The 572287-nt window shown below is 41.5% G+C and overlaps 5 protein-coding genes, 2 long non-coding RNA genes, 157 other non-coding genes, 2 pseudogenes and 2 gene segments (V, D, J or C); 90 read left to right on the top strand and 78 right to left on the bottom strand.

The window, feature by feature from the left end:
- Positions 1 to 7710: 7710 nt before the first annotated feature.
- trnaw-cca (transfer RNA tryptophan (anticodon CCA)) lies at positions 7711 to 7782 on the bottom strand. The gene has a single exon. It is a non-coding gene; the product is annotated as a tRNA-Trp (tRNA).
- A 399-nt stretch (positions 7783 to 8181) lies between these two features.
- Positions 8182 to 8253, bottom strand: trnae-uuc (transfer RNA glutamic acid (anticodon UUC)). The gene has a single exon. It is a non-coding gene; the product is annotated as a tRNA-Glu (tRNA).
- A 12767-nt stretch (positions 8254 to 21020) lies between these two features.
- Positions 21021 to 21092, bottom strand: trnam-cau (transfer RNA methionine (anticodon CAU)). The gene has a single exon. It is a non-coding gene; the product is annotated as a tRNA-Met (tRNA).
- Positions 21093 to 22550: 1458 nt separating this feature from the next.
- On the bottom strand, positions 22551 to 22623 carry trnaf-gaa (transfer RNA phenylalanine (anticodon GAA)). The gene has a single exon. It is a non-coding gene; the product is annotated as a tRNA-Phe (tRNA).
- A 1612-nt stretch (positions 22624 to 24235) lies between these two features.
- Positions 24236 to 24309, top strand: trnan-guu (transfer RNA asparagine (anticodon GUU)). Its single transcript has one exon. It is a non-coding gene; the product is annotated as a tRNA-Asn (tRNA).
- Positions 24310 to 24444: 135 nt separating this feature from the next.
- Positions 24445 to 24517, bottom strand: trnaf-gaa (transfer RNA phenylalanine (anticodon GAA)). The gene has a single exon. It is a non-coding gene; the product is annotated as a tRNA-Phe (tRNA).
- Positions 24518 to 26129: 1612 nt separating this feature from the next.
- On the top strand, positions 26130 to 26203 carry trnan-guu (transfer RNA asparagine (anticodon GUU)). Its single transcript has one exon. It is a non-coding gene; the product is annotated as a tRNA-Asn (tRNA).
- Positions 26204 to 26338: 135 nt separating this feature from the next.
- On the bottom strand, positions 26339 to 26411 carry trnaf-gaa (transfer RNA phenylalanine (anticodon GAA)). The gene has a single exon. It is a non-coding gene; the product is annotated as a tRNA-Phe (tRNA).
- A 3695-nt stretch (positions 26412 to 30106) lies between these two features.
- On the bottom strand, positions 30107 to 30179 carry trnaf-gaa (transfer RNA phenylalanine (anticodon GAA)). Its single transcript has one exon. It is a non-coding gene; the product is annotated as a tRNA-Phe (tRNA).
- Positions 30180 to 31786: 1607 nt separating this feature from the next.
- On the top strand, positions 31787 to 31860 carry trnan-guu (transfer RNA asparagine (anticodon GUU)). The gene has a single exon. It is a non-coding gene; the product is annotated as a tRNA-Asn (tRNA).
- A 135-nt stretch (positions 31861 to 31995) lies between these two features.
- trnaf-gaa (transfer RNA phenylalanine (anticodon GAA)) lies at positions 31996 to 32068 on the bottom strand. Its single transcript has one exon. It is a non-coding gene; the product is annotated as a tRNA-Phe (tRNA).
- Positions 32069 to 35775: 3707 nt separating this feature from the next.
- Positions 35776 to 35848, bottom strand: trnaf-gaa (transfer RNA phenylalanine (anticodon GAA)). The gene has a single exon. It is a non-coding gene; the product is annotated as a tRNA-Phe (tRNA).
- Positions 35849 to 37665: 1817 nt separating this feature from the next.
- On the bottom strand, positions 37666 to 37738 carry trnaf-gaa (transfer RNA phenylalanine (anticodon GAA)). The gene has a single exon. It is a non-coding gene; the product is annotated as a tRNA-Phe (tRNA).
- Positions 37739 to 39555: 1817 nt separating this feature from the next.
- On the bottom strand, positions 39556 to 39628 carry trnaf-gaa (transfer RNA phenylalanine (anticodon GAA)). Its single transcript has one exon. It is a non-coding gene; the product is annotated as a tRNA-Phe (tRNA).
- A 1607-nt stretch (positions 39629 to 41235) lies between these two features.
- On the top strand, positions 41236 to 41309 carry trnan-guu (transfer RNA asparagine (anticodon GUU)). Its single transcript has one exon. It is a non-coding gene; the product is annotated as a tRNA-Asn (tRNA).
- Positions 41310 to 41444: 135 nt separating this feature from the next.
- Positions 41445 to 41517, bottom strand: trnaf-gaa (transfer RNA phenylalanine (anticodon GAA)). Its single transcript has one exon. It is a non-coding gene; the product is annotated as a tRNA-Phe (tRNA).
- Positions 41518 to 43334: 1817 nt separating this feature from the next.
- trnaf-gaa (transfer RNA phenylalanine (anticodon GAA)) lies at positions 43335 to 43407 on the bottom strand. The gene has a single exon. It is a non-coding gene; the product is annotated as a tRNA-Phe (tRNA).
- A 1612-nt stretch (positions 43408 to 45019) lies between these two features.
- On the top strand, positions 45020 to 45093 carry trnan-guu (transfer RNA asparagine (anticodon GUU)). The gene has a single exon. It is a non-coding gene; the product is annotated as a tRNA-Asn (tRNA).
- A 135-nt stretch (positions 45094 to 45228) lies between these two features.
- Positions 45229 to 45301, bottom strand: trnaf-gaa (transfer RNA phenylalanine (anticodon GAA)). The gene has a single exon. It is a non-coding gene; the product is annotated as a tRNA-Phe (tRNA).
- A 5375-nt stretch (positions 45302 to 50676) lies between these two features.
- On the top strand, positions 50677 to 50750 carry trnan-guu (transfer RNA asparagine (anticodon GUU)). Its single transcript has one exon. It is a non-coding gene; the product is annotated as a tRNA-Asn (tRNA).
- Positions 50751 to 50885: 135 nt separating this feature from the next.
- On the bottom strand, positions 50886 to 50958 carry trnaf-gaa (transfer RNA phenylalanine (anticodon GAA)). The gene has a single exon. It is a non-coding gene; the product is annotated as a tRNA-Phe (tRNA).
- A 1884-nt stretch (positions 50959 to 52842) lies between these two features.
- LOC131705179 (zinc finger protein 23-like) lies at positions 52843 to 57238 on the top strand. The gene is made up of 3 exons (XM_059007430.1): positions 52843 to 53179; positions 54240 to 54560; positions 55613 to 57238. Exons 2-3 carry the CDS (start codon positions 54350 to 54352, stop codon positions 56200 to 56202), a joined length of 801 nt encoding a protein of 266 aa, XP_058863413.1. The 5' UTR covers positions 52843 to 53179; positions 54240 to 54349; the 3' UTR covers positions 56203 to 57238.
- A 7222-nt stretch (positions 57239 to 64460) lies between these two features.
- LOC131705180 (uncharacterized) lies at positions 64461 to 67318 on the top strand. Its single transcript, XR_009310214.1, has 4 exons — positions 64461 to 64481; positions 64902 to 64922; positions 65538 to 65591; positions 66581 to 67318. It is a non-coding gene; the product is annotated as an uncharacterized LOC131705180 (long non-coding RNA).
- Positions 67319 to 74489: 7171 nt separating this feature from the next.
- Positions 74490 to 77107, bottom strand: LOC131705178 (zona pellucida sperm-binding protein 2-like). Its single transcript, XM_059007429.1, has 9 exons — positions 77003 to 77107; positions 76709 to 76878; positions 75949 to 76001; positions 75747 to 75874; positions 75477 to 75666; positions 75247 to 75388; positions 74909 to 75002; positions 74715 to 74819; positions 74490 to 74628 (listed from the first exon to the last, which is right to left on the bottom strand). Exons 1-9 carry the CDS (start codon positions 77055 to 77057, stop codon positions 74519 to 74521), a joined length of 1047 nt encoding a protein of 348 aa, XP_058863412.1. The 5' UTR covers positions 77058 to 77107; the 3' UTR covers positions 74490 to 74518.
- A 19467-nt stretch (positions 77108 to 96574) lies between these two features.
- Positions 96575 to 105514, top strand: LOC131705177 (reticulon-4 receptor-like 2). The gene is made up of 4 exons (XM_059007428.1): positions 96575 to 96626; positions 101906 to 102132; positions 102611 to 102868; positions 103711 to 105514. The coding sequence occupies exons 1-4, from the start codon at positions 96575 to 96577 to the stop codon at positions 104539 to 104541; spliced, it is 1368 nt and encodes a 455-aa protein (XP_058863411.1). The 3' UTR covers positions 104542 to 105514.
- An 11706-nt stretch (positions 105515 to 117220) lies between these two features.
- On the top strand, positions 117221 to 117302 carry trnas-aga (transfer RNA serine (anticodon AGA)). Its single transcript has one exon. It is a non-coding gene; the product is annotated as a tRNA-Ser (tRNA).
- Positions 117303 to 117472: 170 nt separating this feature from the next.
- Positions 117473 to 117546, bottom strand: trnai-aau (transfer RNA isoleucine (anticodon AAU)). Its single transcript has one exon. It is a non-coding gene; the product is annotated as a tRNA-Ile (tRNA).
- A 298-nt stretch (positions 117547 to 117844) lies between these two features.
- trnal-cag (transfer RNA leucine (anticodon CAG)) lies at positions 117845 to 117926 on the bottom strand. The gene has a single exon. It is a non-coding gene; the product is annotated as a tRNA-Leu (tRNA).
- A 680-nt stretch (positions 117927 to 118606) lies between these two features.
- On the bottom strand, positions 118607 to 118824 carry LOC131705433 (small nucleolar RNA U3). The gene has a single exon (XR_009310390.1). It is a non-coding gene; the product is annotated as a small nucleolar RNA U3 (small nucleolar RNA).
- A 2148-nt stretch (positions 118825 to 120972) lies between these two features.
- On the top strand, positions 120973 to 121054 carry trnas-aga (transfer RNA serine (anticodon AGA)). Its single transcript has one exon. It is a non-coding gene; the product is annotated as a tRNA-Ser (tRNA).
- Positions 121055 to 121224: 170 nt separating this feature from the next.
- On the bottom strand, positions 121225 to 121298 carry trnai-aau (transfer RNA isoleucine (anticodon AAU)). The gene has a single exon. It is a non-coding gene; the product is annotated as a tRNA-Ile (tRNA).
- Positions 121299 to 121596: 298 nt separating this feature from the next.
- Positions 121597 to 121678, bottom strand: trnal-cag (transfer RNA leucine (anticodon CAG)). The gene has a single exon. It is a non-coding gene; the product is annotated as a tRNA-Leu (tRNA).
- A 7784-nt stretch (positions 121679 to 129462) lies between these two features.
- LOC117395819 (small nucleolar RNA U3) lies at positions 129463 to 129622 on the bottom strand (annotated as a pseudogene).
- Positions 129623 to 131798: 2176 nt separating this feature from the next.
- Positions 131799 to 131880, top strand: trnas-uga (transfer RNA serine (anticodon UGA)). Its single transcript has one exon. It is a non-coding gene; the product is annotated as a tRNA-Ser (tRNA).
- Positions 131881 to 132050: 170 nt separating this feature from the next.
- On the bottom strand, positions 132051 to 132124 carry trnai-aau (transfer RNA isoleucine (anticodon AAU)). Its single transcript has one exon. It is a non-coding gene; the product is annotated as a tRNA-Ile (tRNA).
- A 1306-nt stretch (positions 132125 to 133430) lies between these two features.
- Positions 133431 to 133646, bottom strand: LOC131705434 (small nucleolar RNA U3). Its single transcript, XR_009310391.1, has one exon. It is a non-coding gene; the product is annotated as a small nucleolar RNA U3 (small nucleolar RNA).
- Positions 133647 to 137324: 3678 nt separating this feature from the next.
- On the top strand, positions 137325 to 137435 carry trnal-caa (transfer RNA leucine (anticodon CAA)). The gene is made up of 2 exons: positions 137325 to 137362; positions 137390 to 137435. It is a non-coding gene; the product is annotated as a tRNA-Leu (tRNA).
- A 446-nt stretch (positions 137436 to 137881) lies between these two features.
- LOC131705567 (small nucleolar RNA U3) lies at positions 137882 to 138087 on the bottom strand. Its single transcript, XR_009310519.1, has one exon. It is a non-coding gene; the product is annotated as a small nucleolar RNA U3 (small nucleolar RNA).
- Positions 138088 to 140227: 2140 nt separating this feature from the next.
- Positions 140228 to 140300, top strand: trnak-cuu (transfer RNA lysine (anticodon CUU)). Its single transcript has one exon. It is a non-coding gene; the product is annotated as a tRNA-Lys (tRNA).
- Positions 140301 to 140647: 347 nt separating this feature from the next.
- On the top strand, positions 140648 to 140758 carry trnal-caa (transfer RNA leucine (anticodon CAA)). Its single transcript has 2 exons — positions 140648 to 140685; positions 140713 to 140758. It is a non-coding gene; the product is annotated as a tRNA-Leu (tRNA).
- A 2676-nt stretch (positions 140759 to 143434) lies between these two features.
- trnam-cau (transfer RNA methionine (anticodon CAU)) lies at positions 143435 to 143506 on the bottom strand. The gene has a single exon. It is a non-coding gene; the product is annotated as a tRNA-Met (tRNA).
- Positions 143507 to 144032: 526 nt separating this feature from the next.
- Positions 144033 to 144105, top strand: trnav-uac (transfer RNA valine (anticodon UAC)). The gene has a single exon. It is a non-coding gene; the product is annotated as a tRNA-Val (tRNA).
- A 508-nt stretch (positions 144106 to 144613) lies between these two features.
- Positions 144614 to 144685, top strand: trnaw-cca (transfer RNA tryptophan (anticodon CCA)). Its single transcript has one exon. It is a non-coding gene; the product is annotated as a tRNA-Trp (tRNA).
- Positions 144686 to 154771: 10086 nt separating this feature from the next.
- On the top strand, positions 154772 to 154882 carry trnal-caa (transfer RNA leucine (anticodon CAA)). The gene is made up of 2 exons: positions 154772 to 154809; positions 154837 to 154882. It is a non-coding gene; the product is annotated as a tRNA-Leu (tRNA).
- Positions 154883 to 156665: 1783 nt separating this feature from the next.
- trnav-uac (transfer RNA valine (anticodon UAC)) lies at positions 156666 to 156738 on the top strand. The gene has a single exon. It is a non-coding gene; the product is annotated as a tRNA-Val (tRNA).
- Positions 156739 to 159113: 2375 nt separating this feature from the next.
- Positions 159114 to 159185, top strand: trnaw-cca (transfer RNA tryptophan (anticodon CCA)). The gene has a single exon. It is a non-coding gene; the product is annotated as a tRNA-Trp (tRNA).
- A 1721-nt stretch (positions 159186 to 160906) lies between these two features.
- trnav-uac (transfer RNA valine (anticodon UAC)) lies at positions 160907 to 160979 on the top strand. The gene has a single exon. It is a non-coding gene; the product is annotated as a tRNA-Val (tRNA).
- A 508-nt stretch (positions 160980 to 161487) lies between these two features.
- trnaw-cca (transfer RNA tryptophan (anticodon CCA)) lies at positions 161488 to 161559 on the top strand. The gene has a single exon. It is a non-coding gene; the product is annotated as a tRNA-Trp (tRNA).
- Positions 161560 to 166796: 5237 nt separating this feature from the next.
- Positions 166797 to 167012, bottom strand: LOC117970779 (small nucleolar RNA U3). The gene has a single exon (XR_009310546.1). It is a non-coding gene; the product is annotated as a small nucleolar RNA U3 (small nucleolar RNA).
- A 3872-nt stretch (positions 167013 to 170884) lies between these two features.
- On the top strand, positions 170885 to 170966 carry trnas-uga (transfer RNA serine (anticodon UGA)). Its single transcript has one exon. It is a non-coding gene; the product is annotated as a tRNA-Ser (tRNA).
- Positions 170967 to 171508: 542 nt separating this feature from the next.
- On the bottom strand, positions 171509 to 171590 carry trnal-cag (transfer RNA leucine (anticodon CAG)). The gene has a single exon. It is a non-coding gene; the product is annotated as a tRNA-Leu (tRNA).
- A 677-nt stretch (positions 171591 to 172267) lies between these two features.
- LOC117970780 (small nucleolar RNA U3) lies at positions 172268 to 172483 on the bottom strand. The gene has a single exon (XR_004662988.2). It is a non-coding gene; the product is annotated as a small nucleolar RNA U3 (small nucleolar RNA).
- Positions 172484 to 174658: 2175 nt separating this feature from the next.
- On the top strand, positions 174659 to 174740 carry trnas-aga (transfer RNA serine (anticodon AGA)). The gene has a single exon. It is a non-coding gene; the product is annotated as a tRNA-Ser (tRNA).
- A 170-nt stretch (positions 174741 to 174910) lies between these two features.
- On the bottom strand, positions 174911 to 174984 carry trnai-aau (transfer RNA isoleucine (anticodon AAU)). The gene has a single exon. It is a non-coding gene; the product is annotated as a tRNA-Ile (tRNA).
- A 296-nt stretch (positions 174985 to 175280) lies between these two features.
- On the bottom strand, positions 175281 to 175362 carry trnal-cag (transfer RNA leucine (anticodon CAG)). Its single transcript has one exon. It is a non-coding gene; the product is annotated as a tRNA-Leu (tRNA).
- Positions 175363 to 176040: 678 nt separating this feature from the next.
- LOC117395707 (small nucleolar RNA U3) lies at positions 176041 to 176250 on the bottom strand. The gene has a single exon (XR_004543636.3). It is a non-coding gene; the product is annotated as a small nucleolar RNA U3 (small nucleolar RNA).
- A 13416-nt stretch (positions 176251 to 189666) lies between these two features.
- On the bottom strand, positions 189667 to 189748 carry trnal-cag (transfer RNA leucine (anticodon CAG)). Its single transcript has one exon. It is a non-coding gene; the product is annotated as a tRNA-Leu (tRNA).
- A 678-nt stretch (positions 189749 to 190426) lies between these two features.
- LOC131705435 (small nucleolar RNA U3) lies at positions 190427 to 190642 on the bottom strand. The gene has a single exon (XR_009310392.1). It is a non-coding gene; the product is annotated as a small nucleolar RNA U3 (small nucleolar RNA).
- Positions 190643 to 193213: 2571 nt separating this feature from the next.
- On the bottom strand, positions 193214 to 193295 carry trnal-cag (transfer RNA leucine (anticodon CAG)). Its single transcript has one exon. It is a non-coding gene; the product is annotated as a tRNA-Leu (tRNA).
- A 679-nt stretch (positions 193296 to 193974) lies between these two features.
- On the bottom strand, positions 193975 to 194190 carry LOC131705597 (small nucleolar RNA U3). The gene has a single exon (XR_009310548.1). It is a non-coding gene; the product is annotated as a small nucleolar RNA U3 (small nucleolar RNA).
- Positions 194191 to 196960: 2770 nt separating this feature from the next.
- On the top strand, positions 196961 to 197033 carry trnak-cuu (transfer RNA lysine (anticodon CUU)). Its single transcript has one exon. It is a non-coding gene; the product is annotated as a tRNA-Lys (tRNA).
- A 2117-nt stretch (positions 197034 to 199150) lies between these two features.
- Positions 199151 to 199356, bottom strand: LOC131705576 (small nucleolar RNA U3). Its single transcript, XR_009310528.1, has one exon. It is a non-coding gene; the product is annotated as a small nucleolar RNA U3 (small nucleolar RNA).
- A 2823-nt stretch (positions 199357 to 202179) lies between these two features.
- On the top strand, positions 202180 to 202252 carry trnak-cuu (transfer RNA lysine (anticodon CUU)). The gene has a single exon. It is a non-coding gene; the product is annotated as a tRNA-Lys (tRNA).
- Positions 202253 to 203407: 1155 nt separating this feature from the next.
- On the bottom strand, positions 203408 to 203613 carry LOC131705575 (small nucleolar RNA U3). The gene has a single exon (XR_009310527.1). It is a non-coding gene; the product is annotated as a small nucleolar RNA U3 (small nucleolar RNA).
- A 2824-nt stretch (positions 203614 to 206437) lies between these two features.
- trnak-cuu (transfer RNA lysine (anticodon CUU)) lies at positions 206438 to 206510 on the top strand. The gene has a single exon. It is a non-coding gene; the product is annotated as a tRNA-Lys (tRNA).
- Positions 206511 to 206857: 347 nt separating this feature from the next.
- On the top strand, positions 206858 to 206968 carry trnal-caa (transfer RNA leucine (anticodon CAA)). Its single transcript has 2 exons — positions 206858 to 206895; positions 206923 to 206968. It is a non-coding gene; the product is annotated as a tRNA-Leu (tRNA).
- A 716-nt stretch (positions 206969 to 207684) lies between these two features.
- LOC131705583 (small nucleolar RNA U3) lies at positions 207685 to 207890 on the bottom strand. The gene has a single exon (XR_009310532.1). It is a non-coding gene; the product is annotated as a small nucleolar RNA U3 (small nucleolar RNA).
- Positions 207891 to 216399: 8509 nt separating this feature from the next.
- Positions 216400 to 216472, top strand: trnak-cuu (transfer RNA lysine (anticodon CUU)). The gene has a single exon. It is a non-coding gene; the product is annotated as a tRNA-Lys (tRNA).
- Positions 216473 to 216819: 347 nt separating this feature from the next.
- Positions 216820 to 216930, top strand: trnal-caa (transfer RNA leucine (anticodon CAA)). The gene is made up of 2 exons: positions 216820 to 216857; positions 216885 to 216930. It is a non-coding gene; the product is annotated as a tRNA-Leu (tRNA).
- A 716-nt stretch (positions 216931 to 217646) lies between these two features.
- LOC131705559 (small nucleolar RNA U3) lies at positions 217647 to 217852 on the bottom strand. Its single transcript, XR_009310512.1, has one exon. It is a non-coding gene; the product is annotated as a small nucleolar RNA U3 (small nucleolar RNA).
- A 1410-nt stretch (positions 217853 to 219262) lies between these two features.
- trnak-cuu (transfer RNA lysine (anticodon CUU)) lies at positions 219263 to 219335 on the top strand. Its single transcript has one exon. It is a non-coding gene; the product is annotated as a tRNA-Lys (tRNA).
- Positions 219336 to 219682: 347 nt separating this feature from the next.
- trnal-caa (transfer RNA leucine (anticodon CAA)) lies at positions 219683 to 219793 on the top strand. The gene is made up of 2 exons: positions 219683 to 219720; positions 219748 to 219793. It is a non-coding gene; the product is annotated as a tRNA-Leu (tRNA).
- Positions 219794 to 220509: 716 nt separating this feature from the next.
- On the bottom strand, positions 220510 to 220715 carry LOC131705545 (small nucleolar RNA U3). The gene has a single exon (XR_009310498.1). It is a non-coding gene; the product is annotated as a small nucleolar RNA U3 (small nucleolar RNA).
- Positions 220716 to 221790: 1075 nt separating this feature from the next.
- trnal-uaa (transfer RNA leucine (anticodon UAA)) lies at positions 221791 to 221872 on the top strand. Its single transcript has one exon. It is a non-coding gene; the product is annotated as a tRNA-Leu (tRNA).
- Positions 221873 to 222041: 169 nt separating this feature from the next.
- trnai-aau (transfer RNA isoleucine (anticodon AAU)) lies at positions 222042 to 222115 on the bottom strand. Its single transcript has one exon. It is a non-coding gene; the product is annotated as a tRNA-Ile (tRNA).
- A 298-nt stretch (positions 222116 to 222413) lies between these two features.
- On the bottom strand, positions 222414 to 222495 carry trnal-cag (transfer RNA leucine (anticodon CAG)). The gene has a single exon. It is a non-coding gene; the product is annotated as a tRNA-Leu (tRNA).
- A 681-nt stretch (positions 222496 to 223176) lies between these two features.
- Positions 223177 to 223392, bottom strand: LOC131705417 (small nucleolar RNA U3). Its single transcript, XR_009310374.1, has one exon. It is a non-coding gene; the product is annotated as a small nucleolar RNA U3 (small nucleolar RNA).
- A 3260-nt stretch (positions 223393 to 226652) lies between these two features.
- Positions 226653 to 226725, top strand: trnak-cuu (transfer RNA lysine (anticodon CUU)). Its single transcript has one exon. It is a non-coding gene; the product is annotated as a tRNA-Lys (tRNA).
- A 346-nt stretch (positions 226726 to 227071) lies between these two features.
- On the top strand, positions 227072 to 227183 carry trnal-caa (transfer RNA leucine (anticodon CAA)). Its single transcript has 2 exons — positions 227072 to 227110; positions 227138 to 227183. It is a non-coding gene; the product is annotated as a tRNA-Leu (tRNA).
- Positions 227184 to 227898: 715 nt separating this feature from the next.
- Positions 227899 to 228104, bottom strand: LOC131705537 (small nucleolar RNA U3). The gene has a single exon (XR_009310490.1). It is a non-coding gene; the product is annotated as a small nucleolar RNA U3 (small nucleolar RNA).
- A 2147-nt stretch (positions 228105 to 230251) lies between these two features.
- On the top strand, positions 230252 to 230324 carry trnak-cuu (transfer RNA lysine (anticodon CUU)). The gene has a single exon. It is a non-coding gene; the product is annotated as a tRNA-Lys (tRNA).
- A 338-nt stretch (positions 230325 to 230662) lies between these two features.
- Positions 230663 to 230773, top strand: trnal-caa (transfer RNA leucine (anticodon CAA)). Its single transcript has 2 exons — positions 230663 to 230700; positions 230728 to 230773. It is a non-coding gene; the product is annotated as a tRNA-Leu (tRNA).
- Positions 230774 to 232425: 1652 nt separating this feature from the next.
- On the top strand, positions 232426 to 232497 carry trnaw-cca (transfer RNA tryptophan (anticodon CCA)). The gene has a single exon. It is a non-coding gene; the product is annotated as a tRNA-Trp (tRNA).
- Positions 232498 to 234208: 1711 nt separating this feature from the next.
- On the top strand, positions 234209 to 234281 carry trnav-uac (transfer RNA valine (anticodon UAC)). Its single transcript has one exon. It is a non-coding gene; the product is annotated as a tRNA-Val (tRNA).
- A 508-nt stretch (positions 234282 to 234789) lies between these two features.
- On the top strand, positions 234790 to 234861 carry trnaw-cca (transfer RNA tryptophan (anticodon CCA)). Its single transcript has one exon. It is a non-coding gene; the product is annotated as a tRNA-Trp (tRNA).
- A 9178-nt stretch (positions 234862 to 244039) lies between these two features.
- trnas-uga (transfer RNA serine (anticodon UGA)) lies at positions 244040 to 244121 on the top strand. Its single transcript has one exon. It is a non-coding gene; the product is annotated as a tRNA-Ser (tRNA).
- A 170-nt stretch (positions 244122 to 244291) lies between these two features.
- On the bottom strand, positions 244292 to 244365 carry trnai-aau (transfer RNA isoleucine (anticodon AAU)). The gene has a single exon. It is a non-coding gene; the product is annotated as a tRNA-Ile (tRNA).
- A 1059-nt stretch (positions 244366 to 245424) lies between these two features.
- LOC131705423 (small nucleolar RNA U3) lies at positions 245425 to 245639 on the bottom strand. Its single transcript, XR_009310380.1, has one exon. It is a non-coding gene; the product is annotated as a small nucleolar RNA U3 (small nucleolar RNA).
- A 409-nt stretch (positions 245640 to 246048) lies between these two features.
- On the bottom strand, positions 246049 to 246130 carry trnal-cag (transfer RNA leucine (anticodon CAG)). Its single transcript has one exon. It is a non-coding gene; the product is annotated as a tRNA-Leu (tRNA).
- Positions 246131 to 247084: 954 nt separating this feature from the next.
- Positions 247085 to 247157, top strand: trnak-cuu (transfer RNA lysine (anticodon CUU)). Its single transcript has one exon. It is a non-coding gene; the product is annotated as a tRNA-Lys (tRNA).
- Positions 247158 to 247504: 347 nt separating this feature from the next.
- trnal-caa (transfer RNA leucine (anticodon CAA)) lies at positions 247505 to 247615 on the top strand. The gene is made up of 2 exons: positions 247505 to 247542; positions 247570 to 247615. It is a non-coding gene; the product is annotated as a tRNA-Leu (tRNA).
- Positions 247616 to 248165: 550 nt separating this feature from the next.
- LOC131705573 (small nucleolar RNA U3) lies at positions 248166 to 248371 on the bottom strand. Its single transcript, XR_009310525.1, has one exon. It is a non-coding gene; the product is annotated as a small nucleolar RNA U3 (small nucleolar RNA).
- A 2141-nt stretch (positions 248372 to 250512) lies between these two features.
- trnak-cuu (transfer RNA lysine (anticodon CUU)) lies at positions 250513 to 250585 on the top strand. The gene has a single exon. It is a non-coding gene; the product is annotated as a tRNA-Lys (tRNA).
- A 347-nt stretch (positions 250586 to 250932) lies between these two features.
- Positions 250933 to 251043, top strand: trnal-caa (transfer RNA leucine (anticodon CAA)). Its single transcript has 2 exons — positions 250933 to 250970; positions 250998 to 251043. It is a non-coding gene; the product is annotated as a tRNA-Leu (tRNA).
- A 716-nt stretch (positions 251044 to 251759) lies between these two features.
- Positions 251760 to 251965, bottom strand: LOC131705535 (small nucleolar RNA U3). The gene has a single exon (XR_009310488.1). It is a non-coding gene; the product is annotated as a small nucleolar RNA U3 (small nucleolar RNA).
- Positions 251966 to 254110: 2145 nt separating this feature from the next.
- Positions 254111 to 254183, top strand: trnak-cuu (transfer RNA lysine (anticodon CUU)). Its single transcript has one exon. It is a non-coding gene; the product is annotated as a tRNA-Lys (tRNA).
- A 338-nt stretch (positions 254184 to 254521) lies between these two features.
- Positions 254522 to 254632, top strand: trnal-caa (transfer RNA leucine (anticodon CAA)). Its single transcript has 2 exons — positions 254522 to 254559; positions 254587 to 254632. It is a non-coding gene; the product is annotated as a tRNA-Leu (tRNA).
- A 1652-nt stretch (positions 254633 to 256284) lies between these two features.
- On the top strand, positions 256285 to 256356 carry trnaw-cca (transfer RNA tryptophan (anticodon CCA)). Its single transcript has one exon. It is a non-coding gene; the product is annotated as a tRNA-Trp (tRNA).
- Positions 256357 to 258067: 1711 nt separating this feature from the next.
- trnav-uac (transfer RNA valine (anticodon UAC)) lies at positions 258068 to 258140 on the top strand. Its single transcript has one exon. It is a non-coding gene; the product is annotated as a tRNA-Val (tRNA).
- A 508-nt stretch (positions 258141 to 258648) lies between these two features.
- trnaw-cca (transfer RNA tryptophan (anticodon CCA)) lies at positions 258649 to 258720 on the top strand. The gene has a single exon. It is a non-coding gene; the product is annotated as a tRNA-Trp (tRNA).
- Positions 258721 to 267896: 9176 nt separating this feature from the next.
- trnas-uga (transfer RNA serine (anticodon UGA)) lies at positions 267897 to 267978 on the top strand. The gene has a single exon. It is a non-coding gene; the product is annotated as a tRNA-Ser (tRNA).
- Positions 267979 to 268148: 170 nt separating this feature from the next.
- Positions 268149 to 268222, bottom strand: trnai-aau (transfer RNA isoleucine (anticodon AAU)). The gene has a single exon. It is a non-coding gene; the product is annotated as a tRNA-Ile (tRNA).
- Positions 268223 to 269281: 1059 nt separating this feature from the next.
- On the bottom strand, positions 269282 to 269496 carry LOC131705444 (small nucleolar RNA U3). Its single transcript, XR_009310400.1, has one exon. It is a non-coding gene; the product is annotated as a small nucleolar RNA U3 (small nucleolar RNA).
- Positions 269497 to 269905: 409 nt separating this feature from the next.
- On the bottom strand, positions 269906 to 269987 carry trnal-cag (transfer RNA leucine (anticodon CAG)). The gene has a single exon. It is a non-coding gene; the product is annotated as a tRNA-Leu (tRNA).
- Positions 269988 to 270941: 954 nt separating this feature from the next.
- Positions 270942 to 271014, top strand: trnak-cuu (transfer RNA lysine (anticodon CUU)). Its single transcript has one exon. It is a non-coding gene; the product is annotated as a tRNA-Lys (tRNA).
- Positions 271015 to 271361: 347 nt separating this feature from the next.
- trnal-caa (transfer RNA leucine (anticodon CAA)) lies at positions 271362 to 271472 on the top strand. The gene is made up of 2 exons: positions 271362 to 271399; positions 271427 to 271472. It is a non-coding gene; the product is annotated as a tRNA-Leu (tRNA).
- Positions 271473 to 272022: 550 nt separating this feature from the next.
- On the bottom strand, positions 272023 to 272228 carry LOC131705572 (small nucleolar RNA U3). Its single transcript, XR_009310524.1, has one exon. It is a non-coding gene; the product is annotated as a small nucleolar RNA U3 (small nucleolar RNA).
- Positions 272229 to 274367: 2139 nt separating this feature from the next.
- Positions 274368 to 274440, top strand: trnak-cuu (transfer RNA lysine (anticodon CUU)). Its single transcript has one exon. It is a non-coding gene; the product is annotated as a tRNA-Lys (tRNA).
- A 347-nt stretch (positions 274441 to 274787) lies between these two features.
- Positions 274788 to 274898, top strand: trnal-caa (transfer RNA leucine (anticodon CAA)). The gene is made up of 2 exons: positions 274788 to 274825; positions 274853 to 274898. It is a non-coding gene; the product is annotated as a tRNA-Leu (tRNA).
- A 550-nt stretch (positions 274899 to 275448) lies between these two features.
- On the bottom strand, positions 275449 to 275654 carry LOC131705571 (small nucleolar RNA U3). The gene has a single exon (XR_009310523.1). It is a non-coding gene; the product is annotated as a small nucleolar RNA U3 (small nucleolar RNA).
- Positions 275655 to 277787: 2133 nt separating this feature from the next.
- trnak-cuu (transfer RNA lysine (anticodon CUU)) lies at positions 277788 to 277860 on the top strand. The gene has a single exon. It is a non-coding gene; the product is annotated as a tRNA-Lys (tRNA).
- A 345-nt stretch (positions 277861 to 278205) lies between these two features.
- On the top strand, positions 278206 to 278316 carry trnal-caa (transfer RNA leucine (anticodon CAA)). Its single transcript has 2 exons — positions 278206 to 278243; positions 278271 to 278316. It is a non-coding gene; the product is annotated as a tRNA-Leu (tRNA).
- Positions 278317 to 279032: 716 nt separating this feature from the next.
- LOC131705549 (small nucleolar RNA U3) lies at positions 279033 to 279238 on the bottom strand. The gene has a single exon (XR_009310502.1). It is a non-coding gene; the product is annotated as a small nucleolar RNA U3 (small nucleolar RNA).
- A 2144-nt stretch (positions 279239 to 281382) lies between these two features.
- On the top strand, positions 281383 to 281455 carry trnak-cuu (transfer RNA lysine (anticodon CUU)). The gene has a single exon. It is a non-coding gene; the product is annotated as a tRNA-Lys (tRNA).
- Positions 281456 to 281802: 347 nt separating this feature from the next.
- Positions 281803 to 281913, top strand: trnal-caa (transfer RNA leucine (anticodon CAA)). The gene is made up of 2 exons: positions 281803 to 281840; positions 281868 to 281913. It is a non-coding gene; the product is annotated as a tRNA-Leu (tRNA).
- Positions 281914 to 282629: 716 nt separating this feature from the next.
- Positions 282630 to 282835, bottom strand: LOC131705534 (small nucleolar RNA U3). The gene has a single exon (XR_009310487.1). It is a non-coding gene; the product is annotated as a small nucleolar RNA U3 (small nucleolar RNA).
- A 2142-nt stretch (positions 282836 to 284977) lies between these two features.
- Positions 284978 to 285050, top strand: trnak-cuu (transfer RNA lysine (anticodon CUU)). The gene has a single exon. It is a non-coding gene; the product is annotated as a tRNA-Lys (tRNA).
- Positions 285051 to 285397: 347 nt separating this feature from the next.
- On the top strand, positions 285398 to 285508 carry trnal-caa (transfer RNA leucine (anticodon CAA)). Its single transcript has 2 exons — positions 285398 to 285435; positions 285463 to 285508. It is a non-coding gene; the product is annotated as a tRNA-Leu (tRNA).
- Positions 285509 to 286224: 716 nt separating this feature from the next.
- On the bottom strand, positions 286225 to 286430 carry LOC131705515 (small nucleolar RNA U3). The gene has a single exon (XR_009310468.1). It is a non-coding gene; the product is annotated as a small nucleolar RNA U3 (small nucleolar RNA).
- A 2144-nt stretch (positions 286431 to 288574) lies between these two features.
- trnak-cuu (transfer RNA lysine (anticodon CUU)) lies at positions 288575 to 288647 on the top strand. Its single transcript has one exon. It is a non-coding gene; the product is annotated as a tRNA-Lys (tRNA).
- A 347-nt stretch (positions 288648 to 288994) lies between these two features.
- trnal-caa (transfer RNA leucine (anticodon CAA)) lies at positions 288995 to 289105 on the top strand. The gene is made up of 2 exons: positions 288995 to 289032; positions 289060 to 289105. It is a non-coding gene; the product is annotated as a tRNA-Leu (tRNA).
- Positions 289106 to 289821: 716 nt separating this feature from the next.
- Positions 289822 to 290028, bottom strand: LOC131705580 (small nucleolar RNA U3). Its single transcript, XR_009310531.1, has one exon. It is a non-coding gene; the product is annotated as a small nucleolar RNA U3 (small nucleolar RNA).
- Positions 290029 to 292169: 2141 nt separating this feature from the next.
- Positions 292170 to 292242, top strand: trnak-cuu (transfer RNA lysine (anticodon CUU)). Its single transcript has one exon. It is a non-coding gene; the product is annotated as a tRNA-Lys (tRNA).
- A 347-nt stretch (positions 292243 to 292589) lies between these two features.
- trnal-caa (transfer RNA leucine (anticodon CAA)) lies at positions 292590 to 292700 on the top strand. Its single transcript has 2 exons — positions 292590 to 292627; positions 292655 to 292700. It is a non-coding gene; the product is annotated as a tRNA-Leu (tRNA).
- A 716-nt stretch (positions 292701 to 293416) lies between these two features.
- On the bottom strand, positions 293417 to 293622 carry LOC131705551 (small nucleolar RNA U3). The gene has a single exon (XR_009310504.1). It is a non-coding gene; the product is annotated as a small nucleolar RNA U3 (small nucleolar RNA).
- Positions 293623 to 295764: 2142 nt separating this feature from the next.
- trnak-cuu (transfer RNA lysine (anticodon CUU)) lies at positions 295765 to 295837 on the top strand. Its single transcript has one exon. It is a non-coding gene; the product is annotated as a tRNA-Lys (tRNA).
- Positions 295838 to 296184: 347 nt separating this feature from the next.
- Positions 296185 to 296295, top strand: trnal-caa (transfer RNA leucine (anticodon CAA)). The gene is made up of 2 exons: positions 296185 to 296222; positions 296250 to 296295. It is a non-coding gene; the product is annotated as a tRNA-Leu (tRNA).
- Positions 296296 to 297011: 716 nt separating this feature from the next.
- On the bottom strand, positions 297012 to 297218 carry LOC131705579 (small nucleolar RNA U3). The gene has a single exon (XR_009310530.1). It is a non-coding gene; the product is annotated as a small nucleolar RNA U3 (small nucleolar RNA).
- A 1372-nt stretch (positions 297219 to 298590) lies between these two features.
- trnak-cuu (transfer RNA lysine (anticodon CUU)) lies at positions 298591 to 298663 on the top strand. Its single transcript has one exon. It is a non-coding gene; the product is annotated as a tRNA-Lys (tRNA).
- Positions 298664 to 299010: 347 nt separating this feature from the next.
- On the top strand, positions 299011 to 299121 carry trnal-caa (transfer RNA leucine (anticodon CAA)). The gene is made up of 2 exons: positions 299011 to 299048; positions 299076 to 299121. It is a non-coding gene; the product is annotated as a tRNA-Leu (tRNA).
- A 716-nt stretch (positions 299122 to 299837) lies between these two features.
- Positions 299838 to 300043, bottom strand: LOC131705574 (small nucleolar RNA U3). Its single transcript, XR_009310526.1, has one exon. It is a non-coding gene; the product is annotated as a small nucleolar RNA U3 (small nucleolar RNA).
- Positions 300044 to 302182: 2139 nt separating this feature from the next.
- On the top strand, positions 302183 to 302255 carry trnak-cuu (transfer RNA lysine (anticodon CUU)). Its single transcript has one exon. It is a non-coding gene; the product is annotated as a tRNA-Lys (tRNA).
- Positions 302256 to 302602: 347 nt separating this feature from the next.
- Positions 302603 to 302713, top strand: trnal-caa (transfer RNA leucine (anticodon CAA)). Its single transcript has 2 exons — positions 302603 to 302640; positions 302668 to 302713. It is a non-coding gene; the product is annotated as a tRNA-Leu (tRNA).
- Positions 302714 to 303263: 550 nt separating this feature from the next.
- LOC131705544 (small nucleolar RNA U3) lies at positions 303264 to 303469 on the bottom strand. Its single transcript, XR_009310497.1, has one exon. It is a non-coding gene; the product is annotated as a small nucleolar RNA U3 (small nucleolar RNA).
- Positions 303470 to 305611: 2142 nt separating this feature from the next.
- On the top strand, positions 305612 to 305684 carry trnak-cuu (transfer RNA lysine (anticodon CUU)). Its single transcript has one exon. It is a non-coding gene; the product is annotated as a tRNA-Lys (tRNA).
- A 347-nt stretch (positions 305685 to 306031) lies between these two features.
- Positions 306032 to 306142, top strand: trnal-caa (transfer RNA leucine (anticodon CAA)). The gene is made up of 2 exons: positions 306032 to 306069; positions 306097 to 306142. It is a non-coding gene; the product is annotated as a tRNA-Leu (tRNA).
- A 716-nt stretch (positions 306143 to 306858) lies between these two features.
- LOC131705554 (small nucleolar RNA U3) lies at positions 306859 to 307064 on the bottom strand. Its single transcript, XR_009310508.1, has one exon. It is a non-coding gene; the product is annotated as a small nucleolar RNA U3 (small nucleolar RNA).
- A 2142-nt stretch (positions 307065 to 309206) lies between these two features.
- On the top strand, positions 309207 to 309279 carry trnak-cuu (transfer RNA lysine (anticodon CUU)). Its single transcript has one exon. It is a non-coding gene; the product is annotated as a tRNA-Lys (tRNA).
- A 347-nt stretch (positions 309280 to 309626) lies between these two features.
- On the top strand, positions 309627 to 309737 carry trnal-caa (transfer RNA leucine (anticodon CAA)). The gene is made up of 2 exons: positions 309627 to 309664; positions 309692 to 309737. It is a non-coding gene; the product is annotated as a tRNA-Leu (tRNA).
- A 716-nt stretch (positions 309738 to 310453) lies between these two features.
- LOC131705553 (small nucleolar RNA U3) lies at positions 310454 to 310659 on the bottom strand. The gene has a single exon (XR_009310506.1). It is a non-coding gene; the product is annotated as a small nucleolar RNA U3 (small nucleolar RNA).
- Positions 310660 to 312797: 2138 nt separating this feature from the next.
- Positions 312798 to 312870, top strand: trnak-cuu (transfer RNA lysine (anticodon CUU)). Its single transcript has one exon. It is a non-coding gene; the product is annotated as a tRNA-Lys (tRNA).
- A 347-nt stretch (positions 312871 to 313217) lies between these two features.
- Positions 313218 to 313328, top strand: trnal-caa (transfer RNA leucine (anticodon CAA)). Its single transcript has 2 exons — positions 313218 to 313255; positions 313283 to 313328. It is a non-coding gene; the product is annotated as a tRNA-Leu (tRNA).
- A 716-nt stretch (positions 313329 to 314044) lies between these two features.
- LOC131705514 (small nucleolar RNA U3) lies at positions 314045 to 314250 on the bottom strand. The gene has a single exon (XR_009310467.1). It is a non-coding gene; the product is annotated as a small nucleolar RNA U3 (small nucleolar RNA).
- Positions 314251 to 316393: 2143 nt separating this feature from the next.
- On the top strand, positions 316394 to 316466 carry trnak-cuu (transfer RNA lysine (anticodon CUU)). Its single transcript has one exon. It is a non-coding gene; the product is annotated as a tRNA-Lys (tRNA).
- A 347-nt stretch (positions 316467 to 316813) lies between these two features.
- trnal-caa (transfer RNA leucine (anticodon CAA)) lies at positions 316814 to 316924 on the top strand. The gene is made up of 2 exons: positions 316814 to 316851; positions 316879 to 316924. It is a non-coding gene; the product is annotated as a tRNA-Leu (tRNA).
- A 716-nt stretch (positions 316925 to 317640) lies between these two features.
- LOC131705555 (small nucleolar RNA U3) lies at positions 317641 to 317846 on the bottom strand. The gene has a single exon (XR_009310509.1). It is a non-coding gene; the product is annotated as a small nucleolar RNA U3 (small nucleolar RNA).
- Positions 317847 to 319988: 2142 nt separating this feature from the next.
- Positions 319989 to 320061, top strand: trnak-cuu (transfer RNA lysine (anticodon CUU)). Its single transcript has one exon. It is a non-coding gene; the product is annotated as a tRNA-Lys (tRNA).
- A 347-nt stretch (positions 320062 to 320408) lies between these two features.
- Positions 320409 to 320519, top strand: trnal-caa (transfer RNA leucine (anticodon CAA)). Its single transcript has 2 exons — positions 320409 to 320446; positions 320474 to 320519. It is a non-coding gene; the product is annotated as a tRNA-Leu (tRNA).
- A 716-nt stretch (positions 320520 to 321235) lies between these two features.
- Positions 321236 to 321441, bottom strand: LOC131705513 (small nucleolar RNA U3). Its single transcript, XR_009310466.1, has one exon. It is a non-coding gene; the product is annotated as a small nucleolar RNA U3 (small nucleolar RNA).
- A 2148-nt stretch (positions 321442 to 323589) lies between these two features.
- Positions 323590 to 323662, top strand: trnak-cuu (transfer RNA lysine (anticodon CUU)). Its single transcript has one exon. It is a non-coding gene; the product is annotated as a tRNA-Lys (tRNA).
- A 346-nt stretch (positions 323663 to 324008) lies between these two features.
- trnal-caa (transfer RNA leucine (anticodon CAA)) lies at positions 324009 to 324120 on the top strand. Its single transcript has 2 exons — positions 324009 to 324047; positions 324075 to 324120. It is a non-coding gene; the product is annotated as a tRNA-Leu (tRNA).
- Positions 324121 to 327510: 3390 nt separating this feature from the next.
- trnav-uac (transfer RNA valine (anticodon UAC)) lies at positions 327511 to 327583 on the top strand. Its single transcript has one exon. It is a non-coding gene; the product is annotated as a tRNA-Val (tRNA).
- Positions 327584 to 328091: 508 nt separating this feature from the next.
- Positions 328092 to 328163, top strand: trnaw-cca (transfer RNA tryptophan (anticodon CCA)). The gene has a single exon. It is a non-coding gene; the product is annotated as a tRNA-Trp (tRNA).
- A 1205-nt stretch (positions 328164 to 329368) lies between these two features.
- On the top strand, positions 329369 to 338097 carry LOC131705181 (uncharacterized). Its single transcript, XR_009310215.1, has 3 exons — positions 329369 to 329556; positions 337412 to 337500; positions 337974 to 338097. It is a non-coding gene; the product is annotated as an uncharacterized LOC131705181 (long non-coding RNA).
- On the top strand, positions 332864 to 332935 carry trnae-uuc (transfer RNA glutamic acid (anticodon UUC)). The gene has a single exon. It is a non-coding gene; the product is annotated as a tRNA-Glu (tRNA).
- Positions 335052 to 335123, bottom strand: trnaw-cca (transfer RNA tryptophan (anticodon CCA)). The gene has a single exon. It is a non-coding gene; the product is annotated as a tRNA-Trp (tRNA).
- Positions 337025 to 337097, bottom strand: trnan-auu (transfer RNA asparagine (anticodon AUU)). Its single transcript has one exon. It is a non-coding gene; the product is annotated as a tRNA-Asn (tRNA).
- Positions 337714 to 337786, bottom strand: trnaf-gaa (transfer RNA phenylalanine (anticodon GAA)). Its single transcript has one exon. It is a non-coding gene; the product is annotated as a tRNA-Phe (tRNA).
- A 3512-nt stretch (positions 338098 to 341609) lies between the features above and the next one.
- On the bottom strand, positions 341610 to 341720 carry trnal-caa (transfer RNA leucine (anticodon CAA)). The gene is made up of 2 exons: positions 341683 to 341720; positions 341610 to 341655 (listed from the first exon to the last, which is right to left on the bottom strand). It is a non-coding gene; the product is annotated as a tRNA-Leu (tRNA).
- Positions 341721 to 347027: 5307 nt separating this feature from the next.
- Positions 347028 to 347101, bottom strand: trnae-uuc (transfer RNA glutamic acid (anticodon UUC)). Its single transcript has one exon. It is a non-coding gene; the product is annotated as a tRNA-Glu (tRNA).
- A 7216-nt stretch (positions 347102 to 354317) lies between these two features.
- LOC131705595 (small nucleolar RNA U3) lies at positions 354318 to 354525 on the top strand. The gene has a single exon (XR_009310544.1). It is a non-coding gene; the product is annotated as a small nucleolar RNA U3 (small nucleolar RNA).
- Positions 354526 to 361074: 6549 nt separating this feature from the next.
- Positions 361075 to 361287, top strand: LOC131705592 (small nucleolar RNA U3). Its single transcript, XR_009310540.1, has one exon. It is a non-coding gene; the product is annotated as a small nucleolar RNA U3 (small nucleolar RNA).
- Positions 361288 to 365572: 4285 nt separating this feature from the next.
- LOC131705591 (small nucleolar RNA U3) lies at positions 365573 to 365785 on the top strand. Its single transcript, XR_009310539.1, has one exon. It is a non-coding gene; the product is annotated as a small nucleolar RNA U3 (small nucleolar RNA).
- A 20125-nt stretch (positions 365786 to 385910) lies between these two features.
- Positions 385911 to 386623, bottom strand: LOC131705161 (Ig kappa chain V region K29-213-like). The segment is given in 2 exon segments: positions 385911 to 386326; positions 386508 to 386623. Coding segments are annotated over 2 exon segments (489 nt in total).
- A 36854-nt stretch (positions 386624 to 423477) lies between these two features.
- LOC131705370 (immunoglobulin kappa variable 3-11-like) lies at positions 423478 to 424224 on the bottom strand. The segment is given in 2 exon segments: positions 423478 to 423923; positions 424111 to 424224. Coding segments are annotated over 2 exon segments (480 nt in total).
- Positions 424225 to 452834: 28610 nt separating this feature from the next.
- On the bottom strand, positions 452835 to 458416 carry LOC131705160 (general transcription factor II-I repeat domain-containing protein 2A-like; annotated as a pseudogene).
- Positions 458417 to 464199: 5783 nt separating this feature from the next.
- Positions 464200 to 469608, bottom strand: LOC131705279 (uncharacterized). Its single transcript, XM_059007656.1, has 2 exons — positions 468352 to 469608; positions 464200 to 464580 (listed from the first exon to the last, which is right to left on the bottom strand). Exons 1-2 carry the CDS (start codon positions 469399 to 469401, stop codon positions 464566 to 464568), a joined length of 1065 nt encoding a protein of 354 aa, XP_058863639.1. The 5' UTR covers positions 469402 to 469608; the 3' UTR covers positions 464200 to 464565.
- A 568-nt stretch (positions 469609 to 470176) lies between these two features.
- Positions 470177 to 526772, bottom strand: LOC131705222 (uncharacterized). Of its 3 annotated transcripts, none has more exons than XM_059007554.1 (6): positions 526696 to 526772; positions 481674 to 481752; positions 480807 to 481573; positions 480536 to 480770; positions 479451 to 479771; positions 470177 to 471350 (listed from the first exon to the last, which is right to left on the bottom strand). In XM_059007554.1, the coding sequence occupies exons 3-6, from the start codon at positions 481441 to 481443 to the stop codon at positions 470426 to 470428; spliced, it is 2118 nt and encodes a 705-aa protein (XP_058863537.1). In that variant the 5' UTR covers positions 481444 to 481573; positions 481674 to 481752; positions 526696 to 526772; the 3' UTR covers positions 470177 to 470425. The 3 variants fall into 3 exon arrangements, with proteins under 3 accessions (XP_058863537.1, XP_058863538.1, XP_058863536.1); XM_059007555.1 differs by having other exon boundaries at positions 480536 to 481028; positions 481341 to 481573; XM_059007553.1 differs by having other exon boundaries at positions 480536 to 481573.
- Positions 526773 to 572287: the final 45515 nt, after the last annotated feature.

The following is a 572287-nucleotide window of genomic DNA, read 5'->3' as shown; positions in this document are numbered from 1 at the left end:
CGCCGTCCTAAATACATAAATAATAAATCCAGCGGCGCTCGCCGACATACATTTAAATACAATAAAAATAAATAAACAATACAAAACAATCTGCACAGGGGCGGAGGGGGAGACACCGATCTAAAAATAAATAAACAATATACAGGGCTGCTCGCCCTGTTACAGGGCAGTACTGTGCCAGTGAATCAGCAGTGTGTATTGGTTGTTAAGTCAGGGCAGTACTGTACCAGTGAATCAGCAGTGTGTATTGGTTGTTAAGTCAGGGCAGTACTGTACCAGTGAATCAGCAGTGTGTATTGGTTGTTAAGTTAGGGCAGTACTGTACCAGTGAATCAGCAGTGTGTATTGGTTGGAAAGTCAGGGCAGTACTGTACCAGTGAATCAGCAGTGTGTATTGGTTGGAAAGTCAGGGCAGTACTGTACCAGTGAATCAGCAGTGTGTATTGGTTGTTAAGTCAGGGCAGTACTGTACCAGTGAATCAGCAGTGTGTATTGGTTGTTAAGTTAGGGCAGTACTGTACCAGTGAATCAGCAGTGTGTATTGGTTGGAAAGTCAGGGCAGTACTGTGCCAGTGAATCAGAAGTGTGTATTGGTTGGAAGGTCAGGGCAGTACTGTACCAGTGAATCAGCAGTGTGTATTGGTTGTTAAGTCAGGGCAGTACTGTACCAGTGAATCAGCAGTGTGTATTGGTTGTTAAGTCAGGGCAGTACTGTACCAGTGAATCAGCAGTGTGTATTGGTTGGAAAGTCAGGGCAGTACTGTGCCAGTGAATCAGCAGTGTGTATTGGTTGTTAAGTCAGGGCAGTACTGTACCAGTGAATCAGCAGTGTGTATTGGTTGGAAGACCAGGGCAGTACTGTACCAGTGAATCAGCAGTGTGTATTGGTTGTTAAGTCAGGGCAGTACTGTACCAGTGAATCAGCAGTGTGTATTGGTTGGAAGGTCAGGGCAGTACTGTACCAGTGAATCAGCAGTGTGTATTGGTTGGAAGGCAAGGGCAGTACTGTACCAGTGAATCAGAAGTGTGTATTGGTTGGAAGGTCAGGGCAGTACTGTACAAGTGAATCAGCAGTGTGTATTGGTTGTTAAGTCAGGGCAGTACTGTACCAGTGAATCAGCAAGGTGTATTGGTTGGAAGGTCAGGGCAGTACTGTACCAGTGAATAAGCAGTGTCTATTGGTTGGAAGATCAGGGCAGTACTGTACCAGTGAATCAGCAAGGTGTATTGGTTGTTAAGTCAGGGCAGTACTTTGCCAGTGAATCAGCAGTGTGTATTGGTTGGAAGGTCAGGGCAGTACTGTGCCAGTGAATCAGAAGTGTGTATTGGTTGTTAAGTCAGGGCAGTACTGTGCCAGTGAATCAGCAGTGTGTATTGGTTGGAAGGCCAGGGCAGTACTGTGCCAGTGAATCAGCAGTGTGTATTGGTTGGAAGGTCAGGGCAGTACTGTACCAGTGAATCAGCAGTGTGTATTGGTTGGAAAGTCAGGGCAGTACTGTACCAGTGAATCAGCAGTGTGTATTGGTTGGAAGGTCAGGGCAGTACTGTGCCATTGAATCAGCAGTGTGTATTGGTTGGAAGGTCAAGGCAGTACTGTACCAGTGAATCAGCAGTGTCTATTGGTTGGAAGATCAGGGCAGTACTGTACCAGTGAATCAGAAGTGTGTATTGGTTGGAAGGTCAGGGCAGTATTGTGCCAGTGAATCAGAAGTGTGTATTGGTTGGAAGGTCAGGGCAGTACTGTACCAGTGAATCAGCAGTGTGTATTGGTTGGAAGATCAGGGCAGTACTGTGCCAGTGAATCAGCAGTGTGTATTGGTTGGAAGGTCAGGGCAGTACTGTGCCAGTGAATCAGCAGTGTGTATTGGTTGTTAAGTCAGGGCAGTACTGTGCCAGTGAATCAGCAGTGTGTATTGGTTGGAAGGTCAGGGCAGTACTGTACCAGTGAATCAGCAGTGTGTATTGGTTGGAAGGCAAGGGCAGTACTGTACCAGTGAATCAGAAGTGTGTATTGGTTGGAAGGTCAGGGCAGTACTGTACAAGTGAATCAGCAGTGTGTATTGGTTGTTAAGTCAGGGCAGTACTGTACCAGTGAATCAGCAAGGTGTATTGGTTGGAAGGTCAGGGCAGTACTGTACCAGTGAATAAGCAGTGTCTATTGGTTGGAAGATCAGGGCAGTACTGTACCAGTGAATCAGCAGTGTGTATTGGTTGTTAAGTCAGGGCAGTACTTTGCCAGTGAATCAGCAGTGTGTATTGGTTGGAAGGTCAGGGCAGTACTGTGCCAGTGAATCAGAAGTGTGTATTGGTTGTTAAGTCAGGGCAGTACTGTGCCAGTGAATCAGCAGTGTGTATTGGTTGGAAGGCCAGGGCAGTACTGTGCCAGTGAATCAGCAGTGTGTATTGGTTGGAAGGTCAGGGCAGTACTGTACCAGTGAATCAGCAGTGTGTATTGGTTGGAAAGTCAGGGCAGTACTGTACCAGTGAATCAGCAGTGTGTATTGGTTGGAAGGTCAGGGCAGTACTGTGCCATTGAATCAGCAGTGTGTATTGGTTGGAAGGTCAGGGCAGTACTGTACCAGTGAATCAGCAGTGTCTATTGGTTGGAAGATCAGGGCAGTACTGTACCAGTGAATCAGAAGTGTGTATTGGTTGGAAGGTCAGGGCAGTATTGTGCCAGTGAATCAGAAGTGTGTATTGGTTGGAAGGTCAGGGCAGTACTGTACCAGTGAATCAGCAGTGTGTATTGGTTGGAAGGTCAGGGCAGTACTGTGCCAGTGAATCAGCAGTGTGTATTGGTTGGAAGGTCAGGGCAGTACTGTGCCAGTGAATCAGCAGTGTGTATTGGTTGTTAAGTCAGGGCAGTACTGTGCCAGTGAATCAGCAGTGTGTATTGGTTGGAAGGTCAGGGCAGTACTGTACCAGTGAATCAGCAGTGTGTATTGGTTGTTAAGTCAGGGCAGTACTTTGCCAGTGAATCAGCAGTGTGTATTGGTTGTTAAGTCAGGGCAGTACTTTGCCAGTGAATCAGCAGTGTGTATTGGTTGGAAGGTCAGGGCAGTACTGTACCAGTGAATCAGCAGTGTGTATTGGTTGGAAGGTCAGGGCAGTACTGTGCAAGTGAATCAGAAGTGTGTATTGGTTGTTAAGTCAGGGCAGTACTGTGCCAGTGAATCAGCAGTGTGCATTGGTTGTTAAGTCAGGGCAGTACTGTGCCAGTGAATCAGCAGTGTGTATTGGTTGGAAGGTCAGGGCAGTACTGTGCCAGTGAATCAGCAGTGTGTATTGGTTGGAAGGTCAGGGCAGTACTGTACCCGTGAATCAGCAGTGTGTATTGGTTGGAAAGTCAGGGCAGTACTGTCCCCGTGAATCAGCAGTGTGTATTGGTTGTTAAGTCAGGGCAGTACTGTGCCAGTGAATCAGCAGTGTGTATTGGTTGGAAGGTCAGGGCAGTACTGTGCCAGTGAATCAGCAGTGTGTATTGGTTGGAAGGTCAGGGCAGTACTGTGCCAGTGAATCAGCAGTGTGTATTGGTTGTTAAGTCAGGGCAGTACTGTGCCAGTGAATCAGCAGTGTGTATTGGTTGGAAGGTCAGGGCAGTACTGTACCAGTGAATCAGCAGTGTGTATTGGTTGTTAAGTCAGGGCAGTACTGTACCAGTGAATCAGCAGTGTGTATTGGTTGGAAGGTCAGGGCAGTACTGTACCAGTGAATCAGCAATGTGTATTGGTTGGAAGGTCAGGGCAGTACTGTCCCCGTGAATCAGAAGTGTGTATTGGTTGTTAAGTCAGGGCAGTACTGTACCAGTGAATCAGCAGTGTGTATTGTTTGGAAGGTCAGGGCAGTACTGTACCAGTGAATCAGCAGTGTGTATTGGTTGGATGTCAGGGCAGTACTGTGCCAGTGAATCAGAAGTGTGTATTGGTTGTTAAGTCAGGGCAGTACTGTGCCAGTGAATCAGCAGTGTGTATTGGTTGGAAGGTCAGGGCAGTACTGTGCCAGTGAATCAGCAGTGTGTATTGGTTGGAAGGTCAGGGCAGTACTGTGCCAGTGAATCAGAAGTGTGTATTGGTTGTTAAGTCAGGGCAGTACTGTGCCAGTGAATCAGCAGTGTGTATTGGTTGGAAGGTCAGGGCAGTACTGTGCCAGTGAATCAGCAGTGTGTATTGGTTGGAAGGTCAGGGCAGTACTGTGCCAGTGAATATGAAGTGTGTATTGGTTGGAAGGTCAGGGCAGTACTGTACCAGTGAAACAGCAGTGTGTATTGGTTGTTAGGTCAGGGCAGTACTGTGCCTGTGAATCAGCAGTGTGTATTGGTTGTTAAGTCAGGGCAGTACTGTACCAGTGAATCAGCAGTGTGTATTGGTTGGAAGGTCAGGGCAGTACTGTACCAGTGAATCAGCAGTGTGTATTGGTTGGAAGGTCAGTGTATTGGTTGGAAGGTCAGGGCAGTACTGTGCCAGTGAATCAGCAGTGTGTATTGGTTGGAAGGTCAGTGTATTGGTTGGAAGGTCAGGGCAGTACTGTGCCAGTGAATCAGCAGTGTGTATTGGTTGGAAGGTCAGGGCAGTACTGTGCCAGTGAATCAGCAGTATGTATTGGTTGGAAGGTAAGGGCAGTACTGTACCAGTGAATCAGCAATGTGTATTGGTTGGAAGGTCAGGGCAGTACTGTCCCCGTGAATCAGAAGTGTGTATTGGTTGTTAAGTCAGGGCAGTACTGTGCCAGTGAATCAGCAGTGTGTATTGGTTGGAAGGTCAGGGCAGTACTGTGCCAGTGAATCAGCAGTGTGTATTGGTTGGAAGGTCAGGGCAGTACTGTGCCTGTGAATCAGAAGTGTGTATTGGTTGTTAAGTCAGGGCAGTACTGTGCCAGTGAATCAGCAGTGTGTATTGGTTGGAAGGTCAGGGCAGTACTGTGCCAGTGAATCAACAGTGTGTATTGGTTGGAAGGTCAGGGCAGTACTGTGCCAGTGAATCAGCAGTGTGTATTGGTTGGCAGGTCAGGGAAGTACTGTGGTAGGAGACGAGGGTTGGGGTCTGCTCTTAGGACCAGGTTGCAGAACTTCTGGATCTTGATGTAACTGTCGGTTTTGAAGTCCTGATGATTAGGAGAAAGTTATTTCAGGGGACTTGAGTGAGGTCAAAGTGCCGCAGGCTGATGGCTAGGGCTCATGAGGATCTCTCCGAGTGTCAGCAAACTGATGGGATGGATAGGAGTGTTGGAGAAGGGACGGAGATGAGGCGGCAGAAATACTGAATTCCAGAGATGTAGGCTTTAAAGGTAGTGGGGGCTAAGTGAAGAGAATCCCTTGCATGGGCGATGGAAGCTACAATCCGAGTTCATTAAATCGGAATGGGATGTATTTTGTTTTGAGTGCAGAAAGTTGTAAATGTTTTCCATCCAGTAGTAAATGAAGATTTGGTCGCTGGGGCTAAGGTTGTGGCCATGTAGTGATGAGCAGATTGCAGAAGGTTGGAGAGTGTTGTATTTAGTTGAACGGCAGATGTTGGTGTTGCAGAGTTTGATGAGGGCTGAAGTGGCAGCTGGACCTGAACAAATAATATTATATGAAAATCGACTGCCGAGTTGTTTCTAAAAACGAAGGCAGAGAGATGAGATGCCAACCATCCTGTGTTAGTTAATACAGGATCGATCAGCGGTTTGTTACCATCATGTCTGTTTGGAATGGAAAAGGTGAACTCAAAAATCAGAGATATTGGTTTCACAACTCCAGTCATTCTGCAAATAGTGGAACTCCTTAATTCATAAATCAAACACATTTCCAGTCTCGTACCTGACATATGACTAAATTGCTGAGGAAGTCAAGCTCTCCATGTATATATATATATTTTAGATCCAGGTATTGGAGGAAAGCTGGAGCGTTGGAAGCTCTAGAGGAGAGCAGTTGCAGATTTAAACAGTAAACTAAAGCCACTTTTGCATGCTGCAATAGTGAGCAGATCTGAAGAGGGAGCCGAGATTTGCTGTAATGAGGAGATATTAACAGTAGAGGCAAAATCTGCTGAACGGGCAGAGATCTGAGGGAGTAGACGATAGAATGCTGTCAGTAGTGTGCAGTGGCCTGCTGTAGAGAGCAGAGAGCTGCTGAATGCAGTGGAAATTGGTATTTGAGAGTTAAGGCGTTTAGATGATGTCAGAGATGGGGCTGCCTATGGTCAGAGATAAAGAATGCATAGATCTGAGGCCACTGCAGAACCTGAGAGGATGAGAATGCGTTGCTCGGAGGCTGCTGCAAAACCTATTGATTTGATCAGGAGCAGTCTAAGAGTGTATTGTCATTGCGGTGTAGGAGGACGCTTTGACTGAAATGTTGATAATCGTAGGACATAGTATCCTTATGTGCCTGGAAGCTCAAATTGAATGAAATGGACTTTGAAAGTTGTATTAAGTGCCTTGATGAAGTTGGGGGCAAACGAGGAAGTGCAAATCCAGGAGCAAGAAGGATGCAGGAATGGCCTGATGCAAGGAAGCTGGAAAATTAATGTGACCGTGGATTCTTAACATCTCAGAAAGCTGATAAACATGGCTTCATGACCAGATCCTCGAGGGGGGGGGGGGGGGTTGGATTTGAAAAATTCAAGTTGATATATGTAGCAAAACAGGTCTGAGAATCCCTTGGAGTGACAACGAACTGCAGGAATTGATAGAAAGTTTGGAGTGTGCGAGATTCGCAGCGATAGCAAATCAGTTTAAATTATGTAGTTTGTGGTGTTATGCTGCCATCTCGAGGTTGCGATTGGAATTGAAACTACTGGCTTCAGTGAAGCAGGGTAGCATATATTTGGTTATTGCGATTAAAATCCTTGTCTATGGATAAAACGTTTGCTTTAGAACAGTTAGTGATGATATAAGTAAGTTAACGTAGGTCTAGAAGAGGAGCCTGTAGTATTTAGATGTCATAATTCGGCGAGTTGAAGCTCTCATGTTGCAAAAGCGCAGCAGCAGGAGCCAGAAGATTGCTGTAATGAGGCACAGGCTCGCATTGCCTGTTAAAGCTGCCTGGTCGCCATGGCAACTTACCACTCCCAGTAGTCACTCGCTGAGGCGTTGCCGTGGTAACCATGGCCTGTGAGGCGCCGGTGTGAAAGAGTTGCAGTGCAGCGGTGACGTCGGAACAGTCTTTCTGATGAAAACGCAGAGCAAGCTGAGAATGACGCTGCGCTTTGAACGGCGCTGTAGCTGCGCTGGAGACTGGAGGGAGCAGAGAAGACTAACGATGGAGCTCCTGCAGAAAAATACAAAAGCTGAATGATGAAAAGAATCACCTGAGCAGGTAGGAAAATAGCTGATACTGTCTACCAGCGCTGAGCAGAGAAATGACCTGCAGTGAAAGGAGCGAACAACAAAAAAACAAACACAGACCAAAAACAAACACAGACGAAGGACGGAAGCAGTGCTGGGTATATAAATAGAAAAGAAGGAGAGATTGACATGCAAGCTACCCAACGGGATTGCCCATACCGCTCTGGTCACGCCCTTTTTACCTGACCAAACACAGCAGCGCAAGATAATGGCAGAGAGACTGGAACTTGATTGAAACTGAACTGCCCCCCCAGGAAGTAATTTGTTTGTCGCTTTATAATCAATATGTTATGTAGGCTAAATTGTATAAATAAATGTCCGGAGACATTCAAATCCAAACACGTTAAAAAATGAAATATAGTGGAATAGAAATAAAGACGGCTTTGACCTCGACGTGATTTGAACACGCAACCTTCTGATCTGGAGTCAGACGCGCTACCGTTGCGCCACGAAGTCCTGGCGTAGTGCATGCTTGTTATGCAATCCTAGAGTGCACAGCGTGACGTGACAGAATGCAATAATGTGTTAATTTACCAACAAAAGAAACATAAATAAAAGTGTATGTATTTATTTGTGAATAAACTATCTTGCTTCTATGATGGGACCGGAGACCTTACATCCGCAATCTAATGATCGTCCCACCCCAGAGAGACTTTGTCTTGACCAGGGATTAATATAATTTAAAAACAAACTGCGATGGTTCCACGCGATGGGAATGTGAATAGAGTCAAATACATTTGCATCATTCTGTATATATATAATATATATATTTCGAGTAACTGTAGCTTTATTATCATATTGAAGACACATTACACATGACCACAGTTCTGTAACAAAATGACAATAACAAGAACGTTCCCATACCGGGAGTCGAACCCGGGCCGCCTGGGTGAAAACCAGGAATCCTAACCGCTAGACCATATGGAAAGCTGAGAAACAAAATCATGGACATGCAACAGTAGCTAGTATACAGTACAATGATTGGTAAAAACACAAGAACCGATATTTCATTATAAACACGTTACAAATGAAAGCAAACTTCAAGCCATTTATTTTTATTCTCAATTAACACAAACTCTTTAATTGCTAATAAATAAATAAATAAATAAATAAATAAATAAATAAATAAATAAATAATCTCCCTTTGTGCTTCTCGGAAGACATACGATGGACGGCGCACTGCAGTTTTTCAGTCTGGGGAATATTACAAATTAGGAGACTGTGCTTTAAAATACACATGTAGGGCGGGCGTCTCTGTTACAAAGAATTGTCACACTTTGTATTTATCTCCATAATGCGTTGGGACTAAATACGCAGATACGTTAAAACTATTTGGAGAATGCGGGCATCGATCCCGCTACTTCTCGCATGCTAAGCGAGCGCTCTACCATTTGACCGAATTCCCCTCGAATTCTGCCAGCGATTCTCATAGGCTACATCGCAGCTTGATATGAGCAATTCAGATTGTCCTTTTTTTTTTTTTGGGGGGGGGGGTGGGGGCAAGGCAATGTAGTATGCCTTTTGCAAATTCAAAACATTTTTTTAATTAAATAGCAAATATTTCGACGAGAGGCATGTTTTCAATTTCTTCAAAAAGTAGTCTCAGCTCGTTGATTCAGTCGCTTTAAAATCCACCTCTGTGTCCCGCTGCAGCAGCGCTGTGTGTTGTGGCTCGAGCTTGTTTGGCGAGGCAGACAATGCAAAAATGCCAAAACTTGCTTTTGTATCACACGACAAACTTAAGGTATGCTTTAACGACTTGGCTGTCTCAAGTTAGTTTGTATTGTTAATGGAACACGTCGTTGTTGCCCAGTCATTGTATCATATGAAGTAGAGCTTGCCAGCTGGGGGTGACGGTCTGCCAATAAAAGATAAGACTATATTTGCAAGGATCATTTCTAGAGTGAAACTGTTTTGAAGGGATTGGTCTCGGTATCCACCAGGAGGAGTGGGAGTGTTTTCTTCTCAGCACCGAGCTGACAATAAGTTCAGTTGTTTAAATCATTAAGCAAATTTCAAATGGATCACTGCTAATGTTAAAACAATTTAAGAACACTTTAAACAGTAATGTGATTTGCACTACGCAGGACTAGATTGAGCTTAAATAAAGACATTACATCTGAAAATAACTTGTGCTTACCCCCACTTACAAGGAAAGTGTCAAACCTTGTATTCGTCCTCATAACGTGTTAGAAAATGTAAACAGCAGTTGGAGAATGCCGAAGTCGATCATCCTGGCATGTTAAACGAGGGCATTTCTCCTGTAAGCTGCGTCTAGTAATAGATCGTTTATACTGTTCTCAATGGTCCGCATCCCAGCCTGAGACCACGATCCAGTGGCCGACGGAGATGTTTTTCAAGTAATATGTTATTTGGAATATTAAAACAATCAAGTTAAATACATGTTTGGACACAAAATATTTTTCAGTGACGTTAACAAGTAGTCTGTTTACAACAAAATGCAATCTGTGTTAGGAACACTATTTTAGTCGGATTTAAAATGGAAATTAAAATGGTATTGAGTGCTGAGAAGAGTGTGGTATCAGCTGTTGATTTCCTTGAAACAATCTTTTATAGTAAAATGAACACATTTATTCCTTTTAAAAATAAGTAAAATTGAACTGTCAGAAGTGGGAATTGAACCCACATCTCCACTCGGAGACCAGAACACACAATTCTTTGGAAAGACAGAGTTCTTGTAGATGCCTGTAGATGCCAGGCATTCCGGTTCAGATCTCAAATTCTGTGTCATACAAAAAATCATTTCAAGATCGCGGTGGTGGTGATCTCGATCAAAAACTATTACAATGTGAATCAAAAAGGATCTTCTATCTCCATAAATAAATTATAGCGCTTTGAGATTATATATGTTACTAGCGGATTGTTTAGAAATGTACTTAATTATATTAAAGCTGTTCTAAAAAAGAATATCTCGAAAATGGAGTTTTGTCAAGCCGAAATAGCTCAGCTGGGAGCGCGTTAGACTGAAAATCTAAAAGTCCCTGGTTTGATCCCAGGTTTTGGCAAACAGCAAGAATTTTTTTTGTTTTGTATTATTTTGAACTACAAAACAGAGCACATTTTTTTCTTCAGTGTAATTGGAAGAAATAACAACGTATCAGAGTGCCATTTTCTAATGTGATTAAGAAAAATCACCGTCCCTGGGTGAACATGAACCACCAACCTTTCGGATAACAGCCGAACGCGCTAACCGATTGCGCCACAGAGACCAACCTGTTAAACTACAAAAACTAACTTTCTTCAGCACTCTAGCACAAGCAAGGACACTAAAGAATTGTGTGTGTTGGTTTCTGAATGGAGGCGTGGGTTCAAATCCCACTTCTGACAGTTGACTTTTACTTATTTTTAAAATGAATAAATGTGTTCATTTTATTATAAAAGATTTTCAAGGAAATCAACAGCTGATACCAAACTCTTGTCAGCACTCAATACCATTTTAATTTCTGCCTCGTCAAACAAGCTCGAGCCACAGCACACAGCGCTGCTGCATCTTGACAGAGGTGGATTTTAAAGCGACTGAATCAACGAGCTAAGACTACTTTTTGAAGAAATTGAAAACATACCTCTAGTCGAAATATTTGCTATTTAGTTAATCCATTTATTTTTTGAATTTGCAAATGGCAAACTACATTGCCAATCTGACAATCTGAATTGCTCATATCAAGATGCGATGTAGCCTATGAGAATCGCTGGCATAATTCAAGGGGAATTAGCTCAAATGGTAGCGCGTTCGCTTAGCATGCTAGAAGTAGCGGGATCGATGCCCTCATTCTCCAAGTAGTTTTAATATATCTGCGTATTTAGTCCCAACGCATTATGGAGATACATACAGTGTGACCATTCTTTGTAACAGTCGCCCGCCCTACATGTGTATTTTAAAGCAGTCTGCTAATTTGTAATATTCCCGACTGAAAAAATGCCGTCCATCGTATGCCTTCCGAGAAGCACAAAGGGAGATTTTTTATATTGTTTAGCAATTGAAGAGTTTGTGTTAATTGAGAATAAATATAAATGGCTTGAAGTTTGCTTTAATTTGTAACGTTTGGTTTTACCATCATTGTACTGTATACTAGCTACTGTTGCATGTCCAGGAGTTTGTTAATCAGCTTCCCATATGGTCTAGCAGTTAGGATTCCTGGTTTTCACCCAGGCGGCCTGGGTTTGACTCCCGGTATGGGAACGTCTTTGTTATTGTCATTTTGTTACAGAACTGTGGTCATGTGTAATGTGTTTTCATTATGATGATAAACCTACAGTTACTTGAAATTATATATATATACAGAATGATGCAATGTATTTGACTCTATTCACATCACCTCACATTTCACTGGTTGCCTACGAGGGCTTGAGAGGGGTGACATAAAAGTGAGAGAGAAAGAGCAAAGTTTAAACACATAACATACAACAATCTGACACTCGCTCCCGATGGGTCAGGCAGCATCCTCTGGCTGCTGGGCATTTAATGGAACAAGAGACAGGACAAAAGGACAGATCCTTCGCAACTCAGTGCGGCATCCTCAGGCAGCTAAGCTGTCAGCTGGGCAGCGTGGAGAGCTTAGGAAAAGTGTCTCGGGTCCGTTTAGGAGAGACGAAAACAGAGAACCCCCTCCGTTTAGGACAGACAGAAACAGAGAAACGATGGAATGCTGTCAGTAGTGTGCAGTGGCCTGCTGTAGAGAGCAGAGAGCTGCTGAATGCAGTGGAAATTGGTATTTGAGAGTTAAGGCGTTTAAGATGATGTCGGAGATGGGTCTGCCTTTGGGCAGAGATGAAGAATGCGTAGATCTGAGGCCTCTGCAGAACCTGAGAGGATGGGAATGCGTTGCTCGGAGGCTGCTGCAAAACCTATTGATTTGATCAGGAGCAGTCTAAGAGTGTATTGTCTATTGCGGTGTAAATGTTGATAATCGTAGGACATAGTTTCCGTATGTGCCTGGAAGCTCAAATTGAATGAAATGGACTTTGAAAGTTGTATTAAGTGCCTTGATGAAGTTGGGGGCAAATGAGGAAGTGCAAATCCGGGAGCAAGAAGGTTGCAGGAATGGCCTGATGCAAGGAAGCTGGAAAATTAATGTGACAGTGGATTCTTAACATCTCAGAAAGCTGATAAGCATGGCTTCATGACCAGATCCTCGAAGGGAGGGGTTTTGATTTGAAATAATCAAGTTAATATATGAAGCAAAAGAGGTTGAGGCAGGACGGGACTGAGAATCCCTCGGAAAGACAACGAACTGCAGGAATTGATAGAAAGTTTGGAGTGTGCGAGATTCGCAGCGATAGCAAATCAGCTTAAATTATGTAGTTTGTGGTGTTATGCTGCCATCTAGAGGTTGCGCTTGGAATTGAAACTATTGGCTTCAGTCAAGCAGGGTAACATATATATGGTTTTTGCGATTAAAATCCTTGTCTATGGATAAAACGTTTGCTTTAGAACAGTTAGTGATGATATAAGTAAGTTAACGTAGGTCTAGAAGAGGAGCCTGCAGTATTTAGATGTCATAATTTGGCGAGTTGAAGCTCTCATGTTGCAAAAGCGCAGCAGCAGGAGCCAGAAGATTGCAGTAGTGAGGCACAGGCTCGCATTGCCTGTTAAAGCTGCCTGGTCGCCATGGCAACTTACCACTCCCAGTAGTCACTCGATGAGGCGTTGCCGTGGTAACCATGGTCTGTGAGGCGCCGGTGTGAAAGAGTTGCAGTGCAGCGGTGACGTCGGAACAGTCTTTCTGATGAAAACGCAGAGCAAGCTGAGAATGACGCTGCGCTTTGAACGGCGCTGTAGCTGCGCTGGAGACTGGATTGAGCAGAGAAGACTAACGGTGGAGCTCCTGCAGAAAAATACAAAAGCTGAATGAAAAGAATCACCTGAGCAGGTAGGAAAATAGCTGATACTGTCTACCAGCGCTGAGCAGAGAAATGACCTGCAGTGAAAGGAGCGAACAACAAAAAAACAAACACAGACGAAGGGCGGAAGCAGTGCTGGGTGTATAAATAGAAAAGAAGGAGAGATTGACATGCAAGCTACCTAACGGGATTGCCCATACCGCTCTGGACACGCCCTTTTTACCTGACCAAATAGAGCAGCGCAAGATAATGGCAGAGAGACTGGAACTTGATTGAAACTGAACTGCCCCCCCCCAGGAAGTAATTTGTTTGTCGCTTTATAATCAATATGTTGTGTAGGCTAAATTGTATAAATAAATGTCCGGAGACAGTCAAATCCAAACACGTTAAAAAATGAAATATAGTGGAATAGAAATAAAGACAGCTTTGACCTCGACGTGATTTGAACACGCAACCTTCTGATCTAGAGTCAGACGGGCTACCGTTGCGCCACGAAGTCCTGACGTAGTGTATGCTTGTTATGCAATCCTAGAGTGCACAGCGTGACGTGACAGAATGCAATAATGTGTTAATTTACCAACAAAAGAAACAAAAATAAATGTGTAGGTATTTATTTGTGAATAAACTATCTTGCTTCTATGATGGGACCGGAGACCTTACATCCACAATCTAATGATCGTCCCACCCCAGAGAGACTTTGTCTTGACCAGGGATTAATATAATTTAAAAACAAACTGCGATGGTTCCACGCGATGGGAATGTGAATAGAGTCAAATACATTTGCATCATTCTGTATATATATAATATATACAGTACTGTGCAAAAGTTTTAGGCAGGTGTGAAAAAATGCTGTAAAGTAAGAATGCTTTCAAAAATAGACATGTTAATAGTTTACATTTATCAGTTAACAAAATGCAAAGTGAGTGAACAGAAGAAAAATCTAAATCAAATCCATATTTGGTGTGACCACCCTTTGCCTTCAAAACAGCATCAATTCTTCTAGGTACACTTGCACAAAGTCAGGGATTTTGTAGGCATATAGTCAGGTGTATGATTAAACAATTATACCAAACAGGTGCTAATGATCATCAATTCAATATGTAGGTTGAAACACAATCATTAACTGAAACAGAAACAGCTGTGTAGGAGGAATAAAACTGGGTGAGGAACAGCCAAACTCAGCTAACAAGGTGAGGTTGCTGAAGACAGTTTACTGGCAAAAGTTATACACCATGGTAAGACTGAGCACAGCAACAAGACACAAGGTAGTTATACTGCATCAGCAAGGTCTCTCCCAGGCAGAAATTTCAAGGCAGACAGGGGTTTCCAGATGTGCTGTCCAAGCTCTTTTGAAGAAGCACAAAGAAACGGGCAACGTTGAGGACCGTAGACGCAGTGGTCGGCCAATGAAACTTACTGCAGCAGATGAAAGACACATCATGCTTACTTCCCTTTGCAATCAGAAGATGTCCAGCAGTGCCATCAGCTCAGAATTGGCAGAAAACAGTGGGACCCTGGTACACCCATCTACTGTCTGGAGAAGTCTGGTCAGAAGTGGCCTTCATGGAAGACTTGCGGCCAAAAAACCATACCTCCGACGTGGAAACAAGGCCAAGCGACTCAACTATGCACGAAAACACAGGAACTGGGGTGCAGAAAAATGGCAGCAGGTGCTCTGGACTGATGAGTCAAAATTTGAAATATTTGGCTGTAGCAGAAGGCAGTTTGTTCGCCGAAGGGCTGGAGAGTGGTACACGAATGCTGCCTGCAGGCAGCAGTGAAGCATGGTGGAGGTTCCTTGCAAGTTTGGGGCTGCATTTCCGCAAATGGAGTTGGGGATTTGGTCAGAATTAATGGTCTCCTCAATGCTGAGAAGTACAGGCAGATACTTATCCATCATGCAATACCATCAGGGAGGCATCTGATTGGCCCCAAATTTATTCTGCAGCATGACAACGACCCCAAACATACAGCGAAAGTCATTAAGAACTATCTTCAGCGTAAAGAAGAACAAGGAGTCCTGGAAGTGATGGTATGGCCCCCACAGAGCCCTGATCTCAACATCATCGAGTCTGTCTGGGATTACATGAAGAGAGAGAAGCAACTGAGGCAGCCTAAATCCACAGAAGAACTGTGGTTAGTTCTCCAAGATGTTTGGGCCAACCTACCTGCCGAGTTCCTTCAAAAACTGTGTGCAAGTGTACCTAGAAGAATTGATGCTGTTTTGAAGGCAAATGGTGGTCACACCAAATATTGATTTGATGTAGATTTTTCTTCTGTTCACTCACTTTGCATTTTGTTAACTGATAAATATAAACTATTAACATGTCTATTTTTGAAAGCATTCTTACTTTACAGCATTTTTTCACACCTGCCTAAAACTTTTGCACAGTACTGTATATATTTCGAGTAACTGTAGCTTTATTATCATATTGAAGACACATTACACATGACCACAGTTCTGAAACAAAATGACAATAACAAGAATATTCCCATACCGGGAGTCGAACCCGGGCCGCCTGGGTAAAAGCCAGGAATCCTAACCGCTAGACCATATGGGAAGATGAAGAACAAAATCATGGACATGCAACAGTAGCTAGTATACAGTACAATGATTGGTAAAAACACAAGAACCGATATTTCATTATAAACACGTTACAAATGAAAGCAAACTTCAAGCCATTTATTTTTATTCTCAATTAACACAAACTCTTTAATTGCTAATAAATAAATAAATAAATAAATAAATAAATAATCTCCCTTTGTGCTTCTCGGAAGACATACGATGGACGGCGCACTGCAGTTTTTTCAGTCTGGGGAATATTAAACATTAGGAGACTGTGCTTTAAAATACACATGTAGGGCGGGCGTCTCTGTTACAAAGAATTGTCACACTTTGTATTTATCTCCATAATGCGTTGGGACTAAATACGCAGATACGTTAAAACTATTTGGAGAATGCGGGCATCGATCCCACTACTTCTCGCATGCTAAGCGAGCGCTCTACCATTTGAGCTAATTCCCCTTGAATTGTGCCGGCGATTCTCATAGGCTACATTGCAGCTTGATATGAGCAATTCAGATTGTCAGATTTTTTTTTTTTTGTGGGGGGGGGGGCAAGGCAATGTAGTCTGCCATTTGCAAATTCAAAACATTTTTTTTAATTAAATAGCAAATATTTCGATGAGAGGCATGTTTTCAATTTCTTCAAAAAGTAGTCTCAGCTCGTTGATTCAGTCGCTTTAAAATCCACCTCTGTGTCCCGATGCAGCAGCGCTGTGTGCTGTGGCTCGAGCTTGTTTGACGAGGGAGGCAATGCAAAAATGCCAAAACTTGCTTTTGTATCACATGACAAACTTAAGGTATGCTTTAACGGCTTGGCTGTCTCGAGTTAGTTTGCATTGTTAATGTAACACCTCGTTGTTGCCCAGTCATTGTATCATATGAAGTAGAGCTTGACAGTCGGGGGCGACGGTCTGCCAATAAAAGTTAAGACTATATTTGCAAGGATTATTTCTAGAGTGAAACATGTTTTGAAGGGATTGGTCTCGGTATCCACCAGGAGGAGTGGGAGTGTTTTCTTCTCAGCACCGAGCTGACAATAAGTTCAGTTGTTTAAATCATTAAGCAAATTTCAAATGGATCACTGCTAATGTTAAAACAATTTAAGAACACTTTAAACAGTAATGTGATTTGCACTACGCAGGACTAGATTGAGCTTAAATAAAGACATTACATCTGAAAATAACTTGTGCTTACCCCCACTTACAAGGAAAGTGTCAAACTTTGTATTCGTCCTCATAACTTGTTAGAAAATGTAAACAGCAGTTGGAGAATGCCGAAGTCGATCATCCTAGCATGTTAAACGAGGGCGTTTCTCCTGTAAGCTGCGTCTAGTAATAGATCGTTTATACTGTTCTCAATGGTCCGCATCCCAGCCTGAGACCACGATCCAGTGGTCGACGGAGATGTTTTTCAAAGTAATATGTTATTTGGAATATTAAAACAATCAAGTTAAATAACACATGTTTGGACACAAAATATTTTTCAGTGACGTTAACAAGTAGTCTGTTTACAACAAAATGCAATCTGTGTTAGGAACACTATTTTAGTCGGATTTAAAATGGAAATTAAAATGGTATTGAGTGCTGAGAAGAGTGTGGTATCAGCTGTTGATTTCCTTGAAACAATCTTTTATAGTAAAATGAACACATTTATTCCTTTTAAAAATAAGTAAAATTGAACTGTCAGAAGTGGGATTTGAACCCACATCTCCACTCGGAGACCAGAACACACAATTCTTTGGAAAGACAGAGTTCTTGTAGATGCCTGTAGATGCCTGTAGATGCCAGGCATTCCAGTTCAGATCTCAAATTCTGTGTCATACAAAAAATCATTTCAAGATCGCGGTGGTGGTGATCTCGATCAAAAACTATTACAATGTGAATCAAAAAGGATCTTCTATCTCCATAAATAAATTATAGCGCTTTGAGATTATATATGTTACTAGCGGATTGTTTAGAAATGTACTTAATTATATTAAAGCTGTTCTAAAAAAGAATGTTATCTCGAAAATGGAGTCTTGTCAAGCCGAAATAGCGTTAGACTGAAAATCTAAAGGTCCCTGGTTTGATCCTAGGTTTCGGCAAACAGCAAGAATTTTTTTGTTTTGAATTATTTTGAACTAAAAAACAGAGCACATTTTTTTCTTCAGTGTAATATGAAGAAATAACAACTTATCAGAGTGCCATTTTCTAATGTGATTAAGAAATGCAAAAATCACCATCCGTGGGTGGGCTTGAATCACCAATCTTTCGGATAACAGCCGAACGCGCTAACCGATTGCGCCACAGAGACCAACCTGTTAAACTACAAAAACTAACTTGCTTCAGCACTCTAGCACAAGCAAGGACACAAGAATTGTGTGTTGGTTTCCGAATGGAGGCGTGGGTTCAAATCCCACTTCTGACAGTTGACTTTTACTTATTTTTAAAATGAATAAATGTGTTCATTTTATTATAAAAGATTTTCAAGGAAAACAACAGCTGATACCAAACTCTTTGCAGCACTCAAAACCATTTTAATTTCTACTTCGTCAAACAAGCTCGAGCCACAGCACACAGCGCTGCTGCATTGGGACAGAGGTGGATTTTAAAGCGACTGAATCAACGAGCTGAGACTACTTTTTGAAGAAATTGAAAACATGCCTCTCATCGAAATATTTGCTATTTAATTAAAAAAAATGTTTTGAATTTGCAAATGGCAGACTACATTGCCTTGCCCCCCCCCCCACAAAAAAAAATATATATATACGAGAATCTGAATTGCTCATATCAAGCTGCGTTGTAGCCTATGAGAATCGCTGATACAACTCAAGGGGAATTAGCTCCAATGGTAGAGCGCTCGCTTAGCATGCGAGAAGTAGCGGGATCGATGCCCGCATTCTCCAAATAGTTTTAATGTATCTGCGTATTTAGTCCCAACGCATTATGGAGATAAATACAAAGTGTGACAACACTTTGTCTTGTTATTGTCATTTTGTTACAGAACTGTGGTCATGTGTAATGTGTTTTCATTATGATGATAAAGCTACAGTTACTTGAAATTATATATTTTATATATATATATATATATATATATATATATATATATATATATATATATATATATATATATATATATATATATATATATATACATACATACACATATACACAGAATGATGCAATGTATTTGACTATTCACATCACCTCACATTTCACTGGTTGCCTACGAGGGCTTGAGAGGGGTGGCGTAAAAGTGAGAGAGAAAGAGCAAAGTTTAAACACATAACATACAACAATCTGACACTAACTCCCGACGGGTCAGGCAGCATCCTCTGGCTGCTGGGCATTTAGTGGAACAAGAGACAGGACAAAAGGACAGATCCTTCGCAACTCAGTGCGGCATCCTCAGGCAGCTAAGCTGTCAGCTGGGCAGCGTGGAGAGCTTAGGAAAAGTGTCTCGGGTCAGTTTAGGAGAGACAAAAAGAGAGAACCCCCTCCGTTTAGGACAGACGGAAACAGAGAAACGATGGAATGCTGTCAGTAGTGTGCAGTGGCCTGCTGTAGAGAGCAGAGAGCTTCTGAATGCAGTGGAAATTGGTATTTGAGAGTTAAGGCGTTTAAGATGATGTCGGAGATGGGTCTGCCTTTGGGCAGAGATGAAGAATGCGTAGATCTGAGGCCTCTGCAGAACCTGAGAGGATGAGAATGCGTTGCTCGGAGGCTGCTGCAAAACCTATTGATTTGATCAGGAGCAGTCTAAGAGTGTATTGTCTATTGCGGTGTTGGAGGACGCTTGACTGAAATGTTGATAATCGTAGGACATAGTTTCCGTATGTGCCTGGAAGCTCAAATTGAATGAAATGGACTTTGAAAGTTGTATTAAGTGCCTTGATGAAGTTGGGGGCAAATGAGGAAGTGCAAATCCGGGAGCAAGAAGGTTGCAGGAATGGCCTGATGCAAGGAAGCTGGAAAATTAATGTGACAGTGGATTCTTAACATCTCAGAAAGCTGATAAGCACGGCTTCATGACCAGATCCTCGAAGGGAGGGGTTTTGATTTGAAATAATCAAGTTAATATATGAAGCAAAAGAGGTTGAGGCAGGACGGGACTGAGAATCCCTCGGAAAGACAACGAACTGCAGGAATTGATAGAAAGTTTGGAGTGTGCGAGATTCGCAGCGATAGCAAATCAGCTTAAATTATGTAGTTTGTGGTGTTATGCTGCCATCTAGAGGTTGCGCTTGGAATTGAAACTATTGGCTTCAGTCAAGCAGGGTAACATATATATGGTTTTTGCGATTAAAATCCTTGTCTATGGATAAAACGTTTGCTTTAGAACAGTTAGTGATGATATAAGTAAGTTAACGTAGGTCTAGAAGAGGAGCCTGCAGTATTTAGATGTCATAATTTGGCGAGTTGAAGCTCTCATGTTGCAAAAGCGCAGCAGCAGGAGCCAGAAGATTGCAGTAGTGAGGCACAGGCTCGCATTGCCTGTTAAAGCTGCCTGGTCGCCATGGCAACTTACCACTCCCAGTAGTCACTCGATGAGGCGTTGCCGTGGTAACCATGGTCTGTGAGGCGCCGGTGTGAAAGAGTTGCAGTGCAGCGGTGACGTCGGAACAGTCTTTCTGATGAAAACGCAGAGCAAGCTGAGAATGACGCTGCGCTTTGAACGGCGCAGACTGAGCAGGTAGGAAAACAGCAGATACTATCTTGCGAGCGCTGAGCAGAGAAATGGCCTGCAGTGAAAGGAGCGAACAACAAAAAACAAACAAGGAAGCGGAAATAGTGCTGGGTTAAAGTAGAAAAAGAGAGAGAGATAGACAGGAGGGGCAGCCAATAACATACGTGGAGCAGCGCTGGCCATGCCCTAATAATTGACGAGGCGAGCGCTGCATTGTGTGATTGGCTGGAAATACTAAATGAGGCTGAACTGGGATCAGCTTCCACCCGGAAGAGATCGTGGACGTTACTGGGCAGGACGCCACGGAGGGAAGGAAAGACTGACTAAGAAAAGGATTTAGGATAAGAAAAAAGCAGCGCAAAGCGGGAGAGAGCCCTCTACGGCATCCCCCGAATTACACCTAAAGGCTAACATTTAAGTACATTTCTAAACAATCCGCTAGTAACACATATAATCTCAAAGCGCTATAATTTATTTCAGCTCTTATGATGGACAAGTATCCTTGCGCATTATATCATCCTTGATTGCGAAATGTAATATTAATTAATTGCCTTATATTAATATTTTAGAAAAACTACTTTGCTAACAGAAGAAAAACAAGCTAGCAGAGGATGGTTTCGATCCATCGACCTCTGGGTTATGGGCCCAGCACGCTTCCGCTGCGCCACTCTGCTACAGCTGCCTCATGACTGAATTACCAAGCAACAGAAAAAAACTGAACTCATCGTTTTAACCAGCCACACGGCAGTGGCCGGGGCGAACCATGGAAACGTCGCAAATCAGAGATGATCCGTTTTCTTTTCTCCCAAATACGGTATGCAAAGTATGCAACTTTCCTGCCCAATTTGATCACAGGCAGTTTTATCGCCCAGTTTCGGCTGCCAATTCCAATATTCTGTCTCTCTAAAGCATCTTAAATCGTGGAAAGCGCTCTTTGTTTAAAATTACACTGAAGGCTTATTTTGTTCGACCAGGCTTACAATTAGATATTTTCTTGTTTTAAAGTAGAGTTTGTGAAGCGCATATGGTGCGCTATAGGATACCGAGACCAATCCCTTCAAAACATGTTTCACTCTAGAAATGATCCTTGCAAATATAGTCTTAACTTTTATTTGCAGACCGTCGCCCCCAACTGGCAAGCTCTACTTCATATGATACAATGACTGGGCAACAACGAGGTGTTCCATTAACAATACAAACTAACTTGAGACAGCCAAGCCGTTAAAGCATACCTTAAGTTTGTCATGTGATACAAAAGCAAGTTTTGACATTTTTGCATTGCCTGCCTCGTCAAACAAGCTCGAGCCACAGCACACAGCGCTGCTGCATCGGGACACAGAGGTGGATTTTAAGCGACTGAATCAACGAGCTGAGACTACTTTTTGAAGAAATTGAAAGCATACCTCTTGTCGAAATATTTGCTTTTTATTTAATTTATTTATTTTTTGAATTTGCAATTGGAGGACTACATTGTCAATCTGAATTGCTCGTATCAAGCTGCGATGTAGCCTATGAGAATCACATGCACAATTCAAGGGGAATTAGCTCAAATGGTAGAGCGCTCGCTTAGCATGCGAGAAGTAGCGGGATCGATGCCCGCATTCTCCAAATAGTTTTAATGTTTCTGCGTATTTAGTCCCAACGCATTATGGAGATACATACAAAGTGTGACAATTCTTTGTAACAGAGACGCCCACCCTACATGTGTATTTTAAAGCATAGTCTGCTGATTTGTAATATTCCCCATACTGAAAAACTGCAGTGCGCCCTCCATCGTATGCCTTCCGAGAAGCACAAAGGGAGATTTTTAAATATTTTTTAGCAATGGAAGAGTTTATGTTATCTGGGAATAAATATAAATGGCTTGAAGTTTGCTTGCATTGGTTTGCATACATGTAATTGATTAGACTTTCCTGTCCAGTGTTGCTTTCTTCTTAGATGTGGTCTCAGTTTTGACTGAGCAGGATGGTCTCTGTGGCGCAATCGGTTAGCACTTTCGGCTGTTAATCAAAAGGTTGGTGGTTCAGAACACACTTTTTTCTTTAGTGTTAGTTCTTCCAATTACACTGAAGAAAAAAGTGTGTTCTGTTCTTTAGTTCAAAATAATACAAAACAAAAATATTCTTGCTGTTTGCCGAAACCCGGGATCGAACCAGGGATCTTTAGATCTTCAGTCTAACGCTCTCCCAGCTGAGCTATTTCAGCTTGACAAGCCTCATTTTTCGAGATAACATTCTTTTTTAGAACAGTTGTAATATAATTAGGTACATTTCTAAACTCCGCTAGTAACATATAATCTCAAAGCGCTATAATTTATTTCAGCTCTTATGATGGACAAGTATCCTTGCGCATTATATGATCCTTGATTGCGAAATGTAATATTAATTAATTGCCTTCAGTTAATATTTTAGAAAAACTACTTTGCTAACAGAAGAAAAACAAGCTAGCAGAAGATGGTTTCGATCCATCGACCTCTGGGTTATGGGCCCAGCACGCTTCCGCTGCGCCACTCTGCTACAGCTTCCTCATGACTGAATTACCAAGCAGCAGAAAAAAACTGAACTCATCGTTTTAACCAGCCACACGGCAGTGGCCGGGGCGAACCATGGAAACGTCGCAAATCAGAGATGATCCGTTTTCTTTTCTCCCAAATACGGTATGCAAAGTATGCAACTTTTCTGCCCACTTTGATCACAGGCAGTTTTATCGCCCAGTTTCGGCTGCCAATTCCAATATTCTGTCTCTCTAAAGCATCTTAAATCGTGGAAAGCGCTCTTTGTTTAAAATTACACTGAAGACTTATTTTGTTCGACCAGGCTTACAATTAGATATTTTCTTGTTTTTAAGTAGAGTTTGTGAAGCGCATATGGTGCGCTATAGGATACCGAGACCAATCCCTTCAAAACATGTTTCACTCTAGAAATGATCCTTGCAAATATAGTCTTAACTTTTATTTGCAGACCGTCGCCCCCAACTGGCAAGCTCTACTTCATATGATACAATGACTGGGCAACAACGAGGTGTTCCATTAACAATACAAACTAACTTGAGACAGCCAAGCCGTTAAAGCATACCTTAAGTTTGTCATGTGATACAAAAGCAAGTTTTGACATTTTTGCATTGCCTGCCTCGTCAAACAAGCTCGAGCCACAGCACACAGCGCTGCTGCATCGGGACACAGAGGTGGATTTTAAAGCGACTGAATCAACGAGCTGAGACTACTTTTTGAAGAAATTGAAAGCATACCTCTTGTCGAAATATTTGCTTTTTATTTAATTTATTTATTTTTTGAATTTGCAATTGGCAGACTACATTGTGGGACAATCTGAATTGCTCGTATCAAGCTGCGATGTAGCCTATGAGAATCACATGCACAATTCAAGGGGAATTAGCTCAAATGGTAGAGCGCTCGCTTAGCATGCGAGAAGTAGCGGGATCGATGCCCGCATTCTCCAAATAGTTTTAATGTTTCTGCGTATTTAGTCCCAACACATTATGGAGATACATACAAAGTGTGACAATTCTTTGTAACAGAGACGCCCACCCTACATGTGTATTTTAAAGCATAGTCTGCTGATTTGTAATATTCCCCATACTGAAAAACTGCAGTGCGCCCTCCATCGTATGCCTTCCGAGAAGCACAAAGGGAGATTTTTAAATATTTTTTAGCAATGGAAGAGTTTATGTTATCAGGGAATAAATATAAATGGCTTGAAGTTTGCTTGCATTGGTTTGCATACATGTAATTGAGATTAGACTTTCCTGTCCAGTGTTGCTTTCTTCTTAGATGTGGTCTCAGTTTTGGCTGAGCAGGATGGTCTCTGTGGCGCAATCGGTTAGCGCGTTCGGCTGTTAACCGAAAGGTTGGTGGTTCAAGCCCACCCAGGGACGATGTGTTTTGCATTTCTTAATCACATTAGAAAATGGCACTCTGATAAGTTGTTATTTCTTCCAATTACACTGAAGAAAAAAGTGTGTTCTGTTCTTTAGTTCAAAATAATACAAAACAAAAATATTCTTGCTGTTTGCCGAAACCCGGGATCGAACCAGGGACCTTTAGATCTTCAGTCTAACGCTCTCCCAGCTGAGCTATTTCAGCTTGACAAGCCTCATTTTTCGAGATAACATTCTTTTTTAGAACAGTTGTAATATAATTAGGTACATTTCTAAACTCCGCTAGTAACATATAATCTCAAAGCGCTATAATTTATTTCAGCTCTTATGATGGACAAGTATCCTTGCGCATTATATGATCCTTGATTGCGAAATGTAATATTAATTAATTGCCTTCAGTTAATATTTTAGAAAAACTACTTTGCTAACAGAAGAAAAACAAGCTAGCAGAAGATGGTTTCGATCCATCGACCTCTGGGTTATGGGCCCAGCACGCTTCCGCTGCGCCACTCTGCTACAGCTTCCTCATGACTGAATTACCAAGCAGCAGAAAAAAACTGAACTCATCGTTTTAACCAGCCACACGGCAGTGGCCGGGGCGAACCATGGAAACGTCGCAAATCAGAGATGATCCGTTTTCTTTTCTCCCAAATACGGTATGAAAAGTATGCAACTTTTCTGCCCACTTTGATCACAGGCAGTTTTATCGCCCAGTTTCGGCTGCCAATTCCAATATTCTGTCTCTCTAAAGCATCTTAAATCGTGGAAAGCGCTCTTTGTTTAAAATTACACTGAAGACTTATTTTGTTCGACCAGGCTTACAATTAGATATTTTCTTGTTTTTAAGTAGAGTTTGTGAAGCGCATATGGTGCGCTATAGGATACCGAGACCAATCCCTTCAAAACATGTTTCACTCTAGAAATGATCCTTGCAAATATAGTCTTAACTTTTATTTGCAGACCGTCGCCCCCAACTGGCAAGCTCTACTTCATATGATACAATGACTGGGCAACAACGAGGTGTTCCATTAACAATACAAACTAACTTGAGACAGCCAAGCCGTTAAAGCATACCTTAAGTTTGTCATGTGATACAAAAGCAAGTTTTGACATTTTTGCATTGCCTGCCTCGTCAAACAAGCTCGAGCCACAGCACACAGCGCTGCTGCATCGGGACACAGAGGTGGATTTTAAAGCGACTGAATCAACGAGCTGAGACTACTTTTTGAAGAAATTGAAAGCATACCTCTTGTCGAAATATTTGCTTTTTATTTAATTTATTTATTTTTTGAATTTGCAATTGGCAGACTACATTGTGGGACAATCTGAATTGCTCGTATCAAGCTGCGATGTAGCCTATGAGAATCACATGCACAATTCAAGGGGAATTAGCTCAAATGGTAGAGCGCTCGCTTAGCATGCGAGAAGTAGCGGGATCGATGCCCGCATTCTCCAAATAGTTTTAATGTTTCTGCGTATTTAGTCCCAACACATTATGGAGATACATACAAAGTGTGACAATTCTTTGTAACAGAGACGCCCACCCTACATGTGTATTTTAAAGCATAGTCTGCTGATTTGTAATATTCCCCATACTGAAAAACTGCAGTGCGCCCTCCATCGTATGCCTTCCGAGAAGCACAAAGGGAGATTTTTAAATATTTTTTAGCAATGGAAGAGTTTATGTTATCAGGGAATAAATATAAATGGCTTGAAGTTTGCTTGCATTGGTTTGCATACATGTAATTGAGATTAGACTTTCCTGTCCAGTGTTGCTTTCTTCTTAGATGTGGTCTCAGTTTTGGCTGAGCAGGATGGTCTCTGTGGCGCAATCGGTTAGCGCGTTCGGCTGTTAACCGAAAGGTTGGTGGTTCAAGCCCACCCAGGGACGATGTGTTTTGCATTTCTTAATCACATTAGAAAATGGCACTCTGATAAGTTGTTATTTCTTCCAATTACACTGAAGAAAAAAGTGTGTTCTGTTCTTTAGTTCAAAATAATACAAAACAAAAATATTCTTGCTGTTTGCCGAAACCCGGGATCGAACCAGGGACCTTTAGATCTTCAGTCTAACGCTCTCCCAGCTGAGCTATTTCAGCTTGACAAGCCTCATTTTTCGAGATAACATTCTTTTTTAGAACAGTTGTAATATAATTAGGTACATTTCTAAACTCCGCTAGTAACATATAATCTCAAAGCGCTATAATTTATTTCAGCTCTTATGATGGACAAGTATCCTTGCGCATTATATGATCCTTGATTGCGAAATGTAATATTAATTAATTGCCTTCAGTTAATATTTTAGAAAAACTACTTTGCTAACAGAAGAAAAACAAGCTAGCAGAAGATGGTTTCGATCCATCGACCTCTGGGTTATGGGCCCAGCACGCTTCCGCTGCGCCACTCTGCTACAGCTTCCTCATGACTGAATTACCAAGCAGCAGAAAAAAACTGAACTCATCGTTTTAACCAGCCACACGGCAGTGGCCGGGGCGAACCATGGAAACGTCGCAAATCAGAGATGATCCGTTTTCTTTTCTCCCAAATACGGTATGAAAAGTATGCAACTTTTCTGCCCACTTTGATCACAGGCAGTTTTATCGCCCAGTTTCGGCTGCCAATTCCAATATTCTGTCTCTCTAAAGCATCTTAAATCGTGGAAAGCGCTCTTTGTTTAAAATTACACTGAAGACTTATTTTGTTCGACCAGGCTTACAATTAGATATTTTCTTGTTTTTAAGTAGAGTTTGTGAAGCGCATATGGTGCGCTATAGGATACCGAGACCAATCCCTTCAAAACATGTTTCACTCTAGAAATGATCCTTGCAAATATAGTCTTAACTTTTATTTGCAGACCGTCGCCCCCAACTGGCAAGCTCTACTTCATATGATACAATGACTGGGCAACAACGAGGTGTTCCATTAACAATACAAACTAACTTGAGACAGCCAAGCCGTTAAAGCATACCTTAAGTTTGTCATGTGATACAAAAGCAAGTTTTGACATTTTTGCATTGCCTGCCTCGTCAAAAAAGCTCGAGCCACAGCACACAGCGCTGCTGCATCGGGACACAGAGGTGGATTTTAAAGCGACTGAATCAACGAGCTGAGACTACTTTTTGAAGAAATTGAAAGCATACCTCTTGTCGAAATATTTGCTTTTTATTTAATTTATTTATTTTTTGAATTTGCAATTGGCAGACATTGTGGGACAATCTGAATTGCTCGTATCAAGCTGCGATGTAGCCTATGAGAATCACATGCACAATTCAAGGGGAATTAGCTCAAATGGTAGAGCGCTCGCTTAGCATGCGAGAAGTAGCGGGATCGATGCCCGCATTCTCCAAATAGTTTTAATGTTTCTGCGTATTTAGTCCCAACGCATTATGGAGATACATACAAAGTGTGACAATTCTTTGTAACAGAGACGCCCACCCTACATGTGTATTTTAAAGCATAGTCTGCTGATTTGTAATATTCCCCATACTGAAAAACTACAGTGCGCCCTCCATCGTATGCCTTCCGAGAAGCACAAAGGGAGATTTTTAAATATTTTTTAGCAATGGAAGAGATTATGTTATCTGGGAATAAATATAAATGGCTTGAAGTTTGCTTGCATTGGTTTGCATACATGTAATTGAGATTAGACTGTCCTGTCCAGTGTTGCTTTCTTCTTAGATGTGGTCTCAGTTTTGGCTGAGCAGGATGGTCTCTGTGGCGCAATCGGTTAGCGCGTTCGGCTGTTAACCGAAAGGTTGGTGGTTGGTGTTTTTTGCATTTCTTAATCACATTAGAAAATGGCACTCTGATAAGTTGTTATTTCTTCCAATTACACTGAAGAAAAAAGTGTGTTCTGTTCTTTAGTTCAAAATAATACAAAACAAAAATATTCTTGCTGTTTGCCGAAACCCGGGATCGAAGCAGGGACCTTTAGATCTTCAATCTAACGCTCTCCCAGCTGAGCTATTTCAGCTTGACAAGCCTCATTTTTCGAGATAACATTCTTTTTTAGAACAGTTGTAATATAATTAGGTACATTTCTAAACTCCGCTAGTAACATATAATCTCAAAGCGCTATAATTTATTTCAGCTCTTATGATGGACAAGTATCCTTGCGCATTATATGATCCTTGATTGCGAAATGTAATATTAATTAATTGCCTTCAGTTAATATTTTAGAAAAACTACTTTGCTAACAGAAGAAAAACAAGTTAGCAGAAGATGGTTTCGATCCATCGACCTCTGGGTTATGGGCCCAGCACGCTTCCGCTGCGCCACTCTGCTACAGCTTCCTCATGACTGAATTACCAAGCAGCAGAAAAAAACTGAACTCATCGTTTTAACCAGCCACACGGCAGTGGCCGGGGCGAACCATGGAAACGTCGCAAATCAGAGATGATCCGTTTTCTTTTCTCCCAAATACGGTATGCAAAGTATGCAACTTTTCTGCCCACTTTGATCACAGGCAGTTTTATCGCCCAGTTTCGGCTGCCAATTCCAATATTCTGTCTCTCTAAAGCATCTTAAATCGTGGAAAGCGCTCTTTGTTTAAAATTACACTGAAGACTTATTTTGTTCGACCAGGCTTACAATTAGATATTTTCTTGTTTTTAAGTAGAGTTTGTGAAGCGCATATGGTGCGCTATAGGATACCGAGACCAATCCCTTCAAAACATATTTCACTCTAGAAATGATCCTTGCAAATATAGTCTTAACTTTTATTTGCAGACCGTCGCCCCCAACTGGCAAGCTCTACTTCATATGATACAATGACTGGGCAACAACGAGGTGTTCCATTAACAATACAAACTAACTTGAGACAGCCAAGCCGTTAAAGCATACCTTAAGTTTGTCATGTGATACAAAAGCAAGTTTTGACATTTTTGCATTGCCTGCCTCGTCAAACAAGCTCGAGCCACAGCACACAGCGCTGCTGCATCGGGACACAGAGGTGGATTTTAAAGCGACTGAATCAACGAGCTGAGACTACTTTTTGAAGAAATTGAAAGCATACCTCTTGTCGAAATATTTGCTTTTTATTTAATTAATTTATTTTTTGAATTTGCAATTGGCAGACTACATTGTGGGACAATCTGAATTGCTCGTATCAAGCTGCGATGTAGCCTATGAGAATCACATGCACAATTCAAGGGGAATTAGCTCAAATGGTAGAGCGCTCGCTTAGCATGCGAGAAGTAGCGGGATCGATGCCCGCATTCTCCAAATAGTTTTAATGTTTCTGCGTATTTAGTCCCAACGCATTATGGAGATACATACAAAGTGTGACAATTCTTTGTAACAGAGACGCCCACCCTACATGTGTATTTTAAAGCATAGTCTGCTGATTTGTAATATTCCCCATACTGAAAAACTGCAGTGCGCCCTCCATCGTATGCCTTCCGAGAAGCACAAAGGGAGATTTTTAAATATTTTTTAGCAATGGAAGAGATTATGTTATCTGGGAATAAATATAAATGGCTTGAAGTTTGCTTGCATTGGTTTGCATACATGTAATTGAGATTAGACTTTCCTGTCCAGTGTTGCTTTCTTCTTAGATGTGGTCTCAGTTTTGGCTGAGCAGGATGCTCTCTGTGGCGCAATTGGTTAGCGCGTTCGGCTGTTAACCGAAAGGTTGGTGGTTCAAGCCCACCCAGGGACGATGTTTTTTGCATTTCTTAATCACATTAGAAAATGGCACTCTGATAAGTTGTTATTTCTTCCAATTACACTGAAGAAAAAAGTGTGTTCTGTTCTTTAGTTCAAAATAATACAAAACAAAAATATTCTTGCTGTTTGCCGAAACCCGGGATCGAACCAGGGACCTTTAGATCTTCAGTCTAACGCTCTCCCAGCTGAGCTATTTCAGCTTGACAAGCCTCATTTTTCGAGATAACATTCTTTTTTAGAACAGTTGTAATATAATTAGGTACATTTCTAAACTCCGCTAGTAACATATAATCTCAAAGCGCTATAATTTATTTCAGCTCTTATGATGGACAAGTATCCTTGCGCATTATATGATCCTTGATTGCGAAATGTAATATTAATTAATTGCCTTCAGTTAATATTTTAGAAAAACTACTTTGCTAACAGAAGAAAAACAAGCTAGCAGAAGATGGTTTCGATCCATCGACCTCTGGGTTATGGGCCCAGCACGCTTCAGCTGCGCCACTCTGCTACAGCTTCCTCATGACTGAATTACCAAGCAGCAGAAAAAAACTGAACTCATCGTTTTAACCAGCCACACGGCAGTGGCCGGGGCGAACCATGGAAACGTCGCAAATCAGAGATGATCCGTTTTCTTTTCTCCCAAATACGGTATGAAAAGTATGCAACTTTTCTGCCCACTTTGATCACAGGCAGTTTTATCGCCCAGTTTCGGCTGCCAATTCCAATATTCTGTCTCTCTAAAGCATCTTAAATCGTGGAAAGCGCTCTTTGTTTAAAATTACACTGAAGACTTATTTTGTTCGACCAGGCTTACAATTAGATATTTTCTTGTTTTTAAGTAGAGTTTGTGAAGCGCATATGGTGCGCTATAGGATACCGAGACCAATCCCTTCAAAACATGTTTCACTCTAGAAATGATCCTTGCAAATATAGTCTTAACTTTTATTTGCAGACCGTCGCCCCCAACTGGCAAGCTCTACTTCATATGATACAATGACTGGGCAACAACGAGGTGTTCCATTAACAATACAAACTAACTTGAGACAGCCAAGCCGTTAAAGCATACCTTAAGTTTGTCATGTGATACAAAAGCAAGTTTTGACATTTTTGCATTGCCTGCCTCGTCAAAAAAGCTCGAGCCACAGCACACAGCGCTGCTGCATCGGGACACAGAGGTGGATTTTAAAGCGACTGAATCAACGAGCTGAGACTACTTTTTGAAGAAATTGAAAGCATACCTCTTGTCGAAATATTTGCTTTTTATTTAATTTATTTATTTTTTGAATTTGCAATTGGCAGACATTGTGGGACAATCTGAATTGCTCGTATCAAGCTGCGATGTAGCCTATGAGAATCACATGCACATTTCAAGGGGAATTAGCTCAAATGGTAGAGCGCTCGCTTAGCATGCGAGAAGTAGCGGGATCGATGCCCGCATTCTCCAAATAGTTTTAATGTTTCTGCGTATTTAGTCCCAACGCATTATGGAGATACATACAAAGTGTGACAATTCTTTGTAACAGAGACGCCCACCCTACATGTGTATTTTAAAGCATAGTCTGCTGATTTGTAATATTCCCCATACTGAAAAACTGCAGTGCGCCCTCCATCGTATGCCTTCCGAGAAGCACAAAGGGAGATTTTTAAATATTTTTTAGCAATGGAAGAGTTTATGTTATTTGGGAATAAATATAAATGGCTTGAAGTTTGCTTGCATTGGTTTGCATACATGTAATTGATTAGACTTTCCTGTCCAGTGTTGCTTTCTTCTTAGATGTGGTCTCAGTTTTGGCTGAGCAGGATGGTCTCTGTGGCGCAATCGGTTAGCGCGTTCGGCTGTTAACCGAAAGGTTGATGGTTCAAGCCCACCCAGGGACGATGTATTTTGCATTTCTTAATCACATTAGAAAATGGCACTCTGATAAGTTGTTATTTCTTCCAATTACACTGAAGAAAAAAGTGTGTTCTGTTCTTTAGTTCAAAATAATACAAAACAAAAATATTCTTGCTGTTTGCCGAAACCCGGGATCGAACCAGGGACCTTTAGATCTTCAGTCTAACGCTCTGCCAGCTGAGCTATTTCAGCTTGACAAGCCTCATTTTTCGAGATAACATTCTTTTTTAGAACAGTTGTAATATAATTAGGTACATTTCTAAACTCCGCTAGTAACATATAATCTCAAAGCGCTATAATTTATTTCAGCTCTTATGATGGACAAGTATCCTTGCGCATTATATGATCCTTGATTGCGAAATGTAATATTAATTAATTGCCTTCAGTTAATATTTTAGAAAAGCTACTTTGCTAACAGAAGAAAAACAAGCTAGCAGAAGATGGTTTCGATCCATCGACCTCTGGGTTATGGGCCCAGCACGCTTCCGCTGCGCCACTCTGCTACAGCTTCCTCATGACTCAATTACCAAGCAGCAGAAAAAAACTGAACTCATCGTTTTAACCAGCCACATGGCAGTGGCCGGGGCGAACCATGGAAACGTCGCAAATCAGAGATGATCCGTTTTCTTTTCTCCCAAATACGGTATGCAAAGTATGCAACTTTTCTGCCCACTTTGATCACAGGCAGTTTTATCGCCCAGTTTCGGCTGCCAATTCCAATATTCTGTCTCTCTAAAGCATCTTAAATCGTGGAAAGCGCTCTTTGTTTAAAATTACACTGGACTTATTTTGTTCGACCAGGCTTACAATTAGATATTTTCTTGTTTTTAAGTAGAGTTTGAGAAGCGCATATGGTGCGCTATAGGATACCGAGACCAATCCCTTCAAAACATGTTTCACTCTAGAAATGATCCTTGCAAATATAGTCTTAACTTTTATTTGCAGACCGTCGCCCCCAACTGGCAAGCTCTACTTCATATGATACAATGACTGGGCAACAACGAGGTGTTCCATTAACAATACAAACTAACTTGAGACAGCCAAGCCGTTAAAGCATACCTTAAGTTTGTCATGTGATACAAAAGCAAGTTTTGACATTTTTGCATTGCCTGCCTCGTCAAACAAGCTCGAGCCACAGCACACAGCACTGCTGCATCGGGACACAGAGGTGGATTTTAAAGCGACTGAATCAACGAGCTGAGACTACTTTTTGAAGAAATTGAAAGCATACCTCTTGTCGAAATATTTGCTTTTTATTTAATTAATTTATTTTTTGAATTTGCATTTGGCAGACTACATTGTGGGACAATCTGAATTGCTCGTATCAAGCTGCGATGTAGCCTATGAGAATCACATGCACAATTCAAGGGGAATTAGCTCAAATGGTAGAGCGCTCGCTTAGCATGCGAGAAGTAGCGGGATCGATGCCCGCATTCTCCAAATAGTTTTAATGTTTCTGCGTATTTAGTCCCAACGCATTATGGAGATACATACAAAGTGTGACAATTCTTTGTAACAGAGACGCCCACCCTACATGTGTATTTTAAAGCATAGTCTGCTGATTTGTAATATTCCCCATACTGAAAAACTGCAGTGCGCCCTCCATCGTATGCCTTCCGAGAAGCACAAAGGGAGATTTTTAAATATTTTTTAGCAATGGAAGAGTTTATGTTATTTGGGAATAAATATAAATGGCTTGAAGTTTGCTTGCATTGGTTTGCATACATGTAATTGATTAGACTTTCCTGTCCAGTGTTGCTTTCTTCTTAGATGTGGTCTCAGTTTTGGCTGAGCAGGATGGTTTCTGTGGCGCAATCGGTTAGCGCGTTCGGCTGTTAACCGAAAGGTTGGTAGTTCAAGCCCACCCAGTGACGATGTTTTTTGCATTTCTTAATCACATTAGAAAATGGCACTCTGATAAGTTGTTATTTCTTCCAATTACACTGAAGAAAAAAGTGTGTTCTGTTCTTTAGTTCAAAATAATACAAAACAAAAATATTCTTGCTGTTTGCCGAAACCCGGGATCGAAGCAGGGACCTTTAGATCTTCAATCTAACGCTCTCCCAGCTGAGCTATTTCAGCTTGACAAGCCTCATTTTTCGAGATAACATTCTTTTTTAGAACAGTTGTAATATAATTAGGTACATTTCTAAACTCCGCTAGTAACATATAATCTCAAAGCGCTATAATATATTTCAGCTCTTATGATGGACAAGTATCCTTGCGCATTATATGATCCTTGATTGCGAAATGTAATATTAATTAATTGCCTTCAGTTAATATTTTAGAAAAACTACTTTGCTAACAGAAGAAAAACAAGCTAGCAGAAGATGGTTTCGATCCATCGACCTCTGGGTTATGGGCCCAGCACGCTTCCGCTGCGCCACTCTGCTACAGCTTCCTCATGACTCAATTACCAAGCAGCAGAAAAAAACTGAACTCATCGTTTTAACCAGCCACATGGCAGTGGCCGGGGCGAACCATGGAAACGTCGCAAATCAGAGATGATCCGTTTTCTTTTCTCCCAAATACGGTATGCAAAGTATGCAACTTTTCTGCCCACTTTGATCACAGGCAGTTTTATCGCCCAGTTTCGGCTGCCAATTCCAATATTCTGTCTCTCTAAAGCATCTTAAATCGTGGAAAGCGCTCTTTGTTTAAAATTACACTGGACTTATTTTGTTCGACCAGGCTTACAATTAGATATTTTCTTGTTTTTAAGTAGAGTTTGAGAAGCGCATATGGTGCGCTATAGGATACCGAGACCAATCCCTTCAAAACATGTTTCACTCTAGAAATGATCCTTGCAAATATAGTCTTAACTTTTATTTGCAGACCGTCGCCCCCAACTGGCAAGCTCTACTTCATATGATACAATGACTGGGCAACAACGAGGTGTTCCATTAACAATACAAACTAACTTGAGACAGTCAAGCCGTTAAAGCATACCTTAAGTTTGTCATGTGATACAAAAGCAAGTTTTGACATTTTTGCATTGCCTGCCTCGTCAAACAAGCTCGAGCCACAGCACACAGCACTGCTGCATCGGGACACAGAGGTGGATTTTAAAGCGACTGAATCAACGAGCTGAGACTACTTTTTGAAGAAATTGAAAGCATACCTCTTGTCGAAATATTTGCTTTTTATTTAATTTATTTATTTTTTGAATTTGCATTTGGCAGACTACATTGTGGGACAATCTGAATTGCTCGTATCAAGCTGCGATGTAGCCTATGAGAATCACATGCACAATTCAAGGGGAATTAGCTCAAATGGTAGAGCGCTCGCTTAGCATGCGAGAAGTAGCGGGATCGATGCCCGCATTCTCCAAATAGTTTTAATGTTTCTGCGTATTTAGTCCCAACGCATTATGGAGATACATACAAAGTGTGACAATTCTTTGTAACAGAGACGCCCACCCTACATGTGTATTTTAAAGCATAGTCTGCTGATTTGTAATATTCCCCATACTGAAAAACTGCAGTGCGCCCTCCATCGTATGCCTTCCGAGAAGCACAAAGGGAGATTTTTAAATATTTTTTAGCAATGGAAGAGTTTATGTTATTTGGGAATAAATATAAATGGCTTGAAGTTTGCTTGCATTGGTTTGCATACATGTAATTGATTAGACTTTCCTGTCCAGTGTTGCTTTCTTCTTAGATGTGGTCTCAGTTTTGGCTGAGCAGGATGGTTTCTGTGGCGCAATCGGTTAGCGCGTTCGGCTGTTAACCGAAAGGTTGGTAGTTCAAGCCCACCCAGTGACGATGTTTTTTGCATTTCTTAATCACATTAGAAAATGGCACTCTGATAAGTTGTTATTTCTTCCAATTACACTGAAGAAAAAAGTGTGTTCTGTTCTTTAGTTCAAAATAATACAAAACAAAAATATTCTTGCTGTTTGCCGAAACCCGGGATCGAACCAGGGACCTTTAGATCTTCAGTCTAACGCTCTCCCAGCTGAGCTATTTCAGCTTGAGAAGCCTCATTTTTCGAGATAACATTCTTTTTTAGAACAGTTGTAATATAATTAGGTACATTTCTAAACTCCGCTAGTAACATATAATCTCAAAGCGCTATAATTTATTTCAGCTCTTATGATGGACAAGTATCCTTGCGCATTATATGATCCTTGATTGCGAAATGTAATATTAATTAATTGCCTTCAGTTAATATTTTAGAAAAGCTACTTTGCTAACAGAAGAAAAACAAGCTAGCAGAAGATGGTTTCGATCCATCGACCTCTGGGTTATGGGCCCAGCACGCTTCCGCTGCGCCACTCTGCTACAACTTCCTCATGACTGAATTACCAAGCAGCAGAAAAAAACTGAACTCATCGTTTTAACCAGCCACACGGCAGTGGCCGGGGCGAACCATGGAAACGTCGCAAATCAGAGATGATCCGTTTTCTTTTCTCCCAAATACGGTATGCAAAGTATGCAACTTTTCTGACCACTTTGATCACAGGCAGTTTTATCGCCCAGTTTCGGCTGCCAATTCCAATATTCTGTCTCTCTAAAGCATCTTAAATCGTGGAAAGCGCTCATTGTTTAAAATTACACTGGACTTATTTTGTTCGACCAGGCTTACAATTAGATATTTTCTTGTTTTTAAGTAGAGTTTGTGAAGCGCATATGGTGCGCTATAGGATACCGAGACCAATCCCTTCAAAACATGTTTCACTCTAGAAATGATCCTTGCAAATATAGTCTTAACTTTTATTTGCAGACCGTCGCCCCCAACTGGCAAGCTCTACTTCATATGATACAATGACTGGGCAACAACGAGGTGTTCCATTAACAATACAAACTAACTTGAGACAGCCAAGCCGTTAAAGCATACCTTAAGTTTGTCATGTGATACAAAAGCAAGTTTTGACATTTTTGCATTGCCTGCCTCGTCAAACAAGCTCGAGCCACAGCACACAGCGCTGCTGCATCGGGACACAGAGGTGGATTTTAAAGCGACTGAATCAACGAGCTGAGACTACTTTTTGAAGAAATTGAAAGCATACCTCTTGTCGAAATATTTGCTTTTTATTTAATTAATTTATTTTTTGAATTTGCATTTGGCAGACTACATTGTGGGACAATCTGAATTGCTCGTATCAAGCTGCGATGTAGCCTATGAGAATCACATGCACAATTCAAGGGGAATTAGCTCAAATGGTAGAGCGCTCGCTTAGCATGCGAGAAGTAGCGGGATCGATGCCCGCATTCTCCAAATAGTTTTAATGTTTCTGCGTATTTAGTCCCAACGCATTATGGAGATACATACAAAGTGTGACAATTCTTTGTAACAGAGACGCCCACCCTACATGTGTATTTTAAAGCATAGTCTGCTGATTTGTAATATTCCCCATACTGAAAAACTGCAGTGCGCCCTCCATCGTATGCCTTCCGAGAAGCACAAAGGGAGATTTTTAAATATTTTTTAGCAATGGAAGAGTTTATGTTATTTGGGAATAAATATAAATGGCTTGAAGTTTGCTTGCATTGGTTTGCATACATGTAATTGATTAGACTTTCCTGTCCAGTGTTGCTTTCTTCTTAGATGTGGTCTCAGTTTTGGCTGAGCAGGATGGTTTCTGTGGCGCAATCGGTTAGCGCGTTCGGCTGTTAACCGAAAGGTTGGTAGTTCAAGCCCACCCAGTGACGATGTTTTTTGCATTTCTTAATCACATTAGAAAATGGCACTCTGATAAGTTGTTATTTCTTCCAATTACACTGAAGAAAAAAGTGTGTTCTGTTCTTTAGTTCAAAATAATACAAAACAAAAATATTCTTGCTGTTTGCCGAAACCCGGGATCGAACCAGGGACCTTTAGATCTTCAGTCTAACGCTCTCCCAGCTGAGCTATTTCAGCTTGACAAGCCTCATTTTTCGAGATAACATTCTTTTTTAGAACAGTTGTAATATAATTAGGTACATTTCTAAACTCCGCTAGTAACATATAATCTCAAAGCGCTATAATTTATTTCAGCTCTTATGATGGACAAGTATCCTTGCGCATTATATGATCCTTGATTGCGAAATGTAATATTAATTAATTGCCTTCAGTTAATATTTTAGAAAAGCTACTTTGCTAACAGAAGAAAAACAAGCTAGCAGAAGATGGTTTCGATCCATCGACCTCTGGGTTATGGGCCCAGCACGCTTCCGCTGCGCCACTCTGCTACAGCTTCCTCATGATTCAATTACCAAGCAGCAGAAAAAAACTGAACTCATCGTTTTAACCAGCCACATGGCAGTGGCCGGGGCGAACCATGGAAACGTCGCAAATCAGAGATGATCCGTTTTCTTTTCTCCCAAATACGGTATGCAAAGTATGCAACTTTTCTGACCACTTTGATCACAGGCAGTTTTATCGCCCAGTTTCGGCTGCCAATTCCAATATTCTGTCTCTCTAAAGCATCTTAAATCGTGGAAAGCGCTCATTGTTTAAAATTACACTGGACTTATTTTGTTCGACCAGGCTTACAATTAGATATTTTCTTGTTTTTAAGTAGAGTTTGAGAAGCGCATATGGTGCGCTATAGGATACCGAGACCAATCCCTTCAAAACATGTTTCACTCTAGAAATGATCCTTGCAAATATAGTCTTAACTTTTATTTGCAGACCGTCGCCCCCAACTGGCAAGCTCTACTTCATATGATACAATGACTGGGCAACAACGAGGTGTTCCATTAACAATACAAACTAACTTGAGACAGTCAAGCCGTTAAAGCATACCTTAAGTTTGTCATGTGATACAAAAGCAAGTTTTGACATTTTTGCATTGCCTGCCTCGTCAAACAAGCTCGAGCCACAGCACACAGCACTGCTGCATCGGGACACAGAGGTGGATTTTAAAGCGACTGAATCAACGAGCTGAGACTACTTTTTGAAGAAATTGAAAGCATACCTCTTGTCGAAATATTTGCTTTTTATTTAATTAATTTATTTTTTGAATTTGCATTTGGCAGACTACATTGTGGGACAATCTGAATTGCTCGTATCAAGCTGCGATGTAGCCTATGAGAATCACATGCACAATTCAAGGGGAATTAGCTCAAATGGTAGAGCGCTCGCTTAGCATGCGAGAAGTAGCGGGATCGATGCCCGCATTCTCCAAATAGTTTTAATGTTTCTGCGTATTTAGTCCCAACGCATTATGGAGATACATACAAAGTGTGACAATTCTTTGTAACAGAGACGCCCACCCTACATGTGTATTTTAAAGCATAGTCTGCTGATTTGTAATATTCCCCATACTGAAAAACTGCAGTGCGCCCTCCATCGTATGCCTTCCGAGAAGCACAAAGGGAGATTTTTAAATATTTTTTAGCAATGGAAGAGTTTATGTTATTTGGGAATAAATATAAATGGCTTGAAGTTTGCTTGCATTGGTTTGCATACATGTAATTGATTAGACTTTCCTGTCCAGTGTTGCTTTCTTCTTAGATGTGGTCTCAGTTTTGGCTGAGCAGGATGGTTTCTGTGGCGCAATCGGTTAGCGCGTTCGGCTGTTAACCGAAAGGTTGGTAGTTCAAGCCCACCCAGTGACGATGTTTTTTGCATTTCTTAATCACATTAGAAAATGGCACTCTGATAAGTTGTTATTTCTTCCAATTACACTGAAGAAAAAAGTGTGTTCTGTTCTTTAGTTCAAAATAATACAAAACAAAAATATTCTTGCTGTTTGCCGAAACCCGGGATCGAACCAGGGACCTTTAGATCTTCAGTCTAACGCTCTCCCAGCTGAGCTATTTCAGCTTGACAAGCCTCATTTTTCGAGATAACATTCTTTTTTAGAACAGTTGTAATATAATTCGGTACATTTCTAAACTCCGCTAGTAACATATAATCTCAAAGCGCTATAATTTATTTCAGCTCTTATGATGGACAAGTATCCTTGCGCATTATATGATCCTTGATTGCGAAATGTAATATTAATTAATTGCCTTCAGTTAATATTTTAGAAAAACTACTTTGCTAACAGAAGAAAAACAAGCTAGCAGAAGATGGTTTCGATCCATCGACCTCTGGGTTATGGGCCCAGCACGCTTCCGCTGCGCCACTCTGCTACAGCTTCCTCATGACTGAATTACCAAGCAGCAGAAAAAAACTGAACTCATCGTTTTAACCAGCCACACGGCAGTGGCCGGGGCGAACCATGGAAACGTCGCAAATCAGAGATGATCCGTTTTCTTTTCTCCCAAATACGGTATGAAAAGTATGCAACTTTTCTGCCCACTTTGATCACAGGCAGTTTTATCGCCCAGTTTCGGCTGCCAATTCCAATATTCTGTCTCTCTAAAGCATCTTAAATCGTGGAAAGCGCTCTTTGTTTAAAATTACACTGAAGACTTATTTTGTTCGACCAGGCTTACAATTAGATATTTTCTTGTTTTTAAGTAGAGTTTGTGAAGCGCATATGGTGCGCTATAGGATACCGAGACCAATCCCTTCAAAACATGTTTCACTCTAGAAATGATCCTTGCAAATATAGTCTTAACTTTTATTTGCAGACCGTCGCCCCCAACTGGCAAGCTCTACTTCATATGATACAATGACTGGGCAACAACGAGGTGTTCCATTAACAATACAAACTAACTTGAGACAGCCAAGCCGTTAAAGCATACCTTAAGTTTGTCATGTGATACAAAAGCAAGTTTTGACATTTTTGCATTGCCTGCCTCGTCAAAAAAGCTCGAGCCACAGCACACAGCGCTGCTGCATCGGGACACAGAGGTGGATTTTAAAGCGACTGAATCAACGAGCTGAGACTACTTTTTGAAGAAATTGAAAGCATACCTCTTGTCGAAATATTTGCTTTTTATTTAATTTATTTATTTTTTGAATTTGCAATTGGCAGACATTGTGGGACAATCTGAATTGCTCGTATCAAGCTGCGATGTAGCCTATGAGAATCACATGCACAATTCAAGGGGAATTAGCTCAAATGGTAGAGCGCTCGCTTAGCATGCGAGAAGTAGCGGGATCGATGCCCGCATTCTCCAAATAGTTTTAATGTTTCTGCGTATTTAGTCCCAACGCATTATGGAGATACATACAAAGTGTGACAATTCTTTGTAACAGAGACGCCCACCCTACATGTGTATTTTAAAGCATAGTCTGCTGATTTGTAATATTCCCCATACTGAAAAACTGCAGTGCGCCCTCCATCGTATGCCTTCCGAGAAGCACAAAGGGAGATTTTTAAATATTTTTTAGCAATGGAAGAGTTTATGTTATTTGGGAATAAATATAAATGGCTTGAAGTTTGCTTGCATTGGTTTGCATACATGTAATTGATTAGACTTTCCTGTCCAGTGTTGCTTTCTTCTTAGATGTGGTCTCAGTTTTGGCTGAGCAGGATGGTCTCTGTGGCGCAATCGGTTAGCGCGTTCGGCTGTTAACCGAAAGGTTGATGGTTCAAGCCCACCCAGGGACGATGTATTTTGCATTTCTTAATCACATTAGAAAATGGCACTCTGATAAGTTGTTATTTCTTCCAATTACACTGAAGAAAAAAGTGTGTTCTGTTCTTTAGTTCAAAATAATACAAAACAAAAATATTCTTGCTGTTTGCCGAAACCCGGGATCGAACCAGGGACCTTTAGATCTTCAGTCTAACGCTCTCCCAGCTGAGCTATTTCAGCTTGACAAGCCTCATTTTTCGAGATAACATTCTTTTTTAGAACAGTTGTAATATAATTAGGTACATTTCTAAACTCCGCTAGTAACATATAATCTCAAAGCGCTATAATTTATTTCAGCTCTTATGATGGACAAGTATCCTTGCGCATTATATGATCCTTGATTGCGAAATGTAATATTAATTAATTGCCTTCAGTTAATATTTTAGAAAAGCTACTTTGCTAACAGAAGAAAAACAAGCTAGCAGAAGATGGTTTCGATCCATCGACCTCTGGGTTATGGGCCCAGCACGCTTCCGCTGCGCCACTCTGCTACAGCTTCCTCATGACTCAATTACCAAGCAGCAGAAAAAAACTGAACTCATCGTTTTAACCAGCCACATGGCAGTGGCCGGGGCGAACCATGGAAACGTCGCAAATCAGAGATGATCCGTTTTCTTTTCTCCCAAATACGGTATGCAAAGTATGCAACTTTTCTGACCACTTTGATCACAGGCAGTTTTATCGCCCAGTTTCGGCTGCCAATTCCAATATTCTGTCTCTCTAAAGCATCTTAAATCGTGGAAAGCGCTCTTTGTTTAAAATTACACTGGACTTATTTTGTTCGACCAGGCTTACAATTAGATATTTTCTTGTTTTTAAGTAGAGTTTGAGAAGCGCATATGGTGCGCTATAGGATACCGAGACCAATCCCTTCAAAACATGTTTCACTCTAGAAATGATCCTTGCAAATATAGTCTTAACTTTTATTTGCAGACCGTCGCCCCCAACTGGCAAGCTCTACTTCATATGATACAATGACTGGGCAACAACGAGGTGTTCCATTAACAATACAAACTAACTTGAGACAGCCAAGCCGTTAAAGCATACCTTAAGTTTGTCATGTGATACAAAAGCAAGTTTTGACATTTTTGCATTGCCTGCCTCGTCAAACAAGCTCGAGCCACAGCACACAGCACTGCTGCATCGGGACACAGAGGTGGATTTTAAAGCGACTGAATCAACGAGCTGAGACTACTTTTTGAAGAAATTGAAAGCATACCTCTTGTCGAAATATTTGCTTTTTATTTAATTAATTTATTTTTTGAATTTGCATTTGGCAGACTACATTGTGGGACAATCTGAATTGCTCGTATCAAGCTGCGATGTAGCCTATGAGAATCACATGCACAATTCAAGGGGAATTAGCTCAAATGGTAGAGCGCTCGCTTAGCATGCGAGAAGTAGCGGGATCGATGCCCGCATTCTCCAAATAGTTTTAATGTTTCTGCGTATTTAGTCCCAACGCATTATGGAGATACATACAAAGTGTGACAATTCTTTGTAACAGAGACGCCCACCCTACATGTGTATTTTAAAGCATAGTCTGCTGATTTGTAATATTCCCCATACTGAAAAACTGCAGTGCGCCCTCCATCGTATGCCTTCCGAGAAGCACAAAGGGAGATTTTTAAATATTTTTTAGCAATGGAAGAGTTTATGTTATTTGGGAATAAATATAAATGGCTTGAAGTTTGCTTGCATTGGTTTGCATACATGTAATTGATTAGACTTTCCTGTCCAGTGTTGCTTTCTTCTTAGATGTGGTCTCAGTTTTGGCTGAGCAGGATGGTTTCTGTGGCGCAATCGGTTAGCGCGTTCGGCTGTTAACCGAAAGGTTGGTAGTTCAAGCCCACCCAGGGACGATGTTTTTTGCATTTCTTAATCACATTAGAAAATGGCACTCTGATAAGTTGTTATTTCTTCCAATTACACTGAAGAAAAAAGTGTGTTCTGTTCTTTAGTTCAAAATAATACAAAACAAAAATATTCTTGCTGTTTGCCGAAACCCGGGATCGAACCAGGGACCTTTAGATCTTCAGTCTAACGCTCTCCCAGCTGAGCTATTTCAGCTTGACAAGCCTCATTTTTCGAGATAACATTCTTTTTTAGAACAGTTGTAATATAATTAGGTACATTTCTAAACTCCGCTAGTAACATATAATCTCAAAGCGCTATAATTTATTTCAGCTCTTATGGTGGACAAGTATCCTTGCGCATTATATGATCCTTGATTGCGAAATGTAATATTAATTAATTGCCTTCAGTTAATATTTTAGAAAAACTACTTTGCTAACAGAAGAAAAACAAGCTAGCAGAAGATGGTTTAGATCCATCGACCGCTGGGTTATGGGCCCAGCACGCTTCCGCTGCGCCACTCTGCTACAGCTTCCTCATGACTGAATTACCAAGCAGCAGAAAAAAACTGAACTCATCGTTTTAACCAGCCACACGGCAGTGGCCGGGGCGAACCATGGAAACGTCGCAAATCAGAGATGATCCGTTTTCTTTTCTCCCAAATACGGTATGCAAAGTATGCAACTTTTCTGTCCACTTTGATCACAGGCAGTTTTATCGCCCAGTTTCGGCTGCCAATTCCAATATTCTGTCTCTCTAAAGCATCTTAAATCGTGGAAAGCGCTCTTTGTTTAAAATTACACTGAAGACTTATTTTGTTCGACCAGGTTTACAATTAGATATTTTCTTGTTTTTAAGTAGAGTTTGTGAAGCGCATATGGTGCGCTATAGGATACCGAGACCAATCCCTTCAAAACATGTTTCACTCTAGAAATGATCCTTGCAAATATAGTCTTAACTTTTATTTGCAGACCGTCGCCCCCAACTGGCAAGCTCTACTTCATATGATACAATGACTGGGCAACAACGAGGTGTTCCATTAACAATACAAACTAACTTGAGACAGCCAAGCCGTTAAAGCATACCTTAAGCTTGTCATGTGATACAAAAGCAAGTTTTGACATTTTTGCATTGCCTGCCTCGTCAAACAAGCTCGAGCCACAGCACACAGCGCTGCTGCATCGGGACACAGAGGTGGATTTTAAAGCGACTGAATCAACGAGCTGAGACTACTTTTTGAAGAAATTGAAAGCATACCTCTTGTCGAAATATTTGCTTTTTATTTAATTTATTTATTTTTTGAATTTGCAATTGGCAGACTACATTGTGGGACAATCTGAATTGCTCGTATCAAGCTGCGATGTAGCCTATGAGAATCACATGCACAATTCAAGGGGAATTAGCTCAAATGGTAGAGCGCTCGCTTAGCATGCGAGAAGTAGCGGGCTCGATGCCCGCATTCTCCAAATAGTTTTAATGTTTCTGCGTATTTAGTCCCAACGCATTATGGAGATACATACAAAGTGTGACAATTCTTTGTAACAGAGACGCCCACCCTACATGTGTATTTTAAAGCATAGTCTGCTGATTTGTAATATTCCCCATACTGAAAAACTGCAGTGCGCCCTCCATCGTATGCCTTCCGAGAAGCACAAAGGGAGATTTTTAAATATTTTTTAGCAATGGAAGAGTTTATGTTATCTGGGAATAAATATAAATGGCTTGAAGTTTGCTTGCATTGGTTTGCATACATGTAATTGAGATTAGACTTTCCTGTCCAGTGTTGCTTTCTTCTTAGATGTGGTCTCAGTTTTGGCTGAGCAGGATGGTCTCTGTGGCGCAATCGGTTAGCGCGTTCGGCTGTTAACCGAAAGGTTGGTGGTTCAAGCCCACCCAGGGACGATGTTTTTTGCATTTCTTAATCACATTAGAAAATGGCACTCTGATAAGTTGTTATTTCTTCCAATTACACTGAAGAAAAAAGTGTGTTCTGTTCTTTAGTTCAAAATAATACAAAACAAAAATATTCTTGCTGTTTGTCGAAACCCGGGATCGAACCAGGGACCTTTAGATCTTCAGTCTAACGCTCTCCCAGCTGAGCTATTTCAGCTTGACAAGCCTCTTTTTACGAGATAACATTCTTTTTTAGAACAGTTGTAATATAATTAGGTACATTTCTAAACTCCGCTAGTAACATATAATCTCAAAGCGCTATAATTTATTTCAGCTCTTATGATGGACAAGTATCCTTGCGCATTATATGATCCTTGATTGCGAAATGTAATATTAATTAATTGCCTTCAGTTAATATTGTAGAAAAACTACTTTGCTAACAGAAAAAAAACAAGCTAGCAGAAGATGGTTTCGATCCATCGACCTCTTGGTTATGGGCCCAGCACGCTTCCGCTGCGCCACTCTGCTACAGCTTCCTCATGACTGAATTACCAAGCAGCAGAAAAAAACTGAACTCATCGTTTTAACCAGCCACACGGCAGTGGCCGGGGCGAACCATGGAAACGTCGCAAATCAGAGATGATCCGTTTTCTTTTCTCCCAAATACGGTATGCAAAGTATGCAACTTTTCTGCCCACTTTGATCACAGGCAGTTTTATCGCCCAGTTTCGGCTGCCAATTCCAATATTCTGTCTCTCTAAAGCATCTTAAATCGTGGAAAGCGCTCTTTGTTTAAAATTACACTGAAGGCTTATTTTGTTCGACCAGGCTTACAATTAGATATTTTCTTGTTTTTAAGTAGAGTTTGTGAAGCGCATATGGTGCGCTATAGGATACCGAGACCAATCCCTTCAAAACATGTTTCACTCTAGAAATGATCCTTGCAAATATAGTCTTAACTTTTATTTGCAGACCGTCGCCCCCAACTGGCAAGCTCTACTTCATATGATACAATGACTGGGCAACAACGAGGTGTTCCATTAACAATACAAACTAACTTGAGACAGCCAAGCCGTTAAAGCATACCTTAAGTTTGTCATGTGATACAAAAGCAAGTTTTGACATTTTTGCATTGCCTGCCTCGTCAAAAAAGCTCGAGCCACAGCACACAGCGCTGCTGCATCGGGACACAGAGGTGGATTTTAAAGCGACTGAATCAACGAGCTGAGACTACTTTTTGAAGAAATTGAAAGCATACCTCTTGTCGAAATATTTGCTTTTTATTTAATTTATTTATTTTTTGAATTTGCAATTGGCAGACATTGTGGGACAATCTGAATTGCTCGTATCAAGCTGCGATGTAGCCTATGAGAATCACATGCACAATTCAAGGGGAATTAGCTCAAATGGTAGAGCGCTCGCTTAGCATGCGAGAAGTAGCGGGATCGATGCCCGCATTCTCCCAATAGTTTTAATGTTTCTGCGTATTTAGTCCCAACGCATTATGGAGATACATACAAAGTGTGACAATTCTTTGTAACAGAGACGCCCACCCTACATGTGTATTTTAAAGCATAGTCTGCTGATTTGTAATATTCCCCATACTGAAAAACTGCAGTGCGCCCTCCATCGTATGCCTTCCGAGAAGCACAAAGGGAGATTTTTAAATATTTTTTAGCAATGGAAGAGTTTATGTTATTTGGGAATAAATATAAATGGCTTGAAGTTTGCTTGCATTGGTTTGCATACATGTAATTGATTAGACTTTCCTGTCCAGTGTTGCTTTCTTCTTAGATGTGGTCTCAGTTTTGGCTGAGCAGGATGGTTTCTGTGGCGCAATCGGTTAGCGCGTTCGGCTGTTAACCGAAAGGTTGGTAGTTCAAGCCCACCCAGGGACGATGTTTTTTGCATTTCTTAATCACATTAGAAAATGGCACTCTGATAAGTTGTTATTTCTTCCAATTACACTGAAGAAAAAAGTGTGTTCTGTTCTTTAGTTCAAAATAATACAAAACAAAAATATTCTTGCTGTTTGCCGAAACCCGAGATCGAACCAGGGACCTTTAGATCTTCAGTCTAACGCTCTCCCAGCTGAGCTATTTCAGCTTGACAAGCCTCATTTTTCGAGATAACATTCTTTTTTAGAACAGTTGTAATATAATTAGGTACATTTCTAAACTCCGCTAGTAACATATAATCTCAAAGCGCTATAATTTATTTCAGCTCTTATGATGGACAAGTATCCTTGCGCATTATATGATCCTTGATTGCGAAATGTAATATTAATTAATTGCCTTCAGTTAATATTTTAGAAAAACTACTTTGCTAACAGAAGAAAAACAAGCTAGCAGAAGATGGTTTCGATCCATCGACCTCTGGGTTATGGGCCCAGCACGCTTCCGCTGCGCCACTCTGCTACAGCTTCCTTTTTACTGAATTACCAAGCAGCAGAAAAAAACTGAACTCATCGTTTTAACCAGCCACACGGCAGTGGCCGGGCCAAACCATGGAAACGTCGTAAATCAGAGATGATCCGTTTTCTTTTCTCCCAAATACGGTATGCAAAGTATGCAACTTTTCTGCCCACTTTGATCACAGGCAGTTTTATCGCCCAGTTTCGGCTGCCAATTCCAATATTCTGTCTCTCTAAAGCATCTTAAATCGTGGAAAGCGCTCTTTGTTTAAAATTACACTGAAGACTTATTTTGTTCGACCAGGCTTACAATTAGATATTTTCTTGTTTTTAAGTAGAGTTTGTGAAGCGCATATGGTGCGCTATAGGATACCGAGACCAATCCCTTCAAAACATGTTTCACTCTAGAAATGATCCTTGCAAATATAGTCTTAACTTTTATTTGCAGACCGTCGCCCCCAACTGGCAAGCTCTACTTCATATGATACAATGACTGGGCAACAACGAGGTGTTCCATTAACAATACAAACTAACTTGAGACAGCCAAGCCGTTAAAGCATACCTTAAGTTTGTCATGTGATACAAAAGCAAGTTTTGACATTTTTGCATTGCCTGCCTCGTCAAACAAGCTCGAGCCACAGCACACAGCGCTGCTGCATCGGGACACAGAGGTGGATTTTAAAGCGACTGAATCAACGAGCTGAGACTACTTTTTGAAGAAATTGAAAGCATACCTCTTGTCGAAATATTTGCTTTTTATTTAATTTATTTATTTTTTGAATTTGCAATTGGCAGACTACATTGTGGGACAATCTGAATTGCTCGTATCAAGCTGCGATGTAGCCTATGAGAATCACATGCACAATTCAAGGGGAATTAGCTCAAATGGTAGAGCGCTCGCTTAGCATGCGAGAAGTAGCGGGATAGATGCCCGCATTCTCCAAATAGTTTTAATGTTTCTGCGTATTTAGTCCCAACGCATTATGGAGATACATACAAAGTGTTACAATTCTTTGTAACAGAGACGCCCACCCTACATGTGTATTTTAAAGCATAGTCTGCTGATTTGTAATATTCCCCATACTGAAAAACTGCAGTGCGCCCTCCATCGTATGCCTTCCGAGAAGCACATAAGGGAGATTTTTAAATATTTTTTAGCAATGGAAGTTTATGTTATTTGGGAATAAATATAAATGGCTTGAAGTTTGCTTGCATTGGTTTGCATACATGTAATTGAGATTAGACTTTCCTGTCCAGTGTTGCTTTCTTCTTAGATGTGGTCTCAGTTTTGGCTGAGCAGGATGGTCTCTGTGGCGCAATCGGTTAGCGCGTTTGTTGGTGGTTCAAGCCCACCCAGGGACGATGTTTTTTGCATTTCTTAATCACATTAGAAAATGGCACTCTGATAAGTTGTTATTTCTTCCAATTACACTGAAGAAAAAAGTGTGTTCTGTTCTTTAGTTCAAAATAATACAAAACAAAAATATTCTTGCTGTTTGCCGAAACCCGGGATCGAAGCAGGGACCTTTAGATCTTCAGTCTAACGCTCTCCCAGCTGAGCTATTTCAGCTTGACAAGCCTCTTTTTTCGAGATAACATTCTTTTTTAGAACAGTTGTAATATAATTAGGTACATTTCTAAACTCTAGTAACATATAATCTCAAAGCGCTATAATTTATTTCAGCTCTTATGATGGACAAGTATCCTTGCGCATTATATGATCCTTGATTGCGAAATGTAATATTAATTAATTGCCTTCAGTTAATATTTTAGAAAAACTACTTTGCTAACAGAAGAAAAACAAGCTAGCAGAAGATGGTTTCGATCCATCGACCTCTGGGTTATGGGCCCAGCACGCTTCCGCTGCGCCACTCTGCTACAGCTTCCTCATGACTGAATTACCAAGCAGCAGAAAAAAACTGAACTCATCGTTTTAACCAGCCACACGGCAGTGGCCGGGGCGAACCATGGAAACGTCGCAAATCAGAGATGATCCGTTTTCTTTTCTCCCAAATACGGTATGCAAAGTATGCAACTTTTCTGCCCACTTTGATCACAGGCAGTTTTATCGCCCAGTTTCGGCTGCCAATTCCAATATTCTGTCTCTCTAAAGCATCTTAAATCGTGGAAAGCGCTCTTTGTTTAAAATTACACTGAAGACTTATTTTGTTCGACCAGGTTTACAATTAGATATTTTCTTGTTTTTAAGTAGAGTTTGTGAAGCGCATATGGTGCGCTATAGGATACCGAGACCAATCCCTTCAAAACATGTTTCACTCTAGAAATGATCCTTGCAAATATAGTCTTAACTTTTATTTGCAGACCGTCGCCCCCAACTGGCAAGCTCTACTTCATATGATACAATGACTGGGCAACAACGAGGTGTTCCATTAACAATACAAACTAACTTGAGACAGCCAAGCCGTTAAAGCATACCTTAAGTTTGTCATGTGATACAAAAGCAAGTTTTGACATTTTTGCATTGCCTGCCTCGTCAAACAAGCTCGAGCCACAGCACACAGCGCTGCTGCATCGGGACACAGAGGTGGATTTTAAAGCGACTGAATCAACGAGCTGAGACTACTTTTTGAAGAAATTGAAAGCATACCTCTTGTCGAAATATTTGCTTTTTATTTAATTTATTTATTTTTTGAATTTGCAATTGGCAGACTACATTGTGGGACAATCTGAATTGCTCGTATCAAGCTGCGATGTAGCCTATGAGAATCACATGCACAATTCAAGGGGAATTAGCTCAAATGGTAGAGCGCTCGCTTAGCATGCGAGAAGTAGCGGGCTCGATGCCCGCATTCTCCAAATAGTTTTAATGTTTCTGCGTATTTAGTCCCAACGCATTATGGAGATACATACAAAGTGTGACAATTCTTTGTAACAGAGACGCCCACCCTACATGTGTATTTTAAAGCATAGTCTGCTGATTTGTAATATTCCCCATACTGAAAAACTGCAGTGCGCCCTCCATCGTATGCCTTCCGAGAAGCACAAAGGGAGATTTTTAAATATTTTTTAGCAATGGAAGAGTTTATGTTATTTGGGAATAAATATAAATGGCTTGAAGTTTGCTTGCATTGGTTTGCATACATGTAATTGAGATTAGACTTTCCTGTCCAGTGTTGCTTTCTTCTTAGATGTGGTCTCAGTTTTGGCTGAGCAGGATGGTCTCTGTGGCGCAATCGGTTAGCGCGTTCGGCTGTTAACCGAAAGGTTGGTGGTTCAAGCCCACCCAGGGACGATGTGTTTTGCATTTCTTAATCACATTAGAAAATGGCACTCTGATAAGTTGTTATTTCTTCCAATTACACTGAAGAAAAAAGTGTGTTCTGTTCTTTAGTTCAAAATAATACAAAACAAAAATATTCTTGCTGTTTGCCGAAACCCGGGATCGAACCAGGGACCTTTAGATCTTCAGTCTAACGCTCTCCCAGCTGAGCTATTTCAGCTTGACAAGCCTCTTTTTCGAGATAACGTTCTTTTTTAGAACAGTTGTAATATAATTAGGTACATTTCTAAACTCCGCTAGTAACATATAATCTCAAAGCGCTATAATTTATTTCAGCTCTTATGATGGACAAGTATCCTTGCGCATTATATGATCCTTGATTGCGAAATGTAATATTAATTAATTGCCTTCAGTTAATATTTTAGAAAAACTACTTTGCTAACAGAAGAATAACAAGCTAGCAGAAGATGATTTCGATTCATCGACCTCAGGGTTATGGGCCCAGCACGCTTCCGCTGCGCCACTCTGCTACAGCTTCCTCATGACTGAATTACCAAGCAGCAGAAAAAAACTGAACATCGTTTTAACCAGCCACACGGCAGTGGCCGGAGCGAACCATGGAAACGTCGCAAATCAGAGATGATCCGTTTTCTTTTCTCCCAAATACGGTATGCAAAGTATGCAACTTTTCTGCCCACTTTGATCACAGGCAGTTTTATCGCCCAGTTTCGGCTGCCAATTCCAATATTCTGTCTCTCTAAAGCATCTTAAATCGTGGAAAGCGCTCTTTGTTTAAAATTACACTGAAGACTTATTTTGTTTGACCAGGCTTACAATTAGATATTTTCTTGTTTTTAAGTAGAGTTTGTGAAGCGCATATCAGGCGCTATAGAAAATATATATTAATAATTGATTGATTGATTGATTGATTGAATGTTAGCCTGCGTTCGGTCTGGCAGGTTTAATTCTTCAAAAGACAACGCCGAAGGGTCTGATAAATGACACTGTAATTATTTGAGATGATGCATGTAGACAATAATGTAAAAATGGTTGTTTTCGAATTTGTATCATTTAATTTCATTTTTCTTTTTAAATGTAGAGCTGTTTTATAGTTATTAATGTATTATTATTAGGCTTGTAGTATTAATATTATTCATAATGTTCATTATTAACGTCGGTATTGTCGGTATTAAACACAGCCAGATATGAGGTTCAGTCCAAACAGAGCGCCGAACTCAGCGAGGTCCAGCAGGGGACAGTAACTTCACACGGGGCCATTTCATCTACCATCACCTCAGAAACACAAACAACAAATCATTATTATTCTCCATTTTTAAAAGTCGCTCAGCGCTCTCCTGTAGCAGAGCGTAAAGTCATTTAAATTCAGCTCCGTGTGCTTTCTGAGCGGCTCACTTACTTAATGCGCCTGAATGCATCGCATTGAACACAGCGCTGAAAGAGCCAACATGGCGAACTCTGGCATCCAGTTTCATAACCGCCTCCGACAGGGAGGCCAGCCAATCAGGCTCACATGCTGGGGATAGAGTGTTTCTACAGCCAATCAGGCTCACATGCTGGGGATAGAGTGTTTCTACAGCCAATAATACGCGATGGTTCCAACCAGACCCGCCTTCTGCTAGTGACGCTTTCATTTCAGTGCAGGAAATAGAGAGGTTTGTTTTGTTTATGCGTGGAGAGGTGGTTGCAGTCAGTGATGATTTTACAACACGCTGTCTCCTGCTGTTTAAAGTATTTAGGCAGGGATGAAATGTTTTCTAATAATTAGTGATTTTTGTGTTTGTTTATTACCTGCACGGAGTTCCGTGAAAAGGAAAGCATCCCTTTTCTGTGTTGAATTTCACACACAGAGCAGAGCGCGTCAGTCGCAGTTACAGACAAGTCGAGCTTTTCAATGAGATGATTTACTGAGAAACAAACGCGTTGAAGCTCCAGCAGAGCTCTGCGCGATTCTGAAAGACGAAAATAAAGTTACTCCTTGCAAAGCATGTTGTTTGTGTTCTTTCTTTATCACACCAGAAGAAGTGATGAATATATTTGAATGGGAAGGCTACAGTAAAAAATAAATATTACTAAATACAAACCGCAGGCGTCGTTTCTGAATGAAAAGAGGATTCCGCTAGACCAGTGTGAAACTCAAACCAGTGAAGATGGACGCGTCAGTGTGTCCGTGTCGCTCTTTCAAGACGAGCTCGCCTCTACCATCGAGCACGCAGTGAAAGCGGCTCTACACACCGTCTTGTGTGCGATTACTAAAGCTGTCGGCAGCAAATTCACTGAATTCAGAGTGGAAATTGCTGGAAAGAAGAAAGAGAATGAAAGTCTGAAGCTGAGATTGGAAATATCAGAGAGCGAGCTGAAAGCTGTGCGAGGGTGTATAAACGCTACACATGCAGACATTAAACAACCTTTAAAATTTCAAGGTAAGATTGATGTTATTGTGTGGTATTGCTTGGTCAATCAAACACCTTAAACCACCTTCTATTGGAAAGATTTTGGTTAGAATTTCTCTTAAGACAATGTGAATAAGGGGGCGGCAGCAGCACCCTGCCTGCACCAACCCGGTGTAAGATTTTGGACCCGAGTGGTTCCTCAAGTTCAATTAAAGGTTGAAGTTGGAGGAAGTAAATACAACACAGTAAGGTGTCAACTGAATTGTATCATTTTATTGAGTCTCTAGATTGAGTCTCTAAATAAAGTACTTTGTTCAGCTGATGGTAAGCAGAATTAGGAAACGATCGCTCATATTGCTTATAAACACTTACTAATCCAGGTTATTATTTAAGAGCAGAGATGAGTTTGTACGGAAAACATATTGCTGCACTTTAAAAAGTTTGAGTTGTGTAAATCACGTGTTTAAATGAAACTGCTTTGAGAATAAGCAGGCTATCCTGCTGCAGTCGCTTGTCTGCTCATTGTATTTGACACATTGAAACTTGTATTCTGTGTTGACCGTTTCCTTCAAAACCGTTCTCACAATACAGTATCAGGTAACAAAAAGACATTCCTCAGACACTTTGCTAAGACTGCAAGTCTCCTGGCTTGGTTTCTAAGCATGTTTGCAGTAGAGAAATGGATGTTTGCATTAGAACAATGCAATGGCAGAATGGCGGTCATGATGGTGATTGACAGGGAGGTAGAAGTGGATGCAATGCTCCAGTGTGAGGCTACAGGAGGTGAGAAAGCCCAGCAGCACTGAGTCTTGTTTTGTACAGGACGTAGAATAAAAAGATGTTCATATGAAAATGCCTTTTCCTTCACTTTGTTCATAGGAACACAAACACAGCGTTAACCGATAATTGCAATGTAGAATAACAGGAATGGTATCAATGCCATCATGTACCTAAACCACCAAACTATTATACCGGCTCACCCCTATACGAAATAACTGAGGAACAGTAACTTTAAATCCCTGATCAAAGCAACTAACAAACCTAGCTAGTAAGTAAGAGATCTAATTGTATACTGTTTTGTCTCCCACAGATCCCAAAGAGAGCCACGCTATCCCTGAATCTGAAGCACAGGAATGGCCAAAGATAGAAGCAGCTTACACACAAGAGGAGTCCTTTGAGCAGGAGTGGTGTGCAAGTCTAATGCAGGTTACAGAGCTGGCATGTGTTAAAGATGAAGAGGTCCCTCAACAGGAATGTGTTCCTATTAAAGAGGAATTCATAGAGCAGGAATGTGTCCCTATCGCAGAGGAACTTCCTCACGAAAATCATGTCTGTACACTTGAGGAGAACAACAAGCTGGGATCCAACCTGTGTGATGACTCTCCATCTGAATGTGAACTGGGATTTAGAGGTAATCCTACAAAACAAGCAGCATTGAGCTGCCTGTTCATCCTGCAGAACCTGGTACTGAACACCAGCAGTGTGCTTGAGATTCATATTTTAACCAAGGGGAGCTGCCCAACCACTATGTCAACAAGGACATCACTGTGCTTGCTTCTGAGGCACCTGCTAGATGTGCAGCCACTGCCACGCCTCTTTAGAATGCTGTGAGATCAGCGGTGTCCAATCACGCTCCTGGAGGCCATTCCACTCCACATTGAACAGGTTCAGTTATATAAAGTGATACTCCTGTGTCTGGATGGACACCCCTGTGTTAGATCTTTGCCTTTCCTTATTCCTGGTAGGCTGTTTGCAGTTCTGCTCCCACAGCTTTACAGAGCTGCAGGGATCACATGTCCCATCACTGGGTGATGCCAAATCCAGTCGGGTTGCTCAGCGTCACCAGAAGAAACATTTCAGTAGAGAATTTCTGTGGAGAATGTATGCAGCAGGATCACCAACATGAGTCTTATTTTATTTCTTACACTTTATGCAAATACAGTATAATTTTTAAACGCTCATCTCACTGCAACTATCCCGAGGACTGTAATGTTTGCTCGCAAACGCCACATTTCACTTTTCTGTGTCTCACAGTAAGCATTGCTGTGTTATTATTGTCACAGTACAGTAAGTATGTGTGTGGAGGTGTTCTGTACAGCAGACCAGCTCAACAGATAATTTCTATATTAATTATTAATTATCAAAAAACAAATTAAATATTAGATACATTGCAGTACTATCAAAATGCAGGTACTAAATAGGATTTTTCATGATGCTCTGTTGGCTCGATTTAAAATATTCCATTTTAAACATTAAAAAAAAGCATGTTTTTCATTTTCCACTTGGCTGACATGTTGACATCATTCTTGCTGTGACTGAAACTTGCGGGACACTAACTGGTGAATGAATCCACCTCATCTCAAGCAACCAATCACTGAACTGCTCATTCGCTTGTGTTCAGAACAGTGCATGTGGAAGAATGCTGTACAATAACCTTTGTCTCTCTTCTCTTTCTTTCTTTAGCTTCTAAAGTAGATGAAGGAGAACACGACTCCACTCTATCACCCCAGTGCAAAAACTCTTCTAAAGGCAAACCACAGTGCAAGAAACACAGAGAAACAACACCCCAAGAAGAATATGTGAAGACATTGAGAACTCACTCAGTTACAATCCCTTCCTTACAAGACAGACACCCACTTACTGTGGAGAGTACAGAGACGCCACATTCTGTGTGTTTTAACAATTCTGAAACCCAGGGCAACTTGAAGACCTTGCCTCATTCTATTAAAGGTGGGAAGAGTTCCTGTCAATTAGACACTCCTGAAACTCACAAGGGAAATCCCACAGGAGGGACTACGTTTTCCTTGGCTGATTGTGGGAAGAGTTTCAATCATATATCACTGCTTAAAAGACACCAGCACATTCACATAGGAGAGAAACCTTATCACTCTACTGAGTGTGGGAAGAGATTAAGTAACTTAGGAAACCTTAAAATCCATCAGCGCATTCACACAGGAGAAAAACCTTATCACTGTGTGTCACAAAGACGGCCGGAGTGGGTGGTGTCAGACCAGAGCCAGGAAATAAATAAACAGAGAGATGTGGTTTGGTGAAGCTGGGCGCGTGATTGTGCTCAGCATTTAATAAACAGCACAGAAAATAAAAGGTTTGAACACAAAACAAAACAGGACACGGCACTTCACGCCAAAATAAAGAGACAAACAAAACGGACTATACAGTGCACGGACAGACACACAAACAAACACGGTGAGTTTTAAATAAATAAGTATTGTGCTGGTCCTACCAGCACGTAATAGCAATTGATATTTTAAACTTATTTCTCCTTCTCTCTCTCACCCGTTCTCCACTCTCGAACACCCAACCCTGACTGAATGAAAATGTGCATCTATATACACTGTTGTGCTGGGATTCAATTACTAATTAATTATTCACTTGAATCCCAGCACGTGAATTAATTCTGTGCAACCCCGTGCTCACATATTACATTTAACCAGCACGTGAAGTGATTTGTGCCCTCCTCGTGCCTAAATACAAATCTACATTTTTAAATACACGTGAAACACAGACCCGTTTATATCCCGTGTACCAATCTCTATACACCAACATTAACACACGCACGCAACATACAACACATAACACACAATTGCACACAGGGGCGGGGCACATTGCCACACTGTGCTGTTTGTGGGAAGAGATTCAGTGACTTAGGATTCCTTAAAAGGCACCAGCGCATTCACACAGGAGAGAAACCTTATCACTGTGCTGTTTGTGGGAAGAGATTCAGTCAGTTAGGAAACCTTAAAAGACACCATAACATTCACACAGATGTGTAATCCTGTCCCTGCATTTAGTGTGAAGAAGTTAAGTCAGTTGCAGGCTCTTACAGGACTTGAGAACATTCTCAGAAATGCAGACATTTGGGGACACCTAAACAACAGGAGTACGTTTGACTAAATACAGAAATATTTACTGAAAACAAAAGAATAAACTTGCTTGATAAATAGGGTCACCCCTAATCACAATTTGTTCAGATCAAAAACTCACAAAAATCTGTGTTCATCATGTTGTTGAGCATTCTGATTGTGTTACATCACATTAGTAATATATTAAATAGATTGTTATCATGAGTGCAAGTTTCTCTTTTTTTCCTCCTGCATTGTTCAGCCTCTTGCAGTGTGTGTGGAATCTTCCCTGATACCATGGTGAATCTGCGGTACATCAAGACGCAGCACAGTATACCACAGTTATCATGCGGGCAGCTTGAAGTGTAAAATCAATACTGTTTCCTGCAGGGTGCACCAGAGAGCTTTTAGCACTTTAATGGGCTGCATACCATTGCTTCTTAACAAGGTGATTTCTGCTCCTGATGTGTTGAATACTCCCCTCTCTCTCTCTGGGGGACTCTATTAAACAAACAGGCACGAGGTATTTAGAAATCACAGCTTTATTACATCAGCTTAGATTCTCTCGTGTACCAGTTCTCTGTGCATGGAAACAACATTTTCATGAGCCATCTGCAAAAACAGCACAAGAACTTTACACATGGCTAATTTATATAGCAACCCCCACCTTTCCCCTTCATTTACATGACGTTGTGTGAAAGCCGGGTTTTCTCAAGTAAAATAAACTGAGTGAATGGAAACCCGAAAAAGCATTTTGCACAAGACATTTTTATTAAGCAAATCCAGTGGTTTGCAGAAGTATTCACTGCCCTGCAAAGTTTTCACATTTTGTTGGCATGTGAGCGTACTGCATGACGCTTTCAAATTAGACTTTACATGTAGAATCTACACAAACTGCTCTACATTGTTAAAGTTAAACAATGCATATAGAATATAAATAAGTAAGATTTACAGAGAAAAACAGATTAATCTCAGTTGTATAAGTATTCAACCCCTTTGCTACTGCAGCCCTAAATCAGCTCAGGTGCAAAAGATATGTTTGAAAGGTCACAGAAATAGTGAAATGGTTTCAGCCTGTGTGTACTCAAAGTGGTTTAACTTGTAGATAATTACATTCAGGTATATAATGATTTTCAAGCTGCAACTCACATAGTGATCTGACAAAGCAACCATGAACACCAAGGAGCTTTCGAAACAAGTCAGGGATAAAGTGGTAGAAAGGCACAGAGCAGGAGAAGGGTACAAGAAAATTTCAAAGGCGCTGATTATCCCTCTCAGGACAGTGAAGGACATCATTAAGAAGTGGAAGATACATCATACCACCCAGACACTACCCAGATCAGATAGCCCTCCCAAACTGAGCAGCTAGGCAAGCAGGAAACTGGTTTGGGGTGTCACTCTGAAGCCAACAATGACCTTGAGAGATCTGCAAAGTTCCATGTCTAAGGTCAGAGTAAGCATTCACACATCAACAATAAGCCAGTCCCTACACAAAGCTGGCCTTTATGGACGGGTGGCAAGAAAGAAGCCATTACTCAAAAAGCAATTGAACTACTGGTGACACATTTCCTTTTTATATTTCCATATTTCAGCACATGCATCAGTGATGTGATATCCATCAAAGTTCCTTTGAAATGCACAATCAGGTGTTCAGTGGGAGCAGTGGTCAGGCTTCATTTGAAGTGCTGCTTGTTTAGTCTATTAACTGTTAGCAACGAGCTCATTAAAACTATCAAACATTGTTCATTGTGTTCTTAATGGTTGGTTAATTAAAAAGTAACCTATTCATGTACTAATAACGTCATATTATTGGAATTGGGACAGGTTTGTTTAAAGGAACTATTGAAGCTAGTAATGTTTAGCAATGAGATCAGGTTTTATTTTAGTACCGTATACTCACTAGGTATTGACGCATGCGCTTATACTTGAGTATGTGCTGTTTTCAGTGCAGATGCAGTTACTCCTTTGGTTGCAAATAGAAGCTTATGCACCTGAATTTGAGAGTAATGCAAGGTATGTAGGCTCACATGTTCATATATTGCATTACAAGAAAAACACCATGTTTATTCATTCTTTTTTAATTCCAAATGTTGTAAACTTTTTAGTTTGTAGTAATAATAAAATAATAATAATAATAATAATAATAATAATAATAATAATAATAATAATAATAATAATAAGACTAATAATAATATCTTTATTTTTATATAGCACTTTTCAAAGTGCTTTACAGAGGTAGGCTGTGAACTGTGCATTATATGCAGAGTCACTTGCAATAGGACATTGATTTAACATCTTATCCGAAGGACGGAGCACAAGGAGGAGGTTAAGTGACCTGCTCAGGGTCACACACAGTGAGTCAATGGCTGGGATTGAAGCTGGACCCTTCTGGTAACAAGCCCCTTTCCTTAACCATTGGACCACCTTGGCCTCAGCAATACCTTTAGGAACATCATAATATAAGAAAAGTTATGAACAAGATCAGGGAATTTAGCACATCAATACTTTTCTAGTAGCTGACTGACCCTGACTTTCATCTAGTTGGCTTTTTAAAGACATCCTAATGACTCTGCAGCAGCACCATTCTAGTGACCCATTTCAAACACTCACAACTCTGAGAAGTGTCTCCTCTAATCCTTCTTTGTTCCAAGCTAAATAGATTCAGTTCCCTTGTCTGTTGATTGTCTGTTAACTCCACTGCAAGGGATGTTACCCAGTCGGAGGAGCACGTCAGCCTGAGCCCTTTTTGACTGTTATCCAAAGCAACTACAAAGACTAGGGAATGAACTATACATCAACAATTGCTGCTGCAGAGTCACTTCCAATAGGACCTCGGTTTTACATCTCATCTGAAGGACAGCACAAGGAGGTTAAGTAACTTGCTGTGAGAAAATGTGATTCCTACCCTCTGTCCTAAGTCTGTCTCCACTCAGTTTATAACTGTGTACTCTAGTCCTGATCTCTTTGCTGTGCTTGAAAGAGTGACTACAGTTAACTTCAACTTTTTAAAACCTTTAGTCTCTTCTAGTCTTTTTTTTGGTCCAGACTGAATAGATTTAGTTCCCTCAACTGTTCTCTCAACATATTTAGGGTTGGTTGAGTGTACAAGGAAAACAACTGACTCTAGAGAGGAGTTACCAATCAATGCCAGCACACTGGAGATCCAGAATTCAGAACACAGAACCAGGGAGGACATTCGGCCCATCAATGCAGCAGCTGATTGATCTCAAAACTGTTAAGTCGGGTCTTAAAGGATCCCAGCCCTAACAACATGACTTGGTAACCCATTCCATCCCCTCACCACACTCTGTGAGAAGGTGTCTCCTACCCTCTGACATATGGCTATCTACACTTAATTTCCAGCAGTGTCCTCTGGCCGTGGTGTCAGTGCTACGCTTGAGGTATTAGTTTTGGTTAACTTTGTCAACACCTTTCAAGTTTTTAAAGACTTCAGTCAAGTCCGCCTAATTGTTCTGTGTTCAAGCTAAACAAATTCAGTACCCTCTTCACAGCTCGTTCCTTTAAGCCCTGGGATTAGTCTTCGCCTTTATGATTGCTTCCCTGTTGCTGGTAGAAATGAGTCTATCACAACACCAAGGTCTTTCTCTCACATCCACTGGGTATTTCAATCCTATTTTTTTCCTGCTAAAAAGAGACTTAGTAGTACAATTGTGAAATGTTTCAATAAGAAACATGCACTCCACACTGTACAGCAGCTGACTGATTTGCTAATGAAAGAAGCAGCTCAACCACAACACCTGGTATAATGAACATGTTTGTGAGCCAGGTGTTTGCAGTACTGCACTGTAGATATGAAATTCCAGAGAATGCTTCATTTTGCATGACTGATAACTAATCATTCTTTTGCCTTTAATACTGTATATGGGGCCCCCTGTCTGCACCTGCTGACCCCAGCACTGATCCTGCACTGTGTTAAGAGAACAATGGAGATCACTGACACTGTGTCAATAGATTTGGATCATAGGGTATAGAGGAAATTGTTTTCAAGTGAAGTATCACAGTGTTGAGAAAGAAAGGGTCCTTGATGAGGGTTTAGTGGTGAAGGAGTGCATTTGCCTGGGAGAGGGTATAAAACAGAGCAGGGTGGAGGGACCAGAGCAGCTGAAGAGTGGAAAAGCAGCATCAGCACCTTGTCAAGATGAAACCCTGGACTACAAGAGCCATTCTCCTCTCGGTCCTGGCAGCATGGCTTCTGTCAGGGGCTGGTAAGACTGCCTTTCTTCTGAGTAATATGGGGAGGGAGGGAGGGATTGCATTGATTGCCTTCAACGTAAAATAAATGGGGGAAGAGATGGCATTGACTGACTTTCATCAGAATAACAGAAGGGTAGGGAGATAGCAGACAGTCTTCCATGGGATAACATAGTGGAGAAGGCAGGCTTTTCCTCAATGCTGCATTATTAAATAATCAACTTACCATAAGAATATCCTTCTTTGTTCTTAATTTGTACATTGCCATTTAAAAGAATGATTTCACCCCCTCCATTTCCTCTGTGTGCAGATGCAAGGAGCCTCCTTGAGGACTCTGAAGAGCTGGGAGATGATGATTACCAGGCCAGCAAGAAAGAACTGGGTAAGATCCATTCTTCCAGAACTCAATCCTATATTCTCAACACAGAGGTTTGTCTACTTGTCTTGGGGTTTGATTTGATGAGCCTGTACTCCACTAGAATAAGACACAGCATTTAGAGTACTTGAAAACTCCCATGTGTTGCATCAACCACCTCCCACTATGGGGACAAATCAAGGTTTGCATTTGAAATTTCCCTTCGAGTCGATCTTGCCTCCTGCTCATCTCTTCAATAAACCATTGCAGGTTGTGTTTAAAATACACTGAGATTTTAAAATGTTCATTCAGTTTGATTGACCTTTTTCACAAAATATACATATCCTTGAAACATACAGACCTGCTCTTTCATTTATTGTGCTAATATTCAAACCACTTTTTATACCGCAGATTTAATATAATAATTTATTTAAGAGATACTAAAAATGCAAACTGTTTACTTATATGTTTACCGCAAGTTGATTTATTACAATTTCTTTCCTTATATAATATGTGACACTTTAAAGTGGTTTATTTATATAATATTAATTCAACTATTCTATTCTGTTGCAGTTATTAACAAAAGTGCAGAATTTTATGACCATAATTACATGTTTTCAAAACAGATACAAAAATCTTAATAAAATTTAAAAAAAAATCCCAGTTTTGCTAATCGGTCCATTTGCATTCTCCATTCCATGCTGTCATTCCTTTCATAGCACTGGATACAACACAGGACTGCTCTCATTAAAAATGTAACCACAGCCTGTGTTTACAGATCTCAGCAACACTTTGGAAGACTCAGAGGAGCAAGAAGGAGCACTGGAGAACAAGAGAGCGCTGGGTAAGGAAAGAAAGAAAGAAAGAAAGAAAGAAAGAAAGAGAGAAAGAAAGAAAGAAAGAGAAACAAACAAAGAAACAGAGAAAGAAACAGAGAAACAAACAGAAAGAAAGAAAGAAAGAGAAAGAAAGAAAGAAAGAAAGAAAGAAAGAAAGAAAGAAAGAAAGAAAGGACAGAAAGAAAGTTTCTTATTTGCAGGGTTTAAGTTAAGCAATGCAAAAAAGCACAGTCCTGCACAGTCCACACAATTTGTTTAGAAACCCAACCTGACTAATCATCGCTAATCATGCATAACATCAAGGGCTACTGTATATCCAGAAATCTCATGGTTAAACCTCACAGCTCTGCATTGCAATGTAATGGGGAACTCTCTGCCTCCCTGTGTTGAGTGTCCTATGAAGCTGTGCACTGCAGTCGAGGGAATCCTTCATTGCTTCATGAAGCTCTCTTCTCCCTGTTCCAGAGGCAGAGGATTCAGGTGACAGTGATGCTGAACTGGACAGTGATGGACTCAAAGGAGAGCGGGAGTTGGGTGAGTCCTTTTGAAAAGCACGTCTGGGTAGTGTGTGGGTACAACGTTAAACCTTCAAGAGGAACACATTGTGAATTACAGATGATAGACTTAAGGCCAAACCCCAGTGAATCTGAGCACATTTAGCTGCTGTTTCTCTACTGGCACTAACACAAAGTGCCCAGATCTGTTTCCTAATGTACATCTAACTGTATAAACCTATTTCTGTTTTACCTGATAGGAGACAATATGATGGAGAAAAGAGCTGACAGTGAGTACAAACGGCCTATAGCTTCTTCTGTTGAGTGTGTTTCTGTCTGTCTGTCTGTCTGTCTGTCTGTCACACTGATGCGGAAGAGGAAAACACAAAGCTTGAGGGATATACACTTTGAAAATATTCCACCTGTTTGCATTTAACATGTGCATTTAAATGTGTTGATGCAGCACCTTTAATAAGACGTATTGTATTAATTGATCACCTTAAATGTCAGTAAGAAGGATCGCCCAACTGAGATATAATAACTTGACTAAAAGGTTGTCCTGTTCCCTTACCTTTTTATCAATCAATATTTATTTTATATAGCGCCTTTCATAGTTGACCACAGTTGTTTTGTGCATAAGTCTGTGTGATTCTTTTCATATGTAATGCAGACTGAAATATCTTTCTGTTAGTAAGTGCCATCACCATCTAGTGCATAGCAGTGAATTGAAAGCAGAAGGAAGCGTGATCCAGTCACTGGCTTTTCTATAAAGACACTTTGACTGATCTAGCTTACATTATGTACATATATCTAAGACAGGCAACTAGAACTGAAGAGCAGCTCCTGAACTCAGGGGAAAACATCGTAACACACACTCTAACAAAATGAAATCTGAAGCTCCTTACTGTTCAGCAATCTTCTTTAATGTATATTGAAATCCTAATCCAAATTTGGAGAGTTCCTCAACATGGTCTGTGTTTAAATAGAAGGGATGCAACCTACTGTTTACTGATCTTCACGTGCTTTCTGTCTCCTGAAGTGGATTCTGAAGTGGTCCTGACACAGTCCATGGTAGTGAAGAAGGATGCCCTGTCCAAAAGATACTACAGAAGTAAGTGTGTGTCTCTCTGGAGCTGGCTCCTGGTTTGGGTGAACTGCATGGATTGTAGACTGAAGGTCAATTGATTGAAGACATTGAGAAACACTTCAGTATTACAACATATTCTACCATGGAGTGGTTTCATAATTGTGGACAGACTGGAGGAAATACTTTGAAGTGTGCCCCTCGGTGTCTTCATTAAGCCTGTAACAGCTATCAGAATCAACTGATATTCTCAGAGGAACAGAAATCATTCCAGTAAATGGAACTCAAACATGAATATAAAGTGAACTATTCAATCCAATAACCACTGTTTCTGTTTTTCTTTTTCTTTGGAACAGCTTACTGTTGTAAGTATTTTATTTTATTATGGTACATTAATATGTAGAAATGAATTGTATATATATATTTAAATTGTATTTAATGGTGTATGTTTATTTCATTTCCAGATTATAGCATCTGTGCTCGTGGTAAGTGTGAATCTGATATTTTAATAAAAATGTGACTGTACACTACAATACAATACACATGTACTGTGCGCGTCACAAGAAATGAATACATGTTAACAATGGGGCCTCCTACAGCTGATGTTGAGAATATGGAATGGGGTATTATTGTATAATAGTATGAATGAGCTGCTCTTAATAAGAAATGCCATCTTCATTTAATACATACTTACATAGTGAGGTGTTCTGTATACTGTGGGAGGGGATATAAAGAAGGAGCCCTGTCTTTGGATTTTGCCAATAATAGAAATGTACAAATAGAGAGACACTCCTTTGAAATATATAGCTCTCTAATACACTACTGAGGCCCCATTCTTGTATAAAGCAGCCACTGCAGTGACTTCAAATGGACTGAACTCAATATATCACTGTTATCTTTCACAGTAAGGTACAGATGCTACTATGGTAAGTAAATGGATTCTACTTTATTTTATGCAGCAATCAGTGGGTTTTATTTATTATTTTCAATCAGGGCATGAATTGTTTATCAGTGTAGCTTTGCTGAGAGGCTTCAGTGACACAGTGACTAGAGTGCAGAGCTGCAGTGTGGAAGGTAGTGGGTTTGAGCAGTTTAGTGGTTAGTGCTGGGCTGTAGTATAGGAGTTAATGGGTTTGATAGCTCAGTGTTTAGAGAAAGTGGTGCCCCGCAGAGTGGAAGGCAATGTGCATGCTTGTGGATCTGAGTATTACTTTTTTATTCATTAGTCTTTTAGCAGTCGCTTTTCTCCAAAGTGCCTTCAAGACTAGGGGGTGTACTATGCATCAACAACTGCTGCTGCAGTCACTTACAATAGGACTCCAGTTTTACGTTTTGACTTGCTCAGGGTCACACACAGTGAGTGAGTGGCTGAGCCGGGATGTGAACCTCCTGGTATCAAGCCCTTTTCTTTAACCACTGGACCACTGTCCCTGAGTAGCTCAGGGGGTTGAGTTCTGGGCTACAGTGTGGAAGGCAGTGGGTTTAAGAAGCTCTGTGTTAAAAATAGACTGTTCCTAATTTTCTTTTCTTTTTTTGTGTAGCTCATCACTATCACTACTATTTCTACTACCATCATGGGTACCGCTGCGCTCGCTGTGAGTATGCCTTATTATTTCTGTATACATTGGTTGAGGGATATATTAGAACAATTTGAAATAGAAAACCAAGTGTCATTACATATCAGTTTAGAACATGAGGTCGACCAGGTCAAATATGGATGGAAATCCAAGAGAGACACAGAATTGTTGGAATAAGTTTTATAACAGATGCCATCCATCATAATCCTTCAACTGGAAATATCAAGATGGGTTTATGATTCATCTTTCTACTGCATTGTCTCAAACTATTGATCGATTGAGGTCATTCGTAACTTATTGGAAAGAGGAAAGTCTAACCTGTCTCCTGCAATCAAGAAATGTATACTTAAACTTATTAGATGTGTGTGATCTCCTGCCGGAGTAACCAACTCCACAAATAATCCCAGGAGATCTGATGAATGGGATTGCTGCTGTTTTATGGTGTGTGTACAGTAGTTCTCTGTGGGAGGTCATTATGTCAGGGTTGGCTTTGAGTTGAGAAGAAGGGTCCACTGACCTCAATCTCATGTGGAACTTTTGTCATTTCAGTGAAACAAAATATAAAAGCAGGGGACAAAACAGAGGAGCTTTGATCTAGGATTGCTCTGAATAAAACCTCAGAAGCATGTTTGGCATTTGAACTAGTATAGAGGGTTTCCGTGTTTTTTATTGATAGGATTATATTGCGAGGTTGTGGTGGCTCTACAGTTTAGCAGTTGATTCCATACCCTTTGGGATTGTGAAATTGCATGCTGAATTACACAAAGCTTTACTCAAATTTGTAATTCAAAGGAGTGCAATACAAAGAGTGTGGAGGATGCTGTCTACACATGGGAGGGAGTTCAATTCTGCAGCTCAGTGTGACACTGATTGTCTATATTATTAGACAATGCTGACCATTACCACCCCACAATCTCATTACCTAGCTGTGCAATGCTCTGTAGGGTATGGATCAGAACAATAGCTTTTCTGCCCAGGTTGCTGATAATGTCTTCAATTGGTTTCAGACTGGCATACCTACCACTGCAGGCGATGCCAGCACTACTGAGCTGCAGCAGCGCCCAGGGATCACAGTGCTGGATTTTTCCTGACAGCAGACCTGCAAGCAAAGCTTAAACACACCAGAAACCTTCTTTTGTAGCATGGCTGTAACCTTTCTGTTGTGGTCCCTCTCCCCACACACAGCTACAGCACCCATACTTATTTCTATCAGGCCATTCCCAGTTTAAAACAGCTGCTCTCTGTTGTGCATTTGGTCAATCTCTTCAAGGATATATAATATGGAAAGTATGGAAAGGTGTCCTTATTTAACATGCAGTCTCAGATTCTCAGTGAGATCACATGCTCACACATGTTTGAATAGAAACACAGCTGCACATGGGCACATATACAAAGCGTTACTTGGAGAGCGTGCTTGATTGATTTGCTCCAGCTCATAATCACTGCACCGAGTCAGGTTTGACCAGTAGACTCCTTTCTTCTCCCAGCTCCTCACAGCCACCCTGTGATGTCACAAGTGACCCGTGACAGGCCTTGTTCACAGACTGACAAAAACATTGTGTTTATATAGAGATTTTCTTCATCTCTCAATTATTTTAAAATCTCTTTATTTGCATTCATGACAACAAATGCTCAAACTGTTGACCAGTATAAATGCTGTCCTGCCAAAACAACACTATCTGCTGTTACATGAAACTGGGTAAAAGCCTGTCTCTTTCTGTAAAGCTTTTTAAGCAATAAAACTATTAGCATCAATGTCTTGTTTTGGACTGGTTTATTTCACATGACATGTATTCTTGTCAAACTGCCACCACTGAAATCATTCAAAAAGCACTCTTTATTGACAACTAAGAACTCTTTTCAGTGCAAGGGAGGATTCATGTATTTCTCTTTCTTCTGCATTGCATATTTAGTAAAGGAGAAAGTGCCTGATTGTTTCTATAATGTCATCGGTTTAGCCGTTCAGAAGCACGTTGCTCTTTCCCAGGCAATTGTTACTTGCATATTGTGGGTAAACCAAGAGGCATGATGAGATGCTGGAGGCGTTATGGCAAACCCTGCTTTTACTTTACTGTGTGCTCCCTACATTAAACTGGTTATTGAACCTGGACCATCTCTCATCTTTCACTTCTACTAATGAATTACTCTCCAACTCTGGGGAAACAAATCACAAATGTGTGCTAGAATTGACCTTGCTCTAAAGACTCACTGTGCTGTCTGTATTAACTTGTATTATAACAAGGTCAAGTTTATCGATTAATGTCAGTGGGCATTTGGACAGCATTTAAATACTCCCGCTTCTAGAACATAAGAAAGTTTACAAACAAGAGGAGGCCATTCGGCCCATCTTGCTTATTTGGTTGTTAGTAGCTTAAATTGATCCCAGAATCTCATCAAGCAGCTTCTTGAAGGATCCTAGGGTGTCAGCTTCAAAAATATTACTGGGGAGTTGGTTCCAGACCCTCACACTTCTCTGTGTAAAAAAGTGCCTCCTATTTTCTGTTCTGAATGCTTCTTTAACTAATCTCCACGTGTGACCCCTGGTCCTTGTTTCTTTTTTCAGGCCGAAAAAGTCCCTTGGGTCGACATTGTCAATACCTTTTAGGATTTTGAATGCTTGAATCAAATCGCCGCGTAGTCTTCTTTGTTCGACTGAATAGATTCAATTCTTTTAGCCTGTCTGCATACAACATGCCTTTTAAACCCGGGATAATTTTGGTCACTCTTCTTTGCACTCTTTCTAGAGCAGCAATATCCTTTTTGTAATGTGGTGACCAGAAATTAACACAATATTCTAGGTGAGGTCTTACTAATGCATTGTAAAGTTTCAACATTACTTCCCTTGATTTAAATTCAACACTTCTCACAATATATCCAAGCATTTTGTTGGCCTTTTTTATAGCTTCCCCACATTGTCTAGATGAAGACATTTCTGAGTCAACATAAACTCCTTGGTATTTTTCATAAATTCCTTCTTCAATTTCAGTATTGCTCATATACAGACACAGACCACACTGTAGTGTTTAGATGACTGGATGTGAGGAGCTTTGTGTTAACAATGGGAGAACTGGGCTGACTGGGGAGGTAACTGATGCCTATGTCAATTGTCTTATTACTGTGTTATTACATTATAAACAGCAGTGGTGCTCTGGCTCCCTCTTGTGGTCAGTGTGAATGATGGCAGTGTGTGCAGCTATGCAAGGCACTGATGCCTGTTTCCAGGCTGTACAAACACAGAGAGGGATTCAATCAAACAATAAGTTCACAGTTTAATAGAAGAGTGGATTAGTTCTATTTGTATATGTGTTCTAAGCGCTGCACTTCTGTTTCAATAGGTGTCATATTATGATATTTATAATGCACATTTTTATTGCCTGCGTGCAGTACCTTACACTTTTCTGTATTAAATGTCAGTTGCCACGTGTTTGCCCAGTTCTGAATGCTGTCTAGATCATTTTGAATGACCTTTGCTGCTGCAACAGTGTTTGCCACTTCTCATATTTTTGTGTTGTTGTAAATAACAAGTTTGCTTACTATACCAGAATCTAAATCCTTAGTGTAGATTAGGAATAGCAAAGGACCTAATACTGATCCCTGTGGTACACCACTGGTTACCTCGCTCCATTTTGAGTTTTCTCCTCTAATCTGTTTTCTACATGTTAACCACTCCCTAATCCATGTGCATGCATTTCCTTGAATCCCACCTGCATTCAATTTGAGAATTAATCTTTTATGCAGGACTTTGTCAAAAGCTTTCTGAAAATCTAAATAAACCATGCCATATGCTTTGCAATTATCCATTGTCGATGTTGCATCATCAAAAAAATTCAAGCAGATAAGTTAGACACGATCTCCCTTTCCTAAAACCATGCTGACTGTCTCCCAGGATACTTTTACCATATAGGTAATTTTCCATTTTGGATCTTATTATAGTTTCCATAAGTTTACATATAATAGAAGTCAGACTTATTGGTCTGTAGTTACCTGGTTCGGTTTTGTCTCCCTTTTTGTGGATCGGTATTATGTTTGCAATTTTCCAGTCTGTCGGTACAACCCCTGTGTCAAGAGACTGTTGCATGATCTTGGTTAGCAGTTTGTAAATAACTTCTTTCATTTATTTGAGTACTATTGGGAGGATCTCATCCAGCCCAGTGGATTTGTTTATTTTAAGAGCTCCTAGTCCCTTTAACACTTCTGCCTCTGTTATGCTAAAGTTATTTAAAACTGGATAGGAACAGGTCGACATGTGGGGCATGTTGTCCGTATCCTCCTTTGTAAAAACTTGTGAAAAGTAATCATTTAATATATTTGCTATTTTTTATTTTTTCATCTATGATTTTGCCATTTGTATCTCTTAGACATTTAACCTCCTCTTTGAATGTTCTCTTGCTGTTATAATATTGGAAAAACATTTTGGAATTGGTTTTAACCCCCTTAGCAATGTTCATTTATATCTATCTCTCTTGGCCTTTCTAACTTCCTTTTTGACTTGTGTTTGCAGTTCCAAATAGGAGTGGCAAACACTGTTGCAGCAGCAGAGGACATTCAAAGTGATCTAGACAGCATTCAGAACTGGGCAGACACATTTCAAATGACATTTAATAGAGAAAAGTGTAAGATACTGCACACAGGCAATACATTTCTCCCCCTTCCTTTCTATATTGGTTAATTGTGGGCTCTATTTTCTTTTTTTTAACATCACTGAGTCCCTTGTCCCTGTGCAAACACAATGTAGAAACATATAGAGAATGTATGGGAATGGTCAATAAACATCACTGCTGTTTCTCTTAAAGCGTGTTTATTTATTTCTAATACTGGACCCTGTCTTAATACTGTATTACATTATGAATATGAATATAGCTGAATTATTAATTGTAGATAATACTTAGAATACCAGATACATATTTAGCATTAAAAAGCAATACATGTGATTTATTTAACAGTCGTTCATTATTTTGTGTATCAGCCGCCACACAAAGCTGAGCGCAGTGCGGTGTACTGTAATGCTCCAGTCAGTCTGTGCGGACTGCACCTGAACCATTTTAAAAACACGAAGCCCCTAATAAGCTAAATTGTAAAAATTAGGAAAAAATTGCGCAGATATAACGAAGCTAAATTTGAACCCCTAGCTGGAGCAACGAGAGAAGGCGAGAGGGCGGTGCAGAGAAGGAGGGGGAGACGCTGCTAGGCAACCGGCTTGTGAACATTCCACTCAGCTGAGCAGAGACCGTTAGAATTTAAAAATGCGAACGTTCCGAGCGGCGTTAGGCGCTTCGTTAAATTAACACACCGTTGCTGGCATTTTAATTTTGAAGAAAACAATATTTTAACTCAAACAGCACTGTATTAAAAAAAAATACTTTACTAGAAGTTCCAGACCGTTTTCCAACAAATAAAAGGTGATACGTATTTATAATAAGTATATTTGTTATGATAGTAAGACTAAAGAAATGTGCTACAGTTTGGTGTATAATTTATTTATTTATTTATTAAATGTTGTATTTCTTTTTTAATATTGTATTGTTTTCACAAAATAACATCCATACATTATCAGTTCATCTGCTAGAGTAATCAAATCACAAATATTACTCGTCAGTAATTCATACACAGACACACTGTGGTAACTTCAAGAAGTTAAAATGTAAGGCTGGATTAAAGTTTAACCAAATAAATAAGTAAATACATTTTTATCTCTTGCTGGTGCCACGGCTTGTCTCTGTATCAATTCAGTGATATTTGAGGTTTTGTTTAGTACACACTAGCAGGTGATCTGATAATCTTATTGATGTTATTTTGTGAAAACAATAACACGTTAATACTGTGCTACAAAAAATGACTCGCCGTGTTGTAACTTGTGCGGGTGATGTCACGGGTTGTCATGGCAGCTCCGATCATCACGGGAGGGGTTATCAGTGGTTGTCAAAGAAACGCTGGAGTTCCGCTGGCTTCCGAGGTTTCCAACCCGAATATCTAAATCATATCTAAAACATTTGATTTTAAACCGTTTTGTATAATATTTTCGCTAATAGTTTCTTGTTTAGTCTTTGTAGATATTGAACTGGATCATTGTTTCAACGTGCATGTCTGGGTTTTGTCCAGTAGATGGAGCTGCTGCTGCTGTTGTGATGTTTTGTTTAGCAGAATGCAGTTCACGTACCGTGTTACAAACGGGACGGCGCTGCACAGAGCGGTACAAACTGTGCAATTAAAATCTCCGGTAGTACTACAGACGGGCCGCCGATAGTCATCTCTGATTAACCCAACATGAATATAAATACAAACTCAGTCTGTTTCAAAGAGCACTCAGAGTGACGGCGCCGGAGAGTCTGATAGCAGGTTTAATAATATGAATGTGCCTGTGTCTGATCGAGTCTCGCATCAAACTCTCCGTCCTCTTTATAATATAAACTCATTACACCCCCCGTACTACACACGGGGTTTCCAGTGTAGTGAATTCAGTTCCAATAACTCACACACTCAAACATGAAGAGAACAACATGTTAAGTAGCACTTTTTTGTGATGCTAGAACAAGGTATATATAAGGAGTGTTGATAATGTCACCCTAAACTTGCATATTGAAAGTAGCATGTCAAAGCAAGAAGGAATCTAATAAGTAGATTATGCCTGTGTAATCACAACTCAGAGGCAGCCAGACCTATGGCATCACACATGGGACTACAGAAACTGGTACGGGATTCTGGGAATTGTAGTTTGTTTGCAGTTTTACCGTTTTGTGGCTGAACGGTGGAGGTTGCATTAGCCACTGTATTCGATTTTTTTTTTTTATCTAACGGGAGTAATACAAACTACACTAAGCAAAAATGTAAGAGATATATTAATGTTTTATATTTTGCATGTATTTGGATTAATACTTAATATACTTAGTTTTTGTGAACACGATCACCCACAGAACTGTATAATAAAGTTTGTTTCTAGAATTCTGTTCTTTGCATGTGTGTGTTTTATAATATGTATACCTGTCAGCACTGAGCTTTCAAAATAAGGGAGACTGCATGGGGCAGGACTCTGAAACAGGCCTTCACGGGCAGGGTTACCATATGACTTCATGCACACTAGAACACACTGGGATAGTTTAGGCTCTTCAACTCACACGCCAAAAGATTGTGGGAAGTGTAGTACTGCTGTGAACAGTGCCCAAGAGGTGTAGAATGTACCAGAATGCATTGCAATTGGAAAAGCCTGAATTGTCCCAATGAACAAGGAGTCACATGGTAACCAGAATGCATACCTGCCACAGGCTTCCCATGGGCCCTAAAGTATGACCAATACAGACAGGAAGGAACTGCACTGCTGGAAATAGTGATTTTAGAACCTGAAATGTTAGCAAAAATAATTGCTTTTGCAAAAACGTATGTAGGAGCTGAACTGGAATTTTGATTATTAAAAAAAAAGGAATTGTCACGGATAGCCGAGTTGGGTGGAGGTGTAAAAATAATCAAGTCCAGACAATGGTATGATATGACACAAGTTGTTTTCTTTTCCTTTATTAGTGTCTGCAAACAGTGGTAATCAGGACAACAAACAAAAGAAAATGTCCAAACAAAAGAGAAACACTAACTGAAATGTAGAGAGACAAAACAAACAAACAACAAAGTAAAATTATCCAGACTCTGGGTGGCTGTCCTTGCCTTTCTGGTGTCCACCCTCCTGGTTGGCTGTCTCTCTTTTGAATTAGTTTGTTTATGTCTGTCAAAAAAGTCACAGTGAGCATTTGTTTGGTTTTATCCCTCAGTACCTCTCCCACACTCCTTTGTGCTTTCAGATACCACCCTCGACTGGGAGGATGGCTTACAGCACGGGATCGCTTTCTCTCATCACAGGAATGTATTCTTATTTTAGTTTATTTAGGTATGTATAATTATTATGGTTTATGGATTGGTATGTGCTCCTTTTCTATGCACGGCCCCCTCAAGTGGTAGTTTTCTTTATAGCTAATGAATTATAGAATTCAGTGTGGAAAGTAAACAAAGAACACAGATGACACAGTGAGGAGGAGCAACAACAAATACAGTTCAACTGAAGACAATTAGTTTCTACTTTTGAAAGGAGTTCCTGGTATGGAACATATTGCTGTATTGGAAGGATTTTCCACTAGTTTTATTATTGGATACAAGTTAATAAAAGCTTACTGTATTCTGAAGATTGGGAAGTTTACACACCTGGAATTATTCTAGAAGTTAAGAGCTGGAAGTGATGTGAAGCACAGTGACTGTATGATGAGTCGTAATGTAGAGGATACCTAGCCTACAAAAACTAACAAGTGGGAAAATCATTTATGAAGCCACCACAATGTAAATTTAAAAGAGACAAGAGAATCTGTCAGGGAGAAGGGCCCAACCTAAGGGAAAGTGGACAACTTTTAACTTTACACCAGCTTTTGTTTTCAAATGAACCCCCCCCCCCCCCCCCCCCCCCCTCCATTACTATTTCTACACACAAGGCTTCAAAATAATTAACAATTAAACATATTCTTAAATCAGTGAAGCGGGGCTCTAATTTGTTTCTTGTTGAAGCCTGGTTCATAACACTAAATTGTCTACTGAAATAGAATTTATATATGAAAATTGTTACCTAATACATATTTAAGAGAAGGGACAAATGAAGGGGAAGGGGAGGGGGTTCTTCCTTAAATTTTATCATGCTAAATAACTGAAGGTACAGTAATTGCCCTTTTACTGTTCAATATAAAAATAGGGTTACAGCTCAATGGAGGAGGAAAGTCTTTGCCCCCAGGTTCACACAGTGAATTACTCAAGGACCCTTCACTAACACACCAACCATATTGAAAATGGCCTGATCAGGGCAAATCAAAGCATTAAATACAGCAAGGAGGAGAAAATCCCATTGACATGGCCATTCTGACATCAAGTGTAGAATTAGTCAAGCACAAAAAATAAGCTTTTACAAGTAAGATTTTTATTTATCAATACACACTTTTTGGCAGTTTCCAAAAAGATACAACTCCAGCTACAAAGATAACCACTGAACACACACCCATTGCAGCTCCCAGAAGGGACCACACATTGAATTGGGCTGCAAGAGAAGAAAGAAATAGTTAGAGGAATAAAGGAGTTATATTTTACTTTTAACTGCAATTGTGTTCACATCATGCATATTACCACTTCTAGGCATAAAGTGAAGGGATCCATCTCTCTTCAGCTCAATTGGGCCAGAAGACACAAACACCTTTACTGCACCACCATCCCTCCCTTCAGCACTGCGACCTACAGGAGGAATTAGGAGTCCATCAAAACAAATGGACAAAAATGCATGCAAAATTTCCCCCCCTCCCCCCAACATACAGAGCTCTTACCAAGCCTCTGTTTCCCTGGAATGCACCGTCTGCTACAGAGGCTGTCTGATGGCCGGTTTGAATCACATATCACAACACCGCAGTGGAAGTAAATCTGAAAGACAGCACACCTTGTCAAGCAAAACTAGCATCAATAGATCAGGCAGTACCATCATCCAATGATGATTACTGAATTGAAAAACAAATATATTGCATCATAAGTGTTTCTTGCAAAAATGCAGTTACATGTTTTCATTCCAACTCACTAAAGATTTGAGAACAGCGACTATTTGCTGCTTGCAAAGCAATCCAAACCATGCATTGGGGTACAAGATCCCCATCCCAACACTCCACTTTACTTGTCCTTTCAGTGCATCCTGGCCGCTTGTGAAGGAAAACATTTTCACTTCAAACCTCTTCAGATGGGAAGGGAACAGCACTCTTGCATTGCTGGAGACTGGGTGAAAGATGGTCAAGTACTCATCTGCAGAGTTCTCACAACTAGAAAGAGAAAGTAGGTCAGGAGCACATCAGCCACAACTCCAATTCCTAGGTTTTGTAGCAGCAATATCATATTCCAGCATCTTACCTGTCCACAACAACATCCCACTTTGGAGAGCTATTCCTGTCGGCAGAATAGGTTGCCCAGCAGTTCTCCAAAAACAATTCAGCCTGTGGATCCCTGCTGTACAGGAGCTCTACCTCAAAATACAAGGGTCTTCGCAAGTACTTCACAACAGGGTAATCCCGAGCCCCATAGAAGTCATTGTAGGTTGAATCTGCAGAGATGCAAGGGAGAATTTTATAGGCGGAAACACACTACTAGAGCATCTATATTATTTCAATTGCCAGGTCATACCCAATGCAAGCCGCATGACGACTGCAAGGTCCCCCAAGCCAGGCTTGACTACAGGTGCAGGATTATTCTGGTACAAGAACTGTACTACCCTGGTGTCATTGACCAGATAGTGACAGGCAACTCTCAACCTGGAAAGAGGAGATGGGGTTAGGAGAGTTTCAGGCTCAACCACAAGGATACTCAATTTGATTGCAATCCTTACCGGTAAGATGTGAACAGCACTTCATTCTCATAAGTCAGGAGGTTGTTGTCAAACTGGAAGAGAATCACAAAAGGCTCAGGTTGCAATGAACTTGTAGATTTAGTATGGAGCTGCATACCAAGTTGCAGACTAGCTAATATGGTACTCGGGATCATCCCCAGCTGTGTACTAACTTTGTACCAATTTCACAATTTAAAAATAAAAAGCGTTGATTATGAATATTGCAATTTCATAATTGAACACTTTATTGGGACATCATGTTTGTTACAGTTAGTATGATACCACAAGTCTGTCTACAGAAACTGCTAGACTAATTTGGTATTGTTTTAGTAACCTCCAAGAGGGCAACAGCAGTTATTTTGGATTTGTTGCCAATACACATTTGAATACACAGCTGGCGACTCTTTAGCTGCAATTGGTATTAACTCATGTATTAGTTTAGTCCCATCCTACGTACTAACCATGGGATCTTCCCCAGTTAGTACGCTCCTTCCAGTTCACTGCCATTGACCCAAAAGGTCTATAGGCAGCACATGCAATGCCATAACCAAGAGTCATGTGTCACAACACCTTCGTCAACTGGACAAGCAGTTCAATACAAAGGTGGCATCCTTCAGATGTACACAATTCATGCAAGTAATTCAGCTGATGGAAACACCGGTCACCATGGCTCCCCAGATTGATCCAGGGGGTGTTGTGGCCAACTTGTCAATATGTTGAACCTCCTCAAAATATGGTTTTAAATGTGGTCAATACTAACCCTTCTAGTTGTGCCACAGGAGTTGACATTGAAGTAGAAAACCGCATTGATAGCATCAGACTGAAGAGGCCGGCAACTTGGATCCCTTAGTGTTAGTTGACTTGGAGACAAGCTGGGGACAGATTCCACTTTCACAGCAAGAGCTGCCATAGTTCCATTGGTGAAGCAATCTGAAACACAGCATTTGGATCCAGGTTAAGGAAACAGATTATAGCTTCAATACCACTCCATGGAACCTTTGGGCAATCTCAAAAGCAGCTATTCTAAAGAACGCTTTCTTTGCAGGAGAGTTACCAATCATCTTTGTAGGGAAACTGCAGGACAGAGAAAAGTCAGCCACCACAACCATGGTCCCAATATCCTTCAAGGTCAAGTCAAGCCTGCTTCTGATGCCTGAAGAACTGATCACCTACAGAGACAATACCAGGTCAGTAATGTGTTGAACCCAAAACAGCTAAAAACACATTTTAAAGTTCCATCACTTACTTCATATGTGGCATCAACTGAATTGTATGGCACAGTCATCCAGAAACTGGTAGAGTTGGCATTATACTTGTACAGGGCAAGCAGACTTCCACCAAGTTCTCTTGAGCCCACAAAAGGAACCCAGTTGCGACCCATGTTGCCATATGTTACCATGGTATAGAATGCAGCACCATCACAGTAGCCAGTTACTGTAGGTAGAACTGCAAGAGGAAGAGCAGTTGTCAGGGCAATGAACTGGATTGGTCAGAAAAGGGTAGTTGTAGACCAAACAGGCACTTACTGATGTCTTTGAGAATGGCTTCAACTACAGCAGGATGAGTAAAGGGTGTATTCTCTGGCACTATATTCAGCAAGTAGGTCAGGGGCAGAATGTAGGTTCTGGTGTCTGGAGGAGTTACCTGAAAAGAAGAGCAAAGGTTTGTAGGATTAAACCCAAAGTCAGACAGACAGCAAGCAACACATCCACAGGAAGCAAGTGTTTTCAAAGGGCAGTTGGATGGTTGAACAGGAGGGATGTTACCTTTTGTTTCACATTGGGGTCCTCAAATGGCACCTGGAGAGTGTAGGTCTTGGATCCATTGGGAAAGACATGCTCCTGGACATTATAACCTTTTAGGTTGGCTTCTGGCACAGTTAACGTCTCTGGTCCAACACTAATTTTGACCAGCTCCACATCAGGCAGAAATGTCCCCAGGGTCACATTGAACACTCTGGCTTTAGGAACAGTGTCTGAAATTAAAGCATGCAGTAAAATGAAGGCTATGAAGTGGAGCACTGCCACAAATCCCTTTGATTTACTGCATGTGGACAAGTTCTACATACTGTTTGTGACAACTGGTGGCCGAGGCATGAAAGGAGTGGTTATTGGATGAAGTACTGTGTACTTGGTCTTCTCAGGCCCATCTTGCCAGGTATGCTCCAGCATTGGTTCAATAGAGTAAGAGATCACATAGGTGTTGTCCAATACATGGCTCTGAAAGCACAGAAGCATCTTAGGAGGAAAGCTTTAAAATGAGAAGGATTTAGAAGATGTTGAACTTCTACATACCTTGTAATATCCACCATCAGCTCCCACAGGAATTTTTACTGTGATTAGCTGGGGACCGACATACAGTTTATAATCTCTTATGAATCGTTGCAGGGTCAAGCTTGCGGCCATCAACTCCAATTTGAACATCAAGGGTAGTAATTTGTGGTGTCGGAACAAGGGGAGGTAGAACACGGGGAACATTCCATGTAATCATCTGTTCTGTGAAGGCTGTTCCATCTGACAGAAAGGAACACCATAGACTTGGTATAGAAAATTCATACTTAAAACATAGAACAATTCTTGAGCACTGTTACCCTCCATAAGCTTACTCACCAGTAGGACATGCAACTGCAGTGTCCACCATCATAACCATCCATCTTTGCTTATAAAAGGTGGTTGACCTTAGCACAGCCATTGGTACAGTTTGGATCTGTTAGAGGGGAGGGGGAATTTTACTAAAACTAAAGCAAGACTCGTCTACCTTCATAGTCTGGATATACTGTACTAGAGAACAATGAAGCCTAGACTACTTACCACCTGAGGCTGGCTTTCTGTGGAGTTGTATGCAGTTCTAACCAGAATTCGAGTTGGTGTAGTGTTTATGCCATAGCCATTTGTCATGGCCTGAGCAACAGTCATGGTTGTCTTTCTATTTGCTGGGAGATGGAACACAATTTTCCAGATGCTGTTGTCAGCAGCAGTTGCCTAGCAAAGAGAAAACCTCATTAGAATAGGGAGTTTGAACACAAAGCATCCCCAGTCTAAAGGATTTGTCACAGCAGATGGCTTGTTTAATAAAACATGAACTAAAACTGAAGGGTGAAATTTTAACAATGTATCACTGAAAGCATTATATGATCACCCAACGTCTCTAATGGAACAGAGTAAATCCTCAAATACAACTGCGTACGAAAGAGCCTACGTGAAAGCATGTGGTCTGGATCGGATACAGGCAGAGTTTGTAGCCATTCATTTGTACTGGACCTTAATATATCAGTGTACCAAACTTTAGGACAATACTTGAAATTGCTCCTATACAGCAGACTTCAAAAAGGTTTATCAGGACACATTTATCATGAAGGGTTTATAACCCTGCACATATGAAGCCACTACCTCAGTGGTTGAAATACAAGGCTTAACACACACACACAAGAAAGTGTTAACTTCCCCACAATCATGTTTTACCAAAACAAATCACAGAATATATGTATGCAAAGCCAATGCCTTAAATGTTACACAATTTCAATATGACCACCCACTTGGGAGACAGGTTAAAGTTAAGGGGTCCGTTAGATTTTGCTTCAGCTAGATGAGACAGTAGATTAGGACCTCAATTAGGCAAGACCAAGGGGATGTGAATGAAGCAAATGCAAAGTCACATGATTCTACCTCAGGGTATGCAAGGGACCAATCAGGATCATCTTGAACAAAGTTTGGCTCAATAAGTGGCACACCTCTTCTCACAGAAACCTAAAGAATATTGAAATGAGTCATGAGTGAAAGTAGTAATGGTACGACAGCGTCTGTCACTTTTCTAAGCCCCGCCCATTTTGATTGATTTATGACCCTAAGCCCCGCCCCTTTCACACCTTTTGATTGATTTATGACCCTAAGCCCCGCCCCTTTAACACCTTTTGATTGATTTATGACCTTAAGCCCCGCCCCCTTCCACGCCCCTGAGTGATTTATCACCCTTAAGCTCCTCCCCTTTTCCCCACGGTTTGATTGATTTATGACCCTTAAGCCCCTCCCCCTTTTCCCACGCGTTGAGTGATTTATGGCTCTAAAGCCTCGCCCCTTTTTCCCACGCTTTGAGTGATTTATGACCTGTCCCTTTTTTACCGTACATCCGTCAAAAATAGCCCTCCCTAAAAATGGCGTCTGTTGTATCCTTATTTTATAGACAATTACAAAGAAAAGATAGAAAGAAAGAAGAGAAAGCAAGTTGTATTGTAATGCAATGTTTTTTGACTATGTTTGAGACCCTCTATAACAATAACCAGGGGTTATTACCATACAGAGAGTCCCTAAACATTAAAAAAGAGTCTCGTAATCAGTATATTATATACATACTACACTGAAAACTAACCCATAATAGCAAGTCTCAAAGGCGCCGGGCCCTACATTTCGGTTGGATTTCCAGGCCGTGGTAGGTATCTGGGTCAATTCCATAATAAACATGTTTCCATCTAATAGTTGATTTTAATATTACAACATGTTCCAAAAAACGATTTAAAGTTGTTTTTGAATCCTATAAAGGTTAGCACAGGCTGAATTGTAAAGGTTTTAGGGTATTTTAGGAGCCTACCCATAATGCCCTGTATTTGCATACTGTTTCTATTAACTTTACAGAGAACTCTAAAAAACGATTTAAAATGTAATTTGGACATTGATAGATGTTACCAATATGTTCTTTGTATTAATGTGAACATTTTAAAACGATACACGACGTGGTTAGGTACAAGAATAATATTTATTCTGTTAAACTGTATCAGTGCTGCCGGATTAAGCATGCCGTCTACTGCCATCTGCTGGTCGAATTGAATATTGCAGGGGATGTATTATTAAGCAAGCCGTCTACTGCCATCTGCTGGTCGAATTGAATATTGCAGGGGATGCACCCCAGGATATTCGAGCATCGGTTTCTAATTATTTTTCAAAAATAAATATTGTATAAAAAACGTGTTTGATAGTAAAAACTAACGATTTAATATAAATAACAGTATTTGATAGTCTCACCGCGCCTACATCAGCGGACTGTAAAAAAAAAAAAAAAAGACGCGCGGCCATGTCTAATTGATCGTTCTGGGTAATGTATTCAAATGGGGTAGACAGATCTTTGAAAAAAAAAAAAAAAAAAAAAACAGATAATCAATAGATTTAAGGTAGGGGTAATGGCTAATCTAATTATACCTCCTTCAGGTAACAGTATTTTTTTAAAAAAAACTTATTTTAGACGTTGATTGATGTTTCCACAATATTATTTATCTTATTGCGATTATTTTAAAAAACTATACACGGCTTGGTTAGGTACATGAATCGTCTTTTTCTGTTAAACTGTATCAGTGCTGCCGGATTAAGCATGCTGCTGACTTGTGTCTGTAGCATCGGTTTCTAATTATTTTTCAAAAATAAATATTGTATAAAAGACGTGTTTGATAGTAAAAACTAACGTTTTAATATAAATAACAGTATTTGATAGTTTCACTGCTCCTACATATTCGAGTGTAAAAACGACGCGAGGCCATGTCTAATTGATCGTTCTGGGTACTGTATTCAAATGGGGGTAGACAGATCTTTGAAAAAACACATGCTGCTGACTTGTGTCTGTAGCATCGGTTTTAATATTCGAGCATCGGTTTCTAATTATTTTTCAAAAATAAATATTGTATAAAAAACGTGTTTGATAGTAAAAACTAACGTTTTAATATAAATAACAGTATTTGATAGTTTCACTGCTCCTACATATTCGAGTGTAAAAACGACGCGAGGCCATGTCTAATTGATCGTTCTGGGTACTGTATTCAAATGGGGGTAGACAGATCTTTGAAAAAACACATGCTGCTGACTTGTGTCTGTAGCATCGGTTTTAATATTCGAGCATCGGTTTCTAATTATTTTTCAAAAATAAATATTGTATAAAAAACGTGTTTGATAGTAAAAACTAACGATTTAATATAAATAACAGTATTTGATAGTTACACCGCTCCAACATCATCGGACTGTAAAAAAAAAAAAAAAAGACGCGCGGCCATGTCTAATTGATCGTTCTGGGGACTGTATTCAAATGGGTAGACAGATCTTTGAAAAAACAAAAAAAAAACAGATAATCAATAGATTTAAGGTAGGGGTAATGGCTAATCTAATTATACCTCCTTCAGGTAACTGTATTTAAGCCCTGCACGGTGCTGATACCAAAAACCTTATTTTGGATAAAACTCTACTCCCTGCCTGACTGCCTGACTGCCTGATCTGCGTTGGAAAATATCGTATGCTTTGGACTCTCTAAAATAATGGATTACTTCGACAGCAAATTAGGTATGTGCATTTATTTTAAAATTGTTTCAAAGGCGCCTGTTTAAAATGTAATACCGTTTTGTTGTCTGATGTTTAAAAAATGTTGTGGTTACTTTAGTACTCGTTTTGTCTGTTATTTTGGACATTGATAGATGTTACCAATATCTTTGTATTAATGTGATGTAATACCGTTTTGTTGTCTGATGTTTAAAAAATGTTGTGGTTACTTTAGTACTCGTTTTGTCTGTTATTTTGGACATTGATAGATGTTACCATTATCTTTGTATTAATGTGAACATTTTAAAACCATAAACGGCGTGGTTAGGTACAAGAATAATATTTATTCTGTTAAAATGTATCAGTGCTGCCGGATTAAGCATGCCGTCTACTGCCATCTGCTGGTCGAATTGAATATTGCAGAGGATGCATTATTAAGCAAGCCGTCTACTGCCATCTGCTGGTCGAATTGAATATTGCAGTGGCTGTGCCCCTAGATATGTGTAAGGTCCTCTAAAAACGATTTAAAATGTAATTTTGACATTGATAGATGTTACCAATATGTGCTTTGCATTAAAGTGAACATTTTACATCCTATATACTTTATTTATTTATTTATTTATTTATTTATTTATTTTATTTATTTTCTTTTTTATTTTTATTTTAGCACTGTTCTTATAACGTAATCACCCTCAGATTTCACAGCTGTGTCGTGTGATCTCCTGCCCGGTTCTCTCTGTACAGCATCCCAAGATTATAAAATATTTTCAGAAATTATAAGCAATATTAGTAAGTCTTTTTTATTTATTTTTTATTTTTTTCTGACCCTTTTAACTTATTTATTTATTTATTTATTTATTTATTTATTTATTTTTACAGCTAAATATTCCTCTGACGCTTCAGCAGTCGACGATTCATTCCATTTCCTGGCCGATAACATATGTAGCCCCAGTCAGGAGCGGCTTGTAGTGGCTGAGTTAGAGGCTTTAGTAGATACTAATATCAGTAAGTGTTGTTTTTTCCTCTCAGAGTTTTAATGTTTCTGTGTGTGTGTGTATATATATATATATATATATATATATATATATATATAAATGCTGCTCTTCTCTAATACAATTTTCTTTTTAAAACTATAGATGCCGCACCTCTTTCAAAGCATGTCAAGGATGTACAATTAAACCCTTCAGATCCTGATAAAGTCTGGACTTTGGAAGACTTTGTTGTCAACAAACCAGGCCCCATTAAGGGTAAACTGAGGGCTAGGAAGCCTCCAGCACGCCCTAAAAAAGACTCTCATGGAGCAGCAGTCACCCCTAAAGATCGCTTTATAAAACCCTTGGCTAAATCTCATGGTGCGTGTATTAATACTTGTTTATTTATTTATTTATTTATTTATTTATTTAAAGAGCCCATCTCAATAAGTCTCTTTGTTTTTATCTTATACAGCCCCACAAAGGAAAAAGTCTTGTAGACCCGGAGCAGTTGGAGCACCCCCAACACTGCACAGTTCCTCCAAGTTCTGCAAAACCCCAGCAACCCCTGGTGATGCAGGGTTCAAGAGAAACCTAATTACTGACATTCCTAAGAAGACTCCTACACATACTAAAGAAACCATACACGGCCCGGTAGAAACCCCTACAACCCGTTTCAACTCTTCTAGAGACATCTCTCACGGTACGTATATTAAGACCTCTTTCTTTCTTTATTTATTTATGTATTTATTTATTTTTTAAAAGCGGAGGGTTTTTTTTTTTTTTTTTTTTTTTTTTTTTTGCCAACTCTACAAGCCTGTATGTCTTTCTCTTATTCAGCCCCACAAAAGAAGAGAGGACGTACCCTCCGATACTCTTGCGCATCCCCTGTTTTACCTGGAAGCTCTAAGATCTACAATACCGCTGAAAGGATATTACTCATTGATGACCCACGTCTGAAGAAGGTCTCTGTAGCTACCCAGACTGATTCACCGCCGTTCCTTGTCTCAGATAAGCTTAACCATCTCAGCCTTATCTTACAACTCCTAGAAGGTAACATTGAACAACTTATACCTGTGTTAAGATCATTAAAAAACACGTCTGATAAAAAATGACTAAAAAAGATAGAATGAATGCTGCCGATGTTCATACCCTGGTTAATGCTAAAAAGACTACTGTTAACACCTCTCTAAGACCTGTTCTAGATGATGCATCTAATTTAGATCTTAGCAATAGTTTGGTAACTGATTTAAATTGCCCTCCTTGTAATCTTGAAGATATAACACAACTGGTTTCTGAAACGTGTGCAAACATTCCATTACCTGATTTGAATGAAGAAACCCCCCCATGTACTCCTATTACTGTAAAAGTTGAAAGCTCTGTAGTTAATCCTATGTATGATCTAGAGTGTTTGGATGCTGCTTTAGCTGATGAGACCCTGATGCTTGTAGTGAATGTTATCCGTTGCCCCCGAGGCGGGGGAGTGCGGCGTGGTTTATCAACTTTAGGAAGCATCAAACCCGCTAAACAGTAAGAAAAGCACAGCTGATCGTCTTTGTTATAACAGATGATGAGATGTTGGGCTTTCTTTTTAATGATACCGCTGTTCATAATGGTTGATAAACCACGCCGCACTCCCCCGCCTCGGGGGCAACGGATAACATTCACTACAAGCATCAGGGTCTCATCAGCCAGAATTGAACTATGACTTTGCAGTAGGGATTCAATATGGAGGAGAAATTCATCAATAGACAGAGTAGCACCAGTCATGTTTAGAAATACCGGGATATCCAGCGAATCAGCTCTTAACTCTAGATGTACAACGTCGTCCGGTTTCAGGGTTTCCCTAATTGAGGCTATCATACTTTCTAAAACCTCATGCATTACCACAAACATTTCACCATAAGAACCAAGATCATACAGCCGTCTGAAATTAAACCTGTACCTCAACTCTGTGTTATTAAAGCGAGGGCGTTGAATAATCTGTACCCCATTCTCAGTGTTTTCAACAGATGTCTCTTCTGAAGAGGTCGTACTAGCGCTATCAATTGAAGAAAAAGATTCCTGACTACTATCAGAGTCCGCATCTCTTATAAGACCGCCTCCTTGGATCGGTAGAGTGCCAGGCTTTGACATACCCGAAGTACCAGGTCTTTCATTATCAACAGTGCAGGCAGCAGACAATTTTGAAGTACCAGGTCTTTCATTATCAACAGTGCAGGAGCCAGACAATTTTGAAGTACCAGGTCTTTCATTATCAACAGTGCAGGCAGCAGACAATTTTGAAGTACCAGGTCTTTCATTATCAACAGTGCAGGAGCCAGACAATTTTGAAGTACCAGGTCTTTCATTATCAACAGTGCAGGAGCCAGACAATTTTGAAGTACCAGGTCTTTCATTATCAACAGTGCAGGGTGCAGACAATTTTGAAGTACCAGGTCTTTCATTATCAACAGTGCAGGCAGCAGACAATTTTGCTAAAGCAGCATCCAAACACTCTAGATCATACATAGGATTAACTACAGAGCTTTCAACTTTTACAGTAATAGGAGTACATGGGGGGGTTTCTTCATTCAAATCAGGTAATGGAATGTTTGCACACGTTTCAGAAACCAGTTGTGTTATATCTTCAAGATTACAAGGAGGGCAATTTAAATCAGTTACCAAACTATTGCTAAGATCTAAATTAGATGCATCATCTAGAACAGGTCTTAGAGAGGTGTTAACAGTAGTCTTTTTAGCATTAACCAGGGTATGAACATCGGCAGCATTGTCCCTCTTCATTCTATCTTTTTTAGTCATTTTTTATCAGACGTGTTTTTTAATGATCTTAACACAGGTATAAGTTGTTCAATGTTACCTTCTAGGAGTTGTAAGATAAGGCTGAGATGGTTAAGCTTATCTGAGACAAGGAACGGCGGTGAATCAGTCTGGGTAGCTACAGAGACCTTCTTCAGACGTGGGTCATCAATGAGTAATATCCTTTCAGCGGTATTGTAGATCTTAGAGCTTCCAGGTAAAACAGGGGATGCGCAAGAGTATCGGAGGGTACGTCCTCTCTTCTTTTGTGGGGCTGAATAAGAGAAAGACATACAGGCTTGTAGAGTTGGCAAAAAAAAAAAAAAAAAAAAAAAAAAAAAAACCCTCCGCTTTTAAAAAATAAATAAATACATAAATAAATAAAGAAAGAAAGAGGTCTTAATATACGTACCGTGAGAGATGTCTCTAGAAGAGTTGAAACGGGTTGTAGGGGTTTCTACCGGGCCGTGTATGGTTTCTTTAGTATGTGTAGGAGTCTTCTTAGGAATGTCAGTAATTAGGTTTCTCTTGAACCCTGCATCACCAGGGGTTGCTGGGGTTTTGCAGAACTTGGAGGAACTGTGCAGTGTTGGGGGTGCTCCAACTGCTCCGGGTCTACAAGACTTTTTCCTTTGTGGGGCTGTATAAGATAAAAACAAAGAGACTTATTGAGATGGGCTCTTTAAATAAATAAATAAATAAATAAATAAATAAATAAATAAATAAACACGTATTAATACACGCACCATGAGATTTAGCCAAGGGTTTTATAAAGCGATCTTTAGGGGTGACTGCTGCTCCATGAGAGTCTTTTTTAGGGCGTGCTGGAGGCTTCCTAGCCCTCAGTTTACCCTTAATGGGGCCTGGTTTGTTGACAACAAAGTCTTCCAAAGTCCAGACTTTATCAGGATCTGAAGGGTTTAATTGTACATCCTTGACATGCTTTGAAAGAGGTGCGGCATCTATAGTTTTAAAAAGAAAATTGTATTAGAGAAGAGCAGCATTTATATATATATATATATATATATATATATATATATATATATATATATATATATATATATATATATATATACACACACAGAAACATTAAAACTCTGAGAGGAAAAAACAACACTTACTGATATTAGTATCTACTAAAGCCTCTAACTCAGCCACTACAAGCCGCTCCTGACTGGGGCTACATATGTTATCGGCCAGGAAATGGAATGAATCGTCGACTGCTGAAGCGTCAGAGGAATATTTAGCTGTAAAAATAAATAAATAAATAAATAAATAAATAAATAAATAAGTTAAAAGGGTCAGAAAAAAATAAAAAATAAATAAAAAAGACTTACTAATATTGCTTATAATTTCTGAAAATATTTTATAATCTTGGGATGCTGTACAGAGAGAACCGGGCAGGAGATCACACGACACAGCTGTGAAATCTGAGGGTGATTACGTTATAAGAACAGTGCTAAAATAAAAATAAAAAAGAAAATAAATAAAATAAATAAATAAATAAATAAATAAATAAATAAAGTATATAGGATGTAAAATGTTCACTTTAATGCAAAGCACATATTGGTAACATCTATCAATGTCAAAATTACATTTTAAATCGTTTTTAGAGGACCTTACACATATCTAGGGGCACAGCCACTGCAATATTCAATTCGACCAGCAGATGGCAGTAGACGGCTTGCTTAATAATGCATCCTCTGCAATATTCAATTCGACCAGCAGATGGCAGTAGACGGCATGCTTAATCCGGCAGCACTGATACATTTTAACAGAATAAATATTATTCTTGTACCTAACCACGCCGTTTATGGTTTTAAAATGTTCACATTAATACAAAGATAATGGTAACATCTATCAATGTCCAAAATAACAGACAAAACGAGTACTAAAGTAACCACAACATTTTTTAAACATCAGACAACAAAACGGTATTACATCACATTAATACAAAGATATTGGTAACATCTATCAATGTCCAAAATAACAGACAAAACGAGTACTAAAGTAACCACAACATTTTTTAAACATCAGACAACAAAACGGTATTACATTTTAAACAGGCGCCTTTGAAACAATTTTAAAATAAATGCACATACCTAATTTGCTGTCGAAGTAATCCATTATTTTAGAGAGTCCAAAGCATACGATATTTTCCAACGCAGATCAGGCAGTCAGGCAGTCAGGCAGGGAGTAGAGTTTTATCCAAAATAAGGTTTTTGGTATCAGCACCGTGCAGGGCTTAAATACAGTTACCTGAAGGAGGTATAATTAGATTAGCCATTACCCCTACCTTAAATCTATTGATTATCTGTTTTTTTTTTGTTTTTTCAAAGATCTGTCTACCCATTTGAATACAGTACCCAGAACGATCAATTAGACATGGCCGCGCGTCTTTTTTTTTTTTTTTTTACAGTCCGCTGATGTTGGAGCGGTGTAACTATCAAATACTGTTATTTATATTAAATCGTTAGTTTTTACTATCAAACACGTTTTTTATACAATATTTATTTTTGAAAAATAATTAGAAACCGATGCTACAGACACAAGTCAGCAGCATGTGTTTTTTCAAAGATCTGTCTACCCCCATTTGAATACAGTACCCAGAACGATCAATTAGACATGGCCTCGCGTCGTTTTTACACTCGAATATGTAGGAGCAGTGAAACTATCAAATACTGTTATTTATATTAAAACGTTAGTTTTTACTATCAAACACGTCTTTTATACAATATTTATTTTTGAAAAATAATTAGAAACCGATGCTACAGACACAAGTCAGCAGCATGCTTAATCCAGCACTGATACATTTTAACAGAAAAAGACGATTCTTGCGCCTAACCACGCCGTTTATGGTTTTAAAATGTTCACATTAATACAAAGAACATATTGGTAACATCTATCAATGTCCAAATTACATTTTAAATCGTTTTTTAGAGTTCTCTGTAAAGTTAATAGAAACAGTATGCAAATACAGGGCATTATGGGTAGGCTCCTAAAATACCCTAAAACCTTTACAATTCAGCCTGTGCTAACCTTTATAGGATTCAAAAACAACTTTAAATCGTTTTTTGGAACATGTTGTAATATTAAAATCAACTATTAGATGGAAACATGTTTATTATGGAATTGACCCAGATACCTACCACGGCCTGGAAATCCAACCGAAATGTAGGGCCCGGCGCCTTTGAGACTTGCTATTATGGGTTAGTTTTCAGTGTAGTATGTATATAATATACTGATTACGAGACTCTTTTTTAATGTTTAGGGACTCTCTGTATGGTAATAACCCCTGGTTATTGTTATAGAGGGTCTCAAACATAGTCAAAAAACATTGCATTACAATACAACTTGCTTTCTCTTCTTTCTTTCTATCTTTTCTTTGTAATTGTCTATAAAATAAGGATACAACAGACGCCATTTTTAGGGAGGGCTATTTTTGACGGATGTACGGTAAAAAAGGGACAGGTCATAAATCACTCAAAGCGTGGGAAAAAGGGGCGAGGCTTTAGAGCCATAAATCACTCAAAGCGTGGGAAAAAGGGGCGAGGCTTTAGAGCCATAAATCACTCAAAGCGTGGGAAAAAGGGGCGAGGCTTTAGAGCCATAAATCACTCAAAGCGTGGGAAAAAGGGGAGGGGCTTAAGGGTCATAAATCACTCAAAGCGTGGGAAAAAGGGGAGGGGCTTAAGGGTCATAAATCAATCAAACCGTGGGAAAAAGGGGAGGAGCTTAAGGGTCATAAATCACTCAGGGGCGTGGAAGGGGGCGGGGCTTAAGGTCATAAATCAATCAAAAGGTGTTAAAGGGGCGGGGCTTAGGGTCATAAATCAATCAAAATGTGTGAAAGGGGCGGGGCTTAGGGTCATAAATCAATCAAAATGGGCGGGGCTTAGAAAAGTGACAGACGCTGTCGTACCATTACTACTAGTGAAGCACTTCTGTAATGACAATTAATACCCACACAACCCAACAAGTTACACTGAACAGCATTATCACATCCCAACAGCCCTTACCTCCATGTAGTTTCTTTCACACAGAATCTCCCTCTCCACCCATGGAGAATAGTGGCATGTCATGCTCTGAACATAGGAGGAAGCTGAAGTCATAGCACTGTTTGAGAAGACACTGATTTGTACTGTCAGCTTGTAGGTCTCATCATTCTGGAAACAAAGGCTAAAGTTAGTCCCAGCATGTCACCATTAGAAACACGTTTACAAAAAATAAAATTAAGACTTACTGTGTTCTGAGCAAAGCAGCTCAGCACAGAAGCAAGGAACTTGGCATTTCCCAAGAAGTCAACAGTTAAGCTATATCCACACTGTGCAGCCAGTCTTGGAGAGAGGGACACAAGCGCCCCCTTATTGTCTATGGAAAGAAATTTGTTTGGCCTTTTAAGAAACTGTACACGTGATCAAGCAAGGTAGAGATATAACAAAGTGAACAGGCCCACCGCCCCGTCCCATCTGCTTATTGAAATTTTTTAAAAAATTATTTATATTAGTAGAATTAGACACCCATTCTGAACAATAGGTTTAGAGTAAATGATTTCTAATTCTGCACACTTGCAGTCAACAAATCTGACTAAGGTTGTAGCAGCACAGGTCTATTTAGTGTGATCAGCAACACACTTTTAAAGCTAACGCAAGAGTTTCATACCCTGTATTTGAAAAAAAACGAAGCCTGGTTGATGCCATACAGCGCAGGAGTGCTCTGTACTTAATTCAGGTTATTACATTACGAGTCAACAGGCTTTGTACATCAAAAGCTTTCCATTCAAGAAATTTGATCACTCACCAATCACATTGATGCGAAAATACTTTCCAACAAAAGACTTCTCCAACATCATCATCATAACACTCCCTTGACATTCTGTCCTCACCGAGCCTGCAGAAGACAACGATACTTGAAAAAAAATACAACCGGCAAATAAACAGCAAGCTAAAAGAACAGATGTGCTGAAGCGACCGTTATCGTACCTAGAGGGGGGTTCTGCGTCCAAACTTCAGTGACTAACACTGCTAACAGCAATGTTACTCTGCATTGGAAACAAAACACGCAAGTGAGAAACATACAATAAAATGAACGTTTCTAAAGTAGAGAAAAGATCAACAATTACCCAAATCTAAGAAAACACGGCATCATTAAATCCAAGGCAGCCCCAACCGTGAACTTCTTTCTCCGTTATAAAGAAACAATAATAAAAACAAAACCGCCAGTAGCTGAGTTTGGTGTTCCTTAGTGCGCAATGGGTTTATAAAGAGGTTCAGGTGCTAATGGGAGCTAATTAGCTGCAATTGATGCGCGCACCTCTTTCATATTAGTCCTCTAATTTTCAATCAGTACGTTAATTAAAATAAATAATAATAATAATAATAATAATAATAATAATAATAATAATAATAATAATAATAATAATAATAACCCATTTAGAAGATTGTACTTTGAATTTAAGTTTGGCAGAAGTACGTGCGGAACAAACTGGACTGTAACCGACAAGGACTGTCTGATTAAAGACTCAGCTATGGAGGCATGTAGTAAACAAACCCTAATGAATAATAAAAAGCAGGCCGCGCAAATGAAGAAACACATTTATATCATGCAGGAATCCAGGCAGATGTGTTGCCTGCGCCAGTTTGAGGGGACGAGAATGACAGCTCGAGTTCTGATGTGAACATCCACAAGTCAATTACCCATTTTTACAATTTCCCCAGACTGACAGGTAGGCTAAGCAGACATTAATGTAGACAATTTATTTGAGGCCACTTGATTTAAGAAACAGTGCAAAGCATCTCTTTCGCATGTCAGATTTGCCATGACAGGGGCAGTCCCGGGGAATAGAGTGACCAAGTGGCAAATGGAAAGCACAGCGCTTAACCTGAAATACAACGCGCAGTATTGATTTAGAACAGACTAAACACAAATCGGATGGCGTGTTGAAAATTTGAATTGTAATCAGTTTATTTAAGATTTGAAGTTCCCATTTCAATTATTGAGCTTAATTACATTCATTCTTTTATGTATAATTAATTCACTTGGTGTGTTGAACATTTTCAATTTGGCATATTACCTTCGAGTCTTGAGCTTTGTCTATTTGACAGCTGTTATTTCAATTCAAATGCTGAACTTTGTCGTTGATGTTTGACGCTTTGGCTTTTGAAGTGAACATTTTTGTTACATTCCACCTCTCATAGGGTTGAACACAAACGGGTTTCTTTGGTAAATTGTCAGATTGTTTATTGTGTATCCAGCGATCTTCTGAACTAACTGGTTCAGTAGTCTGTTCCCGTGAATAGACAGCACATGCCTGAGGGGGTGTGTTCTGTACAGCTGTGCATTTGAGTAAAGTGATATTTTGTAATTTACCTTTTTCCAATGAGAAAACGGGCGAATTTGTGTCTTTTGGTTCACATAAAGTCAGAAAAAAACAACATATAAATCCAAATTAACATGTATTTATACTAAAGTAATACAAAAATGACTACAAAAGATTTAGAAGTGAGTAGTTTTTCGAGATTTACGATTATACTGTAAATCACTTTCACAAATCAGCCCCCAAATGTAGTCTCCCATCATGTTCTCGTTATACTGTCCTTGGTAGCGGCGTTCAAAGTCCATTATATCCTGGTGGAAGCGCTCGCCTTGCTCCTCCGAGTACGCTCCCATGTTCTCCTTGAATTTATCAAGATGAGCATCAAGGATATGGACTTTGAGGGACATCCTACAGCCCATTGTGCCGTAGTTCTTCACCAGAGTCTCAACCAGCTCCACATAGTTTTCGGCCTTGTGATTGCCCAGGAAGCCCCGATCCACTGCGACAAAGCTGTTCGAAGCCGCTTTCTCCTTACTAGTGAGCTTCTTGAGGAATTCATTGCACTCCAGGATCTTCTTTATCTGTGGTCCGACGAAGACACCGGCTTTGACCTTTGCCTCAGACAGCTTAGGGAAGAAGTCTTGAAGGTACTTGAAAGACCCTTCTCTTTACTTCTAAAGACGGCTGCTCTCTCTCCGGAGGAGTGGGTACGGGGAGCTCATGGCAGTGTGGCACCAGGGCGATGGATGAAGGAAGGTCCGGATATGTGATAGCAGGTGCATTCTTGCCAGTCCGACATTTGGAAGGGTCCACCATGCAGAAGTAGCAGTTGCTTGAGTGGTCAGTGGGTTCCCACCAAATTCTTGGGATAGCGAACTTCATGGCTCTCTTTTCCCCTCTGTACCATCCTACAAAAATACATTTATTTCACCCATGACTAATGTGTAAGAGATTCTCGCAACATTTTTCATATATGATATATTTATTCAATAACATTGAAAATTGTAAAACATTTTAAAATTAAAAACTTTTACAATTTTAAAAATGTTAACACATTTTATAACATAAAATTCCGAGCAACAATTGTCCATCTTAACTTCCAGAGTTTTTTTGCAGTGCTCGCAGGTGAAATGAGGTGCCCAGGGTTTGTCTTGATCCCCGACAGGCATGCCGAAATATGCCTTGTAGGCCTCACACATCTTAACAGATGCTTCCACGGAGTACTCTTTCACTCTTGTCTTGATAAATTGGCCGCAGACATAGCAAAATGCGTCTGCCGGATGCTTGCAGCCTCTTGATCCCATCTCAGAAAAATGCAGATATGTATCCACTTAGGCAGCTGGAACTAAACTGAACTGGTGGGCTTAAGGCCCCTGTATTTATACTACTATTTATATTACTGGAAAGTTCTAGAACGTTCTAGAAGTTACTTCAAGTTTACTCAGCGCTGAATCTATCTGGAATGTTCTGGAAAATAGGTAAATTTCAAAATATCACTGTCCTGGTCACAAAAGCAAAGTTTGTGGGGAATAATAGCCATTTTCTATACTGTTGAGGCATAAGCAATTAGGAAATAACACTTACTACCCAGGAACCAAAAAAAAAAAAAAAAAAAAATTGTTACACGGTGATATCTGCCTCCGGTGGCTTCTTTGAGGATTGCGAACAAATTATGACTGAAAAAAGATCAAGAATGTACCAATCTGGCGCGAAGAAGCGTAAAAAGAAAAAAAACTGATGAAGAAAAACAACATGAGAAAGGTATTGTATTATTTGATTTAGCTCCGTTTTTATTGCAGTAGCTTGCTTGCATGCTGGCTGTGCCCAGGCGCGTAGTCACAGTGTACACATTGAGGCAGCCTCGGTCATAATCGACTCAATTCTTAATTGTGAAGACCAAAATAATAATAAAAAAATGTACCCACTTTCTTTTTTAAGAGTGTAAAATTGATATATATATATATATATATATATATATATAATGTTATTTTTAATTTCTTCACATTACTATGATCTCGGGCTGTACAGACACTGCGGTATGTCAAATTCGCGCCACAAAGACGTTTCTCATTAGTCAGTTTCCCAAGTTACTCTGTACTCTGGTTTACAGTGCAGCACTAACATGAAACGGAAAAAAAACAACCAATTACACATTTCTTTCTAAAGAAGCCCACTCTTGGTAAGAATCAATGTTAAGTGAATTTATCATTTATATTGTTGTTTTTCCCCTGCGCAATGTGATGTTTAGCTGCAATACGTTTTGATAAAGCCCTTTTTCATGTAGAATGTTTTGATGCCAGCAGAGCAGAAATCCAAGTACCTGTTTTTATGATGACTTTAAATTTGTAGCTAAACCGGGATAGCTAGCTGTATGTTTTTTTTTTTTTTTCTCGTCACTTTAACTGGACAGTCAGCTCGTCCAAGTATCACCCTACCTGCCATAGCATAGCGTTTTATTATAGCATAGTGGCTGTGTATTTGCATTTATAGTGACCCGGCCTGTGCGCCAGGCAGCACCGGGACCTCTGCGACCGGTTTCCCCCGCCTGAAGTACTGTACTACTTCCTATCATCGATTTATACAGGCAAAAGAATATTAGAATAGAGTGAGAAACTGTGTGCTAAACTCGTTCAAAGCACGAGTCACAGTGTCAGCACCAGTCCCAGTGTCAGCACCAGTCCCAGCAGTATCAGCACCAGTCTTACCGGTCAGCAGCAGTTACCAATCCCAGCAGTGTAAGGCAACTTAAGTAGCAGTGAACCAAATGCAAGTCAATAAAGGTATGAACCCATCTACTTATTAATAGTGATGTTATATTCTTGTCCTTTTAAAATCACATATTTCTGACAGTGTGAATATGGTCATTGTAGGTTGCTGTGGTTTTGCTGGGAGACAATTAGTTTTAATCTTTGAAATAATATGGGTCATCAAATTTTAACATTAACATCATCATCCAAGAGACTTAATATTGCTTTGCAGTTTACACGAACAGTCTCCAGGCTTTGTAAGATGATAACTTTTACCTTTGTAACATGAACAGGATCTGCAAGAGGTTTGTTCAACTTTTTTTTTTTTTTTTTTTTTGCCTCAGTAAAAATCTAAATGTTTATTTGTACATTGTATGTTTGCTCGTACATATGTGTGCTCATACAAACGTTTCAAGAAAGACAGTAGTCTTAAGCCTATGTTGCTTTGATGTCGTGCCAAGTGGAGTGGGCTACCCGGGGGGGGGGTTCAAACCAAATCTTGCTTAGGGCCCCCAAAAGGCTAGAAACAGTCCTGTCTATTACCAGTACAAAACACACACACACACACACACACACACACACACACACACACACACACACACACACACACACACACACACACACACACACACACACACACACACACACACACACACACACAGAGGCAGCAGTTGTACAGTGTTATACAAGGAAAATAACAAGATATACTCATGACACATTAAGTGTTGAGATGACGATATCACATTATTTTTACATTAGTAGCCTATTATTTATTTTACAGTTGTCACACACAGCCTACATAAAATAATAATAATAATAATAATAATAATAATAATAATAATAATACACATTTCAAGAATCACAAATGTATACAAATTCTGCCACCCTTTTATACAGTTGGGTTTTTACTGGAACAATCTAGGAGGTAAAGTACTTGCTTGCTAGCTGTCTGTCTGTCCATCCATCTAGTGCAGGAGTTGTTAACCCATGGTCCTAAAGAGAGCCTCAATCCTGCAGCGGCTCCCCTATAACTTTCCTGCCTTATCGGAGCGCCTATCAGTCTGCGAGTGAACGGCGGTGTGAGCCGTGTCTTAGAGCGCAGAACCTTCAAAGTAAAAAAAAATAAGATCCTATTAATTTGGAATAGCATTAAAAAATTGACGCAGACGTCTTCTTTTCATCCTTTCTTCATTCATCCCTTCCTCTTTTCTTTTGATATTTAGCGGAGAAATTGAACTTTTTATAGACCTCCTCGGAGTCTCCTCCCCACTCTCTCCCTCGCTTCTGAGCTCCGTCAGCGGGCACAGTGCCGGGTTTTGTCCCCCGCCTTTAGCGCAAAATGCCCCGGCTTGGCCCGTGTGGGTTTCCCGTCGCAGCCCCCAAGTGCTTCGTAGGCAGTTGCCCTCTATAATAGGCGCAGTCGAGCCGAAAGAGAGCACCAGACTCCAGCGGAGAGATAGCAGCAGCAGCGCCGCACACGAATACACCCGGCACAGAATAGAAATGGGGACTCGGTCGAATTTACGAAGCGGTTCCCGTACTCGAAATTTCAAAGGTAAGTAAAAATAAATACTGAATCTTATAGCAGTATGGATTTACATTGACAATGATGTGTTTTATTTATTTATTTTTTTTGTCATTTATTTTAAGTTTTTGTTAAGTTTAACACGCAGTGAGGAGCAACTAATAACATAAATGAGCAGATAGACTTCGTTTGTTTATTTTTTTCATCTCTTTTCAAATATTCATTTATGTACTTTGAAATGTTATATATTTGATCATTCACATATATATTCAACAAAATCTATATTATATTATTAAATATACGGGTTTAGTCTATGTATGTATTTCTTTGTATCGCTTGTTTTGAGTTTGCGAACATGGTCCTTTTAGTATTCCTTATTTTTAGTCGTTTTTCCGTTTGATAGAAATGTCAGACATGCTCAGTGAATATCAGGGTCTGCTGCTGTGTATTATAAAGAGATTTCAGACATGCTCAATCAATATCAGTATCTGCTGCTGTGTATTATAAAGAGATTTCAGACATGCTCAATCAATATCAGTATCTGCTGCTGTGTATTATAAAGAGATTTCAGACATGCTCAATCAATATCTGGAGCAGCAGTGTGGAGTAGTGGTCAGGGGGGCTCTGTACTCTTGACCGGAGGCTCATGTGTGGGTTCAGTCCCAGGTGGGGACACACACACTGCTGCAAGACCCTTGAGCAAGCAGGTACTTTACCTAGATTGCTCCATTAAAAAACCCAACTGTATAAATGGGTAATTGTATGTAAATAATAATATCACAATTGTAAGTCACCCTGGATAAAGGTGTCTGCTAAGAAATAAAATATCAGAGTCTGCTAAACAGTAGAATGTATGCTGTGCCATAGGAGTCTCATTGAAACTGCTGTGCCTTAGGAGTCTCATTGAAACTGCTGTGCATTATGATTCTCATTGAAACTGCTGTGCCATAGGAGTCTCATTGAAACTGCTGTGCCATAGGAGTCTCATTGAAACTGCTGTGCTTTAGGAGTCTCATTGAAACTGCTGTGCCTTAGGAGTCTCATTGAAACTGCTGTGCCATAGGAGTCTCATTGAAACTGCTGTGCCATAGGAGTCTCATTGAAACTGCTGTGCCATAGGAGTCTCATAGAAACTGCTGTGCCATAGGAGTCTCATTGAAACTGCTGTGCCATAGGAGTCTCATTGAAACTGCTGTGCCATATGATTCTCATTGAAACTGCTGTGCCATAGGAGTCTCATTGAAACTGCTGTGCAATAGGGAGTCTCATTGAAACTGCTGTGCAATAGGGAGTCTCATTTAAACTGGGGCAGCAGTGTGGAGTAGTGGTTAGGGCTCTGGACTCTTGACGGGAGGGTTGTGGGTTCAATCCCCAGTGGGGGACACTGCTGTTGTACCCTTGAGCAAGGTACTTTACCTAGATTTCTCCAGTAAAAACCAACTATATAAATGGGTAATTGTATGTAAAAATAATGTGATATCTGTATAATGTGAAATAATGTATAATGTGATATCTTGTAACAATTGTAAGTCGCCCTGGATAAGGGCGTCTGCTAAAAAATAAATAATAATAATAATAAACTGCTGTGCCATAGGAGTCTCGTTGAAACTGCTGTGCAATAGGAGTGTCATTGAAACTGCTGTGCCATAGGAGTCTCATTGAAACTGGCATAGTCTTTTTTTACTGAAGTTTTGCCATAGGAGGGAGTCTCATTGAAACTGCTGTGCCATAGGGAGTCTTATTGAAACTGGCATAGTCTTTTTTTACTGAAGTTTATGCCATAGGGCTTCATCAGCAGGTTACAAGCTGACAAGCTAATTATTAAGTTGTATACCCTGTGTGTGTGTATGCGTGTTCATGTCTCTCTGTGTGTCAGTGTGCGTATTTCTCTGTGCATGTGTCACTGTGTGCTTGTTTCAGAATGTGCACCTGTGTCTCTGTGTTTGCGTGTCTATGATGTAAATCAATCATTCTGGTTTTCAAACAGCTTGCAGGGCACTAGTGAATCACTCAAATTGTGAATGAATGTAAATAAATAAATTAAACAAACTAATGAGAGAGTGGGAGGGAGGAAAAGGAAGTGAGAGAAAGAACAGCAAGAGGGAAAGCGAGAACGAGTGACTCATTTGGAAGTGTAAAGGGATGAACTAATGAATGAATCAACAAATTAATCACTGGAATTCTCGATACTGAAAGATAGATAGAAGTTTATAACCGTTTGTCTGAGGGATGCTGTGACAGGAAATGACCGAGGTTGAGACTCAGAGACAGTTTAAACGTTCAAAAATAAAGTTTTTAATAAACAAAAATACAAAATAAACCGGCACAAGGGCCAAACAAAAAGGTTTTAAACATAAAATAAACACAAAACAAAAAAAGCAAAACTTACAAAAATAAAGGTTTCCAGGCTGGGCGTTGCCTTCACTGGATTCAAAAACAAACAAACAGAAAAACAGCACACACAAAACACTCTTGTTTCTTCTCCTTCTAGAACACTCCCCCTAGCCAGGGCCTCTCCCCTGGCTTTTATCCCCTGTGGCTGGAGCCCAATTAATCAATAACTGCTGATTATTCAATTAAGGCTCCAGCCACATTCTCACATGTTTTCCTGGCACGGAGGAATTTAACCCCCTCCCTGCCAGTCCCAACCACGTTCATAAAGACGGGGCAGTCCCCCGTCACAGATGCCTTTTCAAGCAGTCACCCCCTCAAATGTTAACATCAAAGCATATCAAAGTTTAGTTTCTTTTTTTTTTTGGAATCGTCAATTATTTTTACCCCGTGATTTCTCCCCAATTTGGAATGCCCAATTGTTTTTAAGACAGCCCCTGTCTCACTGCTTCTACAACCCCCCACCCCACCCCACCTCCCCACCTCCCCTCCTCCCCCCCCACCCCCGCAGTGACTCCTCCTCGGCTGGGAGAGGCTGGAGACAGACAAGCGCACTCAAGCTTTAGTCCTCTGAAACAACACCGTACTTCAAGCTGTCAAGTCAAGCTGTCCACTTTCTTCTTTCTTTGTTTTTTTGTTTCTTTCTTTCACACTGCAAGCCCAGTGTAACACAGCCGGCTCACAGGCAGGCAGGCAGGTAGGCAGGCGGGCGTCTGGCCACCCACAGGAGTCACTGGTGTGCGGTGAGACCGTGATTACCCAGCTGACTTGAGCCCCCCTGCCTGGGTGGCACTCTGCTAATTGTGCACTGTCCCCTGGGAGCCCCTTGGAAATCCTCTAGGAATCCCCTAGGTACCTCCTAGGAGCTCCTGGCCACAGCTGGCGATGGCATAGGCCCGGATTCGAAACAGTGCATTCTGCACTCCAGGGTGTGCCTTTACAGGATGCACCACTCGGGAGTCCCCTATTATTGTTAAAGATAATAAAATATTATAATCAGATTTGTAGGTCAACAGATCCACCATAAATAAAGTGGCTTCTTGTTCCTGATGAAGTCATTTCCACCGTGCTGCTGATGTGCTGCTGTGTGAGAGTGCTAATCTGGAGTGAAATGTGTTCAGGCTTTCACACACACACATTGAGAGAGACACACACATTGAGAGACACACATACGCACACTGGAGCACACACACACACATTGAGAGAGACACACACTGAGACACACATACATTGCAAGAGAAGCACACTGAGACACACACACACATTGAGAGAGAAACACACTGAGACACACATTGAGACACACACACACATTGAGAGAGAAACACACTGAGACACACATTGAGAGACACACACTGAGATACACACATTGAGAGAGACACACACACACACATTGAGAGAGACACACACACAGAGAAACACACTGAGACACACACACACATTGAGAGAGAAACACACTGAGACACACATTGAGACACACACACACACACATTGAGAGAGACACACACTGCGACACACACATTGAGAGAGAGACACACACACACATTGAGAGAGACACACACTGAGACACACACACACATTGAGAGAGAAACACACTGACACACACACACACACATTGAGAGAGAAACACACTGAGACACACATTGAGAGAGAAACACACTGAGACACACACACACATTGAGAGAGAAACACACTGAGACACACACACACATTGAGAGAGAAACACACTGAGACACACACACACTGAGAGAGAAACACAACAAGACACACATTGAAACACACACACACACATTGAGAGAGACACACACTGCGACACACACATTGAGAGAGAGACACACACACACACATTGAGAGAGACACACACTGAGACACACACACACATTGAGAGAGAAACACACTGAGACACACACACACATTGAGAGAGACACACACTGAGACACACACACATTGAGAGAGACACACACTGAGACACACACACATTGAGAGAGACACACACTGAGACACACACACATTGAGAGAGAAACACACTGAGACACACACACACATTGAGAGAGAAACACACTGAGACACACATTGAGAGAGAAACAAACTGAGACACACACACATTGAGAGAGAAACACACTGAGACACACACACATTGAGAGAGAAACACACTGAGACACACACACACTGAGAGAGAAACACACCAAGACACAAATTGAGATACACACACACACACATTGAGAGAGACACACACTGAGACACACACATTGAGAGAGAGACACACACACATTGAGAGAGACACACACTGAGACACACACACACAGAAATACACCGAGACACACACACACACACACACACACACACACACATTGAGAGAGACACACACACACATTGAGATAGACACACACTGAGACACACACACACATTGAGAGACACACACACAGAGACACACACACACACATTGAGAGAGACACACACTGAGACAAACACACACACATATACACACACATTGAGATAGAAACACACCGAGACACAGACACACATTGAGAGACATACACACACACACACACATTGACAGTGTTCTCCTCTATTCATTGTCTTCCTTGAATTATAGAAGGCGTTCCTGTTTTTCAGAGTATTCGGGTTCCTCTATAAATGTCACCAAAGTTTCCGAGCCTCTCTCTGAGTGACTGTTCGCCCAGTCAGTTCTGTTATGTGCTGAGAATATTATATCATTGGGTCACTCGGGGTCAGGGGTCACTCTTAGAGAGATCTATGACAGACAACTGAATAAATGTTCATTGAGATATGACTTCAAATCTGTCTGTCTATTTGTTTATCTGCCTTTCTGTCTTGTCTGTCATTCTGTTTATCTATCAGTCTATCTCTCTCCCCTCCCTTTTCCTCTCTCACACTCTCTCCTCTCTTTCCCCACGCAGGCTCGGTGTCTGTCTGGCTGTTGCTCTGGCTGGCAGTCTGCTCCCCTAGCCCTGCCTATTCCTGCCCCAGGCTGTGTGTCTGTTACCCCTCCCCGATGATGGTCAGCTGCCAGTCTCAGAACTTCTCGGCGGTGCCGGCCAGCATTCCCTACGACAGCCAGAGAGTGTTCCTCCAAAACAACCGCATCACAGAGCTGCGGGCGCAGTCCTTCGGCTTCCAGACACAGGTACCGTCTTACCCTGTTCACACTTCACAATTATTTGTAACCCCTTTTTCTCCCCCAATTTATAAATTGTTTTTAAGACTATGTCTGCCTCACCACTGCTGCTGCTGCTGCGATCTCCCCCGCAGCGACTCCTTCTCGGCTGGGAGAGGCTGGAGATAGACAAACGCACTCAGGCTTTTGTCCTCCGAAACAACAACGTGCAAGCCCACACAATAATCTAAATGTAATTCAATTCCAGTACTTATTTTGTTCATATATGTAGTCTTTTACAGAGTTTTTTAAACATACATATATAATTACAGGAAGGTAGGATGTTGGAGACAAATAGAAAATGTATGGGGGGGTCCCTCTTTTAAGAGACACTATTTAACTGTCCCTTGAGTGCAGGTCTCTTAATCGAGGTTTGACTGTAACTCAAAATTGAGCTTGAAAATGATCTTCCTCTCTCTCCCCCACCTCTCTCTCTCCCTCTCATCAGGTCCTGTGGCTCTACTCCAAAAATATCAGCTCCATCATACCCGATTCCTTCAGCGACATGCGAGATCTGGAGGAGCTGGACCTGGGGGATAACCCCTCCCTGCGCACCCTCCATTCCGACTCCTTCCGGGGGCTGGACAAGCTGCAGAGCCTGCACATATACCGCTGCCAGCTGGGGACCCTGCCCGGAAACATCTTCAAAAAACTCTACAGCCTGCAGTTCCTTTACCTGCAGGACAACCTGCTGCAACACATCCAGGTGAGAGAGAGAGAGAGAGTTAGACCTCCTATCTAATACAGTGCACCTCCAACCCTGCTCCTGGAGCCCCCCCATCCCCCCCCCATCCTATCTAATACAGTGTGTCTCCAACCCTGCTCCTGGAGCCCCCCCCCATCCCCCCTCATCCTATCTAATACAGGGTGTCTCCAACCCTGCTCCTGGAGAGCCCCCTCTATCCTATCTAATACAGTGTGTCTCAATCCTGCTCCTGGAGAGCCCCCTCTATCCTATCTAATAGTGTGTCTCAATCCTGCTCTTGGAGAGCCCCCTCTATCCTATCTAATTATTATTATTATTATTATTATTATTATTATTATTATTATTATTATTATTATTATTATTTATTTCTTAGCAGACGCCCTTATCCAGGGCGACTTACAATTGTTAGAAGATATCACATTATACATTATTTCACATTATACAGATATCACATTATTTTACATACAATTACCCATTTATACAGTTGGGTTTTTTACTGGAGCAATCTAGGTAAAGTACCTTGCTCAAGGGTACAACAGCAGTGTCCCCCACTGGGGATTGAAACCACAACCCTCCGGTCAAGAGTCCGGAGGGTTGTGGGTTCAACCCTGCTCCTGGAGAGCCCCCTCTATCCTATCTAATACAGTGTGTCTCAATCCTGCTCCTGGGGGGGGTGGGGGGGGGGTGGGGTGACAGGAGGCAGATACATACAGGAGAGCTATAACACAAATAATTTTAATTTCATAATTTAACATACAACTTTTTGGTAGTACTGAATTTTCATGTGCCAAATATTAATCTCTGTCCCTCCCCTTCCCCCTCCCTCTCTCTCCCCCTCTCAGGACAATCTCTTCTCAGACCTGGTGAATCTCACTCACCTCTTCCTCCACGGCAACCGAATCCGAGTACTGTCCGAAAATGTCTTCAGAGGGCTGGTCAACCTGGACAGGCTCCTCCTCCATGAGAACCGAGTGCGACAGGTCAACCGCAAAGCCTTCAGGGACCTGGGTCACCTCACCACCCTCTTCCTCTTCAACAACGCCCTAACAGACCTCCCTGCTTCGGCCCTCTCCGATCTCTCGTCCCTGCAGTTCCTCAGAGTCAACGGAAACCCCTGGACCTGCTCCTGCCAGGCCCGCCCTCTCTGGGAATGGTTCCGTCAGGTCCGGATCTCCAGCTCCGAGCTCCTCTGCACCGGTCCCGAGGAGAGGAAAGGTCTAGATTTGAGGTTCTTGAGAGAAATCGATTTCGCTCCCTGCCCCATGATGCCTTACTATCCGAGAGCCCGCGTCACTTACACCTTCAGCACCAGAACGAGATGGTGGTTCCCCAAATCGGGCAAGGCAAGCGGGGGGAATTCGGACAAATCTAAAGGCTTGGATGGAAAGAAAGGACAACAGCAAGACAACAGTTACATCAGTCCAGATAAAAGTCAAACCAAAAGTTACGAAGCTGAGTCCACATTGACGAAAGTTAAAGAGCAAGACTACTGGGAGAAATATGAAAACGAAGACTCCACTATTCGTTGTTACAAATTGGATTGTTTGAAAGAAGCAAACGGGAAATCCAGAGGCGTTTGTCCAGACGCGTCCCTCTTTCTCCTCTCTCTCTCCCTCACTCTCACCCTCTCCCTCTCTCTCACCCTCCACTTTCTTTTTCCTGAAACCATGTGAAGAGCATTTGTGAATTTCCCCTTAAAGTCTATATTGAAAAGATATTACAATTCAATTACTGCTCTGCAGTGTTGAGTTTCCTATAGACCAGCTCTGCTCTGAAACTGCTGTGCGATAATGAGTCTTATTGAAACTGCTGTGCAATAGGGAGTCTTATTGAAACTGCTGTGCGATAATGAGTCTTATTGAAACTACTGTGCGATAATGAGTCTTATTTAAACTGCTGTGCAATAGGGAGTCTTATTTAAACTGCTGTGCAATAGGGAGTCTTATTGAAACTGTTGTGCAATAGGGAGTCTTATTGAACTGCTGTGTGATAGGGAGTCTCATTAAAACTGCTGTGTAATAGGGAGTCTCATAGAAACTGCTGTGCAATAGGATGAGTCTCATTAAAACTGTTGTGTGACAGGGAGTCTTATTGAAACTGCTGTGTGATAGGGAGTCTTATTGAAACTGCTGTGTGATAGGGAGTCTCTTTGAAACTGCTGTGCGATAGGGAGTCTTATTGAAACTTCTGTGCAATAGGGAGTCTCATTGAAACTGCTGTGTGATAGGGAGTCTTATTGAAACTGCTGTGCAATAGGGAGTCTCATTGAAACTGCTGTGTGATAGGGAGTCTTATTGAAACTGCTGTGTGATAGGGAATCTTATTGAAATTGCTGTGTAATAGGGAGTCTCATTGAAACTGCTGTGCGATAGGGAGTCTCATTGAAAGTGTTTGAGAGAGACACAGGGAAAGCACTGTTTTAAAAGGAACTAATCTAAAAAGTTATATAAAAACTCGCTCTGTACAGCTCTGCAGTGTTGAGTTTCCTACAGACCTGCTTTGTGCAGCTCTGCAGTGTTGAGTTTAATATAGACCTGCTCTGTGAAGCTCAGCAGTGTTGTTCCCTATAGACCTGCTCTGTGCAGCTCAGCAGTGTTGAGTTTCCTATAGACCTGCTCTGTGCAGCTCTGCCGTCTTTAATTTCCTACAGACCTGCTCTGTGCAGCTCTGCAGTGTTGAGTTTCCTATAGACCTGCTCTGTGCAGCTCTGCAGTGTTGAGTTTCCTACAGACCTGCTCTGTGCAGCTCTGCAGTGTTGAGTTTCCTATAGACCTGCTCTGTGCAGCTCTGCAGTGTTGTTCCCTATAGACCTGCTCTGTGCAGCTCTGCAGTGTTGAGTTTCCTATAGACCTGCTCTGTGCAGCTCTGCAGTGTTGTGTTTCCTATAGACCTGCTCTGTGCAGCTCTGCAGTGTTGAGTTTAATATAGACCTGCTCTGTGCAGCTCTGCAGTGTTGTTCCCTATAGACCTGCTCTGTGCAGCTCAGCAGTGTTGAGTTTCCTATAGACCTGCTCTGTGCAGCTCTGCCGTCTTTAATTTCCTACAGACCTGCTCTGTGCAGCTCTGCAGTGTTGAGTTTCCTATAGACCTGCTCTGTGCAGCTCTGCCGTCTTGAGTTTCCTACAGACCTGCTCTGTGCAGCTCTGCCGTCTTGAGTTTCCTACAGACCTGCTCTGTGCAGCTCTGTTCATAATGAATTACAAATTACACTTCTTTTAAAGTCTTTTGCCATTTTTTCCCAGTTTTATGTCTCTCTCTCTCTCTCTCTCTCTCTCTCTCTCTCTCTCTTTGACTTTCTTAATTGCTACGAAAATCCCTACAAAATATTCTGCAACTGTTTTAAGATGTTTAAAGATCATATATATATATATATATATATATATATATATATATATATATATATATATATATATATATATATATATATATATACAAAATGTGTTTCAGGTGTTACAATTTGAAACTGTTTTCTTTTTAGTTTGAAATTGCGTGTATTTTATTTAATTTAAGTGCAAAATGACTATTTTTTTTTTTAAGGGACTGGTCCATTTAGGTGCAGTCAAAGAGAGGGGTGAGGGAGTTTGGACTAGTAATAATACTGTAATAATAATAATAATAATAATAATAATAATAATAATAATAATAATAGTAATATGCACAATAGCCTTAGACCAATCACCCCCTATACTAACTATAATGGACTGTTCCGTATTTGTACTTTTTTTTTTTTTAAAGGTGTTGGATTGACTGAATTTGTGTAATTTTAGGAATTTGTTTATAAAGTTGTGTATTGATTTTTTCATTCATGTATTTATTTGTTTATTTCGTTCATTCATTTTCATAAGTGTTAGATCTCAGGAATTTAAGATTTACAACATTTTATGGATTTTAAAAACAGCACTCTACTGTACTGGAGATATGAGAGCCAGCTAATTCAATACAGTCCAGTCTAATCTAACAGCTCTGTGCTGTACTGGGGATCTGAGAGCCAGCTAATTCAATACAGTCCAGTCTAATCTAACAGCAGGGTACTGTACTGGGGATCTGAGAGCCAGCTAATTCAGTACAGTCCAGTCTAATCTAACAGCACTGTGCTGTACTGGGGATCTGAGAGCCAGCTAATTCAATACAGTCCAGTCTAATCTAACAGCACGGTACTGTACTGGGGATCTGAGAGCCAGCTAATTCAGTACAGTCCAGTCTAATCTAACAGCACTGTACTGTACTGGGGATCTGAGAGCCAGCTAATTCAATACAGTCCAGTCTAATCTAACAGCACTGTACTGTACTGGAGATATGAGAGCCAGCTAATTCAATACAGTCCAGTCTAATCTAACAGCACTGTACTGTACTGGGGATCTGAGAGCCAGCTAATTCAATACAGTCCAGTCTAATCTAACAGCACGGTACTGTACTGGGGATCTGAGAGCCAGCTAATTCAGTACAGTCCAGTCTAATCTAACAGCACTGTACTGTACTGGGGATCTGAGAGCCAGCTAATTCAATACAGTCCAGTCTAATCTAAAAGCACTGTACTGTACTGGAGATATGAGAGCCAGCTAATGCAATACAGTCCAGTCTAATCTAACAGCACGGTACTGTACTGGTGATCTGAGTGACAGCTAATTCAATACAGTCCAGTCTAATCTAACAGCACTGTACTGTACTGGGGATCTGAGAGCCAGCTAATTCAATACAGTCCAGTCTAATCTAACAGCACTGTACTGTACTGGGGATCTGAGAGCCAGCTAATTCAATACAGTCCAGTCTAATCTAACAGCACTGTACTGTACTGGGGATCTGAGAGCCAGCTAATTCAATACAGTCCAGTCTAATCTAACAGCACGGTACTGTACTGGGGATCTGAGAGCCAGCTAATTCAATACAGTCCAGTCTAATCTAACAGCACTGTACTGTACTGGAGATATGAGAGCCAGCTAATTCAATACAGTCCAGTCTAATCTAACAGCACTGTACTGTACTGGGGATCTGAGAGCCAGCTAATTCAATACAGTCCAGTCTAATCTAACAGCACTGTACTGTACTGGGAATCTGAGAGCCAGCTAATTCAATACAGTCCAGTCTAATCTAACAGCACGGTACTGTACTGGTGATCTGAGAGCCAGCTAATTCAATACAGTCCAGTCTAATCTAACAGCACTGTACTGTACTGGAGATCTGAGAGCCAGCTAATTCAATACAGTCCAGTCTAATCTAACAGCACTGTACTGGGGATCTGAGAGCCAGCTAATTCAATACAGTCCAGTCTAATCTAACAGCACGGTACTGTACTTGGGATCTGAGAGCCAGCTAATTCAATACAGTCCAGTCTAATCTAACAGCACTGTACTGGGGATCTGAGAGCCAGCTAATTCAATACAGTCCAGTCTAATCTAACAGCACTGTACTGGGGATCTGAGAGCCAGCTAATTCAATACAGTCCAGTCTAATCTAACAGCACTGTACTGGGGATCTGAGAGCCAGCTAATTCAATACAGTCCAGTCTAATCTAACAGCACGGTACTGTACTTGGGATCTGAGAGCCAGCTAATTCAATACAGTCCAGTCTAATCTAACAGCACTGTACTGGGGATCTGAGAGCCAGCTAATTCAATACAGTCCAGTCTAATCTAACAGCACTGTACTGGGGATCTGAGAGCCAGCTAATTCAATACATTCCAGTCGAATCTAACAGCACTGTGCTGTACTGGGGATCTGAGAGCCAGCTAATTCAATACAGTCCAGTCTAATCTAACAGCACTGTACTATACTGGGGATCTGAGAGCCAGCTAATTCAATACAGTCCAGTCTAATCTAACAGCACTGTACTGTACTGGGGATCTGAGAGCCAGCTAATTCAATACAGTCCAGTCTAATCTAACAGCACGGTACTGTACTGGGGAACTGAGAGCCAGCTAATTCAATACAGTCCAGTCTAATCTAACAGCACTGTACTGGGGATCTGAGAGCCAGCTAATTCAATACATTCCAGTCGAATCTAACAGCACTGTGCTGTACTGGGGATCTGAGAGCCAGCTAATTCAATACAGTCCAGTCTAATCTAACAGCACTGTACTATACTGGGGATCTGAGAGCCAGCTAATTCAATACAGTCCAGTCTAATCTAACAGCACTGTACTGTACTGGGGATCTGAGAGCCAGCTAATTCAATACAGTCCAGTCTAATCTAACAGCACGGTACTGTACTGGGGATCTGAGAGCCAGCTAATTCAATTTCTTTTAACAAAAAAAAAAAAAAAAAAACATTCCGTGTTGTATTGTGTTGTATTTTTATGTATTTTTGTAAAAAAAAAAACATGTTGAATAAATGCTTTATTTTAAAAAAAAACCTAAAAAAACACCTTTTGTGTTTCCTCTTTTCAAGCAAAATCCAATGGGACTTTATTTGATTTCATGCCAAACACACATACATCAAATATATTTCTGTCAATAAAAACATAATTCTTAAAGGTTATTAAATTAGTTTTATCTTTTCTTAATGGATGTCTTTTAAATTTGTAAAATTATATCCCATTAAAATAGAACAAATCGACAGAAATTAATGCATTTGTCGCTCGTTACCCTTTTTCATTTTTTTTTTTATTATTATAAAGTCCAGCCACTGTAAAATATCAGAAATTATCGCGATCGCTAAAACCCAGCCCATCACAGATGCATCATGGGAACAAAGAACAGTCGTTTGAATTTGAATACGAATATATTCAATATTTGACCAAAAAAGAGGGGATATGGCAGGAAGACAAGTAAGAGAATAATCTTTTTTTATTGTATTTTCTTAATTAAACAGGAAATAGGAAACTTTTTTTTTCCTCAGCGTCTTTTCTGTGTTTTCAACATGTTGTGTTGTCAGGATACCTTACACACTTAACTCGCTCAGTCAAAAATAGATTTTTTGAAGCATAACTATTTAATTTTTTTGTTGTAATATTTTTAAAAAAATTCTCCCAATTTGGAATATCCAATTGTTTTTTTATGGCGCTGCTGCAACTTCCCGTATCGACTCGGGAGAACGAAGACTCATCATGCGCATCCTCTGAAACAAACGCGGTCAGCCACCCTCCTCTTGTCACACTGCAACAGCAAAGCCAACCGCACCTGGCTGTAGCGGTGTTGGAGGAAACGCAGTTCCGCCCACAACTCGCAGGCGACCGGTCGCTACAGGAGTCGCTGGAGCTTGTTGAGACAATGATTACCAAGCTGACCTAAGCCCTCTCAACCCGGGTGGCACTCGGCCAATTGTGTGCCGCCCCCTCGGCGTTCCTGTCGGCGATGGCATAGTCTGGATTGGACCCAACGATCTCCAGGCTATAAGGCACACCCTGCATTTCAGATGACGCGCCTCAGCTGGATGCGCCACTCTCCCCCCAATAATTCAGCAATTCAGTAGGCTACATTTGACCCGTTCAGTAATCAGTGCAGTGTTTTTCACTAGTTTTCTGTTAGGTTCTCATCTGTTTTCTTTCTCAGTATTAGCCGTGATTTCCTGGAAAATGTCACAGTGGCGACCTGCAAGTTTGGTCCATCCATAATTAAATACTGTACTGCAGTTACTACTTGCTCTTAAATATAACTCTATTTAATGTATTGCAGCTGCTCTTATTTAAACTGCCTTTACATTGCCCGATTTGATTTCCATTCTGCTTCTAAGCTGATGGCTGGGAAGCCTATTGTTTCTGTTAGGATTAATATTATAGACTAACTTTTTTGTAACAACTTACAAAAAAGTTAGTCTATAATATTATCGCCCATAAGAGCGTGTGCTAAATACATATACCTAACAGCAACACCAATGGTAATCCTGGGATCACCTGGGGGTTTTATATTAATGCAATTAATTTGAATGAAATAAAACGGATTGAACGAGCAGTGGAATTAATGTAGCCCCTCGACCAATAACTTTCAAAACGCCAACAAATCCCCACTTCAGTAATCAATATAGCTGCTGTATAAGCGGTGTCTTTGATATTAAAATCAATGTAAATATCAAGGTAAGGAAATGTAAACTGTAGATTGATCGATGTGGGAGGGGTTTTACACTACTGTGTAAGGGTCTATTTTTAGTGTTGTTGATTTCATTATTCAGACAGTTGTTTTGTATTTGCCAGGTCTATGTCACATACCGTACTGTACTCTCCATTCTGTTTTGGGAGCTATTCTTGCAGCACCAAGAATGCTTGCTTAGAAAAGTAAATAGTAGCCTAATGTTTCAGTCTGAAAGAGCGGTCGAGATAACAGCTTCCTGCAGATTGTTTTTTAAACATGTTTTTTTTTTAAACAGTGAAGCAACTATCGCAATCGTTCTTTTGAATTCCTGTCCTGTAATCACCATATAATAGTCCCACTGTAGATGTGGACGGAGTCTTGTGCGCTCGCGGGGTGTTTCCCATAGCGGTACCTTGGAAAGCTCCTGCTGTTCCGTGCTTGTGTGAGTCCTGGGGGGATGTGCGCGGAGTTAACGCTTGCTTTTTAAAAGCGTTATTTTATGCTTCGCAAAACTGGTTTTGTGCTTGGCACATACTTTTGAAAATAGCAGGATCACGCATATTGTCAGCCACTCCCCCCATATTGTGCGATGCATACATTTTATTTCTGCACAGCGCAGAATGGATTGTGACGTGCAAAAGGATGTTTCGAATACAGAAAATGATGCGCATTTGCACATAACGGCCGTTTAAGTGGTGCGCAAATCTATCCAAGATCGGGCCCAGTGACTTCAGTTCTAGTAAGAGCAAGTACAAAACACAGCACGATTTTATAAATGAATAAATACATGAATGCAAATGTAAACAAATACACGTAGAAATACATACTTTTTAAATATAGAAATTATTAAAATGTTTGAATAAATATTGCTATAAATGAATACATGTAGCACAACAATATTGATTTGGCTGATGCTGGTAAATTAAATCTGACCACTAAAACACATAAGCATGTTAAAATAAGTTATTCACAGATGTAGAGATAATATTATTTGTGTAATAAATAAATGTAACCCAAGGGGTCATGAGTTTTAATCCGACGTGGGGTCCTAAAGGACCTCTGCGGAGGACCCTGAACCACTGACCTCATTCTCCCATGGCTCGGGGATAGATACTCTGCTGGGGTTGGTGCTGCTCTCCTGTGTTTAGTTCTTTTGGAGAACTTCCTGCATGGAGAGCAGTCCAACTCACCTGCCAGTGCTTTGGCCGCATGGTCTGCCCCTAAGCATCTGGCGCAGGACCGGTGCTCATCCTGACTGGGCAGCTTTGTCGCGCACTGGTCGCCCTGGTGGAAACCAGCGGAGGACTCAGTTGACTGCACTGACATGGCGACTAGGCGGGATCGGCGCCGAGGAGAACGCTGTCGGTGCCGAACACTCGGTGCCGAGACAGTCGGTGCCGATGGTGGGCGCGGTCGGCACGGAGATGGTTACACCGGTGCCGAGTCAATCGGGGCCGGGTAGGCGCTGTTCCAAGCCTGAAGGTCGGCGGGAGAACCGCGGTGGATGCCGGGGTATGCAGCCGATTCAGCCGAGCTGCTAGGCCCGTGGGGTCTCCTTACAGCACCAGAACAGCTCTCCACACGGTATCTGCAACTACACGAGGCCTCATGTAGTAGAAAAGAGTAATAGCCGCTCGCCAATCTTACAAGAGGGATCGATACGATAAGTTGCGGATGCAACCCCGGTTCCCTGAAAGAGAAAATAACCATCAAGGTATGGGACATTGCCGTCAGGCAGTAGGGATTGGCTGAGCTTTATGTCAAAGCTGCCGATAGGCCTCCGCGCAAGCTGCCGTGTGAGCCCGCCCCCCTGGGAGCTTACTATACGCAGCGCGCGGAGAGTCACCTCCTCTTTTGCCCTTCAGGCCGTGAAGGCCTCCAGAGCGACCTGGCGGCTTGATGGTTATTTTCTCTTTCAGGGAACCGGGGTTGCATCCACAACCTATTGTTCCCTTTCAAGTCGAAAATAACCATCAAGGTATGGGAACAATGTACCCAAGCCGTCGCGAGGGAGGATTCTCGGCAGTAGGACAGCCTTACGTCATAACGCAACTGCGTAGGCAGTACATCTACACATATGCGGAGCTGCGCCTCAGCGTCTATGCTCGCAATGACACCTGTCCCAAGGTGGAATAGTCACACCATATTGTCAACCACTCTAGACGTCCGCAACCTGAGGCGTCATAGAGTGCAACACAGATGCTCCAAATGACGGAGCAGAGGATTCCAGTACATTTAACCGGTAGAACCTCATAAATGTATGCGGTGTAACCCAACTGGCTGCAGCGCAAATGTCAGACATCGGCACCCCTCTAAAGAGGGCCCAGGATGTTGCCATACCCCTAGTGGAATGTGCCTTCAACTGCCCTGGTGGCGGAAGGCCCATAGAATCATATGCTAACTGAATAGCATCCACTATCCAATGAGAAAGGCGTTGCTTAGACAACGGCTGACCCAAAGTTTTAGAAAAATGGCATATGAATAGCTGTTCTGTTTGCCTCACAGTCTTTGTGCGATCAATATAACACCTCAATGCCCACACAGGGCAGAGCATGTGTAACCGCTCTTCCTCTGGGGAAGAAAAAGGAGGAGGATGGAACGCCATCAACTCGAGCTGTGTGCTGTGCCAACTGCTCCTTTGACTGCGCGCAGACGAGCCAGTCGTCCAGATAGTTCAGCAGTCGGATGCCTTGAGCCCGCAAGGGGGCTAAAATGGCGTCCATACACTTCGAAAAGGTTCGAGGAGCTAGAGACAGGCCGAATGGCAGGACACAAAACTCGTAGATCCTGCTCTGAAATGCGAAACGTAGGTACTTCCTGTGACCCGGACAGATGGGAACGTGAAAGTATGCATCTGTGAGGTCTACGGTGGTAAACCAGTCGCCTTGCCGGACAGACTGGACAATGTGCCTGTGCGTAAGCATCTTGAACGACAACACCCATAGGTATTTGTTCAGTACTCACAGATCTAAAATAGGGCGGAGCCCACCGTCCTTTTTTGGCACTAGGAAGTACTTGGAGTAGAACCCCTGGTCGGTCAGAGCAGGGTCTACTAGTTGAATGGCACGCTTCTTGAGCAATGCCTGTATTTCTGCATTTAGAGCTGAGGACTGAACCGAGTCCTTCACTGCAGTTACCACCACTCTCCTGAAGGGGGGGGGGGTTTAACCGGAATTGAAGGGTGTACCCGGTGAGTATAGTTTTGCGCACCCAGATGTCGTTGGTGCATTGTTGCCAGAACAGGAGCTGTGGAACAGTGTAGGGGTGGGTTAACGGCTGCCGGGGTTTCTCAGGGCTGCTTAGGCTGCGCTCGCTCACGAGGGGCCTGGCCAGAGCCACGAGGGCGTGGTCTGCTACCTCCTCTGGGGCGCCACCCTCCTCGCTGCGGTCTTGCAAACGCGGGTTGGCTGCGTGCTGAAACCCCCAAAGGGACGGTTTTACTGCCCTGTGAGTGCGCTTGCTGCTGTGGCGGCGCCCTGCGCCATTGGCGCTCCTGCGGCTGCCTTGCCTGGAAAGGCTTGCTTGGCCACATCTTAGCCAACTGCTGCGACGCCTCACGCGCCTTGACGGAGCGTTGCAGCATCTCCTCCACCGCTGGGCCAAACGTGTGCCCCGGGGATATAGGAGCATCTAGCAAAGGGGCCTTATCAGGCTCCTGTACCCTGGCCTGAGAGAGCCAGAGCTGCCTCCTTGCCACCACAAGGGAAGCAATGCTCCTGCCCTGTGCTCGCGCATTCAGCTGAGCCAGCTTAACCAAAAGCTGCGCAACTGCACCCAGCTCGGTTCTAATTGGAGACCTCTGACCAGCTGTAAGCTGGGAAGATGGGCTCAGAGGGAGCTGAGACGTCACCGGCAGCGACACGACAGATGATGGTGGGGCCAAGACGGTGTGGGACGAGCCCGAGGATGGGGAACGACCTCCAACTGCCTTCCTAGCTCTCTGGCGAAGGGTGCGTGTCTGAAACTCCGCACATAGCTGGCAGTATGCCCTATCTGCCAGGGCAGATGCGGCATGGTCCGGCCCCAAGCATGCGACGCAGTCCTCATGAGGGTCGCTAGCAGGCAACTTGGCCTGACAGGTCACGCAACGGTGGAACCCAGACATAGTAGAACGCTGAAGCGTCTAGTATTGACGCCAAGCACCAAGAGTGTGCGTCGAGCACTGTCGCATTAAACGCCAAGGTGCGCGCGTCGAACGCCAAAGCGTCGGACACCAGCGTCAAGCACCTGAAGTGCGTGCGTCGAGCGCCGAGGTGCGTGCGTTGAGCGTTGAGGGTGCGTGCGTCGAGCGCCGAAGCGTCGAGCACCGAGGTGCGTGCGTCAAACGTCGAGGGTGCGCGCGTCGAGGCGTCGAAGCGTCGAGCACTGAGCCCCAAGTGCAGAAGCACTAAGCACCAAGCGCAGAAGCGCTGCACAAAGCGCCGAAGCGCTGCACAAAGCGCACAAGCGTTGACACCAAAAGCGCCGGAGCACGAGCGCCAAAGCGCGAGTACCGAGTTTGGAACACTAGCACAGACGCCTAAGCGTCAGCTGACCCGCCATGCGGAGACGCTAAGTGCTGGTACGGCGTCTGATGCTGTGCAATACCTACCTGAAGATGCTGGGGATTTTGCACGTTGGTGGTTGTCTTCCTCTGTATAGTGAAGGGAAGCAAAATGCGCGTGGGCCAAGGCCAACGCAACACGCGTCCGAAAGACAAAATATATACAATATATATAACAAATATATATATATATACACAATAAAATACAAAAACCCAACACAATAAATTATAAGAACAGAGGAAAGACGGGGAGACCATGAAGAAACGCGATGCCGAAGCAAAGCGAGAAGGAATATATAAAGTAAAACAATATATAATCCTAAATAATAATACAATAACAATAATAATAATAATAATAATAATAATAATAATAATAATAATAATAATAATAACTCCGGAGAGTATAACTGAAATAAACTCGGAGAAGGGGATAAACCAGCTTCTCAAGCCTAAGCTTTAGTAAGTACAATCAGTTAAATAGCTCTAAGTCCTACCGCTACTGAGGCTGAAGGCAAAAGAGGCTTGCGCGGAGGCCTATCGGCAGCTTTGACATAAAGCTCAGCCAATCCCTACTGCCTGACGGCAATGTCCCATACCTTGATGGGTTATTTTCGACTTGAAAGGGAACGTGTACATTAAAAGTCTATTAACATCTTTAACACAATCATCTGTGTTCCAATAGCGGTTAATCCACATGGTGATCAATAAAGTGAATGCTGGTTTTGTTCACATATTCGCAAGACGTTTTCACGATTCACACATATTCTGAAAAAGCACACTAGAATATAGTAATGAAAGGACAGGAAAATAACTGCTTTATTGGCTCTGGTATTGTATCGTCACCTTGATTACTGTCTGTAAGAAAGAGGCATTAATCAAAAACCTAATTATGTAAGGTTCCCAATGCGCAAATATGCAGCATATTAAATCTTCCCACATGAATGTCAAATACGTACTGACAAGTACGGCCCTTTCCCAATGTAACACTCTGCTGTGTTTGAACACCAACGATGGCTTGGATATGTATTAAACCACGATACTATTGTTCCCACTTTCTTTATTAGTACCAAATGTGCTTTTCGTGTCAGCCCTTGTGGCCTAATGGATAAGGCACTGGCTTTCTAAGCCATGGATTGTGGTTTCGAGTCCCATCTGGGGTGTGATTTTGTTATAGGAGGCTGTGTGGTCCAGTGGTTAAAGATAAAGGGCTTTTAACCAGGAGGTCCCCCGGTACAAATCCCACCTCAGCCACTGACTCATTGTGTGACCCTGAGCAAGTCACTTAACCTCCTTGTGCTCCGTTTTTCGGGTGAGATGTAAATGTAAGAGACTCTACAGCTGATGCATAGTTCACACACCCTAGTCTCTGTAAGTTGCCATGTATAATAAAATCGAACATAATTATGGTATTTTTTATTAGCATGAAATACTTTGTAGATCTTGTTATCTGCTAAGTCCGCTCACGCTAGCCAGAACGTGCTCGAGTGCTCTGGCAACAGCCATGAAGCAAGTCAATTTTTCAGTTCAATTAAATAACTACTTTGTTTTTGTGGATGGGGGTGTTTCTTGAAAAGATCAGTTAAATAGCTACGTATTTTGAAATAAAGATGTATTCATTATTATGAACGTTAACAAAAATTATATTTTATTTACATTTCCCACGTGTGCTTGACTTGTACAAATCTGACAGTTTCAACAAAGACATTTGACTTCGGTTCATTAGTTAGCCTATACTGCCATCTACAGCATTACTACAGGTTTCGTTTACTACTTTTGGATATTTTCACAAATACTCGTGCGAGCATGTAGTCGTGGCCGAGTGGTTAAGGCGATGGACTAGAAATCCATTGGGGTTTCCCCGCGCAGGTTCGAATCCTGCCGACTACGTAAGCTTTGTTTTTAATTGATTGTATGTGCTCATTGGTAATACATGTTTAAAGCTCAGGAAGTCTGAAATATTACTGGTTGTTCTTCATATCGCTTCGGTTCATTTTGTTAAAGAATGTTCATTTTGGCACCATTACAAATGCTGTGGTTTCTTTAAAGAAGAAAAGCCGTGGCCCGTACGGGGATCGAACCCGCGACCTTGGCGTTATTAGTACCACGCTCTAACCAACTGAGCTAACCGGCCACACACTCGAAACTTGATACTAGAACCCGAGGAAAATAAGTCCTGCGGACATTATGATTGTTCTACCAAGATGTTCTCATGTTAAACTGAACAATAACACATTCAAAGTATTGGAAAGGCATAATTAGAGGCCTCGTCATAATGAGGCAGCTTAACAGTGTGAAGGATGTGGTGAGGTGCAGGCTTGCGGTGACTTTCTCTCATTTAACGACCTTGTGATTTGAATACTAACAAGAAAAACAAATCAAATTACCAAGCATTCGGTGGACGTTTTAAGAAATAAATAAACAAACAGATTTGTCAGAAGTGGGATTCGAACCCACGCCCCCAGAGAGACTGCGACCTGAACGCAGCGCCTTAGACCGCTCGGCCATCCTGACTTACACCGACGACTTTGCACAACACTGCAGTACACTGCTGAACCTCCAATGTCTGACGCTACAGTAAATCACCTGGTGTGTGTGTGAACTTATTCTTTATCTGTTTATATTAAGGAGGGCGACCTGTTTCGTCGCATTCTATATGGGATCACAAGGACACTCCTCTTACAGAAAGAAAATATACGGCAAACAGAGCGATCGCTTCACGGTTAGAAACAAATCAGAACAGTCTGTTAGCAAATTAACTTCATGAAAAAACCACACAGGCATTACATAAATGTTACAGATATGTTTCGTAGACACAAAAGTTGTAACATAATTGAGTACATTTGTAAACTATCCGCCAGTAACAGACATTATCTCACACTATCTCTAGTTTCAAACGCATTATCACAGGCGGCACAATTACGACATGGAAAAAATCCAGTATATTTGTCCAGTACACCTAGATCTCTCGAACATTAAAATGAGTCAGCCCTTAAAAAAACACTGTCCGTGTTCATTTCTATGTATATGACATTGTCTATACACAATACCTGTCATGTAAGCCTATTGGTATCAAACCGATCACAATTAATGTGATCCGTGTTTTCAGTCAGATTGATAGTTTTAATCAATCATCGAAAAAAGCAGCAGTGCTTTGCAACTGTAGTTCGTCTTGCGTACCTTTTGGTAAGATACCCACTCAGAACGTGTCCGCTTCCTCCAGCCCCCTAAGGAACACTTGAGCGGTCATCAATAAAGGGAGCAGTTGGCCAAAAAAAAAAACCACTCGCTGTCTCCTTCACGCTCAAAAACGAACACTCTCACTCTTCCTCGTGGATAGCGAGTCCACACACTTTATAAACGCATTTCGCTGGCAAATCACTATAGAAATGATCCCGGAAAGTATTGTTTTATGGGCAAGTGGCCAACCGTCTCCATCCAACTCTGAGTGGCACCGGTAGCTGTGCCGCTGACAAATAGACAGGAGCTTTCATATAATGCAATTGCTGTTGCCCAGTGAGGTGTTACAACAACATTTCAAACTCATTCCAAACTGCAGGCGGTTAAAAGCTAAATTGGGTTCAAGTTTCTCGTATGATTTAAAAAGTAGGAGCCAGTTGCCTCATTTGCATTGTCTGCCTTCCTCCTTTGCACTGTGAAGTCTATCAGATTTGTGCTTAAAATCTGAATATGATTCCAATTTGAATCGTGTATATTTGGTTTCCATTTTAGCAATATGCATACACACTGTTCTGTTGAGCTCCCAGGGTGTTATCTAATAAAACACCATAATCGGTTAGCATGTTCGGCTGTTAATCGAAATTTTGGTGTTTCAAGCCCACACAGAGATGATGCTTTTTGCATTTCTTTATATCATTAGAAAATGGCACTATAATACGTTTTTATTTCCTCCAATTACACTGAAGAAAAAATTTGCTGTTTTTTTAATTCAAAAAATTAATTAAGAAAAAATAGCTCTAGTGCTGTTTGCAAAAACCCGGGATCGAAGCAGGGATCGTTACAGTCTAACGCTCTCCCAACTGAGCTATTTCAGCTTGACGCGATTTTGCTATCGAGACAGCATTCTTTTCGTCAATCGCCTTTTTGTCAAGCCAGTAAACCTGCATGTAATGAGAAACGTTCAACAGATCGGAAACACCACAATAGAATCCAATGCCTTTGCAAATGTGTTTCCAAACTGTTAGTTTTTCTCCCAAATGCGGTTTCTCAAAAAATGGTTTTGCCTACTTTTTATTATTATTATTACTTTTTCCAGAGTAAGACCAAAAGGCAAACATCCAGGAAATAGTTAAACACTGTTACAGCGCTTGAACTGTCTCAACAAACGTTTAGCTCTAAAATGTGTACATTAAAAGTCTATTAACATCTTTAACACAATCATCTGTGTTCCAATAGCGGTTAATCCACATGGTGATCAATAAAGTGAATGCTGGCTTTGTTCACATATTCGCAAGACGTTTTCACGATTCACGCATATTCTGAACAAGCACACTAGAATATGGTAATGAAAGGACAGGAAAATAACTGCTTTATTGGCTCTGGTCTTGTATCGTCACCTTGATTACTGTCCGTAAGAAAGTGGCATTAATCAAAAACCTAATTATGTAAGGTTCCCAATGCGCAAATACGCAGCATACTTAAACTTCTTCACAATCTTAAATCTTCCCACATGAATGTCAAATACGTACTGACAAGTACGGCCCTTTCCCAGTGTAACACTCTGCTGTGTTTGAACACCAACGATGGCTTGGATATGATGTATTAAACCACGATACTATTGTTCCCACTTTCTTTATTACTACCAAATGTGCTTTTCGTGTCAGCCCTTGTGGCCTAATGGATAAGGCACTGGCTTTCTAAGCCATGGATTGTGGTTTCGAGTCCCATCTGGGGTGTGATTTTGTTATAGGAGGCTGTGTGGTCCAGTGGTTAAAGATAAAGGGCTTTTAACCAGGAGGTCCCCCGGTACAAATCCCACCTCAGCCACTGACTCATTGTGTGACCCTGAGCAAGTCACTTAACCTCCTTGTGCTCCGTTTTTCGGTTGAGATGTAAATGTAAGTGACTCTACAGCTGATGCATAGTTCACACACCCTAGTCTCTGTAAGTTGCCATGTATAATAAAATCGGACATAATTATGGTATGTTTTATTAGCATGAAATATTTTGTAGATCTTGTTATCTGCTAAGTCCGCTCACGCTAGCCAGAACGTGCTCGAGTGCTCTGACAACAGCCATGAAGCAAGTCAATTTTTCAGTTCAATTAAATAACTACTTTGTTTTTTGGATGGGGGTGTTTTTTGAAAAGATCAGTTAAATAGCTACATATTTTGAAATAAAGATGTATTCATTATTATGAACGTTAACAAAAATTATATTGTATTTACATTTCCCACGTGTGCTTGCCTTGTACAAATCTGACAGTTTCAACAAAGACATTTGACTTCGGTTCATTAGTTAGCCTATACTGCCATCTACAGCATTACTACGGGTTTCGTTTACTTCTTTTGGATATTTTCACAAATACTCGTGCGAGCATGTAGTCGTGGCCGAGTGGTTAAGGCGATGGACTAGAAATCCATTGGGGTTTCCCCGCGCAGGTTCGAATCCTGCCGACTACGTAAGCTTTGTTTTTAATTGATTGTATGTGTTCATTGTTAATACATGTTTAAAGCTCAGGAAGTCTGAAATATTACTGGTTGTAGTTCATATCGCTTCGGTTCATTTTGTTAAAGAATGTTCATTTTGGCACCATTACAAATGCTGTGGTTTCTTTAAAGAAGAAAAGCCGAGGCCCGTACTGGGATCGAACCCGCGACCTTGGCGTTATTAGCACCACGCTCTAACCAACTGAGCTAACCGGCCACACACTCAAAACTTGATACTAGAACCCGAGGAAAATAAGTCCTGCGGACATTATGATTGTTCTACGAAGATGTTTTCATGTTAAACTGAACAATAACACATTCAAATTATTGGAAAGGCATAATTAGAGGCCTCGTCATAATGAGGCAGTTTAACAGTGTGAAGGATGTGGTGAGGTGCAGGCTTGCGGTGACTTTCTCTCATTTAACGACCTTGTGATTTGAATACTAACAAGAAAAACAAATCAAATTACCAAGCATTCGGTGGACGTTTTAAGAAATAAATAAACAAACAGATTTGTCAGAGGTGGGATTCGAACCCACGCCTCCAGAGAGACTGCGACCTGAACGCAGCGCCTTAGACCGCTCGGCCATCCTGACTTACACCGACGACTTTGCACAACACTGCAGTACACTGCTGAACCTCCAATGTCTGACGCTACAGTAAATCACCTGGTGTGTGCGTGAACTTATTCTTTATCTGTTTATATTAAGGAGGGCGACCTGTTTCGTCGCATTTTATATGGGATCACAAGGACACTCCTCTTACAGAAAGAAAATATACATCAAACAGAGTGATCGCTTCACGGTTAGAAACAAATCAGAACCGTCTGTTAGCAAATTAACTTCATGAAAAAACCACAGAGGCATTACATAAATGTTACAGATATGTTTCGTAGACAAAAAAGTTGTAACATAATTGAGTACATTTGTAAACAATCCGCCAGTAGCAGACATTATCTCAAAGCGCTATCATTTATTTTCAGCTCTTATGAAAGACAAGTATGCTTGCACATTATATCACAGATAACATGATAACCCTAGCTCTTCATTTAATCCCTCGGGTTGTACCGTATGGAAATAGAAATCCATTTGGATTCACATTGTAATAGTTTTTGATCGAGATTATCACCTCCTCGAGCTTGAAATATTTTTTTGTATGCCACGGTATTTAAGATCTGAAACGGAATGTTTGACATCTATAAAATGTCTAGCTAGTGGTGAGTGGATATCTTTTCTCCTAATTGAACTTTTATGATCGCTCATTAATGTGCAATCGTAACTGTCTAGTACTTTTACCAACATGCTGTAAATGGCAAGGACAAGAAATCAAATAAATGACATGAGTTTGTGACACCGACCACATATAATGGGGTAAGAAACTCCCATCTGCAACTTAATTGTTTGCAGTTAGTCTGGCAGGACACCTTAATCCAAAATGTAATTATCTCAAAGTGGTCACATACTTGTTCAATTAAGAATTATAAAAAAGTGGGTATACACCTTTCCCTTTGTGCATCTGTGCAATTTTGTCTATCATGGCTTCAGATTCTACCACACTCTCGCCCATTGCTGTTACTGACACTGGTTGTTCAGACCCTGTTGCTTTTACTGACATAAATGCACCTGTGGTGACTAGGAGGGATCAAACAGATCATTTAGCTTCTTCTCTTAGTCTCTTATATCTGAGTGAGCCAGAGAGTGAAGATGAAGGAGACTTGGTTAATAGTGTACAGGAGTTGGAACAAGTGAAACAGGATATACAAGCCATAAATGACCGTATAAGGAATGTAGAGCAGGATGTACATCAAGCTCAAACGAGTAGCTTTAATCGGGAGGAGATATTCAGAGAGCAGGTGCGAACACGTTTTGGGCAAACTGAAGAATTTGTAGTACAGCCTGTGTTAAAATTGGAAAAGGCTATTATTGATTCTTTAGGCAAGCGAGATAAAGCTTGGGAGCATAAACTTAACAAATTAGCCAGAAAGGCTAGTATCCCTTTATTGTCTTCGGTTCCAGCTGTGAACCAGGCTGAGAAGCATTACCTAGTGAAGGAAGAGGGTCAAAGTTGCCTATTAGAATTAATTTTCCAGAATTTGGTACAGATGAACAAACATCTGACGCAATGATATATGTGGAGCTGTGTGAGGAGTTTTTAGCCTTGCGCCCTATGTCTGACCCTGGATTGATGGCTACCTTGTCGTCTGTTCTGAAAGGATCAACAAAAAGTTGGTGGATTGCGGAACGCCACAATTTACATTCATGGTATGCTTTTAAAATCTCTTTTTTTAGGCTTTTTTTACCCTCCGATTTCCAAACCGAAATAGAAGATCGACTGAGGAACAGAGTGCAGTCCCCCCAGGAGTGCATTTGAGATTCTGCCTATGACTATCGTGCCTTGTGCATTAAGTGGAGACCTGAAGATTGAAGAAGCAGACGTGGTGCACCGAATCCTCAATAATGCCAATCCCAAACTTGCTAGTGGGCTGCGTGGGGCAATTAAGTCTGTGTCTGAGCTCGTGCAGGTGGGCACGATGATTGAGAGAGACTGGGCTAATCAAAAGGAATATTGGGCGAAGGTGAATAACAAGAACCTTCCATAGTCACGCCCACAAAAGAAGCCAAAGAAACTGGCAGAGGTGAGTGTTATCCACAGCAGGCCTAAAAAAACGTTTAATGAAACCTGGCCTGGATGTTTTATCACTTTTAGCAGTGCAGATAGAAGCAAGAGGGGTTTGCGGACAAGCTTTACTGGACACAGGTAGCACATACTCTCTAATCTGCTGGAAGCTATGGAAGGGGCTTTGCCGTCCAGAAGAAGAACTGACACCTTGTGCGGAGCAGCAGTTTTCCTTGGCAAATGGAACCTCTCACACAGCAATGGGTAAAGCTCACGTTACTTTCAGCTTTCATGACACGTTCTGGTCAATTCCTGTTTTCATCCTGGCAGATAAAGACCTGGCGTTTCCTATCGTCCTCGGGCTGGATTTTCTCGACAAGACCAAGACAAGAATTGACGTGGCAAATAGAAAGTATGGAGTTTGGAATGGAGGGAGATATATCTTTCATCCCTTCCTGGAAAAGACAGCATGGGAACAGGCATGGCGTCCCAGAGACTTGTTGCCCAGAATCTGTTTGCATTATGCGCTTCCACCTCAGAGCCCAAAAACTATCACGGCGCACATTAGCACTATTATCACAGAACCATCAGGTGCGTTGAGTGATTTATTGTCGTTGTTATGACCTGACCTTGTGGGAGTGATGAGGCAGTGGACACGGGTGTGTTCAAACCAGTTGGGAAGAACCAATGTTACAAAGCATGTAATACATACCATTGATGAAGTTCCTGTGCGTTCACGTGCCTATAGAGTCTCTCCACAGAAGCGAGCCATCATTGAGCATTATCTGCACCAGATGAAAGAGGATGGGGTTATTGAACCTTCGACTTCCGCCTGGGCTTCTCCTGTTGTGCTGGTGCCTAAGGCAGATGGATCTTGGCGTTTTTGTGTGGATTATCGGCGGATTAACGTAAAAACACATTTTGATGCATACCCCATGCCCTTGATACATGATATCCTCTAGTCTTTTAACCCTTTGCAGTCCATTTATTAAGTGTGCGTCAGGTGCGTCAGGTCCAATTTATTTTCACACGTGCAGTTAATTTTAGACGTGCTGTTTAAAAGTATTTTTTTCCACAGTCAAACAGGTTTAAAAGGCCCTGCATATCAACAAAGCACTCACTAGGCATCTCCAGCCCCTCCCCACCCTTTCGTTCGCTATCGCTTTCACATATGCTAAGAAATAAATAATAATAATAATAATAGTCGTACATCCCGATCAATCATCTCCTGATCACTCGTTTTATCACCAAACTCCTCAATAATGCAATCCAAGTCATTATTTTATTACTATAACATCTCAAAAAGCTCGGCAAATGTCCGTGATAGTCTCTGTGCACTGCTACAGTAACAGCCAGCTTGTTTCCTTATGACCGCCCATATGGGATGCTAGGGGCAAGTATGACTATTAAAGATACGCCTTTTTTTTATTGGCTTGTCTCGGATCCTGTTGCTCCCACTCGGCTATTGAATGGTTTTCTTGGCTTTTTCCGGAGAAAAAACGACTAGAAAGCTGTTTTTTGCGTTTTTTGATGTCGGACAGGTCCGACAATGGACCGGATAGTTATAATTGCAATGTCGGACCAGATCTGACATAGGACCACAAAGGGTTAAAGGAGCTAGTGTTTTCAGTTCTCTTGACCTACAGTCAGGGTACTGGCAAGTGACGATGGCTGAGGATAGCAAGAAGAAGACTGCCTTTACCAGCCCTTTTGGATTGTTTCAATTCCACGTTATGCCTTTTGGATTGAAGAACGCCTCTGCCACGTTTCAGCGGCTAATGGAACAGGTCCTCGGTGAATTAAAGGGAGTATCTTGTTTTGTTTATATTGATGATACTAATGTGTATTCAAGGACGGAGGAGCAGCACTTAAGGGACCTTGGAGAGGTTTTTAAGAGATTACACCAAGCTCACCTTTCTTTAAATTTAAAGAAGTGTCATTTGTTTAATCACACTTTGACTTTTTTAGGTCATGTGGTTTCGGGAGATGGCATTTCTGCAGATCCAAAAAAATTGGATGCCATTCAGTCTTACCCTGAGCCCACAAACCTGAAGGAGGTCCAGCGGTTTTGGGAGTTGACCGGATGGTACCATAAATTCATTCCAGGTTTTGCTGACATCGCAGTACACTTAAATAACCCGAAGAAGAAGGACATGCTGTGGAATTGGACTACAGAGTGTCATGAGAGCTGGATGAAACTCAAAGCAGCACTACAGTCTCCACCCATCCTCACGCATCCTGATCTTTCTAAACCTTTTAAGGTCTACACAGATGTCAGTGATGTGGGGTTGGGCGCAGTGATGGCTCAGAACTTTGATGGAGAGCATGTTATTGTCTTCTCATCCCGAATCCTCAGTAGTGCTGAAAAGAACTATTCCACTTCAGAGAAGGAGTGTTTGGCAATCGTTTGGGCTGTGGAGAAATGGTGTTATTTCTTGGAAGGAATACAATTATTATTATTATTTATTTCTTAGCAGATCCCTTATCCAGGGCGACTTACAATCGTAAGCAAATACATTTCAAGTGTTACAGTACAAGTAATACAATATGAGCAAGATAAATGCAATGACTTTGGTTCAAGCAAGTACAAGTGTGACAAAATACAATTCAATAATACAGCAGATAACAGTGACAGTGATAGTTACGTCAAGATATGATTAAATACAAAATACTACAAATTAAACACTTGGCAGATTACAGTATTCTGAAGTACAGGATTAAATGCAGTAAAATAGGGGGCAGATAAGAGCAAATAAAGCGCATTTATGGGAGGATGATAGTGTCCCAGAGGAAAAACAGAGGAGTTCTACAGGTGCTGTCTGAAGAGGTGAGTCTTAAGGAGGCGCCGGAATGTGTTCAGGGACTGGGTGGTCCTGACATCTGTAGGTAGGTCATTCCACCACTGCGGAGTGAGGGTGGAGAAGGAGCGGGCTCTGGAGGCAGGGGAGCGTAGAGGAGGTAGAGCCAGTCCTCTAGTGCAGGAGGAGCGGAGAGGTCGAGTGGGGGTGTAGGGAGAGATGAGGGTCTGGAGGTAGCTGGGTGCAGTCTGGTCAATTTGAAGTTGTAACCGACCATGCAGCTCTAGCCTGGGCCTTCAATTGTCCAAAGACATCCTCCCGGCTCACTAGATGGACACTCAGACTTCAACAATTTGACTTCACTGTGCTGTATCGAAAAGGAAGTCTCAATACCGTTCCTGATGCTTTATCGAAGGTTCCAGTATCTGGTCCATCCAATATTGCAGTCTACTCCAGCAATTCACAGAGCTTCAGCTTGGATTTGCCTGTTTTGTTTGACGAAATTGCGGCCTCTCAGTCAAGGGATAAGAACATCCAGGAGATCCTCGGTTCATTAACATCTTCCAACACCACCATCAAACCTGACCGCATCACCTATGTGGAACACCAGGGAGTTGTATATAGGCGGGTACCAATCAAAGGCGATGCATTCAAGTTTCAGCTTGTGGTCCCCTGAGTTAACATCAACTTTCTTACAATACTTCCACAACAATCCACTAGGGGGACATCTGGGCAGGCTAAAGACACTTCTCAGAATGCTGGAGGTGGCCTGGTGGCCAGAGATTCGCAAGGAAACTTGGAGACATACTAAGGAATGCCAGACCTGTCAGCAGTATAAGGCATCGAACACAAAACCTGCAGGAATTTTACAATCCACCACTGTTCCCGAACAGAGAGAAATGCTTAGAATCGACCTGATGGGCCCATTTCCCCGCAGTAAGAGCGGTAACACCATACTTGTGGTAGTTGTTGATTATTACTCAAAATGGGTTGAGTTTTTTTCCATTATGAGATGGCAAGACTCCCCGGATTATTAACATCCTGATTAGGGACATCTTTACTCGATGGGGCACACCACGCTATTTGGTGTCTGACAGAGGGAGCCAGTTCACCAGTCAACTCCTGAAAGGTATCTGTAAGACCTGGGGAGTTGTGAACAAGCTCACTACAGCATACCACCTGCAAATCAACCTCAAAGAACTTATAAACCGCTCGGTGAAGACAATGATCACCTCTTATGTGGGGAATAACCATGAAGAATGGGATAAGTGGATTTACTGATTCCGATTCGCCATCAATTCTGCTCGCCAGGAATCCACAGGATTTAGTCCCACTTAATGGGCATTGGGGAGAAGATTAAAAGGGCCATTGGATTGGCTTTGTAATGTAGCTCCCCAGCAAGAGTCGTTAAGACAAAACTTACTTGAAAGGCAACAGCTGTTAGTTCATTAGGTGGTTAGTAATGTAGATAAGGCTCAGACTAGGCAGGCCAATTATTACAACTCCAAACGTAAATATGTAACATTTGAGGAGGGTGATTTGGTCTGGGTTAGGTCACACCCTTTATCTGAAGCTGCTTCTAAGTTTTCAGCTAAGCTTGCACCCAAATGGACTGGTCCATTTACAGTAATGAAGCGACTTGGACCGGTTAATTATCAAGTGCAGTTTGGTGATCACAAGTGTGACACCTTAAATGTAGTTAACTTAAAACCCTACTTTGGTTTTAAACCCAGTTGTGCCTCTTGTTTGGGGGGGGGGGGAAATATGTGACACCGACCACATATAATGCAGTAAGAAACTCCCCATCTGCAACTTAATTGATTGCAGTTAGTCTGGCCAGACACCTTAATCCGAAATGTAATTATCTCAAATTGGTCACAAACTTGTTCAATTAAGAATTATAAAAAAGTGGGTATACAACCTTAAGAGGGGTAGTATAAAAGCACAGGTCTATCTATCAAGGTGGGTGGTTTTTTTTTCTACTTTTTGACCTCCTGCTGCCTCTGCACCTGTGCTCCTGATTGAATTTTCTAAGAAGCCTATGTACTCTGTAATTGCTGGATAAAGCGACATGTGGATACAAAATTATGCCATTAGCAGGAAATGATCTGAAAGCTAAAAGAGGATTCGCATCATCAAAGTGGTGAGACCATTCCTTTTTACCAATTTTCATTGCTGGATTTGTTTACTTTGTTGCTTTGCTTCGTTTCATTGTTGGATTTGTTTATTTTGTAACTTTGTTTTGTTGTGTGCATTGGATTATGTTTTTTTGCTTCTTACCTGGAGCTGGACTTATCTCAAGGAGTTTGGGCCCAACAATATATCTATTTATATCTCTCTCTGTCTGTCCTGTGCTTGTTTTTCATAACACATTGTTTTGCTCGATTGAGTGTGTGGATATGGGTACATGTAGATATATTTCCGCTGAGATGCATTAAAGGATAGTTTGTTTAGAACCATGGATTCAGGTTTTTTATGTCAGTTGGTTTGGTTAAGACTTTCTTTAAGATTACTCTTAATAATCTTTTTTCTTTCTAAAGATACATAGATTGGCCTTAGTCTTTCAAATAAAACCTTTACAAGTTGAAGCACAGGTCATCACTTGTGAGATACTGTACTCTTTTTTTTCATTGTATGGCAGACATTATCTCACATTATCTCTAGTTTCAAACGCATTATCAAAGGCGGCACAATTACGACATGGAAAAAATCCAGTATATTTGTCCAGTACACCTAGATCTCTCGAACATTAAAATGAGTCAGCCCTTAAAAAAACACTGTCCGTGTTCATTTCTGTGTATATGACATTGTCTATACACAATACCTGTCATGTAAGCCGATTGGTATCAAACCGATCAAAATTAATGTCTCCGTGTTTTCAGTCAGATTGATAGTTTTAATCAATCATCGAAAAAGCAGCAGTGCTTTGTAACTGTAGTTCGTCATGCGGACCTTTTGGTAAGATACCCACTCAGAACATGTCCGCTTCCTCCAGCCCCCTAAGGAACACTGGAGGGGTCAAAAGCGAACACTCTCACTCTTACTCATGGATAGCGAGTCCAAACACTTTAAAAATGCATTTCGCTAGCAAATCGCTATAGAAATGCTCCCTGAAAGTATTGTTTTATGGGCAACTGGCCGACCGTCTCCCTCCAACTCTGAGTGGCACCGGTAGCTGTGCCGCTGACAAATAAACAGGAGCTTTCATATAATGCAATTGCTGTTGCCCAGTGAGGTGTTACAACAACATTTCAAACTCATTCCAAACTGCAGGCGGTTAAAAGCTAAATTGGGTTCAAGTTTCTCGTATGATTTAAAAAGTAGGAGCCAGTTGCCTCATTTGCATTGTCTGCCTTCCTCCTTTGCACTGTGAAGTCTATCAAATTTGTGCTTAAAATCTGAATACGATTCCCATTTGAATCGTATATATTTGGTTTCCATTTTAGCTCTATGCATACACACTGTTCTGTTGAGCTCCCAGGCTGTTATCTAATAAAACACCATAATCGGTTAGCACGATCGGCTGTTAATCGAAATTTTGGTGTTTCAAGCCCATGCAGAGATGATGCTTTTTGCATTTCTTTATCGCATTAGAAAATGGCACTATAATACGTTTTTATTTCCTCCAATTACACTGAAGAAAAAAATGTGCTGTTTTTTTAATTCAAAAAATTAATTAAGAAAAAATAACCCTAGTCGTGCTGTTTGCAAAAACCCGGGATCGAAGCAGGGACCGTTACAGTCTAATGCTCTCCCAACTGAGCTATTTCAGCTTGACGCGATTTTGCTATCGAGACAGCATTCTTTTTGTCAATCGCCTTTTTGTCAAGCCATTAAACCTGCATGTAATGAGAAACGTTCAACAGTTCGGAAACACCACAATAGAATCCAATGCCTTTGCAAATGTGTTTCCAAACTGTTAGTTTTTCTACCAAATGCGGTTTCTCAAAAAATGGTTTTGCCTACTTTTTATTATTATTATTACTTTTTCCAGAGTAAGACCAAAAGGCAAACATCCAGGAAATAGTTAAACACTGCTACAGCGCTTGAACTGTCTCAACAAACGTTTAGCTCTAAAACGTGTACATTAAAAGTCTATTAACATCTTTAACACAATCATCTGTGTTCCAATAGCGGTTAATCCACATGGTGATCAATAAAGTGAATGCTGGCTTTGTTCACATATTAGCAAGACGTTTTCACGATTCACGCATATTCTGAACAAGCACACTAGAATATGGTAATGAAAGGACAGGAAAATAACTGCTTTATTGGCTCTGGTCTTGTCTCATCACCTTGATTACTGTCCGTAAGAAAGTGGCATTAATCAAAAACCTAATTATGTAAGGTTCCCAATGCGCAAATACGCAGCATATTTAAACTTCTTCACAATCTTAAATCTTCAAACATAAATGTCAAATACGTACTGACAAGTACAGCCCTTTCCCAATGTAACACTCTGCTGTGTTTGAACACCAACGATGGCTTGGATATGATGTATTAAACCACGATACTATTGTTCCCACTTTCTTTAGTACTACCAAATGTGCTTTTGGTGTCAGCCCTTGTGGCCTAATGGATAAGGCACTGGCTTTCTAAGCCGTGGATTGTGGTTTCGCGTCCCATCTAGGGTGTGATTTTGTTATAGGAGTCTGTGTGGTCCAGTGGTTAAAGATAAAGGGCTTGTAACCAGGAGGTCCCCCCGTACAAATCCCAACTCAGCCAGTGACTCATTGTGTGACCCTGAGCAAGTCACTTAACCTCCTTGTGCTCCGTTTTTCGGTTGAGATGTAAATGTAAGTGACTCTACAGCTGATGCATAGTTCACACACCCTAGTCTCTGTAAGTCACCACGGATAAAGGCGTCTGCTAAATAAATAAAAATAAAATGAACATAATTATGGTAAGTTTTATTGGCATGTGATATTTTGTAGATCTTGTTATCTGCTAAGTCCGCTCACACTAGCCAGAACGTGCTCGAGTGCTCTGGCAGCAGCCATGAAGCAAGTCAGTTTTTCAGTTGAAATAAATAACTACTTTGTTTTTGTGGATGGGGTTGTTTTGAAAAGATCAGTTAAATAGCTACGTATTTTGAAATTAAGATGTATTCATTATTATGAACGTTAACAGAAAATATATTGTATTTACTTTTCCCACGTGTGCTTGCCTTGTACAAATCTGACAGAGTTTCAACAAAGGCATTTGACTTCGGTTCATTAGTTAGCCTTTACTGCCATCTACAGCATTACTGCGGGAGCCGTTTACTTATTTTGGATATTTTCACAACTAACCGTGCGAGCATGTAGTCGTGGCTGAGTGGTTAAGGCGATGGACTTGAAATCCATTGGGGTTTCCCCGCGCAGGTTCGAATCCTGCCGACTACGTAAGCTTTGTTTTTAATTGATTGTATGTGTTCATTGTTAATACATGTTTAAAGCTCAGGAAGTCTGAAATATTACTGGTTGTACTTCATATCGCTTCGGTTCATTTTGTTAAAGAATGATCATTTTGGCACCATTACAAATGCTGTGGTTCCTTTAAAGAAGAAAAGCCGTGGCCTGTACGGGGATCGAACCCGCGACATTGGCGTTATTAGCACCACGCTCTAACCAACTGAGCTAACAGGCCACACACTCAAAACTTGATACTAGAACCCGAGGAAAATAAGTCCTGCGGACATTATGATTGTTCTACCAAGATGCTCTCATGTTAAACTGAACAATAACACATTCAAAGTATTGGAAAGGCATAATTAGAGGCCTCGTCATAAGGAGGCAGTTTAACAGTGTGAAGGATGTGGTGAGGTGCAGGCTTGCGGTGACTTTCTCTCATTTAACGACCTTGTGATTTGAATACTAACAAGAAAAACAAATCAAATTACTAAGCATTCGGTGGACGTTTTAAGAAATAAATAAACAAACAAACAGATTTGTCAGAAGTGGGATTCGAACCCACGCCTCCAGAGAGACTGCGACCTGAACGCAGCACCTTAGACCGCTCGTCCATCCTGACTTACACCGACGACTTTGCACAACACTGCAGTACACTGCTGAACCTCCAATGTCTGACGCTACAGTAAATCACCTGGTGTGTACGTGAACTTATTCTTTATTTGTTTATATTAAGGAGGGCGACCTGTTTCGTCTCATTCTATATGGGATCACGAGGACACTCCTCTTACAGACAGAAAATATACGGCAAACAGAGCGATCGCTTAACGGTTAGAAACAATTCAGAACAGTCTGTTAGCAAATTAACTTCATGAAAAAACCACACAGGCATTACATAAATGTTACAGATATGTTTCGTAGACACAAAAGTTGTAACATAATTGAGTACATTTGTAAACTATCCGCCAGTAACAGACATTATCTCACATTATCTCTAGTTTCAAACGCATTATCAAAGGCGGCACAATTACGACATGGAAAAAATCCAGTATATTTGTCCAGTACATCTAGATCTCTCGAACATTAAAATGAGTCAGCCCTTAAAAAAACACTGTCCGTGTTCATTTCTGTGTATATGACATTGTCTATTATTATTATTATTATTTATTTCTTAGCAGACGCCCTTATCCAGGGCGACTTACAATTGTTACAAGGTATCACATTATTTTTACATACAATTACCCATTTATACAGTTGGGTTTTTACTGGAGCAATCTAGGTAAAGTACCTTGCTCAAGGGTACAGCAGCAGTGTCCCCGACCGGGGATTGAACCCACAACCCTCTGGTCAAGAGTCCAGAGCCCTAACCACTACTCCACACTGCTGCCCTATACACAATACCTGTCATGTAAGCCTATTGGTATCAAACCGATCACAATTAATGTGATCCGTGTTTTCAGTCAGACTGATAGTTTTAATCAATCATCGAAAAAGCGGCAGTGCTTTGCAACTGTAGTGCGTCTTGCGTACCTTTTGGTAAGATACCCACTCAGAACTTGTCCGCTTCCTCCAGCCCCCTAAGGAACACTGGAGCAGTCATCAATAACAGGGAGCAGTTGGCCAAAAAACAACACTCGCTGTCTCCTTCACGCTCAAACACGAACACTCTCACTCTTCCTCGTGGATAGCGAGTCCAAACACTTTATAAACGCATTTCGCTGGCAAATCACTATAGAAATGATCCCGGAAAGTATTGTTTTATGGGCAAGTGGCCGACCGTCTCCCTCCAACTCTGAGTGGCACCGGTAGCTGTGCCGCTGACAAATAAACAGGAGCTTTCATATAATGCAATTGCTGTTGCCCAGTGAGGTGTTACAACAACATTTCAAACTCATTCCAAACTGCAGGCGGTTAAAAGCTAAATTGGGTTCAAGTTTCTCGTATGATTTAAAAAGTAGGAGCCAGTTGCCTCATTTGCATTGTCTGCCTTCCTCCTTTGCACTGTGAAGTCTATCAAATTTGTGCTTAAAATCTGAATACGATTCCCATTTGAATCGTATATATTTGGTTTCCATTTTAGCTCTATGCATACACACTGTTCTGTTGAGCTCCCAGGGTGTTATCTAATAAAACACCATAATCGGTTAGCACGATCGGCTGTTAATCGAAATTTTGGTGTTTCAAGCCCACGCAGAGATGATGCTTTTTGCATTTCTTTATCGCATTAGAAAATGGCACTATAATACGTTTTTATTTCCTCCAATTACACTGAAGAAAAAAATGTGCTGTTTTTTTAATTCAAAAAATTAATTAAGAAAAAAATAATCCTAGTCGTGCTGTTTGCAAAAACCCGGGATCGAAGCAGGGACCGTTACAGTCTAACGCTCTCCCAACTGAGCTATTTTAGCTTGACGCGATTTTGCTGTCGAGACAGCATTCTTGTCGTCAATCGCCTTTTTGTCAAGCCAGTAAACCTGCATGTAATGAGAAACGTTCAACAGTTTGGAAACACCACAATAGAATCCAATGCCTTTGCAAATGTGTTTCCAAACTGTTAGTTTTTCTCCCAAATGCGGTTTCTCAAAAAATGGTTTTGCCTACTTTTTATTATTATTATTACTTTTTCCAGAGTAAGACCAAAAGGCAAACATCCAGGAAATAGTTAAACACTGCTACAGCGCTTGAACTGTCTCAACAAACGTTTAGCTCTAAAACGTGTACATTAAAAGTCTATTAACATCTTTAACACAATCATCTGTGTTCCAATAGCGGTTAATCCACATGGTGATCAATAAAGTGAATGCTGGCTTTGTTCACATATTAGCAAGACGTTTTCACGATTCACGCATATTCTGAACAAGCACACTAGAATATGGTAATGAAAGGACAGGAAAATAACTGCTTTATTGGCTCTGGTCTTGTCTCGTCACCTTGATTACTGTCCGTAAGAAGTGGCATTAATCAAAAACCTAATTATGTAAGGTTCCCAATGCGCAAATACGCAGCATATTTAAACTTCTTCACAATCTTAAATCTTCCCACATGAATGTCAAATACGTACTGACAAGTACTGCCCTTTCCCAATGTAATACTCTGCTGTGTTTGAACACCAACGATGGCTTGGATATGATGTATTAAACCACGATACTATTGTTCCCACTTTCTTTATTACTAGCAAATGTGATTTTTTTGTCAGCCCTTGTGCCCTAATGGATAAGGCACTGGCTTTCTAAGCCATGGATTGTGGTTTCGAGTCCCATCTGGGGTGTGATTTTGTTATAGGAGGCTGTGTGGTCCAGTGGTTAAAGATAAAGGGCTTGTAACCAGGAGGTCCCCCGGTACAAATCCCACCTCAGCCACTGACTCATTGTGTGACACTGTGCAAGTCACTTAACCTCCTTGTCCTCCGTTTTTCGGGTGAGATGTAAATGTAAGTGACTCTACAGCTGATGCATAGTTCACACACCCTAGTCTCTGTAAGTCGCCACGGATAAAGGCGTCTGCTAAATAAATAATAATAAAATGAACATAATTATAGTAAGTTTTATTGGCATGTGATATTTTGTAGATCTTGTTATCTGCTTAGTCACCTCACGCTAGCCAGAACGTGCTCGAGTGCTCTGGCAGCAGCCATGAAGCAAGTCAGTTTTTCAGCTGAAATAAATATCTACTTTGTTTTTGTGGATGGGGGTGTTTTGAAAAGATCAGTTAAATAGCTACGTATTTTGAAATAAAGATGTATTCATTATTATGAACGTTAACAGAAAGTATATTGTATTATTATTTCCCACGTGTGCTTGACTTGTACAAATCTGATAGAGTTTCAACAAAGGCATTTGACTTGGGTTCATTATTTAGCCTATACTGCCATCTACAGCATTACTGCGGGTGTCGTTTGCTTCTTTTGACAATAATACGGCTGTTTTCACGGAAAACCGTGAGAGCATGTAGCCGTGGCTGAGTGGTTAATGAACAAACAGAGCTGTCAGAAATGGAATTCGAACCCACGCTTCCAGGGTAACTGTGATCTGAACGCAGTGCCATATCTCGCTCAACCATCCTGAATTACACACGTCTTTTTACAACATTGCAGTACACTGCTGAACCTCCGATGTCTGACGCTGCAGTAAATCAACTCGTGTGTGTGTGTACTTATTCTTTTTCTGTTTATATGAAGGAGGGCGACCTGTTTTGTCGCATTCTATATGGGATTGTAGCAGCCACACCCAGTGACACCCAGTGAGAGTCCTAATACCGACACTACTAAAAATTAATTAAAAAGGTTTGGAATAGGAATGACAACAGAATGACAAAGGCAGAATAACAATTCACAAAGCTTTATTACAATGATCCATGATTCACATAAATCAGTTCAAATAACTAACAATAAAATGTATTAAAGTTGTACTAAAAACAAGGAGGGGAAATTGAATAAAGCCAGCCAATAGCCATATTTTAAAAGCATGGGGTATTAGACCAACATATAGCAGCGATTACACTTCTCTTTAAGAGTGCTAGGTGATTGGAAACAGCTCTTCCCAGCAAGGGTTCAACAACAAAAGCCAGATTGTTAATACACACAAGTTTTAACAGTATTAGGGAACGTTAGCTGCAACATTACAGGATTAACTATATTAGAGCAATTCAACAACAATACAAGTTTAGTTAAGATAATTAGCAGCAACGTTCAGGTTTAGCAGCGGTGTAGCATAAGTAAACAGAAGCAAAAGGTGTGGGGACATTTACCTGCTGCTGGAACACTTTTAATCTAACAAAACAAAATTGATGAGACCGGGATTTAACCACACATCTCAGAGCTTTATTCAAGAGACTAGCTCTCGAATTATCCAACACTTTACTTTTGGAATATACTCACACGGCTGTAAAACCGCAGACACAGAAACAGTGCGTCTCCAGAACACTGATCTACAGAAGCAGCACACCGAATCTCAGGTCCCACGCACCTGTCGGTACTTCCTCTCTCACCCCGCCTCATAGAAAGAAACTTTCTCACGTCAGCCCGGCTAGCTCAGTCAGTAGAGCATGAGACTCTTAATCTCAGGGTCGTGGGTTCGCGCCCCACGTTGGGCGTCCTTTTTAAATACAAATTGTAGATGTTTCTTCGAGGCAATTGAACAATGTCTGATTCTGTTCACATTGTATAAAGTATTGCAACACAATTACTTATTGGTCATTGTCATATAGCAATTGCTATTGTAAAATGTGTGCATCATTTAAAGCTATACCGATATTGAAATAAAGAATCTTACTTTCGTGGGTTGGCTTCAATCTGTTTCTTTTTTTACACTTGTCATTACATCATTCATGGAGCAAGTTAGTATGTGCGTAATAAACCCAATCGGCCCTTGATACAATAGACAACCCTAGTCTGTGCTGAAATGAAATAATGCGGTTTTCTACTATAGCAAACGCAGCTTGTCGGAATGGCCAAGTGGTCTAAGGCGCCAGACTCAAGGACGCTGTCTTTCCAAAGAATTGTGTGTTCTGGTCTCCGAATGGAGGCGTGGGTTCAAATCCCACTTCTGACATGCCTGACATCTCCAACTGCCACTGGATCGTGGTCTCAGGCTGGGATGTGGACCATTGAGAACAGTATAAACAATCTATTAGTGGAAGTAGCTTACATGAGAAATGCCCTCGTTTAACATGCTAGGATGATCGACTTCGGTATTCTCCAACTGCTGTTTACATTTTCTAACACGTTATGAGGACGAATACAAAGGTTGACAGCTTCCTTGTAAGTGGGGGTAAGCACAAGTTATTTTCAGATGTAATGTCTATTTTAAACTCAATCTAGTCCTGCGTAGTGCAAAAGACATTGCTATATTTTTATATTAGTCAAGCCCTTTTTAAAGTGTTCTTAAATTGTTTTAACATTAGCAATGATCAATTTAAATGTGGTTATTGATTTAAACAACTGAACAATTGTGGGCTTGATGGTTTCTTTTTTCTACGTTTCTACCGGAATGAAATACGCACTCAAAATGTGTCCCCTTCCTTCAACAACCCCCGACTGAAGATTGAAGTGGTCATTACTTGCAGCGAGTAGGTTCCCGATAACAACACTCATTGTCAGCTCGGTGCTGAGAAGAAAACACTGCCACTCCTCCTGATGGATACCGAGACCAATCCCTTCAAAACGTGTTTCATTCTAGAAATTATCCTTGCAAATATAGTCTTAACTTGTATTAGCAGACCGTCGCCCCCAACTGGCAAGCTCTACTTCATATGAAACAATGACTGGGCAACAACGAGGTGTTACATTAACAATACAAACTAACTCGAGACAGCCAAGCCGTTAAAGCATACCTTAAGTTTGTCGCGTGATACAAAAGCAAGTATTGGCATTTTTGCATTGTCTGCCTCGTCAAACAAGCTCGAGCCACAGCACACAGCGCTGCTGCATCGGGACACAGATTGTGGATTTATAAGCGACTGAATAAACGAGCTGAGACTACTTTTTAAAGAAATTGAAAACATACCTCTAGTCGAAATATTTGCTATTTAGTTAATTCAATTATTTTTTAAATTTGCAATCACAGACTACATTGCCAAAATAAAAATAAAAAACAACTGACAATCTGATTTGCTCGTATCAAGCTGCAATGAAGCCTATGAGAATCGCTGGCGTCATTAAAGGGGAATTAGCTCAAATGGTAGAGCGCTCGCTTAGCATGCGAGAAGTAGCGGGATCGATGCCCGCATTCTCCAAATAATTTTAAAGTATCTGCATATTTTGTCCCAGCGCATTATGGAGTTAAATACAAAGTGTGACAATTCTTTGTAACAGAGACGCCCACCCTGCATGTGTATTTTAATGCACAGTCTGCTAATTTGTAATAATCCCCGGACTGAAAAAACTGCAGCGCGTGATATTTTGTAGGTCTTCTTATCTCCTATGTCCGCTAACGCTAGGCACAACGTGCCCGAGTGCTGTAGCAGCAGCCATGAAGCAAGTTAGTTTTTCAGTAGAAATAAAGTTTTTGTGTATGGGTGTTTTGAGAAGATCAGTTAAATAGTTACGTATTTTGAAATAAGGATGGATTCATTATTATGAACGTTGGCAGAAAGGATATTGTATTATTATTTCCCACGTGTGCTTGACTTGTACAAATCTGATAGAGTTTCAACAAAGGCATTTGACTTGGGTTCATTATTTAGCCTATACTGCCATCTACAGCATTACTGCGGGTGTCGTTTGCTTCTTTTGACAATAATACGGCTGTTTTCACGGAAAACCGTGAGAGCATGTAGCCGTGGCCGAGTGGTTAATGAACAAACAGAGCTGTCAGAAATGGAATTTGAACCCACGCTTCCAGGGTAACTGTGATCTGAACGCAGCGCCATAGCTCGCTCAACCATCCTGAATTACACACGTCTTTTTACAACATTGCAGTACACTGCTGAACCTCCGATGTCTGACGCTGCAGTAAATCAACTCGTCTGTGTGTGTACTTATTCTTTTTCTGTTTATATGAAGGAGGGCGACCTGTTTTGTCGCATTCTATATGGGATTGTAGCAGCCACACCCAGTGACACCAAGTGAGAGTCCAAATACCGACACTACTAAAAATTAATTAAAAGGTTTGGAATAGGAATGACAACAGAATGACAAAGGCAGAATAACAATTCACAAAGCTTTATTACAATGATCCATGATTCACATAAATCAGTTCAAATAACTAACAATAAAATGTATTAAAGTTGTACTAAAAACAAGGAGGGGAAATTGAATAAAGCCAGCCAATAGCCACATTTTAAAAGCATGGGGTATTAGACCAACATATAGCAGCGATTACACTTCTCTTTAAGAGTGCTAGGTGATTGGAAACAGCTCTTCGCAGCAAGGGTACAACAACAAAAGCCAGATTGTTAATACACACAAGTTTTAACAGTATTAGGGAACGTTAGCTGCAACATTACAGGTTTAACTATATTAGAGCAATTCAACAACAATACAAGTTTAGTTAAGATAATTAGCAGCATCGTTCAGGTTTAGCAGCGGTGTAGCATAAGTAAATAGAACCAAAAGGTGTGGGGACATTTACCTGCTGCTGGAACACTTTTAATCTAACAAAACAAAATTGATGAGACCGGGATTTAACCACACGTCTCAGAGCTTTATTCAACAGACTAGCTCTCGAATTATTCAACACTTTACTTTTGGAATATACTCACACGGCTGTAACACCGCAGACACAGAAACAGCGCGTCTCCAGAACACTCATCTACAGCAGCAGCACACCGAATCTCAGGTCCCACGCACCTGTCGGTACTTCCTCTCTCACCCCGCCTCAAAGAAAGAAACTTTCTCCCGTCAGCCCGGCTAGCTCAGTCGGTAGAGCATGAGACTCTTAATCTCAGGGTCGTGGGTTCGAGCCCCACGTTGGGCGTCCTTTTTAAATACAAATTGTAGTTGTTTCTTCGAGGCAACAGAGCAATGTCTGATTCGGTTCACATTGTATAAAGTATTGCAACACAATTACTTATTGGTCATTGTCATATAGCAATTGCTATTGTAAAATGCGTGCATCCTTTAAAGCTATACCGATATTGAAATAAAGAATCTTACTTTCGTGGGTTGGCTTCAATCTGTTTCTTTTTTTACACTTGTCATTACATCATTCATGGAGCAAGTTAGTATGTGCGTAATAAACCCAATCGGGCCTTGATACAATAGACAACCCTAGTCTGTGCTGAAATGAAATAATGCGGTTTTCTACTAAAGCAAACGCAGCTTGTCAGAATGGCCGAGTGGTCTAAGGCGCCAGACTCAAGGACGCTGTTTTTCCAAAGAATTGTGTGTTCTGGTCTCCGAATGGAGGCGTGGGTTCAAATCCCACTTCTGACAGTTATCTTTTACTTATTTTTTAAATGAATCAATTTGTTCATTTTACTATAAAAGATTGCTTCAAGGAAATCAACAGCTGATACCAAACTCTTGTCAGCACTCAATACCATTTTAATTTCCATTTTAAATTGGACTAAAATAGCGTTCCTAACACAGATTGCATTATTGTTGTAAACTGGCTGCTTGTCGAAGTCACTGAAAAATATTTTGTGTAGAAACATGTGTTATTTAACTAAAGATTGTTTTAATATTTCAAATAACATATTACTTTGAAAATCATCTCCGACTGCCACTGGATCGTGGTCTCAGGCTGGGATGCGGACCATTGAGAACCGTATAAACGATCTATTAGTGGAAGTAGCTTACATGAGAAATGCCCTCGTTTAACACGCTAGGATGATCGACTTAGGTATTCTCCAACTGCTGTTTACATTTTCTAACAAGTTATGAGGACGAATACAAAGGTTGACAGCTTCCTTGTAAGTGGGGGTAAGCACAAGTTATTTTCAGATGTAATGTTTTTATTTAAGCTCAATATTGTCCTGCGTAGTGCAAATTAAATTACTATATTTTTATATTAGTCAAGCCGTATTTAAAGTGTTCTTAAATTGCTTTAGCATTAGCAATGACCAATTTGAAATTTGCTTATTGATTTTAACAAGTGAGCAATTTATGTGTTTCTTACCCGTTAAGTGCCATTGTCCTAATCTGAGACTACTTTGTCATTTTTGGCGCATTTTTAACTGGCATGTTATTTGAATTTTCTTTTAACTCTATTGTTATGATAATTTACTCTAATTTTGTTAACCGTAACAGTTAAGTCTAGATGTAAGGTATCAGATTAAATAAACAAAGCTTGTGTTCAGATATTTTTTTTTGTTTTAATAAATGTATTGGTCCTCTATGGGTAGAGTCAGGTAAACTGCATACCTGCCGTTTCAACACCTTAACAATTACAAAATACACACACTAAATTGAAAAGTAATAACACAAAGTCTTGCCTTCAGTTAATATTTTAGAAAATCTATTTTGCTACAGAAGACAATGTCTCTCTGGGGTTGGCCTGTCATTAGATTGCCGATGTAAGATCCCTGGTCCCATCGTAGAAGCAGGATAGTTTATTCACAAATAAATACATACACGTTTGTTTATGTTTCTTTTGTTGGTAAATTAACCCAATACATTATTGCATTCTGCCACATAATTAGACGATCAAAGCCCATTTGTGCCAGTGCGCATTCAAAGGAGACGCGCTGAGAGAATCCTAGTTAAATACTAGTTTTACTGATTTAAACTAGTTGTTTAATGTTTTCTTTACTTTTAAAGCTGAGAATCAAACACACTTGCGACAACTTCATAGCCCTGCTGGCTACGAACACATATCGAGTCGGCTGTTTCCTATAACCCTGGTGATACCGAGTGTTTTCCAAGTATCAGCATCGGCATTACCATGCGTTTGGCATGCTTGCTGTGCACTCTAGCATTGCATAACAAGCATGTAGTATGCCGGGACTTCGTGGCGCAACGGTAGGGTGTTCAAATCACATCGAGGTCAAAGCCTTCTTTGTTTCTATTCCGCACTATTTTGTTTTTTAACGTGTTTGGATTTGAATGTTTCCGTGCATTTATTTAAACAATTTAGCCTACACGACATATCGATTGTATAGCGATCAAACAGAGATTTATTGTATTGTGATTCTTTTTTATGTTTTATTTGATACTGCACAATAAATTAAAGTGACTCCCAAATTAATGTTGGCCAGTCTTCAATGACATAGTTGGGTAATAAAGTCATATTAACACTTCATTGCATGTTATATTGAAAACAGCTCTACAAAAACTAGTTTTGAAGAAACTTAAAGTACAGCAAGTAATTATTGATGCCTTAAAGCTTAACAGACCTGTACAAATTAACAAAGAAAACATAAAAAGGGGCACATAGTCGGCAGGATGTGAACATGAGCGGGGAACCTGCAACATCTTTTAAGTCCATCACCTTAACTTCTTGGCCAAAACTACTTTGTGTAAAGTACCAAGTTCTATAAACATATCACAGACCAAGAACAAATACACACAGTTTGTTTTTAATAAAACATTGACGAAACCACAATCCCTGGTTTAGGAGGCTAGTGCCTTATCCTTTAGGTGACTGCGGCACTTTCATATGGATAGTAGTCAGCGTGACAAAATACAACCAGAGGGAAAAAAGCAGTGGTTTCCCTGTCATTCCATTGCCATATTACATTGTGCATGTTGAGAATATGCGGGAATCCTGAAAACAGCATTGTAATATGTGAACAAATTAATAACCAAATTTAATTAACGCATGGATTAAACGCTATTGAGTGTTACGGTTGTTAATTAACTTGCAAAGCAAACGTTTTAGAGCTCAATTTTTAAGAGAGTTCAAGAGCTGACATATGCAGGAGCTGGCAATATTGACGTATTCCCAAGGGCTTTATCTTTTGGTCTTTCTGGGAACAATTTAAAAAGAAAAGAAAGCAATGTCATTTGTAAAGAAACGAATTTGATAGAAAACCTAATGTTTTCGAGGTCAGTTGTCGATTTAAATGTGTCCAGTAATGTGCACATTTCCCTGATTGCGAATATAATACGAAGTCTTACCTTCAGTTAATATTTTAGAAAAACTGCTTTGCAAACAGAAGAAAAACACGCTAGCAGAGGATGGTTTCGATCCATCGACCTCTGGGTTATGGGCCCAGCACGCTTCCGCTGCGCCACTCTGCTGCTGTTGCAGCATAACTCAATTACCAAGCAGCAGAAAAAAAAAAAACTGAACTCATCGTTTTAACCAGCCACACGGCAGTGGCCGGGCCAAACCATGGAAACGTCGTAAATCAGAGATGATCCGTTTTCTTTTCTCCCAAATACGTTATGCAAAGTATGCAACTTTTCTGCCCACTTTGATCACAGGCAGTTTTATTCCCCAGTTTCGGCGGCCAATTACAATATTCTGTCTCTCGAAAGCATCTTAAATCGTGGAAAGCGCTCTTTGTTTAAAATTACACAGAAGACTTCTTTTGTTCGACCAGGCTTACAATTACATATTTTCTTGTTTTCAAATAGATTTTTTGAAGCGCATATGGGGCGCTATAGAAAATATATATGATTAATTGATTGAATGTTGGCCTGCGTTTGGTCTGGCAGGGTTAATTCTTAAAAAGACAACGCTGAAGGGTCTGATAAATGATTGCAATTATTTGAGATGCTGCATGTAGACAATAATGTAGGAGCACCACCACAGTTCCGACAAGGTTCCATAGTGTAGTGGTTATCACGTCTGCTTTACACGCCGAAGGCCCTGGGTTCGATCCCCAGTGGAACCACTGCAGTTTGTTTTTAAATGATATCAATCCCTGGTCAAGACAAAGTCTCTCTGGGGTTGGCCTGTCATTAGATTGCCGATGTAAGATCCCTGGTCCCATCGTAGAAGCAGGATAGTTTATTCACAAATAAATACATACACGTTTGTTTACGTTTCTTTTGTTGGTAAATTAACCCAATACATTATTGCATTCTGCCACGTAATTAGACGATCAAAGCCCATTTGTGCCAGTGCGCATTCAAAGGAGACGCGCTGAGAGAATCCTAGTTAAATACTAGTTTTACTGATTTAAACTAGTTGTTTAATGTTTTCTTTACTTTTAAAGCTGAGAATCAAACACACTTGCGACAACTTCATAGCCCTGCTGGCTACGAACACGTATCGAGTCGGCTGTTTCCTATAACCCTGGTGATACCGAGTGTTTTCCAAGTATCAGCATCGGCATTACCATGCGTTTGGCATGCTTGCTGTGCACTCTAGCATTGCATAACAAGCATGTAGTATGCCGGGACTTCGTGGCGCAACGGTAGCGCGTCTGACTCCAGATCAGAAGGTTGCGTGTTCAAATCACGTCGAGGTCAAAGCCTTCTATGTTTCTATTCCGCACTATTTTGTTTTTTAACGTGTTTGGATTTGAATGTTTCTGTGCATTTATTTAAACAATTTAGCCTACACAACATATCGATTGTATAGCGATCAAACAGAGATTTATTGTATTGTGATTCTTTTTTATGTTTCATTTGATACTGCACAATAAATTAAAGTGACTCCCAAATTAATGTTGGCCAGTCTACAATGACATAGTTGGGTAATAAAGTCATATTAATGTAACCCACTATTACAATGAGTCACATTGAGAATTAAGTTCAGGGAAAATATATGTGAATTCTGGAGATCTCTCTCTAATGCTGCGTATACCCTTCTTAAGAAAATGTACTTTACGTTATACAGTTGCCTTAATATATTTATACCAGGTTACTTTATTATAAAGAATCACTCAGCAACAACAAATATACTTTATGAAAAGAAAATGTTTATAAAAGTAATATATATGTAGCAATTAAAATTGTTACAATATTGTTCACAGTAAAAAAAAAAACATTGGAAATAAAAATATAGAATAAAACAAAATGTTTCTATCAGTTGTGCACAACGACTAAAGTACCTCCGGAGGACTTAAATATAAAAAAAAACAAGTCCTTCTGCTGAACTGTACAGTCCCGCTGCAATATTACAAGCCGTCTCGGTAGATGCAATGGATCAAGTCCTCCACTCTTCGTAATCTCCGGTCTCCACGAACTATTAATAAAATATAATAGCAATGCAGGACAGTGAAGATACAGCATATAGAAATTTCAGATGTATTCCTAGGACGGTAGCTCTAGCACTCGTTTGCACATTGGAAATTAACATGCAGGCAACTGACTGTGCACGTGTTTATTGCGGGCACAGAAGGGGGGGTCGTGTTAAAGAAACAGACTCACTGATACCCATATTTGGAAACAGGAAGCATGGGGGTTACATTCTCCCTCCCTAAAAGCTATCGTCCTCGATAGTAACACCCACAAAAAATATCCATATATTTATTTAATCATCTTCTATATGCTAATGCGAAATCAAAGCCTGAATCAATAGCTCGGTCTGTTTATGCAACTGTTCCAATATCATTTTGTTTTGCTGTTGTACACAGGAAACAATTTGTGAAACAGCTCTATTGTAATCGTGTTTCTTGTCAGAAGTTATCTTTTGACAAGTTACTTCAAAATCTTTGAACTTAGATGGCAGTTTCCTCTCTCTTTCTGATCGTCTTAACACTTGGGGATCTATGGTCTCCCTAGGCTCAGTTTTGGAACTTTGTTGAAGTTCACCCAGTGCTGATTCTGAGACTTCCTCGGTTATTTCTCTTTCAATAGTAACCTCAGTTACTGGTCCCGTCACGTCGTCTTCATGCAAAGAAGAATGGAGTGGAGGATCTTCATCAGTCATTGGCAGGTAAGTACAGAACTCAGGAGCTTCTGGATTCAATCCAGAACCAGCAATATTCTGTTCTTCTTCAGAAGGAATTACCGATTGATCTGTATCATCCTCATCAGAATTTCCAGTTTCATCCAAGGTCCCTGCAGTCTGCCTCGTCCTCGTACGTCTTGCCTTCTCAGGTACTGTGCCATCATCAACTCCCTCTTCAGCCGATATGAATCCACAAGGACACAACATGTCTCTGTGCAATGTTCTCTCAGGTCCATCATCTTTCTCTGGTCTAATCACATAGACTGGCAGCTCTTCTCTAACCTGCCGTACGACAATGTAAACAGCGTGTTCCCAGCGGTCAGCTATTTTGTGCTTCCTACGCAAATTTACATTCCTAACCAGGACTCGATCTCCTTCCTCCAAGGATGATGCTATGACCTTCTTGTCCCATCTCTGTTTATTGGCCAGCTGTCTTTACTCTGCTTCCTTAGTGGCTCGCTCGTAGGCATATTTTAGCCTCTGACGAAGTTCCTTCACATATTGCTGATGAGTCTTATGGTCATGTCCAACAGGACTGATGCCAAAGCACAAATCTATAGGCAATCTTGGCTGCCTACCAAACATGAGGAAGAACGGAGACTCTCCAGTAGTGTCATTACGAGTGCAGTTATATGCATGAACGAGAGGGCGAACATACTTCCTCCAGTTATCTTTCTTCTTCTCAGAGAGGGTACCCAGCATGTCAAGGAGGGTTCTGTTAAATCTTTCCACTGGATTTCCTCTAGGATGGTAAGGTGTAGTTCTAGATTTAGTGCCACAAATTTTACAGAGCTCTGAAATGAGTTCAGACTGAAAATTTGCACCTTGATCGCTATGAACTCTCTTGGGAAACCCGTAGTGGCAAATTACATTCTCCCACAACAGATTGGCTACAGTCTTGGCAGTCTGGTCTTTAGTTGGATATGCTTGCGCATATTTTGTGAAGTGATCGGTTATAACTAGTATGTTCCGAATATCTTTGGAATCAGGTTCTAATGATAGAAAATCTATGCAGACAAGCTCCATGGGAGCATAAACATTTATATTGACCATTTTTGCAGCCTTCTCTGCCCTTGCTTTTCTGCGTAAGCACCTCTCACAAGTTTTGCATTTCTGTTCCACATCCCGGGTCATCCTTGGCCAATAGAAGCGTGCTCTAGCCAAATCCAGAGTCCTCTCATAGCCAAGATGTCCAGTTTCATCATGTACTCCTTCCAAAGCTCTAGCCTGGTGACTTTGTGGAATCACCAACTGATCGAATAGTTCTTCATTCCTCATCACCCGCCGATGTAGAACACCCTCTTTAAGGAGAAGTTTAGGCCACTCTTTTAAAAGTAATCTTACTTCAGGGGTCTCTGACTTTCTGAATTTTTCTTCAAGCTTTCTGCCTTTCCCCAACAACTGAATGACTCTGGACAGATTAACATCTCTGTTTTGAAGAACTTTCCAGTTTTCTAAAGTTAATCCAGGAAGTAATGGTTGCCCTGGCCATGGTTCTGGAAATTCTAAATCATCTGGAATGGCACCCTCTCCATTAGGTAAAGCATCTACAGCGCTAGGTTTGTTCCCACTCACTTCTATCTCTGGATTCTCTTGCTCACCAGGCTCTTCTGATTCAACTTCCTGTGCAAGTACTACTACCTTATGCCTCAGGAAAGCAGCCTTACACACATCTGACTCCAGGGTGTCAAAATCAGGGTCTTGTCTAGTTCTGGACAGCATTTTAGCAATTCTCTCCACTTGCTTCTGGGAGTCATCATCATCTGCAGCAGGTCCATTTGGCCTTCGGGATAAGCCATCTGCATCCATATTAGTTTTTCCAGATCTGTAGCTTATGTCAAAGTTATAGATAGACAGGGCTGACAACCACCTATGTCCTGCAGCATCCAATTTTGCAGTTGTGAGAACACATGTCAGAGGATTATTATCTGTCACTACTTTGAATTCTGTCCCATATAAATAGTCATGAAACTTTTCACTTATTGACCATTTCAAAGCTAAAAATTCCAATTTGTGAACAGGGTAGTTTTCGTTCACTTCGTCCTCGACTAGCATATGAGATAACTCTCATTTTACCATCCTGGACCTGGTAGAGTGCTGCTCCCAGGCCTGTGTGTAAGATATAATGGAGTTTCCAGTCTGCAAATCCTAACACTGGCGATGTAGTGAGCTTCTCTTTGATGCATTCAAATGCCCTTTGACAATCTGCTGTCCATCGATCACCCAGAGACTGTCTTGCTTTTATTCGCCAAGATGCCCCTTTCTTTCTGTTTGAAGCTTCGCCCACCAACAAATCATTTAATGGCCTAGCAATGTTTGCATACTTTTCCACAAAACGTCTGTAATACCCTGCGAAGCCGAGAAAAGACCTAACCTCTCTGATGTTCTTGGGCGTTGGCCAATCTATTATAGCTGAATCTTCTGGGGGTCAGGGCAGATTCCCTCTTCCGAAATCTTGTGTCCCAGATATGCCACCGAATTCTGGAAGAATTTACATTTTGAAGGAGAGAGCTTCAAGCCATACTGAGCAATGCGATGCATTACCTTCATTAGACGTTCCTCGTGTTGTTCAAGAGTGTCTGAAAATATAATTAGGTCATCCAGGAAAGCAACCGCTTCCTGTAGATTAATTCCTGACATCACCCGCTCCATTGTTCTCTGAAATGTAGCTGGGGCATTGGTTAAACCTTGAGGCATCATTTTGAATTGCCAATTACCAAATGGTGTTGTGAATGCAGTCTTGGCACGGTCAGACTCTTCTACTTCAATTTGATAATATCTGCTTTTTAGATCTAGTACTGAGAACCATTTTGAGCCTGAAAGAAGAGCAAAAGTCTCCTCTATTCTAGGAAGTGGGTATGCATCCCGCCTGGTTAGACGATTCAGTCTTCTGTAGTCCACAACCATTCGTAGGGATCCGTTTTTCTTTCTAACCAAGACAACTGGAGATGCATAGGGGCTGTCAGACTCTTCAATAATCCCAGTAGTCAGCAAATCATGAAGGTGACTTCTCAGGTCTTCAAAATCAGCTGGAGAGACACGACGGGTGCGCTCTTTGAATGGAGTGTTGTCTGTGAGCACTATTTTGTGTGTTATCCCAGGAGCATGTCCTATGTCGAGATCATGGAGGGAGAATGCACTGCCTACTTCTTTTTCTATCCTAGTAGTAATATCTTTCTTGAAATCTTCAGAAACTGGTGAGTTATCAAAATCCAACTACAGCCTTGTTGTATTACTGGGACCGAACTTTTCTCCCTCCCTCAATACTGCAGTAGCACTAGAACATCTGGACTCCATCAGATTTAATTTGGAGACATCTAATGCCCTTATCCACTCCACTGTTTCCCCTGCAGCAACAACACTTCTGGGTTGTAAGGTGATGTCAAGATCAGAGGCATTTTTGACCATGACTCCAATCTTGGTATGATTTTGAGGGTCTCCTTCTAGCAGCTGATTGTAAACCAGTAATCCTCCTGCAATGGGATGTCCTTCAGATGCTTCTATAAGTATATTGCATCCTTTGCTATAGATATTCTTACTCAGCATACATTTCAGCTCTTTAGACTCGTTCGTGGGAACCGTAACAGGTGTTTTACTGGCTAATCTCACTTTGGTAGTTTTTGCTTTTGCATTGGCTTCACCAATTGTATTGGTATAGGCAGCAGCCCAGTCGCAGCGGATAGCCAGCCTCTTCAAGTATTGCGCACCAGCCTTCTCCTCACACTCACGCATGAGATGCCTAAGTACATTTGTTCACACTAAGAGAGGTACAGTAGTATTACATTGATTGTCAGGGCAAACAAGAACTAACACATAAAAGCTGTTTTCTGTGCCACAAACATCTTCAGGAAATTGCACATTAACTTCTATGAATCCTAGATAAGGAACAGTACTACCTCCCGCACCAACAACACAGAGTAAGTCTTGTATCGAGCTTAACTTGAGCTGTGACAAATACTGACGGTAAAATGACTCAGATAGGCAAGTTACCTGTGATCCAGTGTCTACTAAACAGAGGCAACGAACACCATCAAGAAAAGCAACAGTGTGACATGACTCACCAACAAGACCAGGAGGTACGCCCTGTAAACTTTTATGAAAACTGGGTATATTGTGCTTTTGAGTTGTTTTGGGACTGGGTGTACATGAATTCAGTGCCTCTATCTGTCCCTTGTAGAGACACCCATCTAGTTTAAAGGATGCAATGGAGTATAAGCTTCTCTGCGCTGTGCAGCCCTGTTCTCGCATCTATTCCTGAGCTTTTGCTGAACCAGCACTGCATTCACTGGATTAGAGCACTTTTCCATTGTGTGTCCATCTTTGCCACAATTATAGCAGAATGCCCCCATCCTATTGGGTCCCTTCTTAACTGTGGTTTCTGACCTTTCTCTTAATTCAGCAGAGCTGCTCCTATTACTTGCAGTATCTGGGGCTCCACTAGTATTTGACACACCATGTGTACTTGAGGATACCTTTGCTTTTTTCCAATCCTTTTCTAGCTGTAGGACCCTTTGGGCAAGCTCTTCTTCTCTGCTGGTTGAACCGGGAACTGTATGGGATACAGTACTAATATTATCACCAACACCAACAGACTTGGCAGAAACCTTGGGCTGTGTTGCACCAAGATGACGCTTCTTTCTGGTCTCTTTTGACTCTTTCTCCTCCTCAAAAGCTCATACCTCAAATAAAACCTTTGAGTATGATAAGCACTGCTCAGAAATGTCACTCAGAAAGTCCTTCAAGTGCAAACGGTCTATTAACGTATCATCCCAACAACCCCTGATAAATTGCTTCAACAGTTGCTTATCAGGTTGTGTTCCAACTAAACCATCCCTTTCCATTACTCGTTGCAGGACAGCATGGAGTCTACGAAGATAGTCTGATGCTTTTTCAGTTGCATTTTGATGTGTCTCAATAAACTGTATAAACAGCTCCTCGCCACTTGCTACACTGCCATAAGCCTTCTCTAGCTCTTCAAAGTACTGCTCAGCAGTTGCGTCTTCTCCTGCTTATAGGGCAACATTCAAAGCTGGGGGTAAAAGACTTTCCAGTAACTTGCGTCTTTTTGCATTAGCAGTGAGATCAACATCTTTAATTACCTGGCGAATCTGAACTTCGGCGCCATGTTTCATAGTCTGCTTCACTACTTGGCTTACTGGCAGTGCCCGAAAAACACTTGAGCTTGTAACGGACATTGTTAAGAAATGCACCTTCACTCGCAGTTTTCACTACATGCTCTACTACAACTTTCTGTACATCACTAGGAATAGAGATAGGTGTGGACTGGTTGCTGTACACATTTGGCTGTTGAGAGGGTGAAGAAAAGGTTTCAAAATGTTCTGAGAATGTCTGCTTAGGAGTGAAAGCATTTGAGAAATCAAAAGACACCTTGGGCAAGGGACTAACCCCTTCAGAGTCTTTATAGCTTCCACTAAGTTTATCAGACAGCAGCTTGGATGCCCTCTTTTCTAATTCTTTAGCATCAGTGCCATGTTTGATAGCTATTGCTGCCAACTGCTCCTGAAAAGTATCAGTCACATCTAACAAAATGGTGCTAGTGTTGCTAAATCTAACTTGATCTGATAAAACAGGCTGTACTGTCCAGCGACTGCTGAAGTCATGACTAACATGCTCATCATCTAACAGAAACACAGACAAACCTTCCTCAAACTCACAAAGTACACTTTCAGATACTTGTCCAACTAAACGCTGAACTTTAGTAACAACACCAACTGGACTGAATGCATTCTTAATGTCAGCATAGGTGACTCTTTGATCTACATGACCTAAAAGTATGGACCTATCAGGGCAAAACTCATACTGCTTGCACAATTCCATTACTTAGAGAAATTAAAGTAAAAAAAAAATTATATATATATATACTTTTTTTTTTTAAACTTATTGCATATATATTTCAAAACAAATTTTAATTGTTGCTGAGTAATTTGAACATGAATGATTACTAGAAGGGGCGCAGCCCCACGTTGGGTGCCAAATTTTTCTACTTATGTAACCCACTATTACAATGAGTCACATTGAGAATTAAGTTCAGGGAAAATATATGTGAATTCTGGAGATCTCTCTCTAATGCTGCGTATACCCTTCTTAAGAAAATGTACTTTACGTTATACAGTTGCCTTAATATATTTATACCAGGTTACTTTATTATAAAGAATCACTCAGCAACAACAAATATACTTTATGAAAAGAAAATGTTTATAAAAGTAATATATATGTAGCAATTAAAATTGTTACAATATTGTTCACAGTAAAAAAAAAAACATTGGAAATAAAAATATAGAATAAAACAAAATGTTTCTATCAGTTGTGCACAACGACTAAAGTTCCTCCGGAGGACTTAAATATAAAAAAAACAAGTCCTTCTGCTGAACTGTACAGTCCCGCTGCAATATTACAAGCCGTCTCGGTAGATGCAATGGATCAAGTCCTCCACTCTTCGTAATCTCCGGTCTCCACGAACTATTAATAAAATATAATAGCAATGCAGGACAGTGAAGATACAGCATATAGAAATTTCAGATGTATTCCTAGGACGGTAGCTCTAGCACTCGTTTGCACATTGGAAATTAACATGCAGGCAACTGATTGTGTAAAACACAATACACAAGTGGTGCAATAATTAAAAGGAAACTTATTTAAAGTGTATATATATATATATATATTTTTTAGTAACCATACAATACAAAGGTACTATATAAATGACAAATGTATATTTGGAACATCTTAAACACATATTATAAACCGTTCAAGTTTTGAACTATATTTAACTGCAGTTCAGTCAAAATGGCGGACGAATGTATAAACAATATTCTCTTTTTTTTCTATTTACCGAGTAAAATGGGAAACACAACTGCCTCTGTAAATAACAGAAATCACTCAATTATAAAAAAATATATTATTCTTTTATAAGTATTAGAATATAGCCGCTTCAAATATTTATTTGCAAAGCTGTATTGAACAGAATCATCCACATGGCGGCCACACTACTTATTTATTTATTTAAAGTTTTACTTAAAGCTTTATTACAGCAAATCCTGCTATTTTTAATCAATAAAAAAATCAAAGTAAGGAGAAATCGCTTACCTATTAATAAAATATAATAGCAATGCAGGACAGTGAAGATACAGCATATAGAAATTTCAGATGTATTCCTAGGACGGTAGCTCTAGCACTCGTTTGCACATTGGAAATTAACATGAAGGCAACTGACTGTGCACGTGTTTATTGCGGGCACAGAAGGGGGGGGTCGTGTTAAAGAAACAGACTCACTGATACCCATATTTGGAAACAGGAAGCATGGGGGTTACACAGTACACTGCTGAACCTCCGATGTCTGACGCTGCAGTAAATCAACTCGTGTGTGTGTGTACTTATTCTTTTTCTGTTTATATGAAGGAGTGCGACCTGTTTTGTCGCATTCTATATGGGATTGTAGCAGCCACACCCAGTGACACCCAGTGAGAGTCCTAATACCGACACTACTAAAATTAATTAAAAGTTTTAGAATAGGAATGACAACAGAATAACAATTCACAAAGCTTTATTACAATGATCCATGATTCACATAAATCAGTTCAAATAACTAACAATAAAATGTATTCAAGTTGTACTAAAAACAAGGAGGGGAAATTGAATAAAGCCAGCCAATAGACACATTTTAAAAGCATGGGGTATTAGACCAACATATAGCAGCGATTACACTTTTCTTTAAGAGTGCTAGGTGATTGGAAACAGCTCTTCCCAGCAAGGGTTCAACAACAAAAGCCAGATTGTTAATACACACAAGTTTTAACAGTATTAGGGAACGTTAGCTGCAACATTACAGGTTTAACTATATTAGAGCAATTCAACAACAATACAAGTTTAGTTAAGATAATTAGCAGCAACGTTCAGGTTTAGCAGCGGTGTAGCATAAGTAAACAGAACCAAAAGGTGTGGGGACATTTACCTGCTGCTGGAACACTTTTAATCTAACAAAACAAAATTGATGAGACCGGGATTTAACCACACTCTCAGAGCTTTATTCAACAGACTAGCTCTCGAATTATCCAACACTTTACTTTTGGAATAGACTCACACGGCTGTAACACCGCAGACACAGAAACAGCGCGTCTCCAGAACACTCATCTACAGCAGCAGCACACCAAATCTCAGGTCCCACGCACCTGTCGGTACGTCCTCTCTCACCCCGCCACAAAGAAAGAATCTTTCTCCCGTCATTCCGGCTAGTTCAGTCGGTAGAGCATGAGACTCTTAATCTCAGGGTCGTGGGTTCGAGCCCCACGTTGGGCGTCCTTTTTAAATACAAATTGTAGATGTTTCTTCGAGGCAACGGAGCAATGTCTGATTCTGTTCACATGGTATAAAGTATTGCAACACAAATACTTATTGGTCATTGTCATATAGCAATTGCTATTGTAAAATGCGTGCATCCTTTAAAGCTATACCGATATTGAAATAAAGAATCTTACTTTCGTGGGTTGGCTTCAATCTGTTTCTTTTTTTACACTTGTCATTACATCATTCATGGAGCAAGTTAGTATATGCGTAATAAACCCAATCGGGCCTTGATACAATAGACAACCCTAGTCTGTGCTGAAATGAAATAATGCGGTTTTCTACTAAAGCAAACGCAGCTTGTCAGAATGGCCGAGTGGTCTAAGGCGCCAGACTCAAGGACGCTGTCTTTCCAAAGAATTGTGTGTTCTGGTCTCCGAATGGAGGCGTGGGTTCAAATCCCACTTCTGACAGTTCACTTTTACTTATTTTTTAAATGAATAAATGTGTTCATTTTACTATAAAAGATTGTTTCAAGGAAATCAACAGCTGATACCAAACTCTTGTCAGCACTCAATACCATTTTAATTTCCATTTTAAATTGGACTAAAATAGCGTTCCTAACACAGATTGCATTTTTGTTGTAAACTGGCTACTTGTCGAAGTCACTGAAAAATATTTTGTGTAGAAACATGTGTTATTTAACTAAAGATTGTTTTAATATTTCAAATAACATATTACTTTGAAAAACATCTCCCACTGCCACTGGATCGTGGTCTCAGGCTGGGATGCGGACCATTGAGAACAGTATAAACGATCTATTAGTAGAAGTAGCTTACATGAGAAATGCCCTCGTTTAACATGCTAGGATGATCGACTTCGGTATTCTCCAACTGCTGTTTACATTTTCTAACACGTTATGAGGACGAATACAAAGGTTGACAGCTTCCTTGTAAGTGGGGGTAAGCACAAGTTATTTTCAGATGTAATGTCTATTTTAAACTCAATCTAGTCCTGCGTAGTGCAAAAGACATTGCTATATTTTTATATTACAAATACACACAGTTTGTTTTTAATAAAACATTGACAAAACCACAATCCCTGGTTTAGGAGGCTAGTGCCTTATCCTTTAGGTGACTGCGGCACTTTCATATGGATAGTAGTCAGCGTGACAAAATACGACCAGAGGGAAAAAAGCAGTGGTTTCCCTGTCATTCCATTGCCATATTACATTGTGCATGTTCAGAATATGCGGGAATCCTGAAAACAGCATTGTAATATGTGAACAAATCAATAACCGAATTTAATTAACGCATGGATTAAACGCTATTGAGTGTTACGGTTGTTAATTAACTTGCAAAGCAAACGTTTTAGAGCTCAATTTTTAAGAGAGTTCAAGAGCTGACATATGCAGGAGCTGGCAATATTGACGTATTCCCAAGGGCTTTATCTTTTGGTCTTTCTGGGAACAATTTAAAAAGAAAAGAAAGCAATGTCATTTGTAAAGAAACGAATTTGATAGAAAACCTAACGTTTTCAAGGTCAGTTGTCAATTTAAATGTGTCCAGTAATGTGCACATTTCCCTGATTTCGAATATAATACGAAGTCTTGCCTTCAGTTAATATTTTAGAAAAACTGCTTTGCAAACAGAAGAAAAACAAGCTAGCAGAGGATGGTTTCGATCCATCGACCTCTGGGTTATGGGCCCATCACGCTTCCGCTGCGCTACTCTGCTGCTGTTGCAGCATAACTGAATTACCAAGCAGCAGAAAAAAAACTGAACTCATCGTTTTAACCAGCCACACGGCAGTGGCCGGGCAAAACATTGGAAACGTCGTAAATCAGAGATGATCCGTTTTCTTTTCTCCCAAATACGTTATGCAAAGTATGCAACTTTTCTGCCCACTTTGATCACAGGCAGTTTTATTCCCCAGTTTCGGCAGCCAATTCCAATATTCTGTCTCTCGAAAGCATCTTAAATTGTGGAAAGCGCTCTTTGTTTAAAATTACACAGAAGACTTCTTTTGTTCGACCAGGCTTACAATTAGATATTTTCGTTTTCAAATAGATTTTTTGAAGCGCATATGGGGCGCTATAGAAAATATATATGATTAATTGATTGAATGTTGGCCTGAGTTAGGATTGGCAGGGTTAATTCTTAAAAAGACATCGCCGAAGGGTCTGATAAATGATTGCAATTATTTGAGATGCTGCATGTAGACAATAATGTAGGAGCACCACCACAGTGCTGACAAGGTTCCATAGTGTAGTGGTTATCACGTCTGCTTTACACGCAGAAGGCCCTGGGTTCGATCCTCAGTGGAACCACTGCAGTTTGTTTTAAAATTATATCAATCCCTGGTCAAGACAAAGTCTCTCTGGGGTTGGCCTGTCATTCGATTGCCGATGTAAGATCCCTGGTCCCATCGTAGAAGCAGGATAGTTTATTCACAAATAAATACATACACGTTTGTTTATGTTTCTTTTGTTGGTAAATTAACCCAATACATTATTGCATTCTGCCACGTAATTAGACGATCAAAGCCCATTTGTGCCAGTGCGCATTCAAAGGAGACGCGCTGAGAGAATCCTAGTTAAATACTAGTTTTACTGATTTAAACTAGTTGTTTAATGTTTTCTTTACTTTTAAAGCTGAGAATCAAACACACTTGCGACAACTTCATAGCCCTGCTGGCTACGAACACGTATCGAGTCGGCTGTTTCCTATAACCCTGGTGATACCGAGTGTTTTCCAAGTATCAGCATCGGCATTACCATGTGTAGAATTAAAAACAGCAGAATTATTATATATATATATATATATATATATATATATATATATATATATATATATATATATATAAGTAATATATAAGTTGGGAATTAACAATATAATAAACTTTAGGTTAACGCAGGACTTATTATTACTATAACTGGAAAAATGTAAGCAGTATATTTCAGTTCATTTGTGTTTAATTCTATATGTAGCATTTTGGCCGTTTAGAGACTCTAGATTTCGGGGGTAGACGGGAAGTTAGTGAGGAAGAAGAAGGTGACGTCAGACACTAGTTAACGAGAAGCTCATTCACTCTCGTAATACTGTGAGTTTGAAATAAATAGCCACGGGTTAGGCAGAAACAGTAAACAACAAGAAACCATCATCTTCCTTACCGAAGCCTGTCTACATGAGGAGTTTGTGAGTGTAGTTTGTTTACTAAATAATTTTATATATATATATATATATATATATATATATATATATATATATATATATATATATATATATATATATATATATATATATATATATTTACATACGCTGTAAGCGAACGAGAGATAAACAAGCAGCCATGTTCTCGGTTTCAATGCGGACCATTGAGAACAGTATAAACGATCTATTAGTGGAAGTAGCTTACATGAGAAATGCCCTCGTTTAACATGCTAGGATGATCGACTTCGGTATTCTCCAACTGCTGTTTACATTTTCTAACACGTTATGAGGACGAATACAAAGGTTGACAGCTTCCTTGTAAGTGGGGGTAAGCACAAGTTATTTTCAGATGTAATGTTTTTATTTAAGATCAATATTGTCCTGCGTAGTGCAAATCAAATTACTATATTTTTATATTAGTCAAGCCGTATTTAAAGTGTTCTTAAATTGCTTTAGCATTAGCAATGACCAATTTGAAATTTGCTTATTGATTTTAACAAGTGAGCAATTGTAGGCGTGATGTTGTCTTTTTTCTGAGTTTCTACCAGTATGTGACCAATCTTTCTAGCCGGGGGAGGTTTCAGTCCCCGCCCACCTACATAGTATTCAGGAGGAGGAAGGCTCTGGTGATTTCAAGGGTTTTGCTGCAAATGTGTTTCTTACCCGTTAAGTGCCATTGTCCTAATCTGAGACTACTTTGTCATTTTTGGCGCATTTTTAACTGGCATGTTATTTGAATTTTCTTTTAACTCTATTGTTATGATAATTTACTCTAATTTTGTTAACCGTAACAGTTAAGTCTAGATGTAAGGTATCAGATTAAATAAACAAACCTTGTTTTTCAGATTTTTTTTTTTTTGTTTTAATAAATGTATTGGTCCTCTATGAGTAGAGTCAGGTAAACTGCATACCTGCCGTTTCTACACCTTAACAATTACAAAATACACACACTAAATTGAAAAGTAATGACACAAAGTCTTGCCTTCAGTTAATATTTTAGAAAATCTATTTTGCTAACAGAAGACAATGTCTCTCTGGGGTTGGCCTGTCATTAGATTGTCGATGTAAGATCCCTGGTCCCATCGTAGAAGCAGGATAGTTTATTCACAAATAAATACATACACGTTTGTTTACGTTTCTTTTGTTGGTAAATTAACCCAATACATTATTGCATTCTGCCACGTAATTAGACGATCAAAGCCCATTTGTGCCAGTGCGCATTCAAAGGAGACGCGCTGAGAGAATCCTAGTTAAATACTAGTTTTACTGATTTAAACTAGTTGTTTAATGTTTTCTTTACTTTTAAAGCTGAGAATCAAACACACTTGCGACAACTTCATAGCCCTGCTGGCTACGAACACGTATCGAGTCGGCTGTTTCCTATAACCTTGGTGATACCGAGTGTTTTCCAAGTATCAGCATCGGCATTACCATGCGTTTGGCATGCTTGCTGTGCACTCTAGCATTGCATAACAAGCATGTAGTATGCCGGGACTTCGTGGCGCAACGGTAGCACGTCTGACTCCAGATCAGAAGGTTGCGTGTTCAAATCACGTCGAGGTCAAAGCCTTCTTTGTTTCTATTCCGCACTATTTTGTTTTTTAACGTGTTTGGATTTGAATGTTTCCGTGCATTTATTTAAACAATTTAGCCTACACGACATATCGATTAAATAGCAATCAAACAGAGATTTATTGTATTGTGATTCTTTTTTATGTTTCATTTGATACTGCACAATAAATTAAAGTGACTCCCAAATTAATGTTGGCCAGTCTTCAATGACATAGTTGGGTAATAAAGTCATATTAACACTTCCTTGCATGTTATATTGAAAACAGCTCTACAAATACTAGTTTTGAAGAAACTTAAAGTACAGCAAGTAATGATTGATGTCTTAAAGCTTAACAGACCTTTACAAATTAACAAAGAAAACATAAAAAAGGGCACATAGTCGGCAGGATGTGAACATGAGCGGGGAAACTCCAACATCTTTTAAGTCCATCACCTTAACTACTTGGCCAAAACTACTTTGTGTAAAGTACCAAGTTCTATAAACATATCACAGACCAAGAACAAATACACACAGTTTGTTTTTAATAAAACATTGACGAAACCACAATCCCTGGTTTATGAGGCTAGTGCCTTATCCTTTAGGTGACTGTGGCACTTTCATATGGATATTAGTCAGCGTGACAAAATACGACCAGAGGGAAAAAAGCAGTGGTTTCCCTGTCATTCCATTGCCATATTACATTGTGCATGTTCAGAATATGCGGGAATCCTGAAAACAGCATTGTAATATGTGAACAAATCAATAACCGAATTTAATTAACACATGGATTAAACGCTATTGAGTGTTACGGTTGTTAATTAACTTGCAAAGCAAACGTTTTAGAGCTCAATTTTTAAGAGAGTTCAAGAGCTGACATATGCAGGAGCTGGCAATATTGACATATTCCCAAGGGCTTTATCTTTTGGTCTTTCTGGGAACAATTTAAAAAGAAAAGAAAGCAATGTCATTTGTAAAGAAACGAATTTGATAGAAAACCTAACGTTTTCGAGGTCAGTTGTCAATTTAAATGTGTCCAGTAATGTGCACATTTCCCTGATTTCGAATATAATACGAAGTCTTGCCTTCAGTTAATATTTTAGAAAAACTGCTTTGCAAACAGAAGAAAAACAAGCTAGCAGAGGATGGTTTCGATCCATCGACCTCTGGGTTATAGGCCCAGCATGCTTCCGCTGCGCCACTCTGCTGCTGTTGCAGCATAACTGAATTACCAAGCAGCAGAAAAAAAAAAAACTGAACTCATCGTTTTAACCAGCCACACGGCAGTGGCCGGGCCAAACATTGGAAACGTCGTAAATCAGAGATGATCCGTTTTCTTTTCTCCCAAATACGTTATGCAAAGTATGCAACTTTTCTGCCCACTTTGATCACAGGCAGTTTTATTCCCCAGTTTCGGCGGCCAATTCCAATATTCTGTCTCTCGAAAGCATCTTAAATCGTGGAAAGCGCTCTTTGTTTAAAATTACACAGAAGACTTATTTTGTTCGACCAGGCTTACAATTAGATATTTTCTTGTTTTCAAATAGATTTTTTGAAGCGCATATGGGGCGCTATAGAAAATATATATATGATTAATTGATTGAATGTTGGCCTGCGTTCGGATTGGCAGGGTTAATTCTTAAAAAGACAATGCCGAAGGGTCTGATAAATGATTGCAATTATTTGAGATGCTGCATGTAGACAATAATGTAGGAGCACCACCACAGTTCTGACAAGGTTCCATACTGTAGTGGTTATCATGTCTGCTTTACACGCAGAAGGCCCTGGGTTCGATCCTCAGTGGAACCACTGCAGTTTGTTTTTAAATGATATCAATCCCTGGTCAAGACAAAGTCTCTCTGGGGTTGGCCTGTCATTCGATTGCCGATGTAAGATCCCTGGTCCCATCGTAGAAGCAGGATAGTTTATTCACAAATAAATACATACACGTTTGTTTATGTTTCTTTTGTTGGTAAATTAACCCAATACATTATTGCATTCTGCCACGTAATTAGACGATCAAAGCCCATTTGTTCCAGTGCGCATTCAAAGGAGACGCGCTGAGAGAATCCTACTTAAATACTAGTTTTACTGATTTAAACTAGTTGTTTAATGTTTTCTTTACTTTTAAAGCTGAGAATCAAACACACTTGCGACAAATTCATAGCCCTGCTGGCTACGAACAAGTATCGAGTTGGCTGTTTCCTATAACCCTGGTGATACCGAGTGTTTTCCAAGTATCAGCATCGGCATTACAATGTGTTTGGCATGCTTGCTGTGCACTCTAAAATTGCATAACAGGCCTGTAGTACGCCCGGACTTCGTGGCGCAACGGTAGCGCGTCTGACTCCAGATCAGAAGGTTGCGTGTTCAAATCACGTCGATGTCAAAGCCTTCTTTATTTCTATTCCGCACTATTTCGTTTTTTGACGTGTTTGGATTTGAATGTTTCCGTGCATTTGTCACGGGACACTCTTTTGGGGTTTAAATTCAAACAGTAGCCAACTACGCCACCTAGTAACTAAATATATGGGGCACTAGGACCCTAGCAACACTAAAACACAACACAGGTTCGTAATTATGACCAGTTGGAACTCAGAACAGATCGACCATGACAAGAAAGGCAGACAGTTGTACCATTTCACAATAAACAATGTGTATTATCCTTATAAAATCATTAAAATATGATAATACCATTTCGGTAGTACCAGGGTTATCAAAAATAAAAATAAAAAAACACAAGGCACACACCAATTTACTAGTGCACAAAGTATCAAAAGAAAATAATAAAAGCACCCACTACTTTGCTAGGGTGCAAAAGTATACAAAAGAAATAATTTTCAGGCCAAAGTCACAATAGACACCACTGGATCCTCATCAACCGCTCCAGGAAAAGGTGCAGCTAGTGACCCCCCCACACTGGTGCCAAGCTCCTCCCTGGATGTGGCAGGCACCCCCCCTGGAGACAAAAAAAGCAACAGCACTGAGTGACTCACAATTATGCAGTATACAAAACACCCCAACAGAGATTAAAATATATTTCTTTATAGTTAACTATACCAATCCATATATTTAAAGAGCACAACCTATAGCCACAGGTAATTTAAAATGCAACACCCCAAAATGCCACTCTCTATCATAGATATTTATATCAATAGAACAGGTGCAAGAACCATAAATTACAAGTTACAGGCAAATACCAAATATTGGGTTTATCTCCTTTTAAAAACACAGGTATCACTCTAGCAGAGAAAATATAAAGGTGCACTAGGGTCCCTAAACAGCAAGCGGGTCATAAACCCTATTAGGCAATGTACTAATCATTAAAAGTGGTCTGGCTACTTCCCTTTTAAACTGCACTCTTTTAGTCCTGAATCCACTCTCCAGTACAGCCTGCTTGTTCTACTAATACATTTAGTCCTGAAAATTCCTCTTGGATCCCAGCCTCTGTTCTCCATGTCTCTGCTCTCTCAGGAACTCCTGTGGCTCTTGCAGCGCTCTTCTGCCGTCTCTCTGGTTCTCTGGCTCTCTTCTGTGGCACACTCCCTGTCTCTCGCAGTTCTCTCCGTTGCCTCTATCTCCGCGCTTTTATATCCATCAAACTCCTCCCTTAACTATCCAGAGCGAATCAATTGGCAAGACCCATTAACAGTATTTGTACAAACTACATTTCCCAGCATCATTGCGGAAATTGCTTAAAACCTCCCACTGGAAGTGACATCACTCGCTCTCAGCTCCTTCCCAGCCTAGCGCCGTCCCACACCAAGACACAAGGTAAGACCAAATTTAATATAATAAAAACGTGTACATACTGTCATAAAAAAAAAATATATATATATAATACATACAATTCACTCCAAATAAAGCAAAATCAAACTTAAATACCAAACCAATAGAACATTTTATAAAACGTGCTCAAAACAACTCTCAAATAACTCGTGCAGTCTTACTGTGTGTACCTCTGGCAGCTGCAAAAACGATTAACAAACATTCAATCATATCGTAAAAATCTTCCAAAAACATTTATATATTATAAACGTGGTTGTATTTTGCAATCAAATGGTTCCTAAACTTTCATTTCCTTTAATATACAACTAATACAGAAATCTTATAAGGTGCTTTAAGATACCTAGAATAAAAGTGCACACAAACAAAAAAATAAGTTATAAACATTAAGTCACCCTGTGACACAGTGATGGCTCAGAACTTTGATGATGGAGAGCATGTTATTGTCTTCTCATCCCGAATCCTCAGTAGTGCTGAAAAGAACTATTCCACTTCAGAGAAGGAGTGTTTGGCAATCGTTTGGGCTGTGGAGAAATGGCGTTATTTCTTGGAAGGAATACAATTATTATTATTATTATTATTTATTTCTAAGGAGATCCCTTATCCAGGGCGACTTACAATCGTAAGCAAATACATTTCAAGTGTTCCAGTACAAGTAATACAATAAGAGCAAGATAAATACAATGACTTTGGTTCAAGCAAGTTCAAGTGTGACAAAATACAATTCAATAATACAGCAGATAACAGTGACAGTGATAGTTACGTCAAGATATGATTAAATACAAAATACTACAGATTAAACACTTGGCAGATTACAGTATTTTGAAGTACAGGATTAAATGCAGTAAAATAGGGGGCAGATAAGAGCAAATAAAGCGCATTTAAGGGAGGTTGATAGTGTCCCAGAGGAAAAACAGAGGAGTTCTACAGGTGCTGTCTGAAGAGGTGAGTCTTAAGGAGGCGCCGGAATGTGGTCAGGGACTGGGTGGTCCTGACATCTGTAGGTAGGTCATTCCACCACTGCGGAGCGAGGGTGGAGAAGGAGCGGGCTCTGGAGGCAGGGGAGCGTAGAGGAGGTAGAGCCAGTCCTCTAGTGCAGGAGGAGCGGAGAAGTCGAGTGGGGGTGTAGGGAGAGATGAGGGTCTGGATGTAGCTGGGTGCAGTCTGGTCAATTTGAAGTTGTAACCGACCATGCAGCTCTAGCCTGGGCCTTCAATTGTCCAAAGACATCCTCCCGGCTCACTAGATGGACACTCAGACTTCAACAATTTGACTTCACTGTGCTGTATCGTAAAGGAAGTCTCAATACCATTCCTGATGCTTTATCGAAGGTTCCAGTATCTGGACCATCCACTATTGCAGTCTACTCCAGCAATTCACAGAGCTTCAGCTTGGATTTGCCTGTTTTGTTTGACGAAATTGCGGCCGCTCAGTCAAGGGATAAGAACATCCAGGAGATCTTCGCTTCATTAACATCTTCCAACACCACCACCAAACCTGACCGCATCACCTATGTGGAACACCAGGGAGTTGTATATAGGCGGGTACCAATCAAAGGCGATGAATTCAAGTTTCAGCTTGTGGTCCCCTCTGAGTTAACATCAACTTTCTTACAGTACTATAACAACAATCCACTAAGGGGACATCTGGGCAGGCTAAAGACACTTTTCAGAATGCTGGAGGTGGCCTGGTGGCCAGAGATTCGCAAGGAAACTTGGAGACATACTAAGGAATGCCAGACCTGTCAGCAGTATAAGGCATCGAAAACAAAACCTGCAGGTATGTTACAATCCAGCACTGTTACCGAACTGAGAGAAATGCTTAGAATCGACCTGATGGGCCCATTTCCCTGCAGTAAGAGCGGTAACACCATACTTGTGGTAGTTGTGGATTATTACTCAAAATGGGTTGAGTTTTTTCCATTATGAGATGGCAAGACTCCCCGGATTATTAACATCCTGATTAGGGACATCTTTACTCGATGGGGCACACCACGCTATTTGGTGTCTGACAGAGGGAGCCAGTTCACCAGTCAACTCCTGAAAGGTATCTTTAAGACCTGGGGAGTTGTGAACAAGCTCACTACAGCATACCACCTGCAAATCAACCTCACAGAACTTATAAACCGCACGGTGAAGACAATGATCGCCTATTATGTGGGGAATAACAATGAAGAATGGGATAAGTGGATTTGCTGATTCCAATTCACCATCAATTCTGCTCGCCAGGAATCCACAGGATTTAGTCCCACTTAACGGGCATTGGGGCATAGATTAAAAGGGCCATTGGATCGGCTTTGTAATGTAGCTCCCCAGCAAGAGTCGTTAAGACAAAACTTACTTGAAAGGCAACAGCAGTTAGTTCATCAGGTGGTTAGTAATGTAGATAAGGCTCAGACTAGGCAGGCCAAGTAAGTACTCCAAATCACCCTCCTCAAATGTTACATATTTACGTTTGGTCTGGGTTAGGTCACACCCTTTATCTGAAGCTGCTTCTAAGTTTTCAGCTAAGCTTGCGCCAAATGGACTGGTCCATTTACAGTAATGAAGCGACTTGGACCGGTTAATTATCGAGTGCAGTTTGGTGATCAGAAGTGTGACACCTTAAATGTAGTTAACTTAAAACCCTACTTTGGATTTAAACCCAGTTGTGCCTCTTGTTTGGGGGGGGGGGGGGAATATGTGACACCGACCACATATAATGCGGTAAGAAACTCCCCATCTGCAACTTAATTGATTGCAGTTAGTCTGGCCAGACACTTTAATCCGAAATGTAATTATCTCAAAGTGGTCACAAACTTGTTCAATTAGGAATTATAAAAAAGTGGGTATACAACTTTAAGAGGGGTAGTATAAAAGCACAGGTCTATCTATCAAGGTGGGTGTTTTTTTTCTACTTTGTGACCTCCTGCTGCCTCTGCACCTGTGCTCCTGATTGAATTTTCTAAGAAGCCTATGTACTCTGTAATTGCTGGATAAAGCGACATGTGGATACAAAATTATGCCATTGGCAGGAAATGATCTGAAAGCTAAAAGAGGATCCGCATCAGCAAAGTGGTGAGACCATTCCTTTTTACCAATTTTCATTGCTGGATTTGTTTACTTTGTTACTTTGTTTTGTTGTGTGTATTGGATTATGTTTTTGTTTGCTTCTTACCTGGAGCTGGACTTCTCAAGGACTTTGGGCCCAACAATATATCTATTTATATCTCTCTCGGTCTGTCCTGTGCTTGTTTTTCATAACACATTGTTTTGCTCGATTGAGTGTGTGGATATGGGTACATGTAGATGTATATCCGCTGTGATGCATAAAAGAATAGTTTGTTTAGAACCATGGATTCAGGTTTTTTATGTCCGTTGGTTTGGTTAAGACTTTCTTTAAGATTACTCTTAACAATCCTTTTTCTTTCTAAAGATACTTAGATTGGCCATAGTCTTTCAAACAAAACCTTTACAAGGTGAAGCACAGGTCATCACTTGTGAGATACTGTACTCCTTTTTTTTTTTTTTTTCTTTGTATAGCTTGTAAAATTCTTAGTTTCAAACGCATTATCACAGGCGGCACAATTACGACATGGAAAAAATCCAGTATATTTGTCCAGTACACCGAGATCTCTCGAACATTAAAATGAGTCAGCCCTTAAAAAAATACTGTCCGTGTTCATTTCTGTGTATATGACATTGTCTATACACAATACCTGTCATGTAAGCCTATTGGTATCAAACCGATCACAATTAATGTGATCAGTGTTTTCAATCAGATTGATAGTTTTAATCAATCGTCGAAAAAGCAGCAGTGCTTTGCAACTGTAGTTCGTCTTGCGTACCTTTTGGTAAGATACCCACTCAGAACGTGTCCGCTTCCTCCAGCCCCCTAAGGAACACTGGAGCAGTCATCAATAACAGGGAGCAGTTGGCCAAAAAACAACACTCGCTGTCTCCTTCACGCTCAAAAACGAACACTCTCACTCTTCCTCGTGGATAGCGAGTCCAAACACTTTAAAAACGCATTTCGCTGGTAAATCACTATAGAAATGATCCCTGAAAGTATTGTTTTATGGGCAAGTGGCTGACCGTCTCCCTCCAACTCTGAGTGGCACCGGTAGCTGTGCCGCTGACAAATAAACAGGAGCTTTCATATAATGCAATTGCTGTTGCCCAGTGAGGTGTTACAACAACATTTCAAACTCATTCCAAACTGCAGGCGGTTAAAAGCTTAATTGGGTTCAAATTTCTCGTATGATTTAAAAAGTAGGAGCCAGTTGCCTCATTTGCATTGTCTGCCTTCCTCCTTTGCACTATGAAGTCTATCAAATTTGTGCTTAAAATCTGAATACGATTCCCATTTGAATCGTATATATTTGGTTTCCATTTTAGCAATATGCATACACACTGTTCTGTCGAGCTCCCAGGGTGTTATCCAATAAAACACCATAATCGGTTAGCACGTTCGGCTGTTAATCGAAAGGCTGTTGTTTCAAGCCCACGCAGGGATGATGCTTTTTGCATTTCTTAATCGCATTAGAAAATGGCACTATGATACGTTTTTATTTCCCCCAATTACACTGAAGAAAAAATGTGCTGTTTTTTATAAATTAAAAAAATTAATTAAAAAAAAAACCCTTGTCGTGCTGTTTGCAAAAACCCGGTATCGAAGCAGGGACCGTTACAGTCTAACGCTCACCTAACTGAGCTATTTTAGCTTGACACGATTTTTCTATCGAGACAGCATTCTTTTCCTCAATCGCCTTTTTGTCAAGCCAGTAAACCTGCATGTAATGAGAAACGTTCAACAGTTCAGAAACACCACAATAGAATCCAATGCCTTTGCAAATGTGTTTCCAAACTGTTAGTTTTTCTCCCAAATGCGGTTTCTCAAAAAATGGTTTTGCCTACTTTTTAGTATTATTATTACTTTTTCTAGAGTAAGACCAAAAGGCAAAAATCCAGGAAATAGTTAAACACTGCTACAGCGCTTGAACTGTCTCAACAAACGTTTAGCTCTAAAACGTGTACATTAAAAATATATTAACATCTTTAACACAATCATCTGTTTTAAAATAGCAGTTAATCCACATGGTGATCAATAAAGTGAATGTTAGCTTTGTTCACATATTGGCAAGATGTTTTCACGATTCACGCATATTCTGAACAAGCACACTAGAATATGGTAATGAAAGGACAGGAAAATAACTGCTTTATTGGCTCTGGTCTTGTAGCGTCACCTTGATTACTGTCCGTAAGAAAGTGGCATTAATCAAAAACCTACTTATGTAAGGTTCCCAATGCGCAAATACGCAGCATATTTAAACTTCTTCACGATCTTAAATCTTCCCACATGAATGTCAAATACGTACTGACAAGTATGGCCCTTTCCCAATGTAACACTCTGCTGTGTTTGAACACCAAAGATGGCTTGGGTATTATGTATTAAACCACGATACTATTGTTCCCACTTTCTTTAGCACTACCAAATGTGTGATGCGTGTCAGCCCTTGTGGCCTAATGGCTAAGGCACTGGCCTCCTAAGCCAGGGATTGTGGGTTCGAGTCAAATCTGCGGTGTGATTTTGTTATAGGAGGCTGCGTGGTCCAGTGGTTAAAGATAAAGGGCTTGTAACCAGGAGGTCCCCCGGTACAAATCCCACCTCAGCCACTGACTCATTGTGTGACCCTGAGCAAGTCACTTAACATTCTTGTGCTTCGTTTTAGGTTGAGATGTAACTGTAAGTGACTCTGCAGCTGATGCATAGTTCACACACCCTAGTCTCTATAAGTCGCCATGTATAATAAAAACAAACATAATTATGGTATGTTTAATTAGCATGTGATATTTTGTAGATCTTGTTATCTGCTAAGTCCGCTCACGCTAGCCAGAACGTGCTCGAGTGCTCTGGCAACAGCCATGAAGCAAGTCAGTTTTTCAGTTGAAATAAATAACTACTTTGTTTTTGTGGATGGGGGTGTTTTTTGAAAAGATCAGTTAAATAGCTACGTATATTGAAATAAAGATGTATTCATTATTATGAACATTAACAGAAAGTATATTGTATTTACTTTTCCCACGTGTGCTTGCCTTGTACAAATCTGACAGAGTTTCAACAAAGGCATTTGACTTGGGTTCATTAGTTAGCCTATACTGCCATCTACAGCATTACTGCGGGAGCCGTTTACTTCTTTTGGATATTTTCACAACTAACCGTGCGAGCATGTATTATTATTATTATTATTATTATTATTTATTTCTTAGCAGACACCCTTATCCAGGGCGACTTACAATCGCAAGCAAATACAAATACATTCAAGTGTTACAATATAAGTCATACAATAAGAACAAGAAATACAGTAATTCTCAAGTGTGACAAACCACAATTCAATAATACAGCAGATAATAGTGAAAGTTACATCAGGATATGATTAAGTACAAAATACTACAGATTAAACACTTGGCAGATTACAATATTCTGAGGTACAGGATTAAATGCAGTAAAATAGGGGGCAGATAAGAGCAAAATAAAGCATATTTAAATGAAGGGTGATAGTGTCCCAGGATACAACAGAGGAGTTCTACAGGTGCTGTTTGAAGAGGTGAGTCTTAAGGAGGCGCCGGAATGTGGTCAGGGACTGGGCAGTCCTGACATCTGTAGGAAGGTCGTTCCACCACTGCGGAGCAAGGGTGGAGAAGGAGCGGGCTCGGGAGGCAGGGGAGCGTAGCGGAGGTAGAGCCAGTCTTCTAGTGCAGGCGGAGCGGAGAGGTCGAGTGGGGGTGTAGGGAGAGATGAGGGTCTGGAGGTAGCTGGGTGCAGTCTGATCAAGGCATCTGTAGGCTAGTACAAGAGTCTTGAACTGGATGCGAGCGGTGATCGGGAGCCAGTGGAGCGAGCGGAGTAGTGGAGTAGCGTGGGCGAAGCGAGGTAGAGAGAACACCAGGCGAGCAGCAGAGTTCTGGATGAGCTGGAGCGGACGGGTGGCGGACGCAGGAAGGCCAGCCAGGAGGGAGTTGCAGTAGTCTAGGCGGGAGAGTACCAGGGCCTGGACCAGGAGCTGGGTAGCATAGTTGGTGAGGAAGGGTCGGATTCTTCGGATGTTGCTCAGGAAGAATCTGCAAGTGCGTGCCAGAGTGGAGATGTGCTGGGAATAAGAGAGGCAGGGGTCCAGGGTGACTCCAAGGTTCTTAGCTGAGGAAGAGGGAGAGAGTGTGGTAGATTCCAGAGGAACAGAGATAGAGAGATCAGAGGAGGGGGAGGAGGAGGGAAAGAAAAGGAGGTCAGATTTAGAGAGGTTGAGTTTGAGGTGATGCGAGTGCATCCAGGAGGAAATAGCAGACAGACAGGTAGAGATACGGGAGGAGATGGTGGAGTCAGAGGTGGGGAAGGAGAGGAAAATCTGAGCATCATCAGCATAGAAATGGTATGAGAAACCATAGGATGCGATGAGGGGGCCCAGGGAGCGGGTGTAGAGAGAGAACAGGAGAGGACCCAAGACTGACCCTTGGGGGACTCCAGTTAAGAGAGGGTGAGGTGTGGCGGTTGCTCCACGCCAGGTTACCTGGTAAGTGCGGTTGGAGAGGCAGGAGGAGAACCAGGCCAGAGCAGTGCCAGAGATCCCCAGGTCAGCGAGAGATGATAGTAGAATAGAGTGATCAACAGTGTCAAAGGCAGCAGAGAGGTCGAGGAGAATTAGGACAGAGGAGAGAGAGGCAGCTCGGGCACACTTAAGTGAGTTGGTGACAGACAGAAGGGCGGTTTCAGTGGAGTGAGCAGAGCGGAAGCCAGATTGGAGAGGGTCAAGCAGAGAGTGGATGGACAGGAAAGCAGAGAGCTGGCGGTGTACAGTCCGCTCGAGGGTTTTGGAGAGGAAGGGTAGGAGGGAGACAGGACGGTAGCTCTGGAGGGAGGTGGGGTCGAGGGTAGGTTTTTTGAGGAGGGGAGTGATAGAGGCCGAGTGGTTAAGGCGATGGACTTGAAATCCATTGGGGTTTCCCCGCGCAGGTTCGAATCCTGCCGACTACGTAAGCTTTGTTTTTAATTGATTGTATGTGTTCATTGTTAATACATGTTTAAAGCTCAGGAAGTCTGAAATATTACTGGTTGTACTTCATATCGCTTCGGTTCATTTTGTTAAAGAATGTTCATTTTGGCACCATTACAAATCCTGTGGTTTCTTTAAAGAAGAAAAGCCGTGGCCCGTACAGGGATCGAACCCGTGACCTTGGCGTTATTAGCACCACACTCTAACCAACTGAGCTAACCGGCGACACACTCAAAACTTGATACTAGAACCCGAGGAAAATAAGTCCTGCGGACATTATGATTGTTCTACCAAGATGTTCTCATGTTAAACTGAACAATAACACATTCAAAGTATTGGAAAGGCATAATTAGAGGCCTCATCATAATGAGGCAGTTTAACAGTGTGAAGGATGTGGTGAGGTGCAGGCTTGCAGTGACTTTCTCTCATTTAACAACCTTGTGATTTGAATACTAACAAGAAAAACAAATCAAATTACCAAGCATTCGGTGGACGTTTTAAGAAATAAATAAACAAACAGATTTGTCAGAAGTGGGATTCGAACCCACGCCTCCAGAGAGACTGCGATCTGAACGCAGCGCCTTAGACCGCTCGGCCATCCTGACTTACACCGACGACTTTGCACAACACTGCAGTACACTGCTGAACCTCCAATGTCTGACGCTACAGTAAATCACCTGGTGTGTGCGTGAACTTATTCTTTATCTGTTTATATTAAGGAGGGCGACCTGTTTCGTCGCATTCTATATGGGATCACAAGGACACTCCTCTTACAGACAGAAAATATACGGCAAACAGAGCGATCGCTTCACGGTTAGAAACAAACCAGAACAGTCTGTTAGCAAATTAACTTCATGAAAAAACCACACAGGCATTACATAAATGTTACAGATATGTTTCGTAGACACAAAAGTTGTAACATAATTGAGTACATTTGTAAACTATCCGCCAGTAACAGACATTATCTCACATTATCTCTAGTTTCAAACGCATTATCACAGGTGGCACAATTACGACATGGAAAAAATCCAGTATATTTCTCCAGTACACCTAGATCTCTCGAACGTTAAAATGAGTCAGCCCTTAAAAAAATACTGTCCGTGTTCATTTCTGTGTATATGACATTGTCTATACACAATACCTGCCATGTAAGCCTATTGGTATCAAACCGATCACAATTAATGTGATCCGTGTTTTCAGTCAGATTGATAGTTTTAATCAATCGTCGAAAAAGCAGCAGTGCTTTGCAACTGTAGTTCATCTTGCGTACCTTAAAAAGATACCCACTCATAACGTGGCCGCTTCCTCCAGCCCCCTAAGGAACACTGGAGGGGTCATCAATAACAGGGAGCAGTTGGCCAAAAAACAACACTCACTGCCTCCTTCACGCTCAAAAGTGAACACTCTCACTCTTCCTCGTGGATAGCGAGTCCAAACACTTTAAAAACGCATTTCGCTAGCAAATCGCTATAGAAATGATCCCTGAAAGTATTGTTTTATGGGCAAGTGGCCGACCGTCTCCCTCCAACTCTGAGTGGCACCGGTAGCTGTGCCGCTGACAAATAAACAGGAGCTTTCATATAATGCAATTGCTGTTGCCCAGTGAGGTGTTACAACAACATTTCAAACTCATTCCAGACTGCAGGCGGTTAAAAGCTTAATTGGGTTCAAGTTTCTCATATGATTTAAAAAGTCGGAGCCATTTGCGTCATTTGCATTGTCTGCCTTCCTCCTTTGCACTGTGAAGTCTATCAAATTTGTGCTTAAAATCTGAATACGATTCCCATTTGAATCGTATATATTTGGTTTCCATTTTAGCTCTATGCATACACACTGTTCTGTTGAGCTCCCAGGGTGTTATCTAATAAAACACCATAATCGGTTAGCACGTTCGGCTGTTAATCGAAATTTTGGTCTTTCAAGCCCACGCAGAGATGATGCTTTTTGCATTTCTTTATCGCATTAGAAAATGGCACTATAATACGTTTTTATTTCCTCCAATTACACTAAAGAAAAAATGTGCTGTTTTTTTAATTCAAAAAATTAATTAAGAACAAATAACCCTAGTCGTGCTGTTTACAAAAACCCGGTATCGAAGCAGGGACCGTTACAGTCTAACGCTCTCCCAACTGAGCTATTTCAGCTTGACGCGATTTTGCTATCGAGACTGCATTCTTTTTGTCAATCGCCTTTTTGTCAAGCCAGTAAACCTGCATGTAATGTGAAACGTTCAACAGTTTGGAAACACCACAATAGAATCCAATGCCTTTGCAAATGTGTTTCCAAACTGTTAGTTTTTCTCCCAAATGCGGTTTCTCAAAAAATGGTTTTGCCTACTTTTTATTATTATTATTACTTTTTCCAGAGTAAGACCAAAAGGCAAACATCCAGGAAATAGTTAAACACTGATACAGCACTTGAACTGTCTCAACAAATGTTTAGCTCTAAAACGTGTACATTAAAAGTCTATTAACATCTTTAACACAATCATCTGTGTTCCAATAGCGGTTAATCCACATGGTGATCAATAAAGTGAATGCTGGCTTTGTTCACATATTGGCAAGACGTTTTCACGATTCACGCATATTCTGAACAAGCACACTAGAATATGGTAATGAAAGGACAGGAAAATAACTGCTTTATTGGCTCTGGTCTTGTACCGTCACCTTGATTACTGTCTGTAAGAAAGTGGCATTAATCAAAAACCTAATTATGTAAGGTTCCCAATGCGCAAAAACGCAGCATATTTAAACTTCTTCACAATCTTAAATCTTCCCACATGAATGTCAAATACGTACTGACAAGTACGGCCCTTTCCCAATGTAACACTCTGCTGTGTTTGAACACCAACGATGGCTTGGATATGATGTATTAAACCACGATACTATTGTTCCCACTTTCTTTATTACTACCAAATGAGCTTTTTGTGTCAGCCCTTGTGGCCTAATGGATAAGGCACTGGCTTTCTAAGCCATGGATTGTGGTTTCGAGTCCCATCTGGGGTGTGATTTTGTTATAGGAGGCTGTGTGGTCCAGTGGTTAAAGATAAAGGGCTTGTAACCAGGAGGTCCCCTGGCACAAATCCCACCTCAGCCACTGACTCATTGTGTGACCCTGAGCAAGTCACTTAATCTCCTTGTGCTCCGTTTTTCGGGTGAGATGTAAATGTAAGTGACTCTACAGCTGATGCATAGTTCACACACCCTAGTCTCTGTAAGTCTCCACGGATAAAGGCGTCTGCTAAATAAATAATAATAAAATGAACATAATTATGGTAAGTTTTATTGGCATGTGATATTTTGTAGATCTTGTTATCTGCTTAGTCCGCTCACGCTAGCCAGAACGTTCTCGAGTGCTCTGGCCGCAGCCATGAAGCAAGTCAGTTTTTCAGTTGAAATAAATAACTACTTTGTTTTTGTGGATGGGGGTGTTTTGAAAAGATCAGTTAAATAGCTACGTATTTTGAAATAAAGATGTATTCATTATTATGAACGTTAACAGAAAGTATATTGTATTTACTTTTCCCACGTGTGCTTGCCTTGTACAAATCTGACAGAGTTTCAACAAAGGCATTTGACTTTGGTTCATTAGTTAGCCTATACTGCCATCTACAGCATTACTGCGGGAGCCGTTTACTTCTTTTGGATATTTTCACAACTAACGGTGCGAGCATGTAGTTGTGGCCGAGTGGTTAAGGCGATGGACTTGAAATCCATTGGGGTTTCCCCGCGCAGGTTCGAATCCTGCCGACTACGTAAGCTTTGTTTTTAACTGATTGTATGTGTTCATTGTTAATACATGTTTGAAGCTCAGGAAGTCTGAAATATTACTGGTTGTACTTCATATCGCTTTGGTTCATTTTGTTAAAGATTGTTCATTTTGGCACCATTACAAATGCTGTGGTTTCTTTAAAGAAGAAAAGCCATGGCCCGTACGGGGATCAAACCCGCGACCTTGGCGTTATTAGCACCACGCTCTAACCAACTGAGCTAACCGGCGACACACTCAAAACTTGATACTAGAACCCGAGGAAAATAAGTCCTGCGGACATTATGTGTTCTACCAAGATGTTCTCATGTTAAACTGAACAATAACACATTCAAAGTATTGGAAAGGCATAATTAGAGGCCTTGTCATAATGAGGCAGTTTAACAGTGTGAAGGATTTGGTGAGGTGCAGGCTTGCGGTGACTTTCTCTCATTTAGCGACCTTGTGATTTGAATACTAACAAGAAAAACAAATCAAATTACCAAGCATTCGGTGGACGTTTTAAGAAATAAATAAACAAACAGATTTGTCAGAAGTGGGATTCGAACCCACGCCTCCAGAGAGACTGCGACCTGAACGCAGCGCCTTAGACCGCTCGGCCATCCTGACTTACACCGTCGTCTTTGCACAACACTGCAGTACACTGCTGAACCTCCAATTTCTGACGCTACAGTAAATCACCTGGTGTGTGCGTGAACTTATTCTTTATCTGTTTATATTAAGGAGGGCGACCTGTTTCGTCGCATTCTATATGGGATCACAAGGACACTCCTCTTACAGACAGAAAATATACGGCAAACAGAGCGATCGCTTCACGGTTAGAAACAAACCAGAACAGTCTGTTAGCAAATTAACTTCATGAAAAAACCACACAGGCATTACATAAATGTTACAGATATGTTTCGTAGACACAAAAGTTGTAACATAATTGAGTACATTTGTAAACTATCCGCCAGTAACAGACATTATCTCACATTATCTCTAGTTTCAAACGCATTATCACAGGCGGCACAATTACGACATGGAAAAAATCCAGTATATTTGTCCAGTACACCGAGATCTCTCGAACGTTTCAATGAGTCAGCCCTTAATAAACACTGTCCGTGTTCATTTCTGTGTATATGACATTGTCTATACAGAATACCTGCCATGTAAGCCTATTGGTATCATACCGATCACAATTAATGTGATCCGTGTTTTCAGTCAGATTGATAGTTTTAATCAATCGTCGAAAAAGCAGCAGTGCTTTGCAACTGTAGTTCTTCTTGCGTACCTTTAGGCAAGATACCCACTCAGAACGTGTCCGCTTCCTCCAGCCCCCTAAGGAACACTGGAGGGGTCATCAATAACAGGGAGCAGTTGGCCAAAAAACAACACTCACTGCCTCCTTCACGCTCAAAAGTGAACACTCTCACTCTTCCTCGTGGATAGCGAGTCCAAACACTTTAAAAACGCATTTCGCTAGCATTATATATAAAGTTTATTAAAAAAATTCAAAACACATTATAATCAATCACAAAACAAAAAGAAACTAAATACAATCATAATCCTTTACAGGCTTGGTTACAAAACAAATCCTGACATTCTAAATCAGTTTAGAGAAACAAATCACCAAGTGAATTAATTTTCCATTTTTTTAAAGCCACAGCTTTACCCAAAGCCACCATGTCTAGCCAAACATAATCTCTTATTTTTACAATTACAATTTTACAAAAATCATCAACAGTAACCTCAATTTTCAAGTTATACACATTCCGATTTCTCACTATCCACAATGCCTCTTTTACACAGTTAATAATAATCCACCCTTTTTCACTGGCATTTGTTTTAATCCCCTTTTTTGGCCCATACAGTATCAAGTTCACACACATATCCTGATCTCTAACAAATTTCTTTGACAATCTCGTCACTCTTTTCCAGCATTCTTTTGCATACACACATTCAAAAAACACATGTTGGATTGTTTCTGCAGCTGTACACCCATTTTTTTACACATTTGTCTGACTTTACCATATGCTTTTTATACAAATGTTCCTTACATGGCAACCTCCCATGCGCTGATAACCATGCCAAATCTTTTTGTCTATTATTTAGCCTTGAATAATTTACATTTTTCCATATGGTTTCCGAGGCACTGTCATTCAAGAGCCCGACTCTGCACAGTTTTCCACTTATCTCTTTCTTTTTTATTAATTCTTTTGCTGACCAATTCCCTTGCATCTTCTCACACAGGCTATTTTGCACTATAAAGCTCATTGTTTTCCTGTATAAAAAAGGCATTTCATCACTATAAGGCACTGTATGTGTCAGTTTCATTAAACCCATTTTCCTCAAAGACTGACCAAAATAAAACCTAGCAAAGAAGCTGTATTTTTTATTCATTTCCAATGCTGCATTAATTGTGTAACATACAAAATACACCCATAAAACATAAATAACATTTGGAAAACCTTTTCCACCCTGGTTTCTCCGCACCATTACCGTTTCCCTTTTTACCTTTTCAAATCTTCCTCCCCAAAAAAATTGGAACAAGTGCCTAATTATTGTTCTACTCGTCACCAAGTTGGGTGGGAACACCCTTGCCACATATAATAAAATTGGCATCAATATCATTTTAACAATCAATAGTTTCCCCTCTAGTGTCAAATTTCTCAATTTCCAATATTCAGTTTTAAGCTTTAGTTTTCTTAAAACTTCCACCCAATTCTTTAAACCGTTAATTTCTCTATCAAACACCACCCCTAAAATCTTTACCCCCTCCTCCTCCACTATTAACACCCTCTCAATTCCATCTTTTCCTTCCCACTCCCCCATACACATGGCATGGCTCTTCTCTGTAATAATTTTAGAACCAGAAGCTCTCCCAAATAGCCTCATAATATCTAAAGCTTTGTGAACAGAATAGTTATCTCTGCACATCAGAGTTACATCGTCCATGTAGGCTACTAATTTCACCTCTTGCTGTCCTGAACCCGGAATTATCACCCCTGTTATCTGTTTTGATTTCCCTATTTTTACCAATACCGGTTCTAATGCAAATATATACAACAGCGGAGACAAAGGGCACCCCTGTCTTACTCCAGAATTTACTTGAAATGTTGGTGACAATAACCCATTGACCACCACCCTACCCCTGACCTCTTGGAAAAGCATTTTAATCTATTTAATAAATACTGAATTAAATCCCATATATTCAAAGACTTTAAACAGATATTCTTGGTCCACCCTGTCAAATGCTTTCTCCTGATCTACATTAATAAGGCATAAAGGGAGTCCCCTCTCCTTTGCAAATAAACATGCATCTCTTATTAAATTCAGATTATCCCCTATCATTCTTCCCGGGACACCACACACCTGGTCCGGATTAATTAATTTGTCTGTTACTTTTTGTAATCTGCCCATTATAGTCTTGGATAGAATTTTATAATCGCAATTTAACAGCGTAATTGGCCTCCAATTTTTCAAGTCATCCTTATCCCCTTTGTTTTTAAATAAAATTGTTATTACACCTTCTCTCATAGACTTGCCTAAACTTTCCCCCTCAAAGCATTCTTTAAGCATTTCCATCAAATCATATTTAATCTCTTCCCAGAAAACCTGATAAAATTCAATGGGAAGACCATCCAGACCTGGAGTCTTCCCCTTTCCAAATGAAAAAACCACCTGTTTCACTTCTTCCATCCTTAATTTATGAATTAGATTAATATTATCTTCCTTGCTAATTTGACACTCCAGCTCTCTCAAAAACAAATCTTGCACATCACTTTCTGTTTCCCTCTTTCTATACAGATCTTCATAAAACTTTTTTTGTAACATTTAAGATGTCATTCATTTCTGTTACCACTTCCCCCTCCCCATCTCTTAAACTTTGCACAAAACTTTTTTTCCTCCCTAATTCACGAAAGAAGAAACGGCTGCACGTCTCATCCTTCTCTAAATGATTCACCCTAGCTCTAAAGCGCACTTTCTTTTCCCTCTCTCTAAATAAATCAGAGAGTTTGTGATTAATTTCTTTAATTTCGTCGCCAAAATCAAAGCCTTCCCCTTGTAATTTTATTAGATTTTGCACTCTTTTTTGAAGTTTCAAATATCTATTTTTATTCCTTTGTGCTTGTTTCCTCCCCAATGTTATAAAATAACCCTTAGTACGAGACTTTACCATCTCCCACCATTCACTTATAGAGTCAAAACAAACCTTCAACTCTCTCCATTCCAAATACCTTTTCTTATACGATTTAATCAATTTTTCATCATTTAATAAATTACAGTTTAACTTCCACACCCCTCTTCCATACTCAGTTCCCCCAGTTAATTCTAGTGAAATCTTTAACATTCTGTGATCTGAGAAAAAAAAAACGATTCTAAACTAAAATTCTTAATATTTACAGAGCTTGGAACAAAACAAAAATCTATCCTTGAACTAGTGGTACTATTAGACCACGTGTACCCTGGGTCAGAGGGACAAAAACTTTTTGCAACATCTATTAAACCCGCATCCTTTATCAGAGTTTTCAAAAGATTACCAGATACATCTATTTTTTCTTTTTTCTGGTCCTCAATTAATAGGCCGCAATTAAAATCCCCCGCTACAAGCAGTATTTTATTAGTAACTAAAAATACCCTTAACTGTTCAAACAATTTTACTCTCTCAACCCCCGACTGAGACCCATATACATTTACTAGCCGCAAATCTGTGTCTCTATATTTAATATCTACAACTAATAAACGTCCCGGGAATACTTCATGTATTTCCACTACCATAATATTTGGGTTTTTAAATAAAAAACCAAGCCCTGCAGTTCTCTCTCTATTTGACCCAGACCACACAGATTCTCCCACATTCCATTCTTGTTTAAGCTTATAATAATAATCAGAGTACGGGATCCCACACTCCTGTAAACAAAAAATATCTGTCTCAATTGATTTTAAACAACCAAATACACTTTTACGTTTGTTCGCACCCTGAAACCCTCTAACATTTACAGAAACAATATTGAGCAACATGACCTCATTTTTATACATCAGACCTATCCTTCTTTCTATGTCCTTTTTTCTTTCGCCTCCCCTCCTCCCATTTACCTTCTGTGACACCCTGTCCCTCCACCTTATCAGTGTCCACACCCGCTATGCTCTCCCCAGTGTTTCTGTCATCAGATTGTTGCTCCTCTTCTGCCGGAGTTTTGTCCGCTGCCGGCATTAGAACAGCCGAAACAGCAACAAAAGACGCAACGTCATTTTCCTGCAAAAAGGCTACCCCGTCGAAGTCATGTCTGACTACGTCCTGCCCCCTACTGGAAGAAGCAGGGCTATCAACGTAATCTCCACTCTCCTCCATTGTCTCTGACTCAGGTGTACCGCCTGAGCTTAATTCTGCTGTCTGAGAAGCAGATACCCCCCTGACTTGCTTTTTTATATCAAACCCCTCCTCTTCTTCAGGCTTGCGTTTCACAGGTCGCGCCCTTTGATCTACAACCCCCTCCTCCTCAAACTCAAACTCACTAGAGCTCGACGACGAAGAACCTTCCTCCAAGCTCTCCTCTTCGTTACCAAACTGCGGCTCTTTGTTTCCCGGGCTCTCCGCTTCTGCCTCTTTCTCCACCACCGCAAGTCCCGCCGCTTGCTGACCCTCTGCTCCTGCCTCCTCCTCCGCCACCGTTGGCCTCGGCTCTCGCTGCATTTTCACAACATTAGTGAACAAGTCCGGGCACATTTTAAAAACATGACCTTCTTTGCCGCACAAGTTGCATTTCTTTTCTTCAGTGCAAAAAGAGCTGATATGAGCCCCACCGCAGTTCTTGCATTTCACAACCTTGCACGCAACTGCTAAGTGTCCCCACCCCCCACAGTTGCGGCATAGCTTTGGCATTCCATAGTACATAACAAAACCCCGAGTAGTCCCCAGAGAAAAGTTACTTGGCAAATGTCTCACACCATTAATCCCATTCGGGTCTTCGTGGAGTTGGATGAGCCACTGTCTCGCTCCATTCCACACACCGTCAGCGTCCTTTACTTTTCTGCTACGGGACTTAACTTTACAATGTCTATGTAGCCAGGTTTCAATATCATAGTCGTTTACAACCTCACTATAAAATTGAATTGTAACGACTTTTATTTCTCTGTCCGACAAAGGTTCAACTAAAAACTGACTTAATGGTGCGTCTTTTCTCTTCTTATTATACACTTCCAAACATTTTCCCATTGCTCCATTACTCACAAAGCTTATGTCGAAGCTCACAGCAATTCCTGGACGCTTGATCAGACAGTTCAAATCCTCCGGTTTCACTTCCAACAGTCGCTGCAGGATCTGTCTACTGAAATCCAATCTTGACAAAGACACTTCTTTCTTGTCGCTCCAGTTGAAACGAAGCACGTTAAATCTGCGCACGCCTGCTGTCGCCGCCATCCTTCCAGCTCCCGATGTTAGCCACTTCAAAACCCGCTCAGAAGCCGAATGTTTTCCCTTGCACACACACTTCAAAAATCACTATAGAAATGATCCATGAAAGTATTGTTTTATGGGCAAGTGGCCGACCGTCTCCCTCCAACTCTGAGTGGCACCGGTAGCTGTGCCGCTGACAAATAAACAGGAGCTTTCATATAATGCAATTGCTGTTGCCCAGTGAGGTGTTACAACAACATTTCAAACTCATTCCAAACTGCAGGCGGTTAAAAGCTTAATTGGGTTCAAGTTTCTCGTATGATTTAAAAAGTAGGAGCCAGTTGCCTCATTTGCATTGTCTGCCTTCCTCCTTTGCACTGTGAAGTCTATCAAATTTGTGCTTAAAATCTGAATACGATTCCCATTTGAATCGTGTATATTTGGTTTCCATTTTAGCAATATGCATACACACTGTTCTGTTGAGCTCCCAGGGTGTTATCTAATAAAACACCATAATCGGTTAGCACGTTCGGCTGTTAATCGAAATTTTGGTGTTTCAAGCCCACGCAGAGATGATGCTTTTTGCATTTCTTTATCGCATTAGAAAACGGCACTATAATACTTTTTTATTTCCTCCAATTACACTAAAGAAAAAATGTGCTGTTTTTTTAATTCAAAAAATTAATTAAGAAAAAATAACCCTAGTCGTGCTGTTTACAAAAACCCGGTATCGAAGCAGGGACCGTTACAGTCTAACGCTCTCCCAACTGAGCCTTTTCAGCTTGACGCGATTTTGCAATCGAGACAGCATTCTTTTCGTCAATCGCCTTTTTGTCAAGCCAGTAAACCTGCATGTAATGAGAAACGTTCAACAGTTCGGAAACACCACAATAGAATCCAATGGTCTTTGCAAATGTGTTTCCAAACTGTTAGTTTTTCTCCCAAATGCGGTTTCTCAAAAAATGGTTTTGCCTACTTTTTAATGAAATTTATAATTAAAGTTCGGGAGGAGGGTCAGACACCAATCTCCGCATCACCAAATTGAATCATTCAATTTACACATTAGCTAATTTAAATTGTTAGCACTATAAATACCCTCTTCACTTATCTCTCAGTTGCGTTTTGATTTCATCGTACATGCACTCATCATGGTCTGCAGTCTGGATTATTCCGTTTCGACGGATGACGATCTGTTTGCTGTTTTCCCGGAGCCGAGATCCACGCAACCAGTTCAACCAGCCCTTCCCGGGCCAACTCCACCACAACTTCGGTCGGCGGTATTACCACTCCAAACTTCTCTGCCCAGATGTCAGCTTCTCCTGTCTGCTGTGGCTCCCGCCTGGCCACTCGTTCCTCCGCAACTCCTGACATCAGAGACTGGACGATCTCCCGGCTCCAGCTTTATTTTCGTAGCAACAACATCCCATTCAAATCTACAGCACGTAAGGAGAATTTGTTTACTTTATTTCATCCTTCCCGTCGCAGGCGCTATGACGTCATCACTGATCGTTGCTTTACCCAGTGTTGCCAAGTATCACAAAACAAGCCCAACCCATGTCAGTATGGGTGTTTTTACAAATTCCAACCCGCGACTCAAGAAGAAAGCCCAATTTCCGCGTATTATAAGCGGACTTGAAACACCTCCCCCGCACCGACTGCATCTCCACGAAGCGCTTCTACTACCGGAAAAATCCGAAAGCAGGACCATCGCACCTGTCAATCAAAGGCTCATTTAGCAGTTCCTGAGCATTCTGGCTCCAACTATAACCTTTCAGGTTACCTCCCCTCACTGCAGGCCCCTGCAGTGACCTCTTTTTCCACTATGGGCGTCCAGCAGGCCCTCATAGTGATCCTTTCTCTGTGAAATGCTTTTCTTTCTGTGCTTCAGCAGTTTTGAGCATTTGTATGCAGAGATTGTTATTACAGTTAGGAGCGGCTGCTCCCGCGATCTATCCTGGGGTTTCGACACCCGCCACTGTTGTATAATATGCATCTGTAACCTTCTGGTTACACCCCCTCATCACTGCAGGCGTCCAGCAGGCCCCTGCAGTGATCTCTTTGGCCACTATGGGCGTCCAGCAGGCCCCCATAGTGCTCCCTTCACCTCCAAATATAACCTTTCTGGCTCCCTTCCCTCACTGCAGGCGTCCAGCAGGCCCCTGCAATGACCTCTTTGACCACTATGGGCGTCCAGCAGGCCCCCATAGTGCTCCCTTCACCTCCAACTATAACCTTTCTGGCTCCCTTCCCTCACTGCAGGCGTCCAGCAGGCCCCTGCAATGACCTCTTTGGCCACTATGGGCGTCCAGCAGGCCCCCATAGTGCTCCCTTCACCTCTAACTATAACCTTTCTGGTTCCCTTCCCTCACTGCAGGCGTCCAGCAGGCCCCTGCAATGACCTCTTTGGCCACTATGGGCGTCCAGCAGGCCCCCATAGTGCTCCCTTCACCTCTAACTATAACCTTTCTGGTTCCCTTCTCTCACTGCAAGTTCCCTAACCTTTCTGGTTCCCTTCCCTAACCTTTCTGGTTCCCTTCCCTCACTGCTCATCGGCAGTTTTGAGCATTTGTATCCAGAGATTGTTTTGCCAGATTTGTAATAACTTCATTGAAGGAACCTGTGCTATTCTGCCTGTAACTTCCTTCATTTCCGCTCACCGTAACTCCACCACACCCAGCATCAACAGTCCCTCACGAAGATTGCTCCCTGCAATATGCAAATCGACCACGCCATATTCTTAATCAAAATTGCTGGGAAAAACGCATGACTGGCTAAAGCCAATATATCAAACACATTTAAAATCATGCCCATTGAGCCTGTCCTCAGGGGATTGTATTTTTTTTATATTTCCACTTTTCTGTCCGGTCCGGTCCCCCCCCCCCCTACTAAACGCAATCTTCTGTCCCTCCTAGGCCATTTAAACTACATGGGAGCATGGGAGGATTTGCAAACAAGAGGATGCCATTCAGCCCATCTTGCTCGTTTGGTTGTTAGTAGCTTATTGATCTCAGAGTATCATCAAGAAGGATCAAGAAGGATCCCAGGGTGTCGGCTTCAACATTACTAAGTTGGTTCCAGACCCTCACAATTTTCTATGTAAAAAAAAAAAAAGTGCCTCCTATTTTCTGTTCTGAATGCCCCTTTGTCTAATTTCCATTTGTGACTCCTGGTTCAAAAAGTCTCCTGGGTTGAAGTTGTCAATACCTTTTAGGATTTTGAAAGCTTGAATCAGATCACCGCGTAGTCTTTGTTCAAGTCTGAATAGCTTCTTTTCTTTTGGCCTGTCTGCATACGACATGTGTTTTAAATCCGGGACAGTTCTGGTCGCTGTTCTTTGCACTCTTTCTGGAGCAGCAATATCCTTTTTCTTTTAATGAAGTGTCCAGAACTGAACACAGTATTCTAGGTGAGGTCTTACTAATGCATTGTACATTTTTAGCATTACTTCCCTTGATTTTAAATTCAAAACTTTTCGCAATATATCCGAGCATCTTGTTGGCCTTTTTACAGCTTCCCCACATTGTCTAGATGAAGACATATCTGAGTCAACATAAACTCCTAGGTCTTTTTCAAAGATTCCTACAATTTCAGTATCTTCCATATGATATTTATAATGCACATTTTTCTTGCCTGTGTGCAGTACTTTACACTTCTCTATTAAATGTCATTTGCCATGTGCTTGCCCAGTTCTGAATGCTGTCTAGATCATTTTGAATGACCTTCGCTGCTGCAACAGTGTTTGCCACTCCACCTATTTTTGTGTTGTGTGCAAATTTAACAAGTCTGCTTACTATGCCATAATCTAAATCATTATGTAGATTAGGAATAGCAGAGGACCTAATACTGATCCCTGTAATACACCACTGGTTACCTTGCTCTATTTTTGATGTTTCCTCTAATCAGTAATTACAGTTGGGTGCGGCTGCTTCCGCATTCCCCACCCCCCATCACTGCAGGCCCCTGCAGTGACCTCGCTGGCCACTATGGGCGTCCAGCAGGCCCCCATAGTGCTCCCTTCTCTGTCAAACGTTTTTCTACCAGCTGCGAGCTTCAACAGGGCCCCACTGCCCCCTTCTATTCCTTACCTCCGCGGTCTTCCAAATGTAACCTTTTAGGCTACCCTCCCCTCACTACAGGCATTCAGCAGGCCCCTGCAGTGACCTCCCTGGCCGCCATGGGTGTCCAGCACGACCCCATAGTGGTCTCTTCTCTGTGAGATGCTTTTCTTCTTTCAGCTTACCGGCAGTTTATTCAAACACTTTCAAAACCATTCCCATTTCTTTGAATATCAGTCAGGGCCGCAATACTGCATACTCTGGAGGCCTTCTGTTTTCTACATGTTAACTACTCCCTAATCCACGTGCATGCATTTCATTGAATCCCTACTGCGTTCAATATGAGAAATTAATCTTTTATGTGGGACTTTGTCAAAAGCTTTCTCGAAATTTAAATAAACCATGTCATATGCTTTGCAATTTGTACGCAATGAGGATAAATCCTCGAGGCAGAGCTTTTATCTCCTACCTTCTCTCTATTTGATCCTTTCTGTCGATTCCCTCAATGATGTCATACTTATGGTTTGGTTCCTTTTTTTTCGCAAGGAACTCCGCCTGTGGGAGCTCCTACTAAAAGAAAGGAATGGCAGTACTTTCTTTTACGACAACTGTCTCCTGCTGCACAAAGACATTCAGCCGTTCAAAGATGCAGCTCCCTCTCTTGGCTTTGGAGGATACTACAAGGGAAAATTGGTTTTCTGCTCCATGGCCCAACGAATTCAGCATTATTCCTATAACCGATCACTCCTCGTCATTGCGCAAAGTGTGTCCATTTGCTGTAGCCGCACTCCTTTTGGGGGTCTTCCTGGGCTCAAAATCCATTCTTCTCCACTCACAATTCACCTTCAGTCTAAATCTTTAACAAGATCGTTCATTATAATGAGAATATTCAGAAGGATTACCTGTTTATCTGTTACTCATCAGTTCATTTTCAGAGCTCAACACATTCTCTGCCACCTGAATATAATTGATTCTTTCTCGTTTCCAAACGCAGGGATTCAGAGCATTGGCTTCCGAAGACGACCTCCTGCAAACTCAGATTCCTCTTTTCAGACCTGACATTCATGTGAGCCACCTGCTGCATTCCCTGATTTCTGCAGGCTCAAGAAACAACTCTTCTCGGCATCACTCCCCGCTCACTGCAAATGTACCGGTCATCCTGGAATTGCTTTAAAATTTCACTTTGCATTCAACATTCCTTTCCATCATTTTCAGTGCCCGTAGTGTCATCCTGTTTTATGTCCCTTAAGAACAGAGCGATAAGATTTGAATTTCCGGCATCAAGTTTTTCTACAAACTCAACTCAATTTCAGTGTCCCAGCTCTACACTCTGCAACTCACAAATTTCACTAATCCTGAAAGGGCTTCAACTATCAGAATCTCTTTCTCCTCCTGCTTGCCTACCTATTGCCATCAACGTACTCTCTTGATGCCTCTCATCTGCTCCAGCTACTCCTGCCTGTTTTAGATAAAACCTTACAGCTCTTTCTCTTAGCCTTCTTGGGTTCCCATAGGTGCTGGGAGTCTACATCGCTCTCAAATTCAACCCCCAGATTCACCCCTTAATCTCTGACCTAGCAATCCCCTCATCTGATACCCTTTCCTTCCTGCTCAAAAGAAGTAAAACGGACAAGGAAGATTAGAGAAAGCTTTTCAATTTTGTTTATAAATTAAACTCCCATGTTGGCCCATATGACCCCTTTCTCTCTTGTCCATCTCCATCTTTCTCAGGGCGCATCACCCTCAGGCCCGCTGTTTATTAACAAAAACTGAACAATCGTCACCCAACATTTGTTCTTCTTTCACCTGATTTATTTCCAGGTCCGGATTCGCAGCTGAGCAGTTTTCCGGTCCTTCCTTCAGAATCGTAGCAGCTTTTTCCCACGGGGTTCCAGACTCTCTTATCAAACGGTTAGGTCGTTGATCCTCCAGTGCTTACCAAGTTTACATTATAACAAATATTATGGAGCCTAAAATTGCTTTTACAGAAATGTGCTCTTAAGTGTTAGTAGCCTGCCTGGAGGAAGGGCAATCGAATCAGCCATGGATTCCCAGAGGTTTATTTCCCAAAAATGGGTTTTGTTTTCCTCTCCTGCGTGCTGATGATCATTTGTTAAAGGTTGGCTAAACCTTCAAGTGGGCTATATTCAATTCTAATTGTGGCATTGAGACCGGCTTGTTCTTTTTGGGGGTCTCAGCCTCGTCCAGTTGGCCAGGCAGCGAACCCTCAAACCAAGTTTAGGTTTGATGCCAAATGAATGTGTATATACAGCATACTTTTCTGTTAAATCGCATACTCCGCATTCTCTACAATAAATATTTGTACTAAAACATTTTGTGATTGGTGTTTGTCCCGAACTACTGAAATGAAATTTATAATTAAAGTTCGGGAGGAGGGTCAGACACCAATCTCCGCATCACCAAATTGAATCATTCAATTTACACATTAGCTAATTTAAATTGTTAGCACTATAAATACCCTCTTCACTTATCTCTCAGTTGCGTTTTGATTTCATCGTAACCCACCACCTCCCCATCTCCACCTTTCTTAACAGTTTTTATGTTTTATCAAATGGGGGTCTCAGCCTCGTCCAGTTGGCCAGGCAGCGAACCCTCAAACCAAGTTTAGGTTTGATGCCAAATGAATGTGTATATACAGCATACTTTTCTGTTAAATCGCATACTCCGCATTCTCTACAATAAATATTTGTACTAAAACATTTTGTGATTGGTGTTTGTCCCGAACTACTTTTTATTATTATTATTACTTTTTCCAGAGTAAGACCAAAAGGCAAACATCCAGGAAATATTCAAACACTGCTACAGCGCTTGAACTGTCTCAACAAACGTTTAGCTCTAAAACGTGTACATTAAAAGTCTATTAACATCTTTAACACAATAATCTGTGTTCCAATAGCGGTTAATCCACATGGTGATCAATAAAGTGAATGCTGGCTTTGTTCACATATTAGCAAGACATTTTCACGATTCACGCATATTCTGAACAAGCACACAGGAAAATAACTGCTTTATTGGCTCTGGTCTTGTATCGTCACCTTGATTACTGTCCGTAAGAAGTGGCATTAATCAGAAACCTAATTATGTAAGGTTCCCAATGCGCAAATACGCAGCATATTTAAACTTCTTCACAATCTTAAATCTTCCCACATGAATGTCAAATACGTACTGACAAGTACGGCCCTTTCCCAATGTAACACTGCTGTGTTTGAACACCAACGATGGCTTGGATATGACGTATTAAACCATGATACTATTGTTCCCACTTTCTTTATTACTACCAAATGTGCTTTTTGCGTCAGCCCTTGTGGCCTAATGGATAAGGCACTGGCTTTTTAAGACATGGATTGTGGTTTCGAGTCCCATCTGGGGTGTGATTTTGTTATAGGAGGCTGTGTGGTCCAGTGGTTAAAGATAAAGGGCTTGTAACAGGAGGTCCCCCGGTACAAATCCCACCTCAGCCACTGACTCATTGTGTGACCCTGAGCAAGTCACTTAACCTCCTTGTGCTCCGTTTTTCAGGTGAGATGTAAATGTAAGTGACTCTACAGCTGATGCATAGTTCACACACCCTAGTCTCTGTAAGTCGCCACGGATAAAGGCGTCTGCTAAATAAATAATAATAAAATGAACATAATTATGGTAAGTTTTATTGGCATGTGATATTTTGTAGATCTTGTTATCTGCTTAGTCCACTCACGCTAGCCAGAACGTGCTCGAGTGCTCTGGCAGCAGCCATGAAGCAAGTCATTTTTTCAGTTGAAATAAATATCTACTTTGTTTTTGTGGATGGGGGTGTTTTGAAAAGATCAGTTAAATAGCTACGTTTTTTGAAATAAAGATGTATTCATTATTATGAACGCTAACAGAAAGAATATTGTATTTACTTTTCCCACGTGTGCTTGCCTTGTACAAATCTGACAGTTTCAACAAAGGCATTTGACTTGGGTTCATTAGTTATCCTATACTGCCATCTACAGCATTACTGCGGGAGCCTTTTACTTCTTTTGGATATTTTCACAAGTAACCGGGCGAGCATGTAGTCGTGGCCGAGTGGTTAAGGCGATGGACTAGAAATCCATTGGGGTTTCCCCGCGCAGGTTCGAATCTTCATTATTCGTTCGTTATTAGCACCACGCTCTAACCAACTGAGCTAACCGGCCACACACTCAAAACTTGATACTAGAACCCGAGGAAAATAAGTCCTGCGGACATTATGATTGTTCTACCAAGATGTTCTCATGTTAAACTGAACAATAACACATTCAAAGTATTGGAAAGGCATAATTAGAGGCCTCGTCATAATGAGGCAGTTTAACAGTGTGAAGGATGTGGTGAGGTGCAGGCTTGCGGTGACTTTCTCTCATTTAACGACCTTGTGATTTGAATACTAACAAGAAAAACAAATCAAATTACCAAGCATTCGATGGACGTTTTAAGAAATAAATAAACAAAAAGATTTGTCAGAAGTGGGATTCGAACCCACGCCTCCAGAGAGACTGCGACCTGAACGCAGCGCCTTAGACCGCTCGGCCATCCTGACTTACACCGACGACTTTGCACAACACTGCAGTACACTGCTGAACCTCCAATGTCTGACGCTACAGTAAATCACCTGGTGTGTGCGTGAACTTATTCTTTTTCTGTTTATATTAAGGAGGGCGACCTGTTTCGTCGCATTCTATATGGGATCACAAGGACACTCATCTTACAGACAGAAAATATACGGCAAACAGAGCGATTGCTTCACGGTTAGAAACAAATCAGAACAGTCTGTTAGCAAATTAACTTCATGAAAAAACCACACAGGACTTACATAAATGTTACAGATATGTTTCGTAGACACAAAAGTTGTAACATAATTGAGTACATTTGTAAACTATCCGCCAGTAACAGACATTATCTCACATTATCTCTAGTTTCAAACGCATTATCACAGGCGGCACAATTACGACATGGAAAAAATCCAGTATATTTGTCCAGTACACCGAGATCTCTCGAACGTTTCAATGAGTCAGCCCTTAATAAACACACTCCGTGTTCATTTCTGTGTATATGACATTGTCTATACACAATACCTGCCATGTAAGCCTATTGGTATCAAACCGATCACAATTAATGTGATCCGTGTTTTCAGTCAGATTGATAGTTTTAATCAATCGTCGAAAAAGCAGCAGTGCTTTGCAACTGTAGTTCGTCTTGCGTACCTTTAGGCAAGATACCCACTCAGAACGTGTCCGCTTCCTCCAGCCCCCTAAGGAACACTGGAGGGGTCATCAATAACATGGAGCATTTGGCCAAAAAACAACACTCACTGCCTCCTTCACGCTCAAAAGTGAACACTCTCACTCTTCCTCGTGGATAGCTAGTCCAAACACTTTAAAAACGCATTTTGCTAGCAAATCGCTATAGAAATGATCCCTGAAAGTATTGTTTTATGGGCAAGTGGCCGACCGTCTCCCTCCAACTCTGAGTGGCACCGGTAGCTGTGCCGCTGTCAAATAAACAGGAACTTTCATATAATGCAATTGCTGTTGCCCAGTGAGGTGTTACAACAACATTTCAAACTCATTCCAGACTGCAGGCGGCTAAAAGCTAAATTGGGTTCAAGTTTCTCGTATGATTTAAAATGTAGGAGCCAGTTGCCTCATTTGCATTATCTGCCTTCCTCCTTTGCACTGTGAAGTCTATCAAATTTGTGCTTAAAATCTGACTACGATTCCCAGTTGAATCGTGTATATTTGGTTTCCATTTTAGCTGTATGCATACACACTGCTCTGTCGAGCTCCCAGGGTGTTATCTAATAAAACACCATAATCGGTTAGCACGTTCGGCTGTTAATCGTAATTTTGGTGTTTCAAGCCCATGCAGAGATGATGCTTTTTGCATTTCTTTATCGCATTAGAAAATGGCACTGTAATACGTTTTATTTCCTCCAATTACACTAAAGAAAAAATGTGCTGTTTTTTTAATTCAAAAAATGAATTAAGAAAAAATAACCCTAGTCGTGCTGTTTACAAAAACCCGGTATCGAAGCAGGGACCGTTACAGTCTAACGCTCTCCCAACTGAGCTATTTCAGCTTGACGCGCGTTTCCTATCGAGACAGCATTCTTTTCGTCAATCGCCTTTTTGTCAAGCCAGTAAACCTGCATGTAATGAGAAACGTTCAACAGTTCGGAAACACCACAATAGAATCCAATGCCTTTGCAAATGTGTTTCCAAACTCTTAGTTTTTCTCCCAAAAGCGGTTTCTCAAAAAATGATTTTGCCTACTTTTTATTATTATTATTACTTTTTCCAGAGTAAGACCAAAAGGCAAACATCCAGGAAATAGTTAAACACTGCTACAGTGCTTGAACTGTCTCAACAAACGTTTAGCTCTAAAACGTGTACATTAAAAGTCTATTAACATCTTTAACACAATCATCTGTGTTCCAATAGCGGTTAATCCACATGGTGATCAATAAAGTGAATGCTGGCTTTGTTCACATATTAGCAAGACGTTTTCACGATTCACGCATATTCTGAACAAGCACACAGGAAAATAGCTGCTTTATTGGCTCTGGTCTTGTATCGTCACCTTGATTACTGTCCGTAAGAAGTGGCATTAATCAGAAACCTAATTATGTAAGGTTCCCAATGCGCAAATACACAGCATATTTAAACTTCTTCACAATCTTAAATCTTCCCACATGAATGTCAAATACGTACTGACAAGTACGGCCCTTTCCCAATGTAACACTCTGCTGTGTTTGAACACCAACGATGGCTTGGATATGACGTATTAAACCATGATACTATTGTTCCCACTTTCTTTATTACTACCAAATGTGCTTTTTGCGTCAGCCCCTGTGTCCTAATGGATAAGGCACTGGCTTTTTAAGACATGGATTGTGGTTTCAAGTCCCATCTGGGGTGTGATTTTGTTATAGGAGGCTGTGTGGTCCAGTGGTTAAAGATAAAGGGCTTGTAACAGGAGGTCCCCCGTACAAATCCCACCTCAGCCACTGACTCATTGTGTGACCCTGAGCAAGTCACTTAACCTCCTTGTGCTCCGTTTTTCAGGTGAGATGTAAATGTAAGTGACTCTACAGCTGATGCATAGTTCACACACCCTAGCCTCTGTAAGTCGCCACAGATAAAGGCGTCTGCTAAATAAATAATAATAAAATGAACATAATTATGGTAAGTTTTATTGGCATGTGATATTTTGTAGATCTTGTTATCTGCTTAGTCCACTCACGCTAGCCAGAACGTGCTCGAGTGCTCTGGCAGCAGCCATGAAGCAAGTCAGTTTTTCAGTTGAAATAAATATCTACTTTGTTTTTGTGGATGGGGGTGTTTTGAAAAGATCAGTTAAATAGCTACGTATTTTGAAATAAAGATGTATTCATTATTATGAACGCTAACAGAAAGAATATTGTATTTACTTTTCCCACGTGTGCTTGCCTTGTACAAATCTGACAGAGTTTCAACAAAGGCATTTGACTTGGGTTCATTAGTTATCCTATACTGCCATCTACAGCATTACTGCGGGAGCCTTTTACTTCTTTTGGATATTTTCACAAGTAACCGGGCGAGCATGTAGTCGTGGCTGAGTGGTTAAGGCGATGGACTAGAAATCCATTGGGGTTTCCCCGCGCAGGTTCGAATCTTCGTTATTCGTTCGTTATTAGCACCACGCTCTAACCAACTGAGCTAACCGGCCACACACTCAAAACTTGATACTAGAACCCGAGGAAAATAAGTCCTGCGGACATTATGATTGTTCTACCAAGATGTTCTCATGTTAAACTGAACAATAACACATTCAAAGTATTGGAAAGGCATAATTAGAGGCCTCGTCATAATGAGGCAGTTTAACAGTGTGAAGGATGTGGTGAGGTGCAGGCTTGCGGTGACTTTCTCTCATTTAACGACCTTGTGATTTGAATACTAACAAGAAAAACAAATCAAATTACCAAGCATTCGATGGACGTTTTAAGAAATAAATAAACAAAAAGATTTGTCAGAAGTGGGATTCGAACCCACGCCTCCAGAGAGACTGCGACCTGAACGCAGCGCCTTAGACCGCTCGGCCATCCTGACTTACACCGACGACTTTGCACAACACTGCAGTACACTGCTGAACCTCCAATGTCTGACGCTACAGTAAATCACCTGGTGTGTGCGTGAACTTATTCTTTTTCTGTTTATATTAAGGAGGGCGACCTGTTTCGTCGCATTCTATATGGGATCACAAGGACACTCCTCTTACAGACAGAAAATATACGGCAAACAGAGCGATCGCTTCACGGTTAGAAACAAATCAGAACAGTCTGTTAGCAAATTAACTTCATGAAAAAACCACACAGGCATTACATGATTGTTACAGATATGTTTCGTAGACACAAAAGTTGTAACATAATTGAGACAATTTTTAAACTATCCGCCAGTAACAGACATTATCTCACATTATCTCTAGTTTCAAACGCATTATCACAGGCGGCACAATTACAACATGGAAAAAATCCAGTATATTTGTCCAGTACACCTAGATCTCTCGAACATTAAAATGAGTCAGCCCTTAAAAAAACACTGTCCGTGTTCATTTCTATGTATATGACATTGTCTATACACAATACCTGTCATGTAAGCCTATTGGTATCAAACCGATCACAATTAATGTGATATGTGTTTTCAGTCAGATTGATAGTTTTAATAAATCTTCGAAAAAGCAGCAGTGCTTTGCAACTGTAGGTCGTCTTGCGTACCTTTTGGTAAGATACCCACTAAGAACGTGTCCGCTTCCTCCAGCCCCCTAAGGAACACTGGAGCGGTCATCGATAACAGGGAGCAGTTGGCCAAAAAACAACACTCACTGCCTCCTTCACGCTCAAAAACGAACACTCTCACTCTTCCTCGTGGATAGCGAGTCCAAACAATTTATAAACGCATTTCGCTGGCAAATCACTATAGAAATGATCCCTGAAAGTATTGTTTTATGGGCAAGTGGCCGACCCTCTCCCTCCAACTCTGAGTGGCACCGGTAGCTGTGCCGCTGACAAATAAACAGGAGCTTTCATATAATGCAATTGCTGTTGCCCATTGAGGTGTTACAACAACATTTCAAACTCATTCCAAACTGCAGGCGGTTAAAAGCTTAATTGGGTTCAAGTTTCTCGTATGATTTAAAAAGTAGGAGCCAGTTGCCTCATTTGCATTGTCTGTCTTCCTCCTTTGCACTGTGAAGTCTATCAAATGTGTACTTAAAATCTGAATACGATTCCCATTTGAATCGTATATATTTGGTTTCCATTTTAGCTGTATGCATACACACTGCTCTGTCGAGCTCCCAGGGTGTTATCTAATAAAACACCATAATCGGTTAGCACGTTCGGCTGTTAATCGTAATTTTGGTGTTTCAAGCCCACGCAGAGATGATGCTTTTTGCATTTCTTTATCGCATTAGAAAATGGCACTGTAATACGTTTTATTTCCTCCAATTACACTAAAGAAAAAATGTGCTGTTTTTTTAATTCAAAAAATGAATTAAGAAAAAATAACCCTAGTCGTGCTGTTTACAAAAACCCGGTATCGAAGCAGGGACCGTTACAGTCTAACGCTCTCCCAACTGAGCTATTTCAGCTTGACGCGCGTTTCCTATCGAGACAGCATTCTTTTCGTCAATCGCCTTTTTGTCAAGCCAGTAAACCTGCATGTAATGAGAAACGTTCAACAGTTCGGAAACACCACAATAGAATCCAATGCCTTTGCAAATGTGTTTCCAAACTCTTAGTTTTTCTCCCAAATGCGGTTTCTCAAAAAATGGTTTTGCCTACTTTTTATTATTATTATTACTTTTTCCAGAGTAAGACCAAAAGGCAAACATCCAGGAAATAATTAAACACTGCTACAGTGCTTGAACTGTCTCAACAAACGTTTAGCTCTAAAACGTGTACATTAAAAGTCTATTAACATCTTTAACACAATCATCTGTGTTCCAATAGCGGTTAATCCACATGGTGATCAATAAAGTGAATGCTGGCTTTGTTCACATATTAGCAAGACGTTTTCACGATTCACGCATATTCTGAACAAGCACACAGGAAAATAACTGCTTTATTGGCTCTGGTCTTGTATCGTCACCTTGATTACTGTCCGTAAGAAGTGGCATTAATCAGAAACCTATTTATGTAAGGTTCCCAATGCGCAAATACGCAGCATATTTAAACTTCTTCACAATCTTAAATCTTCCCACATGAATGTCAAATACGTACTGACAAGTACGGCCCTTTCCCAATGTAACACTCTGCTGTGTTTGAACACCAATGATGGCTTGGATTTGATGTATTAAACCACGATACTATTGTTCCCACTTTCTTTAGTACTACCAAATGTGTGATGCGTGTCAGCCCTTGTGGCCTAATGGCTAAGGCACTGGCCTCCTAAGCCAGGAATTGTGGGTTTGAGTCAAATCTGAGGTGTGATTTTGTTATAGGAGGCTGCGTGGTCCAGTGGTTAAAGATAAAGGGCTTGTAACCAGGAGGTCCCCCTGTACAAATCCCACCTCAGCCACTGACTCATTGTGTGACCCTGAGCAATTCACTTAACTTTCTTGTGCTCCGTTTTCGGGTGAGATGTAACTGTAAGTGACTCTGCAGCTGATGCATAGTTCACACACCCTAGTCTCTGTATGTCGCCATGTATAATAAAAACGAACATAATTATGGTATGTTTTATTAGCATGAAATATTTTGTAGATCTTGTTATCTGCTAAGTCCGCTCACGCTAGCCAGAACGTGCTCGAGTGCTCTGGCAACAGCCATGAAGCAAGTCAATTTTTCAGTTCAAATGAATAACTACTTTGTTTTTGTGGATTAGGGTGTTTTTTGAAAAGATCAGTTAAATAGCTACGTATTTTGAAATAAAGATGTATTCATTATTATGAACGTTAACAAAAATTATATTGTATTTACATTTCCCACGTGTGCTTGCCTTCTACAAATCTGACAGTTTCAACAAAGGCATTTGACTTCGGTTCATTAGTTAGCCTATACTGCCATCTACAGCATTACTACTGGTTTCGTTTACTTCTTTTGGATATTTTCACAAATACTCGTGCAAGCATGTAGTCGTGGCCGAGTGGTTAAGGCGATGGACTAGAAACAAGGAGGGGGAAATTGAATAAAGCCAGCCAATAGCCATATTTTAGAAGCATGGGGTATTAGACCAACATATAGCAGCGATTACACTTCTCTTTAAGAGTGCTAGGTGATTGGAAACAGCTCTTCCCAGCAAGGGTTCAACAACAAAAGCCAGATTGTTAATACACACAAGTTTTAACAGTATTAGGGAACGTTAGCTGCAACATTACAGGTTTAACTATATTAGAGCAATTCAACAACAATACAAGTTTAGTTAATATAATTAGCAGCAACGTTCAGGTTTAGCAGCGGTGTAGCATAAGTAAACACAACCAAAAGGTGTGGGGACATTTACCTGCTGCTGGAACACTTTTAATCTAACAAAACAAAATTGATTAGACCGGGATTTAACCACACGTCTCAGAGCTTTATTCAACAGACTAGCTCTCGAATTATCCAACACTTTACTTTTGGAATATACTCACACGGCTGTAACACCGCAGACACAGAAACAGCGCGTCTCCAGAACACTCATCTACAGCAGCAGCACACCGAATCTCAGGTCCCACGCACCTGTCGGTACTTCCTCTCTCACCCCGCCTCAGAGAAATACACTTTCTCCCATCAGCCCGGCTAGCTCAGTCGGTAGAGCATGAGACTCTTAATCTCAGGGTCGTGGGTTCGAGCCCCACATTGGGCGTCCTTTTTAAATACAAATTGTAGATATTTCTTCGAGGCAACGGAGCAATGTCTGATTCTGTTCACACTGTATAAAGTATTGCAACACAATTACTTATTGGTCATTGTCATATAACAATTGCTATTGTAAAATGCGTGCATCCTTTAAAGCTATACCGATATTGAAATAAAGAATCTTACTTTCGTGGGTTGGCTTCAATCTGTTTCTTTTTTTACACTTATCATTACATCATTCATGGAGCAAGTTAGTATGTGCGTAATAAACCCAATCGGGCCTTGATACAATAGACAACACTAGTCTGTGCTGAAATGAAATAATGCGGTTTTCTACTATAGCAAACACCGCTTGTCAGAATGGCCGAGTGGTCTAAGGCGCCAGACTCAAGGACGATTGTGTGTTCTGGTCTCCGAATGGAGGCGTTGGTTCAAATCCCACTTCTGCAGTTCACTTTTACTTATTTTTTAAATGAATAAATATGTTCATTTTACTATAGATTGTTTCAAGGAAATCAACAGCTGATACCAAACTCTTGTCAGCACTCAATACCATTTTAATTTCCATTTTAAATCGGACTAAAATAGCGTTCCTAACACAGATTGCATTTTTGTTGTAAACTGGCTACTTGTCGAAGTCACTGAAAAATATTTTGTGTAGAAACATGTGTTATTTTTACGCCCCTCTTGTCCCGCCGGCGGAACACGGAACTGCACGTAAATATTATATTTCATAACTCATTTTTAATATTATTACAAAAGCAAAAGAGAAAAAAGCTGACTCGATATCAAAATCGTTGTTTTCCTACGGTCAAACAGCGAAGGAATTTTTCGAATCCGTCATTTCACCGCTGAGATATCCCATTCGCAATGTGTCTAGTACCCCCATGCATTCAAAACAAAAGCAATCGACTAGCTTGCGTTTTGCTGCTGTGGTCTTACAACCTTCATGACGATGAAATCTCCCTGATCACGTTGTAGGGGAGGTCACAAGCGTTCCATTCATGCCTTTACTGTGTTTGTAACCCAATACATCACAGAGTAATTGATGTGCAAACAAACACGCCCACCTCTTGAATGAGATAAAGGAAAAAAAAAAAAAAAAAAACCTTTCAAAGGCAAATGCTTGTGGCAATGGCTAGCCTGTGAGGTGCCAGAAGATAACATCCCTTTTAGAACTTAGTATATCAATTGACATAAAGATTTACACAATGTTTATTTTTGGAGAGGTTTGGGGACCCTTGGGCTTAGCTTTGTAAAAACTCCTGTAGAATTTGATCCCTTTGTTCAAACAGTTCCAAATTTTTACCCAGTATATTAGACATATTGGTGAAGCACTGGAAAAAAATCTGGCTCTTTTCATATGCTACAAGTTGAAAAAATGACTATAGAACATAAAAAAATGAAAAGCGTTTGTTGTTTTTTTATGTATTTTTTCTGGATATCTCCTTCCAGTGTGGTACTGAGTAAGACTTTTATCACACCTGAGGTTTTAGTCTTGATGCCCAAAGGGTTACCTTGAATTCAAGCCCTTAACCATGCCTGTGCTGTCTATACTTTGGAAGATATTGTGATTTATTTAAGGGCACAGCCTCCCAGGCGGAAATTGTCTGTGAGGGGCTGGGGTTTTGAGAGGTTAACTAAAGATTGTTTTAATATTTCAAATAACATATTACTTTGAAAAACATCTCTGACTACCACTGGATCGTGGTCTCAGGCTGGGATGCGGACCATTGAGAACACTATAAACGATCTATTAGTGGAAGTAGCTTACATGAGAAATGCCCTCGTTTAACATGCTAGGATGATCGACTTCGGTATTCTCCAACTGCTGTTTACATTTTCTAACACGTTATGAGGACGAATACAAAGGTTGACAGCTTCCTTGTAAGTGGGGGTAAGCACAAGTTATTTTCAGATGTAATGTCAATTTTAAACTCAATCTAGTCCTGCGTAGTGCAAAAGACATTGCTATATTTTTATATTAATCAAGCCCTATTTAAAGTGTTCTTAAATTGTTTTGACATTAGCAATGATCAATTTAAATGTGGTTATTGATTTAAACAACTGAACAATTGTGGGCTTGATGGTTTCTTTTTTCTACGTTTCTACCGGAATGAGATACACACTCAAAATGTGTCCCCTTCCTTCAGCAACCCCCGACTGAAGATTGAAGTGGTTATTCCTTGCAGCGAGTAGGTTCCCGATAACAACACTCATTGTCAGCTCGGTGCTGAGAAGAAAACACTGCCACTCCTCCTGGTGGATACCGAGACCAATCCCTTCAAAACGTGTTTCATTCTAGAAATGATCCTTGCAAATATAGTCTTAAATTTTATTAGCAGACCGTCGCCCCGAACTGGCAAGCTCTACTTCATATGAAACAATGACTGGGCAACAACGAGGTGTTACATTAACAATACAAACTAACTCGAGACAGCCAAGCCGTTAAAGCATACCTTAAGTTTGTCGCGTGATACAAAAGCAAGTATTGGCATTTTTGCATCGTCTGCCTCGTCAAACAAGCTCGAGCCACAGCACACAGCGCTGCTGCATCGGGACACAGATTGTGGATTTCTAAGCGACTGAATAAACGAGCTGAGACTACTTTTGAAAGAAATTGAAAACATACCTCTAGTCGAAATATTTGCTATTTAGTTAATTAAATTATTTTTTTTTAATTTGCAATCACAGACTACATTGCCAAAATAAAAATAAAAAACAACTGACAATCTGATTTGCTCGTATCAAGCTGCGATGAAGCCTATGAGAATCCCTGGCACCATTAAAGGGGAATTAGCTCAAATGGTAGAGCGCTCTCTTAGCATGCGAGAAGTAGCGGGATCGATGCCCGCATTCTCCAAATAATTTTAAAGTATCTGCGTATTTTGTCCCGGCGCATTATGGAGATAAATACAAAGTGTGACAATTCTTTGTAACAGAGACGCCCACCATGCATGTGTATTTTAATGCACAGTCTGCTAATTTGTAATAATCCCCGGACTGAAAAACTGCACTGTGTGATATTTTGTAGGTCTTCTTATCTCCTATGTCACTAACGCTAGGCACAACGTGCCCGAGTGCTGTAGCAGCAGCCATGAAGCACGTTAGTTTTTCAGTAGAAATAAGGCTTTTGTGTATGGGTGTTTTGAAAAGATCAGTTAAAGAAAAACTCTTAGTTTTTCTCCCAAATGCGGTTTCTCAAAAAATGGTTTTGCCTACTTTTTATTATTATTATTACTTTTTCCAGAGTAAGACCAAAAGGCAAACATCCAGGAAATAATTAAACACTGCTACAGTGCTTGAACTGTCTCAACAAACGTTTAGCTCTAAAACGTGTACATTAAAAGTCTATTAACATCTTTAACACAATCATCTGTGTTCCAATAGCGGTTAATCCACATGGTGATCAATAAAGTGAATGCTGGCTTTGTTCACATATTAGCAAGACGTTTTCACGATTCACGCATATTCTGAACAAGCACACAGGAAAATAACTGTTTTATTGGCTCTGGTCTTGTATCGTCACCTTGATTACTGTCCGTAAGAAGTGGCATTAATCAGAAACCTAATTATGTAAGGTTCCCAATGCGCAAATACGCAGCATATTTAAACTTCTTCACAATCTTAAATCTTCCCACATGAATGTCAAATACGTACTGACAAGTACGGCCCTTTCCCAATGTAACACTCTGCTGTGTTTGAACACCAATGATGGCTTGGATTTGATGTATTAAACCACGATACTATTGTTCCCACTTTCTTTAGTACTACCAAATGTGTGATGCGTGTCAGCCCTTGTGGCCTAATGGCTAAGGCACTGGCCTCCTAAGCCAGGAATTGTGGGTTCGAGTCAAATCTGAGGTGTGATTTTGTTATAGGAGGCTGCGTGGTCCAGTGGTTAAAGATAAAGGGCTTGTAACGAGGAGGTCCCCCTGTACAAATCCCACCTCAGCCACTGACTCATTGTGTGACCCTGAGCAAGTCACTTAACTTTCTTGTGCTCCGTTTTCGGGTGAGATGTAACTGTAAGTGACTCTGCAGCTGATGCATAGTTCACACACCCTAGTCTCTGTAAGTCGCCATGTATAATAAAAACGAACATAATTATGGTATGTTTTATTAGCATGAAATATTTTGTAGATCTTGTTATCTGCTAAGTCCGCTCACGCTAGCCAGAACGTGCTCGAGTGCTCTGGCAACAGCCATGAAGCAAGTCCATTTTTCAGTTCAAATGAATAACTACTTTGTTTTTGTGGATGGGGGTGTTTTTTGAAAAGATCAGTTAAATAGCTACGTATTTTGAAATAAAGATGTATTCATTATTATGAACGTTAACAAAAATTATATTGTATTTACATTTCCCACGTGTGCTTGCCTTCTACAAATCTGACAGTTTCAACAAAGGCATTTGACTTCGGTTCATTAGTTAGCCTATACTGCCATCTAGAGCATTACTACTGGTTTCGTTTACTTCTTTTAGATATTTTCACAAATACTCGTGCAAGCATGTAGTCGTGGCCGAGTGGTTAAGGCGATGGACTAGAAACAAGGAGGGGGAAAATGAATAAAGCCAGCCAATAGCCATATTTTAAAAGCATGGGGTATTAGACCAACATATAGCAGCGATTACACTTCTCTTTAAGAGTGCTAGGTGATTGGAAACAGCTCTTCCCAGCAAGGGTTCAACAACAAAAGCCAGATTGTTAATACACACAAGTTTTAACAGTATTAGGGAACGTTAGCTGCAACATTACAGGTTTAACTATATTAGAGCAATTCAACAACAATACAAGTTTAGTTAATATAATTAGCAGCAACGTTCAGGTTTAGCAGCGGTGTAGCATAAGTAAACACAACCAAAAGGTGTGGGGACATTTACCTGCTGCTGGAACACTTTTAATCTAACAAAACAAAATTGATGAGACGGGATTTAACCACACGTCTCAGAGCTTTATTCAACAGACTAGCTCTCGAATTATCCAACAGTTTACTTTTGGAATATACTCACACGGCTGTAACACCGCAGACACAGAAACAGCGCGTCTCCAGAACACTCATCTACAGCAGCAGCACACCGAATCTCAGGTCCCACGCACCTGTCGGTACTTCCTCTCTCACCCCGCCTCAGAGAAAAACACTTTCTCCCATCAGCCCGGCTAGCTCAGTCGGTAGAGCATGAGACTCTTAATCTCAGGGTCGTGGGTTCGAGCCCCACGTTGGGCGTCCTTTTTAAATACAAGTTGTAGATATTTCTTCGAGGCAACGGAGCAATGTCTGATTCTGTTCACACTGTATAAAGTATTGCAACACAATTACTTATTGGTCATTGTCATATAACAATTGCTATTGTAAAATGCGTGCATCCTTTAAAGCTATACCGATATTGAAATAAAGAATCTTACTTTCGTGGGTTGGCTTCAATCTGTTTCTTTTTTTACACTTGTCATTACATCATTCATGGAGCAAGTTAGTATGTGCGTAATAAACCCAATCGGGCCTTGATACAATAGACAACACTAGTCTGTGCTGAAATGAAATAATGCGGTTTTCTACTATAGCAAACACCGCTTGTCAGAATGGCCGAGTGGTCTAAGGCGCCAGACTCAAGGACGATTGTGTGTTCTGGTCTCCGAATGGAGGCGTTGGTTCAAATCCCACTTCTGCAGTTCACTTTTACTTATTTTTTAAATGAATAAATATGTTCATTTTACTATAGATTGTTTCAAGGAAATCAACAGCTGATACCAAACTCTTGTCAGCACTCAATACCATTTTAATTTCCATTTTAAATCGGACTAAAATAGCGTTCCTAACACAGATTGCATTTTTGTTGTAAACTGGCTACTTGTCGAAGTCACTGAAAAATATTTTGTGTAGAAACATGTGTTATTTAACTAAAGATTGTTTTAATATTTCAAATAATACATTACTTTGAAAAACATCTCCGACTGCCACTGGATCGTGGTCTCGGGCTGGGATGCGGACCATTGAGAACAGTACAAACGATCTATTAGTGGAAGTAACTTACATGAGAAATGCCCTCGTTTAACATGCTAGGATGATCGACTTCGGTATTCTCCAACTGCTGTTTACATTTTCTAACACGTTATGAGGACGAATACAAAGGTTGACAGCTTCCATGTAAGTGGGGGTAAGCACAAGTTATTTTCAGATGTAATGTCTATTTTAAACTCAATCTAGTCCTGCGTAGTGCAAAAGACATTGCTATATTTTTATATTAGTCAAGCCCTATTTAAAGTGTTCATAAATTGTTTTAACATTAGCAATGATCAATTTAAATGTGGTTATTGATTTAAACAACTGAACAATCATGGGCTTGATGGTTTCTTTTTTCTACGTTTCTACCGGAATGAGATACACACTCAAAATGTGTCCCCTTCCTTCAGCAACCCCCGACTGAAGATTGAAGTGGTTATTCCTTGCAGCGAGTAGGTTCCCGATAACAACACTCATTGTCAGCTCGGTGCTGAGAAGAAAACACTGCCACTCCTCCTGGTGGATACCGAGACCAATCCCTTCAAAACGTGTTTCATTCTAGAAATGATCCTTGCAAATATAGTCTTAAATTTTATTAGCAGACCGTCGCCCCGAACTGGCAAGCTCTACTTCATATGAAACAATGACTGGGCAACAACGAGGTGTTACATTAACAATACAAACTAACTCGAGACAGCCAAGCCGTTAAAGCATACCTTAAGTTTGTCGCGTGATACAAAAGCAAGTATTGGCATTTTTGCATCGTCTGCCTCGTCAAACAAGCTCGAGCCACAGCACACAGCGCTGCTGCATCGGGACACAGATTGTGGATTTCTAAGCGACTGAATAAACGAGCTGAGACTACTTTTGAAAGAAATTGAAAACATACCTCTAGTCGAAATATTTGCTATTTAGTTAATTAAATTATTTTTTTTTAATTTGCAATCACAGACTACATTGCCAAAATAAAAATAAAAAACAACTGACAATCTGATTTGCTCGTATCAAGCTGCGATGAAGCCTATGAGAATCCCTGGCACCATTAAAGGGGAATTAGCTCAAATGGTAGAGCGCTCGCTTAGCATGCGAGAAGTAGCGGGATCGATGCCCGCATTCTCCAAATAATTTTAAAGTATCTGCGTATTTTGTCCCGGCGCATTATGGAGATAAATACAAAGTGTGACAATTCTTTGTAACAGAGACGCCCACCATGCATGTGTATTTTAATGCACAGTCTGCTAATTTGTAATAATCCCCGGACTAAGAAACTGCACCGTGTGATATTTTGTAGGTCTTCTTATCTCCTATGTCACTAACGCTAGGCACAACGTGCCCGAGTGCTGTACCAGCAGCCATGAAGCACGTTAGTTTTTCAGTAGAAATAAGGCTTTTGTGTATGGGTGTTTTGAAAAGATCAGTTAAAGAAAAACTCTTAGTTTTTCTCCCAAATGCGGTTTCTCAAAAAATGGTTTTGCCTACTTTTTATTATTATTATTACTTTTTCCAGAGTAAGACCAAAAGGCAAACATCCAGGAAATAATTAAACACTGCTACAGTGCTTGAACTGTCTCAACAAACGTTTAGCTCTAAAACGTGTACATTAAAAGTCTATTAACATCTTTAACACAATCATCTGTGTTCCAATAGCGGTTAATCCACATGGTGATCAATAAAGTGAATGCTGGCTTTGTTCACATATTAGCAAGACGTTTTCACGATTCACGCATATTCTGAACAAGCACACAGGAAAATAACTGTTTTATTGGCTCTGGTCTTGTATCGTCACCTTGATTACTGTCCGTAAGAAGTGGCATTAATCAGAAACCTAATTATGTAAGGTTCCCAATGCGCAAATACGCAGCATATTTAAACTTCTTCACAATCTTAAATCTTCCCACATGAATGTCAAATACGTACTGACAAGTACGGCCCTTTCCCAATGTAACACTCTGCTGTGTTTGAACACCAATGATGGCTTGGATTTGATGTATTAAACCACGATACTATTGTTCCCACTTTCTTTAGTACTACCAAATGTGTGATGCGTGTCAGCCCTTGTGGCCTAATGGCTAAGGCACTGGCCTCCTAAGCCAGGAATTGTGGGTTCGAGTCAAATCTGAGGTGTGATTTTGTTATAGGAGGCTGCGTGGTCCAGTGGTTAAAGATAAAGGGCTTGTAACGAGGAGGTCCCCCTGTACAAATCCCACCTCAGCCACTGACTCATTGTGTGACCCTGAGCAAGTCACTTAACTTTCTTGTGCTCCGTTTTCGGGTGAGATGTAACTGTAAGTGACTCTGCAGCTGATGCATAGTTCACACACCCTAGTCTCTGTAAGTCGCCATGTATAATAAAAACGAACATAATTATGGTATGTTTTATTAGCATGAAATATTTTGTAGATCTTGTTATCTGCTAAGTCCGCTCACGCTAGCCAGAACGTGCTCGAGTGCTCTGGCAACAGCCATGAAGCAAGTCCATTTTTCAGTTCAAATGAATAACTACTTTGTTTTTGTGGATGGGGGTGTTTTTTGAAAAGATCAGTTAAATAGCTACGTATTTTGAAATAAAGATGTATTCATTATTATGAACGTTAACAAAAATTATATTGTATTTACATTTCCCACGTGTGCTTGCCTTCTACAAATCTGACAGTTTCAACAAAGGCATTTGACTTCGGTTCATTAGTTAGCCTATACTGCCATCTAGAGCATTACTACTGGTTTCGTTTACTTCTTTTAGATATTTTCACAAATACTCGTGCAAGCATGTAGTCGTGGCCGAGTGGTTAAGGCGATGGACTAGAAACAAGGAGGGGGAAATTGAATAAAGCCAGCCAATAGCAATATTTTAAAAGCATGGGGTATTAGACCAACATATAGCAGCGATTACACTTCTCTTTAAGAGTGCTAGGTGATTGGAAACAGCTCTTCCCAGCAAGGGTTCAACAACAAAAGCCAGATTGTTAATACACACAAGTTTTAACAGTATTAGGGAACGTTAGCTGCAACATTACAGGTTTAACTATATTAGAGCAATTCAACAACAATACAAGTTTAGTTAATATAATTAGCAGCAACGTTCAGGTTTAGCAGCGGTGTAGCATAAGTAAACACAACCAAAAGGTGTGGGGACATTTACCTGCTGCTGGAACACTTTTAATCTAACAAAACAAAATTGATGAGACCGGGATTTAACCACACGTCTCAGAGCTTTATTCAACAGACTAGCTCTCGAATTATCCAACAGTTTACTTTTGGAATATACTCACACGGCTGTAACACCGCAGACACAGAAACAGCGCGTCTCCAGAACACTCATCTACAGCAGCAGCACACCGAATCTCAGGTCCCACGCACCTGTCGGTACTTCCTCTCTCACCCCGCCTCAGAGAAAAACACTTTCTCCCATCAGCCCGGCTAGCTCAGTCGGTAAAGCATGAGACTCTTAATCTCAGGGTCGTGGGTTCGAGCCCCACGTTGGGCGTCCTTTTTAAATACAAGTTGTAGATATTTCTTCGAGGCAACGGAGCAATGTCTGATTCTGTTCACACTGTATAAAGTATTGCAACACAATTACTTATTGGTCATTGTCATATAACAATTGCTATTGTAAAATGCGTGCATCCTTTAAAGCTATACCGATATTGAAATAAAGAATCTTACTTTCGTGGGTTGGCTTCAATCTGTTTCTTTTTTTACACTTGTCATTACATCATTCATGGAGCAAGTTAGTATGTGCGTAATAAACCCAATCGGGCCTTGATACAATAGACAACACTAGTCTGTGCTGAAATGAAATAATGCGGTTTTCTACTATAGCAAATGCCGCTTGTCAGAATGGCCTAGTGGTCTAAGGCGCCAGACTCAAGGACGCTGTCTTTCCAAAGAATTGTGTGTTCTTGTCTCCGAATGGAGGCGTGGGTTCAAATCCCACTTCTGACAGTTCACTTTTACTTATTTTTTAAATGAATCAATTTGTTCATTTTACTATAAAGGATTGTTTCAAGGAAATCAACAGCTGATACCAAACTCTTGTCAGCACTCAATACCATTTTCATTTCCATTTTAAATCGGACTAAAATAGCGTTACTAACACAGATTTCATTTTTGTTGTAAACTGGCTACTTGTCGAAGTCACTGAAAAATATTTTGTGTAGAAACATGTGTTATTTAACTAAAGATTGTTTTAATATTTCAAATAACATATTACTTTGAAAAACATCTCCGACTGCCACTGGATCGTGGTCTCAGGCTGGGATGCGGACCATTGAGAACACTATAAACAATCTATTAGTGGAAGTAGCTTACATGAGAAATGCCCTCGTTTAACATGCTAGGATGATCGACTTCGGTATTCTCCAACTGCTGTTTACATTTTCTAACACGTTATGAGGACGAATACAAAGGTTGACAGCTTCCTTGTAAGTGGGGGTAAGCACAAGTTATTTTCAGATGTAATGTCTATTTTAAACTCAATCTAGTCCTGCGTAGTGCAAAATACATTGCTATATTTTTATATTAGTCAAGCCCTATTTAAAGTGTTCTTAAATTGTTTTGACATTAGCAATGATCAATTTAAATGTAGTTATTGATTTAAACAACTGAACAATTGTGGGCTTGATGGTTTCTTTTTTCTACGTTTCTACCGGAATGAGATACACACTCAAAATGTGTCCCCTTCCTTCAGCAACCCCCGACTGAAGATTGAAGTGGTCATTCCTTGCAGCGATTAGGTTCCCGATAACAACACTCATTGTCAGTTCGGTGCTGAAAAGAAAACACTGCCACTCCTCCTGGTGGATACCGAGACCAATCCCTTCAAAACATGTTTCATTCTAGAAATGATCCTTCCAAATATAGTCTTAACTTTTATAAGCAGACCTTCGCCCCCAACTGGCAAGCTCTACTTCATATGAAACAATGACTGGGCAACAACGAGGTGTTACATTAACAATACAAACTAACTCGAGACAGCCAAGCCGTTAAAGCATACCTTAAGTTTGTTGCGTGATACAAAAGCAAGTATTGGCATTTTTGCATTGTCTGCCTCGTCAAACAAGCTCAAGCCACAGCACACAACGCTGCTGCATCGGGACACAGATTGTGGATTTATAAGCGACTGAATAAACGAGCTGAGACTACTTTTTAAAGAAATTGAAAACATACCTCTAGTCGAAATATTTGCTATTTAGTTAATTCAATTTTTTTAAAAATTTGCAAATCACAGACTACATTGCCAAAATAATAATAAACAAACAAATCTGATTTGCTTCTATCAAGCTGCGATGAAGCCTATGAGAATCGGTGGCACTATTAAAGGGGAATTAGCTCAAATGGTAGAGCGCTCGCTTCGCATGAGAGAAGTAGCGGGATCGTTGCACGCATTCTCCAAATAATTTTAAAGTATCTGCGTATTTTGTCCCAGCGCATTATGGAGATAAATACAAAGTGTGACAATTCTTTGTAACAGAGACGCCCACCCTGCATGTGTATTTTAATGCACAGTCTGCTAATTTGAAATAATCCCCGGACTGAAAAACTGCAGCGCGTGATATTTTGTAGGTCTTCTTATCTCCTATGTCCGCTAACGCTAGGCACAACGTGACCGAATGCTGTAGCAGCAGCCATGAAGCAAGTTAGTTTTTCAGTAGAAATAAGGCTTTTGTGTATGGGTGTTTTGAAAAGATCAGTTAAATAGCTACGTATTTTGAAAAAAGGATGTAATCATTATTATGAACGTTGGCAGAAAGGATATTGTATTATTATTTCCCACGTGTGCTTGACTTGTACAAATCTGATAGAGTTTCAACAAAAGCATTTGACTTGGGTTCATTATTTAGCCTATACTGACATCTACAGCATTACTGCGGGTGTCGTTTGCTTCTTTTGACAATAATACGGCTGTTTTCACGGAAAACCGTGAGAGCATGTAGCCGTGGCTGAGTGGTTAATGAACAAACAGAGCTTTCAGAAATGGAATTCGAACCCACGCTTCCAGGGTAACTGTGATCTGAACGCAGCGCCATAGCTCGCTCAACCATCCTGAATTAGACATGTCTTTTTACAACATTGCAGTACACTGCTGAACCTCCGATGTCTGACGCTGCAGTAAATCAACTCGTGTGTGTGTGTACTTATTCTTTTTCTGTATATATGAAGGAGGGCGACCTGATTTGTCGCATTCTATATGGGATTGTAGCAGCCACACCCAGTGACACCCAGTGAGAGTCCTAATACCGACACTACTAAAAATTAATTAAAAGGTTTGGAATAGGAATGACAACAGAATGACAAAGGCAGAATAACAATTCACAAAGCTTTATTACAATGATCCATGATTCACATAAATCAGTTCAAATAACTAACAATAAAATGTATTAAAGTTGTACTAAAAACAAGGAGGGGAAATGGAATAAAGCCAGCCAATAGCCACATTTTAAAAGCATGGGGTATTAGACCAACATATAGCAGCGATTACACTTTTCTTTAAGAGTGCTAGGTGATTGGAAACAGCTCTTCACAGCAAGGGTACAACAACAAAAGCCAGATTGTTAATACACACACGTTTTAACAGTATTAGGGAACGTTAGCTGCAACATTACAGGTTTAACTATAATAGAGCAATTCAACAACAATACAAGATTAGTTAAGATAATTAGCAGCAACGTTCAGGTTTAGCAGCGGTGTAGCATAAGTAAACAGAACGATAGGTTGCGGATGCAACCCCGGTTCCCTGAAAGAGAAAATAACCATCAAGGTATGGGACATTGCCGTCAGGCAGTAGGGATTGGCTGAGCTTTATGTCAAAGCTGCCGATAGGCCTCCGCGCAAGCTGCCGTGTAAGCCCGCCCCCTTGGGAGCTTACTATACGCAGCGCGCGGAGAGTCACTTCCTCTTTTGCCCTTCAGGCCGTGAAGGCCTCCAGAGCGACCTCGCGGCTTGATGGTTATTTTCTCTTTCAGGGAACCGGGGTTGCATCCGCAACCTATGGTTCCCTTTCAAGTCGAAAATAACCATCAAGGTATGGGAACAGTGTACCCAAGCCGTCGCGAGGGAGGATTCTCGGCAGTAGGACAGACTTACGTCATAACGCAACTGCGTAGGCAGTACATCTACACATATGCGGAGCTGCGCCTCAGCGTCTATGCTCGCAATGACACCTGTCCCAAGGTGGAATAGTCACACCATATTGTACCTACTCTAGACGTCCGCAACCTGAGGCGTCATAGAGTGCAACACAGATGCTCCAAATGACGGAGCAGAGGATTCCAGCACATTTAGCCTGTAAAACCTCATGAAAGTATGTGGCGTAGCCCAACTGGCTGCCGCGCAAATATCAGACACCGGCACCCCTCGAAAGAGGGCCCAGGATGTCGCCATACCCCTGGTAGAATGCGCCTTCAACTGCCCTGGTGGAGGAAGGCCTGCAGATTCATACGCTAATTTAATAGCATCCACTATCCAGTGGGAAAGGCGCTGTTTAGACAGCGGCTGACCCAAAGATCTAGAACCATGGTATATGAACAACTGTTCTGTCTGCCTCACAGTCCTTGTGCGGTCAATATAACACCTCAATGCCCTCACAGGGCAGAGCATGTGTAACCGCTCTTCCTCTGGGGAAGAAAAAGGAGGAGGATGGAACGCCATCAACTCGACTGACTGGTTCATGTGGAACGGGGATATAACCTTTGGTAAAAAGGCCGGATTAGGGCGCATGGAGACCTTAGAACCGTCTCCTGCAAAACGAGTACAAGAAGGATGCACTGACAGTGCATGTAACTCGCTCACGCGTTTTGCTGATACCACAGCCAGCAAAAACGCAGTCTTAATAGATATGAGCTTCATATCCACGCTGTGGAGAGGCTCAAACGGCGCCTTGGCAAGGGCTTCCAGCACCACATCAAGGCTCCACGACGGTAAACTGGTCGTTCTTGGAGGCCGCAAGCGTCTTGCGCCTTTCAGAAACTGAGATGCCAAAAAATGGCAACCAGGTGATAACCCGTCAATGCGTACGTGGCAAGCCGAAATAGCGGCCAAATACACTTTAAGTGTAGAGGGAGACTTACCCTCGTCTAACAGCTTCTGCAGAAACTGTAATATCACTGCCATAGGGCAGGAGACCGGGTCATGGCCCTCAGCCAGACACCAACCCTGAAATAATTGCCACTTATACGTATATTGCGACCGAGTGGAGGGCACCCTCGCACTTTGAATGGTCGATATAACCGCCGTCGAAAGCCCTAAGGCTGACAGGCGCTCCCGCTCAGGGGCCAAGCCCATAGCTGCATGAGCTTGGGGTTCGGATGCCATAGCCCTCCTTGGGCTTGGGACAACAGGTCCGCTCGCAGAGGGAGCTCCCTCGGGCGACCGTGCAACAACTGCACCAGACTCGTGAACCAAATCCTCCGAGGCCACCGAGGAGTGATCAGAATCACTGTCGCTTGCTCTACCCTGACCTTCTCCAAGAAGGCGGGGAGCATTGAAATCGGTGGAAATGCGTACAGGAGCCCTGGCGGCCATTCGTGAGCCAGTGCATCGACTCCTAGGGGGCTGTCGAGGTCCTTCACCGAGAACCATAGGGGGCAGTGCGTGGTCTCTCGCGAAGCGAAGAGATCGACTTGCGCTGTGCCGAACCAGTCCCAAATGCGCTCTACCACCCGAGGTTGAAGACGCCATTCGCCCGCAAGAGGACCTCCTCTGGACAGGAGATCCGCTGCGTAATTGACTCTGCCCGGCAGATGAACTGCACGCAGAGAGGCTAACCGCGGTTGAGCCCAGAGCAACAGCCGCATTACCATCCGGTGAAGACCTGGGGACCGCAATCCGCCCTGGCGATTGATATACGCCACTACTGTGGTGTTGTCTGACCGCACTAACACGTTCTTGTCTAGAAGCACTGGCAAGAAGTGCCGAAGGGCGATGTCCACTGCTCTGAGTTCCAGAGCGTTGATGTGGGCTGACCTCCAGGGTCCTGACCACGCTCCACGGGTCCCTGTCCCGTTCCAGACTGCTCCCCAACCTTGGTTGGAAGCGTCGGTTGTGATAACTTCCCTTCGGAAGATGGGACCCAAGTGCACGCCCTGGCGGATGTTCGACTGAACTCTCCACCAGCGTAATGCTTCCCAGCAGGTTCGGGATACCCTCAGCCTGCGGTGCTTGTCTCTCCGCGGGTGCAACGCGAAGGCATTGAACCAGGCCTGCAGAGGTCTCTGGTGTAGTAAGCCCAAAGGAAGGGCTTGCAAGGCGGCAGCCATCAACCCCAGCATGCGCTGACAGAGCTCCATGCTGACTGTTTCTCTCAACCTGAATAGGGAGAGACACCGCTCTAATGAGGCAACTCTTTGTGTCGATAGGGTCGCTTCCATGGACACTGAGTCCAGATGCAGACCCAAAAACTCGGTCTGTTGGCTGGGCACGAGGCGGCTCTTGTCTGGATTGACCTTCAGACCTAGCCGCTGAAGATGGTCTGTAACCATCACTGTGTGCTGTGCCAACTGCTCCTTTGACTGCGCGCAGACGAGCCAGTCGTCCAGATAGTTCAGCAGTCGAATGCCTTGAACCCGCAAGGGGGCTAAAATGGCGTCCATACACTTCGAAAAGGTTCGAGGAGCTAGAGACAGGCCGAATGGCAGGACACAAAACTCGTAGACCCTGCTCTGAAATGCGAAACGTAGGTACTTCCTGTGACCCGGACAGATGGGAACGTGAAAGTACGCATCTGTGAGGTCTACGGTGGTAAACCAGTCACCCTGCCGGACAGACTGGACAATGTGCCTGTGCGTAAGCATCTTGAACGACAACACCCGTAGGTATTTGTTCAGTACACGCAGGTCTAGAATAGGGCGGAGCCCACGGTTCTTCTTTGGCACAAGGAAGTATTTGGAGTAGAACCCCTGGTCGGTCAGAGCAGGGTCTACTAGTTGAATGGCACGCTTCTTGAGCAATGCCTGTATTTCTGCATTTAGAGCTGAGGACTGAACCGAGTCCTTCACTGCAGTTACCACCACTCCCCTGAAGGGGGGGGGTTTTAACCGGAATTGAAGGGTGTACCCGGTGATTATAGTTTTGCGCACCCAGATGTCATTGGTGCATTGTTGCCAGAACAGGAGCTGTGGAACAGTGTAGGGGTGGGTTAACGGCTGCCGGGGTTTCTCAGGGCTGCTTAGGCTGCGCTCGCTCACGAGGGGCCTGACCAGAGCCACGAGGACGTGGTCTGCTACCTCCTCTGGGGCGCCACCCTCCGCGCTGCGGTCTCGCAAATGCGGGTTGGCTGCGTGCTGCAAACCCCGAGGGGGCGGTTTTACTGCCCTGTGGGTGCGCCTGCTGCTGCGGCGGCACCCTGCGCCATTGGCGCTCCTGCGGCCGCCTTGGCTGGAAAGGCTTGCTTGGCCACATCTTAGCCAACTGCTGCGACGCCTCACGCGCCTTGACGGAGCGTTGCAGCATCTCCTCCACCGCTGGGCCAAATGTGTGCCCCGGGGATATAGGAGCATCTAACAACGGGGCCTTATCAGGCTCCTGTACCCTGGCCTGTGAGAGCCATAGCTGCCTCCTTGCTACTACTAGGGAAGCAATGCTCCTGCCCTGTGCTCGCGCATTTAGCTGAGCCAGCCTGACCAAAAGCTGTGCAACTGCACCCAGCTCGGTCCTGAGCCCGACGGGTGGGGACTCAGGCAGGTCGCGAATCAGCGCCGCCTGGTAGACTGTCAGGAGGCTGGCCACGTTGGACAGTCTAACTGCCTCTGTAGCCGCGGCATAACCCTTTTTTAGGTGGGCCTCCGTAATCCTACACTGCCTGTTAGGGCAGGAAGGGTCCTTAGCCAGCCCCGAAAGTGTCGGCGTCTTTACTAGCGCGGCGAACGTGGCGCCCACTGGCGGAAACCACGCCAGCCCAGCTTTGCTCGCCCCGTGCATGGTGAAGGCCGAAGCCTTGCGAGAAGTCGCAGGGGCGGAGGCCGGTGCTCCCCAGGTGGACTGCACCTCCTTAATAAAATCCGGGAATGCCGGGAGCATCCTGGACTGAAGGGGCGGAGCCGATGGCAATTCAAACAGAGAGCGACGTGTTGGCTCTGATGCGGGCCAGTCCACGCCTAGATGGCGGGCTGCCCTCTCCACCACTGACCAGATAGGGTCATTAGTATCCAGCACTTCAGGGTCGTCCTGCACAGAGTGCTGGGATGCCACCTCAGGCTCTGTGTCTTCAAAGAGCGGGTCTGCATCAGATGCGTCCCTTGAGACAGCATCGGCGTCCCACTCTACTTCCTGGGGAACTGGTGGAGGAACCATCGGCTGACTAGCGCTGGGTCCGGTAACCATCTCTGGGGCCCGAGGCGCCACGTTCGCTAGAGTCATGAGGAGGGATTGTTGTCCCATCATGAGCTCCATGAACTGCGACATCTTGGAGGTGAGCTCAGCCACCCCAGATGTGTCTTGATGCCGTCTACCCCTTCGAGGGGAGCGGGAGTGTCTTCTCCGGCGAGGCGATCGAGATCTGGATCGCGACTCTCGACGGGGGCGAGCCCCGCGAGAGGAGGGGCTGCGGGAACGTTCCCGAACACGCCTAATTGGTGACCTTTGACCAGCTGTAAGCTGGGAAGATGGGCTCATAGGCTGAGACGTCGCCGGCAGCGACACGATAGACGATGGTGGGGCCGAGACGGTGTGGGACGAGCCCGAAGATGGGGAACAACCTCCCACCGCCTTCCTAGCTCTCTGGAGTAGGGTGCGTGTTTGAAACCCTGCACATAGCTGGCAGTATGCCCTGTCTGCCAGGGCAGATGCTGCATGGTCCGGCCCTAAACATGCGACACAGTCCTCATGAGGGTCGCTGGCAGGCAACTTGGCCTGACAGGTCACACAACGGTGGAACCCAGACATATTGACGTCAAAGACGAGAGCGAGGTGCGCGTCGTCGAGCACCGAAGCGCTGGGCACCAAGCGTCAAGCACCTGATGTGCGTGCGTCGAGCGTCGAGCGTCGAGGCGCCGAGCACCGAGCGTCGAGCGTCGAGCACCGAGCGCCGAGCACCGAGCGTCGAGCACTGAGCCCCAAGTGCAGAAGCACTAAGCACCAAGCGCAGAAGCGCTGCACAAAGCGCCGAAGCGCTGCACCAAGCGCACAAGCGCTGACACCAAAAGCGCCGGAGCGCGAGCGCCGAAGCGCGAGTACCGAGCGTGGAACGCAAGCACAGACGCCTAAGCGTCAGCTGACCCGCCAAGCGGAGACGCAAAGTGCTGGTACAGTGTCTGGTGCTGTGCAATACCTACCTGAAGGTGCTGGGGATTTTGCACGTTGGTGGTTGTCTTCCTCTGTATAGTGAAGGGAAAACTTTTTTTTTTTTTTTTTGTGGACGCTGCAAAGGGAAAGGGAGTGTAGTGCAATACCACGTGGCGGGAACGCGCCGCGGGGGGGGGGGGTGGACACTGCAGAGCAGACTACCCGCACACACACACGGTATAGCCTAAGCTACCCGCACACACACACGGTATAGCCTAAGCTAGACCGAGGATGCAATTGCGCGTGGCCAAGGCCAACGCAACACGCGTCCGACACACAATGTAAATATATAACAATATATATATAATAAATATATAATTACACAATAATACGATATATATAGAATATATATATATAAAAAACCCACACAGTAAATAATAAAAGAACAGAGGAAAGACGGGGAGACCACGAAGAACGCGATGCCGAAGCAAAGCGAAAAGGAATATATAATGTTAAACAATATATAATCCTAAATAATAATACAATAACAATAATAATAAACAATAATAACTCCGGAGAGTATGACTGAAATAAACACGGAGAAGGGGATAAACCAGCTTCTCAAGCCTAAGCTTAGTGAGTACAATCAGTTAAATAGCTCTAAGTCCTACCGCTACTGATGCTGAAGGCAAAAGAGGAAGTGACTCTCCGCGCGCTGCGTATAGTAAGCTCCCAAGGGGGCGGGCTTACACGGCAGCTTGCGCGGAGGCCTATCGGCAGCTTTGACATAAAGCTCAGCCAATCCCTACTGCCTGACGGCAATGTCCCATACCTTGATGGTTATTTTCGACTTGAAAGGGAACCAAAAGCTGTGGGGACATTTACCTGCTGCTGGAACACTTTTAATCTAACAAAACAAAATTGATGAGACCGGGATTTAACCACACGTCTCAGAGCTTTATTCAACAGACTAGCTCTCGAATTATCCAACACTTTGCTTTTGGAATATACTCACACGGCTGTAACACCGCAGACACAGAAACAGCGCGTCTCCAGAACACTCATCTACAGCAGCAGCACACCGAATCTCAGGTCCCACGCACCTGTCGGTACTTCCTCTCTCACCCCGCCTCAAAGCAAGAAACATTCTCCCGACAGCCCGGCTAGCTCAGTCGGTAGAGCATGAGACTCTTAATCTCAGGGTCGTGGGTTCGAGCCCCACGTTGGGCGTCCTTTTTAAATACAAATTGTAGATGTTTCTTCGAGGCAACGGAGCAATGTCTGATTCTGTTCACATTGTATAAAGTATTGCAACACAATTACTTATTGGTCATTGTAATATAGCAATTGCAATTGTAAAATGCGTGCATCCTTTAAAGCTATACCGATATTGAAATAAAGAATCTTACTTTTGTGGGTTGGCTTCAATCTGTTTCTTTTTTTACACTTGTCATTACATCATTCATGGAGCAAGTTAGTATGTGCGTAATAAACCCAATCGGGCCTTGATACAATAGACAACCCTAGTCCGTGCTGAAATGAAATAATGCGGTTTTCTACTAAAGCAAACGCAGCTTGTCAGAATGGCCGAGTGGTCTAAGGCGCCAGACTCAAGGACGCTGTCTTTCCAAAGAATTGTGTGTTCTGGTCTCCGAATGGAGGCGTGGGTTCAAATCCCACTTCTGACAGTTCACTTTTACTTATTTTTTAAATGAATCAATTTGTTCATTTTACTATAAAAGATTGTTTCAATGAAATCAACAGCTGATACGAAACTCTTGTCAGCACTCAATACCATTTTAATTTCCATTTTAAATCGGACTAAAATAGCGTTCCTAACTCAGATTGCATTTTTGTTGTAAACAGACTACTTGTCGAAGTCACTGAAAAATATTTTGTGTAGAAACATGTGTTATTTAACTAAAGATTGTTTTAATATTTCAAATAACATATTACTTTGAAAAACATCTCCGACTGCCACTGGATCGTGGTCTCAGGCTGGGATGCGGACCATTGAGAACACTATAAACGATCTATTAGTGGAAGTAGCTTACATGAGAAATGCCCTCGTTTAACATGCTAGGATGATCGACTTCGGTATTCTCCAACTGCTGTTTACATTTTCTAACACGTTATGAGGACGAATACAAAGGTTGACAGCTTCCTTGTAAGTGGGGGTAAGCACAAGTTATTTTCAGATGTAATGTCTATTTTAAACTCAATCTAGTCCTGCGTAGTGCAAAATACATTGCTATATTTTTATATTAGTCAAGCCCTATTTAAAGTGTTCTTAAATTGTTTTGACATTAGCAATGATCAATTTAAATGTGGTTATTGATTTAAACAACTGAACAATTGTGGGCTAGATGCTTTCTTTTTTCTACGTTTCTACCGGAATGAGATACACACTCAAAATGTGTCCCCTTCCTTCAGCAACCCCCGACTGAAGATTGAAGTGGTCATTCCTTGCAGCGAGTAGGTTCCCGATAACAACACTCATTGTCAGCTCGGTGCTGAGAAGAAAACACTGCCACTCCTCCTGGTGGATACCGAGACCAATCCCTTCAAAACGTGTTTCATTCTAGAAATGATCCTTGCAAATATAGTCTTAACTTTTATTAGCAGACCGTCGCCCCCAACTGGCAAGCTCTACTTCATATGAAACAATGACTGGGCAACAACGAGGTTTTACATTAACAATACAAACTAACTCGAGACAGCCAAGCCGTTAAAGCATACCTTAAGTTTGTCGCGTGATACAAAAGCAAGTATTGGCATTTTTGCATCGTCTGCCTCGTCAAACAAGCTCGAGCCACAGCACACAGCGCTGCTGCATCGGGACACAGATTGTGGATTTATAAGCGACTGAATAAACGAGCTGACACTACTTTTTAAAGAAATTGAAAACATACCTCTAGTCGAAATATTTGCTATTTAGTTAATTAAATTATTATTTTTTTAAATTTGCAATCACAGACTACATTGCCAAAATAAAAATTAAAAAACAACTGACAATCTGATTTGCTCGTATCAAGCTGCGATGAAGCCTATGAGAATCCCTGGCACCGTTAAAGGGGAATTAGCTCAAATGGTAGAGCGCTCGCTTAGCATGCGAGAAGTAGCGGGATCGATGCCCGCATTCTCCAAATAATTTTAAAGTATCTGCGTATTTTGTCCCGGCGCATTATGGAGATAAATACAAAGTGTGACAATTCTTTGTAACAGAGACGCCCACCATGCATGTGTATTTTAATGCACAGTCTGCTCATTTGTAATAATCCCCGGACTGAAAAACTGCAGCGCGTGATATTTTGTAGGTCTTCTTATCTCCTATGTCCGCTAACGCTAGGCACAACGTGCCCGAGTGCTGTAGCAGCAGCCATGAAGCAAGTTAGTTTTTCAGTAGAAATAAGGCTTTTGTTTAGGGGAAATTGAATAAAGCCAGCCAATAGCCACATTTTAAAAGCATGGGGTATTAGACCAACATATAGCAGCGATTACACTTTTCTTTAAGCGTGCTAGGTGATTGGAAACAGCTCTTCGCAGCAAGGGTACAACAAAAAAGCCAGATTGTTAATACACACACGTTTTAACAGTATTAGGAACGTTAGCTGCAACATTACAGGTTTAGCTATAATAGAGCAATTCAACAACAATACAAGTTTAGTTAAGATAATTAGCAGCAACGTTCAGGTTTAGCAGCGGTGTAGCATAAGTAAACAGAACCAAAAGGTGTGGGGACATTTACCTGCTGCTGGAACACTTTTAATCTAACAAAACAAAATTGATGAGACCGGGATTTAACCACACGTCTCAGAGCTTTATTCAACAGACTAGCTCTCGAATTATCCAAAACACTACTTCTGGAATATACTCACACGGCTGTAACACCGCAGACACAGACACAGCGCGTCTCCAGAACACTCATCTACAGCAGCAGCACACCGAATCTCAGGTCCCACGCACCTGTCGGTACTTCCTCTCTCACCCCGCCTCAAAGAAAGAAACTTTCTCCCGACAGCCCGGCTAGCTCAGTCGGTAGAGCATGAGACTCTTAATCTCAGGGTCGTGGGTTCGAGCCCCACGTTGGGCGTCCTTTTTAAATACAAATTGTAGATGTTTCTTCGAGGCAACGGAGCAATGTCTGATTCTGTTCACATTGTATAAAGTATTGCAACACAATTACTTATTGGTCATTGTCATATAGCAATTGCAATTGTAAAATGCGTGCATCCTTTAAAGCTATACCGATATTGAAATAAAGAATCTTACTTTTGTTGGTTGGCTTCAATCTGTTTCTTTTTTTACACTTGTCATTACATCATTCATGGAGCAAGTTAGTATGTGCGTAATAAACCCAATCGGGCCTTGATACAATAGACAAACCTAGTCTGTGCTGAAATGAAATAATGCGGTTTTCTACTAAAGCAAACGCAGCTTGTCAGAATGGCCGAGTGGTCTAAGGCCCCAGACTCAAGGACGCTGTCTTTCCAAAGAATTGTGTGTTCTGGTCTCCGAATGGAGGCGTGGGTTCAAATCCCACTTCTGACAGTTCTCTTTTACTTATTTTTTAAATGAATCAATTTGTTCATTTTACTATAAAGGATTGTTTCAAGGAAATCAACAGCTGATACCAAACTCTTGTCAGCACTCAATACCATTTTCATTTCCATTTTAAATCGGACTAAAATAGCGTTCATAACACAGATTGCATTTTTGTTGTAAACTGGCTACTTGTAGAAGTCACTGAAAAATATTTTGTGTAGAAACATGTGTTATTTAACTAAAGATTGTTTTAATATTTCAAATAACATATTACTTTGAAAAACATCTCCGACTGCCACTGGATCGTGGTCTCAGGCTGGGATGCGGACCATTGAGAACAGTATAAACGATCTATTAGTGGAAGTAGCTTACATGAGAAATGCCCTCGTTTAACATGCTAGGATGATCGACTTCGGTATTCTCCAACTGCTGTTTACATTTTCTAACACGTTATGAGGACGAATACAAAGGTTGACAGCTTCCTTGTAAGTGGGGGTAAGCACAAGTTATTTTCAGATGTAATGTCTATTTTAAACTCAATCTAGTCCTGCGTAGTGCAATAGACATTGCTATATTTTTATATTAGTCAAGCCCTATTTAAAGTGTTCATAAATTGTTTTGACATTAGCAATGATCAATTTAAATGTGGTTATTGATTTAAACAAGTGAACAATTGTGGGCTTGATGCTTTCTTTTTTCTACGTTTCTACCTGAATGAGATACACACTCAAAATGTGTTCCCTTCCTTCAGCAACCCCCGACTGAAGATTGAAGTGGTCATTCCTTGCAGCGAGTAGGTTCCCGATAACAACACTCATTGTCAGCTCGGTGCTGAGAAGAAAACACTGCCACTCCTCCTGGTGGATACCGAGACCAATCCCTTCAAAACGTGTTTCATTCTAGAAATGATCCTTGCAAATATAGTCTTAACTTTTATTAGCAGACCGTCGCCCCCAACTGGCAAGCTCTACTTCATATGAAACAATGACTGGGCAACAACGAGGTGTTACATTAACAATACAAACTAACTCGAGACAGCCAAGCCGTTAAAGCATACCTTAAGTTTGTCGCGTGATACAAAAGCAAGTATTGGCATTTTTGCATCGTCTGCCTCGTCAAACAAGCTCGAGCCACAGCACACAGCGCTGCTGCATCGGGACACAGATTGTGGATTTATAAGCGACTGAATAAACGAGCTGACACTACTTTTTAAAGAAATTGAAAACATACCTCTAGTCGAAATATTTGCTATTTAGTTAATTAAATTATTATTCTTTTTAAATTTGCAATCACAGACTACATTGCCAAAATAAAAATTAAAAAACAACTGACAATCTGATTTGCTCGTATCAAGCTGCGATGAAGCCTATGAGAATCCCTGGCACCGTTAAAGGGGAATTAGCTCAAATGGTAGAGCGCTCGCTTAGCATGCGAGAAGTAGCGGGATCGATGCCCGCATTCTCCAAATAATTTTAAAGTATCTGCGTATTTTGTCCCGGCGCATTATGGAGATAAATACAAAGTGTGACAATTCTTTGTAACAGAGACGCCCACCATGCATGTGTATTTTAATGCACAGTCTGCTCATTTGTAATAATCCCCGGACTGAAAAACTGCAGCGCGTGATATTTTGTAGGTCTTCTTATCTCCTATGTCCGCTAACGCTAGGCACTACGTGCCCGAGTGCTGTAGCAGCAGCCATGAAGCAAGTTAATTTTTCAGTAGAAATAAATCTTTTGTGTATGGGTGTTTTGAAAAGATCAGTTAAATAGCTACGTATTTTGAAATAAGGATGTATTCATTATTATGAACGTTGGCCGAAAGGATATTGTATTATTATTTCCCAAGTGTGCTTGACTTGTACAAATCTGATAGAGTTTCAACAAAGGCATTTGACTTGGGTTCATTATTTAGCCTATACTGCCATCTGCAGCATTACTGCGGGTGTCGTTTGCTTCTTTTGACAATAATACGGCTGTTTTCACGGAAAACCGTGCGAGCATGTAGCCGTGGCTGAGTGGTTAAGGCGATGGACTTAAAATCCATTGGGGTTTCCCCGCGCAGGTTCGAATCCTGCCGACTACGTAAGCTTTGTTTTTAATTGATTGTATGTGTTCTTTGTTAATGCATGTTTAAAGCTCAGAAGTCTGAAATATTACTGGTTGTACTTCATATCGCTTCGGTTCATTTTGTTAAAGAATGTTCATTTTGGCACCATTACAAATGCTGTGGTTTCTTTAAATAAGAAAAGCCGTGGCCCGTACGGGGATCGAACCCGCGACCTTGACGTTATTAGCATCGCGCTCTAACCAACTGAGCTAACCGTCCACACACTCAAAACTAGATACTAGAACCCGAGGAAAATAAGTCCTGCGGACATTATGATTGTTCTACCAAGATGTTCTCATGTTAAACTGAACAATATCACATTCAAAGTATTGGAAAGGCATAATTAGAGGCCTCGTCATAATGAGGCAGTTTAACAGTGTGAAGGATGTGGTGAGGTGCAGGCTTGCGGTGACTTTCTCTCATTTAACGACCTTGTGATTTGAATACTAACAAGAAAAACAAATCAAATTACCAAGCATTCGGTGGACGTTTTAAGAAATAAATAAACAAACAGATTTGTCAGAAGTGGGATTCGAACCCACGCCTCCAGAGAGACTGCGACCTGAACGCAGTGCCTTAGACCGCTCGGCCATCCTGACTTACACCGACGACTTTGCACAACACTGCAGTACACTGCTGAACCTCCAATGTCTGACGCTACAGTAAATCACCTGGTGTGTGCGTGAACTTATTCTTTATCTGTTTATATTAAGGAGGGCGACCTGTTTCGTCGCATTCTATATGGGATCACAAGGACACTCCTCTTACAGACAGAAAATATAAGGCAAACAGAGCGATCGCTTCACGGTTAGAAACAAATCAGAACAAATCAGTCTGTTAGCAAATTAACTATGAAAAAAACACACAGGCATTACATAAATGTTACAGATATGTTTCGTAGACACAAAAGTTGTAACATAATTGAGTACATTTGTAAACTATCCACCAGTAACAGACATTATCTCACATTATCTCTAGTTTCAAACGCATTATCACAGGCGGCACAATTACGACATGGTAAAAATCCAGTATATTTGTCCAGTACACCGAGATCTCTCGAACGTTTCAATGAGTCAGCCCTTAATAAACACTGTCCGTGTTCATTTCTGTGTATATGACATTGTCTATACACAATACTTGCTATATAAGCCTATTGGTATCAAACCGATCACAATTAATGTGATCCGTGTTTTCAGTCAGATTGATAGTTTTAATCAATCCTCGAAAAAGCAGCAGTGCTATGCAACTGTAGTTCGTCTTGCGTACCTTTAGGCAAGATACCCACTCAGAACGTGTCCGCTTCCTCCAGCCCCCTAAGGAACACTGGAGAGGTCATCAATAACAGGGAGCAGTTGGCCAAAAAACAACACTCACTGCTTCCTTCACGCTCAAAAGTGAACACTCTCACTCTTCCTCGTGGATACCGAGTCCAAACACTTTAAAAACGCATTTCGCTGGCAAATCACTATAGAAATGAACCCGGAAAGTACTGTTTTATGGGCAAGTGGCCGACCGTCTCCCTCCAACTCTGAGTGGCACCGGTAGCTGTGCCGCTGACAAATAAACAGGAGCTTTCATATAATGCAATTGCTGTTGCCCAGTGAGGTGTTACAACAACATTTCAAACTCATTCCAAACTGCAGGTGGTTAAAAGCTTAATTGGGTTCAAGTTTCTCGTATGATTTAAAAAGTAGGAGCCAGTTGCCTCATTTGCATTGTCTGCCTTCCTCCTTTGCACTGTGAAGTCTATCAAATTTGTGCTTAAAATCTGAATATGATTCCCATTTGAATCGTGTATATTTGGTTTCCATTTTAGCTCTATGCATACACACTGTTCTGTTGAGCTCCCAGGGTGTTATCTAATAAAGCACCATAATCGGTTAGCACGTTCGGCTGTTAATCGAAATTTTGGTGTTTCAAGCCCACGCAGAGATGATGCTTTTTGCATTTCTTTATCGCATTAGAAAATGGCACTATAATACGTTTTTATTTCCTCCAATTACACTAAAGAAAAAATGTGCTGTTTTTTTAATTCAAAAAATTAATTAAGAAAAAAATAACCCAGTCGTGCTGTTTACAAAAACCCGGTATCGAAGCAGGGACCGTTACAGTCTAACGCTCTCCCAACTGAGCTATTTCAGCTTGACGAGATTTTGCTATCGAGACAGCATTCTTTTCGTCAATCGCCTTTTTGTCAAGCCAGTAAACCTGCATGTAATGAGAAACGTTCAACAGTTCGGAAACACCACAATAGAATCCAATGCCTTTGCAAATGAGTTTCCAAACTGTTCGTTTTTCTCCCAAATGCGGTTTTTCAAAAAATGGTTTTGCATACTTTTTATTATTATTATTACTTTTTCCAGAGTAAGACCAAAAGGCAAACATCCAGGAAATAGTTAAACACTGCTACAGCGCTTGAACTGTCTCAACAAACGTTTAGCTCTAAAACATGTACATTAAAAGTCTATTATCATCTTTAACACAATCATGTGTGTTGCAATAGCGGTTAATCCACATGGTGATCAATAAAGTGAATGCTGGCTTTGTTCACATATTCGCAAGACGTTTTCACGATTCACGCATATTCTGAACAAGCACACTAGAATATGGTAATGAAAGGACAGGAAAATAACTGCTTTATTGGCTCTGGTCTTGTATCGTCACCTTGATTACTGTCCGTAAGAAAGTGGCATTAATCAAAAACCTAATTATGTAAGGTTCCCAATGCGCAAATACGCAGCATATTTAAACTTCTTCACAATCTTAAATCTTCCCACATGAATGTCAAATACGTACTGACAAGTACGGCCCTTTCCCAATGTAACACTCTGCTGTGTTTGAACACCAACGATGGCTTGCATATGATGTATTAAACCACGATACTATTGTTCCCACTTTCTTTATTACTACCAAAAGTGCTTTTCGTGTCAGCCCTTGTGGCCTAATGGATAAGGCACTGGCTTTCTAATCCAAGGATTTTAGTTTCGAGTCCCATCTGGGGTGTGATTTTGTTATAGGAGGCTGTGTGGTCCAGTGGTTAAAGATAAAGGGCTTGTAACCAGGAGGTCCCCCGGTACAAATCCCACCTGAGCCACTGACTCATTGTGTGACCCTGAGCAAGTCACTTAACCTCCTTGTGCTCCGTTTTTCGGGTGAGATGTAAATGTAAGTGACTCTACAGCTGATGCATAGTTCACACACCCTAGTCTCTGTAAGTCGCCACGGATAAAGGCGTCTGCTAAATAAATAATAATAAAATGAACATAATTATGGTAAGTTTTATTGGCATGTGATATTTTGTAGATCTTGTTATCTGCTTAGTCCGCTCACGCTAGCCAGAACATTCTCGAGTGCTCTGGCAGCAGCCATGAAGCAAGTCAGTTTTTCAGTTGAAATAAATAACTACTTTGTTTTTTGTGGATGGGGGTGTTTTGAAAAGATCAGTTAAATAGCTACGTATTTTGAAATAAGGATGTATTCATTATTATGAACGTTGGCAGAAAGGATATTGTATTATTATTTCCCACGTGTGCTTGACTTGTACAAATCTGATAGAGTTTCAACAAAGGCATTTGACTTGGGTTCATTATTTAGCCTATACTGCCATCTGCAGCATTACTGCGGGTGTCGTTTGCTTCTTTTGACAATAATACGGCTGTTTTCACGGAAAACCGTGAGAGCATGTAGCCGTGGCTGAGTGGTTAATAAACAAACAGAGCTGTCAGAAATGGAATTTGAAGCCACGCTTCCAGGGTAACTGTGATCTGAACGCAGCGCCAAAGCTAGCTCAACCATCCTGAATTAGACACGTCTTTTTACAACATTGCAGTACACTGCTGAACCTCCGATGTCTGACGCTGCAGTAAATCAACTCGTGTGTGTGTGTACTTATTCTTTTTCTGTTTATATGAAGGAGGGCGACCTGTTTTGTCGCATTCTATATGGGATTGTAGCAGCCACACCCAGTGACACCCAGTGAGAGTCCTAATACCGACACTACTAAAAATTAATTAAAAGGTTTGGAATAGGAATGACAACAGAATGACAAAGGCAGAATAACAATTCACAAAGCTTTATTACAATGATCCATGAGTCACATAAATCAGTTCAAATAACTAAAAATACAATGTATTAAAGTTGTACTAAAAACAAGGAGGGGAAATTGAATAAAGCCAGCCAATAGCCACATTTTAAAAGCATGGGGTATTAGACCAACATATAGCAGCGATTACACTTCTTTTTAAGAGTGCTAGGTGATTGGAAACAGCTCTTCGCAGCAAGGGTACAACAACAAAAGCCAGATTGTTAATACACACAAGTTTTAACAGTATTAGGGAACGTTAGCTGCAACATTACAGGTTTAACTATATTAGACCAATTCAACAACAATAAAAGTTTAGTTAAGATAATTAGCAGCAACGTTCAGGTTTAGCAGCGGTGTAGCATAAGTAAACAGAACCAAAAGGTGTGGGGACATTTACCTGCTGCTGGAACACTTTTAATCTAACAAAACAAAATTGATGAGACCGGGATTTAACCACACGTCTCAGAGCTTTATTCAACAGACTAGCTCTCGAATTATCCAACACTTTACTTTTGGAATATACTTACACGGCTGTAACACCGCAGACACAGACACCGCGCGTCTCCAGAACACTCATCTACAGCAGCAGCAGCACACCGAATCTCAGGTCCCACGCACCTGTCGGTACTTCCTCTCTCACCCCGCCTCAAAGAAAAAAACTTTCTCCCGACAGCCCGGCTAGCTCAGTCGGTAGAGCATGAGACTCTTAATCTCAGGGTCGTGGGTTCGAACCCCACGTTGGGCGTCCTTTTTAAATACAAATTGTAGATGTTTCTTAGAGGCAACGGAGCAATGTCTGATTCTGTTCACATTGTATAAAGTATTGCAACACAATTACTTATTGGTCATTGTCATATAGCAATTGCTATTGTAAAATGCGTGCATCCTTTAAAGCTATACCGATATTGAAATAAAGAATCTTACTTTTGTGGGTTGGCTTCAATCTGATTCTTTTTTTACACTTGTCATTACATCATTCATGGAGCAAGTTAGTATGTGCGTAATAAACCCAATCGGGCCTTGATACAATAGACAACCCTAGTCTGTGCTGAAATGAAATAATGCGGTTTTCTACTAAAGCAAGCGCAGCTTGTCAGAATGGCCGAGTGGTCTAAGGCGCCAGACTCAAGGACGCTGTCTTTCCAAAGAATTGTGTGTTCCGGTCTCCGAATGGAGGCGTGGGTTCAAATCCCACTCTGACAGTTCACTTTTACTTATTTTTTAAATGAATCAATTTGTTCATTTTACTATAAAAGATTGTTTCAAGGAAATCAACAGCTGATACCAAACTCTTGTCAGCACTCAATACCATTTTCATTTCCATTTTAAATCGGACTAAAATAGCGTTCCTAACACAGATTGCATTTTTGTTGTAAACTGGCTACTTGTCGAAGTCACTGAAAAATATTTTGTGTAGAAACATGTGTTATTTAACTAAAGATTGTTTTAATATTTCAAATAACATATTACTTTGAAAAACATCTCCGACTGCCACTGGATCGTGGTCTCAGGCTGGGATGCGGACCATTGAGAACAGTATAAACGATCTATTAGTGGAAGTAGCTTACATGAGAAATGCCCTCGTTTAACATGCTAGGATGATCGACTTCGGTATTCTCCAACTGCTGTTTACATTTTCTAACACCTTATGAGGACGAATACAAAGGTTGACAGCTTCCTTGTAAGTGGGGGTAAGCACAAGTTATTTTCAGATGTAATGTCTATTTTAAACTCAATCTAGTCCTGCGTAGTGCAAAAGACATTGCTATATTTTTATATTAGTCAAGCCCTATTTAAAGTGTTCTTAAATTGTTTTGACATTAGCAATGATCAATTTAAATGTGGTTATTGATTTAAACAACTGAACAATTGTGGGCTTGATGGTTTCTTTTTTCTACGTTTCTACCGGAATGAGATACACACTCAAAATGTGTCCCCTTCCTTCAGCAACCCCCGACTGAAGATTGAAGTGGTCATTCCTTGCAGCGAGTAGGTTCCCGATAACAACACTCATTGTCAGCTCGGTGCTCAGAAGAAAACACTGCCACTCCTCCTGGTGGATACCGAGACCAATCCCTTCAAAACGTGTTTCATTCTAGAAATGATCCTTGCAAATATAGTCTTAACTTTTATTAGCAGACCGTCGCCCCCAACTGGCAAGCTCTACTTCATATGAAACAATGACTGGGCAACAACGAGGTGTTACATTAACAATACAAACTAACTCGAGACAGCCAAGCCGTTAAAGCATACCTTAAGTTTGTCGCGTGATACAAAAGCAAGTATTGGCATTTTTGCATCGTCTGCCTCGTCAAACAAGCTCGAGCCACAGCACACAGCGCTGCTGCATCGGGACACAGATTGTGGATTTCTAAGCGACTGAATAAACGAGCTGAGACTACTTTTTAAAGAAATTGAAAACATACCTCTAGTCGAAATACTTGCTATTTAGTTAATTAAATTATTTTTCTAAATTTGCAATCACAGACTACATTGCCAAAATAAAAATAAAAAACAACTGACAATCTGATTTGCTCGTATCAAGTTGCGATGAAGCCTATGAGAATCCCTGGCACCATTAAAGGGGAATTAGCTCAAATGGTAGAGCGCTCGCTTAGCATGCGAGAAGTAGCGGGATCGATGCCCGCATTCTCCAAATAATTTTAAAGTATCTGCGTATTTTGTCCCGGCGCATTATGGAGATAAATACAAAGTGTGACAATTCTTTGTAACAGAGACGCCCACCATGCATGTGTATTTTAATGCACAGTCTGCTAATTTGTAATAATCCCCGGACTGAAAAACTGCAGCGCGTGATATTTTGTAGGTCTTCTTATCTCCTAAGTCCGCTAACGCTAGGCACAACGTGCCCGAGTGCTGTAGCAGCAGCCATGAAGCAAGTTAGTTTTTCAGTTGAAAGAAGGCTTTTGTGTATGGGTGTTTTGAAAAGATCAGTTAAATAGCTACGTATTTTGAAATAAGGATGTATTCATTATTATGAACGTTGGCAGAAAGGATATGGTATTATTATTTCCCACGTGTGCTTGACTTGTACAAATCTGATAGAGTTTCAACAAAGGCATTTGACTTGGGTTCATTATTTAGCCTATACTGCCATCTGCAGCATTACTGCGGGTGTCGTTTGCTTCTTTTGACAATAATACGGCTGTTTTCACGGAAAACCGTGAGAGCATGTAGCCGTGGCTGAGTGGTTAATGAACAAACAGAGCTGTCAGAAATGGAATTCGAACCCACGCTTCCAGGGTAACTGTGATCTGAACGCAGCGCCATAGCTCGCTCAACCATACTGAATTAGACACGTCTTTTCACAACATTGCAGTACACTGCTGAACCTCCGATGTCTGACGCTTCAGTAAATCAACTCGTGTGTGTGTGTGTGTACTTATTCTTTTTCTGTTTATATGAAGGAGGGCGACCTGTTTTGTCGCATTCTATATGGGATTGTAGCAGCCACACCCAGTGACACCCAGTGAGAGTCCTAATACCGACACTACTAAAAATTAATTAAAAGGTTTGGAATAGGAATGACAACAGAATGACAAAGGCAGAATAACAATTCACAAAGCTTTATTACAATGATCCATGAGTCACATAAATCAGTTCAAATAACTAACAATACAATGTATTAAAGTTGTACTAAAAACAAGGAGGGAAAATTGAATAAAGCCAGCCAATAGCCACATTTTAAAAGCATGGGGTATTAGACCAACATATAGCAGCGATTAGACTTCTCTTTAAGAGTGCTATGTGATTGGAAACAGCTCTTCGCAGCAAGGGTACAACAACAAAAGCCAGATTGTTAATACACACAAGTTTTAACAGTATTAGGGAACGTTAGCTGCAACATTACAGGTTTAACTATATTAGACCAATTCAACAACAATACAAGTTTAGTTAAGATAATTAGCAGCAACGTTCAGGTTTAGCAGCGCTGTAGCATAAGTAAACAGAACCAAAAGGTGTGGGGACATTTACCTGCTGCTGGAACACTTTTAATCTAACAAAACAAAATTGATGAGACCGGGATTTAACCACACGTCTCAGAGCTTTATTCAACAGACTAGCTCTCGAATTATCCAACACTTTACTTTTGGAATATACTCACACGGCTGTAACACCGCAGACACAGACACAGCGCGTCTCCAGAACACTCATCTACAGCAGCAGCAGCACACCGAATCTCAGGTCCCACGCACCTGTCGGTACTTCCTCTCTCACCCCGCCTCAAAGAAAAAAACTTTCTCCCGACAGCCCGGCTAGCTCAGTCGGTAGAGCATGAGACTCTTAATCTCAGGGTCGTGGGTTCGAGCCCCACGTTGGGCGTCCTTTTTAAATACAAATTGTAGATGTTTCTTCGAGGCAACGGAGCAATGTCTGATTCTGTTCACATTGTATAAAGTATTGCAACACAATTACTTATTGGTCATTGTCATATAGCAATTGCTATTGTAAAATGCGTGCATCCTTTAAAGCTATACCGATATTGAAATAAAGAATCTTACTTTCGTGGGTTGGCTTCAATCTGCTTCTTTTTTTACACTTGTCATTACATCATTCATGGAGCAAGTTAGTATGTGCGTAATAAACCCAATCGGGCCTTGATACAATAGACAACTCTATTCTGTGCTGAAATGAAATAATGCTGTTTTCTACTATAGCTTGTCAGAATGGCCGAGTGGTCTAAGGCGCCAGACTCAAGGACGCTGTCTTTCCAAAGAATTGTGTGTTCCGGTCTCCGAATGGAGGCGTGGGTTCAAATCCCACTTCTGACAGTTCACTTTTTCTTATTTTTTAAATGAATAAATCTGTTCATTTTACTATAAAAGATTGTTTCAAGGAAATCAACAGCTGATACCAAACTCTTGTCAGCACTCAATACCATTTTAATTTCCATTTTAAATCGGACTAAAATAGCGTTCCTAACACAGATTGCATTTTTGTTGTAAACTGGCTACTTGTCGAAGCCACTGAAAAATATTTTGTGTAGAAACATGTGTTATTTAACTAAAGATTGTTTTAATATTTCAAATAACATATTACTTTGAAAAACATCTCCGACTGCCACTGGATCGTGGTCTCAGGCTGGGATGCGGACCATTGAGAACAGTATAAACGATCTATTAGTGGAAGTAGCTTACATGAGAAATGCCCTCGTTTAACATGCTAGGATGATCGACTTCGGTATTCTCCAACTGCTGTTTACATTTTCTAACGCGTTATGAGGACGAATACAAAGGTTGACAGCTTCCTTGTAAGTGGGGGTAAGCACAAGTTATTTTCAGATGTAATGTTTTTATTTAAGCTCAATATTGTCCTGCGTAGTGCAAATCAAATTTCTATATTTTTATATTAGTCAAGCCGTATTTAAAGTGTTCTTAAATTGCTTTAGCATTAGCAATGACCAATTTGAAATTTGCTTATTGATTTTAACAAGTGAGCAATTGTAGGCTTGATGTTGTCTTTTTTCTGAGTTTCTACCAGTATGTGACCAATCTTTCTAGCCGGGGGAGGTTTCAGTCCCCGCCCACCTACATAGTATTCAGGAGGAGGAAGGCTCTGGTGATTTCAAGGGTTTTGCTGCAAATGTGTTTCTTACCCGTTAAGTGCCATTGTCCTAATCTGAGACTACTTTGTCATTTTTGGCGCATTTTTAACTGGCATGTTATTTGAATTTTCTTTTAACTCTATTGTTATTATAATTTACTCTAATTTTGTTAACCGTAACAGTTAAGTCCAGATGTAAGATATCAGTTTAAATAAACAAACCTTGTGTTCAGATTTTTTTTTTTTTTTTTTAATAAATGTATTGGTCCTCTATGGGTAGAGTCAGGTAAACTGCATACCTGCCGTTTCTACACCTTAACAATTACAAAATACACACACTAAATTGAAAAGTAATAACACAAAGTCTTGCCTTCAGATAATATTTTAGAAAATCTACTTTGCTAACAGAAGACAATGTCTCTCTGGGGTTGGCCTGTCATTAGATTGCCGATGTAAGATCCCTGGTCGCATCGTAGAAGCAGGATCGTTTATTCACAAATAAATACATACACGTTTGTTTACGTTTCTTTTGTTGGTAAATTAACCCAATACATTATTGCATTCTGCCACGTAATTAGACGATCAAAGCCCATTTGTGCCAGTGCGCATTCAAAGGAGACGCGCTGAGAGAATCCTAGTTAAATACTAGTTTTACTGATTTAAACTAGTTGTTTAATGTTTTCTTTACTTTTAAAGCTGAGAATCAAACACACTTGCGACAACTTCATAGCCCTGCTGGCTACGAACACGTATCGAGTCGGCTGTTTCCTATAACCCTGGTGATACCGAGTGTTTTCCAAGTATCAGCATCGGCATTACCATGCCTTTGGCATGCTTGCTGTGCACTCTAGCATTGCATAACAAGCATGTAGTATGCCAGGACTTTGTGGCGCAACGGTAGCGCGTCTGACTCCAGATCAGAAGGTTGCGTGTTCAAATCATGTCAAGGTCAAAGCCTTCTTTGTTTCTATTCCGCACTATTTTGTTTTTTAACGTGTTTGGATTTGAATGTTTCCGTGCATTTATTTAAACAATTTAGCCTACACAACATATCGATTGTATAGCGATCAAACAGAGATTTATTGTATTGTGATTCTTTTTTATGTTTCATTTGATACTGCACAATAAATTAAAGTGACTCCCAAATTAATGTTGGCCAGTCTTCAATGACATAGTTGGGTAATAAAGTCATATTAACACTTCCTTGCATGTTATATTGAAAACAGCTCTACAAATACTAGTTTTGAAGAAACTTAAAGTACAGCAAGTAATGATTGATGTCTTAAAGCTTAACAGACCTTTACAAATTAACAAAGAAAACATAAAAAAGGGCACATAGTCAGCAGGATGTGAACATGAGCGGGGAAACTCCAACATCTTTTAAGTCCATCACCTTACCTACTTGGCCAAAACTACTTTGTGTAAAGTACCAAGTTCTATAAACATATCACAGACCAAGAACAAATACACAGTTTGTTTTTAATAAAACATTGACGAAACCACAATCCCTGGTTTAGGAGGCTAGTGCCTTATCCTTTAGGTGACTGTGGCACTTTCATATGGATAGTAGTCAGCGTGACAAAATACGACCAGAGGGAAAAAAGCAGTGGTTTCCCTGTCATTCCATTGCCATATTACATTGTGCATGTTCAGAATATGCGGGAATCCTGAAAACAGCATTGTAATATGTGAACAAATCAATAACCGAATTTAATTAACGCATGGATTAAACGCTATTGAGTGTTACGGTTGTTAATTAACTTGCAAAGCAAACGTTTTAGAGCTCAATTTTTAAGAGAGTTCAAGAGCTGACATATGCAGGAGCTGGCAATATTGACATATTCCCAAGGGCTTTATCTTTTGGTCTTTCTGGGAACAATTTAAAAAGAAAAGAAAGCAATGTCATTTGTAAAGAAACGAATTTGATAGAAAACCTAACGTTTTCGAGGTCAGTTGTCAATTTAAATGTGTCCAGTAATGTGCACATTTCCCTGATTTCGAATATAATACGAAGTCTTGCCTTCAGTTAATATTTTAGAAAAACTGCTTTGCAAACAGAAGAAAAACAAGCTAGCAGAGGATGGTTTCGATCCATCGACCTCTGGGTTATAGGCCCAGCATGCTTCCGCTGCGCCACTCTGCTGCTGTTGCAGCATAACTGAATTACCAAGCAGCAGAAAAAAAAATGAACTCATCGTTTTAACCAGCCACACGGCAGTGGCCGGGCAAAACATTGGAAACGTCGTAAATCAGAGATGATCCGTTTTCTTTTCTCCCAAATACGTTATGCAAAGTATGCAACTTTTCTGCCCACTTTGATCACAGGCAGTTTTATTCCCCAGTTTCGGCAGCCAATTCCAATATTCTGTCTCTCGAAAGCATCTTAAATCGTGGAAAGCGCTCTTTGTTTAAAATTACACAGAAGACTTCTTTTGTTCGACCAGGCTTACAATTAGATATTTTCGTTTTCAAATAGATTTTTTGAAGCGCATATGGGGCGCTATAGAAAATATATATGATTAATTGATTGAATGTTGGCCTGAGTTAGGATTGGCAGGGTTAATTCTTAAAAAGACATCGCCGAAGGGTCTGATAAATGATTGCAATTATTTGAGATGCTGCATGTAGACAATAATGTAGGAGCACCACCACAGTTCTGACAAGGTTCCATAGTGTAGTGGTTATCATGTCTGCTTTACACGCAGAAGGCCCTGGGTTCGATCCTCAGTGGAACCACTGCAGTTTGTTTTTAAATGATATCAATCCCTGGTCAAGACAAAGTCTCTCTGGGGTTGGCCTGTCATTCGATTGCCGATGTAAGATCCCTGGTCCCATCGTAGAAGCAGGATAGTTTATTCACAAATAAATACATACACGTTTGTTTATGTTTCTTTTGTTGGTAAATTAACCCAATACATTATTGCATTCTGCCACGTAATTAGACGATCAAAGCCCATTTGTTCCAGTGCGCATTCAAAGGAGACGCGCTGAGAGAATCCTACTTAAATACTAGTTTTACTGATTTAAACTAGTTGTTTAATGTTTTCTTTACTTTTAAAGCTGAGAATCAAACACACTTGCGACAAATTCATAGCCCTGCTGGCTACGAACAAGTATCGAGTTGGCTGTTTCCTATAACCCTGGTGATACCGAGTGTTTTCCAAGTATCAGCATCGGCATTACAATGTGTTTGGCATGCTTGCTGTGCACTCTAAAATTGCATAACAGGCCTGTAGTATGCCCGGACTTCGTGGCGCAACGGTAGCGCGTCTGACTCCAGATCAGAAGGTTGCGTGTTCAAATCACGTCGATGTCAAAGCCTTCTTTATTTCTATTCCGCACTATTTCGTTTTTTGACGTGTTTGGATTTGAATGTTTCCGTGCATTTGTCACGGGACACTCTTTTGGGGTTTAAATTCAAACAGTAGCCAACTACGCCACCTAGTGACTAAATATATGGGGCACTAGGACCCTAGCAACACTAAAACACAACACAGGTTCGTAATTATGACCAGTTGGAACTCAGAACAGATCGACCATGACAAGAAAGGCAGACAGTTGTACCATTTCACAATAAACAATGTGTATTATCCTTATAAAATCATTAAAATATGATAATACCATTTCGGTAGTACCAGGGTTACCAAAAATAAAAATAAAAAAACACAAGGCACACACCAATTTACTAGTGCACAAAGTATCAAAAGAAAATAATAAAAGCACCCACTACTTTGCTAGGGTGCAAAAGTATACAAAAGAAATAATTTTCAGGCCAAAGTCACAATAGACACCACTGGATCCTCATCAACCGCTCCAGGAAAAGGTGCAGCTAGTGACCCCCCCACACTGGTGCCAAGCTCCTCCCTGGATGTGGCAGGCACCCCCCCTGGAGACAAAAAAAGCAACAGCACTGAGTGACTCACAATTATGCAGTATACAAAACACCCCAACAGAGATTAAAATATATTTCTTTATAGTTAACTATACCAATCCATATATTTAAAGAGCACAACCTATAGCCACAGGTAATTTAAAATGCAACACCCCAAAATGCCACTCTCTATCATAGATATTTATATCAATAGAACAGGTGCAAGAACCATAAATTACAAGTTACAGGCAAATACCAAATATTGGGTTTATCTCCTTTTAAAAACACAGGTATCACTCTAGCAGAGAAAATATAAAGGTGCACTAGGGTCCCTAAACAGCAAGCGGGTCATAAACCCTATTAGGCAATGTACTAATCATTAAAAGTGGTCTGGCTACTTCCCTTTTAAACTGCACTCTTTTAGTCCTGAATCCACTCTCCAGTACAGCCTGCTTGTTCTACTAATACATTTAGTCCTGAAAATTCCTCTTGGATCCCAGCCTCTGTTCTCCATGTCTCTGCTCTCTCAGGAACTCCTGTGGCTCTTGCAGCGCTCTTCTGCCGTCTCTCTGGTTCTCTGGCTCTCTTCTGTGGCACACTCCCTGTCTCTCGCAGTTCTCTCTGTTGCCTCTATCTCCGCGCTTTTATATCCATCAAACTCCTCCCTTAACTATCCAGAGCGAATCAATTGGCAAGACCCATTAACAGTATTTGTACAAACTACATTTCCCAGCATCATTGCGGAAATTGCTTAAAACCTCCCACTGGAAGTGACATCACTCGCTCTCAGCTCCTTCCCAGCCTAGCGCCGTCCCACACCAAGACACAAGGTAAGACCAAATTTAATATAATAAAAACGTGTACATACTGTCATAAAAAAATATATATATATAATACATACAATTCACTCCAAATAAAGCAAAATCAAACTTAAATACCAAACCAATAGAACATTTTATAAAACGTGCTCAAAACAACTCTCAAATAACTCGTGCATTCTTACTGTGTGTACCTCTGGCAGCTGCAAAAACGATTAACAAACATTCAATCATATCGTAAAAATCTTCCAAAAACATTTATATATTATAAACGTGGTTGTATTTTGCAATCAAATGGTTCCTAAACTTTCATTTCCTTTAATATACAACTAATACAGAAATCTTATAAGGTGCTTTAAGATACCTAGAATAAAAGTGCACACAAACAAAAAAATAAGTTATAAACATTAAGTCACCCTGTGACACAGTGATGGCTCAGAACTTTGATGATGGAGAGCATGTTATTGCCTTCTCATCCCGAATCCTCAGTAGTGCTGAAAAGAACTATTCCACTTCAGAGAAGGAGTGTTTGGCAATCGTTTGGGCTGTGGAGAAATGGCGTTATTTCTTGGAAGGAATACAATTATTATTATTATTATTATTTATTTCTTAGGAGATCCCTTATCCAGGGCGACTTACAATCGTAAACAAATACATTTCAAGTGTTACTGTACAAGTAATACAATAAGAGCAAGATAAATACAATGACTTTGGTTCAAGCAAGTACAAGTGTGACAAAATACAATTCAATAATACAGCAGATAACAGTGACAGTGATAGTTACATCAAGATATGATTAAATACAAAATACTACAGATTAAACACTTGGCAGATTACAGTATTCTGAAGTACAGGATTAAATGCAGTAAAATAGGGGGCAGATAAGAGCAAATAAAGCGCATTTAAGGGAGGATGATAGTGTCCCAGAGGAAAAACAGAGGAGTTCTACAGGTGCTGTCTGAAGAGGTGAGTCTTAAGGAGGCGCCGGAATGTGGTCAGGGACTGGGTGGTCCTGACATCTGTAGGTAGGTCATTCCACCACTGCGGAGTGAGGGTGGAGAAGGAGCGGGCTCTGGAGGCAGGGGAGCGTAGAGGAGGTAGAGCCAGTCCTCTAGTGCAGGAGGAGCGGAGAGGTCGAGTGGGGGTGTAGGGAGAGATGAGGGTCTGGAGGTAGCTGGGTGCAGTCTGGTCAATTTGAAGTTGTAACCGACCATGCAGCTCTAGCCTGGGCCTTCAATTGTCCAAAGACATCCTCCCGGCTCACTAGATGGACACTCAGACTTCAACAATTTGACTTCACTGTGCTGTATCGAAAAGGAAGTCTCAATACCGTTCCTGATGCTTTATCGAAGGTTCCAGTATCTGGTCCATCCAATATTGCAGTCTACTCCAGCAATTCACAGAGCTTCAGCTTGGATTTGCCTGTTTTGTTTGACGAAATTGCGGCCTCTCAGTCAAGGGATAAGAACATCCAGGAGATCCTCGCTTCATTAACATCTTCCAACACCACCACCAAACCTGACCGCATCACCTATGTGGAACACCAGGGAGTTGTATATAGGCGGGTACCAATCAAAGGCGATGCATTCAAGTTTCAGCTTGTGGTCCCCTCTGAGTTAACATCAACTTTCTTACAGTACTTCCACAACAATCCACTAGGGGGACATCTGGGCAGGCTAAAGACACTTCTCAGAATGCTGGAGGTGGCCTGGTGGCCAGAGATTCGCAAGGAAACTTGGAGACATACTAAGGAATGCCAGACCTGTCAGCAGTATAAGGCATCGAACACAAAACCTGCAGGAATTTTACAATCCACCACTGTTCCCGAACAGAGAGAAATGCTTAGAATCGACCTGATGGGCCCATTTCCCCGCAGTAAGAGCGGTAACACCATACTTGTGGTAGTTGTTGATTATTACTCAAAATGGGTTGAGTTTTTTTCCATTATGAGATGGCAAGACTCCCCGGATTATTAACATCCTGATTAGGGACATCTTTACTCGATGGGGCACACTACGCTATTTGGTGTCTGACAGAGGGAGCCAGTTCACCAGTCAACTCCTGAAAGGTATCTGTAAGACCTGGGGAGTTGTGAACAAGCTCACTACAGCATACCACCTGCAAATCAACCTCACAGAACTTATAAACTGCACGGTGAAGACAATGATCGCCTCTTATGTGGGGAATAACAATGAAGAATGGGATAAGTGGATTTGCTGATTCCGATTCACCATCAATTCTGCTCGCCAGGAATCCACAGGATTTAGTCCCACTTAACGGGCATTGGGGCGAAGATTAAAAGGGCCATTGGATCGGCTTTGTAATGTAGCTCCCCAGCAAGAGTCGTTAAGACAAAACTTACTTGAAAGGCAACAGCAGTTAGTTCATCAGGTGGTTAGTAATGTAGATAAGGCTCAGACTAGGCAGGCCAAGTATTACAACTCCAAACATAAATATGTAACATTTGAGGAGGGTGATTTGGTCTGGGTTAGGTCACACCCTTTATCTGAAGCTGCTTCTAAGTTTTCAGCTAAGCTTGCGCCCAAATGGACTGGTCCATTTACAGTAATGAAGCGACTTGGACCGGTTAATTATCGAGTGCAGTTTGGTGATCACAAGTGTGACACCTTAAATGTAGTTAACTTAAAACCCTACTTTGGTTTTAAACCCAGTTGTGCCTCTTGTTTGGGGGGGGATATGTGACACCAACCACATATAATGCGGTAAGAAACTCCCCATCTGCAACTTAATTGATTGCAGTTAGTCTGGCCAGACACCTTAATCCGACATGTAATTATCTCAAAGTGGTCACAAACTTGTTCAATTAAGAATTATAAAAAAGTGGGTATATGTGGCAATGCGCCCCGCCCCTGTGTGCATTTATGTGTTGTATGTTGCGTGCGTGTGTAAATGTTGGTGTATAGTCATTGGTACACGGGATATAAACGGGTCTGTGTTTCACGTGTATTTAAAAAGTGTATAATTATATTTAGGCACGGGATTGCACATCACGCACGTGCATTTAAAATATAATATGTGAGCACGGGGTTGCACAGAATTAATTCACGTGCTGGGATTCAAGTGAATTATTAATTAGTAATTGAATCCCAGCACAACAGTATAAATAGATGCACGTTTAGTCACTCGTGGTTAGGTGTTCGGTGAGTGGAGAACGGGATTGGAGACGGAGGTGAAGTAAAGTAATAATAGTAAAAGTAATAGTTAAATCTGCTCACCGTGTTTGTTCGTCTGTCCTGCATTGTCTGTTTAGTGTTTAGTCGTTTTGTATGTCTGTTTATTTTGGCGCAAGTGCCGTGTCCTGTTTTGTGTACCGTTTAAAACCTTTTTATTTGTTAATAAACGCTGAGTGCAGCCATTGCACTCAGCTCATCATCACCACCGTCTCTGTCTGTGTATTCCTGTCTGGTCTGACGCCACCCACTCTGGCCGTCTTTGTGACACGTGGTGTCCTGCGTGGGATCGACAGCGCCTCCAGGACTCAGGCCAGAGCAGGAAGCACAGTTTTGGATTTAAAAAAAAATAAAATAAAAAAAAAAAAAATGGCAGAAGACGCCATCAAAGTGCGGGACTGGATGCTGGAAAATGCTGGGCCGGAGGCCCAGCCTATACCAGTAGTCGTCCAGTTCCTGCAGTTTATGGACAGAGAGCGATGGGAGGCATATGCGAGGGAACAGACCGTAAGCACCTGGGAGGAAGGTGTGGGGTTGGTCCTCAGCTACCTGGAGGCAATTATAAGTGGAACAGCAGCCCAGGTAGCAGGTCCACCAGCAGAGGAAGAATGCCTGCTGTCCCCGTCTCCACCAGCAGAGGAAGAATGCCTGCTGGTTTTGCCTCCACAGCCCAAGCGGGAGGAGCCTGAGCATCCACAGCCCAAGCGGGAGGAGCCCGAACGTCCTACGCCTGAGTGGGAGGAGCCCGAATGTCCTACGCCTGAGTGGGAGGAGCCCGAACGTCCACAGCCCAAAAGGGAGGAGTCGGTGTGTCCACAGCCCAACAGGGAGGAGTCGGTGCGTCCACAGCCCAACAGGGAGGAGTTGGTGCGTCCACAGCCCAACAGGGAGGAGTCGGTGCGTCCACAGCCCAACAGGGAGGAGTCGGGGCGTCCACAGCCCAAAAGGGAGGAGTCGGTGCGTCCACAGCCCGAAGAGAGGGAAGTCGGGGCTTCCATAGCCCTAGGACCCAAGCTGCCAGTAGAGGGAGAATCCCTGCTGGTTCCACCTCCACCGCAGTGGGAGGACTGCTTGCGCCTCCCACCTCCACCAGCAGAGGGTGAATACCTGCTGGTCCCACCTCCACCAGCAGAGGGTGAATGCCTGCTGGTTCCACCTCCACCGCAGTGGGAGGACTGCTTGCCCCTCCCACCTCCACCAGCAGAGGGTGAATACCTGCTGGTTCCACCACCGCCAGGAGCAGAGGAGCTGGAGCTGCCTCTGCCTCCACCACCGCCAGGAGCAGAGGAGCTGGAGCTGCCTCTGCCTCCGCCACCGCCAGGAGCAGAGGAGCTGGAGCTGCCTCTGCCTCCGCCACCGCCCGGAGCAGAGGAGCAGGAGCTGCCTCTGCTGCCCGTACCTCCGCAGGGAGTACTGTAGCCGGAGCCCCAGAAAGGGGAGCTGCTGGCCACGAAGAAGGGGGAGGAGGTCTGGAGACCACCAACCCCAGCAGCAGTTTCGCTGCCGGAGATCGTGGGGGAGGTCTGGAGACCTGCTCCCACTGCAGCAGTTTCGCTGCCGGAGATCGTGGGGGAGGTCCGGAGACCTGCTCCCACTGCAGCTTCTTCGCTGCCGGCAGTACTGTGGTCGGAGCCCCACCAAAGGGAGCTACCGGCTACAAAGACAGGGGGAGAGGTCAGGAGACCACTTTCCCCAGCAGCAGTTTCGCTGCAGGAGTGGACCAACAGGCTGTCAGCCGTTCCACTACCGGCAGGGGTGCTGACAACATGGCCAGCCATGGGCCCACTGAAGCCTCCCTTCCCAGCCCGAGACTTTGTCCTGGACTGCTGGATTTTTAAGGGGGGAGGTGGCCGTTGAGGCCATGTGTGCTGCGCACAAGGGGGGGTATATGTGGCAATGCGCCCCGCCCCTGTGTGCATTTATGTGTTGTATGTTGCGTGCGTGTGTAAATGTTGGTGTATAGTCATTGGTACACGGGATATAAACGGGTCTGTGTTTCACGTGTATTTAAAAAGTGTATAATTATATTTAGGCACGGGATTGCACATCACGCACGTGCATTTAAAATATAATATGTGAGCACGGGGTTGCACAGAATTAATTCACGTGCTGGGATTCAAGTGAATTATTAATTAGTAATTGAATCCCAGCACAACAGTATAAATAGATGCAAGTTTAGTCACTCGTGGTTAGGTGTTCAGTGAGTGGAGAACGGGATTGGAGACGGAGGTGAAGTAAAGTAATAATAGTAAAAGTAATAGTTAAATCTGCTCACCGTGTTTGTTCGTCTGTCCTGCACCGTCTGTTTAGTGTTTAGTCGTTTTGTATGTCTGTTTATTTTGGCGCAAGTGCCGTGTCCTGTTTTGTGTACCGTTTAAAACCTTTTTATTTGTTAATAAACGCTGAGTGCAGCCACTATAGAAATGATCCCTGAAAGTATTGTTTTATGGGCAAGTGGCTGACCGTCTCCCTCCAACTCTGAGTGGCACTGGTAGCTGTGCCGCTGACAAATAAACAGGAGCTTTCATATAATGCAATTGCTGTTGCCCATTGAGGTGTTACAACAACATTTCAAACTCATTCCAAACTGCAGGCGGTTAAAAGCTTAATTGGGTTCAAGTTTCTCGTATGATTTAAAAAGTAGGAGCCAGTTGCCTCATTTGCATTGTCTGCCTTCCTCCTTTGCACTGTGAAGTCTATCAAATTTGTGCTTAAAATCTGAATACGATTCCCATTTGAATCGTATATATTTGGTTTCCATTTTAGCTCTATGCATACACACTATTCTGTTGAGCTCCCAGGGTGTTATCTAATAAAACACCATAATCGGTTAGCACGTTCGGCTGTTAATCGAAATTTTGGTGTTTCAAGCCCACGCAGAGATGATGCTTTTTGCATTTCTTTATTGCATTAGAAAATGGCACTATAATACGTTTTTATTTCCTCTAATTACACTGAAGAAAAAATGTGCTTTTTTTAATTCAAAAAATTAATTAAGAAAAAAATAACCCTAGTCGTGCTGTTTGCAAAAACCCGGTATCGAAGCAGGGACCGTTACAGTCTAACGCTCTCCCAACTGAGCTATTTCAGCTTGACGCGATTTTGCTATCGAGACAGCATTCTTTTCGTCAATCGCCTTTTTGTTAAGCCAGTAAACCTGCATGTAATGAGAAACGTTCAACAGTTCGGAAACACCACAATAGAATCCAATGCCTTTGCATATGTGTTTCCAAACTGTTAGTTTTTCTCCCAAATGCGGTTTCTCAAAAAATGGTTTTGACTACTTTTTATTATTATTATTACTTTTTCCAGAGTAAGACCAAAAGGCAAACATCCAGGAAATAGTTAAACACTGCTACAGCGCTTGACCTGTCTCAACAAACGTTTAGCTCTAAAACGTGTACATTAAAAGTCTATTAACATCTTTAAAACAATCATGTGTGTTCCAATAGCGGTTAATCCACATGGTGATCAATAAAGTGAATGCTGGCTTTGTTCACATATTAGCAAGACGTTTTCATGATTCACACATATTCTGAACAAGCACACTAGAATATGGTAATGAAAGGAAAGGAAAATAACTGCTTTATTGGCTCTGGTCTTGTATCGTCACCTTGATTACTGTCCGTAAGAAAGTGGCATTAATCAAAAACCTAATTTATGTAAGGTTCCCAATGCGCAAATACGTAGCATATTTAAACTTCTTCACAATCTTAAATCTTCCCACATGAATGTCAAATACGTACTGACAAGTACGTCCCTTTCCCAATGTAACACTCTGTTGTGTTTGAACACCAACGATGGCTTGGATATGATGTATTAAACCACGATACTATTGTTCCCACTTTCTTTAGTACTACCAAATGTGCTTTTCGTGTCAGCCCTTGCGGCCTAATGGATAAGGCACTGTCTTTCTAAGCCAGGGATTGTTGTTTCGAGTCCCTCTGGGGTGTGATTTTGTTGTAGGAGGCTGTGTGGTCCAGTGGTTAAAGATAAAGGGCTTGTAACCAGGAGGTCCCCCGGTACAAATCCCACCTCAGCCACTGACTCATTGTGTGCCCCTGAGCAAGTCACTTAACTTTCTTGTGCTCTGTTTTCGGGTGAGATGTAACTGTAAGTGACTCTGCAGCTGATGCATAGTTCACACACCCTAGTCTCTGTAAGTCGCCACGGATAAAGGCGTCTGCTAAATAAATAATAATAAAATGAACATAATTATGGTAAGTTTCATTGGCATGTGATATTTTGTAGATCTTGTTATCTGCTTAGTCCGCTCACGCTAGCCAGAACGTGCTCGAGTGCTCTGGCAGCAGCCATGAAGCAAGTCAGTTTTTCAGTTGAAATAAATATCTACTTTGTTTTTGTGGATGGGGGTGTTTTGAAAAGAACAGTTAAATAGCTACGTATTTTGAAATAAAGATGTATTCATTATTATGAACGTTAACAGAAAGTATATTGTATTTACTTTTCCCACGTGTGCTTGCCTTGTACAAATCTGACAGAGTTTCAACAAAGGCATTTGACTTTGGTTCATTAGCCTATACTGCCATCTACAGCATTACTGCGTGAGCCGTTACTTCTTTTGGATATTTTCACAACTAACCGGGCGAGCATGTAGTCGTGGCCGAGTGGTTAAGGCGATGGACTTGAAATCCATTGGGGTTTCCCCGCGCAGGTTCGAATCCTGCCGACTAAGTAAGCTTTGTTTTTAATTGATTGTATGTGTTCATTGTTAATACATGTTTAAAGCTCAGGAAGTCTGAAATATTTCTGGTTGTACTTCATATCGCTTCGGTTCATTTTGTTAAAGAATGTTCATTTTGGCACAATTACAAATGCTGTGGTTTCTTTAAAGAAGAAAAGCCGTGGCCCGTACGGGGATCGAACCCGCGACCTTGGCGTTATTAGCACCACGCTCTAACCAACTGAGCTAACCGGCCACACACTCAAAACTTGCTACTAGAACCCGAGGAAAATAAGTCCTGCGGACATTATGATTGTTCTACCAAGATGTTCTCATGTTAAACTGAACAATAACACATTCAAAGTATCGGAAAGGCATAATTAGAGGCCTCGTCATAATGAGGCAGTTTAACAGTGTGAAGGATGTGGTGAGGTGCAGGTTTGCGGTGACTTTCTCTCATTTAACGACCTTGTGATTTGAATACTAACAAGAAAAACAAATCAAATTACCAAGCATTCAGTGGACGTTTTAAGAAATAAATGAACAAAAAGATTTGTCAGAAGTGGGATTCGAAGCACGCCTCCATTGAGACTGCGACCTGAACGCAGCGCCTTAGACCGCTCGGCCATCCTGACTGACACCGGCGACTTTGCCCAACACTGCAATACACTGCTGAACCTCCAATGTCTGACGCTGCAGTAAATCACCTGGTGTGTGCGTAAACTTATTCTTTTTCAGTTTATATTAAGGTGGGCGACCTGTTTCGTCGCATTCTATATGGGATCACAAGGACACTCCTCTTACAGAGAGAAAATATACGGCAAACAGAGCGATCGCTTCACGGTTAGAAACAAATCAGAACAGTCTGTTAGCAAATTAACTTCATGAAAAAAAAACACACAGGCATTACATAAATGTTACAGATATGTTTCGTAGACAAAACAGTTGTAACACAATTGAGTACATTTGTAAACAATCCGCCAGTAACAGACATTATCTCACATGATCTCTAGTTTCAAACGCATTATCACAGGCGGCACAATTACGACATGGTAAAAATCCAGTATATTTGTCCAGTACACCGAGATCTCTCGATCGTTTCAATGAGTCAGCCCTTAATAAACAGTGTCCGTGTTCATTTCTGTGTAAATGACATTGTCTATACACAATACCTGCCATGTAAGCCTATTGGTATCAAACCGATCACAATTAATGTGATCCGTGTTTTCAGTCAGATTGATAGTTTTAATCAATCGTCGAAAAAGCAGCAGTGCTTTGCAACTGTAGTTCGTCTTGCGTACCTTTAGGTAAGATACCCACTCAGAACGTGTCCGCTTCCTCCAGCCCCCTAAGGAAATCTGGAGGGGTCATAAATAACAGCGAGCAGTTGGCCAAAAACAACACTCACTGTCTCCTTCACGCTCAAAAACGAACACTCTCACTCTTCCTCGTGGATAGCGAGTCCAAACACTTTAAAAACGCATTTCTCTGGCAAATCACTATAGAAATGGTCCCGGAAAGTATTGTTTTATGGGCAAGTGGCCGACCGTCTCCCTCCAACTCTGAGTGGCACCGGTAGCTGTGCCGCTGACAAATTAACAGGAACTTTCATATAATGCAATTGCATTATATTGCAATTGCACACACTCAAAGCTTGTTACTAGAAGCCGAGGAAAATAAGTCCTGCGGACATTATGATTGTTCTACTAAGATTTTCTCATGTTAAACTGAACAATAACACATTCAAAGTATCGGAAAGGCATAATTAGAGGCCTCATCATAATGAGGCAGTTTAACAGTGTGAAGGATCTGGTGAGGTGCAGGCTTGCAGTGACTTTCTCTCATTTAACGACCTTGTGATTTGAATACTAACAAGAAAAACAAATCAAATTACCAAGCATTCAGTGGACGTTTTAAGAAATAAATGAACAAAAAGCTTTGTCAGAAGAGGGATTCGAACCCACGCCTCCAGAGAGACTGCAACCTGAACGCAGCGCCTTAGACCGCTCGGCCATCCTGACTGACACCGACGACTTTGCCCAACACTGCAGTACACTGCTGAACCTCCGATATCTGACGCTGCAGTAAATCACCTGGTGTGTGTGTGAACTTATTCTTTTTCTGTTTATATTAAGGTGGGCGACCTGTTTCGTCGCATTCTATATGGGATTGTAGCAGCCACACCCAGTGACACCCAGTGAGAGTCCTAATACCGACACTACTAAAAATTAATTAAAAGGTTTGGAATAGGAATGACAACAGAATGACAAAGGCAGAATAACAATTCACAAAGCTTTATTACAATGATCCATGAGTCACATAAATCAGTTCAAATAACTAACAATACAATGTATTAAAGTTGTACTAAAAACAAGGAGGGGAAATTGAATAAAGCCAGCCAATAGCCACATTTTAAAAGCATGGGGTATTAGACCAACATATAGCAGCGATTACACTTCTCTTTAAGAGTGCTAGGTGATTGGAAACAGCTCTTCGCAGCAAGGGTACAACAACAAAAGCCAGATTGTTAATACACACAAGTTTTAACAGTATTAGGGAACGTTAGCTGCAACATTACAGGTTTAACTATATTAGAGCAATTCAACAACAATACAAGTTTAGTTAAGATAATTAGCAGCAACGTTCAGGTTTAGCAGCGCTGTAGCATAAGTAAACAGAACCAAAAGGTGTGGGGACATTTACCTGCTGCTGGAACACTTTTAATCTAACAAAACAAAATTGATGAGACCGGGATTTAACCACACGTCTCAGAGCTTTATTCAACAGACTAGCTCTCGAATTATCCAACACTTTACTTTTGGAATATACTCACACGGCTGTAACACCGCAGACACAGACACAGCGCGTCTCCAGAACACTCATCTACAGCAGCAGCACACCGAATCTCAGGTCCCACGCACCTGTCGGTACTTCCTCTCGCACCCCGCCTCAAAGAAAGAAAATTTCTCCCGACAGCCCGGCTAGCTCAGTCGGTAGAGCATGAGACTCTTAATCTCAGGGTCGTGGGTTCGAGCCCCACGTTGGGCGTCCTTTTTAAATACAAATTGTAGATGTTTCTTCGAGGCAACGGAGCAATGTCTGATTCTGTTCACATTGTATAAAGTATTGCAACACAATTACTTATTGGTCATTGTCATATAGCAATTGCTATTGTAAAATGCGTGCATCCTTTAAAGCTATACCGATATTGAAATAAAGAATCTTACTTTCGTGGGTTGGCTTCAATCTGATTCTTTTTTTACACTTGTCATTACATCATTCATGGAGCAAGTTAGTATGTGCGTAATAAACCCAATAGGGCCTTGATACAATAGACAACCCTAGTCTGTGCTGAAATGAAATAATGCGGTTTTCTACTCAAGCAAACACAGCTTTTCAGAATGGCCGAGTGGTCTAAAGCGCCAGACTCAAGAACGCTGTCTTTCCAAAGAATTGTGTGTTCTGGTCTCCGAATGGAGGTGTGGGTTCAAATCCCACTTCTGACAGTTCACTTTTACTTATTTTTTAAATGAATCAATTTGTTCATTTTACTATAAAAGATTGTTTCAAGGAAATCAACAGCTGATACCAAACTCTTGTCAGCACTCAATACCATTTTCATTTCCATTTTAAATCGGACTAAAATAGCGTTCCTAACACAGATTGCATTTTTGTTGTAAACGATCTATTAGTGGAAGTAGCTTACATGAGAAATGCCCTCGTTTAACATGCTAGGATGATCGACCTCGGTATTCTCCAACTGCTGTTTACATTTTCTAACACGTTATGAGGACGAATACAAAGGTTGACAGCTTCCTTGTAAGTGGGGGTAAGCACAAGTTATTTTCAGATGTAATGTCTATTTTAAACTCAATCTAGTCCTGCGTAGTGCAAAAGACATTGCTATATTTTTATATTAGTCAAGCCCTATTTAAAGTGTTCTTAAATTGTTTTGACATTAGCAATGATCAATTTAAATGTGGTTATTGATTTAAACAACTGAACAAATGTGGGCTTGATGGTTTCTTTTTTCTACGTTTCTACCGGAATGAGATACACACTCAAAATGTGTCCGCTTCCTTCAGCAACCCCCGACTGAAGACTGAAGTGGTCATTCCTTGCAGCGAGTAGGTTCCCGATAACAATACTCATTGTCAGCTCGGTGCTCAGAAGAAAACACTGCCACTCCTCCTGGTGGATACCGAGACCAATCCCTTCAAAACGTGTTTCATTCTAGAAATGATCCTTGCAAATATAGTCTTAACTTTTATTAGCAGACCGCCACCCCCAACTGGCAAGCTCTACTTCATATGAAACAATGACTGGGCAACAACGAGGTGTTACATTAACAATACAAACAAACCCGAGACAGCCAAGCCGTTAAAGCATACCTTAAGTTTGTCGCGTGATACAAAAGCAAGTATTGGCATTTTTGCATTGTCTGCCTCGTCAAACAAGCTCGAGCCACAGCACACAGCGCTGCTGCATTGGGACACAGATTGTGGATTTCTAAGCGACTGAATAAACGAGCTGAGACTACTTTTTAAAGAAATTGAAAACATATCTCTAGTCGAAATATTTGCTATTTAGTTAATTAAATTATTTTTTTAAATTTGCAATCACAGACTACATTGCCAAAATAAAAATAAAAAACAACTGACAATCTGATTTGCTCGTATCAAGCTGCGATGAAGCCTATGAGAATCCCTGGCACCATTAAAGGGGAATTAGCTCAAATGGTAGAGCGCTCGCTTAGCATGCGAGAAGTAGCGGGATCTATGCCCGCATTCTCCAAATAATTTTAAAGTATCTGCGTATTTTGTCCCGGCGCATTATGGAGATAAATACAAAGTGTGACAATTCTTTGTAACAGAGACGCCCACCCTGCATGTGTATTTTAATGCACAGTCTGCTAATTTGTAATAATCCCCGGACTGAAAAACTGCAGCGCGTGATATTTTGTAGTTCTTCTTATCTCCTATGTCCGCTAACGCTAGGCACAACGTGCCCGAGTGCTGTAGCAGCAGCCATGAAGCAAGTTAGTTTTTCAGTAGAAATAAGGCTTTTGTGTATGGGTGTTTTGAAAAGATCAGTTAAATAGCTACGTATTTTGAAATAAGGATGTATTCATTATTATGAACGTTGGCAGAAAGGATATTGTATTATTATTTCCCACGTGTGCTTGACTTGTACAAATCTGATAGAGTTTCAACAAAGGCATTTGCTTGGGTTCATTATTTAGCCTATACTGCCATTTGCAGCATTACTGCGGGTGTCGTTTGCTTCTTTTGACAATAATACGGCTGTTTTCACGGAAAACCGTGAGAGCATGTAGCCGTGGCTGAGTGGTTAATGAACAAACAGAGCTGTCAGAAATGGAATTCGAACCCACGCTTCCAGGGTAACTGTGATCTGAATGCAGCGCCAAAGCTAGCTCAACCATCCTGAATTAGACACGTCTTTTCACAACATTGCAGTACACTGCTGAACCTCCGATGTCTGACGCTGCAGTAAATCAACTCGTGTGTGTGTGTGTACTTATTCTTTTTCTGTTCATATGAAGGAGGGCGACCTGTTTTGTCGCATTCTATATGGGATTGTAGCAGTCACACCCAGTGACACCCAGTGAGAGTCCTAATACCGACACTACTAAAAATTAATTAAAAGGTTTGGAATAGGAATGACAACAGAATGACAAAGGCAGAATAACAATTCACAAAGCTTTATTACAATGATCCATGAGTCACATAAATCAGTTCAAATAACTAACAATAAAATGCATTAAAGTTGTACTAAAAACAAGGAGGGGAAATTGAATAAAGCCAGCCAATAGCCACATTTTAAAAGCATGGGGTATTAGACCAACATATAGCAGCGATTACACTTCTCTTTAAGAGTGCTAGGTGATTGGAAACAGCTCTTCGCAGCAAGGGTACAACAACAAAAGCCAGATTGTTAATACACACAAGTTTTAACAGTATTAGGGAACGTTAGCTGCAACATTACAGGTTTAACTATATTAGAGCAATTCAACAACAATACAAGTTTAGTTAAGATAATTAGCAGCAACGTTCAGGTTTAGCAGCGCTGTAGCATAAGTAAACAGAACCAAAAGGTGTGGGGACATTTACCTGCTGCTGGAACACTTTTAATCTAACAAAACAAAATTGATGAGACCGGGATTTAACCACACGTCTCAGAGCTTTATTCAACAGACTAGCTCTCGAATTATCCAACACTTTACTTTTGGAATATACTCACACGGCTGTAACACCGCAGACACAGACACAGCGCGTCTCCAGAACACTCATCTACAGCAGCAGCACACCGAATCTCAGGTCCCACGCACCTGTCGGTACTTCCTCTCTCACCCCGCCTCAAAGAAAGAAACTTTCTCCCAACAGCCCGGCTAGCTCAGTCGGTAGAGCATGAGACTCTTAATCTCAGGGTCGTGGGTTCGAGCCCCACGTTGGGCGTCCTTTTTAAATACAAATTGTAGATGTTTCTTCGAGGCAACGGAGCAATGTCTGATTCTGTTCACATTGTATAAAGTATTGCAACACAATTACTTATTGGTCATTGTCATATAGCAATTGCTATTGTAAAATGCGTGCATCCTTTAAAGCTATACCGATATTGAAATAAAGAATCTTACTTTCGTGGGTTGGCTTCAATCTGATTCTTTTTTTACACTTGTCATTACATCATTCATGGAGCAAGTTAGTATGTGCGTAATAAACCCAATCGGGCCTTGATACAATAGACAACCCTAGTCTGTGCTGAAATGAAATAATGCGGTTTTCTACTAAAGCAAACGCAGCTTGTCAGAATGGCCGAGTGGTCTAAGGCGCCAGACTCAAGGACGCTGTCTTTCCAAAGAATTGTGTGTTCTGGTCTCCGAATGGAGGCGTGGGTTCAAATCCCACTTCTAACAGTTCACTTTTACTTATTTTTTAAATGAATCAATTTGTTCATTTTACTATAAAAGATTGTTTCAAGGAAATCAACAGCTGATACCAAACTCTTGTCAGCACTCAATACCATTTTCATTTCCATTTTAAATCGGACTAAAATAGCGTTCCTAACACAGATTGCATTTTTGTTGTAAACTGGCTACTTGTCGAAGTCACTGAAAAATATTTTGTGTAGAAACATGTGTTATTTAACTAAAGATTGTTTTAATATTTCAAATAACATATTACTTTGAAAAACATCTCCGACTGCCACTGGATCGTGGTCTCAGGCTGGGATGCGGACCATTGAGAACAGTATAAACGATCTATTAGTGGAAGTAGCTTACATGAGAAATGCCCTCGTTTAACATGCTAGGATGATCGACTTCGGTATTCTCCAACTGCTGTTTACATTTTCTAACACGTTATGAGGACGAATACAAAGGTTGACAGCTTCCTTGTAAGTGGGGGTAAGCACAAGTTATTTTCAGATGTAATGTCTATTTTAAACTCAATATAGTCCTGCGTAGTGCAAAAGACATTGCTATATTTTTATATTAGTCAAGCCCTATTTAAAGTGTTCTTAAATTGTTTTGACATTAGCAATGATCAATTTAAATGTGGTTATTGATTTAAACAACTGAACAATTGTGGGCTTGATGGTTTCTTTTTTCTACGTTTCTACCGGAATGAGATACACACTCAAAATGTGTCCCCTTCCTTCAGCAACCCCCGACTGAAGATTGAAGTGGTCATTCCTTGCAGCGAGTAGGTTCCCGATAACAACACTCATTGTCAGCTCGGTGCTCAGAAGAAAACACTGCCACTCCTCCTGGTGGATACCGAGACCAATCCCTTCAAAACGTGTTTCATTCTAGAAATGATCCTTGCAAATATAGTCTTAACTTTTATTAGCAGACCGTCGCCCCCAACTGGCAAGCTCTACTTCATATGAAACAATGACTGGGCAACAACGAGGTGTTACATTAACAATACAAACTAACTCGAGACAGCCAAGCCGTTAAAGCATACCTTAAGTTTGTCGTGTGATACAAAAGCAAGTATTGGCATTTTTGCATCGTCTGCCTCGTCAAACAAGCTCGAGCCACAGCACACAGCGCTGCTGCATCGGGACACAGATTGTGGATTTCTAAGCGACTGAATAAACGAGCTGAGACTACTTTTTAAAGAAATTGAAAACATACCTCTAGTCGAAATACTTGCTATTTAGTTAATTAAATTATTTTTTTAAATTTGCAATCACAGACTACATTGCCAAAATAAAAATAAAAAACAACTGACAATCTGATTTGCTCGTATCAAGCTGCGATGAAGCCTATGAGAATCCCTGGCACCATTAAAGGGGAATTAGCTCAAATGGTAGAGCGCTCGCTTAGCATGCGAGAAGTAGCGGGATCGATGCCCGCATTCTCCAAATAATTTTAAAGTATCTGCGTATTTTGTCCCGGCGCATTATGGAGATAAATACAAAGTGTGACAATTCTTTGTAACAGAGACGCCCACCATGCATGTGTATTTTAATGCACAGTCTGCTAATTTGTAATAATCCCCGGACTGAAAAACTGCAGTGCGTGATATTTTGTAGGTCTTCTTATCTCCTATGTCTGCTAACGCTAGGCACAACGTGCCCGAGTGCTGTAGCAGCAGCCATGAAGCAAGTTAGTTTTTCAGTAGAAATAAGGCTTTTGTGTATGGGTGTTTTGAAAAGATCAGTTAAATAGCTACGTATTTTGAAATAAGGATGTATTCATTATTATGAACGTTGGCAGAAAGGATATGGTATTATTATTTCCCACGTGTGCTTGACTTGTACAAATCTGATAGAGTTTCAACAAAGGCATTTGACTTGGGTTCATTATTTAGCCTATACTGCCATCTGCAGCATTACTGCGGGTGTCGTTTGCTTCTTTTGACAATAATACGGCTGTTTTCACGGAAAACCGTGAGAGCATGTAGCCGTGGCTGAGTGGTTAATGAACAAACAGAGCTTTCAGAAATGGAATTCGAAGCCACGCTTCCAGGGTAACTGTGATCTGAACGCAGCGCCATAGCTCGCTCAACCATCCTGAATTAGACACGTCTTTTCACAACATTGCAGTACACTGCTGAACCTCCGATGTCTGACGCTGCAGTAAATCAACTCGTGTGTGTGTGTGTACTTATTCTTTTTCTGTTTATATGAAGGAGGGCGACCTATTTTGTCGCATTCTATATGGGATTGTAGCAGCCACACCCAGTGACACCCAGTGAGAGTCCTAATACCGACACTACTAAAAATTAATTAAAAGGTTTGGAATAGGAATGACAACAGAATGACAAAGGCAGAATAACAATTCACAAAGCTTTATTACAATGATCCATGAGTCACATAAATCAGTTCAAATAACTAACAATACAATGTATTAAAGTTGTACTAAAAACAAGGAGGGGAAATTGAATAAAGCCAGCCAATAGCCACATTTTAAAAGCATGGGGTATTAGACCAACATATAGCAGCGATTAGACTTCTCTTTAAGAGTGCTATGTGATTGGAAACAGCTCTTCGCAGCAAGGGTACAACAACAAAAGCCAGATTGTTAATACACACAAGTTTTAACAGTATTAGGGAACGTTAGCTGCAACATTACAGGTTTAACTATATTAGACCAATTCAACAACAATAAAAGTTTAGTTAAGATAATTAGCAGCAACGTTCAGGTTTAGCAGCGGTGTAGCATAAGTAAACAGAACCAAAAGGTGTGGGGACATTTACCTGCTGCTGGAACACTTTTAATCTAACAAAACAAAATTGATGAGACCGGGATTTAACCACACGTCTCAGAGCTTTATTCAACAGACTAGCTCTCGAATTATCCAACACTTTACTTTTGGAATATACTCACACGGCTGTAACACCGCAGACACAGACACAGCGCGTCTCCAGAACACTCATCTACAGCAGCAGCAGCACACCGAATCTCAGGTCCCACGCACCTGTCGGTACTTCCTCTCTCACCCCGCCTCAAAGAAAAAAACTTTCTCCCGACAGCCCGGCTAGCTCAGTCGGTAGAGCATGAGACTCTTAATCTCAGGGTCGTGGGTTCAAGCCCCACGTTGGGCGTCCTTTTTAAATACAAATTGTAGATGTTTCTTCGAGGCAACGGAGCAATGTCTGATTCTGTTCACATTGTATAAAGTATTGCAACACAATTACTTATTGGTCATTGTCATATAGCAATTGCTATTGTAAAATGCGTGCATCCTTTAAAGCTATACCGATATTGAAATAAAGAATCTTACTTTCGTGGGTTGGCTTCAATCTGCTTCTTTTTTTACACTTGTCATTACATCATTCATGGAGCAAGTTAGTATGTGCGTAATAAACCCAATCGGGCCTTGATACAATAGACAACTCTATTCTGTGCTGAAATGAAATAATGCTGTTTTCTACTATAGCTTGTCAGAATGGCCGAGTGGTCTAAGGCGCCAGACTCAAGGACGCTGTCTTTCCAAAGAATTGTGTGTTCTGGTCTCCGAATGGAGGCGTGGGTTCAAATCCCACTTCTGACAGTTCACTTTTTCTTATTTTTTAAATGAATAAATCTGTTCATTTTACTATAAAAGATTGTTTCAAGGAAATCAACAGCTGATACCAAACTCTTGTCAGCACTCAATACCATTTTAATTTCCATTTTAAATCGGACTAAAATAGCGTTCCTAACACAGATTGCATTTTTGTTGTAAACTGGCTACTTGTCGAAGCCACTGAAAAATATTTTGTGTAGAAACATGTGTTATTTAACTAAAGATTGTTTTAATATTTCAAATAACATATTACTTTGAAAAACATCTCCGACTGCCACTGGATCGTGGTCTCAGGCTGGGATGCGGACCATTGAGAACAGTATAAACGATCTATTAGTGGAAGTAGCTTACATGAGAAATGCCCTCGTTTAACATGCTAGGATGATCGACTTCGGTATTCTCCAACTGCTGTTTACATTTTCTAACACGTTATGAGGACGAATACAAAGGTTGACAGCTTCCTTGTAAGTGGGGGTAAGCACAAGTTATTTTCAGATGTAATGTTTTTATTTAAGCTCAATATTGTCCTGCGTAGTGCAAATCAAATTTCTATATTTTTATATTAGTCAAGCTGTATTTAAAGTGTTCTTAAATTGCTTTAGCATTAGCAATGACCAATTTGAAATTTGCTTATTGATTTTAACAAGTGAGCAATTGTAGGCTTGATGTTGTCTTTTTTCTGAGTTTCTACCAGTATGTGACCAATCTTTCTAGCCGGGGGAGGTTTCAGTCCCCGCCCACCTACATAGTATTCAGGAGGAGGAAGGCTCTGGTGATTTCAAGGGTTTTGCTGCAAATGTGTTTCTTACCCGTTAAGTGCCATTGTCCTAATCTGAGACTACTTTGTCATTTTTGGCGCATTTTTAACTGGCATGTTATTTGAATTTTCTTTTAACTCTATTGTTATTATAATTTACTCTAATTTTGTTAACCGTAACAGTTAAGTCCAGATGTAAGGTATCAGTTTAAATAAACAAACCTTGTGTTCAGATTTTTTTTTTTTTTTTTTAATAAATGTATTGGTCCTCTATGGGTAGAGTCAGGTAAACTGCATACCTGCCGTTTCTACACCTTAACAATTACAAAATACACACACTAAATTGAAAAGTAATAACACAAAGTCTTGCCTTCAGATAATATTTTAGAAAATCTACTTTGCTAACAGAAGACAATGTCTCTCTGGGGTTGGCCTGTCATTAGATTGCCGATGTAAGATCCCTGGTCGCATCGTAGAAGCAGGATCGTTTATTCACAAATAAATACATACACGTTTGTTTACGTTTCTTTTGTTGGTAAATTAACCCAATACATTATTGCATTCTGCCACGTAATTAGACGATCAAAGCCCATTTGTGCCAGTGCGCATTCAAAGGAGACGCGCTGAGAGAATCCTAGTTAAATACTAGTTTTACTGATTTAAACTAGTTGTTTAATGTTTTCTTTACTTTTAAAGCTGAGAATCAAACACACTTGCGACAACTTCATAGCCCTGCTGGCTACGAACACGTATCGAGTCGGCTGTTTCCTATAACCCTGGTGATACCGAGTGTTTTCCAAGTATCAGCATCGGCATTACCATGCCTTTGGCATGCTTGCTGTGCACTCTAGCATTGCATAACAAGCATGTAGTATGCCAGGACTTTGTGGCGCAACGGTAGCGCGTCTGACTCCAGATCAGAAGGTTGCGTGTTCAAATCATGTCAAGGTCAAAGCCTTCTTTGTTTCTATTCCGCACTATTTTGTTTTTTAACGTGTTTGGATTTGAATGTTTCCGTGCATTTATTTAAACAATTTAGCCTACACAACATATCGATTGTATAGCGATCAAACAGAGATTTATTGTATTGTGATTCTTTTTTATGTTTCATTTGATACTGCACAATAAATTAAAGTGACTCCCAAATTAATGTTGGCCAGTCTTCAATGACATAGTTGGGTAATAAAGTCATATTAACACTTCCTTGCATGTTATATTGAAAACAGCTCTACAAATACTAGTTTTGAAGAAACTTAAAGTACAGCAAGTAATGATTGATGTCTTAAAGCTTAACAGACCTTTACAAATTAACAAAGAAAACATAAAAAAGGGCACATAGTCAGCAGGATGTGAACATGAGCGGGGAAACTCCAACATCTTTTAAGTCCATCACCTTACCTACTTGGCCAAAACTACTTTGTGTAAAGTACCAAGTTCTATAAACATATCACAGACCAAGAACAAATACACAGTTTGTTTTTAATAAAACATTGACGAAACCACAATCCCTGGTTTAGGAGGCTAGTGCCTTATCCTTTAGGTGACTGTGGCACTTTCATATGGATAGTAGTCAGCGTGACAAAATACGACCAGAGGGAAAAAAGCAGTGGTTTCCCTGTCATTCCATTGCCATATTACATTGTGCATGTTCAGAATATGCGGGAATCCTGAAAACAGCATTGTAATATGTGAACAAATCAATAACCGAATTTAATTAACGCATGGATTAAACGCTATTGAGTGTTACGGTTGTTAATTAACTTGCAAAGCAAACGTTTTAGAGCTCAATTTTTAAGAGAGTTCAAGAGCTGACATATGCAGGAGCTGGCAATATTGACATATTCCCAAGGGCTTTATCTTTTGGTCTTTCTGGGAACAATTTAAAAAGAAAAGAAAGCAATGTCATTTGTAAAGAAACGAATTTGATAGAAAACCTAACGTTTTCGAGGTCAGTTGTCAATTTAAATGTGTCCAGTAATGTGCACATTTCCCTGATTTCGAATATAATACGAAGTCTTGCCTTCAGTTAATATTTTAGAAAAACTGCTTTGCAAACAGAAGAAAAACAAGCTAGCAGAGGATGGTTTCGATCCATCGACCTCTGGGTTATAGGCCCAGCATGCTTCCGCTGCGCCACTCTGCTGCTGTTGCAGCATAACTGAATTACCAAGCAGCAGAAAAAAAAATGAACTCATCGTTTTAACCAGCCACACGGCAGTGGCCGGGCAAAACATTGGAAACGTCGTAAATCAGAGATGATCCGTTTTCTTTTCTCCCAAATACGTTATGCAAAGTATGCAACTTTTCTGCCCACTTTGATCACAGGCAGTTTTATTCCCCAGTTTCGGCAGCCAATTCCAATATTCTGTCTCTCGAAAGCATCTTAAATCGTGGAAAGCGCTCTTTGTTTAAAATTACACAGAAGACTTCTTTTGTTCGACCAGGCTTACAATTAGATATTTTCGTTTTCAAATAGATTTTTTGAAGCGCATATGGGGCGCTATAGAAAATATATATGATTAATTGATTGAATGTTGGCCTGAGTTAGGATTGGCAGGGTTAATTCTTAAAAAGACATCGCCGAAGGGTCTGATAAATGATTGCAATTATTTGAGATGCTGCATGTAGACAATAATGTAGGAGCACCACCACAGTTCTGACAAGGTTCCATAGTGTAGTGGTTATCATGTCTGCTTTACACGCAGAAGGCCCTGGGTTCGATCCTCAGTGGAACCACTGCAGTTTGTTTTTAAATGATATCAATCCCTGGTCAAGACAAAGTCTCTCTGGGGTTGGCCTGTCATTCGATTGCCGATGTAAGATCCCTGGTCCCATCGTAGAAGCAGGATAGTTTATTCACAAATAAATACATACACGTTTGTTTATGTTTCTTTTGTTGGTAAATTAACCCAATACATTATTGCATTCTGCCACGTAATTAGACGATCAAAGCCCATTTGTTCCAGTGCGCATTCAAAGGAGACGCGCTGAGAGAATCCTACTTAAATACTAGTTTTACTGATTTAAACTAGTTGTTTAATGTTTTCTTTACTTTTAAAGCTGAGAATCAAACACACTTGCGACAAATTCATAGCCCTGCTGGCTACGAACAAGTATCGAGTTGGCTGTTTCCTATAACCCTGGTGATACCGAGTGTTTTCCAAGTATCAGCATCGGCATTACAATGTGTTTGGCATGCTTGCTGTGCACTCTAAAATTGCATAACAGGCCTGTAGTATGCCCGGACTTCGTGGCGCAACGGTAGCGCGTCTGACTCCAGATCAGAAGGTTGCGTGTTCAAATCACGTCGATGTCAAAGCCTTCTTTATTTCTATTCCGCACTATTTCGTTTTTTGACGTGTTTGGATTTGAATGTTTCCGTGCATTTGTCACGGGACACTCTTTTGGGGTTTAAATTCAAACAGTAGCCAACTACGCCACCTAGTGACTAAATATATGGGGCACTAGGACCCTAGCAACACTAAAACACAACACAGGTTCGTAATTATGACCAGTTGGAACTCAGAACAGATCGACCATGACAAGAAAGGCAGACAGTTGTACCATTTCACAATAAACAATGTGTATTATCCTTATAAAATCATTAAAATATGATAATACCATTTCGGTAGTACCAGGGTTACCAAAAATAAAAATAAAAAAACACAAGGCACACACCAATTTACTAGTGCACAAAGTATCAAAAGAAAATAATAAAAGCACCCACTACTTTGCTAGGGTGCAAAAGTATACAAAAGAAATAATTTTCAGGCCAAAGTCACAATAGACACCACTGGATCCTCATCAACCGCTCCAGGAAAAGGTGCAGCTAGTGACCCCCCCACACTGGTGCCAAGCTCCTCCCTGGATGTGGCAGGCACCCCCCCTGGAGACAAAAAAAGCAACAGCACTGAGTGACTCACAATTATGCAGTATACAAAACACCCCAACAGAGATTAAAATATATTTCTTTATAGTTAACTATACCAATCCATATATTTAAAGAGCACAACCTATAGCCACAGGTAATTTAAAATGCAACACCCCAAAATGCCACTCTCTATCATAGATATTTATATCAATAGAACAGGTGCAAGAACCATAAATTACAAGTTACAGGCAAATACCAAATATTGGGTTTATCTCCTTTTAAAAACACAGGTATCACTCTAGCAGAGAAAATATAAAGGTGCACTAGGGTCCCTAAACAGCAAGCGGGTCATAAACCCTATTAGGCAATGTACTAATCATTAAAAGTGGTCTGGCTACTTCCCTTTTAAACTGCACTCTTTTAGTCCTGAATCCACTCTCCAGTACAGCCTGCTTGTTCTACTAATACATTTAGTCCTGAAAATTCCTCTTGGATCCCAGCCTCTGTTCTCCATGTCTCTGCTCTCTCAGGAACTCCTGTGGCTCTTGCAGCGCTCTTCTGCCGTCTCTCTGGTTCTCTGGCTCTCTTCTGTGGCACACTCCCTGTCTCTCGCAGTTCTCTCTGTTGCCTCTATCTCCGCGCTTTTATATCCATCAAACTCCTCCCTTAACTATCCAGAGCGAATCAATTGGCAAGACCCATTAACAGTATTTGTACAAACTACATTTCCCAGCATCATTGCGGAAATTGCTTAAAACCTCCCACTGGAAGTGACATCACTCGCTCTCAGCTCCTTCCCAGCCTAGCGCCGTCCCACACCAAGACACAAGGTAAGACCAAATTTAATATAATAAAAACGTGTACATACTGTCATAAAAAAATATATATATATAATACATACAATTCACTCCAAATAAAGCAAAATCAAACTTAAATACCAAACCAATAGAACATTTTATAAAACGTGCTCAAAACAACTCTCAAATAACTCGTGCATTCTTACTGTGTGTACCTCTGGCAGCTGCAAAAACGATTAACAAACATTCAATCATATCGTAAAAATCTTCCAAAAACATTTATATATTATAAACGTGGTTGTATTTTGCAATCAAATGGTTCCTAAACTTTCATTTCCTTTAATATACAACTAATACAGAAATCTTATAAGGTGCTTTAAGATACCTAGAATAAAAGTGCACACAAACAAAAAAATAAGTTATAAACATTAAGTCACCCTGTGACACAGTGATGGCTCAGAACTTTGATGATGGAGAGCATGTTATTGCCTTCTCATCCCGAATCCTCAGTAGTGCTGAAAAGAACTATTCCACTTCAGAGAAGGAGTGTTTGGCAATCGTTTGGGCTGTGGAGAAATGGCGTTATTTCTTGGAAGGAATACAATTATTATTATTATTATTATTTATTTCTTAGGAGATCCCTTATCCAGGGCGACTTACAATCGTAAACAAATACATTTCAAGTGTTACTGTACAAGTAATACAATAAGAGCAAGATAAATACAATGACTTTGGTTCAAGCAAGTACAAGTGTGACAAAATACAATTCAATAATACAGCAGATAACAGTGACAGTGATAGTTACATCAAGATATGATTAAATACAAAATACTACAGATTAAACACTTGGCAGATTACAGTATTCTGAAGTACAGGATTAAATGCAGTAAAATAGGGGGCAGATAAGAGCAAATAAAGCGCATTTAAGGGAGGATGATAGTGTCCCAGAGGAAAAACAGAGGAGTTCTACAGGTGCTGTCTGAAGAGGTGAGTCTTAAGGAGGCGCCGGAATGTGGTCAGGGACTGGGTGGTCCTGACATCTGTAGGTAGGTCATTCCACCACTGCGGAGTGAGGGTGGAGAAGGAGCGGGCTCTGGAGGCAGGGGAGCGTAGAGGAGGTAGAGCCAGTCCTCTAGTGCAGGAGGAGCGGAGAGGTCGAGTGGGGGTGTAGGGAGAGATGAGGGTCTGGAGGTAGCTGGGTGCAGTCTGGTCAATTTGAAGTTGTAACCGACCATGCAGCTCTAGCCTGGGCCTTCAATTGTCCAAAGACATCCTCCCGGCTCACTAGATGGACACTCAGACTTCAACAATTTGACTTCACTGTGCTGTATCGAAAAGGAAGTCTCAATACCGTTCCTGATGCTTTATCGAAGGTTCCAGTATCTGGTCCATCCAATATTGCAGTCTACTCCAGCAATTCACAGAGCTTCAGCTTGGATTTGCCTGTTTTGTTTGACGAAATTGCGGCCTCTCAGTCAAGGGATAAGAACATCCAGGAGATCCTCGCTTCATTAACATCTTCCAACACCACCACCAAACCTGACCGCATCACCTATGTGGAACACCAGGGAGTTGTATATAGGCGGGTACCAATCAAAGGCGATGCATTCAAGTTTCAGCTTGTGGTCCCCTCTGAGTTAACATCAACTTTCTTACAGTACTTCCACAACAATCCACTAGGGGGACATCTGGGCAGGCTAAAGACACTTCTCAGAATGCTGGAGGTGGCCTGGTGGCCAGAGATTCGCAAGGAAACTTGGAGACATACTAAGGAATGCCAGACCTGTCAGCAGTATAAGGCATCGAACACAAAACCTGCAGGAATTTTACAATCCACCACTGTTCCCGAACAGAGAGAAATGCTTAGAATCGACCTGATGGGCCCATTTCCCCGCAGTAAGAGCGGTAACACCATACTTGTGGTAGTTGTTGATTATTACTCAAAATGGGTTGAGTTTTTTTCCATTATGAGATGGCAAGACTCCCCGGATTATTAACATCCTGATTAGGGACATCTTTACTCGATGGGGCACACTACGCTATTTGGTGTCTGACAGAGGGAGCCAGTTCACCAGTCAACTCCTGAAAGGTATCTGTAAGACCTGGGGAGTTGTGAACAAGCTCACTACAGCATACCACCTGCAAATCAACCTCACAGAACTTATAAACTGCACGGTGAAGACAATGATCGCCTCTTATGTGGGGAATAACAATGAAGAATGGGATAAGTGGATTTGCTGATTCCGATTCACCATCAATTCTGCTCGCCAGGAATCCACAGGATTTAGTCCCACTTAACGGGCATTGGGGCGAAGATTAAAAGGGCCATTGGATCGGCTTTGTAATGTAGCTCCCCAGCAAGAGTCGTTAAGACAAAACTTACTTGAAAGGCAACAGCAGTTAGTTCATCAGGTGGTTAGTAATGTAGATAAGGCTCAGACTAGGCAGGCCAAGTATTACAACTCCAAACATAAATATGTAACATTTGAGGAGGGTGATTTGGTCTGGGTTAGGTCACACCCTTTATCTGAAGCTGCTTCTAAGTTTTCAGCTAAGCTTGCGCCCAAATGGACTGGTCCATTTACAGTAATGAAGCGACTTGGACCGGTTAATTATCGAGTGCAGTTTGGTGATCACAAGTGTGACACCTTAAATGTAGTTAACTTAAAACCCTACTTTGGTTTTAAACCCAGTTGTGCCTCTTGTTTGGGGGGGGATATGTGACACCAACCACATATAATGCGGTAAGAAACTCCCCATCTGCAACTTAATTGATTGCAGTTAGTCTGGCCAGACACCTTAATCCGACATGTAATTATCTCAAAGTGGTCACAAACTTGTTCAATTAAGAATTATAAAAAAGTGGGTATATGTGGCAATGCGCCCCGCCCCTGTGTGCATTTATGTGTTGTATGTTGCGTGCGTGTGTAAATGTTGGTGTATAGTCATTGGTACACGGGATATAAACGGGTCTGTGTTTCACGTGTATTTAAAAAGTGTATAATTATATTTAGGCACGGGATTGCACATCACGCACGTGCATTTAAAATATAATATGTGAGCACGGGGTTGCACAGAATTAATTCACGTGCTGGGATTCAAGTGAATTATTAATTAGTAATTGAATCCCAGCACAACAGTATAAATAGATGCACGTTTAGTCACTCGTGGTTAGGTGTTCGGTGAGTGGAGAACGGGATTGGAGACGGAGGTGAAGTAAAGTAATAATAGTAAAAGTAATAGTTAAATCTGCTCACCGTGTTTGTTCGTCTGTCCTGCATTGTCTGTTTAGTGTTTAGTCGTTTTGTATGTCTGTTTATTTTGGCGCAAGTGCCGTGTCCTGTTTTGTGTACCGTTTAAAACCTTTTTATTTGTTAATAAACGCTGAGTGCAGCCATTGCACTCAGCTCATCATCACCACCGTCTCTGTCTGTGTATTCCTGTCTGGTCTGACGCCACCCACTCTGGCCGTCTTTGTGACACGTGGTGTCCTGCGTGGGATCGACAGCGCCTCCAGGACTCAGGCCAGAGCAGGAAGCACAGTTTTGGATTTAAAAAAAAATAAAATAAAAAAAAAAAAAATGGCAGAAGACGCCATCAAAGTGCGGGACTGGATGCTGGAAAATGCTGGGCCGGAGGCCCAGCCTATACCAGTAGTCGTCCAGTTCCTGCAGTTTATGGACAGAGAGCGATGGGAGGCATATGCGAGGGAACAGACCGTAAGCACCTGGGAGGAAGGTGTGGGGTTGGTCCTCAGCTACCTGGAGGCAATTATAAGTGGAACAGCAGCCCAGGTAGCAGGTCCACCAGCAGAGGAAGAATGCCTGCTGTCCCCGTCTCCACCAGCAGAGGAAGAATGCCTGCTGGTTTTGCCTCCACAGCCCAAGCGGGAGGAGCCTGAGCATCCACAGCCCAAGCGGGAGGAGCCCGAACGTCCTACGCCTGAGTGGGAGGAGCCCGAATGTCCTACGCCTGAGTGGGAGGAGCCCGAACGTCCACAGCCCAAAAGGGAGGAGTCGGTGTGTCCACAGCCCAACAGGGAGGAGTCGGTGCGTCCACAGCCCAACAGGGAGGAGTTGGTGCGTCCACAGCCCAACAGGGAGGAGTCGGTGCGTCCACAGCCCAACAGGGAGGAGTCGGGGCGTCCACAGCCCAAAAGGGAGGAGTCGGTGCGTCCACAGCCCGAAGAGAGGGAAGTCGGGGCTTCCACAGCCCTAGGACCCAAGCTGCCAGTAGAGGGAGAATCCCTGCTGGTTCCACCTCCACCGCAGTGGGAGGACTGCTTGCGCCTCCCACCTCCACCAGCAGAGGGTGAATACCTGCTGGTCCCACCTCCACCAGCAGAGGGTGAATGCCTGCTGGTTCCACCTCCACCGCAGTGGGAGGACTGCTTGCCCCTCCCACCTCCACCAGCAGAGGGTGAATACCTGCTGGTTCCACCACCGCCAGGAGCAGAGGAGCTGGAGCTGCCTCTGCCTCCACCACCGCCAGGAGCAGAGGAGCTGGAGCTGCCTCTGCCTCCGCCACCGCCAGGAGCAGAGGAGCTGGAGCTGCCTCTGCCTCCGCCACCGCCCGGAGCAGAGGAGCAGGAGCTGCCTCTGCTGCCCGTACCTCCGCAGGGAGTACTGTAGCCGGAGCCCCAGAAAGGGGAGCTGCTGGCCACGAAGAAGGGGGAGGAGGTCTGGAGACCACCAACCCCAGCAGCAGTTTCGCTGCCGGAGATCGTGGGGGAGGTCTGGAGACCTGCTCCCACTGCAGCAGTTTCGCTGCCGGAGATCGTGGGGGAGGTCCGGAGACCTGCTCCCACTGCAGCTTCTTCGCTGCCGGCAGTACTGTGGTCGGAGCCCCACCAAAGGGAGCTACCGGCTACAAAGACAGGGGGAGAGGTCAGGAGACCACTTTCCCCAGCAGCAGTTTCGCTGCAGGAGTGGACCAACAGGCTGTCAGCCGTTCCACTACCGGCAGGGGTGCTGACAACATGGCCAGCCATGGGCCCACTGAAGCCTCCCTTCCCAGCCCGAGACTTTGTCCTGGACTGCTGGATTTTTAAGGGGGGAGGTGGCCGTTGAGGCCATGTGTGCTGCGCACAAGGGGGGGTATATGTGGCAATGCGCCCCGCCCCTGTGTGCATTTATGTGTTGTATGTTGCGTGCGTGTGTAAATGTTGGTGTATAGTCATTGGTACACGGGATATAAACGGGTCTGTGTTTCACGTGTATTTAAAAAGTGTATAATTATATTTAGGCACGGGATTGCACATCACGCACGTGCATTTAAAATATAATATGTGAGCACGGGGTTGCACAGAATTAATTCACGTGCTGGGATTCAAGTGAATTATTAATTAGTAATTGAATCCCAGCACAACAGTATAAATAGATGCAAGTTTAGTCACTCGTGGTTAGGTGTTCAGTGAGTGGAGAACGGGATTGGAGACGGAGGTGAAGTAAAGTAATAATAGTAAAAGTAATAGTTAAATCTGCTCACCGTGTTTGTTCGTCTGTCCTGCACCGTCTGTTTAGTGTTTAGTCGTTTTGTATGTCTGTTTATTTTGGCGCAAGTGCCGTGTCCTGTTTTGTGTACCGTTTAAAACCTTTTTATTTGTTAATAAACGCTGAGTGCAGCCACTATAGAAATGATCCCTGAAAGTATTGTTTTATGGGCAAGTGGCTGACCGTCTCCCTCCAACTCTGAGTGGCACTGGTAGCTGTGCCGCTGACAAATAAACAGGAGCTTTCATATAATGCAATTGCTGTTGCCCATTGAGGTGTTACAACAACATTTCAAACTCATTCCAAACTGCAGGCGGTTAAAAGCTTAATTGGGTTCAAGTTTCTCGTATGATTTAAAAAGTAGGAGCCAGTTGCCTCATTTGCATTGTCTGCCTTCCTCCTTTGCACTGTGAAGTCTATCAAATTTGTGCTTAAAATCTGAATACGATTCCCATTTGAATCATATATATTTGGTTTCCATTTTAGCTCTATGCATACACACTATTCTGTTGAGCTCCCAGGGTGTTATCTAATAAAACACCATAATCGGTTAGCACGTTCGGCTGTTAATCGAAATTTTGGTGTTTCAAGCCCACGCAGAGATGATGCTTTTTGCATTTCTTTATTGCATTAGAAAATGGCACTATAATACGTTTTTATTTCCTCTAATTACACTGAAGAAAAAATGTGCTTTTTTTAATTCAAAAAATTAATTAAGAAAAAAATAACCCTAGTCGTGCTGTTTGCAAAAACCCGGTATCGAAGCAGGGACCGTTACAGTCTAACGCTCTCCCAACTGAGCTATTTCAGCTTGACGCGATTTTGCTATCGAGACAGCATTCTTTTCGTCAATCGCCTTTTTGTTAAGCCAGTAAACCTGCATGTAATGAGAAACGTTCAACAGTTCGGAAACACCACAATAGAATCCAATGCCTTTGCATATGTGTTTCCAAACTGTTAGTTTTTCTCCCAAATGCGGTTTCTCAAAAAATGGTTTTGACTACTTTTTATTATTATTATTACTTTTTCCAGAGTAAGACCAAAAGGCAAACATCCAGGAAATAGTTAAACACTGCTACAGCGCTTGACCTGTCTCAACAAACGTTTAGCTCTAAAACGTGTACATTAAAAGTCTATTAACATCTTTAAAACAATCATGTGTGTTCCAATAGCGGTTAATCCACATGGTGATCAATAAAGTGAATGCTGGCTTTGTTCACATATTAGCAAGACGTTTTCATGATTCACGCATATTCTGAACAAGCACACTAGAATATGGTAATGAAAGGAAAGGAAAATAACTGCTTTATTGGCTCTGGTCTTGTATCGTCACCTTGATTACTGTCCGTAAGAAAGTGGCATTAATCAAAAACCTAATTTATGTAAGGTTCCCAATGCGCAAATACGTAGCATATTTAAACTTCTTCACAATCTTAAATCTTCCCACATGAATGTCAAATACGTACTGACAAGTACGTCCCTTTCCCAATGTAACACTCTGTTGTGTTTGAACACCAACGATGGCTTGGATATGATGTATTAAACCACGATACTATTGTTCCCACTTTCTTTAGTACTACCAAATGTGCTTTTCGTGTCAGCCCTTGCGGCCTAATGGATAAGGCACTGTCTTTCTAAGCCAGGGATTGTTGTTTCGAGTCCCTCTGGGGTGTGATTTTGTTGTAGGAGGCTGTGTGGTCCAGTGGTTAAAGATAAAGGGCTTGTAACCAGGAGGTCCCCCGGTACAAATCCCACCTCAGCCACTGACTCATTGTGTGCCCCTGAGCAAGTCACTTAACTTTCTTGTGCTCTGTTTTCGGGTGAGATGTAACTGTAAGTGACTCTGCAGCTGATGCATAGTTCACACACCCTAGTCTCTGTAAGTCGCCACGGATAAAGGCGTCTGCTAAATAAATAATAATAAAATGAACATAATTATGGTAAGTTTCATTGGCATGTGATATTTTGTAGATCTTGTTATCTGCTTAGTCCGCTCACGCTAGCCAGAACGTGCTCGAGTGCTCTGGCAGCAGCCATGAAGCAAGTCAGTTTTTCAGTTGAAATAAATATCTACTTTGTTTTTGTGGATGGGGGTGTTTTGAAAAGAACAGTTAAATAGCTACGTATTTTGAAATAAAGATGTATTCATTATTATGAACGTTAACAGAAAGTATATTGTATTTACTTTTCCCACGTGTGCTTGCCTTGTACAAATCTGACAGTTTCAACAAAGGCATTTGACTTTGGTTCATTAGCCTATACTGCCATCTACAGCATTACTGCGTGAGCCGTTACTTCTTTTGGATATTTTCACAACTAACCGGGCGAGCATGTAGTCGTGGCCGAGTGGTTAAGGCGATGGACTTGAAATCCATTGGGGTTTCCCCGCGCAGGTTCGAATCCTGCCGACTAAGTAAGCTTTGTTTTTAATTGATTGTATGTGTTCATTGTTAATACATGTTTAAAGCTCAGGAAGTCTGAAATATTTCTGGTTGTACTTCATATCGCTTCGGTTCATTTTGTTAAAGAATGTTCATTTTGGCACAATTACAAATGCTGTGGTTTCTTTAAAGAAGAAAAGCCGTGGCCCGTACGGGGATCGAACCCGCGACCTTGGCGTTATTAGCACCACGCTCTAACCAACTGAGCTAACCGGCCACACACTCAAAACTTGCTACTAGAACCCGAGGAAAATAAGTCCTGCGGACATTATGATTGTTCTACCAAGATGTTCTCATGTTAAACTGAACAATAACACATTCAAAGTATCGGAAAGGCATAATTAGAGGCCTCGTCATAATGAGGCAGTTTAACAGTGTGAAGGATGTGGTGAGGTGCAGGTTTGCGGTGACTTTCTCTCATTTAACGACCTTGTGATTTGAATACTAACAAGAAAAACAAATCAAATTACCAAGCATTCAGTGGACGTTTTAAGAAATAAATGAACAAAAAGATTTGTCAGAAGTGGGATTCGAAGCACGCCTCCATTGAGACTGCGACCTGAACGCAGCGCCTTAGACCGCTCGGCCATCCTGACTGACACCGGCGACTTTGCCCAACACTGCAATACACTGCTGAACCTCCAATGTCTGACGCTGCAGTAAATCACCTGGTGTGTGCGTAAACTTATTCTTTTTCAGTTTATATTAAGGTGGGCGACCTGTTTCGTCGCATTCTATATGGGATCACAAGGACACTCCTCTTACAGAGAGAAAATATACGGCAAACAGAGCGATCGCTTCACGGTTAGAAACAAATCAGAACAGTCTGTTAGCAAATTAACTTCATGAAAAAAAAACACACAGGCATTACATAAATGTTACAGATATGTTTCGTAGACAAAACAGTTGTAACACAATTGAGTACATTTGTAAACAATCCGCCAGTAACAGACATTATCTCACATGATCTCTAGTTTCAAACGCATTATCACAGGCGGCACAATTACGACATGGTAAAAATCCAGTATATTTGTCCAGTACACCGAGATCTCTCGATCGTTTCAATGAGTCAGCCCTTAATAAACAGTGTCCGTGTTCATTTCTGTGTAAATGACATTGTCTATACACAATACCTGCCATGTAAGCCTATTGGTATCAAACCGATCACAATTAATGTGATCCGTGTTTTCAGTCAGATTGATAGTTTTAATCAATCGTCGAAAAAGCAGCAGTGCTTTGCAACTGTAGTTCGTCTTGCGTACCTTTAGGTAAGATACCCACTCAGAACGTGTCCGCTTCCTCCAGCCCCCTAAGGAAATCTGGAGGGGTCATAAATAACAGCGAGCAGTTGGCCAAAAACAACACTCACTGTCTCCTTCACGCTCAAAAGTGAACACTCTCACTCTTCATCGTTGATAGCGAGTCCAAACACTTTAAAAACGCATTTCGCTGGCAAATCACTATAGAAATGGTCCCGGAAAGTATTGTTTTATGGGCAAGTGGCCGACCGTCTCCCTCCAACTCTGAGTGGCACCGGTAGCTGTGCCGCTGACAAATTAACAGGAACTTTCATATAATGCAATTGCATTATATTGCAATTGCACACACTCAAAGCTTGTTACTAGAAGCCGAGGAAAATAAGTCCTGCGGACATTATGATTGTTCTACTAAGATTTTCTCATGTTAAACTGAACAATAACACATTCAAAGTATCGGAAAGGCATAATTAGAGGCCTCATCATAATGAGGCAGTTTAACAGTGTGAAGGATCTGGTGAGGTGCAGGCTTGCGGTGACTTTCTCTCATTTAACGACCTTGTGATTTGAATACTAACAAGAAAAACAAATCAAATTACCAAGCATTCAGTGGACGTTTTAAGAAATAAATGAACAAAAAGCTTTGTCAGAAGAGGGATTCGAACCCACGCCTCCAGAGAGACTGCAACCTGAACGCAGCGCCTTAGACCGCTCGGCCATCCTGACTGACACCGACGACTTTGCCCAACACTGCAGTACACTGCTGAACCTCCGATATCTGACGCTGCAGTAAATCACCTGGTGTGTGTGTGAACTTATTCTTTTTCTGTTTATATTAAGGTGGGCGACCTGTTTCGTCGCATTCTATATGGGATTGTAGCAGCCACACCCAGTGACACCCAGTGAGAGTCCTAATACCGACACTACTAAAAATTAATTAAAAGGTTTGGAATAGGAATGACAACAGAATGACAAAGGCAGAATAACAATTCACAAAGCTTTATTACAATGATCCATGAGTCACATAAATCAGTTCAAATAACTAACAATACAATGTATTAAAGTTGTACTAAAAACAAGGAGGGGAAATTGAATAAAGCCAGCCAATAGCCACATTTTAAAAGCATGGGGTATTAGACCAACATATAGCAGCGATTACACTTCTCTTTAAGAGTGCTAGGTGATTGGAAACAGCTCTTCGCAGCAAGGGTACAACAACAAAAGCCAGATTGTTAATACACACAAGTTTTAACAGTATTAGGGAACGTTAGCTGCAACATTACAGGTTTAACTATATTAGAGCAATTCAACAACAATACAAGTTTAGTTAAGATAATTAGCAGCAACGTTCAGGTTTAGCAGCGCTGTAGCATAAGTAAACAGAACCAAAAGGTGTGGGGACATTTACCTGCTGCTGGAACACTTTTAATCTAACAAAACAAAATTGATGAGACCGGGATTTAACCACACGTCTCAGAGCTTTATTCAACAGACTAGCTCTCGAATTATCCAACACTTTACTTTTGGAATATACTCACACGGCTGTAACACCGCAGACACAGACACAGCGCGTCTCCAGAACACTCATCTACAGCAGCAGCACACCGAATCTCAGGTCCCACGCACCTGTCGGTACTTCCTCTCTCACCCCGCCTCAAAGAAAGAAAATTTCTCCCGACAGCCCGGCTAGCTCAGTCGGTAGAGCATGAGACTCTTAATCTCAGGGTCGTGGGTTCGAGCCCCACGTTGGGCGTCCTTTTTAAATACAAATTGTAGATGTTTCTTCGAGGCAACGGAGCAATGTCTGATTCTGTTCACATTGTATAAAGTATTGCAACACAATTACTTATTGGTCATTGTCATATAGCAATTGCTATTGTAAAATGCGTGCATCCTTTAAAGCTATACCGATATTGAAATAAAGAATCTTACTTTCGTGGGTTGGCTTCAATCTGATTCTTTTTTTACACTTGTCATTACATCATTCATTGAGCAAGTTAGTATGTGCGTAATAAACCCAATAGGGCCTTGATACAATAGACAACCCTAGTCTGTGCTGAAATGAAATAATGCAGTTTTCTACTCAAGCAAACACAGCTTTTCAGAATGGCCGAGTGGTCTAAGGCGCCAGACTCAAGAACGCTGTCTTTCCAAAGAATTGTGTGTTCTGGTCTCCGAATGGAGGTGTGGGTTCAAATCCCACTTCTGACAGTTCACTTTTACTTATTTTTTAAATGAATCAATTTGTTCATTTTACTATAAAAGATTGTTTCAAGGAAATCAACAGCTGATACCAAACTCTTGTCAGCACTCAATACCATTTTCATTTCCATTTTAAATCGGACTAAAATAGCGTTCCTAACACAGATTGCATTTTTGTTGTAAACGATCTATTAGTGGAAGTAGCTTACATGAGAAATGCCCTCGTTTAACATGCTAGGATGATCGACCTCGGTATTCTCCAACTGCTGTTTACATTTTCTAACACGTTATGAGGACGAATACAAAGGTTGACAGCTTCCTTGTAAGTGGGGGTAAGCACAAGTTATTTTCAGATGTAATGTCTATTTTAAACTCAATCTAGTCCTGCGTAGTGCAAAAGACATTGCTATATTTTTATATTAGTCAAGCCCTATTTAAAGTGTTCTTAAATTGTTTTGACATTAGCAATGATCAATTTAAATGTGGTTATTGATTTAAACAACTGAACAATTGTGGGCTTGATGGTTTCTTTTTTCTACGTTTCTACCGGAATGAGATACACACTCAAAATGTGTCCGCTTCCTTCAGCAACCCCCGACTGAAGACTGAAGTGGTCATTCCTTGCAGCGAGTAGGTTCCCGATAACAATACTCATTGTCAGCTCGGTGCTCAGAAGAAAACACTGCCACTCCTCCTGGTGGATACCGAGACCAATCCCTTCAAAACGTGTTTCATTCTAGAAATGATCCTTGCAAATATAGTCTTAACTTTTATTAGCAGACCGCCACCCCCAACTGGCAAGCTCTACTTCATATGAAACAATGACTGGGCAACAACGAGGTGTTACATTAACAATACAAACAAACCCGAGACAGCCAAGCCGTTAAAGCATACCTTAAGTTTGTCGCGTGATACAAAAGCAAGTATTGGCATTTTTGCATTGTCTGCCTCGTCAAACAAGCTCGAGCCACAGCACACAGCGCTGCTGCATCGGGACACAGATTGTGGATTTCTAAGCGACTGAATAAACGAGCTGAGACTACTTTTTAAAGAAATTGAAAACATATCTCTAGTCGAAATATTTGCTATTTAGTTAATTAAATTATTTTTTTAAATTTGCAATCACAGACTACATTGCCAAAATAAAAATAAAAAACAACTGACAATCTGATTTGCTCGTATCAAGCTGCGATGAAGCCTATGAGAATCCCTGGCACCATTAAAGGGGAATTAGCTCAAATGGTAGAGCGCTCGCTTAGCATGCGAGAAGTAGCGGGATCTATGCCCGCATTCTCCAAATAATTTTAAAGTATCTGCGTATTTTGTCCCGGCGCATTATGGAGATAAATACAAAGTGTGACAATTCTTTGTAACAGAGACGCCCACCCTGCATGTGTATTTTAATGCACAGTCTGCTAATTTGTAATAATCCCCGGACTGAAAAACTGCAGCGCGTGATATTTTGTAGTTCTTCTTATCTCCTATGTCCGCTAACGCTAGGCACAACGTGCCCGAGTGCTGTAGCAGCAGCCATGAAGCAAGTTAGTTTTTCAGTAGAAATAAGGCTTTTGTGTATGGGTGTTTTGAAAAGATCAGTTAAATAGCTACGTATTTTGAAATAAGGATGTATTCATTATTATGAACGTTGGCAGAAAGGATATTGTATTATTATTTCCCACGTGTGCTTGACTTGTACAAATCTGATAGAGTTTCAACAAAGGCATTTGCTTGGGTTCATTATTTAGCCTATACTGCCATTTGCAGCATTACTGCGGGTGTCGTTTGCTTCTTTTGACAATAATACGGCTGTTTTCACGGAAAACCGTGAGAGCATGTAGCCGTGGCTGAGTGGTTAATGAACAAACAGAGCTGTCAGAAATGGAATTCGAACCCACGCTTCCAGGGTAACTGTGATCTGAATGCAGCGCCAAAGCTAGCTCAACCATCCTGAATTAGACACGTCTTTTCACAACATTGCAGTACACTGCTGAACCTCCGATGTCTGACGCTGCAGTAAATCACCTGGTGTGTGTGTGAACTTATTCTTTTTCTGTTTATATTAAGGTGGGCGACCTGTTTCGTCGCATTCTATATGGGATTGTAGCAGCCACACCCAGTGACACCCAGTGAGAGTCCTAATACCGACACTACTAAAAATTAATTAAAAGGTTTGGAATAGGAATGACAACAGAATGACAAAGGCAGAATAACAATTCACAAAGCTTTATTACAATGATCCATGAGTCACATAAATCAGTTCAAATAACTAACAATACAATGTATTAAAGTTGTACTAAAAACAAGGAGGGGAAATTGAATAAAGCCAGCCAATAGCCACATTTTAAAAGCATGGGGTATTAGACCAACATATAGCAGCGATTACACTTCTCTTTAAGAGTGCTAGGTGATTGGAAACAGCTCTTCGCAGCAAGGGTACAACAACAAAAGCCAGATTGTTAATACACACAAGTTTTAACAGTATTAGGGAACGTTAGCTGCAACATTACAGGTTTAACTATATTAGAGCAATTCAACAACAATACAAGTTTAGTTAAGATAATTAGCAGCAACGTTCAGGTTTAGCAGCGCTGTAGCATAAGTAAACAGAACCAAAAGGTGTGGGGACATTTACCTGCTGCTGGAACACTTTTAATCTAACAAAACAAAATTGATGAGACCGGGATTTAACCACACGTCTCAGAGCTTTATTCAACAGACTAGCTCTCGAATTATCCAACACTTTACTTTTGGAATATACTCACACGGCTGTAACACCGCAGACACAGACACAGCGCGTCTCCAGAACACTCATCTACAGCAGCAGCACACCGAATCTCAGGTCCCACGCACCTGTCGGTACTTCCTCTCTCACCCCGCCTCAAAGAAAGAAAATTTCTCCCGACAGCCCGGCTAGCTCAGTCGGTAGAGCATGAGACTCTTAATCTCAGGGTCGTGGGTTCGAGCCCCACGTTGGGCGTCCTTTTTAAATACAAATTGTAGATGTTTCTTCGAGGCAACGGAGCAATGTCTGATTCTGTTCACATTGTATAAAGTATTGCAACACAATTACTTATTGGTCATTGTCATATAGCAATTGCTATTGTAAAATGCGTGCATCCTTTAAAGCTATACCGATATTGAAATAAAGAATCTTACTTTCGTGGGTTGGCTTCAATCTGATTCTTTTTTTACACTTGTCATTACATCATTCATGGAGCAAGTTAGTATGTGCGTAATAAACCCAATAGGGCCTTGATACAATAGACAACCCTAGTCTGTGCTGAAATGAAATAATGCAGTTTTCTACTCAAGCAAACACAGCTTTTCAGAATGGCCGAGTGGTCTAAGGCGCCAGACTCAAGAACGCTGTCTTTCCAAAGAATTGTGTGTTCTGGTCTCCGAATGGAGGTGTGGGTTCAAATCCCACTTCTGACAGTTCACTTTTACTTATTTTTTAAATGAATCAATTTGTTCATTTTACTATAAAAGATTGTTTCAAGGAAATCAACAGCTGATACCAAACTCTTGTCAGCACTCAATACCATTTTCATTTCCATTTTAAATCGGACTAAAATAGCGTTCCTAACACAGATTGCATTTTTGTTGTAAACGATCTATTAGTGGAAGTAGCTTACATGAGAAATGCCCTCGTTTAACATGCTAGGATGATCGACCTCGGTATTCTCCAACTGCTGTTTACATTTTCTAACACGTTATGAGGACGAATACAAAGGTTGACAGCTTCCTTGTAAGTGGGGGTAAGCACAAGTTATTTTCAGATGTAATGTCTATTTTAAACTCAATCTAGTCCTGCGTAGTGCAAAAGACATTGCTATATTTTTATATTAGTCAAGCCCTATTTAAAGTGTTCTTAAATTGTTTTGACATTAGCAATGATCAATTTAAATGTGGTTATTGATTTAAACAACTGAACAATTGTGGGCTTGATGGTTTCTTTTTTCTACGTTTCTACCGGAATGAGATACACACTCAAAATGTGTCCGCTTCCTTCAGCAACCCCCGACTGAAGACTGAAGTGGTCATTCCTTGCAGCGAGTAGGTTCCCGATAACAATACTCATTGTCAGCTCGGTGCTCAGAAGAAAACACTGCCACTCCTCCTGGTGGATACCGAGACCAATCCCTTCAAAACGTGTTTCATTCTAGAAATGATCCTTGCAAATATAGTCTTAACTTTTATTAGCAGACCGCCACCCCCAACTGGCAAGCTCTACTTCATATGAAACAATGACTGGGCAACAACGAGGTGTTACATTAACAATACAAACAAACCCGAGACAGCCAAGCCGTTAAAGCATACCTTAAGTTTGTCGCGTGATACAAAAGCAAGTATTGGCATTTTTGCATTGTCTGCCTCGTCAAACAAGCTCGAGCCACAGCACACAGCGCTGCTGCATCGGGACACAGATTGTGGATTTCTAAGCGACTGAATAAACGAGCTGAGACTACTTTTTAAAGAAATTGAAAACATATCTCTAGTCGAAATATTTGCTATTTAGTTAATTAAATTATTTTTTTAAATTTGCAATCACAGACTACATTGCCAAAATAAAAATAAAAAACAACTGACAATCTGATTTGCTCGTATCAAGCTGCGATGAAGCCTATGAGAATCCCTGGCACCATTAAAGGGGAATTAGCTCAAATGGTAGAGCGCTCGCTTAGCATGCGAGAAGTAGCGGGATCTATGCCCGCATTCTCCAAATAATTTTAAAGTATCTGCGTATTTTGTCCCGGCGCATTATGGAGATAAATACAAAGTGTGACAATTCTTTGTAACAGAGACGCCCACCCTGCATGTGTATTTTAATGCACAGTCTGCTAATTTGTAATAATCCCCGGACTGAAAAACTGCAGCGCGTGATATTTTGTAGTTCTTCTTATCTCCTATGTCCGCTAACGCTAGGCACAACGTGCCCGAGTGCTGTAGCAGCAGCCATGAAGCAAGTTAGTTTTTCAGTAGAAATAAGGCTTTTGTGTATGGGTGTTTTGAAAAGATCAGTTAAATAGCTACGTATTTTGAAATAAGGATGTATTCATTATTATGAACGTTGGCAGAAAGGATATTGTATTATTATTTCCCACGTGTGCTTGACTTGTACAAATCTGATAGAGTTTCAACAAAGGCATTTGCTTGGGTTCATTATTTAGCCTATACTGCCATTTGCAGCATTACTGCGGGTGTCGTTTGCTTCTTTTGACAATAATACGGCTGTTTTCACGGAAAACCGTGAGAGCATGTAGCCGTGGCTGAGTGGTTAATGAACAAACAGAGCTGTCAGAAATGGAATTCGAACCCACGCTTCCAGGGTAACTGTGATCTGAATGCAGCGCCAAAGCTAGCTCAACCATCCTGAATTAGACACGTCTTTTCACAACATTGCAGTACACTGCTGAACCTCCGATGTCTGACGCTGCAGTAAATCAACTCGTGTGTGTGTGTACTTTTTTTTTTTATATGAAGGAGGGCGACCTGTTTTGTCGCATTCTATATGGGATTGTAGCAGCCACACCCAGTGACACCCAGTGAGAGTCCTAATACCGACACTACTAAAAATTAATTAAAAGGTTTGGAATAGGAATGACAACAGAATGACAAAGGCAGAATAACAATTCACAAAGCTTTATTACAATGATCCATGATTCACATAAATCAGTTCAAATAACTAACAATACAATGTATTAAAGTTGTACTAAAAACAAGGAGGGGAAATTGAATAAAGCCAGCCAATAGCCACATTTTAAAAGCATGGGGTATTAGACCAACATATAGCAGCGATTACACTTCTCTTTAAGAGTGCTAGGTGATTGGAAACAGCTCTTCGCAGCAAGGGTACAACAACAAAAGCCAGATTGTTAATACACACAAGTTTTAACAGTATTAGGGAACGTTAGCTGCAACATTACAGGTTTAACTATATTAGACCAATTCAACAACAATACAAGTTTAGTTAAGATAATTAGCAGCAACGTTCAGGTTTAGCAGCGGTGTAGCATAAGTAAACAGAACCAAAAGGTGTGGGGACATTTACCTGCTGCTGGAACACTTTTAATCTAACAAAACAAAATTGATGAGACTGGGATTTAACCACACGTCTCAGAGCTTTATTCAACAGACTAGCTCTCGAATTATCCAACACTTTACTTTTGGAATATACCCACACGGCTGTAACACCGCAGACACAGACACAGCGCGTCTCCAGAACACTCATCTACAGCAGCAGCACACCGAATCTCAGGTCCCACGCACCTGTCGGTACTTCCTCTCTCACCCCGCCTCAAAGAAAGAAACTTTCTCCCGACAGCCCGGCTAGCTCAGTCGGTAGAGCATGAGACTCTTAATCTCAGGGTCGTGGGTTCGAGCCCCACGTTGGGCGTCCTTTTTAAATACAAATTGTAGATGTTTCTTTGAGGCAACGGAGCAATGTCTGATTCTGTTCACATTGTATAAAGTATTGCAACACAATTACTTATTGGTCATTGTCATATAGCAATTGCTATTGTAAAATGTGTGCATCCTTTAAAGCTATACCGATATTGAAATAAAGAATCTTACTTTCATGGGTTGGCTTCAATCTGATTCTTTTTTTACACTTGTCATTACATCATTCATGGAGCAAGTTAGTATGTGCGTAATAAACCCAATCGGGCCTTGATACGAGACAACCCTAGTCTGTGCTGAAATGAAATAATGCGGTTTTCTACTAAAGCAAACGCAGCTTGTCAGAATGGCCGAGTGGTCTAAGGCGCCAGACTCAAGGACGCTGTCTTTCCAAAGAATTGTGTGTTCTGGTCTCCGAATGGAGGCGTGGGTTCAAATCCCACTTCTGACAGTTCACTTTTACTTATTTTTTAAATGAATCAATTTGTTCATTTTACTATAAAAGATTGTTTCAACGAAATCAACAGCTGATACCAAACTCTTGTCAGCACTCAATACCATTTTCATTTCCATTTTAAATCGGACTAAAATAGCGTTCCTAACACAGATTGCATTTTTGTTGTAAACTGGCTACTTGTCGAAGTCACTGAAAAATATTTTGTGTAGAAACATGTGTTATTTAACTAAAGATTGTTTTAATATTTCAAATAACATATTACTTTGAAAAACATCTCCGACTGCCACTGGATCGTGGTCTCAGGCTGGGATGCGGACCATTGAGAACAGTATAAACGATCTATTAGTGGAAGTAGCTTACATGAGAAATGCCCTCGTTTAACATGCTAGGATGATCGACCTCGGTATTCTCCAACTGCTGTTTACATTTTCTAACACGTTATGAGGACGAATACAAAGGTTGACAGCTTCCTTGTAAGTGGGGGTAAGCACAAGTTATTTTCAGATGTAATGTCTATTTTAAACTCAATCTAGTCCTGCGTAGTGCAAAAGACATTGCTATATTTTTATATTAGTCAAGCCCTATTTAAAGTGTTCTTAAATTGTTTTGACATTAGCAATGATCAATTTAAATGTGGTTATTGATTTAAACAACTGAACAATTGTGGGCTTGATGGTTTCTTTTTTCTACGTTTCTACCGGAATGAGATACACACTCAAAATGTGTCTCCTTCCTTCAGCAACCCCCGACTGAAGATTGAAGTGGTCATTCCTTGCAGCGAATAGGTTCCCGATAACAACACTCATTGTCAGCTCGGTGCTCAGAAGAAAACACTGCCACTCCTCCTGGTGGATACCGAGACCAATCCCTTCAAAACGTGTTTCATTCTAGAAATGATCCTTGCAAATATAGTCTTAACTTTTATTAGCAGACCGTCGCCCCCAACTGGCAAGCTCTACTTCATATGAAACAATGACTGGGCAACAACGAGGTGTTACATTAACAATACAAACTAACTCGAGACAGCCAAGCCGTTAAAGTATACCTTAAGTTTGTCGTGTGATACAAAAGCAAGTATTGGCATTTTTGCATCGTCTGCCTCGTCAAACAAGCTCGAGCCACAGCACACAGCGCTGCTGCATCGGGACACAGATTGTGGATTTCTAAGCGACTGAATAAACGAGCTGAGACTACTTTTTAAAGAAATTGAAAACATACCTCTAGTCGAAATACTTGCTATTTAGTTAATTAAATTATTTTTTTAAATTTGCAATCACAGACTACATTGCCAAAATAAAAATAAAAAACAAATGACAATCTGATTTGCTCGTATCAAGCTGCGATGAAGCCTATGAGAATCCCTGGCACCATTAAAGGGGAATTAGCTCAAATGGTAGAGCGCTCGCTTAGCATGCGAGCAGTAGCGGGATCGATGCCCGCATTCTCCAAATAATTTTAAAGTATCTGCGTATTTTGTCCCGGCGCATTATGGAGATAAATACAAAGTGTGACAATTCTTTGTAACAGAGACGCCCACCATGCATGTGTATTTTAATGCACAGTCTGCTAATTTGTAATAATCCCCGGACTGAAAAACTGCAGCGCGTGATATTTTGTAGGTCTTCTTATCTCCTATGTCCGCTAACGCTAGGCACAACGTGCCCGAGTGCTGTAGCAGCAGCCATGAAGCAAGTTAGTTTTTCAGTAGAAATAAGGCTTTTGTGTATGGGTGTTTTGAAAAGATCAGTTAAATAGCTACGTATTTTGAAATAAGGATGTATTCATTATTATGAACGTTGGCAGAAAGGATATGGTATTATTATTTCCCACGTGTGCTTGACTTGTACAAATCTGATAGAGTTTCAACAAAGGCATTTGACTTGTGTTCATTATTTAGCCTATACTGCCATCTGCAGCATTACTGCGGGTGTCGTTTGCTTCTTTTGACAATAATACGGCTGTTTTCACGGAAAACCGTGAGAGCATGTAGCCGTGGCTGAGTGGTTAATGAACAAACAGAGGTGTCAGAAATGGAATTCGAAGCCACGCTTCCAGGGTAACTGTGATCTGAACGCAGCGCCATAGCTCGCTCAACCATCCTGAATTAGACACGTCTTTTCACAACATTGCAGTACACTGCTGAACCTCCGATGTCTGACGCTGCAGTAAATCAACTTGTGTGTGTGTGTCTGTACTTATTCTTTTTCTGTTTATATGAAGGAGGGCGACCTGTTTTGTCGCATTCTATATGGGATTGTAGCAGCCACACCCAGTGACACCCAGTGAGAGTCCTAATACCGACACTACTAAAAATTAATTAAAAGGTTTGGAATAGGAATGACAACAGAATGACAAAGGCAGAATAACAATTCACAAAGCTTTATTACAATGATCCATGAGTCACATAAATCAGTTCAAATAACTAACAATACAATGTATTAAAGTTGTACTAAAAACAAGGAGGGGAAATTGAATAAAGCCAGCCAATAGCCACATTTTAAAAGCATGGGGTATTAGACCAACATATAGCAGCGATTACACTTCTCTTTAAGAGTGCTAGGTGATTGGAAACAGCTCTTCGCAGCAAGGGTACAACAACAAAAGCCAGATTGTTAATACACACAAGTTTTAACAGTATTAGGGAACGTTAGCTGCAACATTACAGGTTTAACTATATTAGAGCAATTCAACAACAATACAAGTTTAGTTAAGATAATTAGCAGCAACGTTCAGGTTTAGCAGCGGTGTAGCATAAGTAAACAGAACCAAAAGGTGTGGGGACATTTACCTGCTGCTGGAACACTTTTAATCTAACAAAACAAAATTGATGAGACCGGGATTTAACCACACGTCTCAGAGCTTTATTCAACAGACTAGCTCTCGAATTATCCAACACTTTACTTTTGGAATATACTCACACGGCTGTAACACCGCAGACACAGACACAGCGCGTCTCCAGAACACTCGTCTACAGCAGCAGCACACCGAATCTCAGGTCCCACGCACCTGTCGGTACTTCCTCTCTCACCCCGCCTCAAAGAAAGAAACTTTCTCCCGACAGCCCGGCTAGCTCAGTCGGTAGAGCATGAGACTCTTAATCTCAGGGTCGTGGGTTCGAGCCCCACGTTGGGCGTCCTTTTTAAATACAAATTGTAGATGTTTCTTCGAGGCAACGGAGCAATGTCTGATTCTGTTCACATTGTATAAAGTATTGCAACACAATTACTTATTGGTCATTGTCATATAGCAATTGCTATTGTAAAATGCGTGCATCCTTTAAAGCTATACCGATATTGAAATAAAGAATCTTAGTTTCGTGGGTTGGCTTCAATATGATTCTTTTTTTACACTTGTCATTACATCATTCATGGAGCAAGTTAGTATGTGCGTAATAAACCCAATCGGGCCTTGATACAATAGACAACCCTAGTCTGTGCTGAAATGAAATAATGCGGTTTTCTACTAAAGCAAACGCAGCTTGTCAGAATGGCCGAGTGGTCTAAGGCGCCAGACTCAAGGACGCTGTCTTTCCAAAGAATTGTGTGTTCCGGTCTCCGAATGGAGGCGTGGGTTCAAATCCCACTTCTGACAGTTCACTTTTACTTATTTTTTAAATGAATCAATTTGTTCATTTTACTATAAAAGATTGTTTCAAGGAAATCAACAGCTGATACCAAACTCTTGTCAGCACTCAATACCATTTTAATTTCCATTTTAAATCGGACTAAAATAGCGTTCCTAACACAGATTGCATTTTTGTTGTAAACTGGCTACTTGTCGAAGTCACTGAAAAATATTTTGTGTAGAAACATGTGTTATTTAACTAAAGATTGTTTTAATATTTCAAATAACATATTACTTTGAAAAACATCTCCGACTGCCAATGGATCGTGGTCTCAGGCTGGGATGCGGACCATTGAGAACAGTATAAACGATCTATTAGTGGAAGTAGCTTACATGGGAAATGCCCTCGTTTAACATGCTAGGATGATCGACTTCGGTATTCTCCAACTGCTGTTTATATTTTCTAACACGTTATGAGGACGAATACAAAGGTTGACAGCTTCCTTGTAAGTGGGGGTAAGCACAAGTTATTTTCAGATGTAATGTCTATTTTAAACTCAATCTAGTCCTGCGTAGTGCAAAAGACATTGCTATATTTTTATATTAGTCAAGCCCTATTTAAAGTGTTCTTAAATTGTTTTGACATTAGCAATGATCAATTTAAATGTGGTTATTGATTTAAACAACTGAACAATTGTGGGCTTGATGGTTTCTTTTTTCTACGTTTCTACCGGAATGAGATACACACTCAAAATGTGTCCCCTTCCTTCAGCAACCCCCGACTGAAGATTGAAGTGGTCATTCCTTGCAGCGAGTAGGTTCCCGATAACAACACTCATTGTCAGCTCGGTGCTCAGAAGAAAACACTGCCACTCCTCCTGGTGGATACCGAGACCAATCCCTTCAAAACGTGTTTCATTCTAGAAATGATCCTTGCAAATATAGTCTTAACTTTTATTAGCAGACCGTCGCCCCCAACTGGCAAGCTCTACTTCATATGAAACAATGACTGGGCAACAACGAGGTGTTACATTAACAATACAAACTAACTCGAGACAGCCAAGCCGTTAAAGCATACCTTAAGTTTGTCGTGTGATACAAAAGCAAGTATTGGCATTTTTGCATCGTCTGCCTCGTCAAACAAGCTCGAGCCACAGCACACAGCGCTGCTGCATCGGGACACAGATTGTGGATTTCTAAGCGACTGAATAAACGAGCTGAGACTACTTTTTAAAGAAATTGAAAACATACCTCTAGTCGAAATACTTGCTATTTAGTTAATTAAATTATTTTTTTAAATTTGCAATCACAGACTACATTGCCAAAATAAAAATAAAAAACAACTGACAATCTGATTTGCTCGTATCAAGCTGCGATGAAGCCTATGAGAATCCCTGGCACCATTAAAGGGGAATTAGCTCAAATGGTAGAGCGCTCGCTTAGCATGCGAGAAGTAGCGGGATCGATGCCCGCATTCTCCAAATAATTTTAAAGTATCTGCGTATTTTGTCCCGGCGCATTATGGAGATAAATACAAAGTGTGACAATTCTTTGTAACAGAGACGCCCACCATGCATGTGTATTTAAATGCACAGTCTGCTAATTTGTAATAATCCCCGGACTGAAAAACCGCAGCGCGTGATATTTTGTAGGTCTTCTTATCTCCTTTGTCCGCTAACGCTAGGCACAACGTGCCCGAGTGCTGTAGCAGCAGCCATGAAGCAAGTTAGTTTTTCAGTAGAAATAAGGCTTTTGTGTATGGGTGTTTTGAAAAGATCAGTTAAATAGCTACGTATTTTGAAATAAGGATGTATTCATTATTATGAACGTTGGCAGAAAGGATATGGTATTATTATTTCCCACGTGTGCTTGACTTGTACAAATCTGATAGAGTTTCAACAAAGGCATTTGACTTGGGTTCATTATTTAGCCTATACTGCCATCTGCAGCATTACTGCGGGTGTCGTTTGCTTCTTTTGACAATAATACGGCTGTTTTCACGGAAAACCGTGAGAGCATGTAGCCGTGGCTGAGTGGTTAATGAACAAACAGAGCTGTCAGAAATGGAATTCGAACCCACGCTTCCAGGGTAACTGTGATCTGAACGCAGCGCCATAGCTCGCTCAACCATCCTGAATTAGACGCGTCTTATCACAACATTGCAGTACACTGCTGAACCTCCGATGTCTGACGCTGCAGTAAATCAACTCGTGTGTGTGTGTGTACTTATTCTTTTTCTGTTTATATGAAGGAGGGCGACCTGTTTTGTCGCATTCTATATGGGATTGTAGCAGCCACACCCAGTGACACCCAGTGAGAGTCCTAATACCGACACTACTAAAAATTAATTAAAAGGTTTGGAATAGGAATGACAACAGAATGACAAAGGCAGAATAACAATTCACAAAGCTTTATTACAATGATCCATGAGTCACATAAATCAGTTCAAATAACTAACAATACAATGTATTAAAGTTGTACTAAAAACAAGGAGGGGAAATTGAATAAAGCCAGCCAATAGCCACATTTTAAAAGCATGGGGTATTAGACCAACATATAGCAGCGATTACACTTCTCTTTAAGAGTGCTAGGTGATTGGAAACAGCTCTTCGCAGCAAGGGTACAACAACAAAAGCCAGATTGTTAATACACACAAGTTTTAACAGTATTAGGGAACGTTAGCTGCAACATTACAGGTTTAACTATATTAGAGCAATTCAACAACAATACAAGTTTAGTTAAGATAATTAGCAGCAACGTTCAGGTTTAGCAGCGCTGTAGCATAAGTAAACAGAAACAAAAGGTGTGGGGACATTTACCTGCTGCTGGAACACTTTTAATCTAACAAAACAAAATTGATGAGACCGGGATTTAACCACACGTCTCAGAGCTTTATTCAACAGACTAGCTCTCGAATTATCCAACACTTTACTTTTGGAATATACTCACACGGCTGTAACACCGCAGACACAGACACAGCGCGTCTCCAGAACACTCATCTACAGCAGCAGCACACCGAATCTCAGGTCCCACGCACCTGTCGGTACTTCCTCTCTCACCCCGCCTCAAAGAAAGAAACTTTCTCCCGACAGCCCGGCTAGCTCAGTCGGTAGAGCATGAGACTCTTAATCTCAGGGTCGTGGGTTCGAGCCCCATGTTGGGCGTCCTTTTTAAATACAAATTGTAGATGTTTCTTCGAGGCAACGGAGCAATGTCTGATTCTGTTCACATTGTATAAAGTATTGCAACACAATTACTTATTGGTCATTGTCATATAGCAATTGCTATTGTAAAATGCGTGCATCCTTTAAAGCTATACCGATATTGAAATAAAGAATCTTACTTTCGTGGGTTGGCTTCAATCTGATTCTTTTTTTACACTTGTCATTACATCATTCATGGAGCAAGTTAGTATGTGCGTAATAAACCCAATCGGGCCTTGATACAATAGACAACCCTAGTCTGTGCTAAAATGAAATAATGCGGTTTTCTACTAAAGCAAACGCAGCTTGTCAGAATGGCCGAGTGGTCTAAGGCGCCAGACTCAAGGACGCTGTCTTTCCAAAGAATTGTGTGTTCTGGTCTCCGAATGGAGGCGTGGGTTCAAATCCCACTTCTGACAGTTCACCTTTACTTATTTTTTAAATGAATCAATTTGTTCATTTTACTATAAAAGATTGTTTCAAGGAAATCAACAGCTGATACCAAACTCTTGTCAGCACTCAATACCATTTTCATTTCCATTTTAAATCGGACTAAAATAGCGTTCCTAACACAGATTGCATTTTTGTTGTAAACTGGCTACTTGTCGAAGTCACTGAAAAATATTTTGTGTAGAAACATGTGTTATTTAACTAAAGATTGTTTTAATATTTCAAATAACATATTACTTTGAAAAACATCTCCGACTGCCACTGGATCGTGGTCTCAGGCTGGGATGCGGACCATTGAGAACAGTATAAACGATCTATTAGTGGAAGTAGCTTACATGAGAAATGCCCTCGTTTAACATGCTAGGATGATCGACTTCGGTATTCTCCAACTGCTGTTTACATTTTCTAACACCTTATGAGGACGAATACAAAGGTTGACAGCTTCCTTGTAAGTGGGGGTAAGCACAAGTTATTTTCAGATGTAATGTCTATTTTAAACTCAATCTAGTCCTGCGTAGTGCAAAAGACATTGCTATATTTTTATATTAGTCAAGCCCTATTTAAAGTGTTCTTAAATTGTTTTGACATTAGCAATGATCAATTTAAATGTGGTTATTGATTTAAACAACTGAACAATTGTGGGCTTGATGGTTTCTTTTTTCTACGTTTCTACCGGAATGAGATACACACTCAAAATGTGTCCCCTTCCTTCAGCAACCCCCGACTGAAGATTGAAGTGGTCATTCCTTGCAGCGAGTAGGTTCCCGATAACAACACTCATTGTCAGCTCGGTGCTCAGAAGAAAACACTGCCACTCCTCCTGGTGGATACCGAGACCAATCCCTTCAAAACGTGTTTCATTCTAGAAATGATCCTTGCAAATATAATCTTAACTTTTATTAACAGACCGTCGCCCCCAACTGGCAAGCTCTACTTCATATGAAACAATGACTGGGCAACAACGAGGTGTTACATTAACAATACAAACTAACTCGAGACAGCCAAGCCGTTAAAGCATACCTTAAGTTTGTCGTGTGATACAAAAGCAAGTATTGGCATTTTTGCATCGTCTGCCTCGTCAAACAAGCTCGAGCCACAGCACACAGTGCTGCTGCATCGGGACACAGATTGTGGATTTCTAAGCGACTGAATAAACGAGCTGAGACTACTTTTTAAAGAAATTGAAAACATACCTCTAGTCGAAATACTTGCTATTTAGTTAATTAAATTATTTTTTTTTTAAATTTGCAATCACAGACTACATTGCCAAAATAAAAATAAAAAACAACTGACAATCTGATTTGCTCGTATCAAGCTGCGATGAAGCCTATGAGAATCCCTGGCACCATTAAAGGGGAATTAGCTCAAATGGTAGAGTGCTCGCTTAGCATGCGAGAAGTAGCGGGATCGATGCCCGCATTCTCCAAATAATTTTAAAGTATCTGCGTATTTTGTCCCGGCACATTATGGAGATAAATACAAAGTGTGACAATTCTTTGTAACAGAGACGCCCACCATGCATGTGTATTTTAATGCACAGTCTGCTAATTTGTAATAATCCCCGGACTGAAAAACTGCAGCGCGTGATATTTTGTAGGTCTTCTTATCTCCTATGTCCGCTAACGCTAGGCACAACGTGCCCGAGTGCTGTAGCAGCAGCCATGAAGCAAGTTAGTTTTTCAGTAGAAATAAGGCTTTTGTGTATGGGTGTTTTGAAAAGATCAGTTAAATAGCTACGTATTTTGAAATAAGGATGTATTCATTATTATGAACGTTGGCAGAAAGGATATGGTATTATTATTTCCCACGTGTGCTTGACTTGTACAAATCTGATAGAGTTTCAACAAAGGCATTTGACTTGGGTTCATTATTTAGCCTATACAGCCATCTGCAGCATTACTGCGGGTGTCGTTTGCTTCTTTTGACAATAATACGGCTGTTTTCACGGAAAACCGTGAGAGCATGTAGCCGTGGCTGAGTGGTTAATGAACAAACAGAGCTGTCAGAAATGGAATTCGAACCCACGCTTCCAGGGTAACTGTGATCTGAACGCAGCGCCATTGCTCGCTCAACCATCCTGAATTAGACACGTCTTTTCACAACATTGCAGTACACTGCTGAACCTCCGATGTCTGACGCTGCAGTAAATCAACTTGTGTGTGTGTGTGTACTTATTCTTTTTCTGTTTATATGAAGGAGGGCGACCTGTTTTGTCGCATTCTATATGGGATTGTACCAGCCACACCCAGTGACACCCAGTGAGAGTCCTAATACCGACACTACTAAAAATTAATTAAAAGGTTTGGAATAGGAATGACAACAGAATGACAAAGGCAGAATAACAATTCACAAAGCTTTATTACAATGATCAATGAGTCACATAAATCAGTTCAAATAACTAACAATACAATGTATTAAAGTTGACTAAAAACAAGGAGGGGAAATTGAAAAAAGCCAGCCAATAGCCACATTTTAAAAGCATGGGGTATTAGACCAACATATAGCAGCGATTACACTTCTCTTTAAGAGTGCTAGGTGATTGGAAACAGCTCTTCGCAGCAAGGGTACAACAACAAAAGCCAGATTGTTAATACACACAAGTTTTAACAGTATTAGGGAACGTTAGCTGCAACATTACAGGTTTAACTATATTAGAGCAATTCAACAACAATACAAGTTTAGTTAAGATAATTAGCAGCAACGTTCAGGTTTAGCAGCGCTGTAGCATAAGTAAACAGAACCAAAAGGTGTGGGGACATTTACCTGCTGCTGGAACACTTTTAATCTAACAAAACAAAATTGATGAGACCGGGATTTAACCACACGTCTCAGAGCTTTATTCAACAGACTAGCTCTCGAATTATCCAACACTTTACTTTTGGAATATACTCACACGGCTGTAACACCGCAGACACAGACACAGCGCGTCTCCAGAACACTCATCTACAGCAGCAGCACACCGAATCTCGGGTCCCACGCGCCTGTCGGTACTTCCTCTCTCACCCCGCCTCAAAGAAAGAAACTTTCTCCCGACAGCCCGGCTAGCTCAGTCGGTAGAGCATGAGACTCTTAATCTCAGGGTCGTGGGTTCGAGCCCCACGTTGGGCGTCCTTTTTAAATACAAATTGTAGATGTTTCTTCGAGGCAACGGAGCAATGTCTGATTCTGTTCACATTGTATAAAGTATTGCAACACAATTACTTATTGGTCATTGTCATATAGCAATTGCTATTGTAAAATGCGTGCATCCTTTAAAGCTATACCGATATTGAAATAAAGAATCTTACTTTCGTGGGTTGGCTTCAATCTGATTCTTTTTTTACACTTGTCATTACATCATTCATGGAGCAAGTTAGTATGTGCGTAATAAACCCAATCGGGCCTTGATACAATAGACAACCCTAGTCTGTGCTGAAATGAAATAATGCGGTTTTCTACTAAAGCAAACGCAGCTTGTCAGAATGGCCGAGTGGTCTAAGGCGCCAGACTCAAGGACGCTGTCTTTCCAAAGAATTGTGTGTTCTGGTCTCCGAATGGAGGCGTGGGTTCAAATCCCACTTCTGACAGTTCACTTTTACTTATTTTTTAAATGAATCAATTTGTTCATTTTACTAAAAAAGATTGTTTCAAGGAAATCAACAGCTGATACCAAACTCTTGTCAGCACTCAATACCATTTTCATTTCCATTTTAAATCGGACTAAAATAGCGTTCCTAACACAGATTGCATTTTTGTTGTAAACTGGCTACTTGTCGAAGTCACTGAAAAATATTTTGTGTAGAAACATGTGTTATTTAACTAAAGATTGTTTTAATATTTCAAATAACATATTACTTTGAAAAACATCTCCGACTGCCACTGGATCGTGGTCTCAGGCTGGGATGCGGACCATTGAGAACAGTATAAACGATCTATTAGTGGAAGTAGCTTACATGAGAAATGCCCTCGTTTAACATGCTAGGATGATCGACTTCGGTATTCTCCAACTGCTGTTTACATTTTCTAACACGTTATGAGGACGAATACAAAGGTTGACAGCTTCCTTGTAAGTGGGGGTAAGCACAAGTTATTTTCAGATGTAATGTCTATTTTAAACTCAATCTAGTCCTGCGTAGTGCAAAAGACATTGCTATATTTTTATATTAGTCAAGCCCTATTTAAAGTGTTCTTAAATTGTTTTGACATTAGCAATGATCAATTTAAATGTGGTTATTGATTTAAACAACTGAACAATTGTGGGCTTGATGGTTTCTTTTTTCTACGTTTCTACCGGAATGAGATACACACTCAAAATGTGTCCCCTTCCTTCAGCAACCCCCGACTGAAGATTGAAGTGGTCATTCCTTGCAGCGAGTAGGTTCCCGATAACAACACTCATTGTCAGCTCGGTGCTCAGAAGAAAACACTGCCACTCCTCCTGGTGGATACCGAGACCAATCCCTTCAAAACGTGTTTCATTCAAGGATTTGATCCTTGCAAATATAGTCTTAACTTTTATTAGCAGACCGTCGCCCCCAACTGGCAAGCTCTACTTCATATGAAACAATGACTGGGCAACAACGAGGTGTTACATTAACAATACAAACTAACTCAAGACAGCCAAGCCGTTAAAGCATACCTTAAGTTTGTCGTGTGATACAAAAGCAAGTATTGGCATTTTTGCATCGTCTGCCTCGTCTAACAAGCTCGAGCCACAGCACACAACGCTGCTGCATCGGGACACAGATTGTGGATTTCTAAGCGACTGAATAAACGAGCTGAGACTACTTTTTAAAGAAATTGAAAACATACCTCTAGTCGAAATACTTGCTATTTAGTTAATTAAATTATTTTTTTAAATTTGCAATCACAGACTACATTGCCAAAATAAAAATAAAAAACAACTGACAATCTGATTTGCTCGTATCAAGCTGCGATGAAGCCTATGAGAATCCCTGGCACCATTAAAGGGGAATTAGCTCAAATGGTAGAGCGCTCGCTTAGCATGCGAGAAGTAGCGGGATCGATGCCCGCATTCTCCAAATAATTTTAAAGTATCTGCGTATTTTGTCCCGGCGCATTATGGAGATAAATACAAAGTGTGACAATTCTTTGTAACAGAGACGCCCACCATGCATGTGTATTTTAATGCACAGTCTGCTAATTTGTAATAATCCCCGGACTGAAAAACTGCAGTGCGTGATATTTTGTAGGTCTTCTTATCTCCTATGTCTGCTAACGCTAGGCACAACGTGCCCGAGTGCTGTAGCAGCAGCCATGAAGCAAGTTAGTTTTTCAGTAGAAATAAGGCTTTTGTGTATGGGTGTTTTGAAAAGATCAGTTAAATAGCTACGTATTTTGAAATAAGGATGTATTCATTATTATGAACGTTGGCAGAAAGGATATGGTATTATTATTTCCCACGTGTGCTTGACTTGTACAAATCTGATAGAGTTTCAACAAAGGCATTTGACTTGGGTTCATTATTTAGCCTATACTGCCATCTGCAGCATTACTGCGGGTGTCGTTTGCTTCTTTTGACAATAATACGGCTGTTTTCACGGAAAACCGTGAGAGCATGTAGCCGTGGCTGAGTGGTTAATGAACAAACAGAGCTTTCAGAAATGGAATTCGAAGCCACGCTTCCAGGGTAACTGTGATCTGAACGCAGCGCCATAGCTCGCTCAACCATCCTGAATTAGACACGTCTTTTCACAACATTGCAGTACACTGCTGAACCTCCGATGTCTGACGCTGCAGTAAATCAACTCGTGTGTGTGTGTGTACTTATTCTTTTTCTGTTTATATGAAGGAGGGCGACCTATTTTGTCGCATTCTATATGGGATTGTAGCAGCCACACCCAGTGACACCCAGTGAGAGTCCTAATACCGACACTACTAAAAATTAATTAAAAGGTTTGGAATAGGAATGACAACAGAATGACAAAGGCAGAATAACAATTCACAAAGCTTTATTACAATGATCCATGAGTCACATAAATCAGTTCAAATAACTAACAATACAATGTATTAAAGTTGTACTAAAAACAAGGAGGGGAAATTGAATAAAGCCAGCCAATAGCCACATTTTAAAAGCATGGGGTATTAGACCAACATATAGCAGCGATTACACTTCTCTTTAAGAGTGCTAGGTGATTGGAAACAGCTCTTCGCAGCAAGGGTACACAACAAAAGCCAGATTGTTAATACACACAAGTTTTAACAGTATTAGGGAACGTTAGCTGCAACATTACAGGTTTAACTATATTAGAGCAATTCAACAACAATACAAGTTTAGTTAAGATAATTAGCAGCAACGTTCAGGTTTAGCAGCGGTGTAGCATAAGTAAACAGAACCAAAAGGTGTGGGGACATTTACCTGCTGCTGGAACACTTTTAATCTAACAAAACAAAATTGATGAGACCGGGATTTAACCACACGTCTCAGAGCTTTATTCAACAGACTAGCTCTCGAATTATCCAACACTTTACTTTTGGAATATACTCACACGGCTGTAACACCGCAGACACAGACACAGCGCGTCTCCAGAACACTCATCTACAGCAGCAGCACACCGAATCTCAGGTCCCACGCACCTGTCGGTACTTCCTCTCTCACCCCGCCTCAAAGAAAGAAACTTTCTCCCGACAGCCCGGCTAGCTCAGTCGGTAGAGCATGAGACTCTTAATCTCAGGGTCGTGGGTTCGAGCCCCACGTTGGGCGTCCTTTTTAAATACAAATTGTAGATGTTTCTTCGAGGCAACGGAGCAATGTCTGATTCTGTTCACATTGTATAAAGTATTGCAACACAATTACTTATTGGTCATTGTCATATAGCAATTGCTATTGTAAAATGCGTGCATCCTTTAAAGCTATACCGATATTGAAATAAAGAATCTTACTTTCGTGGGTTGGCTTCAATCTGATTCTTTTTTTACACTTGTCATTACATCATTCATGGAGCAAGTTAGTATGTGCGTAATAAACCCAATCGGGCCTTGATACAATAGACAACCCTAGTCTGTGCTGAAATGAAATAATGCGGTTTTCTACTAAAGCAAACGCAGCTTGTCAGAATGGCCGAGTGGTCTAAGGCGCCAGACTCAAGGACGCTGTCTTTCCAAAGAATTGTGTGTTCTGGTTTCCGAATGGAGGCGTGGGTTCAAATCCCACTTCTAACAGTTCACTTTTACTTATTTTTTAAATGAATCAATTTGTTCATTTTACTATAAAAGATTGTTTCAAGGAAATCAACAGCTGATACCAAACTCTTGTCAGCACTCAATACCATTTTCATTTCCATTTTAAATCGGACTAAAATAGCGTTCCTAACACAGATTGCATTTTTGTTGTAAACTGGCTACTTGTCGAAGTCACTGAAAAATATTTTGTGTAGAAACATGTGTTATTTAACTAAAGATTGTTTTAATATTTCAAATAACATATTACTTTGAAAAACATCTCCGACTGCCACTGGATCGTGGTCTCAGGCTGGGATGCGGACCATTGAGAACAGTATAAACGATCTATTAGTGGAAGTAGCTTACATGAGAAATGCCCTCGTTTAACATGCTAGGATGATCGACTTCGGTATTCTCCAACTGCTGTTTACATTTTCTAACACGTTATGAGGACGAATACAAAGGTTGACAGCTTCCTTGTAAGTGGGGGTAAGCACAAGTTATTTTCAGATGTAATGTCTATTTTAAACTCAATCTAGTCCTGCGTAGTGCAAAAGACATTGCTATATTTTTATATTAGTCAAGCCCTATTTAAAGTGTTCTTAAATTGTTTTGACATTAGCAATGATCAATTTAAATGTGGTTATTGATTTAAACAACTGAACAATTGTGGGCTTGATGGTTTCTTTTTTCTACGTTTCTACCGGAATGAGATACACACTCAAAATGTGTCCCCTTCCTTCAGCAACCCCCGACTTAAGATTGAAATGGTCATTCCTTGCAGCGAGTAGGTTCCCGATAACAACACTCATTGTCAGCTCGGTGCTCAGAAGAAAACACTGCCACTCCTCCTGGTGGATACCGAGACCAATCCCTTCAAAACCTGTTTCATTCTAGAAATGATCCTTGCAAATATAGTCTTAACTTTTATTAGCAGACCGTCGCCCCCAACTGGCAAGCTCTACTTCATATGAAACAATGACTGGGCAACAACGAGGTGTTACATTAACAATACAAACTAACCCGAGACAGCCAAGCCGTTAAAACATACTTTAAGTTTGTCGTGTGATACAAAAGCAAGTACTGGCATTTTTGCATCGTCTGCCTCGTCAAACAAGCTCGAGCCACAGCACACAGCGCTGCTGCATCGGGACACAGATTGTGGGTTTCTAAGCGACTGAATAAACGAGCTGAGACTACTTTTTAAAGAAATTGAAAACATACCTCTAGTCGAAATACTTGCTATTTAGTTAATTAAATTATTTTTTTAAATTTGCAATCACAGACTACATTGCCAAAATAAAAATAAAAAACAACTGACAATCTGATTTGCTCGTATCAAGCTGCGATGAAGCCTATGAGAATCCCTGGCACCATTAAAGGGGAATTAGCTCAAATGGTAGAGCGCTCGCTTAGCATGCGATAAGTAGCGGGATCGATGCCCGCATTCTCCAAATAATTTTAAAGTATCTGCGTATTTTGTCCCGGCGCATTATGGAGATAAATACAAAGTGTGACAATTCTTTGTAACAGAGACGCCCACCATGCATGTGTATTTTAATGCACAGTCTGCTAATTTGTAATAATCCCCGGACTGAAAAACTGCAGCGCGTGATATTTTGTAGGTCTTCTTATCTCCTATGTCCGCTAACGCTAGGCACAACGTGCCCTAGTGCTGTAGCAGCAGCCATGAGGCAAGTTAGTTTTTCAGTAGAAATAAGGCTTTTGTGTATGGGTGTTTTGAAAAGATCAGTTAAATAGCTACGTATTTTGAAATAAGGATGTATTCATTATTATGAACGTTGGCAGAAAGGATATGGTATTATTATTTCCCACGTGTGCTTGACTTGTACAAATCTGATAGAGTTTCAACAAAGGCATTTGACTTGGGTTCATTATTTAGCCTATACTGCCACCTGCAGCATTACTGCGGGTGTCGTTTGCTTCTTTTGACAATAATACGGCTGTTTTCACGGAAAACCGTGAGAGCATGTAGCCGTGGCTGAGTGGTTAATGAACAAACAGAGCTGTCAGAAATGGAATTCGAAGCCACGCTTCCAGGGTAACTGTGATCTGAACGCAGCGCCATAGCTCGCTCAACCATCCTGAATTAGACACGTCTTTTCACAATATTGCAGTACACTGCTGAACCTCCGATGTCTGACGCTGCATTAAATCAAATCGTGTGTGTGTGTGTACTTATTCTTTTTCTGTTTATATGAAGGAGGGCGACCTGTTTTGTCGCATTCTATATGGGATTGTAGCAGCCACACCCAGTGACACCCAGTGAGAGTCCTAATACCGACACTACTAAAAATTAATTAAAAGGTTTGGAATAGGAATGACAACAGAATGACAAAGGCAGAATAACAATTCACAAAGCTTTATTACAATGATCCATGAGTCACATAAATCAGTTCAAATAACTAACAATACAATGTATTAAAGTTGTACTAAAAACAAGGAGGGGAAATTGAATAAAGCCAGCCAATAGCCACATTTTAAAAGCATGGGGTATTAGACCAACATATAGCAGCGATTACACTTCTCTTTAAGAGTGCTAGGTGATTGGAAACAGCTCTTCGCAGCAAGGGTACAACAACAAAAGCCAGATTGTTAATACACACAAGTTTTAACAGTATTAGGGAACGTTAGCTGCAACATTACAGGTTTAACTATATTAGAGCAATTCAACAACAATACAAGTTTAGTTAAGATAATTAGCAGCAACGTTCAGGTTTAGCAGCGGTGTAGCATAAGTAAACAGAACCAAAATGTGTGGGGACATTTACCTGCTTCTGGAACACTTTTAATCTAACAAAACAAAATTGATGAGACCGGGATTTAACCACACGTCTCAGAGCTTTATTCAACAGACTAGCTCTCGAATTATCCAACACTTTACTTTTGGAATATACTCACACGGCTGTAACACCGCAGACACAGACACAGCGCGTCTCCAGAACACTCATCTACAGCAGCAGCACACCGAATCTCAGGTCCCACGCACCTGTCGGTACTTCCTCTCTCACCCCGCCTCAAAGAAAGAAACTTTCTCCCGACAGCCCGGCTAGCTCAGTCGGTAGAGCATGAGACTCTTAATCTCAGGGTCGTGGGTTCGAGCCCCACGTTGGGCGTCCTTTTTAAATACAAATTGTAGATGTTTCTTCGAGGCAACGGAGCAATGTCTGATTCTGTTCACATTGTATAAAGTATTGCAACACAATTACTTATTGGTCATTGTCATATAGCAATTGCTATTGTAAAATGCGTGCATCCTTTAAAGCTATACCGATATTGAAATAAAGAATCTTACTTTCGTGGGTTGGCTTCAATCTGTTTCTTTTTTTACACTTGTCATTACATCATTCATGGAGCAAGTTAGTATGTGCGTAATAAACCCAATCGGGCCTTGATACAATAGACAACCCTAGTCTGTGCTGAAATGAAATAATGCGGTTTTCTACTAAAGCATACGCAGCTTGTCAGAATGGCCGAGTGGTCTAAGGCGCCAGACTCAAGGACGCTGTCTTTCCAAAGAATTGTGTGTTCTGGTCTCCGAATGGAGGCGTGGGTTCAAATCCCGCTTCTGACAGTTCTCTTTTACTTATTTTTTAAATGAATCAATTTGTTCATTTTACTAAAAAAGATTGTTTCAAGGAAATCAACAGCTGATACCAAACTCTTGTCAGCACTCAATACCATTTTCATTTCCATTTTAAATCGGACTAAAATAGCGTTCCTAACACAGATTGCATTTTTGTTGTAAACTGGCTACTTGTCGAAGTCACTGAAAAATATTTTGTGTAGAAACATGTGTTATTTAACTAAAGATTGTTTTAATATTTCAAATAACATATTACTTTGAAAAACATCTCCGACTGCCACTGGATCGTGGTCTCAGGCTGGGATGCGGACCATTGAGAACAGTATAAACAATCTATTAGTGGAAGTAGCTTACATGAGAAATGCCCTCGTTTAACATGCTAGGATGATCGACTTCGGTATTCTCCAACTGCTGTTTACATTTTCTAACACGTTATGAGGACGAATACAAAGGTTGACAGCTTCCTTGTAAGTGGGGGTAAGCACAAGTTATTTTCAGATGTAATGTCTATTTTAAACTCAATCTAGTCCTGCGTAGTGCAAAAGACATTGCTATATTTTTATATTAGTCAAGCCCTATTTAAAGTGTTCTTAAATTGTTTTGACATTAGCAATGATCAATTTAAATGTGGTTATTGATTTAAACAACTGAACAATTGTGGGCTTGATGGTTTCTTTTTTCTACGTTTCTACCGGAATGAGATACACACTCAAAATGTGTCCCCTTCCTTCAGCAACCCCCGACTGAAGATTGAAGTGGTCATTCCTTGCAGCGAGTAGGTTCCCGATAACAACACTCATTGTCAGCTCGGTGCTCAGAAGAAAACACTGCCACTCCTCCTGGTGGATACCGAGACCAATCCCTTCAAAACGTGTTTCATTCAAGGATTTGATCCTTGCAAATATAGTCTTAACTTTTATTAGCAGACCGTCGCCCCCAACTGGCAAGCTCTACTTCATATGAAACAATGACTGGGCAACAACGAGGTGTTACATTAACAATACAAACTAACCCGAGACAGCCAAGCCGTTAAAGCATACCTTAAGTTTGTCGCGTGATACAAAAGCAAGTATTGGCATTTTTGCATTATCTGCCTCGTCAAACAAGCTCGAGCCACAGCACACAGCGCTGCTGCATCGGGACACAGATTGTGGATTTCTAAGCGACTGAATAAACGAGCTGAGACTACTTTTTAAAGAAATTGAAAACATACCTCTAGTCGAAATACTTGCTATTTAGTTAATTAAATTATTTTTTTAAATTTGCAATCACAGACTACATTGCCAAAATAAAAATAAAAAACAACTGACAATCTGATTTGCTCGTATCAAGCTGCGATGAAGCCTATGAGAATCCCCGGCACCATTAAAGGGGAATTAGCTCAAATGGTAGAGCGCTCGCTTAGCATGCGAGAAGTAGCGGGATCGATGCCCGCATTCTCCAAATAATTTTAAAGTATCTGCGTATTTTGTCCCGGCGCATTATGGAGATAAATACAAAGTGTGACAATTCTTTGTAACAGAGACGCCCACCATGCATGTGTATTTTAATGCACAGTCTGCTAATTTGTAATAATCCCCGGACTGAAAAACTGCAGCGCGTGATATTTTGTAGGTCTTCTTATCTCCTATGTCCGCAAACGCTAGGCACAACGTGCCCGAGTGCTGTAGCAGCAGCCATGAAGCAAGTTAGTTTTTCAGTAGAAATAAGGCTTTTGTGTATGGGTGTTTTGAAAAGATCAGTTAAATAGCTACGTATTTTGAAATAAGGATGTATTCATTATTATGAACTTTGGCAGAAAGGATATGGTATTATTATTTCCCACGTGTGCTTGACTTGTACAAATCTGATAGAGTTTCAACAAAGGCATTTGACTTGGGTTCATTATTTAGCCTATACTGCCATCTGCAGCATTACTGCGGGTGTCGTTTGCTTCTTTTGACAATAATACGGCTGTTTTCACGGAAAACCGTGAGAGCATGTAGCCGTGGCTGAGTGGTTAATGAACAAACAGAGCTGTCAGAAATGGAATTCGAACCCACGCTTCCAGGGTAACTGTGATCTGAACGCAGCGCCAAAGCTAGCTCAACCATCCTGAATTAGACACGTCTTTTTACAACATTGCAGTACACTGAACCCACACGGCTGTAACACCGCAGACACAGACACAGCGCGTCTCCAGAACACTCATCTACAACAGCAGCACACCGAATCTCAGGTCCCACGCACCTGTCGGTACTTCCTCTCTCACCCCGCCTCAAAGAAAGAAACTTTCTCCCGACAGCCCGGCTAGCTCAGTCGGTAGAGCATGAGACTCTTAATCTCAGGGTCGTGGGTTCGAGCCCCACGTTGGGCGTCCTTTTTAAATACAAATTGTAGATGTTTCTTCGAGGCAACGGAGCAATGTCTGATTCTGTTCACATTGTATAAAGTATTGCAACACAATTACTTATTGGTCATTGTCATATAGCAATTGCTATTGTAAAATGCGTGCATCCTTTAAAGCTATACCGATATTGAAATAAAGAATCTTACTTTCGTGGGTTGGCTTCAATCTGTTTCTTTTTTTACACTTGTCATTACATCATTCATGGAGCAAGTTAGTATGTGCGTAATAAACCCAATCGGGCCTTGATACAATAGACAACCCTAGTCTGTGCTGAAATGAAATAATGCAGTTTTCTACTAAAGCAAACGCAGCTTGTCAGAATGGCCGAGTGGTCTAAGGCGCCAGACTCAAGGACGCTGTCTTTCCAAAGAATTGTGTGTTCTGGTCTCCGAATGGAGTCGTGGGTTCAAATCCCACTTCTGACAGTTCACTTTTACTTATTTTTTAAATAAATCAATTTGTTCATTTTACTATAAAAGATTGTTTCAAGGAAATCAACAGCTGATACCAAACTCTTGTCAGCACTCAATACCATTTTCATTTCCATTTTAAATCGGACTAAAATAGCGTTCCTAACACAGATTGCATTTTTGTTGTAAACTGGCTACTTGTCGAAGTCACTGAAAAATATTTTGTGTAGAAACATGTGTTATTTAACTAAAGATTGTTTTAATATTTCAAATAACATATTACTTTGAAAAACATCTCCGACTGCCACTGGATCGTGGTCTCAGGCTGGGATGCGGACCATTGAGAACAGTATAAACGATCTATTAGTGGAAGTAGCTTACATGAGAAATGCCCTCGTTTAACATGCTAGGATGATCGACTTCGGTATTCTCCAACTGCTGTTTACATTTTCTAACACGTTATGAGGACGAATACAAAGGTTGACAGCTTCCTTGTAAGTGGGGGTAAGCACAAGTTATTTTCAGATGTAATGTCTATTTTAAACTCAATCTAGTCCTGCGTAGTGCAAAAGACATTGCTATATTTTTATATTAGTCAAGCCCTATTTAAAGTGTTCTTAAATTGTTTTGACATTAGCAATGATCAATTTAAATGTGGTTATTGATTTAAACAACTGAACAATTGTGGGCTTGATGGTTTCTTTTTTCTACGTTTCTACCGGAATGAGATACACACTCAAAATGTGTCCCCTTCCTTCAGCAACCCCCGACTGAAGATTGAAGTGGTCATTCCGTGCAGCGAGTAGGTTCCCGATAACAACACTCATTGTCAGCTCGGTGCTCAGAAGAAAACACTGCCACTCCTCCTGCTGGATACCGAGACCAATCCCTTCAAAACGTGTTTCATTCTAGAAATGATCCTTGCAAATATAGTCTTAACTTTTATTAGCAGACCGTCGCCCCCAACTGGCAAGCTCTACTTCATATGAAACAATGACTGGGCAACAACGAGGTGTTACATTAACAATACAAACTAACCCGAGACAGCCAGGCCGTTAAAGCATACCTTAAGTTTGTCGTGTGATACAAAAGCAAGTATTGGCATTTTTGCATCGTCTGCCTCGTCAAACAAGCTCGAGCCACAGCACACAGCGCTGCTGCATCGGGACACAGATTGTGGATTTCTAAGCGACTGAATAAACGAGCTGAGACTACTTTTTAAAGAAATTGAAAACATACCTCTAGTCGAAATACTTGCTATTTAGTTAATTAAATTATTTTTTTAAATTTGCAATCACAGACTACATTGCCAAAATAAAAATAAAAAACAACTGACAATCTGATTTGCTCGTATCAAGCTGCGATGAAGCCTATGAGAATCCCCGGCACCATTAAAGGGGAATTAGCTCAAATGGTAGAGCGCTCGCTTAGCATGCGAGAAGTAGCGGGATCGATGCCCGCATTCTCCAAATAATTTTAAAGTATCTGCGTATTTTGTCCCGGCGCATTATGGAGTTAAATACAAAGTGTGACAATTCTTTGTAACAGAGACGCCCACCATGCATGTGTATTTTAATGCACAGTCTGCTAATTTGTAATAATCTCCGGACTGAAAAACTGCAGCGCGTGATATTTTGTAGGTCTTCTTATCTCCTATGTCCGCTAACGCTAGGCACAACGTGCCCGAGTGCTGTAGCAGCAGCCATGAAGCAAGTTAGTTTTTCAGTAGAAATAAGGCTTTTGTGTATGGGTGTTTGAAAAGATCAGTTAAATAGCTACGTATTTTGAAATAAGGATGTATTCATTATTATGAACGTTGGCAGAAAGGATATGGTATTATTATTTCCCACGTGTGCTTGACTTGTACAAATCTGATAGAGTTTCAACAAAGGCATTTGACTTGGGTTCATTATTTAGCCTATACTGCCATCTGCAGCATTACTGCGGGTGTCGTTTGCTTCTTTTGACAATAATATGGCTGTTTTCACGGAAAACCGTGAGAGCATGTAGCCGTGGCTGAGTGGTTAATGAACAAACAGAGCTGTCAGAAATGGAATTCGAAGCCACGCTTCCAGGGTAACTGTGATCTGAACGCTGCGCCATAGCTCGCTCAACCATCCTGAATTAGACACGTCATTTTACAACATTGCAGTACACTGCTGAACCTCCGATGTCTGACGCTGCAGTAAATCAACTCGTGTGTGTGTGTACTTATTCTTTTTCTGTTTATATGAAGGAGGGCGACCTGTTTTGTCGCATTCTATATGGGATTGTAGCAGCCACACCCAGTGACACCCAGTGAGAGTCCTAATACCGACACTACTAAAAATTAATTAAAAGGTTTGGAATAGGAATGACAACAGAATGACAAAGGCAGAATAACAATTCACAAAGCTTTATTACAATGATCCATGAGTCACATAAATCAGTTCAAATAACTAACAATACAATGTATTAAAGTTGTACTAAAAACAAGGAGGGGAAATTGAATAAAGCCAGCCAATAGCCACATTTTAAAAGCATGGGGTATTAGACCAACATATAGCAGCGATTACACTTCTTTTTAAGAGTGCTAAGTGATTGGAAACAGCTCTTCGCAGCAAGGGTACAACAACAAAAGCCAGATTGTTAATACACACAAGTTTTAACATTATTAGGGAACGTTAGCTGCAACATTACAGGTTTAACTATATTAGACCAATTCAACAACAATACAAGTTTAGTTAAGATAATTAGCAGCAACGTTCAGGTTTAGCAGCGGTGTAGCATAAGTAAACAGAACCAAAAGGTGTGGGGACATTTACCTGCTGCTGGAACACTTTTAATCTAACAAAACAAAATTGATGAGACCGGGATTTAACCACACGTCTCAGAGCTTTATTCAACAGACTAGCTCTCGAATTATCCAACACTTTACTTTTGGAATATACTCACACGGCTGTAACAACGCAGACACAGACACAGCGCGTCTCCAGAACACTCATCTACAGCAGCAGCACACCGAATCTCAGGTCCCACGCACCTGTCGGTACTTCCTCTCTCACCCCGCCTCAAAGAAAGAAACTTTCTCCCGACAGCCCGGCTAGCTCAGTCGGTAGAGCATGAGACTCTTAATCTCAGGGTCGTGGGTTCGAGCCCCACGTTGGGCGTCCTTTTTAAATACAAATTGTAGATGTTTCTTCGAGGCAACGGAGCAATGTCTGATTCTGTTCACATTGTATAAAGTATTGCAACACAATTACTTATTGGTCATTGTCATATAGCAATTGCTATTGTAAAATGCGTGCATCCTTTAAAGCTATACCGATATTGAAATAAAGAATCTTACTTTTGTGGGTTGGCTTCAATCTGATTCTTTTTTTACACTTGTCATTACATCATTCATGGAGCAAGTTAGTATGTGCGTAATAAACCCAATCGGGCCTTGATACAATAGACAACCCTAGTCTGTGCTGAAATGAAATAATGCGGTTTTCTACTAAAGCAAACGCAGCTTGTCAGAATGGCCGAGTGGTCTAAGGCGCCAGACTCAAGGACGCTGTCTTTCCAAAGAATTGTGTGTTCTGGTCTCCGAATGGAGGCGTGGGTTCAAATCCCACTTCTGACAGTTCACTTTTACTTATTTTTTAAATGAATCAATTTGTTCATTTTACTATAAAAGATTGTTTCAAGGAAATCAACAGCTGATACCAAACTCTTGTCAGCACTCAATACCATTTTAATTTCCATTTTAAATCGGACTAAAATAGCGTTCCTAACACAGATTGCATTTTTGTTGTAAACGATCTATTAGTGGAAGTAGCTTACATGAGAAATGCCCTCGTTTAACATGCTAGGATGATCGACCTCGGTATTCTCCAACTGCTGTTTACATTTTCTAACACGTTATGAGGACGAATACAAAGGTTGACAGCTTCCTTGTAAGTGGGGGTAAGCACAAGTTATTTTCAGATGTAATGTCTATTTTAAACTCAATCTAGTCCTGCGTAGTGCAAAAGACATTGCTATATTTTTATATTAGTCAAGCCCTATTTAAAGTGTTCTTAAATTGTTTTGACATTAGCAATGATCAATTTAAATGTGGTTATTGATTTAAACAACTGAACAATTGTGGGCTTGATGGTTTCTTTTTTCTACGTTTCTACCGGAATGAGATACACACTCAAAATGTGTCCCCTTCCTTCAGCAACCCCCGACTGAAGATTGAAGTGGTCATTCCTTGCAGCGAGTAGGTTCCCGATAACAACACTCATTGTCAGCTCGGTGCTCAGAAGAAAACACTGCCACTCTTCCTGGTGGATACCGAGACCAATCCCTTCAAAACGTGTTTCATTCTAGAAATGATCCTTGCAAATATAGTCTTAACTTTTATTAGCAGACCGTCGCCCCCAACTGGCAAGCTCTACTTCATATGAAACAATGACTGGGCAACAACGAGGTGTTACATTAACAATACAAACTAACCCGAGACAGCCAGGCCGTTAAAGCATACCTTAAGTTTGTCGTGTGATACAAAAGCAAGTATTGGCATTTTTGCATCGTCTGCCTCGTCAAACAAGCTCGAGCCACAGCACACAGCGCTGCTGCATCGGGACACAGATTGTGGGTTTCTAAGCGACTGAATAAACGAGCTGAGACTACTTTTTAAAGAAATTGAAAACATACCTCTAGTCGAAATATTTGCTATTTAGTTAATTAAATTATTTTTTTAAATTTGCAATCACAGACTACATTGCCAAAATAAAAATAAAAAACAACTGACAATCTGATTTGCTCGTATCAAGCTGCGATGAAGCCTATGAGAATCCCTGGCACCATTAAAGGGGAATTAGCTCAAATGGTAGAGCGCTCGCTTAGCATGCGAGAAGTAGCGGGATCGATGCCCGCATTCTCCAAATAATTTTAAAGTATCTGCGTATTTTGTCCCGGCGCATTATGGAGATAAATACAAAGTGTGACAATTCTTTGTAACAGAGAGGCCCACCATGCATGTGTATTTTAATGCACAGTCTGCTAATTTGTAATAATCCCCGGACTGAAAAACTGCAGCGCGTGATATTTTGTAGGTCTTCTTATCTCCTATGTCCGCTAACGCTAGGCACAACGTGCCCGAGTGCTGTAGCAGCAGCCATGAAGCAAGTTAGTTTTTCAGTAGAAATAAGGCTTTTGTGTATGGGTGTTTTGAAAAGATCAGTTAAATAGCTACGTATTTTGAAATAAGGATGTATTCATTATTATGAACGTTGGCAGAAAGGATATGGTATTATTATTTCCCACGTGTGCTTGACTTGTACAAATCTGATAGAGTTTCAACAAAGGCATTTGACTTGGGTTCATTATTTAGCCTATACTGCCACCTGCAGCATTACTGCGGGTGTCGTTTGCTTCTTTTGACAATAATACGGCTGTTTTCACGGAAAACCGTGAGAGCATGTAGCCGTGGCTGAGTGGTTAATGAACAAACAGAGCTGTCAGAAATGGAATTCGAAGCCACGCTTCCAGGGTAACTGTGATCTGAACGCAGCGCCATAGCTCGCTCAACCATACTGAATTAGACACGTCTTTTCACAACATTGCAGTACACTGCTGAACCTCCGATGTCTGACGCTGCAGTAAATCAACTCGTGTGTGTGTGTGTACTTATTCTTTTTCTGTTTATATGAAGGAGGACGACCTGTTTTGTCGCATTCTATATGGGATTGTAGCAGCCACACCCAGTGACACCCAGTGAGAGTCCTAATACCGACACTACTAAAAATTAATTAAAAGGTTTGGAATAGGAATGACAACAGAATGACAAAGGCAGAATAACAATTCACAAAGCTTTATTACAATGATCCATGAGTCACATAAATCAGTTCAAATAACTAACAATACAATGTATTAAAGTTGTACTAAAAACAATTAGGGGAAATTGAATAAAGCCAGCCAATAGCCACATTTTAAAAGCATGGGGTATTAGACCAACATATAGCAGCGATTACACTTCTCTTTAAGAGTGCTAGGTGATTGGAAACAGCTCTTCGCAGCAAGGGTACAACAACAAAAGCCAGATTGTTAATACACACAAGTTTTAACAGTATTAGGGAACGTTAGCTGCAACATTACAGTTTTAACTATATTAGAGCAATTCAACAACAATACAAGTTTAGTTAAGATAATTAGCAGCAACGTTCAGGTTTAGCAGCGCTGTAGCATAAGTAAACAGAACCAAAAGGTGTGGGGACATTTACCTGCTGCTGGAACACTTTTAATCTAACAAAACAAAATTGATGAGACCGGGATTTAACCACACGTCTCAGAGCTTTATTCAACAGACTAGCTCTCGAATTATCCAACACTTTACTTTTGGAATATACTCACACGGCTGTAACACCGCAGACACAGACACAGCGCGTCTCCAGAACACTCATCTACAGCAGCAGCACACCGAATCTCAGGTCCCACGCACCTGTCGGTACTTCCTCTCTCACCCCGCCTCAAAGAAAGAAACTTTCTCCCGACAGCCCGGCTAGCTCAGTCGGTAGAGCATGAGACTCTTAATCTCAGGGTCGTGGGTTCGAGCCCCACGTTGGGCGTCCTTTTTAAATACAAATTGTAGATGTTTCTTCGAGGCAACGGAGCAATGTCTGATTCTGTTCACATTGTATAAAGTATTGCAACACAATTACTTATTGGTCATTGTCATATAGCAATTGCTATTGTAAAATGCGTGCATCCTTTAAAGCTATACCGATATTGAAATAAAGAATCTTACTTTCGTGGGTTGGCTTCAATCTGATTCTTTTTTTACACTTGTCATTACATCATTCATGGAGCAAGTTAGTATGTGCGTAATAAACCCAATCGGGCCTTGATACAATAGACAACCCTAGTCTGTGCTGAAATGAAATAATGCGGTTTTCTACTAATGCAAACACAGCTTGTCAGAATGGCCGAGTGGTCTAAGGCGCCAGACTCAAGGACGCTGTCTTTCCAAAGAATTGTGTGTTCTGGTCTCCGAATGGAGGCGTGGGTTCAAATCCCACTTCTGACAGTTCACTTTTACTTATTTTTTAAATGAATCAATTTGTTCATTTTACTATAAAAGATTGTTTCAAGGAAATCAACAGCTGATACCAAACTCTTGTCAGCACTCAATACCATTTTAATTTCCATTTTAAATCGGACTAAAACAGCGTTCCTAACACAGATTGCATTTTTGTTCTAAACTGGCTACTTGTCGAAGTCACTGAAAAATATTTTGTGTAGAAACATGTGTTATTTAACTAAAGATTGTTTTAATATTTCAAATAACATATTACTTTGAAAAACATCTCCGACTGCCACTGGATCGTGGTCTCAGGCTGGGATGCGGACCATTGAGAACAGTATAAACGATCTATTAGTGGAAGTAGCTTACATGAGAAATGCCCTCGTTTAACATGCTAGGATGATCGACTTCGGTATTCTCCAACTGCTGTTTACATTTTCTAACACGTTATGAGGACGAATACAAAGGTTGACAGCTTCCTTGTAAGTGGGGGTAAGCACAAGTTATTTTCAGATGTAATGTCTATTTTAAACTCAATCTAGTCCTGCGTAGTGCAAAAGACATTGCTATATTTTTATATTAGTCAAGCCCTATTTAAAGTGTTCTTAAATTGTTTTGACATTAGCAATGATCAATTTAAATGTGGTTATTGATTTAAACAACTGAACAATTGTGGGCTTGATGGTTTCTTTTTTCTACGTTTCTACCGGAATGAGATACACACTCAAAATGTGTCCCCTTCCTTCAGCAACCCCCGACTGAAGATTGATGTGGTCATTCCTTGCAGCGAGTAGGTTCCCGATAACAACACTCATTGTCAGATCGGTGCTCAGAAGAAAACACTGCCACTCCTCCTGGTGGATACCGAGACCAATCCATTCAAAACGTGTTTCATTCTAGAAATGATCCTTGCAAATATAGTCTTAACTTTTATTAGCAGACCGTCGCCCCCAACTGGCAAGCTCTACTTCATATGAAACAATGACTGGGCAACAACGAGGTGTTACATTAACAATACAAACTAACTCGAGACAGCCAAGCCGTTAAAGCATACCTTAAGTTTGTCGCGTGATACAAAAGCAAGTATTGGCATTTTTGCATCGTCTGCCTCGTCAAACAAGCTCGAGCCACAGCACACAGCGCTGCTGCATCGGGACACAGATTGTGGATTTCTAAGCGACTGAATAAACGAGCTGAGACTACTTTTTAAAGAAATTGAAAACATACCTCTAGTCGAAATACTTGCTATTTAGTTAATTAAATTATTTTTTTCAATTTGCAATCACAGACTACATTGCCAAAATAAAAATAAAAAACAACTGACAATCTGATTTGCTCGTATCAAGCTGCGATGAAGCCTATGAGAATCCCTGGCACCATTAAAGGGGAATTAGCTCAAATGGTAGAGCGCTCGCTTAGCATGCGAGAAGTAGCGGGATCGATGCCCGCATTCTCCAAATAATTTTAAAGTATCTGCGTATTTTGTCCCGGCGCATTATGGAGATAAATACAAAGTGTGACAATTCTTTGTAACAGAGACGCCCACCATGCATGTGTATTTTAATGCACAGTCTGCTAATTTGTAATAATCCCCGGACTGAAAAACTGCAGCGCGTGATATTTTGTAGGTCTTCTTATCTCCTATGTCCGCTAACGCTAGGCACAACGTGCCCGAGTGCTGTAGCAGCAGCCATGAAGCAAGTTAGTTTTTCAGTAGAAATAAGGCTTTTGTGTATGGGTGTTTTGAAAAGATCAGTTAAATAGCTACGTATTTTGAAATAAGGATGTATTCATTATTATGAACGTTGGCAGAAAGGATATGGTATTATTATTTCCCACGTGTGCTTGACTTGTACAAATCTGATAGAGTTTCAACAAAGGCATTTGACTTGGGTTCATTATTTAGCCTATACTGCCACCTGCAGCATTACTGCGGGTGTCGTTTGCTTCTTTTGACAATAATACGGCTGTTTTCACGGAAAACCGTGAGAGCATGTAGCCGTGGCTGAGTGGTTAATGAACAAACAGAGCTGTCAGAAATGGAATTCGAAGCCACGCTTCCAGGGTAACTGTGATCTGAACGCAGCGCCATAGCTCGCTCAACCATACTGAATTAGACACGTCTTTTCACAACATTGCAGTACACTGCTGAACCTCCGATGTCTGACGCTGCAGTAAATCAACTCGTGTGTGTGTGTGTACTTATTCTTTTTCTGTTTATATGAAGGAGGACGACCTGTTTTGTCGCATTCTATATGGGATTGTAGCAGCCACACCCAGTGACACCCAGTGAGAGTCCTAATACCGACACTACTAAAAATTAATTAAAAGGTTTGGAATAGGAATGACAACAGAATGACAAAGGCAGAATAACAATTCACAAAGCTTTATTACAATGATCCATGAGTCACATAAATCAGTTCAAATAACTAACAATACAATGTATTAAAGTTGTACTAAAAACAATTAGGGGAAATTGAATAAAGCCAGCCAATAGCCACATTTTAAAAGCATGGGGTATTAGACCAACATATAGCAGCGATTACACTTCTCTTTAAGAGTGCTAGGTGATTGGAAACAGCTCTTCGCAGCAAGGGTACAACAACAAAAGCCAGATTGTTAATACACACAAGTTTTAACAGTATTAGGGAACGTTAGCTGCAACATTACAGTTTTAACTATATTAGAGCAATTCAACAACAATACAAGTTTAGTTAAGATAATTAGCAGCAACGTTCAGGTTTAGCAGCGCTGTAGCATAAGTAAACAGAACCAAAAGGTGTGGGGACATTTACCTGCTGCTGGAACACTTTTAATCTAACAAAACAAAATTGATGAGACCGGGATTTAACCACACGTCTCAGAGCTTTATTCAACAGACTAGCTCTCGAATTATCCAACACTTTACTTTTGGAATATACTCACACGGCTGTAACACCGCAGACACAGACACAGCGCGTCTCCAGAACACTCATCTACAGCAGCAGCACACCGAATCTCAGGTCCCACGCACCTGTCGGTACTTCCTCTCTCACCCCGCCTCAAAGAAAGAAACTTTCTCCCGACAGCCCGGCTAGCTCAGTCGGTAGAGCATGAGACTCTTAATCTCAGGGTCGTGGGTTCGAGCCCCACGTTGGGCGTCCTTTTTAAATACAAATTGTAGATGTTTCTTCGAGGCAACGGAGCAATGTCTGATTCTGTTCACATTGTATAAAGTATTGCAACACAATTACTTATTGGTCATTGTCATATAGCAATTGCTATTGTAAAATGCGTGCATCCTTTAAAGCTATACCGATATTGAAATAAAGAATCTTACTTTCGTGGGTTGGCTTCAATCTGATTCTTTTTTTACACTTGTCATTACATCATTCATGGAGCAAGTTAGTATGTGCGTAATAAACCCAATCGGGCCTTGATACAATAGACAACCCTAGTCTGTGCTGAAATGAAATAATGCGGTTTTCTACTAATGCAAACACAGCTTGTCAGAATGGCCGAGTGGTCTAAGGCGCCAGACTCAAGGACGCTGTCTTTCCAAAGAATTGTGTGTTCTGGTCTCCGAATGGAGGCGTGGGTTCAAATCCCACTTCTGACAGTTCACTTTTACTTATTTTTTAAATGAATCAATTTGTTCATTTTACTATAAAAGATTGTTTCAAGGAAATCAACAGCTGATACCAAACTCTTGTCAGCACTCAATACCATTTTAATTTCCATTTTAAATCGGACTAAAACAGCGTTCCTAACACAGATTGCATTTTTGTTCTAAACTGGCTACTTGTCGAAGTCACTGAAAAATATTTTGTGTAGAAACATGTGTTATTTAACTAAAGATTGTTTTAATATTTCAAATAACATATTACTTTGAAAAACATCTCCGACTGCCACTGGATCGTGGTCTCAGGCTGGGATGCGGACCATTGAGAACAGTATAAACGATCTATTAGTGGAAGTAGCTTACATGAGAAATGCCCTCGTTTAACATGCTAGGATGATCGACTTCGGTATTCTCCAACTGCTGTTTACATTTTCTAACACGTTATGAGGACGAATACAAAGGTTGACAGCTTCCTTGTAAGTGGGGGTAAGCACAAGTTATTTTCAGATGTAATGTCTATTTTAAACTCAATCTAGTCCTGCGTAGTGCAAAAGACATTGCTATATTTTTATATTAGTCAAGCCCTATTTAAAGTGTTCTTAAATTGTTTTGACATTAGCAATGATCAATTTAAATGTGGTTATTGATTTAAACAACTGAACAATTGTGGGCTTGATGGTTTCTTTTTTCTACGTTTCTACCGGAATGAGATACACACTCAAAATGTGTCCCCTTCCTTCAGCAACCCCCGACTGAAGATTGATGTGGTCATTCCTTGCAGCGAGTAGGTTCCCGATAACAACACTCATTGTCAGATCGGTGCTCAGAAGAAAACACTGCCACTCCTCCTGGTGGATACCGAGACCAATCCATTCAAAACGTGTTTCATTCTAGAAATGATCCTTGCAAATATAGTCTTAACTTTTATTAGCAGACCGTCGCCCCCAACTGGCAAGCTCTACTTCATATGAAACAATGACTGGGCAACAACGAGGTGTTACATTAACAATACAAACTAACTCGAGACAGCCAAGCCGTTAAAGCATACCTTAAGTTTGTCGCGTGATACAAAAGCAAGTATTGGCATTTTTGCATCGTCTGCCTCGTCAAACAAGCTCGAGCCACAGCACACAGCGCTGCTGCATCGGGACACAGATTGTGGATTTCTAAGCGACTGAATAAACGAGCTGAGACTACTTTTTAAAGAAATTGAAAACATACCTCTAGTCGAAATACTTGCTATTTAGTTAATTAAATTATTTTTTTCAATTTGCAATCACAGACTACATTGCCAAAATAAAAATAAAAAACAACTGACAATCTGATTTGCTCGTATCAAGCTGCGATGAAGCCTATGAGAATCCCTGGCACCATTAAAGGGGAATTAGCTCAAATGGTAGAGCGCTCGCTTAGCATGCGAGAAGTAGCGGGATCGATGCCCGCATTCTCCAAATAATTTTAAAGTATCTGCGTATTTTGTCCCGGCGCATTATGGAGATAAATACAAAGTGTGACAATTCTTTGTAACAGAGACGCCCACCATGCATGTGTATTTTAATGCACAGTCTGCTCATTTGTAATAATCCCCGGACTGAAAAACTGCAGCGCGTGATATTTTGTAGGTCTTCTTATCTCCTATGTCCGCTAACGCTAGGCACAACGTGCCCGAGTGCTGTAGCAGCAGCCATGAAGCAAGTTAGTTTTTCAGTAGAAATAAGGCTTTTGTGTATGGGTGTTTTGAAAAGATCAGTTAAATAGCTACGTATTTTGAAATAAGGATGTATTCATTATTATGAACGTTGGCAGAAAGAATATGGTATTATTATTTCCCACGTGTGCTTGACTTGTACAAATCTGATAGTTTCAACAAAGGCATTTGACTTGGGTTCATTATTTAGCCTATACTGCCATCTGCAGCATTACTGCGGGTGTCGTTTGCTTCTTTTGACAATAATACGGCTGTTTTCACGGAAAACCGTGAGAGCATGTAGCCGTGGCTGAGTGGTTAATGAACAAACAGAGCTTTCAGAAATGGAATTCGAAGCCACGCTTCCAGGGTAACTGTGATCTGAACGCAGCGCCATCGCTCGCTCAACCATCCTGAATTAGACACGTCTTTTTACAACATTGCAGTACACTGCTGAACCTCCGATGTCTGACGCTGCAGTAAATCAACTCGTGTGTGTGTGTACTTATTCTTTTTCTGTTTATATGAAGGAGGGCGACCTGTTTTGTCGCATTCTATATGGGATTGTAGCAGCCACACCCAGTGACACCCAGTGAGAGTCCTAATACCGACACTACTAAAAATTAATTAAAAGGTTTGGAATAGGAATGACAACAGAATGACAAAGGCAGAATAACAATTCACAAAGCTTTATTACAATGATCCATGAGTCACATAAATCAGTTCAAATAACTAACAATACAATGTATTAAAGTTGTACTAAAAACAAGGAGGGGAAATTGAATAAAGCCAGCCAATAGCCACATTTTAAAAGCATGGGGTAATAGACCAACATATAGCAGCGATTACACTTCTTTTTAAGAGTGCTAGGTGACTGGAAACAGCTCTTCGCAGCAAGGGTACAACAACAAAAGCCAGATTGTTAATACACACAAGTTTTAACAGTATTAGGGAACGTTAGCTGCAACATTACAGGTTTAACTATATTAGACCAATTCAACAAAAATACAAGTTTAGTTAAGATAATTAGCAGCAACGTTCAGGTTTAGCAGCGGTGTAGCAAAAGTAAACAGAACCAAAAGGTGTGGGGACATTTACCTGCTGCTGGAACACTTTTAATCTAACAAAACAAAATTGATGAGACCGGGATTTAACCACACGTCTCAGAGCTTTATTCAACAGACTAGCTCTCGAATTATCCAACACTTTACTTTTGGAATATACTCACACGGCTGTAACACCGCAGACACAGACACAGCGCGTCTCCAGAACACTCATCTACAGCAGCAGCACACCGAATCTCAGGTCCCACGCACCTGTCGGTACTTCCTCTCTCACCCCGCCTCAAAGAAAGAAACTTTCTCCCGACAGCCCGGCTAGCTCAGTCGGTAGAGCATGAGACTCTTAATCTCAGGGTCGTGGGTTCGAGCCCCACGTTGGGCGTCCTTTTTAAATACAAATTGTAGATGTTTCTTCGAGGCAACGGAGCAATGTCTGATTCTGTTCACATTGTATAAAGTATTGCAACACAATTACTTATTGGTCATTGTCATATAGCAATTGCTATTGTAAAATGCGTGCATCCTTTAAAGCTATACCGATATTGAAATAAAGAATCTTACTTTCGTGGGTTGGCTTCAATCTGATTCTTTTTTTACACTTGTCATTACATCATTCATGGAGCAAGTTAGTATGTGCGTAATAAACCCAATCGGGCCTTGATACAATAGACAACCCTAGTCTGTGCTGAAATGAAATAATGCGGTTTTCTACTAAAACATACGCAGCTTGTCAGAATGGCCGAGTGGTCTAAGGCGCCAGACTCAAGGACACTGTCTTTCCAAAGAATTGTGTGTTCTGGTCTCCGAATGGAGGCGTGGGTTCAAATCCCACTTCTGACAGTTCACTTTTACTTATTTTTTAAATGAATCAATTTGTTCATTTTACTATAAAAGATTGTTTCAAGGAAATCAACAGCTGATACCAAACTCTTGTCAGCACTCAATACCATTTTAATTTCCATTTTAAATCGGACTAAAACAGCGTTCCTAACACAGATTGCATTTTTGTTCTAAACTGGCTACTTGTCGAAGTCACTGAAAAATATTTTGTGTAGAAACATGTGTTATTTAACTAAAGATTGTTTTAATATTTCAAATAACATATTACTTTGAAAAACATCTCCGACTGCCACTGGATCGTGGTCTCAGGCTGGGATGCGGACCATTGAGAACAGTATAAACGATCTATTAGTGGAAGTAGCTTACATGAGAAATGCCCTCGTTTAACATGCTAGGATGATCGACTTCGGTATTCTCCAACTGCTGTTTACATTTTCTAACACGTTATGAGGACGAATACAAAGGTTGACAGCTTCCTTGTAAGTGGGGGTAAGCACAAGTTATTTTCAGATGTAATGTCTATTTTAAACTCAATCTAGTCCTGCGTAGTGCAAAAGACATTGCTATATTTTTATATTAGTCAAGCCCTATTTAAAGTGTTCTTAAATTGTTTTGACATTAGCAATGATCAATTTAAATGTGGTTATTGATTTAAACAACTGAACAATTGTGGGCTTGATGGTTTCTTTTTTCTACGTTTCTACCGGAATGAGATACACACTCAAAATGTGTCCCCTTCCTTTAGCAACCCCCGACTGAAGATTGAAGTGGTCATTCCTTGCAGCGAGTAGGTTCCCGATAACAACACTCATTGTCAGCTCGGTGCTCAGAAGAAAACACTGCCACTCCTCCTGGTGGATACCGAGACCAATCCCTTCAAAACGTGTTTCATTCTAGAAATGACCCTTGCAAATATAGTCTTAACTTTTATTAGCAGACCGTCGCCCCCAACTGGCAAGCTCTACTTCATATGAAACAATGACTGGGCAACAACGAGGTGTTACATTAACAATACAAACTAACCCGAGACAGCCAAGCCGTTAAAGCATACCTTAAGTTTGTCGCGTGATACAAAAGCAAGTATTGGCATTTTTGCATTATCTGCCTTGTCAAACAAGCTCGAGCCACAGCACACAGCGCTGCTGCATCGGGACACAGATTGTGGATTTCTAAGCGACTGAATAAACGAGCTGAGACTACTTTTTAAAGAAATTGAAAACATACCTCTAGTCGAAATACTTGCTATTTAGTTAATTAAATTATTTTTTTAAATTTGCAATCACAGACTACATTGCCAAAATAAAAATAAAAAAACAACTGACAATCTGATTTGCTCGTATCAAGCTGCGATGAAGCCTATGAGAATCCCTGGCACCATTAAAGGGGATTTAGCTCAAATGGTAGAGCGCTCGCTTAGCATGCGAGAAGTAGCGGGATCGATGCCCGCATTCTCCAAATAATTTTAAAGTATCTGCGTATTTTGTCCCTGCGCATTATGGAGATAAATACAAAGTGTGACAATTCTTTGTAACAGAGACGCCCACCATGCATGTGTATTTTAATGCACAGTCTGCTAATTTGTAATAATCCCCGGACTGAAAAACTGCAGCGCGTGATATTTTGTAGGTCTTCTTATCTCCTATGTCCGCTAACGCTAGGCACAACGTGCCCGAGTGCTGTAGCAGCAGCCATGAAGCAAGTTAGTTTTTCAGTAGAAATAAGGCTTTTGTGTATGGGTGTTTTGAAAAGATCAGTTAAATAGCTACGTATTTTGAAATAAGGATGTATTCATTATTATGAACGTTGGCAGAAAGGATATGGTATTATTATTTCCCACGTGTGCTTGACTTGTACAAATCTGATAGAGTTTCAACAAAGGCATTTGACTTGGGTTCATTATTTAGCCTATACTGCCATCTGCAGCATTACTGCGGGTGTCGTTTGCTTCTTTTGACAATAATACGGCTGTTTTCACGGAAAACCGTGAGAGCATGTAGCCGTGGCTGAGTGGTTAATGAACAAACAGAGCTGTCAGAAATGGAATTCGAAGCCACGCTTCCAGGGTAACTGTGATCTGAACGCTGCGCCATAGCTCGCTCAACCATCCTGAATTAGACACGTCTTTTCACAACATTGCAGTACACTGCTGAACCTCCGATTTCTGACGCTGCAGTAAATCAACTCGTGTGTGTGTGTGTACTTATTCTTTTTCTGTTTATATGAAGGAGGGCGACCTGTTTTGTCGCATTCTATATGGGATTGTAGCAGCCACACCCAGTGACACCCAGTGAGAGTCCTAATACCGACACTACTAAAAATTAATTAAAAGGTTTGGAATAGGAATGACAACAGAATGACAAAGGCAGAATAACAATTCACAAAGCTTTATTACAATGATCCATGAGTCACATAAATCAGTTCAAATAACTAACAATACAATGTATTAAAGTTGTACTAAAAACAAGGAGGGGAAATTGAATAAAGCCAGCCAATAGCCACATTTTAAAAGCATGGGGTATTAGACCAACATATAGCAGCGATTACACTTCTCTTTAAGAGTGCTAGGTGATTGGAAACAGCTCTTCGCAGCAAGGGTACAACAACAAAAGCCAGATTGTTAATACACACAAGTTTTAACAGTATTAGGGAACGTTAGCTGCAACATTAGAGGTTTAACTATATTAGAGCAATTCAACAACAATACAAGTTTAGTTAAGATAATTAGCAGCAACGTTCAGGTTTAGCAGCGGTGTAGCATAAGTAAACAGAACCAAAAGGTGTGGGGACATTTACCTGCTGCTGGAACACTTTTAATCTAACAAAACAAAATTGATGAGACCGGGATTTAACCACACGTCTCAGAGCTTTATTCAACAGACTAGCTCTCGAATTATCCAACACTTTACTTTTGGAATATACTCACACGGCTGTAACACCGCAGACACAGACACAGCGCGTCTCCAGAACACTCATCTACAGCAGCAGCACACCGAATCTCAGGTCCCACGCACCTGTCGGTACTTCCTCTCTCACCCCGCCTCAAAGAAAGAAACTTTCTCCCGACAGCCCGGCTAGCTCAGTCGGTAGAGCATGAGACTCTTAATCTCAGGGTCGTGGGTTCGAGCCCCACGTTGGGCGTCCTTTTTAAATACAAATTGTAGATGTTTCTTCGAGGCAACGGAGCAATGTCTGATTCTGTTCACATTGTATAAAGTATTGCAACACAATTACTTATTGGTCATTGTCATATAACAATTGCTATTGTAAAATGCGTGCATCCTTTAAAGCTATACCGATATTGAAATAAAGAATCTTACTTTCGTGGGTTGGCTTCAATCTGTTTCTTTTTTTACACTTGTCATTACATCATTCATGGAGCAAGTTAGTATGTGCGTAATAAACCCAATCGGGCCTTGATACAATAGACAACCCTAGTCTGTGCTGAAATGAAATAATGCGGTTTTCTACTAACGCATACGCAGCTTGTCAGAATGGCCGAGTGGTCTAAGGCGCCAGACTCAAGGACGCTGTCTTTCCAAAGAATTGTGTGTTCTGGTCTCCGAATGGAGGCGTGGGTTCAAATCCCACTTCTGACAGTTCACTTTTACTTATTTTTTAAATGCATCAATTTGTTCATTTTACTATAAAAGATTGTTTCAAGGAAATCAACAGCTGATACCAAACTCTTGTCAGCACTCAATACCATTTTCATTTCCATTTTAAATCGGACTAAAATAGCGTTCCTAACACAGATTGCATTTTTGTTGTAAACTGGCTACTTGTCGAAGTCACTGAAAAATATTTTGTGTAGAAACATGTGTTATTTAACTAAAGATTGTTTTAATATTTCAAATAACATATTACTTTGAAAAACATCTCCGACTGCCACTGGATCGTGGTCTCAGGCTGGGATGCGGACCATTGAGAACAGTATAAACGATCTATTAGTGGAAGTAGCTTACATGAGAAATGCCCTCGTTTAACATGCTAGGATGATCGACTTCGGTATTCTCCAACTGCTGTTTACATTTTCTAACACGTTATGAGGACGAATACAAAGGTTGACAGCTTCCTTGTAAGTGGGGGTAAGCACAAGTTATTTTCAGATGTAATGTCTATTTTAAACTCAATCTAGTCCTGCGTAGTGCAAAAGACATTGCTATATTTTTATATTAGTCAAGCCCTATTTAAAGTGTTCTTAAATTGTTTTGACATTAGCAATGATCAATTTAAATGTGGTTATTGATTTAAACAACTGAACAATTGTGGGCTTGATGGTTTCTTTTTTCTACGTTTCTACCGGAATGAGATACACACTCAAAATGTGTCCCCTTCCTTCAGCAACCCCCGACTGAAGATTGAAGTGGTCATTCCTTGCAGCGAGTAGGTTCCCGATAACAACACTCATTGTCAGATCGGTGCTCAGAAGAAAACACTGCCACTCCTCCTGGTGGATACCGAGACCAATCCCTTCAAAACGTGTTTCATTCTAGAAATGATCCTTGCAAATATAGTCTTAACTTTTATTAGCAGACCGTCGCCCCCAACTGGCAAGCTCTACTTCATATGAAACAATGACTGGGCAACAACGAGGTGTTACATTAACAATACAAACTAACCCGAGACAGCCAAGCCGTTAAAGCATACCTTAAGTTTGTCGCGTGATACAAAAGCAAGTATTGGCATTTTTGCATTATCTGCCTCGTCAAACAAGCTCGAGCCACAGCACACAGCGCTGCTGCATCGGGACACAGATTGTGGATTTCTAAGCGACTGAATAAACGAGCTGAGACTACTTTTTAAAGAAATTGAAAACATACCTCTAGTCGAAATACTTGCTATTTAGTTAATTAAATTATTTTTTTAAATTTGCAATCACAGACTACATTGCCAAAATAAAAATAAAAAACAACTGACAATCTGATTTGCTCGTATCAAGCTGCGATGAAGCCTATGAGAATCCCCGGCACCATTAAAGGGGAATTAGCTCAAATGGTAGAGCGCTCGCTTAGCATGCGAGAAGTAGCGGGATCGATGCCCGCATTCTCCAAATAATTTTAAAGTATCTGCGTATTTTGTCCCGGCGCATTATGGAGATAAATACAAAGTGTGACAATTCTTTTTAACAGAGACGCCCACCATGCATGTGTATTTTAATGCACAGTCTGCTCATTTGTAATAATCCCCGGACTGAAAAACTGCAGCGCGTGATATTTTGTAGGTCTTCTTATCTCCTATGTCCGCTAACGCTAGGCACAACGTGCCCGAGTGCTGTAGCAGCAGCCATGAAGCAAGTTAGTTTTTCAGTAGAAATAAGGCTTTTGTGTATGGGTGTTTTGAAAAGATCAGTTAAATAGCTACGTATTTTGAAATAAGGATGTATTCATTATTATGAACGTTGGCAGAAAGAATATGGTATTATTATTTCCCACGTGTGCTTGACTTGTACAAATCTGATAGAGTTTCAACAAAGGCATTTGACTTGGGTTCATTATTTAGCCTATACTGCCATCTGCAGCATTACTGCGGGTGTCGTTTGCTTCTTTTGACAATAATACGGCTGTTTTCACGGAAAACCGTGAGAGCATGTAGCCGTGGCTGAGTGGTTAATGAACAAACAGAGCTGTCAGAAATGGAATTCGAAGCCACGCTTCCAGGGTAACTGTGATCTGAACGCAGCGCCAATGCTCGCTCAACCATCCTGAATTAGACACGTCTTTTCACAACATTGCAGTACACTGCTGAACCTCCGATGTCTGACGCTGCAGTAAATCAACTCGTGTGTGTGTGTGTACTTATTCTTTTTCTGTTTATATGAAGGAGGGCGACCTGTTTTGTCGCATTCTATATGGGATTGTAGCAGCCACACCCAGTGACACCCAGTGAGAGTCCTAATACCGACACTACTAAAAATTAATTAAAAGGTTTGGAATAGGAATGACAACAGAATGACAAAGGCAGTATAACAATTCACAAAGCTTTATTACAATGACCCATGAGTCACATAAATCAGTTCAAATAACTAACAATACAATGTATTAAAGTTGTACTAAAAACAAGGAGGGGAAATTGAATAAAGCCAGCCAATAGCCACATTTTAAAAGCATGGGGTATTAGACCAACATATAGCAGCGATTACACTTCTCTTTAAGAGTGCTAGGTGATTGGAAACAGCTCTTCGCAGCAAGGGTACAACAACAAAAGCCAGATTGTTAATACACACAAGTTTTAACAGTATTAGGGAACGTTAGCTGCAACATTACAGGTTTAACTATATTAGAGCAATTCAACAACAATACAAGTTTAGTTAAGATAATTAGCAGCAACGTTCAGGTTTAGCAGCGGTGTAGCATAAGTAAACAGAACCAAAAGGTGTGGGGACATTTACCTGCTGCTGGAACACTTTTAATCTAACAAAACAAAATTGATGAGACCGGGATTTAACCACACGTCTCAGAGCTTTATTCAACAGACTAGCTCTCGAATTATCTAACACTTTACTTTTGGAATATACTCACACGGCTGTAACACCGCAGACACAGACACAGCGCGTCTCCAGAACACTCATCTACAGCAGCAGCACACCGAATCTCTGGTCCCACGCACCTGTCGGTACTTCCTCTCTCACCCCGCCTCAAAGAAAGAAACTTTCTCCCGACAGCCCGGCTAGCTCAGTCGGTAGAGCATGAGACTCTTAATCTCAGGGTCGTGGGTTCGAGCCCTACGTTGGGCGTCCTTTTTAAATACAAATTGTAGATGTTTCTTCGAGGCAACGGAGCAATGTCTGATTCTGTTCACATTGTATAAAGTATTGCAACACAATTACTTATTGGTCATTGTCATATAGCAATTGCTATTGTAAAATGCGTGCATCGTTTAAAGCTATACCGATATTGAAATAAAGAATCTTACTTTCGTGGGTTGGCTTCAATCTGTTTCTTTTTTTACACTTGTCATTACATCATTCATGGAGCAAGTTAGTATGTGCGTAATAAACCCAATCGGGCCTTGATACAATAGACAACCCTAGTCTGTGCTGAAATGAAATAATGCGGTTTTCTACTAAAGCATACGCAGCTTGTCAGAATGGCCGAGTGGTCTAAGGCGCCAGACTCAAGGACGCTGTCTTTCCAAAGAATTGTGTGTTCTGGTCTCCGAATGGAGGCGTGGGTTCAAATCCCACTTCTGACAGTTCTCTTTTACTTATTTTTTAAATGAATCAATTTGTTCATTTTACTAAAAAAGATTGTTTCAAGGAAATCAACAGCTCATACCAAACTCTTGTCAGCACTCAATACCATTTTCATTTCCATTTTAAATCGGACTAAAATAGCGTTCCTAACACAGATTGCATTTTTGTTGTAAACTGGCTACTTGTCGAAGTCACTGAAAAATATTTTGTGTAGAAACATGTGTTATTTAACTAAAGATTGTTTTAATATTTCAAATAACATATTACTTTGAAAAACATCTCCGACTGCCACTGGATCGTGGTCTCAGGCTGGGATGCGGACCATTGAGAACAGTATAAACGATCTATTAGTGGAAGTAGCTTACATGAGAAATGCCCTCGTTTAACATGCTAGGATGATCGACTTCGGTATTCTCCAACTGCTGTTTACATTTTCTAACACCTTATGAGGACGAATACAAAGGTTGACAGCTTCCTTGTAAGTGGGGGTAAGCACAAGTTATTTTCAGATGTAATGTCTATTTTAAACTCAATCTAGTCCTGCGTAGTGCAAAAGACATTGCTATATTTTTATATTAGTCAAGCCCTATTTAAAGTGTTCTTAAATTGTTTTGACATTAGCAATGATCAATTTAAATGTGGTTATTGATTTAAACAACTGAACAATTGTGAGCTTGATGGTTTCTTTTTTCTACGTTTCTACCGGAATGAGAAACACACTCAAAATGTGTCCCCTTCCTTCAGCAACCCCCGAATGAAGATTGAAGTGGTCATTCCTTGCAGCGAGTAGGTTCCCGATAACAACACTCATTGTCAGCTCGGTGCTCAGAAGAAAACACTGCCACTCCTCCTGGTGGATACCGAGACCAATCCCTTCAAAACGTGTTTCATTCTAGAAATGATCCTTGCAAATATAGTCTTAACTTTTATTAGCAGACCGTCGCCCCCAACTGGCAAGCTCTACTTCATATGAAACAATGACTGGGCAACAACGAGGTGTTACATTAACAATACAAACTAACCCGAGACAGCCAAGCCGTTAAAGCATACCTTAAGTTTGTCGCGTGATACAAAAGCAAGTATTGGCATTTTTGCAATTTCTGCCTCGTCAAACAAGCTCGAGCCACAGCACACAGCGCTGCTGCATCGGGACACAGATTGTGGATTTCTAAGCGACTGAATAAACGAGCTGAGACTACTTTTTAAAGAAATTGAAAACATACCTCTAGTCGAAATACTTGCTATTTAGTTAATTAAATTATTTTTTTAAATTTGCAATCACAGACTACATTGCCAAAATAAAAATAAAAAAACAACTGACAATCTGATTTGCTCGTATCAAGCTGCGATGAAGCCTATGAGAATCCCTGGCACCATTAAAGGGGAATTAGCTCAAATGGTAGAGCGCTCGCTTAGCATGCGAGAAGTAGCGGGATCGATGCCCGCATTCTCCAAATAATTTTAAAGTATCTGCGTATTTTGTCCCGGCGCATTATGGAGATAAATACAAAGTGTGACAATTCTTTGTAACAGAGAGGCCCACCATGCATGTGTATTTTAATGCACAGTCTGCTAATTTGTAATAATCCCCGGACTGAAAAACTGCAGCGCGTGATATTTTGTAGGTCTTCTTATCTCCTATGTCCGCTAACGCTAGGCACAACGTGCCCGAGTGCTGTAGCAGCAGCCATGAAGCAAGTTAGTTTTTCAGTAGAAATAAGGCTTTTGTGTATGGGTGTTTTGAAAAGATCAGTTAAATAGCTACGTATTTTGAAATAAGGATGTATTCATTATTATGAACTTTGGCAGAAAGGATATGGTATTATTATTTCCCACGTGTGCTTGACTTGTACAAATCTGATAGAGTTTCAACAAAGGCATTTGACTTGGGTTCATTATTTAGCCTATACTGCCATCTGCAGCATTACTGCGGGTGTCGTTTGCTTCTTTTGACAATAATACGGCTGTTTTCACGGAAAACCGTGAGAGCATGTAGCCGTGGCTGAGTGGTTAATGAACAAACAGAGATGTCAGAAATGGAATTCGAAGCCACGCTTCCAGGGTAACTGTGATCTGAACGCAGCGCCATAGCTCGCTCAACCATCCTGAATTAGACACGTCTTTTCACAACATTGCAGTACACTGCTGAACCTCCGATGTCTGACGCTGCAGTAAATCAACTCGTGTGTGTGTGTGTGTGTGTACTTATTCTTTTTCTGTTTATATGAAGGAGGGCGACCTGTTTTGTCGCATTCTATATGGGATTGTAGCAGCCACACCCAGTGACACCCGTGAGAGTCCTAATACCGACACTACTAAAAATTAATTAAAAGGTTTGGAATAGGAATGACAACAGAATGACAAAGGCAGAATAACAATTCACAAAGCTTTATTACAATGATCCATGATTCACATAAATCAGTTCAAATAACTAACTATAAAATGTATTAAAGTTGTACTAAAAACAAGGAGGGGAAATTGAATAAAGCCAGCCAATAGCCACATTTTAAAAGCATGGGGTATTAGACCAACATATAGCAGCGATTACACTTCTCTTTAAGAGTGCTAGGTGATTGGAAACAGCTCTTCGCAGCAAGGGTACAACAACAAAAGCCAGATTGTTAATACACACAAGTTTTAACAGTATTAGGGAACGTTAGCTGCAACATTACAGGTTTAACTATATTAGAGCAATTCAACAACAATACAAGTTTAGTTAAGATAATTAGCAGCAACGTTCAGGTTTAGCAGCGGTGTAGCATAAGTAAACAGAACCAAAAGGTGTGGGGACATTTACCTGCTGCTGGAACACTTTTAATCTAACAAAACAAAATTGATGATACCGGGATTTAACCACACGTCTCAGAGCTTTATTCAACAGACTAGCTCTCGAATTATCCAACACTTTACTTTTGGAATATACTCACACGGCTGTAACAACGCAGACACAGACACAGCGCGTCTCCAGAACACTCATCTACAGCAGCAGCACACCGAATCTCAGGTCCCACGCACCTGTCGGTACTTCCTCTCTCACCCCGCCTCAAAGAAAGAAACTTTCTCCCGACAGCCCGGCTAGCTCAGTCGGTAGAGCATGAGACTCTTAATCTCAGGGTCGTGGGTTCGAGCCCCACGTTGGGCGTCCTTTTTAAATACAAATTGTAGATGTTTCTTCGAGGCAACGGAGCAATGTCTGATTCTGTTCACATTGTATAAAGTATTGCAACACAATTACTTATTGGTCATTGTCATATTGCAATTGCTATTGTAAAATGCGTGCATCCTTTAAAGCTATACCGATATTGAAATAAAGAATCTTACTTTCGTGGGTTGGCTTCAATCTGTTTCTTTTTTTACACTTGTCATTACATCATTCATGGAGCAAGTTAGTATGTGTGTAATAAACCCAATTGGGCCTTGATACAATAGACAACCATAGTCTGTGCTGAAATGAAATAATGCGGTTTTCTACTAAAGCAAACGCAGCTTGTCAGAATGGCCGAGTGGTCTAAGGCGCCAGATTCAAGGACACTGTCTTTCCAAAGAATTGTGTGTTCTGGTCTCCGAATGGAGGCGTGGGTTCAAATCCCACTCTGACAGTTCACTTTTAATTATTTTTAAATGAATCAATTTGTTCATTTTACTAAAAAAGATTGTTTCAAGGAAATCAACAGCTGATACCAAACTCTTGTCAGCACTCAATACCATTTTCATTTCCATTTTAAATCGGACTAAAAAAGCGTTCCTAACACAGATTGCATTTTTGTTGTAAACTGGCTACTTGTCGAAGTCACTGAAAAATATTTTGTGTAGAAACATGTGTTATTTAACTAAAGATTGTTTTAATATTTCAAATAACATATTACTTTGAAAAACATCGCCGACTGCCACTGGATCGTGGTCTCAGGTTGGGATGCTGACCATTGAGAACAGTATAAACGATCTATTAGTGGAAGTAGCTTACATGAGAAATGCCCTCGTTTAACATGCTAGGATGATCGACTTCGGTATTCTCCAACTGCTGTTTACATTTTCTAACACGTTATGAGGTCGAATACAAAGGTTGACAGCTTGCTTGTAAGTGGGGGTAAGCACAAGTTATTTTCAGATGTAATGTTTTTATTTAAGCTCAATATTGTCCTGCGTAGTGCAAATCACATTACTATATTTTTATATTAGTCAAGCCGTATTTAAAGTGTTCTTAAATTGCTTTAGCATTAGCAATGACCAATTTGAAATTTGCTTATTGATTTTAACAACTGAGCAATTGTAGGCTTGATGTTGTCTTTTTTTCTGAGTTTCTACCAGTATGAGACCAATCTTTCTAGCCGGGGGAGGTTTCAGTCCCCGCCCACCTACATAGTATTCAGGAGGAGGAAGGCTCTGGTGATTTCAAGGGTTTTGCTGCAAATGTGTTTCTTACCAGTTAAGTGCCATTGTCCTAATCTGAGACTACTTTGTCATTTTTGGCGCATTTTTAATTGGCATGTTATTTGAATTTTCTTTTAACTCTATTGTTATGATAACTTACTCTAATTTTGTTAACCGTAACAGTTAAATCTAGATGTAAGGTATCAGATTAAATAAACACACCTTGTGTTCAGATTTTTTGTTTTTGTTTTAATAAATGTATTTGTCCTCTATGGGTAGAGTCAGGTAAACTGCATACCTGCCGTTTCTACACCTTAACATTTACAAAATACAGACACTAAATTGAAAAGTAATAACACAAAGTCTTGCCTTCAGTTAATATTTTAGAAAATCTATTTTGCTAACAGAAGACAATGTCTCTCTGGTGTTGGCCTGTCATTAGATTGCCAATTTAAAATCCCTGGTCCCATCGTAGAAGCAGGATAGTTTATTCACAAATAAATACATACACGTTTGTTTATGTTTCTTTTGTTGGTAAATTAACCCAATACATTATTGCATTCTGCCACATAATTAGACGATCAAAGCCCATTTGTGCCAGTGCGCATTCAAAGGAGACGCGCTGAGAGAATCCTAGTTAAATACTAGTTTTACTGATTTAAACTAGTTGTTTAATGTTTTCTTTACTTTTAAAGCTGAGAATCAAACACACTTGCGACAACTTCATAGCCCTGCTGGCTACGAACACGTATCGTCTCGGCTGTTTCCTATAACCCTGGTGATGCACTCTAGCATTGCATAACAAGCATGTAGTATGCCGGAACTTCGTGGCGCAACTGTAGCGCATCTGACTCCAGATCAGAAGGTTGCGTGTTCAAATCACGTCGAGGTCAAAGCCTTCTTTGTTTCTATTCCGCACTATTTCGTTGTTTAACGTGTTTGGATTTGAATGTTTCCGTGCATTTATTTAAACAATTTAGCCTACACAACATATCGATTGTATAGCGATCAAACAGAGATTTATTGTATTGTGATTCTTTTTTATGTTTCATTTGATACTGCACAATAAATTAAAGTGACTCCCAAATTAATGTTGGCCAGTCTTCAATGACATAGTTGGGTAATAAAGTCATATTAACACTTCCTTGCATGTTATATTGAAAACAGCTCTACAAATACTAGTTTTGAAGAAACTTAAAGTACAGCAAGTAATGATTGATGCCTTAAAGCTTAACAGACCTTTAAAAATTAACAAAGAAAACATAAAAAAGGGGCACATAGTCGGCAGGATGTGAACATGAGCGGGGAAACTCTAACATCTTTTAAGTCCATCACCTTAACTACTTGGCCAAAACTACTTTGTGTAAAGTACCAAGTTCTATAAACATATCACAGACCAAGAACAAATACACACAGTTTGTTTTTAATAAAACATTGACGAAACCACAATCCCTGGTTTAGGAGGCTAGTGCCTTATCCTTTAGGTGACTGCGGCACTTTCATATGGATAGTAGTCAGCGTGACAAAATACGACCAGAGGGAAAAAAGCAGTGGTTTCCCTGTCATTCCATTGCCATATTACATTGTGCATGTTCAGAATATGCGGGAATCCTGAAAACAGCATTGTAATATGTGAACAAATCAATAACCGAATTTAATTAACGCATGGATTAAACGCTATTGAGTGTTACGGTTGTTAATTAACTTGCAAAGCAAACGTTTTAGAGCTCAATTTTTAAGAGAGTTCAAGAGCTGACATATGCAGGAGCTGGCAATATTGACGTATTCCCAAGGGCTTTATATTTTGGTCTTTCTGGGAACAATTTAAAAAGAAAAGAAAGCAATGTCAATTGTAAAGAAACGAATTTGATAGAAAACCTAACGTTTTCGAGGTCAGTTGTCAATTTAAATGTGTCCAGTAATGTGCACAGTAATGTGCACATTGCCCTGATTCCAATATAATATGATGTCTTGCCTTCAGTTAATATTTTAGAAAAACTGCTTTGCAAACAGAAGAAAAACAAGCTAGCAGAGGATGGTTTCGATCCATCGACCTCTGGGTTATGGGCCCAGCACGCTTCCGCTGCACCACTTTGCTGCTGTTGCAGCATAACTCAATTACCAAGCAGCAGAAAAAAAAACTGAACTCATCGTTTTAACCAGCCACACGGCAGTGGCCGGGCCAAACCATGGAAACGTCGGAAATCAGAGATGATCCGTTTTCTTTTCTCCCAAATACGTTATGCAGTGTATGCAACTTTTCTGCCCACTTTGATCACAGGCAGTTTTATTCCCCAGTTTCGGCGGCCAATTCTAATATTCTGTCTCTCGAAAGCATCTTAAATCGTGGAAAGCGCTCTTTGTTTAAAATTACACAGAAGACTTCTTTTGTTCGACCAGGCTTACAATTAGATATTTTCGTTTTCAAATAGATTTTTTGAAGCGCATATGGGGCGCTATAGAAAATATATATGATTAATTGATTGAATGTTGGCCTGAGTTAGGATTGGCAGGGTTAATTCTTAAAAAGACATCGCCGAAGGGTCTGATAAATGATTGCAATTATTTGAGATGCTGCATGTAGACAATAATGTAGGAGCACCACCCCAGTTCTGACAAGGTTCCATAGTGTAGTGGTTATCACGTCTGCTTTACACGCAGAAGGCCCTTGGTTCGATCCCCAGTGGAACCACTGCAGTTTGTTTCTAAATTATATCAATCCCTGGTCAAGACAAAGTCTCTCTGGGGTTGGCCTGTTATTAGATTGCCGATGTAAGATCCCTGGTCCCATCGTAGAAGCAGGATAGTGTATTCACAAATAAATACATACACGTTTGTTTATGTTTCTTTTGTTGGTAAATTAACCCAATACATTATTGCATTCTGCCACGTAATTAGACGATCATAGCCCATTTGTGCCAGTGCGCATTTAAAGGAGACGCGCTGAGAGAATCCTAGTTAAATACTAGTTTTACTGATTTAAACTAGTTGTTTAATGTTTTCTTTACTTTTAAAGCTGAGAATCAAACACACTTGCGACAACTTCATAGCCCTGCTGGCTACGAACACATATCGAGTCGGCTGTTTCCTATAACCCTGGTGATACCGAGTGTTTTCCAAGTATCAGCATCGGCATTACAATGTGTCTGGCATGCTTGCTGTGCACTCTAGCATTGCATAACAGGCCTGTAGTATGCCGGGACTTTGTGGCGCAACGGTAGCGCGTCTGACTCCAGATCAGAAGGTTGCGTGTTCAAATCACGTCGATGTCAAAGCCTTCTTTATTTCTATTCCGCACTATTTCGTTTTTTGACGTGTTTGGATTTGAATGTTTCCGTGCATTTGTCACGGGACACTCTTTTGGGGTTTAAATTCAAACAGTAGCCAACTACGCCACCTAGTTCCTAAATATATGGGGCACTAGGACCCTAGCAACACTAAAACACAACACAGGTTCGTAATTAAGACCAGTTGGAACTCAGAACAGATCGACCATGACAAGAAAGGCAGACAGTTGTACCATTTCACAATAAACAATGTTTATTATCCTTATAAAATCATTAAAATATGATAATACCATTTCGGTAGTACCAGGGGTTACCAAAAATAAAAATAAAAAAACACAAGGCACACACCAATTTACTAGTGCACAAAGTATCAAAAGAAAATAATAAAAGCACCCACTACTTTGCTAGGGTGCAAAAGTATACAAAAGAAATAATTTTCAGGCCAAAGTCACAATAGACACCACTGGATCCTCATCAACCGCTCCAGGAAAAGGTGCAGCTAGTGACCCCCCCACACTGGTGCCAAGCTCCTCCCTGGATGTGGCAGGCACCCCCCCTGGAGACCAAAAAAAGCAACAGCACTGAGTGACTCACAATTATGCAGTATACAAAACACCCCAACAGAGATTAAAATATATTTCTTTATAGTTAACTATACCAATCCATATATTTAAAGAGCACAACCTATAGCCACTGGTAATTTAAAATGCAACACCCCAAAATGCCACTCTCTATCATAGATATTTATATCAATAGAACAGGTGCAAGAACCATAAATTACAAGTTACAGGCAAATACCAAATATTGGGTTTATCTCCTTTTAAAAACACAGGTATCACTCTAGCAGAGAAAATATAAAGATGCACTAGGGTACCTAAACAGCAAGCGGGTCATAAACCCTATTAGGCAATGTACTAATCATTAAAAGTGGTCCGGCTACTTCCCTTTTAAACTGCACTCTTTTATTCCTGAATCCACTCTCCAGTACAGCCTGCTTGTTCTACTAATACATTTAGTCCTGAAAATTCCTCTTGGATCCCAGCCTGTTCTCCACGTCTCTGCCATCTCAGGGACTCCTGTGGCTCTTGCAGCTCTCTTCTGCCGTCTCTCTGGTTCTCTGGCTCTCTGGCTCTCTTCTGTGGCACACTCCCTGTCTCTCGCAGTTCTCCACATTGTCTCTGTCTCCGCTCTTTTATATCCATCAAACTCCTCCCTTAACTATCCAGAGCGAATCAATTGGCAAGACCCATTAACAGTATTTGTACAAACTACATTTCCCAGCATCATTGCGGAAATTGCTTAAAACCTCCCACTGGAAGTGACATCACTCGCTCTCAGCTCCTTCCCAGCCTAGCGCCGTCCCACACCAAGACACAAGGTAAGACCAAATTTAATAATAAAAAAACGTGTACATACTGTCATAATAATAAAAATATAATACATACAATTCACTCCAAGTAAAGCAAAATCGAACTTAAAATACCAAACCAATATAACATTTTATAAAACGTGCTCAAAACAACTCTCAAATAACTCGTGCAGTCTTACTGTGTGTACCTCTGGCAGCTGCAAAAACGATTAACAAACATTCAATCATATCGTAAAAATCTTCCAAAAACATTTATATATATATAAACGTGGTTGTTATTTGCAATCAAATGGTTCCTAAACTTTCATTTCCTTTAATATACAACTAATACAGTAATCTTATAAGGTGCTTTAAGATGCCTAGAATTAAAGTGCAAAAAAATAAAATAAAAATAAGTTATAAACATTAAGTCACCCTGTGACAGGAGCTCCTGCAGAAAAATACAAAAGCTGAATGTTGAAAAGAATCACCTGAGCAGGTAGGAAAATAGCTGATACTGTCTACCAGCGCTGAGCAGAGAAATGACCTGCAGTGAAAGGAGCGAACAACAAAAAAACAAACACAGACCAAAAACAAACACAGACGAAGGGCAGAAGCAGTGCTGGGTGTATAAATAGAAAAAAGGAGAGATTGACATGCAAGCTACCTAACGGGATTGCCCATACCGCTCTGGTCACACCCTTTTTACCGGACCAAACACAGCAGCGCAAGATAATGGCAGAGAGACTGGAACTTGATTGAAACTGAACTGCCCCCCCCCCCAGGAAGTAATTTGTTTGTCGCTTTATAATCAATATGTTGTGTAGGCTAAATTGTATAAATAAATGTCCGGAGAAATCCACCTCTGTGTCCCGATGCAGCACCGCTGTGTGCTGTGGCTAGAGCTTGTTTGACGAGGCAGGCAATGCAAAAATGCCAAAACTTGCTTTTGTATCACATGACAAACTTAAGGTATGCTTTAACGGCTTGGCTGTCTCAAGTTAGTTTGTATTGTTAATGTAACACCTCGTTGTTGCCCAGTCATTGTATCATATGAAGTAGAGCTTGCCAGTTGAAGGCGACGGTCTGCCAATAAAAGATAAGACTATATTTGCAAGGATCATTTCTAGAGTGAAACTGTTTTGAAGGGATTGGTCTCGGTATCCACCAGGAGGAGTGGGAGTGTTTTCTTCTCAGCACCGAGCTGACAATAAGTTCAGTTGTTTAAATCATTAAGCAAATTTCAAATGGATCACTGCTAATGTTAAAACAATTTAAGAACACTTTAAACAGTAATGTGATTTGCACTACGCAGGACTAGATTGAGCTTAAATAAAGACATTACATCTGAAAATAACTTGTGCTTACCCCCACTTACAAGGTAAGGGTCAAACTTTGTATTCGTTCTCATAACGTGTTAGAAAATGTAAACAGCAGTTGGAGAATGCCAAAGTCGATCATCCTAGCATGTTAAACGAGGGCATTTCTCATGTAAGCTACTTCCACTAATAGATCGTTTATACTGTTCTCAATGGTCCGCATCCCAGCCTGAGACCACGATCCAGTGGCAGACGGAGATGTTTTTCAAAGTAATATGTTATTTGAAATATTAAAACAATCAAGTAAAATAACACGTTTGGACACAAAATATTTTTCAGTGACGTTAACAAGTAGTCTGTTTACAACAAAATGCAATCTGTGTTAGGAACACTATTTTAGTCGGATTTAAAATGGAAATTAAAATGGTATTGAGTGCTGAGAAGAGTTTGGTATCAGCTGTTGATTTCCTTGAAACAATCTTTTATAGTAAAATGAACACATTTATTCCTTTTAAAAATAAGTAAAATTGAACTGTCAGAAGTGGGATTTGAACCCACATCTCCACTCGGAGACCAGAACACACAATTCTTTGGAAAGACAGAGCTCTTGTAGATCCCTGTAGATGCCTGTAGATGCCAGGCATTCCGGTTCAGATCTCAAATTCTGTGTCATACAAAAAATCATTTCAAGATCGCGCTGGTGGTGATCTCGATCAAAAACTATTACAATGTGAATCAAAAAGGATCTTCTATCTCCATAAATAAATTATAGCGCTTTGAGATTATATATGTTACTAGTGGATTGTTTAGAAATGTACTTAATATATTAAAGCTGTTCTAAAAAAGAATGTTATCTCGAAAATGGAGACTTGTCAACCCGAAATAGCGTTAGACTGAAGTTCTAAAGGTCCCTGGTTTGATCCCAGGTTTCGGCAAACAGCAAGAATTTTTTTGTTTTGTATTATTTTGAACTACAAAACAGAGCACATTTTTTTTCTTCAGTGTAATTGGAAGAAATAACAACGTATCAGAGTGCCATTTTCTAATGTGATTAAGAAATGCAAAAAGCATCGTCCCTGGGTGGGCTTGAACCACTAACCTTTCGGATATACAGCCGAACGCGCTAACCGATTGCGCCACAGAGACCAACCTGTTAAACTACAAAAACTAACTTGCTTCAGCACTCTAGCACAAGCAAGGACTGTAAAGAATTGTGTGTGTTGGTTTCCGAATGGAGGCGTGGGTTCAAATCCCACTTCTGACAGTTGACTTTTACTTATTTTTAAAATGAATAAATGTGTTCATTTTATTATAAAAGATTTTCAAGGAATTCAACAGCTGATACCAAACTCTTGTCAGCACTCAATACCATTTTAATTTCTGCCTCGTCAAACAAGCTCGAGCCACAGCACACAGCGCTGCTGCATCGGGACAGAGGTGGATTTTAAAGCGACTGAATCAACGAGCTAAGACTACTTTTTGAAGAAATTGAAAACATACCTCTAGTCGAAATATTTGAATTTAGTTAATCCATTTATTTTTTGAATTTGCAAATGGCAGACTACATTGCCAAAAATCTGACAATCTGAATTGCTCATATCAAGCTGCGATGTAGCCTATGAGAAACGCTGGCACAATTCAAGGGGAATTAGCTCAAATGGTAGAGCGCTCGCTTAGCATGCGAGAAGTAGCGGGATCGATGCCTGCATTCTCCAAATAGTTTAAATATATCTGCGTATTTAGTCCCAACACATTATGGAGATACATACAGTGTGACAATTGTTTGTAACAGAGTCGCCCGCCCTACATGTGTATATTAAAGCAGTCTGCTAATTTGTAATATTCCCGACTGAAAAAATGCAGTGCACCGTCCATCGTATGCCTTCCGAGAAGCACAAAAGGAGATTTTTTTATATTTTTTAGCAATTGAAGAGTTTGTGTTAATTGAGAATATAGATGGCTTGAAATTGTACTGTATACTAGCTACTGTTGCATGCCCAGGAGTTTGTTAATCAGCTTCCCATATGGTCTAGCGGTTAGGATTCCTGGTTTTCACCCAGGCAGCCCGGGTTCGACTCCCGGTATGGGAACGTCTTTGTTATTGTCATTTTGTTACAGAACTGTGGTCATGTGTAATGTGTTTTCATTATGATGATAAACCTACAGTTACTTGAAATTATATATATATATATATAATATATATATATATATATACACAGAATGATGCAATGTATTTGTCTCTATTCACATCACCTCACATTTCACTGGTTGCCTACGAGGGCTTGAGAGGGGTGACGTAAAAGTGAGAGAGAAAGAGCAAAGTTTAAACACATAACATACAACAATCTGACACTCGCTCCCGACGGGTCAGGCAGCATCCTCTGGCTGCTGGCCATTTAGTGGAACAAGAGACAGGAATGGGACCAACAGGACAAAAGGACAGATCCTTCGCAACTCAGTGCGGCATCCTCAGGCAGCTAAGCTGTCAGCTGGGCAGCGTGGAGAGCTTAGGAAAAGTGTCTCAGGTCTGTTTAGGAGGGATGAAAACAGAGAACCCCCTCCGTTTAGGACAGACGGAAACAGAGAAACGATGGAATGCTGTCAGTAGTGTGCAGTGGCCTGCTGTACAGAGCAGAGAGCTGCTGAATGCAGTGGAAATTGGTATTTGAGAGTTAAGGCGTTTAAGATGATGTCGGAGATGGAGAATGCGTAGATCTGGGGCCTCTGCAGAACCTGAGAGGATGAGAATGCGTTGCTCGGAGGCTGCTGCAAAACCTATTGATTTGATCAGGAGCAGTCTAAGAGTGTATTGTCTGTTGCGTTGTTGGAGGACGCTTGACTGAAATGTTGATAATCGTAGGACATAGTTTCCGTATGTGCCTGGAAGCTCAAATTGAATGAAATGGACTTTGAAAGTTGTATTAAGTGCCTTGATGAAGTTGGGGGCAAATGAGGAAGTGCAAATCAGGGAACAAGAAGGTTGCAGGAATGGCCTGATGCAGGGAAGCTGGAAAATTAATGTGACGGTGGATACTTAACATCTCAGAAAGCTGATAAGCACGGCTTCATGACCAGATCCTCGAAGGGAGGGGTTTTTTATTTGAAATAATCAAGTTAATATATGAAGCAAAAGAGGTTGAGGCAGGAGGGGACTGAGAATCCCTCGGAAAGACAACGAACTGCAGGAATTGATAGAAAGTTTGGAGTGTGCGAGATTCGCAGCGATAGCAAATCAGTTTAAATTATGTAGTTTGTGGTGTTATGCTGCCATCTCGAGGTTGCGATTGGAATTGAAACTATTGGCTTCAGTGAAGCAGGGTAGCATATATTTGGTTATTGTGATTAAAATCCTTGTCTATGGATAAAACGTTTGCTTTAGAACAGTTAGTGATGATATAAGTAAGTTAACGTAGGTCTAGAAGGGGAGCCTGCAGTATTTAGATGTCATAATTCGGCGAGTTGAAGCTCTCATGTTGCAAAAGCGCAGCAGCAGGAGCCAGAAGATTGCAGTAGTGAGGCACAGGCTCGCATTGCCTGTTAAAGCTGCCTGGTCGCCATGGCAACTTACCACTCCCAGTAGTCACTCGATCAGGCATTGCCGTGGTAACCGTGGTCTGTGAGGCGCAGGTGTGAAAGAGTTGCAGTGCAGCGGTGACGTCGGAACAGTCTTTCTGATGAAAACGCAGAGCAAGCTGAGAATGACGCTGCGCTTTGAACGGCGCTGTAGCTGCGCTGGAGACTGGAGGGAGCAGAAAAGACTAACGCTGAAGCTCCTGCAGAAAAATACAAAAGCTGAATGTTGAAAAGAATCACCTGAGCAGGTAGGAAAATAGCTGATACTGTCTACCAGCACTGAGCAGAGAAATGACCTGCAGTGAAAGGAGCGAACAACAAAAAAAACAAACACAGACGAAGGACGGAAGCAGTGCTGGGTGTATAAATAGAAAAGAAGGAGAGATTGACATGCAAGCTACCTAACGGGATTGCCCATACCGCTCTGGTCACGCCCTTTTTACCTGACCAAACACAGCAGTGCAAGATAAAGGCAGAGAGACTGGAACTTGTTTGAAACTGAACTGCCCCACCCCAGGAAGTAATTTGTTTGTCGCTATATAATCAATAAATTGTATAAATAAATGTCCGGAGACATTCAAATCCAAACACGTTAAAAAATGAAATATAGTGGAATAGAAATAAAGACGGCTTTGACCTCGACGTGATTTGAACACGCAACCTTCTGATCTGGAGTCAGACGCGCTACCGTTGCGCCACGAAGTCCTGGCGTAGTGCATGCTTGTGATGCAATCCTAGAGTGCACAGCGTGACGTGACAGAATGCAATAATGTGTTAATTTACCAAAAAAAGAAACATAAATAAAAGTGTAGGTATTTATTTGTGAATAAACTATCTTGCTTCTATGATGGGACCGGAGACCTTACTTCCGCAATCTAATGATCGTCCCACCCCAGAGAGACTTTGTCTTGACCAGGGATTAATATAATTTAAAAACAAACTGCGATGGTTCCACGCGATGGGAATGTGAATAGAGTCAAATACATTTGCATCATTCTGTATATATATATATATATATATATATATATATATATATATATATATATATATATATATATATATATAATTTCGAGTAACTGTAGCTTTATTATCATATTGAAGACACATTACACATGACCACAGTTCTGTAACAAAATGACAATAACAAGAACGTTCCCATACCGGGAGTCGAACCCCGGCTGCCTGGCTGAAAACCAGGAATCCTAACTGCTAGACCCTATGGGAAGCTGAGAAACAAAATCATGGACATGCAACAGTAGCTAGTATACAGTACAATGATTGGTAAAAACACAAGAACCGATATTTCATTATAAACACGTTACAAATGAAAGCAAACTTCAAGCCATTTATTTTTATTCTCAATTAACACAAACTCTTTAATTGCTAATAAATAAATAAATAAATAAATAAATAAATAAATAAATAAATAATCTCCCTTTGTGCTTCTCGGAAGACATACGATGGACGGCGCACTGCAGTTTTTCAGTCTGGGGAATATTACAAATTAGGAGACTGTGCTTTAAAATACACATGTAGGGCGGGCGTCTCTGTTACAAAGAATTGTCACACTTTGTATTTATCTCCATAATGAGTTGGGACTAAATACGCAGATACGTTAAACCTATTTTGAGAATGCGGGCATCGATCCCGCTACTTCTCGCATGCGAAGCGAGCGCTCTACCATTTGAGCTAATTCCCCTCGAATTCTGCCAGCGATTCTCATAGGCTACATCGCAGCTTGATATGAGCAATTCAGATTTTCCTAATGTCTGCCATTTGCAAATTCAAAACATTTTTACATCCACTAATAGATCGTTTATACTGTTCTCAATGGTCCGCATCCCAGCCTGAGACCACGTTCCAGTGGTCGACGGAAATGTTTTTCAGTAATATGTTATTTGGAATATTAAAACAATCAAGTTAAATACATGTTTGGCCACAAAATATTTTTCAGTGACTTCATCAAGTAGTGTGTTTACAACAAAAATTGCAATCTGTGATAGGAACACTATTTTAGTCTGATTTAAAATGGAAATTAAAATGGTATTGAGTGCTGACAAGAGTTTGGTATTAGCTGTTGATTTCCTTAAAACAATCTTTTATAGTAAAATGAACACATTTATTCCTTTTAAAAATAAGTAAAAGTGAACTGTTAGAAGTGGGATTTCAACCCACGCCTCCATTCAGGGACCAGAACACACAATTCTTTGGAAAGACAATGTCCTTGAGTTTGGCGCCTTAGACCAACCGGCCATTCTGACAAGCTAAGTTTGTTATTGTAGAAAACCGCATTATTTATTTCAGCACACACTAGGGTTCTCGTATCTAGGCCCGATTGGGTTTATTACGCACATACCAACTGATGCTCCATGAATGATGTTAAGACAATTCTAAAAAAAAGAAACGGATTGAAGCCAACCAAAAAAAGTAAGATCATTTATTTCAATATCGTTATAGCTATAAACGATGCATGCTTTTTACAATAGCAATTGCTATTTGACATTGACCAATAAGTAATTTTGTTGCAATACTGTATACAATGTGAACATAATCAAACTTTGCTTCGTTGTCTCAAAGAAACATCTACAATTTGTATTTAAAAAGGACGCCCAATATGGGGCGCAAACCCACACCCCTGAGATTAATAGTCTCATGCTCTACCGACTGAGCTAGCCGGGCTGACTTTTCGAGGTGTCTTTCACTGTAACCAACTGAGCTATTAATTTGTCATCTTATTTGAGAAAATAGTGAATGACAGAACCAAAGATTCCAAATATAATCCACTGAACTGTAGCTTTCTTATCATAATGAAAACAGATTACACATGACCACAGTTCTGTATCAAAATTAAGTCGTAAGTATATGGTTTCCATTGTAGCTATTTACACACACTGCTCTGTTGTCTCCCAGGGTGTTATCTAACAAAACGACATATGCTGTGCTGCCATAATTGATTACATAGACTTTCCTGCACCATGTTGCTTTCTTCTTAGATGTGATCTCAGGTTCTGATGACGTTCCGATCACGTTCTGCAGCATATCACCTTGCTCATCACTCCCGTATTCTTTGGCTGCTTAACAGGTTGGTATCTGTGGCGCAATCGGTTAGCGCGTTCGGCTGTTAACCGAAAGGTTGGTGGTTCAAGCCCACCCAGGGACGATGTTTTTTGCATTTCATAATCACATTAGAAAATGGCACTCTGATACGCTGTTATTTCATCCAATTACGCTGAAGAATGAATGTGCTCTGTTTTTTTAGTTCAAAATAATACAAAACCAATATCGCCTTGCTGTTTGCCGAAACCCGGGATCGAACCAGGGACCTTTAGATCTTCAGTCTAACGCTCTCCCAACTGAGCTATTTCGGCGTGACAAGACTGATGTTTCGAGATAGCATTCTTTTTGGCAATCCAGTAAACCTGTAATGAAAAACGTTCAACAGCTCGGCAAAACCATAATAGAACCCGAAGCCTTTACAAATGCTTTTTGAAACTGTTTTCTCCCAAATGCGGTTCTCAACAAATGATTTTTTTTTTTTTTTTGTATTCCTTCCAGAGTAAGTCCAAAAGGCAAACACTGGAACTGGTTGCCTGAAAGTGCCGTGCTTGAACTGCCTCAAGAAACGCTCAGCTCTAAAACGTGTACATAGAAAGTCTATTAACATCTTTAACACAATCATCTGTATTCCAATAGCGGTTAATCCACAGGGTGATCAATAAAGTGACTGCTGGCTTTGTTTAAATATTAACGAGATGTTTTCAGGATTCACGCGTATTCTAAACAAGCACAATAGAATATGGTAGTGAAAGGACAAGCAAATAGCAGGTTCATTGGCTCTGGTCTTGTATCATCACCCTGCCTACTGTCCGTAAGAAAGTGGCATTAATAAAAACGTCATTATGCAAAGTTCCCAATGCGCAAATACGCAGCATATTTAAACTTCTTCACAATCTTAAACCTTCCCAAATGAATTTAAAATACTTACTGAAAGGTTACACACATTTTCACTATCTCATGCAAGGAAGTGTTAATATGACTTTATTACCCAACTGTGTCAATGAAGACTGGTCAACAGTAATTTCGGATTCACTTTAGTTTATTGTGCTGTATCAAATGAAACATACAAATGAATCGCAATACAATAAATATCTGTTTGATCGCTATACAATCAATATGTTGTATAGGCTAAATTGTATAAATAAATGTCCGGAAACAGTCAAATTCAAACACGTTAAAAAATGAAATAGTGTGGAATAAAAACAAAGGCGGCTTTGACCTCGACATGATTTGAACACGCAACCTTCTGATCTGGAGTCAGACGCCCTGCCGTTGCGCCACGGAGTCCAGCTGTAATGGCAGCTTGTTATGCAATGCTAGAGTGTACAGCAAGCATGCCAAACACATGGTAATGCCGACGCTGATACTAGGAAAACACGGGGTATCACCAGGGTCATGGGAAACAGCCGACTCAATACTTGTTCGTAGCCAGCAGGGCTATGAAGTTGTCGGAAATGTGTTTGATTCTCAGCTTTAAAAGTAAAGAAAACATAAAACAATACGATTTGCTTTTAGAAATTTCATTATTTGAAACGTGGGCATAAACAGAGTTGTATTGGCTGGGAATCATATGCCTGTGTTTATTTATTTATTTTCTGCACGTATTAATTAGTATTGTGTGAATATTTTATTTAGATTGTGTGTGAACATTTTATTTAGATCGTTTTTTTTTCTTTTCATAATTTTCATAATTTTCTGTTTGCTTTGCACTGTGTTTTTGCTGTGTTCATTATTATTTGTCTGTTTTGTTTGGTGCACGGGTGAAACGGAGTTCGTAATTAAAGTATTTTTTGTTTTGTTTATCACAAGCACTGAGCACACGGACCTCAGGTCCCGCCCCAAACAATTGCAGGTACCTGTACACACCTGGAATTAGAAGGGCTTTGAGGAATAAAAAGGGCGAGGAACTAAGAGACTGGGAGCATGGAACTAGGAGATACCGGAATAGGAAAGAGAGAGAAGCTGAGGGAAGTAAACGAAAATAAAGAGGACGAGATTAGACAGCGAGTGGTTTGGGTTTTTTTTTGTGCACGGACAGTGTCAGTTTCGTTTTGTTATTTTTTCTCGTAGACTCACTCTGGGAGGACTGCGGAATTTGGCGAATGAAGACATTTGAAAAGAGGTACTGACAAGAACCTTTGCGTTCGTGGTTTATGTCAGGATATCAGGATCTCTCCTGAGGACTTCAGCTGAAGCGCAGCACCCTATGGAGAGGGCTGCCCAAACAGGCGTCTGGACAGGATCCCTAAGAGGAGGTCTGGACCAGAGAGTGGATGACGTATGGTTAAGTGAACAAATACACATTAAAATGCATCTAATGCTCAAAAATAAAACAATAATTCAAATAAACAAACTGTGCAAAAAAAGGAAAACCAATCCAATTAAAATTCAAAAATCATAAGTGATAACACTGAATAAAATAATAATCAACACATTCGTCACCCGTGACATTACCACCACTGCGATCTTGAAAATGTTTGTATGCCACAGAATTTAAGATCTGAAACTGAATGTTTGGCATCTACAACATGTCTAGCTAGTGGTGGATGAATATATTTTCTCCTAATTGAACTTTTATGTTCGCTCATTAATGCACAATTGTAACTGTCTAGTAGTTTTACCATCATATTGCAAATGGCTAGGACAAGAAATCACATTAATGACATGAGCTGAAGCACAATCACTTGTAAGATACTGTACTCTTTTTTTTCATTGTATGGCTTGTGCATTTTCTTAGTTTTAAATGTATTATCACAGGCGGTACACTTACGATTTGGAAAAAATCCAGTAGATTTGTCCAGTACACCTAGATCTCTCGAACATCTAAATGATTCAGCCCTTAATAAAGACCGTCCGTGTTCATTTCGGCGTTTATGACATTGTCTATACACAACAGCTCTTATGTAATCCTATTGGTATCGAATCGATCGCAATTAATGTGTTCCATGTTTCCAGTCAGTTTGATAGTTTTAATACTGTATTACATTCTGAATATGAATAGAGCTGAATTATTAATTGTTGATAATACTTAGAATACCAGATACATATTTAGCATTAAAAAGCAATACATGTGATTTATTTAAACAGTCGTTCATTATTTTGTGTATCAGCGGCCACACAAAGCTGAGCGCAGTGCGCTATACTGTAATGATGCTCCAGTCAGTCTGCCCGGACTGCACCTGAACCATCTTAAAAACACGAAGCCCCTAATAAGCTAATTTGTAAAAGTTAGTAAAGAGTTGCGCTAATATAACGAAGCTAAATTTGAACTCCTAGCTGGTACAACGAGAGAGGACGAGAGGGCGGGGCAGAGAAGGAGGGGGAGACGCTGCTAGGCAACCGGCTCGTGAACATTCCACTCAGCTGAGGAGAGACCGTTAGGATTTAAAAATGCGAACGTTCCGAGCGGCGTTACGCGCTTCGTTAAATTAACACACCGTTGATGGCATTTGAATATAACCATATTTTAAATTCTCAAATAGGACTGTATTAAAAAATATATGTTTTTCAAAGTAATATGTTACTTGGAATATTAAAACAATCAAATTAAATAACACATGTTTGGACACCAAAATATTGTTCTTCCTCATAACTTAAGAACACTTTAAATACGGCTTGACTAATATAAAAATATAGTAATTTGATTTGCACTACGCAGGACAATATTGAGCTTAAATAAAAACATTAAATCTGAAAATAACTTGTGCTTACCCCCACTTACAAGGAAGCTGTCAACCTTTGTATTCGTCCTCATAACGTGTTAGAAAATGTAAACAGCAGTTGGAGAATGCCGAAGTCGATCATCCTAGCATGTTAAACGAGGGCATTTCTCCTGTAAGCTGCGTCTAGTAATAGATGGTTTATACTGTTCTCAATGGTCCACGTCCCAGCCTGAGACCACGATCCAGTGGTCGACGGAGATGTTTTTCAGTAATATGTTATTTGGAATTTTAAAACAATCAAGTTAAATAACATGTTTGGACACAAAATATTGTTCAGTGACGTAACAAGTAGTCTGTTTACAACAAAAATGCAATCTGTGTTAGGAACACTATTTTAGTCCGATTTAAAATGGAAATTAAAATGGTATTGAGTGCTAAAATGTATTATTTTTAAAAATAAGTAAACGTCAACTGTCAGAAGTGGAATTTGAACCCACACCTCCATTCAGAGACCAGAACACAAAATTCTTTAGAAAGACAGAGTCTTTGAGTCTGGCGCCTTAGACCACTCGACCATTCTGACAAGCTGCGTTTGCTCATGTAGAAAACCACATTATTTATTTCAGCACACACTAGGGGGTCGTATCAAGGCCCGATTGGGTTTATTACGCACATACCAACTGATGCTCCATGAATGATGTTAAGACAATTCTAAAAAAAAAAGAAACGGATTGAAGTCAACCCAAAAAAGTAAGATGATTTATTTCAATATCGTTATAGCTATAAACGATGCATGCTTTTTACAATAGCAATTGCTATTTGACGATGACCAATAAGTAATTTTGTTGCAATTTGTCACAGGTGTTACTTAGGACACTCAGGATCCCCAAAATATATAGTCGCCGACTACGCCACCTGGTGATAAGCGCCAGGACTAACTAAAAATAAGTTTAAACCTATAATTAACAAAATCAATAACCCACAATAAAAACACAAGTTTGTTAGTGATAGTTGGGATATGGACCAGTAGCAACACCACAGAGAAACAGACAAAGCTTAACTCAGTTAAAAATATTTATTAAATATTGAAAAAAAAGTTACATAAAAAAATTCAATTAAACAAAACAAAGCAAACACCCACTGGATGGCTAGGGTGTGAAAGTATCAACACAATAGGCACCCACTAATTAGCTAGGGTGTAAAGTATCAAAAAAACAAAAAGGGAAAAGAAAAAAAGGATTCCCTTGCAATGTTGCCAGCACCAACAACCTCTTCAAGGGGAGGGAAGGAAGGGCGGAGGAGAAGCACACGATGGTTAATAGCAGCACCCCAATCACCAAGCAGGTAGGGCGGGGATTCTAAATAAATATAAAACAAAAAGAGAAACCGCAGCAAATCCCCAAAATATAAAAACCTTGCCTTCTTCACGGTAACTAATATACAATAATTAAAACAGAGTAAAATACTGGGTTATTTGCTCTAATATAACCTATAACACACCTACAGAAATACCAAAGAACTCCAACCACAATCCAGCAGCAATAATAAACAAACCGCTATATTGCTATAGTACCGTACCAAGCTAAAACATTTAGTGGTTCACTTTAAAGTAACATATTCCACACCCACAGAACGCCAGAGGACTCCAACCACAATCCAGCAGCAATAACAAAGTAAAACAAACAGCAGCTATATCACTACAGTACCGTATTTCCTTTTCTCTTTCTTCCCCACCAATCACTATTTCACAAGTTTCAGGCAGGCTCCGATAATGTCACAATGCGTTTATAGCACAGCCTACTAACTAAACAAGCAAAACTTCTTGCCACTCTACCTGAAACCAATTGCAGAGCAAGAACAATAGCGGCTGAAAGCGAAACCAACCCCAATAAACACCGTCAGCTTCGCAACAAAATATCTCCGATCAAGGTAAAAGGTCCAACTCCGCGTCTACCACACGTCCCTACTTCAGCTATCCCAAGCCAAACTGAGCTGCGCTCCCGATCTCCGGATACGCTTGCCTTTTATAGTACGTGGTCCTTAACCCAATAAACCACCACTTAAAGAGGTTAATGGCCCTACGCTAAACTACAACACATTGAAATTATTAGTCGCAGGTTGACAACGTCACTGCACCTTCAGCATCACAGCTACAACAACAATGTGAAAAAATAAACAAACAAATATTAAATTCTCAATAACAAAACAATCCATCGTGAAAATATAAATCAAATAAATCAAATAAATCCTACAATGTGATTGTGTACGCTACAACTCAAATATAAAAGTAAACAAAAAGGATTCTATAAAAAAACGTGCACATGTACTTTACCATCCCGTAGCCGACTCAGCTGTTGGCTCGCAGCACGTAAAGATGATAAAACGCAGGTATGTCTATTTCTTTTATTACCAAATTACGGTATAATAGTGGGGTTAATAGAAAAATATAAACTACAAAAACAGTGTTGAAACATTCTTTTTTTTTTAAACTAATATATGGCAGCTGACAGGGGTACTTATTCCTTTATGTTCCTACCTCTTACAACAAATACTGTATACAATGTGAACAGAATCAGACAATGCTCGTTGTCTCGAAGAAACATCTTCAATTTGTATTTAAAAACGACTCCCAACGTGGGGCTCGAACCCATGACCCTGAGAGTAAGAGTCTCATGTTCTACCGACTGAGCCAGCCGGGCTGACTGGTGCATGTTTCTTTCACTGTAACCAACTGAGCTATTAATTTGTCATCTTTGAGATTATACTGAAAGACAGAACCAAAGATTCCAAATATAATCCACTGAACTTTAGTTTTATTATCATAATGAAGAGAGATTACACATGACCACAGTTCTGTATCAAAATTAAGTCTTAAGTATATGGTTTCCGTTGTAGCTATATACACACACTGCTCTGTTGTCTCCCGGGGTGTTATCTAACAAAACGACATACGATGTGCTGCCATAATTGATTACATAGACTTTCCTGCCTCGTCTTGCTTTCTTCTTAGATGTGTTCTCAGGTTCTGCTGAGTTGGAAAGATTGGTTCTGCATTTATACAGCTCCATCTGGAAAGATTGGTTCTGCATTTATACAGTATCAACCTTAATCTGAGAGGCACCCAACCTGTGGAGGATTTTAAATGCGAGGGGATGTGAATAGTCAGATACATTTGCATCATTTGCAAATACATTTCTATCGTTGCTTTCCAGAAAGTAGTCGTGGCCAAGTGGTTAAGGTGATGAATTTGAAATCTGTTGGTGTTTGCGCCTGCATGATCATATCCTGCCGACTACGTGCACCATTTTTATGTCTTCTTTGTTAATTCTTAAAGGTCTGTTAAGCTTAAAGACATCAATCATTTCTTGCTGTACTTTAAATTTCTTCAAAACTAGTATTTGTAAAGCTATTTTCACTATCTCATGCAAGGAAGTGTTAATATGACTTTATTACCCAACTGTGTCAATGAAGACTGGTCAACAGTAATTTCAGATTCACTTTAGTTTATTGTGCTGTATCAAATGAAACATAAAAATGAATCGCAATGCAATAAATATCTGTTTGATCGCTATACAATCAATATGTTGTATAGGCTAAATTGTATAAATAAATGTATTATCACAGGCGGTACACTTACGATTTGGAAAAAATCCAGTAGATTTGTAGAGTACACCTAGATCTCTCTAACATCTAAACGAGTCAGCCCTTAATAAAGACCGTCCATGTTCATTTCGGCGTTTATGACATTGTCTATACACAACAGCACTTATGTGTTCCATGTTTCCAGTCAGTTTGATAGTTTTAAAACTGTATTACATTCTGAATATGAATAGAGCTGAATTATTAATTGTAGATAATACTTAGAATACCAGATACATATTTAGCATTAAAAAGCAATACATGTGATTATTTAAACAGTCGTTCATTATTTTGTGTATCAGCCGCCACACAAAGCTGAGCGCAGTGTGGAATACTGTAATGATGCTGCAGTCAGTCTGCCCGGACTGCACCTGAACCATCTTAAAAACATGAACCCCTAATAATCTCATTTGTAAAAGTTAGTAAAGAATTGCGCTAATATAACAAAGATAAATTTGAACTCCTAGCTGGAGCAACGAGAGAGGGCGAGAGGGCGGGGCAGAGAAGGAGGGGGAGACGCTGCTAGGCAACCGGCTCGTGAACATTCCACTCAGCTGAGCAGAGACCGTTAGGATTTAAAAAAGCGAACGTTCCGAGCGGCGTTAGGCGCTTCGTTAAATTAACACACCGTTCCTGGCATTTGAATATAACCATATCTTAAATACTCAAATAGGACTGTATTAAACATATATTATGTTTTTCAAAGTGATATGTTATTTGGAATATTAAAACAATCAAATTAAATAACACATGTTTGGACACCAAAATATTGTTCTTCCTCATAACGTGTTAGAAAATGTAAACAGCAGTTGGAGAATGCCGAAGTCGATCATCCTAGCATGTTAAACGAGGGCATTTCTCCTGTAAGCTGCGTCTAGTAATAGATGGTTTATACTGTTCTCAATGGTCCGCATCCCAGCCTGAGACCACGATCCAGTGGTCGACGGAGATGTTTTTCAAAGTAATATGTTATTTGGAATTTTAAAACAATCAAGTTAAATACATGTTTGGACACAAAATATTGTTCAGTGACGTAACAAGTAGTCTGTTTACAACAAAAATGCAATCTGTGTTAGGAACACTATTTTAGTCTGATTTAAAATGGAAATTAAAATGGTATTGAGTGCTGACAACAGTTTGGTATCAGCTGTTGATTTCCTTGAAACAATCTTTTATAGTAAAATGAACACATTTATTCCTTTTAAAAATAAGTAAAAGTAAACTGTCAGAAGTGGGATTTGAACCCACACCTCCATTCAGAAACCAAAACACACAATTCTTTGGAAAGACAGCATCCTTGAGTCTGTCGCCTTAGCCTACTCGGCCATCCTGACATTCTACAACAGCATCCTGTGTTTGTTGTTGTAGAAAACCACATTATTTATTCCAGCACACACGGGTTGTCTCGTATCAAGGCCCGATTGGGATTATTACGCACATACCAACTGTTGCTCCATGAATGATGTAATGACAATTGTAAAAAAGAAACGGATTGAAGCCAACCCAGAAAAGTAATATTCTTTATTTCAATATCGTTATAGCTATAAACGATGCATGCTTTTTACAATAGCAATTGCTATTTGACAATGACCAATAAGTAATTTTGTTGCAATATTGTATACAATGTGAATCAGACATTGCTCCGTTGTCTCAAAGAAACATCTTCAATTTGTATTTAAAAAGGACGCCCAACGTGAGGCTCGAACCCACGCCCCTGAGATTTAGAGTCTCATGCTTGACCAACTGAGCTAGCCGGGCTGACTGGAGGAAGTTTCTTTCATTCTAACCAATTGAGCTATTAATTTGTCGTCTGAGAAAATACTGAACGACAAAAGATTCCAAATATAATCCACTGGACGTCACCAGAAACAGGTTTGATGAGACAAAGTCATATGACACGAACCCTAAGAATGTTATTCAAGATTCATTGTCGCTTAGAAACAACTGCAGCCTCCCTGCCTCAATACAAATAATATCAAATGAAAAATCGAATTACATGTATTTAAAAATGAATGGTCTCTTCCATCTGGAACGATTGGTTCTGCATTTATACAGTATCCAATCCAACCTGTGGAGGATTTTAAAAATGTGAGGGGATGTGAATAGAGTCAAATACATTTGCATCATTCTGTAAATATATTTTTGTATAATATATATATATATGTGTGTGTGTGTGTGTGTGTGTGTGTGTGTGTGTGTGTGTGTATGTGTATGACCACAGTTCTGTAACAAAATGACAATAACAAAGACGTTCCCATACCGGGAGAGTCGAACCCGGGCCGCCTGGGTGAAAACCAGGAATCCTAACCGCTAGACCATATGGGAAGCTAAGTAGCAAAATCATGGACATGCAACAGTAGCTAGTATACAGTACAATGATTGGTAAAAACACAAAAATTGATATTTCATTACAAACACATTACAAATGAAAGCAAACTTCAAACTTTCAATTAACACAAACTCTTCAAAATATTCTCATTTAACAAAAACTCTTCAATTGTTAAAAAAAAAATCTCCCTTTGTGCTTCTCGGAAGGCATACGATGGAGGGTGCACTGCAGTTTTTCAGTCTGCGGGATATTACAAATTAGGAGACTGTGCTTTAAAATACACATGTAGGGCGGTTGTCTCTGTTACAAAGAATTGTCACACTGTATGTATCTCCATAATGTGTTGGGACTAAATACGCATATATATTAAAACTATTTGGAGAATGCAGTAATCGATTCTGCTATTTCTCACATGTTAAGTGAGCACTCTACCATTTGAGCTAATTCCCCTTGAATTGTGCTCGCGATTCTCATAGGCTACATTGCAGCTTGATACGAGCAATTGGACTGAAACAGCTGCAGGAAGGTTCTCTGTCCAGTGTTGGAACTGTTAGATCCTGAAACCCTTCGGTGTCAGCAAATCCCTCATCTTCCTCCAATTCAATAGACAGATCAGAGCCAGCCTCCAACCTCTCAATCATGGCACCGTCGTCATGGAGAACTGATTGTACAAATACTCCACACCAATTAGTTCCCCTGCAAAAAATAAATAAATTGTGTATTTGTAATTTAGAAATCCCTCTACGTTATAATTATTTATGAAAGATTATAAAAATCAAACACTGCTACCAGCTCCTTGTGTGGAATTTCAGAGAAAATTGCGCTAATAATTTAGAAGCTTTATTCCTACATTTTTAATGGTAATACTGACAATCCTTTATCAAGTTCACTGTACCTGTGTATTTGCATGGTCCAGTGTAAGAAGGTACGATTTTTCTGGAGTTCTTGGTTGCTCAGTTCAGCACCAGTCATCAGAGCTGAAAAACAACAGCAATAGGTACCTGGTATGGTAACTGGACCACATATCATTTATATCAACTGACTGTTTTCCTCCAAATATAATAATGCCAGTATTTGATATGTGTATACTAGAACATTCATTATATAGCACCCAAGTTCAAATCACACCATCAGTTATAAAAATGCATTGTAATAGATAATGAAATTAGCACTGAAAGGGAGACCTATAAAGTAGTCATAATGTGAAGATTATTATTTTTATAAGCATTGATTCAAATTCGAACTTACATGGTTGAACCTTCTGGGGCGATACCAGTTTATGGATTACTTTGTATCAGTCAGATTGAGCTGCCATCAGCCTTTCTTCTAAACAAGGGTTCCATCTGAGCCTGAAAAAAGAGCATTTGTGACAGAATAGCAAGGTTGCAGTTAAACAAAAGACTTCAATTAAACAAATAGCCTAAACACAAAATAGTCACAATGGCCAAATAAAAGGTTTCTACACAAAACAACAAGAAATCAAAAAGGGATTCACTGGGTGAAAACAAATAAACACTACTATACAATGGCAAAAGGGACTTGTTGAAAAAAAAGAGATTATTTTTTTAAAAAGCATGGAGTATCCATGTTCACGTTTTTTAAGTATTGCTTTCAAAACAAGATTATTTTTCAATGAAAATAAATTAGACTTAAAAACCTGAAGTTAAATACAGTACTATAACGTTCATGGATACATAATTAAAAACAAATGATAGAAAAACACAATGTTTCCGATACTATCAATGTACAATGCTCTATTATGGTACTATAATGCAGTACCACCATGATAATACGATTGTACTTTTTATTTCTAAGAAGTATCCTGGTATCTACAGTATAATGCAACACTACACCACGGTACTATATGGTACTATTTATTTTACCATGGTACGATAACTGCTGCCTATTTCAATTGTCTTATTACTATACTGTTATTACATTATGGACAGCAGTGGTGCTCTGGCTCCCTCTTGTGGTCAGTGTGAATGATGGCAGTGTGTGCAGCTTGGCAGGGCACTGATGCCTGTTTCCAGGCTATACAAACACAGGGAGGGATTCAAGCAAACACTAAGTTCACAGTTCAATAGAAGAGTGGATTAGTTCTATTTGTATATGTGTTCTAAGCGCTGCACTTCTGTTTCAATAAGTGTCACAGACAGTTCTATGAGATCTGAGCTGTGAACACAGTTGGGACTTGATAGGGTTGGGTGACTCACAGTACAGTTAGATTATCCTTCCTGTAGTTTTATGTTTAGCCTCTCAGTGCTTTCCTGCTCTCTAGGAGGGGCATTAGAAATCTGCCTGTTCAGAATGAACTGGCCCATGAGTGTTGAGACATGTGTGCCAGGGAGCTGCTGCACACATAAGGAATGAAGGAGACCAGGTGGGTAACAAGGATGACACAGGAGGCAAGACAATGAAGAATAAACTGCCTTCAATAACGCTGATGTGCTGCTCCTTAATAAAAAATAAGAATTCACTCAGGAATTTATTAATACTCCATTTATTTATTTTTATTTCAATTTAGATACATTGTTTTATTTAATGTAATAAGTTATAATTTGAGGTATATCAATAGAGTATTCATATCTTTTTCAGTAACTAAGAATAACGTGTAAAATTCTATTTCAAAAGAAGACATGGTTTGTTCATTGTAAGTAACAGTAATTTGTGTCTTGATTTTCATTTTAAGATATGTTAAAGTTCAATGTTATTCATTTATTTCATATTAGTTTTGAAAATACATTTAAACACATCAAATTGACACAATGAGAAATATCCAGCTGGACTCCACAGAGACAGAAAGTGTAACTACACATCACTGCAATAATAGGCTTTGCTGTTTGCTGGACTTCTTTTTTAATATGTTGTCCAGTGGATCATAAATAAATCAATCTCAATATGCATACAGTTCAATTGCTTTAAAAAAATAAACATCATTCTGTTTGTATATAGAATGTGTTGCTGATGAAGTGGAATCATTAAAAGAGTAAAATGAAAAAAAAGGAAATAATACAATTTGAAGTTAAATATGCAATTTATTTATATATACATTTACTGAAAGAGAAGCAAAATGTTTGCTTTACTTTATTTTCAGCTTGTATTTAAGTATCAGAAAATGAACAATGTTCACCTGCAGTCCTGCTGAGGGAGGTTTTTGTACGGGTGTGTAGCACTGTGTGAACACGTATCTACTGCAGGGGTAGTGTAAACTCTGTCAGTAGTAATCTCCTGCATCTTCAGCCTGGACTCCACTGATGGTCAGAGTGAAGTCAGTCCCAGATCCACTGCCACTGAAACGAGTTGGGATCACAGACTGAAGGGTACTTGCAGCATAGATCAGGAGTTTGGGAGCTTCTCCAGGTTTCTGTTGGTACCAGGCTAGGTAGTTGTTACTATACACTGCGCTGCTGACTTTACAGCTCAGAGTGACTGTGTCTCCTTGGAGAACAGATTTCACTGCTGGAGTCTGAGTTACAGTATACTGACCACTGGATTCTGAAAATAATAAATAAAAATATAGAAGATTATAATAAATTAATCAATTAAATTATGACAACATATTCAATTTCAAGGCATTTTCATATTTTTTCAGTATGTCCTGTTTTACTTGTAATAATTATATATTAAGAGTTGTCACACATTTTTTAAGTGTTTTTCTAAATGGTTCTTATCCTGAGTGCAGATGACAAGTGCCCAGATGAAGATGCTGATAAAAGTCATTGTTGTTGTGGATTCTGTTGCCATGAAGGGCAGCTCTCAATCATGAAGTGTTAAACTCACAGGGCTATAAACACTCCCAGAGCACTGAAGCATGTGCTGCCAATGCAAAGTGTCTTTTCTATGCAAATTGTCTTCCCTGGCACAGCAGCCACTTCTAGCCAAGCAGTGCTCTTAAGTTTGAACTAATTTTCAGCTGATGCAGTTTCTTTGCCATTCTAAAAAATAACTAAAAAAGTTTTCTCTTGCAGGCCAAAAGAAAAACAAATAGCTTATAGTTTTCTTTGTGTTGAGTTTGTACAAACAAAGCTTTTTCTCTCTCTTCTCCCTTCTCGCAAACAATTCATCTTAGCTACAGCTGTGATTTATATAGCTTTCTTACACAGTATAAGTAATTATTAATTGTACAATATTAAAATCAGACCTGTAGGTTAACAGATCCATCATAAACTTTGGGAAAGCAAATCCATTGAAGCAGCAAACATTTTGATTTTGCACATTGCTACTGTTGAGTGAAAAGTTTCCAGTTTTTTCCTGTGGTCCCCCTAGACTGTCTCTGAGGACCCCAGGTTAAGAACCACTGCTCTGGATTAAAGAGCATCATTTTATTAGTCTCTCTCTCCCTCTTGTGGTCACAGAGTGTAGTGAGTTTGTGCTGTTTGGTGTTTTCTCATTTTAAGGTTGTAGAGAGATATTCTCATGAGATTTATACGTACATTGACGTCATATAGGATGAAGACTTTCCTTAAAAGGAGTTGTTTTTCATGGTTTTTGTCGTTGTTACCCAGTACTGTCAGTGTATGTTCATTCCTGCACGTATTCGTGCTGTTTAGGCCTTGTTCTCTATTCTAGTTTCTGTTGTCTATCCTTTTGCTGCCAGAGCATGCCATGATTTTGCAGAAGTATAAACACATCTTACAGACACATTGAAGCGGAACTGCGCCCCGAGTTCTGAGCCGAAGCAAAAATAAAATGAACACTTATAAGCAAATACTTAATTAATAAAAACACATATATTTATACACAAACATCATGGGTCATAGTCATTTAGATACAAAATTACTGTAACTAAGCAGATTATGAAGGCAAATGCTCCCTGCTGATTAAGCATTAAATGTTAGATATAAATTCCACCTCCACATTACCTCGCTCCATGTAGAGTATAATCCTCTTATCAGTACTTTCTGTTTTCTATATGTTAACCACTCCCTAATCCATGTGCATGCATTTCCTTGAATCCCTACTGCGTTCAGTTTGAGAATTAATCTTTTATGACGGACTTTGTCAAAAGCTTTCTGGAAATCTACATCTAATTGTGTAATTCTTCAGTAAAGTCACTGTCTCAGTTGATACACAGCACTGTCTCCAGCCCTTCGTGCCTCTGGTTCTTTAATGAGTTTAGAGTGAGGCGGAGATCAGTGACATTCCCAGCCTGGCCTCTGGGAGAAGCTCAGAGCTTCTGCCCATTTTCTGTTGGTCTGCTGGAGGTTCAGCACCGGACAGCACCCTCTGACTCACTCCCTGGGAGAGGCTCAGGGAGGAGAGGAAGGATAAAAGAGAAGATTGAAGCCCTTCAGCATGTGTATCTAACACTAACCAGCAAATAAATAAGATCAACAACAGAGTAAGAGAAAATATTTAAAAGAAAAACAGCTAGCTGTATCATCTTTTTATCTATAAACAAAGGTCATCTATGCATAATAATTATGGAATCTAGTCTCAGATTCCCGGACCTTTTTCTAATACAGAAATCCCGGGATTTGAAACATAAAATCCAGGGAATTAGGGAGTCAGGATATTCTGTCACTTTAATTTATTGTGCAGTATCAAATGAAACATAACAATCACAACACAATAAATCTCGGTTTGATCGCTATACAATCAATATGTTGTGTAGGCTAAATTTTATAAATAAATGTCCGGAAACATTCAAATCCAAACACTTTAAAAAATGAAGTAGTGTGGAATAGAAACAAAGCAGATATTGACCACGACGTGATTTGAACTCGCTACTGTTTGATCTGAAGTCAGACGCGCTACCGTTGCGCCACAAAGTCCTAGCATAGTACATGCTTGTTATGCAATGCTAGAGGGCACAGCAAAGCATGCCAAACATCGTAATGCTGACGATACTAGGAAAACACTCGGTATCACCAGGGTCATAGGAAACAGCCGACTCAATACATGTTCGTAGCCAGCAGGGCTATGAAGTTGTCGGAAGTGTGTTTGATTCTCATTTAGAAAACATAAAACAATGCGATTTGCTTTTATAATGTTAATTATTTGAAACGTGGGCATAAACACAGGTGTACTGGTTGGGAATCGTCTCGGATCAATTACTTGGAAAGCAGCTATGATGACCAACATACCACCAACGGGGGAAAGCTGGCAGTACTGAGTGACACAGAAGACGGATTCTCTCAGCGAGTCTCCTCTGAATGCGCACTGGCACAAAGGGGCTTTGCTCGTCTAATGATGTGGCAGAATGCAAAAATGTATTGTATTAATTTACCAACAAAAGAAACATAAATAAAAGTTGCATACTTTGCATAACGTATTTGGGAGAAAAGAAAATGGATCATCTATGATTTGCAACGTTTCCATGGTTCGGCCCAGCCACTGCCGTGTGACTGGTTAAAACGATGTTCAGTTTTTTTTTTTTTTCCTGCTGCTTGGTAATTCAGTTCTGAGGCAGCTGTAGCAGAGTGGCGCAGCGGAAGTGTGCTGGGCCCATAACCCAGAAGTCGATGGATCGAAACCATTCTCTGCTAGCTTGTTGTACTTCTGTTAACAAAGTAGATTTTTCTAAAATATTAACTGAAGGCAAGTCTTTGTGTTATTACATTTCAATTTAGTGTGTGTATTCCGTAAATATTAATGTGTAAAAACGGCAGGTATGCAGCTTATCGGCCTCTACCCATAGAGGACCAATAGATTTATTTTTTGAAAAAAAAAACTGAATACAAGGTGTGTTTATGTAATCTGATACGTTACATCTAGATTTAACTGTTATGGTTAACACAATTAGAGTAAGTTATCATAACAATAGAGTTAAAATAACATTTAAATAAGATGCCAGTTAAAAAAAATGCGCCAAAAATGACAAAGTAGCCTCAGATTAGGACAATGGCACTTAAAGGGTAAGAAACACATTTGCAGCAAAACCCTTGAAATGACCAGAGCCTTCCTCCTCCTGAATACTATGCAGGTGGGCGGGGACTGAATCCTCCCCCGGCTAGAGAGATTGGTGATTGGTTGTTTCTTTAAATTATTCATAGATAGGTGCACCCTGGGTATTACTTAACTTCTCTTTTTTACATTATACTTTAATTGAGTGGTTATTTCATTATGTGAATTTTGTGTTTGAAACGCATTGGCAAGTATTAACATTACTATGAACAAGTGTTATACTAGAAAGGAAACTGAATCATACACCGTCACTGCAGTGATACATGCCGGGAGTAGGGAAGTTGTTTTACCCACATATTTATTAAGACTATACTTTCAGGGATCATTTCTATAGTTTGTTTCTAGTGAAATGTGTTTCTAACATGTCTGGTCTCGCTAACCATGATGAGGAGTTACAGTGTTTTCTTCTGAGCGCGAAGCGGGTCTTGAATACTACTTCACTGTAGTTGTTCTTGTTCATTGATGACCGTTCCGCTCTCTTTTGAGTGTGGAGGAAGAAAACACAGTCTTATAAATGACAAATAAAAGAAAAGAAAGCGTTTTGTATTTGTTAGCATTGTGATATGTATTACAAAAGAAAGTTTCATAAAGATAAGGATATATTATTTAGTGTAGTGTTTGGAAAGAGGGTTATTAATATTAAATAACAGTGGATTCTTGTGTTTAAAGTGACGCCTAGTGGAAGAGAAGTTCATTACATACATTTGCAGTCCGAAACTGGAACACAATAATCTGTTACACTCACATTTTGGTGCATGTGGCGGTTTAGCTGGAAACAGTATTTTCATATTAGAAATGACTGTTAGTATAACAAGGAAACTGCAAGCAAGGATTAAAAACACCAGCATGATTATGAGCTGGCTGAGGTTGAAGAAGCAGCCTCAGCCACCTTTGTTGAGGGTAAAATGGATAAATGTCATTGTAGAATATCATCTTTCAATGAGCTGAAAACAAACATGGAACAGTGCAAACAGTTATTCAGTACTTCTCGCTGAACAGAACACTAACATGCTGTCTGCAAACGTTATTGTCTTTGTTAAAAATAAAGACAGGAAAATCAAATAATGTTTTTAGCTGGTTGACTAGTCATTAAAATGTGCGTCCTTGAACAGCTTCTAATGTGTTCAAACTGTATACTACTTTATCTTTATAATATTTTATATTTAATATTATTCTAGGCAAAATATGATAAACCATCACATTGTGGAAATCACATGGATTATATATATATATATATATATATATATATATATATATATATATATATATATATATATATATATATATATCATAAATCGACTAAAAACTTACTTTTATCCAGTGATCTTGGTATATTGAGCAACTGGAATTTATCAAGATCTCTCCGGGGACCAGAGATGTGCATGAAAAGAGGGTGAGTTTTGATCCTTTCTCTTTTTATAGCCCTCTCCAAGATATCATAAAGGAAATATCTGGGGAATTTCGGTTGCAAGATTTATGTAAATACTTTGTATTTACTTGTTTTTTTCTCATTTTAAGGTTGTAGAGAGATATTCTCATGCCATGAGAGACAGGCTTGACTGACTCAACTTACCGTGAATATTTTCAAAGAGTAAAGATCAGGAAAAATTCCCTAAAAGATGTATTGGCATCTTTATGAATTCAGCGTTTTAATTGGTTTAGAGACTCTAATTGATTTATAGTGTCCTTTGAGCCACTTTGTGTGATTCAATGACCTAATAAATGTTTAGTCACCCCAGCTGGTTAAACCATTTGCTTCCAGATTGTTTTAATACATGCACTCCTTTTCCAGTAGACTTCAGAGTGTGGAACACTCTCTGTTTTTCACAGAAAAGGACAGGTATAGAAGCCTCTAACCTGTTCTTAAGAGCTTGATTATGCACATTTGCTTGCAGTTCCACAGGAAACCTGTCCCTGGAAGATGAACGGATGTGGCTTCAGCACCTGTTACATAGGATAGCTGCAGATATAATACATTGAACCCATTTAAAATAAAAGCAAAATTGACGAGAGTCCCAGCAATGGGGGATCTGTATGGATGGTTCCATGGTGTAATGGTTAGCATTCTGGACTCTGAATCCAGTGATCCGAGTTTAAAATAAATGCAAAATTGATGAGCTAACAGGATATTTCAATATTAGAAATATGTGGAGAAATAGCTCCCCCTGCCGAAAGAAAAACTTACAGCACCTTGTGTTCCTAGACAGTCTTCTATCCAAGTATTAAACAGGTCTGCCCTTCTGAGATCAGGCGTGCTCAAGGTTTAGTGTCTTTCATAGTAACTGATATCGGTATACCGATCTGTGAGAATAGCCAACAGAATTTACGTTTACGTGTTTTTTTTTAATTGTACAATTGGCTCTTTGCGGACCGTTTGCTCAAAGATTTCATTCCGTTTGGCTCTTTTGCACTAAAAGGTTGCTGAGCCCTGGTGTAGGTGCTTAACAAGCGCTACTGTATCAACATTTGAAAAACGCATTATCAGACTGTGGGGGAATAGTTACAATTGTTTCGCAGGACAAGCGAAAGGAATGTAGCGCGAGTAATATATACCTGTACACATTGTACTGCAATGCTGCTGCATCGTGGCATCTCCAGAAAGCTACTATGCTATTGACAACACCATTCAGCTCATTCACTGGCCGGCACCGCAAAATACTGTCCATTACTTCACAAAACGGAAATGTTTGAGGGCTGTTCCTGCTCCGATTATTGCTGTCTTTAATGTTCCTGTACACAGCACGCAGTATTTTATTTATTTAATTTTGTCCCGGCATTGTTGTGGAGTTCATGAGAACCCGTTATTTTTTTTTATAAAAACTTGAATATTTCGAACAGCACCCATTAACTGTTTTTGAATTTCTGAGTCAGCCCACACTGAAAACAAAAATGTAGTTTCTTCGTTTTCCCACACACTACAAACGGCAGCCATTGGAAAGAGTTCAGCGGTTTCTGTTTCCATGGCTACAAACGCACACTCCCAGCTCTGTGATGATGAACTTCCTGTGTCTCCTGTCTGGCCAAGTCAGGTACGACAAAGCAAAGGGAGGCAGGAAGGCAGGCCGCGGTCAGCCAGGGCCACTGTGGCCAGCTGTGGAAACACTTATTTTCCGGTTGAGGCGGGCCATGGCCAGCCGCGGCCGGCAGTGGAAACGAGGCATAAGCCACTCAGCTGAATGCAAATACGTTGTGCAACTGAGGTGTGGCTCAGGTGTGGACCCAGCTTAACACACACAGAACAGGGGGTGTTACACAATTATGATCATGGATGTTCCATGCGAAAATTAGTGTGGTACATTTCCTTTTGTGTGTTATTCATTTTTTATATAGCATATTTGATTTAATTTAACTTTGTTTTTAAATGCAGTGGTGCATTTGTCTTGAACTGTGGAATAACAGCGGTGTATGTGGTATATTGAGAACTTAATATTGTATGGCTACTCCCTTTGTATGGAGGATACTCTGCGTCAAAATAAAAATAAATACATTTTAAAAAAAGAAATAAATAAATGAAGAAATAAATACACAGGCATGTATTTCAATTGTCTTATTACTGTACTGTTATTACATTATGGACAGCAGTGGTGCTCTGGCTCCCTCTTGTGGTCAGTGTGAATGATGGCAGTGTGTGTAGCTTGGCAGGGCACTGATGCCTGTTTCCAGGCTATACAAACACAGAGAGGGATTCAATCAAACACTAAGTTCACAGTTTAATAGAAGGGTGGATTAGTTCTATTTGTATATGTGTTCTAAGCGTTGCACTTCTGTTTCAATAAGTGTCAAAGACAGTTCTTTGAGATCTGAACTGTGAGCACAGGTGGGACTTGATAGGGTTGGGTGACTCACATTACAGTTAGATTATCCTTCCTGTAGTTTCATGTTTAGCCTCTCAGTGCTTTCCTGCTCTCTAGGAGGGGCATTAGAAATCTGCCTGTTCAGAATGAACTGGCCCATAAGAGTTGAGACATGTGTGCCAGGGAGCTGCTGCACACATAAGGAATGAAGGAGACCAGGTGGGTAACAAGGATGACACAGGAGGCAAGACAATGAAGAATAAAGTGCCTTCAATAACGCTGATGTGCTGCTACTTAATAAAAAATAAGAATTCACTCAGAAATGTATGAATTCCTTTGCAGTGAGGTTTTTGAAAGAATTCGACACAGGAAGCCTGCAGCAGAGGGACTTACAACAAGCTTTAATACGATGCGCAAAGGAAGCCAGCAAATGCATTCAAAACACAATTCTGACTTGACTATCAGCCGAGTACAGAGAGATTTATACGTACATTGCCGTCATATAGGATGAACAGAGACTTTCCTTAAAAGGAGTTGTTTTTCATAGTTTTTGTCGTTGTTACCCAGTACTGTCAGTGTATGTTCATTCCTGCACGTATTCGTGCTGTTTAGGCCTTGTTCTCTATTCTAGTTTCTGTTGTCCATCCTTTTGCTGCCGGAGCATGCCATGATTTTGCAGAAGTATAAACACATCTTACAGACACATATAAGCGGAACTGCGCCCCGAGTTCTGAGCCGAAGCAATAATAAAATGAACACTTATAAGCAAATACTTAATTAATAAAAACACATATATTTATACACAAACATCATGGGCCATAGTCATTTAGATACAAAATTACTGTAACTAAGCAGATTATGAAGGCAAATGCTCCCTGCTGATTAAGCATTAAATGTTAGATATAAATTCCACCTCCACATTACCTCGCTCCATTTTGAGAATTCTCCTCTAATCAGTACTTTCTGTTTTCTATATGTTAACCACTCCCTAATCCATGTGCATGCATTTCCTTGGATCCCTACTGCGTTCAGTTTGAGAATTAATCTTTCATGCGGGACTTTGTCAAAAGCTTTCTGGAAATCTAAATCTAATTGTGTAATTCTTCAGTAAAGTCACTGTCTCAGCTGATACACAGCACTGTCTCCAGCCCCTCGTGCCTCTGGCTCTTTAATGAGTTCAGAGTGAGGGGGAGATCAGTGACGTGCCCAGCCTGGGCTCTGGGAGAAGCTCAGAGCTTCAGCCCATTTTCTGTTGGTCTGCTGGAGGTTCAGCACCTGACAGCTCCCTCTGACTCACTCCCTGGGTGAGGCTCAGGGAGGAGAGGAAGGATAAAAGAGAAGATTGAAGCCCTTCAGCATGTGTATCTAACACTAACCGACAAATAAATAAGATCAACAACAGAGTAAGAGAGAATATTTAAAAGAACAACAGCTAGCTGTATCATCTTTTTAACTATAAACAAAGGTCATCTATGCATAATAATTATGGAATCTAGTCTCAGATTCCCGGACCTTTTTCTAATACAGAAATCCCGGGATTTGAAACATAAAATCCGGGGAATTAGGGAGTCAGGATATTCTGTCACTTTAATTTGTTGTGCAGTATCAAATGAAACATAACATTCACAACACAATAAATCTCTGTTTGATCGCTATACAATCAAAATGTTGTGTAGGCAAAATTTTATAAATAAATGTCCGGAAACATTCAAATCCAAACACTTTAAAAAGTGAAGTAGTGTGGAATAGAAACAAAGCAGACATTGACCACGACGTGATTTGAACACGCTACTGTTTGATTTGGAGTCAGACGCGCTACCGTTGCGCCACAAAGTCCTAGCATAGTACATGCTTGTTATGCAATTCTAGAGGGCACAGCAAAGCATGCCAAACATCGTAATGCTGACGATACTAGGAAAACACTCGGTATCACCAGGGTCATAGGAAACAGCCGACTCAATACATGTTCGTAGCCAGCAGGGCTATGAAGTTGTCGGAAGTGTGTTTGATTCTCATTTAGAAAACATAAAACAATGCGATTTGCTTTTATAATGTTAATTATTTGAAACGTGGGCATAAACACAGGTGTACTGGTTGGGAATCGTCTCGGATCAATTACTTGGAAAGCAGCTATGATGACCAACATACCACCAACGGGGGAAAGCTGGCAGTACTGAGTGACACAGAAGACGGATTCTCTCAGCGAGTCTCCTCTGAATGCGCACTGGCACAAAGGGGCTTTGCTCGTCTAATGACGTGGCAGAATGCAAAAATGTATTGTATTAATTTACCAACAAAAGAAACATAAATAAAAGTTGCATACTTTGCATAACGTATTTGGGAGAAAAGAAAATGGATCATCTATGATTTGCAACGTTTCCATGGTTCGGCCAGGCCACTGCCGTGTGACTGGTTAAAACGATGTTCAGTTTTTTTTTTTCTGCTGCTTGTTAATTCAGTCATGAGGCAGCTGTAGCAGAGTGGCGCAGCGGAAGCGTGCTGGGCCCATAACCCAGAGGTCGATGGATCGACACCATCCTCTGCTAGCTTGTTGTACTTCTGTTAACAAAGTAGATTTTCTAAAATATTAACTGATGGCAAGTCTTTGTTTTATTACATTTCAATTTAGTGTGTGTATTCCGTAAATATTAATGAGTAGAAACGGCAGGTATGCAGCTTATCGGCCTCTACCCATAGAGGACCAATAGATTTATTTTTTGGAAAAAAAAACTGAATACAAGGTGTGTTTATGTAATCTGATACGTTACATCTAGATTTAACTGTTATGGTTAACACAATTAGAGTAAGTTATCATAACAATAGAGTTAAAAGAACATTTAAATAAGATGCCAGTTAAAAAAATGCGCCAAAAATGACAAAGTAGCCTCAGATTAGGACAATGGCACTTAAAGGGTAAGAAACACATTTGGAACAAAACCCTTGAAATGACCAGAGCCTTCCTCCTCCTGAATATATTGCAGGTGGGCGGGGACTGAAACCTCCCCCAGCTAGATAGATTGGTGATTGGTTGTTTCTTTAAATTATTCATAGATAGGTGCACCCTGGGTATTACTTAACTTCTCTTTTTTTACATTATACTTTAATTGAGTGGTTATTTCATTATGTGAATTTTGTGTTTGAAACGCATTGGCAAGTATTAACATTACTATGAACAAGTGTTATACTAGAAAGGAAACTGAACCAGACACTGTTACTGCAGTGATACATGCCGGGAGTAGGGAAGTTGTTTTATCAGTATATTTTCTAAGATTATGCTTTCAGGGATCATTTCTATAGTTTGTTTCTAGTGAAATGCGTTTCTAAAGTGTCTGGTCTCGCTAACCATGGTGAGGAGCTACAGTGTTTTCTTCTGAGCGTGAAGCAGGTCTTGAGTGCTGCTTCACTGTAGCTGTTCTTGATCATTGATGACTGTTCCTCTCTCTTTTGAGTGTGGAGGAAGAAAACACAGTCTGAGTGGTTCGTGGCATTTTATAAATGGCAAATAAAAGATAAGAAAGCGTTTTGTATTTGTTACAAAAGAAAGTTTCATAAAGATAGGATATATTATTTAGTGTAGTGTTTGGAAAGTGGGTTATTAATATTAAATAACAGTGGATTCTTGTGTTTTAAGCGACGCCTAGTGGAAGAAAAGTTCATTACATGCATTTGCAGTCCGAAACTGGAACAAAATACTCTGTTACACTCACATTTTGGTGCATGTGGCGGTTTAGCTGGAAACAGTATTTTCATATTAGAAATGACTGTTAGTATAACAAGGAAACTGCAAGCAAGGATTAAAAACACCAGTATGAGCTGGCTGAGGCTGAAGAAGAAGGGTGTCCTTTGTTGAGGGTAAAATGGATAAATGCCACTCAGCTGAATGCAAATACGTTGTGCAACTGAGGTGTGGCTCAGGTGTGGACCCAGCTTAACACACACAGAACAGGGGGTGTTACACAATTATGATCATGGATGTTCCATGCGAAAATTAGTGTGGTACATTTCCTTTTGTGTGTTATTCATTTTTTATATAGCATATTTGATTTAATTTAACTTTGTTTTTAAATGCAGTGGTGCATTTGTCTTGAACTGTGGAATAACAGCGGTGTATGTGGTATATTGAGAACTTAATATTGTATGGCTACTCCCTTTGTATGGAGGATACTCTGCGTCAAAATAAAAATAAATACATTTTAAAAAAAGAAATAAATAAATGAAGAAATAAATACACAGGCATGTATTTCAATTGTCTTATTACTGTACTGTTATTACATTATGGACAGCAGTGGTGCTCTGGCTCCCTCTTGTGGTCAGTGTGAATGATGGCAGTGTGTGTAGCTTGGCAGGGCACTGATGCCTGTTTCCAGGCTATACAAACACAGAGAGGGATTCAATCAAACACTAAGTTCACAGTTTAATAGAAGGGTGGATTAGTTCTATTTGTATATGTGTTCTAAGCGTTGCACTTCTGTTTCAATAAGTGTCAAAGACAGTTCTTTGAGATCTGAACTGTGAGCACAGGTGGGACTTGATAGGGTTGGGTGACTCACATTACAGTTAGATTATCCTTCCTGTAGTTTCATGTTTAGCCTCTCAGTGCTTTCCTGCTCTCTAGGAGGGGCATTAGAAATCTGCCTGTTCAGAATGAACTGGCCCATAAGAGTTGAGACATGTGTGCCAGGGAGCTGCTGCACACATAAGGAATGAAGGAGACCAGGTGGGTAACAAGGATGACACAGGAGGCAAGACAATGAAGAATAAAGTGCCTTCAATAACGCTGATGTGCTGCTACTTAATAAAAAATAAGAATTCACTCAGAAATGTATGAATTCCTTTGCAGTGAGGTTTTTGAAAGAATTCGACACAGGAAGCCTGCAGCAGAGGGACTTACAACAAGCTTTAATACGATGCGCAAAGGAAGCCAGCAAATGCATTCAAAACACAATTCTGACTTGACTATCAGCCGAGTACAGAGAGATTTATACGTACATTGCCGTCATATAGGATGAACAGAGACTTTCCTTAAAAGGAGTTGTTTTTCATAGTTTTTGTCGTTGTTACCCAGTACTGTCAGTGTATGTTCATTCCTGCACGTATTCGTGCTGTTTAGGCCTTGTTCTCTATTCTAGTTTCTGTTGTCCATCCTTTTGCTGCCGGAGCATGCCATGATTTTGCAGAAGTATAAACACATCTTACAGACACATATAAGCGGAACTGCGCCCCGAGTTCTGAGCCGAAGCAATAATAAAATGAACACTTATAAGCAAATACTTAATTAATAAAAACACATATATTTATACACAAACATCATGGGCCATAGTCATTTAGATACAAAATTACTGTAACTAAGCAGATTATGAAGGCAAATGCTCCCTGCTGATTAAGCATTAAATGTTAGATATAAATTCCACCTCCACATTACCTCGCTCCATTTTGAGAATTCTCCTCTAATCAGTACTTTCTGTTTTCTATATGTTAACCACTCCCTAATCCATGTGCATGCATTTCCTTGGATCCCTACTGCGTTCAGTTTGAGAATTAATCTTTCATGCGGGACTTTGTCAAAAGCTTTCTGGAAATCTAAATCTAATTGTGTAATTCTTCAGTAAAGTCACTGTCTCAGCTGATACACAGCACTGTCTCCAGCCCCTCGTGCCTCTGGCTCTTTAATGAGTTCAGAGTGAGGGGGAGATCAGTGACGTGCCCAGCCTGGGCTCTGGGAGAAGCTCAGAGCTTCAGCCCATTTTCTGTTGGTCTGCTGGAGGTTCAGCACCTGACAGCTCCCTCTGACTCACTCCCTGGGTGAGGCTCAGGGAGGAGAGGAAGGATAAAAGAGAAGATTGAAGCCCTTCAGCATGTGTATCTAACACTAACCGACAAATAAATAAGATCAACAACAGAGTAAGAGAGAATATTTAAAAGAACAACAGCTAGCTGTATCATCTTTTTAACTATAAACAAAGGTCATCTATGCATAATAATTATGGAATCTAGTCTCAGATTCCCGGACCTTTTTCTAATACAGAAATCCCGGGATTTGAAACATAAAATCCGGGGAATTAGGGAGTCAGGATATTCTGTCACTTTAATTTGTTGTGCAGTATCAAATGAAACATAACATTCACAACACAATAAATCTCTGTTTGATCGCTATACAATCAAAATGTTGTGTAGGCAAAATTTTATAAATAAATGTCCGGAAACATTCAAATCCAAACACTTTAAAAAGTGAAGTAGTGTGGAATAGAAACAAAGCAGACATTGACCACGACGTGATTTGAACACGCTACTGTTTGATTTGGAGTCAGACGCGCTACCGTTGCGCCACAAAGTCCTAGCATAGTACATGCTTGTTATGCAATTCTAGAGGGCACAGCAAAGCATGCCAAACATCGTAATGCTGACGATACTAGGAAAACACTCGGTATCACCAGGGTCATAGGAAACAGCCGACTCAATACATGTTCGTAGCCAGCAGGGCTATGAAGTTGTCGGAAGTGTGTTTGATTCTCATTTAGAAAACATAAAACAATGCGATTTGCTTTTATAATGTTAATTATTTGAAACGTGGGCATAAACACAGGTGTACTGGTTGGGAATCGTCTCGGATCAATTACTTGGAAAGCAGCTATGATGACCAACATACCACCAACGGGGGAAAGCTGGCAGTACTGAGTGACACAGAAGACGGATTCTCTCAGCGAGTCTCCTCTGAATGCGCACTGGCACAAAGGGGCTTTGCTCGTCTAATGACGTGGCAGAATGCAAAAATGTATTGTATTAATTTACCAACAAAAGAAACATAAATAAAAGTTGCATACTTTGCATAACGTATTTGGGAGAAAAGAAAATGGATCATCTATGATTTGCAACGTTTCCATGGTTCGGCCAGGCCACTGCCGTGTGACTGGTTAAAACGATGTTCAGTTTTTTTTTTTCTGCTGCTTGTTAATTCAGTCATGAGGCAGCTGTAGCAGAGTGGCGCAGCGGAAGCGTGCTGGGCCCATAACCCAGAGGTCGATGGATCGACACCATCCTCTGCTAGCTTGTTGTACTTCTGTTAACAAAGTAGATTTTCTAAAATATTAACTGATGGCAAGTCTTTGTTTTATTACATTTCAATTTAGTGTGTGTATTCCGTAAATATTAATGAGTAGAAACGGCAGGTATGCAGCTTATCGGCCTCTACCCATAGAGGACCAATAGATTTATTTTTTGGAAAAAAAAACTGAATACAAGGTGTGTTTATGTAATCTGATACGTTACATCTAGATTTAACTGTTATGGTTAACACAATTAGAGTAAGTTATCATAACAATAGAGTTAAAAGAACATTTAAATAAGATGCCAGTTAAAAAAATGCGCCAAAAATGACAAAGTAGCCTCAGATTAGGACAATGGCACTTAAAGGGTAAGAAACACATTTGGAACAAAACCCTTGAAATGACCAGAGCCTTCCTCCTCCTGAATATATTGCAGGTGGGCGGGGACTGAAACCTCCCCCAGCTAGATAGATTGGTGATTGGTTGTTTCTTTAAATTATTCATAGATAGGTGCACCCTGGGTATTACTTAACTTCTCTTTTTTTACATTATACTTTAATTGAGTGGTTATTTCATTATGTGAATTTTGTGTTTGAAACGCATTGGCAAGTATTAACATTACTATGAACAAGTGTTATACTAGAAAGGAAACTGAACCAGACACTGTTACTGCAGTGATACATGCCGGGAGTAGGGAAGTTGTTTTATCAGTATATTTTCTAAGATTATGCTTTCAGGGATCATTTCTATAGTTTGTTTCTAGTGAAATGCGTTTCTAAAGTGTCTGGTCTCGCTAACCATGGTGAGGAGCTACAGTGTTTTCTTCTGAGCGTGAAGCAGGTCTTGAGTGCTGCTTCACTGTAGCTGTTCTTGATCATTGATGACTGTTCCTCTCTCTTTTGAGTGTGGAGGAAGAAAACACAGTCTGAGTGGTTCGTGGCATTTTATAAATGGCAAATAAAAGATAAGAAAGCGTTTTGTATTTGTTACAAAAGAAAGTTTCATAAAGATAGGATATATTATTTAGTGTAGTGTTTGGAAAGTGGGTTATTAATATTAAATAACAGTGGATTCTTGTGTTTTAAGCGACGCCTAGTGGAAGAAAAGTTCATTACATGCATTTGCAGTCCGAAACTGGAACAAAATACTCTGTTACACTCACATTTTGGTGCATGTGGCGGTTTAGCTGGAAACAGTATTTTCATATTAGAAATGACTGTTAGTATAACAAGGAAACTGCAAGCAAGGATTAAAAACACCAGTATGAGCTGGCTGAGGCTGAAGAAGAAGGGTGTCCTTTGTTGAGGGTAAAATGGATAAATGTAATTGTAGAATATCATCATTCAATGAGCTGAAAACAAACGCGGAACAGTGCAAACAGTTATTCAGTACTTCTCGCTGAACAGAACACTAACATGCTGTCTGCAAACGTTATTGTCTTTGTTAAAAATAAAGACAGGAAAATCAAATAATGGTTTTTAGCTGGTTGACTAGTCATTAAAATGTGCGTCCTTGAACAGCTTCTAATGTGCTCAAACTTTATACTACTTTATCTTTATAATATTTTATATTTAATATTATTCTAGGCAAAATATGATAAACCATCACATTGTGGAAATCACATGGATTATATATATATATATATATATATATATATATATATATATATATATATATATATATATATATATATCATAAAACGACTAAAAACGTACCTAACTTTTATCCAGTGATCTTGGTATATTGAGCAACTGGAAATTATTAAGATCTCTCCGAGGATCAGAGATGTGCATGAAAAGAGGGTGAGTTTTGATCCTTTCTCTTTCTATAGCTCCCTTCAAGATATCATAAAGGAAATATCTGGGGTATTTTGGTTGCAAGATTTATGTAAATACTTTGTATTTACTTGGTGTTTTCTCATTTTAAGGTTGTAGAGAGATATTCTCATGCCATGAGAGACAGGCTTGACTGACTCAACTTACCGTGAATATTTCAAAGAGTAAAGATCAGAAAAAATCCCCTAAAAGATGTATTGGCATCTTTATGAATTCAGCGTTTTAATTGGTTTAGAGACTCTAATTGATTTATATTGTCCTTTGAGCCACTTTGTGTGATTCAATGACCTAATAAAAGTTTAGTCACCCCAGCAGGTTAAACCATTTGCTTCCAGATTGTTTTAATACATGCACTCCTTTTCCAGTAGACTCCAGAGTGTGGAACACTCTGTTTTTCCCAGAACCGGAAAGGTATAGAAGCCTCTAACCTGTTCTTAAGAGCCTGATTATACACATTTGCTTGCAGTTTCACAGGAAACCTGTCCCTGGAAGATGAATGGATGTGGTTTCAGCACCTGTTCCATAGGATAGCTGCAGACATAATACATTGAAACTGTTTCAAATAAAAGCAAAATTGACGAGAGTCCCAGCAATGGGGGACCTGTATGGATGGTTCCATGGTGTAATGGTTAGCACTCTGGACTCTGAATCCAGTGATCCGAGTTTAAAATAAAAGCAAAATTGATGAGCTACCAGGAGCTACCAGGATATTTCAGTATTAGAAATATGTGGAGAAATAGCGCCCCCTGCCGAAAGAAAAACTTACAGCACCTTATGTTCCCAGCCAGTCTTCTGTCTGATCTGTGAGAATAACAGAATAAGCAATAGTCTATATATATATATATATATATATATATATATATGGAAAGACGCACACAACCCTCGCCTTGCTAAACTGTTGTTATTTTAAATTCCATATATTCCCTAAATCTGTACGAAACCTTTTAATATTACCGCTATATTTTAAATCAGCGCTTCTTTATGATTGGTTATGCAAGCCATGCAGTCAGCATTATAAGAACCAATCAGAGTTCTTGAATTGCCACGTGATCTGTATGTCTACAGAAGTCGCTCAGGAGGTTGCTTGGAAAGCAGAGCCCGGCTCAACTTCAAGCAGCTGTCTGCACAGACATCCACATGTAATACCTCGTTTACACTGCTGGCCGGCCCAGCTAACAGAATTTGCGTTTATGTGTTTTTTTTTAATTGTACGATTGGCTCTTTGTGGACCGTTTGCTCAATGATTTCATTCCGTTTGGCTCTTTTGCACTAAAAGGTTGCCGAGCCCTGGTGTAGGTGCTTAACAAGCGCTACTGTATCAACATTTGAAAAACGCATTATCAGACTGTGGGGGAATAGTTACAATTGTTTCACAGGACAAGCGAAAGGCATGTAGCGCGAGTAATATATACCTGTACACATTGTACTGCAATGCTGCTGCATCGTGGCATCTCCAGAAAGCTACTATGCTATTGACAACACCATTCAGCTCATTCACTGGCCAGCACCGCAAAATAATGTCCATTACTTCACAAAACGGAAATGTTTGAGGGCTGTTCCCGCTGCGATTATTGCTGTCTTTAATGTTCCTGTACACAGCATGCAGTATTTTATTTATTTAATTTTGTCCCGGCATTGTTGTGGAGTTCATGAGAACCCGTTATTTTTTTTATAAAAACTCGAATATTTCGAACAGCACCCATTAACTGTTTTTGAATTTCTGAGTCAGCCCACACTGAAAACAAAAATGTAGTTTCTTCATTTTCCTACACACTACAAACAGCAACCATTGGAAAGGGTTCAGCGGTTTCTGTTTCCATGGCTACAAACGCACACTCTCAGCTCTGTGATGACGAACTTCCTGTGTCTCCTGTCTGGCCAAGTCAGGTACGACAAAGCAAAGGGAGGCAGGAAGGCGGGCCGCGGCCAGCCAGGGCCACTGTGGCCAGCAGTGGAAACACTTATTTTCCGGTTGAGGCGGGCCATGGCCAGCCGCGGCCGGCAGTGGAAACGAGGCATAAGCCACTCAGCTGAATGCAAATACGTTGTGCAACTGAGGTGTGGCTCAGGTGTGAACCCAGCTTAACACACACAGAACAGGGGGTGTAACACAATTATGATCAAGGATGTTCCATGCGAAAATTAGTGTGGTACATTTCCTTTTGTATGTTATTCATTTTTTAAATAGCATATTTGATTTAATTTAACTTTGTTTTTAAATGCAGTGGTGCATTTGTCTTGAACTGTGGAATAACAGCGGTGTATGTGGTATATTGAGAACTTAATATTGTATGGCTACTCCCTTTGTATGGAGGGTACTCTGCGTCAAAATAAAAATAAATAAATTTAAAAAAAAAGAAATAAATAAATGAAGAAATAAATACAGAGGCATGTATTTCAATTGTCTTATTACTGTACTGTTATTACATTATGGACAGCAGTGGTGCTCTGGCTCCCTCTTGTGGTCAGTGTGAATGATGGCAGTGTGTGTAGCTTGGCAGGGCACTGATGCCTGTTTCCAGGCTATACAAACACAGGGAGGGATTCAAGCAAACACTAAGTTCACAGTTTAATAGAAGAGTGGATTAGTTCTATTTGTATATGTGTTCTAAGCGCTGCACTTCTGTTTCAATAAGTGTCACAGACCGTTCTATGAGATCTGAGCTGTGAACACAGGTGGGACTTGATAGGGTTGGGTGACTCACAGTACAGTTAGATTATCCTTCCTGTAGTTTCATGTTTAGCCTCTCAGTGCTTTCCTGCTCTCTAGGAGGGGCATTAGAAATCTGCCTGTTCAGAATGAACTGGCCCATAAGAGTTGAGACATGTGTGCCAGGGAGCTGCTGCACACATAAGGAATGAAGGAGACCAGGTGGGTAACAAGGATGACACAGGAGGCAAGACAATGAAGAATAAACTGCCTTCAATAACACTGATGTGCTGCTCCTTAATAAAAAATAAGAATTCGCTCAGAAATGTATGAATTGCTTATTTTTTTTATTTTTATTTCAATTTAAATATATTATTTTTTATTATAATAGGTTATAACTTGAGGTATATCAATATTAACATTTTTTTCAGTAATTAAGAATAAAGTGTAAAATTCTATTTGAAAAGAAGACATTGTTTTTTCATTGCAATTAACAGTAATTTGTATCTTGATTTTCATCTTAAAAATATGTTAAAGTTTGATGTTATTCATTTATTTATTAATATTAGTTTTGAAAATACATTATAACACATCAGACTGACACAATTAAAAATATCCAGCTGGACTCCACAGGGACAGAATGTGTAACTACACATCACTGCAATACTGGGCTTTGCTGTTTGCTGGACTTCTTTTTAATATGTTGTCCAGTGGATCATAAATAAACCAATCTCAATATGCATACATTTCAATTGTTTTAAAAATAATCATCATTCAATTTATTTATTTATATATACATTTACTGAAAGAGAAGTAAAATGTTTGCTTTACTTTATTTTCAGCTTGTATTTAGGTATCAGAAAATGAACAATGTTCACCTGCAGTCCAGCTGAGGGAGGTTTTTGTACGGGTGTGTGGCACTGTGTGAACACATATCTACTGCTGGGGTAGTGTAAACTCTGACAGTAGTAATCTCCTGCATCTTCAGCCTGGACTCCACTTATGGTCAGAGTGAAGTCAGTCCCAGATCCACTGCCACTGAAACGAGTTGGGATCCCAGACTCAAGGGTACTTGCAGCATAGATCAGGAGTTTGGGAGCTTCTCCAGGTTTCTGTTGGTACCAGGCAAGGTTTTTGTTATTGTACACTGCGCTGCTGACTTTACAGCTCAGGGTGATTGTGTCTCCTGTGAGAACAGATTTCACTGCTGGAGTCTGAGTCACAGTATACTGTCCACTGGATTCTGAAAATAATAAATAAAAATATAGAAGATTATAATAAATTAACAAATTAAATTATGACAACATATTCAATTCCAAGGCTTTTTTCATATTTTTTCTGAATTTCCTGTTTTACTTGTAATTATTATATATTAAGAGTTGTCACACATTTTTTAAGTATTTTTCTAAATGATTCTTACCCTGAGTGCAGATGACAAGTGCCCAGATGAAGATGCTGATAAAAGTCATTGTTGTTGTGGATTCTGTTGCCATGAAGGGCAGCTCTCAATCATGAAGTGTTAAACTCACAGGGCTATAAACACTCCCAGAGCACTGAAGCATGTGCTGCCAATGCAAAGTGACTTTTCTATGCAAATTGTCTTCCTTGGCACAGCAGCCACTTCTAGTCAAGCAGTGCTCTTAAGTGTAAACTCATTTTCAGGTGATGCAATTTCTTTGCCTTTCAGAAAAAAAAAACAAGTTTTCTCTGGCAATCAAAAAGAAAAAATAGCTTACAGTTTTGTTTGTGTTGAGTTTGTACAAACACAGCTATTTCTCTCTCTTCTCCCTTCTCTCAAACAATTCATCTTAGCCACAGCTGTGATTATGTAGCTTTGTTACACAGCATAAATAATTATTAATAATAATAATAATAATTCATTTCTTAGCAGACGCCCTTATCCAGGGCGACTTACAAGATATCACATTATTTTTACATACAATTACCCATTTATACAGTTGGGTTTTTACTGGAGCAATCTAGGTAAAGTACCTTGCTCAAGGATACAGCAGCAGTGTCCCCACCGGGGATTGAACCCATGACCCTCCGGTCAAGAGTCCAGAGCCCTAACCGCTACTCCACACAATTCAATTCCAAGGCTTTTCTGCAGGTTATCAGATCCATCATAAACTTTGTGAAATCAAATCCATTGAAGAAGCAAACATTTTGATTTTGCATATTGCTAATGTTGAGTGAAAAGTTTCCAGTTTTTTCCTGTGGACCCCCTGGACTGTCTCTGAGGACCCCAGGTTAAGAACCACTGCTCTGGATTAAAGAGCATCAGTTTATTACTCTCTCTCTCCCTCTTGTGGTCACAGGGTGTAGTGCAGTCAGTGCTGATGGTCTTTGGAATTGCAGTAAAATCCCTTCCCATGCTGTTGTGTTTAGATGACTGGGTGTGAGGAGCCTTGTGTTAACAATGGGAGAACTGGGGAGGTAACTGCTGCCTATTTCAATTGTCTTTTTACTGTGTTATTACATTATTCATCTCCATGTTCTCTCTGGCTTTCAATGCTCTTCAAGCCTGATATCTGTTATTAATTGTTGTCTAAATTGCTATTTCAGGTTTTACACTCCATCTTATTCATATGATTCTGTATGACACACGCATCCACAATGTTTATAAATCACATCCTAGCCTTGTATTTAATGTAATATGCTTGTATTTAATGCATTTGCATTGTTTTTAGCTGTTTGTATGTAATGTACTATGCCCTGTATTTCACTGTATTTAATGTTTTATGCATTGTTCCTCACTGCCTTGAAAAGTACTTTGTGATGGTGGTCCACTATGAAAGGTGTTAGATAAAATAAAGATTGCTTGATTGATTGATTGATTATGGAGAGCAGTGGTGCTCTGGCTCCCTCTTGTGGTCAGTGTTAATATCTACACTCTGTGCTGCTTCTCAGAGCTCTGTTTGATGTTTCTGACACGTCTCCAGGCTCCTGCTTCATCTGATTGCCACTCTAACACTCCAGTGTCCTGTGCAGTGTCCAATCCCACATGTCATTTAGAAACAGTGAGACACTGATCCAGTGTGGGGAGTGGCAGTGCTCCGATAAAGGCTTGTGTGCCACTGGGCTCTGTTCAACAGGGCTGGTGTGGATTCTACAGGAGAGAGGGGGGCAGAGAGAAGCAGACAGCAGGAATACACACAGGCTCCTTCTTACTGCACTGGGGAGGAGCTGGAGAAGAGAGGGGGTTGGGGTCAGTCTGGGTGTTAGTGGTGCTGTGGCTCCCTCTTGTGGTCAGTATTAATATCTGCAGTGTGTCTCTCGGAAATCACATTAATTAGTGCACTTTATTCACTTGAACACAGAGCAGCTCCTGTGTTAGCTGTCACTGAATCTCTTTATTCCATGATTTGCTGTATTGATCTGGGGGCTCAGAGAGTGTTTCCTCTTTCCTATCAGCTGTGTGTTTTGTGTTTAAACCTCAGAGCACTCTGGATATTTACTGACACCCTCCTCCCCTTTCCCAACTTGCTTTTTGCTCTTTCTTTTTGCATTAGGACTCTATAGATTCATTTTATGTAACTGTAACACCCGCTAAGCAGGGCTTATGCAGAATTGAAATACATAATCACATTTGGAGTCGGTCTACACCAGATTAGTGTGTAAGACACTGGACAGATAAAACAGTTACAGGTTATTTTATTCTGAAAGCAAATCAAGGATGGGATCAGAAACACGGCCTCTTCCAATTAAAAAAGAATCTTTTATTTTATTGCAGATAAAAAGAAATGGAATGTTAGCAGCAGATTAATACACAGCAGTAAACGTTCAGCACCAGAAGCACACTAAAGTGCGCGGTGCTCCTGACTCACAAACCGTCTCAACATGTGCTTCAATGTTTGGTTAAAACGTTCCACCAGACCATCCGTTTGGGGATGATAAACGGACGTCCTGATGGGACGTATTTTTAGAATTTTATACACCTGCTGTAGCGTTTTGGACAAAAAGTTTGTTCCGTGATCAGTTAATATTTCTTTTGGGATCCCTACTCTAGCCATAATCTGACTTAATTCTTTCGCAATTGCAGTGGCACTAGTGGACCGCAAAGGAACTGCTTCCGGGTACCGCGTCGCATAATCCACCATCACTAATATGTGCGTGTACCCGGAATCAGAAGGCAGCACTGGCCCAACTATGTCCATTGCAACGCGTTCGAAGGGAGTGGAGACAATAGGCAGTGGGACCAAAGGGCGGGGCGCACTCGACCCGGTGCTACTCTCTGGCATTCCGGGCAGGTAGCTACATATTTCGCCACTTCGGTGTAGAGTCCGGCCCAATAAAATCGAGCCAGTATCCGGTCCCTCGTCTTGTCAACACCAAGGTGTCCTGCAAAGGGGACGTCATGCGCCAGCCTCATGACCTCTGGTCGACAAGACGGGGGAACCATCAACTGTTTGACAGGCTGTCCTGTGCCCGGGGCTGGGTTTACCCTATACAGTAAGTGCCCCTCCACCACAAAATGGGGATATACCAGCGTCCCGATGCCGTCAACATCCTTACCCTCAATAGACCGAACCTGTTCCCAAGCGTGCACCAGTGTGGGATCGTTGTTCTGCTCCCACACTAGGTCCGCGCTTGAGGCCTACACGTCCGGGATATTGACAGGGGCTGGAGCAGTCTCTACCCTCAAGGGTCCAGTAACCTCGCCCGTCCGGTCACACTGGGTGCCCACCCCCTTCGATTGGCGTTTGGGACCATCACAACCTTCCCCCGCCAGGCCCCAACCGTGTCGGATCGATGCGCCCTCCCACTTTTCCCTCCGTCTCTCCTTGTGCGTTTTCCTAGGACGAAAAAGTGGAGAAAACAGTTCTGCATGGAAAGGGAACATGGTGCCAATTACTTCCTTTTCCCGGGGGTCTGCCGTGCCTACACGTGTGGTCGAGGCTGCCGATATTTTTACTAAATCCTTGTATCGCGGCCAGTCTCGGCCCAGAATGATTGGGTGTGGCAACTTTTCGGCCACCCCCACTACTAGGTGGCGCTTTATCGGTCCTACCGACAGATATACTTTTAGGGTGGGGTATGTCGCCGTATCTCCATGGATACAGGAGATCGCCACCTGACCTCGTGGCTGCCACGACATACCGCCAAGGAGAGCTGTCCGAATCAAAGTCTGCTCACACCCGGTGTCCACTAACGCGTGGGTTTTCACCTTCCCCAGCACAACATCAACAACACACGGGCCCTCCCGACCATTTCCCCATTCCTTACCTGTCTCTGATGCCAGATGACACGCAGCCACGTCGCACTCCATGGCGGCCGGGCAGTATCTGGCGATGTGTCCCGGCTGCTGGCACCTAAAACAGACTGGTGGGGCAGAGGGCAAGGGCGGTACATACTTGTCCCGCTGCTGGTATGACAGCGGGGCGGGGGAAACCATTCTACCCCAGCTGGGAGCCAACCTCTGCCTCCATGGTAAGGAGCTTGGATGGCCCAACGGGGCCGGTGGTCTGGCAGGTCTTGGTCCGGGGGGGTTTGGTGGTGGTCCCTTAGTAACGGAGGAGGAGGGGTAGTTCAGCAAGGTGGTCTGGGCGGACATGAGGGAGTCCTCGAAGTTCTCGGCCAGTGCTACGGCCTGGTCCAGGGTGGTGGGGTTGTGCCGGCGTATCCAGGCCTGCGTTTCGCCTCCGACCACATGGCAAAACTGTTCCATGACAATGGCTTCCCCCATCTGAACCCCAGTTTTCTGGCTGGGGTTTAGCCATTGCGCCATGTGGTCGCATAGCCGTTGGGCCACCACCCTGGGTCGTGTGTTTGGTGGCCGCCGGAACTCCCTGAATCTGACCCGGTGGATCTCCCCCGTGATGTTCAGACGGCGGAGGATAGCCTGCTTCACCAAGTCGTACTGGGCCGCGTCTTCATCAGTCATAGCCCGATATGCGGCTTGCGCCTCCCCAATCAAGCAAGGGCCCAGTTGGCTCGCCCAGTACTCCCGGGGCCAGGCTGCGGTGGTGGCCAGCCGCTCGAATGCCACAAGGTAGGCTTCGGGGTCATCCTCCACCGTCATTTTCTGGGCCGGGGCCTTCGGGGCAACCATCACGGGGCCCGTTGTTGCTGCTGACGTCATCCCCATCCCGACCCTCTCGATAAGGGCCGTGTATCGCTCCTCCCTCCTCCGTTCCTCAACCTCCCTTCGGCTGTCCAAAGCCTCCAACACTGCCGCAAAACTGGCTGGATCCATCCCGCTTCTGACGCCACGTGTGACAGGTTGGCTGAGGGTGTGGTGTAAAAGATCGCTAGACCAGTCCAGGTTTGTTGGTAAAAACTCCGGGTTTTTAATCCACAACACGGGAAAAATCCAACAATAATAACGCCGGGATACACAGCAATGTGTAACCCGGTCAAACAACAATAATAATAATAATAATAATAATAATAATAACAGCGCCGGGATACACAACAATGTGTAACCCGACAAACAAAGGGAAAGAAAGGGGTTGCAGTCCCAAATGAAAATGAAACCAAAACACAAGGACAATCAAACAAAAACACAGTCCGTCCTTCCTCACTCCCCCCCGAGATGAATTACTGCACACAGTCCGGCACTTCCGGGTCCGCGCTCCTCCAAAGTATTCCCGGAGCGTCCCGTCAGTGCTCTATGGACAGACAAAGGGTGAAGGGGTTAGCAGGTATATTCAAACACACAATAAGAACTCTCCTGATTCCGTTTATTTATTCCCCTGCTCGTATACACTGCAGTAAAAATGCGCTCTCGCTCGCCCTCTCTCTCTCTCTCTCACACACACTGTACCTTGCCAGAAGGAACAGAACCCTGGGCCACGCCCCCTTTTGTACGCCCCGTCTCGTCCCCATTGGTCAGCGAGGGCAACCGCCGTCAGCCAATGCGCGATTGCCACCGCGCTTCCCGACCGGGTCTGTGACGTTGCGCACCGCGGCTCTGTCTGCTCCTCCTCCCCAGCGTCCTCACCGGTCGGAAGGGAGATCTAAAACAAGAGTTCACTCTCTCTTTGTCACACTCTGTTACCCCAGTCTGCTCGTTGACTGACAATGTCCTGTATGGTTGACAATGAAGTCAGAATGGTTTCTTCCTCTTTCAATGCGATGCATTGGTTGTATCAGCCTGTGAAAGCATGCATTCCACACAGAGCTTCACACTGATAGTCCCAAGTCCTTGCACATACAGCAGCTTCCACAGCTAAACATCTGGGTGTGTTACTGTCAATGCTACACTTTATCGCAGGAAAACAAAACAGGTTAATTCACCATTGTGATTTTTCAAACATTCTACATTTATTTAAAAACAGAGACCAAAACTTCAAACAACAGACGTGTTTTGACTCAAAAGAGCCGTCCTCAGTGTTTATAAGAAACAAAGCAAACCCAGCCCTTAATATCGTTATTACCAATTAGTGAACATGATTAAACACAGGTTTGTTAAGCAGACAATTCATTATCACAGACATACACTTCATCAAGTAAAGTTTCCAATCAGATATCCCAACATCAATGATTGGCAAATAAGTTACAATTTGTAACCCAAACAAACCTTAATAGTTATTAATCAATTGATCAAGATGATTAGATACAGGTATTGTTAAACAGCCAGCTCATTACCACAAACATACACTTAATGAAGTGAAATTTACAATGAATTATCTAACCATCAATGATCTGCAAATTGAAACAAGAAACAAACCCCACCCTTAATATAGTTCTTTAAATTGCACAATGGTGAATTAACAATGTGTATGTGTGCGTACTCCATGTTTTCACACTATCAACACTTTTCTGAGCAAATAATTTGATTTTGCACATTGCTAATGCTGAGTGAAAAGTTTCCAGTTTTTCCTGTGAACCCCCTGGACTGTCTCTGAGGACCCCAGGTTAAGAACCACTGCTCTGAATTAAAGAGCATCATTGTATTACTCTCTCTCTCCCTCTTGTGGTCACAGATTGTAGTGCAGTTTGTGCTGTTTTGTGTTTTCTTATTTTAAGGTTGTGGATAGTTATTCTCATGCCATAAGAGACAGGCTCAGCTGACTCAGCTTAATGTGAATATTTTCAAAGAGTAAAGATCAGAAAAATTTCCCTAAAAGCATATTGGCATCTTCATGAATTCAGCATTTTAATTGGCTGAGAGACTCTAATTGATTTATATTGTCCTTTGAGCAACTTTGTGTGACTCAATGACCTAATAAAAGTTTAGTCACCCCAGCAAGTTAAACCAGTTGCTTCCAGATTGTTTTAATACATGCACTCCTTTTCCAGTAGTCTCCAGAGTGTGGAACACTCCCTGTTTTTCACAGAACAGGACAGGTATAGAAGCCTCTAACCTGTTCTTAAGAGCCTGATTATGCACATTTGCAAGCAGTTTAAACAATGGCTCACGAAAACCTGTCCCTGGAAGATGAACGGATGTGGTTTCAGCACCTGTTACATAGGATAGCTCCAGCCCTAATACATTGAAACCGCACACCAGTGACCCCTGTGGTCTGGCTGGGCACCTGCGGGCTTCCTGTGAGCTGCTTGAGAGCTGCGTTGTCCTCCAACGCTGTAGCTCTTGAGTGACTGCATGGTAGGGCTGCAGTGTGAAAGGAAGTGGGAGTCAAACCACAGTGTCAGCCAGAGCTCTTACATCATAACGTCACTTTACCTGGTTAGCGGCCAATTTTAAGTTCTCCCTTACAAATTGGTGTACCCACTCAAGAGACTGCTGTAGGCTGTCAGCGTAGTCCAGGTGATCCTCAAAGATAAGGATGTACCAGGGGTTCCATAAACCAGCCTCAGTGGTGAATGGAGCTCCTCTCCAAACATCAGGAGTGCAGGTGTACTCTGGATTATTTCATGTTTAGCTGTTCGACATGCAAACAACAGCAAAGGGAGGTGAGTATCCCAATCCCGCTGGTTCTGCTCTACAAACAGGGTAACTGGTTTTTGAGAGTGCGTATGTACCTCTCCACCATACCATCAGACTGAGGCCTCAATGACGTGGTGTGTGTCTTCCACACACCCATAAGTTGACACACCCTAGAGAAAACCTCTGATTCAAAATTACAGCCCTAGTACTGTGAGCCATGGTTAGCACTTCCTTTCTCAGGGACCCTGGAACCAACAGCTGATACATGCAGCATCCCCCCGATGGAGCCTCCCACTTACAATAGAGTAAACCATCCTTTAACTCTATACTGTCCCAAATAGCCCAGTATGCTGTGACATCTGAGCTGAGGTGTGACACATTTTCCCTGTGGACGCCCACCCTGATCTTTCCAGTTAAGCAGAGGAATTAAATCAGGCTCATGTTGCTGTGCAGTCCTCAGCTTTTCAGCACTGTGACCATCAACAAGCTGCTCGCTCGCAGTGGCTTTGCTTGTTAACCAGCACAGTGGTTCTTGAGCTGTAGTAATTCCATCCTGGCCCTCCTGGGAGCCCTCTGTTACAGCACCCTGTTCTCCTCCCACACTGCTACGGTCCCACTGCTCTACCCTGGTACTGAAACCACACTCAGTACCCAGACAGGGTGGTCTAGATAGAGCATCAGCATTGCCATGCTTTACCCCCTGCCGCTGTAACACTTATTTGTTGGCTTTGTAGCCACCTTGCAATCTGGCCCTCCGGGTGCTTGACCTGAAAAGCCATTGGAAAGCAGAGTGGTCAGTATGTGCAACAAAAGATCAGCCATACAAATAATGATGAAAGTGCGTGACACCTTTTACCACAGCTAGCAGTTCCTTGCGAGTGGTGCAGTAGTTCCTCTCCAGAGCAGTCAGTGTATGGCTATAGTATCCTATAACCCTTTCCACTCCATCCTGGACCTGTGAACGGACAGCTCCAACTCCCACGGTATCCAGGGTGAACGGAAGGTCAAATCGAAGGTAGCCTAGTAAAGGGGCAGAGCCTACAGCCTGTATGAGGAGAATAAAAGCACTCTCACATGCTTCACTCCAAAGGAACGTCTGTCCCTTCTTTGTCAAAGCATGCAATGGCTTAGCAATGTCTGCAAATTACTCAATAAACTTCCTGTAGTAGGAACATTAACCCAAAAAGCGACGTACCTCAGTTACATTGGTCAGCCTTGGTCAGTTGCTGACTGCTGTTATTTTGCTTCGGTCTGTAGCAACCCCATGCTCACTCATTATGTGACCTCAGGTAACCCACCCCCTTTTAAAGAGCTCACATTTGGCAGGGTTTAGTTTTAAACCAGCTTTCTGGAGTTTGACAAGGACCTGCTCTAGATTAGCTAGCGCCTGTGGGAATGTATGCGCATGCACCAGCACATCGTCAAGGTAAATAAGACATACTTCCCATGGCAAGCCTGACAACACCCTCTCCATAAGCCTTGCAAACGTAGCAGGCACATTGCAGAGACCACAGGGCATCACATTGAACTGGTACAAGCCCCGTCCAATTGGGAATGCTGTCTTTGGTCTATCAGCTTCATCTACCTCCACCTGCCAATAGCCACTCTTTAAATCTAGTGTTGTTAAACTAGACAGAAGCGCTCAATGCCTGAAGGGTGTCATCTGTTCTCGGCAGCGGGTAAGAATCTTTCTCAGTAACTTCATTCAATTTCCTCAGTTGACTCAGACCCTAGTGCTGCCGTTCTTCTTCTTTACTAACACTGTAGGTGAGGCCCATGGACTGCTGGAGTCTTCAATAACCCCCTGCCTTCTGAGGCCTCGAACCATGCTTTCCACCTCCTCTTGCTTGGCTGCATTACCAGTGTTTATTTTATGGGTTACTAACGCAGTCTTACCAAAGTCATCCTCATCTTTACAAAATACATCTTGGTACTCAGCCAGCACAGTTTGAAGTTTCCTTTGTTGTTCCTCATTAAGCTCAACGCTGCTCCTTTCACACAAATATTTTAAATGGTTAGGCAGTGTTCGGAGAACTAACCCACTTTTTAGTCTACGGCAATTCTCAAAAGCACCACTGGATGGCGTCTGACTGCGTGAGCAGCACACTGCACTCTCAGCTTGTACAAGTGTTGCAGCTTCCCAATCGGCTAACACATGACCCTTTCTTAATTACTTGGGCAGTGTAAGAGCTATTCAAAAGCCTTACAGGCACCATTTTCAATTTTAGATCTACTACTGATCTTGCGACTAAAATGTTAGTGTGCGTGTTACTTTCAGGACAAATATCAATTAAACCACATTGCAAAGTGTCAGCTCTTTCGCCTTCTAACTCTGCTGCTACCTCAGAGCCTGCCAGAACAGTAAGTCTCCATGCCCGTCACAATGGGGTTCTGATTCCGTCTGCGTGTGACATAGTTCAAGCTGTGTGTAAAACCACATGGTGTATCTGCAAGAGATCCAAACCCAGTAATAAATCGTCTGCTATGTCAGCCACCCAGACACTGTGACGTAAAGTGTATTGGCCAATTTGAAATGTTATCTCACCTTTTCTAGTCGCTGACATCACATCTCCAGTTACAGTCTTAATGCTGCAAGTCTCCGGAGCGCTACAATCTGCTATTTTAAAAACAATTTGTGCAGATAGTTTGTAACTCATGACAGTCAAATTCGCTCCAGTATCTATTACTGCATCGATTGGCAAACCCTCTACATTACAGCGGATAACCAGCCACACGCAGTCCCCAGTTTACCAACACTGAGCACAGTTTCAGAGGCCTCCTTCACATTATTTCCCAGGTTCAGCCTCGCAACCTGGGAACATTGTTTCCCTGATCATTTGCAGATATCACTTTGTCCCCCGGCTTTCCTTCTTTATTGTGATCCCTTTTTCATTTTTGACAAAATCGTTTTATGTGTCCTGTCTTGTGACAATAGTGACACTCCCCAACAAATTTACCCGTTTTAGAAGTACCCAATTCAATTATAGCCTTCCCCACAGCATCCATTTTTTCAACCAAATTTCCTAATACCAACCCGATGTCAGGATTAGAGTTACCTTTCATTCTCCCACTTGCAGACTCGCCAGTTGTCGCCTCATCCTGTGTTTGAGTGCGGTGAACGCTGTGCTACTGAGCCGGTTTCTTTTCTCCAGTGGTCTATTAGATGCACTCCAGCTGAATTGATCGATTGAGTGCGTCGGTGAGTGTAGGAAAAGATCTTCTCTTCAGTCGGATTCTCAGCTCACGGTCCCGAAGCAAACTGATTCATTTGTCAGTGAGCAAGGCATCTCTGCATTTCTCCGGCACCTCAGGGAATGAAAGAGCGAAAAGACGTTGTAGATCCTGGGCAAAGTCAGCAAGGGACTAGTCTGGCTTTTTCCTCCTGGTGTCATATTGAGCTTTGGCAAGTTCCTTCTGTGATCACCCGCAGCACAGAGCAAAGATATCCACCAGCCCACTGTAGTCGGATACCACCTCCGTTTGCAGCAAGGTAAGCACAGTCATAGCATCACCGTCTAGGCTAATAGCAAGTTGGGCCCGCTTCTCATCGTCAGTCCACCCGTTTAGAGTACTCATGGACTCGAAGTGCTGGTAGTATGTGGCCCTGTCAATTTTCCCATTGAATTTACTCGGATTAAGTTCCTGTTGTGCAGCGGGTCTGGACAGCGCTGTAATCGGCCACTTTTCCAAGTGCTCAACCCTCAGCTGATCTTGTTCACCCATAGCCGTATTGTGACCTTCTTTTTGCTTGCTTTCAAAACCTTCCAGTTTCTCTGTGATGTCTCTGTGCTCTTCTTCCATTTTGTTGCGAAACTGGCTTGCAGTTTCTGCAATTTCAAGTTTACACATCTGTTGTGCTGCCTTGGTGCAATTCTGTATTTCAAATTTTAGCTCGTTCTGGCTGTTGAGTAACTACACCAGTAATGCCTTCAGTCCGTTTTGCCCATCTCGGTAGGATCTCCGCTTCTGACAACAGTTGTTACCGCCTGCCCCTCCATCTCAGTCTACTTACTCCCTGGCTTACCCAAGGCAGGTTGCCGCATGAGTCTGGTAGATCGTCAGAGGTTGGCTAGAGACCAGCAGCTTGCTTTCCCCAGCGATGAACACAAAGGTACGGACTCAGCCAGTTTACTGTCAATGGTAGTTTTTTTTTAAATTTATTTAAAGAAATATGACAACAGCACTGATCACTCAACAACACTCCCTACCTAACATCGCAGTGGGGACAAGAGCGCGCCCACAGTCCCGCTCAGTTTTTATATCACGCTCCTTCCCGCCAATTTGCATTAACCAATAGCAAAAGCATAACAATATATAAACGGAAAGACTCACACAACCCCCGCCCTGCTAAACTGAAGCAGACGAGTCTGCGTGACAAAAAAGCAGAGAATCTGTGGGAGAGGGGTACCTCTGCAGCCACGTCCGCTTACATTTTTTTTAATTCCATAGAGGCGGAGGCCCCTTCTTGGGCTCTGGACGCTCGGCCTCCCTTTCTTGGGATCTGGACGCTCGGCCTCCCTTTCTTGGGATCTGGACGCTCGGCCTCCCTTTCTTGGGATCTGGACGCTCGGCCTCCCCTTCTTGAGCTCTGGACACTCGGCCTCCCCTTTCTTGGGCTCTGGACGCTCGGCCTCCCCTTTCTTGGGATCTGGACGCTCGGCCTCCCTTTCTTGGGATCTGGACGCTCGGCCTCCCCTTCTTGAGCTCTGGACACTCGACCTCCCCTTCTTGAGCTCTGGACGCTCGGCCTCCCCTTTCTTGGGCTCTGGACGCTGGGCCTCCCCTTTCTTGGGCTCTGGATGCTTAGGCTGTTCCCTCTTGGGCTCTGGACACTTGGGCTTCCCATTCTTGGGCTCTAGACGCTCGGGATTCCCCCTCCTGGATATTGGAGAGAGCAGCGGGGCTTTTTCCCCCCTTCTTTTCTCCTCACCCTCCTGGTGGGCAGGGCAGCGGGCCACAGTGCCCAGCACCACAGATGGGGCACAACTGCAGTGGCTGTCCGGGGGGTACAAGGGACAGTCCATGTTGGAATTCCCTGGATCAGCACAGCAGTGACACCCAGACTGCGGTTCCACCGGCTGAAGCTGGTGTTGCTGCTCTTGTCTGTGACTGTTCCAGGTTTTCCAGGGTGCCTGGCCCTGGCTCATTCGGACAGCCAACATCACCCCTTGATATTGGGTAGGGCAGATGGCCAATGTGTGCCCGAACTAACCACGACCAGGGCACCACTCGCCCACAATGTAGACCTGAACTCAACACAACCAGGGCACCACTCGCCCACAATGTAGACCTGAACTCAACACAACCAGGGCACCACTTGCCCACAATGTAGACCTGAACTCAACACAACCAGGGTACTTCCCTCTGTTGCTGCTGCCTTCTTCCTATTTCTTTCTTTCTTTTTTTTCTTCCAAAAAAGCAAAAAAAAAAAAAAACGCAGCTGTACTTCCCTGGTCCTGACTCCTGGAGGCGCTGTTTATCCCATTCAGGACACCATGTGCTGCAGATAGCTTGAGTGGTGATGTCAGAATCAGGAAGTAATGGACACAGACAGACTGGATTTACGGGTGAAGCGGAGCGCTTGTTTGCGCTCAGCATTTATAAATGAAAAACAGACATTTTTAAACAAAACAAAATCACAAACAATTTAAACAGAACACGGAACAATACATGATTGATCAGAAATATTATGCTGGTTACAACTCCCAGTATACTTACCAACTGTATATATCTTGATTTATTCAGACTCACGTCTCTCGTCTCTCGTCTCGCGTCTCGCTTCTCACGTCTCTCATCTCTCATCTCTCGTCTCGCTGACACTCTCCACCCTTGCAGTGGTAAACAGTAGGTTTTCATACTTTACAAGCTGAGGGGTTAAATAACTATCAATTATCCTATTACCTCTCGGCTAGTGTTTTGCACGAGTTTAAATATAAATGCGTGAGTCATCCTATTCTAATCAGCAGCGTCAGTCACGCATTCCCATGAGAGCAGGCTACACAAATACAAACAGACACAAATAATGGCAGACAGCTTTTCATCCACCCTCAATTTCTAATAATACATATTACCATACAATAATAATAATGATAATAATAATAATAATAATAATAATAATAATAATATTGCCACAATCCATCATGTTTAGGTATCTGTAAGTCGCCCTGGATAAGGGTGTCTGCTAAGAAATAAATAATAATAATAATAATAATAATAATAATAATAATAATAATAATAATAATAATAATAATAATAAACGTTGTGAAATCAAATCCGTTCTCGAAGCAAATATTTTGATTTTGCACATTTCTAATGTTGAGTTAAAAGTTTCCAGTTTTTGTCCTGTGGACCCCCTGGACTGTCTCTGAGGACCCCAGGTTAAGAACCACTGCTCTGGATTAAAGAGCATCATTTAATTACTCTCTCCCTCCCTCTTGTGGTCACAAAGTATAGTGCAGCCTATGCTACTGATGTGGAATAGCAATAGAAATCCCTTCCCATGCTGTTGTGTTTAGATTACTGGGTGTGAGGAGCCTTGTTAACAATGGGAGAACTGGGCTGACTGGGGAGGTAACTGCTGCCTATTTCAATTGTCTTATTACTGTGTTATTACATTATGGACAGCAGTGGTGCTCTGGCTCCCTCTTGTGGTCAGTGTGAATGATGGCAGTGTGTGCAGCTTGGCTTTCCAGGCTATACAAACACAGAGAGGGATTCAATCAAACACTAAGTTCACAGTTTAATAGAAGAGTGGATTAGTTCTATTTGTATATGTGTTCTAAGCGCTGCACTTCTGTTTCAATAAGTGTCACAGACAGTTCTATGAGATCTGAGCTGTGAACACAGGTGGGACTTGATAGGGTTGGGTGACTCACAGTACAGTTAGATTATCCTTCCTGTAGTTTTATGTTTAGCCTCTCAGTGCTTTCCTGCTCTCTAGGAGGGGCATTAGAAATCTGCCAGTTCAGAATGAACTGGCCCATAAGAGTTGAGACATGGGTGGCAGGGAGCTGCTGCACACATAAGGAATGAAGGAGACCAGGTGGGTAACAAGGATGACACAGGAGGCAAGACAATGCAGAATAAACTGCCTTCAATAACGCTGATGAGCTGCTCCTTAATAAAAAATAAGAATTCACTCAGAAATGTATGAATTCCTCAATTATTTATTTTTATTTAAAGTTAGATGCATTATTTTTTATTATAAATAAGTTATAATCTGAGGTATATCAATATAGTATTAACATGTTTTCAATAATTAAGAATAAAGTGTAAAATTCTATTTCATAAGAAGACATGGTTTGTTCATAGTAATTAACAGTAATTTGTGTCTTGATTTTCATCTTAACAATATGTTCAAGTTCAATGTTATTCATTTATGTATTAATATTAGTTTTGAAAATCCATTAAAACACATCAGATTGACACAATGAAAAATTTCCAGCTGGACTCCACAGAGTCAGAAAGTGTAACTACACATCACTGCAATACTGGGCTTTGCTGTTTGCTGGACTTCTTTTTTAATATGTTGTCCAGTGGATCATAAATAAATCAATCTCAATATGCATACAGTTCAATTGTTTTTAAAAATAAACATCATTCTGTTTGTATATAGAATGTGTTGCTGATGAAGTGGAATCATTAAAAGAGTAAAATGAAAAAAAGTAAATAATACAATTTGAAGTTAAATATGCAATTTATTTATATATACATTAATTGAAAGAGAAGTAAAATGCTTGGTTTACTTTATTTTCAGCTTGTATTTAAGTATCAGAAAATGAACAATGTTCACCTGCAGTCCTGCTGAGGGAGGTTTTTGTACGGGTGTGTAGCACTGTGTGAACACCCAGCTACTGCTGGGGTAGTGTCCACTCAGACAGTAGTAATCTCCTGCATCTTCAGCCTGGACTCCACTGATGGTCAAAGTGAAGTCAGTCCCAGATCCACTGCCACGGAAACGAGTTGGGACCCCAGACTGAAGGTTACTTGCATCATAGATCAGGAGTTTGGGAGCTTCTCCAGGTTTCTGTTGGTACCAGTTTAGGTAGTTGTTATTGTACACTGCGCTGCTGACTTTACAGCTCAGAGCGACTGTGTCTCCTGGGAGAGCAGATTTCACTGCTGGAGTCTGAGTCACAGTATACTGTCCACTGGATTCTGAAAATAATAAATAATAATATAGAAAATTAAAATAAATTAGTGAATTAAATAATGAAAACACATTACATTTCATCACATTTTCATTTCATCTTTTTAATTTCCCTGTTTTACTTTTAATATTTATATAATTGTCCAACAAATAGATTTTTTTAAAAGTGTTTTTCTAAATGATTCTTACCCTGAGTGCAGATGACAAGTGCCCAGATGAAGATGCTGATAAAAGTCATTGTTGTTGTGGATTCTGTTGCCATGAAGGGCAGCTCTCAATCATGAAGTGTTAAACTCACAGGGCTATAAACAATCCCAGAGCACTGAAGCATGTGCTGCCAATGCAAAGTGTCTTTTCTATGCAAATTGTCTTCCTTAGCAGAGCAGCCACTTCTAGTCAAGCAGTGCTCTTAAGTTTAAACTCATTTTCAGCTGATGCAGTTTCTTTGCCACTCGGAAATAAACAGAAAAAAAGTTTTATCTTGCAAACAAAAAAAATAGCTGATAGTTTTCTTTGTGTTGAGTTTGTACAAACACAGCTATTTCTCTCTCTTCTCCTTTCTCTCAAACAATTCATCCTAGCCGCATCTGTGATTATGTAGCTTTGTTACACAGTATAAATGATTATTAATTATAAAACATTAAAATCAGAGATGCAGGTTAACACATCCATCATAAACTTTGTGAAATCAAATCCAGTTTTTACCTATGGACCCCCTGGACTGTCTCTGAGGACCCCAGGTTAACAATATTGTTATTATTAGTTTATTTAGCAGACACCTTTATCCAAGGCAACTTACAGAGACTAGGGTGTGTGAACTATGCATCAGCTGCAGAGTCACTTACAACTACGTCTCACCTAAAAGACGGAGCACAAGGAGGTTAAGTGACTTGCTCAGGGTCACACAATGAGTCAGTGGCTGAGACGGGATTTGAACTGGGGATCTCCTGGTTACAAGCCTGTTTCTTTAACCACTGGACCACACAGCCTCCTACAAAGCATATATACCTAGGGCTTCTGATTTTAGGGTTTTATTTGCTTTAACCAGATTCCTCCCCCGAAAGCTTATCTCTGCATTAGGGTTAAGCCCGAATCCTCCCTGAATAGGCAGGACTGTATATAAATAAACGCACGCTCAGTTGTCTGTGATTCAAATGCAGTGCATAAAAAAGAGCTGGCAATGGTGACGCTAAGTACATTTTTACATGATTTCTACCTGAATATTTATTCTTTCTTAATTATTACAAAATCTACCCAATTTTACCTTATTTACTCATTAAATAAATAAAAAAAAACATTCACCCGAATTTAGAAAAATATTTCACCTGAAAATCAGAACCCCCCCACTGCTCTGGAATAAAGAGCATAATTTTATTACTCTCACTCTCTCCCTCTTGTGGTCACAGAGTGTAGTACAGTCTGTGCCTCTTGCTGTGGAATTGCAATAGGAATCCCTTCCCATGCTGTTGGAATGACACACTGTATCAATCCATCAATCAATCTTTATTTGATATAGCGCACTTCACAATACATCGTCTCAAGGCAGTGTGTAACAAAGTGTAACAAAACATTCATTTTTGTTTACTAATAAATAAATAAATGAATAAATAAATAAAAACAGTCAATAATCATACAGGCAATAACAGATAAAATATCCAATATAGAGATAAATTAAACTGCAGTACTGTACAGACAATAACTAATATTAAGATGTGAACGATATATTATAAAAGTATGTCTTTAATCGGGTTTTAGAAACTGCAACAGTTGGTGCCTCCCTTACAGAGACAGGCAGTCGATTCCATAGTTCAGGGGCCCTAAAAAATCTGAGGGACAGTCCTGGGATTGCAGTTGTCGTCTAGGTACATATGGGATCAAAATATCATTTAGATAGGAGGGAGCCAAACCATTTAATGCTTTCTAATTAATTAGCATGACCTTAAAATCCACCCTGACCCTTACAGGAAGCCAGTGCAGGGCTGCCAATACCAGTGTAATGTGGTCATGTCTTCTACTTCCTGTTCAAACCCTGGCAGAAGCGTTTTGCACAAGCTGCAATAACACAGATCTGGGAATACCAGAGAAAATAGCATTGCAATAATCTAGTCTGGATGTTATGAAAGCATGCATCACCCTCTCTGCATCTTCCATGGAAAGAAAGCGCCTTAGCTTAGCAATATTTCTCAAATGAAAAAAGGACACTTCAGTTAATTATTCTAATATGAGGTTCGAATGAGAGAGATGGTTCAAAACTTACACCCAGCGCGGCCAATTGTACGCCGCCCGGACGGGGAGGGCTCGAGTCGGCTGGGTAATCCTTGTCTCATCGCACACCAGCGCCTCCTGTGGGTGGCCGGGCGCCTGAGAGCCAGCTGTGCTGTCACCGGACTGCGTTGTCCTCCGACGCGATAGGTCTGCTTGCTTAGCTGTGGGCTTGCAGTGTGAAAAATAGAGGTCAGCTTGACAGAGCATGAGTCACTGCGAGGGTTGCAGAGGTGAGACAGGGGCTTCAAAAAACAAAGGATATTCCAAATTGGGAGAGAAATGGGAGTAAAAATAATTGCCGATTTAGAAATTTTTTTTAACTTTACACCCAGATTTATCACTTCAGATCTCAACTTAAATGGAAAGCTGTCAACTGCAAAAACAACTGAATTTATATTGTTGAATTGATTTTTGATCCCAATAACATTTCCTTTGTTTTATCAGAGTACAGCAACAGATAGTTCCTTGACATGCATTGCCCAATGTCGGCAAGACAGATAGTAAGGATATTTGCAATTGAGGTGTCACCTTGTTTAAGGGATGAATATAATTGAGTATCATCTGAATAGCAATGAAAATTGACACCATGTCTACAGATAACATCACCCAAATCTGTAACCTCTATGCTGACACACAGTGATGTGAGTCTGCAGTAATAACTGGGGTGTGGGACAGACAGTTTACAGCAACTCTCAGAGAGGAGAGCAAGGGGAGAATCATTGTGTTTAAAATGCTGGCCTGCTAAAGGGACATTTTAACATTCTTTAATATTCACTGTCAGGGGTGGAAGTTGCTGATGTTGAGATATTAGAGTCAGTGTTTCCCAGCATGCATCACTGTGAGCAGCTCCTTCCTCCAGACACAGACCACACTGTAGTGTTTAGATGACTGGGTGTGAGGAGCCTTGTGTTAACAATGGGAGAACTGGGCTGACTGGGGAGGCAACTGCTGCCTATTTTAATGGTCTGGCTCCCTCTTGCGGTCAGTGTTAATATCTGCAGTGTGTCTCCGGAGGTCAAATGAATGGAAGCTATAGTGCTGCTGACAGTAGTAATCTCCTGCATCTTCAGCCTGCACTCCACTGATGGTCAGCTTGAAGTTTGTTCTTGACCTGCTGTCAGTGAATGGAGCTGGAGCTCCAGAGACTCGGCTATTCAGTGAAGAGAAGAGGAGTTTAGGAGCTCCTCTGGGTTTCTGCAGATACCAGGCTAGACTGCTGGTAAAACCAGAGCTGCTAGATCTGCAGTTCAGAGTGACACTCCCTCCTATAGAGACAGACTCCACTGTGGGACTCTGAGTCAGGACAATCTGACCGCTGGATTCTGAAAATAAAAACACAGAACATCAACCCACCGAGTCAACAGCCTCGTCCATTAACTACATTCCACTGTGTGCTGAGGAAGCGCTGATATTAATAATAATTCATAATAATGAGTCTTTCTTACCCTGAGCAAAGAGTGCCAGTGAGTGAAGCCATGTTCCCTGTGTGTCTCAGTGACTGTGAAAGGGCTGAACTGTCAGCTTTAAAAACCCTGAGCAATGGAGCAGCGCAGTTATTCTAGCTGTTGTGTAGAGCAGTGAGGCAGGCACAGGTATGCAAAGCACCTTCCTTTATATAAATCCTGTCCCAGGCAGTTAGATGAGATCTGAGCCGTGAGCACCAGTGGGGCTTTATAGGGTTGGGCCACTTTTACTGTTTTCTTCTATTTTGACCCCAGTCAAAGCTCTCAGTATATCACTGCTGTCTAATCTGTGTGTCTGTCTGAACTGACAATAATGTTTCTGTCTGTGTCATTACTTCAATCCTATTGAGAATTAAAGGGTATGTAGTGCCCTACCCCTAACCCTAGTGTTATACCTTCCCATGTGTTGCTGCTGCTGTACAAGTAATGGACCTGTCATTTTTATTTTCATTGTTCTCATTTTGACAGCTTCTTACTCTTCTAAATGGAACATCTACTTCACTGTCTTTCACAGGCCTTTCCAAGATATACCTTGAACTGCTACGAGTGCGTTTTCATGAATTCAATCATGCTAATATTTAACAAGCCAGGGGAAAAGGTAGAAAACTCATGTATTGATTTCTTTATTGATTGATTGATTGATGTGTGTGAAAGGGTGCACACAGTGACTGATCACACTCCATTGCCATGGCAATCCCAGCTCACTGAGAAACACATGGCTCTTGTATTGACATGTTGTTTTGAGAACGATTGGAACAAACCATTTAGAATGAGACTGAATTAGTGGGGAGTCTGTGATGTAGGGAATACAAGTGAATATTATTAATGTGTTCAAAATATACATGACATGTGACAGTGATATGAATGAAGAATTGTACATTTCAGTAAATACATTTTTATTTGTATTCACATTTCACCTATTATATACACACACATAATCAGTGATCAGAATATTCTCTCGTCTAAAACGGCATCAATGTCAATATCTTAACTGTCAAGAGGATGTGTGCGGCCTCGCAAGATATGCTGATGCCAAAAAACTCTGTTAAAATCAGCATGAAAGAGAAGCAGCAACAGCTGCCGAGCCGTCTGGAAATGTGATTCTACGAATAGATTACACCCACTCAAAGGTATGGATACATTTTAAACAACAACTAAGCCTTGTGTTAGAACTATCTTACCTGGTGCAACTAGTGTCAATGTAGTAATGTGTCAAATTAAAGTTAGTAAGACTTACGCTATAACTAAGCTAAGTAAGAACTTACACACAGCTGGTGCAAAACAGTTCAGGATTCATGGACATCTTCATATGAGAATCAGATATGAAAAACATGAGTTACATTTTTACAGTTCTTGGAATAACTGAATGATGTTTCTGAATTTAGAATAGATGGTATCATCACTATATTACTAGATGACCATGTAGTCACAACAAAATCAGTTTGTTTAATTGGACTAATATTGAATCCATACCTCCATGTAACTGTGTGTTGTTATTGAGCTCAGTGTGTTTGTGTGCAGTTGAGCTCCTCCACAGGCCGTGTCCCATTTCATTGCCTTCACCCTCAGCACCTGCAGTAGGTCCCAGCTGCAGCAGTGCAGTCGCTGTGAAGGCCTGCTGAGGGAGGTTTTTGTACGAGTGTGTAGCACTGTGTGAACACCCATCTACTGCTGGGGTAGTGTAAACTCTGACAGTAGTAATCTCCTGCATCTTCAGCCTGGACTCCACTGATGGTCAGAATGAAGTCAGTCCCAGATCCACTGCCACTGAAACGAGTTGGGATCCCAGACTGAAGGGTACTTGCATAATAGATCAGGAGTTTGGGAGCTTCTCCAGGTTTCTGTTGGTACCAGGCTAGGTGGTTATTACCATACACTGCGCTGCTGACTTTACAGCTCAGAGCGACTGTGTCTCCTGGGAGAACAGATTTCACTGCTGGAGTCTGAGTCACAGTATACTGTCCACTGGATTCTGAAAATAATAAATAATAACATAGACAATTATAGAACATTATTGATTTAAACAACAAAAACACATCACATTTTAAACAGTTTTTATTTTTTCATTTCCCCATTTTACTTCTAAGAGTTATGTATTAAGAATTGTCCCAGAAACAGATATTTTTTTAAACTTGTATTTTCTAAATGATTCTTACCCTGAGTGCAGATGACAAGTGCCCAGATGAAGATGCTGATAAAAGTCATTGTTGTTGTGGATTCTGTTGCCATGAAGGGCAGCTCTCAATCATGAAGTGTTAAACTCACAGGGCTATAAACACTCTCAGAGCACTGAAGCATGTGCTGCCAATGCAAAGTGTCTTTTCTATGCAAATTGTCTTCCATGGCACAGCAGCCACTTGTAGCCAAGCAGTCGTGTAAACACAGGCTTGGTGCTGTGTGTTCTGACAGAGCAAGATTAGCAGTTTAGCATGAATACTCCCAGGACAGCAGGACTAGACAAACAACAGCTTTAATAGGAGCATATGAGGAGAGCCAATCAGCCGAGCCCTTATTCCATTCAACACAGCTGGAATGGAGTCAAGTGTGGAGTGTGTGTTTAAAGCAGTACTTGCACTGTGTGTTCAGACAGAGCAAGATTAGTAACTGTCCTGGCATTAACACTCCCAGGACAGTGGGACTATACAATGGAGCCCAGCTATTAAGAGTAGCATTGGAACCTGATTAGCACAGTCCTTAATGCACTCATTAAAGTGTAATGCAGCAGTACTGCTTATTAAACAGCAGCACCGTCATGATTGAAGTGCAGTGAAGTTCTCACTGGATTCAGTAACACTAGATGACAGTAAGCCTGCTGTAGTAGAGATTGCCAGTCCTTGTTTGTTTCTATGTTGAGTGGCTCTTGCGATGCTTTAGGTAGTTCATCCACAATGTCAAACACCGTCAGAAAGCCTTCAGGAACAGTAGAAGACACTGTGTCTGGAGTCCAAACTGTTCCTTCTAGTGTTACTGAAGAGCTCTCACTGGCACTGAGGGCAGCACTACTGTCCCACTGGCACCTTTGGGATGGGAAGGGTCAGAATGGCAGGAGAAACATGATGGCACTGGGATTCCTGTCAGTCTGGGGTTCTGCTGTAATAACCTTATTACTGTGTTATTAGATTAGAAAAAGGGGGGCTGTTCTGGCTTACTCTTTTGGTCAGTGTAAATATTTGCAGTCTGTGTTGTGTGTCAGGCAGGATTCTGTTTGATTGTTTGATTTACTTTGTTTAAAATGAAGTGAAAGCCTAAAGGAGTTTCATGATAAGTTGAGGATTTGTCTCTATCCCTCACTGCCAGGGGTGGAATCAAGGGGAAATGAATCCCAAGTGTGGAGATATTAGAGTCAGTGTTTCCCAGCATGCATCACTGTGAGCAGCTCCTTCCTCCAGACACAGACCACACTGTAGTGTTTAGATGACTGGGTGTGAGGAGTCTTGTGTTAACAATGGGAGAACTGGTCTGACTGGGGAGGTAACTGCTGCCTATTTCAATTGTCTTATTACTGTACCGTTATTGCATTATGGACAGGAGTGGTGCTCTGGCTCCCTCGTGTGGTCAGTGTTAATAAAAGCACTGTGTCTTTCTGCACTTTATTCACTGAACACAGACCAGCTCCTGTTTCCAAATTACACTTTGTCATTAAAATGCTGCTTTTATCATCAAGATCTTTGGGCTACTTTTCCTGTGAGAATACATCAGTTATAAAGAGTATAATCCATATTGTATTATTAAGAAATTCAGAAAACAGGGAAATTACTCAATATAATGTGTTATATGCTGTGATTGCACAATGCCCCAGTTAGCTCACATCTAGAATACTGTGTGCAGTTTTGGTCACCTCACTACAGAACAGATATTATTGCACTGGAGAAGGTGCAGAGAAGGGCAACAAGGCTTATCCCAGGACTAAGTGGCATGAGCAACGAGGACAGGCTAAAAGAATGAAATCTCTTCAGCCTTGAAAAAAGAAGAGAACGAGGGGACTTGATTGAAGTGTATAAAATCCTACCTGGTCTGGACAAGGCAGAACTTCCTGTTAGTTACCGGGAGTTTTAGAAACAGGAAGGGACATGCAATGGGAGGGACTTACTTACTTTTCCAGCCATGTTGGAGATGTTGCGCTGGTAGTGAAGAGACATGTTGGAGATGTTGCGCTGGTAGTGAAGAGACATGTTGGAGATGTTGCGCTGGTAGTGAAGAGACATGTTGGAGATGTTGCGCTGGTAATACTAACATTGCTGCACTGTGGTTGATCCCCGGAGCCAGCATCGCAGCCGTTGTGTGTGCTGATGCGCCAGGGAGGCAAAATAAGCTGATCCCTGGAGCCAGCATTACACTTCAGCCATTAACACCAGACAGAAGGATATCTACATCATCATATGGAAGGAAACGTAAATGGATGGAGACACATATGGATCACATTAGTTTACTGTAAAGCTACGTCTTAGTTGGTGCTTATCTTGGCGAGAGTTCAAATCAGCATGAAGTTTTAACATCTACTCTCGTGTAATGGAAATCATAATTCTCTATTCCTCTATTCCTCTATTCCTCTATTCCTCTATTGCTCTATTCCTCTATTCCTCTATTCCTCTATTCCTCTACTGTTCAAACCAGTTTTTTTGGTTCTATATTTTTTTATTGCTACTTTGGACCTTTTTTCAAACTGTTTCTGGATCAAGGAAATATTCAACCACAGGGCCTTACCGGCAGGATACAGACAGAAGGAATCAGCGCTGTGGATGTCACTGCAGATTACCGGGTGAGATCAAACCTTTTTCATTTAACAGCTGCAGTGGATTACAGATGTTTGAATGTCCATTCAGTGTTTGTTTTTTTTTTATTATTATTTGGATGTATTTTTTTGTTTGAATACTTTTGAACTGAATCACACCCTGTTTTGGATTTGTTTCTGCTTGTTGTCTGAACAGGATTGAGTCATTGCTTTGCTACAGATCTCTTGCACTCTGTATTGTAGGTATTTCTTTATTGTGTGCTCACCTGTTTGTTTTCTGAGCTGCGCCGCCCCCTTGCTTGTAAATTCTGTCTTTAAGTATCTTTCTGTCCTGTGCTGTGAGCCACTCCTTTGAATGTTTAATCCACAGAATACTGTTCTTACTCTAGAATTCATTTACTGTAAACCCCGCATGGTAAATCACACTCTTTGTACCCTTTAAATTCTCTTATTACGCTAGAACTATTTACTTGCTCACTCCTATATGTTTAATGGTTCATTTTGGGTCAGTTTTCTTACAAGTTCAAATCTCTATAAAACCAGATCAAGACAATCCTATCTGAACAATATGATAATATAGATCACATTGTGATGCACATCAGGCTGTTTATGTGTGTTTGACTGACACAGCCTCATCAGCCCCAGCTCTGTGCAGACCAACTGCAGCAGCTCTGCAGCTGTTCTCAGCCTCAGCTCCTGTGGTTACTGTCTATGAGCCACAGCAGTTCCTGCAGTCCTGTTGAGGGAGGTTTTTGTACGGACGTGTATCACTGTGTGAACACATAGCCACTGGGGACGTGGAAACTCTGACAGTAGTAATCTCCTGCATCTTCAGCCTGGACTCCACTGATGGTCAGAGTGAAGTCAGTCCCAGATCCACTGCCACTGAAACGAGTTGGGATCCCAGACTGAAGGGTACTTGCTCCATAGATCAGGAGTTTAGGAGCTTCTCCAGGTTTCTGCTGGTACTTGGCTAGGTAGTTGCTGTACATTGCGGTGCTGACTTTACAGCTCAGAGCGACTGTGTCTCCTGGGAGAACAAATTTCACTGCTGGAGTCTGAGTCACAGTATACTGTCCACTGGATTCTGAAAATAATAAATAATAATATAGAACATTAGAATAAATTAGTGAATTAAATAATGAAAACGCATTACATTTCAGCACGTTTTCATTTCATCTTTTAAATTTCCCTTTTTTACTTTGTATTAAGAATTGTCCCAGAAACAGATATTTCTTTAAACAGGTTGCCATGAAGGACAGCTCTCAATCATGAAGTGTTAAACTCACAGGGCTATAAACACTACCAGAGCACTGAAGCATGTGCTGCCAATGCAAAGTATCTTTTCAATGCAAATTGTCTTCCTTGTCACAGCAGCCGCTTGTAGCCCAGCAGTGGTGTAAACACAGGCTTGGTGCTGTGTGTTCTGACAGAGCAAGATTAGCAGTTTAGCACGGTTGGGATGGTTAAGGGTCAGACTGGCAGGAGAAACATGATGTGATTGGGATTGCTGTCAGTCTGGGGCTGTGTTGTAACAGCCTGTTTTATTACTGTGTCGTTACTTCATACAATGAGTGCTGTTCTGGCTTTCTCTTAGGTAGTGTTCATAAGTACACCCTGTGCAGGATTGGGTCTGATGGCTTGAATGGAAATTGCTTAAGAATACAATGAAATACTATCTTATTCACTTGAGTTTGCTGAAGGATATTTAAGAATGTTTTAATAGAAATCATTTTAAAAAATGGATGTTCAGGGAACTGTTTTACATTATGGAAATCAGTGGTGATGAGTGTTTTGTAAAGCCCAAAATAACACACCTCTACAGATTGGGTTTGAACAAGTGCCTGTTTCCCTCTTGTGGTAAGTGTTAGTAACTGCAGTCATTTCTGTTCAGGATCAGTTTAATGAAGATGCAATCTCTTGTTTTTAAATGTGTGCTCCACTTTCATCAGCCTATCACAGTAAAAGTCATTGTAGGAGAAAGTGGAGTAACATATGGGACACGGGGCATGAACGGACAGACTGTGTGAGCTGATAAAAACTCAATTTGCTATCTGTATGATGATTTGTCTTTTTTATTTAGTTTTTTAACAACCGTGATGAGAAGATTTATTTAAAGTTAAGTCAAAGCCAAAAACAGTTTTGTGTTAATTTGAGGGTGTGTTTATTCACTGGTAGTGAGAATACAATGTAAAGATGCAATCAGCATAGTGGGGCAATGTGGGCACCTTTGAAAACATTCGTCCTTTCTGCTCCAGTCTACTCTGAATACTCACGCTGTCACTGTGTGGCTCTTGTCCCAGTTTGCTCACTTTGCAATGAGGATAATGAGGCTGCATTAGAAAACATTCCTCCACATTGCTCGATGTCTTCTCATACAGACTGTTTGACTTCTCAAGCTGTTACTGTGTATCTCTGTTACAAGCTGTCACTGTGTATCTCTGTTACATGCTGTCACTGTGGATCTCTGTTCCAAGCTGTCACTGTGTATCTCTGTTACAAGCTGTCACTGTGTATCTCTGTTACAAGCTGTCACTGTGTATCTCTGTTACAAGCTGTCACTGTGTATCTCTGTTACAAGCTGTCACTGTGTATCTCTGTTCCAAGCTGTCACTGTGTATCTCTGTTCCAAGCTGTCACTGTGTATCTCTGTTTCAAGCTGTCACTGTGTATCTCTGTTCCAAGCTGTCACTGTGGATCTCTGTTCCAAGCTGTCACTGTGGATCACTGTTCCAAGCTGTCACTGTGGATCACTGTTCCAAGCTGTCACTGTGTATCTCTGTTCCACGCTGTCACTGTGTATTCTCTGTTCCAAGCTGTCACTGTGTATCTCTGTTACAAGCTGTCACTGTGTATCTCTGTTACAAGCTGTCACTGTGTATCTCTGTTACAAGCTGTCACTGTGTATCTCTGTTACAAGCTGTCACTGTGTATCTCTGTTCCAAGCTGTCACTGTGTATCTCTGTTCCAAGCTCTCACTGTGTATCTCTGTTCCAAGCTGTCACTGTGGATCTCTGTTCCAAGCTGTCACTGTGTATCTCTGTTCCAAGCTGTCACTGTGTATCTCTGTTCCAAGCTGTCACTGTGTATCTCTGTTCCACGCTGTCACTGTGTATCTCTGTTCCAAGCTGTCACTGTGGATCTCTGTTCCAAGCTGTCACTGTGTATCTCTGTTCCAAGCTGTCACTGTGGATCTCTGTTCCAAGCTGTCATTGTGTATCTCTGTTCCAAGCTGTCACTGTGTATCCTTGTTACAAGCTGTCACTGTGTCTCTCTGTTACAAGCTGTCACTGTGTATCTCTGTCACACTTTGCCACACTTTCAGGTTACTAGCACAGTGACTGCCGGGGGTGGAATCAAGGGGAAAGGAATCCCAAGTGTGGAGATATTAGAGTCAGTGTTTCCCAGCATGCATCACTGTGAGCAGCTCCTTCCTCCAGACAAAGACCACACTGTAGTGTTTAGATGACTGGGTGTGAGGAGCCTTGTGTTAACAATGGGAGAACTGGGCTGACTGGGGATTTAGCTGCTGCCTATTAAAATTGTCTTATTACTGTGTTATTACACTGTGGACAGCAGTGGTGCTCTGGCTCCATCATGTCCCTCCTGACAGTAATGTTGTCGAAGCTGACAGTAATGTTGTCGAAGCTGACACCTTGGGATCCTTCAAGAAGCTGCTTGATGAGATTATGGGATCAATAAGCTACTAACAACCAAACAAACAATATGGGCTGAATGGTCTCCTCTCGTTTGTAAACTTTCTTATGTTCTTATGTTCTTATGTGGTCACTATTAATATCTGTGTGTTTCTCAGAGGACAAATTAATGAGTGCACTTTATTCACTTGAACACAGAGCAGCTCCTGTGTTAGCTGTCACTGAATCTCTTTATTCCATGATTTGCTGTATTGATCTGGAGGCTGAGAGTGTGTTTCCTTTTTCAAATCAGCTGTGTGTTTTGTGTTTAAACCTCAGAGCACTCTGGATATTTACTGACACCCTCCTCCCCTTTCCCAACTTGCTTTTTGCTCTTTCTTTTTTTTCATTAGGACTCTATAGAGTCCTTTTATGTAACTGTAACACCCGCTAGGCAGGGCTTACACAGAATTGAAATACATAATCACATTTGGAGTCGGTCTACGCCAGATTACAGTGTAAGACACTGGCCAAATAAAACAGTTACAGGTTATTTTATTCTGAAAGCAAATCAAGGATGGGATCAGAAACATGGCCTCTTCCAATTAAAAAATAATCTTTTATTTTATTGCAGATAAGAGAAATGGAATGTTAGCAGAAGATTAATACACAGCAGGAAACGTTCAGCACCAGAAGCACACTAAAGTGCGCGGTGCAATAAAGACCTGTGAAAAATGATTTATTTAGCATTGCAATCATTACAAAAAAATACAAATATAAACAATGACCACCCTGAAAACAACACACAACACAAAACACAGCAGTGTGCGCAGGCAGGGGATGTGGGAGAGCTGCATGCATCATTTTCTGCTGCAGATCAATCTGTAACCCCATTCAACATCATCTCCTGCTTTACCAGACAAGGAGCAGACAAAAGCCTCACAAGACTTGACTAGCTCCTTGCTTACAGTATATCACTCTGTTACCCCAGTCTGCTCGTTGACTGACAATGTCCTGTATGGTTGACAATGAAGTCAGAATGGTTTCTTCCTCTTTCAATGCGATGCATTGGTTGTATCAGCCTGTGAAAGCATGCATTCCACACAGAGCTTCACACTGATAGTCCCAAGTCCTTGCACATACAGCAGCTTCCACAGCTAAACATCTGGGTGTGTTACTGTCAATGCTACACTTTATCGCAGGAAAACAAAACTGGTTAATTCACCATTGTGATATTTCAAACATTCTACATTTATTTAAAAACAGAGACCAAACTTCAAACAACAGACATGTTTCGACTCAAAAGAGCCGTCCTCAGTGTTTAAAAGAAACAAAGCAAACCCAGCCCTTAATATCGTTATTACCAATTAGTGAACATGATTAAACACAGGTTTGTTAAGCAGACAAATCATTATCACAGACATACACTTCATCAAGTAAAGTTTTCAATCAGATATCCCAACATCAATGATTGGCAAATAAGTTACAATTTGTAACCCAAACAAACCTTAATAGTTATTAATCAATTGATGAAGATGATTAGATACAGGTATTGTTAAACAGCCAGCTCATTACCACAAACATACACTTAATGAAGTGAAATTTACAATGAATTATCTAACCATCAACGATCTGCAAATTGAAACAAGAAACAAACCCCACCCTTAATATAGTTCTTTAAATTGCACAATGGTGAATTAACAATGTGTTTGTGTGTGTACTCCATGTTTTCACACTATCAACACTTTTCTGAGCATCAATGCACCAAATATAAATGAATGAAATGCTTGAACTTTCAGCGTGAGGTTTAAATTTTGTAGCATTATTGATGGACTTCATAGAAATAGTTTTTTATTCATATTTATTTCACTATATTTATTTATTTTATAGTTTCAATTAGAAAAATATTAAATTGCTTTGAAGACATGTAAAGAAATTTAAAAAATCTTGTATATTAATATTGAAATACGTTGATATGTGTTTTAAACCATGGATTGCTTTAAAATGTGTAATATGCTATGTTTATTTATTTCCTTTAAGATGAGTAGTGTGTCTGATTTAGTCTATTTTCAGTTTGAATTTAAGTATCAGAAAATTGACAATGTTCACCTTTATGTTCTCCTTACTAGAGATAAATCAAGAAATATATTTTCATTTTCATTTGAAACTAAATTAGTAAATATAAATCCAATGACAGCCCTTCAGCCTCTGCAATGTATTAGAATACATGAATAATCAAGATATTTACCAGATTGATCTTGTCTTTTATTTTGAGCCATTGTTATTGAGCTCAGTGTGTTTGTGTGTAGTTGAGCTCCTCCACAGGCCATGTCCTGTTTCATTGCCTTCACCCTCAGCACCTGCAGTAGGTCCCAGCTGCAGCAGTGCAGTCGCTGTGCAGTCCTGCTGAGGGAGGTTTTTGTACGGGTGTGTAGCACTGTGTGAACACAACACTACTGCTGGGCCAGTGTAAACTCTGACAGTAGTAATCTCCTGCATCTTCAGCCTGGACTCCACTGATGGTCAGAGTGAAGTCAGTCCCAGATCCACTGCCACTGAAACGAGTTGGGATCCCAGACTGAAGGGTACTTGCATCATAGATCAGGAGTTTGGGAGCTTCTCCAGGTTTCTGTTGGTACCAGGCTAGGCGGTTGTTACTGTACACTGCGCTGCTGACTTTACAGCTCAGAGCGACTGTGTCTCCTGGGAGAACAGATTTCACTGCTGGAGTCTGAGTCACAGTATACTGTCCACTGGATCCTGAAAATAATAAATAATAATATATAAAATTATAATAATGAATGAAATAAATGATGAAAACAGATTATATTTCAAGACTTTTTCATTTGATTTCATTCAGTTTGCATGCTTTACTTTTAATACTTATTATAAAATATTAATAATTGCCCAACAAATCTTTTTTTAAACATGTTTTTCTAAATGATTCTTACCCTGAGTGCAGATGACAAGTGCCCAGATGAAGATGCTGATAAAAGTCATTGTTGTTGTGGATTCTGTTGCCATGCAGGGCAGCTCTCAATCATCAAGTGTTAAACTCACAGGGCTATAAACACTCCCAGAGCACTAAAGCATGTGCTGCCAATGCAAAGTGTCTTTTCTATGCAAATTGTCTTCCTTGGCACAGCAGCCACTTCTAGTCAGAAAAAAAATAAGTTTTCTCTGGCAATCAAAAAGAAAAAAAAAATCTCATAGTGTTCTTTGTGTTGAGTTTGTACAAACACTGCTTTTCTTCTCTCTCTTCTCCCTTCTCCGATTATGTAGCTTTGTTACACAGTATAATAATTATTAATTGTAAAATACTAAAATCAACCTGCAGGTTAACAGACCCATCATAAACTTTATGAAATCAAATCAATTCAAGAGGCAAACATTTTGATTTTGTACATTGCTAATGTTGAGTGAAAAGTTTCCAGTTTTTTTCCTGTGGACCCCCTGGACTGTCTCTGAGGACCCCAAGTTAAGAACCACTGCTCTGGATTAAAGAGCATCAATTTATTAGTCTCTCTCCCTCTTGTGGTCACAGAGTGTAGTGCAGTAGAGGCTCAGCTGTCTCAATTTACTGTGAATATTTTAAAAAAGTAAAGAACATGAAAAATTCCACTAAAAGATGTATTGAATTCAGTGTTTTAATTGGCTGAAACAGCCCTCTGTTTTTCTTTTATCTTGATTAAAGTTAGAAAATGCTTCCAATACCTGCAGCAGAAAGAATGGAAGCATATCATGCAAGGATGTGAGAAGAGAAAAGAGTAGGGATGAAACAGAGGAACAGAGAGCAGCAGAAAGCATGCAAGTGGAGTATAGGGAGGAAGAAAAGGGAAGCAGAAAAGAGCAAAGAAACAATGAGAAAGTAGAGGAGAAATCTTTCAAAATGACATGAACCAGAACCACAACTTAATGAGAATCATTTGACAAACTCACCGTCAAAAGTTCTCTTTTCAGCTCAGTCACTAGGGAAGGCAGTAAGTGGAGTAAACCGGGCACTTCCAAAGAGCCCCAGGAAGAAAAGTGTCGTGGTAAAGAAACTGGCAACTCAATTTGGTTTGGCTCTGGTAGATAAGCACGCTTCCACACAAAGAGCTGAAGTTAGTGAAACAGAATGTCAGGTTTGTGCATTCTATGAGATTGATTGTGTGTCCCGTCAGCTGCCTGGATGAAAAGACTGCATCACTATCAGAAGAGAGGAGGCACAAAAAAAAGAATGCACAAAAAAGTGCTCCTGATGACGGTTCTTGAAGCTCACCGCCTCTTCAAGAATGAATATCCTGATGTAAAAATCAGAACATCAAAAAAAGTCTGCAGCATTGCGCCCTGTGCACGTTCAACCTGTCTGTCTGTCATTACCATGACAACACAGAGATGCTACTAGATGGTTTGAAAAAGGTTTGCCAAAATATCCCCAATGGAAATCTCCTGGTCATTGGGTCACTTTGCAACTGGCAGATGAAATGCTGCCTTGGCCAGTGTGACACATGCCAAGACCTTGCTAGTTCTATCAATCAGGTAATACAAGGCAATGATAATGAAGATACAATTGTACACTACTACCAATAGATGGCTAATAATAAAAAGGAACTGCTTGAGTCAACATTACACGATGCCAAGGAGGAGCTAAAATCCAGCGGACCATTCTGCAGAGACACAGTTTTATTGCCAAGGTGCAACTTCACCAAATCAAGACACTGAAGATGAATAGAAATGAATGTGAAGCTATACTTCAGGAAGATTTCTCAGAACACTTCCCTATAAAGCAGCAAGCTGAAATAATGTGAGCTCCCTGGATAACAAAAGGAGTGCCTCTGTTTCCAGCAGTTCTCACAGCTCAGTCTGTTAGTACTTCTTATGTTGTGCTCAGTGATGAACGGCAACATGACACATTTGCAGTTGTTTGCTACAATCAGGCTATTCTTGATGAAGTCTCAACTTCAGCCAACATCTCTAACTGGCACATCTTTTCTGATGGTGCTGCGAGCCAATTTAAAAACAGATTCATCTTGTCCACCCTTACCATGCTGAGCAATGTACACTGTAGTCTGCATCGAGCTGATTGGAGCTTTTTTGCCACAGCACACAGCAAAGGGCCAGTTGCTGGAGTTGCAGGTAAAGTAAAGCGTGCAGTTTGGATGCACATTCTGCAAAAGCATGCTGTTGTCAACACAGCAGAAGAATCTGGTAAGGTGGCAAAAGAAGCATGCCCAAATGTGAGCATCATTTATATTACAAAGCATGTGGGGCATAAAGACGTACTTCACAGAGCACACACCACCAGGAACATCTTGACACAAACAAGAACAAGACAGCTTACATTTCTAGGACATATTTTAAGGAGGAATGGGTTGGAAAACCTGAGCCTAACTGGTAAAATTGAAGGGAAGAGAGCGAGAGGGAGACAGAGGCAAGAATATCTGACCGGAATACTGGTGGAGTTAGGAGAGAGATGGAAAGCATGTGAAGTACTGCAGCTGGAAGCAGACAGGACAAGGTGGCGGAAAATGATCATCAACGTCAAGGACACGGCACCCTGATGATGATGATGATGAGGCCTGCACAGTTCTGGTGTAATAACATGTTGTGACACGGTGTATGGTGTGGTGCTGTAGAAAGTGAATGTCCAGACTGAATTCTCCCAAAAACAAAAAGGTTTTAATAATTAACAAACAAAAAGATCATAAAATAAATCCACTTGGAAAAATAAGTAATAATAATAATAATAATAATAATAATAATAAATAATAAGCCCCAGTACCAGCGATGGTAATGGGGCAAAACTCAGCAACATCCAGCCAAAACAAAAGCAACAAAAACACACTCCAATAACCACAGTCCTCCGTGCATGAAAATGTGCTCTTCTGTTCCAGGGTTTGTGGTGCGTGCGCTGTGCTGTGAAGTGCTGTGCGATGAGGGGCGTGCTCTGGGGTAAGTGCTGGCTCGCTGGCTACAGCCTCCCGTCCTCCTGCTCCTCTGTTGACACACAAACACAAAACACGTAATCACAAAAAAACAAACACCGGCTCCGGCCGATCACTTTTTAACTCAGCGCAAGGGGAGGTTTTGACGTAGCTGCTTCCCCTTTGTACCCAGCAAACTCCTCCCTGCAGTCAAAGCGTCGCCTGGTTTCTCCAATAGAGGGCTGCCCCGCAGCTGACTGCACTGGAATCATCCGGAGTACTTGCAGCTACGCGCCCCTCCTAATATGGTCACCTTCCGGTTTCCACCTACCACCGAGGTGGTAGATCTAGGAGGCAGCGTACCTTCCCCCTTACACAGCGCCCTTTCTAATCGGGAGGGAGATTTACAGCATCGATCCTTTCTCTCTCTATCACATATCTCACCCCTCAGAGTGATGCCGAGGGAACACTCGGCCAACTCTACATTCCCCAATGGTCCCCCCTCCCTTGAAAAATAATCTGCGTTTTGATGCTCCTTACCCGCACGATGCTTCACAGTATAGTGGAAGGGTTGCAGCGCCAGATATCACTGAGTTATCCGAGCGTTATTGTCCTTCATCGTGTGTAACCACCTTAAAGGAGCATGATCAGTGATGAGAGAGAAAGAACGCCCCAACAAATAATAGCGAAGAGCGTGAGTAGCCCATTTGATGGCTAAACACTCCTTCTCAATGACGGAGTAGTTAATCTCTCTAGGAGCCATTTTTTTGCTTAAATAAATAACAGGGTGTTCTACTCTGTCAACTTGTTGGGACAGGACCGCCCCCAGACCAATGTGGGAGGCATCGGTCTGCAGGATGAACTCTTTGCTGAAATCTGGTGAAATCAGAGCGGGAGCTTGACAGAGTCGCTTCTTAATCAAATCAAATGCCTCCTGACACTGCCCTGTCCATTTAACTATTTTTGGAGCAGCCTTTCGGGTGAGATCTACCAGGGGGTTAACTATGGTGGCATACTCAGGGATAAATCGGCGGTAATAGCCGGCTAACCCCAGTAGTGATCTCACCTGTGACTTGGTTCTCGGGATCGCCGTCTCCACAAGCGCCTGGACTTTGGAGGCGATCGGCCTCACCCGGCCATTACCCATAATGTAGCCAAGATATTGGGTCTCCTGTTTGCCAAATGCACACTTGCCCAGCTTGGCTGTTAGCCCCGCCTCCCTCAGAGACTGGAGGACGGCTGAAACTCTAACAATATGCTCCTTCCAGGTGGAGCTAAAAATCACCACATCATCAATGTACGCGGCGGCATACTGATGATGGGGAGCTAAGACCTGGTCCATCAGTCTCTGAAAGGTGGCAGGAGCTCCATGCAGCCCGAAGGGCATGGTCCGGAAATGGAACAAGCCATCTGGGGTAGAGAAAGCAGTTTTCTCTTTCGAGCTCTGAGTCAGTGGAATCTGCCAGTATCCCTTCGTCAGGTCCAAGGTCGAAATCAACCGCGCTTTACCAAGTCGGTCGAGGAGCTCATCCACCCGGGGCATTGGATATGCATCGAACTTGGAGATGGCATTAACCTTTCGAAAGTCCACACAGAACCGAGTGGAGCCGTCCTTCTTGCCCACCATCACGATAGGACTGCACCACTCGCTCCGGGAAGGTTCAATGACTCCAAGCTCGAGCATATCCTCCACCTCCTTGCGAACAGGAACCCTGCGACTCTCTGGGATCCGGTACGGTCTCTCCCGGATCCTGACCCCTGGTGGAATAATAATAGCATGAGAAATAACATTAGTCCTGCCGGGCAAGTCAGAGAAAACATCACTAAACCTTTCCACTAACTGGTAGAGCTCTTGTTTCTGATCCGGAAGTAACTGTTCCCCCATTGGAATATAAGTGGTAGCTGGTGGATTGACAGTGGGACCAAACTCCTCTTCCAAACTGTCACCAGCTACAAATAGGGCCTCCCTTTCATTCCAGGGTTTTAGCAAATTGATATGATAAATTTCGGTTTTATTTTGGCGATCGGGTTGTCTAATTTCATAATTTACTTTACCAATTTCCCGAACCACCTCATATGGCCCCTGCCACTTAGCATACAACTTAGATTCCGATGTGGGAAGTAGCAACAGTACTTTATCACCTGGCCGAAAAGTCCGAATACGTGCTTGTTTATTGTACTGTTGCTCCTGGCGATGCTGAGCTAGTTTTAAGTTCTCCTGTGCCAAACGACCAACCAATGCTAGGCGGTCTCTTAACATAATTACATATTTGACTATGTTTTTAGAAGTTTTTGCTTGCTCCTCCCACCCTTCTTTCACAAGATCAAGGATACCTCGTGGTTGCCTCCCATACAGCAGCTCAAAAGGAGAAAACCCGGTCGAACTCTGAGGCACCTCTCTCACTGCAAACATTAGGTAAGGGAGGAGTTTAGCCCAATGTTTTTGCTCTTGGTTGACAAACCGCTTCAGCATCTGTTTCAAGGTCTGATTAAAACGTTCCACCAAACCGTCCGTCTGCGGGTGATAAACGGAGGTTCGGATCGACTTAATTTGCATTAATTTGTATAATTCTTTCAAACATTGTGACATGAAGTTTGTTCCGTGATCAGTGAGGATTTCTTTTGGAATCCCTACTCTCGATATAATATTCACTAACTCTTTAGCAATGGCTGCGGCACTAGTGGATCTCAATGGTACTGCCTCTGGATATCTGGTCGCGTAGTCCACCACTACCAAAATGTGCGTATATCCAGAGTCAGACTGGCTCAATGGACCCACTATGTCCATAGCAATGCGCTCAAAGGGAACTGAGATCAGGGGCAGTGGGACCAGCGGGGCCGGGCGAACCCGCCCCGGCGCTACTTGCTGGCATTCTGGGCATTCCGCTACATATCGCGCCACCTCACTAAAAACTCCCATCCAATAAAATCGAGCCAATATTCGTTCCCGAGTCTTATCAATACCTAAATGGCCCGAACAGGGGACATCGTGAGCCAACCGCATGATCTCACGTCGAAAAGACTGGGGAACGAGTAGTTGTGTTACAATCTGACTTGTGCTCGTGGCTTGGGATACTCTATACAGCAAGTGCCCGACAATAATGTGGTGGGGATATGTAAGCGGCCGGCTATCCTCTACATCCTTCCCCTCGATAGACCGAACCTGCCCCCAGATGTGGACCAGCGAAGGATCGTTCTTTTGTTCCAACGCTAGGTCCACATCTCGGTCCCAGAATTTCGGGATATCGAGCGGAGCTAAAGTAGCTTCAGCACTGGGGGCCTCAGTAACCTGCCCCCGCAGGTCACACTGGGTCCCAACCCCCTTTCCCTTACATTTGACTGATCCTGAGGCTTCCCCCACCAAACCCCAGCCTTGTTTCATTAATGTTCCTTCCCATTTTTCAACCCTTCACTCTTTTTTAGTTTTTTTGGGGCGAAATTGAGAGTGGAACAAATCTGTGTGCAGCGGAAAGATATTCCCAATAGTTTCCCCCGCTGCTCCCATGTTCTTACCAGAGACTGGCTTTACCGTTTTATTAATCATGCTGTCAAAATGCGGCCAGTCTCGACCTAAAATAACTGGATATGGCAGCTTCTCTGCCACAGCCACGATTACGCGGCAGGCATGACATCAAACTGTCAAATCTAATTTGGTGAGGGGGTAGTCCTTGTTATCCCCATGAATACAGGAAATGACCACGACCCCTCGTGACCACCAAGGTACCCCCTTTAATAGAGCTCGTCTAATTAAAGTCTGCCCACATCCTGAGTCCACTAATGCGTGGGTGCTCACCTCACCAACCCGTACATTAACAACACAAGGCCCCTCCCAATCATTACCCCTGGACTTACCTGGTGCTGTCAGGACGTAATGGGAGGTCACACCACACTCCATGGCCGCTGGACAATTCCGCGCCAGGTGACCGACCTCCTGGCACCGGTAACATGTGGGGCGAAAGGGTGCCCACGGAGCCTGCGTGTCCCGTTGCCGGTTTGGCAGCGGGGAGGGGTACTCTGCTCTTACCCCGCTGGGGGTCGCCCTTGCTCTCCACTGTGTTGGAGGGAGGCCGCCCATGGGGTGACGTTGCAGTGCTGGTCCGTGAGCAGTGGGGGTGACACGGGGTGGTGGTGGTGGTGTTGCCGCTCGCGGTCTATTGGAGGCAGGAGCAGGTGGTGCAACCACTGGAGCAGCAGGTAGAGCGTCCTCAAACCCTTCAGCCAATCTGACCGCTGCCTCCAGCATGGTGGGACGGTGGCGACTGACCCAGTTCCTCGTGTCTGGCCCCAGCACCTTCACGAATTGCTCGATGGCAATGAGCTTGGTGACTTGCTCTGCGCTATTGGTGCCGGGGCAGAGCCAACGGGTCACATGGTCCACCAGCTGTTGTGCCACCACGCGGGGTCGCAGTCCTGGGGGTCGCTGGTATTCCCGGAACCGGCGACGGTGGGTTTCCTCCGTGATGTCGAGTCGCTGGAGAATGGCCTGCCTCACTCTATCATAGTTGAGGGCATCTTCATTGGTTAAGGCTTGGTAGGCTGCCTGGGCCTCCCCAATCAAATTGGGCCCCAACTGGGTAGCCCACCAATCCCGAGGCCACTGCGCTGCCGTTGCCTGCCTCTCAAAGGCTACCAAATAGGCCTCCGGATCATCCTCCAGCGACATTTTTACCACCCTTATCTTCGGTAAGGGTGGCGTTGGTTCTGTCGCCGGTCCCCCCCGATTGGCTTCCAGGAACATGGCATGCATCTGCTCCATCATGGTCGCCATTCCCTCCTGGTGTCTTCGCTCCTGTGCCTCCAATATCGCTCCCAATGCAGCGGCGTCCATCCCAAATCCCTCTTCTGAACACCAACTGCGACACGGTGTATGGTGTGGTGCTGTAGAAAGTGAATGTCCAGACTGAATTCTCCCAAAAACAAAAAGGTTTTAATAATTAACAAACAAAAAGATCATAAAATAAATCCACTTGGAAAAATAAGTAATAATAATAATAATAATAATAATAATAAATAATAAGCCCCAGTACCAGCGATGGTAATGGGGCAAAACTCAGCAACATCCAGCCAAAACAAAAGCAACAAAAACACACTCCAATAACCACAGTCCTCCGTGCATGAAAATGTGCTCTTCTTTTCCAGGGTTTGTGGTGCGTGTGCTGTGCTGTGAAGTGCTGTGAAGTGCTGTGCGATGAGGGGCGTGCTCTGGGGTAAGTGCTGGCTCGCTGGCTACAGCCTCCCGTCCTCCTGCTCCTCTGTTGGCACACAAACACAAAACACGTAATCACAAAAAAACAAACACCGGCTCCGGCCGATCGCTTTTTAACTCAGTTCAAGGGGAGGTTTTGACGTAGCTGCTTCCCCTTTGTACCCAGCAAACTCCTCCCTGCAGTCAAAGCGTCGCCTGGTTTCTCCAATAGAGGGCTGCCCCGCAGCTGACTGCACTGGAATCATCCGGAGTACTTGCAGCTACGCGCCCCTCCTAATATGGTCACCTTCCGGTTTCCACCTACCACCGAGGTGGCAGATCTAGGAGGCAGCGTACCTTCCCCCTTACACAGCACCCTTTCTAATCGGGAGGGAGATTTACAGCATCGATCCTTTCTCTCTCTATCACACATGCCTTATTACTGTGTTATTACATTATAAAAAGGAGGGCTGTTCTGGCTTTCTCTTTTGGTCAGTGAAAATATTTGCAGTCTGTGTTGTGTGTCAGGTAGGATTGTGTCTGATGGTTTGATTTACTTTGTTTAAAGTGAAGTGAAAGCCTAAAGTAATTTCATGTTAAGCTGAGGATCTGTTTCTATCCCTCACTGCCAGGGGTGGAATCAAGGGGAAATGAATCCCAAGTGTGAAGATATTAGAGTCTGTATTTCCCAGCATGCAACCCTGTATCTAGCGGCACGCTGTATCTGCTGGTTTTCGTTCCAACGCAGCACACAATTGCTTAATTGAACCGTATCAACAAACAAAGAGCTTGAAAATAACGGGAACATGCCCAGTGGATCACTTTATTAGTTCAGTAAAGGGTTTGATGAAGTAATTGAGCGCTGCGTTGGAACGAAAACCAGCAGACATGGTGCTGCCAGGATCAGGGTTAGGAAACACTGTATTAGACAGTCAAGGTATTACTCTCTATCTCCATCTTGTGGTCACAGAGTGTAGTGCAGTCTGTGCTGCTGGGCTGTGGAATTACTCTCTCCCTCTTGTGGTCACAGAGTGTAGTGCAGTCTGTACTGCTTGGCTGAGGAATTGCAACAGAAATCCCTTCCCATGCTGGTGGAATGACATGCTGTAACCTCTATGCTGACACACACTGATGTGAGTCTGAAGGAATAACTGGGGTGTGGGACAGACAGCTTACAGAAACTCTCAGAGAGGAGAGCAAGGGGAGAATCATTGTGTTTAAAATGCTGGCCTGCTAAAGGGAAATTTTAACATTCTTTAACATTCACTGTCAGGGGTGGAAGTTGCAGACGTTGAGATATTAGAGTCAGGGTTTCCCAGCATGCATCACTGTGAGCAGCTCCTTCCTCCAGACACAGACCACACTGTAGATGACTGGATGTGAGGAGCTTTGTGTTAATAATGGGAGAACTGGGCTGACTGGGGAGGTAACTGCTGCCTATTTCAATTGTCTTATTACTGCGTTATTCAATTTCAGTTGTCTTATTACTGTGTTATTACATTATGGACAGCAGTGGTGCTCTGGCTCCCTCTTGTGGTCAGTGTGAATGATGGCAGTGTGTGCAGCTTGGCAGGGCACTGATGCCTGTTTCCAGGCTATACAAACACAGAGAGGGATTTAATCTAACACTAAGTTCACAGTTTAATAGAAGGGTGGATTAGTTCTATTTGTATATGTGTTCTAAGCGCTGCACTTCTGTTTCAATAAGTGTCACAGACAGTTCTATGAGATCTGAGCTGTGAACACAGGTGGGACTTGATAGGGTTGGGTGACTCATAGTACAGTTAGATTATCCTTCCTGTAGTTTCATGTTTAGCCTCTCAGTGCTTTCCTGCTCTCTAGGAGGGGCATTAGAAATCTCCCTTTTCACAATGAACTGGCCCATAAGTGTTGAGACATGTGTGCCAGGGAGCTGCTGCACACATAAGGAATGAAGGAGACCAGGTGGGTAACAAGGATGACACAGGAGGCAAGACAATGAACAATAAACTGCCTTCAATAACGCTGATGTGCTGCTCCTTAATAAAAAAATAAGAATTCACTCAGAAATGTATGAATTCCTCAATTATTTATTTTTATTTAAAATTAGATGCATTATTTTTTATTATAAATAAGTTATAATCTGTGGTATATCAATATAGTGTTAACATTTTTTCAATAATTAAGAATAAAGTGTAAAATTCTATTTCAAAAGAAGACATGGTTTGTTCATTGTAATTAACAGTAATTTGTGTCTTGATTTTCATCTTAACAATATGTTCAAGTTCAATGTTATTCATTTATGTATTAATATTAGTTTTGAAAATATATTAAAACACACCAGATTGACAGAATGAAAAATATCCAGCTGGACTCCACAGTCAGAAAGTGTAACTACACATCACTGCAATACTGGGCTTTGCTGTTTGCTGGACTTCTTTTTTAATATGTTGTCCAGTGGATCATAAATAAATCAATCTCAATATGCATACAGTTCAATTGTTTTAAAAAATAAACATCATTCTGTTTGTATATAGAATGTGTTGCTGATTAAGTGGAATCATTAAAAGAGTAAAATGAAAAAAGTAAATAATACAATTTGAAGTTAAATATGCAATTTATTTATTTATATATACATTTACTGAAAGAGAAGCAAAATGTTTGGTTTACTTTATTTTCTTCTTGTATTTAAGTATCAGAAAATGAACAATGTTCACCTGCAGTCCTGCTGAGGGAGGTTTTTGTTCAGGTGTGTAGCACTGTGTGAACACCCAGCTACTGCTGGTGTAGTGTGCACTCTGACAGTAGTAATTTCCTGCATCTTTAGCCTGGACTCCACTGATGGTCAGAGTGAAGTCAGTCCCAGATCCACTGCCACTGAAATGAGTTGGGATCCCAGACTGAAGGGTACTTGCAGCATAGAGCAGGAGTTTGGGACCTTCTCCAGGTTTCTGTTGGTACCAGTTTAGGTAGTTGTTATTGTACACTGCGCTGCTGACTTTACAGCTCAGAGCGACTGTGTCTCCTGGGAGAACAGATTTCACTGCTGGAGTCTGAGTCACAGTATACTGTCCACTGGATTCTGAAAATAATAAATAAAAATATAGAAGATTATAATAAATTAACCAATTAAATTATGACAACTTATTCAATTTCAAGGCTTTTTCATATTTTTTTCAGAATTTCCTGTTTTACTTGTAATAATTATATATTAAGAGTTATTTCTTTAAACAGGTTTTTCTAAATGATTCTTACCCTGAGTGCAGATGACAAGTGCCCAGATGAAGATGCTGATAAAAGTCATTGTTGTTGTGGATTCTGTTGCCATGAAGGGCAGCTCTCAATCATGAAGTGTTAAACTCACAGGGCTATAAACACTCCCAGAGCACTGAAGCATATGCTGCCAATGCAAAGTGTCTTTTCTATGCAAATTGTCTTCCTTGGCACAGCAGCCACTTATAGTCAAGCAGTGCTCTTAAGTTTAAACTCATTTTCAGCTGATGCAGTTTCTTTACCATTCAAAAAGAAAAAAAAAATAGTTTTCTTTGTGTTGAGTTTGTACAAACACAGCTATTTCTCTCTCTTCTCCCTTCTCGCAAACAATTCATCTTAGCCACAGCTGTGATTATGTAGCTTTGTTACACAGAATAAATAATTATTATTTGTAAAATATTAAAATCAGACCTGCAGGTTAACAGATCCATCATAATCTTTGTGAAATCAAATCCATTCAAGAAGCAAACATTTTGATTTTGCACATTGCTAATGTTGAGTGAAAAGTTTCCAGTTTTTTTCCTGTGGACCCCCTGGACTGTCTCTGAGGACCCCAGTTTAAGAACCACTGCTCTGGATTAAAGAGCATCATTTTATTACTCTCTCTATCTCCCTCTTGTGGTCACAGAGTGTAGTGCAGTCTGTGCTGATGGTCTGTGGAATTGCAGTAAAATCCCTTCCCATACTGTAGTGTTTAGATGACTGGGTGTGAGGAGCCTTGTGTTAACAATGGGAGAACTGGGGAGGTAACTGCTGCCTATTTCAATTGTCTTTTTACTGTGTTATTACATTATTCATCCCCATGTTCTCTCTGCCTTTCAATGCTCTTCAAGCCTGATATCTGTTATTAATTGTTGTCTAAATTGCTATTTCAGGTTTTTCATTCCATCTTATTCGTATAATTCTGCATGACACACACATCCACAATGTTTAGAAATCACATCCTAGCCTTGTATTTAATGTAATATGCTTGTATTTAATGCATTTGCATTGTTTTTAGCTGTTTGTATGTAATGTACTATGCCCTGTATTTCACTGTATTTAATGTTTTATGCATTGTTCCTCACTGCCTTGAAAAGTACTTTGTGATGGTGGTCCACTATGAAAGGTGTTAGATAAAATAAAGATTGCTTGATTGATTGATTGATTATGGAGAGCAGTGGTGCTCTGGCTCCCTCTTGTGGTCAGTGTTAATATCTGCAGTCTGTGCTGCTTCTCAGAGCTCTGTGATGTTTCTGACACGTCTCCAGGCTCCTGCTTCATCTGATTGCCACTCTAACACTCCAGTGTCCTGTGCAGTGTCCAATCCCACATGTCATTTAGAAACAGTGAGACACTGATCCAGTGTGGGGAGTGGCAGTGCTCTGATATTGGCTTGTGTGCCACTGGGCTCTGTTCAACAGGGCTGGTGTGGATTCTACAGGAGAGAGGGGGGCAGAGAGAAGCAGACAGCAGGAATACACACAGGCTCCTTCTTACTGCACTGGGGAGGGGCTGGAGAAGAGAGGGGGTTGGGGGCAGTCTGGGTGTTAGTGGTGCTGTGGCTCCCTCTTGTGGTCAGTATTAATATCTGCAGTGTGTCTCTCCGAGGTCACATTAATGAGTGCACTTTATTCACTTGAACACAGAGCAGCTCCTGTGTTAGCTGTCACTGAATCTCTTTATTCCATGATTTGCTGTATTGAGCTGGAGGCTAAGAGAGTGTTTCCTCTTTCCTATCAGCTGTGTGTTTTGTGTTTAAACCTCAGAGCACTCTGGATATTTACTGACACCCTTCTCCCCTTTCCCAACTTGCTTTTTGCTCTTTCTTTTTGCATTAGGACTCTATAGAGTCCTTTTATGTAACTGTAACACCCGCTAGGCAGGGCTTATGCAGAATTGAAATACATAATCACATTTGGAGTCGGTCTACGCCAGATTAGTGCGTAAGACACTGGACAAATAAAACAGTTAAAGGTTATTTTATTCTGAAAGCAAATCAAGGATGGGATCAGAAACACGGCCTCTTCCAATTAAAAAATAATCTTTTATTTTATTGCAGATAAAAAGAAATGGAATGTTAGCAGCAGATTAATACACAGCAGTAAACGTTCAGCACCAGAAGCACACTAAAGTGCGCGGTGCAATAAATACCTGTGAAAAATGATTGATTTAACATTGCAGTCATTACAAATAAATACAAATATAAACAAGGACCGCTCTGAAAACAACACACAACACAAAACACAGCAGTGCGCGCAGGCAGGGGATGTCGGAGAGCTGCATGCATCATTTTCTGCTGCAGATCAATCTCTAACCCCATTCAACATCATCTCCTGATTTACCAGACAAGGAGCAGACAAAAGCCTCACAAGACTTGACTAGCTCCTTGCTTACAGTATATCACTCTGTTACCCCAGTCTGCTCGTTGACTGACAATGTCCTGTATGGTTGACAATGAAGTCAGAATGGTTTCTTCCTCTTTCAATGTGATGCATTGTTTGTATCAGCCTGTGAAAGCATGCATTCCACACAGAGCTTCACACTGATAGTGCCAAGTCCTTGCACATACAACAGCTTCCACAGCTAAACATCTGGGTGTGTTCCTGTCAATGCTACATGCATAGCATGAAAACAAAACTGGTTAATTCACCATTGTGATATTTCAAACATTCTACATTTATTTAAAAACAGAGACCAAAACTTCAAACAACAGATGTGTTTCGACTCAAAAGAGCCGTCCTCAGTGTTTAAAAGAAACAAAGCAAACCCAGCCCTTTATATCGTTATTACCAATTAGTGAACATGATTAAACACAGGTTTGTTAAGCAGACAATTCATTATCACAGTCAAACCCTTCATCAAGTAAAGTTTTCAATCAGATATCCCAACATCAATGATTGGCAAATAAGTTACAATTTATAACCCAAACAAACCTTCATAGTTATTAATCAATTGATGAAGATGATTAGATACAGGTATTGTTAACAGCCAGCTCATTACCACAAACATACACTTAATGAAGTGAAATTTACAATGAATTATCTAACCATCAACGATCTGCAAATTGAAACAAGAAACAAACCCCACCCTTAATATAGTTCTTTAAATTGCACAATGGTGAATTAACAATGTGTTTGTGTGCGTACTCCATGTTTTCACACTATCAACACTTTTCTGAGCATCAACACACCAAATACAAATGAATGAAATGCTTGAACTTTCAGCGTGAGGTTTAAATTTTGTAGCATTACTGATAAACTTTATAGAAATAGATTTTTATTCATATTTATTTCACTATATTTATTTATTTTATATTTTCAATTAGAAATATATTAAATTGCTTTGAAGATATGTAAAGAAATTAAAAAAAATGTATAATATTGAAATACGTTAATATGTGTTTTAAACCATAGATTGCTTTAAAACTTGTAACACAATAGAAATATGTTGGATTGTAATATGCTATGTATGTATGTATGAATGCATGTATATATTTATTTATTTCCTTTAAGAGGAGTAAAGTGTCTGATTCAGTTTATTTTCAGTTTGTATTTAAGTATCAGAAAATTAACAATATTCACTTTTATCTTTTCTTTACTGTAGATAAATCAAGAATTATATTTTCATTTTCATTTGAAACTAAATTAGTAAATATAAATCCAATGACAGCCCTTCAGCCTCTGCAATGTATTAGAATACATGAATAATCAAGATATTTACCAGATTGATCTTGTCTTTTATTTTGAGCCCTTGTTATTGAGCTCAGTGTGTTTGTGTGCAGTTGAGCTCCTCCACAGGCTGTGTCCCGTTTCATTGCCTTCACCCTCAGCACCTGCAGTAGGTCCCAGCTGCAGCAGTGCAGTCGCTGTGCAGTCCTGCTGAGGGAGTTTTTTGTACGGGTGTGTAGCACTGTGTGAACACATTTTTACTGTTGAGGTAATGGTAACTCTGACAGTAGTAATCTCCTGCATCTTCAGGCTGGACTCCACTGATGGTCAGAGTGAAGTCAGTCCCAGATCCACTGCCACTGAAACGAGTTGGGATCCCAGACTGAAGGGTACTTATAGCAGAGATCAGGAGTTTGGGAGCTTCTCCAGGTTTCTGTTGGTACCAGGCTAGGCGGTTGTTACTGTACACTGCGCTACTGACTTTACAGCTCAGAGCGACTGTGTCTCCTGGGAGAACAGATTTCACTGCTGGAGTCTGAGTCACAGTATACTGTCCACTGGATTCTGAAAATAATAAATAATAATATGGAAAATTAGAATAAATTAGTGAATTAAATAATGAAAATGCATTACATTTCAGCACATTTTCATTTCGTCTTTTTTAATTTCCCTGTTTTCCTTTGTATTAAGAATTGTCCCAGAAACTTGTTTTTCTAAATGATTCTTACCCTGAGTGCAGATGACAAGTGCCCAGATGAAGATGCTGATAAAAGTCATTGTTGTTGTGGATTCTGTTGCCATGCAGGGCAGCTCTCAATCATCAAGTGTTAAACTCACAGGGCTATAAACACTCCCAGAGCACTGAAGCATGTGCTGCCAATGCAAAGTGTCTTTTCTATGCAAATTGTCTTCCTTGGCACAGCAGCCACTTCTAGTCAGAAAAAAATAAGTTTTCTCTGGCAATCAAAAAGAAAAAAAAAATCTCATAGTGTTCTTTGTGTTGAGTTTGTACAAACACTGCTTTTCTTCTCTCTCTTCTCCCTTCTCCGATTATGTAGCTTTGTTACACAGTATAATAATTATTAATTGTAAAATACTAAAATCAACCTGCAGGTTAACAGACCCATCATAAACTTTATGAAATCAAATCAATTCAAGAGGCAAACATTTTGATTTTGTACATTGCTAATGTTGAGTGAAAAGTTTCCAGTTTTTTTCCTGTGGACCCCCTGGACTGTCTCTGAGGACCCCAAGTTAAGAACCACTGCTCTGGATTAAAGAGCATCAATTTATTAGTCTCTCTCCCTCTTGTGGTCACAGAGTGTAGTGCAGTAGGGGCAGCTCTCAATCATGAAGTGTTAAACTCACAGGGCTATAAACACTCCCAGAGTACTGAAGCATGTGCTGCCAATGCAAAGTGTCTTTTCTATGCAAATTGTCTTCCTTGGCACAGCAGCCACTTCTAGCCAAGCAGTGCTCTTAAGTTTAAACTCATTTTCAGCTGATGCAGTTTCTTTGCCATTCAAAAAAAAACAAGTTTCCTCTGGCAATCAAAAAGAAAAAAAATAGCTTATAGTTTTCTTTGTGTTGAGTTTGTACAAACACAGCTATTTCTCTCTCTTCTCCCTTCTCTCAAACAATTCATCTTAGCCACAGCTGTGATTATGTAGCTTTGTTACACAGTATAAATAATTATTAATTGTAAAATATTAAAATCAGAGCAGCAAGTTAGCAAATCCATCAAAAACTTTGTGAAATCAAATCCATTCAAGAAGCAAACATTTTTATTTTGCACATTGCTAATGTTGAGTGAAATGTTTCCAGTTTTTTTTTTCCTGTGGACCCCCTGGACTGTCTCTGAGGACCCCAGGTTAAGAATAGGGGTTCTGATTTTAGGGTTTTGCTCGATTTAACCCCATTTCTCCCCTGAAAGCTTATCTCTGCATTAGGGTTAAACCAGAAACCTCCCTGAATAGGCAGGACTGTATATGAATAAACGCACGCTCAGGTGTCTGTGATTCAAATGCAGTGCATACAGAAAGAGCTGGCGCTGGTGACGCTAAGTACATTTTTACCTGATTTCTACCTGAATATTTATTCTTTCTTAATTATTACAAAATCTACCCGATTTCACCTTAATTATTCACTAAAAACACACACACACCCACACATTCACCCAAAGTTAGAAAAATATTTCACCTGAAAATCAGAACCCTTCACTGCTCTCGATTAAAGAGCATCATTTTATTACTCTCTCTCCCTCTTGTGGTCACAGAGTGTAGTGCAGTGGGTGCTGCTTGCTGTGGAATTGCAATAGGAATCCCTTCCCATGCTGTTGGAATGACATGCTGTATCAATCCTTCAATCAATCTTTATTTGATATAACGCACTTCAGAATACATCGTCTCAAGGCAGTGTGTAACAAAGAGTAACAAAACAGTCATTTTTGTTTAGTAATTATTAAATAAATGAATAAATAAATGAAAACAGTCAATAATCATACAGGCAATAACAGATAATAAAAACATTCAATATAGAGATAAATTAAACTGCAGTACAGTACAGACAATGACAAATATTAAGATGTGAATGACAGAATATAAAAGTGTGCCTTTAATCGGGTTTTAGAAACTGCAACAGTTGGAGCCTCCCTTACAGAAACAGGCCGTCGATTCCATATTTGGGGGGCCCTAAAAAATCTGAGGGACAGTCCTGGGATTGCAGTGGTTGTCTAGGTCTATATGGGATCAAAATATCATTTAGATAGGAGGGAGCCAAACCGTTTAATGCTTTGTAAGTAATAAGCATGATCTTAAAATCCAGCCTGACCCTTACAGGAAGCCAGTGCAGGGCTGCCAATACCGGTGTAATGTGGTCATGTCTTCTACTTCCTGTTCAAACCCTGGCAGCAGCGTTTTGCACAAGCTGCAGTCGGGATAACACAGATCTGGGAATACCAGAGAAAAGAACATTGCAATAATCTAGTCTGGATGTTATGAAATCATCAAGGTCAGCTTGACAGAGCATGAGTCACTGCGAGGGTTGCAGCGGTGAGACAGGGGCTTCAAAAAACAAAGGATATTCCAAATTGGGAGAGAAATGAGAGTAAAAATAATTGGACAGAATTTTCACTTCAGATCTCAACTTCAATGGAAAGCTGTCAACAGCAATAACATCTGAATTTGTATTGTTTAATTGATTTTTTGATCCCAATAACATTACCTCTGTTTTATCAGAGTTCAAAAACAGATTCCTTGACATCCATTGCCCAATGTCGGCAAGACAGATAGTAAGGATATTTGCAATTGAGGTGTCACCTTGTTTAAGGTTTGAATATAATTGAGTGTCATCTGAAGAGCAATGAAAATTGACGCCATGTCTACACATAACATCACCCAAATCTGTAACCTCGATGCTGACACACAGTGATGTGAGTCTGCAGTAATAACTGGGGTGTGGGACAGACAGCTTACAGCAACTCTCAGAGAGGAGAGCAAGGGGAGAATCATTGTGTTTAAAATGCTAGCCTGATAAAGGGACGTTTTAACATTCTTTAATATTCACTGGCAGGGGTGGAAGTTGCAGATGTTGAGATATTAGAGTCAGTGTTTCCCAGAATGCATCACTGTGAGCAGCTCCTTCCTCCAGACACAGACCACACTGTAGTGTTTAGATGACTGGGTGTGAGGAGCCTTGTGTTAACAATGAGAGAACAGGGCTGACTGGGGAGGTAACTGCCACCTATTTCTATTGTCTTATTACTGTAGTGTTATAACATTATGAAGAGCAGTGGTGCTCTGGTTCCCTCTTGTGGTCACTGTTAATATAAGCAGTCTGTGCTGCAGTAAGGGCTCTGTTTGATGTTTCTGACACGTCTCCAGGCTCCTGCTTCATCTGATTGCCACTCTAACACTCCAGTGTCCTGTGCAGTGTCCAATCCCACATGTCATTTAGAAACAGTGAGACACTGATCCAGTGTGGGGAGTGGCAGTGCTCTGATAAAGGTTTGTGTGCCACTGGGCTCTGTTCAACAGGGCTGGTGAAGATTCTACAGGAGAGAGGGGTTGCAGAGAGAAGCAGACAGCAGGAATACACACAGGCTCCTTCTTACTGCACTGGGGGGGGGGGCTGGAGGAGAGAGGGGGTTGGGGGCAGTCAGGGGTGTTAGTGGTGCTCTGGCTCCCTCGTGTGGTCAGTATTAACCCTTTGCGGTCCATTTATTAATTGCGCGTCAGGCACGCCAGGTCTAATTAATTTTCACACGCGCAGTTAATTTTATACGCGCTGTTTAAAAGTATTTTTTTTCACAGTCAAATGGGTTTAAATGGCCCTGCATATCAACAAAGCACTCACTAGGCATCTCCAGCCCCGCCCCACCCTTTCATTAGCTATAGCTTTCACATATGCTAAGAAATAAATAATAATAATAATAATAATAGTCGTACATACCGATCGATCATCTCCTGATCACTCGTTTTATCACCAAACTCCTCAATAATGCGATCCAAGTCATTATTTTATTACTATAACATCTGAAAAAAGCTCTACAAATGTCCATGATAGTCTCTGTGCGCTGATGCACTCAGCCAGCTTGTTTACTATGACCGCCCCATTATCTGATACCTGATACCATGTATGACTATTCATGAGATACGCCTTTTTTTTTTTTTTTTTTCGACTTGTCTCGGCTCCTGTCGCTCCCACTCGGCAATTGAATGGTTTTCTTGGCTTTTTCCGGAGAAAAAATGACTATACACCCGTTTATTGCGTTGCTATAATGATGTCGGACCCAGTCCGACAAAGGACCTGTGAGGAATAATTGCAATGTCGGACCCAGTCCGACAATGGACCGCAAAGGGTTACTATCTGCAATGTGTCTCTCAGAGGTCAAATTAATGCGTGCACTTTATTCACTTGAACACAGAGCAGCTCCTGTGTTAGCTGTCACTGAATCTCTTCATTCCATGATTTGCTGTATTGAGCTGGAGGCTCAGAGAGTGTTTCCTCTTTCCTATGAGCTGTGTGTTTTGTGTTTAAACCTCAGAGCACTCTGGATATTTACTGACACCCTCCTCCCCTTTCCCAGCTTGCTTTTTGCTATTTCTTTTTGCATTAGGACTCTATAGAGTCCTTTTATGTAACTGTAACACCCGCTAGGCAGGGCTTACGCAAAATTGAAATACATAATCACATTTGGAGTCGGTCTACGCCAGATTAGTGTGTAAGACACTGGACAAATAAAACAGTTACAGGTTATTTTATTCTGAAAGCAAATCAAGGATGGGATCAGAAACACGGCCTCTTCCAATTAATAAATAATCTTTTATTTTATTGCAGATAAAAAGAAATGGAATGTTAGCAGCAGATTAATACACAGCAAGAAACGTTCAGCACCAGAAGCACACTAAAGTGCGCGGTGCAATAAATACCTGTGAAAAATGATTTATTTAACATTGCAATCATTACAAATAAATACAAATATAAACAAGGACCGCTCTGAAAACAACACACAACACAAAACACAGCAGTGCGCGCAGGCAGGGGATGTCGGAGAGCTGCATGCATCATTTTCTGCTGCAGATCAATCTGTAACCCCATTCAACATCATCTCCTGATTTACCAGACAAGGAGCAGACAAAAGCCTCACAAGACTTGACTAGCTCCTTGCTTACAGTATATCACTCTGTTACCCCAGTCTGCTCGTTGACTGACAATGTCCTGTATGGTTGACAATGAAGTCAGAATGGTTTCTTCCTCTTTCAATGCGATGCATTGGTTGAATCAGCCTGTGAAAGCATGCATTCCACACAGAGCTTCACACTGATAGTGCCAAGTCCTTGCACATACAGCAGCTTCCACAGCTAAACATCTGGGTGTGTTCCTGTCAATGCTACATGCATAGCATGAAAACAAAACGGATTAATTCACCATTGTGATATTTCAAACATTCTACATTTATTTAAAAACAGAGACTAAAACTTCAAGCAACAGACGTGTTTCGACTCCAAAGAGCTGTCCTCAGTGTTTAAAAGAAACAAAGTAAACCCAGCCCTTAATATCGTTATTACCAATTAGTGAACATGATTAAACACAGGTTTGTTAAGCAGACAATTCATTATCACAGACATACACTTCATCAAGTAAAGTTTTCAATCAGATATCCCAACATCAATGATTGGCAAATAAGTTACAATTTGTAACCCAAACAAACCTTAATAGTTATTAATCAATTGATGAAGATGATTAGATACAGGTATTGTTAAACAGCCAGCTCATTACCACAAACATACACTTAATGAAGTGAAATTTACAATGAATTATCTAACCATCAACGATCTGCAAATTGAAACAAGAAACAAACCCCACCCTTAATATAGTTCTTTAAATTGCACAATGGTGAATTAACAATGTGTTTGTGTGCGTACTCCATGTTTACACACTATCAACACTTTTCTGATCATCAACGCACCAAATATAAATGAATTAAATGCTTGAACTTTCAGCGTGAGGTTTAAATTTTGTAGCATTACTGATACACTTTATAGAAATAGATTTTTATTCATATTTATTTAACTATATATTTTTTCTTTTATAGTTTCAATTAGAACTATATTAAATTGCTTTGAAGATATGTAAAGAAATAAAAAAAATCTTGTATATTAATATTGAAATACGTTAATATGTGTTTTAAATCATAGATTGCTTTAAAACTTGTAACGCAATAGAAATATGTTGGATTGTAATATGCTATGTATGTATGTATGTATGCATGTATATATTTATTTATTACCTTTAAGAGGAGTAGTGTGTCTGATTTAGTCTATTTTCAGTTTGAATTTAAGTATCAGAAAATTGACAATGTTCACCTTTATGTTCTCCTTACTAGAGATAAATCAAGAATTATATTTTCATTTTTACTTGAAATTAAATTAGTAAATATAAATCCAATGACAGCCCTTCAGCCTCTGCAATGTATTAGAATACATGATTAATCACGATACTTACCAGATTGATCTTGTCTTTTATTTTGAGCCCTTGTTATTGAGCTCAGTGTGTTTGTGTGCAGTTGAGCTCCTCCACAGGCCAGGTCCCGTTTCATTGCCTTCACCCTCAGCACCTGCAGTAGGTCCCAGCTGCAGCAGTGCAGTCGCTGTGCAGTCCTGCTGAGGGAGGTTTTTGTACGGGTGTGTAGCACTGTGTGAACACAGCACCACTGTGGCGACTCTGACAGTAGTAATCTCCTGCATCTTCAGCCTGGACTCCACTGATGGTCAGAGTGAAGTCAGTCTCAGATCCACTGCCACTGAAACGAGCTGAGATCCCAGTCTGAGGGGTACTTGCATAATAGATCAGGAGTTTGGGAGCTTCTCCAAGTTTCTGTTGGTACCAGGCTAGGTAGTGGTAATTGCTATAAGTGAACACTGCGCTGCTGGTTTTACAGCTCAGAGCGACTGTGTCTCCTGGGAGAACAGATTTCACTGCTGGAGTCTGAGTCACAGTATACTGTCCACTGGATTCTGAAAAAAAAAATAATAATATAGAAAATTATAATGTTTTATGAATTAATATTATGAATTATGAAAACACATATTAAATGGCAAGCTTTTTTCAGTTTTTCCTGTTTAATTTCAAAACTTATACTGTATATTAAGAATTGTCCCACAAATAGATTTTTTTAAAAGTGTTTTTCTAAATTATTCTTACCCTGAGTACAGATGACAAGTGCCCAGATGAAGATGCTGATAAAAGTCATTGTTGTTGTGGATTCTGTTGCCATGAAGGGCAGCTCTCAATCATGAAGTGTTAAACTCACAGGGCTATAAACACTCCCAGAGCACTGAAGCATGTGCTGTCAATGCAAAGTGTCTTTTCTATGCAAATTGTCTTCCTTGGCACAGCAGCCACTTCTAGCCAAGCAGTGCTCTTAAGCTTAAACTCATTTTCAACTGATGCAGTTTCTTTCCCTTTCAGAAAAAAAAACAAGTTGTCTCTATGAAAATAGCTCATAGTTTTCTTTGTGTTGAGTTTGTACAAACACAGCTATTTCTCTCTCTTCTCCCTTCTCTCAAACAATTCATCTTAGCCACAGCTGTGATTATGTAGATTTGATAAACAGTATAAATAATTATTAATTGTCAAATATTAAAATCAGAGCTGCAGGTTAACAGATCCATCATAAACTTTTTGAAATCAAATCCAATCAAGAAGAAATATTTCGATTTTGCACATTGTTAATGTTGAGTGAAAAGTTTCCAGTTTTTTCCTGTGGACCCCCTGGACTGTCTCTGAGGAACCCAAGTTAAGAACCACTGCTCTGGATTAAAGAGCATAATTTTATTACTCTCTCCCTCTTGTGGTCACAGAGTGTAGTGCAGTTTGAGCTGTTTGGTGTTTTCTCATTTTAAGGTTATAGAGAGATATTCTCATGCCATAAGAGACAGGCTCAGCTGACTCAACTTACTGTGAATATTCTCAAAGAGTAAAGATCAGGAAAATTCCCATAAAAGCTGTATTGGCATCTTCATGAATTCACCGTTTTAATTGACTGAGATACTCTAATTGGTTTATATTGTCATTTGAGCCACTTTGTGTGACTCGATGACCTAATAAAAGTTTAGTCACCCAAGCAAGTTAAACCAGTTGCTTCCAGATTGTTTTAATACATGCACAATCTACAGGTAACCAGGGACAGAGGCAGATAGATAAGTTCCTGCTTTTAGTAATTGTAACTAACTACATTTGGTGACATTGTTAGGTGGTGTTTGAATTGGCTGAGTTAGTTTGTGATTAGTACCAGGTGAGTGGCTAAATTGATTAGCAGTTGATTTTGCTATCTGATTGGTTTCCACACAGTTTAGTTGGTTCTTTTGCCAAGCAGGTGTTACATTTATTCAAGCAGCTTATTTTAGCGCCAGCAAACCGAAGAGCCTCAACAAAAGAGCCGGGAGTCTAGCTGTGGGAGACTAGCGAGGGGAGGCCTGCACTGAGACGCTGGTCGAAATAGATCCGATCCTAACAGCGCTCTGGAAGAAGCCATCTACTAGTCAGGTCTGTATCCTCCACCCCACTGCTCCTACTGTGCCTTTTGTCCTGCTTGTCCTGCTATGACTGTCTCTTACATCCCTGTTCTGTCCTCCCGTCCTCGTCCTCTGCCCTCCCTCCGCTGCTGCTCCTCCAACCCCTCTAACCTCATTTCTCTGCCTCTCCCCCCCTCCCGCACACTCTCTGGTGCACTCTGGAACTGTCACTCTTCTGCTAACAAAGCTGATTTCATCTCTGCCTTTGCCTCCCACCTCTCGCTCGATTTCCTTGCTCTTACTGAAACCTGGCTGTCCCCTGATAACACTGTTACTCCTGCTGCCCTGTCCTCTCTCTACGTCCTGTCCCATACCCCGCGTCTCACTGGACGGGGAGGTGGGACAGGTCTTCTCCTCTCTCCCTCCTTAGTCTTTTCTGTCCCCTCCGATCTCGCCTCCCTCTCTGTCAGTACCTTTGAATTTCATGCAGTCCAACTAACCTCTCCCTGTCAACTCCTGCTCATTGTTCTGTACCGCCCCCCTGGGCCTCTCACTCACTTTCTGGATGAACTCGACTATCTACTCTCCTCCCTCCCCTCTCTGTCTACCCCGACTGTCCTGTTGGGTGACTTCAACATCCATCTCTCCAACCCCAGCCACTCTGCTGGATTCCTCCCTCTCCTTCACTCCTTTGACTTCTGTCTCTCTCCGTCCCCTCCTACCCACAAAGCTGGCCGTCAACTGGAACTCACCTTCTTCAGGGCCTGCTGCCCCTCCAACCTCTCTGTCACCCCCCTGGACCTCTCTGATCACTATTTCATCTCTTTTTCTCTGTCTCTCCCCCCTCTCCCTGCTCCTCCTACCCCCACTGTCACCTCTCGCCGTAACCTCCGCTCTCTCTCCCCCTCTGTCCTTCCCTCCACTGCTCTCTCTCACCTCCCTCCTATTGACTCCTTTTCACAACTCTCCGTAGACTCTGCTACCTCCACCCTCTTCTCCTCACTTACCTCTTCCCTCGACTCCCTCTGTCCCCTCACCTCCCGACCTGCTCGCCCCTCCCCTCCCCATCCCTGGCTCTCCTCTGTGCTCCGCTCGGCAAGAATCACACTGCGATCTGCTGAAAAGAAATGGAAGAGAACCAAACTCCCTGCTGCCCTAGACCTTTACCGCACTTTCCTCTCCTCCTTCTCCTCTACTCTCTCCTCTGCTAAATGTGCTTATTTCCAATCTGTAATCGAAGCCTCCACTAACAACCCACGTAAACTATTCTCTACCTTCTCCTCCCTCCTAAACCCTCACCCCCTCCTTCTCCCTCCTCTATCTCCCCTGACGACTTTGCCTCCTTCTTCTCTTCTAAAATCTCAGATATCCACAAACTCTTTAACACCTCTCCCTCCCCCGCACCCCCTCCTGCTCCAACCCCTACACCCACTACATCCCCTACTAACTCGCCCTCCCTCTCCACCTTCTTGCCCCTCTCAGACTCTGACCTCTCCTCCCTGCTCCAGGGTCACAAACCCACCACGTGTGCCTTGGACCCCCTCCCCACTCACCTCTTTCAAGCTGCTGCTCCTGCTCTACTCCCCTTCATCTCCTCACTCCTCAACACCTCTCTACTTTCTGGCATCTTTCCCTCTGCCTTCAAAAAAGTCTCTATCACTCCCCTCCTCAAAAAACCTACCCTCGACCCCACCTCCCTCCAGAGCTACCGTCCTGTCTCCCTCCTACCCTTCCTCTCCAAAACCCTCGAGCGGACTGTACACCGCCAGCTCTCTGCTTTCCTGTCCAACCACTCTCTGCTTGACCCTCTCCAATCTGGCTTCCGCTCTGCTCACTCCACTGAAACCGCCCTCCTGTCTGTCACCAACTCACTTAAGTGTGCCCGAGCTGCCTCTCTCTCCTCTGTCCTAATTCTCCTCGACCTCTCTGCTGCCTTTGACACTGTTGATCACTCTATTCTACTATCATCTCTTGCTGACCTGGGGATCTCTGGCACTGCTCTGGCCTGGTTCTCCTCCTACCTCTCCAACCGCACTTACCAGGTAACCTGGCGTGGAGCAACCTCCGCACCTCACCCTCTCTTAACTGGAGTCCCCCAAGGGTCAGTCTTGGGTCCTCTCCTGTTCTCTCTCTACACCTGCTCTCTGGGCCCCCTCATCGCATCCTATGGTTTCTCATACCATTTCTATGCTGATGTTGCTCAGATTTTCCTCTCTTTCCCCACCTCTGACTCCACCATCTCCTCCCGTATCTCTACCTGTCTGTCTGCTATTTCCTCCTGGATGCACTCGCATCACCTCAAACTCAACCTCTCTAAATCTGACCTCCTTTTCTTTCCCTCCTCCTCCCCCTCCTCTGATCTCTCTATCTCTGTTCCTCTGGAATCTACCACACTCTCTCCCTCTTCCTCCGCTAAGAACCTTGGAGTCACCCTGGACCCCTGCCTCTCTTATACCCAGCACATCTCCACACTGGCACGCACTTGCCGATTCTTCCTGAGCAACATCCGAAGAATCCGACCCTTCCTCACCAACTATGCTACCCAGCTCCTGGTCCAGGCCCTGGTACTCTCCCGCCTAGACTACTGCAACTCCCTCCTGGCTGGCCTCCTTGCGTCCGCCACCCGTCCGCTCCAGCTCATCCAGAACTCTGCTGCCCGCCTGGTGTTCTCTCTGCCTTGCTTCGCCCACGCTACTCCACTACTCCGCTCGCTCCACTGGCTCCCGATCACCGCTCGCATCCAGTTCAAGACTCTTGTACTAGCCTACAGATGCCTTGACCAGACTGCACCCAGCTACCTCCAGACCCTCATCTCTCCCTACACCCCCACTCGACCTCTCCGCTCCGCCTGCACTAGAAGACTGGCTCTACCTCCGCTACGCTCCCCTGCCTCCCGAGCCCGCTCCTTCTCCACCCTTGCTCCGCAGTGGTGGAATGACCTTCCTACAGATGTCAGGACTGCCCAGTCCCTGACCACATTCCGGCGCCTCCTTAAGACTCACCTCTTCAAACAGCACCTGTAGAACTCCTCTGTTGTATCCTGGGACACTATCACCCTTCATTTAAATATGCTTTATGTTGCTCTTATCTGCCCCCTATTTTACTACATTTAATCCTGTACTTCAGAATATTGTAATCTGCCAAGTGTTTAACCTGTAGTATTTTGCACTTAATCATATCCTGATGTAACTATCGCTATTTAATCATATCCTGATGTAACTTTCACTATTATCTGCTGTATTATTGAATTGTGGTTTGTCACACTTGAAAAAAAAATATTGTATTTCTTGCTCTTATTGTATGACTTGTATTGTAACACTTGAATGTATTTGTATTTGCTTGCGATTGTACAGTGCCTTGCGAAAGTATTCGGCCCCCTTGAACTTTGCGACCTTTTGCCACATTTCAGGCTTCAAACATAAAGATATGAAACTATAATTTTTTGTGAAGAATCAACAACAAGTGGGACACAATCATGAAGTGGAGCGAAATTTATTGGATATTTCAAACTTTTTTAACAAATAAAAAACTGAAAAATTGGGCGTGCAAAATTATTCAGCCCCTTTACTTTCAGTGCAGCAAACTCTCTCCAGAAGTTCAGTGAGGATCTCTGAATGATCCAATGTTGACCTAAATGACTAATGATGATAAATAGAATCCACCTGTGTGTAATCAAGTCTCCGTATAAATGCACCTGCACTGTGATAGTCTCAGAGGTCCGTTTAAAGCGCAGAGAGCATCATGAAGAACAAGGAACACACCAGGCAGGTCCGAGATACTGTTGTGGAGAAGTTTAAAGCCGGATTTGGATACAAAAAGATTTCCCAAGCTTTAAACATCCCAAGGAGCACTGTGCAAGCGATAATATTGAAATGGAAGGAGTATCAGACCACTGCAAATCTGCCAAGACCTGGCCGTCCCTCTAAACTTTCAGCTCATACAAGGAGAAGACTGATCAGAGATGCAGCCAAGAGGCCCATGATCACTCTGGATGAACTGCAGAGATCTACAGCTGAGGTGGGAGACTCTGTCCATAGGACAACAATCAGTCGTATACTGCACAAATCTGGCCTTTATGGAAGAGTGGCAAGAAGAAAGCCATTTCTTAAAGATATCCATAAAAAGTGTCGTTTACAGTTTGCCACAAGCCACCTGGGAGACACACCAAACATGTGGAAGAAGGTGCTCTGGTCAGATGAAACCAAAATCGAACTTTTTGGCAACAATGCAAAACGTTATGTTTGGCGTAAAAGCAACACAGCTCATCACCCTGAACACACCATCCCCACTGTCAAACATGGTGGTGGCAGCATCATGGTTTGGGCCTGCTTTTCTTCAGCAGGGACAGGGAAGATGGTTAAAATTGATGGGAAGATGGATGGAGCCAAATACAGGACCATTCTGGAAGAAAACCTGATGGAGTCTGCAAAAGACCTGAGACTGGGACGGAGATTTGTCTTCCAACAAGACAATGATCCAAAACATAAAGCAAAATCTACAATGGAATGGTTCACAAATAAACATATCCAGGTGTTAGAATGGCCAAGTCAAAGTCCAGACCTGAATCCGATCGAGAATCTGTGGAAAGAACTGAAAACTGCTGTTCACAAATGCTCTCCATCCAACCTCACTGAGCTCGAGCTGTTTTGCAAGGGGGAATGGGCAAAAATTTCAGTCTCTCGATGTGCAAAACTGATAGAGACATACCCCAAGCGACTTACAGCTGTAATCGCAGCAAAAGGTGGCGCTACAAAGTATTAACTTAAGGGGGCTGAATAATTTTGCACGCCCAATTTTTCAGTTTTTTATTTGTTAAAAAAGTTTGAAATATCCAATAAATTTCGTTCCACTTCATGATTGTGTCCCACTTGTTGTTGATTCTTCACAAAAAATTACAGTTTCATATCTTTATGTTTGAAGCCTGAAATGTGGCAAAAGGTCGCAAAGTTCAAGGGGGCCGAATACTTTCGCAAGGCACTGTAAGTCGCCCTGGATAAGGGCGTCTGCTAAGAAATAAATAATAATAATAATAACATGCACTCCTTTTCCAGTGGGCTCCATAGCGTGGAACACTCCCCGTTTTTCACAGAACAGGACAGGTATAGAAGCCTCTAACCTGTTCTTAAGAGCGTGATTATGCACATTTGCTTGCAGTTTAAACAATAGCTCACAGGAAACCTGTCCCTGGAAGATAAACGGATGTGGTTTCAGCACCTGTTACATAGGATAGCTCCAGCCCTAATACATTGAAACCGTTTCAAATAAAAGCAAAATTGATGAGAGTCCCTGCAATGGGGGATCTGTATGGATGGTTCCATGGTGTAATGGTTAGCACTCTGGACTCTGTATCCAGTGATCCGGGTTCAAAACTCAGTGGAACCTGCTGCTTTCATGTTATATTTGTCTCACTGAAACACTTTATACACTGGTTTTTGTTTAAATAACTAATGCTTTAAACTCCTACAGTTTAAAACTGACTCTGGTGGGACTCAAACCCCAAACCTTTGAATACCCTCTCAGTGTCTGACTAGAAGTCCAATATGCTATCCATTGTGCCCCAGATGTTGGCTGCGGGCAGTGGTGCCATTTCTGCAAAATCTTGGGGGGGAAATTTGAGCTACAGTAGCGGTGCTCGTATAATCAACAAAGCACCTACACTCCACACATGAATAACAAAACAACAATACATCACCACACCCGCAGAACATTAACAACAATAAATAATATGTGCTTATTTATTTAGATATTTATTCCTTTATTTGTTTATTTGGATAATTATTTAGGTATTTATTTATTTCGATATTTATTTATTAATACATAAATGAATTAATAAATAAATATTGAAATAAATAAATAAATGTCAGTGTATCTATTTATTTGTTTGTTTATTTTTAATTTTGGCATGGAATATCCTCTATAGTTGCTGTGTGTGAGAATTAAAAAAAGAGCTACAAGAGCTACAAGAATATTATTAGAAATATGTGGGGAAATAGCGCCCCCTGCCGAGCTGCAGAAAGAAAAGCTCACAGCTCCTGGTATTCTCAGGCAATCTCCCATGCAACTATTATTATTATTTATTTCTTAGCAGACACCCTTATACAGGGCGACTTACAATTGTTACAAAATATCACATTATACATTACATTATTTATAATTACCCATTTTTACTGGAGCAACCTAGGTAAAGCACCTAGCTCAAGGGTACAACAGCAGTATTCCCCAACATGAATTGAACCCACAACTCTCCTGTCAAAAGTCCAGAGCTCTAACCACTACTCCACAACTACTGAGCTCAGACAAGATCAGGCGTTTTCAAGGGAGTATGGCTGTATGCGAAGGACCCCTCTGGTTTAGTGTCTCAGTAACTAATATTGGTATACAGTACTGATACTGCAGAACAACGGAATAAGTAGATTTCTCATTCATGACAAACTGTAACACGTGTTGCAGCTCTGAGCTCCACTCATGTGCAGAGCCCAACTGCTACAAGATTCATGAAACTTTATAAACATCAACCAAACTACAAACTTAAACACAGTCAATCATGGAATCAAACAAACACCTTACCATGGAAAACAATGCATGGCAGATATTATCAAAAAAATATATAAACAGAAAGACGCACACAACCCCAGCCTTGCTAAACTGAAGCAGCCGAGTCTGCGTGACAAGAAAGCAGAGAATCTGTGAGAGATGGGTATCTCTGCAGCCATGGCGCTTACAAACAGACATGCGCAGCAGCATTTAGAGGAGGAGCATGCTCAGTAGCATTTAAAGGAGGAGCATGCGCAGTAGCATTTAGAGGAGGAGCATGTGCAGTAGCATTTAGAGGAGGAGCATGCGCAGCAGCATTTAGAGGAGGAGCATGCGCAGCAGCATTTAGAGGCACAGCATGTGAAGTAGCATTTAGAGGAGGAGCATGCGCAGTAGCATTTAGAGGAGGAGCATGCACAGTAGCATTAAGAGGAGGAGCATGCACAGCAGCATTTAGAGCAGGAGCATGTGCAGTAGCATTTAGAGGAGGAGCATGTGCAATAGCATTTAGAGGAGGAGCATGCGCAGCAGCATTTAGAGGAGGATCATGTGCAGTAGCATTTAGAGGAGGAGCATGCGCAGTAGCATTTAGAGGAGGAGCATGCACAGTAGCATTTAGAGGAGGATCATGTGCAGTAGCATTTAGAGGCGGAGCATGTGCAGTAGCATTTAGAGGCGGAGCATGTGCAGTAGCATTTAGAGGAGGAGCATGCGCAGCAGCATTTAGAGGCACAGCATGTGAAGTAGCATTTAGAGGAGGAGCATGTGCAGTAGCATTTAGAGGAGGAGCATGCGCAGTAGCATTTAGAGGAGGAGAACGTGCAGTAGCATTTAGAGGAGGAGCATGCACAGCAGCATTTAGAGGAGGAGCATGCGCAGCAGCATTTAGAGGCACAGCATGTGAAGTAGCATTTAGAGGAGGAGCATGTGCAGTAGCATTTAGAGGAGGAGCATGCACAGTAGCATTTAGAGGAGGAGCATGTGTAGTAGCATTTAGAGGCACAGCATGTGAAGTAGCATTTAGAGGATGAGCATGCGCAGTAGCATTTAGAGGAGGAGCATGCACAGTAGCATTAAGAGGAGGAGCATGCACAGCAGCATTTAGAGGAGGAGCATGCGCAGCAGCATTTAGAGGCACAGCATGTGCAGTAGCATTTAGAGGAGGAGCATGTGCAATAGCATTTAGAGGAGGAGCATGCGCAGCAGCATTTAGAGGAGGATCATGTGCAGTAGCATTTAGAGGAGGAGCATGCGCAGTAGCATTTAGAGGAGGAGCATGCACAGTAGCATTAAGAGGAGGAGCATGCACAGCAGCATTTAGAGGAGGAGCATGCGCAGCAGCATTTAGAGGCACAGCATGTGCAGTAGCATTTAGAGGAGGAGCATGTGCAATAGCATTTAGAGGAGGAGCATGCTCATTAGCATTTAGAGGAGGATCATGCGCAGTAGCATTTAGAGGAGGAGCATGCACAGTAGCATTTAGAGCAGGAGCATGTGCAGTAGCATTTAGAGGAGGATCATGTGCAGCAGCATTTAGAGGCACAGCATGTGCAGTAGCATTTAGAGGAGGAGCATGTGCAGTAGCATTTAGAGGCGGAGCATGTGCAGTAGCATTTAGAGGCGGAGCATGCTCAGTAGCATTTAGAGGAGGAGCATGCGCAGTAGCATTTAGAGGAGGAGCATGTGCAGTAGCATTTAGAGGCACAGCATGTGCAGTAGCATTTAGAGGAGGAGCATGTGCAGTAGCATTTAGAGGCGGAGCATGTGCAGTAGCATTTAGAGGAGGATCATGTGCAGCAGCATTTAGAGGCACAGCATGTGCAGTAGCATTTAGAGGAGGAGCATGTGCAGTAGCATTTAGAGGCGGAGCATGTGCAGTAGCATTTAGAGGAGGAGCATGCTCAGTAGCATTTAGAGGAGGAGCATGCGCAGTAGCATTTAGAGGAGGAGCATGCGCAGTAGCATTTAGAGGAGGAGCATGCACAGTAGCATTTAGAGGAGGAGCATGCGCAGTATCATTTAAAGGAGGAGCATGTGCAGTTTTATTATTGAACAGAGAAGATTAGTTCAGATATTGTAGATCCTACCAAGGTTTTCATACACTGTGTTGTATGTGATCCGTGTGCTGCCATTGCTGGTAGTGTCACGTGGTCTGTTCAGTGTGTTGATGTGTAAATAAATCCTATTCGCCTGCGGGGGGCGTATCAACTTCAACCTCCGTCTCGATCTCCTGCCTATCACTCAGCAGCGAATGCACGCACCCACACAGCAAAAAGCTACTCTGTCACAAACATCAATACCCTGTATCTTTCTAAACAGGGGATTTACGGGAGCTCCCTCATAAAAGCTGAATCTCAAAACAATAATTGTGTGAATATAGTAATTGTTACAGCTACAGCTGTGTATAATGGTATTTAAAACAGGATTCATTCATCCACCTTGTTACATATCCGCCCTTACTGTGGTCCCAATGCAGTCGGATACACGACGGATTATTGTATAATACTGCGGATGTCCTTGTGTCAGCTGGCTTGCGCTACTGCGCATGTGCACCTGGCTGTGTGTCAGCAGCCATGCTCTGTAGGGATCTGCTGACAGGAGAAAGATGCTTAGGCCAGTTTCAGACGGATGCTCCACAGGCATGCCAAACTCAATTGAAATTAAGTACGCGTTAGAGCCGCACTTAATTAAATTCCATGAAGCAATTGGTTTCATACTGGCGAACTGGAAGCGAATCGCACTTATTCCAAAGAAAACTCTCACAGTGCATCGGAAAATCACATTGGAGACAAATGATGACATGTGGTTATTATAAAGAACTGCAGGCCTACACAGCGCAGTTCACTCGTGTCAAACAAATACACAGCTAAACAAGTTTGAATCACATTTAACCATCATTGATGTCTCCTTTCATTGCAAAATAATAATAATAATAATAATAATAATAATAATAATAATAATAATAATAATAATAATAATAAATAATTAATATCTCTCAGTATTGGAAAAATGAATGATTTATGGGATACACGATACTCTTCAGTATATCATTTGTCTACATTAGCATTAAGTGCAGCTTAGAGTTCAGTTTGCCGCTGGAGCTCCTTATGAAACCGAGGTGCAGCAGAGCCGCTCGGAGTAATGTGCCGCGTCAAAAGAGCAACGAGGCCAAATACATTGTTCAGGTGGCGCTCTGCTCATGTACTTAATAAGGACTTCAAAATGTTGTGCTTGTATTGAGTTCAGAACACCTCTAGAGCGTCTGTCGTGAGCAGAGTGAGCTTTTTGTTAATGTGCAGGCAGTGCCACTCAATCACACACTGAGAACAGGGGGTGTTACAGAATTATAAATACATACACACATACATACATACATACACACACACATACATGCATACATACATACATACATACATAGATGAATAAATAAATGAATTAATAAATGAACTAGTGTTTTACATTCCTATAGGTGCTGTTTTAAATGCTGATCAAAACAGACTGGTTTCTAAAATATTGTCAGCCCAAGCCACACACTCATATCCAGACACCTTGAATTATTGTATATAGGGTTCAGGTCCTGGCCGGCCGACTCGCTGCAATTGTATTTCTCGTTTGAAAGTCGCCCCGCTGTGCTTACACCACGTGTCCACTGTCTCCACATAAGGAAGACACTCCATGTGAGATTCTAGAGCTCCTTTCTGTGAGACTTTCTCTTGTAGTAGAAAGCAGTTCAATCAAGCTGGAAAGTTTGTTTCCCCCTCAGCTGCCATGGTAACGGACAGAGTGAGGTAAAACAATGGCAGCGTCACCCTCATCGCAGTAGGGATTCAAGGAAATGCATGCACATGGATTAGGGAGTGGTTAACATATAGAAAACAGAAAGTACTGATTAGAGGAGAAACCTCAAAATTGAGTGAGGTAATCAGTGGTGTACCATAGGGATCAGTATTAGGTCCTCTGCTATTCCTAATCTACATTAATTATTTCGATTCTGGTATAGTAAGCAAAGTTGTTAAATTTGCAGATGACACAAAAATAGGAGGAGTGGCAAACACTGTTGCAGCAGCAAAGGTCATTCAAAATGATCTAGACAGCATTCAGAACTGGGCAGACACATGGCAAATGACATTTAATAGAGAAAAGTGTAAAGTATTGCATGCAGGCAATAAAAATGTGCATTATAAATATCATATGGGAGATACTGAAATTGAAGCTGCACACACAACCATCATTCACACTGATCACAAGAGGGAGCCAGAGCACCACTGCTTTCCATAATGTAATAACACAGTAATAAGACAATTGAAATAGCCAGCAGTTACCTCCCCAGTCAGCCCAGTTCTCCCATTGTTAACACAAGGCTCCTCACATCCAGTCATCTAAACACTACAGTGTGGTATGTGTCTGTATATAGGAGATACTGAAATTGAAGAAAGAATCTATGAAAAAGACCTAGGAGTTTATGTTGACTCAGAAATGTCTTCATCTAGACAATGTGGGGAAGCTATAAAAAAGGCCAAGATACTCAGATATATTGTGAGATGTGTTGAATTTAAATCAAGGGAAGTAATGTTAAAACTTTACAATGCATTAGTAAGACCTCACCTAGAATATTGTGTTCAGTTCTGGTCGCCTCATTACAAAAAGGATATTTCTGCTCTAGAAAGAGTGCAAAGAAGAGCAACCAGAATTATCCCAGGTTTAAAAGGCATGTCGTATGCAGACAGGCTAAAAGAATTGAATCTATTCAGTCTTGAACAAAGAAGACTACGCGGCGATCTGATTCCAACATTCAAAATCCTAAAAGGTATAGACAATGTCAACCCAGGGGACTTTTTTGACATGAAAAAAGAAACAAATGGAGATTAAATAAAGGGGCATTCAGAACAGAAAATAGGAGGCACTTTTTTACGCAGAGAATTGTGAGGGTCTGGAACCAACTCCCCAGTAATGTTGTTGAAGCTGACACCCTGGGATTCTTGAAGAAGCTGCTTGCTGAGATTCTGGGATCAATAAGCTACTAACAACCAAACAAGCAAGATGGGCCGAATGGCCTCCTCTTGTTTGTAAACATTCTTATGTTCTTATGTTCTTATGTTCTTATGTTAAAGGCACAGTCTGCACAGCGTGGTACATTTCCGTTTGTGTTATTCCTTTTATATATAGTATATTTGATTTAATTGTACTTTGTTTTTAAATGCAGTGGTGCATTTTGTCTTGAACTGTGTAATAACAGCGGTGTATGTGGTATATTGAGATCTTAATATTGTATGGCTACTCCCTTTGTATGGAGGATATTCTACATCAAAATTAAAATAAATAAATGAATGAACAAATAAATAAATGTCTGTGAATGTATTCATTTATGTTGCTATATATTCATTTATGGGTCTGTTCAAACAATGGGAGAACTGGGCTGACTGGGGAGGTAACTGCTGCCTATTTCAATTGTCTTATTACTGTGTTATTACATTATGGACAGCAGTGGTGCTCTGGCTCCCTCTTGTGATCAGTGTGAATGATGGTTGTGTGTGCAGCTTCAATTTCAGTATCTCCCATATGATATTTATAATGCACATTTTTATTGCCTGCATGCAATACTTTACACTTTTCTCTATTAAATGTCATTTGCACTGATGCCTGTTTCCAGGCTATACAAACACAGAGAGGGATTCAATCAAACACTAAGGTCACAGTTTAATAGAAGAGTGGATTAGTTCTATTTGTATATGTGTTCTAAGCGCTGCACTTCTGTTTCAATAAGTGTCACAGACCGTTCTATGAGATCTGAGCTGTGAACACAGGTGGGACTTGATAGGGTTGGGTGACTCACAGTACAGTTAGATTATCCTTCCTGTAGTTTTATGTTTAGCCTCTCAGTGCTTTCCTGCTCTCTAGGAGGGGCATTAGAAATCTGCCTGTTCACAATGAACTGGCCCATAAGTGTTGAGACATGTGTGCCAGGGAGCTGCTGCACACATAAGGAATGAAGGAGACCAGGTGGGTAACAAGGATGACACAGGAGGCAAGACAATGAAGAATAAACTGCCTTCAATAATGCTGATGTGCTGCTCCTTAATAAAAAACAAGAATTCACTCAGAAATATATGAATTGCTTATTTTTTTATTTGTATTTAAATTTAAATATATTATTTGTTTATTATAATAGGTTATAACCTGAGGTATATCAATATTAACATTTTTTTCAGTAATTAAGAATAAAGTGTAAAATTCTATTTCAAAAGAAGACATGGTTTGTTCATTGTAATTAACAGTAATTTGTATCTTGATTTTCATCTTAACAATATGTTAAAGTTTGATTTTATTCATTTATGTATTAATATTAGTTTTGAAAATACATTAAAACACATCAGATTGACACAATGAAAAATATCCAGCTGGACTCCACAGAGTCAGAAAGTGTAACTACACATCACTGCAATACTGGGCTTTGCTGTTTGCTGGACTTCTTTTTTAATATGTTGTCCAGTGGATCATAAATAAATCAATCTCAATATGCATAGAGTTCAATTGTTTTAAAAAATAATCATCATTCTGGTTGTATATAGACTGTGTTGCTGATGAAGTGGAATCATTAAAAGAGTAAAATGAAAAAGTAAATAATACAATTTGAAGTTAAATATGCAATTTATTTATTTATATATACATTTACTGAAAGAGAAGTAAAATGTTTGCTTTACTTTATTTTCAGCTTGTATTTAAGTATCAGAAAATGAACAATGTTCACCTGCAGTCCTGCTGAGGGAGGTTATTGTATGGGTGTGTGGCACTGTGTGAACACATATCTACTGCTGGGATAGTGTAAACTCTGACAGTAGTAATCTCCTGCATCTTCAGCCTGGACTCCACTGATGGTCAGAGTGAAGTCAGTCCCAGATCCACTGCCACTGAAACGAGTTGGGATCCCAGACTCAAGGGTACTTGCAGCATATATCAGGCGTTTGGGAGCTTCTCCAGGTTTCTGTTGGTACCAGGCAAGGTTTTTGTTATTGTACACTGCGCTGCTGACTTTACAGCTCAGGGCGACTGTGTCTCCTGGGAGAACAGATTTCACTGCTGGAGTCTGAGTCACAGTATACTGTCCACTGGATTCTGAAAATAATAAATAAAAATATAGAAGATTATAATAAATCAACCAATTAAATTAAGACAACATATTCAATTCCAAGGCTTTTTCATATTTTTTTTCAGAATTTCCTGTTTTACTTGTAATAATTATATATTAAGAGTTATCACACATTTTTTTAAGTATTTTTCTAAATGATTCTTACCCTGAGTGCAGATGACAAGTGCCCATTAGCATTTAGAGGAGGATCATGCGCAGTAGCATTTAGAGGAGGAGCATGCACAGTAGCATTTAGAGCAGGAGCATGTGCAGTAGCATTTAGAGGAGGATCATGTGCAGCAGCATTTAGAGGCACAGCATGTGCAGTAGCATTTAGAGGAGGAGCATGTGCAGTAGCATTTAGAGGCGGAGCATGTGCAGTAGCATTTAGAGGCGGAGCATGCTCAGTAGCATTTAGAGGAGGAGCATGCGCAGTAGCATTTAGAGGAGGAGCATGTGCAGTAGCATTTAGAGGCACAGCATGTGCAGTAGCATTTAGAGGAGGAGCATGTGCAGTAGCATTTAGAGGCGGAGCATGTGCAGTAGCATTTAGAGGAGGATCATGTGCAGCAGCATTTAGAGGCACAGCATGTGCAGTAGCATTTAGAGGAGGAGCATGTGCAGTAGCATTTAGAGGCGGAGCATGTGCAGTAGCATTTAGAGGAGGAGCATGCTCAGTAGCATTTAGAGGAGGAGCATGCGCAGTAGCATTTAGAGGAGGAGCATGCGCAGTAGCATTTAGAGGAGGAGCATGCACAGTAGCATTTAGAGGAGGAGCATGCGCAGTATCATTTAAAGGAGGAGCATGTGCAGTTTTATTATTGAACAGAGAAGATTAGTTCAGATATTGTAGATCCTACCAAGGTTTTCATACACTGTGTTGTATGTGATCCGTGTGCTGCCATTGCTGGTAGTGTCACGTGGTCTGTTCAGTGTGTTGATGTGTAAATAAATCCTATTCGCCTGCGGGGGGCGTATCAACTTCAACCTCCGTCTCGATCTCCTGCCTATCACTCAGCAGCGAATGCACGCACCCACACAGCAAAAAGCTACTCTGTCACAAACATCAATACCCTGTATCTTTCTAAACAGGGGATTTACGGGAGCTCCCTCATAAAAGCTGAATCTCAAAACAATAATTGTGTGAATATAGTAATTGTTACAGCTACAGCTGTGTATAATGGTATTTAAAACAGGATTCATTCATCCACCTTGTTACATATCCGCCCTTACTGTGGTCCCAATGCAGTCGGATACACGACGGATTATTGTATAATACTGCGGATGTCCTTGTGTCAGCTGGCTTGCGCTACTGCGCATGTGCACCTGGCTGTGTGTCAGCAGCCATGCTCTGTAGGGATCTGCTGACAGGAGAAAGATGCTTAGGCCAGTTTCAGACGGATGCTCCACAGGCATGCCAAACTCAATTGAAATTAAGTACGCGTTAGAGCCGCACTTAATTAAATTCCATGAAGCAATTGGTTTCATACTGGCGAACTGGAAGCGAATCGCACTTATTCCAAAGAAAACTCTCACAGTGCATCGGAAAATCACATTGGAGACAAATGATGACATGTGGTTATTATAAAGAACTGCAGGCCTACACAGCGCAGTTCACTCGTGTCAAACAAATACACAGCTAAACAAGTTTGAATCACATTTAACCATCATTGATGTCTCCTTTCATTGCAAAATAATAATAATAATAATAATAATAATAATAATAATAATAATAATAATAATAATAATAATAAATAATTAATATCTCTCAGTATTGGAAAAATGAATGATTTATGGGATACACGATACTCTTCAGTATATCATTTGTCTACATTAGCATTAAGTGCAGCTTAGAGTTCAGTTTGCCGCTGGAGCTCCTTATGAAACCGAGGTGCAGCAGAGCCGCTCGGAGTAATGTGCCGCGTCAAAAGAGCAACGAGGCCAAATACATTGTTCAGGTGGCGCTCTGCTCATGTACTTAATAAGGACTTCAAAATGTTGTGCTTGTATTGAGTTCAGAACACCTCTAGAGCGTCTGTCGTGAGCAGAGTGAGCTTTTTGTTAATGTGCAGGCAGTGCCACTCAATCACACACTGAGAACAGGGGGTGTTACAGAATTATAAATACATACACACATACATACATACATACACACACACATACATGCATACATACATACATACATACATAGATGAATAAATAAATGAATTAATAAATGAACTAGTGTTTTACATTCCTATAGGTGCTGTTTTAAATGCTGATCAAAACAGACTGGTTTCTAAAATATTGTCAGCCCAAGCCACACACTCATATCCAGACACCTTGAATTATTGTATATAGGGTTCAGGTCCTGGCCGGCCGACTCGCTGCAATTGTATTTCTCGTTTGAAAGTCGCCCCGCTGTGCTTACACCACGTGTCCACTGTCTCCACATAAGGAAGACACTCCATGTGAGATTCTAGAGCTCCTTTCTGTGAGACTTTCTCTTGTAGTAGAAAGCAGTTCAATCAAGCTGGAAAGTTTGTTTCCCCCTCAGCTGCCATGGTAACGGACAGAGTGAGGTAAAACAATGGCAGCGTCACCCTCATCGCAGTAGGGATTCAAGGAAATGCATGCACATGGATTAGGGAGTGGTTAACATATAGAAAACAGAAAGTACTGATTAGAGGAGAAACCTCAAAATTGAGTGAGGTAATCAGTGGTGTACCATAGGGATCAGTATTAGGTCCTCTGCTATTCCTAATCTACATTAATTATTTCGATTCTGGTATAGTAAGCAAAGTTGTTAAATTTGCAGATGACACAAAAATAGGAGGAGTGGCAAACACTGTTGCAGCAGCAAAGGTCATTCAAAATGATCTAGACAGCATTCAGAACTGGGCAGACACATGGCAAATGACATTTAATAGAGAAAAGTGTAAAGTATTGCATGCAGGCAATAAAAATGTGCATTATAAATATCATATGGGAGATACTGAAATTGAAGCTGCACACACAACCATCATTCACACTGATCACAAGAGGGAGCCAGAGCACCACTGCTTTCCATAATGTAATAACACAGTAATAAGACAATTGAAATAGCCAGCAGTTACCTCCCCAGTCAGCCCAGTTCTCCCATTGTTAACACAAGGCTCCTCACATCCAGTCATCTAAACACTACAGTGTGGTATGTGTCTGTATATAGGAGATACTGAAATTGAAGAAAGAATCTATGAAAAAGACCTAGGAGTTTATGTTGACTCAGAAATGTCTTCATCTAGACAATGTGGGGAAGCTATAAAAAAGGCCAAGATACTCAGATATATTGTGAGATGTGTTGAATTTAAATCAAGGGAAGTAATGTTAAAACTTTACAATGCATTAGTAAGACCTCACCTAGAATATTGTGTTCAGTTCTGGTCGCCTCATTACAAAAAGGATATTTCTGCTCTAGAAAGAGTGCAAAGAAGAGCAACCAGAATTATCCCAGGTTTAAAAGGCATGTCGTATGCAGACAGGCTAAAAGAATTGAATCTATTCAGTCTTGAACAAAGAAGACTACGCGGCGATCTGATTCCAACATTCAAAATCCTAAAAGGTATAGACAATGTCAACCCAGGGGACTTTTTTGACATGAAAAAAGAAACAAATGGAGATTAAATAAAGGGGCATTCAGAACAGAAAATAGGAGGCACTTTTTTACGCAGAGAATTGTGAGGGTCTGGAACCAACTCCCCAGTAATGTTGTTGAAGCTGACACCCTGGGATTCTTGAAGAAGCTGCTTGCTGAGATTCTGGGATCAATAAGCTACTAACAACCAAACAAGCAAGATGGGCCGAATGGCCTCCTCTTGTTTGTAAACATTCTTATGTTCTTATGTTCTTATGTTCTTATGTTAAAGGCACAGTCTGCACAGCGTGGTACATTTCCGTTTGTGTTATTCCTTTTATATATAGTATATTTGATTTAATTGTACTTTGTTTTTAAATGCAGTGGTGCATTTTGTCTTGAACTGTGTAATAACAGCGGTGTATGTGGTATATTGAGATCTTAATATTGTATGGCTACTCCCTTTGTATGGAGGATATTCTACATCAAAATTAAAATAAATAAATGAATGAACAAATAAATAAATGTCTGTGAATGTATTCATTTATGTTGCTATATATTCATTTATGGGTCTGTTCAAACAATGGGAGAACTGGGCTGACTGGGGAGGTAACTGCTGCCTATTTCAATTGTCTTATTACTGTGTTATTACATTATGGACAGCAGTGGTGCTCTGGCTCCCTCTTGTGATCAGTGTGAATGATGGTTGTGTGTGCAGCTTCAATTTCAGTATCTCCCATATGATATTTATAATGCACATTTTTATTGCCTGCATGCAATACTTTACACTTTTCTCTATTAAATGTCATTTGCACTGATGCCTGTTTCCAGGCTATACAAACACAGAGAGGGATTCAATCAAACACTAAGGTCACAGTTTAATAGAAGAGTGGATTAGTTCTATTTGTATATGTGTTCTAAGCGCTGCACTTCTGTTTCAATAAGTGTCACAGACCGTTCTATGAGATCTGAGCTGTGAACACAGGTGGGACTTGATAGGGTTGGGTGACTCACAGTACAGTTAGATTATCCTTCCTGTAGTTTTATGTTTAGCCTCTCAGTGCTTTCCTGCTCTCTAGGAGGGGCATTAGAAATCTGCCTGTTCACAATGAACTGGCCCATAAGTGTTGAGACATGTGTGCCAGGGAGCTGCTGCACACATAAGGAATGAAGGAGACCAGGTGGGTAACAAGGATGACACAGGAGGCAAGACAATGAAGAATAAACTGCCTTCAATAATGCTGATGTGCTGCTCCTTAATAAAAAACAAGAATTCACTCAGAAATATATGAATTGCTTATTTTTTTATTTGTATTTAAATTTAAATATATTATTTGTTTATTATAATAGGTTATAACCTGAGGTATATCAATATTAACATTTTTTTCAGTAATTAAGAATAAAGTGTAAAATTCTATTTCAAAAGAAGACATGGTTTGTTCATTGTAATTAACAGTAATTTGTATCTTGATTTTCATCTTAACAATATGTTAAAGTTTGATTTTATTCATTTATGTATTAATATTAGTTTTGAAAATACATTAAAACACATCAGATTGACACAATGAAAAATATCCAGCTGGACTCCACAGAGTCAGAAAGTGTAACTACACATCACTGCAATACTGGGCTTTGCTGTTTGCTGGACTTCTTTTTTAATATGTTGTCCAGTGGATCATAAATAAATCAATCTCAATATGCATAGAGTTCAATTGTTTTAAAAAATAATCATCATTCTGGTTGTATATAGACTGTGTTGCTGATGAAGTGGAATCATTAAAAGAGTAAAATGAAAAAGTAAATAATACAATTTGAAGTTAAATATGCAATTTATTTATTTATATATACATTTACTGAAAGAGAAGTAAAATGTTTGCTTTACTTTATTTTCAGCTTGTATTTAAGTATCAGAAAATGAACAATGTTCACCTGCAGTCCTGCTGAGGGAGGTTATTGTATGGGTGTGTGGCACTGTGTGAACACATATCTACTGCTGGGATAGTGTAAACTCTGACAGTAGTAATCTCCTGCATCTTCAGCCTGGACTCCACTGATGGTCAGAGTGAAGTCAGTCCCAGATCCACTGCCACTGAAACGAGTTGGGATCCCAGACTCAAGGGTACTTGCAGCATATATCAGGCGTTTGGGAGCTTCTCCAGGTTTCTGTTGGTACCAGGCAAGGTTTTTGTTATTGTACACTGCGCTGCTGACTTTACAGCTCAGGGCGACTGTGTCTCCTGGGAGAACAGATTTCACTGCTGGAGTCTGAGTCACAGTATACTGTCCACTGGATTCTGAAAATAATAAATAAAAATATAGAAGATTATAATAAATCAACCAATTAAATTAAGACAACATATTCAATTCCAAGGCTTTTTCATATTTTTTTTCAGAATTTCCTGTTTTACTTGTAATAATTATATATTAAGAGTTATCACACATTTTTTTAAGTATTTTTCTAAATGATTCTTACCCTGAGTGCAGATGACAAGTGCCCAGATGAAAATGCTGATAAAAGTCATTGTTGTTGTGGATTCTTTTGCCATGAAGGACAGCTCTCAATAATGAAGTGTTAAACTCACAGGGCTATAAACACTCCCAGAGCACTGAAGCATGTGCTGTCAATGCAAAGTGTCTTTTCTATGCAAATTGTCTTCCTTGACACAGCAGCCACTTCTAGCCAAGCAGTGCTCGTAAGTTTAAACTCATTTTCAGCTGATGCAGTTTCTTTGCCTTTCAGAAAAAAATAAAAAAATAAGTCTTCTCTATCAAAAACACAAAAAATAGCTTATAGTTTTCTTTGTGTTGAGTTTGTACAAACACAGCTATTTCTTTATCTTCTCCCTTCTCTCAAACAATTCATCTTAGCCACGGCTGTGATTATGTAGCTTTGTTACACAGTATAAATAATTATTAATTGTAAAATATTAAAATCAGAGCTGCAGGTTAACAGATCCATCATAAACTTTGTGAAATCAAATCCATTGAAGAAGAAAACATTTTGATTTTGCACATTGCTAATGTTGAGTGAAAAGTTTCCAGTTTTTTCCTGTGGACCCCCTTTACTATCTCAGAGGACCCCAGGTTAAGAACCACTGCTCTGGATTAAAGAGCATCATTTTATTACTCTCTCTCTCCCTCTTGTGGTCACAGAGTGTAGTGCAGTCTGTGCTACTGGTCTGTGAAATTGCAGTAAAATCCCTTCCCATGCTGTTGTGTTTAGATGACTGGGTGTGAGGAGCCTTGTGTTAACAATGGGAGAACTGGGGAGGTAACTGCTGCCTATTTCAATTGTCTTTTTACTGTGTTATTACATTATTCATCCCCATGTTCTCTCTTGCTTTCAATGCTCTTCAAGCCTCAAGCATCCACAGTGATTAGAAATCACATCCTAGCCTTGTATTTAATGTAATATGCTTGTATTTAATGTATTTGCATTTGTTTTTTACTGTTTGTATTTCATGTACTATGCCCTGTATTTCACTGTATTTAATGTATCATGCATTGATCCTCACTGTCTTGAAAAGCGCTTTGTGATGGTGGTCCATTATGAAAGGAGCTATATAAAATAAAGATTGATTGATTGTTTTATTGATTGATTATAGAGCAGTGGTGCTCTGGCTCCCTCTTGTGGTCAGTGTTAATATCTGCAGTCTGTACTGCTTGTCAGGGCTCTGTTTGATGTTTCTGACACGTCTCTAGGCTCCTGCTTCATCTGATTGCCACTCTAACACTCCAGTGTCCTGTGCAGTGTCCAATCCCACATGTCATTTAGAAACAGTGAGACACTGATCCAGTGTGGGGAGTGGCAGTGCTCTGATAAAGGCTTGTGTGCCACTGGGCCCTGTTCAACAGGGCTGGTGTGGATTCTACAGGAGAGAGGGGGGCAGAGAGAAGCAGACAGCAGGAATACACACAGGCTCCTTCTTACTGCACTGGGGAGGGGCTGGAGGAGAGAGGGTGTTGGGGGCAGTCGGGGGTGTTAGTGGTGCTCTGGCTTCCTCTTGTGGTCAGTATTAATATCTGCACTGTGTTTCTCGGAGGTCAAATTAAAGAGTGCACTTTATTCACTTGAACACAGAGCAGCTCCTGTGTTAGCTGTCACTGAATCTCTTTCTTCCAGGATTTGCTGTATTGAGCTGGAGGCTCAGAGAGTGTTTCCTCTTTCCTATCAGCTGTGTGTTTTGTGTTTAAACCTCAGAGCACTCTGGATATTTACTGACACCCTCCTCCCCTTTCCCAACTTGCTTTTTGCTCTTTCTTTTTGCATTAGGACTCTATAGAGTCATTTTATGTAACTGTAACACCCGCTAGGCAGGGCTTACGCAGAATTGAAATACATAATCACATTTGTAGTCGGTCTACTCCAGATTAGTGCGTAAGACACTTGACAAATAAAATAGTTACAGGTTCTTTTATTCTGAAAGCAAATCAAGGATGGGATCAGAACCACGGCCACTTCCAATTAAAAATAATTTATTTTATTGCAGATAAAAACAAATGGAATGTTAGCAGCAGATTAATACACAGCAGGAAACGTTCAGCACCAGAAGCACACTAAAGTGCACGGTGCAATAAATACCTGTGAAAAATGATTGATTTAACATTGCAATCATTACAAATAAATACAAATATAAACAACGACCGCTCTGAAAACAACACACAACACAAAACACAGCAGTGCACGCAGGCAGGGGATGTGGGAGAGCTGCATGCATCATTTTCTGCTGCAGATCAATCTGTAACCCCATTCAGCATCATCTCCTGCTTTACCAGACAAGGAGCAGACAAAAGCTTCACAAGACTTGACTAGCTCCTTGCTTACAGTATATCACTCTGTTACCCCAGTCTGCTCGTTGCCTGACAATGTCCTGTATGGTTGACAATGAAGTCAGAATGATTTCTTCCTCTTTCAATGCGATGCTTTGGTTGTATCAGCCTGTGAAAGCATGCATTCCACACAGAGCTTTACACTGATAGTGCCAATTCCTTGCACATACAGCAGCTTCCACAGCTAAACATCTGGGTGTGTTCAGCTTTTGTTAAGCAGACAATTCATTATCACAGACATACACTTCATCAAGTAAAGTTTTCAATCAGATATCCCAACATCAATGATTGGCAAATAAGTTACAATTTGTAAACCAAACAAACCTTAATAGTTATTAATCAATTGATGAAGATGATTAGATACAGGTATTGTTAAACAGCCAGCTCATTACCACAAACATACACTTAATGAAGTGAAATTTACAATGAATTATCTAACCATCAGCGATCTGCAAATTGAAACAAGAAACAAACCCCACCCTTAATATAGTTCTTTAAATTGCACAATGGTGAATTAACAATGTGTTTGTGTGCGTACTCCATGTTTACACACTATCAACACTTTTCTGAGCATCAACGCACCAAATACAAATGAATGAAATGCTTGAACTTTCAGCGTGAGGTTTAAATTTTGTAGCATTACTGATACACTTTATAGAAATAGATTGTTATTCATATTTATTTCACTATATTTATTTCTTTTGTAGTTTCAATTAGAAAAAATATTAAATTGCTTTGAAGACATGTAAAAAAAAAAAATCTTTTATATTAATTTTGAAATACTTTAATATGTGTTTTAAACTATAGATTGTTTTAAAACCTGTAACGCAATAGAAATATGTTGGATTGTAATATGCTTTGCATGTATGTATGTATGCATGTATATATTTTGTGAGACAGCAGGGAGGGGGTTAAAACCTCTCTGCAGTAAAAACATGTGCGGAATGCACATTTGTCTGGGTTAATTGTTTTCTGTTAATTGTTTTATTGTTAATTATCACCTGCACCTGGCTATGATTGTAAATTAGAGCCAGGTGCAGGGTTTATAAGGAGAACAGTCAGTCTGCTCTACGCTGCTGAGTAGAAGGAGGCAGAAGAGGTGCTCTGTCTCCGAGTAGCCAGAGAGAAAAAAGTAAGTGCGGTGTCAAACCTGTGTGTTGAAGTTTGTGGTTTTGGGAAGGACGGGAAAACAGCGTAGCTGTCCCGCGTTAGTCAGGGTGTTCCTGAGAGTTGAGTTAGTGCTCCAAGAGGAGTTAGGTGTTTATTTTGTTTGATTTTTTGTGTTTATTAAAAATAGCGCACCAGCGCTTAAAACTCCATTTCATTGTTCTGGGTCGTATTTTTAAAGGGGCACGAACCCGAGTGAGTTGTGCTTTGTCACAATTTATTTATTTCCTTTGAGAGGAGTAAAGTGTCTGATTTAGTTTATTTTCAGTTTGTATTTAAGTATCAGAAAATTAATGTTCACCTTTATCTTTACCTTCCTGTAGATAAATCAAGAATTATATTTCCATTTTCATTTGAAACTAAATTAGTAAATATAAATCCAATGACAGCCTTCAGCCTCTGCAATGTATTAGAATACATGAATAATCAAGATATTTACCAGATTGATCTTGTCTTTTATTTTGAGCCCTTGTTATTGAGCTCAGTGTGTTTGTGTTCAGTTGAGCTCCTCCACAGGCCGTGTCCCGTTTCATTGCCTTCACCCTCAGCACCTGCAGTAGGTCCCAGCTGCAGCACTGCAGTCACTGTGCAGTCCTGCTGAGGGAGGTTTTTGTACGGGTGTGTAGCACTGTGTGAACACACCACTGTGGTAACTCTGACAGTAGTAATCTGCTGCATCTATAGCCTGGAATCCACTGATGGTCAGAGTGAAGTCAGTCCCAGATCCACTGCCACTGATGTAACTATCACTATTTAATCATATCCTGATGTAACTATCGCTATTATCTGCTGTATTTTTTAATTGTGGTTTGTCACACTTGTACTTTACTTGAACAATAGTTATTGTATTTCTTGCTCTTATTGTATTACTTGTATTGTAACACTTGGAATGTATTTGCTTACGATTGTAAGTCGCCCTGGATAAGGGCGTCTGCTAAGAAATAAATAATAATAATAATAAACGAGTTGGGAGCCAATGCTGACGTGTACTTGCCCAATAGATCAGGAGTGTGGGAGCTTCTCCAGGTTTCTGTTGGTGCCAGGCTAGGCGGTTGCCATTGCTATTGCTGTACACTGCAGTGCTGGTTTCACAGCTCAGAGCGACTGTGTCTCCCAGGAGAACAGATTTCACTGCTGTAGTCTGAGTCACAGTATACTGTCCACTGGATTCTAAAAATAATAAATAATGAGGAAAATTATAATAAACAAGTGAATTGAATTATGAAAACACACATTAAATGTCAAGGCTTTATCAGTTACTCCTGTTTAATTTGAACGCTTATACTGTATAGTAAGAAATGTCCCATAAATAGTTATTTTTTAAAGTGTTTTTCTAAATAGTTCTTACCCAGAGTGCAGATGACAAGTGCCCAGATGAAGATGCTGATAAAAGTCATTGTTGTTGTGGATTCTGTTGCCATGAAGGGCAGCTCTCAATCATGAAGTGTTAAACTCACAGGGCTATAAACACTCCCAGAGCACTGAAGCATGTGCTGCCAATGCAAAGTGTTTTTTCGATGCAAATTGTCTTCCTTGGCACAGCAGCCACTTCTAGCCAAGCAGTGCTCTTAAGTTTAAACTCATTTTCAGCTGATGCAGTTTCTTTGCCATTCTGAAAAAAAAAAACTGAAATAAATTTTTTATCTTGCAAGCAAAATGGGAAGAAATAGCTTATAGTTTTCTGTGTTGAGTTAGTATAAACCCAGATATTTCTCTCTCCTCTCAAACAATTCATCTTAGCCACAGCTGTGATTATGTAGCTTTGTTACACAGTATCAATAATTATTAATTGTTAAATATTAAAATCAGACATGAAAGTTAATAGATCCATAATAAACTCTGTGAAATCAAATCCATTCAAGATACAAACATTTTGATTTTGCACATTGCTAATGTTGAGTGAAAAGTTTCCAGTTTTTTTTTCCTCTGGACCCCTGGACTGTCTCTGAGGACCCCAGGTTAAGAACCACTGCTCTGGATTAAAGAGCATCATTTTATTACTCTCTCTCCCTCTTGTGGTCACAGAGTGTAGTGCAGTTGTGCTGCTATGGAGTCTCATACCATAAGAGGCTCAGTGTCTCAGCATACTGTGAATATTTTTTATAAAAAGTAAAGAAAAATTCCTCTGAAAGATGTACTGAATTCAGTGTTTTAATTTACTGAATCATCCCTCCTTTTTTCTTAATGAGAATCATTTGACAAACTCACCGTCAAAAGTTCTCTTTTCAGCTCGGTCACTTTGCATCTGGCAGATGAAATGCTGCCTTGGCCAGTGTGACACATGCCAAGACCTTGCTAGTTCTATCAATCAGGTAATACAAGGCAATGATAATGAAGATACAATGGTACACTACTACCAATAGATGGCTAACAATAAAAAGGAACTGCTTGAGTCAACATTACACGATGCCAAGGAGGAGCTCAAACCCAGCACACCATTCTGCTGCGCCACAGTTTTATTGCCAAGGTGCAACTTCACCAAATCAAGTCACTGAAGATGAATTGAAATGAATGTTAAGCTATACTTCAGGAAGATTTCTCAGAACACTTCCCTATAAAGCAGCAAGCTGAAATAATGTGAGCTCCCTGGATCACAGAGGGAGTGCCTCTGTTTCCAGCAGTTCTCACAGCTCAGTCTGTTAGTACTTCTTATGTTGTGCTCAGTGATGAACGGCAACATGACACATTTGCAGTTGTTTGCTACAATCGGGCTATTCTTGATGAAGCCTCAATTTCAGCCAACATCTCTAACTTGCACATCTATTCTGATGGTGCTGCGAGCCAATTTAAAAACAGATTCATCTTGTCCACCCTTACCACGCTGAGCAATGTACACTGTAGTCTGCATCAAGTTGATTGGAGCTTTTTTGCCACAGCACACGGCAAAGGGCCAGTTGCTGGAGTTGCAGGTAAAGTAAAGCGTGCAGTTTGGAGGCGCATTCTGCAAAAGCATGCTGTTATCAACACAGCAGAAGAATTTGCTAAGGTGGCAAAAGAAGCATGCCCAAATGTGAGCATCATTTATATTACAAAGCATGTGGTAAAGAAGGCACAAGATGAATGGCCAAACAGGTGGGAACAGAACTGTCCAAAGAAAACCCCAAACACGCACAGCATTCACTATGTTAGAACGCTTAGCAACACTGAACTTGAGCTCAGCACAGTAGGTCAATTTCTGAAAGAAATTCAGCCTGACTGGAAAGTGGTCAGTGTGTTTGGCATTGTGGATCAAGCAACAGCTATGGCAAAGTATCCATTCAAAACATTGAATTGTCAGTAAATGAGTACTGCATTGTTATGTATGAAGGCAAGTGTTCCACTGGCATAGCTGAAGAAAACATACCGGCCCTGCCAGAGGAGCTCCTCAGTGTTTTGCATCCATGCAAAGGGGGCTGGAAGTGGCCGACACAAAAGGATGTAACGTGGTACCTTGCTTCATCTGTTCTCAAAAGGATTGATGCACCAGTACCTGTGAATACCCTGGGAGTATATGCCTTTCAAGAAAACATTACAAACTCTGCAGACACTTCACTGAGTGAGCGCTTCAGCTTGCGCTGTGTTCACATCCATGCATTTTTCACAGTGGTTACGTCAGTTACAGAACCTGGTTATGTCAGTCACGTCATGTTTGCGGTTCTAGTTGAGCAGGGGTGTCAAACTCAATTCCACCGCTGACCACTTTGAGAAATCAAATTGAAGTGGAGGGCCGGATGTGAATATCTTGCCCTCCCACCCCTGAAAAAAGTGCATATGAATGCTGTGACCATTTATTAACCATTTATTATTGTTAGTATGATGTATCTGTTGTGTTTCAATAAGATGAAGTAGACTAGTGTTTTGATGTGTGTCTCACGTTTTTAATCTCACTTGCACACACTCACATATTCACAAACGACAATGCATCAAAAAAACATAACTCAAGCCTTTTACAACACAGGCGCATGACACAGTAGCGTAACCAAGGTACAAGAAAGAGAGCTAGACATACATCTACAGCTGTAACAGTATCACTCAGGCCAAACTAACTTCAGATAGGATTTGAGACATTTAAACATAAATAAAACATATCTTTATATCACATATCATATTCACTTGCAAAACATAAATAAAAAAATCAGTCCAGACATTTAAACATAAATACAAATAGCTGTCCTGCCGAGGCCTATTTGCTGCTACTTGTGGAACCTGACACCTGGGACCTTTTCTTTGTGGCAATTTGGTCACTCTTGGGGGCAAAATCCTGTGCTGAGGCAACTCTCAGGATGGACTGAAGATGCTTGTCCATCAGATGTGTTCTGTGAGGGGATTTGTTTATCTTCATCAGGGAGAACAGCTGTTCGCGTAGATATGTGCTTCCAAACATGGAGAGGACACAGGCAGCCTGAAGGCGGAGCTGTGCTAGCGTGTCTGGGATGAAAGTGTCAAACTGGGCAGCGCCGACTGAGTTGAACTTGGCCTTGAGTGCACTGTTGCATTGCAGCTCGATTAATTCAATTTGGATATCCGCTGAGGCGCTGTCCACATCCACTGCAAAGGGATTGGAGAAGAGCTCGAAAGCGAACTGCTGCGTCTTGAAGTCTGCAAATCTTCTTTCGAACTCAGTGCGCAGTCGGCTCAGTTTGCCAGCAAGAACCACACTTGGTAAAGTTGCGCTGGGAAGCGAGTTTGACACGTCGGGAAGTGAGCAAAGTTTCCCTGTTGCATGTGATTTTCCCACAAAAGCAGTTTCATTTGGAAGGCTTTCACGGCGTCATACATGTCAGTAATAAAATTTTTGCGACCCTGCAGTTTCACATTCAGTGAGCTGAGATGATCCGTTATGTCACATAAGAAACCAAGGTCACACAGCCAGCTCTCATGCCGAAGCTCCTTGATTTCTTTCCCCTTCATTTCCATGAAAAGGGCGATTTCCTCACGCAACTCAAAAAATCTTTTGAGCACTTTACTCCGACTTAGCCAATGCACCTCTGTGTGGTACGGCACATCATCACATTCGGCATTCAGCTCGTCAAGAAGTGACCGAAACTGGCGGTGGTTCAATCCCTTGGCCCTGATGAAATTCACTGTTTTCGTAACAGCGCTCATTATGTGTTCCATCTTCAGTACTTTACCACAACGCTCCTCTTGGTGTATGATACAGTGGTATGTTGTTAGCTGGCCTGGGCAATTTTCCCTCTGCATCTTCTCTCGCACCTGCGCTACCAGCCCACTCTTTTCACCACACATAGCTGGAGCCCCATCTGTTGTCAGTCCCACCAATTTCTCCCATGGCAACTTCATCTCATCTCCACACCTCTCGACCTGTTGAAAAATGCCCTTCCCTGTGGTAGAGCCATGCATCGCTATGACACCCAAAAGCTCTTCAGTGATATTTGTTTCTGTGTTTGGTCTCGTAGTGGCGTTGTAAGTTAAATTATTTCAATACTGATACATTCTCTTTGCAAATTAGACAAACAGGTTTTTCCCTGTGCTCCACGAACATGTATTCGATCTCCCACCTGTCCTGGAACGTTCTGCCCTATCTGTCCACTTTCCTTTTAGCCATTTTTGATAGCTGGCTAGCTTGCTCACTATTGTTGAGTAAGTGATTGTGTTGTGACAGGTTTTAAGTTAAGTGTATGCGTGACACAGTGCACTGTAACGGAATGCTCAGTGTAGGCCTGTGAACTGTGCATACATGCCGTGGTTCGTGCCAGAGCATGCAGTGCATGTTCGGACTTGTAGTGAATAGAAAGCTGAAGTATTATGTCACTTCCTGTCCCACGGGTTCCAGAAGTGAAATTGTCCTATTGATTTCTCCATAGGCTTTTTTAAAAACCTATGATTATATATATATATATATATATATATATATATATATATATATATATATATATATATATATATATATATATATTTTATATATACATACAGTGCCTTGCAAAAGTATTCAGACCCCTGACCAATTCTCTCATATTACTGAATTACAAATGGTACATTGAAATTTCGTTCTGTTTTGATATTTTATTTTAAAACAGTGAAACTCAAAATCAATTATTGTAAGGTGACATTGGTTTTATTTTGGGAAATAATTTTAAGAAAAATAAAAAAAAAACTGATATATCTTGCTTGCATAAGCAAGATCAACCCCCCCACATTAATATTTGGTAGAGCCACCTTTCGCTGCAATAACAGCTTTAAGTCTTTTGGGGTAAGTATGTACTAGCTTTGCACATAGTGTCAGGTTGATTTTGGCCCATTCTTTTTGGCAGATTTGCTCCAGGTTGTTCAGGTTGGTTGGATGACGCTTGTGGACAGCAATTTTCAAATAGTGCTACAGATTCTCAATGGGATTGAGATCAGGACTTTGACTGGACCATTGTAGGACATTCACCATTTTGTTCTTGAGCCACTCCAATGTTGCTTTGACCTTGTGCTTGGGATCATTGTCCTGCTGAAAGGTGAATTTCCTCCCAAGCTTCAGTTTTTTAGCGGACTGAAGCAGGTTCTCTTGCAGTATTTCCCTGTATTTTGCTCCATCCATTCTTCCTTCAATTTTAACAAGATACCCAGTCCCTGCTGATGAGAAGCATCCCCACAGCATGATGCTGCCACCACCATACTTCACTGTAGGGATATTGTGTCTTGAGGCATGGGCAGTGTTAGGTTTGCGCCACACATAGCGCTTTGAGTTTTGGCCTAAAAGCTCTATCTTGGTCTCATCTGACCACAAAACCTTTTCCCACATCACAGCTGGGTCACTCTCATGCTTTCTGGCAAACTCCAGACGTGCTTTCAGATGGTACTTTTTGAGTAACGGCTTCTTTCTTGCCACCCTCCCATACAGGCCAGTGTTATGCAGAGCTCTTGATATGGTTGACTGGTGCACCATTACTCCACTCCCAGCCACTGAACTCTGTAGCTCCTTCAAAGTGATTGTTGGCCTCTCTGTGGCTTCTCTCACAAGTTTCCTTCTTGTTTGAACGCTGAGGTTTGAGGGACGGCCTTTTCTTGGCAGTGCCTGGGTGGTGTGATGCAGCTTCCACTTCCTGATTATTGATCCAACTGTGCTCACTGGGATATCCAAACACTTGGATATTATTTTGTACCCTTTCCCTAATCTTTGCATATGTATTACTTTATCTCTAACTTCTGTAGAATGCTGTTTGGTCTTCATTTTCCTTCAGATTCACAGCCTGACCAATGATCCTTCAACAGTGGGGTTTTTATCCAGAAAATGTGACAGCAACTTTAATGGTTCACAGGTGGAGGCCAATGGTAAGGTAATTGTGTCCTCATTAGGGCAATTTCTTTCATCGGTGTAAAGTGGGAGCTTCCACAGCACAGCGGTTGAATACTTATGCAAGCAAGATATTTCAGTTTTTTATTTTTCTTAAAAATATTTCCCAACATAAAACTAATGTCACCTTACAATAATTGATTTTGAGTTTCAGTGTTTTAAAATAAAATTTCAAACAGAACGAAATTTCTGGATTTAATTTCATTGGAGTGGCTCAAGAACAAAATGGTGAATGTCCTACAGTGGTCCAGTCAAAGTCCTGATCTCAATCCCATTGAGAATCTGTAGCACTATTTGAAAATTGCTGTCCACAAGCGTCGTCCAACCAACCTGAACAACCTGGAGCAAATCTGCCAAGAAGAATGGGCCAAAATCAACCTGACACTATGTGTAAAGCTAGTACATACTTACCCCAAAAGACTTAAAGCTGTTATTGCAGCGAAAGGTGGCTCTACCAAATACTAATGTGTGGGGGTTGATCTTGCTTATGCAAGCAAGATATTTCAGTTTTTTTATTTTTCTTAAAATTATTTCCCAACATAAAACCAATGTCACCTTACAATAATTGATTTTGAGTTTCATTGTTTTAAAATAAAATATCAAAACAGAACGAAATTTCAATGTACCATTTGTAATTCAGTAATATGAGAGAATTGGTCAGGGGTCTGAATACTTTTGCAAGGCACTGTATATATATATATATATATATATATATATATATATATATATATATATATATATATATATATATATATATTTAAAATACAGTTATGTGTCACAATCATTCAGAAATTGTAGTGGAAACTGGATTAATTTCACGCCAAATACGTTGTCTTCGCTTAAAGAACTGCCTTTCCCATCCTAAAACAAGATTAAGTTCCTGAGGAGTGACGGAGCTCCGTGAGGACGAGGCCAGTTTACTCGCAGCGGGGATGATTTGTGTTGAGCTGAGTTTGTGTGTGAGACTAAATTTATGAAGTGTTGGTGAATTAAAACCGTAATAAAAACGGTCTAGCCCACTAGCATGGTTGATCCAAGGTAAACGTATTCCTAACTAACTAGTTATTTAACTATGACGGGAAAGCTGGCAAGCTAATACCCCACTCAAAATGTTGGAACACTCTGAGCACTGAGTTAGCGGTTTTCTGCATGGATAATGAAGTTTGTTTGTGGAATATAACGTACACAGAGTTGTACCTTTATCGATTTCTTCAATAATTGCGATAATTTGCGAGATGTTTCAGCCGATTACATAGTTTATAATGTATCTAACAATGAAAGGTAAACGTTACACCGGTTCAAGGTTTCAATGATCAGTAATCGCTGATATTGCGAACCTCTATGGAGAAATACATGGGGAACATTCTCTTGTGGAACCCGCACTTCGGCTCTCTATAGCGGACTGGCCGCGGACCAAAATGAATGGACTGATACAAATATTCTCGCGGGCCGGATTCAGATGCGTCCGGACATTGAGTTTCAAATATGTGTAGTAGAGGGTAGAATAGGAGTGGTGTCAATTGTTTCCTTACATTTGAGGACCAGACACTGTTCATTAGTTTGTGCAGTTCAACATGTATAATTGTCTCTTTATTTCAGAAGACTTATTTTCTTAATGTCAATTTTATGATACGTCAGTTACCAAATAAAATGTCTGTGTTTTAATAAAATTATTTACTGATTATTTCTAATTTCATATTTACTTGAGTATATGCATGCTATTATTATTATTATTATTATTTATTTCTTAGCAGACGCCCTAAACCAGGGCGACTTACAATTGTTACAAGACATCACATTATACATTATTTCACATTATACAGATATCACATTATTTTACATACAATTCCCCATTTATACAGCTGGGTTTTTACTGGAGCAATCTAGGTAAAGTACCTTGCTCAAGGGTACCACAACCCACCGGTCACAAGTCCAGAGCCCTAACCACTACTCCACACTGCTGCTTGGATTATCCATGGATAAAACTACAGTAGTTTGGCCAATCTCACTTTAGGTAGTACTGTTTGAGATCAAGAAACATACATTTTCTGCTCTAAGTTACGTCAGTTACGCTTTGCCCGTCTAAGCCACGGTGCCCCGCGTCACTTCAAACCTGCGGCAGAGGCTTTCAGCATGGTAATGTATTTCCCATACCATGCACCACTCCAAAATGAACTACGGGACATTTCTGCAAATGAAACAAAACATGCATTTCCCACCTCAGACATGGAAATCTGCATTCATTTCACTTGTTCGATCGCACGCTTCAGTTCCACAAACATTAATGGCAAATTCGCTTGATTTTTTTATAACCTCAGGTCCCACCAAGATTTGTACTCGGATCACTGGATTCAGAGTGCTAACCAGTACACCATGGAACCGATGGTGAAGGGTGTGTCACTTCCCCTACTCCAAGGTATCAAATGTCCCTCCTGACCACCCTTCGAGCGCCCAGCCTTAACCATGTCTCATTGCACACAACCGTCAACATTTCCACTTTTGGTACCGATAAACATCACATGTTGGAAGTTTGCCAGAATCTCAGACCTGTAAAATGTCATACCAGACACTGTTGGTATTGCCTCACCATTAATGTAGAACATTTTGTCTAAAACTATACCTTTAATTATAGAGATGCTCCTTGATTTAGTGGGCTTGAATTTCATTCATGCCCATTCAATGTTATTGGTTATCTCGTTCCAAAAGCCAAGCGCACTCCTCCCACTACCCATTTTGATGCCCTAATGATTACTTCCATTGCCAAGATAAAAGCCAGTGGAGAAATGGTGCATCCTACCATTATTCCAACTTCTAGGCATTGCCATGTAGTGCTGAATTCTGAAGTCGAAAAACTAAATTGCAAATCTCCAAAGTAGGCTTTCACTAAATTTGTTATTGTCATTGGTACACTGAAAATGCTGCCCAAAGAGGTTCATGTGGCACTGAACCACATGCATTAGCCAAATCCAGGAATGCCACATGGAGCTCCTTTCTCTCAATTTTAGCTGATTGAATTTGTTGCCAGATGACATTGATGTGTTCTAAGCATCCTGGGAAACCTGGAATTCCCACATTTTGTGCTGAAATGTCAACGAAGCAGTTCTTTAACAGGTAAGTTGACAATCTCTGAGCAATAATGCTGAAGAAAATCTTGCCTTCTACGTTTAATAGTGAAATAGTGCAAAACTGACTGATGCTTGTAGAATCTTTTTCTTTAGGTATAAAGACTCCACCTACTCGGCACCATGCTCTTGGTACAACCTGTTTTTCCAATGCCACTTTCATCAATTTCCACAGGATTCGTAGAACTCCTGAAGCACTCTTGAAAACTCTATACGGAACTCCATTAGGCCCTGGAGATGATGAAGCCCTTGCTTTTTTTCACAGCTTGCTCTACTTCTTTCCACTTAGGTGCACAGTCCTCCATTTGGTATTCTGGTGGATTGATAGGTGGGATGTCTGAAGAAATTGACATAGGCTCCTGCCTTTTTGAATCTGTATGTGTTTCCACCAAATATCTCTCCAGCTCAAACTTAGATGCTTTTAAAGTGCTATTCTTCTCACTGGTGAATAACTTCTTTACAAATTGAATGGATCTTTATAAAAGTTAGTTTTCACATGCTCCTTCTTTTTGTAGCGTTTCCGTAGGCGCTCAGTTCTGTGCAATGTTGCAAGCTTATCTTTTATGACCCTTTGTAAGAGATCTCCTAGAGAAAGGAGATCTCCATCTCCTTTCTCTAAGCATTTAATCTCCTTCTGCTGTCTAGACTTTCCAAGAATAGTTTGTACTTTTTCCTTCATTTTTTCAACTCCAAACCTCTCACTTCCATATGCGTAGATGATGTCCCCAAATTTATCCAGCTTCTTTTCAACTCTTCCACTTAATCTTTCCAACACAAAGCAGAGATCAGTGTTTACTGTGTCCCACGCAGTTTTCTCACAAACTCTTGGCCATTTAACACCAGGCTTGTGCCCGCTGAGGTTCTTTTCTCTCTTATGCTGATTTGTCTGACCGGGTTCACAAGGATCATTAGGTTCATCACTAACTGTATCCATGCAAGTCCTCCTCACATCTATGACAGGGGTGCTGCTATCCTGCAAACTGTGGTTTGCATCCTGTTGCTGGATTTCATTTGACTGGCTTGACTGACTTGGTAAGAAGTACTGTTCAATGCGAGGCCCTTGTCCCTTTTCCCTCAAGCATTTCATTCTCTCTTGATGAATCTTCAACCCCCTGACCGTTGTCGCCTTGCTCCAGCCGTAGACACAAACCTGGAGTTCCATGTCTTTGCTAACTGCAGATCTTGAACTAGTCTTTTGTGAAGTACTCTCCATACTCATATCCGTTTCCGTCCCTAAGTCGTTAACAAATGTTGTCCAATGTTGAGTCATCTTCTGCCGCGATCTCGCAGACTCTAGAGGTATTTTTCTCTAATTTCTTAGAAGCCTTGGGCGGGTGTCTCCAGCATCCTGTAAACACAGAGCTGGATACTGCCGACAAGGGTAGCTAATCCTTGCCAGCCCCAATGGGGTCTCTTTCCTCCTGTCTCTCCAGGCTGTCACGAGGTCTTTCCCTTGCTGCCAGCTGCACTGTTCACAGCAATCAATGGACGTATTCAGATCTTCACGATTTCCATTACATGAGAGTAGATGTTAAAACTTCATGCTGATTTGAACTCGGCTCTTGCCAAGATAAGCACCAACTAAGACGTAGCTTTACAGTAAAGTAATGTGATCCGTGTCTCCATCCATTTACGTTTCCTTCCATCTGATGATGTAGATATCATTCTACCTGGTGTTGATGGCTGAAGTGTAATGCTGGCTCCAGGGATCAGCTTAGTAGCAGGGATAGAGTAGCTGCTATTGCCGCTGATTGCAAACACTTAGATTGTTTTTTTTTTCATATACCACATTGACAGCGTTTATAGGATGTGTACAAGAACAGAGATTTACTTTCACATAGCAGAAAAAAGATAAAGTACACAAGCAAATTCATACTATGTTTCTTCAGGCAGTTTGATTTGTAACAGTGATTAAACAAGAATATATTCGGGCTGGCTTTACAGTGGATTAAGGCACGCGTATTGACCAAGGGGGGTGTCAAACAGTGATGTCACTATATAGTATTTTACATGGCCTATATATATATATATATATATATATATATATATATATATATATATATATATATATATATATATATATATTAAGGTGACTAAATTTTAAAAGCTAGGAGCCAGATGCCCATAAGGATTTTGGCCAACTTGTCAATGTGTGAGCAGAAGTTCAGACAATATTGTGCAACCTATGAAATCACCGTGTATAATAAAAGTTAACAAAATAATCAATAATCTCCAATTTGCAAAGTAAGAGTTTTATTACAGTGAAAGCCATTGTGTGCTTGTTTATGAACATTGTTAATTGCAAATTTCACACAGCTTACAATTTAATAAAATGTAACTACATGGTTTATGCAAACAGGTGAGTGTATGTTAGGATCCCAAGCCAAAATACGACCCCATCAGCTTGGGGTTAAATTACTTTTTTAGATTGCCGAAATTGTGTCATGTTCGGCTTCGAATGATTCCATCGAGGTGCAGAAGATTCACTTTACCCAAAGCGTTTTCATCACTTCATGTTAAAGTGAGACTGAATTATTCTCCAGGGGAATACATATAATTAAAAAAAACACAACATTAAAACCCCTGTTTGCTGTAATAAATATTTTTGCAGACCTTTTTTCTATTGATAATTGTAGTTATCAAATATATTTGACAGAAATTAATGTTTTAATAATTAGTTTTAATAAAAACATAATAGTACTCACTACAACCAGATCCCTGATATTTGTATCCAGTTTGTCGGTTCCAAAGCAGGAACTGGGTACCGATTTCAAAGGAACCACTTCGCAAGTCTCTATTGCTATCCAAGCAAAGAAGATATGTCAGCAATATTCCATAATAGTAAGCATTTTATGTATGTATTGTAAACGAGCGGCACTCACTCGGGTTCGTTGCCCCTTTAAGAATACGACCCAGCACAACAGAAGTGGATTTTTCAAGCGCTGACACACTATTTTTTTAATAAACACAAAAATCAAACAAATACAAAATCAAAATAAACACCTAACTCCTCTTGGAGCACTAACTCAACTTTCAGGAACACACTGCCTAACACGGGACAGCTAAGCTGTTTTCCCATCCTTACAAAACCACCGGTTTGACACCGCACTTACTTTTTTTCCTCTGGCTACTCGGAGACAGAGCACCTCTTCTGCCTCCTTCTACTCAGCAGCCTCGAGCAGACTGCCTGCTCTCCTTTTAAACCCCGCACCTGGATCTAATTCCCCAATAACGCCCAGGTGCGGATGATAATTAATAATAAAACAATTAAACAATTAAACTAAACAATAAAACAATTAACAAAACTGATTAACTGAAAAAGCAACACAATACAAAAAGGTGCATTTCTCTCGCAGGGAGGTTTTAACCCCCTCCCTGCTGTCTCTCACAACCCGCTATCTCACACATCCCCCCCTTGTCTTTACAAGACACAGGCCACGAGACGGCCACCTCCTCCACTAAAACACAGCCACCCACCCTCGAGTCCACAAATGTCAATTTTCGCCCTCTTCCATGGGCGAACTCGAGGGTGGATCGGTCCACGTTCCGGCCCAGCCAGGTAGGGACCGCGCACCGGTGACAAGGGACCCCACCGGTTTGTCAGGGGCGACCGGAACGACAACCGGGGCACTGGAGGCTGCAGCAGCGGGCAGAGGTCTACAGCTGGGACCCAGTGTAGCGACGTCCGGTCACCAAGGGGGAGCGAAGCACTGACCAGGGGAAGCGTAAGCGACGGCTGGGAGCAGCGCAGCAGTATGCTTTTCACCTCCTCCCTGGGCTCCGGAAGCGGCGGCTCCTTCCCTCTGGGCTCCGGAAGCAGTGGCTCCTCCCCTCTGGGCTCCGGCAGCGGCAGCTCCTCCCCTTTGGGATCCGGCAGCGGCAGCTCCTCCCCTCTGGGCTCTGGCAGCGGCAGCTCCTCCCCTTTGGGCTCTGGCAGCGGCAGCTCCTCCCCTCTGTGCTCTGGCAGCGGCAGCTCCTCCCCTCTGGGCTCTGGCAGCGGCAGCTCCTCCCCTCTGGGCTCTGGCAGCGGCAGCTCCTCCCCTCTGGGCTCTGGCAGCGGCGGCTCCTCCCCTCTGGGCTCTGGCAGCGGCAGCTCCTCCCCCTCTGGCTCCCTTCTCTTCAATGGAGCCAACCCCATCTCTCTCTCCCATCTCTCAAGTTGCTCTCCCTGAGCAACGGCATTCCTAGTGATCTGCTCGATCAGGTACAACAAATCCATCTTCTGGGTCTTAGGGGCGCCCACACTCTCTGACACCAAATGTAAACGTGCGGCACTCACTCGGGTTCATTGCCCCTTTAAGAATACGACCCAGCACAACAGAAGTGGATTTTTCAAGCGCTGACACACTATTTTTTTAATAAACACAAAAATCAAACAAATACAAAATCAAAATAAACACCTAACTCCTCTTGGAGCACTAACTCAACTTTCAGGAACACACTGCCTAACACGGGACAGCTAAGCTGTTTTCCCGTCCTTACAAAACCACCGGTTTGACACCGCACTTACTTTTTTTCCTCTGGCTACTCGGAGACAGAGCACCTCTTCTGCCTCCTTCTACTCAGCAGCCTCGAGCAGACTGCCTGCTCTCCTTTTAAACCCCGCACCTGGATCTAATTCCCCAATAACGCCCAGGTGCGGATGATAATTAATAATAAAACAATTAAACAATTAAACTAAACAATAAAACAATTAACAAAACTGATTAACTGAAAAAGCAACACAATACAAAAAGGTGCATTTCTCTCGCAGGGAGGTTTTAACCCCCTCCCTGCTGTCTCTCACAACCCGCTATCTCACAGTATCTACATGGTGATTATACCAGTGACTGGGGTTTAATTATTTTCGTTTTATGAATTAATTTTTCTGTAATTCCCGGAACTAGTGGAATTAAATGTAATTAATAATTGATGTTAATTAAACAACATTGTTAATTGGCACTAATTAGAGTGAGAAACACTGAGCTAGACAGACAGAGACAGACAGACGAGGGGGTCCCCAATTACATGAGCCCCATGTTTGATACAGACAGACGAGGGGGTCCCCAATTACATGAGCCCCATGTTTGATACAGACAGACGAGGGGGTCCCCAATTACATGAGCCCCATGTTTGATACTGTGGGAGGGTAGTGGGTGGAGCTTTAGGGAAGGACCAGAAATGACAGCACACAGGAGCCGGAAGTGTCGTTTAGTCCTTGGAGCCCTGTACCTTCAATGGTACAGGCAGGATTTTATTTTAACAAACAAAAATAGAACAGTCCAGTATTCCAGAAAATAAACAAGAAAACCACCTGGAATACCAGCGATGGTAAACTCAGGTTTCAAATAAAAAGAATAAACAAAAACGTCCCGTTACACACAACAATAAAGGAAGCACTGGGTTTCTCTGTGCTCCTGCAGTGGGTTTCCTCTCACCGCCTCCTGGCCCCCCTTCCACGGATTACTGGCTTGTCCTGGGTTTCTTCCACTGCGGCAATCCACCAAAGTCCCTTAAGTTTCAAGCTTCTGCGAATTACAGCAGTTTGATAAAACAAAACAACAACAAAGCACAGCACGTGTTTTCAGTTCAGGACAGGGGGCCGAATGGCAAAACCATACTGCTTAAATACTGCCAAGTCCCACCCCTGCAATCAGCACGCTGCCTCACGTCAGCCAATCGATGAGAACAGCACAGCTGATTGCAATGATGGGACCTGACGGCCGCATGGTCCCACCTTGGGCCAAGATGGCCGCCTGACCCGGAACTTCCTGTATGGTCAGAGTTCAGCCTCCTGACCCAATCACGGTCAACCCTACACAGCGCTGCCGGTGGTCGGGAGGGCGAATTACAACAGGGACTCCTTTCAATCCTGTCACACATCCCCCCCCTCAGAGTGGAGCCGTAGGCACACTCGGCCAACCCTAACTCCCCTAAATGACCCCCCTCCCTTGAAAAAAAATCAGCATTTTGATGCTCCTTACCCGAACGATGTTTAACAGTGAAGTTAAAGGGTTGCAGCGCCAGACTCCACCGAGTAATCCGGGCGTTCGTGTCCCTCATCGTGTTTAGCCACTTAAGAGGAGCGTGATCTGTGACAAGAGTGAAGGACCGCCCCAGGAGATAATATCGAAGAGAGTTTGTGGCCCATTTAATGGCCAGGCACTCCTTCTCAATAACTGAGTAGTTGCGCTCCCTTTGAGCCATTTTCCTGCTAATGTATAGCACGGGGTGTTCTACCCCATCGATCTCCTGGGACAAGACGGCCCCCAGACCGACATCCGAGGCGTCTGTCTGGAGGATGAATTCCCTGTCGAAATCTGGTGAAACTAGTGCAGGGGCTTGGCAAAGTATCCGCTTTATCGTGTCAAACGCTTCCTGACACTCATCTGACCATTTTACAGTGTTTGGGGCGCTCTTCTTAGTGAGGTCAATCAAGGGGCTAACAATGGTGGAAAACTCGGGGATAAAACGGCGATAATAGCCTGCCAGCCCCAAAAGTGACCTCACTTGAGCCTTGGTTCGTGGGACCGGAGTGTCCACCAAGGCCTGGACCTTGGAAGCCACTGGTTTCACCCGACCATTACCCATGCTAAAGCCAAGATATTGGGTCTCTTGTTTGCCAAACGCGCATTTGCCTAGGTTGACTGTTAGCCCCGCCTCCCTCAAAGACTGCAGGACAGCCGCCAATCTATCAAGGTGCTCCTTCCAGGTAGAGCTAAAAATAACAACGTCATCAATATATGCTGCCGCATACTGATGATGGGGACGTAACACCTTGTCCATCAGTCTCTGGAAGGTAGCTGGGGCCCCATGCAAACCGAAGGGCATGGTCTTGAAATGAAACAAGCCATCCGGGGTAGCAAATGCGGTTTTCTCCTTGGAACTGGGTGTTAACGGGATCTGCCAATATCCCTTTGTCAGGTCCAGAGTGGACAAGAACCTCGCCTTACCCAGTCTGTCGAGGAGCTCATCCACTCGAGGCATGGGGTACGCATCGAACTTAGAGATAGCGTTCACCTTTCTAAAGTCCACACAGAAACGAGTGGAGCCATCCTTCTTAGGTACCATTACCACAGGACTACACCACTCGCTCTGGGAAGGCTGCACTACTCCCAGCTCGAGCATACTGGCCACTTCCCGGCGCATTACACCCCGCCGACTTTCCGGGATCCGGTAAGGCCTCTGACGCACCCGAACACCTGGCGGAGTAATAATGGCATGTTCAATAATGTCAGTTCTACCGGGCAACTCAGAAAAAACATCACTGAATTCCTCAATTAATTGACCCAGCTCCTGTTTCTGACGGGGAAGTAACTGTTCCCCCATCGAAATTTTAGCTGTTTGACCAGATGGCCCTGCCTCAGGACCGAAATCCTCCTCGGGGCTATCATTAGCAACAAACAGGGCTTCTCTGTCTCTCCAGGGTTTTAACAAATTTACATGATAAATTTGGAGTGGTTTTCGATGGTCGGGCTGCCTGATTTCATAATTCACTCTCCCTATAGCCCGAACCACCTCATAAGGCCCCTGCCACTTGGCAAACAACTTAGATTCGGCTGTGGGAAGGAGCAGCAGTACCTTATCTCCAGGTCGAAAAGTCCGAATTCGTGCTTTTTGATTGTACTGCTGCTGCTGCTGATGCTGAGCATTGCGCAGGTTCTCTTGAGCCAAACGACCGACTAATTCTAAGCGATCTCTTAGCAGTAGTACGTATTTGACTACATTTTTAGAAGTAGAGGTTTGGTCCTCCCACCCTTCTCGCACGAGATCGAGAATGCCTCGGGGTTGTCTCCCATATAGCAGCTCAAACGGGGAGAACCCTGTTGAACTCTGTGGCACCTCTCTCACTGCAAACATCAGGAAGGGGAGGAGTTTTGCCCAATGTTTTTGTTCCTGGTTCACAAATCGCCTCAGCATTTGCTTCAGGGTCTGATTAAACCTTTCCACCAGGCCATCTGTCTGCGGATGGTACACAGAGGTCCTGATGGGACGGATTTTCAAAATTTTGTATACTTCTTTGAGGGTATCGGACATGAAGTTGGTTCCCTGATCCGTCAGAATCTCTTTGGGCACCCCTACTCTAGCAATGATCTCAACTAGTTCTTTAGCAATGGCGACGGCACTAGTGGAGCGCAGTGGCACCGCCTCTGGATATCGCGTAGCATAATCCACCACTACTAGAATGTGCGTATATCCAGAGTCGGCGGGATGCACTGGGCCCACTATGTCCATGGCTATGCGATCGAAGGGAGTACAAACCAGGGGCAGTGGGACCAGCGGGGCCGGGCGAACCCGCCCCGGCGCTACTCTCTGGCAATCGGGACACTCCGCTACATATTTCCTCACATCCACGTGGAGTCCCATCCAATAAAACCGGGCCAGTATTCGTTCCAAGGTCTTTTCCCGCCCCAGGTGGCCAGAAAAGGGAATATCATGTGCCAACCGCATGACCTCCCGGCGGAAAGACCCCGGAACCAATAATTGGGTTACAGGCTGTCCTGTGCCCGGGGCTTGGGATACCCTATACAGCAAATGCCCCATCACGATGAAGTGAGGAAATGTGAGCGGCCCGCAGCCTTCAACTTCCTTCCCCTCGACAGACCGAACCCGCCCCCGGATGTGCACCAGAGTGGGGTCGTTACTTTGCTCCCACTCTAGGTCCACACCCCGGTCCCAGAATTGCGGTATGCCGAGCGGGGCCACAGTAGCTTCTGCTCTAGGGATCTCAGTAACCCGCTCCTGCTGGTCACACTGGACACCCACCCCCTTCTGTGTTCGTTTGACAGGCAAAGCAGATTCTCCCACCAATCCCCAGCCTTGCCTCATTAATGCCCCCTCAAGTTTCTCGGCCCTCCGCTCTCTTTTAGTTTTATGGGGCCGGAACCTGGAAGTAAATATGTCGGCCTGCAAGGGGAAGATCTGGCCAATTGGATCCCCCATTGCGACCACCTTTTCTACAATAGGTGGCCGAGCCGCATTGACCTTAACTTGTGTATAGTAAGGCCAATCTCGACCCAAAATTACTGGGTATGGCACCTTTTTAGCAACGGCCACGACTACGTGGCACGTCCGACTTTCCACAGTCATTCTAACTTTAGTGGTAGGATACGCCTTGGTTTCTCCATGAATACACGAGATGGTCACAGACCCCTGTGGCCGCCAGGGCGTACCCTCCAAGAGAGCAGACCGAATTATAGTGTGACTACACCCTGAGTCCACTAATGCGTGGGTACTCATATTACCAACAACTACATTAATAATGCAAGGCCCCTCCCGACCCCTTCCCCTGTACTCACCACCCTCTGCGTCCGGACATCGCAAGGCCACGTCACACTCCATTGCGGCAGGACAGAATCTCGCGATGTGTCCCACCTCATGGCACCGGAAGCAGGTAGGGGAAGGCAACGCTGTGGGAGACGGCTGCTTGTCCCTTGGTCCACCACTGGGGGGGGGGTCCAGGGATTCTCTCTGGCCCAGCTGGGAGCTAACCTCGGTCTCCACTTTGGAGTCGAGGCGCTCAAAGGGACGGGGAAAACTGAAGGCCTCGCTGCAGTCCTTGGGTGCGCTGGTAAAGGGCGATGCTTCACTGGGACTGCTGGGGCTGGACTGGGGTCCACCCGAAGCAGTGAATCCTCGAAAGCCTCCGCCAGTTCGACGGCCTTGTCCATCGTCTCGGGACTGTGGCGAGCGACCCAGGCTCGAGTCTCCGGTTCCAACACCTCCAGGAACTGGTCGACCCCCACAGACTCCATGATTTGTTGGGTGGTCCGTTCAGTGGGACGCAGCCAGCGGGTCAGATGGTCCCAGAGTTGCTGGGCCGCAATGCGGGGCCGGGTTCCCTCTGGACGCTTGTAGGTCCGGAAACGCCGGCAATGCGTTTCCGGAGTGATATTGAGGCGTTGGAGGATAGCTGCCTTCACCTGGGGATAATCCTCCGCTGCCACATTGCTCAGGGCCCGGTATGCTGCCTGCGCCTCACCAGTCAGACAAGGGGCGAGTTGTGCCGCCCAACATCTGGCTGGCCACCCTGACACTGTAGCCACCCGCTCAAACGTGGTCAGGAAGGCCTCCGGGTCATCTTCTGAGGTCATCTTTTGCAGCCGGATTTTGGGCGTCGGCTGCGCTGGTCCAGCTGCTGCGGCCGGGACCTGGGCTTGGGCCTGGGCCTGGGCCACTACCAGGTTCTGAATGGCCAGACACATGGCCGCCATCTTGTCAGTCATCGCGGTCAGATGGGCTGAACGCTCAGCATCCCTCTGAGCATCCCGTTCTTCCCGACGCCGCTCTACACCGTCACGGTGTCTCTCCTGATCCTCCAAGACGGCTTGCAGGGTGTGCCGGTCCATGCTCCTCCCGCTTCTGACACCACCTTGTGGGAGGGTAGTGGGTGGAGCTTTAGGGAAGGACCAGAAATGACAGCACACAGGAGCCGGAAGTGTCGTTTAGTCCTTGGAGCCCTGTACCTTCAATGGTACAGGCAGGATTTTATTTTAACAAACAAAAATAGAACAGTCCAGTATTCCAGAAAATAAACAAGGAAAACCACCTGGAATACCAGCGATGGTAAACTCAGGTTTCAAATAAAAAGAATAAACAAAAACGTCCCGTTACACACAACAATAAAGGAAGCACTGGGTTTCTCTGTGCTCCTGCAGTGGGTTTCCTCTCACCGCCTCCTGGCCCCCCTTCCACGGATTACTGGCTTGTCCTGGGTTTCTTCCACTGCGGCAATCCACCAAAGTCCCTTAAGTTTCAAGCTTCTGCGAATTACAGCAGTTTGATAAAACAAAACAACAACAAAGCACAGCACGTGTTTTCAGTTCAGGACAGGGGGCCGAATGGCAAAACCATACTGCTTAAATACTGCCAAGTCCCACCCCTGCAATCAGCACGCTGCCTCACGTCAGCCAATCGATGAGAACAGCACAGCTGATTGCAATGATGGGACCTGACGGCCGCATGGTCCCACCTTGGGCCAAGATGGCCGCCTGACCCGGAACTTCCTGTATGGTCAGAGTTCAGCCTCCTGACCCAATCACGGTCAACCCTACACAGCGCTGCCAGTGGTCGGGAGGGCGAATTACAACAGGGACTCCTTTCAATCCTGTCACAGATACATTCCATTATAATGATTTCTTTAAAATCACAGCTATATTATATTTACTATGAGTCAAATATAAAGTATAAATTCAGTTTATACCCAGAACTGGAGAAAAAAGACATGGAGGTTCGTGATTTCAGAAGAGATGTATTATTTCATTACTTGTATTTATTTTTATTGGCTTAGCTCTTCGCACTGTTGATAGAGCAGCAACAGATCTGACAGGAAAATCCCTCCTGCTGCACCTTCCTCCATAGCCCTGTGCTGACTCATGGGTTCAAAATGTTGTTTATGTCAGAACTGACTTCCTCCAGTTTTGCTAGTTGTAATGATACAGTTTCCACCAGCTTGCGAATCTCTTGTGCTATTTCAGTTGGACTCCCTTCATAAAGTTTTTTGGCATTTAAACCAATCTGCACGGCATCCACAACGACAAAGACTCCAGCAGCAACACCTCCGACTACTCTGCCTGCACCTTTGAGCACCGCAGGAGCAACATCATCAACCAGGCCTGCAGCAACACGGCCAGCAGAAGCACCAACAGCAGAAGCACCAGCAGCAGAAGCACCAGCAGCAGGAACACCACTCAGGTTTACACCATCAGCAACACCAGCAATAACATCAGCAACAGCATCAAGACTTACAGCAACATCAATAACAGCACCTGCAGCAGCAACAACAGCAGCATCAACCAGGCCTGCAGCAGCAGCAACAGCAGAAAGACGTGTTTTAACAATGCCTGTTAAAGCAGCGTCCTCTTTATTCCAATTACATTCTGGGAGTGCAATGTTGCACAATTTACCAAGTACTCTGAGATAAGTTTGAATTATTTTCACTATTTCATTTACTCTATTGTTATCTTTGCCATCACTTACACACTTTACTATTTGTGTGCCAACATTGGTGGCTCCACCAGCTACAGCAGTCACAGCCCCTGCAATGGACAGTCCAAGGGAGGCTCCAAAAGTAACAGGAGCCAGGCCTATCCCCACAATGGTCAGGACTCCCCCAACTACACCAGCAGAGCTCCCTGCAGTCTTAGCGATGGTACAGTCCCTGTCCACCTTGTCCAGCCCATCAGCAATCCCACTGAGTTCTCTGAGGAGTTCTTCAATTTCCTGCTTCTCCTTTTCATACATCTGTACAAAGCCCTTCAGTAACTCAATTCTTTTGCAGGCCTCTTCAGTGTCCATACTGCAAAGACAGGTTCAGAATCATGTTACTTTACTGTAGTGCTGCTGAGACGAACATCCAGTTATTATTCAAACAATTGATGTATCTATACACAGAAATCAAATGTTGGTATTTGCCAGAAATGACTCATTTTAAAAACTCAGTGGTGATAGGAGCTGCAGTTTCTATCCTGGCCACTAGAGGTCTCTGTTAGAGCTCTACATAGATAGTGTGTATCAGAGTTGAATATGTATCTACAAGAGCTCAAGGAACAGCTGTGCTTTTACTGTATCTGTGATGATGATGTCATTGATGACTTCACTGGTGTTGATAGAAGCTGCAGTTTCTATCCCGGCCACTAGAGGTCTCTGTGAGAGCACTAATAGATTTAATATATACCAGGGTCCATATTCACAAAACTGACTTTAGTCTAAGACCAAAAAATGGGCTTAAGTCACTTTTGCTGAGTTTGTTATGACCGAGTCTTAAGTTAGGCGAAAGGATGGTTCCTCGGTGTGTGACACCAACTGTCGAACATGGAGGAGGAAGCGTGATGGTCTGGGGCTCTTTTGCTGGATCCAGAGTCGGCGACTTGCACAGAGTAGTGGCACCCTGAACCAAAATTGCTACCACAGCATTTTGCAGCACCATGCAATACCCTCTGGTATACGCCTAGTTGGTCAGGGGTTCATCCTACAGCAAGATAATGACCCAAAACATACCTCCAGGCTATGTCAGAACTACCTTAGAAGAAAAGAACAAGACGGTAGGCTTCAAATCATGGAATGGCCAGCACAGTCTCCAGACTTAAACCCCATCGAGCTGGTTCTGGATGAACTGGACAGAAGGGTGAAAGCAAAGCAACCTACAAGTGCAACACATTTGTGGGAAATTCTGCAACAGTGTTGGGGAGAACTTTCCGAACAATATTTGATTTCCATTGTAGAAAGAATGCCACGAGTGTGCTCGGCTGTTATATCTGCAAAAGGTGGCTACTTTAAGTCAAAAACTTAGGTTAAATTTTGTTAAACAAAACGATTCCATGATTTCTTTTTTTATCTCCAATTGTTTATTTGTTCTATGCTTTAATTTCAGAGTACATTGAGACATTAAACTGTGTAAATTTCAATAAAAACTGGAAAAATGGAGGTGTTCTAAAACTTTTGACCGGTAGTGTGTGTGTGTGTATGTATATATATATATATATATATATATATATATATATATATATATATATATATATATATATATATATTGTAAAAGAACTTCACCCACTAGGGTTCGCTGGAATGGATTTTTACAGTGCTGGTGCACTATTTTTTTAATGAACACAAAACAACACAAAATAAACACCTAGCTCTTTTGGAGCGCTAACTAAAACTTCCAGAAACACCCTGTCTAACACGGGACAGCTAAGCTGTTTCCCCGTCCTTACACAAAACACACAAAACACAGGTTTAATACCACACTTACTTTTTATTCACTTTGGCTACTCGGAGACAGAGCACCTCTTCTGCCTCCTTCTCCTCAGCAGCTTCTAGCAAAATGACTGCCCCCTTTAATACCCTGCACCTGGTTTTAATTTGCTTTGCAGGGGTGGAGGTCTGGGCAGTGGTGGAGCTGGGCACTTTAGCTCCTCTTCCTCAGACAGCTGCAGCTCCTGCAGCAGCGGCTCCTCCCCTCTGGGCTCCATAAGCGGCGGCTCCTCCCCTCTGGGCTCCGGAAGTGGCGGCTCCTCCCCGCTGGGCTCTGGCAGTGGCAGCTCTTCCCCTCTGGGCTCTGGAGCTGGAGTCAGCGGGGCACCTCTTGCTTGCTCCCACTTTTGGAGCAGCAGGTCTAGCTCCGTCGGCTCCGGATCTGGTATCCCCCACTCCTGTCTCCACTTCTTTGTCAACTCTTTCTGAGCAGCGTTGTTACGATTGATCATTGCGATCAATTCTTTAAAATCCATTTTCTGGGTCGTAGGGGCGCCCACACTTTCTGACACCATATGTAAACGGGCCGTCACTTATTGTCGTTCGTTGCCCCTTTCAAAAACAGACCCGGCACACAGAAATGGATTTTTACAGCGCGGTTGCCCTAATTTTTAATAAACACAAAACAAAACAACACAAAATAAACACCTAGCTCTTTTGGAGCGCTAACTAAAACTTCCAGGAACACCCTGTCTAACACGGGACAGCTAAGCTGTTTCCCCGTCCTTACACAAAACACAGGTTTAAAACCACACTTACTTTTTATTCACTTTGGCTACTCGGAGACAGAGCAACTCTTATGTCTCCTTCTCCTCAGCAGCCTCTAGCAAAATGACTGCCCTCCTTTAATACCCTGCACCTGGTTTTAATTTAACAATAGCTACCAGGTGCAGGGGATAATTAATAATAAAACAATTAACAAACTAAATTAAACAATAAAGCAAAACAATTAAACTAAACAAATGTGCATTCACACATGTTTTTTTTTTCCATGCAGGGAGGATTAACCCCCTCCCTGCTGTGTTACAATATATATATATATATACTGTATATAATGACGTTCTTGGATTTTAATGAGTGGATGCAAGCACTTTTATAAACAGGATATAGTTTCCGGTAATGGAGTAGTCAGGCAAAGGGGAAAACAGGCGAAGAAACAGTAGTAGGGCAAACGAAAAAGGGTGCAAAGCTTGTAGATTTGTTGTTTTTTTGTTTTATAACTTTGGAAAGTTTGAAATACGTATTTGCTGATCTAGTACTGAGAAAAAAAAACAAAAAAAAAAAAAACTATAGATAACAAAACGAAAACTACAACGGAGCTGGTATTACTTTGTATGTTGTGGAGGCTGTGTGGTCCAGTGGTTAAAGAAAAGGCCCTCGTAACCAGGAGGTCCTCAGTTCAAATCCCACCTCAGCCACTGACTCATTGTGTGACCCTGAGTAAGTCACTTAACCTCCTTGTGCTCCATCTTTTGGGTGAGACGTAGTTGTAAGTGACTCTGCAGCTGATGCATATTTCACACACTCTAGTCTCTGTAAGTCGCCTTGGATAAAGGCTTCTGCTAAATAAACAAATATTAATAATAATATGTTTCTACCTCTGCTAATGAAGTCTTCATTCCTCTCAAGCCATCCTTTTGGTGCTGCTTGTTATAAATTAAACGTAGACTTACAGCCCTAATTATAGTTATAAGTTAATGGTATGATCTACATTGCAATAACATATTCAATACTGTAATAATAATAATAATAATAATAATAATAATAATAATAATAATAATAATAATCACCTGCAACAAAGCTGGAATTGCATTGCTTCTGTTTTAAGTCCAAATTGACAACTTATGACCAGTCTTAAACGTCAGTTCTCTTTGTGAATACGTCCCCAGTATTAATTAAATTCACCACTTCAGTTTCCAGAAAGAAAATAATAATCAAATAATTATTTTGTATTTCCAAGAAGACAAAACAATTACTTATGACTACACACCAGTCTTAATACTGTTTCAATTCACTTAAAACAAAACTGAATCTTTTACATTGCTAAATCCACATATATCAATAAAAGTTCAGTATGGTTACGCTTTTGCAGACTTCACATCAAGTGTTGAGAATCCAGGAACGTCTGAGGTGATGTCACTTAGTTGGCAGGGTAAAGGCGAATCAAGGTGATTTACTGCAGCTCCTCTAATAATGCTCTTCTCCCTCACATTGAAAACCCGGGTTGCTGTCCTGAATGTTTGAAAGTGGAGCACAACACTTGCCAGGCGAAGGCTGATCACTTCAGTCCACCTCCACTCTTGACAGGCACAGAATCACACTATCTCTCATAGAAATACTTGCTAGCTGTATTTGACTCACAGTGTATACTGCTAGTTCAGGCCAAACGCATTTCTTTTATCCAGAATATAAGCTTTATTTCTGCTAACAAAACTCAGTTCCGATTCTGGATTTAAATTCAAATACAGTGCATTAACAACTATTTACTTTTTCAAAAGCTGCAGTTTCAGTTCAAAATTAATGAGATTTAGTGTGCTACAAAAATAAATATTATTGCGTTCAAATGCGTTTTTTCTTTACTTTCACTTTTTATCACAAAGCTTCTTTCTGACAATAACTCACTGTGCTGGTAAAACTTAGGCTATCTTCAGGTTTTTAGTTTTGTCCAGGAACTCTGTCTTCTGTAGAAAAACAACTGTAGTCCTTTTAGTTCTAGTCTGCCTCTCCATTAACCTAGCATCACCTGGTCCTGGTTAAAGCCTCGGACACACATGAGCATAACGGCACCACTAGCAGGGAGCTTCAAAATGCCGCACATATCGCTCACTTTTATCTGTCTTCTTTTCATACATTTAATCTGTAAAACAAAATCATTTGTGACACGTTTAATATCTAGGTACGTGTATATAGTAAAATAAAAGTGTTCTATTCCTAAACAGCAGTGTTGATACGTCATTAGGCAGAACACTGGTGTTTAGGCATTTGGAATTCTACAGAATTTTTAAACGTTATGGGTTTAATCTGTGCCATATTTGTTAGTTTATTTGCTATAGTTTAATGTTGTTTTTTCCCCTATTTTCGGTTCTATTATTTCACGTACACAAACCTGGTCGTGTGAACCCACTGTGTTCAAACTGAGATCTCAATTATTACATTCATCCCCCAATTGAACTAATGATTAGTTACTTCATTAGTTACTTGTACTACCTTACCTGAGTTAACATTAGGTAGTCCAAGATTAGTGCTAATTGGGGCTTGTGTAATTAGCTATATAAAAGCTAAAAATCATTTAAAAGCGCTGATTAGACAATTAGTTCAATTGAGGGTTCAATGAAGTAATTCAGAGCTCAGGTGGATCAAAAACAAGCAGACAGTGGGATCCCAGGACCAAGATTGAGAAACACTGTTTTATGTAACATGCTTCTGATATTGGTACATACCTGGAAATTATTATTAACTACGTGACTACTGTGTTTATGTTGCCATTATATAAAACTACTCATTCTATGTCACCTTGGTAAGGCCTGTGCCAAATTCATGATAATAAATTGCTCAATTAACAAATGTTGTATGCCAAAGTATTTGAAATGCATTTAGCATTTGTGACATATTTGTATTTGTATTTGCAGCAGTGTGGAGTAGTGGTTAGGGCTCTGGACCTTTGACTGGAGGTTTGTGGGTTCAATCCCAGGTGGAGGACACTGTTGCTGTACCCTTGAGCAAAGTAATTTACCTAGATTGCTTCAGTAAAAATCCTACCGTATAAATGGGTAATTGTATGTAAAAATATTGTGATATCTTGTAACAATTGTAAGTCACCCTGGATAAGAACCAAAACAACGAAAACAATTACATCCCAACCATCAGGACCAACATATCCAAACACAAAGGCAACAAGAACAGCTTCTATCAGAGGCAAAGAGACTTCAGGAGTGTGAAAGCTACCTTAAAAACCAAGAGTCAAAGAGACTTTGGGAGCGCGAAAGATACCATAAAAACTTAGAGGCAAAGCGACTTCAACAGCGGAATACGGAAATAGGTAACAATACTCTTAAATATCTATTCAGGTATTGTGTGACCCCTTGTTGTGTCAGTATGTACTAGTATTTCTTTGGTAAATTGTTGTTTTAAACCTTAGTTCTCATTGTAATGCTTTTAATGTGACATTAATTGTGTAACTGTTTTGTGTGATTTTCAAACTTATTTTGTTGCATGCTTAATAATTACCATCTTTCTAAGAAGAGATTCCCAGTATCGAGTCATTCGCTCATGTTGAACAAACACGATTTATGAACTTTGAACAGTCTGGAATGTGGAATGTCTATTTTTGGCTTGTTGTAACATGTAAATCCGCCATGGTTTTCAGAGAGCGATATTAAAAACGGGTTTGTACATTATAATAGGACACTGTTTATTGTAGAGGTCCCACTGAGATCTTGACAATCGAAGGTATCTCTTTATCCCCTACAGTTTTATTAGGAGGTCCCTTAATTTATTGCTTTTAAGAATATATTAACTGCCTACAATAGTACCCACAGCAACCAAAATAATAACATCTTTACACTTACAACTCTGTCAAAAAGTCCCTTTATACCACTATCTTACTTTCAAATCTTTTCTCATTAGTGTTATTTTACATGACTTATTACTCTTGTGGCTTGCCTGTCTGTCTATTTACCATACACATTCTCAAATATCTTTCCCTCGCTTTATTCATTATTTGTTGAAGTAAAAAAATAAGTGATCTCTATAACAAAAACATTGTCAATGTAAAACAACAAGTTAGAAAAACGCAACAGCCGTTTAAAGGGGTGATATCAAACACAAAAGTCCAAGTTAGGAGAAGCAATTAGGCCAATCTTGTCAAGCATCAAGCAAATAGGCACAATTGGAAATGTGCTGGGACCCAAGATTCACACAATTCTTGCTTATAAACTTGATCGCTTCGCTCCACTTTATCGCTCCACTTTATCGCTCCACTTGAAATGCTCTTTGTATGACTTGAAGTGACTGAGACACACACACACACTGAGACACATACACACACTGAGACCGTGTGTTGCAGTGTGTGTGTTTCTCAGTGTGTGTGTGTCTCAGTGTGTGTGAGTGTGTCTCAGTGTGTGTGTGTGTCTCAGTCACTTCAAGTCATACAAAGAGCATTTCAAGTGGAGTGAAGCGATCAAAAAAAGGCGCCAAGTTAGAAGCAAGAATTGTGTGAATCTTGGGCCCCAGCACCTTTCTAATTGTGCCTATTTGCTTGATGCTTGAAAAGATTCATCCCTTTAAATGGCTGTTGCGTTTTTTAACATTGTTTTTGTTATAGATTTTATATACATATCCTTAGGTAAATAAAAGGCAAATATTTCTGAGTTGTGTTCTGATATGGGAACTTACAACGTTAGATCCTAATAAAAAATATCTGGAGATGGACATTGTCATTCACTCTGGGTTCAGGCAGTAAAAGTTGAAGAATTATATACATTTTTTGGGTTGTTGTACAACGGTGGGCGGTCTTTCTTTTTTTCATTGGCGCGTCACAACTTTGATGTGTGTCCACAATATTAATGTTCTCTTTTTTTAAAAGAAATAAACAAAATGTTCTATTTTTTTATCACACCTCACACTTTCTATCAACACACCTAATCTACCATCATTGCAATTTCTTTCTTTCTTTCTCTCAGTCTGCTACCCACCCTTCTCGAAAATGCTATATTCCAATTGGCTAGCAGTTATGCGATTAAGGAATTCAATTGGTTGGTGGAGCTGTCAATTAAATTAGAACTTTCTAGATCTCATAAAGTAAAAGTACAGTATTTGTAGATTACGCAGTATCCTCCATACTTGCATCTACTCATTAAAAACCAAAAACATCTTTCTTAAAGGGATGCACATCTAAAAGCAAATAGAAAGATAGACAGTTAAGTCCCAGTGAAGAAGCAAAATTATTAAAATTATTAATCTGTCCCTCAGGCAAAGACTTTCCCTCGAGTGGAAGACAGTGAAGATATCACGCGAGGACAGAAACGCTGGTCTAAGTTAAGACACCCCAGAAAATCGTTTTCGTGAAACAGACTTAAGACTCGGTCATAACAAAGTCAGGAAAAGCAACTTAAGCCCATTTTTTTGTCTTAGACTAAGGTCAACTTTGTGAATATGGCCCAGGAGTGTATCAGGATTGAAAATGAATACATTTTAAAAGGCTGAAGTGAAATGTTATTTTGGTCTTTGTGTAAATGATTTTGCTCACACTGTGAAATGTAAAAATGTCTTTGTCTGTTATTATTATTTCTAACTTTTGTAAATTTGAGTGCAACAGGTGTATCCTCCTTTGTATTTATGTGGGGAAATCATTGAAGATAAACTTCAGTTTTCATTTGCTTGTTCGGCTCAAAAAGGCACAAGTAATTATTAATTTAGGACAATATGTCTAGACCACTATTTACTGTGAGTTAACGGCAATGTTGATGTCGAGTTCTTATCATTTTTATAATCTGCCTATGAGCTGCTTTGAGCTGGTCTGCAGAACCCTAGCTGCCAGAATCATGTGACAGTGTGACCTGGTCAGGATGGAGGTGTAGAAAATGAATGGAAATTTACATTTTCTCTTCTGGAAATCTACACTGTCGGTATCTTTAAATAAACAAACCTCTTCAGTTCCTCCTCCAGCTTCCTCATCCGTTTCTCCTTCAGCTGCCTCAGTTTCTTCTCCATCTTCTTCCATGTTGCCTTTGTCTCACTCGGTGTCTTCTCTATCTCCACCTCCAGTGTCTTCTTGATCTCACTCAGTTTCTCCTCAATTTCTTTCCTAAGTTTACTCTTCATCTCTATCTTCCTCCACCACTTCATCTTTGTCAGTTTCTCCTCCATCTCTTTCTTCAGTTTCTCCTCTATCACTCTGAGCCAATTCTCCATCGCCCACTTCATCCTTCTCTCCTCCAACTCTTTCAGTTCCTCCTGCTCATACTCACTGCCGAGAGAATCACACACACACACATCAATAATCCTCATCATTAATAATGATGTTGCTGTTCATTAAAAACAAACTCCCCAGAGAAGATGAAGCCCTCCCCCACACCCACTCCCTCAGTTACTGGTCTGGTTGAGTCTGGTTGAACTGGTCCTGCTGGTAAAGCTGCACTTCAGTCATCAGGAGTGTTTCATATTAAACTGGATCAAGCCCTTTACTGTTCCTAACTCTGCTTGGAGACAGTCCTGTTCATGTCTGTTTCCACTAAATCACTTCATCAGTCTCAGTCCTCAGATAGCTAGATTTTTCCTCTGGACAAACAGTTTCCATAATGCTGCTAAACCTCTCTATCTATTCTCAACTGTGCATGTAAACTGATATAGAAGAGACAGGCTGCTGGACTGTGCATGTAAACTGATATAGAAGAGACAGGCTGCCTGACTGTGCATATAAACTGATATAGAAGAGACAGGCTGCCTGACTGTGCATATAAACTGATATAGAAGAGACAGGCTGGACTGTGCATATAAACTGATCTAGAAGAGACAGGCTGGACTGTGCATATAAACTGATATAGAAGAGACAGGCTGGACTGTGCATATAAACTGATATAGAAGAGACAGGCTGGACTGTGCATATAAACTGATATAGAAGAGACAGGCTGCTGGACTGTGCATATAAACTAATATAGAAGAGGCTTATAATCATCATAAAATTAAAAATAAAGAATTGCAATTAAATAAAAATAAAGAAATATAACTTACAAGATAATGTAAAGAAACAAAGCTGCTGCAGCTAGGAATGTGACTCCACCTAACACAAGTCTGAATGAGAATTCGACTGCATCCGTGTCTCTCAGTGTGTCTCTGAGTGCCACTGCACCTGGGTCTCTGAGTGCCAATGCTCTTCCTCCGACAGCAGCAGCACCTGCAGATGTGAGTGTCAGTATGTCTCCAACTGCACCTCCGACTGCACCTCCGACTGCACCTCCAACTGCACCTCCGACTGCACCTCCGACTGCACCTCCAACTGCACCTCCGTATCTGTAGGCGATTATGCCTCCGATGGCTGCAGCAACTGTGACTGTGAGTGCCAGTATGCCTCTGACTGCGCTTCCAAATATGAATCCGATTGCACCTCCGACCACAGAAGCACATGCAACTGTGACTGTGAGTGTCAGTATGCCTCTGACTGCGCCTTCGACTGCCCCTCTGACTGAGTGTCCGACTGCGCCTCCGACTGCTCTTCCGACTGCGCCTCCGACTGCTCTTCCGAATGCGCCTCCGACTGTGCCTCCGACTGTGCCTCCGAATCTGTGTCCGATTGCACCTCCGACCGCAGCAGCACTTGCAGCTATGACTGTGAGTGTCAGTATGCCTCCGACTGCACCTCCGAATATGAATCCGATTGCACCTCCGACAACAGAAGCACCTGCAACTGTGACTGTGAGAGTCAGTATGCCTCTGACTGCGCCTCCGACTGCCCCTCCGATTATGAATCCGATAAAGCCCCAGACCACGCTAGCACCAGCAGCTGTGAATGCGAGTGTCATTATGCCTCCAACTGCACCTCCAACTGCGCCTCCGACTGTGGTAGAATCCGTCACTGTGTGTGTCAGTATGCATCCAACTATGCCTCCGACTGCGCCTCCAAGTGTGCCAGTGATGGTCATGTCTGTGCCAATCAATCCAAATCCACCTCCGATTGTGCCTCTGAGTGCAGCTGCGACTGCACCAGCAAGTGCGCCTCCGATTCTGAAAGCAAGCAAAACTGCAACTGCGGGCCCACCTACAAGAAGTGCACTGTAGGGAGAACAAATGTCACAGGTGTTAGATTGCCAAACATTTCTCTAGACAGAAGTATATACTGTACTGTATATAAGTTCATCAGAGATGGGTTTACCTGACAAGATCACGTCTCACTTGAGTCTCGTCCAAGTCTATTTTGTAGATCACTTTTTCCTGGCAGCAGGATTTCTCCTCTGGAACACAATTTCAATCAGTCCATTATTAAAGAGCACAGAACTTCACATTTCAGCCTCATTTCATTTGTATACATTCCCTCCTTCTAGTTTCATAGTGTTTGCAATCATTCAGAGCGCTTCTTTTATACTCCCAAAACTCCAATAAGTATTTTTGTTCTCAGTGTGAGAAGTTTGCTACCAAACCAGTTTCATTCTTATTTGCTGTCTAGCACAGTAGGTCTATAGCAGGGATGAGCAACTGTAGGTATTTTAAAGTTCTTATTTGTGTGAGTGTAGTCCAAAAGAAAAGACAAAGCGGAGTTCATCGTACTGAATCGTGATATTTTATTTAAAATACACATGCCTGATTACATACCTCTTCCCATGGAAGAAGGATCACACCCAGTCTGGCAGTCAAGTGTTTACTGACTTTCTATTCTAACATAATGAATATATACAGTGCCTATAGTAAGTATTCACCCCCCTTGGACGCTTTCACAGTTTGTTGTGTTATAACCTGAAATCTTGATGCATTTAAACTGGATTTGTTTTCCTTTGATTTACACAACCTACTCAACACTTTCAAAGTGTGAAAAAGTGGGGGGGTGGGGTGAAAAAACAATTAAAAATAAAAAGCTGAAAAGTCTTCATTAGATAAGTATTCACCCCCTTTGCTATGACACTCCTAAATAAGCTCAGGTGCAAGCAATTGCCTTCAGAATTCACACAATAAGTTAAATGGAGTCTATCCGTGTGCAATAAAAGTGGTTCACATGATTTCAGATTAAATACACCTGTCTCAGTTGGGTAGTGCATTCAAAGCAAAGATACTACCATCTAGACCAGGGGTGTCAAACTCAGTTCCTGGAGGGCCGCAGTGTCTTCTGGCTTTCGTTCCACCCGAGCTCTCAATTACTTAATTGGTCTAATTATTTGATTAACTGGACACATCTAACTCTTCTCTTCAGGCCTCAAAATGTTTCATAGGTAGTGCACCTTGAATCAAGAGCATTTTTAAAACCATCAACTGTAAAAGACCTTGAAAAATATGAAATATGTCAAATTCAACAAATAATTAGATCAATTAAGTTAAATGAGAGCTTAAGCTGGAATGAAAACCAGAAGACCCTGCGGCTGTCGAGGCACCCCTGATGAAGACCAAGGAGCTTTCAAAACAAGTCCAGGATAAAGTTGTGGAAAGGCACAGATCAGGGGAGGGGTATAAAAATATTTCAGGCACTGAATATCCCTTGGAGCACAGTCAAGTCAATCATTAAGTGGAAGGTATACGGCACCACCCAGAATCTGCTTAGAGCAGGTCGTCCTCCCAAACTGAGCAGCCAGGTATGAAGGGCAGAGAAGCCAGCAAGACGCCAGTGACAACTCTGAAAGACCTACAGCGTTCCATGGCTGAGATGGACGAAACTGTCCATGTGACAACAGTAGTTCAGGTACTCCACAAACTGGCCTTTAATGGAAGAGTGGCAAGAAGGAAGCCATTTCTGGAAAAAAAAAGTCAATGTGGGAGATTCAGAAAAGATGTGGCAAAAGATTTTGTGGTCCGATGAAACAAAAATTGAACTAATTGGCCTAAATGCAAAGCGTTATGTCGCACAAACCCAACACAGCACATCACCAGGTAACACCAGCCCTACTGTGAAGCATGGTGGTGCAGCATCATGCTATGGGGATGCTTTTCATCAGCAGGGACAGAGAAGCTTGTCAGGGTAGAGGGCAAAATGGATGGAGCTAAATACAGGCAAATCCTTGAGGAAAACCTGTCTGCAAAAGACCTAAGACTGGGATGGAGATTCACCTTTCAGCAGGACAATGACCCCAAGCACACAGCCAAAGCGACACTGGAGTGGCTTAAAAACAAGAAAGTGAATGTCCTAGCGTGGCCCAATCAAAGCACGGACTTGAATCCGATTGAGAATCTGTGGCAAGACTAGAAGATTGCTGTCCACCAACAATCCCCATCCAACTTGACAGAGCTTGAACAATTTTGCCAAGAAGAATGGGCGAATATTGCACGATCCAGATGTGCAAGCCTGGTAGAGACTTACCCCAAAAGACTCACAGCTGTAATTGCTGCCAAAGGTGGTTCTACCAAGTATTGACTAAGGGAGGTGAATACTTATCTAACCAAGACATTTCAGTTTATTCTTTTTTCATTAACTGTTGTTTCACAATAAAAATGCTCTTGCCTTTTCAAAGTGTTGAGTAGGTTGTGCAAATCAAAGGAAAAAAATCCCATTTGAATGCATCAGGATTTCAGGTTGTAACACAACAAACTGTGAAAACATCCAAGAGGGGTGAATACTTGCTTTAGGCACTGTGTAGCCCTCAATTCAGCAATACCTAATTTCTTTTTCTGCTAAATATGGTTATACATTCTTGTGGAAAAGTGTCCACCCCTGTTCATATTTATGTGTTCTGTGTTCGTGTTAATGTTGGTGTATAAATATTGCTGCACGTGATATAAATGGGCCTGTGTAGCATGAGTGATCTATATAGTTGTATTTAGGCACGGGGATTGCACTTCATTTCACATGCATTTAAAGTATGTAATAGTATGTGAGCACGGGGTTGCACAAATTAGTTCACATGCTGAGTACTGTGTGCTTCTTCCAGGTCTGACGTCACCACTACATGGTTATGTAACAAATAGTTGGGTTACTTCCAAGGTATAAGGATAATTGGAGGAAATGGAATGACACTTTAATTAATTAAATTGCTTTAAAAAACAGAGTAGAAAGTTACAGATACATGGAGAATATTTTAATAATCAAAACTGATTAATAATGCGCTGTCATTAACCTGTTCCGGCCCTGAACCCTCTTTTTATCACCAAAAAGGGTTCCGAAGCTGCATGGAGTATGAAAATGATACACATAATACAACTAAATGGGAACAACATAACAGTGCTGAAATAAAACACCAAACCAACCTTTAACTGCCCATTCCATACAATAAACAGCTTGATTAATAAAGCTGCCCAGAAGCTGCACAGGGGACGAAAAAAAGATACAGTTGACACATAATACAGTGTGTAACACTTACAAAAACTGTCAGAATTGTTAACCGACCTTTAATTGCCCATTCCCTGGATGCAATGGGTTAATATGAATTGATCTACTGCAAAATTCAAGAATGGGTATTCAGCCGAGGGGATGTTTGTTGATTTTTACTGTCTAGTAGACTTTACACACTACACTTTTCAGCCTTGATAGAAACACCTGCAAAGAGGCAGTGATCACTACTTTAATACTGTACTGGATCAGAACACTACAAATGCCTACAAATTCAGTGACGACAGAGAATATCATGTTATTGACCAGATCTTGTTTTTACTGATTAAGCACTAGAAGCAAATTTCAACTATGTGTTGTACTCTTGGGAAAAAAAATGAGTTCTAAAAACGGTTCTATGTCTTAGATGTGGAACGTTTTATCTGGTGCTGTATGAAACCACGTGTAAGATTCTGTATTTGTAGTTTATAATAATCAGTTTAATAGTTCATGTGGCATGCTGAGAACTCTCTGTACTCATTTCTCCAAAATGTCATGATTTCTGTAAACTGCTGAATGTGCTTAGCGTTGACAACCATTCAAGATTGTGTTAATAAGTTTGTGGTACACCGGAAGTTATCCTGTAATGTATTATTATTATTTATTTCTCAGCAGATGCCCTTATCCAGGGCGACTTACAATTGTTACAAGATATCACGTTATTTTTTACATACAATTACCCATTTATACAGTTGGGTTTTTACTGGAGCAATCTAGGTAAAGTACCTTGCTCAAGGGTACAGCAGCAGTGTCGCCACTGCAGATTGAACCCACAACCCTCCGGTCAAGAGTCCAGAGCCCTAACCACTACTCCATACAACCCCTGTGGGTACAAATGAGGCAGAGCATGTCAGATTTTGTTTTATAACATGTCTCAAGTCAGTGTTTAAATGAATAAGAAAAAGGGAATTGGGAGCAAATAAAAGACTAAAGCAGCTAATGAACCCAGTTATTTGTAAATCCCAGCGGCCACTACAAAGCCCAATAATAAACCCCCCAGATAACCCCACAATCACACTCCAGACCCATGCTCACAACATCCAGCCATTCAGTAATTGCTCCCTCCCTCAACGAACAAACAAACAATATCCCCTAACACTGTCACTCCTGCTGCCCTGTCCTCTCTCTACGTCCTGTCCCATACCCCGTGTCTCACTGGACGGGGAGGTGGGACTGGTCTTCTCCTCTCTCCCTCCTTACTCTTTTCTGTCCCCTCCAACCTCTCCTCACTCTCTGTTAATACCTTCGAATTTCATGCAGTCCAACTAACCTCTCCCTGTCAACTCCTGCTCATTGTACTGTACCGCCCCCCTGGGCCTCTCACTCACTTTCTGGATGAACTCGACTATCTACTCTCCTCCCTCCCCTCTCTGTCTACCCCAACTGTCCTGTTAGGTGACTTCAACATCCATCTCTCCAACCCCAGCCACTCTGCTGGATTCCTTCCTCTCCTTCACTCCTTCGACTTCTGTCTCTCTCCATCCCCTCCTACCCAAAAAGCTGGCCGTCAACTGGACCTCACCTTCTCCAGGGCCTGCTGGCCCTCCACCCTCTCTGTCACCCCACTGGACCTCTCCGATCACTATTTCATCTCTTTTTCTCTGTCTCTCCCCCCTCTCCCTGCTCTTCCTACCCCCACTGTCACCTCTCACCATAACCTCCGCTCTCTCTCCCCCTCTGTCCTTGCCTCCACTGCTCTCTCTCACCTCCCTCCTATCGACTCCTTTTCACAACTCTCCGTAGACTCTGCTACCTCCACCCTCTTCTCCTCACTCACCTCCTCCCTCGACTCCCTCTGTCCCCTCACCTCTCGACCTGCTCACCCCTACCCTCCCCATCCCTGGCTCTCTTCTGTGCTCCGCTCGTCAAGAATCACACTGCGATCTGCTGAAAAGAAATGGAAGAGAACCAAACTCCCTGCTGCCCTAGACCTTTACCGCACTCTCCTCTCCTCCTTCTCCTCTACTCTCTCCTCTGCTAAATGTACTTATTTCCAATCTGTAATCCAAGCCTCCACTAACAACCCACGTAAAGTATTCTCTACCTTCTCCTCCCTCCTAAACCCTCCCCCCTTCTCCTCCCTCCTCTATCTCCCCTGATGACTTTGCCTCCTTCTTCTCTTCTAAAATCTCAGATATCCGCAAACTCTTTAACACCTCTCCCTCCCCCACACCCCCTCCTGCTCCAACCCCTACACCCACTGCATCCCCTACTAACTCACCCTCCTTCTCCACCTTCTTGCCCCTCTCAGACTCTGACCTCTCCTCCCTGATCCAGGATCACAAACCCACCACATGTGCCCTGGACCCCCTCCCCACTCACCTCTTTCAAGCTGCTGCTCCTGCTCTACTTCCCTTCATCTCCTCCCTTCTCAACACCTCTCTCCTTTCTGGTCTCTTTCTCTCTGCCTTCAAAAAAGCCTCTATCACTCCCCTCCTCAAAAAACCTACCCTCGACCCCACCTCCCTCCAGAGCTACCGTCCTGTCTCCATCCTACCCTTCATCTCCAAAACCCTCAAGCGGACTGTACACTGCCAGCTCTCTGCTTTCCTGTCCAACCACTCTCTGCTCGACCCTCTCTAATCTGGCTTCCGCTCTGCTCACTCCACTGAAACCGCCCTCCTGTCTGTCACCAACTCACTTAAGTATGCCCGAGCTGCCTCTCTCTCCTCTGTCCTAATTCTCCTCGACCTCTCTGCTGCCTTTGACACTGTTGATCACTCTATTCTACTATCATCTCTCGCTGAGCTGGGGATCTCTGGCACTGCTCTGGCCTGGTTCTCCTCCTACCTCTCCAACCGCATTTACCAGGTAACCTGGCGTGGCGCAACCTCCACACCTCACCCTCTCTTAACAGGAGTCCCCCAAGGGTCAGTCTTGGGTCCTCTCCTGTTCTCTCTCTACACCCGCTCCCTGGGCCCCCTCATCGCATCCTATGGTTTCTCATACCATTTCTATGCTGATGATGCTCAGATTTTCCTCTCCTTCCCCACCTCTGACTCCACCATCTCCTCCCGTATCTCTACCTGTCTGTCTGCTATTTCCTCCTGGATGCACTCACATCACCTCAAACTCAACCTCTCTAAATCTGACCTCCTTTTCTTTCCCTCCTCCTCCCCCTTCTCTGATCTCTCTATCTCTGTTCCTCTGGAATCTACCACACTCTCTCCCTCTTCCTCCGCTAAGAACCTCGGAGACACCCTGGACCCCTGCCTCTCTTATTCCCAGCACATCTCCACTCTGGCACGCTGTGGCAAAGTGGTAATGACGTGCAGGTGAGTGCAGTGCAGAATAATCACACAGACAAACGTTGGTACAGGTGCAAGGGTGTTTATTTAAATTAATAAATGTCCAGAGCCTCAAGGCAAAACCTGTAAATAATAATAGTGCTGGAAGTGATACAGCGGCGTATATCACTTCTCGTTATAATCCTACGGGTTTGACCCGCAACCCCAAAGTCCCGTTCCGACACCCACACTAAACACAAACACAAAGACAGTGCGTGATTCAAGTGCTAAAAGGTGCAAAACAAAAGACAGTTCCAGTAGTGAAAAGGTGAGTGGTGAAGTCCGGGTTTTCGCTGGCCTGCGGCTGCAGCTCCGGATCGTGCTCAGTAATCTTTAGTGAGACAACAACACACAAGACACACAGTGTTAGGACACAGACACAAAACACTCACGGTCGATTTCACAAACGGGCTCCTTCTTGGTCATATAATTTAACCATATGCAAAGGAACAGATCACTCAAGCCATGCCCCCTATTTATACCCTCGCCCATGACCCCGAGGTTAACGAGCGCATCCGCTCCTCCAGTCCTCGGATGCCACGCCGCTTACCGTCTGGGTCACTGAGCTCGGGTGCCATGGCTCCGCCCCCTTCCGAACTGACCGACTTCCATCTACCCTACGGAATAAATTGTCGTGCCATTTCATTAAGGGTACTCTGTTCCTCGTATACCGTGCTCTCACAGGTCGAGAGGGAGATCTAACACTAAGACTCATTCGATCTTTGTCACATATCCCACCGCTCAGAGTGGAGCCGAAGGAACACTCGGCTAAACCTACCTTTCCCATTACTCCCCCCTCCCGGGAAAAATAATCCGCATTTTGGTGGTCTTTCCCTGCACGATGTACCATATGGTACATGAAGGGCTGCAATGCCAGATACCACCGAGTTATCCGGGCATTGCTGTCCTTCATTGTGCTTAACCACTTGAGTGGGGCGTGGTCAGTGACAAGATCAAATGAGTGTCCCAGCAGGTAGTATCTTAAAGAGTGAGTAGCCCATTTAATGGCCAAACACTCTTTTTCGACGACGGAGTAGTTGCGCTCCCGAGGGAGCATTTTTTTACTTATATACAGAACAGGATGTTCTACTCCGCCTACCATTTGAGACAGGACTGCACCCAACCCGACATCCGAAGCATCGGTGTGGAGGATGAATCTCTTAGTGAAGTCTGGCGTGATGAGAGCAGGGGCCTGGCAAAGTCTCTGCTTAACAGTATTAAACGCCCCCTGACATTCTTCTGACCATTTAATTAAATTTGGTGCGCTCTTTTTGGTGAGGTCAACTAAGGGATTAACCACTGTGGCATACTCGGGGATAAAGCGGCGGTAATAACCGGCTAACCCCAGTAGCGACCGCACTTGAGCCTTGGTTTTGGGGATTGCCGCATCTACCAAGGCCTGGACCTTAGAGACAACGGGTTTCACCCTGCCATTCCCCATTACAAATCCCAAATATTGTGTTTCTCTTTTGGCAAATGCACATTTTCGCAAGTTAGCTGTCAGCCGGGCTGCCCTTAGAGACTGAAGGACGGCTGTGATCCTAGCCAAATGCTCTCGCCAGGTGGAGCTGTAAATGACCACATCATCAATATATGCTGCCGCATATTCACGATGTGGGTGTAAAACCTGGTCCATCAGTCTCTGGAAGGCAGCAGGCGCACCATGTAACCCAAACGGCATGGTTGTAAAATGAAACAGCCCCTCTGGTGTTGAAAATGCGGTTTTCTCTCTAGAACTACGAGTTAACGGGATCTGCCAATATCCCTTCGTCAGATCCAGAGTGGAGATGAACCTCGCCGTCCCCAGTCTATCTAGGAGTTCGTCGACCCGAGGCATGGGATACGCATCAAACTTGGCAATAGCGTTTACCTTGCGGAAATCAACGCAGAAGCGGTTGGTGCCGTCCTTTTTGGCCACTATCACAATTGGACTGCACCACTCGCTCCTGTAAGGCTCAATCACCCCAAGTTCGAGCATGTCCCATACCTCTTTGCGAACGCCACTCCGTCGACTTTCCGGGATCCGGTAAGGTCTCTCTTGCACTGTGACACCTGGGGGAGAGATAATGTCATATTCAGCGAGGTTAGTTCTACCGGGCGTGTTAGAAAAAACATCGCTAAATTCCTCAGTTAACCTACGTAGTTCTCGTTGCTGATCAGGAAGTAACTGTTCCCCCATCGAAATGTTCTTTGTGCTAGAGGGTTCTAGCTCGGGCCCTAAATCATCCTCTATATTGCCTGGGGCTATAAATAACACCTCTCTTGCCTGCCAGGGCTTTAATAAATTTATATGATAAATTTCTTTTTTGTTACGGCGATCGGGCTGTTTAATTTCGTAATTCACCTTTCCTATAGCCCGAATCACCTCATATGGCCCTTGCCATTTAGCACATAGTTTGGATTCCGCTGAGGGAAGTAGCAGCATTACCTTGTCTCCAGGTCGAAAAGTTCGGATTAATGCATTTTGATTGTAATGCTGCTGTTGTCGATGCTGAGCCGATCTGAGATTGTCTTGGGCCAAACGACCGACCAAATCTAGGCGATCTCTCAGTAGGAGCACATGCTGCACTACATTTTTGGACGAGCCTTTGTGCTCCTCCCACCCCTCTCTCAACAGATCGAGAATGCCGCGAGGCTGTCGGCCGTACAAGAGCTCGAAGGGGGAGAACCCTGTCGAACTCTGCGGCACCTCTCTCACTGCAAAAAGGAGGTAGGGAAGAAGCGATGCCCAATGTTTTTGCTCCTGATTCACAAATCGTCTCAGCATCGCCTTTAGAGTCTGATTAAAACATTCCACCAAACCGTCCGTCTGTGGATGGTAAACCGATGTTCTGATGGGACGTATTTTTAGTAATTTATATACCTGCTGTAGCGTATTTGACAAGAAATTAGTTCCATGATCAGTCAATATCTCGTTGGGGATCCCTACTCTTGCCATAATCTGCACTAGTTCTTTGGCTATCGCAGCAGCACTAGTGGACCTCAATGGAACTGCCTCTGGGTATCGCGTTGCGTAATCTACCACCACTAATATATGCGTATACCCGGAGTCAGAAGGTAGCAAAGGGCCGACTATGTCCACTGCGATGCATTCAAAGGGGGTGGAAATAATCGGCAGTGGGACCAAAGGGGCGGGGCGCACTCGACCCGGCGCTACTCTCTGGCAGTCTGGGCATGTGGCTACATATTTCGACACTTCCTTATAAAGACCTGGCCAAAAGAATCGAGCCAATATCCGTTCCCTTGTCTTGTCAACTCCGAGGTGCCCCGCAAAAGGGATATCATGCGCCAGCCTCATGACCTCCAGCCGACAAGACGGGGGGACCAATAATTGTGTTACAGGATGTCCTGTGCCCGCGGCCAGGTTTACCCTATATAGTAATTGCCCCTTGATAATGAAGTGTGGAAATACTAGTGCCCCAGCGCCTTCAACATTCTTACCTTCAATGGACCGGACCTGTCCCCGAATGTGCACCAGTGATGGGTCATTGTCCTGCTCCCACACTAGGTTCACATTCGAGTGCCACATGTCCGGTATATTGAGCGGGGCGGGAGTAACATCTGCCCTTGATGGCCCAGTAACCTCTCCCTCTCGGTCACACTGCGTTCCGACCCCCTTCGACTGACGTTTTTCACCGTTATAACAGGCTCCCACCAGCCCCCAGCCTTGTCTCATTAACGCTCCCTCCCATTTCCGCAGCCTTCTCTCTTTGTTTGTTTTTTTCGGCCGGAACAGGGAAGAGAACATTTCCGCTTGAAAGGGAAAAACATTACCAATCATTTCCCCTTCTACTTTTTCTGCCACATTTGCGTGTATGGCCGGGACTGCCCTTAATTTCAATAAATCTTTATAGTTGGGCCAGTCCCGACCCAGAATAATGGGATGTGGTAACCTTTCCGCTACCCCAACTACCAGGGAACGTTTCATCGGACCGACCGATAAATATGCTTTTACTGTGGGGTATGTTGCCGTGTCTCCATGGATACAGGAGATCGCCACCTGACCTTGTGGCTGCCACACCATACCGCCTAAGAGAGATGCTCTAATTAAGGTCTGACCACACCCTGTGTCCACTAATGCATGGGTTTTCACATTTCCAAAAATCACCTTAACAATACAAGGCCCCTCCCGACCATTTTTCCCTCGCTCACCCGCTTCAGATGCCAGATTACAGACGGCCACGTCACACTCCATCGCAGATGGGCATGACCTAGCCTGATGTCCCGGCTGGCGGCACCTAAAACAGGTAGGGGGAAAGGAGGGCACAGTGTTAAATGGTCTGTCCCGCTGCTGGTATGGCAACGGGGCAGGGGCAGCACCTCTACCCCAGCTGGGGGCCAACCTTGGTCTCCATGAAGAGGAGGCAAGGTCGCCCATTGGGGTTGGTGCTCTCGGAGGTCGTTGAACCGGTCCTGGTGGTGGGGTTGGTGGAGCAGAGAGAGGAGGTGGGGCTCGGCCGCTCTGTTGAGATAGCGGGGTGAGTAGCCCGGTCTGGGCGGATACCAGGGAGTCCTCGAAGTCCTCAGCGAGCTTGACTGCCTGTTCCAGGGTGTCGGGGTTGTGGCGCCGTATCCATCCTTGGGTCTCGGCACCGACCACATGACAAAACTGCTCAATGACGATGGCCTCCCCCATCTGGGCAGTTGTTTTTAGCGCCGGGGTGAGCCAGTGTATCATGTGGTCACAGAGCTTCTGCGCGACCACCCTGGGGCGTACGTTCGGGGACCTCCTGTACTCCCTGAACCTCACTCGGTGCGTTTCCTCCGTAATGTTAAGACGGCGGAGAATAGCCAGCTTTACCAGGTCATATTGAGCGGCGTCGTCATCCCCCATCGCCTGGTAGGCTGCCTGCGCTTCCCCAATCAGGCAGGGTCCCAGCTGGCTTGCCCAGAACTGTCGGGGCCATGACGCGGTGGTAGCCAGCCGCTCAAATGCCACCAGGTATGCTTCTGGATCATCATCCGCCGTCATTTTATGCGTCCTGGCTTTGGGCGCTATGAAGCCGCGTTCCGCTGATGCTGTGGGAGGTATTGCCAGCCCGACCCTCTCGATCAGCGCAGTGTACCTCTCCTCTCTCCGTCTTTCCTCCACCTCCCGTCTGCTGTCCAGCTGCTCCAGCAGCGCCGACAGTGTTGCGTAGTCCATCCTTACTTCTGACAACCACGTGTGGCAAAGTGGTAATGACGTGCAGGTGAGTGCAGTGCAGAATAATCACACAGACAAACGTTGGTACAGGTGCAAGGGTGTTTATTTAAATTAATAAATGTCCAGAGCCTCAAGGCAAAACCTGTAAATAATAATAGTGCTGGAAGTGATACAGCGGCGTATATCACTTCTCGTTATAATCCTACGGGTTTGACCCGCAACCCCAAAGTCCCGTTCCGACACCCACACTAAACACAAACACAAAGACAGTGCGTGATTCAAGTGCTAAAAGGTGCAAAACAAAAGACAGTTCCAGTAGTGAAAAGGTGAGTGGTGAAGTCCGGGTTTTCGCTGGCCTGCGGCTGCAGCTCCGGATCGTGCTCAGTAATCTTTAGTGAGACAACAACACACAAGACACACAGTGTTAGGACACAGACACAAAACACTCACGGTCGATTTCACAAACGGGCTCCTTCTTGGTCATATAATTTAACCATATGCAAAGGAACAGATCACTCAAGCCATGCCCCCAATTTATACCCTCGCCCATGACCCCGAGGTTAACGAGCGCATCCGCTCCTCCAGTCCTCGGATGCCACGCCGCTTACCATCTGGGTCACTGAGCTCGGGTGCCATGGCTCCGCCCCCTTCCGAACTGACCGACTTCCATCTACCCTACGGAATAAATTGTCGTGCCATTTCATTAAGGGTACTCTGTTCCTCGTATACCGTGCTCTCACAGGTCGAGAGGGAGATCTAACACTAAGACTCATTCGATCTTTGTCACACACGCACTTGCCGATTCTTCCTGAGCAACATCCGAAGAATAAGACCCTTCCTCACCAACTACGCCACCCAGCTCCTGGTCCAGGCCTTAGTACTCTCCCGCCTAGACTACTGCAACTCCCTCCTGGCTGGCCTCCCTGTGTCCGCCACCCGTCCGCTCCAGCTCATCCAGAACTCCGCTGTCACTGTCACTGTTATCTGCTGTATTATTGAATTGTATTTTGTCACACTTGTACTTGCTTGAACTAGTCATTGTATTTCTTGCTCTTATTGTATTACTTGTACTGTAACACTTGAAATGTATTTGCTTACGATTGTAAGTCGCCCTGGATAAGGGCGTCTGCTAAGAAATAAATAATAATAATAATAATAATAATAATAATAATAATAATAATAATAATAATAATAATAACACACCTTTGAACCAAAATGCCTCCTCCTCCCTCCTCCTGTTACATTAGTAAATGTGCTCCCTCTGTGCACAGAATCCTATAGGCTACAGTGTAATTATTGGACGAATTGTCATGGACTCGGCTAAGAATGACAAAAGAAAAGAGCGAAAGTTGAGAGTTAAAAAGGTGAATTAGCTAGGTATTCAATGAAGCTTGGGTAAGGTGGCGCGAAAGATAAAGGCTTCATACCAGTTGGTTCCCGGTTCAAATCCCAACTCACACTGTGTGTGACCCAAAGCAAATCACTTAATCTCCTTGTGCTCCGTCCTTGAGACGTAAAACCCAGGTCCTATTGTAAATCACTGTGATGCTTAGTTCACCCCTAGTCTCTGTAAGTCGCTTTGGATAGAAGTGTCTGCTAAAATGACTAATTAATAATAATGAATAATTACAGACAAAACTGCTTGACACAGAGACTCCAGACCGAGCCCAACTTCCCATTGAGAATGGATATTCACTTTGACTGCTATGGCTTAATATTGTTTGGTACTGTACTGGAAGTTAAATAATAAAGGTTTTGTTGATTGATGGGCAACACTTGCATTCAGTGTCTGATTGTTACTATTACCTTCTGGGAATATTCAAAAACATATTCGTGAGGTTTAAAAATCTTACACCTTTGAAAAAGTTATTTTAAGAAACCGTATTTCAGTGGTTCCAAATAGTATACAAATAACCTTTTTAAACAGCAGACTAAACAACCAGAAATAAACGTTGAAATCTCGAAGGATTAATAAGAAACCCTAAAAATTCCAAAGAACCCCCAGGGGTTCTAATACTAAAAAGCCATGCCAATTGACTAAAAATCACAGGTTTCGTGCATGGCTACACATCTGAAAGCCATATATTCAATTAGACATCAGCAGTGAATACCTCGTTGGTGAATAAACATCCCACTACTTATTAGCAATAAAGGTCACACTGTAGAGAGGGCTAAGCTGGGTTTAAAATATAATTTATGGTAGCCGCCTATGCCACTGAAGGCACTACCTTCAGATTAAGTTAAAGATTTTAAGTTGTTAGCACCAGGTTCTTTTATTTGGGCCAGAGGATAAGGTCTTGACCAAGTACAACACAAACACACAATAAAAATGCCAGGGATGAAAAATAATCAGATTTATTTAAAACACAATTTCATTTCAATTCTCATATTGCACAAACTAGTGCTGTCTGTTAGTTACAGCGTTTCAGCCAAATACTTCAATTCGATACATTGTTTCAAGGGTTCAGTCTGTTCTTTCTCAGCGATTACACTGTTCATAGTTTAATATAGCAGCAACTCATTTAGAGCAAGAATACATTGTTTCATTTCTATCGCGTATTCAGACACACACACACACACAGCACTAGACCAGACAGGAGGTTCCCAAATTAAACACAGACATGAAAACGAAACTGTTTGTTTGTTTGTTTGTTTGTTTGTTTGTTTGTTTGTTTATTCTATTTATTTAATTTATTTATTTATGCATATGACACACAATGTAAAAACACATTTATTTTTTTGAATAAGAAAATGGGAAATGCATCAAGGTTTCTGTATATGAAGTTATCCTGCGTATGTTGTAAACTACATACTTTGCACTGTAATTACATTGTATCAAAGATATGTACATATACAGTACTGTGCAAAAGTTTTAGGCAGGTGTGAAAAATGCTGTAAAGTAAGAATGCTTTTAAAAATAGACATGTTAATAGATTATATTTATCAATTAACTAAATGCAAAGTGAGTGAACAGAAGAAAAATCTAAATCAAATCCATATTTGGTGTGACCACCCTTTGCCTTCAAAACAGCATCAATTCTTCTAGGTACACTTGCACAAAGTCAAGGATTTTGTAGGCATATAGTCAGGTGTATGATTAAACAATTATACCAAACAGGTGCTAATGATCATCAATTCAATATGTAGGTTGAAAAACAATCATTAACTGAAACAGAAACAGCTGTGTAGGAGGAATAAAACTGGGTGAGGAACAGCCAAACTCAGCTAACAAGGTGAGGTTGCTGAAGACAGTTTACTGTCAAAAGTCATACACCATGGCAAGACTGAGCACAGCAACAAGACAGAAGGTAGTTATACTGCATCAGCAAGGTCTCTCCCAGGCAGAAATTTCAAGGCAGACAGGGGTTTCCAGATGTGCTGTCCAAGCTCTTTTGAAGAAGCACAAAGAAACGGGCAACGTTGAGGACCGTAGACGCAGTGGTCGGCCAAGGAAATTTACTGCAGCAGATGAAAGACACATCATGCTTACTTCCCTTCGCAATCGGAAGATGTCCAGCAGTGCCATCAGCTCAGAATTGGCAGAAAACAGTGGGACCCTGGTACACCCATCTACTGTCCGGAGAAGTCTGGTCAGAAGTGGCCTTCATGGAAGACTTGCGGCCAAAAAGCCATACCTCCGACGTAGAAACAAGGCCAAGCGACTCAACTATGCACAAAATCACAGGAACTGGGGTGCAGAAAAATGGCAGCAGGTGCTCTGGACTGATGAGTCAAAATTTGAAATATTTGGCTGTAGCAGAAGGCAGTTTGTTCGCCGAAGGGCTGGAGAGCGGTACACGAATGAGTGTCTGCAGGCAACAGTGAAGCATGGTGGAGGTTCCTTGCAAGTTTGGGGCTGCATTTCTGCAAATGGAGTTGGGGATTTGGTCAGAATTAATGGTCTCCTCAATGCTGAGAAGTACAGGCAGATACTTATCCATCATGCAATACCATCAGGGAGGCATCTGATTGGCCCCAAATTTATTCTGCAGCATGACAACGACCCCAAACATACAGCGAAAGTCATTAAGAACTATCTTCAGCGTAAAGAAGAACAAGGAGTCCTGGAAGTGATGGTATGGCCCCCACAGAGCCCTGATCTCAACATCATCGAGTCTGTCTGGGATTACATGAAGAGAGAGAAGCAACTGAGGCTGCCTAAATCCACAGAAGAACTGTGGTTAGTTCTCCAAGATGTTTGGGCCAACCTACCTGCCGAGTTCCTTCAAAAACTGTGTGCAAGTGTACCTAGAAGAATTGATGCTGTTTTGAAGGCAAAGGGTGGTCACACCAAATATTGATTTGATGTAGATTTTTCTTCTGTTCACTCACTTTGCATTTTGTTAATTGATAAATATAAACTATTAACATGTCTATTTTTGAAAGCATTCTTACTTTACAGCATGTTTTCACACCTGCCTAAAACTTTTGCACAGTACTTTATGACTGTTAAATACATTTAGACATTTTTTATCATTGTAAGAACCAAAAGGTTGTGCAAAAAATAAATGTTGTGAAACTGTTGCAGCTATACTGTATATACGTGTTACTATTTTTTTTAATCACATATAACTGTTACAGTTAGGGGCTGTCGCGGTGCCGAGCGGCATTGTCCCGCAGACTATTACAAAACTTTAGAGAATCAGGGTTCAAGTCACTTCCTATGGAAGTATTGTGTGCAGAGCAGTAGTAATTCAGTCACATGCAGTAATTCTGTTCAAAATCTTTACTTCAGAAATGTTCCATAAAAACAACAGCATACAGACAGCAAGGCTTTCTTTTAAAAACAATTCATACCTCCGGATAGCCAAGTGCGGTGATACTGTAAACAAATCCAAAATAAAGTGCGTAGTGCAATATCCAGACACAGACAGTGTGCAAAACGTGCTAAACACTATCCCGTTCGAGGTTATGGTAGATTACAATATTTAAAAACAATAAACGTGCAAACGTGCTCCAGCTTCTACACTAAGGTCCAAGGTCTTTTACGTCCAGCAGCCATCTTCCTTTTATTTACTCACTTGACCTCTGACCTCTTCCCAAGTGAATAAACATTTAACAGAGATTTAAAACTATTTAACCGTCAGTATTTCATATATTTTATACACCAATTATAGTTTAAAAACAGACATTAAAAATCAAAGCAGGCAATTAAATAAATGGGTTTATTCATTATCTCCAGATGGCTAAACCGTCACAGGGGCTACCAGCAATTCTAGACCTTTGCAATTGTTCTACTTGTACAAATACTGTTACTTTATCACCTCGTTCCCTGCAAAGTAGAAAGAAGGCCTCACTATGTTCCACTATAAAGAAAAGAGAAAAATGATGTTAAAAATATGGTTCTGCTAAAATAAAATAATGAAACATACATAAATACATACATACACACACATTATATATATATATATATATATATATATATATATATATATATATATATATATATATATATATATATATATATATATAGTGAAGATCATATAACAACAAAATAAATACACAGTTTTATTACCCGGAATGGGCAGTTAAAGGTTGGTTCAGTGTTTTTTTTCAGCAGTGTTACATTGTTCTCCCTTAGTTGTGTTGTGTGTATCATTTTCATACCCTGTGCAGCTTCGCAACCCAGTGTCCCAGGTGGTTTTAGTAATCATTAAACTTTATAATGTGGAATGGGCAATTAAATGTGGGTTCGTGGTTTTTTTTTTTTTTTTTTTTCAATAGTGTTATGTTGTTCTCACTTAGTTGTATTGTGTGTATCATTTTCCTCGTCTTTGCACCTTTGGAACCCAGTGTTCTGGGAGCTTTTTCGTGATAAAAAGAGGGTTCTGGGCCAGAACAGGTTAATGAAAGCACGTTACTAATCGGTTCTGATTGCTAAAATATTCTCCTCACGTGTGTGTAACTTGCTATGCTGTTTTTTAAAGCAGTTGAATTTATTAAAGTACCTCGTCCCTTTACGGGAGGTATGAACACGACATCAGCACAAAACAAGCCAGGTTTATTCGCCTTGAAATCATAAAAAGAAAAGAAAATTGTCACAACTGGATGGTGCAAGCCATCGGGAGACGCGTCAAAAATCACACTGGACATTTCCATCAATGCGCTCCGTAAGTTTACCAACTAAACTTGCAGGGGTGGGCAATCCTGGTCCTGGAGGGCTGGTGTCCCTCCTGGCTTTTGTTCCAACTGTGCTCTAAATTACTTAATTAGACCAATAATTGGTAATAATCAGTACAATTAAGTAATTTAGAGCACAGTTGGAACAAAAGCCAGGAGGGACACCGGCCCTCCAGGACCAGGATTGCCCACCCCTGAAAGATGGTAGGCATTAGGCAGTGTTTTAGCTGATAGACAGAGTGTATTGTCGCATGAAGTCACTGACACATACCTCTCTGCAATAAACAGTGGCTGTCCAGCAAAGCACAGCGCTCTGACAAACTCATTAACACAGTCATTCTGCGCTCTCTTTTATTAAAGCACATGTAAAAATGGATTGCTTGCCTCTCAGTTAACTTTGTTTTAATGTGTTGCTTATTGTTCAGTATGTTATTTTATTGTCAGCGTGAACATGTACTCGATGCAGCTGTATTTGCAGCGCTACGCATCCTCTGCCTCATCTGACCCACTTATGTTATTTTTGCTTTTTTTATACTTCAAAACATTCATTTTCTTTTGAATATTCATAAACTGATGTTTTCTCCCCATTCCTCATCCACTAAAAATATTATATTTTTGTGCAAGTATTTCAATTTAGTTTTTGATCAAGCTTATAATTACTACTCCCAGCAATTGCCACACTAATCAGACTTTGATTGGCCAATAATCAGGTGATAATGTGTTTGTGAAGTGACAGAGAACCACGTTTGAATGTTATTTGATCCTCTGACGTCTAAACGTCTGCTGTATCAGTGTAGGTCTGCTTATTACAATGTCAGAGTCCAAATAAAACTGTATTTTAATAAAAATATTGTTTATTTCCTAGAAAATAGTATCAGGCAAATATTGAATAAGACAATAATCGGGTATAAATCAGTAAAAACCGACCTCCAGTTAAAAAAAAATCCTGTAATTTTTTAAATTCGGTAAAATTCGGAATAAACCGCAAACGCGGAACCAGGGGCGTAGCTAGGAATGAAAATTTGGGTGGGCCCCAACTTCGGGTGTACGGGCAAGTACCAAAGTTCTGACGTCACAGGAAATAGTTTACATTACAAACATGATTTAAATCAATTAAAACTCTGAATACATCAAATATCTCTGCGGGGTTTGAGCAGCGCAACGTAGCCAAGACTGATAATGTATGGTGCCGAGTGAAGCAAGACAAACATGTTTTGCAGTTTATAACAGTAGTGGCACGTATACACTACAAATACAAAACACATAAGCATACAACCTACAGAAACAAACACACTGTGCACAATAACTGCAAAAACCGTTTCATTTGACAAAGTGCAAACAGAAACTAAAGAAACCCCCCAAACAAAAAAAAAAGCTGTATTGCTTTTTTTAGCTATATTGTAATAACTTGTTACCTCTTAAGTCACCCTGCATCAGGGCGTCTGTCAAGCAAAAATTAAAAATCAGGCCAAGCTCCTGCTGCATTCAAACCAAAACTAAAATCTTCTCAGGTACAGGTAAAGAAAAATATTGTGCTGGCTGAAAAAACGTAAACCTTTTTAAATGATGTTGACACGCTAATGAAAAGGAACGGGCAATTTCCATATTTTCCTGCCTTTAAAATAAATCTTCTCCACGGGATAAAAGTTAACAGCAAACCTTAAATGAAGTTTTAAAATCACAGATACCTTCAAATTAATAAATTGTATATATTTTTTTTTTATTAATCAATATATATATATATATATATATATATATATATATATATATATATATATATATATATATATATATATATATATATATATATAAGAACATAAGAACATAAGAAAGTTTACAAACGAGAGGAGGCAATTCAGCTCATCTTGCTCGTTTGGTTGTTAGTAGCTTATTGATCCCAGAATCTCATCAAGCACCTTCTTGAAGGATTTCTGTTCTGAATGCCCCTTTATCTAATCTCCATTTATGACCCCTGGTCCTTTTTTCTTTTTTCAAGTCAAAGAAGTCCCCCGGGTTGACATTGTCTATACCTTTTAGGATTTTGAATGTTTGAATCAGATCACCGCGTAGTCTTCTTTGTTCAAGACTGAATAAATTCAATTCTTTTAGCCTGTCTGCATACGACATGCCTTTTAAACCCGGGATAATTCTGGTTGCTCTTCTTTGCACTCTTTCTAGAGCAGCAATATCCTTTTTGTAACGAGGTGACCAGAACTGAACACAATATTCTAGGTGAGGTCTTACTAATGCATTGTAGAGTTTTAACATTACTTCCCTTGATTTAAATTCAACACTTCTCACAATATATCCAAGCATCTTGTTAGCCTTTTTTATAGCTTCCCCACATTGTCTAGATGAAGACATTTCTGAGTCAACATAAACTCCTAGGTCTTTTTCATAGTTCCATTCTTCAATTTCACTATCTTCCATATGATATTTATAATGCACATTTTTATTGCCCGCATGCAATACTTTACACTTTTCTCTATTAAATTTCATTTGCCATGTGTCTACCCAATTTTGAATGCTGTCTAGATCATTTTGAATGACCTTTGCTGCTTCAACAGTGTCTGCCACTCCTCCTATTTTTGTGTCATCTGCAAATTTAACGAGTTTGCTTACTATATCAGAGTCTAAATCATTAATGTAGATTAGGAATAGCAGAGGACCTAATACTGATCCCTGTGGTACACCACTGGTTACCTCACTCCATTTCGAGGTTTCTCCTCTAATCAGTACTTTCTGTTTTCTACATGTTAACCACTCCCTAATCCATGTGCATGCATTTCCTTGAATCCCTACTGCGTTCAGTTTGAGAATTAATCTTTTATGCGGGACTTTGTCAAAAGCTTTCTGGAAATCTAAATAAACCATGTCGTATGCTTTGCAGTTATCCATTTTCAATGTTGCATCCTCAAAAAAGTCAAGTAGGTTAGTTAGACATGATCTCCCTTTCCTAAAACCATGCTGGCTGTCTCCCAGGATATTGTTACCATATAGGTAATTTTCCATTTTGGATCTTATTATAGTTTCCATAAGTTTACATATAATAGAAGTCAGGCTTATTGGTCTGTAGTTACCTGGTTCGGTTTTGTCTCCCTTTTTGTGGATCGGTATTATGTTTGCAATTCTCCAGTGTGTCGGTACAACCCCTGTGTCAAGAGACTGTTGTATGATCTTGGTTAGCGGTTTGTAAATAACTTCTTTCATTTCTTTGAGTACTATTGGGAGGATCTCATCTGGCCCAGGGGATTTGTTTAGTTTAAGAGCTCCTAGTCCCTTTAACACTTCTGCCTCTGTTATGCTAAAGTTATTTAAAATTGGATAGGAACAGGTCGACATGTGGGGCATGTTGTCCTTGTCTTCCTTTGTAAAAACCTGTGAAAAGTAATCATTTAATATATTTGCTATTTTTTTTCTTCATCTATGATTTTGCCTTTTGTGTCTCTTAGACATTTAACCTCCTCTTTGAATGTTCTCTTGCTGTTATAATATTGGAAAAACATTTTGGAATTGGTTTTAGCCCCCTTAGCAATATTGATTTCTATCTCTCTCTTGGCCTTTCTAACTTCCTTTTTGACTTGTGTTTGCAGTTCCAAGTACTCTTTCTGTGTGCTTTGTTTTTGGTCCCTTTTAAACGCTCTGTAAAGTGCCTTTCTTCGCTGAATATTTTTTTTAATTGATCTATTAAACCATTTTGGCCAATTTGTTTTAGATTTAGATTTGTCTACTTTTGGGATGTAATTGTTTTGTGCCTCTAGTACTACATTTTTTAAAAAACAGCCACCCTTTTTCTGTGGATGTTTTCTCTATTTTACTCCAATCTACTTCTATTAGTCTCTGTTTCATACCTTCGTAGTTTGCTTTTCTAAAATTGTAAACCTTAGCTTTATTCATTACTTTTGGGGTTTTAAAAAATATTTCAAATGAGACCATGTTGTGGTTTGAGTTTGCCAATGGCTCTCTGACCTCTGTTTTAGTTATTCTGTCTTCATTATTTGAAAAGACTAAATCAAGGCATGCCTCCCCTCTAGTCGGTGCCTTGACAAATTGCGTTAGGAAGCAGTCATTTGTCATATATATATATATATATATATATATATATATATATATATATATATATATATATATATATATATATACACACACACAATTGTGAAAACGAAGTTATTATTTACAAAAATAACATAAAACGCTTTTTTTCACATTACCCTACTGCATAGACTTCAAAAAATGAAAAACTACAATAAAATAAACACTTCAAAACAAAATATTGTGTAACCAGCTGTAAATTGGTTATAAGTAGGCCTACATACACAATTGTAAAATCGAGATAAAATGACATGTAGTTATTTATATTACTGGCGCATTTGTTGATTCGTCTTCTTTTTACATAATTTGGCGGGACATTGCTAATGTCTAAGACACAAATATTTCTATGGTTTACTGCATCTGGCTAAACATTCTGTATTATATTTCTTAGCATATGCCCTTATCCAGTGCAAATTATAATTGTTGCAAGATATCACATTTTTTATATACAATTAGCGATTTATACAGTTGGGTTTTCACTTGCTCAAGTGTACAACAGCAGTGCCCCCCACCTGGGATTGAAACCACGACTTTCTAGTCAGGAATCCAGAGCCCTAACCACTACTCCACACTGTTGCCCAGTGTAGATACTTAGATAGCTAATTGCAAATGTAAAAAATAACTAAACATCAGCTGCACAAGCTGGTTGCTTGCAATGAAAGAAAAGTTCCTGACTATGCTGCCGACGCGCTGTAATTTTGATACAATAGTATAGAAAACGTAAGATCCCATATCTCAGCCATCCAATCACCAATCTTTTTCATAACCATGACAACGCTGCTGAGGTGGGTGGGACGGATATCTTTTTTTTAACCACAAGGATGAGCTTGACTCGCCGCAGCGGATTACAGTCTGATACGGTTTGGCATGAAATGTTTGTAATTGTCAATCGTTCCATAACTGGGTGGGCCCATGAGCAAAATGGGTGGGCCCAGGCCCAAGCGTGGCACCGCCCCTGCGCGGAACACTACATTATTTAAAAAAAAATCTAAAGGCTGGACAAAATCAAAGTTAGCACTTGGAGAACGAGGACGTGAAATCATTCGTGGTAATAAACACAAGAATAATTCCAAGTGAAATCTCGCGGAACCAAAACAAGCCCTTTTCGCCCTTCAAAATGCAGCTCCCGCTTGTTGACTACAAGTGGGTTGAGAAGGGGGAGTGGTTTGCTATCGCCCGACAAATCTACTCAATTCCCGCTATAAATCACATCGCAAGACTTTCGCAGGACCGGATTTTATAGTCAACTTAGAACTACTGGAAAGCTATCGCGTATTAAGCAAATTGTTTAAAAAACTTATTTCTCTTACTGTATGACAGGTTGTGAGAGGGAAGGGATTTGGACCGACCGTCAGGTGCATGCGGGAGCCTGTAGGGCAGGGCTTCCCAACCCTGGTCCTGGGGACCAAATGTATCTTCTGGTTTTCATTCTAACTGAGCTCTCGATTACTTAACTAGACCCTTAATTGAACTAATAATTTGCTTACTTAGACCTTTTTACTTGTTTTCAGCTCTTAAAAAATTGCAAATTTCAAGTTAGATATAATATTTTATAAGTAACTTGAACTCTTCAAGTTTTTAGGAGCTGAGAACAATTAAAAAAAGGTCAAATTAAGCAAATTGCTAGTTCAATTAAGGGTCTAGTTAAGCAATTGAGAGTTCAGTTGGAATGAAAACCTGCAGAAACATGGGGTCCCCAGGACCAGGGTTGGGAAGACCTGCTGTAGGGGGTTCATACTCTCCGTGTATTCCCACGCTGTCAGGCAATGTTTTGCTGACAGGACTCAACTGTGAGGAAATCGGCTGGCGTTCTGTCATTGGCTGGTGGGTGGGACTACACGGAGTGAATGAATGAATCAAAAGGCACTGTTTTGTATACTCTCTGGCTCATACAGGAAACATAGTGGAGCGTGACTTCATGGCAGAATCCTGAAAAACAGAGGCTTTGGAGCAGCGACTCGGAGAGACGGAGTGGCAACTCCAGCGCGAGGCTTACAGACCCGGGGTGCAAGCAAGCCACACGGGTTATTTACTGTCCTACTATTTTTAGTTAGTGACTTTAGCGGGACTGAGCCGTCCCACAGTGTACGAGAGGGTATAGAACAGTGCCTGTTTATCGGGACTCCCACCACTAGAGAGAGCAATGAGCCGCGGTAAAAAAAAACTGCATACTTTATTTTGTAGTTTTTCCTTAAAGTATTTTGTTTTCCTTTTTCCTTTTCACTTATTTTTGCTTTTGGATTACACATCTGTGTGTGTTGTATGAAGACGGCTGCACAATACCATTGTTGGTAGAGTGCCCCGAACTATAACGGAAACACCTGCCAACTGAGCTCACCATAATAAATCTGGGTGCCTGTGCCGGCGTTTCAACTTTGAACTTGGTGTCTGTCTTGTGTTTTTCTACATTTCATGTAAGAGTGTTGGGAACTGCAAATTAAATGTGGAATGGTGCTTTTGGCTGATTTACTTTTGCTGCGCCAGTACCCTGAAAACACATACTCTATTCATGCTGTATAGTCACTGGCAGTTATCGCGCTTCGCTCTAAATTGGCGTGAGGAACTTCCGTTCCTCTCAATTAGAGAAGTCTGATACAATATTGTATCTTGTATTAGAGAAGGTATCTCAGATGGAGGGCAGAGCTCTCCCATGTGGGGACGGCTGCCCCGCCCACTCCCCTGGTAGACACGCCCCTGTCAGCATCACATGTCGCTGACTTGTGGGCTATTTCGATATCTGTTACTGTACTATAATATAGAGTAACCTACATCATCACGGCACATTCTTATTAACCAGATTCTGTAATTGTGCATGGAAAACTGTTTGATGTCCAATAGTCTGTGCTATACGTGTATAGTATAGCCCTGCCTGAATATCTGTTAACTAGTTAACATCTGTTAGCATGATGGTTTCAGTGGTACAGGTATAATTACAATGAAAATTGGTTTGCAGTTAAATATAAATCATTTTTGTTCTTACTCTACCAGCCTTTAAATCAGGTCTGTCAAACTCAGTTCCTGGAGGGCCGTAGTGCCTTCTGGCTTTCATTCCACCTGAGATCTCAGTTACTTAATGGGTCTAATTATTTGATTAATTGGACAAATTTAACATTTCTCTCTAGGTCTCAAAATGTTTTCTAGGTAGTGTACATTGAATTGAGTGTATGCTTAGAAAATAACTATGTCCACAATACATAAGGACATTGAACAACACTGTAACAACAGTATAATGTATGCACAACACAACCCCACACCTCATACCAACAGGGCACAACTCAGAGGTCAACAAGTAACAGGTCTGTGGTTTAATTTACTGATTACAGATGGCCCTCCTCCTACGACACAAAGGAAGAACAAATGTAGTCTTATGTTTGAAGGGTCTTGTGGCTGACTGTCTACAGGTGCAGGAGTGATGCAGTGCACAATGAACAAATACAGAATTGTAATCCAATTGGAAATGTTTTTATTGATTAATCCTGGTCTGGTGACCAAACAATAACTCCAGGCAATACACAACAATGTGTAATGCACTGGAAGTAAATAAATGGGTTACAGTCCCAAATAATAAACACATGTATCTTTCCCACAATGTACAAACACGGTCACCAGTCCTGGGTGCGTGCTGTAGTGCTTGTGGTGGGTGATACAAGTTTATTTGTGACAAAAGTGAAGTGCTGTTCTGGGTTTTGTGCTGGCCCTTGGTGACAGCTCCAGAACGTGATAACCATCTAATAATTATAAACAAACAATTATAGACAAACAAAACAAAACACTCATGGTACTTTTCTCACTGGGGTCTCTCACAGGTCCTTACAATTTAAAGATTTAAACCAAACAAAGGAACAGATTGTGATTCTCCGCCCCCTTTTATCCAGTCACACATGACCCCTTGGTAAACGAGTGCAACCACCTCTCCAATCTGCGACTGCCACGTTGCTTCCCTTCTGGGTCAATGCGTTCTTGCAACGGAGTTTCGCCTTCATCCAGACTGTCCGACTTCCCGACCCTGGGAAATTACTGTAAGACCAGCCCGTCCAAAGAACTCTGTTCTTGCTGTCTAGAGCCCTCACAGGTCGGGAGGGAGATTTACAACCAAGAATCATTGTATTTCTGTCACATATCCCACCGCTCAGACTGGAGCCGAAAGAACACTCTGCTGAATCTATCTTTCCCATTACTCCCCCTGCAAAATAATAATCTGCATTTTGGTGGTCTTTCCCCACACGGTGTACCATGTGGTACATGAAGGATTGTAATGCCAGATACCACTGAGTTATCCGGGCATAGCTATCCTTCATTGTGCTTAATCACTTGAGTTGGGCGTGGTCAGTGACAAGATCAAATGAATGTCCCAGCAGGTAATATCATAAGGAGTGAATAGCCCATTTAATGGTCAAACACTGCTTTTTGACTACGGAGTAGTCGCACTCCCAAGGGAGCATCTTTTTACTGAGATAAAGTATCGGGTGTTCTACTCCATCTACCTTTTGGGACAAGACAGCACCCAAAACCATGTCCGACGCATCAGTGTGAAGGGTGAATCTCTTGGTGATAAGGGTGGGGGCCTGGCACAGTTTATGCTTAATAGTATCAAACGCCCCCTAACACTCAGCTGACCACTTAATTAAATTTGGAGCACTCTTTTTGGTGAGGTCGACTAAAGGGTTAACCACTGTGGCATACTTGGGGATAAGCGGTGGTAATAACCGGCTAATCCCAGTATTAACCTCAACTGAGTCTTGATTTTGGGGATTGCCATGTCGACCAAAGCCTGGATTTTGGTGATCACAGGTCTCACCCTTCCATTTCCCATAAAAAATCCCAAAAATTGAGTTTCTGTCTTGGCAAACGCACTGTGACAGGGTGGCTGTAGCGGCAATGGAGGCGAACACACATGGCCCAACGACCACCTCTCCCCTTAGTCCCAAAGTCCCGGCTAACAGTCCTGACCCAGGAACAGGGGAAGCAAGGTGTCTCCGGGGGCAGCCATGGCGGGATGTAAATACAGAGAGATACAGCACTCTGTATCTCATTGTATGGCGGGCTGGCATTGGCTCTCTGCTGGTCCTGGCTGGGTCTTGGCCAAGGGTGACGTCCTTAATGGTTTTTGCAAAGATTTTCATCCCTTGTTGGTTGAGGTGGACTTCGTCATGCAGGTGTCTGTGCTGGAGGGTGTGGTGATGAGCTACATGCACACTGGGGAGGCAAGCGTAGCTGTTTGAGATCTTCCTGTTAATCTCATCAATACTGTGCTCTGGCACATCTTTTCTCAGCAGCAATGTGGAGAGAATGATTTTGGCTGCAGGGAATCGCTGTGTGGCCAGTTTGACCAGTTGTTCTAGTGATTTGGGCAGATCTTCTGAATGTTGCGGCAGATCATTTGTCCCAGTTTGGATTCTGATGTATTTTGGGGCTACAAACTGTGGCTTTGCTATAATCTGGAAGGTTCTCTCTGTATTGGGGCATCTGATTTTAGTGATTCGCTTTCCCGGAAATAGATGCCTTTCGTCAAGGTAGTGCCCGTTGGAGTCTATGAGAATCACCACGTCAGGCTGGGGGTGTTTGTTGCTGGTTTGGGGGTTTGAAGGTTGAGTCTGTTCTTCAGGGGATGGGGTTGGTGTCTCATGTTCTGCATTGTCTATGTCTGTGTTGGTGTTGGTTGTTGTGTTTCTTCTCTGTTGTTGTGTGGGGTTCATAGCGCTGTTGAGAACGTCCCCTTCTGAGGGCTGGGATTGCAACTTCCCCTTTTGTCTCTACAGCAGCCAATGCTGTCTCTGCCTTTTCAATCTGAGGCTGAATCTGATTCTCACTCCTGGTTGGCACTGTCGTGCTGCATGTGTCTGTTTGTGCCAGCTTTTCTTTCAGACTCTGCAGTTCTCTGTGGAGGCTCCTTGACCTTCTTCATGTCGCTCTTCAGACGATCGTTCTCTAACTGCAGCTCACTCGCTTGTGGTTTCAGTTCAGCCACCACTACCTTATATTCATTTTTTATTTTATTGATTTCGTCTTTTAACTGTTCTATACTTTCTCCTTGGTTTAGTTTGGCTGTGATGGATTCTCTGAATTCAGTAAACTCCCTCTCCAGGTCTGACAGGCAGTCTTTGATGGCTTTCACAGGGCTGAGCATCTTTGGTGACAGACTGGGAGTGAGCTGAGCAGTGTTCCTGGCAGGCTCTGTGCTGGGTGTGGCATCTGCAGCACTACAGTCCGCACCCTGTCTGCCCTGCTGTGTGTAGTCAGTGTGCAGCTTCTCCTTATCAGCCTGTTGCTTCACTGTCAGGAAAGACTGTTCAAAAGTGTCTAGGCTCGCCTCGCAGCCTTGTATCAGCATAGTGCCATTGTGGTAGATATTGCATGTAAACACAGTGATGTCAGGGTCTGTGTCTTCTGTTATCACTAATTGTCTGCCATTGCAGATGCCTTATCTTTTAAAGTGCCTGAATGTGTTTCACAGAGCATAGAATCAGGTGATCGGCTGCTCTGTGAAGAACACCATGTTTGTTTTGGTCCTGGTCTCTCCAGATATGGAGAAGTCTGCCATTAGTGTCTTTGCGCTGTCTTTTAAGAGAGCATTTTTAAAGGTCTTCCTAGCCTGTACAGTCCTCAGCTCTGCTGGGTATCGTATTTCAAAGCTCTCTGGACCCACCTTTGCTAGTGGCAGTTGGTTTGGAATCTTCGATGTCACAGTTTCTGCAGCTGGCCTGCAGGGATCGGGGGTTTCCCTCCTTTTCAAACTGCCATCTTCCGTCTCATGCTTCATTCTTATACAAGATGTATTGTTGTGTTTTTATTTTATTTTTTTTAGTATTTAATACATTTTAAAGTCAGTTTCCTTGACCCTTACTGTAGAGTAGCTGTAGAAAGCAGGCTTACCTCATTTACCGGAAGACAGCTATCCTCCTGCTTTAGTATTTGATTGGGTGTTGATTTGTTTTCTTTCTCCTGTACACGGCACTCTTTTCCTGTTGTCTTATTTGTGATGTCTTCTTAGTTAAAAGTAATAAAATATTCTTCTTTAGATTTTTATGTATAAACTATTATCATTTTATCACATGACACAATAAACAAAATAATAAGTAGTTATAGAATCATCTCTGCTGATCTTTGCTGATCTCTCTCTCTCTCTCTCTCTCTCTCTCTCTCTGTGTTCAGGGTGTCTCAGTGTCTCTGACAGTGTCTCTCTCTCTCTCTCTCTGTTCTCATTCCTTCTCTTGAACACCCACCTTGAGTGCTGAGAGCTGCAGGCTTTTACACAGGTGACCATCTCCTGCTTTAGCAACAAATTAATCACTTAATTAATTCGGGAGATGGCCACCTTCTGCACGATTTTATTAATTATTCCTGGCAGAGGACGAGCACCAATCTCGCCTCTGTCAGCACACATTTTAAATAAAACAAAACAATAACAAACCATACGGCGATTCACCATCATATGAATAAATCATAATACAAAACAAATACAAAATAACACACTGCACAGGGGCGGAGGGGGAGACCTCGTTCTAAAAATAAATCAACAGTAACTGTACAGGGCTCCTCGCCCTGTTACACGAACATTTTCTCAAGTTAGCTGTCAGCCAGGCTACCCTTAGAGACTGAAGGATGGCTGTAATCCTAGCCAAATGCTCTCACCAGGTGGAGCTGTATATCACCACATCATCAATATACACTGCTGCATATTCATGATGTGGATGTAAAACCTGGTCCATCAGTCTCTGGAAGGCAGCGAGTGCACCATGTAGCCCAGATGGCACGGTTTTAAAGTGAAACAGCCCTTCTGGAGTGAAAATGTGGTTTTCTCTCTAGAACTGCGGGTTAAGGGGTTCTGCCAGTATCCCTTTGTCAGGTTCAGAATCAAGATAAACCTTGCCTTTCCCAGTCAAACTAGAATTTCGTCGATCCGAGGCATAGGGTACACATCGAACTTGGCAATAGCGTTTACCTTCCGGAAGTCCACACAGAAGTGACTGATGCTGTCTATATTAGTCTTTCTCTACTAATATATGCATATACCCACAGTCAGAAGGTAGCAAAGGGCCCACAATGTCCATTGCAATGTGTTCAAAAGAAGTGGAAATAATTGGCAGTGGAACTAAAGGGACGGGACGCACTCGACCCGCCGATACTTACTGGCACTCTGGGCATGTGGTTATATATTTCACACATCAGTATGAAGACCTACCCAATAAAATCGCGCCAATATCCGCTCACTTCATGACCTCGGTCTGACAAGATGTGGGAACAAATAATTGTGTTGCTGGCTGTCCTGTGCCCGCGGCTAGATTTACCCTATACAGTAATTGCCCCTTGATACTGAAGTGTGGATATACTAGCGCCCCAGTGCTATCAACATCCTTACCTTCAATAGACCGGACGTGCCCCCAAGCATGCACTAGTGATCGGTCATGATGTTGGCCCCACACTATGTCCGCGCTTGAGTACCACATGTCCAGTATATTGAGAGGGGCTGGAGTAACATTTGCCCTGGATGGCCCAGTAACCTTGCCCTCTCAGTCACACTGCGTTCCGACTCCCTTTGACTGGCATTTGTTACCATCCGAGTGCTCTCCCACCAGACCCCAGCCTTGTCTCAATGATGTTCCCTCCCATTTTGCGGTCCTTCTCTCTTTATTCATTTTTCTAGAATGGAAAATAAGAGAAAACACTTGAAAAGGAAACATGTCACCAATTTGTTCCCTTTTTTCTGCCACGTTTACCTGTGCGGCTGAGCTTTGCATTAATTCTTTGAATTTTGGCCAGTCTCGGCCCAGAATAACTGGGTGTGGCAACCTTTCCATCACCCCTACTACCAGGTGACATTTTAACGGTCCTACCGAATAAATATACTTTTAGTGTTGGGTATGCCGCTGTGACTCCATGGATACAGGAGATGGCCATCTGACCTTGTATGTACAAAACACGGTCACCAGTCCTGGGTGCGTGCTGTAATGCTCGTGATGGGTGATACAAGTTTATTTGTGACAGTAGTGCAGTGCTGTTCCGGGTTTTGTGCAGCTCCGGAAAGTGTTAGCCTTCTAATAATTACAAACAAACAATTATAGACAAACAAAACAAAACACTCACTGTACTTTTATCACTGGGTCCTTACAGTTTAAAGATTCAAACCAAACAAAGGAACAGATTGCGATTCTCAGTCCCATTTTATGCCGTCACACGTGACTGCCTTGGTAAATGAGCGCAACCGCCTCTCCAATCTGCGGCTGCCACGTCGTTTCCCTTCCGGGTTAATGCGTTCTTGTAACGGAGTCTCGCCATCATCCAGACTGGCTGACTTCCCGACCCTGGGAAAGAACTGTCAGGCCAGCCCGTCCAAAGAACTCTGTTCTCGCTGCTTAGAGCCCTCACAGGTCAGGAGGGAGATTTATAACCAAGAATCATTGTATTTCTGTCACAGGTCTCCATAATTTTTATAAGACATTAAGTGTTGTAAGGGATTGGTTGTTGTGCTGCAGTAATGCATTCTTTTGTAGCAACAAGTGGTGAAGGGTGGGGGTGAATTCTGTTTACAGATTTGCATTGTATCACAGTTCCAAACCACAGGGAAAGAGGAAATGTTTACTGTTACTGTGGCAAAGTGGTTGCCGATTATGTACAGGTGCAGAGGTGATGCAGTGCAGGAATAAACGGACAGAGATTTGTAATCCGGTATGGAAAAATATACGTTTTATTTTACTTATAATCCAGGTCTGGTGACCAAATAATAAACTCTGGTTATACACAACAATGCGTAAAACACGGAGAACAGTAACAGGGATTGCAGCAATAAACACAGTATCTCTCCCACAATATACAACCACGGTCACCAGTCCTGGGTGCGTGCTGTAGTGCTCGTGGTGGGTGATACAGTTTAAAGAGTGACAAATAGTGCAGTGCTGTTCCAGGTTCAGTGCTGGCTCTTACCAACAGCTCCAGAACGTGTTAGCTGTCTATAAACACACAAGTAACAATTACAGACAAGACATACAAACACACACTCACAATACTCTTAATACACAGTGCACGGGTCCTTCTGGGTCTATTTCGAAACCAAAATCGAAGGAAAAGATTTACAATACTCCAGCCCCTTTTATGCGGTTATGCATGACCCCTTGGTAAACGATTGCAGTTGATTCTATTGCCTGCAGCTGCTACCTCGTTTACCTTCCAGTCAATACATTCCCGCAGATGAGTCTCGTCTTTTTCCAGGCTAATTGACTTCCCGACCCAGGGAATGAACCAGACCAACCTGTCCAAAGCCTTTCCCTTTCGCTACTTCATCCCCTCACAGGTCGAGAGGGAGATTTACAACCAGAACTCATTATATTTCTGTCACAGTTACAGACAGCCGTTGATTTACAGTGCCTATAGAAAGTCTACACCCCATTTCAAAATGTTCACATTTTGTTGCCTTATAGCCTGGAATTAAAATGCATTAAAATAGTTTTTTTTTTCCATTTAGCTAAACATCTTACCCCACAACTTCCAAGTGAAAAAAATATTCTAGAAATTTGTAGAAAATTTATTAAAAATAAAAACTGAAATAACTTGGTTGGATATGTGTCCACCCCCCTTAAATTCTAAATTAGCTCAGGTGTAATCAATCGCCTTCAAAATCACACATCAAGTTAAGTGGCCTCCACCTGTGTTAAATTGTAGTGATTCACATGATTTCAGGATAAATTCAGCAGTTCATGTAGGTTCCCTCTGCTGGGTAGTGCATTTCAAAGCAAAGTTCCACCATGAGCACCAAGGCGCTTTCAAAAGAACTCCGGGACAAAGTTGTTGTAAGGCACAGATCAGGGGATGGGTATAAAAAAATATCAAAGGCCTTGAATATCCCTTGGAGCACGAGGTGCTTATTAAGAAGTGGAAGGCGTATGGCACCACCAAGACCCTGCCTAGATCAGGCCGTCCCTCCAAACTGGATGACCGAGCAAAAAGGAGACTGATCAGAGAGGCTACCAAGAGGCCAATGGCAACTTTGCAAGAGCTACAGGCTTTTATGGCCAAGACTGGTCAAAGTGTGCATGTGACAACAATATCCCAAGCACTCCACAAATCTGGCTTGTATGGTAGGGTGGCAAGAAGGAAGCTGTTACTCAAGAAAGTCCACCTTGAATCCCGTTTGAAGTATGCAAAAAAACACTCAGGAGATTCTATAGACATGTGGCAGAAAGTTTTGTGATCTGACGAAATTGAACTTTTTGGACTAAATGCAAAGCGCTATGTTTGGTGCAAACCCAACACAGCGCATCACCCAAAGAACACCATCCCTACTGTGAAGCATGGTGGTGGCAGCATCATGTTATGGGGATGTTTCTCATCGGCAGGGACTGGGGCACTTGTCAGGATAGAAAGGAAAATGAATGGAGCAAAGTACAGACAAGTCTTTGAGGAAAACCTGCTGCCCTCTGCAAGAAAGCTGAAACTGGGATGGAAGTTCACCTTTCAGCATGACAACGACTCAAAGCACACAGCCAAAGCTGCACTGGAGTGGCTAAGGAACAAAAAGGTAAATGTCCTTGGGTGGCCCAGTCAGAGCCCCAACCTAAATCCAATCGAAAATTTGTGGCATGATTTCAAGATTGCTGTCCATCAACGCTCCCCAAGGAACTTGACAGAGCTTGAACAGTTTTGTAAAGAAGAATGGTCAAATATTGCCAAATCTAGGTGTGCAAAGTTGGTAGAGACCTATCCCAACAGACTCACAGCTGTAATTGCTGCCAAAGGTGCTTCCACCAAGTATTAACTCGGGGGTGGAGACTTATCCAATTATGATCTTTCAGTTTTGTATTTTTAATATGTAATTTTTTTCTCAATAAAACGTAGATAAGTGGAAAAAATCCTCATTTAAATGCATGAAACTCTGAGACACTGACACAACAAAATGTAAAAAAAGTTCAAGGGGGTGTAGATGACGGAATGTGGTGTAAATAATTGACAGACCAGTCCAGTTTCCCAAAAACAAGCACCCGGTTTTATTTTACAACAAAACAAGGAACCGGAAGGCACCAAAAATTAGGGGAATTAAACAATAGGGAAGCCGGGGTACACAGCGATGTGTAACCCGACAAAAATAAAGAGAATGAGGGGGTTGCAGTCCCAAACAAGGAGAAACAAAACAAAACAGTCCGTCTTTTCCAAATCCGGGAAGGGAAAAACAAGGGGGTAATAAATCCGGCACTTCCGGGTTCTCGCTCCTCCGGCGTATTCCCGGAGCATCCCGTTAGTGCTCTAAAAACACACAAAAGGTAGAAGGGGTTAGCAGGTATGCACACACAAAAACGACCTGTCTCCTTATTCCCCTTTCTCTATTTATTTCCCTGCTCATCTCTCTCTTTCTCTCGCTCGCTCGCTATCTCTCTCTCACACACTGTACCTTGCCAGAAGGAACAGAACCCTGGGCCACGCCCCCTTTTATACGCTCCATCCCGTCCCCATTGGTCAGCGAGGGCAACCGCCGTTGACCAATACACGATTGCCACAACGCTTCCCGTCTGGGTCGATGATGTTGCACACCGTGGTTCCACCCCCGTCCCAAGTGGCCGACTTCCACCTTTTCTGGGGATATCTGCTCCTCCTCCCTGGCACCCTGACCGGTCGGGAGGGAGATCTAAAACAAGAGTTCATTCTCTCTTTGTCACACACCTTACAGAGCTTGTCGTAGGATCATTAAAAGGGACTGGCACGCTTTTATTGGTTGAATAGATCTGTCCCGCTTCTGATACATTTAAGTGTGTACCTGTTAGAGAGTCATTAACAGATTGCCTGTGAAGTGTTATCTCTCCATATCTGCTTGAATAAAAGTGCCTTCTTTATCATTGACTCTTGGAGATTGATTTCATTTTTTGTCCCTACATGGTCACTTACCTATTCATTAAGGGGCCTCTTCTGACTCAGCGCTAACGTGGAATACCTATTCATTAGGAGCCTCTTCTGACTCAGTGCTAACGTGATATACCTATTCATTAAGGGGCCTCTTCTGACTCAGCGCTAACGTGATATACCTATTCATTAAGGGGCCTCTTCTGACTCAGCGCTAATGTGATATACCTATTCATTAAGGGGCCTCTTCTGACTCAGCGCTAACGTGATATACCTATTCATTAAGGGGCCTCTTCTGACTCAGCGCTAACGTGATATACCTATTCATTAAGGGGTCTCTTCTGACTCGGCGCTAACATGATATACCTACACTGGCTACATGCTTTTATCTTACGCATGTTCTCACACAGAAATCTCACCAGTGTATATGACTGTGGGTGTGGCCTGTGGCTCTGCACACTCCTTATTATAAATATAGCAAGTTTGTGGTCATGCCTCTGTATGGCCAAGTAAAAGATGCTCAGAGTATGTGTTTGACCAGCATCACTCACAGAATTAAACTTATTGAAAAGATAATGCTGATTGTAATCTTAATAATCTTGTTATTGTTCCGATCACCACTCCAAAATCCTCCTCAGTTGACTGCGCTACTCTACTCATGGCCTTATTGAGAGGAACAGAAGTTCCTCGTACAAATTAGAAAAACGTGTCGGAAAGTGCAGAGACTCTCTATACAGCTCCAAGAGTTTTGCTGTTTTCACCATGTTGCAGCGGCAAAACTAAATCACTTAGAATTACCATCTGTACCAGTATCAAATATCAAATGTGAAAAAAACATAAATACCTCTTACACAATGAGATATAAGTCATCAAACTGTCAAGTGTTATTTAATCTGTAGTATTTTTTATTTAATTATATCCTGATGCAACTATCACTGACACTGTTATCTGCTCCATTACTTAATTGTATTTTGTCATATACTTGTACTTGCTAGAACCAAAGTCATTGTATTTTATCTTGCTCTTAATTGTATTAATACTTGTACTGTGATTCTTGAAATGTATTTGTTTATGACTGTAAGTCACCCTGGATAAGGGTGTCTGCTAAGAAATAAATAATAATAATAATAATAATAATAATAATAATAATAATAATAATAACAACAACAACTAAGGAAAAATTGTTATTCTCCTTCTTCCTCTTCCGTTTACTTTTTAAGGGTGTGTAGCGACTTTTCAAACAGAAAAGCTAAATAACTGGACATCTGCCAATCATGTGATATCAAATGTTGGTCAACATCAAAATAAACCAGGGAATGCAAGCAGTTTGATATCCACACCATTTCTATTTAACAATTCATTTATATTTTAACACTAGAACCGCCAAGCGGGTCAATTTGGCCATGTGACAGGAATGGCTGTGTGGTGACGTCAGGCCAGATGCAGGAAGAAAACAAAGAAGCAAGTACTGCAGGGCAAAAGACGCAGCATGCGCCTTTTATTTAAACAAAAATAAAATATTTTAACAAAAACACTTTGCTGACATAGCGAAATAAAAGGTTTTAACAAAAACAAATTACAAACACAAAATACAATACAATTCTACTTCAAACTGGGCAGTTGCTGTCCTTGTTCCTAGAATGGTTGATTTTTCTTTTGATTTCCTTTCTCCTCTTGCTCTCCCGTACTCTCCTCTGTACTCCCACCCAGAGCAGGGAGAACTGCAGGCTTTTATATTAGTAACCGAGGGATTACCTAGCTATCAATTATCTGATAATCCCTCGGTCACATTCTGCATGGGCTTTCCAATTACTATTGGCAGAGGACAAGCTGCCGGCCTCGCCTCTGCCAGAACACATTGAAACAATAACAAAACAAAAACGCATGGCTACACCGTCATATTTAAAAATACATAAATTATAATAAAACAAAACAGATACAAACTAACACACACTAAACACAGGGGCGGAGGGTGTGATGAGTCAAAGGGGTCTCTGTCTGTAATTCAGCCTCCCGACAGTAGAAGGCAGCAAACCAACTTGGGACTTCCCTTACCAAGGTCTTGTGACCATGCCGAAAGACATCTTTATGAGGGGTGTCACCTTGGTGAGGGGCGGAAGTGCGAATATGTAAATTCTGGCCACTGGAGTCAAGTGAGTTGTAAGGACACTTGTCAGTTTGGGATTGGTGTTCCGCTGACTACAGGGGTGGGGCTTTGCATACTAAAGGGAACGTACTACTGTGTTCGGGGTTGGTCCTAGAAAATATAGGGGGGGTAAATAGGTGGAGGGAGAGATGAAGGGTTTTGGCTTGTTTTGGTTTCGTTTTGTTTGCACGGGGGTGGAAAACTTCACTAATATTTTCTTTTTTTGTTTTATCCCCTTTTTATGTTCGGAATCACCGTGAAGAAGACTAAGGACGTTTCCAATTCCCTTCTTTCTGACCATTACTCCAGCATCCCCTCCCTCAAGCCATTCTTTTTTTTTGTTTTGTTTTACTTATTTCGTGTAGCGAATAATATTAATAAAACTTTTTATTTGGTAACACGCAAATTACTGTCTGGACATTCCATTGTTACTCACACGCCTCACACATGGTGTCATTGTGGGAAATGGATCCAGCTACAGTTTTGGCAATGTTTAGGGAGCAGGAGGAGGAGCGAGAGGAGAGAGAGACATGGCGCCAGGAACAGCTTGCCCAGTTCTTTGGACAGCTGGTGGAGAAGCTCTCAACACCTCCATCAACATCAGAGACAGCAGTTGCCCGGATGTTTGCAGCACAACCGAAGCGGTGTCTCTCCCTCCGCCTATGTTTTCTAGGACCAACCCCGAACACAGTAGCACGTTCCCTTTAGTATGCAAAGCCCCACCCCTGTAGTCAGCGGAACACCAATCCCAAACTGACAAGTGTCCTTACAACTCACTTGACTCCAGTGGCCAGAATTTACATACTCGTACTTCCGCCCCTCACCAAGGTGACGCCCCTCATAAAGATGACTTTCGCCATGGTCACGAGACCTTGGTAAGGGAAGACCCGAGTTGGTTTGCTGCCTTCTACTGTCGGGAGGCTAAATTACAGACCGAGACCCCTTTGACTCATCACAGAGGGGTACCCTGTTCTAAAATAAATAAACAAAATAAAAACAAAACAATAACATGGCGGACGGCACCTCGCTCGTCCTCCATATACAAAAACAAATATTTTATGGCAAGTTTGAAATCAGTAACTTCATCCGTTCTCCAGAAGAATATTTTGAAAGTTTTTTTTTTCCAAAAAATGCATCAGGTGGCCATCTTGGTTCACGCACAATTGTACTGATACAGGCATGATGGTTTTCAGGTTTGGAGTTAATCAAGTAATCCATTTTTAAAATGAAGCAGTTTTAAAATTAAGAAGAATATGTAGGTCATGTTTAACAAAAGAACACCATTTTAACCTAATTGAATTCCATTGTCCCCAGGATGATGCCTACCAGGTTTAGAGTTAGTTGGTTAAACAGTTTGCAAATAGAAGAAATTTTATGTTTGGCACGAGTTTTGGTGAATTTGGTGGTAGCCATTTTGATATTAAAATCTATCGCAGCAACTTCTGCTTCACAAACTTGAAGTAGGTTTGGTTGCTGATGACGTATGAGTTTCAGATCAATCGGTTCACCACTTCCCAAGAAGAAGATTTTGAAAGGTTTTTAAAGGAAATGCATCAGGCAGCCATCTTGCTTAATGCACAAACATTTTTGAAAAAGTAAATTGTATTGACAAAGAAATAATGCTTGTCAACTTTGGAGTTAATCAACTAAACTGTGTTCAACTGAAGCGGTTTTAAATTTAAGAACAAAATGTAGGTCTGACAGCCATCTTGTTTTATGAAAGAACACCAGTTTTCTATATTTGAATTCCCTTGTCCCCAGGATGATGCCTACCAAGTTAGGAGTTAGTTGGTTAACACTAGAACTGCCATGCAGCTCAGTTGGACCCATTTTGCATTTAAAATGTTAATTACTCTTTCATTGTAAATCGTATGTGTATGTCCGTTTTTGACTTTTCCTAAATATATGAATTAAATTTCCTGATGCCATTTGATAGCCAGAATCGCAAAAATGATAACATTATAAACAGTTCTACCTAGAACTGCCACGTGGGTCAATGTGACCCATGCATTACAATACATGTCTTTTTTTTTAATATAAGATATTCTATTTTCTTTTTTTTTAAATGCAGCAAACAAGACATGCCTCCTCCTCCTGGCACAAATGTTTTTTTTTTTTTTTTTTAATTTTTTATTTCAAGCCTTTATTTGTTTGTAGACTGACTATGAGACAGAGATTGCTATGATTGTGGATTTGTCAAGATACAACCTCAGTGAAAGCCTAGTTGCTTATTTTTCAAAGTACCTGGAGACAACAATCCTTTGTTTTGTTCCACAAATGCAACTGGGAATCTATCAGAAGGAAATATTTAATCTTGAAAGTAGTCATTTTGATTGGAATACGACAAACTGAAATGACAGATAGGATAACAACTTATGTACCTAATATGAAACGTATGTTATATATTCTTTTTTTTAGATTACTTTTAGGAAGTAAAACATTTTGGCTTTACAGGTTTGTATGTACCAGTTTACACAATAGTGTTCAATGGAACTGCGTCTGTGTTTACAACACAGCTCCTGGATGCAGGCACAGTCAGCTGGCAGATGCGTACGCTCCTCCACAGAGTACAATGCAGCCGTCATACCAGAAGTAGTGTTATATTTTCTTTTTATGTAGTATTGGAAATGATGATTTCTGTTTTATAGTTTTGTGGTATACATATACCTGTTTACACCTGTACACGAGTATATGTACATACCTGTTTCTTTTGAAATGTGTATTTTAATAAATAAATAATAATAATATTATATTTGTTCACTGAAATTGTGCTGTATATGTGCTCATTTTAAAAATAAAGCCTTTTATGTTTCATTTTCCATTCCATGATGTTCATGAATAAAACTTTTCAGTTGTATCTGATAGTATGTCTTTCATTTTCATAACAAAGCAGTTTAAAAATGTATCGGTCAAAGTGACCCATGTGGCAGTTCTAGGTAGTTAGAAATCCGTCGGATATTTTCAAACAGGAAATAGAACATTTCTAGAATCGAGCAGAACCTTCAGGTTTTCAGCGAAAGCATTGATGTAAACTTAAAAAATGAACGCATTTTAACAACAGTGTAGTGGTGCAGCGGGCTGCGGCAGTGTGCTCTTCAAGGACAATCATGTTATTTTTTTTTGTGCAATATGTCCTTCACAAAGACAAATCTGCCCGATTCCAGCCTTGCTGAAGCACCCCCAGATGAGTCCAATTTTCAGCTTTGCCCAACACCTGGTCGTCTAATGGTTAGATGGAGACCTGGAGAGGCCTACAAGCCACAATGTCTCGCACCCACTGTGAAATGTGGTGGAGGATCGGTGATGATCTGGGGGTGCTTCAGCAAGGCTGGAAACGGGCAGCTTTGGCATGAATCAAGCCAAGTACAAGGTTGTCCTGGAAGAAAACTTGCTTCCTTCTGCTCTGACAATGTTCCCCAACTCTGAGGATTGGTTTTTCCAGCAGGACAATGCTCCATGCCACACAGCCAGGTCAATCAAGGTGTGGATGGAGGACCACCAGATCAAGACCCTGTCATGGCCAGCCCAATCTCCAGACCTGAACCCCATTGAAAACCTCTGGAATGTGATCAAGAGGAAGATGGATGGTCACAAGCCATCAAACAAAGCCGAGCTGCTTGAATTTTTGCGCCAGGAGTGGCATAAAGTCACCCAACATCAATGTGAAAGACTGGTGGAGAGCATGCCAAGACGCATGAAAGCTGTGCTTGAAAATCAGGGTTATTCCACCAAATATTGATTTCTGAACTCTTCCTAAGTTAAAACATTAGTATTGTGTTGTTTAAAAATGAATATGAACTTATTTTCTTTGCATTATTCGAGGTCTGACAACACTGCATCTTTTTTGTTATTTTCTGCAAATAAATGCTCTAAATGACAATATTTTTATTTGGAATTTGGGAGAAATGTTGTCAGTAGTTTATAGAATAAAACAAAAATGTTCATTTTGCCCAAATACATACCTATAAATAGTAAAACCAGAGAAACTGATAATTTTGCAGTGGTCTCTTAATTTTTTCCAGAGCTGTATATATATATATATATATATATATATATATATATATATATATATATATATATATATATATATAGTTAATTCATGCAATGTTCGACATAACTTAAAATATCCAACTCTTTTTGCCCTGATCAGGACTAATCTTGGACTACCTTACCAGAGTTAAAATTAGGTAGTTCAAGATTAATGCCTGAGCAACTAGCCATTTAAGAGCTAAATATCATTCAAAAACGCTGATTAGACAATTAGTTCAATTGAGGGTTTAATGAAGTAATTCAGAGCTCAGTTGGATCAAAAACAAGCAGACAGTGGAGCCCCAGGACCAAGACTGAGAAACACTGTTTTATGTAACATGCTTCTGATATTGGTACATACCTGGAAATTACTATTAACTACGTGACTACTGTGCTTATGTTGCCATTATATAAACTATACTCATTCTATGTCACCTTGGTAAAGGCCTGTGCCAAATTCATGATAATATTTGTTAATTGAGCAATTTATTATGTGCCAAAGTATTTGAAATACATTTAGCATTTGTAACATATTTACATTTGTATTTAGTTTGGTTGTACATACATGACATTTGCATTTGCATTGAGCAAATTCCAATTTTCAAATACATGCAGTCATTTACATTAAAATGTAAATGCATTTGACCCAATGTCTGTTTGTATCACATTATGCTTATGGATACTCATACAATGATATTAAGGATTATAATTTCTTTCCTACAGGGGCTTATACCCAGCCAGAAATACTAGAACCATCATGTCTTTCACCAGAAAACAACAAAGACAATGACGTGAATACCACTTGAACCACCAAAAGGATATGGATCCCAACCACAATATCAGCAATCTCGAGACCGATTACAGCACATTGAGAGTTACTATCGTGCAACTGTCCATGTAGCATCTCCTACCAATCACAGACCGTTAAGAGTTATTATCGCACAACTGTCAATGTAACATGTTCAGAACAGATTCCACCCATTCAGGAATACCATCGCACAACTATCCAAGTAAGATATCCAGAGCGAATACAGCACATTCAGGAATGTCATCGCACAACTGTCTGTAACACATTCCAGCAGGATCAGCATCGCAATGAACCACAAGCCGGAGCCCAACAGAACCAGGAATAACGTCATTGGGACGAACAACTAAACAGACAAACTCAACAACACAAACAGCCAGATTAGTATTACTTGGAGACACAGCACAAAACACAACAGCAGAAACCACAACTTTATCAAGAACCAGAGCCGCAGAACTTTCTATTCCAGCACAACACCAATCATGCCCCAATACAACACCACACCAGTCATGCCCCAGTGTTTAAAACAGAATAGCAAGGAATTTACAAACCACAGCCAGACCGAAAACAACAATTGCAGGAACATTGCCAAAATAACCCAGAACCAAAACAATGAAAACAATTACATCCCAACCATCAGGACACACATATCCAAACACAAAGGCAACAAAAACAGCTTCTAGCAGAGGCAAAGAGACTTCAGGAGCATGAAAGCTACCATAAAAACTTAGAGACAAACCGACTTCAACAGCAGGAACATTACCAACAAAACACAGCGGCAAAGCGACTTCAACAGCGGGAACGTTACCAACAAAAATTAGAGGCAAAGCGACTTCGGGATCATGAAACCTACAAACATCAAAAACCAAAAAAGAAACAGTGGAAAGACAAAGCATGCTGCAAATCCTGCTTTACAAACAACTGCAAAGAAAAGACAATACCATCAGAACCCAAACAGAAAAACACTTTGTACAGACCATATTATGCTGACAAATATATCCTTGCAAGAGCTAAAAGAAGACACAACTACAACATTTGCTACAAAGTGAAACAATTAGTAAACACATACAAAAGGAAAAACATTTTAAGACTCCAACACCAAAAACAATACTACGTCACACAACTAGTGAAAAACTTAAAAGGCAGGAGTCGTGCTTCAGAACTCAAGACAGCAACATATCTTGTTGACCTTTCTATTAAGGTCTTTTTGAAAATGCAGAACAACCTACGTCGTCTCTTTACTGCACTACAAAACAGCACATGTGTCTTTCTTAAACAAATTCTCGCACAGGACAATGTCTCCCAACAAGCTTTATTCATTATTCATTGAAGTAAAAAAAAGAAGTGATATCTATAACAAAAACATTGTCAATGTAAAAAAGAAAACAAGTTAGAAAAGAGCAACAGCCGTTTAAAGGGGTGATATCAAACACAAAAGCCCAAGTAAGGAGAAGCAATTAGGCCAATCTTGTCAAGCATCACGCAAACAGGTACAATTGGAAAGGTGCTGGGGCCCAAGATTCACACAATTCTTGCTTGTAACTTGGCGCCTTTTTTTGATCGCTTCGCTCCACTTTATCGCTCCACTTGAAATGCTCTTTGTATGACTTGAAGTGACTGAGACACACACACACTGAGACACACTCACACACACACACTGAGGCACACACTCACTTAGACACACTCGCACACACTGAGGCTGTGTGTTGTAGTGTGTGTGTTTCTCAGTGTGTGTGTGTGTGTCAGTGTGTGTGTGTGTCTCAGTGTGTGTGTCTCAGTGTGTGTGTGTCTCAGTGTGTGTCTCAGTGTGTGAGTGTGTGTCTGAGTGTGTGTGAGTGTGTCTCAGTGTGTATGTGTGTGTCTCAATGTGTGTGTGTGTGTGTGCCTCAGTGTGTGTGTGTGTCTGTGTGTGTGTCTCAGTGTGTGTGTGTGTGTCTCAGTCACTTCAAGTCATACAAAGCGCATTTTAAGAGGAGTGATAAAGTGAAGCGAAGCGATCAAAAAAAGGCACCAAGTTAGAAGCAAGAATTGTTTGAATCTTGGGCCCCAGCACCTTTCCAATTGTGCCTATTTGCTTGAAACTTGACAAGATTGGCCTAATTGCTTCTGCTAACTTGGGCTTTTGTGTTTGATATCACCCATTTAAACGGCTGTTGCGTTTTTCTAACTTGTTGACAATGTTTTTGTTATAGATGTTATATTCAGTCCAGATCTGGATGCTAAACGTTAAAAGGTTAAAAGCTGACCCTGTGTCCAAATCTGTATCAAAATCCTGAGTCCATGTTAAAGGATCAGTTGAACTTCTTTTCAGTGCCTGTGGTAATTAGCATTTCTTGAAACCAGGTGTTTCTCTGAGTTTATTTAAACCCTGACATTGAATGGTGTAGATCAAGGGTCTCCAACTCTGGTCCTGGAGAGCTACTGGGTCTTCAGGTTTTCATTTCAACTGAGCTCAAAGTTACTTCATTGCACCAATTATTGGCTTAATTAGTCAGATTAACAAGTGTTCCAGATCTTTAGCCATTGATGATGTAAAGACACTCAGAAAACCTGCAGGATAGAGGCTCTCCGGGAGCAGGGTTGGAGATCCCTGGTGTAGATTGATCTGGTGCAGATTGATGTTCATTGAACTGTTCTAGACTGCACTTTTTAATAACTTATATATTTATATTCTATCAATTTGAAAAGCAACACAAAATGCAGGACCATTGTGTAGTTATATGTGCCTTATAATGGAATTGAACATAATGTAGCCTGTTCACTGAGTATTATTATTATTATTATTATTATTATTATTATTATTATTATTATTATTATTATTTTATTTATTTCTTAGCAGACGCCCCTATCCAGGGCGACTTACAATTGTTACAAAATATCACATTACAGATAAGAGCAGATCTAAATACAATAAAGTTAGTATTAAAAGGAACCAATTCAAATAAGAACAAATACAGTAAATAATTGCGTTTGAGAGCGATTTTGACTAACAGCATTTAACCGTACAGTAAAAAATGTGCTTATAAGAGTAAATTCCATTATGAGCAAGTAGTCAGTGCAATAAATGGATAAGAACAATTTCAAATAAGAGCAATTACAAAAACCGTGAATACGGGAGTAAAATCAAGTACAGATAAAGAAAATAGTAAGAATTGAGAGCAGTAGCAGAATACAGCAAACCAAACCTGGAGCTTACATTCACCGAGACTTGTTATGCATTCAATGTGTTTTGTTTTTGTTTTGTTTGTTTGTTAAACAAAGAAATTAAGTCAACTTTCCTCTTCCTTTCTGAACACACAGACTCACAATCACATCTTTTAATCAGCTACAAATCAAAGGGAACTGCTAGTCTGCAGCACTATACACATTACAATTCATTATTATAGTGTTTTAAAATGAACATTACAAAGTTTAGGTTGTAAACCCAACAGATTTCTAACCTGTACTTTGGAAGCAGGAGCTGGAGCTAGGAAGATGTCAGCGCAGTCCGAGTGTGCAGAGCCGAGTAAAATGTTATACTGTTAAACAAGGGAGTGGTGCGGCAGAGGAAGATAACCGTGGTATTTGGGCGTGTAAATTTACTCAGGCTACACCAGATTAAGAACTTCGTTTTCTAAGAAATCACGTGGATAAATGGAAATGCCACATTCAGTACAGATATATTATTAAACATTTGGCGAAACACAAGTGGTTTGCAAAGAACCGTTGCAGTATTGTTATACAAACTATATAAATACATTCACAGTGACTAACACATCGGATCCGTGAGTGATCATAGAAAATAGAAGTAACTAAACAGTGACCAGCCAGAGCATAGAGCCGTCAATGAAACGCAAACAGCTACAGTAAAAAACGATAATACAGCTACAGTAAAATATAACATTCATATATACAAAAATCTCTGTAAAGCAGAGTGTACCGTGAGTGGCGAGAGGGATCTGTTCCAAACATCTCAATATTTATATCTTATATTTTAAATACAAATAAAATAGAAGTTTCAATACATTATTTTCCTCTATCTCTGATTTCAGTGCAACATGCATGAGCAGACTACTTATAAATGAGATTTGGCATCAGCAAGCAGCAACAATGAACATAATAAAGTTTACAAACGAGAGGAGGCCATTCAGCTCATCTTGCTCGTTTGGTTGTTAGTAGCTTATTGATCCCAGAATCTCATCAAGCAGCTTCTTGAAGGATCCCAGGGTGTCAGCTTCAACAACATTACTGGGGAGTTGGTTCCAGACCCTCACAATTCTCTGTGTAAAAAAGTGCCTCCTATTTTCTGTTCTGAATCCCCCTTTATCTAATCTCCATTTGTGACCCCTGGTCCTTGTTTCTTTTTTCAGGTCAAAAAAGTCCCCTGGGTCGACATTGTCTATACCTTTCAGGATTTTGAATGTTTGAATCAGATCACTGTGTAGTCTTCTTTGTTCAAGGCTGAAAAGATTCAATTCATTTAGCCTGTCTGCATAGGACATGCCTTTTAAACATGGGATAATTCTGGTGGCTCTTCTTTGCACTCTTTCTAGAGCAGCAATATCGTTTCTGTAACAAGGTGACCAGAACTGAACACAATATTCTAGGTGAGGTCTTACTAATGCATTGTAAAATTTTAACATTACTTCCCTTGATTTAAATTCAACACTTCTCATAATATATCCAAGCATCTTGATGGCCTTTTATAGCTTCCCCACATTGTCTAGATGAAGACATTTCTGAGTCAACATAAACTCCTAAGTCTTTTTCACAGTTCCCTTCTTCAATTTCAGTATCTCCCATATGATATTTATAATGCACATTTTTATTGCCTGCATGCAATATATTACACTTTTCATTTGCCATGTGTCTGCCCAGTTCTGAATGCTGTCTAGATCATTTTGAATGACCTTTGCTGCTGCAACAGTGTTTGCCACTCCTCCTATTTTTGTGTCGTCTGCAAATTTAACAAGTTTGCTTACTATACCAGAATCTAAATTATTAATGTAGATTAGGAATAGCAGTGGACCTAATACTGATCCCTGTGGTACTCCACTGGTTACCTCGTTCCATTTTGAGGTTTCTCCTCTAATCAGTACTTTCTATTTTCTACATGTTAACCACTCCCTAATCCATGTGCATGCATTTCCTTGAATCCCTACTATGTTCAGTTTGAGATATAATCTTTTATGCGGGACTTTGTCAAATGCTTTCTGGAAATCTAAATAAACCATGTCGTATGCTTTGCAATTATCCATTGACAATGTTGCATCCTCAAAAAAGTCAAGCAGGTTAGTTAGACACGATCTCCCTTTCCTAAAACCATGCTGACTGTCTCCCAGGATATTGTTACCATATAGGTACTTTTCCATTTTAGATCTTATTATAGTTTCCATAAGTTTACATATAATAGAAGTCAGGCTTATTGGTCTGTAGTTACCTGGTTCAGTTTTGTCTCCCTTTTAGTGGATCGGTATTACGGTTGCTATTTTCCAGTCGGTACAACCCATGTCAAGAGACTGTTGCATGATCTTGGTTAGCGGTTTGTAAATAACTTCTTTCATTTCTTTGAGTACTATTGGGAGGATCGCATCTGGCCCAGGGTATTTGTTTATTTTAAGAGCTCCTAGTCCCTTTAACACTTCTGCCTCTGTTATGCTAAAGTTATTTAAAATTGGATAGGAACAGGTCGACATGTGGGGCATGTTTTCCGTGTCCTCCTTTGTAAAAACCTGTGAAAAGTAATCATTTTGTATATTTGCTATTTATTTATTTTTCTTCATCTATGATTTTGCCATTTGTGTCTCCTAGACATTTAACCTCCTCTTTGAATGTTCTCTTGCTGTTATAATATTGGAAAAACATTTTGGAATTGGTTTTAGCCCCCTTAGCAATATTGATTTCTATCTCTCTCTTGGCCTTTCTAACTTCCTTTTTGACTTGTGTTTGCAGTTCCAAGTACCCTTTCTGTGTACTTTGTTTTTGGTCCCTTTTAAACGCTCTGTAAAGTGCCTTTTTTCGCTGAATATTTTTTTTTAATTGATCTATTAAACCATTTTGGCCATTTTGTTTTAGATTTAGATTTGTCTACTTTTGGGATGTAATTGTTTTGCGCCTCTAGTACTAAATTTTTTTAAAAAGCCATCTTTTTTCTGTGGATGTTTTCTCTATTTTACTCCAATCTACTTCTGTTAGTCTCTGTTTCGTACCTTCATAGTTTGTTTTTCTAAAATTGTAAACCTTAGCTTTAGTCATTACTTTTGGGGTTTTGAAAAAATACTTCAGTATGCAGGGTGGTTACTATTAACTGCAACCAGGGCCCCGGACTGATACCTACAATAGTACTAACAGTAGTTGTATTTTTCAAGCGTATGTTAACCAGTTTTTCACGCTTCTGTTTACGTCTCGAAATATGTGTTGTAAACTTCTATGACTACATGTCGTTTGGTTTTGCTTGTAAGTCTTCTCGCTGATGACACACGTTGCAGTCAGGCAGGAGGGTTCACTGGCTTCTTGGTAATAATATTCAATCTGAAATGCAAAGTGCTGGATCCAAGTTTTAATGGGGCATGCAGAGTTTTAATTGTGTTGTTTTCAAAAAGTATATACATCCCAAATTTCTCCACTTCACTACAGATAAACAATTTCCTATAATCTTCATTGTCCATTTACTTGCTCTTAGTTTGTCTTCTGGCTTGCAACCTATGTTTTGACATCTCTTTATATTTTCTTATTTTCTAAATACGGTGTATATATTCATTACAGAATGGTATATATATATATATATATATATATATATATATATATATATATATATATATATATATATATATACCATTCTGTAATGAATATATATATATACACATACGGTATTTAGAAAATCTTATTTTATGTTTTAGTCTCAAGTTTTGTTCAACAGTTGTAAATTTATTCTTTTCATCTTTAATGGTATTATGTGCACTTTCTTTTATAGGTTATTAATCACCCTCACATACAGATAAAATGTAACTGTATAAAATCCTTGAATGCAAACCTATCCTTTCTTCTGCATCGTAATGTATTTTTTTTGTTGTTGCAAACATGCATACATTAGTCACAGAAATACATTTAATAAAATACTCCCGGTATAATAATGTGACAGGTTTAAAGATATGTGCCACAGTCTGTACTATTCTTTAAAACATGTTGCTCTCTGTGTTCCTAGTTTCTGTTTGAGTTTGCAGCTGTGCCGGATAGGCGTAGATGTATAGTGGTTTTTCTAGAGAATTTACATTTAAGTGACTTTTACTCTTCTTCAGGCAATCAAAATACTTCATTAAATCGTTTTTTTTCTCCATTTTGTACATTTTCTTTTAAAGCTGGTATCTTTTTATGCATAGCCTGTTTAGTCACTATAACGTTTGTGTTTTATGTGCTTGTTTTACCATGGTTAACTTTTAGTTTCATAATCGCACTCTGTTTCCTGTTTAGCAGATACTTGCAAACTGAGGATGTTTGCAGACTTGCTAACCCCTCTTTCATTTTTTTGCACAACTTTTGAAAGTTCAAGGTACTATTAAACCTTTCCTCACTGTTCCCCCTGTTAGTACTCTGGAGCTCACAGTTGAAGAGTGTCACCTATAAATACATAGAGAATAATCTTGCATTACCAGCATATTGATATTATCAAAAGTTAAAATTTAAAGTGTTATTTATCTTATGCACATTTATCAAATACCACCAACACAACAATAGAAACAATATCAATTGAGTGCATGGTGTTAATCGGACAACTTAAACAGCACATTGGCATAACAAGGATCCATTTGATCAAAACGTTCATTCTTTATCCAAGCTGGGAGGTTATGTCGAATTGTGTAATTGTGTCTACCAAGCTGTGGCAAAGTGGTTAACTGTGTGCAGGTGAAGGTAATGCAGCAGTGCTTAATAAACAGACAGACAATTATAATCCAGGTGCAATGTTGTTTAATGGTTTAAATCCAATGGCCTGATGGCAAATCAGTAAATAATAACAATGGTAATGAAGCAATACAGTGGCGTGTTTTGCTTATTTGTAATCCGTGGGTTAGCCCCCCACACGTAACACAAACACCAACACCAGTCCACAGTGTATGCTCTAGTGCTCATGGTGAATACAGTGCTTTAGTGCAAACAAAAGTGCAGCCTTGTTGATCCGGATTTAGTGCTGGCCTTTGGCAACAGCTCCGGATTGTGTTAGACATCCAAATAATTACAAACAGTATTATTAACGACAAACAAAACGCTCACGTTTCACAATACAGGTTCGCCTTCTGGTCATTTAATATAACCATTCACAAAGGAACAGATCTCTTTACTACGTCCCCTATTTATACCCTCCCTCATGACCCCTTGGTTAACGAGCGCATCTGCTCCTCCAATCCTCGGATGCCACGCCGTTTCCCGTCCGGATCATTGAGTTCATATACCGTAGCTCTGCCCCCTTTCTAGGTGGTCGACCATTTAGTCCAGGGTACTCTGTTCCCTTTACACAACACCCTCACAGATCTAAAACCAATAATCATTCGATCTCTGTCACACAAGCCAAAACTCCAATATTTTTTGATCAAAAGAATGGTGTGATGCAGTTTGGAACACATACATATCACAATAGGCTGTGTTTATTAATGATCATTTGCTACTCTGGTAATTACAATACTTGACATTTAAATCATATATAACTGTAGTACATGTATAGCCACTGGACACTAGTTATACGTCGTCCAAATCATTATCAGGTAAAGATAGCCCACACACATTTTGGCACTGGTGGCTGCAGTTAGACCTAAAACCCAGCGACTGACAGTAACTGAGATCAAGTGCTGTCCTGTGGAGCATGTATTTTGTCTTACCAGAAGTGGGGGTGTCCCAACGCAGTCTTTCAGAACTGACCCGTCCAAGCTTCATACATGAGAGTGTTAAAGAAATGAAATGCATGTCATTACCACAGTGCCATTTGCTTTGCTTGTATCATTCACTTCCTGCACCCTTCCATAATTGAAGGATATAGTTTCTTCACTAGGAAGTAGTACAACTTGGATTTCTTGTCAGGCCAGTATTTGAACAATGTGTAAAATATGTAATCATTACAACTTCAGTAAATAGATCAATTGATTATTTGTTTTACAATTTCTAATTTAGTTTAATTAGCCCCCTTTTTTAAACACATTTATCACAACATGTGTTTTACTAAACAATTATAACTTCCTCTTGTATTATGAAAATTAACCCAAATCTGAGGATTAAATCATTTAGCAAGATATTAACCAGGTTGTAGTAGTGCAATTTTTAATTAATTTTTTATGTGTGATACACTTGAGTGGATCCTGTGAAACATATGTGTTTCCTTTTTTGATCATTCTTGGCCACCAGTAGTCTTTTTTATTTTTAATTTATTTATTTCTTAGACGCCCTTATCCAGGGCAACTTACAGTTGTTAGTGTTGAGTTTGAGATGATACAAGTGCATCCAGGAGGAGATGGCGAAGAGGCAGGTACAGATACGGGAGTCAGTGGGGGTAAAGGAGAGGAAGATCTGGGCATCATCAGAATAGAAATGATATGAGAAGTCATGGGAGGAGATGAAGGGACCCAGGGAGCAGATGTAAAGAGAAAACAGGAGGGGTCCCAGGACTGCCATGGGGGACACATGTCGAAAGAGAGCAAGAAGCAGAGGGTAAGCCATGCCAGGACACCTGGTACATGTAATCGGAGAGATAGGAGGAGAACCAGGCAAGAGCGGTGCTGGAGAGTCCCAGGTCAGCGAGGGAGGACAGGAGAATACAGAGGTCAACTGTGTCAAAGGCAGCAGAGAAGTCGAGGTGAATTAGGACAGAGGTAAGGGGGGAGGTCGGCACGAGCAGAGAGTAGACAGCTAGTGATGGAGAGAAAAGCAGACTCAGTGGAGTGTGCCGGTCGAAAACCGGATTGGAGGGAGTCGTGCAGAGACAGGAAAGCAGAGAGCTGGCAATATACCACTCGCTCGAGGGTTGTAGAGAGGAAAGGAAGATAGTACAGTAGTTCTGAAAGGATGAGGAATCAATGAAGGGTTTTTTTTTGTTAAAGGTGGGGATTATGCAGACATCTTTGAAGCAGAGAGGAAACACCCAGAGAGCAGGAAATTAAAGGGAGTAGAGCAGGGGCAGCAGCCTGGAAGAGGTGAGTGGGGAGGGGGTCCAGAGCACACGTGGTGGCTTTATGGCTCTGGAACAGTGAGCAAAGATTGGAGTCTGAGAGGGGCGAGAAGGGGGGTAGATTAGTCGGGGTTGCAGAGGGTGATGGGGAGTGAGTGAGCAGAGTACAGGGGGTGGGTTGGGAAGGAGGCGAGGAATTGAACAGTTTGCGGATGTCTGTAATTTTGGAGGAGAAAGGTTCAAAGTCATCAGCCGAGATAGATGGAGGAGAAGGTAGATAGGTTTACAGGGATTGTTAATGGAAGACTAAATGATAGAGTGGAAGTAGGACTGTTTGGCAGAGGTGAGTGTAGAGGAGAAGGAATGGAGAAGCAAGCGATGGAGATCCAAGGCAGCAGGGAGATTGGTTTTCTTCCATTTCTTTTCAGCAGAGCGCAGTTTGATATGAGCACGGAGGAGAGTCAGGGCTGGGTGGAGAGGGTAAGGCAGGTAGAGAGGTGAGGGGGAAAAGGGAGTCGAGGGAGGGGAAGAGCGTGGTGATAGCTGATTCTACAGAGAATTGGGAGGAGGAGTTGATAGAGGGGAGGTGCGAAAGACCAGCAGAGGAAGAGACAGGGGGAGAGGGACAGAAGGTGACAGAGGGGGTCTGCGGAGTAAAAAAAGGATGGGAGTGACAGAGAGGAGATAAAGTAGTGATCAGAGATATTTTTGTCTCGGGAGGGTATTCTGTACTCTGTCATAGTGAGCCAGACCATCATGCACAAGTTCAATTTGAGACAGACGGCAGGAAACCGGGGGCTCTATACAGAGCTTTAGCAATGGGTACTAATGCTCGTTGTATGGAGTCTAATTAGGGTATGTTAGTATGAATTACAATAGTCTCATCATGAGCTAGGTCTCTAGCATTGATCAGTGCCATAATCATGGCAGTGAAAGTTTTCTCTATTTTAGTAGATTTCTGTTCAGCTCTTGAAAAATTGGAACCTATACATTTTAAAATGGGTTCCGAAGCCCAGGCACCACCTCACTCAGGTTTTGTCGTATTCCTACCCAGGATAATGCATGTATGTAAATTTCAACCACCAGAGGCATGTCTGGTTCTCATGTGTGCATACCAATAGCAGACTGAACTGTTAGTTGTAATTGTTTCAAACAATTGAGGTATATTTCAGTGAATGAGAATGGTTTCCTTGTTAACAGCTGGTCCAGAGGGGCAGTCAGATGTGCATAGGCTGGAACAAAATCTCAAGCAAAGTTTAACAGCCCTAAGATAGCCTGCAACTGTCTTTACCTTTAAATTCAGCTGAAAGTCCTATTATCTAATCTTTAATGGTAAGCCCTAAAAATTGTACTTGATTGCATGCAATCATAGATTTCTTAATATTAACCTTAAAACCCTGCTCTTGTAAGTATGTCAACAGCCTGTCCAAAGTGTCCCAATAATATTTTTTGTTGTGGTGTGTGACAGGGAGCGTGAGGATCTGAGCTGCAAATCTCCCTCCCGACCCAAGAGGGCACTAATCAGAGGTATTTGCACGCCTGTTCAGAGACGGGCCGGCTTGGAGAGAGGGGCGGAAAAGGAAGTCGGCCATCTTGGTGCAGGGCGGAATGACCATATTAGGGGACAAGATTACTGTGATCAGCTGTGCTGCATCAGACAACTGGCAGGTGTTCTGAGTCACGCTGATCATGGGGTGGAGTCTCCTAGTATATAACGGCTGTCATTCTGTAAGTGCGGGGCCTTTGAGGTAATACTAAACCTGGGTTGCTGAGCTGTGTGTTTGTTTTGTTTGTTTGTGTTCTACGCGTTTGTGATTTGTTTGTCGTCAGGCCCGGGGTCAGAGTGATCCCTGACGCCAAGGAGCTGCCGCACTACTGCCAGCACTTTTCACCTTGGACATCACACGCCCCGCACAACTGAACTGGACACTTCAGCACCTGAGCACCTGCACCTTTCACCACCCCAAAAGTGCACCCAAAGAGTTGAGAGGGACTTGCTCTATTGGGACTTATGATTTGTATTTTTAGCTTTGGACTGTGTTTCCCTTTTAATAAAGTTCTCCCTCTACCATTGTGGTAAAGTATTTGCACCTCAATAAGTGACTCTGTGACGTCTGTTTCACATCCACACCCACTGCACCGTCACAAAGCCTTTCAGCCCATCAGCGCTCGTCCGGTTCCCAGTAACTGATTGATCTCAAAACTTTGTCAAGTTGGGTCATAAAGGATCCAAATGATTCTGCCTCAGCAACATGACTAGGTAACTCATTCCATCCCTTCACCACTCTGTGTGAAGTAGTGTCTCCTTCAACAACATGACTAGGTAGCTCATTCCATCCCCTCACCACTCTGTGTGAAGTAGTGTCTCCTTCAACAACATGACTAGGTAGCTCATTCCATCCTCTCACCATTCTCTCATTATGCTCCAGTGAACCTTACTGGCCAGATCCCTGTGACTCCAGCAGACACCTGCAGGGCTGGCCTCCAGGGCCCGGTGGCTCACATCTGCTGTAGCGCTCCTGGGTGTAAAGAGGGGACTGAAGGACACCCGCTGGCCTTCAGTTCTGCTCAACTGTTGTGGAGATAGAATGAATAGATTGAATAGATTGAAGAGAAAACCAGGGGTAAAATAGCTGTTTATTATAAAATGAATAAAACATTTTTCAAACTCTTTTTTCCCCTTAGACTATACTTTTCTGGACATGTGAAAAGCACCCAGACCCAAGTGAATGGGCAGCTTTAGAAGACTCTTTAAATCTGCTGGTGGACGAGCTGATTCGTGGCTTGGAACAGCGTTCTATACCCCATTACTTTTTGCCTGGCGAGAATCTATTTGAAGATACTGGACATTTAAATGTTCTTTTGGAAGAAGTGAAGCAGCTAAGGAAAGACCCAGTCTCATACCTGAAGATAGAAACCATTTTAAACAACAGAGTAGGTGAAAAGCTCACATCATTGATCCAAGATGTGTGGTCCGAGGCTAGATTTACAACAGAGGAAATGCAGCTATGGGTGTCAGAGGATTCTTTGGTAGAATACTTCACTCAAAATCCAATCTGCACTGTAAATCTAATGCTGTATAATAGACAGTAGAAATTATTTAGCTGCCAACCTGTATAAAATATGTTTTATACTATTTTATACAAGGCTCAGTAACTTGTTCTTCCTGTTTTTGATTTGCTTCCACTTTCAGTTTGTTGTCAGTTAATAAGTGATTATTGAGTTCAATGCTTTTGACACAACAAACTGTGTTCTGCAACTTTTATACTAACTTTTCACATTGCTTCATAACTTCATTATTGTTTAATTAGCCATTGATTATAGCAGTTAGTGTTTATTACTGTCCTGAACTATACAGTATACAGTACAGCAGCACAATCAAATGAATACTTAGCACACATTCTAGTAACAAAATAAATCCTGCTGCTGCACTGCACACATTACTGTGCAATGTAGTACAATGTAACTAAATAATAAAAGGATTAGTTTAAATTGAAACTAAGGGATTTTAGTGCATTTTCTTTTTAATGTAGCCTACTTAGTATACAATTAACACAAATAGATCATTGCGATACTATACAGTACCTTATATAAACTGCACACACTTTACAGAAGTAAATCCTTTTTTATTTCCATAGAAAATGTTACAGTGTACGTGTAGCTGCAAGTAAAACACACAGTCTACCTGCTACACGTGTTTTCTGTGTGTATGAGTCAGGCTTTCTTTACTAGAGCAATTAAAGACTTCACATTCAGAATTTGTATTATCAGTCCACATCTTGCATTTCAAATCACTGGAGTCCATCAGTATTTCTGAAAGCTTCTCTCCCTTCTCCACCCGATCGATCGATCGCAGTTAGTTTAAACTCTGTAGAGTGAGTTCATATACCATCTTTTAATCATGTTCTTAATTTTAGTGATTTAGCAGCTACCCTGTTAGCTGTCTGTTCTTGTTTATTTTCATCCTGTCTGGTGTCAGTGTAACAGTTTGTTTTTTTCAGTGCGTCTCTTTGGATCAAGCAATTCACAGTGACCTACAGTCATGTCATCACACTTAATTGGATATTATTGAGGGGCATGCGTTGTGTCGGGATATCCGAATGTGCTGCATATCACTGTCTGTATTAGCGAGGAACTGCTGGATAGGAGCAGGCATAGGCTTTTTGTCAGAGGTCTGAGGAACAAAACTAGAATCAGTCTTGTTGATGCCATGCTTTGTTCATTTTTCAAACACAATCTGGGTCTGCCACACATGTACGTTGCAAACAACTAAACTTACATTGAATACAATCAACTTAGCTTTTTTAGCCTTGTCTTTCCTAGTCCTCTGTTGCCACCATTTGAGTTGAATGTGGAACCCATTGCGCTTGTAAAAGCAGTATTTCAGGATAATTCACTGTCTAGACACTGAAAAGTTTTTTTCATTTTATTTTTTGTATTACTTGTACCGGTACCATGTACCACGTGCAGAGCAGTTCAGCAAGCGGTGCCTGTGGAGAGTTCAGCCACCCCCGGGAGGACTGCCCCTATGTGGAATCAGGGCCTGGGGGTCAAGCATCCAGTGCAACAGGGAGAGGACCGGCTATCTCCAGCAACCAATAGTGAGCTGCACCAGTCCCCAGCAACCAATAGTGAGCTGCACCAGTCCCAAGCAACTGAGGGGGAGTTACACCAGTCCCCAGGAATAGGAGACTCCCTGCCTCTCCCGCCTCCACCACCAGGGGAGGACAGCCCGCCGCTCCCGCCTCCACCACCAGGGGAGGACAGCCTGCCGCTCCGGCCTCCACCACCAGGGGAGGACAGCCCGCCACTCCCGCCTCCACCACCAGGGGAGGACAGCCCGCCGCTCCGGCCTCCACCACCAGGGGAGGACAGCCCGCCGCTACGGCCTCCACCACCAGGGGAGGACAGCCCGCCGCTCCGGCCTCCACCACCAGGGTAGGACAGCCCGCCGCTCCGGCCTCCACCACCAGGGGAGGACAGCCTGCCGCTCCGGCCTCCACCACCAGGGGAGGACAGCCTGCCGCTCCGGCCTCCACCACCAGGGGAGGACAGCCTGCCGCTCCCGCCTCCACCACCAGGGGAGGACAGCCTGCCGCTCCCGTCTTCACCGCTAAAGGAGGATTACCTGCCTCTCCCGCCTCCACCACCAGGGGGACGCGTGGAGCTCCCACCCTGTTTTACATCACCTGGGGATGCCAGTTTGTCATCGCCTGGGGATGCCAGTTAGCCATCGCCTGGGGTTACCTGCTGCCCTGCTTCGCCTTGGGTTGTCTGCTGGTCTGCTTCGCCTGGAGTTGCCTACTGCTCTGCTTCGCCTGGGGTTTCTGCCTGTCCTGCTTCGCTTGGGGTTGCTGCATGTCCTGCTTCGCCTTGGGTTGCTGCCTGTCCTGCTTCGCATGGGGATGCCTGCTCACTGCCGCCTGGGATCGTCAGCTCTGCAGCGCCCGGGAATGCCTGCACATCACCACCCAGGGATGCCAGCACGACACTGCCCGGGAATTTTTTGCCCCCAGCAGCACTTTCGCTGCAGGAGATTGTGTGGTCAGAGCCCCAGAAGAGGGATCTGCCGGCTACGAAGGGGGGGGGGTTGGGGGGGGGGGGGTGAGGAGACCACCTCCACCACAGCCCTGACCATCACCCCTGTGCCACAGGCCAGCACCTTGCGGTTGGTTCCCTCAAACTGGGCTCCCAGACACCCAGGCTGCATGTCTGGACCTCTGGTTGCTGGGCCTGACTCCCAAGTCGCAGCACCACCAGTCACACATGGTCACCTTGTCTCCTGCTCCGCTCCCCCTAGTTGCCCAGACGTTACTGAGCAGTTGCCTTGGCTTGCACCTCTGCCTGGGGCTGCAGCCAAATGGTCGCTGGCCTGTGCTCCCTATGCACCATCCACTGCGCCTGGGCCCCCTGTCGCCAGGTCTCGGTCCCACAAGGAAGGCGCCAGACTATGGACTATCCCTCCCTCAAGAAGGACATTAGGGGACTTGAGGGATGGTGGGTCACTTTCAAGGGGGTGGTGGGGTGGCCATTGGGGCCATGACAGCATCATCTCCCATAGACGTGCTATGCCAACATCACAGCATCATCTCCCATAGACCTGACATGCCAGCATCACAGCATTGTCTCCCATAAACCTGACATGTCAACATCACAGCATTGTCTCCCATAGACCTGACATGTCAACATCACAGCATTGTCTCCTATAGACCTGCCATGTCAACATCACAGCATCATCTCCCATAGATCTGCCATGTGGACGTAAACTACAAGTTTTGTGAATTCAGTTACAGAATTTGGTTCAGGACATTTACATCTACTAAATTGGGTATTCCAGATATGTAATTAGTGAAACAATTGGTGTAGGAGGAAAGTATAACTGTTCAGCAAATGCATATAGTAGAGAATGTGTTTAATTTTTTATTATTAAAGTGTGTATGGTCAATATGATAGAAAGGAAGGTACCAGACAAAGATGATTTCATATCATTACAAATATTGAGATTGGTGCAGGAAATGAATGATACAGATAAACAGTGAGGAATACAAATGGTAATATGCATGTACTGTCAATAAAATGTATTTTGTTCCTTTAACACTTTCTATTCCTACAGAATGAGTTTCATCAGAAGGCTCGTGTAGGAAGCCGAGGAGTATTGCACGGGTTGATTAGGAAAGAATGCGCAGGGTCAGTTCCCGCTTCTGGGAATTCAAAATGCTAACTCCACATGGCAGCCACCTGATAACAGCTTCTGTCAATCGCTGGGTTTCAGGTATATCTGCAGATGTGATGCATATCCAGAAGTATTAGCTGCATTAATTAACTTGGATTAAAGTAATTTATTTTCACACTAAATCTACTATTTTAAAACAGCAATTCTGTATCATTGCAGCGACAGGGTCTAACCTCCATAATGTCATGTGCAACTTAGTATTAAATATCTAGGGCTCTGGTTAAGAGTAGTAATAGTTATTTAATGGAATAATTATTTAAACCGTGGTTTGCCAGCGAACAGGATGCACAGTGATTGTATTACTCGAGAATGTTTGCACATGGCTGACCTTTTTTACTGTCCCACGCAGTTGCATAATTCATTTTTTTTGGGGGGGGGGTTCAAATCCCTAACCCCGCCCCCTGCCCAGCTACTCCACTGACCAGATCTGTATGTGAAATAGAATCTGATCTGAACTTAGTTTAGATAAAAAATAAAACCAGAAAACTTCAAGTCCTTTTAATTTGACCTTTTTTTTCAACTGTGTACATTTATTGTTCGAGAGTGAACCTGATCTGTATGTGCAATTTACAGAGAATGCTAACCACAAAAAGCTGAGGTAGCAAAATACTGCAGTGAGACTTCACAAAATACTGCTGTGAAACTGCACAAAATACTGCCGTGTAACTACACAAAATACTGCCGTGAGACTGCACAAAATAATGCCGTGAAACTACACAAAATACTGCTGTGAGACTGCACAAAATACTGCCGTGAAACTACACAAAATACTGCTGTGAGACCGCACAAAATACTGCTGCGAGACGACACAAAATACTGCCGCAAAACTACAGAAAATACTGCCGTGAGACTGCACAAAATACTGCCATGAGACTACACAAAATACTGCAGTGAGACTACACAAAATACTGCAGTGAGACTACACAAAATACTGCCGTGAGACGACACAAAATACTGCCGTGAGACTACACAAAATACTGCCGTGAGACTACACAAAATACTGCTGTGAGACGACACAAAATACTGCCGTGAGACTGCACAAAATACTGCCGTGAGACTGCACAAAATACTGCTGTGAGACTATACAAAATACTGCCGTGAGACTGCACAAAATACTGCCGTGAGACTGCACAAAATACTGCTGTGAGACTGCACAAAATACTGCTGTGAGACTGCACAAAATACTGCTGTGAGACGACACAAAATACTGCCGTGAGACTGCACAAAATACTGCCGTGAGACTGCACAAAATACTGCCGTGAAACTACACAAAATACTGCCGTGAGACTACACAAAATACTGCTGTGAGACTGCACAAAATACTGCCATGAGACTACACAAAATACTGCAGTGAGACTACACAAAATACTGCAGTGAGACTACACAAAATACTGCCGTGAGACTACACAAAATACTGCTGTGAGTACACAAAATACTGCCGTGAGACTACACAAAATACTGCCGTGAGACTACACAAAATACTGCCGTGAAACTACACAAAATACTGCCGTGAGACTACACAAAATACTGCCGTGAGACTACACAAAATACTGCCGTGAGACTACACAAAATACTGCTGTGAGACTGCACAAAATACTGCTGTGAGACTGCACAAAATACTGCTGTGAGACTGCACAAAATAATGCTGTGAGACTGCACAAAATACTGCTGTTAGACGACACAAAATACTGCCGTGAGACTGCACAAAATACTGCCGTGAGACTGCACAAAATACTGCCGTGAAACTACACAAAATACTGCCGTGAGACTACACAAAATACTGCTGTGAGACTGCACAAAATACTGCCATGAGACTACACAAAATACATGACCTGTTGCACATGAAACACAGTTCAAGCAGGATGCTGCTGCTTGTGGTTAATGGGGCTACTGTGAGCTGTTTCCTGTTGAAACACGAAAGCCAGAGAAAACATCCACACAGTTTGACAATGATGAGTGGTGCACATTGATAAATCCAATAACATAGCATTGTCTAGCATGCCAGACATGTAGTTAAATTCCATATACCCACACTAACCTTAGAGAATATTTCTCAAGCCATAGTAGTATTAACAGAAGAAAACACACACAAGTTAATAACCCACATTTCAAATACAAAGATCTTTTTTAATTCTTTACAAATCTATACAGAAGTGTGACAGGACAGCATCACTGGCAATGGCGTTTAGAGCAGGAAGGGAGATTCATACACAGAAGGTTCAGTGAAGCGCGAATGCACACTTTAATGAATAATAATTATAATAATAATAATACTACACAAGAGACAGGAACCAAACAGCACAAGTGCCAAAAAAATGGTATACAAAACACTACAGTACTACAGGACGAGACACGGATGTGAACAAACAAGACTGGACAGCACGCCACAGGAAAACATTAAATCCAACACTAACCACCCGAACACCCACAATCACCCTATTTATACACCTGTGGCTGGAGCCTTCAATATTTATTTAATCACTTATTCAATTCATGGCTCCAGCCACATTCCTGTGTTTTTGCAGGGAGGATTTGAACTCCCTCCCTGTCACCACAGTGTGGGCAGCATTGTGGAGTACCCATTTATGCAGTTGGGTTTTTACTGGAGCAATCTAGGTAAAGTACCTTGCTCAAGGGTACAACAGCAGTGTCCCCCACTGGGGATTGAACCCCCAACCCTCCGGTCAAGAGTCCAGAGCCCTAACCACTGCTCCACACTGCTGCCCCTATGCATCAGCTGCAGAGTCACTTACAACTACGTCTCACCCGAAAGACGGAGCACAAGGAGGTTAAGTGACTTGCTCAGGGTCACACAATGAGTCAGTGGCTGAGGTGGGATTTGAACCGGGGATCTCCTGGTTACAAGCCCTTTTTTTAACCACTGGACTACACAGCCTCCTATAATGAACATTTACAAGTTGTGCTGATTCGACAAAGCAAGGCATTTCTAGTTTGAAATACAAAAGAAAACTGCAGCAAAGCTGCTCAAACGACACTGACAATAGAATTATACGGGTTACGGAAGAGCAACCCATCCTGTTCACAGTTGGTGTCAGAACCGGGATGACAGCGCCGCCAAGCGTCAGGCTAGAAATATGGTGGGTTTTTTTCAAAGTGCTTTTTTGATTTGGTGGGGAAAAAAAAAAAATAAATAAATAAATAAATAAAAATAAAAATGGGAAGAAGCGGCCGGAGAAAGCAGCAACAACAGCAACAGCGCAGGGCCAGTTGCAGGTTCCACTGTGTCTCTGCTACACCGGACGTCTGTCTCATCTGTCTAGACGAGGAAGAGTGATGCTTCCTTTGTGGAGAGGTCCGGTATCTTCCCCTTGTCCAAAACCCACCATGGCAAGTGGAAGAGGAGGTGTCCAAAACGCCAGGGAATGAGGAGTTGTCCCAAGTGCCAGTGGGAGAGGATCAGCATCCTCCGAGGCGGACTGGTCCACGCTCCTCAGGGGGGATCTGGGATTGGCTAGCAGAGCCTGAGAGTGATATCGTGGAGGCCCTCCCTGCTGTGATCAACCTCCTTTGGGCGAGAGATGGAGAGCGCTGGGAGGCCTGGGAACAGCAACACCACCCAGCATCCCTCCCAGACATCGCAGCCATGGTGCTCAACTACCTGGCTGCAGATATGAGAGGGTCCACACTGCCGTCTCCAGCACCAGAGGGAGAGGAGCCATCGCTGCCGTCTCCAGTGCCAGAGGGAGAGGAGCCATGGATACCATCTCCAGCACCAGAGGGAGAGGAGCCATCGCTGCCATCTCCAGTGCCAGAGGGCGTGGAGCCATCGCTGCCGTCTCCAGCGCCAAAAGGAGAGGAGCCCTCGCCACCATTAACAGCGCTAGAGGGAGAGGTCCTACCACTGTTTCCAGTGCCAGGAGCAGCAGGAACTGCCTCTGTCTCTACCACCTCCACCGCCAGGAGCAGAGCAGCAGGAGCTGCCTCTGTCTTCAACACCTCCAATGCCAGGAGCAGAGCAGCAGGAGCTGCCTCTGTCTCCACTGCCATGGGAGGACTGCTGACCGTTCCCACCTCTACCACCATGGGAGGAACTGCTCCTGCCCTGCCTCGCACTGCCCAAGGATGCCTGCCTCGCTATGCCCAAGGATGCCTGCCTCGCACCAGCATCGCCTGGGGTTGCCTGCTGCTTCGCATCACCTGGGGTTGCCTGCTGCTCCGCATCTCCTGGGGTTGCCTGCTGCTCCGCATCGCCTGGGGTTGCCTTCTGCTCCGCATCACCTGGGGTTGACTGTTGCTCTGCATCGTCTGTGGAGCCACCAGTCACAGGGTACGAGGGAGAAGTGGAGCTCCCTCTGCCACCTCCATGGCCAGGGGCTCCCCTCCCAAGTTCACCTCCCAAAGATCTGAGCGGCCGTTGCCTCCCGAGGAACCACTTCTGCCATCATCTCCCGAGTGTCCGCTGCTGCCGTCACCGCCTGAGGGTCCGCTGCGGCCATCGCCTCCCAAGCTCTGCTTCGCCTGGGGTTGCTGCAGGATCACCTTCCCCTGCAGCACTTTCGCTGCAGGAAATTCGGTGGCCGGAGCCCCAGAAGAGGGAGCTGCTGGCTACAGAGAGTGGGGGGAGGTCAGGAGACCACCCCCACAGGCCGCCGGGTGGCTGCAAGATTGCCTTGGCCAGAGGAGCCGGCTTGTGCATGGTCAGCCTTGCCACTGCTGGCAGGAGAGCTAACTGCTTTTCCAGCCATGGGCCTACTGAAGCCTCTCTTCCTGACCCAAGACTTTGACCTGGACTGCTGGGTTTTTAATGGGGGAGGTGGCCTTTAAGGCCACGTGTGCTGCGTACAATGGGGGGGCATGTGTGGCAGAGTGTCCCGCCCCTATATATACAGTATGTGTACTGTGTTATTATTATTTGTATTATTATTGTTTGCGACGCAGATGAAAGCCGCTACCATTATTTTATTGTTTTGTGTTTTTGATTATTAAAACCTCGTGAGGATGCATGACAGATCAGCTACTGATTACTTAACTAGCTGACAGTCATGCATCCTTACTAAACTCATGCAGACTGTGGCCGAGGGGTAATAAGATAATTAATTAATAGCTAGTTAACCCCTCGGCCACAATATAAAAGCCTGCAGCTGTCTGCGCTCAAGGGGAGGGTTCGGAGTAGAGAACGAGTGTAGAGACAGGAGGTAAAGAAATGAAAATATAACAATTGCTAAGCGTGCTGGTTTATACACCAACATGATACTTATTTGTTTATTTGTTTGGCCAACATGCCCTTTTGTTTAATGTTTTGTGTTTGTTTAAATCTTTTGTTTGTTTTATTATTTAATAAAATAACTGAACGCCTGTGGCAATTTGCCCCGCCCCTCTGTGCATTTGTGTGTTATATGTTGTATGTTACGTGTGTTAATGTTGGTGTATTGTAGTTGGTACTCGGGATATAATGTGGGTAATGAACATGAGTTATTTAAAATGTATAATTGTATTTAGACACAGGGATTGCACGTCACGTGCATTTAAAGTATTTAATATGTGAGCACGAGGTTGCACATAATTAATTCACATGCTGGGATTCAAGTGAATAATTAATTAGTAATTGAATCCTGGCACAACAGTATATATAGATGGACGTTTTACTCACTGGGGGTTGGGTGTTCGGTGAGTAGTGAATGGGAGAGAGAGGAGGAGAAATAAAGTTAAATATTAATAACAATTGCTATTGCGTGCTGGTAGGACCAGCACGATACTTGTTTGTTTATTTTTACTCACCGTGTTTGTGTGTCTGTCTGTCCACCATTTGTTAAGTGTTAGTCCGTTTTGTTTGTCTGTTTTATTTGGCCTCAAGTGCCGTGTCCCGTGTCCGTGACCTTTATATTTTCTCCAGCTGCACCAGTCCTCTGCAAGTGAGGTAGAGACACACCAGTCCACTGCAAGAGAGAGAGAGAGTGGCACCATTCCCCAGCAAGAGCAGGACACTACACGCTGCTCCCACCTCCGTCGCCAGGAGACTACACGCTGCTCCCACCTCCGTCACCAGGAGACTACACGCTGCTCCCACCTCCACCACAAGGAGCAGAGCAGCAGGAGCTGCCTTTGCCTCCACCTCCTTCATCGCCTGGAAAAGAGCAGCAGGAGCTGCCTCTGTCTCCACCACCTCAACCGCTTCCACCAGGAGGAGAACAGCAAGAGCTGTCTCTGCCTCCACCGGCAGGAACAGAACAGCAGTAGCTGCCTCTGCTTCCACCACCTTCACCGGCAGGAGCAGAGCAGCAGGAGCTGCCTCTGCTTCCACCACCTTCACCGGCAGGAGCAGAGCAGCAGGAGCTGCCTCTGCTTCCACCACCTTCACCGGCAGGAGCAGAGCAGCAGAAGCTGCCTCTGCCTCCTCCACCAGCGGAGGGTGAATACCTGCTGGTTCCGCCTTCACCATCATGGGAGGACTGCTTGCCCCTCCCACCTCCACCAGCAGAGGGTGAATACCTGCTGGTTCCACCTTCACTGCTGTGGGAAGATCGCTCTCACTTCCACCACCAGAGGAGCTGCAGCTGAGTTTCGCACCGCCCAAGGATGCCAGCCTCGCATCGCCTGGGGCTGTCTGTTGCTCCACATCGCAGCAGGAAGTACAGTGGCCGGAACCCCACCAAGGGGAGCTGCCGGCCATGAAGAAGAGGGAGGAGGTCCGCAGACCACCAACCCCAGCAGCAGTTTCGCTGCCGGAGATCATAGGGGAGGTCAGGAGACCTACTCCCACTGTACCACGTGCGCTGCAGGAAGTGCTGTGACCGGAGCCCCACAAAAGGGAGCTGCCAGCTACGAAGAAGGGGGGAGATCAGGAGACCACCCCCCAAGCAGCCTTTCCACTGCCATGACTGCCCCGGCTGAAGTAGTCAATCTGAGAGCTGTCAGCACGTTGTCACGGTTTACCCCGAACCAGCTATTATGTGTAGTAAGACATTGGATCCCTTTGCATGGAGAATTTCGGTGGCTAGGGTTCACGGTTCAACGATTGTTTCAGATTCAGTTACATTAAGTCTGCCCACTGATGATGTAGAGCAAAACAGATGCTGGGTGCCTGCTGATATGAAAAACAGTGAATTTTTTAAAAAACTGTCAAAAGCTAATTAATGATTGGATTTGATTAAGTCTTCCCATGTATTCCAATGGAGAGAGAATCGTGTCCTGTCTTCTGTTTTGTTCAAACATTTTATTTTCTGTGTATTAATAAAACGCTGAGCGCCGCAGCATCTCTGTTTCACTGCAACAGCTGTCTGTCTGTGTGATTCTCTCTGGCCTGAACTCATCCCTGCAGCTAGCCTGTCACAACGCCGTAGCGTTTCAGTTTGCCCCGCTACTTCCTGAGTCTGTGTTTCTGGTCTGACATCACCACTGCAAGTCATCCTGTTCACAGTGCCACATACCTTAAAACTAAACGAAAACCCTGTAAGTTATGTGTGACAGGGTGGCTGGGCGGTGACGTCACGGCCGTAGCAGGAACGTAAATAAACTGTCACCAGGCACTGCAGTTTTCAAACAAAAAGACGCGGTGTGCCGTTTTTATTAACAAAAATAAATAAAATATTTAAACAGAAAAAGACTGTGCTCGCAGAGCAAAATGAAAGGTTTAAACAAAACAAATCACAAACACAAACAACACGACCAGGCAGGGCAATAGCCTTCACTGATCCTTAAGGTTTTCTTTTAGTTTCGGTTTCGTTTTCGCTCTCCGTCTCTCGCTCGCTCTATCCTCTCTAACACCCACACGGAACTGAGAGTGCTGCACGTTTATATGCAGGTGAAGATCTCCCGATTTAGTAATAAATTAATCACCCAATTAATTCGGGAGATGGCCACCACCTGCACTAGTTTATTAAATTATTCCTGGCAGAGAACGCGTACCCACCCTCTCCTCTGCCAGAACACACTTTAAATAAAACAATAAACAAACCCCGCGGGGCTTCGCCGTCACAAATACATAAATAATAACAAAACATACGGCACTTCGCCATCATATAAATACATAAATAAAATCAAAGAAAACAAATACAAAATACACTGCACAGGGGCGGAGGGGGAGACCCCGATCTACAAATAAATAAATAAATACGTACAGGGCTCTCTACCGCCCTGCTACATATGATTAAAATATTCTTACATTTCAATAGCTTGCAGGATTAAAGAGTGCTTAGTTACTTTAGCAAACATAAAAATTAAAAAAAGCATGATTGTTTAGTCTCATCAGATGAGCAAATTCAAATGATATCCTCTTCAGTTCGTTTAATTTTTTTAGATGAAAGGTTTCAAGGACTTCACACAGGCATTTAATGAAAGAGCTGCAACAAGAAGGCTGTGTGGTCCAGTGGTTAAAGAAAAGGGCTTGTAACCAAGAGGTAACCTTGAGCAAGTCACTTAACCTCCTTGTGCTCCGTCTTTTGGGTGAGACATTGTTGTAATTGACTCTGCAGCTGATGCATAGTTCACACACCCTAGTCTCTGTAAGTCGCCTTGGATAAAGGAGTCTGCTAAATAAACAAATAGTAATAATAATAATAATAATAATAATAACTGTCAGAAAAATAACACCTGGAAAAAAACTGGGACAATACAATGAACTGAATAAATAGTAAAGAAATGTATAATACCTATTTACTTTTTAAAAAATGGTTTGTGGAACCAGCTATTGTATATTATAAAGTTATAGGATGGCGAACGTCTGTGCATGAGTAGAAGAGAACACAGAACACACACAGTCCTATAAATATATTATATACTGCTTTACTATTAATATACCTGTACAAGTTAAAAAGTGATATGGATTCGTTTACTAATCATTTGTTTAGTCAGTTGTGAATTTCATTGAAAAGAGAGACTAGGTTGATGAAGAGAACACTGTTAGCTGGCTGAGGTACTCGGTCATCGAATACAATTTAATTGAAAAAATAAATTAAAAAGGCAGACAAACCAACGCTCACAGAGCAAAATAAAAAGTGAGCTGGAGAGGTCAGAGGTAGTGTTAAGGTTAATATTAAGAAATCTCAGTTTGCATGTAATCAAGTACAATTTCAGCTGAATTTAAAAGGTAAAGACAGTTGCAGGCTATCTTAGGGCTGTTAAACTTTGCTTGAGATTTTATTCCAGCCTATGCACAGCTGACTGCCCCTTTGGACCAGCTGTTAACAAGGAAACCATTCTCATTCGCTGAAATAGACCTCAATTGTTTGAAACAATTACAACTAACAGTTCAGTCTGCCTCTGGTGGTTGAAATTTACATACGTGCATTATCCTGGGTAAGAAATCAGAAGACAACAACTGAGTGAGGCGGTGCCTGGGCTTCGGAACCCATTTTATAATGTATAGGTTTCAATTTTTCAAGTGCTGAATAGAAATCTACTAAAATAGAGAAAACTTTCACTGCCATGATTATGGCACTGATCAATGCTAGAGACCTAGCTCATGATGAGACTATTATAATTCATACTAACATACCATAATTAGACTCCATACAATGAACGTCAGTACCTAGCAGTGTGGAGTAGTGGTTAGGGCTCTGGATCTTGAGCGGAGGGTTGTGGGTTCAATCCTAGGTGGGGTACACCTGCTGCTGTACCATTGAGTAAGGTATTTTACCTAGATTGCTCCAGTAAAAACCCAACTGTATAAATGGGGAATTTTATGTAAAAAATAATGTGATGTAATTGTAAGTTGCCTTGAATAAGGTGTCTAAGAAATTCATAATATAATATCCATTGCTAAAGCTCTGGGTAGCAGGTGGCTGACATGGAATAAACTGCTGGGAGGTCAATGGGAATACACTGATTTTTAGAACTCATCAAAACTCTCCCCCTGCCAGGACACCTCCATTTGATGAGGGGGAAAGAGTCCCAGACATCCCACCCATGCCACTACAGGATTTGATTGCATACTGTGATGCCTTTTGCTAAATGCACAGGAACAGGAGTGAGCCTCGGGAGAATGGACCTACACTGTAATTACCATGAAGACAAGGCAACCTCCGAGGTTATTACTGGAGCCTCTGCGCAGGTGGCCGAGGTCAAGGCATTGTCTTACAAGAAATACCGCCAAATAAAACTGCACTGCAATTGTTTTATCTGACTCTTTTTACATTGTCTCCTCGTTCACTACTGCACACACTTTTTGGGAAGAGAATAGGTTTGTAGACCATAAGAACTCCTTGTGGCAACAAGTATCTACTCTGAAGCAACAGCATCCATGAATAAGGGTTCAACATGTCAAACCTCCAGGTAACATTTTATTTATTTATTTATTTTTTAAGATATTGGCTACATGCATGGTAAAATACTCCATATCAGGGCACACTGACTGCATATAACATACTCAACTATGTGCAATGCCATGAAATAAACTAGCAAAGCTGGTTTAATTTTGAATTCTGTTTTTGATTACAACATTAGCTTTATACATGATAGACAGTTACAGCTCGTACAGTGCAGCTCAGGCTGTTTTAAAGGGAGTAAATGATAACCTTGGTCAACACACACTGTTTGACCATTTCGACACCATTCTCATTGGACCACAACAAGTACAAAACAGGGAAGAGGTGGTATTCCGAAGTATCATAGATAATCACTTCTAAAAACACCCTGAGAAGAGCACTGTATTTTATTTTTTCAATGTGCCCCCAGGTCCTACTACATAAAACACTCAACTCACAATCTACCCACCGTGTCCCTACTCCTCAAATATCCCTGCTAGCCCCTAAGAACCACCAGTGTCAAGTCCCCTCAAATTAAAGGGAATGAAAACACTTGCTGCTGCACACCCCCCCCCCCCACCAAAAAAATAAATGACGTCTCTCAAATGTGAAAGCTACTCTCGCATACTACAGGCTCTACATGCATGACTGTAATGCTGCCGACATCTTCCTTCATTATTAGTAGTTAACAGTATTGTAGTCGTAATGTAATTTTATTTTACTATTACAATATCCGTACAGTTAGCAGATGCTTCAAATATACTATAGTGATGACATATATGTGTATATTATATGCACACATTACTTCAGCAAAAATAAACTGCCAGTACATTCTGGGACTTTCACATGTCTTCCACTATTCCACTTAGTACGATACAAAATTTTAGTCCATAGCAAGAGTTAGACTAAGTTAGTCCCGTACTTAGTATTCTCTAGAAGGCAGCAGCAGTTATTTTTGGGTTTGTTGCAATTGAGACCTTTTTTAGTACGCAGCTGGGGACTAACTTCAGCCGCCAAGTTCGTTGCAAGTGGTATTTAATTTGCGTACTAGTTTATATATATACACACACACATATACACACATATTGAAACCACAGTGGTTTCCTTTATTGCAGTTAACATCAATAAAATGAGTCAGTTTCCCAAACTAACATCAATAAAAGCGATGACATATTATAAATGTGGTTATTTTGATGGCCCTGGAATAATTATGGAAAGCTATAAAAACGTTCTATACCCCAGTTCCTAACAGATTAATTTGTATAACTTTTGTATTATTTAGTACTGAATTGTTTTATTTTGTTACATTTTGTACTTTGTTACAAAAGGGAAAAAAAGTTAGTATTTTAAAATAGATTGTAATGGCCCTTTAAAAACACTTGCGAAAACAATTCCTTATCTTACCTTTCTTTTACATTTTTGTCTCCCCTCAACTCTTTATACCCAACTTGATTTTAATTTTTTTTCTTCTTAATTTTATGTTGATTTTTACAGATGGATCTTTTTTTTCTTCATGGACAAGCCTCAGACCAGCAGTGACATTTTATTTTACTTTCTCTTCCCTATTTCTCTATTCTATTCTGCTGAAACAGACTGCTCTAAAAGGGGGAGCCTTGGCAATATAGATTTAGTTGAACTCACCTGTTTCAGTTAATAAATTGCTTGACACCGATATTGCCCACCTACAAAAATAAGATCCAGTGCTTAAATAAAATAAATAAATACAAATTTAAATAACGAGCTGATCATCAACACTAGTTGCCTAACAAAAAAGTAAACCCAATAGGGAGTAGATGAAGCAGAAAAACCTAAAATAAAAAAATTACTTTTCAATAACCAGTAAGTTTATGAATCCGACAACAGGAATAAGTTAAGTCCTAAACACCACAACTACAAATAAAGTGCAGTCCATAAAAAGAAATAAAGTGTTTGTGTAAATAAGAAAACAATTCTACCGTGTCAAGCATGAACTATAAACATAACCAAATCTAAATAAATTGCTTCACTCAAATTGAGAGGAACAGTAGTTGCTCCTACAAGTTAGAAAAACTTGTCTGAAACTACTGAGAGTGTCTCTATACAGCTCCAAGAGTTTTGCTGTTCCCTTTCAAGTCGAAAATAACCATCAAGGTATGGGATATTGCCATCAGGCAGTAGGGATTGGCTGAGCTTTATAGCAAAGCTGCCGATAGGCCTCCGTGCGAGCTGCTGTGTAAGCCCGCCCCCCTGGGAGCTTACTACACGCAACGCGCGGAGAGTCACTTCCTCTTTTGTCTTCAGCATCAGTTTATTTCAGTTGCATTTATTGTTGGTAAATTTGGTTATATAATTGTGTTTATATATTTTATATATTACTTTATATATCCTTTCACGCTTTGCTTCGGCATCGCGTTTTTGTTTAACCTCGTGGTCTTCGTCTTTTCTTTATTAGTATATTATTACTAATATTTGGTTGTGTGTTTTTTGGGTTTTGTATATATATTATATATTGTTATATATATATATATATATATATATATTATTTGGACGCGCGTCGCTGGCCTTGGCCACGCGTGTATTGCAGCCTCGGTCTTGCCTGGCTAGACCGCGTGTGTATGTGGAGTCTGCTCTGCAGCCCTCTATAAATCTTCCACTGCTGTGTGTTCCCCACCGCGTGGTAGCTGTACGGTTTGCCCTACAGTCATTCATACAGTACACTAAGCACTTGCTGCAGCATCCCAAAAAAAAAAAAAAAAAAAAAATCCCTTTTCACCATTAAGAAGACGACCACAAAGCACAATACTCCCTTAAGCACCAAGGTAAGTATTTCACCAAATAAGACACTGTACCAGCACTAGCGTCTCCGCTCTGCGGGTCAGCTGACGCTTAGGCGTCTCGTGCTAGCGTCTCGACGCTCGGTACTCGCTCTGCGTGGTGTCAGCGCTTCGGCGTTTGGTGCAGCGCTTCTGCGCTTGGGACTTGGTGCTCTATGCTTGGTGCGTCGGTGCTCGGCGCTTGACGCTTCGATGCTCGACGCTCGGCGCTTCGACGCTTCTACGCTCGGCGCTTCGACGCTACATGCTCGACGCGTCGGCGTTCTGATGCTCGACGCTCGGCGCTTCGACCCTCGACGCCTCGACGCTACACGCTCGACGCGTCGGCGTTCTGACGCTCGACGCTTCGACGCTAGACGCTTGACGCACCTTCAATGTCATGCTTGACAGAAATGTCGGGCTTCCATCGTTGCACGTCTTGCCAGGCGAAGCTGCCTGCCAGTGACCCGCACGATGAGTGTGTGGCATGTCTTGGGCCAGAACACGCCTCATCCACGCTGGCGGATAGGGCTTTTTGCCACCGTTGTGCTGGTTTTCAGACACGCACCCTTCGGCAAAGGGCTAAGAAATCAGTGGGTGGGCACTCTCCCTCCTTGGGATCTTCCCACACCATCTCAGCCCCGCCGTCGTCTACGGCGACGCCGCCAGGGCGACTGCAGCTCTGCACGAGCCCGGCCTCCCAGATTACAGCTGGTCAGAGGTCCCCCACCAGACGTGCTAGGGCTCGCAGCCCCTCCCCTTCTAGGGTATGCCCTCGTCGGGAGTCTAGGTTGCCCTCCAGATCGCCTCGACGTAGAGGACGCTCTCGTTCCCCTCTTCGTGACAGGCGATGCAGAGACAGGTCGGGGGTGGTAGAGCTAACCTCCAAGATGTCTCAGTTCATGGAGATGATGATGGGACAGCAGTCTCTTCTCATGTCACTAGCTAATGCAGTGCCTCGAGCCACAGAACAATTCACTGGGCCCGTCGCCAACCAGCCAGTGGCTCCTCTACAACCTCCATTGGCCGTTTCCCTTCCACTGCAACCTCAGGACTGGGATATCGATGCCATTTCCAGAGATGCATCTGACATCCTGGAAGGGGACAGTATAGAGGCTGAGGTAGCCTCCCAGCACTCAGATCAGGTCGCTGAGTCCGAGGTGATGGATACTGACGACCCTGTGTGGTCTGTGGTGGACAGAGCAACCCGCCACTTGGGCATCGATTGGCCTGGGACCGAGCTTCCCCGGCGATCTCTGTTTGAGTTGCCTTCAGCCCAGTCCCATCAGTCCAGGATGCTTCCGGCATTCCCGGACTTTGTTAAAGAGGTGCAGTCTACTTGGGGGGCTCCGGCCTCTGCTCCTGCGACGTCTCACAAGGCTTCGGCCTTTACTATGCAAGGGGCTAGTGAGGCCGGTTTAGCGTCCTTTCCACCGGTGGACGCTGCGTTCGCCGCGTTAGTGAAGACGCCAACACTATCTGGGCTTACTAAAGACCCAGCTTGCCCCAATAAGTAGTGCAGGACCACAGAAATACACCTGAAAAAAGGGTATTCTGCGGCCACGGAGGCAGTTAGACTGTCTAATATACCCAGTCTATTGACGGTTTACCAGGCGGCACTCCTTCGAGACCTACCTGAGTGCCCTTCTGCGGCCCTCAGAAGCGAGCCAGGCACACTCAGTCAGCTGCTGGTGAAGCTAGCCCAGCTCAACGCGCGGGCTCAGGGCAGGAGCATCGCGTCTATGGTGGTGGCCAGAAGACAGCTCTGGCTCTCGCAGGCGAGAGTGCAGGAGCCTGACAAGGCCCCTTTGCTGGATGCTCCGATTACACCCGGACACACATTTGGTCCGGCGGTGGAGGAGATGTTGCAACGCTCCGTCAAGGCGCGGGAGGTGTCGCTGCAAATGGCTAAGATGTGGCCAAATAAACAGTTCCAGCCAAAGCGGCCTCCGGAACAGCCATGGCGTAGGACACCGCCACAGCAGCAGGCGCAACCACGGGGTAGTAGGACCTCCCCCGTAGGTCCATCAGCGGGCGGCCAGCCTGGGTTTGCAAGACCGCGGCGCGTAGAATGGCGCCCTAGAGGAGGTGGCAGGTCATGTCCTCGTGGCTCTGGCCAAAGCAGCCCTGAGGCATCCAGGCAGCTGTTAGCCCACCCTTACACTGTTCCACAGCTCCAGTTCTGGCAACAATGCACCAACGATATCTGGGTGCGCAAAACTATATCCACTGGGTACACCCTTCAGTTCCAGTTAAAGCCTCCCCCCTTCAGGGGGGTGGTCGTAACTGCATTGAAGGACCCGGTTCAGTCCTCAGCTCTGAATGTGGAAATACTAGGCATTGCTCAGGAAGCGTGCCATTTCAACAAGTAGACCCTGCTCTGATCGACCAGGGGTTCTATTCCAAATACTTCCTAGTGCCCAAAAAGGACGACGGGTTCCGCCCTATTTTAGATCTGCGAGTACTGAACAAATACCTACGGCGGTTATCGTTCAGGATGCTTACGCACAGGCACATCATCCAGTCAGTCCGACACGGCGACTGGTTCACCACCGTGGACCTGACAGATGCGTACTTTCACGTTCCCATCTGCCCGGGCCACAGGAAGTATCTGCGTTTCGCATTCCAGAGCAGGGTGTACGAGTTTTGTGTCCTCCCATTCGGCCTGTCACTAGCTCCTCGAACCTTTTCCAAATGTATGGATGCCATTTTAGCTCCCTTGCGGGCTCAAGGCGTCCGACTGCTGAACTATCTGGACGACTGGCTCGTCTGCGCGCAGTCAAAGGAACAGTTGGCACAGCACACAGTGATGGTTACAGACCATCTTCAGCGGCTAGGTCTGAAGGTCAATTCAGAAAAGAGCCGCCTCGTGCCGAGCCAACAGACCGAATTCTTGGGTCTGCATCTGGACTCAGTGTCCATGGAAACGACCCTGTCAACACAAAGAGTTGCCTCGCTGCAGCGGTGTCTCTCCCTATTCAGGTTGAGAGAAACAGTCAGCATGGAGCTGTGTCAGCGCAAGCCCTTCCTTTGGGCTTACTACACCAGAGACCTCTGCAGGCCTGGTTCAATGCCTTTGCGTTGCATCCATGGAGAGACAAACACCGCAGGTTGAGGGTATCCCGAACCTGCTGGGAAGCACTGCGCTGGTGGAAAGTTCCGTCGAACATCCGCCAGGGCGTACGCTTAGGTCCCATCTACCGGAGGGAAGTCATCACAACCGACGCTTCCAACCAGGGTTGGGGAGCAGTCTGGAACGGGACAGGGACACGTGGAGTGTGGTCAGGACCCTGGAGGTCAGCCCACATCAATGCTCTGGAACTCAGAGCGGTGGACCTCGCCCTTCGGCACTTCTTGCCAGTGCTTCTAGGCAAGCATGTGTTAGTGCGGTCAGACAACACCACGGTAGTGGCGTATATCAACCGCCAGGGCGGCTTGCAGTCCCCCGGTCTTCACCGGATGGTAACACGGCTGTTGCTTTGGGCACAACCGCTTTTAGCCTCTCTGCGTGCGGTTCACCTACCGGGCAGAGTCAATTACGCAGCGGATCTCCTGTCCAGAGGAGGTCCTCTTGCAGGCAAGTGCGTCTTCACCCTCGGGTGGTAAAGCGCATTTGGGAATGGTTCGGCACAGTGCAAGTCGATCTCATTGCTTCTCGAGAGACCACGCACTGTCCCCTATGGTTCTCGGTGAAGGACCTCGACAGCCCCCTAGGAGTCGATGCACTGGCTCACGAATGGCCGCCAGGGCTCCTGTATGCATTTCCACCGATTCTGATGCTCCCCGCCTTCTTGGAGAAGGTCAGGGTAGAGCAAGCGACAGTGATTCTGATCACTCCTCGGTGGCCTCAGAGAATATGGTTCCCGAGTCTGGTGCAGTTGTTGCACGGTCGCCCGAGGGAGCTCCCTCGGGCGACCGTAGCCCAAGGAGGGCTATGGCATCCAAACCCCAAACTCATGCAGTTATGGGCTTGGCCCCTGAGCGGGAGCGCCTATCAGCCTTAGGGCTTTCGACGGCGGTTATATCGACCATTCAAAGTGCGAGAGCGCCCTCTACTAGGTCGCAGTATGCGTATAAGTGGCAATTGTTTCAAAGTTGGTGTCTGGCTGAGGGCCATGACCCGGGCTCCTGCCCTATGGCAGTGATATTACAGTTTCTGCAGAAGCTGCTAGATGAGAGGAAATCTCCCTCTACACTTAAAGTGTATTTAGCCGCCATTTCGGCTTGCCATGTACGCATTGACGGGTTATCACCTGGTTGCCATTTTCTGGCATCTCAGTTCCTGAAAGGCACAAGACGCTTGCGGCCTCCAAGGACGACCAGTTTACCGTCATGGAGCCTTGATGTGGTGCTAGAAACCCTTACCAAGGCACCGTTCGAGCCTCTCCACAGTGTGGATATGAAGTTCGTGTCTATTAAGACTGCGTTTTTGCTGTCAGTGGTATCAGCAAAACGCGTGGGGCGAGTTACATGCACTCTCGGTGCATCCATCATGTACTCATTTCGCAGGAGACGGTTCTAAGGTCTCCATGCGTCCAAATCCGGCCTTTTTACCCAAGGTCATATCCCCGTTTCATATGAACCAACCAGTCGAGTTGCACATGCGGTTACACATGCTCTGCCCTGTGCGGGCATTGAGGTGTTATATTGACCGCACAAGGACTGTGAGGCAAACAGAACAGCTGTTCATATGCCATGGTTCTAAGACTTTGGGTCAGCCGTTGTCTAAGCAACGCCTTTCCCATTGGATAGTGGATGCTATTAAGTTAGCATATGATTCTATGGGCCTTCTGCCACCAGGCCAGTTGAAGGCACATTCCACTAGGGGTATGGCAACATCCTGGGCCCTCTTTAGAGGGGTGCTGGTGTCTGACATTTGCGCTGCAGCCAGTTGGGTTACACCGCATACATTTACGAGGTTCTACCGGTTAAATGTACTGGAATCCGCTGCTCCGTCATTTGGAGCATCTGTGTTACACTCTATTACGCCTCAGGTTGCGGACGTATAGAGTGGTTGACAATATGGTGTAACTATTCCACCTTAGGACAGGTGTCATTGCTAGCATAGACGCTGAGGCTCAGCTCCGCATATGCGTAGATGTGTTGCCTACGCAGTTGCGTTATGATGTAAGTCTGTCCTACTGCCGAGAATCCTCCCTCGCGACGGCTTGGGTACACTGTTCCCATACCTTTACGGTTATTTTCGACTTGAAAGGGAACGATAGGTTGTGGATGCAACCCCGGTTCCCTGAAAGAGAAAATAACCATCAAGCCACGAGGTCGCTCTGGAAGCCTTCACGTCCTGAAGAGCAAAAGAGGAAATGACTCTCCGTGCGTTGTGTGTAGTAAGCTCCCAGGGGGGCGGGCTTACACGGCAGCTCGTGCGGAGGCCTATCGGCAGCTTTGCTATAAAGCTCAGCCAATCCCTACTGCCTGATGGCAATATCCCATACCTTGATGGTTATTTTCTCTTTCAGGGAACCAGGGTTGCATCCGCGTTGCAGCGGCAAAACTAAAATTACTTAGAATTACCATCTGTACCAGTACCGAAAATCTGAAACTTTCTTACATCAAATGTGAAATAAAAATGTAAATTCCTCATACACAATGAGATACAAGTCAAACTAAGGTAAAATTGTTATTCTCCTTCTTCTGTCTACTTTAAGGGTGTGTAGCGACTTTTCAATCAGAAAAGCTAAATAATTGGACATCTACCAATCATGTGATTCCACATTTTGGTCATCAAAATAAGCAAGGGAACACAAGCAGTCTGATATCCACACAGTTTATATTATATCTATGTTTTAAAACAGCACATACCGCGCAAAAAAAATAATAAAAAGAAAAAATTACCATTGTTTGAACTTGCAACATGACAGCCTTGAAGAGCACACGGCCTTAGCCTGCTGCGCCACTGGGCTGTTGTTGAAATACATTAGTTTTTTAAGCTTACATCCATGCCTGGCCAGCTTTTGCTGAGAATGAAGGTTTTGCTCAATTCTAGAAATGTTCTGTTTTCTGTTTGTTTGGTAGATATCATAGAATGGAATTGCACACAAGAGTGGCATGTAGTTTCCTTGTCTAAATCTCTGATAAATTGTAGTTCCCTGTTTAATTCAAAATAAATAATTTATTTGGTAGAAATAAATAAATGATTTAAACAAATGCATAGAGGAATAAACACATTTAGAAATAAATATTTTTAAATAAATGTATAAATTAATACATGTTTATATTATAAATGTATAAATTAGTAAATAGCAAGCTACAAAAATACATGTCATATTAATTGATTTGGCTGATGCGTTTATCCACAGTAATTTACATTTATATATCTATATAAAAAAGTACAAGTTTCATGTAAATATATATCCATAACAAAAACATGTGATATCTATAATCAATGTAAAAAAAACAAGTTAGAAAAACACAACAGCCATTCAAAGTGGTGATATCAAACACAAAAGCCCAAGTTAGGAGAAACAATTGGGGCAACCTTGTCAAGCATCAAGCTAATAGGCTCAATTGGAAAGGTGCTGAGGCCAAACATTCACACAAGTGTTGCTTCTAACTTGGCTTCTTTTTTTACATTGAAATGCTCTTTGTACAACTTCAAGGGCATTGTGACCATTCCCTTATCAGCTGAAAAGTCACACCTGCAACAAAAAAAACATTGACAATGCACAACCAAAAACAACATGCTCCAACACCCCAGCCCTGGATCTACAATGCCTGCCCCATCAACTCTCACTTCCCATACACTTACCTTGCATTCTCATTATCCCTTGCACTCAATGCCATTATTGGTCTTGTTCATCATCTTCATTGTTGGAAATATACTGCTTCATGCTCTTTGAGGTATTCTTGTATGTATGGGCTCAATGTCTGTCCATGTGTGCCCTCATCTACCTGTGCCTTACCTGCATGTTGTCCATGTGTCTTCCCAAAGCATACTTGTCTGCACCTGTGATGACGCCTGTCCCATTTCCTGTCTGTCTTTCTCTCTGTAGTAGTGCTTGTAAGGATAACCAAGAACACTTCAGTCTCTGATGAGCACTTTCCTTGGCACATATGTGTCTCAGCATCTTTATTCTGGTTACAAACCAGCTGATAAGGGAATTAGCATTTCAATGGAATTAGCATTTCAATTCACCCTTCCTTAAAATGCGCTTTATTTGCTCTTATCTACCCCCTATTTTACTGCATTTAATCCTGTACTTCAGAATACTGTAATCTGCCAAGTGTTTAATCTGTAGTATTCTGTAATTAATCATATCCTGATGTAACTATCACTGTTATCTGCTGTATTATTGAATTGTATTTTGTCACACTTGTATTTAGCTTGCTCTTAATTGTATTGTTACTTGTACTGTGATTCTGAAATGTATTTGCTTGATTGTAAGTCGCCCTGGATAAGGGCGTCTGCTAAGAAATACATAATAATAACAATAATAATGTAAAGTGGAGGGATAAAGGAGGCTGTGTGGTCCAGTGGTTAAAGAAAAGGGCTTGTAACCAGGAGGTCCCCGGTTCAAATCCCACCTCAGCCACTGACTCATTGTGTGACCCTGAGCAAGTCACTTAACCTCCTTGTGCTCCGTTTTTCGGGTGAGACGTAATTGTAAGTGACTCTGCAGCTGATGCATAGTTCACACACCCTAGTCTCTGTAAGTCACCTTGGATAAAGGCGTCTGCTAAATAAACAAATAATAAAGTGAAACCAAGTTAGAAGCAAGAATTGTGTGAATATTTGGCCTCAGCACCTTTCCAATTGTGCCTATTTGCTTGATGCTTGACAAGGTTGCCCCAATTGCTTCTCCTAATTTGGGCTTTTGTGTTTGATATCACCACTTTAAATGGCTGTTGCATTTTTCTAACTTGTTTTTTTCACATACAGGAACGATTTATTCCTATGCTAGCTGATAATCAGATAACTGCCTCACTTAAATACATTAAAATGATTATAATATACGATGATAAAAAGAGGGTCAGCCACAAGTTAAAATTCAGAGGAGGTCTCACGTACTTGGCAGGGGAATACTCGGTTTCAGTCCGTATCATTTCTCCATAGCGATTCTGTTTATTACGCACCCACTCAAAAATAAAAGCTGTTTTGTTCATACAGCTGTGAGCTTTCATTGAACCCGTGGCCCAATCCTTTCACAGGTTTATTCAATTAGCTATTTTAACAGCCGGTGCAATCAGTTTGCAATTAGCCTTTGTTACACTTCAGAAGGGAAATTAATTTTGCATTTGAAATTGAACCTATTATATGATCAGAACATTTTGATACAATGCATTGGGAAGTCTCAGTCTGGGTAGTAACAACACATTTAATAGGATTGATCTATTCTGTATATGACACTCCCTGTGAACACCAGGGCACCGAGAAACCCATCCGAGACTTAAAAAAACGACAAACTATCTTTCATAGTCTTATGAATAGGAAATCTGAACAGACAGCGACCCTATAGGGTGATAGGTTGCTAAGGGTATGACTGTTCTTAGACTTTGTGGTTTACACATATGGTATTTAGAAAATGAGAATATAAAAAGGAGATGTCAAAACATAGGGTGCAAGCCAGAAGACAAACTAAGAGCAAGTAAATGGACAATGAAGATTATAGGAAATTGTTTATCTGTAGTGAAGCAGAGGTAGTGAAAGTTTGGGCTGAATATACTTTTTGCAAACACCACAATTAAAACTCTGCATGCCCCATTAAAACTGTGATCCAGCACTTTGCATTTCAGATTGAATATTACCAAGAAGCCAGTGAACCCTTCTGCCTGACTGCAATGTGTGTCATCAGGGAGAAGACTTACAAGCACAACCAAATGATGTGTAGTCGTAGAAGTTTACAACACATATTTCGAGACGTAAACAGAAGCATGAAAAACTGTCTGGTTAACATAAGCTTGAAAAATACAACTAACGTTAGTACTACTGTAGGTATCAGTCCGGGGCCTGGTTGCAGTTAATAGTAACCACCCTGCTGACTTACCTTCGGGAGAATGTGGCTGCTTGCTGATGCCAAATCTCATTTAGAAGTAGTCTGCTCCTGTATGTTGTACTGGAATCAGAGATTGAGAAAACATAATGATTTTAAACTTCTATTTTATTTTTATTTAAAATATAAGATACAAATATTGAGATGTTTGGAACAGAGTGCTCTCGCCACTCACAGGACACTCTGCTTTACCACGTGTTCAGATTCCAGAACATTAAGATTTTGTATATATGTGTTCTATTTTACTGTAGCTGTATTTTACTGTAACTTACTGTAGCTGTTTGCGTTTCATTGACTGTTCTATGGGCTGACTGGTCACTTGTTTAGTTACTTCCATTTTCTATGATCACTCACGGATCCGATGTGTTTCTCACTGTGAATGTATATAGTTTCTATAACAATACTGCAACGGTTCTTCCCAGACCACTTGTGGTCGCCTAATGTTTAATAATTTATCTGTACTGCTTGTGGCATTTCCATTTATTCAAGCAATTTCTTAGAAAACGAAGTTCTTAATTTGGTGTAGCCTGAGTAAATTTACACGCCCAAATACCATGGTTATCTTCCTCTGCCGCACCCCTCGCTTGTGTAACAGTATAAAGCTGACAGTTTTGCTTCATATTTTACTTGGCTCTGCACACCGGGATTGCGAGGACACCATCCTGTTTCCAGCTCCTGCTTTTAAAGTACAGGTTAGAAATCTGTTGGGTTTAACCAACCTAAACTTTGTAATGTTCATTTTAAAACTCTACAATAATGAATTGTAATGTATATAGTGCTGCAGACAGGCAGTTCCCTTTGGTCTGTGGGTTCAGAAAGGGAGAGAAAAGTGGACTTCATTTCTTTGTTTAACAAACAAACAAACAAAACAAAAACAAAACAAATTGAATGCATAACAAGTCTCGGTGAATTTAAGCTCTAGGTTTGGTTTGCTGTATTCTGCTACTGCTCTCAATTCTAACTATTTTCAGTATCTGTACTTGATTTTTCTCCCATATTCACGGTTTTTGTAATTGCCGATTTGAAATCGTTCTTATCCATTTATTGTCCTTACTACTTGTTCTTAATGGAATTTACTCTTATAAGCAAATCTTTTTACTGTACGGTTAACTGCTGTTTGTCGAAATCGCTCTCAAACGTAATTTACTGTATTTCTTATTTGAATTTACTCCTTTTTACACTAACTTTATTGTATATATAACTGCTCTTATCTGTAATGTGATATTGTGTAACAATTGTAAGTCACCCTGGATAAGGGCGTCTTAAGAAATAAATAAATTAATTCATAATAATAATACTCATTGAACAGGCTACATTATGTTCAATTCCATTATAAGCCACATATAACTACACAATGTTCCTGCTTTATTGTTTTCTTTTTCTGTTGCTTTTCAAATGGATAGAATATAAATATATAAGTTAGAGTGCAGTCTAGAACAGTTCAATGAACATCAATCTGCACCAGATCAATCAAGCTCTCCAGGACCAGGGTTGGAGACCCTTGATCCACACCATTCAATGTCAGGGTTTAAATAAACTCAGAAAAACACCTGGTTTCAAGAAATGCTAAATTACCACAGGCACTGAAAAGAAGTTCAACTGATACTTTAATCTGGACTCAGGATTTGGATACAGATTTGGACACAGGGTCAGCTTTTAACCTTTTAACGTTTAGCATCCAGATCTGGACTGAATATTTTACAGGTTAACCCACCTTAACTGGGACTGCCACAGGACTGCAGCTGCAGCGCTATGTAAGGGACCTGTTCACAGAACTGCAGCTCACAGTTTTGTTTTTTTTTTCATAAATAATGCATGTGTTATTTAAACACAATAAAACTCTGCTACGGCACCCCTTATTGATAGATAAGAGAAGTGGGACCCCAAGGGTGAATTGCAACAAACTAGTTGCATCATTTTGATATTAAATTCGGGTCTGGTTCAACCCCTGATAAACCATTAAACTGGCCTAAATTAACCCATATTCCAACGTACCAAACAATTTAACCAATTCATTGGTTTAGCAAGATCCATTCTGTGATTTATTTTAGACCCATTTTAAACCAGCTTTATTTAAAGACTAATGTCGCAAATGAACCTTTCCTTTCTAATTCATCGACACAATAAGGACGTTGTATTTTGTAATATTGAATACACCTGTATGAAACCTAAAATACAATTTAATATAGTGTTTAAATTACTATATTGTACCTTTTAAAACAGTTTAGCAGCAATGTCTGGAAAACGAGTGGGAAACTAGATCACCGAACAAAATAATGCATCAGGGATCATTTAATATTGTGAGATAGCAGTTTACGAGACCCTGCTGCACAGGGCAGAGGCTTGGAAGAACATGATATATCGCTTCAATACCATCCATGAGAATGTAACAACATGCACACGGATTATTATTATTATTATTATTATTATTTATTTCTTAGCAGACACCCTTATCCAGGGCGACTTACAATCGTAAGCAAATACATTTCAAGTGTTACAATATGAGTAATACAATAAGAGCAAGAAATACAATAACTTTTGTTCAAGCAAAGTACAAGTGTGACAAACCACAATTCAATAATACAGCAGATAATAGTGATAGTTACATCAGGATATGATTAAATAGTGATAGTTACATCAGGCTGTGATTAAATACAAAGTACTACAGGTTAAACACTTGACAGATTACAGTATTCTGAAGTACAGGATTAAATGCAGTAAAATAGGGGGCAGATAAGAGCAAAATAAAGCACATTTAAATGAAGGGTGATAGTGTCCCAGGATACAAACAGAGGAGTTCTACAGGTGCTGTTTGAAGAGGTGAGTCTTAAGGAGGCGCCGGAATGTGGTCAGGGACTGGGCAGTCCTGACATCTGTAGGAAGGTCATTCCACCACTGCGGAGCAAGGGTGGAGAAGGAGCGGGCTCTGGAGGCAGGGGAGCATAGCGGAGGTAGAGCTAGTCTTCTAGTGCAGGCGGAGCGGAGAGGTCGAGTGGGGGTGTAGGGTGAGATGAGGGTCTGGAGGTAGCTGGGTGCAGTCTGGTCAAGGCATCTGTAGGCTAGTACAAGAGTCTTGAACTGGATGCGAACGGTGATCAGGAGCCAGTGGAGCGAGCGGAGTAGTGGAGTAGCGTGGACGAAGCGAGGCAGAGAGAACACCAGGCGGGCAGCAGAGTTCTGGATGAGCTGGAGCGGACGGGTGGCGGACGCAGAGAGGCCAGCCAGGAGGGAGTTGCAGTAGTCTAGGCGGGAGAGTACCAGGGCCTGGATTATATATTGGATCCATGCTGAAATCCTGTTTAAATATAGTTCTTCAATACGTTTTTTTTTTTTTTACATATTGTACCTATTTTATCCTTAGTATTAATTTATTTAAATATACAATTGATCTGCTCCAATAAAAACAAACGTTATATACAATTCAACAAGGGTGGCCTCTGCTGTGCAGCCTGGCCAATGTGATCGACTGCGCTGCTTGCTCCTGTTGTCCTGTAAAGATGCGTTGCAGCATGCATACGTTTCATTGGATACTAAAATTTGTATTTTATTCGGTTGTAAATACACAGCATGTATAACATTAGTAAGTTTCTATTTATTTTTTTAAATTTAGTCGTCACCAATTTTTTTACCCTGGTTCTCTCCCCAATTTAGTATGCCCAATTATTATCTGTATCCTCGGCTCACCGCTCGCAACCCCCTCGCCGACTCGGGAAACGGCGGCTGGAACACGCGTCCTCCGAAACGTGCTCCTGCCAAGCCGTCATTTTTCGCACTGCAGATCCACAGCAATGCCACCAGACCTATAGTGCCGGAGGACAACACAGGTCTTGGCCGCTCCACTGCAGAACCACAGGCGCCCTATCGCGGTGAGCCGTAGATTCCCCTGCTGACCTAAGCCCTCCCTACCCGGGCAGCGCTCGGCCAATTGTGCGCCGCCCCCTAAGAACTCCCGGTCGGCTGTGACATAGCCTGGATTCGAACCTGCGATCTCCAAGGTAAAGGGCACATCCTACACTCCGCGCGGAGCGCCTTTACTGGATGCGCCACTCGAGAGCCCCGTTAGTAAGTTTTTAGTTTGCAACGCTAAATGCCTCACTGATGACTGTTGCTATTTATAACCATTAGACAGATCAACAGAACGCTTGGAGAACATAAGATTTAGTTACCTTATTATTTCATTTACCTTATTAGTTTTAATGCACCCCGGTATACCATTTGTTAGATTGGCTACATTTGTTAGATTTGTTACACTGTTGCTCTCAATTGTATTTCCTGCATTATTTTCAGTTGAATACAGGTATGAAATATGGGCTTTATATTATTTTAAAAGCTTTTTATATATTTTAACCTTTAATCTTTTATATCAGCACTAAAGTTTATGAAGCCGGGTATGTTGGCATACATACAGGTTATGGGGGGGGGGGGCATACTGTAAATGGTGTCTGAAAAGGTTGAACAGAGAGTGTCCCCCCCAAACCCCCCTGGTAGTTGCACCTTTGCCCCCCAAATAAGTTGTAAGTGTCTTGTTTAAAACACTAAGGCCAATCCAAGTATCTTTAGAAAGAAAAAACTATCCTTTAATGCATCTCAGCGTATATATACACAGTATCTATATCTACATGTACACATATCCACACACTCAATTGAGCAAAATAATGTGATATGAAAAACAAGCACAGGACAGACAGAGAGAGATATAAATAGATATATTGTTGGGTCCTAAGTCCTTGATATAAGTCCAGCTCCAGGTAAGAAACAAAAAAATAAATAAATAATCCAATAAACGCAACAAAACAAAAGTAACCAAGTAAACAAGTCCAGCAATGAAACAAAACAAAGTAAACAAGTCCAGCAATGAAACAAAACAAAGTAAACAAGTAAATAAGTCCAGCAATGAAGATTGGTAAAAAAGGAATGGTCTCACCACTTTGCTGATGCGGATCCTCTTTTGGCTTTCAAATCATTTCTTGCCGATGGCATAATTTTGTATCCACATGTCGCTTTATCCAGCAATTACAGAGTCCATAGGTTTCTTCATTAGCACAATTAATACTAACACTTAAAAAAAAGAAGAAAAACCCTAAACTCTTACTGGTAAACATGCAAAAAAATAACAAATAAAAACCAAACAGGAGCGGAAGCACCCGCAAATATCTAAAAATCAGCTTGTGCTGGTAGCCAGGAAGTTACACATTGCAAATGCTAAGAGAGGCAGAGGAGCAGAGGAGCACAGGAGCACAGGAGCACAGGAGCAGAGGAGCAGAGGAGCAGAGGAGCACAGGAGCACAGGAGCACAGGAGCACAGGAGCAGAGGAGCAGAGGAGCAGAGGAGCACAGGAGCACAGGAGCAGAGGAGCAGAGGAGCAGAGGAGCAGAGGAACACAGGAGCACAGGAGCACAGGAGCACAGGAGCAGAGGAGCAGAGGAGCACAGGAGCACAGGAGCACAGGAGCACAGGAGCAGAGGAGCAGAATAGCAGAGGAGCACAGGAGCACAGGAGCACAGGAGCACAGGAGCAGAGGAGCACAGGAGCACAGGAGCACAGGAGCACAGGAGCAGAGGAGCACAGGAGCACAGGAGCAGAGGAGCAGAGGAGCACAGGAGCACAGGAGCAGAGGAGCAGAGGAGCAGAGGAGCAGAGGAGCAGAGGAGCACAGGAGCACAGGAGCAGAGGAGCAGAGGAGCAGAGGAGCAGAGGAACACAGGAGCACAGGAGCACAGGAGCACAGGAGCAGAGGAGCACAGGAGCACAGGAGCAGAGGAGCAGAGGAGCACAGGAGCACAGGAGCACAGGAGCACAGGAGCAGAGGAGCAGAATAGCAGAGGAGCACAGGAGCACAGGAGCACAGGAGCACAGGAGCAGAGGAGCACAGGAGCACAGGAGCACAGGAGCACAGGAGCACAGGAGCAGAGGAGCACAGGAGCACAGGAGCAGAGGAGCAGAGGAGCACAGGAGCACAGGAGCACAGGAGCAGAGGAGCACAGGAGCACAGGAGCAGAGGAGCACAGGAGCACAGGAGCACAGGAGCACAGGCAGGTCACCAAGTAGAAAAACACCCCCCTTGATAGACAGACATGTGCTTTTATACTACCCCCCTTAAAGGTGTATACCCACTTTTTTATAATTCTTAATTGAACAAGTATGTGACCACTTTGAGATAATTACATTTCGGATTAAGGTGTCTGGCCAGACTAACTGCAATCAATTAAGTTGCAGATGGGGAGTTTCTTACCCCATTATATGTGGTCGGTGTCACATAGTAAACAAATAAACAACATGCATTCAATTGAAAATACTGAAAATAGTATAGGCTACTATATAATTCTGCGCAACAGTGAAAAGGCCAATTGTGTCCATACTGTTACAAATGGAGACCACTACATGGATTTTCCAACAGGGTATGTAAGGTACTGTGTCCTGTCATAACGTCAATGCAGCACTATGATCTGTTTGCTGTAAGTATGCTACAGTAAAAAAAAAAAAAGAAAAATGCACCAATTCGCTTAGTTTTAATTAAAAAATAATCTTTGAGTTTTCGCACTGTACGTTAATGATTAAATGCAGCAGCATGATTTATTTTGCGTTATATTTATTTTACTACGTACAGATGTATTACAAAATGTTATTTAGCACAATTATTTATACAGTTAATATATATTTTGTTTTATTTATTAATTTATTTGTATTTTTTTTAATCAGACTACTCGTGTCTCCAGACATGTTTGGATTAGCAAGGGACTACAGATTATGAATACCTTTTTGATAGAAACACATTTCTGATTTAGGGGTGAAGGCGGGGGGGGGGGGGGGCCCACTGGAGGTCTGTTGCCCGGGACCCACACAAACCTGACACCGGCCCTTGCATCATGTGAAATATTTCTGGGTGCACCATTGCTTACGGTCTAAAGTTGTATTAACACTTTGGACTACACCTGTTTTTTTCCGCACTGAATGTGCTTCCTCACAGCCTGTGGCTTCAAACAATATTGTCCGCTGTCAGTAACTAATGTTCCCTTTCAATTTGAAGACGACCACCACTACGTTAGTCATGGGATATTCCTACCATTCGGGTAGGTATTGCTGAGCTCTCTATACCAGAGCTGCCGAAGGCCCCTTCCTGGGATGACGCACTAAGTCCCACCTACCGAGGGAATAAAACCGTCACTCGCAGGAAAATCCTCCTCTTTTTCCCTCTCAAGACGGTACAGTAAGACCTCTGTGTTGAACTGAGCGTGTTGATAGAAAAGAGCTTCTCGAGTCTATTTGAGTCGGTTGTATTTCCCTTGCATTCGTGCTGAAAGCCGGCTTGCAGCTTTCCTGGAATAAATGACTTGAGTCCTTTTTGCCTTTCTGTCTTTCAGCAGCCTCCCCCGCTTGTCATCTGTCTGTCATATCTGAGTGACTGCCTGTGCAGTCATGCGTGAATAATTGTCTATTCATCCTGAGAGTACACGTGTCCTCCTCGGGGCTAGGCCTTGTCGTATCCATGCTGTCGAGTGACCCTTCCAGCCGCGCTCTCCTCCTCAGAGCTAGGCCTTGTCGTATCCATGCTGTCAAGTGACCCTTCCAGCCGCGCTCTCCTCCTCAGGGCTAGGTCTTGTCGTATCCATGCTGTCGAGTGACCCTTCCAGCCGCGCTCTCCTCCTCAGGGCTAGGCCTTGTCGTATCAATGCTGTCGAGTGACCCTTCCAGCCGCGCTCTCCTCCTCAGGGCTAGGCCTTGTCATATCCATGCTGTCCAGCTTCTGTAAATCAAAGGAAAAAAAAAATCCCATTTAAATGCATAAAGATTTCAGGTTGTAACAAAACAAACTGTGAAAATGTCCAAGGGGGGTGAATACTTACTATAGGCACTGTATATATTCATTATGTTAGAATAGAAAGTCAGTCAACAGTTGATTGCCGTACTGGGTGTAACCCTTCTTCCACGGGGAAGAAGTATGTAATCAGGCACATGTATTTTAAATAAAAGAAGATCACGATTCAGTACAATGAACTACACTTTGTCTTTTTTTACTACACTCACATCAATAAGAACTTTAAAATACCTACAGTTGCTCATCCCTGCTATAGACCTACTGTGCTAGACAGCAAATAAGAATGAAACTGGTTTGGTAGCAAACTTCTCACACTGAGAACAAAAATACTTATTGGAGTTTTGGGAGTATAAAAGAAGCGCTCTGAATGATTGCAAACACTATGAAACTAGAAGGAGGGAATGTATACAAATGAAATGAGGCTGAAATGTGAAGCTGTAACAGGCGAGCAGCCCTGTACATTGATTTGTTTGTTTTATTTTAGAATGGGGTCCCCCTCCACCCTGTGTTATTTTGTATTTGATTATTATGATTTATTTATTGTAATTTGTGACGTCGTACCGCCGTGTTATTGTTTTGTTTATTTTTAAAACGTGTTCTGGCAGAGGCAAGATTGGTGCTCATCCTCTGCCAGGAATAATTAAGAAACTTGTGCAGAAGGTGGCCATCTCCCGTATTAATTAAGTGATTAATTTTGGTGCTAATCGGGAGATGTTCACCTGAATTATAAAAAGCCGGAGAGAGAAAAAGGAGTTTAAAAAGATACAGGATCAGTGAAGGCTATAGCTCAGCCTGACCTGTGTTTTGTTTTGTGTTCAAGATTTGTTTTTTTTAAATATTTATTTTAGCTCTGTGAGCAAGTTTCTTTTTTGTTTAAATATTTTATTTATTTTAGTTTTGCAAATAAAAACGGCAAACGCCACCTTAACCTGCAGTACTCTCTGGTGTCAGTTTTCCTTCCTGCTTCTGCCGTGACGTCACCGCTCAGTCACCTTATCACACGTGGTGTCCAGCGTGGGGTCACTAGCACCTCCTGGACTCAGGCAGAAGTGGGGCACTGCAGTTTTTTTAGTTTTTTTCGTTTTTTTATTATTGTGTGTGGAGAAAAGGAGTGAGGAAGAAGAATGGGAGGAAAGAGGATGGGAAGGAGGAAGAGCTGCAGAGAGCTGCAACCACAACAGCAGCTGAACAAGAGGTGGTGGTCCCGGGTGCCAACTAAGTTTGGACCCCCAGACTGGGCAGCTGAACAGGAGCAGTGGAGGAAGGAGGGGGCTCCTATGTGTGGCGCCTGTGGCGAGTTTGGGCACATCAGAGGGGACTGCCCTTACGGGGACCCCAAGTATGAAGAGGCGTGGAACCAGGGTCTGGTAGGGGACGCTGCAGAGAGGTTCTGGGCAGAGGACCAGACCCAGCCATCTCAAGCACCCAAGAGGGAGGAGCCCGAACATCCTGCACCTAAAAGGGAGGAGCCCAAACGTCCACAGCCCAAGAGGGGGGAGTCGGTGCGTCCACAGCCCAAAAGGGGGGAGTCGGTGCATCCACAGCCCAAGAGGGGGAAGTAGGTGCGCCCACAGCCCAAGCGGGGGGAGTCGGTGAGTCCACAGCCCAAGAGGGGGAAAACTGAACATCCACAGCCCAGGTACCTGCCAGCAGAGGGTGAGTTCCTGCTGGTTCCACCTCCACCTCCGTGGAAGGACTGCGTGTTGCTTCCACCTCCGCCAGCAGAGGGAGAGTTCCTGCTGGTTCCGCCTTCATCGCCGCCACCAGCAGAGGGAGCATGCCTGCTGGTTTCACCGCTGCAGCCAGAAGGGGAGGATCCCCTGCCGCCTTCGCAGCCAGAAGGGGAGGAGCCCCTGCTGCCTTCGCAGCCAGAAGGGGAGGAGCCCCTGCCGCCTTCGCAGCCAGAAGGGGAGGAGAACCTGCCGCCTTCGCAGCCAGAAGGGGAGGCACCCCTGACAGGGACTTGCCTCCCGAGGGTCCGCTGCTGCTGCTGTCGCCTCCCGAGGGTCCGCTGCTGCTGCCGTCGCCTCCCGAGGGTCTGCTGCTGCTGCCGTCACCTCCCGAGGGGCCGCTGCTGCTGCCGTCGCCTGGGGTCATCGAGGGTCCTGCTTCGCCTGGGGTCGCTATACTGTGGCCGAAGCCCCATGAAGGGGAGCTGCTGGCCATGATGAAAGGGGGGAGGTCAGGAGACCAGCTCCCCCAGCCGCTTTTTCGCGGCAGGAAACACTGTGGCCAGAGCCCCACGGAGGGGAGCTGCCGGCCACGAAGAAGGGGGGGAGGTCAGGAGACCAGCTCCCCCAGCCGCACTTTCGTGGCAGGATAGTGTGTGGTGGGAGCCCCGGAAGAGGGAG

This window comes from Acipenser ruthenus, chromosome 35, assembly GCF_902713425.1.
Source record: "Acipenser ruthenus chromosome 35, fAciRut3.2 maternal haplotype, whole genome shotgun sequence".
Classification (NCBI taxonomy): domain Eukaryota; kingdom Metazoa; phylum Chordata; class Actinopteri; order Acipenseriformes; family Acipenseridae; genus Acipenser; species Acipenser ruthenus.
This window is presented reverse-complemented; position numbering and strand designations above follow the sequence as displayed.

Bases quoted from the DNA above. Each gene is read 5' to 3' on its own strand.
- LOC131705179 (XM_059007430.1), top strand. From the start codon at position 54,350: ATGCAGGTTACAGAGCTGGCATGTGTTAAAGATGAAGAGGTCCCTCAA. The intron at 54,561-55,612 runs GTAATCCTACAA...TTCTTTCTTTAG, and splicing joins ATGTGAACTGGGATTTAGAG to CTTCTAAAGTAGATGAAGGA.
- LOC131705178 (XM_059007429.1), bottom strand. From the start codon at position 77,057: ATGGTTGTGGTGGCTGACTTTTCTCTGTCCTGCAGTTTCCCTACAAAG. The intron at 76,002-76,708 runs GTTAGTATTGAC...ATTCTCTTCCAG, and splicing joins CCTGTGGCACAACTAGAAGG to TTTGACAACAACCTCCTGAC. The intron at 75,667-75,746 runs GTATGACCTGGC...GCATCTCTGCAG, and splicing joins CGTCATGCGGCTTGCATTGG to ATTCAACCTACAATGACTTC.
- LOC131705177 (XM_059007428.1), top strand. From the start codon at position 96,575: ATGGGGACTCGGTCGAATTTACGAAGCGGTTCCCGTACTCGAAATTTC. The intron at 96,627-101,905 runs GTAAGTAAAAAT...TTCCCCACGCAG, and splicing joins CCGTACTCGAAATTTCAAAG to GCTCGGTGTCTGTCTGGCTG. The intron at 102,133-102,610 runs GTACCGTCTTAC...CCCTCTCATCAG, and splicing joins CCTTCGGCTTCCAGACACAG to GTCCTGTGGCTCTACTCCAA.
- LOC131705279 (XM_059007656.1), bottom strand. From the start codon at position 469,401: ATGGACCGGCACACCCTGCAAGCCGTCTTGGAGGATCAGGAGAGACAC.
- LOC131705222 (XM_059007553.1), bottom strand. From the start codon at position 481,443: ATGACCATCACTGGCACACTTGGAGGCGCAGTCGGAGGCATAGTTGGA. The intron at 479,772-480,535 runs GTAAGTTATATT...TTCTCTCGGCAG, and splicing joins TTGTTTCTTTACATTATCTT to TGAGTATGAGCAGGAGGAAC. The intron at 471,351-479,450 runs GTTTGTTTATTT...CTGTCTTTGCAG, and splicing joins CTGGAGGAGGAACTGAAGAG to TATGGACACTGAAGAGGCCT.